This window comes from Jaculus jaculus, chromosome 9 (assembly GCF_020740685.1).
Source record: "Jaculus jaculus isolate mJacJac1 chromosome 9, mJacJac1.mat.Y.cur, whole genome shotgun sequence".
NCBI lineage: Eukaryota > Metazoa > Chordata > Mammalia > Rodentia > Dipodidae > Jaculus > Jaculus jaculus.
In genome coordinates this window covers 31,881,352-32,458,067 of record NC_059110.1, presented here as the reverse complement: position 1 = coordinate 32,458,067, position 576,716 = coordinate 31,881,352, and the positions used below count along the sequence as shown (strand labels likewise).

Sequence of the window (576,716 nt, the reverse complement as noted above, 5' to 3'; positions counted from 1 at the left end):
GCTGGCTGAGAAGTTTTATAGGCAGTATGGCAGGCAGTGTGACTTCACCTTTAATTCCTTACACTACTGGTGGGATACGAGTTTCTAACACTACATGATTGTGGGGTCCAAACGGAACTTCCTTAGTGACAAGTGTAGAACAGGTAGGTGTTCGTTCAGGGGTGTTTTTACCCTTGGTTTGCTCTTGCAATGTATTTTATTGACCCAAGATGAGACTCAGTGACACAGTTGTGTTGGGTTATGATAAGAATAGGACAAGGTTGTTTACATTCTTTTCAGCTCATAATCTGAGGTGTTTATAAAACACTGCTCAATACATAAAAGGGGCAAGAAGCTATAGTTTGAAATCTCTACCACATATACACACGTATGTGTATATGTGTGTGTGTGTGTGTGGTATGTCTGTTGTGTATAATATTAATACTATACATATATTTGCATGATATATTCCAAAAGCACATATATATATATATATATATATATATATATATATATATATATATATCACACATACAGACACACACACAAACACACACACACACACACACACACACATATATATATATGTGTATATATATATATATATATCTCCACATACATGAATGCATACATACATGCATGCATACATTTAAAGGGGATTGACTAGATTAGCTCACAAGGAGGCTGGGTAGTTAAACAAATGCTGTCCACATTCTAGAGCACCAGAGAACCTGGTAGCTATTCAAGGCAGAAAAGTGATATAGTCCTAGCCCAAGGCAAATCTTGGAAGCCCAGTGAAGTTCCCATCAAAAACTTGAGGAAGGCAGAGTCTCATGTCTTATGGGCAATGACAGCAGCAGTAGATGTGCTTGTTCAGGAAAAAGGGAGCTTGTATTCACTGGCTGACCCTTCCTTCTTCCCCTTTGTCTTCCTCCTGTGACTAATGTGCAGTGCTTTCTACATTCTGGGAGTCTTTCCCCTTCACTTACTATTCCATATGGTAGTGTCTCTGGAAATTCCCATACTGGTACACTCAAAAATGTGCTTTGCTCATCTCCTAGGTATATTACAAATGCAATCAAGTAAGCAGGGTAGACCATCACAGCCAAAGGCATGCATCAAAATATTAAAGAGCATCCATGGTAAGGAGTAGGATAACAATAGCGGTCTGGAAAAATGAGGAAAAGCACAAAACACAATAGGAAACTTAAAGAGATCAATGCTGATGGATGTCATGTATGGGGGTAATAGAAGTAACTCAATTCCCAGTGTTTGATGTCCAAAACAGATTTCAGAAGTAAGAAAAAGAATGAACCTATTTTCCACAAGCAGGATTTACTTCGTTGATTGCACTGTCCGCCTTTTCCTTTTGTCTGTTCAGGTTCTAGTCTCTGTGACAAGCAAATCTAGGAATTTAATGGAAAAGAGGAACCTTGTGTAAAACTAGAATGTTTCTATATTAGTTTTCTAAATATTTACAATATTTTTTGTTAAATTTAATAGCATAAAACAACACAATAGTTTGCCAAGTCAACGTTTTAGTCATGATTTTAGTTGTATTATCATCTGATGGCATCACTGGGTTGAAATCAAGGTGTTTTAGCAATGGTTGTTATTTTATCAAAAGGTTGGGTCTTTCATCCAAGCCTTCTGGTTTTTGGCACAATTCGTTTTCTTGTGACACAAGATTGAAACCTTCAGTTCCTAGAGGTGGCTTTTAATTTCTTCCCATGCATGACAAGGCAGTTTGCTCCCCTAAGGCCAATAGTCAAAGCTCAAGTGATTAGATCAGGCCCACTCTGGAGTGTCTGTTTTACTTAGCTCAAAATTAACTGATTAATGGCATCAATTAATCTCCAGAATATCTTCATCTTTGTTACATAAACTGACCAGAGGAGTGACATGTCATTGAGATACCAAGGAAATATTCACTACGTTGTTGGATAGATGTGCCAGATACCAACAATGTTTTCAAAGGTAAGGAAGGTAGAAGATGAATGGATTTTCATTTGAGGGGTAAAGAAAAATGTGTGCTCTTTTAATTAAAATGAAAACTAGAGTAAAGTAGAAAATAGTGGTTATAGCTTGAGTTATGACACCAAATTAGCCGAGTATGTATCCTAGATCAATTTTTAGCCATCTAAAATTTTGAGATAGTGTAGAAATATATAATGGAAAGAAAAAACGGATGGAAGGAAGGAGATAGGTGTAGAGAAGAAAATGGAGAAACTTACAGCCTTTGTCAAGATTGAGTTAAAAGATATAAATGCTCAGAACAGAACCTGACACATAATGAGCAGATCAAGTAATCAAGGCAGGTACAAGATCTTAACACCTATGAATACACATATTCATGCACACACACACACACACACACACACTCCCCACATACATACACACACCAAAAAATATTGATAAGTAACTTTCATGCAAGCCCTCCTAAATTCTTTACTGGGGAAATGTTAGCAACTTCATAACTGTAAAAGTATTTTTTCATTTCTTTAAATATTTATTTATTTGAGAGTAAGAGAGAAAGAAGATATATATATATATGATATACATATATTCATATATATATATATATATATATATATATATATATATATATATATGAAAGAGAGAAGGTATGAGAGAGAGAGAGAATGGGTACACCAGGGCCTGTAGACATTGCAGACAAACTCCAGATGCATATGCTACCTTGTGCATCTGGCTTTACTTGGGTACTGAAGAATCAAACCTGGGTCCTTAGGCTTTGCAGGTAAGTACCTTAACCTTGAAGGCATGTCTTCAGCCAAACAAAGAATTTTTTTAAGTACTCTCGTTAGTCAAGAGGTACAAATTGTGTTATTAAATGACTGAAAAAGTCCAGGCAGTGTAACTATGCATCATTCCTCAATGTTTTATATGTATGATTACTATATACCAAGTATTATTGATAAAAAATATATAAGACAAATTCACTACATTTCTAGGAAAGAAATTCCAACCATTTCCCCCAGAAAGGGTACCTAGTGCCGGAGAGACTCTGGAGAGGTCACTGTCTGCCTGTGCAGTAGGGCAGCCTGCCACGGCTCAGCTCTCCTCACCTGTGCCCAGATTCAAAATGAAAAGAGATTACTTTGAATTTTCTGGGATTAGTTTGAGCATCTGTTTATCCTGCACAGAGGATGGAAAAGAATGGGTACAAGATAGCAAGGTTTGATCAGCTTAATAACACCAGCAGCGCAACCCTATTCCTCCTACGAGGTCAACTTTTAAGTGCACATTCAGATTAGTAATAGTAATGTGCAGCTAAAGGATGCTTTGATCCAAAGGATTCCAAAGGCTTTACAAATTTAGGTGGTTGATGATCAAGGACCAAGTTCATGCATAGCTGTTTGAAGTAACAGAATAGCACAGTAATTCCTTCCATCAAAAGCAGTCATGCTCCTAAAAATTTCATTGTGTCATGGGGGAACAATAGGTTTGGGGAAAATAAACTTTATGAACAATTTATACATATGTATGTATACACACACACACACACACACACACACACACACACACACACACATATATATATATATATACACACACTCATACATACACATGTATTCATTATATGTGCACATGTGTGTTATTTTCTTGGTGGTGCTGAGGATTGAATTTAGGACTTTGTGAGTACTTGACAAACTACTACTTAGCAATCTTTCAAGCCCTCTTTTTTTTAAAAATTTTATTTATTTATTTATTTGAGAGCGACAGACACAGAGAGAAAGACAGAGGAAGAGAGAGAGAATGGGCGCTCCAGGGCTTCCAGCCTCTGCAAACGAACTCCAGATGCGTGCACCCCCTCGTGCATCTGGCTAACATGGGACCTGGGGAACCGAGCCTCGAACCGGGGTCCTTAGGCTTCACAGGCAAGCGCTTAACCGCTAAGCCATCTCTCCAGCCCTCAAGTCCTCTTTTTACTTTGTTTATTTTGTGATAGGTCCTCACTAAGTCATTCAGGCTGACCTTGAAACTCCCTCTAGCTCTGGCCGGCCTTGGATTTGAAATCCTCCTGCCTCTGCTTCTCGAATGCTAGGATTATAGGACTATGCTACTATGCTCAGAAAATTTACTTTCTTCTTTCTTTATATATAAGCACAAGGGCTTTAAACAAGTTTTACCTCTTCTTTTTTCAGAATATGTGCCATTTTCTTGAAGATTGTTGCTGTTTAAGTATTTTAGATAAGAGCTAGAGAGATGTCTCAGTGGCTAAAGGGGCTCATTGACAAAGCCTACCAGTACAGGTTTGATTTCCCAGGACCCCTGTAGAGCCAGACGCAAAAAGCAATACATGCATCTGGAGTTCATTTGCAGTGGCAAGAGGCTCTGGTAGTCACATACATATTCTCTCTGTATCTGTGTATCTGTGTGTCTATTAAATATAAATATGTAAAAGTATTTTAAAATACTGTAGATAAAATTTGCCACTTTCTAAAATGGCCTAACGTCCTGGCAATGGAAGAATTGTAGTATGAGTGGGTTCTAGATGTTAGTGTTTTCAAATACTGTAATCAGTTCTACTCTAACCTGGAGAAATTCTAGTTGCAGCACAGAGCCGGACAAGAATTTCATAGCTCTCTGTCTCCATGGAGTGATTTAGCTGTCTTTGATTTCTGATAGTCTTGATTTGGTCTCAAATTACTAATCAAGGTTTTAGCACACAACCCATAGATACACTGCTATGTACATTTACACTGATCTTATATTGTGTGTGTGTGTGTGTGTGTATGCATGTTTATGTGTATGGAGGTGCTTCTTCACATATGTGTGCATGTAGAGGTTAGAGGTTGACATCAGATGTCTTCCTCTATCACACTTTATCTTATTTATTCAGTCAGGATCTCTCCCTTGATGCCAGAGCTTGCCGATTTAATTAGCCTCATCAGCTAGCTTCCCCTGGAATCATCTGTCTCTGGCTTCAGAGCTCTAGGGCTACAGGCAGGGTGCCATACCTACCCGGCATTTACATGTGTACTGGGGATCCAATCTCAGGTCTTTATGCTTGCACAGCAAGTGTTTATATCCCCTGAGCCCTCCTCCAAGCTCAAATACTGTCATCTTTCTGAAATGCTGGGTATACATTTATATTAATACCAGAAGCCCTTGGTCTTACCAATTGTATCTAAGATATCTAAGATGTCATAAGAAGTTCAGTCTAATATTTGAAGGGGAAGTTGGAAGCATTATATACTACTTTTATCCAACAGTAATTCTGAATTCAAGATCCTATGCTTAAAAGCCAGGCACAGATATCCTATGCTTCAGTCACAAAACAGAATCAAACAAGAGAGTATACAATTATTTCTCATGTAGAAAATTGCAAGTATTGATTTTTTGATGCAGAAGTAGATAAAAAGATAGTACTCGTTATTCAATGAATTGATATAGTTTAATCCCAACTGAAATAGAATTTTGTTTTGTTTTTTTGGAACAATCCCAATATTTATGCCTTTGTAAAATATTTTCTAATACTACCTCTTTTCTTAGGAGCCAGAAAGTATTTTTCCCTAGGTTTGAAGGAAATTGATTTCAAGTAAATTAATACTGTAGAAATAACGAGATTAAAATCTTTCATATCTTTTCTTATTCCACATTTGTCCTGGTTTCTGTGCTGTATGTCTTGTTCTTATAATATTTCCAAAAATGTCTAGTATAAAACACAAAAAACACAATGGAAAATTGTTGCCTGCAGGCCAGCCCTTTATAAATAATCAAACAACAATCAAGTATTTATGTCAGCAATACAGCCAAAAGGACAGATCCAGAGTACATTGAAAAAAATTCTCTGAACTGTAGAACTGAAGTTTTTCCATGCAATCTTGTATAAAAATAAGCAGTAGCCATAAACTTTGGGTGGAGAAAGGACTAGAAATTAATTAAGATAAAGGAAACATTTTCCCTTTGTACTACTACATACAATATGATTATATATGGTTGTGTGTGAATAGCAAAGGGTACCTAAAGCGGTGGCTCAAGGTTACATGGAAAAAAAACCAAAAAACAAAAAAAACAAGGAATTGTAGCAGCAACATCCTGAAACAAGAGCTCTCACATAATAGATTCACTGTGGTTTCCTGCTTGAACGAGGCTCTGTGAGGAGCATGTGTTCTTCCAGTGGCGGATCAGGGGAAGAAAGAACTCATGCTTTGAAATGTTTTTTGGTTTAGCTTACCCCACCGATTGGAGAGGAGACTTGGGAGATCTGCTTAAACTGATCATTTTTCTAGTTGCTAATCTCCCTGCTGTGTTAAAATAAGATATATGCTTCTTCGTCCACTTCAAAGGAAAGCTACAGTGAGTTTTCCATGCATATGTAGATGCAAGGTCAAAACTTTATGTAAGGATTCTAAATCCATGCCATACTCATTTTTAGTGTGAAAAATATGAGGGCAGTAAGAATTACACTGTTTGCCAGGCATGGTGGCTCATGCCTTTAATCTTAGCACTTGGGAGGCAGAGGTAGGAGGATAATTGTGGGTTCAAGGCCACCCTGAGATTACATAGTGAATTCCAGGTCAGCCTGGGCTACAGTGAAACTTTACATTGAAAACCAGAAAAAAAAAAAAATGAAGAAGAATTAGATTGTTTAATTACCTGGTGGTGAGGATTAGGGAGACCATTTGCTTAAGATTTCCTCAATAGGCTTCATTTGATCACCTACTTACTGTGAGTTTTAAATTTTTTATTTTCAGGGGATGTAGAGATGGTTCATTGAATAAAGCTCTTCTGTGCAAGTTCAGATACCCAGAACCCATGGAAAGCCAGAAGCCGTAGCACATGTCTGCAATCCCATTGAGCCATGGTGAGATGCAAGGCAGACAAGAAGGCCACCAGAAGCTCATGGGCCAGCCTTCCACAGTAGACCCTGGCTCAGGCAAGCACCAGCCCTGAAGGCTGTCTGCTGACAACTACACTCAGTCTGGGGCACACACATGTCCATTCTTACACACATGAGTACACACATCTCACACACACACAGACTGAAAAATGCAATTCTCAAGTTATGGACAATAGAGGTACTCTTCATGGGAATTCCTTTTTCATAAGCTTCTGACCAAATAAAAAGGCAAGAGGGAGAAGGAAATGTTGGGGGTCTGTGTATGGATTATTAAAAAGATAATACAGAGGTGCAATAACAAGACAGAGTGACCCCAATTCAAGAATAAAGCATCAGATCAAAGAAGCAGTAAAGTCTAGAAGTGAATTCAATTATTAAAATCTACTTGACAAAAGCATCATCAGAAATAAAAATAAGAAGCAAATGAAAACATATTTAACAAACCAAATCATTTTTTAAATATATTACAAAAAATTACAAGGAAAGAAATTTATTTAGTTTTATAACACAAGGAGCTCATATGCTAAATTCTAACAGAATAAACAAACATATTAAATAAATATAAAATTAATGTCAAATTAAACAATGGAAAAACTAATTCATATAGATAGTAATAGGATCCCAGATTTTAGAAGTTATCACCAAGGGAGGAGAAAAAATAAGATCAGTATATTTGTGTGTATACAAAGCCCAAAGAATATATATCAAAAGCCTTTCAAAAGCAAAATTAAGAAATTAAGCAGTAATGAGTAAAGCTGAGAAGTATTTTCAGAGAAAAAACAGAGGGTTATGTTATGTCATTAAATAGAGCACATAGCAATCTAGAAGTTTGCCAGTGGGATTACAAATGGTTTAGGAATAAGACATATATTCCTAATATAATAAATGTAACAAAACATATTTGCCATCACTACTAAATAAGGAAATGTCATCTTAGAAGTAAATCTGACTCTAATCCTTGGACTAATGGGGGAAAAAGAAGACTCAGGGGATTGAAAACATACTGAACCTTCTCTCTAGCCAATCCCTTTCCTAGAGGACAGGATTACCCAGGCTTTTGACTGAGACCCTAGGCTTCATGGAAAGATCGGTTAGTAAGAAAGTGATGGAGCATCAATGTTACTTAATCACATTTATTTCCATGGCAGTGTTTCCTGGAGAAACTCTGGAGGAACTGTTGTTTTCATTTCATGTTTTTGCATTAGATTTATAACTCTTTTTTAAGGGGCTCCTCCCTGACTCCAGGAGTAGGCTGCAGATACAAAAGTAAAAGAGTGTCCCAGCATCCATTTGTGATTACCTTTATTTATAAGTTGTCATAATGGGAAAATAAGAAAAGTTCTTTATCATCATATAGGCCATATGGGTTGTTAGGTCATTGTCTATGAAGATGTTCTTCTGGGTAATGGAGTAATAGGCAACAAGGAGTGCTTAATGGGTTGTTTATACTAGCAGAACTTTCCATAAATTAAGTAATATATGATGCAAATGAAAGAATGCTGAGATAGACACTGGTGCTGACTAATATGATGGCTTTGATACAAGTTTTCTATGAAGGATTTAAGGAACTGAGTCTTATAGTCTTAACAGTTTCCTTATTTAGCAAATATTTAAGTACCTATTTTGTGCCTGGCATGTTTGTGACAGAAAATAGAGCAACTAGTAAGGGAGGCAGGGACTTAGTCTTAAGGGATTCTCATTCTCCTGGAGTTTGGCAGTTTGGGGAGGGGATTGTGGAACAGAGAGTAAATTTACACATGCATAAATAAATAAGGACCCTATTCCAGGAAGTGATACATAAGAGTGAAGAAAATAAATAGGATAATAATGTTAGAGAATATCCAAGGGTTGCCAGAGCAATTCTTTTTAAAAAAATATTTTATTTATTTATTTGCAAGCAGCTACAGAGAGAGAGATAGACAAGGAGAGAGAATGAATATGTGTATTCCAGGGCCTCTGTAGCCACTGCAAAGGAACTGTTGATGCTTGTACCACTTTGTGCATTTGGCTTTACATGGGTACTGAGGAATCAATACTGGGTTATTAGGCTTTTCAGGCAAGCACCTTAACCACCAAGCCATCTTTCCAACCTGTGTCAATGTAATTTACTTTTGAGGTATTGTTTCACTCTAGCCCAGGGCAACCCATAATTCACTCTGTATTCTCAGGGTGGCCTTAAACTCACAGAAACCCTACTATCTCTGCCTCTTGAGTGTTGGAATTAATGACATAGACCACCATACCTGGTTCCAGAATATTTCTTATTGTACAGGTCAAGTATTAGTGTTATTCAGAGGAGAAAAAAAGCAGATAAAACTAATAGTATGCATATACCTCTCTAGATGGGCTAACAGAGAAAGAGTCAGAGGCATGTGTGTATCTCTGTATAAATCTCTCTCCCATTTCCCTTCTGTGTGAGAAACATGTAAAGGCTACAATCCAAGACATTTTTATATTTACCATCACAGAACTAGAAGAGTTAAATGTGGGGGTAGGCAGGCATGGAACCTCAATACTATGATTAAAAATTTAGCCTTCACTCTAAGTGTGATGACAACAGCTCTAGCCAGGAACCTGGTCATGGTGCAAAAGAATTCATGTTGTATTGTGGAGTATGCATTTTAGCGTGGCAGGGATTCAATAGGAAAACTAATGAAAAGATGATTTAAGTTGGTTAGAGAAGAAGAGATGGGGCCTAGATGAGAACCGCAATGGGAACAAAGGGAATAGTAAGCAGTTTTGAAGGATGCTATTATGGTGGAATGCTCAAAGTTCTTGGATGCAAAAGATTCAAGCTGGCATAATGGCTTGTCTTGTCCCATCATGCCCTTCACCATGTTGTAATTCCACATAAGACCTTCAGCAGCAACTGAGCGCATATTAGCACCATACACATGAACTTCCTACTCTCCAATACTATAAGTCAAGTGTACCTTGATTCTTTATAAATGACCTGGTCTGTGATATTTGATTATAGCAATAAAAATCAGATGAAGACACCTTTCCCCTATTAAAACAATACATGTATGCTATAAACAAATTAGAAAGTATAAAAGAACATAGTGAAATAACATTTTATGTATTGCTAGATATTTAGTTTTATTGATCCTGTTTCATACTGTTTGTGAATATAGTCCTATCTTTATAGAAATTGTTATGAGTCCCTTAATAGTGCATTTTTATCCGAGGTCAGGCAAGGTTCAGTACTTCACATGGCTTCACATCTTGTGATAGTGATCTGTAATGCTTGGCCTCCATGATATGCCAGAGGCTCAGGTTTCACTGGAATTTTTCATTTTCACTTCAATGTCATAAAACTGCAACCTGAAATTTATTGCAATATTTACATATATGACAGCTGTTAAAACTACAGGAGTTGAAATACACTTAGGGAATGGTTACTAGGCTAAATGTATATATATAAACACATGCTTTCATACAAGTAATTTATTGTAAAGTTGAACTTTGTTTTCCCTTTTGTAAAACAAAGAAGATATGTGTTGGTATTTATGTAATCAAGTTAACAAAGTCACTCACTTTTATATACATTTCTTCATTTGCATCAATATATACTGAAAGATTTATGAAAAGCCTACTATGTGCCAGGAGTTGAGCAAAAGCCAGAGAGGGGTGGAAGCTTGGAGAAGTAATATTACTATACACATATAGGACTTTTGAATATGTGCAATCAAAATACTTGGGAATCACACAAAGGAATGCCAGAAGGTGGCCCTAGAGCTGGGTGTCCTGTTGGAAAAGCTTTGACCAGGCAGAAGAAGTAACATTTTTCACAGACCAGGCGCTATGGAAGGGACACATGTTGACTAGGAGGGAAAGACAGCTACAAAAGGAGACTGTGGTGTCTGGGATGACGAGGCTAAGGGACTTGGGTTACATACGGAAGGATGGAGAAATCACTGAAGTTTTGCTGTGTTGGACAGTGCTACGGTTTACTTGAGGCACCAATTCTGTACTCGAGCATTGGGAGCACCAGTTATATTGGGAAGGAACTGGTCACAGAACTTTGGTGAAAAAGTTGAGTTGGAGAGAGAAGGAAAACTTAAAGCTTCAGCAATATTTGAGCATGGAGAAAAATCAGGAGATGTGATCAGCAGGATTAACAACCTTTAGTAATTGATTAAGAAAGAGAGTAGAGGCAGAATAAATTTTGTCTATTGTGTGTTTATATACTTGTGTGTGTACAGATAGATACACATGTTTGTATGCTACCTGTGTGCATGTGTGCATGTGTATGTTGAGTGTAGAGCTTGATGTTGGGTATCCTTAGTAACTCTCTATATTTTTTTGAGACAAGTCTTTTGTTATTCCTGGTTCTCACAGATTTGCCTAGACAAGCTAGCCACCAAGCCCCAAGAATCCACTTGTCTTTACTTCCCTGATGCTGGGATTACAGACACATACCACCATGCGTGGTATTTTATGTGGTTGCTAAGAATTGAACTCAGGTCCTCATGCTGATGCAGCATGCACTTTATACACTAAGCCATTTCCCTCACCTTAGAATACAAGTTTAGATATGCAATAGAAGTTTATTAAGCTTTTGATTCCATCCATTTCTTTTGAACATGGAAAGTCATTACAAAATGGAGATTAAAATTCATAAAGTTGAAAACACTGTCTTTGAGTTAGGAGAGAAAAACAAAGCAATACAAATCAATGAAGAATTTAAGGTAAAAAAAAATTATAAGAGAAGTTGGGTGCAAAAATCAAAGATACTGGATAATAACATGAAGAAAAGTCAGATCAAACAGAATTTATTTTTATTTATTTATTTGAGAGAGAGAGAGAGAGAAAGAGAGAAGTAAATATATATAGAGAGAATGGGTGCACCAGGGCCTCCAGCTGCTGCAAACAACTCCAAGTGCTTATGCCACCTTGTGCATCTGGCTTGTGGGGGTCCTGGGGAATTAACCCTGGGCCCTGTGGCTTTGCAGGCAAATGCCTTAACTGGTAAGCCATCTTTCTAGCCCTCAGTTAGACTTTAAAAAAATAATAAATGAATATGTAAATAAAACGGAAGGCACAGGGTCGAAAATGGAGAATAATAAGTGTTTTCTTTGTTAAGAATGTGTCATAAATAATCTTAATTTTTCCTGGATTGGAATAGACTCAACCCAGGAATTGGTAGAAGACTCAATGTATATAATGTATACTATGGAAGAAAGGAAACTTTGATTAGGGGAGGGAGGATCCACCAGAATCAGAGGAGAGACAGTGAGCTTGGGAGCAGAGGAGCCAGAGCAAGGAGAGGCCTGGCCAGGGGCCCTGGGGGACTCACCTCTCCGCCTGGAGCACAGGCCCAGCACCCGGACGCGGCAAGATAGGCGCCTCCCACGTGGGAGGCGTCAAGCAGCCCCTGCAGCCAAAGTGTTCCTGGCTTTTGGGCCCGGGTTACTAGGCCTGGCTGTCAATCTTGATTCAGCCCTTGTCCCCAGTCAGTGCTGGGTGGCCATCTTCAGGCAGAGCTCAGAGAACTGGCAGAGGATCCCCGCCACTTCTTCTGGGCCCAGTGAGCCTAGTGAATAAGACAGCATTGCATCTAAAACTTTCCTTTCTCACCACCTGGGCGGTGGCATGAGGAAAACAGTCGCTTTCTGGATCCAGACCCACAGTGACAAATAAAGTCCAATCACTGGGGCCAGCAACAGCCACTGGAAGTGGAGTTTGTTTTTCTTTTTTTAAGACAAAAAGTTTCAAGATGTCTTAAAAAAAAAAATGTTCTGGCCCAGGGGACTGAATACCAGAAGGCAGCCTGGCCAGGTGTATGTGGCCTTGGGGCAGGTCCACTGCTGCTTTCTTGCCCAGCTACCAAGCACACCACCCCTCCCGCATCCAGTGCCCACCCCACCCCGCTCTCCGCTGCCCTTGCTGCTGCCGCCGCTCCAGTGACCCCAGGACGCCTTTGCAGACATGCAGAGACCCAGGGAGGCCGAGGTGAAGGCCGCGAGATCCAACCAGGTGGATTAAACACTGGAGGAGGAATTCCTCGGCCACGATGCGCGTGGGCATTGACTGACGGCTTCATTGCGCTAATCTCCTTGTCAGGCTCCTCCATGAAGTGAGTGGCAAAGTGCGCCAACTTTGTGTTTGGACATCTGTGCTGAGTGGAAGTTGGTGATCAGAAAGGCCATGTCCTAGCTCTCCACTGGTTTTCTTCGAAGGATCAAGAAGCTCTCTGCTGGCGTTGTCCTAAATCGTATGAATTTATGGCACAAAAATCTTCTCGCTCTCAGCGGCCCTGTTTCACACTGATGCCAACCCAGACAGAGTTGATGGAGAACTCAGTCTTCCTGCTGATGTTGACAGGCTGCAACACGAGCTCGTTGCTGCCCCTGACGTCCTTCTCTGGCTTGTTGTGTCTTCCCACGTCCTGGGAGGAGAAGTTCTCTGGGCACAGGGCAGCCTGATGCGGGGCCCTGCAGGGCGCTCAGGCAGGACGGGGAGTGGCGGTCATGGCAGGCGCTGGCTGGGAAAGGTACAGGATTTGTTGATGACCCAAAGGATGATTAACAAGGAGATAGTAACATGAAGAAAAGTCAGCTCAAAGAGAGTATTTATTTATTTATTTATTTATTTAGCGACGACTGGGGTTGTGCTACGCTGGCTGTCTTCCTCCCTCATCCATGTTTCTTCCATCTAGCCCCTGCATCTTGGGTAGGGCGGGACTTGCACCCACCTCGGTTGCACAGTTCTGCCCTCTCTGGCGGGTCGGTGCTCTCTCAGACACTTCCAGAGTGCTTTACTAATCTCAGGCGTTTCTCGGTCTGGTCAGGGTGACCCTCAAGTTTGGCCATACTAAGAACATTTCCAGAATTTGCAGAGAATTCCACCTAAAGTAGAAAATTCTATTGCCACTAACAGTTCTATAGGAGACTTGATGTTGTCAAGGGATATGGAATTATAATACATCTACACTTTGATTTCAATATACATTTATCATCCCATAACTTTTAAGCAACAGGCAGAGCACACATGGAACTACTGAATTATGAAAAACATCAGTGTTCTATGTCTGCCAATATTCTACCAATATAATTGGACAAATCACCTGAAATTCACTTTTGTGAATTTCAAGCTTTTAAATTATAAAATGGCATTGTTTTGCATATTATTTGGCTCCCTGAAGAAGTTCTCTGAAGCCCTGGAAATATCTATGCAAATGTCAAGTATTCACTTGATATTATTATTTCAATACTCAATTAACTAAGACTACAAATAACCACAAATACCAAGAAGACAATGTACTTACTACCAATTGATGTCTTAAATTTCTAGTTTTTTTCCCCCTCAGGTAGGGTTTCATTCCATACCAGGCTAACCTGGAATTCACTATGTAGTCTCAGGTTGCCCTCAAACTAACAGTGATCCTCCTACCCCAGCCTCCTGAGTGCTGGTATTAAAGGCGTGCACCACCATGCCCAGCTGATGTCTTAAATTTCTACCTAAGAAATCTTTACCTATATGCTTGAATTTTACCAAACCCAAGTCACACATTGCGAATCATAACAAATGGGAATAAGGGGGTTGGAGAAAAGGCTCAGTAGGGTTAAAGATGCTTGTTTGCCTGATAGCCCAGGTTTGATTCCCCAGTATTCACATAAAGCAAGATGCACAAAGCGGTGCAAGACTCTAGAATTTGTTTACAGTAGCAGGAGTCCCTGGTATACCCTCTCTGTCTGCCTTTCTATCTTAAATAAATAAATAAAAATTATTTTAAAAATCAGGAATAAAAGACTATAGGCATAATATATATTTTTATCATCCTTGGTTCTCATAACTCAACTAAGCTTGATTTCCTAACTTTGTTTTAGCCATCAGGACCAAACTGTAAAAGATATTTGAGGGAAATAAAATTTTCTATCTTATACTCTACACACACACATACACACACACACACACACACACACACAGAGAGAGAGAGAGAGAGAGAGAGAGAGAGAGAGAGAATAAATCAAAGGAGTAGTCTTACATTCAAACATAACTTCTTTCCAACAAGTTCCTCAGGACAGTTTCAGAGACCATGTAGAAACTACCATGTTCCTTCCACAGTTAGATCCAGCTACATGGCCTCTTTGTCAGGATTTTTTCTGCCTTAATCTGCACAGAGGCCATCATCAGAGATGCCTTCTCATGCTACAAAACAAAGGACAGCAAAATATGCCTCGTCTTACTCTATTTTCCTTGTCCTATTTCATAGCAATGGCCACAGGATGTAGAATATACTTGTCTGTCACTATCCCCACCTCTGTGAACTCCACAAGAATGACAGTTGACATCATGTACTATTATAACACTTCCTTGTGTCTGCTTCATAGAGGGCATCCAATAATTTTGAAAGAAGAATGACTGGATCTGTAAATAGATATCACAGTTTCAAATGTGCTATGTTTTGAGAAGGATTTTCAAATTACTGGAAAATACAAAGAGGTATGAGGGTATGACTTAACGATTAGAGAGAGGGGGTAAGAGGGAGGAGAAAAGGAAGGAGTGAGAAATAATTCAGGTTTGAGGTACATGAACAGGAAAGTCACCTTGGGGATGTAGTAACTTCCAGGGGTATCACCAAGAGCTCCTCCTCTCATGTACCCCCCAGTACCAGGCAAACTGGGGCTGCTGGTCACCCTGGTTTAAAGGCAAATACTTTAAAAGCTTGATTCTTATTTGTTATCAGTGATGAAAATATCATAATTAAAGAATTTTGGGATTTATCATAAAAAAACTATATTATACATATTACCTGCTGCATAACAGGGTTGGACAAAGAGTAAGCACTACACTAATAAGTGCCTTATCATAATTGGCATCCAATAAATGGCAGCTAAACAAGATCAGGTTTGATGCTAATTTTTGAGCAATTTTCATGACATGGCTGATGGCCTTTTATAATAAAATTATACTATCTCAAAGGGCATAATGAAGCAGTTGTCATAGTAATATTTTAATACAGCTTTTGCCATTCTAGTATTTGTCACAATTTTTCATGTAGAAGAAAGGCATTTTTGTTTTCATACTGTTCACTGTTATAAAAAAATGTGTATCAAAAATGAAAAATGTATTTTATAATCATTTGTAAAAATTTTATCCAGTTAAAAACTTTGCACAAGTAGAATGTTTCACTTGTCAGTCTCAATAATTTATTTAAGTTTTTCAAATTATCATGGTATTGGCTGGGAATGTCATATATTAGGGAAGCATACTTCTCATCAACAAAAGCAAATGCTCCAACTAGTATTATGAAATAAAGGCCTTTAAAACAGTCACTTGGAGTTGATTTGGAAAAAACACCCCCTTGTCTGTTTCTGTTAATGCCCATATGAGTTTTACTAGTTGCAACTGAAATCACAAAAACCAAGGTTTGATGCTTAGTTGGCAAGAAGCCAGGATAATGAAATTAATAACATATGCTGAAGAACCCATTTGTAACAATTTTTCCATTAAAAAAATGAGGCAGCTCAAAGCTACTGACAGGGCTCCCCCCTCCCCCAGCCCCAATCCTTTATTTTCTTTTGCTTTTAATATGTCTGAAGTCTGCAGTTTCTCGCTACCCTCATTCACATGGCTGCAACACTCAAGCAACACTGTAGCTCTTAAGCAGAAAATTTATTGTTGTAAGCCTCCTTCTCCTCCTTTTCTTCTTTATCTTTCCCTTCTTTTTTTCTTCCTCCTCTCTTCTCCTTCTTCCTCCTCCTCCTCTTTCTTTCTTTGTTCTTCATCATCGTCTGCTCCCCTCCTCTTCTTCTATTTTTTGCCTCCATCACTATTGAATTCTGTGGGTGCCTGTCAATCAGGGACATCTACTTAGGATCCAGTCTTGTGTTTAGAGACAACTTTGCTTAGGGAAGCTTTTTCACATAGATTACATTGCACTGGCTGGTCTCACTCGGCAGTATCCTGGCATGGACTCTTCTGCTTGGGACTCTCAGGTTCCCAAGTCCCCAAGGCTATGTCCCAAAACATGTAAATTTTAATTATAAAAAGTCCTTTCCCAAGACTGTCTTCACCCTTAGTTTATTCACATTGTTAGAAGATTGGTGGTCTAGGTTTCAAACAAATCAATTAAAGGCAGCAAAGGGGGAAAGAGAGTAGCCAGCAAAGACAACTGATGGCAGGAATCAGGGCAATGGCAAAGCCAGGCAGAGGACAAACATTGTATACCCCATCATTTCTAGTATACCCCGTCTTTTTTTTTCTTTTCTTTTCTTCTTTTCTTTTTTTTTTTTTTTTTTGGTTTTTTGAGGTAGGGTCTCACTCTGGTCCAGGCTGACCTGGAATTAACTCTGTCATGGGTGGCCTTGAACTCATGGCAATCCTCCTACCTCTGCCTCACTAGTGCTGGGATTAAAGGCATGTGCCACCACGCCTGGCTACCCCATCATTTCTAGGGGAAGAACTTTTACTAATTAAATTGCTTTGGGGACATTTCAGGATTCCAGGGGTTATGAGGTTCAAATTATTTGTGTGCAGATGTTCATCTAGATTAGCCTAACTCTAAAAGCGGGTCAGATAAAGGTTATAAAGAATATGTTAAGGTCAAGGATAATGCCATTGTCTTTGATCACCCATGAGGGACTATTCTCAAATATTCCCAAATCGGTGGATGCTCCAGTCTAAAGCAAAATAAGATGGTGTAGTGTGTTCATAAAGTCTATGTATACTCTCCTATATGCCTTAAATCATATCCAGATTACTTATAATTCCTACTGCAATTTAAATTCTGTGTAAATAGATCCTATCCTTTATTATTTAGGGACTAATGACAAGAAATATGTATGGACAGTTTATCAATTTTTCCTAATACTTTAAATCTGTTGAATTTATAAATTACGAACCCACAGATAGAGAAAACCAACTGTATATGTCTCCAGAGAACTTCTTAAATTCTAAATGAATTTGTGTGATTGTGCAAAAAAAAATACTTAGAAGGATACATGTCCCTCTGTGCAGCAGGCTAAAGGATAAAAAAGACAAAATGTCTCTATTTCATCTCATTCCGTTTGTTGAAGTTTGCAAAAGTGAGTGTGCTCCCTTTCATAGTATAAATATTTCAGTATGCTTTAGGAAAGCTAGAGCATGATTGTTCTATTGCCCATACACAGTGTATTTTATCAGTCAGCCCATAAACTCTCCAGAGAGTGAGAAACAGGGCCAATGTTCATTCTTCCTACTGCACGTACACTGAACCTTTGTCCTGCTGAGATATAAAGAAACTCATAATTAGTAAGAAGCTGAGAGGATGAGAATAATGCACACAAAGAACGAGGGGAAGAAGGGAGAGAAGGACTTAGAACAATTGGCCTTGAAGATACCTAGGTGTAGCCAAGAGGGATGCCAGGGAGGGTAGTGGATGGAAGACAGGGATTTACTGGTCCTGTGTGTGTATCCCTCTACTCAAAAGATGACAAAGGAATTGGGGAGATGGCTCAGATGGTTTGCTGCACAAGCATGAGTGTTTGAATTCAGAACTCTTAACCCCATGTAAAAGTCAGAAGCTGACAAGATGGGGAATGAAAAGAGAACTTGCTAGAAACTCATGGGCCAGCAAGCCTGGTAAAGGAAATAGTGAACAAGGAGCCTCTTTTGTAAGTGAGGTAGAAAGCAAGGACCAACACCTGAAAGTTGTCTTATTACATCCATACACAGGCTGGTATTGCACGTGCTTGCACTCACACACTTGAATGTGCCCACACCTACATACATGCACATCACATGCACACACACACACACACACACACACAAGGATGACTAGGAGAGAAACAAACTGATATCTTTTTGAACTGATATCTTTTTGAAGTTTCTCCCACGTTCCACTGACTTCAGTGAGTTTATATGACTATACTGGGTGGGTGGTGGAGGAGGGAGAAGTGATATTTACTTGAAGGTTGTCATGACACTGAGTAGTCGACCATCTCTTGATCTCACATTCAGAGAGGAACATGTGCATTTGGATCACTGCACAAATTAAAAGCAGCATTTTGTGGGTGCCATATGTTGTAGTGACAAGAGACTGTAGACCGTAAGTCACACACAACAGTTCTCTTCTAAGGCACATAAGAACTATATGAAGGACACATGGCTGAGGTTAGCAAGAAGGGAGGCTTGACAGGAGAAAGGAAATCAGTGCACCGTGTGTGGCAAAGTGCATGCATGGAAGAGAAGAGGAAAGCTGAATGACACTAAATGTCAGGAAACTGAGTCTCTGGAGCTGCGGGGGGATTAGTAGTGCAAAGAACCATGTAGTGGTGGGCAAACAGGTTACGGATGTTGAACACTACAGTACATAATTGAAAGAAAGCTATTCTAGCAGTAGGGAAATAAACAGTGTAACATAACACAAAATACAAATGAAAATAGTGATCCCTAGAACAGACCTTGGTGTGTTGAGGCTATAAAACTTGAAATCTCTTAAAGATTTCCACAAGGTCCTTAAAAAAAATCATAAGAGAAAAATAAAACCAAAGTTTTAAAGCTGTTAAGGAAGAAAGAGAACATTTCCTGCTAACTGGGAGGCACATTAACTTAGTAAGAATGCAAGTAAGACAAGAGGGAGGTAATAAACTAATATGGAACCAAGTCAAGTATTCTTGAAAATAGGACTAAATCTGGAAACTTTAAAGACCAAACAATGTAAGTTTTTCTATCAGTTCTGTTTAAAAGAATTCTATGATAATCAAAGCAAGATTACAGACATGCATGGTCATATCTAACTTTATTTATTTATTCTGATTTTCAAAGTAAGGTCTCATTCTAGCCCAGGCTGACCTGGAATTCACTATATAGTCTCAGGGTAGCCTCAAACTCATGGTGATCCTCCTATTTTTGCCTCCCTGGTGCTGGGATTAAAGATATGCACTACCCCACCTGGCTATGTCCAGCTTTTTTTAAAAATTATTTATTTATTTATTTATTTATTTATTTGAGAGCGACAGACACAGAGAGAAAGACAGATAGAGGGAGAGAGAGAGAGAATGGGCGCGCCAGGGCTTCCAGCCTCTGCAAACGAACTCCAGACGCGTGCGCCCCCTTGTGCATCTGGCTAACGTGGGACCTGGGGAACCGAGCCTCGAACCGGGGTCCTTAGGCTTCACAGGCAAGCGGTTAACTGCTAAGCCATCTCTCCAGCCCTATGTCCAGCTTTTTATGTATTAGGGATCAAACTTTGACGGTTTCAGGTTCTCTCACGCCCTGTGGTTTCACAGCAAGCATTCACCTACTGAGTCATTTTTCCAGCGTTTTCCCAGAGTTTCAATTTTAAATTAGTGATGTCTTTGTTGACCAATTATGCAATGTGCTAAAAAAAATTACTTCACAGAAGATTTACACTGTATGTTCTCATAGTACATGTGATAAAACTCAAGGTATTCCTACAAGGTGGACTACAAGAGACCATTACATTGGCTGATCACTATGCTTAATCAAAACAGCCAGAAGAAGCCTGGGAAGATCGTACTTGAAAGCTCCTATATGTGCTTACTTACAGAAATGGGGCTGTGAAAAAATGCTGGTTTGAGTGTTGGTCAGTGAACTTGGTTATACTGATTTGTAAATTCTAATCAAGTGTGGTAGCTCCAGTCATCAACAGGACCAGACTCTAAAGATACCACCTCAGTTGTGTCTTTTGTGAGACTGAAGGCAGAAAGTTTGTCATTATGAGTGAGTTTGTGCTTGCTTATGTTTATTGATTTGACTAAGGATAACTAACGTTCATAATGTTATTTATGAGACTTTGGATGAGAACTATCATCACCCAAATTTTTGCCACTGCACTAACTTTGAATGCAAATAAATTAATTTGCTCAAAGTCACAGGAAGAAACAGTATGTTTCAAAGTCCAAAGCCTGCATTGTGGATCCCAACTGTGATTATTTTGACTGTCTTGATTCATATGAATATCTACATAGGTGTTCAGACATAGAATCCTAATTGAAGACCTGTCTATAAGAGATGAAATGTTGGGTTAGGAGTAAAGTTGTTTCTTTCCTTAAAGGAGCCCATCTTCACTAGAAAGGAATTACTTCCTGGTATAATTTGAGTACTATAGGGGCAGAGATATGGGAGGTGGCTTTTCATGAGATTTTCCCAGGAATGAAAATGAAAAACCTGCATATCATTAATTAATTAGAACATAAATTTGAAAAGTTACATTAGAGTTTTAGGATGATTGTAAGCCATCATTATATGATCTCATGGAACACGAAACTAACATCTATCTATCCATAATTTTACTACAAATCCATATCTATGTCATAGTTGTTGTAACACATTGTTTGTGGACACAATAGATTGGGTTGTCTACCAGTAATGTATTGGTGATATAAATTACAATATATAGTTGTAATATGCTCAACTTGAAGATTTAAATAGTCTTCTATGTATTAATGGACAAAGGTGAGGTATAAAATAAAGCTTGGAGCAATGAATAGAATATGTTGTGATTTATATAAAAAGGACAAAAAGAAAAACCATAATTGTATTGGGGTAATGAGAACTGGGAAGACAGGAAGTAGGATGGAAGAAAATCTGTCATTCTATGCTGTCACACCATTTTTAATGCCCGAGCAAAGGAAATATGCTTGGTATCCTGAAAAGTGATTTAAAAATTAAATACATTTTGAATATTTGAATGTAGACTATTAGCCAAACACTGTAGGTAGAAAGGTTAGAAAATATAGCTCTCAAAATTTTTTGAGCAAACAAACAAAGCATGTACCCCTTAATACTTGCAAAGAAACATACAAGTGAACACATATTAGGACAAAACTAAGCACTTGATCTGTGCTAAAAGCTTTCACAATGATGGTGTAGAAAGGATTTACTGAGTTTAATCAGAGATGTCTTCCTGAGGGGATTGGATTGAATGGCAAGGCTTGGTTTGGGAGAAAAGAGATATAGTGTCAGCGTGTAGTTTTACACACGTAGAATTCTGTATCTACACTCACGTGTGGAGAGCCCAACTAACTCATTAAAATCCCTGAGTGCTATGACCAGGCTGTTGCTTCAAGGGGCAGACAGACCAGTAGTAGCTTTAGCCTTATACCACAAGACAGAAGAAAAGGGGGTGCATTCAGCTTATTTAGGTAGGAATTGACACTGGTCTTGGTTTTCTTTTCTTTTATACCCTTTACCTTAGTGGATTCTACTATTGTCTGAATTAAAAAAAAAATTCTCTCTTGGTATTCATAGTAGATATTTATCTCATTTTATGACAGGAAATTATTTCACTACATTTGTTCCAGGTTTGGATCTATAATTTCTTTCTCTGATTTGATTGCACTGGCTGATATCACCAAAACAATTTGAAACAATAATAGTGTTGCAGTCGGTTCGCATTACTGGTAGAAATCACCTGACCAAGAGAAGTTTATGGGAAAAAAGAGGTTTATTTTGACTTATATGCTCAAGGGGGAAGCTCCATGATGGCAGGGAAAATGATAGCATGAACAGAGGGTGGATATCACCCCCTGGCCCACATAAGGTAGACAACAGGAAGAGGATAGTGTGCCAAACACTGGCAAGGGGAAACTACCTATAAGACCCATAAGCCTGCCCCCAACAATACACTCCCTCCAGGAGGCATTAATTCCCAAATCTTCATTAGCTGGGAGCCTAGCTTTCAGAACACCTAAGTTTATAGGAGATACCGGAATCAAACTACCGCAAATAATAATACTGGGTAGCCTTCTTTTTCTTAACTTAGAGGGAGTCTACTAGCTCATCATTGAGATAATATATGTTTTATGATGTTATGGAGCAATTTCATCAAGTATTATATACTTGAGGTTTTTTCAAAAAATAAAAATGGCTATTTAATTATGCCAACCACATTATCCAAAACAATGGAAATGATTATGTACTTTTTTTTTTATAGAACACCAAGAACTGTAGTAGTAGCTGCACCCCCAATATTGAACCATCCTTGCATTTCAGTCTACTGGATTATAATGCTGTAGTATCCTTAGTACTGATAGAGGTATTTTCATTTGCTGATTTATTTGCACTGTTTGTGTTGATATTCATACATGTAAGTTCCACACAGTTTTCAGTCAGGAGCTATGTGGACAAATTTTAACCTGGCTCACATTTATTTTCTTTTTCTTCTTTCTTTTTGGTTTTTCCAGGTAGTGTCTCAGTGTAGTCCAGGCTGAGTTGGAATTCACTATGTAGTCTCAGGCTGATCTTAAAGTCACAGTGATCCTCTTACCTCTGCATGTCAAGTGCTGGGATTAAAGGCATGTGCCACCATCATGTATCTTGTTCATCTTGCCCTATATATGGGAGGAGCATGGTAATTTTTTCTTTTTTAAAAGTAGGTAGTCAGTTATGAACAGAGGCACAAAGAAAGGACCTCCCCAGCAGAGCTAGAATTCAAGGCTGATCCATTCTTATCCATGCAGGATACAATGGTTCTACTTTCCCAATAGGCCACACCAAAGTGGACTAGCCTCTGGGTCAGCTTCCTGAATTCATGAACCAATTAGGTTGTTCCCTTTCCCAGCCTGAGGACAAGATGCATCCTACTTAACTTAAAGGATTTGTAATGCACATGACCTGGTACTTTCTTACCCATTCTTGTGGAGTCTGTATCTCTTGGATTTTATGTTGGTAAGCCTTTTATCCATCAGGTATGGGAAAGGATAATTTCTTCCCTCTTCCTCTAACTCTAGCCCTTTGCCAAAGTATTTGGAAATCTCCCTTTCATGGCTTCTCTCCACTCTCCAGAACCTTCCTCTCCACCAACCAAGGAATCTCCTGGCCTGAATCTTCCTAACCATCACCTGGATAAATCTTTTGGCATTGGCTCTCAGGTCCTGTCTGCCTTCCACCTGTGTGTGTAACTATTTCATCCCTTCCCTGGATACTATTTTTTTTTTCTAAATAAGCCTAATTAATTTAGGCATTCTCAGAGGCCATTTACTCAATTATTTGATAAATGGTCAAGAATCTAAAAGTTGGGATTCACAGATGTGTGTGTGGGGGGACTATATTCCCAAAATCCTATAACATGAATACATATGGCTATTGTCCATTGTATAAATTCTGGAGTGACACCAATCAGTAATTTCTAGTAAAGTCACATCACCTTTACATGTAAAGAGATATTTCTTATAAAGTGGCAAATAGTTGGTCTTATTTATTTTTCCTGTCTTGCCTTCTTTCTCTCATGTTGTGATATCATATGTCATCACTTTCATTAGTATACTTTTTATTGTAAGTATGGTCACATGATTTTACTGTTACAGGTGAAGCACTTAGCTCAAGTTAGGTCTACAGCCCACCAGCTTTATTCATAGCTCCTTTGAAGATATAGACTGAGTTAGACAATCTTCACTTTTCAGATTTTAATCAATATAGATCTAGTAAGCCTGGAACTTTGTGTGATTATCTTTCTCTTCAGCTGGGAAAGGATTATATGAAAGTGAAGAAATGGAAGGCTAGGGGACAAATAGGGGTTAGCATATCCCAGGCTCCTGGATCCCACTTCATCTGACACCAAGTCTGATGTTTGTTGTTATTGGGCTAATTCAATATGGAGTTGTTAATCTGAATAGTTCAACCATGGGTGGTTCTGGGATTTTTAAGATTTCCAGATTTATCATTCACTAAGAGGTTTGTATTTTCATTGAGATTTAAAAAGCATTACTTTTATCCCTGAATATAATATCTAAGAGATTCTTTGTTATGTTGCGTTTAAATTGCACTTTCATAAAATACAGCTTTCCATTAAAAACACAGTCTCTTTTATTCCATTATTAAAAGTCATTCATAGACTTTCACAAGTTAAATCAGTTTATTTTAAGGACATTTACAAGATAAAGATTATGAACTTTAAAAAAAATGTACTTATTGACAATTTTCCTACATGAACATGATGTATTTTGCTCATAATCCCTTCCCATTACCTTGTTTTGATCCTGTTCCCAATCCCCTAATATTTCTTGAGAATATGAAATAATCTGCCTACTGTTTTGTATGTCTTTAATATGATCCCATGTGTGGCTCTGGTTTTCAGAATGCACACCCAATAGTTTACTCTTCATTAAAACATGGCTAGGTGACATCATTACACTGAGAAAGAACACTGTATGTCTTTGAATTCCTATGAGGTAAACTTGCTTTTGGTAGCTGTTCAACACCAGAGCAGTGGTTATTTTCCTGTGATGTTACAGACAGAAGGAAATACTTGCAAGTCTCTTCAACATGAAAGACTTGAGCAATTATGATGCTGGAGGTAATTCCATCTCTAAAGATCACTTGTTCCAGATTATGGTTGTTTCAGAGACAGGGAATGAAAAGGGACTTGTGTAAAAGCAGTGCTTCTCACTGAAAAGAAAGATCTACAATTTATACATCTGTTCTCCAATCATTAAGAAAGAATTTTTGGAGAACAGTACAAGTAAAATTATATATCATAGTCAAGTTTGTCCTGTGTTAACCTTTATTCTGTTGTAAATATAAGAGGCTCTTAACTTGCCTTTCTACTGAAAAGTGAACATCTTGATTTTTTTCATTATTTTATTATTATATATGGACATGTTTTGTATGTAAGCATAACATTTTGGTCTCATCCTTTCCCTCCTCCCTGCCCCTTTTCTGAAGAGGCCTTCCTCATTGGGGATGCAGATCAACCTCATGGGGATTGTGGGTCATGCATTATGGGGGCAGTCAGTTATGGGGGAGAGGCAATGTCTCTGTGCAAAATGTCCCAACTGTGGCTCTAACAATCTTTCTGCCCCTTTTTCCAAAAAATTCCTTGAGCCATGCTGAGAGCATTTTAATTTTACTTTAGTGATGGGCACTTAGGAGCATCTAGATGTCTGGTTTGGTAGGTGTTGAGTGTCCTCAGTATCTTTCTACATCACCCTTGTGCTGATATCAGCTTAACTAAGAGAGCAGAATTCTTGCTCATTTCTCCAACTTCTCTGTGGTTTCAGCTGGGGCCAGGATGGAGTATGCTGGGTTGTTTATCTCCTCAAGTCCAGTTAAATCTGAAAAAGAGAAGCCAATTCTCCAACAGAGAGTGACATCAATGCCAGTTAAATGGGATAACCATTATTAAGTTAGAGAGAATTATAAAGGTTTAGACACTTTTATAGTGTAAGGTTAGTGGGAGCTTGACAATGGAAAGCAGAATCATCATCTGGATATGATTCTGACTTGTTTCCAGTTCCAGATATGGTTTCCTTTCCACTGAGTGGATCTTTCAGCCAATCCAAGAGCAGTTGGTTATTCATCATGGCTGTGTGCCGCTATTGCACTTGTGTGATCATCATGTAAGGTCATTTGCTTCTGAGTTGCTTAGACTTAGAGTTGCTTGGGCAGATGTTGTCCACTTTCCCCTGGTAGCTCATGTAGCACATTATATCACTAGATGGGCTAATTATCAGGTCTCTCCATGATCCATGTGGATAGTGTATGGTATCTTCAGCAGTAGCGTCTTACCATTAACTTCTGGAGGGTAATCACGTGCTCTTACAGAAGTCTGTCTTGTTTGTTTTGGGAGGTCTACTAGGTCTCCCTGGTCAGCAGCTCATTGTGGATGTAGACCAAATCCTGGTAAAGGGAATTATAGGCCATCACCAAGGAAAAGGAAAAGCTAGGTAGAAACAAGAGAAATTTGGGGTTAGGTTTCATCTCATTCTCTCCAGGTCCCTTTGATTCAGATGCTCCCTGTAAGGTTTGCTTGAGGGCTTCCTTTTACTCTGATTTCCAGGATATACAATTCTATGGTACCAGTTCAATTTGCTCAATTCCTAATAGCCAAAAACTGAAATCAACTCAGGTGCCCATCATTTGATGAATGGATAACCAAGATGTGGTATATATACATGATGGAATTGTACTCAGCAGTAAGAAAATATGACACATTGAAATTTGTATAAAAATGGTAGAACTTGGAACAGATCATTTTAAGTGAACCCACACAATCACAGAAAGACAATCATCACATGATCTCACTCATCTGCAGTTCCTAACCTGGATCAGCTGACATAACTAAATAGCATCTTGAGGCTTGGACAACAGGGAGGGTAGGGCTTGGGAGGAGGGAGAGGGTGGGGGGGACACAAAATCTGAACCCAGATTTTTCATTTTTTGTTAATTTAAGAAAAAATCAGTCTAGCTAGTCTAGTAAGTGTCTAATACAGGACTTAGTGAGTTAAGAAGGTTAATGCATAGGAGTTCTTCTCTTTGTATTATAGGTAAGTTAACAGCTCTTAAAACAAAGAAGGCTGGGTGTCAGCACTTTCTATTTCAAACTTTAAGGCCAATCCAAGATTCAGGTCTTAACACTGCAATGTAAGAAGACACACAACCACTGCACAGCTGCCCACACCAGAGAAAAAGTGGGAAAAGGGTGACCAAGCAATAATGTTTTCAAAAACTTTTCTTTTCAAAAAATTATTTATTTATTTATTTGCAAGAGAGAAAGAGAGAGGAGAGAGAATAAAAATGGGCATTCCAGGGACTCTAGCTACTACTGCAAATAAACTCCAGTTGCATGTGCCACTTTGTGTTCCTGACTCTACATATGTACTGGGGAATCAAACCTGGGTCATTAGGCTCTGCAGGTAAGTGACTTAACCACTGAGTGATCTCTCCAGCCCAAGATAATTTTTTAGACCAGGAGCACCAACAGCCCTGGACTCAATTGCCATGTAGGGGAAAAATCACTCTTACAAAGAGGCTATGGCTGGACAATCCTGAGTTTCCTACTATTGTGCTGGAAAGAAGGAGCCACATGGTTGCCGAGTGCCATGAAGGCAGTAAGGCAGGTTGAGGTGAGAAAAAGTGACAGGGTATGGTGGCTATTTTAGATACTGGAGCCAAAGGTTTTCTCTGAGCAGTGGTGTTCCAAATAGATACCTACAGCCTATGGAGGGTGGGAGGGCTATAAGCTATGGCGTGGAAGGGTGCTCTAGGGCTGATAGTCATGGGATCAAGGTCCCATGCAGAAACAGGCATGAGCTGTTTCCGGAGGAGCTGGGAGGCAAGGTGCATGGCCTGGATGAGGGGAGCAGACGGCACGAGGGGATGAGCATGGGGTGAAGAGCCAGGGCCCTGTGAGGAGCACTAGAAGAAGGCCCTACTGACAAACGTGGATTCTATTCCTGCACAGTGGGAAGCTATTGGCAGATTTCTAATCAAAGTGTGATTTGAACTTGTCCTGAAATGTCACTCTCATGGGGCCCAGGAAGATAGCTCAGCAGGAAGGAGTACTTACTATGCAAGCATGAGGGCCTGAGTTCCATCACCCAAATGACCACATACACTTGCAACCCCAGTACTGTAGGAAACAGAAACTGGGGAATTGCTGGTGGTCATTGGTCAGCCAGTCTGACCAAAAACATCAGTTCTGGGTTCAGTGAGAGACTCTGTCTCAAGGAAACACACAGATGAGTGATAGAGGAGGCCACCCGATTTCCTTCTGTGGGCTCTGCATGGACCCCCACATCCACACACACATGTATACAGTACACACACACACACACACACACACAATCATTTCTGGTTGTTCTGCTGAGAACAGATTCCAGGAGGACAAGAATGGAATTTGGGGCTCATATTTAAGACGTGACTACAGAACAATACAGACAACAGATGGGTTGTCTCCACTGAGAGATAAATTCAGCAAAGTCTCAGACACATCCTACTGGCATTGTGACATTGTTTCACTAGTTCTTGGCCACAGTTTAGACACAAGGGACCAGTTCAGTCCCCAAGACCTCTTATATGAAGCCTTGTTTAACGTTCCCTCCAATAGCTTCTGATAGCAGTCAGTACAGGATATGAATAGTTCCCTCAGGGAAACACTAGACCACTTCTCTTCATCTCACTTTCCATTCGGCTTTCCATCTGGGTTTATGCTCTATCCTAATTCTTCTCAAATCCATCAGAAAGAGTTAAGAGCTGAGCACAGCCCTGGTAACTCAATGCCAAAAGAAATGCCTGACTATTTCTTCACTCTATGAAACTTACAGGTCAATCCCTTGCCTGAAAATTTCAGACAGTCTCTACCATGACTGAACTCTCTTTCTTAATTTTCCCATCAATAAATTCAACCCATAAGAAAATGAATATCTGTTCACTTGATCCACTGTGAGATATGGGTCTACAGTAAAGTCAAACTGCTCCCTTTGCCCATCCCCCTCCAATTCTTTCATGGGAACTTATAAAAACTGCATAAAATTACAAAGCCTGATCAAATATGCCTTTGTATTTTTATTCCCCCCCCCATCGTCTATTCACCTAACCTTATTTCTACTCAGCACTGAATGCTAGATAATTCATGTCAGTACCATCATATAATGAAAACTCCTTCTAGAATAAGAGCTTGAGACCTGTACATGACTGATGAAAGCTCATTAGATTCAGAATAAAATAATTCCAAACCATGGTCTCCAGGATGCACATGAGTTTGTCCCTGTCTTCCTCATTAGCTCAACAGTTATACCAGTCTTCAGTCTGACATATGTGGTCACACATATTATGGCCAACTTCTCCAAGTTTGCTTGAGAGTTTCTTGGTTTTGGCATCACACATTTTATGTTCTAGGGACCTCTTCAGTCCAGGGCAATCTGGAGTGGGTAGTCACCCTACTGCAGGCCTGTCTGCTTTGCTTCATTGCCCATCTGCAAGCTCATTTATCTGAATGGAATATTCTTCTCCAAGATTCTTCTCTGGCTTTCTCCTCACTATTCAGTAATGTATTCAAGTTAGTCTTTGCAGAAAAGCCATCTATTATTATCAGTGGTAGTATTCATTGGCAAATATCTGTGATTACACCTTTTAGATTTCCATCTAATTCTTTTTTTAATTTTTATTTTTTTTTTATTTGAGAGACACACACACACACACACACACACACACAGAGAGAGAGAGAGAGAGAGAGAGAGAGAGAGAGAGAGAGAGAATGGGAGCACCAGGGCCTCCAGCCACTGCAAACGAACTCCAGACATGTGCGCTCCCTTATGCATCTGGCTAATGTGGGTCCTGGGGAATTGAGCCTCGAACCGGGGTCCTTAGGCTTCACAGGCAAGCACTTAACTGCTAAACCATTTCTCCAGCCCTCCATCTAATTCTTTTTGTCTTTTCCTGTAGCATGTAAACTCCATGGAGTACTTTTCTTGGTTGTCTTCCCACCTCTAAGAATTATGCCTAACACCAGGCTGACTCCTGAAAAATAAGTGTTCAGCAAATGAATAACTTTTATAAATCTCATTGTAGTCTTCATGGTTCAGTCATAGTCATTATTTTAGTAGCAACACAGACGTAAATTCATTAATTCATTCATTTAGCCACCAGCATTTCAGAACTAATGAAGTTTCATGGAATTTGATGATTTCACAAATGTGGGAAATCACTAGCGACAGTTGATCCAAGGTAAAAGTATTGACTGGATGGGAAACCCATGTAGGTGGTTTAATAATGCACTTACTGAAGAGACAAGTTCTTGCATACTCTTTTAAATATAGTGACTTGCCTCTCCTTTTATTTAAAAACAAACCAGTTTCTACATCATGAAAAATGGGGTACAAGTTTTCCCAAATATTGCCTGCAATTCTGCCCATGGCTGAAGGTTAGCTATGACCCTGAAAACCTGCCCCAAGTATACACAGTACCAGATGCCTAGAACAAATTCTGTCAGTTTTAAGCCCCCAGATCTTTTTCGCAATTTTTTTTGTTTGTTTGTTTTGTGGTAGGGTCTCACGCTAGTCCAGGCTGACCTGAAATTCACCATGTAGTCTCAGGCTAGCCTTGAACTCACTGAAACCCTCTCCTACCTCTGCTTCCCAAGTACTGATATTAAAGGCGTGCACCAGCACATCCAGCTTTTTTTTTTTTTTTTTTGCTATTTTATTTTATTTATTTATTTGAGAGCAACAGACAGAGGGAGAGATAGAAAGAGAATGGGCACGCCAGGGCCTCCAGCTGCTGCAAAGGAACTCCAGACACATGCACCCCCTTGTGCATCTGGCTAACGTGGGTCCTAGGGAATCAAGCCTCCCACCGGGGTTCTTAGGCTTCACAGGCAAGTGCTGAACAGCTAAGCCATGTCTCCAGCCCCCCTTGTTTTTTTTGCTATTTTTAATTCTAAGATTTTCCAAAATAGAGATGCCCTCCCAACCCCTAGATTTTTCAGCTCAAATTATGATACCACACAGGTTGGAAATTTCTCATTCCATGTCTTCTGCCCAGGTTGTTAAGGCACTTGACTTAGCTCTAAGCTGTCCTATAAGCGATCAGAATGGCAGGTGATTTTTCAGTCCCCAGCGAATACACTGGATTTTAGGAGTGGTTTGCAAGCAGACCTCAAAGTAAGTTCCATTCTTGGGCTTTTGGGCACTGACTCACCCCAGCATTGGATAACTGGCTTCATTTAAAACTTAACTGGAAATAACCCTTAATCGGGCCATGCTCTCCAGCTGGGGAGATGAAGAACAGATGGAGGTGGAGACACAAGGAGCAGGGTGTCCATACCCCTGCATCTCCAGAAGTTCTCTATTACTCTACCAGGAATGTAGGTGGACCCTTGGGACTGGAACAGCCTCTCTTAAAATAGGCTGCTGAAAATGACGACAGAATGTTTACCGTGTCATCTCCTAGAAGTGACTAAGTGGGCAGGAATCCCCAGCAGCCCGGCCAGGAGCGTCTGTGTGGGAACAGCACCTCCGCACCTCCTACACTGTCTCCAATGCCACCCTCCACCCGCTTTTCTAACTTGGGCAGCAGCCGTGACTCTGGTCAAAGAGAGCCCAGAAAAGGGGCTTAAATATCCATTAACGGGCACATCAGAAAGCTCAAGGAGGGAGCTGCAATTTATTTTCAAATCTGTCTTTGAAAGCCCATCTTCCCCACTGGACGGGTTTCCTGTTGTAGGAGGAGTGCAGAGCTGGTTTGCTACTTGTGACAAACGCCCAGGCTCCTGGCTGGAGGGAAGCATTCCTTCAGAATTTATAGAGATTCTGTTGTTTTGTGGGGGCATTTTTTTTTTCCCACTTGGCAAAACTGTAATGTTGAGACTAGATCTGAGCATCTGTCCAGCCTGCTTCCCCCCCCCACCCCCTCAACAGAGTTCCACCCTCTACAACCTCAGCGGCTTTTGTCTTTGCCCGTATGAAATGAAACGTATTTCCCAATGTGTTTTCTTTCTTTTTAAAATAAAACTCTCAAAGGCATAGTTATCGGTGGCTGAAGACAGTACGCCGCAGTGAAGGCTTTTTTTTTTTAAAAAAAAAAAACAACTGGAACTCGGCCCGTGTTGTGCCACACTCACCCCTGGGTGGAGGAAGATTGATGGCTGGACATGTGCTGGGAGCTGCCACTGACTAAAATCAGACAACCTCGGGCTGCTGGGGGAGTCGGGAACCAGTTTAACCACAGCCTTTGTATGCTGGACAGGACTTTTCCTGAGACTGACATCTGCACCAGGAGCTCAGAGGAAATAGCAGAGGGGTTTGTGACAACCTCATGGATGTGCAGGCCTCTTGATGTCCCTGTCACAGAGCAGCGCTCCGCATCCCTCTCTGTGACCCACCTCCACCACTGGCCTTAGAATTTGAAGCAGAAACAACAACAGATCAGACCACTTTCAGAAGCAGAGAGATAAATGATACAGCCTACTTGCTGGTGGACAATTCCATTGCTACTGTCCTTTAATGTGGGGCACTGGACTCTACCTGACTCCTTCATTCTTTTATTTGCTTTTCAATGGCTGGGGCTGGGGCTGGGCCAGAGGAAGGAAGCCATGGGAAACTGTCAGTGTGTTACTGAGTACCATCACCAGGACCTCAGCCAGAGTTCAGAGTGGCTGACAATTGTGCGGCTATGCACTTGAACTGAGACATTTTTATTTCATTAGGGGTGTCGGTTTACAGCCATTAGCTAAGCAGATTGGCCAGCACCAAAAGGACCTTTTTTGAGGCCTTATCTCCAGATCTCTCTTCCATTATTAGGCTGTTAAAAGAGAGAGAGAGAGAGAGAGAGAGAGAGAGAGAGAGGGGAGGGGAGGGAGGGAGGGAGGAGGGAGGAGGGAGGGCCGTTTTAAGTACATTACGTTTTGTGACTTGCCTCACTCCTCTGACCCAAACAGTCTAAAATAGGTTTTATTAGAAATCATTATTTAGGTTCCAGCCCAGGGGCATATTGATCGCCCCCAGCATAATGGCTCCCAGAGCTCGGAAAGTAGCTGAGAGAGCGTCTCCAGTGGGCCGACATAATGTCAATGACAATTCATTTTTTTTTTGCCAGTTAGGATGCTGGTTTAATATCCTGAAAAAGGCACTTAACACCACCCTTTCATAACATCTGTCAGGCCCCATCCGGAGGCTTGTTTCTCACACTGCGGGCTCCCAGGCCGCTTGAGGCCTTTCTCAGGAACCAGCCTCGCTCAGGCCTGGGAATGCCTCAGCCAGCCCCCCAGCCCCTGGGCCCTGCGCTCACACCAGCTGTTACAACTTTCCAGGACACTCCTAAATTCTCTAAATGTGTGCCATATAAAAATAAGATTTAGGACGGTGAGCATTCTGGAACCTCGCAAGTGAAGAATATAATTCATGTGGTGTCGCGGGTCCTTTTTTGGGAGCATTCTTCCACAGGGCTCTCGGTTTCATCTTGGTCCTCAGAGAAGATTTAGCAGGAGTCCCGTGAGCTTGAGATTTGGGTCAAGTGATCCTCTCCATCCCCCAACCTCGCATCCCTCCCCATTGAATGGCCCCATTCCCCACCCCCTGCCACCCTGTTTTTTCTCTTGCCTTTGAAACTGTCTCCTTTTCATTTGAAAATGTTCTTTTGTTGTTTTGTTTTGTTTTGTTTTTTAATGCAAAGATGTTGAAAGAAATTTATACTGGACTCTGCACTTGGAGTTAACAACTGCTAGCTAACATGGTGTGCTATAACTTGTTTTATTGCTCCTTTTTAATATTTTTTTATTTTTACTTATTAATTTGAGAGTGGAGGAAGAAGCAGAGTGATAGAAAGAGAGAGAGGGAGAGAAAGAATAGGAGAGTCAGGGCTTCCAGCCACTACAAAGGAACTCCAGATGCATGTGCCCCCTTGTGCATCTGGCTTACATGTATACTGGGGAATCAAACCTAGGTCCTTTGGCTTGTCACGCAAGCGCCTTAACCCCTAAGCCATCTTCCCAGCCCCTATCACTTTTGCACACACTCACACTCATATATTTTATACACATTGTTAGGCTAACACAAGCTTACACAATTATACACTTTCACAGACTCGTGCACACTCACACATAGTCTCACATACACTCACACACACATTTATACAATTTTTTTTTTTTTTTTTTTTTGGGTTTTTCGAGGTAGGGTCTCACTCTGGTCCAGGCTGACCTGGAATTAACTCTGTCATCTCAGGGTGACCTTGAACTCATGGCAAGCCTCCTACCTCTGCCTCCGGAGTGCTGGGATTAAAGGCGTGTGCCACCACGCCCGGCTTATACAATTTTTTTCTGAGCCATTTAAAAGTAAGTTGCAGACATCATGACATTTTCAATATAAGTACATCAATGAGAATTTTCTTTATATTTTTAAATTATTAAAACATATTTTTATTTATTTATTTGAGAGAGAGGGAGAGATAACATGGATCTGCCAGGCCCTCCAGCCACTGCAAATGAACTCCAGATGCATGCACCACCTTGAACATCTGGCTTACATGGGTCCAAGGGAATCGAACCAAGGTCCTTTGGCTTTGCAGGCAAGCACATTAACTGCTAAGCCATCTCTCCAGCCCTATATTTTTAAATATTTTATTTAACATAATATTTGAATGTATCTATGGAGTGATTTATCATATTTTAATAAATATATGCAATGTATAAACACTAAATTAGAATAATTGCCATCCATTTCTACTTACTTAAATACTTTTCATTCCTGTGTACTAGGGAATTTAGGATTCTTTTCTACTATTTTGAGGTACATCATGAATTGTAGTACACTACCATTACCCTACTGCACAAAAAGGCACCAGAACTAAATGAGTTGGGCACATGTGCCCAGCCCAGTGTGGGGTGTCACACACATTTAATACCAGCACTTGAGAGGCTGAGGTAGGAGGATCTCTGTGAGTCTGAGTCAAGCCTGGAGCTACAGAGTGAGTTCCAGATTAGCCCGGGCTTAGAGTGAAACCATGCTTCACACACACACACACACACACACACACACACACACACAGAACATGAAATTTTGCCTTGCTGCATCTGGCTTATTTTTTCGTAACACAATGTCCTCCATCTCCATCCATGTTGCCATCAAATGCCAGGACTTCATCCTTTGCTTATGGTCAAATCACACACACACACACACACACACACACCTATTACCTATCTATCTCACATTTTTTTTTATCCTGTAATTCACAAGTGGTAACCTTGGGTGGATCCTTATCTTCATTATTGTAAAGACTGCAGAGAAAATATAGGTATCTCTTGTTATGATTTTATTTCCTTTGGATACATAAAACCCAGTGCTTGGATTGCTGGATCCTGTGGTAGTTCTATTTCTAGGTATTTGAGGAACCTCTATTCAGGTTGTAATAATACCTCTACTAATTTACATTCCCACCAACAGGGTGTAAGTTCCCTTTTCTCTACATCTTTACCAGCATTGCATTTTCTAGTCTTTGGTTGATAATCAATCGGACTTTCATTTTGAATGGATTTCTGTGTATGATAAGAAATAGTATTCTAATTTCATCTGTCTGCAGATGCATATTACATTTCTCAGCATCAGAAGAGACTCCTGTCCTTGATGCAGTTGATAGCTTCATCAAAAATAAGTTGCCCATAGTACATAGATTCATTTCTGGGTTCTCTGTTGTTTTGCTGTGGGTGTCTGGGTTGATGGAACTCCGTGAGCTATAAAGGTTACTATTTGAAATGTATCTTGAAGTTTGGTGTTGTGATCCCTGGAGCTTTGTTCTCTTTATTCAGATTGCATTGGTTATCCAGTGTCTTGTATAGTGCAAAGTGAATTTTATCATTGTTCTTTCCATTACTGTGAAGAATGTCATTGGTATTTTGATGAGGATTGTCTCGAATCTGTACATTTCCTTTGAGAATAAAGACATGTTCATAGTATGAATTCTTCAAATCCTTGTACATAGGAGGTCTTTCAGGTTCCTTGGTGGGTCCTCTTCATCTATCTATCATTATATATATGTATGCATATATAATAGATGTATGTATTTATGTATAATGTTATTTGAAAACCAAAATAAGTGCTTTAATTGCCAACATGGATTTCTTTTCTTTCTTTCTTTTACCTGGTTCCTCTGGCTAAGACTACTATCACTATTGGGTGAGCATAGTAACAGGAGATACCTTTGTCTTGTTCCTTACCTTAGAGGAAATACTTTTAGCTTTTCCTCATTCGATGTGATATTGACTATGGATGAGTTTTCATATATAGACTTTACTACACTGTGTTTTATATAATCTCTCTGTGGTTTGTTTTTGGTTAATTATGGAGAGATTAAATACATACCCTGCAGATGAGAAGATCATGTGGTTTGACCATTCTGTTCATGTGAGGCATTACATTGATTCACCTATGTTCAACTTTCCTTGCATCTACATATATTTTAAATTGCTATATCATCATGCTGAATTTTTTAACATTTTATAATGATATTTTTCTTCTTCTTACAGACTTTTACTTAAAATTTACTACTTATGCTTGCATTTTTATTTTTTATTTACTTTGGTTTTTTGAAGTAGGGTCTCACGGTAGCCCAGGCTGACCTAGAATTCACTCTGTATTCTCAGGGTGGCCTCGAACTCATGGTGATCCTCCTATCCTTGCCGCCCGAGTGCTGGGATCAAAGGCCTACGCCTGGCTGCATTTTGGTTTCCTACCATTCACTTTAAGTCTATATAAATCTTTATTGGAGAAATGAATTTAGATAAGCAGCATATAACTGGATCTGTTCTTTCTTTAGAAAATCTATTCAGTCACATTGCTGTGATTTGGATCTAGAACATCTCCCAAAGGCCCACATAATAAAGTCCTTGTCTTCAGCTTTGTGGAAATCTTTAACATGTGCATTCTAGTAGGGGATTTGAGGTTATTGTGGGCATGCCCTCAAAGGGGATAATAGAATATAATATCTAGTTTCCTCTCTCTCTCTCTCTCTCTTTCTCTCTTCCCTAGCTCTCCAGCTCCATGTGTCCATGTCCTGCTTCACCAGGGGTGTAAATGCAAAAGAGCTAAAAGACCATGCACCAAAATCTCCAAAACTGAACCAAAGTACACCTTTTCTCTTCATAACCTGATTCTCTCAGATAGTGTCTTACAGTAGTGGAAAGCTAACACAGTCTGATTTTATTGGAGAACAAATCTTCTCGCTTTGATATTTATTGTTAATGGGAAGTAACTTGCTTCTGCCATTTTGTTGATGGTTTTCTGATTGCTTTGCTTATTTGGTACTTTTTTCTCTTTTATTGGTTAACTTGTTTAATTTGGTTGTTTTCTGTCATGATAAGGTTGATTCTTTATTTGAGTGTCTATTTCACCAATGAACTTTATCTGTGTTCTATTTCATGATTGTTACATGTTTGCTTCCAGACGAAGGGCCCTTCCCCCACTTTAGCATTTCCATTATCAATTTCCAACCTAGGAGATGATGAATTTCCTCAGCTTATCTGGGAAATATATATATTTTTTTCATTTTTGAATGATAGTTTTCCTGTAATAGTATAGTTCAGAATTTTTTTTTGTGATTTTGAATCTGTCATCCCATAGCTTCTGGCCTAGATGTCTGCAGAGGTATCTGCCTATTAGTCTGATAGGAACTGCCTTTTATGTGGCATGTTTGTTTTATCTTACTGTTTCTTGACTTCTCTCTATCCTTCTTTTTTTTTTTCTTCAAAGTTTGACTATAAAAAGCCTTGGACAGTGTCTTTCTTTCTTTCTTCCTTTTTTCCTTTCTTTCTTTCCTTCTTCCTCTCTTTCTTTCTTTCTTTCTTTCTTTCTTTCTTTCTTTCTTTCTTTCTTTTTTTCTGCTTGAGGTCCTTTGAACTTTCTGGATCTGCATGTCTATATATCTTTTAAGTCATGGGCATTTTCAGCTATTATTTTAGCAACGAGTTTTTTCTAGTTCAGACCCCCAGAACCCATGTATAATGCACATATGGAGATGTGAGCCTACAATCCTAGTGGACAAACAGGGAAGAACAAAAGTGGATTCCTAGGGCTTGCTGGCTAAGCTAGTTAGTCTAACCTAATTGGTGAGTGCTGGGTTCAGTGAGTGACCCTGTTTCAGAAAAATGAGATGGAAAGCAACTGAGGAAGACACTTGGCCTTAACCTATGGCCTCCACACACATGTGCATACATGTGAACATACACTCATACAGCATACACATGTGTACCCACACATCCCACACATATATGTATGTTTACATGTAAAATATATGTGTACAGATATATATACCCACACATACATGTGTTTGTATATACCATATATTTGTTTATATATACATATACATATGTACATAGCATATATAAGTATATACCATATATACACACACACAAAGTACACACATATACATGCAAAAAAGAAGAGAGTTATTATAAAACATAAATGAAAACTTTACATAAAAATTCAAAGAACCCCTCACATACAAAGCTGATATTAATAAGAGTTAATATTTACTGGAGCTATTATAAAAACACATTTTTTAATGCACAATGACCTTAGAAAATTTTTGATTAGCATTTTAGTATTCTATGTAAAAGCCTCACTAAAGTGATATAATTTGGCCAAGTTTACATAGAGTATGATGGAAAACAGTGACTCAGCAGTCATTGCACATGGTCCTAAATGTCTTCTATCTACACTTCATCTCTTAAATCCTCTCTATGGATATTGCTTCTTTTTGCCAATTTATTTTGCCTGCACTTACCAGTGGTTACTCTACTGAAGACAATATCTCACCTTTCCCCAACAGCCATTTACTTTCAGTAGCTCCTCAGAGATGGTGGGCATCATGAACCCCTCTACCATCCATGATGGAAGGCTAGTGAGCCCAATCTTATGCAGGCCTTATGTAGGCAAACATAGCTTCTGTGAGCTAATGTGTGCACAGGCCATGTCATATCTGGAAGACAATGTTTCACAGCACTCTACCATATCCTCTAGTTCTTCTATTGTTTCTGCCCCTCTTCCACATGCTTCTCATGCCTTGGAGGGGTGAAATACTTATCTCTTTTAGTGCTGAACACTTAACAACCTCTTATACTCAGTACTTTGATGAGTACATTTTTAATATTTCTTGATGTACTGTAGATTGAACCCAGAACCACATTCATACTAGATCTAAGAGCAACATATTAGCCCCTATGTGGTTACTAAAACAGTTTGTCTTGAAAATGTTCATTCATAACACTTAAAATGGTCACACAATTTTAGTACACTCATATACTCAGAAGTTCCATTCTCTTAACATTTGCTCTCTTTACCATATCTCAGACCATCCTTTTGGTGCATCTACCCAAGGTCCTCATGCTTGCACAGGAAGTGATTTTACCTGCTGGGCCTGAGCTCACCAAGTAGTCTATTTACTCATGAAGAGGGAGATAACTACATACCATTTCTTTTCCTCTTTTTTCTTTCTTTGAGACAGGGCCTATATAGCTGTAGCTGGCCTGGAATTCACTATGTAAGACTGGTATGGTCTTGAATTGTGATGATTCTTCTGCCTCTACCTGCCTCCCAAGAGCTGGTATTATAGGCATGTACCAGCATGTCTGGCTATAGACCATTTCTTTATATTGCCAGTGAAGTTCTTTTGTATCTCCCATTGCTGGATAGACTGCCATGAACATTACCTTAACAGTGTGCTATGTGGTCATGTTATTTTGTTTTTGGACAAATACTGAGGAGTGAAGTTGCTGAGTTGACCAGGATATATGTTTAGTTCCATAAGAAATTTTCTGGGGCTGTGGAGATGGCCCTATGGTTAAAGTTATTTGCTTACAAAGTCTACTGGTCTGATTTAAATCCTCCAACACCCAATGTAAAGCAATATATACAAAGTGACAAAAGCCTCTGGAGTGCATTTTTTATAGCAGATAGCCATGATGCAATCATATTCTTTCTCCTCATTCTCTCTCTTTCTCACACACGTAAATAAGTAAAAATATTGTCAAAAAGAAATATTTTGGGACAGGGGAGATGGTTCAGCAGTTAAAAGCACTTACTTGCAAAGATTGACTGCTGGGGTTCAATTTTCTAGTACCCATACAAAGCCAGATGCACAAAGTGGAGTGTGCATCTGGAGTTCATTTGCAGTGGCAAGAGGCCCTGGCATGCCCATTCATTTTACCTTCCTTAGCCCTTCCTCCCTCTCTCTCTCTCTCACAAATAAATAAACAAATATATTTAACAACAAAAGAATTTTTGTGTGTAAATAATGCAAAGAAACCTAGATTAGCCTAGAAAATAAGGTACCCCCTCCCCATGTAACCAGAACAACTATAGATTAGGGAGGTTATTTTTTTCTCTGCTCTCTCTCCCAAGTGCTCACTTTGGACCTTAGCAAAGTCCTCTTTTGCTTATAATTTGGCTACCAAAACTTGCAAGGTGCTTTCTCACCTGCACTGAGGAGAGAAGAATGAGAATCATTGAGTCATGTGCCTCTCTGTGACTCTAATGGGTAGATACAGAAGCTAAAATGATTATGGTGGGGAGAAAGATATTCAACATTTTGCAATTTTTTAATGTCTATAATAAAGCTATGTCAAAGACATAGATTTCTATAAGATTGTGTTGATATTTTACTTACAACTTTCTACTGATGGTTGCAACTTATGTGTCTCTATAATCTCTTCATCTCAGATATATACCATTTAAGGTCAAAACAGAGACAACAGATGAGATTGAGAGAGATAAATGTATGATGTTAGAGTAGAGTTGAGGAAAAGGTTTTGTAAAAGAAGAAAAAAACCCAAACAATCTAAGAGATATAAATCAGTTTGAAGTAAATTAAGAATTTGTGGTATGATCATTTTGATAGATGCAGAAAAGGCCTTTGACAAGATACAACATCACTTCATGATCAAAACATTGGAGAGAATTGGCATGGTTGGTTCATATCTTAACATAATAAAGGCAATATACAAAGCTCCTAAGGCCCAAATAATACTTAATGGAGAGAGATTGGAGGAATTCCCATTATGATCAGGAACAAGACAGGGCTGCACACTCTCATCTCTGCTTTTCAATATAGTACTGGAAGTCATAGCTCAAGCAACAAGACAGGAGAAGGAAATAAAAGGTATAAAATTTGGATCCGGGTGTGGTGGCATGCACATTTAATCCCAGCACTCAGGAGGCAGAGGTAGGAGGATTGCCATTAGTTCAAGGCCAATCTGAGATGACAGAGTTAATTCCAGGTCAGCCTGGACCAGAGTGAGACCCTACCTCAAAAAACAAAAAAACAAACAAACAAACAACAACAAAAACAAAACAAAACAAAACAAAAATTTGGAAAGGAAGAAGTTAAGTTAGCTCTATTCGCTAATGACATGATTGTGTATGTAAGAGACCTGAGAGACCCAATCCCAAAACTTCTGAAGGTGATTAACTCCTATAGCAAAGTAGCAAGATACAAAATCAAAGCACAAAAATCAGTAGTCTTTTTATATGCAATGACAAAGATACAGAGAAAGAAATAAGGGACATACTCCCATTTTCAATAACAACAAAAACAAAAAATACCTTGGAATAACATTAACCAAGGAAGTGAAAGATCTATGCAACAAAAACATAAAAACACTCAAAAAAGAAATTGAGGAGGATTTGAGAAAATGGAAAGACCTCCCATGCTCCTGGACAGGCAGAAGTAACATTGTGAAGATGGCAATCCTACCAAAGGCAATATATAGATTTAATGCAATTCCAATTAAAATCCATACAGTGTTCTTCACAGAAATAGAAAAAATGATCTCAAATTTCACATGGAAAGGCAGAAGGCCTCGCATATCCAAACATATCCTCAGCAAAAGAAATACATCTGGAGGCATAACCATACCTGATCTAAAGCTATATTACAAAGCCATAGTAATAAAAACAGCATTGTACCAGCATAAAAATAGGAGTATAGACCAATGGAATAGACTTGAGGTCCCGGACTTTGGGTCAAGCAACTATAGCTACTTGATATTCGACAAAGGCCCTAACAATATAGGCTGGAACAAAGACATTATCTTCAACAAATGGAAAAAGACAGCATCTTCAACAAATGGAAAAATTAGATAACCATACACTGGAAACTGAAACTTGATCCACACATTTCGCCATGCAGTACACTCAAATCCAAATGGATCAAAGACCTAAATATAAGACCAGAAACTCTGCTACTAATGGAAGAAAATTTAGGAAGTACCTTCCATGATATAGGAATGGAAAAAGACTTCCTGAATAAAACCCCAATAGCTCACGATCTTAAACAGTCACTCAACCAATGGGATCTCATAAAACTGAAGCGTTTCTTTACAGACAAGCATACAATAAGCAAAGCCAATAGATTACCCACAGAATGGGAGAAAATATTTGAGGGTTATCCAACTGACTGAGGTCTAATCTCTAGAATTTACAAAGAACTCAAAAATCTAAACAATAAAAAGTGAAAAAACCAACTCACAAAATGGGGCAAAGAGCTGAACAGGCAGTTCACAGAGGAAGAAATACAAATGGCACACCCTAATCATCAGAGAAATGCAAATTAAAACAACTATGAGATTCCACCTTACCCCAATAAGGATAGCAAACATCAAAAAATTGAATATAAATGCTGGTGAGGATGTGGAGAAGTAGGAACACTCATCCACTGTTGGTGAGAATGTAAGATGGTACAACCACTTTGGCAAGCAATATGGAGACTCCTGAAAAAGCTGACTATAGAGATACGAACAGACCCACTTATTCCCTTACTGGGCATCTACCCTAAAACCTTCAAACCACAGGCCAGAGAGATTTGCTCACCCATGTTTGTAGTGGCTCAATTTGTAATAGCTAAGAGCTGGAATCAACCCAGATGTCCATCATTAGAAGAATGGATAACTAAGATGTGGTATATATCTACACAATGGAATTCTATACAGCAGTAATAAAATAAATGACACAGTGAAATTTGAGGAAAAATGGTTGAACCTGGAACAGATCATTCTCAGTGAATTTACCCAAGCACAGAAAAAAAATCACCACATAGTCTCACTCATCTACAGCACCTAACCTGAATCTACTCAAGATGCCTTACATACCCAGCATGTATCTTGTGGACTAGACAATAGGATGGGTGGGGAGGGTGGGGAAGGCAATGGAGGGGTGGGAAACACAAATCTAGACCCAAATGGCAATGGTACCATAAAATTCTACCTCCTAAAAGGCAGACCAAATGGTTGAACCTTCCTTAGAGGGAACACCTGAGCCACAAGACACTGGAGAGGGTATAATGAAGACTGACCTTAATCTTCTACAGCTTCCCTCCCTTCTTATTCCTTTTTCTTTCTAACTCTTGTATATTAGTTATCTTTCTCTTCCTTTTCTTAGTGGGCACTGACCTGTAACTCCCAGTACGAGCATGGGGCTATTATCCACAATGAGCTTTTGATCAGAGAGACCTACAGGTTTCCTAAAAGAAAGACAGATTTCTGTTTGAGTACTTGATGACCCACCAAAGGTGAGTGGTAAGACTCTACTGCTGAAGACACTGTATGTGGTCCACACATAAAATGGAATGGCATGGCTGGAAGCTGGAAGAGAGTCAGTCCCCAGACAGTCAGTGCATTTAGTGCCAGAAGCTGCTACATGGGTGACTGGGGGAAAATAACTAATGTCTATTCAAGCATCTAACCTACTTAGCAGCAAATAACCTCTTGTGATGCCTACACAAGTGCAATGGTGGCACACAGCCATGATGGGGAACCAACTGCCCTTGATTTGGCTAACTGATCCCCTCAGTGTTATGGGACCCATAGCTGGACCTGGGAAACAAGTCAGAACCATATCCAAACATAAGCCCGCTCTCCATTATCAAGCTGCCATCAATTGTGGGCTAAAAGAGGGTCTACACCTATTAAATTTTCTATTAAAAAAAAAGTAAGGGTTATCTAATTTGTCCTGGTGCTAACTTACTCTCCATTGGAGAATCTGCTTCTCTTTTTCAGATAGATGTAGATCCTAAGGAGAGAGCCACCCCATCATACCTCAAAAGGGCCCCAGCTGAAACTAAGAAAAAATGGCAAAACAAGCAAGTGTGCTGTTTTCCCAGTGAACCAGATACCAGTACAAGTGTGAAGGAGATCAACACAGAAAAAAAAAAAAATCAACTCCTATCAAATCAGAGAGCCAGATACCCAGAGGCCCCCAACACCTTATCATTGAAGCAGACCAAAAATGAACCCAACATAGCTCAGGGAAATTTTGCGGAAGAGGGGGCGGAAAGAATGTCAGAGCCACATGTTGGGTCATGATATGCAGAGACATTTATCCTACCCATAACTGAGGGCTAACTCCACAATATGTGACCCATATACCTAAACAAGGAGGGACCAAGGGGAGGGGTAAGTCACGGATGAGCCCAATAATGGTACCAAACTGACTGTATTTGCTGAACACAAAACTAATTAATATAAAAAAATCTAATTAAAAAAAAAACTCACCCACCACAGCTCAGGGAAAAAATAATTATAATTTGTGGTCATTTAATGCCAAAAAATAACAATAATAAAATTTCTACAGCTGACATTTTATACTAGAAATAAAAATAAATCATGTTCAACTGAGAGCAAAAATAAGTATAGTGAGCATTAAAATTTAATTTATTATGTTTAGATGTTTCTACCTACTCTAAAAGAGTTCACTTTTCTTGGTAAGAGATAAATGGGACAGTAAAGGGAGAAATTAGAAGAAAAAAGAGTTTCCAAAGAAGGGATCTCATAAGGAATTATCAAGAAGGACACATTAGATTTTTATTTGCTCATTTCATCCAAAGACAATCCTCCAGTTTGGGATAATATCGGAGTACCAATCCCTGCTCTGGTGATTATTAGGACCACAGAAATCTGATTAGTCACACAATTACTTATTTGATTGATTTTTTTTTTGAGTGCTAGCTTCTGAATATAGCCATTTCCTCTAAAAGTAGTTTAGATGAAATATTAAAGTCTTTTGGTTGGTTCAATTGCAAGGTTTTTTTTTTTTTTGTTTTGTTTTTGTTTTTTTTTTTTTTTTTTTGTTCCAAATCATTGTGGTTCAGGCCAAGTCTCTTCTTTTTTTTTTTCTGAATAAAATTTAATTTATTTAAAAAAAAAGAAGGCATGAGACTAATGGCCAAAAACTAAATAATAGTGATAAAAGTTAATAATAATTAAAAAATTAACATCAAAATCATGATGAGATAGTTCCTCTCTGAAGATATAATGGCTAATATCAAAAAGGAAAAACATGACAAGTGTTGATAAAGAATGTGGAAAAAAAAGAGTACTTCATGTAATCCACATTGTTATGGACACAGAGTAGAATCACCCTTACAGAACACAGTATGGAAGTTTTCCAACAAATGAAAATTAGAACCACAATCTTATCCAGCAACCACATTATTGGACATATATGCAAAAGAAATAGCATAATCTTGATGAAAACTGGTGTGCACTCACATTTTTGTTGCAGTAATATTTACAGTAGCTATAATACAGACTCAATATACCCATCAACAGATGAATGAGAAAAGGAAAAGTGATATGATAGCACAATGAAATATTTTTCATTGTAAAAGAATTTCTAACATTTGAAACAATATTAATGAAATTATAGAACTGCATATTAATTTAAATAAAGCAGATATTAAAAAGGCTGTATTCTCAAACATAAAACACTTTAAAAGTTGGTGTTCATGAAACAAAGAATAGAATATTGGTTATCAGAGGGTGGAGAGTGAATGAGGAAAGAGATGAGATTGATAGGAAAAATTTTACTGTTCTATTACATAAAAGAGTGGCTACAACTAATAAGGATATGATGAACAGTTAGAAGATGGGGTTCTGAATACTCTAAGCATGAGAAATAATAAATGTTTATGACATATATGCTGACTACATATATACTTATTTATATATATATATGTACACACATATATACATACATACATATACATCCATCAAAACTACAACACAAGTACTTAACCTTATTACAGATTATTTATAAATAAAATTTTAAGGCAGAACCCCCATAGCCAAAACAATTTATCCTCTCATTGACGAAGTTGAAAATACTCATCAAAACTGAAAATGCCTTATGTGAGATGAAATGAGGTAAGAAGACACATGAGAAACCAAGGGTCAAAGCACAGGCCAGAAAGTAGAATGGCTGTTGAACAAAGGGAGCTGAAGATTGAAGAGTCAATGAGGAACTAGAAATAACTAGAAAAGGACCAGTGTCATCTGTGTGGCCTTAGTTCAGGTGACTTCACTCCACATGAATAGTAAAAATAACATCTTCACCTTGGACTTTTTTGCCTCTACAGAAGCAACCAATTTCTTCTTTTGGGTGTGTTTTCCTTTTCTTCTCTTTCTTCCCTTCCCTTTCCTTCCTTCCTTCCCTACCTCAGGGTTTGCAGTATAGGTCAGGCTTATCTCATTATCACTGTGTAGCTCAAGATAGCCAGAAAAATATGATGCTCATTCCTTAGACTCCTAAGTGCTGGGATTCCAGGTGTGTGACACTAAGGCTGGCAACACATTATTTACTAATACTTAAGCATCAGCTATTACATAAAATTGCTGACTTCTGTGCTTGTTTGCTTCACAGAGTTTTCAAAAGTATGAACACATTATGTCTTTCAATCTTCACAGCAGCCATGAGGTAGGCAGTCAGGCATTATGGTTCCAAGACTGAGGACAGGATCATAACTGGTGGAGCTGGTAACAGAACCCGTGTACTGCAGTTCCCAGGCCAGGGCTCCTTCTACTCTGAGAATCAGAGCTCATGGTGGTAAGCAAAACAGCCTTTATACTTAGAACAGATGGCTGTCCTCTGGTTCTGCAAACACAGGCAATTTAGAGTACAGACCTCATCCTGAACTCAGAGGTAAGTATACCTGAGCCTAGGTTGGCATTAGCATGAGAGCACAAAGAGGACAGAACAAGGGGATATTTAACAAGGGTTTCTACTTGTTTTCTTGATTTGCACTAGATCAGGTTTGGTGTTATAACTATAAAGCAGCAAAGTTCAGGAGGAGCAAAAACATTCAAAGGACCTTCTCATCGAACAATTTGTTAATTCCTTCACAAATCCTCTTGATGTTAGGCCTACAGTCTCCATCTAGACTATAGAGGGCAGAGAGGAACTCCACATCTGCAAAGTGGTTGAAGACACGGTTGATGCGCCCGTGGGTCCTGGGTGTCAAGTGTCGCTGCACCAGTTCATGTACCAGGTCCTTGCACTCAAGCAGAAGCTTAGAGAGCACATTCCTGCCAAAGGAATATTCCACTTCATGGAAGCTGACCATGGTCATGGCAGTCTGATTCAGCTTCTTCCGGAGCTTTTCCACAATAAAAACCTCCTCTTGGCTGAACTGGTTGTTCTGATAGAGGATCCCGATTTTGATTGCTATTTTGATCAAGTCTTTCATGATCTTATGGGCCTCCTTCTTGCTATGGTTGTGCTCCTTTGTGACTTGGTAGAGCTCATCAAGGATCTCACTGCTGGTGTCCTTCAATCAACATATTAGCCACAGTTTTGCTGGCTATTTTGCTCAAAATCATTTTCTGGGCTTGAAGAGCAAGACTTTTTGAACTAAATACATCAGGACACTGAGCCGTGGCCAAATCGCGAGCGACGAAACGGTGGGCACTCCTCAAACTGTCCCGAGGAGATCTCCAGCACTGTTAGTTGTCCGGTTCGAGACCCGTGCCTCGAGCCCCACGTTTGGCGCCACTTGCCCCGGACCTGCAGGGCCAATGTTAGGCGGGGTGGTCGAGGAGGGCTGCAACCTGAAAAGAACGGGCGGGAAGGAAGAAGGAGACCAAGCAGAGGTTTTGTCAAGGTCTCCCAAGTCTCTTCTTTATTTACCTATCATTCTTTATTTCCTGTAATTTTTTATTCAATGTTAAATTAAAACATTTTGAAAATCACCAGCAATGTCCTAATCATCTCATTCCTAAAGGTCTTTCCTTTATCCTTTTCTTCCTCAACTTCCCTATAGTACAGTAATCCTTTCAGACCAGAAGTGTGTGTCTCTGTCACTCCACTCAGTATCCCTAGGAGCATCTTGCCTGTAATGGGTTTTCAGTACATGATTAATGGGTCAACACTGGTACTGGAATACTAAAATTTACTCCACTCAATGTAATGACCTTGAAAGGATTATCCTCAGCTGATAATCTATAATTCCTCAATACCTCCTCTAATGTCTCCACAAAAATGAAAAACTACCAGCAGAAGAAAATATTTCTCTAGGTCCCTCAGAATCATACATTATACCCTAATGCTCATCCCACAGAGTACTTCCAAATCTGCTTGCTCTATCATAGCCATAAAATACGTTGAAAATTTCTCACAGTGAGAAATACTTGGCTTTGTTACCATGCCAAAGTTCTCTAAATTAATCACACTGTCCACAGATTGGAATCGTTCCACTGGTCTGGAGAAAAGAATTGCTCAGCTATGGAAAAGGAACTCACAGACTCTCTGAGGTATAATCAATTGGATTAGAAGTCTCTCTCCTGAAGCTGGTTTTGTAACTTTGTCCCCTTCTGAATTTTTCCAGTCACCAGTCATTTGGCCTTTCAAACTCACTTAAAGAGAAAGTACCTTTCTTATGTGATTTAGTGGGTGAAAATAATTATGATGCAATTAGCAGCAAATTTAATCAAAAGAATTACATTTCAGTGTTAAACACCAGAGCATTAAAAATTAGACTTATCTTGCTTTGGGGCTCTTTCGAAAGCAGCGAAATTGCTCTCTTTGATTTATACTAATGTTAAATACAACACTGTTGTTCTTTGATATCACTGTGGTTTAGTGTGAGAATGTTTTCATTAAGGTAGAAAGCAATAAAGAAGGAAATCTGAAAACATTTGGCCTGGTTGTATTACCACCCTTTATCCTCCAGCAGCCCTCTTAATTAAGATAGAGAACCATTACACAAAATCAAAGTGGAAAAACCAGGATGAGGAAGTGTGTGCTGTTTTTTAAGATTACCTAAAGAAAATATGACAAAATGAATTAAATTTTAATTACATTGCTGCTGTTGGTTTTCAGTCGGTTTTATTCCCTTATTAAAAGTTTTATAGATTTTTTTTCCACCTTAAAACACTGGGCCATAACAATCAAATAAATTTGTCTGCCTTCAATAATGTGGGGACTAGGATACTTGAGATGTGTGAGGACCAAGACCTCACTGGGCTCAAAGAGAGACTCAGATCTACATGACAGGGCCTGTAAAATAACTTATGGCTATGGAAAGTGTGATACACTTTTCTTCATTCCTATAAGGAAGGCTTGGATGATTCCTGGGTTAATATTTGCCTTTGGATCATGTTTGGATATTAATGATAGTGGGATCTCCTGTGTTGTGATTTTATATACGCAATTTATATATTTACTTTATTGATCTTAAGAACATAGATACATTTAACAACAGTGAATTGGACTGTACTACCTGCTGGGGAGAATGACGCAGTAACCCTCTTACAAGCTAATGGAGGGTTGGGGAGGTAGCTGTCAGTAAAGTCCTTGCCTTTTAAGCATGAGGACCTGAGTTCAAGCCCCAGTACCGAGGTCAGATGTCAGGTGTGGTGTTCCATGCCTATAACCCCATGGTTGGGGAGGTACACACGTGTATCCCTGGAACCTGCTGGCCAGCTAGTCTACCTCAGGTGGTGAACTCCAGGGCAATGAAATCTCCTAACTCAAAAAGACATGAATGGTGTTATTTTATTTTAATTATTTTGTTTTGATGTACGGTCTCGCTCTAGCTCAGGCTGACCTGGAATTCACTATGTAGTCTCAGGTTGGCTACAAACTCATGGTGCTTCTTCTACCTCAGCCTCCCGAGTGCTGGGATGAAAGGCGTGCGCCACCCCACCTGGCTATATGAATGGTATTCTTTTTTTTTTTCTTTTTTCTTTTTTTTTTAATTTTTATTAACATTTTCCATGATTATAAAATATATCCCATGGTAATTCCCTCCCTCCCCACCCCCACACTTTCCCATTTGAAATTCCATTCTTCATCATATTACCTCCCCATTACAATCATTGTAATTACGTATATACAATATGAACCTATTAAGTATCCTCCTCTCTTCCTCTCTCCACCCTTTATGTCTCCTTTTCAACTTACTGGCCTCTGCTACTAAGTATTTTCATTCTCACACAGAAGCCCAGTCATCTGTAGCTAGGATCCACATATGAGAGAGAACATGTGGCGCTTGGCTTTCTGGGCCTGGGTTACCTGACTTAGTATAATACTTTCCAGGTCCATCCATTTTTCTGCAAATTTCATAACTTCATTTTTCTTTACCGCTGAGTAGAACTCCATTGTATAAATGTACCACATCTTCATTATCCACTCATCTGTTGAGGGACATCTAGGCTGGTTCCATTTCCCAGCTATAATAAATTGAGCAGCAATAAACATGGTTGAGCATGTACTTCTAAGGAAATGAGATGAGTCCTTTGGATATATGCCTAGGAGTGCTGTAGCTGGGTCATATGGTAGATCAATCTCTAGCTGTTTTAGGAACCTCCACACTGTTTTCCACAATGGCTGGACCAGATTACATTCCCACCAGCAGTGCAGAAGGGTTCCTTTTTTTCCACATCCCCGCCAACATTTATGATCATTTGTTTTCATGATGGTGGCCAATCTGACAGGAGTGAGATGGAATCTCAATGTAGTTTTAATCTGCATTTCCCTGATGACTAGTGACGTAGAACATTTTTTTAGATGCTTATATGCCATTCATATTTCTTCCTTTGAGAACTCTCTATTTAGCTCCATAGCCCATTTTTTGATTGGCTTGTTTGATTCCTTATTATTTAACTTTTTGAGTTCTTTGTATATCCTAGATATTAATCCTCTATCAGATATATAGCTGGCGAAGATATTTTCCCATTCTGTAGGTTGCCTCTTTGCTTTTTTCACTGTGTCCTTTGCGGTGCAAAATCTTTGTAATTTCATTAGGTCCCAGTGGTTAATCTGTGGTTTTATTGCCTGAGCAATTGGGGTTGTATTCAGAAAGTCTTTGCCAAGACCAATATGTTGAAGGGTTTCCCCTACTTTTTCCTCTAGCAGTTTCAAAGTTTCCGGTCTGATGTGAAGGTCTTTAGTCCATTTGGACTTAATTCTTGTGCATGGCGAGAGAGAAGAATCTATTTTCATCCTTCTGCAGATATTTATCCAGTTTTCAAAAACACCATTTGCTGAAGAGGCTGTCTCTTCTCCAATGAGTATTTTTGGCATTTTTATCGAATATCAGGTGGCTATAGCTACTTGGGCTTACATCTGGGTCCTCTATTCTGTTCCACTGATCTACATGTCTGTTTTTGTGCCAGTACCATGTTGTTTTTGTTACTATGGCTCTGTAGTATAGGTTAAAATCAGGTATGGTGATACCACCAGCCTCTTATGAATGGTATTCTTGAAGAATGACACCTGAGGTTGTCATCTGGACTCTACTCTTCACATGTGCACATACCCCTTCACATGCATCTGCAAATCCATACTGTCATATACATGAACATACACAAACATACATGCACATCACACAAACACATACACACAAGCTGATGGAGGCCACTAACAGGAAACCGTGTGTGAGGAGGTGATCATGGCAGCTTGAACAGGGTGCTATGCGATTCCAGAAAAAGCAGAAAGCCCAGCTGTTTGGGGAAATAGAGGGAACATTTATTTTATTTTTATTTCATTTATTTTATTGCATTTTAAACAGCTTTGTTGAGATACTAATGATACATAATAAACTACTTTACCATGGAATTATATGTATCTATGTCACAAATCAAGATAATGTACATAGTCATTGCTCTCAAAATTTTAAGGAGTTTTTTTATGATTCCTCCCTCCTACTTCTCTCCCGCTCAAATCCGAGAGACCACTAAACCACTCGATCTGCTTTTTTTCACTATAGATTAATTAACATTTTCTACAATGTTATGTAAACTTCAAGTGCATGTGCATATGCTGTCTGGTTTCTTTCTTTCAGTGTATTTTTTTTTTTAGATCCATCAAGGTTATATGTCTCAATGGTTTATTTGCTTTCAGTGTCAAGTACTGCTATTATATATTGCATGTACATATAAAAATTCTCCTATTTTCCTGTTGATTAACATGTGAATTGTTTCCAGCTTTGGAGCATTACAAAGGTGATGTGATTGTTCTTGCATTAGTCTTTGGATTGAAGTGTGTTTTTCTCATGTTGGGTGCATTCCTAGCAGTGGAATTGACTACAGGAATAACAGGCTACATTTAACTTTTTCTTTTTTAGAAAGTTTACTTATTTATTTACTTACTTTATATTTATTTATTTAGAGAGAGAGGGAGACAGAAGCAGAGTCAGAGAATGGGTATACAAGACCTCCAGCCCTGCAAATGAACTCCAGACACATGTGCCACCTTATGCATCTGGCTTATGTGGGTCATGGGGAATCAAACCTGGGTCCTTTGACTTTGCAGGTAAGTAGCTCAGCTGCTAAGTTATCTCCCTAGCCCTTAGTTTTTATTGCTTTATTTGTACATAAGTATGTGTGTGGAGGTGTGTTTATGTAGAGGAATGCTAGGTCTCTTAATGCACATTCCACTTTGTACAACTGGCTTTATGTGAATACCAGGAATTTCAACCCAGGTCATTAACTAATGCCCATCTACCCTTTACAAAGGTGGCTGGGAAATGAACTTGAGATAGTAGGCTTTGCAAGCAAGCACCTTCAAACTGCTTTAATCAACCCAGCCCCAACTTTAACTTTTTAATTTTTTAAGTTTTTTCATGAGAGAGTGTTAGAGAGAATGGGTGCAGCAGGGCATTTAGCCACTGCAATTGAACTCTAGATACATGTACCACCTGTGCACATGCATGACCTTGTGCACCTATGTCCTCTTGTACATCTGGCTTATGTGGGCTCTGGGGAGTTGAACCTGGGCCCTTAGGCTTCACTGAGCCATCTCTCCAGCCTTTTTATTTTGAAGAAATTTTTCCTGTTTGTATTTTCTCATGAGAGAGAGAAAGACGGTGAGAGAGAGCCAAGCTCCAACATTAACACACACACATACACACACACACACGCACACACACACACACACACACACACACACACACACACACACACACTTATTTAGCAGATTATCAAGTAAATTTCCAAAATGCTCATAGCATTCTACAATCTCAACAATAATGTACAAGAGAGAATTCCAGTCCCTCCAAATTCTCACCAATATTTAGTATGGTCAGATTTTAAATCTTACTAATTTTAATAGCTATGTAGTGCTATTCATTGAAGTTTAAGTATGCATTTTCCAAATGGTTTCTAATACTGAACATCTCATGTGCTATTTTCCACCTATCTTTTTACAGTATTTTAAAGGAATTCTCTTTCAAAAATATTTTATTTATTTCAGAGAAAGAGAGAGAGAGAGAGAGAGAGAGAGAGAGAGAGAGAGAATGAATAGCTGAGCCAGGGCCTCCTGCCACTAAAAACAAATACCAGATGTATGTGCCACTTTGTGGATCCACTTTATGTGGGCACTGAATATTTCAACCCTGGCTATCAGGCTTTGCAATCAAGCACACTTAACCACTGAGCAACCTCTCCAGGCCCCTATTTCAATATTTTTATTTACAAATTTCATACTTAACATATTATAACTTGTCTATACTTTCTTCCCAATACTTTCTTTTCTTCCTCCTCCTTCTTCTACATAACTAGCCTGTCTTCTGTCTTGATGTTTATTGATTTCTTCATTTATTACCCACCTCCATCATCCATGTTGAAATGTTGATGAGCTCCATACTGAGGAGGTCCTGTGGAGGTAACTACAGCCCCTATGAGGTCATGAAGTGATAGACATGAGGCTGGAAGACAGTGTCCTGGGCATACCAGGGTCTCCTGCCATTGCAAACCAACTCCAGACACATGTGTAAATTGTGTATCTGGTTTTATGTGGGTACTGAGGTGTTGAACCCGTGCCATTACTATTCGTAAAGAAGTCCCTTTTACCACTGCTGAGCCCCCTCTCCAGTCCCTGGATATTTTGTTTTTATTAGCTATATGATTGAAAATATTTTCTCCCAATATGTCATTTTGTGAATGAATTCTAATTTATCAATTTGTTCTTATGAATCATGTTTTTGACATCATTTCTAATTTTTTTTTTTACCTAGCACAGAGTGAGAAAGACTTCCTTTTCTTTCTTTAACTAGAAGCTTAAAGTTTTAAGTTTTACATATATAGATGATTCATTCTTAGTTATTTTTTATATGTTATAGCAGGTAGAATCCTCATCATTTTACACAGATACCTAATTGTCCCAGCTATTTTACTTGAAAATATTATCCCCTACCCAGTGAATTGTTTTTTCACCTTTTCCAAAGTCATTACTGAAACTAAAAGCCATTGCTAGGTCACTCTGCCAGCAACAGCACAATGCACTTTCTTCCCAAGAGCACAAGGAAGGGACATTTTGAGAGATCATATGTTAGGCCACAGAGTAAGTCTCAGTAAAATTTGAAACTAGACAAAATATCTTCTATGACCAAAATTGAATAACACTAAACATTGGTAACAGAAGATAGAAAACTCACAAATATGTGAAACTTAAGAAAGCACACATGTGGTTCAATGAAGAAATAACTAGTGAAATTAAAAAAAATACTTTGAGTCTAGCAAAAACAGAAGTTCAACATGGCAAACTCAAAGGATGAATGAAGCTGTGATGAGAAGGAAACGGGCTGTTGTGAATACTTACATCACAAAAGAAGAAAGATCTCTAATCAATAACTTAACTTTATTCCTTGAGTGAGTACAAGATGAGAAAACCAAATCCAAAGGTAGCAGATGAAGGAAATCATTGTCCACAAAATGCTGAAGCCCAGAGAACAAACTAGCAGGCTGTCCCTTGACCCTGAGCACACTGGATGCATTATACACTACGGCATCATCATAAGAATATTTTATCATTGGGTCAAAGTAATAATAAATGTGTAGCTGTTAGGTTCACAATAAAGTTGACGTTTGGATGCCATTTATTATGAAAGAAATTGTGACTTTAGAAAGTACAGATTTAACAAAAATTGACCTTAAAATTCTACACATGATGTTTCCATAGTACAGATGTTACAATCGCTCATTACATAATGTACCAGTGGGGAAAATATTCATTTCAACAGTACGTGGCCAAGGTTATTCACATAAAATTCTGTCAGAAAAACAATAAGTTTCTGAAATATACCCTTCTCTGTACAGTAAAAGATAGACTAAATGTCAAGAGAAAATTACAAGGCTGGTTTTAAGTGTATTTTTAAAGATAAGCATAAGAATTGGTTGCCTTTCAACCTCATGAGCTTAAGAAAATTTTATCCTATCCAAAGCATTTTGAATTAACATAAAAATGAAAGCCCTGCACATCTGTGGAATGTTGGGGGTAAGTATCCAGTTTTAGTATATAAATTATGAGTTACCGTTCAGTTTCTGGGGAAAAGAGGCAATTTTCTGTTGTAGCCGATGCACTGAGAAACTAAATGATTATCCTAAGTGGAAATCACAGGAAAATCACAGTAGTTCTTGTCTTGTGCTGTAAAATACAAATAAGTTTAAACCATTCAAAGACATAAAATCAGCAAGGGGATGAAGTCATTTAACAACTAAAAAAGTCAACTTTTTCACTTTTCTGGAACAGACTCTGTTATACAACACACAATGCTTAGTTTTAAATGGGGCAAACTGCTAGATCCTACTACACCTTTTTCAAAACATTGAACAAGCTTCTCTGTTTCAGACAGATGCAGATCCTAAGGAGAGAGCCACCGCATCATACCTCAAAAGGGCCCCTGCTGAAACTAAGGAAAATTGGCGAAACAAGCAAGTGTACTGTTTTTCCTGGTGAACCAGATACCAACACAAGGGGAAGGAGATCAACACAGAGAAAAATCAACTCCAACCAAATCAGAGAGCCAGATACCCAGAAGCCCCCAACACCTCATCACTGAAGCAGACCAAAAATGAGCCCAACATGGCTCAGGGAAATTTTGCTGAAGAGGAGGCAGAAAGAATGTCAGAGCCACATGTTGGGTCATGATATGCAGAGACATTTATCTTATCCATCACTGTGGGCTAACCCCACAATGCACGACCCATATATCTCAACAAGGAGGGGCCAAGGGGAGGGGGTAGGTCAAGGATGAGCCTAATAATGGTACCAAACTGACTGTATTTGCTGAACACAAAAAGAATTAATAAAAATTTTAAAAAAAAACATTAACCAAGCTTATATGATAAATCACATGACCATGTTGGCTTAATAATACATAGGCCAGAGAAAACCTAGGACTGCAAGGAGTCAGCAGGTCAGGCCAGAAAAAAAAAAATTGTAGTTATAAAGTCTAAAGAAAAATCGACCAGTAGAAAATCAGTGGATCTTTGGGATCAGATCTGGTTAATCTTCATTTCCAACCTGAGTAGATTTGGGATCACATAGGCCGTTTATATCTATGAGGGAATTTACAGGGAGATTTAACTCAGGATGGAAGACTCACGCTGAATGTGGTGGCACCATTACATCAGCTATGGTTCCCAAATGAATGAAAAGAAAAGAATCAAGTAGATGCAATGTGACCAGCCCATGGTCATGCTTGCTCTGCCATGGTGGACTATATTCCCTAAAACTGTGAGCCAAAATAAAACCTTCTTTTCTTAAGTTGCTTCTTGCACATACCAGGTCACAGTTATGAGGGAAGTTCCGGCTAAAACAACCTAGATATAGGTTCAATTTCTATTTTGTTAAAACTCAATATCTCAATATCTGCTATGATTTTGAATATATACGTACCATAAAAATCCATTTTTTGAAGCCCTAATCCCAATGTAATAGAATTAGTAACTAAAGCCTTTAGTTTTTGATTATGTCATGAGGGTAGAATGAAATGACTGCTTGGAAATCATGATGTTCCTCTTCTGTCATGTTAGGACACAGTGAAAATACAGCAATATATCAACCAGAAAGCAGTCTCTCACCAGATACCAAACCTGCCAGTAGCTACCTAAATCATAACTTTCCAATGTCCATACATTTGAGAAATAATATTTGTGTTGTTTATAAGGCAACTAGTTGTTGGTACTCATTACAGAACCCTGAACAGCATTCCACTCATTATGGAGAAGTGTCTTTTTCCATGAGATAAGAAGTCATTTCTGAGTGTAACTCCTTACATAAAAACAGGGGAAAATGGCTGGAGAGATGGCTTAGGTGTTAATAGCTTGCCTGTGAAGCCTAAGGACCCTGGTACGAGGCTCATTTCCCCAGGACCCACATAAGCCAGATGCACAAAGTGGCACATGCATCTGGAGTTCGTTTGCAATGGCTAGAGGCAATGACACACCCATTCTCTCTCTCTCTCTCTCTCTCTCTCTCTCTGTCCCTCTCAAATGAATGAATAAAAATAAAAAAAAACAAGGAAAAAATAACTTTTACAAAAATCTAGAAGCTCAGAAAAATATAAACCTGGTGAAATCTGGAGCATAACTATCATAGGATGAACATATTTCACTCATGTTAAAGGCTAGTTAGTGTGTGATATGATACAAGCTGTTCAGATGAGTTTCCCAGATAAGGAAGTAGCTGAGAATCCTGGTCTTTCACACACTAAAATTCTAGAGCTAGCTATAGTACTGGGTGGGAATGATGGCTAATTGTGAGGTTTGAAACATCTCAATTCCACATAGATATTAACCATCTCTTCATAGAACATGAGATAACAGGTAAAACATCAGAAAATAGCAGAGATAGGCTTTCAGTGAGATTTTGGGGGCCAGGGAACCACTAACCTAAGGGTACAGAAAAAAGAGAGTGACCTCAGGCACTTTCATGGGGAAGAAGAGACCCTTTCTCAAGAAAGCACCATGAAGGGCTGGAGAGATGGCTTAGCGGTTAAGCGCTTGCCTGTGAAGCCTAAGGACCCCGGTTCCAGGCTCGGTTCCCCAGGTCCCACGTTAGCCAGATGCACAAGGGGGCGCACGCATCTGGAGTTCGTTTGCAGAGGCTGGAAGCCCTGGCGCGCCCATTCTCTCTCTCTCCCTCTATCTGTCTTTCTCTCTGTGTCTGTCCCTCTCAAATAAATAAATAAATAATTTAAAAAAAAAGAAAGCACCATGAAGAGCATGACTGTCCAAGTAATATTATAGCAAAAAGATGCTTGAAGTTCCTGCTTTCCTGATAATTATTCCCTTCCTTTTCTTCTTTTTTTTCTTGACTTTCCATTCCTTTTCTTTCTTCCCCTACTTTCTTTTGTTCTCTAATTCCCATTCTATTAAGACCACAGAAAATTTATAATCTTTTTCATTAATTCCATTCTTCATTAAAATATGGTCTTACTTGGTAATGGATTCTGGATATTTAAGTCTGCATTCCCAGCTCCTAACTCAGTGTTTTATAAGCAGTAAGCATCTACTAAATGAGTATAGGTGATTTTCAGTTTAAGTTTTCTATGTAAATATAACTGTCAATTTTATCATTTCTTCTAGGAAAGGAAAGGCTGATAATGAACCATCTTAAAGCACATCATTGACCACAGAGGGTTCTCAAGAGCACCATATTTTAAATTGGGCTGAGCTTGCACATCACCTAAAATAGGATTCTTTCTTAACACTATGGTCAAGTTGGTTTCATTATTATTTTGTTATTGTTGTTTTTCTGACTACCTGATAACATAGAACAATTCATTTGCATTAGAGAAGATTTTGAATATTTTTACTTATTGATGTATTGATTACAGAAATGAAGAGAGAGAGAGAGAGAGAGACAGCAAACATCCATAGGTACATCAGGGCCTCTTGCCACTGTAAATGAACTTCAGACTCACGTGCCACTTTGTGCATCTGCCTTTATGTGGGTACTGGGTAATTGAACCCAGACAAGCAGGCTTTATAAGCAAGGACCTTCAACCATTAAACCATCTGCCTAGCCTCAGAAACATTTTTGTAATGATTATCAATCTCAATAAATCTATCACTTAAGCCTCTTTATCTATTCTTCAAGTTATTGAAGTTCAGGGATTTAAGATCACTAAATTAATATAAATGTGATGCTTGACCCTATTAGTGTCCAAGTTCATCAAATGAGATGAACGATCATGAATTAACATTGAGAAATCTATCAGTGAAAAATTATTTTTGATGTTAGAAAATAAAATATTTTATTTTGCTAATGTATTCCATGATATAAATGTTTGACTTTATTTGCTCTAGAAGTCACAATACTTGACACACACATGGTGTTTTATATGTTTTGGCAACCTTTGTGTAAACATACTCTGGTTCTTCAAGTATTATTTCTATGTTGGATATATAAAATAAAGTCATGCAAGTGTGGCACTCATGTCCAGTGCAACCAAATCAAACAAAAGTATAATGAATTTTGTCATGATGATTGCTTTCAAGAATCTTAGGATAGCAATTTTTATGCAGAATCAAACATTGTCAGAAATGCTAACCTATAATAAAGCTTCAACGAAAAAACTCTTTTTTCCCTTGTAGGAAATTATAGTAATTTTTCTTCATTGTCTGCTTGAGATATTTTGGTACTGTAAAACTATTATTATAGGTTTCAGAAGACCACCCTCTTGGATGGTACTTGAATTAGTTCCTAGGAAGAATCAGAAAGTTTTTGAATGTGAGAAATTGAGGGGTGAATATTTGTTGGATTTATAATATTTCCTATGGTGTGTTATAGATGTGCCACCCTGTGAATTTCAGACTGTAAATAAGAACACACTGGATCAAACATTAAAATGGCACTGAGACGTTTGAACAGAAGTGAAGAATAGTTACTTGGTCAGGAGGATAAACAGCAGCAGAGGGTGGCACACTTAGGAGGACCAACTACATCCAGATCTTGGCCTGGGGTACAAACTGAGCTGTGTCACCTAAAAATAGAAGAAAGTTATGTCATCAGGAAAATAAAATGAATCCAAGAACATGAGTGGAAGAGGCTAGAACATAACAGTTATGTAAAAAGAACAAAGAAAGAATATCAGAATGTGTGAAGCTTTGGAAGGATTGTGGGGCGGTCTTGGATGAAAAGTTCTCACTTTATTTAAGAGCACCAGGATTAGTCACAGACCCAAGACAATGAGAACAGCATAACCAAAGAGTCTCAGAGATACAGTTCCCTTCTTGTTGGCACAGATCATCTGACCAAAGGCAGCCAATGGGAAGACAGCTTTTTTGTTGACTTATAGTCTCAAGCAGATGATCATGATTGCAGAGGAAGCTTGGCATGTGCAGAGACTGGACATCACCTTCTTTGCACAGCAGGTGGACTAGGGCAGTAGGAGAGGGAGCCAAGTTCTGCTAAGAAGGAGCTGGTGATCACATCCCCAATTCAGCTAGTTTAGCGAGCCATCATGCCCTAGAGATCCACCTGTCTCCACGTTCGGAGGATTACAGGCCTGCATTGCCACACCCAGCATTAACATGGGTGCTGGGGATCCAAATTCGGGTCTTCCTGTTTGCCAGACAAGTACTTTACTTAGTGAGTCATCTCCTCAGCTCAACATCTTGATCTTTTAAGGACCTTAACTCAGGGTAAACCAGATCCTTGGTTTCAACATAGAAAACAATTTAAGGATGTGCTCGGTGCTTGTATGAAGCAGAGTTGGAGTTGGTGTCTTTTTAAGGTACTCAGAGGAAGAGGAAGGTACACTTGAGAACATGGATGTGGGATTTTCAAGGAAGTGTCACACTTTAGCATTTGCTATAAATACTATTTTATTGGCTTTCAAGTTATATCTCAAAGGGTTGCTAAGAAATCTTTGTCCCCTCCTTTTCAATTAATGAGGTTATAGGGTGGCTCTGGTGATCTCTTAGATGGAATTTATAATCTGATAAAATAAAACCAGGATCCACTGTGGTTACACATGGGATTTAGGATATGTCTTGTACTGCAAATGGATTTTTGATTTCCAGCTGGGAAGAGAGAAAGGCCTTAAGCAAATATTGTTAATTATGTTAGAATTCCTAATTTTAAGCCTGTGAGTTGCTTCAAACAGACTTCAGGGTGAGGAAAGTCTTTCTTTTCCATACTGCCTTAATTTCCCCTTTCTTTCTGTCCTACTTTAGGGACATCAAATGAGCAACAACTGTAGCTATGAAAGAGACAGCTAAGACCAACATTTAAGGCTTGGAGAAGATGAGAATGGATCAACGTGAGCAGACTCAAACCTAGATATTTCCTTACACACTTCAATGGGAAACATTCAATATTACATGATAAAGGCTGAACTGTATGGGAAGTTCTCTACGATGAAAATTATGATGAAGTAAGAAACAGGAAGGTGAGCTCACATAACCACAAGAGTGTTATGCATAATTTATATGAAATTATTTGAAAAATATCCGATTATCAAAAAAATATTATGTCATTATGTGGAAGGAGACAGACATTTACTGAGGCTTTCTCATGTTTTGTCACACTTCATGTCAGCAGCATTTATGCAAGGTAGTGACTGATACTGATATTGGAGGAGAAAAGTGATGCTAAAGAAAGTAATACTAAATTGGGCGTGGTGGCACACTCCTTTAATCCCAGCACTTAGATGGCAGAGGTAGGAGAATCACTGTGAGTTCAAGGCTACCCTGAGAATACATAGTGTATTCCAGGTTAGCCTGGGTTAGAGTGAGACCCTAAGACCTCAAAAACAACACAACACAACACAACACAACACAACACAAGACAAAACAAAACACAAATGCTATTTGATCAAGATGTGAATTTTATTTGCCCATTCATTGGTGAAAGTGAAGAGTCAAATGCCATCTCCCCTATATGAGGCTGACTGACACAAAACTGCATCTGCCTTATGCCTATTGATTCATGAAGTAGCATATATAGCCAAGAAATGGAAAACAGATCCTTAGAATGCATTCCAGGCTTTATCTTTTAGTTTCAGTTTCCTGAATATCAAAAGGGTTGAACTGATGGAGCCCCAACTTTCCACCTGTGTTCTATCTAAAAGGAGTTCCACTTCATCTGTTTCCCTATTTGGATCAAAATAAAATATTTTCTTCTCTCTCTCTCCCCCTCTTTCTTTCTCATATAAATAAATAAATAAGTAAATAAATAAATAAATAAATAAAAAATAATAAATATTTTTATTGAAGAAAAGATCTTCCCTGTTAATAGTTTTGAACAATGGATGCTATAATTACTTATAGGTAAACCCCCTTCATGAAAGTTTTCAATAGACAAATAAAATATCTGTTAGAATATGGAAAAGGTCTTCAGTTTCTTTTATTTTCTTTTCTTTGTGTGTTTTTTTAAATTTTAATTCTTTTATTTGAGAGAGAGAAGAAGAAGCAGAGAGAGGGATGGAGAGAGAGAGAGAGAGAAAGAGAGAGAGAGAGAGAGAGAGAGAATAGGCATACCAGGGCATCCAGCCACTGCAAATGAACTCCAGATGCATGCACTAACTTGTGCATCTGGATTATGTAGGTCCTGGTGAATCGAACTTTGGTCCTTTGGCTTTGCAGGTAAGCACCTTAATTGCTAAGCCATCTCTCCAGCCCTTGTTTTTGTTTTTTGTGAGTAAGGTCTCATTGTAGCTCAGGTTGACCTGGAATTTACTATGTAGTCTAAAGCTGGTCTTGAACTCACAGTGATCCTCCTCCCTCTTCCTCTCAAGTGCTGGGATTAAAGGTATAATGCCACCATGTCCAGCCAGTTTCCCATTTCTATAGTCTATGGCAAATAAAATTGTTCAAATATCCATAAGTCATAGTCTAATTGTCAGTGGATCAGAACTTTGCATCATATTTAATAAGTGATAATTTCATTACATTAGAATAAATACATCTTTTAAAAACTAAAACAGCTGAAGCCTATGGGTGTGATGGTACATTCCTATAATGCTAGCACTTGGTAAACTGAAGTAAAAATATCAGGAGTTCCAGGCAAGCCTAGGCTACATAGGTAGAACCTTTCATAAATAATTAATTAAAAGCTGAAATAAATCTCTACTGGGTCCTAAACTAGTGCATAGGCAGCTCTGTGAAATGCACATGAGGTACTTCAGTTAATGTCACAGTCCTGGCTGCAAAGTTAGTCCTTGGCAAACAAAAGTATGCAGTGGTATAGAACCATGACGACAGTGCAATTGACACACAGTGCAGGGATGCTCTGAGGACACATCTGGACCCTAGAGGCTTGATCTCCGCAAGTCATGAGCCAGTTAGGACAAAAGTCTACTCTGCCTTTCACTGTGAGATCTGCCAAGATCTGTTTAGCTTAGGTTTAGAAAATACCTAGGAAGAAGGTGACCATACTCTCCTCCACTGAATCTCACCTATTAATCCAGATGATTATCTTCTGTAAACAACCTTCAGGAAAGCTATCATTTAAGTGCTTTAGTCATTTTCACAATTTATCTTTGGTAACCAATCTTTAAATGCAAAGCAGAAAAAAAATGTGGAGTATATGTTAAAGCAGACTTTTGCTTCACAAAAAGTAAAATGATTAACTTTCGAAAATATACCAAGTTGGACAAGAACTTTTTTTTTTTTTTTTCAATTTTGGACATTTTTGTGGGAAGGCCTGGAAATAAAAAATGACAAGTGAATGAGTTGGAAATTACTACAATAGCTATACAACTTTGAACTAGCTATCGTAAATTGTAGATACTTGCTAGAATGCATGCTACAGTTTCAACAAAGCAATACTAATGGGCATAATAAATCTTAAATTGTAGCTCTCAAGTATTTAAAACAAGCACTAGACCAACCAAAGAAAATATTTTAAATGAGCAATGCTAAATGAATCAAGTCCTTTTAGGGTAATATGGGTCTCCTGGATCTCTTGGGTTTGAGTTTTCCATGTGGTCTTGGCACATGTTACAATCCTCCTTGTACATACTGGTAATGGAGCAAACTCTAATAATGACATCGAACATTAAGAATACAATAGAAGTTCTAATACTGTTTGCTTCAATGCTAGTAGGTAGAAAATTAGTAGGAATTTTTATTTAAAAAATGATATAGCAAATGAGAAAGGAATTATAGGGTACATGTATCTCTATCACAAATTCATCCATACAAAAGGAGTCATTTCTTTTCCTAAGATTTGTTGCAGAAGTAAATATAAAAGATTAAAAATATATGATATCATGATCACTAAGTATTGATAAAAACAATAGTAAATCTACTACATATAACTTCTTAGGCACGTGAAGAATCAAGTGATATATATATATATATATATATATATATATATATATATATATATATATATATATATATGGCAGTTATTTTATTCTTTCAAAAAGTCTTTTCTTCTGTGATCCTCTGAATTGATATTTACTATAAGGGGAACAGAACAATTGCTGTGACAATATTAAAATAGAACAGTAAAATCTAAAATCTTCTCAGCAGAAATTTTATAAATGCAAAAAACCTTAAATGAGCAATACTAAATGAATCAACTCCTTTTAAGGTAGTATGGGTCTCCTGGATATTTTGTGTATCCATTTTCCCCTCTTTACCATGGACTAGCTCCTGTAAGCCTCTTAAGTCAATTTCAGTTCTTTCCTCATGATGCGACACACTTGTGATGAGAAATCTGGCCTAGTTCGTTGGGAGTTTATAGAGCTGGCAGACACCGAGGTTCTCTTTAAAGTGTGTGTGTGGAGGGTGCAGAGAAGAGGGTAGTATGCTTGGATGGAATTCATGATGCTGAAAATGTTAGGGAAAACAGGGGGAAATGCCTTTGCTAACTCAATCACCTTCTGCTGACAGTAGCCTCACCTCAGGGGGGAAAGGAATGCATTTATGTGATTCTTTTCTCTATTAACCTTCACGCTGATTCAAACGTGGCTTTCCTCCTACTCCAATGAGCCACATTTCCCCTTTCTCTCAGGAGGACTCTGGCTGTTTCCAGAGCTGATGGATCCATGCAAAGGGAAAGCAAGCCCAGCAAGAGGCTATCCCAGGGGTCCTCAGACAAGGTCTTATTTTTAAATGCCTACATACAGAAAGCCTTCTGCTTGTACTGTTCATTTACCCCTTACCATATGGCAAATGTGTGGGGAGGAGATCTAAAACTCCAACTCTCCCTACTTACGCACACTGGTATTTAACCAAGTGTATTCTACTGCCCTGAATGTGATCAGAGTTCATTGATGTCCTTCCCTGTCTTAATCAGGGTATGTCATGGACTTTTACACATGACTGTCCATAAATATCTGTTGCATGGAGTCTCTTCAGGTATAAGAACACACAACTTAATTCAGCACACATCCACTGGCTTACTAACTAACCTGGTGTAGACCCTAATGGAGCTGAGCCATTTCTCTCTGACACAAATGAACTAAGGAGTGTCTTTTGCTCCATTATGCCCTTGGTGATGTGAAGTGAACTGAACACACTGTTGCTTAGGGCAGAGAAGGAAGGCATTTACTTCTATTTGACCAGTATCAGCTGTAATAAGCCATATGACAATATATAATAAGGTGTGTGCTATAACATTTTGGTGTTGATTAATGAGCTGTTGATTCCACAGCAGGGACAAGGGTTTCTAGCGCATTGTGTGCATATGCTATTCATTTCAATTTAAATCTTCAATGCCCAAGTAATCAATTCTCAAGAGAATACCCTAGAAGTAACTGGCATGCTGTAAGATGGAGGATGACTTCAAAATGGTTTCTTAAATAGTATCATGATGTTCCCTGCTGACCCTCCAGGAAGAGGGCTGGTGAGAACACGATCACAGTGTATGTAGAATGGTTGGTTGACCTCTGAAGCTGTGCTGTCTTTGCAAGGCTTGTGCCATGCATCATGACTAAAAACCAAAATGACTTTGTTAGGGAATACTGTGCAAATGATCTCATGAGCCCCCTGTGAGTCAGATTGGCAGCTATTGTATGAAGACGTGAGTCTGTAAAATGAAACCAGCTATGTGACCACTTTCCCCCACAAGAGCAAAGAGACATATCAACAAATATTATTTTGAAAGATACACTATTTAAAGCTTAGTGAGAGCTCCTCAATTAGTGTATTCATAAAGGTATGTTTTTCACATTAATGTCACAAGTGTTTCACACTTGATTTTACCAGCATACTAACAGTACATTGATACTAAGTATTAATCAAATACTAAGCATTTCAACTCAAAGAACAAAACAATTAAAGTCTAGTCTCATGCTTTCAAGGTATGAAGATCCTATTTTAATTTTTATTTATTTATTTATTAGAGACAGAAAGAGTGAGTGAGGGAGAGAGAGAATGGGTATACCAGGGCATCTAGCCACTGCAAACAAACTCCAGATGCATGTGCCACCATTGTGCGTCTGGCTTATGTGAAACCTGAAGAATTGAACCTGGGTCGAATCAAACCTGGGTCCTTAGGCTTCACAGGCATGCGCCTTAACCACTAAGCCATCTCTCCAGCCCTGAAGATCCTGTTTTAAATGGTATAAATTCCCTAAGCTTCCATGTAATGAAATCTGTCATCCTTTATTATGCATTTTATGGGAAATTATACCAGATGAGACAAAAGTAAATTCAGTTGTGCTTTCAGATTTTTTATTATTATTTTCTGTGTGCATGTGTGTTTGTGTGTGCATATACAACTGGGAGTGCATGAATGTGGAAGTCAGAGGACAACCTCAGGTGTCACTTGAGAACAATTATCCACTGCTTTTTGATGAGATAGGGTCTTTCACTGACCTGGAGCTTACCAAGTAGGCTGGACTGACTAGCCAATGAGTCTCAAGGATCCTCCTGTCTCTGCCTCCCCAACATGTGGATTACAAGCACGTGGCACCACATCCAGCAATTTTACATGGGACCTTGATATTGAACTCAGTTCCTCATACATGAAATTGAGGCATTTTATAGACTGAGCTATCTCCCCATACCACAGTGGTGCTTTATTTTTCTTTAATTAAGTTTAATTAATTAATTAATTAATTTTTTTGGTTATTCAAGATACGGTCTCACTCTAGCCCAGGCTGACCTGGAATTTGTTATGTAGTCTCACGGAGTCCTCAGTCTCACAGGACTCCTCTTATATCAGCCTCCTGAGTGCTGGAATGAAGGCATATGTCACCATGCCTGGTACAGTGGTGCCTTTAATTATTCTCTTATTAATTAGAATAAAAACTCATAAAAACTTTTGCATAAATGTGGAAAATATATTCTTTTCATTCATTCAATAGATAACTTTGTTGAAAAGTCCTTAAAGTAACTTACTGACCCACTGGATTTTGTGGCACGTGGGGGGCACTCATTAGTCTAGATCATGAACCAGCTTAGAAAGATTTATCAGTGTTTCAAAGGTGTGTTGGAATTTCTGAAGGGGAGGCAGAGGCAACTGTTTACTGGTATGAGCCCTTTAGAGTGTGGCAGGTGTACATGATTGGGATAGCAGGCCATACTCCTTGTGGGCATCTGTGGACACCAGTCATGGACATTTTGCCTCATCTGTCATTAACAGTTTGTTGTGATTACCAGAAAATCCACAAGAACCTCTGCATATTTACATCAATCCAAATCATTGTGGGGCTTAATTTATATCCTGGACAGACTAACTGGAAATAGTCCTCACAATAATAATTAAAATTATATATATGTATATATGCATGTGTGTGTGTTGTTGTTGTAGTTGTTTTTAATAAGGATTTTTGGAATGACTCTAGCCTATTACTGAGAGCAATTAAATTTAACTTAATAAGTTGCATGCATTGCACCAATATAAACATAGAAAGGAAAAACTTAAACCAGGTACAGTAGCATGCATCTCTAGTCCTAGTTTCTTGGAAGGTTGAGGCTAAAGGATCACTTGAATCCAGAAGTTCATTGTTAGCCTGGATACATAGTAAGACTTTCTCAAAAAAAAAGGGGGAACAAAAGATAAGGGAAGGTAAGGGAAAGGAAAGGTGGGAAGCAGGAGTGGGAGTGGGAGGAAAAGAAAGGAATATTCCAGAGGGAAGGAGATGCATGGAAATTAAGTGATGCTACAATATGTGCTAAGCAATTGATGACTAAGAAAAAACAGTATGACAGGATAAACAAAATGACAGGATTAACACACACTTTAAAATAACCCTGAATATTAATGGTCTCATTTCTCCAATCATAAGACACAGACTACCACATTAGATTAGACAGCAGGATAGAGCTGCCAGGCTCGGCTCCAGCTGCAGGAAAAGCCAGGTGCAGGGATTTCCCATTCACACAGGCACTCTCCGCAACTCAAGAAACATGAAGGGAGAGCGGCAGTGAGCAACGGAGGAGCAGACTGCGAGGTAGAAGAACACGTGGAACAGCGAGAGAACCAGAGCAGCTGCGGCTCCCTCCCCTCCCCCACCACCTGAGCCCAGCTACAGTGAACAGAGCAGCGTCCCAGGACTTGGCCACGCCAACTTGGGCCAACAGCGGGACCCAAGCAGGAGCAGAGTCGGGCAGCAACACAGCGGCTCCGGCACTGGTAACATCGGCCCCAGCAGCAGCAGAACAAGTAGCAGCAGCAGCAGCAGCAGCAGACCCAGCAGCAGCAGCTTCAGTGGCAGCAGCAGCAGTGGACCCAGCAGCAGCAGCAGAGGCAGCAGCAGCGGTGGGCCCAGCAGCAGCAGCTTCAGCTGCTGACAGACCCAGCAGAGGCAGCTTTAGCAGCAGCAGTTCCTGCAGCGGGGGTGCTGATCTGCAGGGCCACAGTTTCCAGGCTCAGTTTGCCCCGCAGAAAAAGCCAGTGCCCAGCTCCAGAAATCAGAACAGCAGCCCGATGACCAGGCAGCAACTTGACTGAGACCAAAATCATCCAAGGTAACTCGGACTGCACCAGGGAAGGGTCTCACTTGGTCACAAGCTGACATGGATCCCTCAACAGACCAGAAATCTTAACCTCTATGTTGATAGAGGATCTGGTTGTTATAATAACTACTCTGGCATACATACTTGGGGCTGTTTTTGATTGAATGGGTACAGTGTTTAGTTAACTTTTAGAATCTACCTGTATTTTATTCCACTCAGCCTACTTGAATACTCCCATAGCAGGGGAACTCAACCCCTAGGACCACCTTTGTAGATACTCTGAGAGTCTTAAGAGCCACACCTAACACCTTAAGCTCCTGCCCTGAAAAAATGTAACATCAAATCAATTGATACAGCTAAGAATACCCAGCTAGCTAGAAAATCCAAGCATTAACTTAATCCAAGATGCAAAAATATATATACATAATAACATAAGAAACACTAAAAAACAAGATGATATAAATCCACCTAAAGGTATTAATGCATCAGAAATGACCTCCAGTGAGAACGAGTTAGAGGAAATGCCTGAGAAAGATTTCAAAACAATGATTGTAAATATGTTCAAAGAAGTCATAGATTAGACAGCAGAATCCATCTCTGCTGCCTCCAAGAAGCTCACCTCACCAAGAAAGATAGATACTACCTTAATGAAAGGAATAGAAGTAGATAATCCAAGTAAATTGAACCAGGAATCAAGCAGGTGTGGCTATTCTATTATCTGTCAAATTGGACTTAGAAGTAAAATTAATCAGAAGAGACAAATAAGGATATTTCATGCTTATTAAGAGAAAAATCCATTAAGAGGACACTATAAATCTAAATGTATTTGCACCAATCACAGGTGTACCTAATTCCATAAAAGAAATGCTACCAGGTGTAGTCCGAGATTAACGCAAACACAGTGATAATTGATTATCAGTATCCTCCTTTCACCAATAAACAAGTCATCTCAAAAAAAAAATGAATGAACATTGGAGCTATATAATATCATAGAGCAAATGGACCTAATAGACATCTGCAGAACATTTTACTATACCATTACAGAATACATATTCTCTTCAGCAGCCCACCGTACTTTCTCTAAAAGAGGTCATATATTAGAACACAACATAAGTCTCAAAAATATAAGAAAATTGAAATAACTTCTTTTCAAAATATTGTTACTTATGTGTGTGTCTTTGATGGGGGGTGGGGAGGGGAAAAGGGAGGGAGAAAGGAAAAGAAAAAATATTTGTTCCAGGGCCTCTTGCACTGCAAAAGAACTCCAGAGTATGTGCCACTATGTAGATTAGGTTTCACATGGGTACTGGGGAATCAAATAAAGGCTGGAAAGATTTCCAAGCAAGTGCCTTTAACCACTGAATCATCTTCCCATCCAGAAGTGATCTTGTCGTGTTCTATCTAACCTCAATGGAATAAATCTAGAAATCAAGAGAAAGTCCAGAAAACATGTTAAGTGTGATCACACACGTCTTTAATCCCAGCACTCAGGAGGCAGAAGTAGGAGGATGGCTATGTGTTCAAGATCAGCCTGGGACCACATCCTGCAGTAATTAGAATGGCTATCATCAAAAGAAAAAAACTGACAACAAATGCCAATGAGGGTTTGTGGAGAGAGGAACTCTTCTTTATTCACTCTCGGCATAAGTGCAAGTTGCTGCAACCACTATGGAAGTCATTGTGGAGGTTTCTCAAAAAGTTCAAAATAGGGGCTGGAGAGGTGGCTTAGCAGTTAAGGTGCTTGCCTGATAAACCTAGGGCCCAGGTTTGATTCCTCAGTACCCATAGAAGCCAGATGCACATAGTGGCACATGCATCTGGAGTTCGTTTTCAGTGACTGAAGGTCCAGGAGCACCAATTCTCTCTATATATCTGCCTCTTCTTCCTTCTTTTTCTCTCTCCCTCTCTCAAATATATGTATAAATAAATATATATATATATTAAACTTTTTATTTATTTTTATTTATTTATTTGAGAACACCAGACAGAGAGAGAAAGAGGCAGAAAGAGAGAGAGAGAGAATGGGCACATCAAGGCCTCCAGCTACTGCAAACAAACTCCAGATGCATGTGCCACCTTATGCATCTGGCTTACGTGGGTCCTGGGGAATCGAGCCTTGAACTGGGGTTCTTAGGCTTCACAGGCAAGTGCTTAACCACTAAGCCATCTCTCCAGCCCAAATAAAATATTTTAAAAAGCTAAAAATAGAACTACTTTATGACCAAGCTTTACCATTCCTCAGCACATGACTTAAAGTTTCTACACTCTAAAGATACCTGCACAGCCATGTTTATTGCTGCTCTCTTCACAATAGCCAGGAAATGGAATCAGCCTAGATGTACATCAAATGGTGGATGGATTAAGCAAATGTGAATCAGCAGGACAGAAGATGGACCTAGAAGAGGTCACACTGAGTGAAGTAATGGGCTCAGACACACATATGCTGCGTGTTCTCTCTCATATGCCCATCCTACTTTAAAATATTTAGATTAGTATCTTAAATCAGGGAGTCTGTACAGGCCAAGATGGTAGAAAGAGTCCATGAGGGGAAGCTTTGTGTGGGGGGAGGTGTGGATAGCAGAACACCTGGGAGATAAAAGTAGCATGGGTGGGTAACAGTGGGAGGGAGAGAAAAGTTTCAGCAAGGATGAAGTGAGTGTGAGGGGTAAGGGATGACAGAGAGAAGAGGATGGTGGGAGGAATAATTAAACTAAAGACATATGAATGAGCCATGTGGAAACCTGCTACTTCATACACTAATTAAAATATGCTTTTTAAAAAAGTGAACAAAGGTCTGCTATGTATGTAGATAAAGCTTCTCCCAGAAGTCATAGGTAATTCATTATAAATTCTAGTGCCAGGAATGAGACACCTCTCAATGAGTTGTTGGCCATGGAAGCTACAGAGTGATTGAAACAATATAGGCTATTGACATAGCTCTTGATTGCCCACCAAAATGAGAGTGTAAGTCCTTTTTGCTGAAGTTGCTACATGCTTTGGCTTTAGGACACAAAAACATGGAGCTGGAAGTATCCATCCTCCTTCTGGCTTCCTTCATACCAGAAGGTGGTGTGGGAAGAGAGAAGATAAATGAGGTAGAAATGGGAAGGATGAATACAAACAAAGTGCAATACTACACAAACCTGGAAAAGTCATAATGAAAACAATTATTTTGCATGGTAACTAAAAATAATTATTAAAAGATGTCTGGCATTCATCTAAAAGTCTTTGAGGGTTTTAGTAAGTTAATATATTTGTACACAATTGTACAACATCTATTTTTAAAACTAACCATAGCTAACATATCTTCATGATTTAGGACCATTATATATCATGTATCAGATGTCATGACGTAGGCTTATGGAGGACCTGGCGCACCCATTGTCTCCCTCTCTCTGCCTCTTTCTCTCTCTATTGCTCTCAAATAAATAAATAAAAATAAACAAAAAAATTTTAAATGCTGAAAACTGTTTTTAAAAATTGGAGAAAGTATGAAAATTAGAAAGACTTTTCACAGTAATTCTTAAAAAAATTTTTTTTGTTTATTTTTATTTACATATTTGAGAGTGACAGGCAGAGAGAGAAAGAGGCAGAGAGAGAGAGAGAGGAGAGTGGGTGCGCCAGGGCTTCCAGCCACTGCAAACAAACTCCAGACGCGTGCGCCCCTTTGTGCATCTGGCTAACATGGATCCTGGGGAATCGAGCCTTGAACTGGTGTCCTTAGGCTTCACAGGCAAGCGCTTAACCACTAAGCCATCTCTCCAGCCCTTTATTTTTATTTTTATTTCTTTCATTTAAAAAATTGATGGCATCCTTAGACACAATGTTTTTATTCCTGTCCTTCCTCCTACCCGTTCCTCTTTTTCTCCCTCCTATATTTGTTCTTTCTGTTTACGTGTCACAAGCATCCCTTTGCCCATGTCTCTCCCTTTCCAACTCATCCTTTTATGCTTACTTTGGTTATATTTCATTGTTTATAGGTTTTATCCACATTTGCCCCCTGTATATGCATACTTAGACGTGTGGTATCCATTTAAAGTCTTTGAGGTTTTCGGTAAGTTGATATATTTGTACACAATTGTAGAACCATCTATATTTAAAACTAACCATAACTAACAGATTTTCATAATTTAGGATAATTATATATTACACATCATATATCATGTAGTATGCTCACAGGACACAACTTTTACTCATTAGTTCTTTAAGTATATAGTGTTTAACATATATATAGTTTTAATGTGAAATAAGCTAAATTTAGATCACAAAGAAAACTGAGAATTACTGTATAGAAGCTACTTTCTAATTTCTATGCTTTTTCTAATTTCAAGTACCTTATATGAAGGATAAATGCATTGTGATGCTGTTACATTTAAAATACTGTAAAATTATTTGATTTTTAGATGCAATTACAAAATACAATAGCATTAAATTACAAGGTGAATGATATGACTAAAATTGAGACTATGACTTGCTCACTCCAAAAATGTTTCTTACATTCCTTCCATAATCTAAGCACACTTTATATGGGAATGTGTCTTCCACAGTCTAAGCACATCGTATGTTACAGTATATTTCCATAGCCTAAGAACATGTGTATGACAGTGTATCTTCCAGAATCTGAGCATATGTGTGTGGGAGTATCTCTCCCAGAAACTAAGTACACCATATATATATATATATATATATATATATATATATATATATATATATATGTTATCTCTACAGATAACACTAGATTTATATATATATATATTTATATATTTATATATATTTATATATACATATTTATATATATATATGTTGTCTTATAGATCTGTAGATATCTCACGGGATACAACAGTAAGACAAATGCTGGCATATTCATATGCACAGAGTCCTGGGAACAACTGCCACTAAGTACTAAAAGAGAAGAGATAGGCTATCAGAGCAAAATTGATGACTGACAAATTCTCCTCTCATGATGCAAGCTCATAGTTTGGAGCTTAGGAGGAGTGGAGGATGGCAGCAGTAGAAGTTGCCTAGCAGAATATGCCACATTAACATTGAGTATGTGATTTCAGTTAAAAGACTAAAACTGATAGTTTCTTTCAGACCAAATTTCTACACCATATCACATTCATAAGCACATGAAAGAAGCTTGAAGACAGTGTTTATTAACTATATTGAAACATGTCTCTTGAAAATCTAGTGTTATCTGTAGAGATAACATTTTTAAATTAAGTATTTAAATGCCCATCAAATTCATCAAAGTTCAGGACTCTAGTTGACATTATTACATGTGAGAGTTACTAAGAATCTTACTGTTCTGTCTCTTCCATGGTGAGTTAATAGTAAGTGAGGCTCCTTCTTACACAGGCTGACAGGGACATGTTTGTGACAGCTGTTTTCACACTGAAGGATTCTCAACAAATGCTCCACGTCCTAGCAGGGGTCTGGGGTATTAGAGAATGCTCATATCCATAAAAGTGAGTAGAAAGATTTCTTAGATTGTGCCCATGACTTTATACATGCTAGGCCAGCACTCTACCACTGAGCTACATTCCTTTATTTTTTTTCCTTCTTGAGCCATGGTCTTGCTAGGTTGGCAAGGCTGGTCTTGAACTCATTCTATAGTCCATGCTAGCTTTGAATGTGAAATATTTCCTTAACCCCTCTGAGTAGCTGGGATTAAGTGCCCATGCCATCAGAACTTTCTATTTCTAAGGGAGAAAGAAATAAATGCTACAAAGTTCTATCTGCCCTAATAAGTCAGTGTTCTGGAAGCCTCCATTTTAATTTCAGTAAGACAAAGTGAAAAATAGCTGGACATATAAAACATGAGTAGAGATATGGAAATGAAAACATAAGTGTGTTCTTCACAGTCCTGTTTAGTTTTATTTGTTTGTCTGCTTTTTTGGGATTAGGTATAGCTGAGGCTGGCATCAAATTCCTGATACCTCTCAAGTGCTGTTGTTTGTATGCTACCACTGTGGGCTGATTTACTTGGTTCTTAAGACACCTCAGAATCAGAGTGGCCTATGGATTTGCAATGTTGAGAGCACAGGAATTTGAGCAATGTGGTGGTGGGGGGGTTGATCCATCTTTGTCTTCAGAAGTGGAGAGTGAATTCCTCTGGAGGAGCATATTATAAACTATATTCCCTGGAGAAGTAAAGATTAACTCACTCCCTGTGACCTTCATATCTTCACATTCTGATTTCCCAAGATAGCAGGTCACTGTAGCTCCCTCTTCATGCCACATTGTGGTCTCAGACATGCTGGCACTACCCACTTTTCACCTCTGGGCTCTGTTCCTTCAGTCCCAAGACAGTTAGCACACCATCTCAACATACTTCTGTCTTTTGTTTGCAGTCTTGGGAGGGTGATAAGATGTCAAGGTGTTAAGATGAAACAAACCAAAAAAATAAGACATAACTCAGAGGGAAAGACAAAACTAAAAAAACAAACAAACAAAAAAAAAAAAACAAAACAAAACATGTAGGTCAGGGATAGCATGGAGGGAAAATAATTTTATTCCACAATGAAGTTATAACTAAGCCTTGATTAAAAATACAATCCTCTGGAGCATGGGAGGTCTTTCCATTTTCTCAAGTCCTCCTCAATTTCTTTTTTGAGTGTTTTCATGTTTTTGTTGTATAGATCCTCTGGGCTGGAGAGCTGGATTATCAGTTAAGGTGTTTATCTGCAAAGCCAAACGACCCAGGTACAATTCCCCAGGACCCACATAAGCCAGATGCACAAGGTGGTACATGTGTCTAGAGTTCTTTGACAGTGGCTGAAGGCCCTGATGCTCCCATCCTCTTTCTCTCTTTCTATTTCTCTCTCAAATAGATAAAATAAAACAAAATTTAAAAAGATTAAAAATTATAATCCTAAAAGTTATAAAAGAGCTTTAGGAGAAATAAGCAATTTGTAAATATGATTTATAATATAAATGTCAGATCATAGACCTGAACAATATAAATTGATCCTAAATTTCTAAATTCCCATTATTGTCTTTTATAGCAACAGTATTTTCCCCTTTAGAATACTGTTATATGTTTACTTCAGAAAATATTAATATTCACTATTTTAGTGTTTTGTTAATAGTTAATAAGAGTTAAAATATCTCATGATCAATAGTTAAATCTCTAGTCAAAAGTTTGACTTATCAAAATTCCAATGTATTATAATTTCAATATTTCTGGCTCCTGTTTGGAACAAGTTCTGAAGAATCCATTTAGCAACGTGATAGCTATTATGATTATTGGAATTCCACTCCTACCCCTAACTTAATGCTTTTATTTTTTCAGCCTATTTTCATAGGAGATGTCAAAATGATGTTTATCCTTTAGGATTTCAGAGAGTTTTGATTCTAAAAGTCTAATTTATAAAAGGTTGCCTCATTATAAATGGACTCATTCACTCTGTAAATATCTGTTGCGTATCAACTGCCAATCACTGTTTGATGTACTCCAGATGTATCAATGAACACAGGACACTAAGGTCATGGCCTCTGGGACTTAGCTTCTGGTGAGGAGAGACAAACAATATAATAAATTTATATATAAATGTATATATAGTTATATGTGTAACACACACACACATGCACACACATACAGGAAGGTTATAAGCACTGTGAAAAACTAAAATGGCATGTTGGAAGAGGGAGATGGAGGATTTGCCATGCTGTAATAGGGTAGAAGAGAGAAAAGGATGGCTTGGAGTCTTCACTGAAGTGTGCAAGACTGGTCTCCCTAAGGTGAATGCAAGCAAAGTGAGAAGGAAGTCAGAGAATGAGCTAAGCAAAAGGAAACAGATGGAACAAGGATCTTCCTGTAGCCATTTCTTTGGGCAGCTAGAATGCTCCCACATGACTGACTTTGGAGTTAGCTGAAGTTTGAGGATTGTATCAGTTACTTTCTCCTTACTGCAACAAAATACCGAAGCAAAAACAGCTTATAGAGGGAAAGTGGTTTACTTCATTTGGCTTACACTTCCAGAGTGCAGACTCTATCATGGTAAGGAAAGAATGGCGGGGGCAGCAAGTCAGCATTACATTGTCACATAATCAGGGAGGAAATAAAGAGTGCCTAATGCTAGAGCCAGCTCTCTCTTTCTCTCGCTCTCTCCCTCTCCTTCGCCCTCTCTCTTTCTTTTATGCAATTCGGTACTCTGGCCATGGAATGCTCCAGCCCACAGTTCAGGTCAGTCATCCTACATTAATTGACCTAATCGAGATATTCCTCCCAGACATGCTCAGGGGCTCACCTAACCTTGGTAATGCCTCACAAGTGATTCTAGGTCCTATCATGTTGACAATCAATATCAACCATCACAGGAATCACATTATTAAGCCTCTTCCTCTTCTCATAGACAAGGAAACCAAAGCAATAAAAGAGCAATGATTTCTCCTGGATCCACATCTAGTTAACATCAGGTGTAAGTCTGGAACTCAGGTCTCACAGCTCAGCTCCTGGCTCAGTAACACTTTACCTTGCAGATCTTTTTTTTTTTTAATGTGATTTCTTCACCTTTATTCTTTTACAGATTTTTTAAATTTTTAAAACTTATTTTGAAAAAGAGAGAGAGGAATAGAGAAAGGGAGAGAATGGGCACACCAGGGCTTTCAGCTACTGCAAACAAAAACTCTAAACACATGTTGTCACCTTGTACATCTGGCTTACTTGAGTCCTGGGGAATCAAACCTGCGTCGAACTTTTAACTGCTAAACCATCTCTCTGCCCTCACATATCTTTTCTAATTACCTTCAATAGTTGTTATCAATAAGGAATTGTCTAACTATCATTGAACACTCTATATCTGCTGCACATTATTCTATAAAATATCATATATATCTTAGAGAACTTAAAGTCTAGATGTATACTTAAAAAACTTTAAAACAGTAGATAAAATTTGGTAGTGCATTGATAAATATTCAAATATTTGATGCTGTTTCAGTTTGAAATATTTAAGTAAGATATTTGAAGGAGTGATCGAAAACAAGACCTTGCTTCAAAGTCAATCCACATTGATGAGCTACAATGCAAATGGGGAGACGTTCAAGTAAGAGAGATACAATGTCATTCATTCAACCACTGTTCCTTGGAGACATTTCAAGTGTGAAGTGATGAAGTCAGACATGCATAGAACTTCATCCCTGCCCTCAAGATATTTATAAGCCCTTGGAGCAGAGGGTTTATGACAGCAAATGCAGAGGAAATGGTAGAGCATAACTTAATAAGACCTTGATGTCTATCGCAGAGGTGAGTTTCAAGATGTCCCTAGTGAGAAAAAGTGGAGACATGATTTATTTCACAGATAAAGAGGCAATTAGAGAGGTTTGGAAATCAGGAAGAAAGGGTTTCAAGGATAGACTTGTGCTTATAAAGGAGGATCAGCATGTAAGACATCAGGGAACAGTCCTTGGAAGCTAGTATCTTCCATGGCTAAGCCTCTCACTTCAGTGGATCCAAAGGCATGAAATGGATCAGTGAAAGCAGATAGTAACTGATAAGGCACTGGAACTACCAAAAATCACGGCAAAGACTCTGGTAGCATTAGTGGGTTTCAGCCCTTTTGTTGCAGTGACAAAATACCTGAGATAATTTTAAAAGGAAAGGTTTGTTTTGCTCCGTGTTTTCAGATGTTTTCAGCTTTGGTCATCTGGCTCTATTACTTTTAGGCCTGTGGTAAGTTATGAACATGATGGCAGAAGAACGTGGAAGATGAAACCAGCCAGGAGCAGAGACCAAGAGGGAGCCACATCTATATGTGGGCTTCCTCCTTTTGATTCTCCAGCTTCTTGAATGACTTCACCCATATTCACAGAGGTTCCCCTCAGTTCCTGCCCCCTGTGTTAGCCATTCTGGGAAATGCTCTTATAAAAACACTTCACAAAAGTGATCCTCACAGTACCCTTCATGGTTATGTCATCAGACTTGAGGAAGACAGAGAAGGACAAGAGGTGGGCAAATTGCAATTGAAACATGGCTGTTAGCTACAATTAAATCTGGAAAATAGTTTTTTTTTTTTTTTAATTTGATGGATTCTCACCTTTTCATCCTCATTCTGTTAGCACTTTTGGCTCATTCTCTAGCTGGACTTTCCAAACAGTCTTTAATTTCATACACTGCTCTCAACCTAAGAGTGTATCTGCTTGCTGGATTCTCTTTCCATCTTTTCTGTAGCAAAAATATCTGTAATGGGACATCCTCACACCCACTTTGACAACGCTATGTAGACTATCTGCCATAGATTCTATTGGGCAAAAGTATTCTTGGGAGAAGAAGGCACTGAAGAACAGATCTGGGGAGCTGTAGCACCCTGCAGTAAAGTACAGGAAACATCCAGAATGCTGAATGTGGGCAGAGCTCTTGCATCATGGAATACATACACTTACATGCTTGGATTATAACCCCATGCCAGGTTATATAAGTACAAGTAAATATCTCAAGGCCTTTCATTGCATGCTTAGAATGCTAGGAGGAAATACAATTATGTTTAAGACCAAAATCATTTCCAAGGGAGTTTAAAGTCAATGCAATACAATGGTCACATGAAAAAGTGTGCAATCCTTCCACTACAATATGCATCCACTGATACCCCCAGTGTTTGCAAGTGGCCCTAACATATCTTTCCTGCCAAGTTTTTGTTAATTCCTTTATAATGTTGATATAATGTACATGGAAGGGCCCAGGATAATATGTTCGACATTTTCTTATTTTCCTGAGATTTTTACCACATGTAAATACTGAGACGTCTAGTGATTGTGGAAAATATTATTTGCTGCTTTTTTGAGATATAGGAAAAATTAAGAAATACTTACCTAAAATATAATCTGGGAGATGATTTGAAATGGGTTACAAAAACATCTAAAGGACATGACTTTTCAATCTATAAACTTTTAGAATTTTTTCCTTATGCTTGGTTTCTTTATAAATGTATTTTTCAGATGACCATCTCTTTTTAGCAACATTGTGAAACAGAGCCACTCAGTTTTTACAAGGCTAGGGCTGTCAGGCACCATTCTCATTGACTTCTTTATCTCTGTGCAAGCGTAGCCAAGGAGAAGCAATGAAGTGCCACTGGGCAAAAAAATCCAGACTTGACTCCTGTGTTATCTCATCTAGGGATTTCATTTTCTCTTGGCATAAGTAGTCCACATGCATAACAAAGAAATCTATAATATGTAATTCTTCTAGATGGTCATAATTACTGTCTCGGGTCCAGGCTAAATACAGGATCATCCATTCTATATATTGCTTTTAAAAACTCACTATAGACACACTGTTGCAAAAAAGTTATAATATAACTAAGTACAGCACATTAAAATATAAACAATAACCTCAAATATCTCATAAATACTAAAAATCTACTCATTTTTATATGATGTTAAAATTTAATTAGGCCTCCTGTATTTTTTATTTTGTAGCTATGAATGAGGAGAGATCAAATACATGGTGTTCTCTCTCTCTCTCTCTCTTTTTTTTTTTTTCATTTCCAGCTATAGCAAAATTAGGAACTGGCTTAATTTCTGGGTTTTGAGCTTAAAAAAAAGCTGAGCTGAAGCTGCTTATCATGCTTCAGGATATTGTCTGCCAACTTTGACCACGAGGACAGCTTTCCAGCAGACCCTGAGCTGATACTGATACCATCTGATGGGTTCTATAAAGCCCTTGTTAGCCTGCAGGTAAGAATGAGTTCCAAAGTCTCCAGGCACTGTCTGGAATAAAATCAGCTACTGTCCTCTGAATTGAAAGGATGCATTTTTTTCCCCTTTATTATTACCCAATCTCTTGAAGATTCCAGTCCCTGCTTCCTACTCTTTACGATGGTCATCATACAGTATTTTTTCTACTAACAGGTGTATAATGTGTATCTGATTACTTATCACAGCTACTTTATTTCTTTAAGATGTTAACAGAATGCCATGCAAAGAGTCTCCTCCTGCCTCAATATGAACCAAGATTTTTTTTTTAATCCTTAAAATACAAGAGCTTTTGCAGGAGGTGTAAGTTTAGCAGAGACCAGCATACTAACTGCATTCTGTTTCTTTGATTGCCTGTGTTAAGAGGGGGGGGGGGGAGGCTTAATATGTTGAGTGAGAGCCATTGTTTAAGTGTGATTAAAATCTATCCACTTCTAAGCTGTTTGATTAAATAATAAAGTTGTACTCTGTTGCAGTCAGGTTCACATTGCTCGTAGAAATCACCCAACCAATAGCAGCTTGAGGGAAAGGAGGTTTTTTTGGTTTATAGGTTTGAGGGGAAGATCCATGATGGCAGGGGAAAACAGTGGCAAGAGCAGAGGGTGGACATCACCCCCTGGCCAACATAAGGTGGACAATAGTAACAGGAGAGTGTGCCAAACATTGGCATGGGGAAACTGGCTATAACACCCATAAACCCACCCCCAGCAATACACTCCCTCCAGGAGGCGTTAGTTCCCAAATCTCTATCAGCTGGGAACCTAGCATTCAGAACATCTAAGTTTATGGGGACACCTGAATCAAACCACCACACACTCCCACTCTATTGTGTATAACAATTACTTTATGACACTATTTTTATAGTTAATAAAACTCTCTTAGAATACCATAGTAGCAATGGTTTAAAAAAATAGAACATTTCATTAGGACAATGCAGTTTCAACATCTGTTGTGTAGAATTGCAATTAAAGCGATGCCTGTAGAAATATAGAAACAACATTCAAAATATTGTATAAGTGGGACAATCCAACATCTGCACCCACAGACTTGGGTAATAGTTATCACAAGAGCACTGCAGTGACATCATTCTATCTCCATTTTACATATACAATCAAATTTGTGAGATTACTTGAGCTTTTTATTTTTTAAACTTTTTATTATTTATTTATTGATTGATTGATGTAGGGTATCACTCTAGCCCAAGCTGACCTAGAATTCACTATGTAGTCTGAGGGCAACCTCAAACCCACAATCATCCTCATACCTCTACCTCCCAAGATCTGGGATTAAAGGTGTGTCCATCATGACTGGCTTACTTGAGCTTTTTAAAGTAGAAGAATATGTTAAGCATGCTCATGAAAACTTGCACAAATTTAATGAGGAATAACCCTTTTGGATTGAATGCATGCATGAGATGGACTGTACTTTGTAGTTTGTGTATATATATATATATATATATACACACACACACACACACACACATACATACATACATACATACATATGGAGAGAGAATAATTAGCCATTCTCCACACAAAGTTAACAGCAAAATCACAATTAGTAATGGCAAAAAATGCCATTTTACTTTTGATGAAACCCAACAAATGCTCAGAAACTATTTTCCAAACAATTATTAATTATAAAACATCTTACATTCGAAATTATACATGGTACATATATAAGTACCTGTGCAATCTGCCACTTCTCTATGATGGAAAATATTCCTATTCCTTTGGAGTCCAGGCATACCCTGAAGATTTACTTACTATTTTTGACTTTTGAAATTACCATTTTGTGTCTTTCTTAATAGTCTTTTTATACATGCATAAATCTTTCTACAAATTATTGCTTTATGTTCTATTTATTTAATTCCATCTTCCTTAAGCCCACTTAAACACTTAAAATTTTAGATAAAATTCAGATTTTTCTAACTCTTTCCAGTGCTAATAGTTATGCTGTCAATATAATCCCTGCAGACAGGTCTAGGACGGAAAACACCCTCAGAGTATCCACATCTTAAACTCTTAACAAAATTCTGGGCTGTTTTCTTTCAGTTTACTTACCCTTGATATTGACAGATATTTGAAAGTGCTTTCCATCCTGACAGGCATAAAATGGCTAATACAACTGAATTTCCTGATTACTAATGAGCTAAAAATCTATTCCCATGTTTATTGATCTAAGTTACTATGTCCAAGCAAGTCTCTCCTTTTTTTTTTTTTTTTTTTTTTTTTCGAGGTAGGGTCTCACTCTAGCCCAGGCTGACCTGGAATTCACTCTGCATTCTCAGGGTGGCCTCAAACTCATGGTGATCCTCCTACCTCTGCCTCCCAAGTGCTGGGATTAAAGGTGTGCGCCACCACACCCAGCTAAGTCTCTCCTTTTTAAAAATTTTTTAATTTTATTTTATTTTTAAAATTTTAATTTATTAGTTTTCTTTTCAGCAAATACAGGCAGGTGGGTACCATTGTTTAGGGTCATCCATGACCTACCCCCTCCCAATGGCCCCTCCTTGTTGATGTAAATGGGTTGTGCCTTGTGGAGTTAGCCCACAGTTATTGGTACGATAAATGTCTCTGCATATCATGGCCCAACATGTGACTCTGACATTCTTTCCGCCCCCTCTTCCGCAAAATTTCCCTGAGCCATGTTGGGTTCATTTTTGGTCGCTTCAGTGATGAGGTGTTGGGGGCCTCTGAGGCTCTGGCTCTCTGATTTGATAGCAGTTGATTTTTCTCTGTGTTGGTCTCCTTCCCCTTTGTGCTGGTATCCGGTTCATCAGGAAAACAGCACCCTTGCTTGTTTTATTTGGCAATTTGCCTGTTTAAAAACTAATTTGTGGATGTATGGTATACTCATTTATCATGTATAAATTGGGGTTCATGTTCTGTGCCACTTTTCAGTGTGCTGTTTGCTCCACATATAGCACCTTTAAAACTGCAGATATTTTGGTTAAGTCATGACATCAGATAATTATTTGATTATTATCTAGACTGTACTTGGCTCTTTGCTCTTCTAATACATAGAATTAAAACCCAGCTTGGACTTTTAATTGGCATTAATTTATATATCTTTTTATGTAACTAGAATTGAAATTTTCTCACTACATAAGTCTTTCTGTGTTTAAATACTATTGGCCTACCATTTTTTCTTTATGTTAAAATTTATAATTTTCTCCATGAGGGTCATATAAACTTTTTGATATTCCTAGATACCTTAAATATTATTGGAAATAATAACTTCTTTAACATTACATTGATTGCTTCTGGCCATAATAACAAAATTAAATTTGGTCAGTTATATCAGCAGAGTCTTTAAAATTGTTATTTTGATAATATATTTGCATGTCACTTAAGTTGTCTCTGTAGATGACTATATTGTATGAGTCAGGATTTTATTAATTATTTTATGGGTGTGTATATATTGTCTTTTGAGAAATGTTGTCAGCACTTAGCTTAGGTTTTATAATATGAGTTTGGGAGTGCTCTTTTGTCAGTCTGGTTTCTGAAAAGTTGGTTACAACAGAAATTATCTCTCCCTTGAATATCTAAAAATGATAAAGCTTATGGCTAAAATTATCTGGGGGCCGAGGATATGACTCAGGTAGGTAGGAGCACTGGCTCTGTCAGCTTGAGGGCCCAAGTTTAACCTCCAGCATTGATCATGCAGGCCTATACCTGAGTCTTGTGGGGGGCAGAGTTGCAAGGGAGGATGGATAGAGAGTGAATTGCTGGGGTCTTTACTCAACCAATCTGAATGCAAATGGCAGGGCAAGGCCAAGTTCAGTGTATGAGTCCTCTCAAGGCAGCAAGATTGATGAGCAATAGAGGACACTTGACAACCTATTCTAGCCTCCACATGTATGTGCATGGTGCATGGGCATCTATATACACACATGCACACACGACACACCACATGTAATACACATACACACAGTGATAAATAGATAATAAAGATATTATTTAGATATATTGTGCTCACTCATTGTAATAGTATCTTAAATGCTGATCGACCTTCCAAATAACAGCACTAACAATCCTCTAAAATGCTATTTTTTCTGTTCTTTACTTCCACCCTTCTTTCTTTTCTTTTTCTTTTTCTTACTATTTTTTTTCCATTTGGTTAGTAGTTATCGTTGACTAATTTTACTGTCTTAGAAATATGTTTAACTCATTTGCATTTTCAAACTTACTGCCAAAGTCACCTGTAATATTTTTATCTTCATTGCAAGCTAAAATATTTTAAGTTCTTTTCTTACTTGTTTCTTCCAAATTATTTACTGAGTGTTTATACTTACACAGAAGCATCTTTTTCCTGTTTTTTAAGTACTACACTGTAATTCTAGTCTACTGGTACTTAAGAATACCTTAAAATAGTAATTACTTCAATAAAGAGCATATTGAATAATTTTTATTCAAACAATTCTAGAAATTCAAAATGTTTTGTAAATACTTTTTTTTTCTATTAGTCCTATTGTGTTTTTTTTTTTTTTTTTACTTCATTGAGTAAGTCACATTAGTGAAGTCAGCTTCTCGTTGCTGGGCAAAACACCTGACCAGATGCAGTTTATGGTAGGGAAAGGACTATCTAAGGCTTACAGTTTTGAGGGAAGCTTCATCATGGGAGAAGAAGCAGTTAGCTCACATCTCTCTTCACAGCAGAGAGAGAACAGCATGCACAAGTTGGCCCTGAACGTACAGTAGCGTAGCACCCCTCAACCCCCATGACCACCCTCAGCCATACACCTCCTTCAACAAAGCTCCACTCCCAGAGACTCCACCAGCTGGCGACTGAGCAGGACACTTAATCAAAAATGCCAGAGAGGCTGGGCATGATGGCACACTCCTTTAATCCCAGCGCTGGGAGGCAGAGGGAGAATAGCCTTGTGTTTGCGGCCACCCTGAGAATACATAGTGAATTCCAGGTCAGCCTTCTGTAGGGTGAGACCCTACCTCAAAAAAACCAAAAAACAAAACAAAACAAAAAACCCTAGAGACCATGGGAGACATTCCATTTAAATCCCCACATATGTCTAAACACTTTTTTACATGCACAAATCCTATGTGTGTGACCCTCACACTTACCATGTTCTTCCCTTGCCATTACTATGTGCCCCCAGGACTGCATCTGAGAACGTTTTTGTTCTTCTTGGAGTTTATTCTTAGATATAGGTCAGTATATCACTAAATTTGCTTAGTTTATTATAAGATATTTACTAGTACCTTTCACATCATCTTAGGCTTGCAGATATGCAGGAATTTAAAAATAACTTCACTGTTTTCTATGAAAAAAAAAACAGCCCAGTTTTTAATCCATCATAGATTTTTGTTTTTTCAGTGATTTTTACCTTGAAATTCTACTGTGTAACTGTATCATGTCTAAAAGTAAAAACTTTAAAAATGATCTTGTTGGGATTTATTGAGTTATCTTAACCTGAATTTTTTTCATTAATTATGGAAAGTCCTTCAGTTTGACCTCTTCACACATTTTTACATTTTCATTAAGGAATTCAAAACAGATACATGTTTCCCATTCTCATTGTACTTTCCATGTCTCTTAATCAATTTTTAATATTTTTGTCTATTTTAAAAACTGGATGAGATCTTTTATAGTTTCCAATGTACTACACCGCTCTCCAGCTGCATTTTGTCTTTCATGTGTCCAGTGTGTCAAACTCCATTATTAAATTATCATATTGTCATTTATACAGATTATAGTGCTTGTTGTATTTTTCCTAATTATTTCAAAACATTTAGAGTAGTCTAGTTAGTACATTATTTCTTTCTTATACTCATTATACCTTCTCCCTGCCAGTGTATTGAGTACATGTATTTTATAACTAAGTCTTTATATATTTTGTAATTCATGGATTGAGATCTCAGATTGGTGATACTACAAGGGAATGTTTGTGCCCTTAATTTAACACATGTTCCCCCACAGAAGATAAATGTTTGCTTCTGCCAGGTGGCTCTGAAGACACCAGCATCCCAGGATCAGCTTTAACTAAAGTTTCACTTGGGGTTTAGGGACCACACAAATCGAGGGAGTTGTAGCCCAGAACCTAAGTAATGCCTTACTTGTGGTTACACAATTTTCAAGCAAAGCTTGCTTTATTCTCCTTCCATATGCAGCCAAACTGTTTAGTTTTGTTTTTTCTTTTTCATTTGGTTGATACTATTTCTAGTGCCTTTACTAGAGAAGTTGTACTGTGAAAGTTATGGTACAGTGAAGACATGTATAATTAAACTTCCTACAATGATCAGTGTATGATCTTTGTCAACTACATTCCACTTACCTGGTTCACTGAAAAGAAGTTTGGGTCATCAGGGCTTGGTAGATGTCCCATGGGCAGCTGTCCACTTTTGGGTTTTAATAGATCGCTGGATTTATGCTTTCTTGTATTTTTTGGCCTTTGTGAATTTTCCCCCTTTATTCTTTGGCAGAATAGTTCAACATTTGTAAAGATGTATTAAATTTTTTTAAATAGAATACTTTAGATTTTTGTGTTGGGGCATGGATTGTTTTTCAAGGTATCTAGTCTGCATATGGTCAGAAATGGACACACAGAAACTGCAATCAATTAGTGAGCAATTTCTTTAAAAAAATAGCTAAAACAGCCATTTACTCAAACTATGAAGTTTTACATTTTCCATATTTAAAAATTTATTTCACAGGATTTTTTTCCGTTTTCTAAAAAATGCATTTTATTTGTTCCAAATGATAGACTATTTTGTTCATGTTGCATTACGAGTTTATTTTTCAGAATGCATCCAGAATTCAGGATGAAATCTATTGCAAATTTCGATTCCAACACCAAATAACTATGAATATAGCATGGTATCTCATCACAGATCCAACTAATTTCTTTTATCCACTCATGAAGATTTTCTCCTTAACTTTGGACTTCTGTATGCAGGTGAAGGGCAGTCTAGCTAGGGAGCACTGGGGTCACTAGTCATTATTCAGTTTTGCCTTTAAAGTCACTCTGAAGACATGCCCAAGTTTTAAAAAAATTTTTTTAAAATATATTTTATTTTTATTTATTTATTTGAGAGTCCATTCCCAAGCTTTTAAGCAGGAATAAAATGGTAATTGATTTTGCTATATATTGAAATTACCATTGCAACTTTACCCAGCTATTCTTAGATGGAGTTCCAATTATATGTGTATTACAGTCGTACACCCTGACTTTCTACAGTGAATCATAACAAACTGTGTTCCTTAAGAAAGAAGAAAACATTCTATAGCTAAAGAGAATAAATAGATGAAAATTACTGAAAATATTTTCTAAAGGGTTTAGGCCCAAGAATAAGGCAACAGCTTAGAGAACAAGTAAGAATTAAATACTCTTTTTCATCACAGTTTTTTTCACTTATATTAAAAATATTCTTCCAGTTGAATGGATGTCATGTGATCAAGTACCCATTCTGATAATGTTTACCTTTATCAAGATCTTGTTCAAGTAGCTATTAACATAAAAATACATTTTAGCCTTCTGAAAATGGAAATATATAGTAATATTTGTTTGTGATTTTGGCTAAATTATTCCAGATAGATATTGTTAGTAATCTAGATACTTCCTTAGTAATAAAGTTTTTAAACCCATACTTTAGAAGAGACTATCCTTGAATTTTTTATCATCTTAAAATCCAGATAAAGGATAATTTAAAATATTTTATTCTCTGAGGGACTAATATGAATTAGCTTCCTGTGAGAAATATTAGAAGAGAGAGAAAGTTTATTTTGCACTTTATTTTTACTTTCTATGTAGGTTATTTTAATAAATAATTATTGCAGTCAAGTTGACATCTGTAGTCAGTTTGTAATCCTTTTAATTTGTCATTATTTGTAGTTAGTTATATAGTTTTCAAGTGGCCAAACGTCATCTTTTTCTGCCATAACCTATATGTTCATCCTTTCATATAAGAAATAGTGTCTAATATTCAAATATTTGGAGAAGAACATAATTTAGCACATAGATTGTTTTCATCTTTTAAGAAGAAATAACTTTTAAAAATTGCTAATTTTTCAATTGATTATTCTGGATTTTCCAGAATTAAGCCTTATCCTCCACACATAATTGTTAATATTTTTGGCCAATTCTTGATACTTCACTTGGATGATAATTCTGCACATCTAGAACTCACACAAGGCACATTTAGTCTTCTCATAATGCAGCAGGTATGAAGGCAAGGAAGCACAAACAGATACTAGTTATTTTATTGCAGTTCTGAAAATTCCATCATCAAAATTAACTTGATATAATTTCATCTTCCGATGTTAAATTCCAAGAGTTCTGGAAATTCAGTAATTTATTTATCCAAATTCTATAAATTTCAGTCACCCTGAAAACACTTTTCCAGTAAATAAAAACGTTAACTAAAAATCAAGCTTACAGTAAAGGAGAAGTGTAGTCTGAAGTCTGGATTCTAGAAGCATATTTTATTGCCTCCATTACATATTTAGCAAATATCTTTAAAAAACACCTGTATGCCTATGGGAGAGTGACTGGGAATACTTTTAACCATCATTATTTAACCCTTGAGAAGTAAAACTCAAACATGGAAATTGAAACATAGTAATGTAATTATTACAAGGGCCTGTCCATGTTAGGTAAGCTTTCTTCCATTGAGCCCATTGAGCCCCTCCTTCAGTGCAAGCATGGAATCCTAGGATCTGATGATCAAATTTGAAAAAAATTATGTGTGTGTGTGTGTGTGTGTGTGTGTGTGTGTATAGCTTGAATTGAACTAAGAGTTTTTATTGTTATTTATTTTTTATAAATATTTTTTATTAATTAATTTATTTGTAAGCAGAGAGAGATAGAAAGTACAGAGTGAGAGACAGAGAGATAGAATGGGCACATCATGGCCTCCAGCCACTGCAAACAGACCCCAGATGCATGGGCCACTTTGTGCACATGACTCTACATGGGTACTTGGGACTGAAACCTGTGTCATTAGGCTATATAGACAAGTACCTTAACCACTGAGCAATATCTCCAGCCAAAGAAGACTGTTTTCATCGTGTGTTATGAGACAGTGAAAGGAAAACCATCAGGGTGGTAATAGCTAAAGCGTCTAAAATAAAGACAAAAATAAGGACAAAAAATGCCACAAGTTTGATGAACAAATAGCCTCACATCTGTTGCCTTCACATACCAAACTCACACAAGAACAAACAGTACGTGGATTAAATTATGGTCAATTTTCCAAGGAGAGAGTATTCTCTCTAACCCTGAATCCTATTCAAAGAAGGGCATCCTACCCTCATCACCAGGAAGTACTTCCTCAGCAGCATTATTTCACTTGGCTTCTCTTCATATGCACTTATACAACAATGACATTAGAGGCCAAGCAAATAAGACAGAGGAAAGTCATTGAATAGCAGTATAGGGCTCAGTATGTGGACAGAGGGCAGTGTGTCAAACATGGTAGGAGAGTCAGGGAGTCTGAAAGGCTCTCCAAGGAGATTATGCTCAGTAGAGGCTATTTAACAATGGAAAATCAAAGGCTACCGTTCAAAGTTGTTGCTTCATTTTAGCTCTTCTCAAAATGGATTGATGCATAAAAATAGCTGCATGATACGTATGGGTGCATCTTTACCTGTCTTCAAGAACACGGTGAAAAATAACACTGCTGGACATGCTAACGTAACTGGCTCATGATGACTTACACACGTAACAGTGATAACATAAAGGCTGTCCAGGTAAGAATCAAGATTCTCGCATAAAGGCAAATCAGATAACTATAATTCATGAACATTTTTTATAATTTTTAGTTAGACAGATTGCTCTTTTACATAAGTACATGTTATACAAGTTTTATGAATTTAAGGCATATAAGAAAGCTTATAGGCAATATTAGTACATGTATTGGGTTAATTTACAAGAAATATGTCTTGATTTAAAAATGAAAAATGACCGACTCACCAGGAATTTCTCTCAGCATTTCAAATTCTTACATTTTTGAAAAATATGCTCATAAACAGAAAAATAATATTGAGATGTGTTCTTAATTGAAAAGCAAAACAAAGCGCACTGCGAGACTAGGAACAACTGCGGGATGGAGATACTGCTGGGTTTTACTAACAATTCCTGAGTTTTAGTAAGAAGTCATGTGACCTCCACAAGTCTCAGCCTGCTGGGCCTCCTTGGATAGAGTAAGTTCAGAGTTCGATCCAGAACTCTTCAGCTCTTTTTCTCTTCCACATTATATAACCAGTTGGAGATCTGGCTCTGGTGCAGAGAAAAGACAGCTCAGCTGACTCTGTGATCCAGTTCCAGCTTGGCCACTGATTTGGCCCATGACAGAAATAGTCATTAACATTTATCACTGTCAATAAAAGCTTATCAATTCCAATTCACTTATTTTGGTATCACCTAAATGGCTAAATTTTCTATTCATTATGACTATTTTGAATTCTATTTCAGGGAACATTGGGCATTACTGTGAGTCAATAGGGGGAGCTCTCACATTGCTTTTTTTTATGTATCTCATGAATAATATTTACATTACTTCATTTGTAAAGAACAGGGTAGATGATTTAATTTCATTCAGGTACTTATCAGCGAGAGGCATCTCCAATACTCCTTTCCATGATGGTAAGGAAGGCCAGGTACTCATCCATCAAAACACTGGACAGTCTCTTTGAGCTATTTCAGAAGTTAATTTTTGCTCTGTTTAGCTTTTAGACACCACCTCAGATGAAGTTAAGGTGTATGTGTGATTTGTACCCCAACCTATAAGAGTTAAAAGCAGCAGGGAAGATTTAAAAAAATTAAAAAAGCAAGAAACCATTTTGTTACATTTATACTTGTGAGGTTGAATTTGCCATATCACTATAACCTGGCATGTGTACTTAAATTTTATTTAGTTATTTATTTCAGAAAGCTGGCATCTTTGCTCTTAATTGTTCCCCTTAATGTATTATATATAATTTACTTCCCTTCATGAAATATACAAGTAGTTCATCATTGAATCTTTAGTAAATTTACTTTCTCCAGTCCAAACAGATCTCCTCTATCTTAATTATTATATGAAACATAGGTTGGTAACTGTTCGCTTTCAAATGAAATGCATATATTAGTGTTGAGATAAAATGGAAATGAGACACAATTTTAATAGACATTTCTTCAATAAAGTTGTGGTTTATGCTTAGGGTGGATTTTATTGCTTACTATGATTTATACCTACTTTATCTAGGGGTTTGTGGTGGCCAACAAATAATGGCTCATATTTTTTGGCCATTTTCCCTCCAAAACTTAACTACATTTTAAAATATGGAAAAGTAATTTATAAGGGAAATGAAAAAAGCTTACATGGAAGATTACATAAAATACATCTGCCTTTTCAAGCCAGTGAGATATGTAAACAACTCATTAAAACCTGAAAAAGCCGAGGACAAAAGAGTCTTTTGCCACAATGAACTTTTGCAAGATGTTTAAAAGAAGTAATATTTTGTTTTACATGTAAACAAACATCTTGGTTAGATATGTGTGTATGTACACATATTTTGAAATAGTATCTGAAGTCCCTTCTTCAAAGGAGTCAGTGATAGGCAAAAATACAGCAACATAAACATGTTTGGTAGCCAGGAAGCTTTTTCAGTTAAAGTGGAGGTTTTTGTCTGTGATTCAAAGGTTTTTCTTTTTATGTCAAATGAAATTTTAAGATCATCTATGAATTTGGAACCAAATCCTTTACTGCCAAACCTGATTCCAATCCTTAAAAATCTGTTTTTGTGATACTGCCAGCAATGCGCTAACTTTAAATAGGGAGCCAGACATATTGGCAAAAATATACATGGTTAATCAAACAAAACTATGTAGCAGTTTGGGAATAATCAATCAATCAATGTTCAGAATCTTTCAAGTGTTGTGAAGAGAACCTGACTGGCAGTGAAATATTACCATCAATGGCATGAACAGCTGCTTTTGAATTCATCTTATTTGTTTTTAAGTTTTAGATACCTGCGTCTACACTATGAATTTTATAAGATTTGGGGGGGGGGAACTGGTAACCTACAACTAACAATGACAAAAACTGGTAGTGCAGTTGAAATCTGAGTGCCTTATGGCAACTGCCAAATTAAACCTCATGAAACTAATGTTTACCACAAGGATTGCATTTGAAATGCTTTGGGTGACTGACATAATTGTACTGTAAAGGACAATATATGGGAAGAGATGTAAATACTTTCTCCTGTGTTTTGTAACTTGATTACATTTATTTTCAAATGAAAGGCAATGTTGTCTCAAAATAAAGCTGGATATCAAAACACAAACATATTTAATTGTTACAATCTTACAATTATAATAGTTATATGACAAAACTGTTAGTATCCTCTAAATGCACACTCATGCCAAATCTTCAAGGCTTCCAACTACTAACTGTTTTGTTTTAAATCACAAACTCCAAATAGCATTTTACAGGTGCATTCTTCTTGAACAATTCTAGCCCTATAAATTAGAATTTTTATTACTTTTATTTGACAGGTATGCTTTACCATAATGCAATTATTTGTAATTTTAAAGCTTGCAATATGAGTGAATAATTTGGCTTCGCCAAAATAAAATGATATGACACAATAATAAAACTCAATTACTGAACACTTGAAAAAAATCCCCCCTTCTTTTTAACATATGAAGTCAATTTTGCTGAATCTCAGTAGTGGATAATAACATTAGTTCCCAACAAATTATGTGTCTTTAAAAGGTTTCATTGTGTGTGGGCATGAATACCCACTGTGGCAGCTTTCTATTTTACTAAAGTCTAGTTTTTATTTCTAATTTAGTTTTTCTCATATGATTTAGCAAACGTTCCCAGATTTAATTTTAAGTAAAAATAAATCTAAGGACTATTTCTGAAGTGGGGATAAATGTTTATTTGGAAAATATCTGACCACTCATTATAAAATTTGTTTTGGGGGCAATATATATAAAAGCATGGCAATATTAGTTGTAATGTTGAAGTCATCGAAAGAAGAAGAAAACTTGGTAAAATAGCTTTTGTTTCCTATAATAAAATTGTCACTGTTGTCTAAGAAAAAGAGTTGATTATCATAAATAACTCCAGGATAAAACAAAATAATAAGGCAAAACAGTTGTTCCACCATACCCCTGTATTCCACCTTCATCCTTGGCTATCTTAGCTCCCATCTAATTTCCTGTGTTCCATAGAGAAAGATGGCTGTTTAGATCAGAACAAATCCTATCTCATTTTAACCATCCTTGCCTTCCAGTGCTTTCTACTTCCTGCCAAAGACAGGTTATCCTGTTCATCGTACTCCAATGCCACCACCAATATCTTTGTCTCCGTACTTAAGAGTTTTATATGCATATCATATATATATATATATATATACACACATATATATATATACATATATATATATATAAAGATATATATATATATCTTTAGTTCTGACTTAATAATAATCTTGAAGGTGTAACTACCCTATCTTCCCATGTCATGACTTTCATGTAATGCCTATCTAAAGATCAAGAGTGGAATGAATGCACACACAAACTTTGCTTTCCACTTAGATCATATGGTTTGCACATGACCACAGCCACAGGGGTGCCTACAGTGTGTTTGCTTCGTAAAAAGAAACCGTATATTGACAGGAAGCCTGATGAAGGAATGATGGAATTACATATTTGATGTTCAGGCACACAACTATCTATGAGTCACATAGCCCTCAGAAAAGATGCCATGTCTATAGTTTATAGACCATGCTCAGCCATTTTACAAGGAGACAATATAGATTGCATGTTTGTGGCTAGAATTTAGGCTTGTCCAGTAATTGAGAAACTCAGATTAAAAAAAAAAGTTTATCTTCCAAGCATCTTTGCATACTCCTTTTAACCTAAGTTGCTCTCATGCTTGGTTGGAAAATCTGTTTTATTTTACAGATGGTAGAGAAAATGGAGGAAAGCATAGCTAGATCCATTGATAAGAAGATAGGCAACTGCCCACCATGAGACATTCCACCCTTACCATTTTCAGACAGGGCCCAAGAGAAAGTGATGTCATGAATACTGCTTTTACTGCTAGCCTGACAGCCAGCCCCAAGGTCATAGTGACGGATATTTAAAATAATGTAAATCTATGCAAGTAAAACTTCAGAGGCTACAAAGAATGCACCCTGAAACAGACTGCCAGCAGGCCTGCCGTGGCTCAGGGAACTTAGCAGAAGTGGGGGTGAAAAGATTGTAAGAGCCATAGGGTGAGTAGGAGTACCTGAGGTACAGTCCCCTGCTACCCCATAGGCACAGAGTAAGGACTTTAGGACCCTACCATGACTACCAGAAACCCAGTGAGGAGGGCCCTGAAGGTAATAGGGAGTTGAAGTTTGGGGACAATACTGTATAACCTGCTATATATAAGGTAAAATGGTTTGTAAAACACCCTGGGAGCAAAGGAAACATGCCACCAAGTTACTAAATAATCCATGGCTATCTATATGGCTTTCAAGTAGGAAGAAGCCCTAAATGTTATTCTAGAAATTAAACCACAAGAATCACAGAAACCCTTCCTGATAAATTATAAGCATTTATATGAAAAGCTTCATTTCTATTCATGTTTGTATTTGAATGTAAATTTGTCATTATATTTGTATTTAAATGTGTATTTCTCTGGCCAGATTGGGCAGGTTTTGCCTCAGAATAAGGAAGCTTGAGGCAAGGTTAAAACCTGGATAGGAGTGAGAAGAGTTCAGTTGTAAAAATGCCAACCTTATTACTTGGGTCTGAATCCAAGATTTCGGGCAGCTTGTTTTTGTGACCTCTGAAACCATCTTTGAGTCCCTGATAAACACAGAGCTAAGCTGAGAAGAAAAGGTATTTACAGCACCACCTTTGGATAACTGCAAAGCTGGTCAAGTGTTTTTGCAGTGACTGGTGGGGATGGAATGCTGGGGAAAAAAGAGCACTGGAAACAAAGCAGGCTGGTTTTATCTCAACTTTTTATATCCAACTAAAGCACATTTCACCTGTGAATCGTGATTATTAAGTTTCTTTCAAGGGAACGGCCTGTAATTCATGAATGCTGCAGGTGTGAACCCCTACCAGCCTTTCTCTGGGTGAAAGAGCGTTAATCATTATTCATGGATGAGATAGTCCATTTATTCCACAGCAGAGAAAGAATTCCTTCTTACCTGCTTAAAACATGAGACCTAAAGTTTATAAGCCTCACACAATAAAATATCTCTTTTTAGAATTGTGCTTATTCGGGGATGTTCTTATCTCACACTCGGTTTTAAAAATACATGAGTCTCTATAAATTACCAAAATGTCAGTAAGTGTGGCTAGAAATAGAAATTAATTAATTATTCAATAAATTTTCCACAAGCATTTGGTCATTCAAAGCTGATATTAATATCAGTGAACACAGAATGGAACACACACACACACACACACACACACATACAGGGATGGAAATAATTATGGCATGGGATTTTTATTTGTTTCCATTGTTGCCTTTAGTAAGCAAGGCATTGGCTATTGTCCAGAAAGCTTTTGCATGTGTAGAAATTTTGGTTGTTGTGAAAATTAATTGACAGAAGACATTCATGAGTATTATATTACTTAACAAACTTTTAGCTAATTTATCTCATTCTTTCAATCCATACTTTGCCTTTTTATTATTATTATTATTTGTGTGTGTTTGTATGTGTGTGTGTGTTTTGAGGTAGGGTCTCACTCTGGTCCAGGCTGACCTGGAATTAACTCTGTAGTTTCAGGGTGGCCTTGAACTCATTGTGATCCTCCTACCTCTGCCTCCCGAGTGCTTGGAATAAAGGCATGCGCCACCACGCCTGGCTCCTTTTAATTATTTTAATGATTATTTTTAAAACTTATTTATTTATTTGCAAGCAGAGGGAGAGATAGAAGAAAGACAGAAATAGAGAGAATGGGCACTCCAGGACCTCTAGCAACAGCAAAAGAACTCCAGATGCATGTGCCCCTTGTGTATCTGGCTTACAAGGGTCTTGGGGAATTGAACCTGGGTCCTTTGGCTTCATAGGCAAATGCCTTAACCACTAAGCCATTTCTCCAGACCCTCTTTTAATTTTTTAATATTGAAAATATATTTAAAAGATGCACATTTCTTTCCATCAGTTTTCCCTTTGTTTCCTTTCCTTTCTTTTTCATTTTCATCTCTCTCTTTTTCTTTCTGCTGTTGTTGTTGGGACAAGGTCTGGTCATGTGGTCCCCAGCTGGTCTTGAACTTGTAGCACCTGTCCTACCTCATCCTGGGTGCTGTGATCTCAAGCATGCAATTCAATGCCCAGATAATCAATCTTCTCATGCTTCGTTTCCAAACAAAACAGCAGGCATGGTATCAGTTCTTTAAAATCCATGTGTGCTTATAATTAGCATTGAAGATAAGTCAGAAATAAGAGCATAAATTCACTTTTAAGGCTGGGGAGATGATTAAATGGCTAAAGGCATTTATTCTACAAGTCTGCCAACTAAGTTTGGGTTCCCAGTCACCATAGAAACCTGGATACAAAGGATGCACCATGCCTGTAATCTCAATGCTCTTATATGAGGCAGAGTCAGGAGACTCCCAAAGCTTGCAAGGGTGCTGATCTGGCCTTCTTAGTGGGAAGCAAGAGATATCCTGTCTCAAAAGAGGTGCAATGAGAGAACTAACACCCCGAGGTTGTCCTCTGACTTCCACGCGTGCACAGTGGCCCATGCACACATGCATGAACACACATACACACACTTGAGATGAGAGAAGATAATGAAGTACTGTTTTAAGAGTTAAAAAAACTTACTCTGGGGCTGGAGAGATGGCTTAGTGGTTAAGTGCTTGCCTGTGAAGCCTAAGGACCCCGGTTCGAGGCTTGGTTCCCCAGGTCCCACGTTAGCCAGATGCACAAGGGGGCACACACGTCTGGAGTTCGTTTGCAGAGGCTGGAAGCCCTGGCGCGCCCATTCTCTCTCTCCCTATGTCTGTCTTTCTCTCTGTGTCTGTCGCTCTCAAATAAATAAATAAAAAATTAAAAGAAAAAAAAAACTTACTCTGTAGTTGAAGTCTATAGAAAGTTTATCACAGAAAATTTAACTTAACTTAAATAGGCAGTCTGTACAACTAGATTTGCTTTTAATTTCTTCTAACTCATTTGAAAAAAATCTCTCTAAATATAGTCAATATGCCATTAAGAATTTGGTCAAGCAAATGAAATTGTTAATTCTTTTACTTAAGGGAGGGGGTGGTGATGGAAAATTTATTTATCATAAGTCTAGAAAAAAAGCATTCATTTTTCATCCACTGATAAATTCTGAATCTCACCCTTTTTACCTTAGACTGGGTTGAAATTTCATGGAGGGAAACTGTCTACCATGGAGGGAAAATGTCTTTCCATATTTTGTCAAACATCTGAGGAAGAAATCACAAGGGAATTCCTCTGCTATGCTAAGCCAGCCACAAGATATAAAGCCAGACATAACTCAGTAATAAATGATAAGCCAATTGTTTCACTGTAATTCTACTCGCTAAAGAAACATGTCCATTAAAAGCTGTATAGAGCTGAAGTAACTGTCCCAAAGGAAAGCAAGACCAGTCCCTGTGGACACATAGCTGCAATAAATATATCAAGATCCAACTGGCTAATCTGACTGTCCATCTCCAGTGACCTCTTGCTGCCATCACTGAATGGTGGCCGTGTCACCACCCTTGCTGTATGGTGCATTTCTTCATTCCATGGTTGGTGCCATACTAGGAATTTACTGTCTCTCTAGCTTGCTCTCTTTGTCATTGAGAGCTGGATCTATTTCTAGGTCAGGCCTGTTCTGACTATCTTAGACTTGGTCCTCCGAGAGGACCATTGTGCAGGTTGAAGAGCCGTCAGAACATTCCACCCATGTGTCTTTCCCACTCGCTGAGAAATCTACTTCCCATTCAAAAGCAAATCTGTACGGAAAATGGATTTCACTGTTACATCTTTCCAAGCCTCAGTGTTCCTCCCCGGATGAACCAGACTGTTAAGTTGAAAACACTTGGTCTGCGTTTCTCTAGCCTGTAAGGAGGAACAGTGCAGGACAGCTTCTCCAACAACTTTCTCAAAGTGAAGTAGAAATTGCTCTCAAATGCTAGTTATAAATGTGTAATCTGAACTCCAGCCACTCCACAGGGCTGCAGAAGAATTTACGATGTGCTAAATATTTCCTTTGTTCTTCCTAGTGGCAGCCTGCTGCAGCAATTAGAGAGCAGCCCCTCCACTTGTAAATGCCAGTGTTTCTAGAGAATCTTTCATAGCTGCTCCACAGGTTCAGGGAACAGCATTTTCTTCTGCTGAAGGATTCAATTTTTTTTTTTAATTTCCTTTCAAGGTCTTATTTTCTGAAACATTTTCTAAACTGCTCTTCCTTCTTCTCCTGCTGCCCCTTTATAAGGCAAGAGAAGGGGGGTTAAGGAGACTGCCAGAAGCCTTGGTTCCCATTCTCAGAGCCACATAATGGTCCTTTGTGTTGCTATCAAAAACACCTCTGACCCCCTCTTTCTTATTTTCATAGAAACTGACAGCTCAGTCCCATCCTTCATAAAACAGCAAAAAAGTCTGCCAATGCCATCCTTCTTCAGAAGCCAGACGCAGGTAATCAGCAGCAGGAGGCAAGATGGCTTCAATTAGCTCTAGTGTATGATGAATTCTCAGCCATTCGCTCTGTGTGTGTGTGTGTTGTGTGTGTGTGTGGGGGGGCGGTTAGAGAGAGCATTTGGTGGTTGCTTTAGTAGTGGATGCTTTTAAAAAATATTTTATTTATTTATTTAATTGCAAACAGAGGCTGAGATACATAAATGGATGGATAGATAGATATAGATAGAAGATAGATAGATAGATAGATAGATAGATAGATAGATAGATAGATAGATAGAGTGAGAGAGAGAGAGAGAGAGAGAGAGAGAGAGAGAGAGAGAATGGGTATGTTGGGGCTTCTTACCACTACAAATCAACTCCAGATGCATGAGCCACTTTGTGCATCTGGCTTTGTATGGGTACTGGAGAATCAAACCTGGGCCGGCAGATTTTCCATGCAATTTCCCTTAACCAATGGGCAATCTCTGCAGTCCTTGTGTGCTTATGTGCCTCTTTCATATGAAGTTTGTGAGGATGGTACCATTTGCCTCCATGATGAAATTGAAATACAGAGAAGTTACATAACTTGCTCCAAATTATGTCTGCCTAGCTAGTAGCAGAGCTAGAAATAATTCTAAATAAGCACGCTGACTACATGAGCAATGGCCTTGGAGAGACAGCTTGCTGAAGTGGTTCAAGGCTAGGTGATAGCATCTGTTACTCCCTGTATTGTCCCAGGGAAGTTACTGAGCCTTTTGGTGCTGCCAAGTCACCATTTGTAGGGCAGGATTTTAGTAGTACCCAATTTAAAGGAGCTATGTGAGGAGTGAGTAATGTGTAAGCATTCAGGGCAATGCCATGTATAGTGAATACTAGGTAGCTGTGGCTATTTAAAACCCCACTAGTCTGTCTAAGAATAAACCCTAACATATAGAGAAATACCTACCTCTGTTTAACAGGTATCACACACTAAGAAAGTTCAAGAGCTCAGAGTTGAATTAAGCACTATGCATCCTGAAGTATGGCCTAGTTTTATAAAGAAGAAATTATATACACAGATTATAAGGCTGTATAATACCTGATATAAAAATGCTTGGGAAGGCATCTAAAACACAGACATAATTCCATGCATTATGAATGTGGTTAATACACTTGAGGAGCTAAGCATGGAGAAAAGAGTGGGAATTAGCTTAATTAGGGCAGAAACTCTGGGATTGGCAACAGAGTGGGAAAGAGCATAGAGCGGAGAGCGTGTGGTGGGCCTGGGATGCTGCATGGTGGCAAAGCATCTGGACATATAACAAAGCAGGGACATTGGAGCTAGTGGCCCTGTGCAGTTGACTCAGGCAGTCGCCAGATAGTCAGTATCCCAGCCATATGATTTAAAACCGCTGGCCACTCAAGGCTTTAAGGAGGACTACAGAACCAAAGTCACTGGATGGCACTGAGAAGGAAAAGAAATATGGGATTGTTCTTCAAAAGGTAAAAATTTTGTATGTAGTGGACTTTGGAGTCATCCAAGCCTACATTCCAACATTTATTTCATCTTCTCAAGTGGCATATAATATGCTACCTACCTAATTCTACCAACTCTCCCTTCTGTTGCAAAACAGAAGCTGTTAAGACAATAACCCCTCATGATTGTTGAGGGGACTACATGCCCATCATTTCCCTGGACATTTTTTGGTGAACCTTTATTCTGAGATCTATGAAACAGATGTCTCAAACATGGCAAGCGAAACTCTTAGTGGAAGCTACTATAAAGCAGGCAGCCTTTTTCCTTCCCTGCAAACAACAGGAAGTTTATTGTACTGGCACTGAAGAGCACTGAATTCCCAGTCTCTGCCAGCATCCCAGATCCCAAGTAATTTCTCCCTGATCAAGTGGATAGGCACATTCACATGGCATAACAAGGTTACCATTCTATTACTTGGATGTGAGAATCCAAAACCACAATGATGAATCAGTCCAGTTTTCAATTTGACAAGCATTTTTCATATTCTTCCTGAGCTTTTCTTTTAAGTACCTGCCATATGCTTTTGCTTATAGTAAAGCCAGTATTTCTCACACCTTTAATTCTGTTTTGCTAGCTGTGCCTATCTGATACCCTTCAATGAACAGCCCCAATGATGTATTTTCAGTGCTCATTATAGTATGCTACTAATTCACAAGTATTCACTTTGAATCTCTTTGGATTCTTGCTAATACCGTTTAGTTACCCTTGATTGGAACATTATCCCTCCAAGTCACCGTCACTATACTATCAGCCCAGATACAAAGACTCACAGATTCCCTTCTAATGTTTTTGTATCCCATTTCTCACATTAGCCATTGCTGACAGTGATTCTCATATTAGATGTCATTCATAAGAAATTCTATCTCACATGAAGTAGTCTATGGTAAGGTGGAAAGAACATATAATTTGCTGAACCTCTCCCCCATAAAAAAAAGAAAGAGAGAAAATCAGAGGTTGAATCCCTTTGAAGCACAGTAGCCTAGGTAAATTCCTCAAAATCTCTGAAGATGTGCTTCCTAACTTTTAAAATGAGGATAGTATCATTGAAGTCATACAGTTGCTATAAAAGTTAACACAAGGTAATCTATGAGGTGCTTAGTCATCACTACACATAGAAGGATTCCAGTGATTGCTAACTCATTTCCATTTGTACATTTCTAAATCCAAAAGCTTTGGGTTTACACACTGCTTACAATGTTACTTATAGTTTCTTCTCTAAAGTTTGCCTTGACTATTTTTGTTAGCATGGAATGCTCTTCTAAAATAAGGTTAGGAAGGGTCAAGTCAATCTGAAGATGCTGTCATGCATGCTTATTCGCTAAGATGTATTTGATTGTGTGCAAAACTATTCAAGCTTAAATAATAAAAAAATTGATTTAAAAAATAAAACAGAAAGAAAGAACAGAGATAGGGCAGACTCCAGGGCTGGTGGCATTAATAGTCCATTTCCACATCTCTCTTCTGGAACAAAAATATCACAAGATAGATCTCTATTGACTGAAAGTGGGGTCATATGCTTTTTCTTCCTTTTCCAATAAAGAAGAGGAATTTCTTTTCCCTGGACCTTCACTGATCTTTCTTATTCCCCTCATCTAATCACCCAGAATTGCATTATTGTCACTTCCCTCAGGAAGCTGTAGACTCGATTGCCTCACAAATCAAATCTAACAAATAATTTTGAAGCAATTACTCATCAGACACCTGTAATTTCATGATTCTTTAAAATTTTTCTGAGTATTATTGTTTACTTTTTTCACACGCGTGTTAAGATGTACTCAACTTGAGGTTTGCGAGTCTTTCACACGTGTTTCTGTACATTTCCAAGCTTAGAAATTTCCTTTTCCTAAAACAACTTATCTCTCTGAAGACTTCCCAGACCAAACATTCTCAGCTCTGAACAATGGACCTCATCAAAACTTCAGTATTCTGGCATATTCCTTGTTTTATTTATTTAGCGTTTTTGCTGATAATTTTCATACATGTGCATAATGAATTTTGGTCATAATCCCTCCTGTTATCTTCTTTGGTCCCCTTCCCCATCCTCCCTCCACAGAACCCTTCTTCTTTCCAAATAGTGCTTCTTCTACTTTGATGACCCTTTTGCCTTCCTGCAACGTCCAATGTTTTATCTTTTTCTTGCTTATCCAATCAACAATAAATTCTGAATGATGTGAGCCAATGTATGCCCATGCAAGATACACTATGCATTGGGAAGACACTAATTTTCTGGGGACATAGATACTGTTGAGGAAAATGAAATATTAATAATGCAATTGCTATTATTTTAATGAAATTACTTGGAGTGTTCAAACCCTAGAAAACATCAGCTAGACAAGATGCCTTATTTAAACTTCAGATTCTCAAATTCCCAAAGACTATGATTTAGGTCTCAATTGGTATTGGAAACTATGCAGTTTTATCAAATGTCCAAGTGATTTTTCTAAGAATTTGATAGATGACATTTGGCTGAATGTGCATCATTCAATCAAGCTCTTTTCCTTCTATCAATAAATGAATGAAGAAGAAAGCCTCAATGCCCAGTGATAAACGAATGAGTGGCTAAATGACCCTGATTCTGTGGGTAACTGCTAAGCAGAATTATTAGTGGGTTAAAACATAATATGGGGATGGAGAGATCTCTCAGAGATTAAAGCATTTGCCTGAAATGCATAATTACCCAGATACAATTCCACAGTACCCACATAAAACCAGATGTACAAAGTGGCACATGCATCTGAAGCTCATTTGTAGTGGCTAGAGGTCCTATCACACCCGTTCTATCTGTCTATTCTCTCTTTCCTCTTTTCTGCTTGCAAATAAATAAATAATAAAAATGTAATATGTTTGTGTGTGTTTATCTGTGTGGTATGTGTGTGTGTCCCTATGCATGTGGTTACACATGTGTGTGGAGTCACATGTGGAGGCCAGAGGTTGATGTCAAGTGTCATCCTTGACCACATCCCACTTTTTTTTTGTTTTGGTATGGAGACAAGGTCTCACTTGTATCAGAGCTTGTCTATACAGCTAGTCTGGTAGCCAGCCTGCCCCAGAGATAACTTACGTCTACCTCTAAAGCCTACTCATTGTAGGTTGGCTGCCATGCCCACCTCACATTTATGTGGGTTCTGGGGTCTAAACTCCAGTCCTTATGCTTGAGTAGCAAGTATTTTTATCCATCTACCAAGACATAGTAACTAATTTTTTAAAATATATATATATATTAAGGGATAAAATGGGTAGATGAAGATGAGTTCTATTTATGAAGGTGCCAGGATGCTGGTGCTAAGGACTGTCTGAGATCCATGAGGAGTCTTGGGGAGGGTGATGAGGGAAAACACAATTAACTTGTGATTTTCCATATGAAGGATTGACAGAAATGGAAAGCTAGGGGCAAGGAGAATCACACATGTTCAAAACCATGGATGGTTTCCTCATGACACAGGGTCAGATGAAGAAAGCCACTGAGACCTGAAGGTCACTGTACTGTAAGTTCAACTGTGACAGATTTTTGTGAGGACTTGTTCATGATTTTCACTTGGAGTCAGAGCAACACATCTCCATGAAGCACGCACCATCAAGATGCTGCCTGATCCACAAAATAAACTGAACTACTCTATTCCAAAGCCTGAAACACAAAGACAGCATGGGAAATCATCTTTTAACTTCCCCTTTCCTTTTCTCTCCTCTTCCTCCTTCTCCTATTACAAAATAATAAGTTCTAGGACATTAATAATAATTATGATTATATAACATAATCATAATTATATAATATATTGAGTATAATGTGTATATCATTTATAATATTAATATATTATATAATTATGTGTAATGTATATGTTATACAATATCTAAAATTATAACTATATAACATATAATTATAAATAATAATTATTATTATAGAAATTCCAGGCTACACTTAGTAAGTAAAAGAAGCAGATTGGGGAAATAGTTTGGTGGATGAAGTGCTTGCTATGAAAATATGAATACCTGAATGTGGTGGTCAGAATCATATGTGCCCCATAAATTTGTGTTTTCAGTGCCTGGTCCCCAGCTGCTCGTAATTTGGAAGGGGGACACTACTGGAAGAGATGTGTTGCTGGGGATGGGCTTAGGGATGTTATAGCTCAGCTTACCTCTGGTCAGACCTCAGATCCCTCTCTTGATGCTTTCTGCCAGCTGATATAAAAAGACATGCTGACCAGCCTCTGCTCTACCATCTTATCCCTGCCAAGCTGAAGCTTTCTCTCAAGACTATACGTTAAAATAAAAATTTTCCTCCCATCGGTTGTTTGGTATTTTTATCCCAGCAATGAGCTAACTACCATACTTGTTTGGAATCCTCACATCCCATGTAAAAGCTGGTCATTGTGGGGGGCATATGTAATTTCAGCACACCCATGGAAAGAAAGGAAAGCAAGACAGGAGAATCTCCCAGAAGCTCAAGAGCCAGCCAGCCTGGTGCATACAATGGTGAATTGCAGAGATCCTGGCAAAGAAAGTGGAAGGCAAAGATCAACAACCAAAGCTGTCCTCTGACTTGCACAAGCATGCCATGGTATGTGTGCCCTTCCACTCACACATGAACATTACCATACAACGCACACACACACAACAAATAGTTTACATTAATATCATATTGTTAGAATAACATGTAAAGAAAATGCCAATACAATAAAAGAAAGGCTGAGACACAATTAAATGTGGAACTCAAATTGGTGTCGAAACTCAATCTCCTGGACTGACAGAGCCAGGAGTCAGGTGTGAGGAAAGCCCTGTTCTATACTTAGCATAGACGCCACAGGTCACTGAGGGTGGCTGGTGACAAAGGCTTTCCCCTCAGGATGAGCATTCTCTCTGCTTTTGCCATGTATATCTAGTGACATTTATGTTTTTTAATCATATTTCTGAGGAGTCCACTTGCTGGACAAAATCTACATAGTAAAATTGGAGCCACTGGACTTCATTCTTTCCTTTGGAATGGGACCAAGGAATGAAGAAAGCTGATTCTGTGCCCAGAAAGAAGTCTATCTGAAGAGCCAAAAGTTATCAGGAAGACAGAAGCTATTAAATGGCAATGAGCTCATTTTCCTGCTCTCTTCAATGCCAAAGACCATCCTTTAAGCTCAACATAACTCAGGTTAGTATTAGTTACTTCCCATTTCTCCTCTCAGCATCTGTCCAACCCAAGCTCTTCCACTTACATCTTTATCCCAGCTCACCTTCCACAGATACCAAATCTACTTGCACTAAAACATGAGCAAGAACCTGGAGATTTTGAGATGAGTGCAAGAGAGAATTTGACCATAAAACTAGCAGATCCCCTATGAAATATCGCCTCTGACATTTCCCATATGTCTCTGGTATCACCACTGAACTGTTGTGTCTCTTCCCAGATTACTGCAGTTCAGTCTCTCTTCTCCTTCCCTCTCTTCCTCCTTGTCCTTTTTTCCTTTTCTTACCCCACCCCCACTTCCTTCTCTCCCCTCCATCAGGCAGAATAATTCTACCCAAGCCCAAAACATGCCCACAGCAATAGGAGGAGGATGCAGGAGAATCTTGAAAATTTCAGGCCAGATAGACCAGCACATGCAGAGACAAAAGGTCCCAAAGAAGGTGGAAGGAGAGAGTAAGCACCCTGAGACCATCCTCAGATCTCTACACAAGCACCATGGCCTATGCAGGACCATGTATACATTACACACACATGCATGTGCACACACACACGCATACACACATACATGAATGTGTATATACACACACTATTTTAAAAGTTCTAATTTTTTTAAAATTACTATACATTTTTCCTTATTATCTGCATGTCTGTTTATTTACCTATTTTGATTTTCTTTTGCTCTCAGTGGAAGCAAAATAGAAAAATAACAAAGTGGAGAGAGAGAGATTTTTAGCTATATTTGCCACCCCCTCAATGGAACCAGGAGAAGCCCAGGAGTTCTTTTTCATGTGTTCTACAATGTGCTTTTTCTACCCTGTGCCCTGGGTTAGGATGCTGGAATCTCAGGAAAGCACCTTCATCTGCATGGCTCACATTCTCGACACTGATTTCATGTGAGTATTTCATAGCTGGGTTCTTCAGGCAGCTTTTCCCCCACCGTCCTGACAATTGTCTCGTGAACATATTGCCTTTTAAATTTGCTGAAAAGATAAGTGGGGAGAAAATTTTCCCAGAGTTGAATCAGTCTTTCATCTTAAAAGTCACAAAAGCAAAGGAGCATTAAACACAGATCTCAGATAGGTCAAGCACTGCTGTGTTCAGCTATAAGAAAGAGAAGAATCTATGATATAGCTTTTACATGGGGGTGTACATGGCAAATTAAATTCAACTTTAGGCTCCAATTATAGGTAATGAAGTAATGAGGCTGGCTTCATAATTTGTGGGGCCCAATGAAAAATGAAAATGCAAGACTCCTTATCCAAAATGTAAGAAAAAAGTATTATAAAGGTACTAAAACACAAAGCTTTTTCTTTTTTTTTGTTTTGTTTTTTTTTTTAAACATTTTTTTTAAATTTTTTATTTATTTATTTGAGAGCGACAGACACAGAGAGAAAGACAGATAGAGGGAGAGAGAGAGAATGGGCGCGCCAGGGCTTCCAGCCTCTGCAAACGAACTCCAGATGCGTGCGCCCCCTTGTGCATCTGGCTAACGTGGGACCTGGGGAACCGAGCCTCAAACCGGGGTTCTTAGGCTTCACAGGCAAGCGCTTAACCACTAAGCCATCTCTCCAGCCCTTTTTTTGTTTTTTTGAGGTAGGGTCTTGATCTAGCCCAGGATGACCTGGAACTCACTATGTAGTCTCAGGGTACCCTCAAACTCACAGCAATCCTCCTACCTCTGACTACCAAGTGCTGGGATTAAAGGCATGTGCCACCACACCCGGCTGAAAGCTTTTTCTTTATTCTGAGTTTCTCAGTATACTTGTAGTGATATTTACTTGTAATTTGTTTGTGCAAATAAAGTTAAAACTTTAAATTTGTAACACAAATTTTCCATTAATGTTTATAAAGTCACGCCAGTTTTAAATACATGCAAATATAAGAGCATGTAATGCACACATGGAATAGACAAAATTGCACAAATAGTATGGATTAGTGATTGACTACAACAGGGAATCAATAGAAATTAGAAAGGACATGAGAGGGTCTTTTGGTCGTCGTGTGTCTTAGAACTTTACCACCTTTACTCTATATTCCAAATATGCTCTGGCCAGGCATGATGACACACACCTTTAATCCCAGCCCTTGGGAGGCAGAGGAAGAAAGATCACCATGAGTTCAAGGCCACCCTGAAACTACATAGTGAATTTCAGGTCAGCCTGAGCTAGAATGAGACCCTACCTCAAAAAACAAAAACAAACAAACAAATATACATACATACATACATACATATGTATATGTTCTGGATCTAAAGGAAAGTGGGGGGCTCCTGGCACTACCAGAACTTGGATGCAGACACAGCATGCTTCTCTTATACCAAAAGTCCCTCTGAACTCCCACACTGTGTAAGCCCACTGGAATTATTGGTCACGGAGTGCTAAGGAACATATGGATTAAGTACACCTTCTGTGCGTGGAGTTCTGTGCAAATATGTTACTCAGAAGCTGCCCGCCACAGAGTCATCCTGGCGTCTCCCACTCGCCTTCATTCCCCACCTATTCTCCCAGAGAGTGAGCATCTACCAGGTGCTGTCCAGAAAATTGGCAGGTAAATCTCACTTTAGGTCCTTGTTCCCCCTTCCCTTTTTGTATCTTTTTTCTTCCTCTTTACCCCAGAATCAGAGGATCAGTCTCTTCTTGAACTCATTTGCAATCACCGGTTTCACCTCTAGTTACAGGAATGTGTGTGGTGGTTTGAGGACCTATCTCTATTCATGTAGAACACACTCTGGGAGAGCCTTCAGAAATCTAGAAAGTTGAAAAGCAGAGCATTTTGTCATGATTGTGCATTGCATACTGTGTTTAGAGTCATTGCTATTAGTACAGATAAAAAGGAGCCAAAGATTTGAAGTACAAAAATAAATATTGAAAATAAAGAAGCTTTTCATTTTGGAACGTCTTTCTGGCATATAGCATTGGCTTAAGCTAGAAGAAATGGGATTAAATGGGAGGCTATCATCACAGTCCTTTGTACAATGACAGGATCGCCCAGGTCCCTAGAACTGAAAGATGTTTTGATACCAGCTACATGGGAAGGGTAGAAGAATCGTGGCTTGTTTAGTTGACAGCTTTAAGATTGGGGAAACACATTTCCCAATGAGCAGTGGAGGTGGCCAAAAGGAGACAGAAGGCGGGTGACAGAGGCAGCAGCCTCCTTTACCAGCTCACGAGACCAGCGTGGACACAGGGTCTGCGGGCAGCTCTAGCTCTTCATGAGGTGGCATTAGCTTGGGACTGGTGCTGTAGTCTGTTGCAGTAGAAAGTACTAGAACCCCTTGGGATACAAATTTGGCAGGTGCACCTCATCTCTACTTTCCAAACTGGGCTTTTCTGGGATGTTTTCACCCTCCTCATAGTGGATCAACCTGGAGCTGTTAGACCACTATTAGAGAAAGCCATTGCCATTCCCTGAAAGCTTTGCTCACGCTCCTCGCATCTGCTAGTCCACTCATTTTCTGAACCAAACTAACTGATTTCCTTCCTTCTTCCATCCACATTTATTTTTAAAAAATTTCAAGATTTCATTTTTATTTAATTATTTATTGGAGAAAGAATGGGAGAATGGGTGCCCCAGGGTCTCTAGCCACTGCAAACGAACTCCAGTCGCATGTGCCACCATGTACATCTGGCTTATGTGAGACCTGGAGAATCGAACCTAGGTCCTTAGGCTTCAAGGCATGTGCCTTAGCCACTAAGCCATCTCTGCAGCCCCATCTTTATTTATCTACTTTTTCACTTGAGAGAGTCTCCTGTATTCTAGGCATTGAACTATGTGGCTGAAATTAACCTTGACCCTTGATCTTCCTGCCTTCACCTCATGAGTGTTGGTATTATGAGCCTGTGCCGCCGTGCCATTTGGTTTATACAAAGCTGGAGATGGAACCCAGGTCTTTGTGCATTGCCTCCCCAACATTCCATCTCATAAGAATGGGAGGGAATTTAATTAGTTAGCAGAAGTTCTTCTACATAAATTCTGACTTAATCTACTTAGGCTTTTCTTTTGTTGTTTGGTTTAGTTTCATAGACCTTTGGGGGCATTGTTGTTGTTTGGTTTGATTTTGGCTTTAGCTTTTGTTCTTTTCTTATCTTCAAATAATGATTCAAAGAAATCAGGGAGATTTCCTGGGACAGTTAACTGTATTCAGCTTGTGAAATTGTTTCTCATTTGAATTAGAACCACATGTGGAACTCTGTGGCTCTGGTGAGTTCTTGTGCCATACATTTGGATTTTTAGAAAGTTTAGGTAGTTTGTCTTAAATACCAGTGTCAGGGTGAATGGAAACAAAACTGTGAATGCTCATGTTTTCTCTTACGTCAATCTATTTTATTGTGAACAGAGTGTAAAAACTGCTAGAGGGTATCATGTGACTGCTGCCTCCTTTGGAAATTTCCATGTGCAGATTCCAAGCTAACATTTTAAAATCAATAAACGCAAATAAATCAAACTCTGAAAGATCTTATGGTTTCATGAAAGACAAATGTGTAAGTAAACCCAATTGTCTTCATAGCTTGTTGACCAAAAAAGCCCCCCCAACAAACAAGAAACAAATATACTAATGAATTAAATGTATTCAGAAAGAACTGTTCTTTCTTCTGGAGGGTGATAGTCCCAAATTTAGAAGCAAAAGAAAAATGTCTTAAAAATAAAAGTTAGGTATCATCACCATCTATCTTAGAGAATAAAAAATGAAATATATGCACCTTGTGGAAGTTTTCCTAAACTGTGCTCCAAAAGGACTTCAACTATAGGTTAGCAAAAGAGATTAGATAGAACTTCCAGTTATTTCAGAGTCAATATCTTTTTCAATATCCTTTTGATGTTGATGTTTGAAAGTAATTTGAAGAGACGGACTATAGCATGGTTAATGTCTATGTGCAGTATTTAACAAACAACATGACAATCAATCAAAACAAGCACAGTACAGCCTCACATTTTACCACCTAATACCAGTACCTCAAGACAATCGACTTGAGTATTGTCATACTGTATTTTCCAGACACTTCTGAAAACTTTTTATCTTACATTACTAGCACAGCCTCTGGCAAAGTTCCTTACAAATATTTAAAGATTTCTATGCTGGCAGGCAATCTACTCACTTTATCTCTGCAAGGATCATGGCTTCTACTGATAATAAAAGCTACATTTTCTCTCACTCTCTCTTTCTCCCCTCTCTAAACTTGATTTCATATGGATGAATTTGAGAAAAAAAGTGGGAAGTTAAAATCAATTTTCTTTCTAATTAAAGGAAAATGATAAGTGGACAATTGAAAGGCTTTGCATATGTATGTCTGACATCTCTATCGAGGTCTTAATTGTCTGACTGATCTAAAGAGCTCTTTCTTAAAAGCTGCATGTGCTCCTGTTAAGGGCTCACTGGGACATATAGCACTTTAAGTTGTTTCAGAGCACCAGCAGTCCTGATATTTTAGTCTGTATCACTATTTGAAGTTGTAATTAATCTGGATCATCCCAAAAGTCATAATTATGAGAGTTCTGATATTTGACTAGAATATATTACACTCAGCCTTGTGAAGAATTTCAAGATGCAATTAGCAGAAAATACACACACACACACACACACACACACACACACACGTATATATGCAGTAAATGAATTTCTCACATGGAAAAAGATCACAGAAACCTTGGTAGGGCTTAAGTGCTTAAGTGGTCCTTGTAAAGAATTTGTGGAGTGTGACATGTTTGCTGAATTAACTGTGTTCTACACTTGAATTGTGTTTTCTACCAGTAATAATGTGTGCTGCACTTGTTTTTGTTTTATGGATCTGAAACCTTATGCATGGACCTGTGTAGCAAAGAAAATTTTAACTCACTTTCATGCACAATGACATGTGCATCAACAGAGCACACTAGCTCATTTCCATCCTCAAAAACTCACCATGATAAAAACAATCTAGGACATTATTTAGATTTCTTTGTCCTGCTCCTTCTCTTGACTCATTTTCTCCTTTTAATTCAGTTTCATGTGTAATAGTTAAATTTCCTAAAGTGTTCTCTGGTATTTCAAAGGATAAAAAGAAAACATATGTAAGTGCACAAGAATCAAGATTCAGACATTAATAATGGACATGTAAGGAGTTGACAAATTGGCTCCTTTTTCTGAAGAAGGAGGTCAACCACTTAGGTAAGGAGCAATGAGAATAGAAAGATGTATCTTGTATGTGGTAGTTATGTGTCAAAAATGTTTCTCAAAAAGTATACTTTTTATATATACCTATTGAGTTGATAGTGGGTTTTGTAATTGATCATTTTATTAACTTAGAGTCAGGTAATCTGCACTGAAATATGACTACATTCTGTTTTGGCAATTTGACTTTCACAAAATTATTTTCTCTGATTTATAAGATAGGAATAGACATAACAGCCCTACAGAGTTCTAATGAGAGCCACATAAGCACATGTATAATAAGATATTCATTAATAAATAGTTCATAATGAGAGTCAAAGATTAATTTACTATGAGTGATTTTTGTTTTGTTATGTTTTGTTTGAGTTGGGGAAGATAATCAAATAAGCAGGGAAGAATGATATAATCATACTCATTTTTCCTTTCTTTCTGATTCTTCATTATTAATTGTGTGTGGTACATGCATGTGTACATTCCCATGTGACAGCGCATGGACTCACTTGTGGTGAGGGTAATGCCTGTGATGACCAGAGGGGACCTGGGGTTGTCCTGCTCCATATCTCTTCTTCCCATTCTTACTTGAGCCAGAATCTCTTAACTGATCCCAGAACTTGTGTTGTTTGTTTGTTTGTTTTGTTTTGTGTTGTATTACTCTGGGGCCCTGGGGATTCTTTGGTCTCTGCTCCCCACAGGACTGAAGTTACAGACAAGCTTTACTGTTTATATGAATCCCGAGATGAAACTCAAGCAGTCTGTCAGGTATCCTTGGGCTGTCACACTTACACAGGAAGTGCTCTTAAATGCTAGCATAGCCCTCCAGCCTACCATTAATTTTTATGCCAATTTTGGAAAAAGTTGATAAGCAGGGCTACTACTTGGTTATGCTACTGATGAGTAAGAAGTACTTGCAGGGGGGTCAGAGGGCTGCTTTGCAAGAACTGTGTCCTATCCACCTGAGCATAGCTCAAAGCCAAAATGTGATATCTCTTGGACTCTCCATGACGGGTAACTTGTGGTCTCAGCTACAAAGTGGAAATGGAATGGACAGAAAGCTACTGTGGCTGATGATTGGTGATGATGATGATGATGATGAATGCTGCTGTTGCCTGCATAAAACTGCAGGTGGGCAGGGCTCTGTGGTCAGGACCTGTCTACCAAGAGAATGGCCCAGACTGGTCTCTGGGTGACTTGAGAGCTGCCGTGACCCACACTGATCTCTACTTACTTCCTCGGGGCTATGAATATTGGAAGGAGGGGATAGTCCCTCATTACCAGGCCTATGGCATAAAACAGTGGCTCTTCTACTCTGTCTAAAGGATAATAGTGAGGAATCTTCATACTTGATAGGATATTTTTATTTCTCCTTCATAAATAGATAACATCCTAGTTAACTGAAATGTCATATAATTTAATAATAAGAATGTTACTGAAAAATGTGCCTTTGAATTACTATGTGTTCAGACTCTTTGTACAGAATACCTTCTATAAATTTCAGAATGTAGGTGCTAAGACAGACAAAGGGAGAAAGAGAAAGAGAACACTTGAAATGGCAGCTTTAGATTTATATTTTTAGTTGCATTTTAGTTCTCATTTCATGTTTTGCTTCTTTTGTTCATATATATATTCCTCATACGTATAATAATATACACATGTGTGTATATATACACATAGACACAAATAATTAATGGCATTAGTTATCATCTGTTTTGGTTTTGTGGTATGTTCCATATATGATACCTTGAATATTCTTAACTAAAACTAAAAAAGAACACCCTGTTATTAAAAGCACAGCAGCAAAATTTTTAATTGCTTTCTGCTTTTACAAAGCCAGCATCTTTAATCACTGAGCCATCTCCCTAGGCCAACTGCTTCTTTTTCAAAGAGCAGAGAGCATGCGCCTCAACTCAGTCCTATATGTCTCCATGATCCCCTTTGGTTCCCTCCAGCTCTCATTGCTTCATGGGCTTTCTCTCAGCAGACCTACAATAAAGCCATCTGTTGTCCAATGGGTCATTCCTACATGAATCACACTCTGTCAAAATTTCGAGGTTATAAATGTTCAGCTAATTGAGCAGTCTGACTAGCTGAATGCTTGTAAGTGCTTTATAATATCTTTCAACACTTCAAAACTCTGGCCCATTTAAACTTCACAATCCCAGAGCAAATGGGAAAAGTTACTTATATGGATTCTTGCTGATAAAGCTAAAAATATGTTTATAATTTTTTTCTCAGAATTTGGAATTAAATTGATGTAGCTCTACTCTTAATTTTTTTTCCCTGAGTTATGTTTTATTATGCCAGAGCAAGTGGTTGTGAAGTGGAAAACTTAGCCTATCAGCCAACCATTTGGGCTGCTCTGCATTTAGCATATAATCCAACTTGGTTTCTCCTTACCAGTTTGAATGGGTGTTTATCAGTTATCAATACTTAGAAGACATCAGTATCTCTCACTCTTTCTTCCTTCCATTTTTTCCCTTTCTGTTTTAGAGAAGAGATACATACTTAAATAACTTACCCTGCTGCTCCAGCCACACATTTCAAGTTCTTCCAGAGGTTTCTGTGCATCCCCTGGGGACCTGTATTCCCATGGTCTCTTCTGGCTTCAAGTTTCAGATTTCAGGATTTGGAGTCTCTCTCTCTCTCTCTCTCTCTCTCTCTCTCTCTCTCTTTTATCAGTTCCATCCTCTCTGCTCTGCATCAGTTCAAGCATGGAACTCAGCCCCTTTTCCTTAATTTTCTCAAAGAAGCAAATCACATGAAATGTAGTTTTAATTGGAGCTGACGTTGCTGAAATTGGTGAGACAAGGGAAGCTTACAGACCAGTAACACACGAATACTGAAGATTTCGCTAATGAAAGTATGTTGGAGTAGATGACATTGGAAAAAACTATGCTACATGAGGCAATCGAGGTCCAGAAAGACAAAATCGCCTGTTCTCTCTCACATGTGGATTTTAACTTTTAATGTCTGTATAAAGTAAATAAGGGGACCTGAGAGTGAGTTATAGACTAGGAATTGACATAGGGGACCACAACAGGGGCACAAAATGGGAGAGAAGAAAGGGAAACCCACAGTATGTAACTGGGCATGAGGCTATGGTGGTGGGGGAGACCATAATGAGGGAGGGGGAGGGAGGAAAGAAGGAGCGACAAGAGCCATCCAAAAAATTTGTTTGAAATACGACATCATGAATTCTTTTTTAAATATGTTATTTTATGAGAGAGAGAAGAAGAGAGAGAGAGAATGGACACACACGAGTGCATTTAGCCACTGCAAATGAAATCCAGACACATGTTCCACCTCGCACGTATGGCTTACATGGGTCCTGGAGAATTGAACCTAGGTCCTTTGACTTCACAAGCAAATGCCTTAGCTCCTCATCTCTACAGGCCCTGCCATCATGAATTATAACGTTTTACATAAATGAAAAATAAATACTTTGTAAAAGTATGTTGAAGCCAAGCCATGCCACATGAATCAGACTCCTCATGTCATTTACAAGATATTACCACTTTCTCTAACTGAAGTCCAACTTGGTTTGGGTTTCCAGGACATATAAAAATTGCACACTTCTCAATTTCTACTTTTGGTTGTATTCACTCTATGTTCTCTGTGATTCTCTATAAAGGGAAACTAGAGGCCTAGTAAAGTTTTATCCCATTCTTAAGAAATCTTCATGTTCCAATGCATGTGTACCACACACATACCACCATTTTCATGAATATTCATGCCTCATAGAAGGATTTATATCACAGGCTGGAGAGCTGGCTTCATGGTTAAGGCACTTGCCTGCAAAGCCTAAAGACCCAGCCTCAATTCCCCACATACCCATGTAAGCCAGATGCACAGGTGGCACATGCATCTGGAGTTAGTTTACAGTGGCTGGAGGCCCTTTTGTGCCCATTCTTTCTTTTTCTGTCTCAAATAAATAAAATATTTTAAAAGAGTAATATTACTATGGGTTTTTAACAAAAAAATGCCCTTAGATCCTTAGATGCATTAATATGAAATGTGGAGAAGTTTGTATTTACAACAGATAGATATTTCTGTGGAAGGGCTTTGGTTTTTTGTTTTGTTTTTCAAGGTAGGTTCTCATTCTAGCCTAGCCTGACCTGGAATTCACTATGTAGTCTCAGGGTAGCTTCAAACTCCTATCTCTGCTGTCCCAGTTCTTGAATTAAAGACTTGCACCACCACGCCCCATGCTTAATGGAAGAGTTTTAACTTGTCTTCCCAGCTGGCCCTCACCCATCCCTCAGATCCCATCTCACATCATGCCACAACTTGTCTCCTCCTGCCCTTGAAGGACATGCTCTTACTCACTGTGTGACTTCTGCACCCTACCTTCTCCATGCTTCCTACCACACTGATTTTTCCTGAACTTGTATGTGTTAGCTGAAATTTCTTCTAAGTCAGGTGAACATTAAAACTATAGAAATAGGGCTGGAGAGAGATGGCTTAGCGGTTAAGTGCTTGCCTGTGAAGCCTAAGGACCCTGGTTCGAGGCTCAATTCCCCAGGACCCATGTTAGCCAGATGCATAAGGGGGCGGATGCATCTGGAGTTCATTTGCAGTGGCTCCAGGCCCTTGCACACCCATTCTCTCTCTCTCTCTCTCTTTCTCTCTCTCTCTCTCTGTCTCTTTCTCTCTCTGTCACTCTCAAATAAGTAAAATAAACAAAAAGAAATTAAAGCTGTAGAAATAGTCCCCCACCACTCAGCCATAACACCCAATGGACTATAAAAAATCAGTTACATTTATTTAAGAGGAATTATCACACTCTGAAATTACCTAGAATTTTTATTTAAAGATTCCTGTTCTGAGGACAGAGAACCTTTTTGTTATATAGTAATGTGTATTTTTTGTGTTGTTTCTATTGTTAAGGAATAAAAAATCCTTAAACTTACTGAGTAACATTAAAGAAATAGAAATTAAATATAACATACTTAAAAATATATTTGTCTCATAATAATTCATATTAATTAAGCAATAAGTCAGTTGTCATAAGCATAACTTCCTGATGCTAACTTGGTACTAGACCACAATTTATTATGTTTCTATTTAGGACTTAAATGTTTAGAAGAAATTATATTAGACAGGGAATGAAAGATTGATATCACATATTTTTAATCTAATCCTCTCATTTAGCATTTGTGGCAACTGAGACATAGAAAGCATCTTGATGAATATTAAAGGCAAATTTAAGTCTGGGATCCGGCTGCTTGAATTTCAGATGACTAATTTCCCCCCTGCTATGCTCCTAGTCATGATCTAGGACTAATCGATTACTTCATGTTTTCCTTCATAGAGTAAGCAGGCAAAATGAGATGATATCTCAGAATTTGCAGCATAGTCACTCTCTCTTCTAACCTCCTTATTCACCAATTATTCCACATTTTCATGAGAAGCAATCTCCTTATACTCTCATTCATCATGTCAAGCTCTTAATGATAACACAGATTCCTAATGTCTATACACAACTGTTACTCAAGGGACCTTGAAGACAGCTGATTGGCTCTTGATGATTTACAACACAACAGAACCCACAGTTATTGAACCTGTACATGTAGATAAAGAAAAGTGGGTGAACATTGCCTACATGTCTGTGGAATACCAGCTATTGAATGAAGTATAGATAACAGAATACAATATATCCAGTCAGTCACAATTAAAAAGATTTGTATTTAGTATTGACCAAAAGCAACATAAAATGCCATTAGTACTTTTACAATCTATATATTTGATTTAAAATTAAATTTCCTTATTCATCACAAGGGGAAAGATTTTTCCTATTTGTATCTTCTTTTTTTTTTATCATTTACACTAGGAATTTGCCTTCTAAATAATCACATTATTTATAAGCATATGGATTACATTTAAACAGTCAAGAAAGAATCTCACTTCCTGGTTTGCAAAAGCCCTTACTTGCAAAAAAAGCTGGTCATGGTGATGCATGTCTTTAATCCTAGCACTCAGGAGGCAGAGGTAGGAGGACCTTTGTGAGTTCCAGGCTATCCTGAGAATATAAATTGAATTCCAGGTCAGCCTGGGCTAGAAACAGACAAACAAAAGCCCTTATTTGCACCAAATTTAATCTACATTAATTAGATTATTACATGATTTATTAGGATTTCACCAAAAGTTACAAAAGCTACTAAGTTAACCCAATTTTCTATAGACAATGAAAAGTTTCCTTTCAGAAAGAAGATTAAAGTAAATCCTCGAAAATCTTAGGCAAATTCAGAATGCTTTTTTATGGTTTGGAACTTTTAAGTACATTGATGAACTTTAAAGATTCAAATGTATTATATTTGTGCTAAATGGTGATTTTTTCTAACAATGTTCATATAAACATGAGAGGGGAAAAAGGATAATGATCTATTGTATATTCAGATATAATGCCTTACTCTGTTCCCAAGGTTGATTTTTACAGAATCTAGAACATTTGGCTTAATCTGGAAAGCAAATGAAAAGTATGAGATAATTTTCAGGGGAAAATCAATCAATTGAAATTTACTGTTCATATGATCTCTCATCTCTCTCTCTCTCTCTATATATATATATATATATGGAGAGAGAGAGAGAGAGAGAGAGGGTCCATGTTAGAAATTGGGGACTTCCTTGAAATATTGGCTAGAGGTACATGTACCCCAAGGGTTTAATGAAAATCATGAATGTACATTTTGTGGGTGGTTAAAACACAAGCCACAATTTCATTATGTTCACAAAGGTAGTTTGTGACACAAAAACATCTAATAAGAACATTCCATTATGTCAACATTGTATTGGAGACTAAGGATCTTACTGACTAAAGAGAGTTAAAGTTGAATTAGTGTCTTTCTCCTTTATGTTATAATTTTTAATTTACATATATATATATATATATATATATATATATATATATATATATATATATGCATGTATATGTATGCTTGTTGGTGCATGTTATGTGCAAATGCATATGGAGGCCAGTGGAGGCCAGAGGACAATCTGTAGTATCATTTCTCAGGTGACATCTGCCATTTGCTTTTTTCTGAGACAGGGACTCTCATTGGCCTGGAGCTTACCAAATAGGCTATAGCAGCTAGAAAATGAACCCTGGGACATTTCCTCCCCTGTACAGGGATTTATAAGCACATGTGGCTATGCCCAGCCCCCCCCTTTTTTTGATTTTTTTTTAAATTTTTTATTTATTTATTTGAGAGTGACAGACACAGATAGAAAGACAGATAGAGGGAGAGAGAGAGTATGGGCGCGCCAGGGCTTCCAGCCTCTGCAAACGAACTCCAGACGCGTGGGCCCCCTCGTGCATCTGGCTAACATGGGACCTGGGGAACCGAGCCTCGAACCGGGGTCCTTAGGCTTCACAGGCAAGCGCTTAACCGCTAAGCCATCTCTCCAGCCCCTTTTTTTGATTTTTAATTTTTGTTTTTTGAGGCAGGGTCTCACTCTAGCCCAGGCTGATCTGGAATTCACTATGGAGTCTCAGGGTGGCCTCAAACTCACAGCAATCCTTCTACCTCTGTCTCCTGAGTGCTGGGATTAAAGGTGTGTGCCACTACAACACCCAGCTCCCTTTTGTTTTTGTTTTTTGCGTGTGTGTGTGTGTGTGTGAGTGAGAGAGAGAGAGAGAGAGAGAGAATGAGAGGGGGGGGGGAGATGTGGTGCTATGTGTGTGGTTTATGTATATATATGCATGTGGAATGGGCCTCATGTGTATCTGTGCAGAGGCCAGAGAAAACCTTTGACATCCTCCTCTATTGTTCATTTGCGTATTTCATTGAGTCTGAGTCTCTCACTGAGTCCAGAGCTTTGCAAAACTTCTGTTTTTAGTCCCACTGGCTGATCAGAGAGCCCCAGTGTTCTCCAGTCTTTGCTCCCCACAGGACTGGGTATACAGGATGAGTGATAATTCTGCTCTCTTATAGCACACCAGGATCACTAGCCACTGAAAATGAATTCGAAATGCATGTACTTACATGGGTACTGGGGAATCAAACCCAGGTCCTTGGGCTTTGAATGCAAACATTTTAACTGCTAAGCCATCTGTCCAGCCCAACAATGCCTGCTTTTTATGTGTGTGCTGTGGGCTGAACTCAGATGAATCAGGCCCTTTTGTACCCTCATGCTTGCGTATTATTCTTACCCATTGAGCCATCTTCGCTGCCCCATGTCTGGTGTTTCATCTTGGGTTTTAGGGACTAAACAAGTTCTCATGCTTGCTGTCTCTCCAGTCCTGCAACTTAAATTTTATTTGATATTTTCCATTCCCAGACTTGGAAATCAAATCAAGCTTAAAGCTGAACAGCTGAAGTCAATAATTTAGGGAGGACTTACAGAAGACCTTTTGAGTAAAGGGTAAGAAAATAAGATGTATTAGGCAAGATTAAAAAAAAATAATAAAGCTCAGCAAAATGGAAAAATACTAATAATTTCACATGCATAAAATTTCATATACTTATAAGGAACAAGTGTTGTGCAACACTGTTAAGCTTTATTTTCACTGTTGGCTTATGAAGGATTTGCCTCATGTTTCCAGTACTGTTAAGTATCATGGATTGTTCTTATTACAGTGATTTCTACAACAAACCAAAGAAGGAAGTTAAGTTTTTTTTTTTTCCTCCAGTTTTCAGACAAGGAAATGGTAAAATCTTTTATTAAGTAAGGAAAGACATCCAAAAAATGTGATGCCCTGGTATTTTTTTTTTTTTTAATCACTCTGTAGTTTGGGGAGTTGAAGCTGGGAAGAATAGAATGGTGGCCTGGGCTGGGAAGATAGTTCAGTCAGTGATGTAACTGCCTTGCAAACATCAGCACCTGACCTCGAGTCCCAGCGACCATGTACAAAATGCAAGGTATGGTGGTACACACCTGTGATCTCAGCACTGGAAGGCAGGGGCAGGAGGTTCCCTGGGGCTTGTTGTTATTGGCTATCTGGTTTACTCTAATTGGCCATTGAGATACTCTGCCTCAAAGGAAGTGGAAAACATTCCTGATGATGACAACCAAGTTGTCCTTTGGCTTCAATATGCACATTCGCTGCATATGCATGCACCTACACACAAATGTGCACTCACACGTACATAACCATGCACATACAACCATGACAACACACACACATTAAAAATGGAATGGAAAGGGGCTGGAGAGCTGGCTCAGCAGTTAAAGGCTCTTGCTTGCAAAACCTGGTGGCCCAGGTTCAATCCCCCACTATCCACATAAGGCCAACTGCAGAGTGGTGCATGCATCAGGAGTTTGTTTGCAGCAGCAGGAGGCAATAGCGCTCCCATACACACACTTTGTCTCTTAAATAAATATTTTCAGAAAATAATAGAAGGGTTGAAAGGGAGATAGAAAAATAGGAGTAAGAGCTAGATTTCAGATCAGCAAAACCTTCTGAGACTGTTGAACACACAGAGAGATAGATGAGGAAGACTTTGAGATTTTGTCTTTCAAAAACTGCAACAAGGCTGGAGAGATGGCTTAGCGGTTAAGCACTTGCCTGTGAAGCCTAAGGCTTCAAGGCTTGACTCCCCAGGACCCACATAAGCCAGATGCACAAGGGGGCGCAAGCATCTGGAGTTCGTTTGCAGTGACTGGAGGCCCTGGCACACCCATTCTCTATCCATCTGTCTCTTTCTCTCTCTGTCTGTGTCGCTCTCAAATAAATAAATAAATAAAAACTGCAACAGAAGAGGGGTACTAGGCAGGAAGAGGTTCTCCATACAGGCTAGGGAATGGACATCAGGTTTGTTTGTTTCTAGGTTTTCTCTTACCTTTTATTATTCAAAAGATAATACTCAAGTCTCCCTAGGAAAAATGAATGTTTAGAATTCAAAAACATGTCAATAATAATAGGATTTTTTTTTTTTTCAGGAGTCTCACTATAGCTGCAGGCTGACCTAAAACTCATTCTACAGCACAGGTTGGCCTCAAACTCATGGCAAACTTCTTACCTCAGGCTCCCAAGTACTGGAATTAAAGATGTGCCCCACCACATCTGACTTTAATAGTTTTTCTTAAGAAGTCTCTTTTTATTACTTACAAAACCAAAAAGGCTTCAACAATGAAAGGATATGAGGAGGACAAAGGTCCATGGACAAGACTCTAAGAAAAAATAGTGAGACTGCTGCCTTCAAGACCCCTGTGATCACATCTAGATTGTGAAGTAATCTTGGGGCAGACAGAGAACATGAAGCATACCACACAGAATGCTGCACTTCCCTTTGTGGGAATGTATTCCTGTGATCTGGAAGCAGAAATACAGGCAGGGAGCTCTATTCCTTGTCTGTCAATTCAAATGAGCAATTGAAATCCATTCTAAAACCTTGGTCAGATGTTAATACATGTGTCAAACTTACATATATGTATTAATATAAATGTTTTGCCTTAAATTCCTAAATGTTATATAGCTTGGTCTAAATATGCATAAAATACTATATGGCTGACATTATAATCTCTTGGTTATTTGTTGAGTATAGCCAACTTGGAATTTCATTAACCAAATTGAAAATGTTGTTTGACATAGCTGGTGACTAGTGGCTTATGTGTAAGAAAATATTTTGCAAGAACTCTTAACTTGTGGGAAGGCCAATAAGATGTATTATCAACACTTTAAAATGGTGGTCTATTCATGGCATGTGCAGCCTAATAAATAGCTAACAATTTGACAAATATCATTTCTTTAAAAAATTAAATACACTGGAATGTTTTTCTAATGTTTTCCAGGGAGCTGGGTTTTTTTTTTCAGTGATACACGATCCTCTTTGGGCTTTGAGCCAACTCTTTAAAAAATGAACATAAGCTTCAGGAAAATGTTAAATGGAAGTGTATTGTGAGGAATTTCACTGTCTAATATTTATTTTAAAGAATTTAACCTAATATACAACACAGAGAAACTTTGCTTTCTCATGCATAATGAATTAAAAAATTTAGTCCCTTAGAAAACATGAGCAAGGCGCTACAATGAATAAGCAGTCCATGTATACTTAGAGCTAGAAAGTTTTTTCAGTACAGTTTATTTTTTCATAGCTGTCCTGAATGGATATTTTAAACTTAAATGGGTTCCATTTCTCCTTGAATAAAACATTTTAGAAGAAAAAAATTTAAGGGAACAGATGAAATTTCATTACCATGCATGTGGTCACACCTTGTCAGAATTGAAGTCCTAAATTTCATTGTGACACTGATATTTGCACACATTTAAAGTGACACTATTTGGCAAAAGGACAAGTATCTACTTTGAGTTAGTGGTTCACATAGTGATGACTAGCCATGTACAATGAAGTTAAAACAATTTTTGAAATCACTTGCTAATGTGATAAGACCAGGCTCATATTTTCCTAACCTCATTTTCAGTTGGCCTTTGGGTTCAGCCACTAGGTGAAACACATTTTCAACTGAGAGACTTATTCTTTACTCAAATGAGAATGACGCAAGGGTAAGATCTTAACTAGAAAAGATTGACTCCTGTCTCCACAGACATCAATCTCTTATTTTAAAATTGAATAGGGCTTTTAGTAGAAATACATAGCTAAACTCGAAGCCCAGGATTCCATCTGTGAGAATGGATTGGTAGGATTGGTTTAGTAGAAATATATTTCTGGAAGAATTTTCTTCTAGAGAAAAATTACCGAGGATAAAAAATCTTCTTGCATATTGAGGAGATAGGTTAGTGGGTAAAGTACTTGCCTTGAAAGCATGAAGACCTGAGTCCAATTTCCAGAATTTATATAAAATCCTATTTTAGCACATATGCTTGTAATTCCAGCATGAAGATGGTAGAATCAGGAGGCTCCTTGCGACTTTCTGGCCATCTAATCTATCAAAGCCAAAGAGAGGCTCTCTTTCAACAAAGAAGGATGGTGTTCCTAAGGAAAGCCACCAGAGGTTGTTCTTTGGCTTCCATATGTATGCACGTACACGTGCGTGTGTGGGAACACCCATGCACATACACAAACCTACAAAGTCACACACATACAGACTCACACATATAAAAATCAGTCTTTGAATTTTTTTTGTCTATTAGCCCTCCTTTCTTGATCCATCAATAGATTCTGCCAGGCAAAATAAAAACAAATGCTTAGATTTTACATTCCTAACTTTCACCCTCCAGTAGTGTTCCCCACAGTTACTGAGTCTTTTGGGTGGAGTACATAGTAAAAACTTAAGTTCTTCCATATTTATCTTCCACAAGCTTTTAAGGATTGACATTGCTGGTAGCCTTCAGTAATTATTTATAACAGTTTTGATTTTGTTTGATAACTTGAGAAAGTAAAGCTTGTCATGGTGAGGTCACAGTTGCTCTGTAACACATCATGTATCTTTCATGTGGCTTTCCTCTGGCTCTCTCACAACACAGAGAACATGCCGAGATCCCTCACTTCCCAGCCTCCCCTATTCTCTGTGAGCCCTCATGAAGTCTTGGCCCTCATCTCATACATACAGAATTCAGAACGTGGAGTCACAGGCCAGTGTCCACTAAGAAAATGCGGAAAAATATAACTAATATACAAGAGTTAGAGAGGGGGAGAGGGAGGGAGGTTTAGGTTAGACTTGATCCTATCCTCTCCAGTGTCTTGTGGTTCAGGTGTTTCCTGTAAGGGCCTGGTGAAGGTTCAACCATTTGGTCTGCCTTTTATGAAGTGGATTTTATGGTACCATTGCCGTTTGTGTCTAGATTAGTGTTTCCCACCCCTTCTATGCCCTCCCCTCCCTCCCCGTCCATCCTAGTGTGTAGTCCATGAGATGCTTGGTGGATATGTAAGGTATTTTAGGTAGATTCAGGTTAGGTGCTGTAGATGAGTGAGACTATGTGGCTTTTTTTTTTTCTGTGATTGGGTAAGTTCACTGAGAATGATCTGTTCCAGGTTCACCCATTTTTCCTCAAATTTCTTTGTGTCATTTTTTCTTACTGCTGTGTAGAATTCCATTGTATAGATATACCACATCTTAGTTATCCATTCTTCTAGTGATGGGCATCTGGATTGATTTCAGCTCTTAGCTATTGCAAATTGAACTGCTACAAACATGGTTGAGCAAATCTCTCTAGCCTGTGGTTTGAAGGTTTTAGGGTAGATTCCCAGTAAAGGAATAACTGGGTCTGTTGGTATCTCTATAGTCAGCTTTTCATGAGTCTCCATATTGCTTTCCAAAGTGGTTGTACCATCCTACATTCCCACCAACAGTGGATGAGTGTTCCTACTTCTCTGCATCCTTGCCCGCATTTATTTTTGTTTGATTTTTTGATGTTTGCTATCCTTATTGGGGTAAGGTGGAGGAAGGGATGTGGCATGTATGCTTGTGTATGTTAAGTAGCCTTAATACTGTGAGCCAGCTACACAAACTACACATCTTCAGTGCCTCAAATTCATATAGCTGTCAACTCAGCTAAAAGATGGCCGCTTGGTGTCAATTTTCATGCACTCAAGTCTGAAAAAAAAAAGTGCTAAGACAAAAGTAAGGTTCATCACATACTTTTCCTCTTCTAAAAAAAACAATCACATTTTCTCCTATTTACTTTTCCAAAGCCTCAAAGTCCCCAACATAAACTTTATCCTAATTTATAGAAATTATCAGTGAGATAGCAATTATCTTAGTAATTGCTATAGCATGACCAGACTTAGAAATCTTAAGGAAGTCTTTTTTAAGTTTTAAAACAATTTACATGTCACAAAGTTCAACTTATTAAAGTATAAAATTCACTGGCTTTTAGTATTTCTACAAGTTATGAAGCCATGCTATTTATCAAATATTTTCAGCACCCCTCCCCCCAAAACCTCTAGATTCATTAATGATCACTCTCAATTGCCCTTTCATCCAAATTGTGGGACCACTAATATACTTTTTGTCTCTTCAGATTTAGCTACTCTAGGCATTTGTTATAAATAGAACTATATGTGTTCCAATGTGGCTAGCTGCCTTCACTAACCATGTTGTCTTTATTTTTAAACCCATTAAGTGTGTATTATGAATGCCCCATCTTTTAGATGAGATAACTGAGGCTTAGGAATATTGGCAGGTCTCCTCATGGGGCTGGCATCTTTTCTTTCTGATGAAATGAATTTGGAGCTTGAGTTATTAAGTATACTTCCCCAGTGATATGTTATATGCCATAGTATCTGAATCTGTAAATGCAGTTTTAATATGATTGTAATGGTTTAGATTGACTGCCGACCTGACAGAATCCCTGGGGTGAGTTATCTTGAGTATGTTCATTATTGAACTGGGAAGACCCACCTCAACCATAAGTGGGGTACTGGACTGTATTAAAAATAGATTACTGACTTATCATCAGCATTCATTTCTCTCTGAACTTCTGCCCTATTGGTAACAATGCTAACTTCCTACTCCTGCAATGCTTCCCATCATGATGGATTCTACTCTCTGTAGCAAATAAATAAATAAAAAAAAACTCTTGCCTTCCTTAAGCTGCTTCTGTCTGCGTATTTTGTCCCAATGATGAGAAAATAACATACAATAATTATTGGTCATTCTATTTTGCTTCTTTAATAATGGTAGTGATTTATAATCTATTACAACTATCTCTGACCCTTTCCAACCACAAGTGTATTTGTCAAGTTCTGTGTTGAATTTGTGACATCTTATTAATCTTCAGTTGTTCCTCTTTCAGGAACATGTGAGCAATATCACTCTTGAGGAACAGTGATTACTATGTGTCTGAGCTTATGGTGACACTGAAAGTGTTGTGTTTCCATGAGTGGTAAGTAAGATATTTAGGGAAACATGGTATTAAAATGCTATAGCAATCAGCTGATTATTTTGTTAAGAGTTAAAAGCAAAGTCTTTTAGCTGTTGATATGACTTAGCATTAAAAGGAGCTTGTTTGCAACACCTGTTGGCCCAGGTTAAATTCCCCAGTACCCATGTAAAGCCAGACAAAGTTGCTCATGCAACTGGAATTCATTTGCAGTGTCAATATACCCATTGATATACCTTTTTCTCCCTCCCTTCCTCCCTCTCTTTCTCTTTTTCCTTGCAAATAAATTCTAAAAAAATAAAATCATAAACTAAAAGCAAAGTCTTGGCTTTTTTTTTTTTCCAAATGAGTGTACACTACTGAAGAAATGTAGGAGTTTTATGGTTACCATAAGGAATTTTATCACTAAAGATATTTTGAATAATATTCAAAATGTAAATCTCTGTAAAGTGAACCTAGAATGGAATATTGTTTTATGATCAAACTCTCCACCCTCCAAAATGGCCATGTTGCAGCAAAAATTGTGGTTTATTAAAAAAAAATCAGTTTTGGACTGGGAAGTGGCTCAGCAGCTGAAGGTACTTGCTTGCAAAGCCTGTCATCCCAAATTTAATTCCCTAGCCCCCAGGTAAAGCAGGACACAAAAGTGAGGCATGCATCTTTAGGTCATTTGCAACAGCAAGAGAACCTTTCATGTACATACATACATACATACATACATACATACATACACAAATAAATAAATTAAATTTGAAAAAAATGAGTTTGTTTCAAGAACAATTTTGCAGGTCTTGATTTGAAGCCATCTCTCCAATGTGCTAGAAAGTGTGCTCTTTACTGCAATCCAAGAAAGAAACAGACCCTAGAAAAAAAAAATGTATCTCTTCTACTGTGTGAAAGCAAGAGTCCTGTTACAGAGACATAATACTTCCACAGTCGGATTGTTAAATGTCTAGGCAAAGTAAACATTTTAAACTAGCATTAGAAACATTCTGTGGAATTTAATGTGAAGGATATTTTACCCTTGTAAATTTATTCCTCAACTCTGCCCAATGTTTTTGGACTAGTCAGTATTCCTAGAGGACACATTCTATTTTGGCCCCTTGGGGTTTGGTTTACTTCACATCTTATCATTTTTATTGTAGCTATAATTTTGAATATTTTGAAGCGTTCATGTCTGGTATAGTTGTCTTAGTTCATGCTTCCATACGTAGATATATACCTAGGCTGAATCATACATAGTACATACTGATGATTAGCATTAGTAGAACTGAAAAAAATGTTTTTTTTTTTTAAGTGAGTTAACCAATACATAAGTCCTGAAGCATAGTGTTAGAAGAGTTTTAGTTTCTCCAAATTCTCCCCAGCACTTAGTATTATTTGCTTTTTCTTTTCGGTTATTTACAAAAGTACATTTACAAAGTGAACAAAATAGTATTTCATCCTAATTTTGATTTGATGATTGCTATTATACTGAGCACAAGAAATTTGACATCTTTTCATGTGTCTCTTGGTTTTCTATGTGCATTCATGTATCAAGTAGCTGTAGAGTTCTTTTATTTTTCTGGATTTATCTTTTCATAACTGATTCATGAGCATAAATGCGTTTGACTAGGGAACTTTAATCATGAGAGGAGGGCAGGAAGTAAGGTGTATGAAGCCTGAGAAAGATGCATAGACATGGTGATGTGTCTATAATAAGGTTCTTGCCTATATCTCAGCTCCATGGCATTCTTCTAGCTAACACAGGAACGTGCCTCCCATCTTTGCCTTCTATTTTCTTTGAATCAGTGCCCTATCTTAAAACTGGAATGTCCTTTATAGATTACACATTTACTTTTTCTTTTTCTTTTCTTTCTTTCTGTCTTTTTTTTTTTTTTTGAGGTAGTATGTTGCTCTAGTCCAGGCTGACCTAGAATTCACTATGTAGTCTTACAATGGCCTTGAACTCATAGCAATCCTACATCTGCTTTCCTACACACCCAGCAAAGAAAGATAAAGAGAGAGAGAAAGAGAGAGAATGGGTGTTCCAGGGCCTCTAATCACTGCAAATGAACCCCAGACTGATGCACTTTATGGGTATACTGGGGAATAAAACTCAGCTCATTAGGCTTTTGGCAGGCTAACATCTTAACCTCTGATCCATCTGTCTATCTCACATTTATTTTTTTTTTAAATACTCAATTGGAGTTGAGAGGAATCTGGTTCAAAGTCCATGAAATGCTGAGTTGACAACAAATATCAAAATCTAAGTGGAAAAAAAAAATTCAGGGAACTGGAACACGTGAGGGTAGGGTGGAATAAACATACTGGTCTTCACTGTCATGTCTCTTGGCCATGGACGCCACAATGGTAATGGTATCCTATGCCCGTGGCCACAGTAACCCAAAGCACAGTCTCCCTTCAAGGAATGTTTTCACCCACAGCATGTGAAACAGCTCAAGGAATTTTCCCATCAGGGCTTCTCCCCCAAAAGTGAGCAGCAGTGCCCAGACTAGTAACAATGCCAAATTACTAATAATGTCAGATGTATTTTCCATTTTTTTTTTCTGAAAATTTTCACTTAGTCACAGGCCTACTGTAAGTTTGTAGGTTGGCAACCACCCCTTAATTCAATTTGTAGGATGGTTAGCCCACCATCTGCTTGAAAACTTGTTGCAGAAATGGTGACTGGAGATCATTTCAGTTCATTACTGATTTTGCTTAAAACCAATAGTCTATAAGTGTATATGTATTTTCACATGATTTCATACATTCTACAGTAAATAATTATCTTTGGTTTTGGTTTTTGTGTGTTTATTTTTTTTTCCCTGAGAATGGCGTGAGCCAACTGTGGTGAGTCATCTCCTAGCAGTGACAACTCATCCATCCCCAAAGTCTCTGCACTTGCACTTGAGACTAGCTCAACTGCCACCTTACCAAGAGACTTGACCTCTGTAAGGCTTCATTTCTTCAGGATAAAGTGGACTAAAGATAGTATCTGCCTCTTTGAGGGCTTGCTGCCATGATTGAAGGAGGTGAACCACGGACAACATTACATACTTTACTACACAAAACGTACTACAAACATTTTGTTTTCAAGATAAAGTTTCTCTCTAGGCCAGGCAGGCCTGTAACTTACTATGTAGTTTCAGGTTGGCCTCGAACTCACAATGATCCTCCTACCTCAGCGTCCCCAATGCTGGTATTAAAGGTGTGTACCACCATGCCTAGCCTAATCTTCTTTAACCCACAGCTTTTATCTTTGCTAATAGTTTGGTAGTGATTATTCTTTCTAAGTACCTATTGAACTGTTGAGAGTTAGAAATTAGAGGGGCTGGAGATATGGCTCAGTAGTTAAGGCACCTGCTTGTGAAGCCTGATGGTCTGGGTTTGATTTCCCAGTACCCATATAAAACCAAATTTACAAAGTGGTACATGCATCATGAGTTCATTTGAAGTAGCATGAGACACTGGTGTGCTCAAACTCATTCTATATCTCTATCTCTCTTTTTAAAAAAAATATACATATACATATATATAAAATGTATGTATGTATGTATGTATGTATGTATGTATGTATGTATGTATGTACTTGAGAGTGAGACAGGGGGGTAGAGAGGGAATGGAGCACCAGGGCCTCCAGCCACTGCAAATGAGCTACAGATGCATGCACCACCTTCTGTATCTGGCTTATGTGGGTGCTGGGGAGTCAAACACAGATCCTTTGGCTTTGCAGGCAAATGTCTTAACCACTAAGCCACCTCTCCAGCCCATCTCTCTCTCTCTCTCCCTTAACTAAGTAAAATAAAAATATTTTTTAAAAGAAATTAGAAAAGTGATTTTTATCTCTACATTAGATTTAGATAAATCAGTTTATGGATAGTTATACTAATATGTAAGTCAAAAGAACTAGTTATGAGAATAGACAAATCTCAATATAGCTTAAATGAATCCTTTTAGAGAGCTAAGGGTGGGACATCTGGGGAGAAATGAGCCTGCTAAAAAGATCAAAGGTATCTACTTGTTGATGACAATTCAGCCGGCTGCAAAACTGGTGAAGTTAATCTACTTGCACATGAACATGTACGTGCAGTCACACATTACATATATGCTGCATGCTTGTGTACATTTCATCAGACTGTCCCAATTATTATGTTGACTGACAGAACTCTTATCTCACCTTCCCCCACTTATTCAAAAGTTGTGACAAAACACCATGTGAATAACGCATTTATTCACCCATGCATGATTATTTGGACCTAGAAAATAATCACTCTGGGTTAACACAGGTCCTCAGCTGCTAAGTTTGCAGTCACATCCATGCATGCAATTGCTCGCTAACTCTCAGCTGCTCTTCACAGAACACCTGAAGAAATCTGAGTAAAATAGTCATTATGCTGTTGGTTTCATTCATCTACCATTTGTAGACCTGGCTAGTAAACAAGAGTGAGAGGGGTGGTAGATGCTAGAGCAAATATTAGGGGCAAATCTCTTAACCACATCTCTCTTTCTTCCCTGCATATTAGGAAACTAAGCATAGCATGTTTGCACTTACATATTTTACTCATTATTTTGTAATACCAAGAATTGAACTCAGGGCCTCTTGATGCAAGGCAAGCACCTACCACAAAGAGTTAGCCCCAGCACCCACCGGCATGTATTCTTATTTTCAAACAGGGTCTCATTAAGTTGCCCAGGATGGCATTAAACTTGCCTGGTAGTTCAGGCAGGTTGGCAGCTTTGCACTGTGACCCTCCTGCTTTAGGCTTCCTAGGAACGAGGATAATAGGCCTGTGCCACTACACCTGGCCTAAACACAGATATAGTGAACGGCAATAAATGGTGACAGAAGCAGAACTCTACACTACCCTGAGCTCTGGATTCACAGTGTTGCTGGTGTGTCTTCACTGACCTGTGCTCCATGTCTCAAGCAGGAAACACTAGCTGCCTAAAGCACAATGTTGTGCTGAAGCCGTGAGGGGTTAGCACCAGTCATTGTGAAGAGGACTCAGAGCCCACTGGTGGGTCTCTACCTTGAATATGCCACTCTTCCTGCTCTGTGTTGAATGACACTAAGGATCATAAAGCTCACAGAGATTCCATTTCTGTGTTTTGTCTGCATATCACTAAGTCTAAAAGGAGTAGCTCATTCATTTGTTTTGCACCCGGTTCAGAACCAGGTGGGTGAAGATCCCCTGGGAGCATTTGTGGCAGGTCTCCCCACAGCAGCTGTCACTCCAGACACTACAGAGTCTGCCTCTTATTTCTGTACACCATCTACTCAATGGCAAGTAAAATGTCTAGAATAAACGTTTCTCTGCGACTTACATAACAAAGAAAGCTGCCTAGTGGTGTGACAGGGAATTTCCCAAGTGAGAACATTGAGAAGATAAGTGTGACATGGTTGGCCTGGTGTCAATATATGGCTATCTGTGCTATATTAAGTTAATCACTGGCTGGAAAACTTGGGAATAGTATAGGAAATAACTATGGATAAATATTTGAGTTGACCAAAGCATATATATCACATACTATTTCTTCTCTTTGTATTATGTTCTTTCCTCCTTACTTTCCCTTCCATCCTCTCTCCCTCCCTCCTTTCTTTCCTCCCTCCCTCCCCCCCTCCCTCCCATGCATAGTGGTCAGGTAACAGTTCATTCCTCATGCCGGCTGGGCTGGTATATAGTTTAGTGTTAGGCCCAATGTTTGGGAATCCATGAACATAAAAATCAGTTGTTTATTAGAGAAAGAGAGACAAAGTATGGGCATGTGAGGGCCTCTTGCCACACTGCAAATAAATTCCAGATGCATGCACTGCTTTTTGCATCTGACTTTACATGGGGATTAGGAAATAGAACTCAGGCTACCAGGTTTGCAAGCAAGTTCCTTTAACCACTGAGCCATCTCTCCAGGAAAAACTTTAATTCTGTTACTTTTGATTTTAATTTAAATGCATTAGAATTCTTCCATAAAGTACTATTCAATCAAAAGGGGATTTCTGGGCTGGAGAGATGGCTTAGCATTTAAATGCTTGCCTGTGAAGCCTAAGGACCCTGGTTCGAAGCTCGATTCCCCAGGACCCACGTTAGCCAGATGCACAAGGGGGCTCACGCGTTTGGAGTTCATTTGCAACAGCTGGAGGCCCTGGTGCACCCATTCTCTCTCTTTCTCTCTGCCTCTTTCTCTCTCTGTCACTCTCAAATAAATAAATAAATAAATAAACAAAAAAAGGGATTTCTGGCTATCCTCCAGTGGGAAACGAAATTTAGGCATTCTGATCAGGACAGCATCTGGCTTGTTGTCCCTTTGAGTCACTCCTAAACCACTCTGCATAAACTAGCTGACTCAGAGAACCTAGAGACATTGACCCTGCATCTGATATGGAGGTTCGCATTTTTCAATAAACTCAGGTTAAATGCCACAGCCAGGCAGCAAACAGTAGGATCCTCAGAACATATGCTGTCAGTGGAAAGACTGAAAATGGGCTGCCTCCAAATGACAGCAACCACAGCATGGAAATGATGTGTGTGGGAAAAATGTTTTCAGCATTTATTTGATTAACACTTCGTCACTGGGGAGAAGTTTCCTTTGAGGTTTATTATACAGGATAGTTTGTGATGTCATTGGTGTATGTGATACTTTACTCAAATATATCTTAAAGAGAAATCTGCCACTAACTGTAAAATTTGCATGTTCAGTCTAATGGACTTCAAAGTAATCCAAAATGCTTATTCCCAAGTAACATCTGTCAGTATCCAGCTGTGTTCCTGATGGTGACTGACATTTGAAACCAACAATTAAAGTTACTCAATGCCAGGAAGCTAAAGGGCTTGACAGTGGTGCCTATCAGAAGTGGTGGCTCAGAAAGCTTTCTTTCTGCTGGTGCTACTTCTACTATAAGGTGCTAGAAGGATTCATTCCTTACCACTAATTTGATGTGAGAAGAATAGATACCATTATTTGCCAAGTCAGCATATTCATGATGGTTTATTTTAATACAAAACTGAAAGTATCATCATTTTTTAAATTTAATTTTACTTTAGTTTTCGGTTTTTTGAGGTAGGGTCTAATTCTATCTTGCCCTGACCTGAATTTCACTATGTAGTCTCAGGGTAGCCTTGAACTCACGGTTCCTACTTCTGCCTCCTAAGTGCTGGGGTTAAAGGCGTGGGCCACCATTCCCTGCTCATTTGCATACATTTTATATTCATCCTTGTCTCTTATTATCTATGTGGTACCAAGAAAGGATCCTACTCAAACATAAATTGAGACTAAAAAATAAAGCAAAAAAAAATAATAATTTAGGGGCTGGAAATATGGCTTAGTGGTTAAGGCACTTGCCTGTAAAGCCTAAGGACCCAGGTTTGATTCCCAGTACCCACATAAGTCAGATGCACAAGGTGGTGCGTGGGTCTGGAGCTCACCTGCAGTAGCTAAAGGTCCTGGCGCACACCCTCCCCTTTCTCTTTCACTTTCTCTCAAGTAAATAAACTAGTTTGTAAACATTTTTTATGAATATTGAGTCAATAATAATTTTCACTACACACACATGCACACACACACACACACACACACACACACACACACAAGAAAAGACACAGCGACAGAAGGACAGAGAGACCACCTCTCTACTCCACAATACAATACCATTTAGGTTTAGATATACACAGATTTTCTTGTTCTGTGATGTAGAACTTTCAATCATACACAGCCATAATCAGTCCAAACCCCAGGAAAAAAAAAAAATGCTTCAAGGAGACATGAGAAACTATCATTAGTATCAAACTCCTAACGTGAGTTTGGATTAAATTATTGTATTTAGGGGCTGCTGAAATAGCTGCGACAATAACACGCTCATCAGGAAAGCATTGGGAACCTGAGGTTGATCTCTGGAACTCACTAAAAAAAAAGAAAAAAAAAAAAAAAAAAGCTGGCTATGTCCGTGCATACTTGTAATCTTTGCACTAGAAAAGGAGATCCCTAAGGCTCCCTGGCTAGCCAGTCTAGCCTACTTGGTGTGCTTCAGGCCTATTGGGCACAGTTATAGTCCCCAGGCTACTGGAGGCTAAAGAAGGCCTAAGCTTTCAGGCACAGCTAAGGGCCCCAGGCTGCAGGAGGCTGCAGCAGGCTGAGACCCTGATAATCTCACCTTGAGACCAGTAGGAGTGGGGGATGTTTCCTCCCTTCACCTGGGACACCTTGACATCCTGATAAGCCTTAGGTTCCAGTTTCCCTGTGGCCATGTGACTTTTTACTGCTCACCTGGAAGGTCCTTATATGTTCATGAGTTATCAGCCAGCAGCCTTTACAGAGCCAATCCCCCTGTGACCCGTACCCCATAACTTTTCCCATCACTACATGAACACTTATAAGCCTATTCCCCCAACAAATAAATGAGCTGTCCTCTGACATAGTCTCCTGGGTGTTTCTTCCTATTGCACTCACGGCCACTCAAGATCCTGTTCCACAGTTGCCTGGACACCTCTGGGAAACCAATGCGCAGTGACCCCAGGGTGTCTAGGAACTACAGTTGGCCCCTGAACAGAGACCCTCTGATACATGTGAAATGGGTGAGTGCTCCCCCTGAGGGGTATCGGCCCCCTGTGACCTTGCCTCCATGACTGAGTGCTGGCAGGTTTCTCCCTTTCCTCCTTTACTTTTGGTTCATGCCATCTTTGAATGACTGAATACAGCAAATGGGCAACTGACCTCTCTTGGCTGAGGCCACTCTTGAGCATTGACTGAAGGCTCCTAGCCCTCTGTTTGGACACTGATAGCCCACAAAGGCAACAACCCCCTATCTATTTCTCTCCAACACAAAAAATTGGTAATGCAACAACCTCGTAAAAGCCTGAGGGCAGTTGTGGGTCTCTGGAACTTGTGGACAGGCTTGCGTCCAGACATTTGGAGAATCCCTCCTGGTGACAGTGTCTGCACTCTCTTTCTGTCATCAGTAATATCACCTCCCACCAAAAGGAGTCACAGATTCAAGGTTTACAAGCACTTCTCAAGGCTAGTAGCATTAAGCTTTCCCAGAAGAAAGCCATCTCTTTTTGGAAGGAAGTCCTACAGATCACCTCCTGGATAATCTCTTAGGATCCAAATGACCCATACATGTGGGTCCACATAGCTTATCTAGCCAGGAGATGGGAGTTCAGGAAGGAACCTCCCCTTCTCTCTTTCCTTCTAATTATAGTGGCTATTAGAGGATGTATTGGTCCTTCTAAGAACACTACCATGCCAAAATCGGATGATAACTCCAATGAGGAGGGCCCTGAAGACCAGCCAGTGGTGGACCTCAGTTCCTTTGAAAAGGCTATGGAAGCAATTAGAAAGAAAATTACCCCAGACTCCCCAATGCCAACCCCCTTTTATCTGCCCCTACCACCTTACCTACCTCTCGATCTGGGCTGCTCCACTCCAGACTCATGTTACATGGTCCAAAAGAATCCCAACATGATAAATGGACCCTTCTCTATCAGCCCCTTCATCGACATCACACAACAACTATGCAAGCCCCAAGATAACAATACAAATACACATCGTCAGGGAGTCACAGCTTTTCCTGTTAATGTCAAATCAACACAGGCTCAGCCCCTACAATGCTATCCATATCAGGCCAATGACCTTAATGAACTCAGACAGACAGTCAGGGAGGATGGAATCCATGTTCCAAGGACTAAGTCCCTCCTCCAGAGCCTACAGGGCTCCCTTAACAACCCCAGAACTGGCATGATATCTGCCGGTCTTCCCTGCCTAGCCCCTGATACCTTCAATGGGAAGCCCTCTATAGAGATGAATGTCTTGAACAAATAAGAAGGAATTAAAACCAAGAATATTATGGAAGATGCCAATATAATACTGTGTCATTGAGAATAAGTGGCACACAAATAGAGATACTCTCTTCAACAACTTCTGGTACAGACAATGTGAACTCTCCATACTAGTCCTCTGGGATGAACGCTGACAGGTGGGGGTGATAGGAAAACTTTACGCTCATGGCCTCTCACTATCTCCCTCCACCAACCTTAATATCTCTAGACAGCTTGCCCCTGTCCCCTGCCTCGTTCTTAGTCACCACCACATTCTTTTGCAGGAAAAAAGAATAAATGGAAAAGATACAAGCCACCATAACCTGGGCCAATGACCTTAAGGAACTCAGACAGGCAGTCAAGGAGGATGGAATCCATGTGCCATGGACTAAGTCCTTCTTCCAGAGCCTACAGGGCTCATCCAATATATGGCCAACCTTCTCCCCTTTACTAACCATGCCAATGCTTCTAACTACTTATTTTGTGCATCCACCACCAGCCCCCTGCTAACTCCAGTCCCTATCAATGTCACCCTTGAATACCCCACATCTACAACGAACTATTCCCAACCCCACCTTACTGATATTCCCCTCTCTGATGCCGGTCAAGGTTTTTCCCTTTGCCTGTACAGCTCTAAGCTGACCAGAGCTTAATGCCTCCTCAATATTTCTATAACCAGGACTGCATGTGTCAAGACACCCACTCTCCTATGGTGCCAAGGGCTAATCACCCCATGCATAAATGTTTTCTCTCCCACTTATTGTTTCCCAGTTTTGATTATTCCACAGGTATATCTCTATGAGGAAGAAGAAGTGGCCTACAAACTTGGCCCACATTGACCAAGAGAAATTTTTAACCTCCTACTGGTGGGCCCCTGTGTGACACTGTCTCTGGGTACCTCCAGTGCTGCAAGAGCCACTCTTGTTCAAACCAACCACCTAGAAGGGGACTTCTGAGACAAGCTTGATCAGGCCATGGTATCTACCACCTTGAGTCTCTTCAGAGACAATTAAACTCTCTCATGGGTGTGGTACTCCAAAACTGTAGAGCCTTACACCTCATCACTGTTGAACATGGGGGGATATGTGTGGACATGGGAGAAGAATTTTTTTTTTTTTGTCAATGAATCAAATGTTGTTGAAGAAAATGTTGAAACTCTCAAAAAACACTGCAAGGAGCTACTTGGCTGCTATAAATCTGGCGACCCCACCACCTGGTTCTCTAACCCTTTAGTCACTTGGCTCTTTCCCTTCTTTGCCCCCACTCCTGGCTATAGGAACCCTGTTACTTGTGGCCTCTTGTCTTGTCAAATTTCCCAGACAACAAATAACTAACACTGCTAAGGGTGCTACAGATTAGGTTCTCTTTCACCACCTAACTCTCTCTGAACCTGTGATAAACCACAAGGACCTTACTCAATGTGATGATACTGCTCCATTATAAAACAAAGGGGGAGCTGTCAGGCACAGTTATCAGTCCCAGGCCACTGGAGGCTAAAGTAGGCCTGAGCTGTAAGGTATGGCTAAGGGCACCAGGCCACAGGAGATTGCAGAGGCTTAGACCCGCATAATCTTGATAATCTCACCTTGAGACCAGCAGGAGTGGGGCTGCTCCCTCCCTTCACCTGGGGCACCTGGACATCCTGATGAAACTTAGGTTTCAGTTTTCCTGTGGTCATGTGACCTTTTACTGCTCACCTGAAAGATCCCTATATGTTAATGAGGTATCAGCCACCAGCCTTCACACAGCCAATACCCTTGTAGCCCATATCCCATGCTTTTTCCCACCATGACATGAATGCTTATAAGCCCATTCCCCCAACAAATAAATTAGCTGTCCTCTGACACAGTCTCCCAGTGTTTCTTCCCATCACATTCGTGGCCACTGCTCCACAGTTGCCTGGTCGTCTCTGGGAAACTGATGTGCAGTGGTCCCAGCGTGGCCAGGAACCAACAAGCCAATGAAAAACCTTGTCTCAAAAAAAGTGGGTGGGAGCCAGGTGTGGTGGTGCATGCCTTTAATCCCAGCATTCAAGAGGCAGAGGTAGGAGAATCACCATGAGTTCAAGGCCACCCTGAGACTACATTGTGAATTCCAGGTCAGCCTAGGCTAGGGTGTGACCCTACCTTGAAAAAAAAACAACAAACAAAAAAATCAGATGGGGCCTAAGGAATGACACTCAAGGTTTTCCTGTGGTCTCCACGTGCACACAAACATACACATGCACACATATACCCATACAAAATTTTGTCACAAACATTTACTGGGTAGCTTTTACATAATAGACCTTGAGTTGGTCCTATTTATTCTGTCAAAGGAATTCTTGCTAAGGACATAATGTGGACACCCTTAGGTATGACCATCTAGACCCAGAATATGTATGTGGCTCTTTTATCTAATCCTTCACAATTCCCTTCCCTCTTCCTGCAGATCTTATGGACTTTCTCCAACTCATTTTTCTCTTGATGGTCACCTACAGGAGTAAATTATTAGGATAATACAGGACAGAACAGAGAGATTTGATGGAACTTATTACTGATCTTGTGCATTATTACAAATACTTAACATATTAGATTTTTTTTTAAGTTTTTTTATTTATTTTTCTTTATTTATTTAAGAGCAACCGACAGACAGAGAAAGAGGCAGATAGACAGAGAGAGAGAGAGAATGGGCATGCCAGGACCTCCAGCCACTGGAAACGAACTCCAGACGCGTGCACCCCATTGTGCATCTGGCTAATGTGGGCCCTGGGGAATCGAGCCTTGAACCGGGGTACTTAGGCTTCATAGGCAAGCACTTAACAGCTAAGCCATCTCTCCAGCCCCATGTTAGATGTTTTTATAAGTTGCTATTACAATTGTAAATTTTTCATAAATTTTCAGAAAACACCTCCAAATCTGGAGTATAGTGATGAATTATACTTCTGCTTTATATAAGAAAAATTAAATGTAAATTTCATGCAAAATGAGTAATAAGATTAGTAAATGGTGAAATGCTCTCTTTTAAGACAAAAGAATGATTTTTCACTATTGTTTTTGTTTTCAATTTGTTTCAGGTGAAAAATTCTTCATCAAAGCTCCTTTTTTTTGGTTTTGGTGCTCAGCACCAAACTCAGGTTTGTGTTCTTGCTAAGAAAATCCTGTTTCACTGAGCTAAATCCCCAACTGCTCAAAACTCTTATTTTAAATAAGATTAGAGATGTTCTTTTTCTTACTTTTTTTTAAAGTTTTGGAGATGTTCTTATGACAAAGACACTAAATGACTTTCATCTGAAAATAAGCATAGCATAAATGACATTTTATGATTTAGTATCAGTACCACATAGAGAAGATGCATATGATATTATTGAAGGTGACATAGAGGGGGAAATGTTCACTCAAATATCTTCTTTTTCCATGATAGTAATCCATTTTGCTGTATAAAATCTAAGTAAGCATTCAAAAGAATGCTTTAAGGCTATCTGCTTGGATAACTCTATGGGAGTGAGTTTCATGATGTAAATTACGTCATTCAGCAGGAAACACCACAATTAATACTTTGGGATAATGAAAAATTCTTGTTACAATTTCTATAGAAGAGTGTAACTAGATTACTTTTTGAAGAAATATTCCCAAAATTCATGAAAAATTGTGTTATACTCTTCACATGTTAAGAAATATATTGGAGGGCTGGTAAGATGGTTTAGTGGTTAAAGCACTTGCCTATGAAGCCTAAAGATCAATGTTTGACTCTCCAGATCTCACATAAGCCAGACACAAAAAGGTGAGGCAAGTGCAAGGTCACACATACACACCAGGTGACACAAACATCTGGAGTTCAATTGCAGGGGCTGAGGCCCTGGCACTCCAATTCTCTCTAAAATAAAATAAAAAATAATTTTTAAAAAAAATTAAAAAGAAATGTATTGGAAACACATAAGAGATGGTTGTTCTTCTCTTGCACAGAATTATGGCTCTCCTGGGATTGGATTACAATTTCAGTGACTACACTCTATGAAAATCTTATGGGGTTTTGGAGGGTCTAGATTAAGTCAACAGCAATTAAGGAGTATTGGAAATGTTCTTTACTTAATACAACAAAAGGGACTCTTCACAAGAAGCCTTACAACAAAATCCTATCAAGCCATGATTCACAAGGAATCATTTAAGAATATTAAAATCATGAAACATTCTTCAAGAAATTAAGTTTTTAATGCAGATTAATTCACATAAGGACAGATTATTAATGAGAACTAAAATTTTGGGTTCAACATCCTAGGAAAACAAGATTGTTCTGTCATTGAGACAATCTCAAATTTCAGACTACATAGAAAATTTAAAATCAAGACAAAGATGGCAGACACTATTTGTTAGAATAGCATGCAGTTCTCCAACAAAAATCTGAGGCCAGCCTGCTCTACAAAGCAAGTTGAGGCCAGTAGGGTTACATAACTAGACCCTGTCTCACAAACAACAGTATGAAATTTTCACGTTGAATGAATTGAGTAACCCTTTGAAAAAATTACCACAAGCATTTTAGTAGAAATACTGATAATAGCAGAATAACAGGTTTAATGTACAGTGATTTAAGAAATCTTAGTAAAATATAGATAGAAGTAGAGAAACAAAATATTGCCTGCTACTTTTTATCAAGAATGGTTCCAAGGTGTAACTGGAAGACCCTATAATAGATGATAAAATTAAACATGAACTAAGCTATCTTGTTACTCCAGATCTGATCATACAGATCAGAGGCAAGGATGAGGAACTTTTGTTGTCTTTTCCATATTAAGAATTAACTTCCATGTTGCAAAGAATTTAAAAGTAACTAATGTCAGTTTTTTGTTTTTGTTTTTGTTTTTGTTTTTCAAGGTAGGGTCTCACTGTAGCCCAAGCTGACCTGGAATTCACAAAGGAGTCTCAGGATGGCCTCGAACTCATAGCAATCCTCCTACCTCTGCCTCCCGAGTGCTGGGATTAAAGGCGTGTGCTACCACGCCTGGCTTAATGTGAGTTTTTTATTTTTATTTTTTGTTCATTTTTATTTAGTTAGTTGAGAGTGACAGAGAGAGAAAGAGGCAGATAGGGAGAGAGAGAGAGAGAGAATGGGCACAGCCAGATGCACCCCTAACATGGGTCCTGGATAATTAAGCCTCAAAGCAGGGTCTTTAGGCTTCACAGGCAAGGTAAGGCAGATACATAAGGTGGTACATACATCTGGAGTTTGTTTGAAGTGGCTGGAGCCCCTGTTATGCCCATTCTCTCTTTCTCTCTCTTTATCTCTCCGTCTGTCTCTCCCTCTTTCTATCTTTCTCACTCTCTCAAATAAATAAATAATTTTAAAAATAAGATACAATCCTCTTTGAGGCCTCATTTACAAATTAAGTGAAATGGATAAACAATGCTGTGCGGGTTTAATTTATGGAATGAAGAAGCCTTGATGAGCTGTGATATATGCTAATGGGAACATGCTGTGAATTCTACATCTTCATCTGAAGATTGACACATAAAATATGTAAACTTTCAAAACTGACTTAAAGTTTGTTCTTTTTTTTTAAGCAATGAATTTTGGTGCAGAAAGTGACTGTTTTAAAAGTTACATGTGAGCTGGGGAGCTGAGCACTTGTAGTACAAGCATGAGGAGCTGAGTTGTAACCGCAGCATCCAAACAAAAGGATGGGCATGTTTTGTAACTCCAGTGCTGGAGACAGAAGGATCCCAGAGACTGCCTGTTCAGTTAGCCTAAGTAAAAACCAGGAGCTCCAGGCTTAGTGAGATAATTTATCCCAGGAAAATAAGGTGGAAGAACATTGGAGGAAGACACCATACAGTTTCCTCTGGCCTGTGTCACACATCTGCATGCACACATGTATATACCACATACACATTATATATAGTACCCCATAGCTCCCCCATAATAAAATGAAAAGCTATATGTTAAACACTGTAAAATTTTATGACCAAATAAAAATATGTGAAATGTCTCATGTTAAAAATACAAATGAAATACTCTCAGTTGTGAATGGATGCCTCATGAAATCACTATACAATTGTATTTCAGCTTGTGTGGCCAATCCTTTGGTGCTGTGAGTGAAACATCTTTGGCTTATAGTTTAACTAGCTTTTGAGACTTATGGTGATTTATTCAATATTTACTGGCAGAGATTTTAGAATAGTTACCCAACACTGATAAAACTGTCATGATATCAAGTATCTCTGAAATTATTTATTTGCATATTTATCTAATGATGAGACAGTCTCATGTAGTTCTAGGATGGTGTTGAACTTTGAATGTAGCCTAGGATGACTTTGAACTCTGGTACCTTCTACTTCTGTAACCACCAATTTTTATGCAGTGCTGGGGATGGAATTTGAGGCTTCTTGCATACCATACTAACATTCCACCAACTGAGCCATATCTCCAGCCATGAATTTATTTTTTATACTAAAACTATAACTAAAAATTCAAATCATGATTTACTCTAAGATAGTTAATATAAATTTTAAATTAAAAGAGTGTTCTAGGGCCCAGAAACCTGATGGATAGCTCTCATAGTTCTAGAAAGTGCTACCTGAGCTTCTGGGAGAAAATAGCCATGAACATTGTGAACAAGCAGTATGTCCTGCTAGAGAAATGAACTAGCTAGACAAGATGTACACACCTGTGCAACTCTGCCTAGGCAGGTAACCAATGACTCTCTGATTGATGAGAGACCTGCTCAATGGGAAGGAACTTATAACTAGTACTGGGAAAAAGGTCAGAATCCTATAGAGATGAGGATCATGAACTTGAATGAGAAGCTCCAACTAGTCTTTGGCCAAAACTAGGATAGACCCATCAAAATTTCTCTTAACTAATTATGCCTATCCCCCTTTAATCATGCTGCTCTTACTTTCCACTGGATAATCTGTTTTCTCTTTTATAGAAAGCAGGGAAAACTGAGGAGAACCAAAAAATCCATCAACTTGACAAGAAAAGATAGCTGACTCCCTATTGAGCAACTTCTTGCACATTAGCCATGGTCCAGGTAAAGTCACAGAGGAATTGGTGAGTTTAACATGAGTGCTGTTCTCATGGCCAGCCTGTGACAGGTAAATGATAATAGACACTGAGGAAACTCAAAATATATCAAAGCAGAATTCAAGAAGTTGCTGAGAGGTTACCACTAAAGTAGACATAATACACCCACCAAGGCACAGGGAATATTGGGGAAAAGGTTCAAGATTATAAGAGCCACAAGGTACAAAACATATCCAGAAGCATTGCCCCACCTCACCATGATTGACTGGGGCTCTCATAACTCATAATCCATGACCCCATGGTGAATAACCCCACTGAGGAGGGCCGTCAGTGGGATGGGGCAAGGACGAGGGGAACGGGACCAAAACATGATTTGCCCATATAGCAAAGTTTTTAGTAAATAAAAAAAAAAAAGAAAAAGGGGTGGGTGGGTGGGAGAGATGGCTTAGCAGTTAAGTCACATGCCTGCAAAGCCTAAGAACCCAAGTTTGACTCCCCAGATCCCACATAAGCCAGCTGCACAAGGTCATGTATATGTATAAGGTCATGCATGCACACAAGGTAGAAAATTCATCTGGAATTCAATTGCAGTGGCTAGAGGCCCTGGGATGCTAATTCTCTCTCATGCTCTCTCTCTTTCTCTCAAAAAAAAAAGTCAAGAAGAATGTTCTATGAGTGAGGAGATATTTCAGTAGTTAAGGACACTTCCTTACCAAGCCCGATGGCCCAAGTTTGATTTCCTAGAACCCACTAAAGCCAGATGCTCAAAGCAGCACATGTATCTGGAGTTTGTATGCAGTAATAAGAGGTCCTGAAATGCCCATATTCTCTCTCTCTCATCCTCCCTCCCTCTCTCTCTTCCTCTGCTTACTAATAAATAAATAAAAATATTTTTTAAAGGGTGTGCTATACATATAACACATTTAACTTAGTTCATTCTTATTTGCCATCTACAACTTGCTAATAAATGACAGCCAACTTCTACATGTAGCCATCAAAAAGAGTAGGTTATATTCTCTGGATTTCTGAGATCTGATAACCAAAATAAATTGATCTTTCATTCCACGTTTGTAATAATATATTATGTGAAGCCTATGCTAATAAATTTTCATGTAAATTTTCAATTTTATTGTCATTTTATTATGTTTTTAGTATTTTTTTTTTTTAATTTAATTTATTAGTTTTCTTTTCAGTAAATACAGGCAGTTTGGTACCATTATTTAGGCTCATCTGTGATCTACCCCCTCCCATTAGACCCTCCTTATTATTGAAAATGGGTCGTGCATTGTGGAGTTAGCCCCCAGTTATTGGTATGATAAATGTCTCTGAAAATCATGACCCAACATGTAACTCTGACATTCTTTCCGCCCCCTCTTCCGCAAGATTTCCCTGAGCCATGTTGGGTTCATTTTTGGTCTGCTTCAGTGCTGAGGTGTTGGGGGCCTCTGAGGCTCTGGCTCTCTGATTTGGTAGGAGTTGATTTTTCTCTGCATTGATCTCCTTCCCCTATGTGCTGGTATCCAGTTCACAGGAAAACATCACCCTTGCTTATTTCGCCAGTTGTCCTTAGTTTCAGTTGGGCCCCTTCTGAGGTATGTTGGGGCAGCTCACTTCTTAGGATCTGCATCTATCTGGAAAAGAGAAGCAGATTCTCCAACGGAGAGTAAGTTAGCACCAAGAAAATTGAGATATCACTTACTTTTTTGATAGACAGTTTGATAGGTGTAGGCCCTCTTATACCCCGTGATTGATGGTAGCTTGATATTGTAGAGTGGGCTTGTGTTTGGGTATGGTTCTGACTTGTTTCCCAGCTCCAGCTAAGGGTCTAGTACCACTGAGTGGATCAGTTAGCCAAATCAAGAGCAATTGATTCCTCACCATGGCTGTGTACCACTATTGCACTTGTGTGGGTATCACATCCAGTTAATTGTTGCTACTTAGGTTAAACAATGTGTTGCTTGGACAGATCTTGGTCACTTCCCCCAGTCGCCTATGTAGCGCCTTCTGGCACTAGACACGCTGACTGTCTGGGGACTGACTCTCTCCTGGCTTCCAGCCATGTCATTCCATTTTACGTGCCAGCTGCGTATGGAGTCTTCAGCAATAGGGTCTTACCACTGGCCTTTGGTGGGTCATCAATTACTCTGACAGAAGTCTGTCATTGTTTTGGGAAACCTTGTAGGTTTCTCTGATCAAAAGCTCATTGTGGATTGTAGGCCCAAGCTGGAAGTGGGGGTTACAGGTCAGTGTCCATTAAGAAATTGAGGAAAAAGATAACTAATATACAAGAGTTAGAGAGGAGAGAGATAGAGGAGAGAGGGGGAGAGGGAGGGAAGGAAGATGTAGGAGATTTAGGTCAGTCTTGATCCTACCCTCTCCAGTGTCTTGTGGTTCAGGTGTTTCCTGTAAGGGACTAGTGAAGGTTCAGTCATTTGGTCTGTCTTTTAGGAAGTAGAATTTTATGGTACCATTGCCGTTTGGGTCCAGATTACTATTTTCCACCCTTTGATTCCCTCCCCACCCACCCATCCATCTTATTGTCTAGTCCATGAGGTGCTTGCTGGGTATGTAAGGCATCTTGGGCAAATTCAGGTTAGGTGTTGCAGATGAGTGAGACTATGTGTCGATTTTTTTTCTGTGATTGGGTAAGTTCACTGAGAATGATCTGTTCCAGGTTCAACCATTTTTCCTCAAATTTCTTTATGTCATTTTTTCTTACTGCTGTATAGAATTCCATTGTGTAGATATACCACATCTTTGTTATCCATTCTTCTAATGATGGACATCTGGGTTGATTCCAGCTTTTAGCTATTACGAATTGAGCTGCTACAAACATGGTTGAGCAAATCTCTCTGGCTTTTGGTTTGAAGGTTTTGGGGTACATGCCCAGTAATGGTATAACTGGGTCTGTTGGTATTTCTATAGTCAGCTTTTTCAGGAGTCTCCATATTGCTTTCCAAAGTGGTTGTACCATCCTGCATTCCCACCAACAGTGAATGAGTGTCCCTGCTTCTCCACATCCTCGCCAGCATTTATTTTCATTTGACCTTTTGATGTTGGCTATCCTTATTGGGGTAAGGTGGAATCTCATAGTTGTTTTAATTTGCATTTCTCTGATGATTAGGGATGATGAACATTTTCTTAGGTGTGTGTTTGCCATTTGTATCTCTTCCTCTGTGAATTGCCTGTTTAACTCTGTGCCCCATTTTGTGAGTGGGGTATTTGTCTTCTTATTGTTTAGACTTTTGAGTTCTTTGTAAATTCTAGAGATAAGGCCTCTATCAGTTGGATAACCTGCAAATATTTTCTCCCACTCTGTGGGTATTCTATTGGCTTTGTTTATTATATGCTTATCTGTAAAGAAACTCTTCAGCTTCATATGATCCCAATGGTTGAGTGACTGTTTAAGAACTTGAGCCACTGGGGTTTTATTCAGGAAGTCTTTTTCCATTCCTATATCATGGAAAGTACTTCCTAAATTTTCTTCCAGTAGTTTTCGAGTTTCTGGTCTTATGTTGAGGTCTTTGATCCATTTGGATTTGAGTGTTGTGCATGGTGAAATGTGTGGATCAAGTTTTAGTTTCCTGCATGTGGTTATCCAATTTGTCCAGCACCATTTGTTGAAGATGCTATCTTTTTTCCAGTCTATATTGTTTGGGCCTTTGTCGAATATCAAGTAGCTATAGTTGCTTGGCCCAAAATCCGGGTCCTCAAGTCTATTCCATTGGTCTATACTCCTGTTTTTATGCCAGTACCATGCTGTTTTTATTACTATGGCTTTGTAGTATAACTTTATATCAGGTATGGTGATGCCACCAGAGGTATTTCTTTTGTTGAGGATATGTTTGGATATGCGAGGCCTTCTGCCTTTCCATATGAAATTTGAGATCATTTTTTCTATGTCTGTGAAGAACATTGTAGGGATTTTAATTGGAATTGCGTTAAATCTATATATTGCCTTTGGTAGGATTGTCATCTTCACAATGTTAATTCTGCCTATCCAGGAGCATGGGAGGTCTTTCCATCGTTTCAAGTCCTCCTCAATTTCTTTTTTGAGAGTTTTTATATTTTCGTTGTATAGATCTTTTACTTCCTTGGTTAACGTTATTCCAAGGTATTTTATTTTATTTTTTGCTATTGAAAATGGGACTATGTCCTTTATTTCTTTTTCTGTGTCTTTGTCATTTGCATATAGAAATGCTTCCGATTTTTGTGCGTTGATTTTGTATCCCGCTACTTTGCTATAGGAGTTAATCACCTTCAGGAGTTTTGGGATGGAGTCTCTCGGGTCTCTTACATATACAATCATGTCATCAGCGAATAGAGCTAACTTAACTTCTTCCTTTCCAAATTGTATCCCTTTTATTTCCTTCTCCTGCCTTATTGCTTGGGCTAGGACTTCCAGAACTATATTGAAAAGCAGAGGTGAGAGAGGACATCCCTGTCTTGTTCCTGATCTCAATGGGAATTCCTCCAGTCTCTCTCCATTAAGAATTATTTGGGCCTTTGGAGCTTTGTATATTGCCTTTATTATATTAAGACATGAACCGGCCATGCCGATTCTCTCCAATGTTTTGATCATGAAGTGATGTTGTATCTTGTCAAAGGCCTTCTCTGCATCTATTGAAATGATCATGTGATTTTTATGTTTAAGCTTGTTTATGTGGTGTATTACATTGACAGATTTTCGTATGTTGAACCACCCTTGTGTTCCTGGGATAAATCCCACTTGGTCAAGGTGGATAATGCTTTTGATGTGTTGTTGGATTCGGTTTGCGAGAATTTTGTTGAGGATCTTTGCGTCTATGTTCATTAGGGAAATAGGCCGATAGTTTTCTTTTCTTGTGGCGTCTCTGCCTGGTTTTGGGATTAGGGTGATACTAGCTTCATAGAAGGAGTTGGGTAGTTTTCCCTGTTCTTCGATTGTGTGGCACAGTTTTAGGAAGATTGGTTTGAGTTCTTCCATGAAGGTTTGATAAAATTCGGCTGGGAATCCATCTGGTCCTGGACTCTTCTTTTTTGGGAGGTTTTTTATTACTTTTTCAATCTCCATGAGTGTGATGGGTTCATTGAGGTGGTTGATCTGCTCTGAGTTTAGCTTTGGTAGATGATATGCATCCAGGAATTTATCCATCTCCTCCACATTTTCCAGTTTTGTGGAGTAGAGGTTTTTGAAATAAGTCCTGATGATTCTGCCGATTTCACTGATGTCTGTTGTAATCTCTCCTTTTTCATTTTGAATTTTGTTAATTTGGAGTCTCTCCTTTTTTTGCTTGATCAAATTGGCCAGAGGTTTGTCAATCTTGTTTATTTTTTCAAAGAACCAGCTCTTTGTTTTGTCAATTGCCTTAATTGTTTCCTTGGTTTCCAATTCATTAATTTCTGCTCTGATTTTAATTATTTCCTTCCTTCTGGAGCTCTTTGGGTTGGATTTTTCTTGTTTTTCCAATGCCTTTAGGTGGATGGTTAAGCTATTGATTTGGGATTTTTCTGTCTTTTTTATGAAGGCATTGAGTGCTATGAATTTTCCCCTGAGGACTGCCTTCATTGTGTCCCACAAGTTTTGGTATGATGTGTTCTCATTGTCATTCAATTCCAGGAATTTTGCAATTTCATTTTTTATTTCATCCACTATCCATTTATTGTTTAAGAGTGTGCTATTCAGTTTCCAGTTGCCGTTGGGGCTCTTGTTGGTTTTTTTGTTGTTGATTTCTAGGACTATAGCATTATGATCTGATATCATGCAGGGAATTATGTCGATTTTCCTAAATATGTGGAGGCTATCTTTGTGACCCAGTATATGGTCTATTTTAGAGAATGTTCCATGGGCTGCTGAGAAGAATGTGTAGTCTGTGGATTTGGGGTGGAAAGTTCTGTAGATGTCTGTTAGGTCTAAGTGCTCTATGGTTTTGTTGAGCTCTCTTACTTCCCTGTTGAGCTTCTGTTTGGATGATCTGTCTATTACTGATAATGGTGTGTTAAAGTCCCCAGCTATGATGGTGTTGGTGGTTATTTCTGTTTTATTGTCAAGTAGGTTTTGTTTTATGAACTGCGGTGCCCCTGTGTTTGGTGCATACAGATTTATGATTGTAATATCCTCTTGATGGATTGTTCCCTTTACAAGTAGGAAGTAGCCTTCTTTGTCTTTTTTGATTGTTTTTGGTTTGAAGTCAACTTTATCTGATATTAATATAGCTACACCTGCTTGTTTCTTATTCCCATTTGCTTGGAATATTGTTTTCCACCCTTTCACCCTGAGGAGGTTTCTGTCTTTAGTGGTAAGGTGGGTTTCTTGAAGGCAGCAGATTGAGGGGTCTAATTTTTTGATCCACCCTGTTAGCCTGTGTCTCTTGATGGGTGAATTAAGGCCATTAATGTTTAGGGTGATGACTGTGAGATTTGATTTGATCCCTGTCATTTTGTGGTGGTAGAGGTGTGTTGGCATTTCCATGGAATTTTTTTTTTTTTTTTTGTATCTACTCTGGGTTTGATTGCTGTGATCTTCTTCTTGTAGGCATTTGTGTTTGGTTATTTGTTTCTTCTCTGTGGAGAATTTCCTGGAGTACTTTCTGTAGGTTTGGTTTTGTGTTCATATAATTGTAAAGCTGAGTTTTATCATGGAAAGTTTTCCTTTCACCATCTATTATAAGGGAGACTTTTGCTGGGTAGAGTAGTTTAGGTTGAAAGCCATAGTTTCTTAGCATTTGGAGAGTATCATTCCAGGCCCTTCTAGCTTTCAGGGTTTCCATTGAGAAGTCTGAAGTAATTCTGATGGGGTTTCCTTTGAAAGTGGTGTGCTGTTTTTCCCTAGCTGCTTTTAGGATTTTTTCCTTGGTGTCAATGTTTAGAGTCTTAATGATAATATGCCTTGGGGAGTTTCTCCTTTGGTCTAGTCGGTTAGGAGTTCTGTTTGCTTCTTGAATCTTGATGGGCCTTTCTTTTAAGAGACGGGGGAAGTTTTCTTCAATTATTGTGTTAAATAAGTTCTCCATGCCTTTGGTCTGAAATTCTTCTCCTTCTGGTATTCCAATGATTCTGATATTAGGACGTTTAAGTGTATCCCACAATTCTCTCATGTTCTGTTCACAGGAACTTTTGAACTTACTGAAATTTTTGGACTCTCGAACTGTTTCTTCCATCCTGTCTTCCAGATCAGAATTTCTATCTTCCACTTCGCTGACTCTATTCTTGAGAGCCTCTAGTGAGTTTTGGACTTGTTCAATTAAGTTTGCATTTTCTACTACTTTCCTATGTATCACTTCCATCGCTTTGTCCAGCTCCCTTTTTGTCTCATTTTCTGATTTTCTTGCTGATTCTTGGAAATCATCCTTGCATTTCTTTATGTTTTCATTTAGTGTGGCCAGCTGATTTTTAAGGTCCTCTTTTTTTTCATTCTCCCTCAACTCTCTTAGCTCTCTTTGAATTCCTTCCAGTGTCTTATCATATTGCTCTAGCTTCGTGATGGTAGCATCCATACGATTATCTATCCTTTGTAGCTTTCCTGTCAGATCTAGCAGTAGTTTGGTTAGGGTTGCATTGTTCATTGCTTCCACTTGATGTTCTGATCCTAAACACTCTTTTATGTTTTGGTTTGTTGTGATCCTTGTTGGACTGGGTGATCTGTCTGGATTTTCTTCCATTTTATTTTTCGTGTTATTTCTTTTGCGCTGTGGTCTACCCATGTCAGTGTATGGGCAGGTAGGTGGGTGGAGCAGCCTGGGATCTAGCTTAATGCAAATCCAAGGCAGCCTGGGGCAGTTGTAAGCAGCCTGGGTTTTTGCTCACTCTTGCCAAAGCCGCCAACCTATAGCCTGACAGGGGCACCAAAGTTGCCTGAATTCTCACCCAGTAATGCACCTAAGCTGCCTGCCTTTGAGCTTGAAAAGGGACTGAGGTAGCAAGCCTTGAAGGTGCCTAGATTCTGGCTGGGTACACTGGGGTCTATAAACAGTCTGTGCTCTTCCGCCTCAGGGGAGTGGGGGATGGGTGGCGATGTACAGGTAGGGGATGCCACCTGCGCTGGTGCTAGTGACTCAGTGTGGACTTATGTGGCTCTTGCTGTGGGACTGGGCCCACTGCAAGTGCAATTGTAGTGCAGAGGCAGATGATGTGGGTACAGAATCAGGACACAGCAGAAACTGACGGGCGGCAAGTGATGTGAGAACAGCAGGGCGTGAGGGGAGGGGGGGCAGCTAGGAGCGTGGGGTGCTGTGGGATACCGTGGGGTGCTCTGGACTCGCAGGGGGGGAGGGGGCGGATCGCGCGGGGGAGGGGGGGTGAGGGGGTCCAGGGGGTCGCGGGTAGCGCAGGGGGTGTGGAGCACGCTGAGGTAAGATGGAGTGCTGGATGCTGTGGGATGCTGGGGGGCAGTCTGGATGGGTGGCGGGGGTGGGGTGCACGGGGGGGGCTCGAGGAGCGCGGGGGTGGGGCGCGGGGAGTCTCGGGGCACGCGGGGGGATCGGGGCACACCTGGGCTCCCGGACGCTGGACGCTGCGGGGCGCTTTGAGCGCCCCGTCACGTGTGGGTAGGGAGCGTTGGGCGCGCTGGGGGGGGAGGCGGGGGCGGGGCGCGCGGGAGACGGCTCGAGGCGCGTGGGGGTGGGGCGTGGGGGTCTCAGGGTGCACGGGGGGCACGGGGGTGCGGGGCACGCCTGGGCGCCCCGGGCGTGGGGCGCTTGGGGAGTGCCTGCTGTGTGTGGATAGAGAGCACGGAACGCGCGGGGGGTGGGGCGGGCGTGGGGTGGTCTTGAGGCACGCGGGGGTGGGGCGCAGGGGTCTTGGGCGCGGGGGGGGGGGGGGGGGGGGCGCGGGGCAGGCCTGGGTGCCCGGGGCGCGGGAAGCCTTGGTTCGCTTGGGCCGCGTCTGCCGTGTGTGGATAGGGAGCGTGGGGCGCGCTGGGGGGGAGGGGCCTGCTAGGGGGTGCGGCGGGTGTGGGGCACGGGGTTGTGGGGTGCACTGGGCCACCGGGGCGCGTGGGGCTTGGTGTGCACGGGGCGCCGGGCCGCTGGGCGCGGGGCCGCGCCCGATGCAGTTATTCGTGGCGGGCGGGGTGGCGGGGCGTGGGTCGCGGGGGTGTGTGCTTCCCTCTTTTACCCCGATCTGTGCCCTCCCTCTTCAGAAAGTTCCTAATTTCCCTTGAATACTTGCCTTTTTTTCCCTCGTTGTTTGTAGTGCAGCTAGGCGGTCGCCATCTTGACCGGAAGCCCTCTGTTTTTAGTATTTTTATCTTCTCTTAAATTTTCAATTTTAAGCAGAAAATATAATATCTTAAAAAGTATCAATCCCATAAAATCAAATATTAAAAAGAAAGGTTTATAACATGTAGATTATTGCTAATTAAACCAGTTCCCAATTAGCTGCACATTTTTATAAAATAATATCATATTCAGTGTTCCTATTAAAAATTTGTCATTTGTCTTAAAGAGATGGTTTAGTGGTTAATTAAAGTGCTTGCCTGTGAAGCCTAAAGACTCAGACTAATTCACCATGACACACGTAAACCAGATGCACAAGGTGGGGCATGCATCTGGAATTCATTCACAGTAGCTAGAGGCCCTGGCACACCATTCTTTCTGTCTGTTTCTTTCCGTGCATCTGACTCTCAAATAAACAAACAAACAAGCAAATAAATGTAAAAAAAAAAAAATTGTCATTTACAAGCAGAGCGCCATACACATGCTGTATTTCCAACAGCTCCATGCATCATGGAAGAGCTGGGAGACCATACATAATTTGTATGCATCTAGAGTATTTAAGCTAGAAAAGGAAAAGTTTCAACCAAATTACAACTGTCTTTATAAGATTTATGAAGTTACTCTTTGCTGAAAAAGGAAAAGAAATAAATTACCTGGAACCCTTTTTGTTGGGTTGTTGACAAAGGAGAAATAAACAAGCAAGGGAAAGCATAAAAGGGACGAATTCATAAACATCAATGATTATGGTAGAACAGAGTGTAAGATTCCTAAACTCCTCGGCCTAGATTTACTTTCATGAACTTTGCTTTACTTTTTCTGTTACAAAATCATTAAGAATAGTGCGAAAACTTTGAAAAAAAAACTATTTATTGGCAGCTTATATGGATAAAATGTGACTAGAACAAAAAAACAAGTAAAAAACAACAAGAAGAAAAAGAAAACATAGGATCTTAGGCAGTTCAGAATAAGGATAAGAAAAAAAAAGACTTCACAGCAGCCAGTGTGTGCGGACTGCTGGGCAAAGCTTCCCGGCAACTTGACCCCTTAGGGTCATGTGAATATGTTACATGATGCTCAGCACCTTCAAGACATGGTAAGCATGTAGTTCTGATGATTTTAAGACTTGACTTTACAAAGAATATGCTGTGTGATTCAAATTTTCAGCCACAACCCAGAGAAACAATAATTCTTTCCATTGGACTATTCTCACTATGGGGATCTCTCCCAGGCCCATTAATATGCTAAAATTGTGCTTTAAAGAAGTCCAAGTAACACGAGGCATCTCATATAGTATTCACTTAGGATATCTATTGAAGCATTATAGCTAATTTATTAACACATTCTATGGACTGCCTCCTATGTAGGAGATTCTGCATTAGGCTGCAGAAAGAATTCAAAGATGGATAAACTGTAGCATGCCATCAGTGTGCTATCACTAATTGCATTAACTGGACAGCAATGCACACCTGCAACTCCCAGAACTATACACACACACACACACACACACACACACACACACACACACATATATATATATATATACATATATATATATATATATATATATATATATATATATATATATATATATATGTTATTGACCACTTTTCCCTTCATAACTCTGTTCTCTGTCATACCTCTCCCTCTCTCCATTAGTCTCTCTTTTAATTTGATGTCATCTTCTTTTCTCCTATTATGAGGGTCTTGTGTAGGTATCGCTAGGCACTACGAGGTCTTGGCTATTGAGGCCAAGTTCTCTCTCCACACAGTTGCATGTAAGGAGTGGTACCCTTCTTTTGGTTCTTGCATTCTTTCCGCCACCTCTTCCTCAATGGATCCTGAGTGTGAAGGGTGTGTGATGTTTCAGTGCTGGACACTTCTCTGTCCCTTCTTCTCAATACTATGTTGCCTTTTGGCTCATCCCAATGGTAATCACCATCTGAAAAGAGAAGCTTCTCTAACCAGAAGTGAGAGTAGCATTAATATATGAGTATGAACATGAAGTGTAGTGCTTTCAGGGCAATTTAGTGAGAGCAATATGTGCATTTATCCAGACAAGAGCAGGCTTTGTATCCCTAAGGCTCATGACCTCCCCTGCTATAGGCTTTTGATTAGGTTTTCAGTACCAGGCATGTATTCCCTCCCATAGAGTGGGCCTTCAGTCCAGTTAGAGAGCAGTTGGTTTCCCCAAGACCAGACATGCCACTATTGCACTTGTTCAGTCATTTGGCCTGTCAGGCCAAACTCAGGCTTCCAGTGTCCATCATTTTCACTGCTGATGACTTCTGTCTCCTATAAGGCTGCATGCAGTGCAGCTTTTTTCCAGCTTTCACTTGGCTCAGCTACAGGGAGAATGTTTTATGCTCAGCACCAGCTTGACTTCTCAGTGACTCTGCTACTCAGCCATGTAAACTCTTCAGCAATAGGGTCTTACCATCTCTTTCTCATGGGAAACCAAGGGCCTTGGCAATAGCCTAGGCTGTTTTGGAGGCAACAGGGACCTCCCTGGCCAACAACTCACTGGAAAGTATATGGAAGATTTTTGTAAGAGAAAACAAAGATCATTGATAGGTGCAGGTTAAAGGGAAGGAAATAGTGGAGGCAAGACAGGAAACAATAGAGAATGAACTCTCAAGTGTAGATAAAAGTCTTTACCCAAATGCAGCCATGGCAATAACAAAACTAAGTTGCAAAGTGAATATTCCAATAGAAAATGCAGAGGACCAATTCCAGAATTAGTTTGTGTGAGAGTACACAAGATATGGATGGAGTTATTACAATGAAACACAAAGGGGATAAAGCAAGCTATGTGTTCTGTTCTTGCTGTAGTACAAGCTGGACCACCCTTCACTCAGCATCCCTTTAATGTGTGTGTTTGTGTGTGTGTGTGTGTGTGTGTGTCCTGGGTACAGACCATGTTCCTGGTTGGAAAAGAAGAATAAAGTAGCAGTTTGCCACATGAGCTCTGGGGAGATGTGAGTTCTGGATGAGACATTTTTGTTTTATTATGTAAGCCTTTTGGGACCTGTTTAGGAATGGTTAGCTGAGAGAAGAACCAAACTGCACTTAAATGATGCTGAGATATTGGCAGAGAAAAACCTAGAAGTGTATGTGTCTCCTGGTTTTGAAGGTCAAAGCCTGGGAAGGTCTAGCCTTGGAAGATGCTAGCCTAGGGATGCAGCAGTGATGAAGAAACAAGAGGATAGATGAGGAAACACTGTCAACCTAAGATACACTTGTCTCGCCCTTCGCTACTTACATTTGCAAAGTAGGATAGGTAAATTCAAAGATGGTGCTGTTCATATAATTAAGTCAAAGGAAGAGCTAGAGGGAGGGCTGGAGAGGATGAAGTGATGCATTTGGCTTCCAGTGTCCTCAGGTCAAGACCAGCCAACAGGTGAGGACGTCAGGATTCCAGGAAGGACACTTATATCCTTAAGCCCCCCACATAGAGAAAGATACAACTGTAGGAGGGGGTGCAACTGTAACAAAAAGCACAGTGAAGAAAGGAAAGAACTTGCATGGGTCTATTTTTGATTGTCCTGGAGACAGAAAAGTGGAAGTTCTGGAGGCTCTGATGGTAGCTGAGAACCCTGAAAGCAGAGATGACTGAGCAGAAAGCTGAGGTCAGGAATACCTGTTATTGGGCTGGAGAGATGGCTTAGCACTTAAGGCGCTTGCTTGCCAAGCCCAAGGACCCAGGTTTGATACTCCTGTGCCCATGTAAAGCTAGATGCACATGGTGGCACAAGTGTCTAGAGGCCCTGGGTGCCCATTCCTTCTTTGTCTCTCAAATAAATACATTTTTTTCTTAAAAGAAACACCTAATGCTTCTGGGATCTCCACCTTTCTCTTGGAGTTGGAGGTAGAATACAAAGATGAGGTAAACAGTCTTAAAGACGTCACTCAACAGTGTGTTGAGAATGCTTATGTGCTTAAAATAGAAAACTGTACAAAAATTGTTTCTAATTTTTTGTTCCATTAAGTATGAGGACAGATATTATAAAAGTTTGTTGTAATTTTCAATGGTTGTATTATAACACTTTCATTTAATATTATCAGTGTTAGTAGATCACTTCTATATATTGGTTTTCTGATCTTTGGCCTTTCATATGAGCAATGAATACGGGAGCTATCAGTGTCAAATGCCCTACCTCAGAATTGTTCTGTCAATTTATTCATTCTCCATAAATTGAGCTCCGCCTTCCATTAATCATTGAATTGTATATTTAGAGACTTTACAATGATAATCTGAGTCCGGCGTGGCAGAGCACACCTTTAATCCCAACACTCAGGAGGCAGAGGTAGGACCATCACTGTGAGTTTTGAGGCCACCTTGAGACTACATAGTGAATTCCAGGTCATCCTGGGCTAGAGCGAGACTCTTCCTCAAAAAAAATCAAAATAAATAAATAAATAATAAAATTATAACCTATGGGCCATTTTAATAAGCAGACGATGGATAAATTTTTACAAAAGAGTTGTATAAAATGTGGTAATTTCTAGGTAGGCTAATACATACTTGGAATCCCAGAATTTAAAAAGTGAAGACAAGGGCTGGAGGGATGGCTTAGTGGTTATGGAACTTGCCTGCAAAGCCAAAGAACACAGGTTCTACTCCCCAGGATCCACATTACCCAGATGTACAGGGGAGAGCATAGGTCTGGAGTTCATTTACAATGCCTGGAGGCTCTGTCGTGTCCATTCTGTCTCCCTCCCTCCCTCTCTCTCTCTCTTTCTCTCCCCCTCTTTCTCTGTCAAATAAATAAATAAATAAATAAACAAACAAACAAATAAATAAATAAATAAATTTAAAAGAAGTGAAGGCAAGAGAATCAGAAATTCAAGGTAATCCTTGGCTATATAACAAATTCAAGGTAAGTTTGGCCTACATGAGACCCTGTCTCATTTTTTTTTAAGAAAATGATAATAATTAGATCTTTTTTACTTTGAAATGTAAATGGATTATAAGTCAATGAAATCCGAGGGAAATGAAAGTGTCCTTGATCATACTTTGGTTACTTCTCTTTAGACATATGTCTTTGAAATGCTGGAGAAATCAGAATTGGCATGTGAAATGCCAGGTGAAGTGAAAACGGAGAAACAAAATCTCACGTGAGTAAAAGTGAACTCAAACCATACCACATTTAAAAAAGAAAAGTAGGGTGGGAGATGGTCTGAGAAAGCTTTTCTGCAGCCCTAAGACACCCGAACACAACTCCAGGGCTCTGAACCCACCACCCCATGACCTTGGCCCCCTGCGAGGGGTGGGGTGGCTTTTATTTTGACTGGGAATCCCCGTCCCCACCATCCCCCTCCAGGCAAGCCAGCATGGGGGACCACGGGCTTTCTTCTCTAGCTCTCCACATGCCAGAACATTCTAAGCTTCTTCAGAGCCTTGGTGCTTGTGCATTTCGGTTTGGCCTACTGAAGATTATTTCTCCTTAAAATACTCTTCTTTGATGGAGGCTGGGGAGATGGCTTAGCAGTTAAGGTGCCTGCAAAACCAAAGGACCTCAGTTCTATTCCCCAGTGCCCACGAAAACCAGATGCACAAAGTGGTGTATGCATCTGGAGTTCCTTTGCAGTGGCTGGAAGCCCTGACATGCCCAATCTCTCTCTTTCGTTTTGGCTCTCTCTCTCTGCCTCTTTCTGTCTCTCAAATAAATAAATATAAATAAAATATTTTAAAATATTCTTCTTTGAAAACGTTCAGACCCGGGAGGTGACTGGGAAGTTAAAAACTTTTGCTTGCAAAGTCTGACTACCTGGGTTTCATTTCCCAGGACCCTGTCAAGCCTTGCATGCATATAGAGTTCCTAGGTAGAGGCTGCAGGCCCTACCGGGCCCCTAGTCAGCAGCCAGTCTCTTCCTCTGCCGTGTGTGTGTGTGTGTGTGTGTGTGTGTGTGTGTGTGTCCATTCTCTGTCACTGTACCTCTGTCTCTCTCAAGTAAGGTTCTCATTCTGGCTCAGGCTGACCTGGAATTCACTATGTATTCTCAGGTTGGCCTTGAACTCACAGTGATCCTCCTCCTTCTGCCTCCCAAGTGCTGGGATTAAAGGTGTGCACCACCATGCCCGGTTTCAAATAAGATTTTATTTTTTTTCAGGGTAAGGTCTCACTCTACCCAGGCTGACCTGGAATTCACTATGTGGTCTCAGGCTGGCCACGAACTAACCCCAAACCTCCTACCTCTGCCTCTCAAGTGCTGGGATTAAAGGCATGTGCCACCAAACCCAGCTTCTAACATGTATATTAGTGCTAAAAATATCTTACACATTTATTTAAGACAGATGGCAATGGAGTAGGGAGGAGAAAGAGTATGGCAAGGCCTCCAACCGCTGTAAATGAGCTCCAGACACACATGCCACCTTGTGCATCTGTCTTATGTGGGTACTGGGGAATCGAGCCTGGGTCCTTGGCCTTCATAGTCAGGGGCCTTGACCTCTAAGCCATCTCTTCAGCCCCAAAATATATTTTTTAAAAATCACTTATTGGGGCTGGAGAGATTGCTTAGTGGCTAAGGCACTTGCCTACAAAGCTCAAGGGCTCATGTTCAACTCTACAGGTCACACATTACCCAGACACACAAAGTGAGGCAAGCTCGCACATGTGCACAAAGGTACACACCTGTCTGGAGCTCGATTGCAATGACTGGAGGACCTGGTGTGCCAATTCTCTCTCTCTCTTGAAAAAAAAAAAAAGAGCAGAGGAGAGAAAAAGAAAAGTACGGCTCATTCAAGTATGCTAATGGGCTGTGTGGTACACAAGGAACTGGTAGACAATTGGAAATAGTGCAGAGACAAACAGTAAGTGTGACGAAGGGCCTGGGGAGAGTGAACTAAAATAAGACTTAAAGACCTTATATTTGTTTAACAGGGCTAACAGATGACGAAAAGTGGCCTGGGTGTCTCTTTATAAACATCTGAAGGCCGGGTGTAAACATGGAAGAGAGAATCGAATTATATAATATGGTGCTAAAAGGATTGAACTTAAGAAAATTTCTGAGAGAATTTAAAAGTAAATATAATGAGGCTATCTCCCAGCAAATGTGCAATGCCTGTACTTTAGACGCTGCTGAGCATGAGAGTGTCACAGAGAGAGGTTAGAAGAGACTGGTCCAACCCATCTCATTTCTACAATTTAACAAACGACTAGAAACCTTTTAAAGCCTGGTCTGTGCACAAAATTACTCAGAAAGTGTGTTTGTTTATAAATTTTAGAAGAACTAGCAGCTTAGAACTTCAGATTCCTGTTTATCCTCATTTGTTCCCCACCTCTGTCATTGGTAGACAGTGGTCAACCTTGTTCCTATTGAGGCTGGTCACCATAAAACACCATTCTTTTAGGCTCAAAGGGTTTGGCTTAAAATCTACTAAGAAACAATTGAATGACTGTACTTTTTAAGACTTGGGTGTGCTTCCAGCTGGAGTTCAAAGGTGCTCAAAAGAGTCACTGTGGGATTCTATCTCCAAATGTCCAGCACTCTTTATTTTTGTTTTTAGTAAATGCAGTATGCTGTTACACTTTTTAAGCCTTAAAAAATCTGTTCTTACTAAAGTCATGGCATGGTATTTTTTTCCCTTAGGATTATTTTCAAATGAAATTAAAATAAATTTATTTTTTGGATTTTGCACTCCCAAAGTATTTTTTTTTTTGTATAATTTGACTTATACAAACTTGCCTGCCATAGTTTGCCATACACATTTGAAAAATAAACAGTAGATGGCAATTGCAGAAGCATCCCACCCCTGAGGAGTGGGTGAGGGGAACTGCTAATCAGTGAATCCTAGCATTTCCACAGAGTTTCACTGTACAGTCAGATTATTCCTGCTCCAAATATCTTTTCTCAGATTTATGTATATTCTAATAGACCGATTCATGCTGTGTAGGATTTGCTAATGTTCCTGGAAACCTTCCAGAATTTGGCAGCAGGTGTCTGGCTTGAATTTCACCATATTTTCTGTCACATGCTGTGTCTCCCATTGTTCTATTTTCTTCATTGTCTTGTAGAACTTTGCTGCGCTACCACATTAGGCCAATAGATGTCGCTGTCATGATATCACCGGTTGGAAACATTCTCTGGGTGCTTAAGGCCTAAGATAAAGGGTGAAATGGGAAGAAGGGATGGGGGAAGCTACTAATGGTAACTGTACAGTCTTTCAAATTAAGCTGCTTTTTAACAGTGTACTTATAAATTGTTTTCATTTTCCCCCAAGAACAATAATAAGAAAAAAAAACAATAAAAGTGTTTTAATTAAAAAAAATCTTCCTCTTCAGGGACTTCAAGTATCTTTAAAATATTGTATTTTATTTTATTTGAGAGAGATAGAAGCAGAGACAGAGTAAGAGGCAGATAGAGAGAGAATGGGCACACCAGAGCCTCCAGCTGCTGCAAACAAACTCCAAACGCATGTGCCACCTTGTGCATCTGGCCTACATGGGTCCTGAGGAATTGAACTTGGATCCTTTGGTTTTGCAGGCAAGCACCTTAACCACTAAACCGTTTCTCCAGTCCAAGTATATTTTAGAAAGGGAGATCAAAGACAGCTTGGTGTGCATGCCTTTAATCCCATCACTTGGGAGGCCAAGGTAGGAGGATCTCTGTGAGTTCAAGGCCACTCTGAGACTACAGGGTGAATTCCAGGTCATCCGTCATCCTGGACTACAGCAAGACCCTACCTCAAAATACCAAAAAGAAGAAAAAAAAAAAAAGGAGATCAATAACTGACTAAAAATAGCCCAAAGTAGGAATTGAAGGATTGAGAATATATTTTGGATAATCTGTGAGGCATGCAAGATACAATGCTTTAAGCCACAGATTCTTTACCTGGTGTGTGACATAATTTTAGATGGTATAGAAAAAGTAAATATTTCCACAAAATAGATTCATTTACAAAGCCATCTTCTTTTCTTGGCAAGCTCAACTAGGTTTCCCTTTATGATGAGAATAAAAAGTTTCCTTTGTCAAACAAACATCCAATAAACATAGATTTAAAATATATCATCAACCATATTGTGGGTGATACACCAATAATTAGAAAAGCTGCCTTCAACAGAAATGCTGGAAATAAGGTTTTGTTCAAACAAACCAATGACCCTAAAATGTATCCCTTGATTCCGAAGTTCAACTTCTTTTTGCACAGGTAGGCTGAATGTACCCATTTTACTTCTAAAAGTTATCCAAGTGATATCTGCATATTGAGGGTTATTATTAGCTTAGTAAGAAGTTGAATAACTAGTATCAGCATATAATTCTGAGGTTTCAAGTTGATAGCATATGTAAACAAAAGCTAATGGAGATGTATAATAACCTCAGCAGCAGGGTCCTTATGCTAAAAACCTCATTTTAAAAGCGAGCCAGAAAGCAAGCTTTGCAATGTCAACAGCATGTCATACTTAAGTGTGAAGTTTAAGTTTCTTTGATTATGAGCCTTTATACATTTCTTTTAGAGGTAAAGTCAACACACAGAGCTTTATACCAGCAAGAAATGGGGAAAACATGGGTTTAGGGAAGAAAGTTAAATTCAGCACCATGCTTCTTCTCGCATGGTGTTGGCTGTACCCACTGCATGTTCTTTCTTAGACAGGGCGTGCCTCACAGACATTTCAGTTGTACATTTGGGCTACCCCATGTACACTGTGTTAAAAAGAATGACTGTTTTTCTGAACAAGTGTGCCACTAACAGAATCACCAAGCTGGTGTGACTGGCAGGTCTTCCACTTGGCACCAAATCATCATCCAAACCCTCCATTTTCTCACATCCAAAATGCAGACAAAAATAAAATAAAATTAGTGATTTTTGCTTGCTGATATTATGCATTGAGTATGTATTAATTGGTATTCCTCTTTAAGCCAGAAACACACTCTGGGCAATGGTCCCAATGCCCTTTACTCCCAACCCACCAGAAGAACCTTCTCTGCCTTGGAAACCAGAAAAGGGAATATTCTGCCTGCCAGTGCCTAAGCCCTCCAAAATATGCCTGTTGTGAAGAAGGACCAGTAAGTGAAGAGAGCTGCAAAGAGGACTTTTGTCAATTTAAATGTCCAGTTCCATCTTTCACCTTTCTTCCTAATCCTCTCAGACAGCGCTCTGTTCATTAAAAACTGAAGTACACTTATTCGTATTCAAGTGTTCAGTGTTGTTTTTCCTTTTGAACTTGACAGTTCTCATATCAGTTGCATAAAACTAAGCTCAAGTGTGTGTTGGGGGGGGGAGTGAGATGTTTCTGGAACTTTTTCAGAATATAGTCTAGTTGACAACACATGAAAGTTACGTTTTCTTAAAGTAAGGGTAATTTCTAATGTTATAGTCAGGGCAATGCCGAGGTTTGTTTGCAAAACCGTGGGCTTGTGCTTAGAGACCTCTGGGTGTGTCTTTGAGAAAGTTATTTTGATTTCTTTAGGCTTCAGTTTCCTCATCTTGTAAACAAGTTTGATGTGTGAAGGCACCTGAGGAGTGCTTGTGAAAATTAAACTAGTTCGTATGTGCCATACGTGACCAATACGATGGCAGATGACCCATGAATTCTAAATGAGTTAACCTCAGTGTTAACATCACAGGGAGAATAATACTGCTGAAATGGACAACACGTTTTAGAAGCAGGTGTCAAATGGATGCTAAATCGAAGGGTTTCCTTTGCTGTGCCCCCCGCCCCCGCTGTGATATTCACATGCATGTGTGTAGAGTGACATCCTATGTAGGTACATGAGGCGTAGGCTTAGGCGAAATGTCATTTCAGCAATGTGCCCCGACGCGGCCTTGGAAGTCAGGCGTCACTGCCTGACCTTTGGCGCCTGGAAGGGATGCCTATAGCTGCACCCAGCCCTGGACGCGGCCCAGGCCCTTCCTTGCCTAGCCTGTGAGCACGCTGTTTATCTGTTCATCGCTTGCACCTCCACGGGAAAGGGTCCGTCCTCTAAGCCAGAGAAGCCCCCACCCCCTCCAGCCCTCGGGCTTGGGTGGGTTGGTTTTATGCGAGGTTGTAGCAAGTAAGCGAAGTCCCTTCAGCCTCCTCCTTTGGGGTAAGTGACCAGGAGTCCTATCAGGGGGACACACAGGCTCCTGTACCCCGGGATCAGGGTGGCCCAGAGAGTCGTCGTTGAGTCCCCGGGAGTGTGGGGCCAAAGCTGGTGGTTCCCGGTCCCAGGCCGGGTACAGCCGCGAAGGGTCCATCCCCTACGTCGCGAGGCGGCCGCGGCCCGCGCCTGGCCGGGTGGGGGGGGGGGGGAACGGGGTGGAGATTACCCCGGCGCCACCGGGGGACGCCCAAGGCCCGGGAACCACCACCACCTCCCCCCACCCCGCCCCACCGCCGGCGGTCCCCACGCGAGACCGCAAAACGATGACAACGAGCCCCCTCCCGAGATCAGATAAAAAAGGCATCGCGGCCGCCCTCGCCGCCCGGCCCCCAGCGGCCACCCGAGAGCCCCAGGTCTCCCGCGGGGCCGGCCCCCTCCCCCCCGCCTCCCGTCGCCCACCGAGCCCGCGCGCAAGTGCGAGGCTGCCCGCGGCGCGGCGCACGCTCGGGCCGCCGCCGGCTGCGGCGAGAAACTCCCGTCCTGTCCGTCCACGAGGAGTTGTCGCTCGGCTGGGCGGCGCGGGGGACGCAGCTCCGGGCGGCGGCGGCGGGGCGCGCGCTCTTTTCTTTTCTTCTCCCTTCTCCCCCCGCACACACCCCCCCCCCCCGTCGCCTGCGCAAAGCTCGGGCTCCGCGGCTCCCCTCCTCCTCCTCCCCCACCCCGCCCTGCCTCTCCCCCACTCGTGTGAGCTCTTTGCTGCTGGGGGGAGGCTGGTGGTGGTGGCCGAAAGGGATGTCCTGTTTTCATCAGAGACTCGGGCGTCCAGGGAAAACTTGAGACCCTGGAAGGAGCAGAGAGAGTCGTTCCCCACTTCGGACCTGCGGATCCCGGGCTGGGACAGACAATTGAACTTCAGGATCCGTCCCCACGCAGTCCGGGGAGACAGGAGGTGAGTGTCCCTTTCCATCCCGTCCGAGCTTCGGAGCCCAGCGGGATCCCGATTTGAAGTAGTCCCCAAACTCCTGCAAGAAAGTGCGCGTGGCTTTGAAGAGCGCTGGGCGCTCGGGGGACTGGGGGCTGGTGTGTGGGGGGGGGCACAAGAAGCGCAGAGAAAGGTTGCGTGGTCGACGCAGTTCCCAGGAGTGGCCCAGGGAGGGGTGTCTCAGGGCCCACAGCCCCGGGCACTGGGACTGCAGCGGCGCACCAGGTCCCCAAAGGACTCCCCTCCACGTACCTAACTAGGGTCCCCTCTGAGCCCGCTGGTCCCGCTTGCGGGGTGACGCGGAGGGCAGGGGTAGGCATTCTGTCTCTTTTCGGATCCTACCTGCCTGCACCCCGCCCGCCACCCCCAGAGTCTCGCGCAGCTTCTCCCCACATCCGCCCGGTGACATTTATTACTTAGTGATGACCCCCTAGGTGGCACGTGCCAGGGAGCTGCTGCCCACGTCCACCCATGAGGGCCCTGGGCTCCGGGGCTTCCTGGAGGCCCGGTGCTGGTGTATATGAAGAGACCGGGCTCCGATCTCTTGGCACCGGCCGCGTTTGAACCGGTGGCGATCGCATTTGAACAGTTTTTATGTCGCGTGGGCCGAACGACTCCTGCCGCCGTTTGCCAGGGTCCGGGAAATTACAGACGCCCGGGCACGGGAGTTGCGATCATTGGCTCGTGATCGCCGAGGCTTTCTAACTTCTCTCAACGACGGGACCTGGCCGGGGAGAACAGGTTTTTCTGTCTTTCTAAGCCCTGTGGGTTTGGGGACGTTGTGGGACGTGCAAAGTCTCTGGCATTTCTAGCGTGGGGAAGCCGGGCATGAAAACAGTCGCCCGGAGGAGGAGGAGCGTTCCTTTCATTTTGCAGCGTTTAGCGTTTAGCAACCTGAACTTCACGGGTTTTCCGCACTTTAAAGATGTCGCGTTCCTAGTCCGCAAGATTTGGAACCTCTCTCCCTCTGATGGGTTGGGGAGTTTGTGACCGAGTCTCGTGTGGCTGAGCAGCGGCTAAACCCAGAGGTCCTGTCTTCCCTCGTTGGGGGTGACAGTGTCCCCTTGCAGAGACTAACGGGGATTGGCGCTCTGGGTCAGCCCTCGGGGTAAAGGTGGGGTTTGGGAATGGCTTTCTCTCCTCGCCCCCCCCCCCGCCCCCCGCGGGCTTTGTCCCCGCCACTTCGGAGCGGGCGGCCCCGGTCATTCATGAATCCCAGCCCGAGCGCCCAGGGGAAGGTGCGCGTCCCCAAGCCCAGCTGGGGCGCGTGTGTTTTGGTTTCCCAGCAGTTGCACGTGGGCCACCTCGGTGTGCGTGCGTGTGTGTTGTGTACTTGATCTGCGAGGAGGTAACAGGAGTCTCGTGTTCAAACTCAGTGGGCCCTAGGCCATTAATTTGCTTTCCTGGCTGTCATTACAGACACTTCCAAAATCTGATACCCAAGAGGCTCCAACAGGTTGGGTTTCACATTAAGGGCTCATACTTAACAGTTTTCTTTGTCCCTTACCCCTGTTGGCTTGGCACTCCGGGATCGACGTAATGGTTGGAGTGAGATATGTCTTCTGGAATATGGCATTTCGTTCGTCTTCTTCGCGGCGGCCAGCTCGCTTTTTTGCACCCTCGGGCGGTTGTCAGCTCAGGCGCGGGCTTCTGGGGGACTTGGGTGGGAGAACCTCGGAGCCCATCAACACCTTCTGAAATCGCTTTTCCAAGTAGGTGACCAGCAGGATTAAAAGTGGACCCTGGCTTTTTTATTTGTTGAGGTATTTCCCCCCACCACCACCTTTTCTTCTTTTTAAGACTTCTTCAGAACAAGAATTGTAACCACATTTACCCAAGCAGAGGTCGCATTTAAACAGAAACAGAAACATCGCCCTCTTTTAAAATACTTTTTAAATTCTTTTTGCAATGCTTACACCTGAGAATCAAACACTAGGGGAGGCAGGAGGAAAGAATCATAAAACAAAATACTTGATAAGTTTTGAGCACGTTTTAAGCAATTTGTTCCCAACGGCATCCATGTATTTTTAAAATATCATTATCCCAAGAAATAAAAAAGGAAAAACAAGGGGGCAGGCGGTTTTGTATGGAGTGACTGTCAGAGTCTGAGTTCTGTGGTAACAATAAGAAGCACAGCCACTTTTATTGATATTATAAGCCATAAAAATAGTTTTTCCCACCTGATTAAAAGTTGTAACTCATTCAAAGTTAAACCAGTTCTTTTTGAATGATTGTGCAAGAATGTAGATTTTAAAATAAAACATTGACAGTAACATAATTGAGTTGGCTTGAAATTGTTCCTTTTTTCTTATTATTAGGGGCAAGTCCTTGTCTTTCCCAGTTAGTGAAGGTCTGAAACCAATGTGATTTTCCAAAGCCCCTTTTCCTTTGTAAACTGCTTGAATATACGTGTGTGTTCAGATTTTAAGGCCATGTTAGTTTCAGGCTGTTTCACAATTAACTGAAATAAAACTATATTCTCAATTCTTCTCTTTTTTAAGTGTTTATTTTGACTGTTAGAAATTTAATTTTTCATTTCCAAAATGGAGTTGTACATGTGTGCCCATAAGAGATATTTCTGTTGAGTACCATGTTCACATTAAAAAATTTTAAAACCCTAAAATGTGCAGAAAAAGCAATTGGTTTAAGAGAAGTTTTGTTCTGATTAAGAAATACAGATGCCAAAGTCTAGAGGATTTTGAGAAAATTTAATGCGAAGTTTCTTTTTGAAGGGATATAGGCAGATGAGTGATTGGTTGTTTGATTCTCTCTGGGTTAAAAATAGGTCTCTATTCTTAAGTTTTCATTTATAATAACAGTTCCATTTGTGGTGTAAATAAATTTTACATAGCCACTGAAAATATAGCGTCCAGTTTCATGTTTTCAGTCTCTGTTGCAAGTTCTACATGACTGATGCCATGTCTAAAAATAGATTTATGTGGCTTGATATTTTATTTTTTAATGTGATGAACTGGAATTCAATAGTCTAGAATTTTTTCAAAACATATGATGACAGAAAACTCATTGCTACTGATACAAAAGTGAAGGTGTTGGAAATTTGACATTCTAACTTTTAGGTAACACAATTGACCTTATTTCATGCAAGAGAACCTCACACATTTTACACAGAATTCAAGAAGCAGAAAGATAATCCCCTACAAAATTTAGTGATCTGTTAAATGCTTTAAGAATACCAGATTTTCTATGTTTTTGTTCACTGTCATTTTTTTTTAAATGGGTGAATGCAAGAATACTGAACACTCAGTAAAAGCCAGTCCCCCTTTAGAAGGAGTTTGTTCAACATAGTTCTGGATTGCAGCTGCTGGTCATATTTCATTGTGCTGTTAAAGTACTTAAAACCTAAAATTAGGTACTGTCTGGTTGTAAATATTTCAGATCACTCATTTAAGAAATAAATAGAAAAGTCTGCTATCAAAAGTATTGAATCCTACCATCCAAGAGTTGAGCAAACCTTTATCAAGCACCTTGCTGTTTTCTCAGTGAGAATCTAACCATGACAGTTTCTCTTCCCAATGGATATTCTCCTTACATCTTATAAACTCTTCTGATATGTGTCTCAGTAGGGCATCTTAAACTAATTATATTCAGAAATGCAGTCGGGGTCTTATTACAATGGTTACTAGGTGAGGAAAATCAACACCCCTAGGAATGGATAGATGGCTGAGTATCTGCCCCTCACATGAGTTTTTCCTGGTGAACTAAGAAAGGATATAATCTTTTAAGCTGGTGCCCTCCACATGGGTGAGATGCACTAGTGTGTTGCATTGTGATGCGTTCCATGCTGCATGTAATAGGCCAATGTGTTTTAATGGTGGGGCATTGAATATTCATTAAACTGTACAAAGACCCAAACTTGGCATCATTCAGTCTGAACTTGAGTGGAAGAAAATAAACAAGCGTCACATATTGAAAAACAGTACAAGCCACTTTGCTTGCTTTTAAGAAGTCTGAGGACTTTGTAAACATTGCTGTCACCTAATATTGCTTGGGCACTGTGCGTTAGTATATGCCCTGGTGATACATCCTTTCCTGTGAAGCCCCTGAGTCTTTAAGCCTCATCTAGGTGTGCTCACAAAGAGGTCCAGGAAGGGAATGCACCACTGTCTTGCTCCCCAAACTCCTTTCCCTTTTCTGCAAAAGAGATGAGACTGATAAATTTCCAAACAGAAACTGTTTTGAGGTATCAAGACATTTATATGGCAGCATAAAACAGTTTCAGAGTGTCACCTCTAAGACTCACTGTAACCTTTTCTGTCATTGAAAGGTTCTAATTGATCTTAGCACTGACCTAAGAGTATAGTTTGATATTTGAAACCTTTCAGAATTGGCCTGGCTTTTTTCTGTCCCTCAGATTTCAGTACATGGCTGATGAAGAGAGACACCATATTAAAACTATCAAAAATGTTTTCCTGTATGATAGATTTTTAAATACAACTTATTCATATTTAAAACCTTCTATTTTCATGCAGTAAGTAATTTTATTTTCATACACTTTTGGACTGTGGAAGAGTTGTGTTATCATTTTGGGACATTTAAGACATTTTCCCTCCATCGGCAACTCTGAAATTTTTAGGCAAAATCGCTTACCACTTTTGAAAACTTACAATGTGAAGTTTCATTACACTAATATAAAATAGCAGTCATTAAATTTCATATCAAAATTTTTTCCTAATTATATTTATATATTAAAGTATATTTTAAAATAAAATATTCAGCTTCATTTAATAGTTAACCAATATCTGTGTAAGTGATTATCATGTCGGTTACTGCTACCCTCATAACAGTCTAGGTAACAGTTATTGAGGATTTACTTTATGCAAAATACTCTTTAAGCATTTTATGTGATTAACAATTTTAATCTCAGCTATTTATTCCATTTTACAGGACAGAAAGCTGATATTCAGGGTAGAATCAGGATCCAAACTTTTCAGCGTGACCCCAATATCTTTACCTTAAGCAATGTACCAGGCATGTGCGCTAGCTATATGCTCGATACTATTTTATGGAACTATACACAAACATCTTACTTTTTATGATCAGTTGTATAAGGAAAACTAGATATTAACAAAACATGTTAAATTTCATGTCATAAGCTATAATTTCATAGGTAATATTATTGGAGACAAAGCCAAAAAAAACTATTAAAAACAATTTTTGAGTACCTATTTAAAGAAACCTATTAAGTAACAGTGAGTAAGTGCTTGACCCAAATAGCCCAACTCATGAAAGTTGGTAGCAACTGACCGGGCTTCGTAGAGACACTTTGTGATGCTTTGTCATCATCAGGAGTTGATGACCAGCTCTTTGGAATACTTAATTTGCATGCGCACTTTTCTTTTGATTTTTCAAGCCTTGGCCTTTGGTTAATTGTTACCAGTTTGACAGTATTATTGTTGCCTTTGTTATTTAAACCTTTTCTGGTTATGAATCTCAAAGCAACACCTTTATGTTAGGCTCACATATAGGTATCAAAGTGCCCCCAAGTGCACACAGGAGCTCAAGAGGCAACACTCAGATTTTAGAAATAATCTTAACCTCATGCCTATCAGACTTTGCATCTATAAAGGTTTTGTGTAGATGAGCATTTTTGTTTTCCTGCTAATACTGTTTAAAAATTTTTTAAAATTTATTTATTTGGCAGAGAGAAAGAGGGAGAAGGAAGAGAGAGAGAGAGAGAGAATGGGTGTGCCAGGGCTCCAGCCACTGCAAATGAACTCCAGACACGTGTGCCTCCTTGTGCATCTGGCTAACATGGGTCCTGGGAAATTGAACCTGGGTCCTTTGGCTTTGCAGACAAACACCTTAAGTGCTAAGCCACCCCTCCAGCCCCTGTTAATACTTAAAAAAAAAAAATCATTTTTCCAGAAAGGCAGTCGTTCTCAAGTTTACCTATGTATATATTTAACTACAGGTTCCTTTATCTAAGTGAAAGGTGACAATATGTCCGCCAGAGATATGTGCTTGCTCTGTGTGAATCAGGAGCAGGTGACTGGAGAATTACACAGGATGGGTCTTTTGATGAAAGACTGTTTTCACGGTACCTACCTTATGTAGTACAAATTGTGTGATCGTTAAAATGTGGCAGTGTATATCTGTACTCAGAGCTATTGAGACAGGAGGATCACTGGAGGTGACGTTTGATCTTATGAATTGGAGCCATGGTCATGTAGGGAGATCCCATCTTTAAATAAGCAAGCAAGGAAACAAACAAACATAAAACCCAGAAAATATCCACTGATTTAACACACTGACAAAAGGTCTATTCATCCTCATGTAATTGAAATATTACACATTCTCACTTCACTTCATTTTAGCACAGAATTTAAAATCTGGCCCATCTGTGGTTTCATGTCTCACTGAGCCACACGGGACACAAACCTTTGTGCCTGCAAAAGTTTGCTCCAGTGGAACACCCTTCTTTCTTCAGGAACTTCATGAAGAAGCATAGGTACTGGCCTAAGTTGATCTGACTTCAGAATTTCATGTAAATGATTGCTACAGCTTCCTTGATTCTTTCCTTCTTTCTTTGTAAAATGGAAGGGACATTTCTCCTGAAAGAGTACAGTTAAATAGTTTTTATTTTATTTTAAATTTTTTTATTTATTTTTATTTATTTATTTGAGAGCAACAGAGAGAAAGAGGGAGAGAGAGAGAGAGAGAGAGAGAGAGAGAGAGAGAGAGAGAGAGGGGGAGGGAGAAAATGGGCACGCCAGGGCCTCCAGCCATTGCATAAGAACTCCAGACACATGCACCTCCTTGTGTATCTGGGTAACGTGGGTCCTGGGGAATAGATCCTTGAACCGAGGACCTTAGGCTTCACAGGCAAGTGCTTAACAGCTAAGCCATCTCTCCAGCCCAGTTAAATAATTTTTAAAACTACAGTTTGTTTGTTTTTTTCTCTCACAAAATGCAACAGAATTAAGGTTGAAATTCTATCCTTATTCAACTAGGTATACCTCATACTGAGAAGGCTTAATCACCACAAGGTCATATACACAATTCATAGATCTCTGCATATTCCCAAAGGAATGATCTATTCATTGCATTTCACCTCTGACTTTGAACTACCTAATGCTAAAAGAGTTAAAGAAGACCCAAATGTTCTGATTAAGAGATTGAATATTTCTAGGTTAATGTTGCCAGTATGGTGAACAGTGGTAATGACATGGGGAGTCATCAGAGCTCTACATTAGCTAATCCTTTTTTCCTGAACTTTTGTATCTGAATGCAAATATCTATTTGTATATTGGTATGATTCAAATAATTCTAGCCAACTTTAATCACAATGTGGTGAGCCATGTTCCAATTTCCTTTTGCAGGTCTTTATTTATTTATTTATTTATTTATTTATTTATTTATTTATTTATTTATTTGAAAGCAACAGACACAGAGAGAAAGACAGGTAGAGGGAGAGAGAGAGAGAATGGGCGCGCCAGGGCTTCCAGCCTCTGCAAACGAACTCCAGACGCGTGCGCCCCCTTGTGCATCTGGCTAACGTGGGACCTGGGGAACCAAGCCTCGAACTGGGGTCCTTAGGCTTCACAGGCAAGTGCTTAACCGCTACGCCATCTCTCCAGCCCTTTTGCAGGTCTTTCAGTAAGCTCACACTGGGCTTCCTGTAGGTAGCTATTACAAGACAAAGCCCAGTAAACCCATGGAAAACATCGTTTCTGCTATTTTTTTTTAACACAAACACTAAGAGTTAAGATAATGCTGTGTTTTTATTTTTCTTGTTTGATTCACACAGAATTTTAACTTAATTTTACATTGTGTGTTGTTGACTTTGACTATTAGAGGCTTTCTTCATAAGATTCCTGAGTAAGCCAGGTGTTTTGGTGCCTGCCTTTAATCCCAGCACTCAGGAGGCACAGGTAGGTGGATCACAGAGAGTTCGAGGCTACCCTGAGACTGCATAGTGAATTCCAGGTTAGCCTGGGCTAGAGTGAGACCCTACCTTGAAAAACCGAAAAAAAAAATATCCTGAGTAAAAGTTTTGGCTCCTAGCAAATACTTATTAAATGATTTTCATTATCAGTATTGCCAGATACATGCAAAAATTAATGTGGGAAGAATATATTTTTCCCTCCTACTCTAAAATTTTGAAGACTTTGGGGCTCTCAGTATTAGAATCTCATAGTATTCTCTAGGAATATTCAGCACAGTGAATTAGTGATTGTAACCATCTCAACAGGCTTAATCTTCAAGCATCAGAGTAGCTCTAGCTGGACACTTGTCCTAGATACATTTGGTCATGATATTCTTTCTCATCAGCAGTATAATAGTGCCTTGCAGCCTCTCTGGGACATTGTTCTAGACTATGCTCACTTTGCCTCAGATTTTCTCATCTGTCAGACATTTATTGGTATTTTAGTTTTAAATTATTTAATTTTTTTGAGGTAGGGTCTCACTCTAGCTGAGGCTGACCTGAAATTCACTATGTAGTCTCAGGGTGGCCTCAACCTTACGGGGATCCTCCTACCTCTGCCTCCCAAGTACTGGAACTAAAGGCATGTGCCACCATGCCCAGTTTTATTTAATTTTTTGAAGTAGGTTCTCCCTGTATCCCAAGCTGAGCTGGAAAACATTCTGTAGCCCAAGATGGCCTCAAACTTTATTCATGATTTCTATCAGCTTTCTCCTAGACCTGATGTTCTTTAGAAAACTCTGTTGCCTTCCAAGCAGATTCCAGAATTCTCAGCAGGACCTGTATAGCCCCAAGTGCTAAGAACCTTGCTGCAGTTGCCCTTCTTAGCTCTCATAAAACGTCTTTCCTTTAGCAATGGGGGAAGCAGCACTTCTCAGATGTATCTAGTTTTTTTTTTTTTTTCCTCTTTGTTTCTTTGTGCCTGTGATCCCACCTTCTGCAGTGTGCCTCCTGTCTACCCCTGTGCCTTCCTTTTCTATTTCTGTTTCAAAATTGGAAATACAAATATTACCTCCTCCAAGAAGATGAGTGACATATTTTTTTTTCTTTCTTCCCAAATCACTCAGTTTCCACCTTTAGCATTTGCACATTGAGAGGAAATGGGTCACATTAGTGTCTAGATCATGTTCTAGATGGGAACTTGTTGGAGAAGTGGTTGTATTGCTCATCTCCGTGTCTCCATGCAATGCATCACAAACAACAAGTGGGTGACCACTAACATTCTTGTTGCATAAATGAGTAATGAAACTGAGTGTGAGACTGGGTATAGTGACATTAGGCATTCTGCCATGAGAGCAGGAGCAGTTGAAAGAACCATGACCATTACATGGCTGGAACACATTGGAATCAGGTAAGGGATTTGGGCCAATCCCAGGTGTGTGTGTGTGTGTGTAAGTGTGTGTGTGTTGGGTGGAGAAAGGGAGAGGATGTATTTATTACCCACTACTGGGGAGTTGGTGATTTAGTGAGTAAATGAAAGATATGAAGAGGGGATTGATTCTTAATATAGTATAATGGGTAAGTACTAAGAATATGACAGCTTGGGTTCAAATCCTGGCAGCGACATGAAGGCTAAAGGCAAGCACGTCACTTCATCTGATTTTGGCGCAGTTTTTCTCATGTGGAATAGAGCATGCTGCATGAGTTTCTTATGACTGTTCAATGTGTACACACATGCAGAGCATTTAGAATGATGTCTAGTACAAGGTTTAGCTGATTAGATTCGAAAGTCTCTTGGGGAGACCTTAGATTATGGACCATTAATTGAAGTTGTATTTGTCCAAGTGTCATTTTGTTATTTTGGTAAGTTCGAGACTATTTGTCATCTCATGTTCACGGCAGTCTTGGTCATGCACTGTACACATCAGTTCCGTTATCAAATATTTTTATGCATAAAACCATCTGGATATCAATATATGTGGTTAATTACTCTAAGCAATTTTAAGAACACTGCGTAATGGTGTTACTACTTTGTAGCTAATACTTGTTTCCTGGTTTGCTTTGTGCGGTCTGAGCATACCAGTGATCAATCTTTGTACAATTCAAGAGGGTAAATGGGCTTGATCACCTCACCTTAAAAGAAAAATGAACGATTGCTATGATTCTTGTCTTGGCACTGAAGTTGGAGGTTATTAGCTTCCGTATTTCTAGAATTTACTACTCAGTCCTTGATTTGAAATATAATAACTGTATGTCAGGATGGAACAGAGGGAAAAAGGCACATTTAAAGGTTAAAAACCATGGTGCCATTTTTATGGTATACTTGGAACTATAGCCAAGTGCATCTGAGCTAAAAACGTGATCACATTGCTGCCATGCTGAAGGAAGCCTTCTCTTGAATATATTTAGACTCTGTTTTCTTGGACTCTTGAGTTTACATGTTTATAGCAGGATAATTTGCTTGGGGAGTATTCTCTTGAGCAAGGGACAGTGTTTAGCAGCATCTCTGGACTCAACTCACTGGATGCCAATAGCCCTCTGTCCCCTGAGTGATGACAGTTGTGTCCAGCCATTATCAGATGTACCTTGGGAAAAAAAAAATTACTCCCAGTTGAGAACACATAGCCTAAACAGATCTTAATATCTCTTGATATACTGAAAAAATCTCCCAGGGTTTTGCATAAGGGGATTGTTCTAGTTCCAGTCAAGTGTGGAGAAGCCTGATTCCTTCCTCCCAAGTTTAAGCATGAAGTCAAACAAGCCTCATTGGTCTGTGTTGATAGATTAACTTCACACAAAGAGGATTTACAGATAAGCTCAGACAGGCTGACCATCTTCAGCATATTTTCTTTCTCTTAGAATAATATGCTAGTGTTGGGGAACATAATACTTGGGAAGGTATCTATGAAGTAAATATTAGTCATGCAAATTCTTCCTACTATTTTTACTATTATTTCTTGGTAGGTATTTTGGACTTTTTCATTCAGTTTTTAATGATAACAATTACCCATATCTTTCCACATATAAACATTTATAATAATTTTTACTATTCAGTGTATAGTAACAGAAAGAGTAAACTTACTGGTAATCATAACTATCTAAGACTAAACTACTTAATAACTTGAATCATTTGCTCCTTTATAATGAGAAATTTTCAACTGGAGGTGGGATGCAGTTCAAAGATAGAGCAGTTACCTTGCATGTAGAAGGTCCCAGATTTGATTCTCAACACCACAAAAATGAAAGTGAGAGAGAGAGAGAATCACACAATGGGATTACAGGTTTGTGTGCCATTATATTCATCAGAAAGAAATTTTCAGATTATGTCTTAGTTTTCTGTTTGTAACACAAGTCTGAACATAGTAACATTTATGCTTCTCAAAACAATAAAAATGATAATATTGCATGAAAAAACTGTTTTCTGATGAATTACCAAATCCAAGATTTTATGGCCTAATTTTATTGGGTTAATGTTTACATTATATAGTTTATTTAAGAATTGGAGGCTGGAGAGATGACATATCAGCTAAAGACACTTGCTTGCAAAGTTTGATGACCCAAATTTAATTGCTCAGTACCTACATAAAGCCAAATGCTAACTAAATGGTGCATATGTCTAGAGTTTGTTTGCAGTGGCTGGAGGCTCTAGCACACCCACATGTACTCTCTCTGTGTCTGCCTCTTTCTCTTTATCAATCTCTCAAATAAATAAATAATGTTAAAAGAATTCATATGCACTTTACTATAAACCTGGCTAGAGTTACAGCAATACTCCCATCTAGTTAAGATGAAAAATAAAGATGTTCCAAAAATTGTCTTGAAAGGGAACAACAAATAACATGTAATGTCAAGCATAAGCTAAGAAGGATAACTGTGCCCACCTGACTTCTGAGTTGACTATGAAAATTATTTTGAACTGTTTTGTGATGCCCAGATATCTGACAAAAGTAATTTAAGATAGGAAGAATTAGTTTTGGCTTATCATTTAAGGTCACAGTCCATCATGGCAGGAAAGACCTTTTGGTAGGAGCTTGAAGCAGCTGGTCATAGTCAGTCCACAGTGAAGAAGCAGAGAGCAATACACGCCAATGTTCAGCCAGTTCTCTCCTTTTTCTTTTTATTGTCCAAGACCCTGGACCATGAAATGATGCCATCCACAGTTGACATGGGTCTTCCCGCCTCATGAACCTAATCCCCAATAATCCCTTACAGGCATACCCAGAGGCTAACCTAATCTAGACAATGCCTCACAGGTGATTCTAGGTCTTGTTAGACAGATAATCAATATAAACCAATCAAATTGTGATTAGTTAATATTATAAATATGTGATTACACATACATTTTTCTGAGCACTACAAGTTTGATCATTTCTATCTAATTGTAAATATATCTGAAATTACACACACATATATTGTCTCATTTAGTCGATTTATGATAGATAATCAAGTTGTGTGGATACAGTCAGTTTGATCTAGGGATTTCATGTCATTCACTAGCTGATACTCAAGTAGGAGATACTTAAACACACACATATACACATACACACATAACCCACACATATGGTCATGACTTTGACTCTTCCATAATTTTTTTGTTTACTTTTATTTATTTGAGAGTAACAAAGAGGCATATATATATATATATATATATATATATATATATATATATATATATATATATTGAGAGAGAGAGAGAGAGAGAGAGAGAGAGAGAGAAAGGGCACACCAGGGCCTCCTCCAGCCACTGCAAACAAACTCCAGACATGCGTGCCCCTTTGTGCATCTGACTAACGTGGGTCCTGGGGAATTGAGCCTCAAACCAGGGTCCTTAGGCTTCACAGGCAAGCGCTTAACCGCTCAGCCATCTCTCCAGCCCGCTTCTATAATTTTTGAGGTGTATTCTTAGTTGGGAAAGTGGCTATGAATGAAACACATTGTATGTGACAAAGTGTCTTCCTCAGAGGAACACACCTACCCTGCATAGAGAGATGAAATGGTGCCAACCCACTGAATGACAAGCGGAGGCCACAGTAGGGAAGGTGGTTTAGGTGTGATTTAAGTCAGTGGCCTAAACCATGAGTTTTCACACTGTAGCAGAGGGTTTCTGTCCATGCATTGACTGGAAACCCTGAGAAGGCACAGCCAACCCCATGCCCATCCAGGCACTTTATGCCAGACACTGCACAGGAAGCCTGGTAGCCAGATAGTCACTGGAGAACAGCCAACATAACAGAGGTTCTGTTTTTCCAAATGAGCAGTTCCCTGGTTCATAAATCAGGGAGCACCCCCTAGAGTATTCAAGTTGCGGATCTACTTTCTCAGGTTGATTCTTTGTACCATAGGTCCAAAGGTGGTGAGACTTACTGAGATTTTTATGAATGCTTTTTTGGCATATACTACAACCAGGCACTTCCCTCTCTCTCCCCAGGACATCTTCCCCTTTCCTGCCCTTCACCACCCTCCCTGACTCCCTTAGCCACTTTGACTCTTTCTCGTCTGTTACCTACCTGGATTAAAAAAAAAACAAACAAACAATCCCACTTACCTTTCAAGGTTTGCTCCAATATCACCTCCTCTGGGAAGCCTTCCCTAAGGCTTGGGAAGAAGTAATTACTTTTGCTCTGTAATTCCATAGGGCTCGATTGGGGGAATTACTATAACAGTACATTGTGTTGGTGCTAATTATATATGAGCTTGTCTACTAGAGAGGGAGACCATATCTTTGGCCTTTTGTGTTCCCAAAGCCTGGACATGTTGATGGGAATTAAGTTACTGCATGCATGTTTTTTGAGGACATAGGTACAAGCAAGATATTGACAAAGAACAAATCCTGGCTATGTTTCAGAACACTGAATCTCTATTGCTTATAGTCATGAAATGGTTTATTCATTATTATCTATTTCAAATTATTTAAAGCTTCATTGTGCCAAAGTATGGCTGATTTTTCTAGTGAAAGAAAAATATATATCCAGCATAAACTGGCCTTTCAAATAAATTGAAAAGATAGATTTTTCTAGTTAAGACTTACAGTCTTCAAAATCCCAGTTCCTTTCGAAATAAATGCCGGGCACTTCCATTGCTTTCTATTGAAGTAAATTTTGTGTTATTTTAATATTTATATAATTTATTTTAGAGAAAGAGACAGAGAGAGAGAGAGAAAAAAAAAAGGAGAGAGATAGAGAGAGAATGAGAATGAGCACACCAGGGCCTCCATCCACTGCAAACAAACTCCACATGCATGCACCACCTTGTGCATCTGGCTTGCATGGGTCCTGGGGAATCAAACCAGGGTCCTTTGGCTTTGCAGGCAAATACTTTAACCACTAAGCCATCTCCCCAGACCCAGATTTTGTATTATTTTAAATAATATTTAGCCCTCAGAATTAATGATTTCATCTGAGGGGAATCATGTTCTACATCAATGTTTCAAAACAAGGAGCACAAAGCCTCCCCAAGAGCTATCTATTAAAAGTAAAGGTGTTCTTTTGGTGAGAGGAATTGTCTCTTTTTCTTTCCATAATTGTGGAAAGAGACTTTCTGGTTTAAGTTTTAGTGGTGGTTTTTAGACATTTTCCAAACAAAGATGAGCAAGACCCTTCAAAAACCACAAACTTGTTTATTTAGAGTTAAAAAAATTTCTTTGTATGTCCAAAAATAACATTGAATTAAGATTATTGTTTCCAATAGCCTCAAAAATTGTGGTTTTATTTCCTTGTCTTAGTCTTAGTCATCTTGGATTCAGTACACAACTATTCTACGTCACGATGAAGCGATAAGCTTGCCTTCAGTGGGCACATTGTATATTGGAGTCAGAGCAGAAGGGCAGGTGAAATGCTTCGTTAAGTGACATTAAGTGAACTGATCCAAACAAAGCAAAAAGGCTCCCTGCCTCAGCTACTCCAGTGCTCTCAGCCCAGAATCAAGTTTTGTCTGTGTCTGACAAGCAGTCATAGGGACTGGAGTCAGACTAGTGCTGTTCTGTTCCAGTTTCTGCGACACCTCAGCCCAGGAACTTGGGCAAGTGATCGACTGAATCCCTCTGGGCTACAGTTCCAGGGGGTGTAAAGGAGTGGCCAACACTCGCTGCCTCCTGGAGTTGTGGAGAGGGATATCTGAAGACCCATAGGAATGACATTTGGTAAGAACCTGGAGTACTGTAAAAGCTCAAAGCCCATTTTGTATTGATTTATTTGGGTAAACTGATGAGTGTATTTGATGCCTCCCTCCTCCTAGAAAAGGGAGTTCAAGCTGATCACATAAGGTCCTCTTTCTTTAACTAATCATTTCTTCCTAAACACCCAGGAAGTCTTACTTGGTAGAGTATTACAAGAGACGTGGGTGAGGGTGGGAAGATGGCTCAGTGGTTAAGAGAGCATACAAGCCTGAGATCACTCAAGTTCAACTCCCCAGCACCCATGTGAAAAAGCTAGGTGTGATCAGGCACACCCGTCACCTCAGTTCATGGGGCATGGCGACCAAACAGTCACTGGGGGTAGCTGACTGAGATATGTTAGGTCCAGGTTGATGGAGTACACTGTCTCCAGAAAGTGTGTGGTGCAGCTGCAGAGAAGTGCACCTGAAGTTCTCCTCTGGTCGCCGCACACATGCATCTGCACACAACATGCACACGCCACACCATGTACACGTACAAAACAAGCAGATGTGATAGGGGCTACCTGTGAGTGGAGTGACTTTGGGGGCAGCGGCCTGAGTTTTGCAACGTGGCCCATGTCCTTTATTTTGGCTTGGTAACTTGTGACATGGGTGTGTTCATTCAATAAAAAATCATCAGCTGTCAAGGTTTGATTTGTACATTTTGCTGTTTCCATATTATGCTTTATCTAAAAAGTGAAAAATGAAGTTGAATTTAAAGTGAAAGGTGAATTTTTCAGTGTTTCCTCTTCAGATCAAGGTGGGCTCTATCCTGTTTACTTCCTTGCAGATACTGTGTTTTTTTGTTTTTTGTTTTTTGTTTTTTTACTTTTTCATTTTGATACAGGGTGTCATATATCCCAGGCTAGCCCTCAACTTGCTACAAAGCAGAGGGTGATCTTGAACTTCTGATTAACCTGTCTCTAATCTCCTAAATTTTGGGTTATAAGGAGATCCATTGTACCTGGTTTACATGGTGCTGCAGGTTGAACCTAGCGCTTCACGCATTAAAGGCAAGCACTCTAACAACTGAACTACACCCCCATTTCCAAACATTGTTAATACACGTGAATACATAAGAACTAAGTGACTATAGAACTTATTTTACATTTCTAAAATATTTTATTTATTTGTGTGTTAATTTATTTGCAAGCAGAGAGAGATAGAAGACAGACACACAGAGAGAATGGGTGTGCCAGAGCCCCCAACCACTATAAGTGAACTCCAGATGCATGCACCACTTTGCGCATCTGGCTTCATGTAGGTACTGGGGACTTGAACTTGGCTTGTCCTGCTCTGCAAGCAAGAACCTTAACTGCTGAGCTTTTTCTCCAGCCTTTATTTTAGATTTTAAATGCCAAACAGAGACACTGATTCTGAAAAATTGCTTTTGATATGCTGACTCTGAAATGTTTTCTCACATCACTGCATACAGTTTTGGGTACTTCTATTTAATATACGCATGTGTTTCAGAATGTGTTTGCTTCAGGTTATTATTTTAATGTCAAAGAAGATTTCAATTTCCTGTCTTCCTCCCTCTCTCCCTCCCTTCTCTCTTTCTTTCTTTCTTTTTTCTCTCATTCATTCTTTCTTTCCTTTTTCCCCTCCTCCCACCCCTCTCTTTCTTTCTCTCCCTTCATTCTTTCATTCCTTCCTTCTTTCCCTTTTTCCTCTCTCCCTCCCTTTCTCTCTCTCTCTCTTTGAGGAAAGCCCAACAAACTGCTTTTGTGATGAAAGAGAGAGAGAGAGAGGGAGAATTGGCATGCCAGGGCCTCCAGCCACTGCAACCAAACTCCAGATGTCTCTGTCCCCTTGTTTGCATGTGGTGCAACCTTGAGAGCTTGCGACACTATGCACGTGGCTTATGTGAGACCTGGAGAGTTGAACATGAGTACTTTAGCTTCTCAGGAAAGCACATCAACCACTAAACCATTTCTCCAGTCTTCTTTCTTTTTCTTTCCTATGTTGGAACCTAGCCCTGTGATGATCATATTTATATATTTCTTTGTATACTTGTTATAATTTCCTAGTGCACAAAGGAATACATACAGGATTAGTATGTGCAAGTGTTTATACTATTGCATAAAGGATTCCAAAATATTTTTGTAAGAGATTATGGCATCTTGTTCCCCTATGAGACATCGCAGGTCTTTCTCATAAAATCCAAGAGCAAAAAACTTAACACAGTAAGCATTTATGTTCCGTTTAACACAGAATGCTTATGGCAGTGGGTTGAGATGCATACCCTAATTGGAACACTCCACTCATCCAGACAAATCATCTTATTAACCACGTAATAATAACATGACAAATATAACTTCTAGTATAAGAATTATTACATTCTTGTAAATGAGATACCACTTTATATATATAAATTCTGAAGCTAATTGGTAAGGAAATATAAATCAGATTTATCAGAATTATTATAAGCAGTGTCTCTAAGTCTGATTTGATTGATGAAAACGTTTGGGGAAATTATACAGTAAAATTCTTTATAGTGCTTGCAATGTGCTGGACACTGTTCTAAGCACTTCCTCCATAGAGCTTTTTATATTACTAAACCTTTTCAACCTTTAAAGATACAGACATTATATTAATACAAGTAAGATTATTCCATTATGAGTGTGTATAAATGTAGTTATATACTAATATATAAGCTACCCTAAACTACTTTTATTAATAAATGGGAAAATAATCTTTTCATTATGAAAATTAGATCTAATACAAAACACAGAAAATTCTCCTCAGTCCTGGCTAATGGAATGTGATACATGAAATTTAAAATAAAGTCTATTCATCTGATGCTTTTATTGTTAGAGTCTTCTACATAGGTAATTCTGTATCCAGACCATTCCATTCCCATAGTCAACCTTCAGTGTTTACCTAGTGCCTTTCAAGATTTCCAACTCAAAGTAGTCAGTGTATTCTGCTGGCATTGAGTAAATATGCTATCAATTTTTGTATTTTTTTCCTGAAGAATTTCCTGTTATTATAAGAGATTCTCTAGGATTTATGTGAATAAAACTGAAAATTATATCACTATAGGGAAACTGCTCTGTGCCTTTGAGAAGGAACTCTCTTGCTAACTTAAGTACTATATATATGTAGAATACCTAACATTTTCCTCCCAAGAAATTTCATGTATGCCGTTAAAACACTCTTAAATTGATTAAGGATTTGTTATATATTTCCAGAAGCACTCAAGAGTACTTTTATGGTTATAAGAGTAGAGTGCATTAGAATGCCAGAAACCAGTGAATACGCTAGAGGCCTTCAAAACCATGCCCAACATTCCTGACTTTACCATATAAACATGTGGGGTAGCCTGGAAAAACAAAACAATTCTCCTAGCCCCAAGGTAGGAGAGGTCTACGACGACAGCACTTCAACCCACTTGCATATTAATTTGATACTTTTTTCTGTTAGGAATAATTTTTATTACTTAACAAATGGGATGGAGAAGCAATAAATACGACTGATATTTATTTCTCAACTCAAGTATTATTTTACATATGATCTGAGCAGTTACCTTTATACTTTTTGGAAAGCAATATTATACGATTACTGCAGCATTTTGCCTGTTAATCAGGAAGCTAAAAAGAGTTTTATAAATGTTGAATCAAAACTCTCTCTGCTGTGAGGGGATTAAATTTCAAGCAATATATTCATTTTATAGAGTGAGAAATTGAAGCATGGGGGATTTATAAGATTTTCCTAAAGCTGTACATTGAGAAATGGCAAGAATAAATCTGTGATTCTGTTTACCTGAGTCAACCTGAAAATTTTATGAAATTAAAATTGTCCATTTCCTAGCATGTGCTTCAGAAGATTTTTTTTTCTCTTTTATAATTTATTTGCTCAATTGTGCTTCAGTTTATCCACGCATCCATCCATCTATCTGTTCTTTCATATATGTAAAAGATGATCTTTGTGTTTTTTTTAGTGTGCCATTTTTTTTATTAATTATTTTTGTATTCAGGGAATACATTCAAGTTGGTACCATTGTTAGGCTCATCCATGTCCTACCCTCTCCCCCTGGCCCCTCCTTGTTGAGGTATATGGGTCATTGTTTTTGTAGGGTGCAGCCTTGGATCACATATATTTTTTTCAAAGAAACTCATTTCAAGTTTTAAAGATATTTTTGTTGACTATTTTCATATGTGTACACAGTGTATTTTGATCATTATCCCCTTTCTTTACCTGCTTTTGTTCTACTTTCCCCAACCCCTTTCACTGAACCCCTTTCTCTCTGATTACTCCCTCTGAGATTTTTTGTTGCACTCCCCTGCTATCCATAATTGAATATTTATTGGTCCAATATATGTAGGTCTTGTACAGGTAATAGTCACTATGAGGTCATGAATGCAATGCTCACTTCAAGTCCAGAAGACAGTGTTCCATAGCACTTCCCCCTCACTTTATTTTTGTTCCTTCTTTATCAATGTTCCCTCAACTTTGAAGACGGGGTTGTAGATCTCACTTAGTGCTATAAACTCAATAGTCAGTTATTCTCAATACTTTGATGAGTTTTGAGTTGCCCCCCAGTCTTAGCCAACTTTAGAAAGAAGCTTCTCTCACCAAAGGGTCTCACCTAGTCTATGGACATAAACATAAGTTGAGTTAATTTGATTTATACTAATTTGCCTTTAGCCCAACAACAGCTTTCCTCTGAGGGCCTATGACCTTTTCAGGCTTTTGACTAGGTTTTCAGTACCAGACATGAAATTCTGTCCTGTAGAGTAGGACTCAAATTCAATTAGAGAGATACTGGTTACCCTGACAATCATGCCACTATTACACCAGTGAGCAGATCATGTCTGGCTAGTCAGGTGTGTAGCTTGCAGGGCCCACTATTGGTGAAGACGTTTGATGACTTTTCTTCCCCAGCAACCTGCATAGCACATTTCAGCACAATGACAGCTAGCCAACAGGGAGGAGGCTTCTACAGTTCCAGGTTGATTTCTCAGTATTCCTCAACCAAAGCATGGGATGTCTCTGGCAGTAGGGTCTTATTACCTAGTTCTGGTGGGTAACCAAAAGAATTAGCAATGGCTTATATTGTTCTGTGGGCCGTGAGGGTGTCCCCGACCAACAAGTCACTGAGATATCATCCACCATGTTATTGGGATTTATTTTCTTAGGATGTCTTATGACTTCTGGGTACAGAACTATTTACCCACACATAGCATTTTTGCTCGAACTCTTTCCTTTGTTGATATATATTTATTTTGTAAATTAGCAAGCAAGCAAGTAGGTCTCCACTTAACTTTTTGGTATGTTTTTAGGATTGGTTAACCTTCTCTCATCCTGTCTTTTCCCCACTCCCCCTCCCTATTCAGTTCCTTTTCTTACTATCATGTAAAAGAAATTGAGGAGCAGAAAGATGGGTTGTCCAGGAATGGGCTGCCACAGTGGCAGTGGCCACACTGGAACCTCCTTCAGGCGTGGATACAACCTAGTTGAGTGCTTGAGCCATAGGTTCTCTGAAAAACCTAGAGTTGTGGCCTAGAAAATGATGACACTCATGGACAGTGTGAAAGGACCAGGTGCCTTTTAAGGTTTTTCAAGAGGGACAACTTATTTCTCTTCCTCTCTATGAGTGTCTTTATTTTTAATTATTTATCTTTATTTATATAAAACAGTGGGTTTCAGTCTGACATTTTTATGCATATACATAATAGAAACGTGATTTTATTTGCCTCTCACTCTGCCCTTCCCTGCTATTTCTTCCTTACTCTTCTTTCTAGTCTCCTTCCTCCCTGCAGATGACCCCCATATGCTTTCGTCTCGTGTCTGTTCATATTGCAGTGTTGATCCTGCATGAGAGAAGATATGAACTTGATCCTGCAGTTTCAATTCTCACATGAAAAACATCTTAATCAATGTGACCATTTTCTCACCAGTATAATCCATATTTTTCCCAATTTACTTAGTCTCAATTTCCTTCCTTAAGCTTTAAGGGTCCTGTTGGAGCAAACAGTCTTTCTCTGGGTCAGGCCTCACCTCTCCTTGCCTTGGACTCATTCCCTTCAGGAGCCAAAGCAGGGACCATAAGCAATGTTCCAGGAAGAAAATATCTGTCACCACCTAGCACAGCACCCTCTGCGAGACCTGCTGAAGAATGCCTGTCTTGCTGTCTGCACCATACGCCTTCTACAAAGACTGAGGGAATAACAGTTTCTGCTTATTTTCTTGTCCTTTTATTTGAGACTTGGCTTCTGCCTCTGCACTTTCCCAGTTCTTTCATTTTTTTTGGAAAATTCTTTTCCCAGGAGACTCTTTGGGCCCAAGAGTATTTGTAACACCAAAGCCCAATTCACAGATTCTACAAAACAAGCTGGGGCGTATTAAGTGCTAGGCAGACCGAGGCTGACTGGACACGAGGGTTCTTCCTTTAAGTTTCCTAAAGAACAACTAAGTTTTAAATAAACATAACTGCAGGGTTTCTTTCAAATGCATTTTCAAATGAAAATTTATTGTCATTAATTTTAATTTCAACCCATTAGTTTCCTTTCATATAATTTTTAAAGAATAATTATGATAATTGGGCATAAATTAATACATAATTATATTAGCACAATATCAGTTAATAATTGAGTGATTTGAAAATAACTATGTGCTCTGACCTCTTAATGCACTTAATGCATTTCCTAACAACTTATGTTTTTGTGGTTGAATGGATTCCTCCAGCATTCCTGTTAGGAAACAAATATTTAAAAACATTCATTAAAGATGTAGTTTGATTAACTAGGGGTACTGAAAGCAAACACAATTTATTTTAAGGGTGACATGTGTAATAATGTGCTCTTAATATACAGCAGCCTACCTTGCATGTGAAAGCAGAATTCTGTGCTGTGTTGCTCCAATGAGAGACCAGATAGTGGAAATTATTATATGTGTGTTTTTAATTAAAATATAAGGAAAGTGAAAATGAGGGCAGAAGAGATGGCTTAGCAATTATGGTGTTTGCCTGTGAAGCTCAAGGACCCAGGTTCAATTCCCCAGTACCTATGTAGGCCAGATGTACGAGGTGGGACATGTTCCTGGAGTTCATTTCTAATGGCTAGAGACCCTGGCATGCCTGTTCTCTCTATATATATTTGTCTTTTTCTCTCTCAAGTAAATAAATAAAATATTTAAAAGGAAGTGAAAACAACGAAGTAGAAGAGGAGGTAGTCCTGTTTATAGATGTTAAGAAACATCAAGTAACTCTATAGAACCCTATGATTATTCTGTCAATACATACCACTGAGTTCTATGTTGCTTCTGATCCAAAGACAAAGGATCAGATAGAGCCCAATCATATCCATGTTCATTCTCTATTTCTTCTTCCTTTCTGTCTTTCTCTCCTTACTCCCTCTCTGTTTTTTCTTCCATCCCCTCCCTTTCTCAGTGCCCTCTTTTCCTCTTCAAGTTTGCCATTAAAGTAAAAACAACCAGCAGAGAAACACAACATGAGGTTAAAGCAACACACCAAATATTTGAGACAATATTTTCTGAGTTCTTACCAATACAGCTGTTAGAAGTTTTCTGGATGTTGCAGGTACAGTAATGGTAGTGTTTCTTGTTTGTTTGTTTTGTTGTTGTTGTTGTTTTTTTAATTTTGGAAAAGATGATCCTACTTCAAATGCAATTGCAAAGTCAGAATGAGTTTTATATTCTGATGCTACAAGGAAAGTTTTTTGAGAGGAAAAGCATATTTATGTTTTCCAAGGAACTGAGGATTTAACATAGTCAAAAACTGTGGGGCTGGAGAAATGGCTCAGTGGATAAAAGTACTAGCTAGGCAAGTGTGATGACCTGAGTTTGGATTCCAAGAACCCACATAAATCTGAATACAGTGGCATCTGTAATCCCAGCTCCTGTAAGAGGAGCTGGGAGGCAGACAGGAGAATCCCCAAAAAGCTTCCTGGCTGGCCAGCCTGACCTATGCAGTGGTGAACAATGAGAGACCTTGCCTTAAACAACATGGGAAGCAGACGGACACTAGAAACTGTCCTCTCACCTCCACACGCAGGCCATGGGATTCATGTGCCCATACCTCACCCACATGACCTCACATAGCCATGCACATCTCCCCCCACACACCATCTCAACTCTGAAAGTTCTCCTGCCTTGTCTCACACGTTGGTAATGTGAATAGCATCATATTCTCATATTTAATTCAATTCTTAGCTAATATTCCCTCCAGACACAATTCAAATACATGACTTGGCTCTGCATAAATCACGTTTACTACTGTTCACATCTTTCATGCTTACTTTGTTATATGTTGTGACTCTTTCCTACCCCTAGGAAAAGTGTGGCTTTCAGGCATTTTACCTTGGTTCCTAAGAAAAAGATGTTATAGAAAAACTGAGAGGAAGAGTTGTGCTTTGTGTCCTTGTCTACACTTGGAGAGATGAGTATTTCCTGAGGTTTGTTGCTGAGTTCATAAACTGTTTCTTTGACTCTATCTAACTTTCTGTTAACCTCATTAATTTCCCTTTAAAAACTTTCAGTGAGGTCATGCATGATGATGTATGTCTGTAATCCCAGCACTTGGGAGGCAGAGGCCAAAGGATCAATAGTTTGAGGACAACCTGTTCTGTAGAGTAAGCCTGTCTCCAATCATAAAAAATGATTTACTACACACATGTACACATGTGTGTATGTATGTTTGCACTTGTGCCTTCATGTGCACATGTTGGGTGCTGTCCTCAGGAACTCTGACACCTCTTTCAGAGACGGGGTCTCATGTGGCCTGTCGTTCTCCAATTACACTGGACTGAATGGCCAGGGAGCCCTGAGATTGCTCCCGCTTTCACTTCTCTGGCGTTAAGGCTGTAGGTGATCTGCCACACCTCACTTTTTTATGTAAGTACTGCGGAGCAAAGACAGGATCAAACTGGGCAAGCACTATTACCCAGTGAGCTGCCTTCCCTGCCCCTCAGCCCATCATTCTTTTTTAAGAGCAATTCTATATTTCATTTTCCATATTTGTGTATCTATTTTTATATGTGGCTCCTTCAATTTTGCCTCAATTTCTCCTCTTTTTAATCATTTCAAGCTCACATATAACGTACTTTCATGACATCGTCATTCTTGGTTGCTTAATTCCACTACTGTTGTATTTGCTACCTTTATGTTTGGATATCTCTATGGTGCTTTGCTTCCTTGAGGAGATTATTGGTTTTGGTAGATTTCTCTCAGAAACCTTTCTGCAGCTGGGAACAACTTTCCTTTTGCTTCCCCTGGAGTCTAGAAATCCCAGGCCTTCAGTCTTGATTTTGTTTTCTTGCTATGGGTTCTACTACAAAGTAAAAATATAGAATTTGCATTTGTGTAAGGTTGGGATTTTGATTTATCTCAAGTAATTATTTTCTTTTATTCTTTTCCCAAAGCCTCTAACACAGGGCTTACTTCCTTGCTGAGTTTGAGGGTGGGCCAATTTTTTCTAGCCTCCTGTCACTAAAAGTGGCAAGCTTTACAGACTTGTTTTTTCATAGACTGACACTTTAACCTTTGCTTCCAGCTCATTTCCATAGTGAAGATAATGGCAATGAACTACCAAGCTGTACATACAAGCATACATTGTCCTCCCCCATGCTCCATGTGATCAGTTCATGGAAGATTTGGTGTGATCTCTGGAAGTCATATCTGACTTGTCATTAATATTCATACAATTTTTGTATTATCCTGTTAATTTCTTCTATCTCTTTCGGAGCCTCCTCTTCTTTATTCTTTTTTTTTTTTTTTTTTTTTTTAGTCAAGACAGCATCATTCTAGGTTCTCTTGGAAATGACCTCTTCATTCCATGAGCTAACCATGTCATTCTTCAGAAATCTGAAGAAGCTATGTTACTGTAGTAACATTACAGATACCATCTTTCATTTGAGGTCTACTGCAATCAAAACATGGTGATCTGGGCTAGAGTGAGACCCTACTTGAAAAAAAAAAATAGTGATAACTAAGTGTCTTCATTTCCTCATATTTCATTCTTGAATTCTGCTCTTACCAATTTAAAATGTCTTAGCATCTCAGTAATACTGACAAATCACTCCTTTCTTGGGCTTTCATTACATCCCATCCTCGACAGACCCATTTTGTTGATATTATCAACATTTTATCATTAAAGAAGCAAGTCCATCCTTGATGTTGCCTAGAATGTCAGACTAAAAGAATGTACTAAAGACTAAAGGCCTATCCCACCTATTGCTTATATTTACAAATTTACCTGAGTGGAGAAAATTGGTAAGACTGGTGAGTATCTAACTGTAGGTGGTTGGGACACTTCTTAGAAATTACTGGTTAATACATGATGCTTAACCAAACAGAGTTAAATATAGTTGTGCAAGAAGTTGCATAGGAATCACTCTATTGTGTAGTTAAAAAATGTAAAATTCTTTTATCTAGAATAGGGGCAGGAAAATAAGAGAATGGAAAATTTCTTCCACTCTCACTAACAATCAAAGTGACTTATATTAATACTACTATTTTATATATATATACATACATACATATGTAATACTATTATATATAATATTATAATATATTGCCATAATATATTATATATATTCCTACATTGTATATGTATATATATATGTATATGTATGTATGTATACATGAAATACTATTCCTATTTTGTGGATTAAGGAATGCCATCTAGAAATATTAGTGAACTTTTTTCAGGTCTAACAGTTACCCATTGGCAAAGCACTGATACACATTTAGATCTATTTTATTCCAGTCTTTTCTTAGAATCTCTACATCTATATTTTTTCTAACAAAACTATCTTTTACCAAGGGTTTCAGACTTAAACTTGGGAAATCTATGATTGAGTTCTCTCAAAATATCACACATTTTTCTCAGGAGGGGCATAATGTGTTTGAAGCAATATATGTATTATATAATATATACAATATGTAATACATAAATACACAGACACATACACACATACACACAAACAGTAGACTGCTTCTCAGAAATGGATCAACAATTTTCTCCTCTGCCAGGCTGCATGTGAGCCAGTTGCACCAATACAGGGTACACAAAACACCAGCAGTGCAACTGCAAAGTAAAGATGCATGCACAGCAGGATGATCTGAGAGAAGGGAAGCTGGTCTACAGAGCATGCCCGAGTGTGTGTTTGGGAAGACTGTAGGTGTTGTGTAGGTGCAGAATTTTTTTCAGTGTCTCCCTTGGACATTTTGGTAACAACTGCTCATGTGTTTTCTAGGCTAACTGGTCAGCCATCAACAATTAGCAAACATACAGCAAGCAGAAATCTTTGGTTTTACCTGCTTGCTAAAAGCTCAAGGCATGATAATTTATAATCCCAGGAAAAGTTTTGCCATCAGATGAGTATATTGGTAATGACCTACATGATTATCATGAAGTTGAACTAGAAATTTCTTAGCATGAAAATATTATTTCCATCACCATTGTTTTATGAGGCTGGGGAGCAAACTCAGTGTGTTTGCACTTGCTAGACAAATTAGGCAAGTGCTCCATAACTGAGCGATACATGCAGCCCTTACCCAAACTAAACATTTGCATTACAAGAATCATTTTGGTGGCTAAGGAGATGACTTAGTGGTTTAAAATGTTTTCTCCACAAGCTTGATGACTGGAGTTCTGATCACAGAGCTCCTATAAATACGGATAAGGTGGCACATGTGTTTGTCATCCCAAAGTGCCTAAGCTGTGGGAGATGGAACCCGAATTCTGGTGCTCATGGCCCAGCAAGTCTGGTGTCAGCAGCTGTAAACAAGCGAGACCCTGCCTCAAACAGGGTGAAATATTGTCCTCTGACCATCATGTACACACACCCCAGCCCATGTGATATGTGTAATATCATATATATCACATACATATACACTGATACACACACACATACACACACAAACACAACACAAAGGGTCATTCTGCAAAGCCCATGTTCTGTCTTTGTAAACAGTTCAAAAATAGCTCAGCCTCTAGTTTGTAGCTTGGCTTCATTTGAGGAACTTGAAGTCAAGCAAGGTGCTCATTACTATTCACCCAGATCTGTTTCTTGGACACCCCTGCTGTTTTCCTTTTTTATGGGCAGGGAAGAGAGTCACGTGCATGGTCCAAGAATGCTCATCTCCACCTCTCTGAACAGTTGGCCATGGAACTGGAGCTAGGTGTTCTTTGTGCTGCTGGCTTCCCTCTCTGGCATACTGCCTAGGTAGTTGGAGCCAGCCAGCGTCTGACCTAGCTTCACAGTCCCATTAATGAAAGGTGGAGGGCACTGGAGGTAACTAGGTGCACAGAAGCTGGAAATCAATGCCTTTCTGGACAGCTGCACATAGTTATAACCACTCAAGGACATAAATTTTTAGATTATTTTGTGCAATTATATTATTAAATTAGGCAATACATAATAAAGAATTTAAAAAAATTAAGGATTAGGAGAAGAGCTCAGGAAGCCCAAAGAATAGCAGAACAACCAGGTATCAGAAAGAGCAGAGAAACAGTGAAACTTGGGACCAATAAGAACCAGGTGGTCAAACTACCCAGCTTCCTTGGCAACCTCACCTTTGCCCTTCTTTTGTGAGCTCCTTCTGTCTTTCCATTCAGGCCAATCTTTTCCACATAAATGTGAAAAACTGCAAAACTTTGTATTTTTTCATTCAAAGAGGACTAGCTTGATATTTTTCTGGGCCTGTGTCCTAAGTATGACAAATCATTAGCTACGAGGCATTTGATGTAACTGGAGATGCCCTGAGGAATCTACTTCATAGGTTAAGCTGAATATGGATACATATAATGGGGCTGTATGATATGTGTATGATATACCCCCATGTGAACAGACCTTATATTTTTTTTCAGTCATTTGAGACAAGGTCTCATTATGTGGCTTAGATGGTTTCAGGCTTGCAATCCTCCTGCCTCAGCATCCCAAGTACTGAGATTACAGGCATGACTACCATGCTTGGCTACAAATGATTTTGTTTTCAAAAGATGCTTCTGAAAGCTTGCTTGTGGTTTGAAAATCTGAATGCCAAGCCATAGATGATATGTTTTAAATGTTAGAATTTTATGTAAGAGTGCTTGCCTAAGTAAAAAGATTCTTCAAAGCCCTTCCTGGGTTGCAGGTGCTGTGTCAGGCAGCAAGGGTAGGACCACACAAGCCTCTGATTCCCAATCCCAGTGTCTACATATGAATGCAACAAGTATTTTGGAAGCTGTGCTCTTTAAATATTTTTCTAAGGCTGTGTTGAGCATGTGGAGTATGCATTGGGGAATGGAGTCTCCTTTCTTCTTGTCTCTGCAATGATTGGCACATGCAGTCTCACTGGTGCTTGCATTCTCCCAGAAACTCAAGGCACAGTTCCATCATTTGACTATAGCACAACATGATGATAGTGCCAGGGGAGGGACTGGTAAAGTCAATAGAACAAAAGACTGAGGTCCAAGGAAGGGAGCAATAATCCTCAGAATTCCCACTTGGGTCACTGACTCCAGAAAGCAAATATACCAGACTCCATAGTGACTCATTGAGAGACCTCTTTGCAAAGGTGTCCTTCATCTAGATGATATCACAACTGCAAGTACAACCAGTGTATGTCTGGTTTATCTGCAGATGGAGTAAAGTTCTGATTTGAAGAGAAGGCAAATGGATCAGTATTGTAGAACTGTCACTGTGGTTACACTATGAGAAGGGAAAAACTCAGAGCATGACTGGAGGGCTCAAGACCACTACCAAGCAGTGGCTTCTGCCAATGATGGCTTTAACTGACAGTGGCAGTGAGCAGAGAGCGCTGGGGAGGGACTTGAACAAACGCTAGGATGGACTGTGAGGTCTTGATGATTCTGTGAATGTGGGGAGGAGTGGACAAGGGGTCAATGACAAAGTCCAGGTGTCTGGCTTTCACTCCGGCGAAAGGCAGTGACATTTGTGAAGCATAGTGTTGCCACGTGCAGCTTCCATCCTGGTTTCATGCCAGCCCTGGCACAGAGATGAAGCTCATCTTCTTCCCATTCATGTTTCTTGAGCCACAGGAAGGCATGATTGACTTGAGTGTCTATCTTTTATAGAAGAGTAATCAGAAAGACAGAGAATTTGGGCCCACATCACAAAATCTTCCTCCACATCTCCTCGTCTCTGACAGTTGAAGGACCTTCCCTCTCTGCCACCTGTACCAGCCTGCAGGGCTGCAGTGTCTTGTAATGTGAGAAGTCTTAAACTATTTGTATGTGCTGTTTATATTTGAACTAGAATAATCATTGAAACTTTATTCTACTTTAAAAATATTTTTCTATTATTTAAGTTGAGAGGGAGAGAAAGAAGAGAGAGGCAAATGGAGAGAGAATGGGCATGCCAGGGCCTCCAGCCACTGCAGAAAACTCCAGATGCATGTGCCACTTTGTGCATCTGGCTTATGTGGGTCCTAAGGAATCGAAGCTGGGTCCTTTGGCTTTGCAGGGAAGCGCCTTAACCACTAAGCAATTTCTCCAGCCCTTGTTCTACTTTTTAAGACACCAAAGTCTATAGACTCACTTCTACCTAAGAATTAAAAAAAGACTATATGATGACCTGTTTACATATTCAAAATGTAACTGCAGGAGAAATATGGGAGAGATTCTCCTTATTCCTGTTTAAAATACCCCTTTCTGGGGGAATTGCCTTGAGATAGAGCTGGCAATGGATTTTTGCCTCATGAAACAGCATGAGGTTACTGTGAGCCCTTAATTTTATATCTTTATTATAAGGTAATACTTTTCTTAGTTTCTTCGAAGTGGTTCTCATTCTTTTCTCATATATTTGTGAAAAATAAATGTTAAAGGATTTAACATAACAACCATTGTTAAATTATGATGTAAAATAATACTGTGTCTGCAATTAGCCAAGGGAATTTAACTTGGTTCAGTAATATAAAATCACTGGGCTCATAATATTTTAGTACCTGAGCAAGTTTGGCAAAGAACAAAAATCATGTTACCATTAAAAGTCAAGCTAAGTAACAATTAATCTAAATTTCAAGGAAATGTAAACTATTATAACATGGAACACTGATGCAAAGTAACTTCCCAACTGAAGCACTGACAAGATTCTGAACTTGTACTTTAAAAAAGGAGGGCAGTTTCTGTTTAATTCTCCTATGTGTCAGAATCTTTCTGAAGTTTCAATTTTAATTTTCGCTCACTTTAGCAGGAGCATCTCGTGATAGTGGTCCTTTTGGAAAATGGTTACATCTTTCCCAACAGTCAGTGTTTTCAGTTTAAACTATATCCATCTGTTTGGGGGAAATTACTTTCAAACTTGGGACTACCTCTTAAAATGATTTCAGTGTAATGACTGAACACATGCTATGGGTGAATTGAGACTCCTTCAAGATAAGCCTATACTTCTACCTGTGAATGTGACATGGTTTGGATTTAGGGTCTTTGTAAGCATGATCAAGTTAAGGTAAGATGTTATTGGATTAGGATGAGCCCTAATTCACTGACTAGAATATGTTAAGGAGAAGAAAATTTGACACCCCCCCCCCCCCACAGCCTTAAGAACAAAGAGACAGGGGAATGTCATGTGATGATGAGGTGAATGCCGGGCTGGTGCATCTACAAACCAAGGATGGTCAAAACCAACAAAAGCCAGAAAGAGACAAGGGGCAATTCTTTCCTGCAGACTCTGAGATCCATTATGGCTTTGGATTAGAACTTCTAGCTTACAGATTTGTTTTAGAATAAATTTCTGCTACTCAAAGCCATCCAGTTCATTGTACTTTGTTATAGCACTCCTTAAGAATCTAACACCACATGCTGCATTGTAAGTAAACAACCACCTTAACTGACATAAGTAATGATTTCATTAAAAGTAGATTTTATGACTCGGTCAGATGAGTAGGAAACTATCTGGCAGATAATTTTCAATATTCAAGCTTATGAAAAGTTAAAGTATTCCACTTTAGTAAATAGCATTTCTAAATGATTTTATTCTTAAAGACAGAACTCTGTAAGCAAAATAATGCTATTGGAAAGTTATCTTCATATATTTTCCCTGAGTAACCATTCACATATCCAAATTGTACCATGATGTTAAAATCACACAATTATTGTTTATATAAGTTGTAGAAAATTATTAATAGATTTAATTTTTTTCAAAAAGTTACTTATATATTAGCAAAGATCTTGCTATATTTTCATATATTTTACAAGTTAATAAAAATCTTAATTTTTTTTTTCTTTTTCGGATAGTCTGTTTCTAATTGAAGAAAGCTGCTTCTACCTGGGAGTAGCAAGAAAAGTGAGGAAACCACATGGAAGACACCCAGGATTTAAATGAGCAATCAGTAAGTCTTGATTTAATCTCAGATTTGAAAAAAAAATAAAAAAAGATGGTGAGACAACTCCAAAGCATGCTGGAAAGGAACATGTTGTAAGCTGTTAAGTTTTTTGGCTAAATATATTTTGCTGATTTTTGAATTCTCTTGTAAGACCATGAAATAGGCCTTTGGAGAAGTGTGCTCTTTCTGCTTAATGATGATGTCACATTTTGATGTCTCCCTTGATTCCCCACTTGGAAAGCTAGTGGGTAAAAGACTGGGGTGATGAAATCACGCTGTGTGTTTTAGACAATCTAAACAATTTTGTGCACTTCCTTTGCTATATTTTGTTCCAAAAATGCTAGATGGTTTATATCTTGTTGGCTATTGGAAGTGTTGTAGGAGAACATGCATTATCTAGCCTATTGCTTGTCTCATGTCTAGAAACCATAGTTCTCAAGGGCTATTTTTATTTTAATAGATTTATTGTAGCACCAAGACTGTATCAGAATGGTGAGAATCCTTTGATGATTCTGACTTCTCACAGGAAAGGACTTCATCTGTCTTTTCTTCCCACCTCATCAGTAGCACCCAGGTGGCACTCATTCTGTTCATGTGTATGTGAACATGGTGTGTATGATGTTCATGTGGGTGGATGTAAGTGCATAAACAAGTGTGTGTAGCCAGAAGTCAATAGTAAGTGTCTTCTTCAGTGACTCTCCACCTTGTGTTTTGAGATAGGGTCTTTTGCTGAGTCTGGAGCTCACTGATTCTGCTCAACTAGCTAGCCACCAAGCCTGAGCTCCTCCTACCTCTGCCAACCCAGCACTGAGAGGATAAGATCATACCACTGTGCCTGTATCCAAACCATTTTACCTACTGAGCAATCTCCCCAGCCCAATAGTAGGTTTTTACTATGGGTGCATAGAGTCACCCTTGGAGACTGTTACCCAACCTGCTCTTCACACAGACAACTAGTGATGTCTCAGAGAGAAAGGCATGCCTACTTACCAAGAATGCTCTTTGCAAACTGATGCATTTTTCATTTGTTGTATGATCAGATTGATCTTAAGTCAAAAGTTCCCATCATGCAACTGAGAATCAGATGATTGTGTATTCTAGAAAAGATGTATATAGCAAATTCAATTTACTATTTATTTATTTATTTGAGAGGTAAAGAGCAGGAGAGAGAATGAGTGTGCCAGGGCCTCCAGTCACTGCAAACAAACTCCAGACACATAATCCACCCTGTGCATCTGGCTTATATGGGTCCTTGGCAATTGAACCTGGATCCTTTGGAATTGCAGGCAAGCTCCTTAACCACTAAGCCATCTTTGTAGCCAAACAAATTTAATTTTAAAATGAAGAGGAAAATGTGTTTTGGTGTAGAACTATCATTCTGAAACTGGTTTTATTTGTCTTCTATCAGATAGTTATTAATTTGAAAGAAATTATATCTGTGCTTTTAATTTATGTCAAAGTTGATATTAGTCTATGTTCATTATATATTACATTATGGCTTATTTCATATGGCTTTATTGTAGGAAAAAATATAACAAACATTACACTGCTATAGAACTCTGAAAGTAGTCAAGGAGTAGTGATGTTATGCTTGAAAGTTGCCTAATTGGGCTATAGAGATGGCTGAGCTAAAGGTGTTGCTGACCTGAGTTTGATCGTCTCCAGTAGCCACATGAAACTGGACACACAGATGCAAGCATTTGTGATCCCAACATACATACAACAATGGCAGGCAGGATACCTGGAGAATGCTGAACTTGCAGGCCAGCTACTTTGGTGCATGTAGTGGCAAACAACAAGAAAGACCTTGTCTCACAGAAGGTAGAAAGAGAGGACAGACACCTTGAAGTTGTTCTCTGACCTCTACATATGCAGTATGTGCACACACACTTTAATGAAAGAAAAGAAAAATGTGAAAGAAAAGAAATTGCCTTATTGTTTAAGTAAAGTTGAAAAAGTGATAAGGAGAAAGTGGAACTTTAAAATAATTTCCAAAAATATTGGCTATAGAATTTTAAGATGTGTTGCTCAGGGTTTTGCAAGTGGATGCTGTGGCCATTTCTCTACTTCCTATTTTTGCATGTTTATAATTGTTGGTGGATCAGATGTCTCTAAGTTTGACTGCTTGCATGAAGGTCTACAGTAAATTATTGAATTGCCTGTGGACTGTGGTGTGTACTTTGTTCCAACACATTGAAATTAACTTAAAAGTGTGTGTGTGTGTGTGTGTGTGTGTGTGTGTGTGTGTGAAATGTCTTAGTGTTCCCGCTTCCTGAAGACTGAGAGACTGAGAGTCTAAGAGTTTTCTGGGGACATGAACCTAGAGTAATAAAGCTGGTGGAGTCCCAGCTATGTAGGTGGCTCTTTCATCAGTTATTCTGAAAAGTGAGTATACTTAAGCAACAATTTTTATTTAATGAAATTGAGTTTAAAGAGAATGTGTCTTTACATCTAACCCGAACTGAGGTGATACCAAGGTTTCAGACCACCTTTCACAAAACAATGCCAAGAACTTGTAAATCATATGTGTATATCACTAATATGCTTTCAGTAATGTTTTAAGGCTTTTAAATATGTCTTTTTTTTTAAGGTTGTCACTGATACTATTGTGCATCTAGGTTTAAGAACCCAAAACTCACAATGAGTTTCCTAGGCTCTATGTGTGACCCTACATCCTGAGTTTAGATTTAGAACACAGAGACCAATCTATTCATCTCACAAACGTGTGGAGAGATGTTTACAAATGTTAAATGATTTGCCCATATTGCCATGGCTGGTAAGAGGCAGAGTTATGACTTCTCACTGGCATCTTGAGTTCAATATTACAGTTCTGTGCACATGGACATGCCTGACAATTGGGACACCTTATGGCATTCCTCACTATAGCTAAGGCAAAAACCAAGAAGCTTCTCCTTTACATTGAAATGCTTTTTATTTGAAGTAAATCTTTAAATGACTGAATTTTGTGCAAATTATTAATGTATCAAAGCTTTTGGAAAAATGATAGCATTTACTAAAATATAGAACAAATGTGAGCTGGAGTACCATTCATAACAAGATGAAAGGGAATTTACTTAGGTGATGGTTATTTTACTTCAACTACAATTCTTTCTCTGGGCATAGATACAATAGTAAGTGCCATTTAGAGAACATTCATGCTTCTTTTAGAATTTTCCATAAATTCTCTCTAATCTTCACTATATCCTTGCAATGTCATACTAAAGGCTACCATTTTCCAGATAAGCTTACACAGTGTTAAAGTAAAACAGCTGCTAAGTACTAGAGATTGGAATTGAACTCATGTTTATCTTGATCAGAAACTTTTAATGGATTTTGCATGATATAACGTAATATGGAAGTTAAGGGCTGGGACAATAAAGTCAAATATCCCCAGCAGTTAAGTTCCTTATAAACACTGAGAAATTACTTACTTTTTTCTTCATCTCTAGAGACATGTTGCATGGAGTGCTTACATGTGTCTCACATAAAGACTCAGTAAAGGTTAATAGAAATATTCATTCCTTCTTGCAAACCCAGCTACCTTCTAAATATCTTTGCCTGGAAATTCACTGGTCCATAAACTCAACAGATGAAAACTGAACTTAACAGCTCTCCTGGTTTTCTTTCCTTTCCTTTCTTCTCTACTGCTATATTTCCATCACAGTGAATTATTTCATCATTGGCCACTCAGCAAGTGGAGTCAGAAAATAGTCACCCTCCCTCTCAGCTCCATCTGAGGTCTATCCTTTCTTGATTCTTGTTCTGTCTCAAACTGTTCTCTGAGCTCCCTCCCAAATTTTGATCTCTATTTTAACTCTTGACTATCTAGTCCTGCTTCACTTTGCTTCTAGAGTTGTATTTCTAGAATCAATACCTGGTCACATGACTGCTCTACTTTCTCTCCCTTTCATACACTCTGCAAAGAGGATCATGTGTGCAGTCTAGCACAAAAAAATCTCGCACTAATAATTTCCTCAGTTTTATTTCCTGTTTCTGTTAGAACCCTGAATCACCCAAGTCTTCTGGGGTTTACATTCATTTACAAGTGCTATTCAGCTTCCTCCCAGTTGGGCCTGTCATTCTTATAAACTCACTTTAGGGGTCACACCCTCTGAGTAACCCTCACAGTTAGTGCGTTGTTTTCTCTCCATTTCCCCAGTGTGGATTCAGCAATGCTGGGCTGATCACACCAGGGCTGCCATGCTGGTTAAGGGATTCTCCAGTGTGCCGTCGTAACCTTTGGGTAACCTTTGGCATTTACCTTTAGCCTAGCGTTCACCCCACAGAAGTGAAACCTTATCTGTTTACTTGTGTGTCTCTCTTCTGGATCATAAACTACCGAAGAATAATGGTGTATCTTCTCTGTCTCTTACTCTACCTTACCAACACAATTCTTGCTCATTAATTGTTTTCTTCAAAATCTTTTATATGGTTTTGATGAGATATGTTAGCAAAGGGCTTGAAAAAACTTAGTGCCAACATGTTATTTACAGAGTGTATCACCTTCTCATGATTTCACATTTGCCTTACATTTGAGAAAACTTGTTTAAGAAGTCTAACAATAATTTAATTGTATACAGCCACAACATAGTGGGCCCTTAAACAGTTTTTGTTTGCATTTTGTCTGGCTCTTATTTTGAAGTTTGGCTAATAAAGTCTAGGGAGTTCTAGAAGGCAAGTAATTAAAGGTAGGGTTTAACTTCCATAAACTAATCTTCAATTCTTTTTAGAGACTCAAGTTCTTTAGAAGCAGTTTGTGCTACAGCCAGCTATAGCTTATTGTAGTTTTTAATTTTAAAAATGTTATTCTTATTAATAAAAACAGCTATGAGTATAGTTTATATATGACAATGCCCTATTGAAACTGTGAAATATGTCATATCCCCTGTTTTCAAATAAAGATTGGATGAAATATAGTATTTGTGAATTTCTTATATACTAAAGTACTTTAAAGTTCTAGTTTGATGGAGCTGAGTATTACTACAAATATTTTTTACTCATCTAATTCATTCAGACCAACCTGAGGCATAGTCTGGCCTAAATTTATGATCAAGATAGGTTTAAAAAGAAATCTAGTTCATTAAATTTTAGTATTACATGTAATAAAATAAAATAGTAGTGAATACTAATGAAATAAAATAATTATAGCTCACAGTATAATTGCCTTTTCTACTTGTTATATATTAAGGACTTAAACACTCCTGTGCATTTCAACTTTATCACTAAACCAATTCACACATATTATTGGCAATTTATTTCAATGAGTGGAGACTAAATTATTTCACATTTATTGGAGCTGTATTGTGTTTAATATCTTTTAAACAATACTTTTAGAAATTCACAAACATTTATGGAGCATGCTAATGTAAGTAATAACAGTCTAGAGATACCTTAATAAACTAATCTCCTCTCTTTGTTCTTCTCTTAGAATATTACATGACTATTCCTCAACTTTTCATTCTTGAAAATACTGTAGATTTAACTTTGATTGTAGTCACTGAACTATCATTGAAACGCATGTGGTCCTTTGAGTCTTTGGAGAGATTTCTAGATATGAATAGAATTAAATCATCTAGACAGAGCTTCAGAATCACTGATTTGGGATAGTTTTATAAAACTACACTATATTATAATTATGGTTCATTTTAGATTACTTCTGTTTTTCATACGATGTTATGAAAACCCTACAATCTTATTATTATTTTTTTTGTTGGTGTATGTGTATGTGTATAATGTGATGTGGTGTGTGTGTGTGTGTGTGTGTGTGTGTGTGTGTATGAGATTTATGGACATGTATGTGCCCTTGTGGCACCCTAGGCAATCACTTGTAACAAGGTGTACTTGCCTTCAGTGGCTGGGGTTGAACGTTGCTTGCTAACTGTTGGGTGGCCCCTACAAGCTCTTTCATCTGTTTTTGATGATCTGGAGTCTCTTACAGATCTTAGAGTCTGCCCAATCCCAAGTAGACTTGTTGAAGCTGAGCTTTATTATTAGAGGTTGGTGGTAGGTGGAAAGCTATTCAGGTGGAATGCCAGCTCATATACTCTTATGTCAGAATTCATGCCATTAAACACACCATGTAACCTGTTCTGGTCAACTTAAATAGCATTCAGACACTTCAGTACATTTAATATTTTGAAGTGTGCATTACAACTCAATTTGAGCTCAGTTTATTTAAATGAAATCAAAACTTTCAGATATCATGATACTGGTAAGAAATACAAATTCTTCTACCACAATTACAAATTAGTTACACAATATTCTTTAGGAAATATTTTTCAAATATTTTATTTATTTATTTTGAGAGAGGAAGAGGCAGGGTCTGTAGCTATTGTAAATGAACTACGGACCTATACCCCACCTTGTGCATCTGGTTTACATGGGTACTGGGGAGTCAAACCTGGGTCCTTATGCTTCACAGGCAAATGCCTTAACTGCTAAGTTATCTCTCCCACTCATCATTAGGAAATATTTTAACAAATGATTCTAAGGCTGAATAATGTATAAAATATGTAAGAAAAGACTGGTTATGTCACTATCTGAATGAAAACATGACACTGTAGCCGTGCAAGTGGCAAGAAGGGATGGATACAGGGGATGAATGTTATGAAGGAAAGGAAGGAGTTGCAAACAACTTCTCTTTGTACAGGGCACCAGGAGGGATGAGTTTTGCGTTTTTTAATTGTTATTCCCTTGGAAGGACCAGGTTTATACAGAGATTAGAAGCTGGGTTTTAGACATAGTGACAGAGGCAGTGTTGTTTTCTCCAACCTTGCTCTGTGCTTCTCTTTTCCAATGTATTTTATATATTTCACGTCCCCTTTCAGTATAGACCAGGCCAGGAAACATGTTCTGCAATGCAAAGGGAAGAGATGCAATTGTCATATCCCAACTGGGGCAGCAAGAAGCTCCTGAACAATTCTTTGGCTTTTCTGTTTCCCTTGTGTGATTGAGGAAGAATGTGGATGGCTGAGTTGTTGCATGGGGGAATAGATTCTCATAAAGCTGATAGATATGTGAAATTTTACCTGTTATTAGCCATATCGGTTTAAACATTGATGAGTCTGCTATAACTATCTGGAACTCAGGAGAGAGGCTTGACATATAATTACTGAAGACCTCAAGGTATCTGTGGCATAGAGAGACAGGCTATTTGTTGAAATTATCAAGAGAATAAATCTAGATAGGGAAAAATTAAATGGATTAAGCCCCAGTCCACCTCAATCCTAGAAAAAAAGATGAAATAAGGTATAAGATGTTACATGATAACTGCTGATCCTACTGCCTAGTATCTATTAGCAGAGTTACCCATGAGTCTATGTTCCCACATGCAATGAATCCTTCTTTGATATAAGTTCTTCCAAATCTTTCAACAATTATACATTTGGGGACTGGTTACTTGGTTCACCTTACATTAATGCAAAAAGAGCCAACATAGAGCTGTGAATAGGTACTGATTACATCACTTAGCTTTTTGATATTTTCATCAAAACCCAACTATAAAGTGTTTAGAATGAAATAGTTCTCAGTCAGTAAGTACCCATGATTTCGCATTACTGTATTTGTAGGGTTTTTCTTGCTTAGCAAAAAAATTTATCGACATCAAATTGTATTTCATTCTCAACAGTACTGACATAGTAAGTTAGATAACTCTTTTTAGCAGGGTGATGGTGGCGGGGGGGACACTTCCGTAAATGGTTTGGTGTGTAAAAGCATCTCTGAGCTCTACCCACTAGATGTCAGTAGCACCTCCTTCCTGTTTGCATCAAAGATGTGTTGAGACATCAGCAAATGTATTTTGCAAGGGAAGAATGTTAAGGACCATTGGTCTACATTGCTTCAGTTTTAGTGAGTTATTTATTTACAAGCTTGCATATAACTTGGAAATTCTTTTGAGTCACTATAGCAGAACTTCTGATATAACCTATTGTAATACATCATTAAGTAACATGGGAAGAAAAGAAAAGGGCATCATACAGAATATTAGAAAGAAAATAATATTGTGGTAATAATGGAATAGAGTCATAAGTACTGTTCCATAGGTATGAAGTCTGTGCAAGAAAGTACACCAGGGCTGGAGAGATGGCTTAGCAGTTAAAGCACTTGCCTGCAAAACCAAAGGACCTTGGTTCAATCCCCCAGTACCCACATAAGCCAGACACACAAGGTGGCACATGCATTTGTAATTTATTTGCAGTGGCTGGAGGCCCTGGCATGCCCATTCTATGTCTTTCTGTCACACTCTGCCTCTTTCCTTCTCTCAAAAAAATAAATATGTAAAAAAAAATTTTTTAAATGAAAGTACACCAATATCTTCCTTTTGGCCTCCACCACTTGCACATGTGACACATAAATCTGCATATACACATTCATGTACCACATGAATGCACCAGTACACATACATACAAACACACACCATTATATATGTGTGTGCACATATGTGTATATGATCATACACAATACACACACAAACATACACACACACCTAAAAACAAGAAAGTAATGATATATGGAACTAAGTCACATCTTTGCTGGATCTTCAAAGGTGATATGAACTTTATTGGCTGCAATAAGACTTCTCCTGGCCAAGGAAGTATCAAGGAATAAAACCTCAGAGGTGCAAAATAGAGGGGCATAAGGTCTGCTTTGGAGCAAGGGGTGGATTGCAGTTCCTGAGTCAGACATATTGGTGGCATGAGGATGTAGGCAGTGGACAATATGATTAAGTAGTGCTCAGGTCAGTTTGCAAAGAACTTTGAACCATGCTGAGATGTAGTAGACACATCCTTAGGTGGCCAACATAATGCATATTACTGTGCAATTCAGAGATACGTTAGGGGTGCTGACTTCTGACTTGGATGTAATGGAAAGTTCCAATACAATATTTGAGCACGAAAGCAATATACTTAAAATGGTGTAGGATGCAGATTGATGTGAGAGTAAGGATGGGAGGACCTCAAGGAAGAGTGAAAAATGATGTTCTAGGAAAAAACTTGGTAGGAAGATAAATGGAGATTAGCCAGTCTTCAGTATAAAGATGTTTATAGGAGGAATTGATGTTAGGAGAGTGAGTCTAACCCTAGCACACTGTCATATTTACAAAGTTGGAGTAAGGAGGTAACTTAGAAAGTCTTTTAGAGGTTTAGGTATGATCTCCAAAGAGCCTGAACTTGGGACTGTTAATGTTTTTTTTTTTACAATGAACAAGATAGAGTACTGAGGAAGAGGCAGTTTCATTTGTTGATTAGAAAGCTATCTGTAACATTTCACAATGAAATCGCACTAAAGTTGTGACAAAAAAGGTCACCTTGAGTTTCCTTTTAAGGGACAATAAGGGAGTAAGAGTTTGCAACCTCAAAGAAGCAGAACAGTAATTGAAGGGAGAGTGTGCAGGGTGCCTGAGAGAGCTTGAGAAGGAATGGATATTGGTCATACACTTGGGCAGTTGCCAAAGAGATGATGCTACTCTGTGAAGGATGGAAAGAAGATAACCTGAGGTGGAGTAAATGATGGACAGTGTTTGGATCCTTGAGAATTGTAAGGTGCTTTCTTGAATGGCACTGACATTTTCAGTAATGCCGAAGCTGAGTACATTTGCTCATAGAAAGTGATGAAGTACAGGGGAGCTGGGTAGGATCACAGGCTTAAATAGTATGAAGAAGATTTGCAATGACCATTGTGTTTTAAAAAAAGATGATCTCCAGGAACTCAGTACATTATAATTGAGGTGTCTTTTAGTTTTTCTTTTAAGAACTTAAAACTGTGTTACCATCAAGGATTTATTTATTTAAGTCATCAAAAAAGAGAGAAAAATAACCATTTATTTGAGCAATAAAAATGCCTGTAAGTAGTTCATTGGAAGGAGCTACTTGAACTGTGTTCTTTGAATATTAACATCAATGATAGATAGAATTTTTTTTTCAGATGTGGTTGGGTTAAATTTGACAGTAGGGTGAAAATTAATTGACCAGGGCTTCAGAAGTGCTTGCCTTCAAGTAGTTAAAATTAGTTTTTCTGTTTATACTTAGTATGGATGCAGATACTCTCATAAAGGTTAATTTGTTTAAAAAAATTGTGGTAACTCTCATGTAAGAGCTAGGGTAACAATGAGGAAGGAGAATGCTAAAGAAAACAAACTAGAAATTACAAAAGCAAGCATCATCAACTTTGTATTGTATCCATTATTTAACTCAAGCTCAGTAGAAATGGCATCTAGGGACTTAGCATTGGTGCCATGCACAGTGAATGCTCTGGACTTTCTAAGGGCTATGAATAAGTACACACATAATATGCATAGGTACAACCACACATTTTATCACAACACCTGTACTAGATCAATTCCCCATATTCTAGTCTAGGAAGGTCATCTTGCTAGTATGTAAAAAAAAAAAAAAATCAAGATTTTAACCCAGGAAGCAAGCCTCCAGAGTTGCCAATATTATTTCCTAGGTAATCTGCTAGGAAAATTCCTTACTAATTTCTCAATCCTTTACTCTGATTCTGCCTTCAACAAAATGTAAGGTTTTGAACTTTTACACACAAAGAGGAAACTATGAAATCTGTGTTCAGTTTTTCCTATTAACATTTTCTTTAATTCACAAAATTTAAATATCATATACAATGCAGAAAGAGGACACAGAAAAAAATATTAAAGCGGTCATGCTTATTTTGATATTTGGAGTCTATGATGGATTTCCTACAACAGTGTCTTTAGGGAGAATCAAAAGTGGCCTCTCTTTCTCTCTGTAGGTTTCTCTGCATTAAATTTCTTGCTCAAACAATTGAGTTTGCTAACCTTTCCCAACCCCACATCTTCCAGCTCTTGACCTCCTTCAAGCCCCCTCTTCTATGATGTTCTCTGACTCTTGTAGGGAACAATAACATAAACAACTCATCAACATTTTATTACTGATAGGGGTGGGGCTCATGGGGCCATCTCTCTGAGGAGCTAATGGAAGTTAATGATTGTTCAGGGAGGTAGAGTCATTCTCTTCTGTAGCCACTAGCGATGGGAAGGGGTTCATGGAGAAAGAGAAGAAGATGAGAGAATCAGGTGCTCAAAATGCAGTATATGCATGTATAAAATTGTCCTAAAATAAGAAATGTGAGAAAATAAAAAGAAAAGGTAAAAAAAAAAATCTTACTCAGTTTATCTCTTTTTTCATTTGTCCTACTTAATGCAAGGGCTAGATGACTTGTTACATAGATGGTAGGAAAATATAACACTATCCTGGCTGTTTAGTTTATAGATGTAAACTTGGAGACTGAGAAGGTTTAAGCACCATATGTGAGCAAGAATATTGACAAAAGCAAGTGTTCTCATTTGATTTTAAGATTGACATGAAATGTGAAAGCATACTTTTGTTTAAAGTTTCTTAGCATTTTAAAATTAAAATTGGCCCCTAAAATAGTATAGAACAATTGATTTATACAAATTGTATTTGATTGATTTTTTTTTTTTTGCTAAATTTGGTTACTCGGGGTCATGATAAAGCATTGAAGGAGGTGTGAAACATTCTTCTTTGTATGTTTATTTTTCTTCCTAGTTATTATTTACTGCTCAATCAGCATTAGCAGTAGAAAAATAATTTGGCTGCTAAGTTACTCTAGTATAGAATTTCAAAGGACCTTATTAGAAAGGGATGTAATTTCATCCACCAGGACTTTTATATAACAGAGTGCATATTTGGGTTACTTCATTTTGACCCGGAATTAAACAATGGACTTAAGTTGTGAACAGGAAGCTAAAATATTTACTCAACAAGGATTTAAGAGATAGTGTGGTTGTTTCTCAAAATGCTAAAGATGTCTTTATACTTTATAGCATTACGTGCTTACTTTAGCTGAGTCTCTTCTGAAAACCCCCAACAATTCTGCTCCTGTCAGTTTCCTGTCTATTTTACAAATCATGTAAGTTATATGCATTTGATACCTCATAATTAACAAGACTTTTAAGGCAATAACTATAAAATGGATATATCTGTGTTTCATATGACTTCACATTTTACCTAACTTGGCCATAGTTTACATATGGTGCTCACTAGTGCAAACATGGAGAAGATGTTGTAAGTGAAAGCAATGCTGTAAATATTAATATTAAAGAAAGTAAGAATGGAGGTCCAAAAGTTCAAAATAGGAAGGCTTTATAGCTGCATTGTTGAGAAGGTGAAAGAAAACGTGTCAGGGTGCTACCACCTCTGGGTTCCCAGAAGCACATACAATCTTTCCATTAAGTTGTTAGAAAGGCAGTTAGCTCTGCTCCTTCACCCAGGAAAGGCTTCCTGCCCCCTCTTCAGTACTCTGTGATTCACATGATATTATCCATACTGATTCATGTTTGGGGTGATTGTTTCCATCCTCCCTGTGAGATTGTGGACTTCTTATTTTCTTTCCATGAAAAAAAGTTTTCATTGGCTGGGATCCCAGCTAGCTTGATTTTGTTTCTCCTCATTTTGTTTGTTTGCTTAATGTCTTGGATTTTGAAAGTCACTATGAATTAAAAGACTTGCATATTATCCTAGGAAAACAATTTTGTGTGGGAAAGCGTTTGTGAAAAATTAAGAGGCTTATTTAAGTGCTTGTGTTGACTAACTTGTTGTGGCAGGTTAGCTGGACTATGGAGTATCTGTGGATGTTTCCGGCAGGCCTACTTATCCACATTTTGTTTTCTAAGCTTTTGGGTTCCTACAGTTCATCCATGGTCCAAAAATATTAAATGGAAAGTTCCAGACATAAACAGTTTATATGTTTTAAATTGGGCACAATTCTGAATAATGTGATGAAATCTCATGCGTTCTCATGCCATTCTCTTGGGATGTGAGCCATCCCTTTCTCGCATATCCATGCTAGATTTACTGTTGGCTCATTAGTCTCCTTGAGTCCATCCAGTTGTCTGTCAGGTTGACTGTTATGGTACAGGTGTGGATTTTTCAGTGCTTGTGTTCAAGTCATAATTGTCAAATAGTCTACTATTGTGTCATAATGCCCATCTTCAACTTCTTTTCATTTCAGCATGCACACATCCAGTCATCTATTTCACAAAAATACAGCTAGGTACCATACAATGTGTCTGGCTTTTATTCTGAGACAGGATTTTGCTATGTTTGACTCATATTCCTGGTCTCAAGGGATATTGTTGTTTCAGCTTCTGAAGTAACTGGAATAGCAGACATGTGTTTCTACACCTGGATTAATAAGATCATTTGGAGGAGATGAATTCATATTTTCATTGCGGTATATTGTTATAATTTTTCAATTTTGTTATCATTGCCAATCTCTGTGCCTAATTTAAATATGATACTCTATCATCCATTTTATGTGTATAGGGAAAATCCTATTATACATACCATTTGATTCTCCTTGTGGTTAAGCACCCCATGAGAACTGGAGTGTCTCCCCTGTGGATAAAGTAAAACTTTTGTAGCTATGATTTGCCAGAGAGTATCTGTTCATCCTTTGGCTGCTTTAGGCATGTGCCCTTGTGTGTAATTTACTCTTCAGAATTATACAAAGAATCATTCATGATAATTTCTGATTATGAATACTAATTTTAGAATGTTTCATCAATTTGCTAATATTCAGAGGAAGAAGTTTCACACTAAATGTTTCTGATTAAGTAGGCTTAACATTTTGATGTTAAGCTAATTTCCTCCCCTTAGTTTATTTTATTGCTTTTTGCATGATCATTGGAATTGTGTTTGTAGTGTTTTTATGCCTAAAACACCTATACCAAACAGCTTGAGCAACAGGTTTGATAAGCTGGAGCCCTTTAAGTATTGAGTCCTATTACATGTTCATGAATTTAATGTTCATGTTAGGAACTTGAACTTTGCTGTTAGGTCTATAAGATTGAAGGCATCAACCTTTATACAAAGAAATTGAGAAAAATTATACTGTTCATGCCTTCTTTCTCTGATTGGGAAAATTAGGTAATTCTGGAATTGATTAGAAAAAAAAAAGAAAAATCCTGTGTTAAAATTTTCAGACTCTAAAATATCATTGAACTATATCCTTGCACTCAGATAAATAGGTGCATGTGAAAATTCCCTAGAAATTTAATCTTGATGTCTTTGCAGAGCCTTTGCATATTCCTATGAAGAGATGGCAAATATTACACCATCCTACTCACATTTCATAGACATGACTAGATCAATCTTGTCTGGGTCTGAGTACTGACGAACAGAAAATAACTTGAAACTTACTATCATGCATAGCAATTCCTCAAAGTTCACTGGGCATTCATTGCCCACTTGTCATTGGCCCCTGATGGCTCTGTATTGCATGATGTTTCTAAAGTCTCCTTTATGGGCTCATCTTACATTTCCCCTCTTCTCTTGGTGTTCTGAAATTTCTCTTGTTCATCTTTAGGAGCTTCTATCCCTATTGATTTACTTGGCCAATATTCAAATGACTTTGTTATGCCTTTAATGAAAGCTTTTCTCTCACTGTTTGTCTTTTTCATCTAAATATCAATGAAGAGACATAATGTTTTTAAAATGAAGCATATCCACTTTAAGTACTATTTTTTTCTGTGTAAGTGATGCATTAACATATGAATTTATTTACTATATTTGATATACATGTAGATGTGTAGACGTCTATTGGTTGAATTTATCTTCCATATTTTATATGCAGAAATACTTAGAAAAGGGATAATTTTTCTTATAAACAGCATCTCAGAAATACTTGGTAAATTTTAATCATACAGTTACTGTGCATGAAACAGAGTGAGAGAATGCAGCACAGTATTATCAGAGGGAAACCACACTTAGGGGCAGAAAGACACTGAAGCCCGTTTCACTATTCAGTTAACATTTTACTTTTTTACCTTTACCCTATCTGCTCGGTGCCTCTTTTCTCACTAATATAACCTTCATCCTGGCCCACTGCACTGTGTCACAATGACAGCGTAGCTTGTAAGCAATGGGCTTTGCATAAGAATAACTGCTCTATCATGTGAGATGTGATGTTTACCACCATGCCATCTCCATCCTTTGAACTTTAAGGGTCACTTTCCCCTGGTAAACTATTTATAGGTAAAGTTTTCACAGGCTCAAGAAAGATCTAGGACGCACACTGTGTCCACTAAATAATGACAAATGAGCATGATATTTATGGTGGTTTGAATGTAATGTTCCCATAGACTCATGTATTTGAATATTTAATCCCCAGTTGGTGGTGCTATTGGGAAGGTTATGGAGCCTTTAGGAGTTGGAGCCTAGCTGGAGGAAATGTGTCACTGGCGAGAGGCTTGAATTATCACAGCCCAGCTCCTTTTGTGGTTCTTGCTGTCACTAATTCCTCTCTGCTGTTGTACTGATGTGACAGCTGGCTGCCTGCTCCTGCCAGATCTCCCAACCATAATGAATTCTACCTTCTGGAGGTATATGCCAAAATAAACCTACTTCCTTCTGTACGCTGCTTTTGGTTGGGTATTTTGTTCTAGCAGTAAGAAATTTCGTTCTTGATCTACTATCCTTTGCTTTCAACTCACTGTAGAAATATTTTGCCTGCTAGTTACAAAAACAGATCAAGCCTGCCATTTAAATGTGACTACCTGATATTGCACTGTGTAGGTATTTTTAATATACTCTCTTGAATATCTAGAATATTATGTTTTCTTAATGGTTTTTCAAGGTAGGGTCTCATTCTAACTGTAGCTCAGGCTGACTTGGAATTCACTCTGTAGTCTCAGAGTGGCCTTGAACTCAGGGCGGTCCTCCTACTTCTGCCTCCCAAGTGCTGGGATTAAAGGAGGGCACCAATATGCCTGGCTAGAGTGTGGGATTTTCTTCCAAAGTTGCTAGATTAAAAACATATGAACATCTATCTATTTTTACTCAAAGCAATGTGTAATTATAAATGCATTTAAGTGCTTTCAATATCTTCAAAGCTAATATTGAGTAGTAATATGCTATGAATAGAAGACCTGTTTGTGAGCAATAATTTTTCCAAGTTAAAATTGTTAATGTTTCAAAAGGTATCTGAATTTCAAAAGGATATTTGAGCTGATTAGTTCCATAATTCTATTCTTTACTTGATTACTTGTACAACAGCTTTCTCAATTGTGGTGAAAAATAGAACTGCTAACTAATGCCAGGGCTCTAAATTGACCTAGAAAAACACATTTGGATCTGTAAGCAAAGAATCTCATTTAGCCTTTCTGGTAAAACTGCCTGTCTATGTAACACTGAGACAGAGCTTGAAACAACTCTCTTGTATTTGCTCAGAGGCTGTCAGAGAAGGACATGCAGTTGTAAGGTAACTTAAAAATACCCACAATTAATTATACACTTGGTAATTATAAACCACAATGACTATAAAAAGATGAGGTAACTGGATATTCATGATGTGAAAATTTTGTTCTAATTCACATAGAAATTGGCAAATTTCTGACAGTCTGGCTCCAGGATGGTTGTTTACTTTGCTATCTCATATTTATCATTAATTGCTGAACTTATGAGACCCAAGATTAATTCAAACATTGCCATGTGACAGGAACTGTTATAGGTATTGAGAATATTGTAGGGAAAAAAGAAAATAAATCTATATGCTAATGACAGGGACAGGTAAATGGATACCTTGGTCTGGTCATGTTGAATGCTATGGAAACAGACCATCTTGATATAACAGTGTAGAGAGTGATGACATACAAGTTTTTTTTTTTTTTTGGTACTGTGTTTCTATAATTTGGCGGTCAATGAAAGCTCCATCTACAATGCTGGCATTGAGGGGATCTAGTAATATATTGAGAACAGAATTAGAAGGAACAATGAAAACAGTGCTCTAGCATAACTGAGGATATCTGTGGCATGAGTGCAGTGGAGAGGTAAGGACATGAGATCATAAATATGAGGCAAAACCTGTGTGCCGGGTTGACACTTAAACTTCTCCTCAAAGGAGATGTTAAATCATTGGAAGGTTTTCTCTTACTTCTGAGATAGCATGACATATGTCTTAGAAGTCTAAAAGTAGGGAGGTCCTAAAATTGTTGTGAGAGTTTTGTTTAAGCATGAGGTGGTAGTGTCAGAACCAGCATGATAAGGAGATGTATTGGATGTGGGGTGTGAGGAAACGCTGGTGATTTTACTAGGTACTATATATACAATTGCACATTTTTGACCCCATGTACCATGATAGAGAAAGAGACTAGAAAGCAAGTCCAGAACACAGGTTTTTTTGTGATGTAGGTAAAATTATTTTCCAAACACCATTAGGCTAAATATTCTTACCATATTTATTAGCTTTCCTTTTTGTTCATCTATGAACTATCAAGTATCTATTTATGACCATGAAGTCAGGCTTGCCAGTTAGTTTTTCAAGACTTCATGTTCCTGATTTTCAGTCTCTTAACCTGTGAATATTTGTCTTGCTGTTGTTTATTGTATGAATTAATGAGATAGCCATATGGGATATTCAGATCAAGGTGGGATTCTAGAAGGGCTGAACCCCCAGGGGTGAAGTAGAAAATGCTCTTACTATCATTGTGAATTTCTTAGGTTATTTTTAAATCCTATATATTTTTATTGTGTGTGTGTGTGTGTGTGTGTGTGTGTGTGTGTGTGTGTGTGTGTTATTTTATAGGGCACATGCATGTTGAGAACTGTAAATTCTGGAAGCCAGAGTGGTGGCTCAATGGATAACATACATACCATAAGAGCATATGTACACATGTTCAGACCCCCAGAACCCATTTATAGCTGGATTCTGAAGCAGGCATCTGGATTCCAGCATGTTTCAGGTGGGAAGGGAGGTGCAGACTGGAGAATCACCCACTAATCTATGGGGGTCCAAGCCTTTTGAACATATCAGTGAACGATGCGAAAAGAGACCTTGCCTCAAACATGAAGAAAACAAGGACTGATAACAGAAATTGTCCTATGACCTCTGCTGTAATCACCCGTGATACACACACACACAAACATTCAATAGATACCCTGAAAAAAGAGAATTTAAAGATATTCGTTAATTCTCCCAGGTAATTTAATGTGTGTGTGTGTGTGTGTGTACATATATATATATATATGGAATAAATGTTCCTTATCAAATATTTTTGCTTGTAGGTCGATCTCTTTTAGTCTATTTGTAAACACCATTTCTTCAGTTAGCCTCTGTATTTTTGTTTTTGAGCTCATGTTGTCTTGAACTTTATTGTGGAAAATTGTGGAGCTTGGATTTAAAATATGTTCCTACAGAGAAAACTGAAATTTACTCTTACCAGATGCTTGGAAACCCTGTCATTTAGGGTCAATTTAAATTAAATTTTGATTTAGGATTTTTTTTGGCCATCCATGCAGCATTCATTTTGATACCAGATTGGGTGATTGTGGGTTTGTGGTTCGGGATTCTCGGGAAAGTGTTTTCCTCTTTTCCTTCTCCATCTGAGTCAAGATTAAGACTCACGTGTATTCTCATCTCTTTCCTCTGCAACATAGGGCTTTCTCTACTTCATCCCTGACATGACAGCCCATCTTGGATCACATCTTGATGTGAATATCCAAGATATCAGTATCTGGGCCAGTTTTGCCTTTCTGTTTCACTTCACTAAATCCCAAGTTCAAGTCCTTCAAGGACTGACTCTAGCATACTCAGCCTGTGGTCATCAAAACTGCCTAATTCTGAAATCTTTTCATTTTAGTCTTTGAGGTAGCTTCTCACTTTGCCATCATCTCAGCCTTCGTTTAAAAGATATTTATTTTTTACTTTTTTTTTTTTTTTGAGGTAGGGTCTCACTCTAGCTCAGGCTGACATGGGATTAACTCTGTAGTCTTAGGGTGGCCTTGAACTCATACTGATTCTCCTACCTCTGACTCCCAAGTGCTGGGATTAAAGGCATGCACCACCATAAAGATATTAATTTTTATAAAGAATATTTTCATCTCAAGCTCCAGAGAGGGTTTCATCGAGCATCTAGTCTTCAGGAGATCTTGTTGCATCTAGGCCCTACACACATGAGACTTTGAGTCGGATCCCTCCCTATGCTGCTTGCTTACAACTCTTCTGGGATAGATTCCTTCAGGCTGCATGGCATATCTCTTTAAAACGTTTTCCTAGGTACTGTTAGCATCTTCTCATGACTGTTGCCTGAACTAGTTATTGCACAGATGAAAACAGTACAGTGATTGCCAATTCTGTATGTTGTCCCTAAATTAATTAGTTGCCACTTATCTGTAGAGAAGAGCTTTCTCCTTCAATATCACTCGTACATTACAATGTGCACATGTTTTCACACAGTATAGTCTAGTGGATCATATTTGATTCAAGTATTCTAATCCCTTACCATCACAGTGTTGTGATATTCACTGAAAAGGCCCTGGGCTGGAGAGATGGCTTAGCTGTTAAGGCACTTGCCTGCAAAGCCAAAGGATTCCCCAGGACCCACATAAGCCAGGTGCACAAGGTGGCACAAGGTGTCTGGAGTTCCTTTGCAGTGGCTGGAAGCCCTGGAGTGCCCCTTCTCTCTCTATTTGTCTCTCACTCTCTGCTTCTCTCTCTCTCAAATAAATAAATAAATATAAATAATAAATAAATAAATTTTGGGGGGGGGTTCAAGGAAGGGTCTCACTCTAGTCCAGGCTGACCTGGAATTCACTCTGTAGTCTAGGGGTGGCCTTGAACTCATGGAGATCCTTCTACCTCTGCCTCCCAAGTGCTGGAAGTAAAGGCATGTGCCTCCATGCCTAGAAAAATATAATATTTTTAAAAAATCCCTGAACTTGTTAAGTTGCAGCCTCCTACCCAACTTCTTAATCCTTTTGAGATGTCTTATTTAAGCATTTGAGTGTTGTACACAATAAGATATCTTAGGTTTGGTTTATACTTTCCTTGCTCCAATGCTGGAATCAATTTTTTTTAAATTCACTAAGAAGCCTTGTTTCTTTTGATGTAAGTCATATTTATATAAGGCCAAATCTCTAGAGGTGCACACTGCTACCAATATCATTGCAATTGTTCTTTCAGTGGAAAGACTCAGAAAAATTTATTTTCCAAAGAACCCTAGGTCTAGAATAATATCCTTGACTCACATAGTTTATTTGTGCCAACAAAATATCAGTGTCAGAAATAATAGCATACTGTTGGAGAATGTCAGTTCTTTTGCACACTGCCGGATTGACCTTGGATGATTTAATTAACCTCATTGTCTTTAGTTTATACATCTTAAGATCATAATTGTAAAATACCTATCATAGTGTTCTATTTCAAGGTTTTAAATATATATGTAAAACATGAAGTTATATATATATATATATATATATATATACATATGTATATATATGTGTGTGTATATATATATATATATATATATATATATATACACACACACACACACATACACACACACACACACATACACACACACATATATATATATTGCAGTCTCTGATTCAGTTTTTTTTTTTTTGTTGTTATTGTTGTTTTGTTTTGTTTTGTGAGGTAGGGTCTCACTCTAGCCCAGGCTGCCCTGGAATTCACCATGTAGTCTCAGGCTGGCCTTGAACTCACAGCAGTCCTCCTACCTCTGCCTACCAAGTGCTGAGGGCTGGGCTTAAAGGCGTATGTCACCATGCCCGACTCAGAAGTTTTGCTGTTTAATTATTTGTTTAAAAATATTAGGTTGGACCTTGTGGAACTGCTACTATTTGACCACCTCTGATCCTCCTTCAGCCTAATAACTGTGTAAGAACCTGTCCATGCTGAATCTCTGCTGGAGTCTCCAGCATCATGCTTGGCAGGAGACCCTGAGCCATAGAAGTATCCCTGCTCTGCAAAAGTGGAGAGGAAAATGACAGACCTGTAAATAAGAACTCACAGCAGTGGTTGTGGCTTGTGGAGGAGGAAGAAAATGGCGCTCTTAGTTCATCGTGCGTCAGTTGGGAGCAAGAGACAAAGTGGTATCATGGAAGATAAGAAGAGTGAGATTTTACATCGGATATCCCCAGAATTAAGCTAAGGGTCCCAATAAGCCACTCTTAGGAAAGAATTAGAAAAACTAATGGTGTTTGCAGCAATGTGTGCAATTTGGCCTGCCAATTTTATACAAATAAGAATGCTATAATAGTTCTGAATTAATTTCTGTAGCATAACATTAATATGTACATTAGAATTCTGTTTTTCTTTTGTTGACTATGGAAACATGCCTTTTCTTTCCCGTTCTTCTCACTTTAGTGACAGAAACACAGTCCAACCTATTACGCTATTTTTTTAATCACTGAAATGGTGCCACTAAACACTTGAAATCAAATTAATATCTGATTACCACTCACAAAATGAATTTATGCTGTGATTATATTGACAGCCCATCCCATGATTCTGTAATCATCTCTTGGAAATGTTACTGTACTGAAGATTCTGTAGAATTAGCACAATCTGTAGCTGAAGATAGAAGACCTTGCTTTGGGAACTAGTTTCTTTTGCTGGCCAATATGTGGCCTATCTCCATATTAATCACTGTTATTAGTACAGAATGCATTGCAACATGGTGTTTTTTGGATTGCTGCTATCTACACTGGCTGAAATCATTTTCAGAAGTGCTTTAATGAATGGAAATGCCAGAATAGAGGAATGCTATGATTACCTTCTCACCAGATAATTGTTTATCACTTTCAATGCCCTCACTAATTAGGTTATTCACACAGTTGCTCTTCCTCTGCTTGCCTTTTACATTAGGCATGCTTAGTTATTTGCCAGTGCTTATAACATGGTAAGCAATGTTTGTGCATTTGTGTGAGACAGAAACAGCATTCTAATACAGAGTGCATGAAGATAGCTATGCATGCAGTAGAATTTTTTAATATTTATTTGAGGGAGAGAGAGAAAGAGTAGATGGAGAGAATGGGCATGCCATCTCGAATCACTGCAAGTCAACTCCAGATGTATGTACCAAGTTGTGCATGTGACTTACATGGGTACTGCATAACTGAACCAGGGCCCTAAGGCTTCGCAGACAAGTGCCTTATCTGCTAAGCAATCTCTCCAGCCCATGATAGGAGTTTTCCTTAACAAGCAAGTACTTCATACAATGTGCCAAAATCTATGTATATTTTTGCATATTTGTTTTTGTTTTTTTTGTTTTATATTTTTTCTAAGCAGGGTTGCACTGTAGCCCAGGTAGACCTAGAACTCACCCTGTAGTCCCACACTGGCCTCAAACTAACAGAGGCCTCCTGCCTCAGCTTTCTGAGTGGTGGGATTAAAGTTGTATGCTACTACACCAGGCTTAGCATTGTTTAATCTAGTGTTCTCACATTATTATAAAGTAATTGTGACTTTTGTCTCTTTCAAAGTTGAGGAAAACTAGAATGTGAAGATGTTTAGTAACTTAAATAATATAGTAGGTCCAGCAAGTGGTCTTGCTGGGATTGGTACTATCTTCAGAATCCATGTTCTTAGTCCACTAGATTTATTCTGTTTATTAAGCTTGATTGATTCATTCAGCTAACAGAGCTTTGGTCCATCTGCACTTTGGATGAGGAAAAGCTAGATTGTAGGAGCAGACAATAAATATGCCATATCCTTTCTTTGGAAGGAGCTCTGAGTACATATGCTCAGAACAGAGAAGCATCAGGTTGACTCCTCAGAGGACAGAGATTTAATCTTAGCTGGCCTAGAAGGGCCAGAGGAGGGTGTTCCTGGAAATGAAGACAACATTTACAGAAAGGAAGTTTTGCAAATGTCTCAGGCCAGAGTTGAAAAAATCTTGGATGTCTGAGAAAGAACTTTAACATTTGACAGTCTGAATAGTGGAATAGTATTAAAAGAGTATAAAGTGTAATATAATTTTTTTAAAAAAAGAAAATACAAATAAAAAAGAGTAATAGAATTATATCTGTGTTTTAAAACCAATTTTTTCTCTAGAAATATTGTGGAAATTTTGCTACCATTGAGAATTTTCTGCTAAGGAGGACCAAACTGAAGACTATCAAAACTCTTTAACCAAAGTTTTCATGGGAATGGAAAAAAAATTTTAAAAAAGGTTTTAGCACTTAGGATTTCCATTAAATATTAAAATGATAGTGCAGTAAGTTATTTGGTTATTATATATTCTTATTCACAAAAATTAGTGAACACTTTTAACATCAACTTCATTAAGTAGTTTTTTTTTTTTACAATTAGTTGAGTTTGGAATTCATTCATCTAGAAAGTTTTTTATTCTAGAAACAAAAGTTTTGATAACAAATAACCAGATATACTTCCCCTTTACCCCCCAAAGTATGGTCGTTCTGTAATCCAGACTGACCTGGAATTAACTATGTAGTCTCAGGCTGGCCTCAAACTCATAGTGTTCCTCCCATTCCTGCTTTCCCAAGTGCTGGGATTAAATACATGTGCCACCATGTCTGGCTTTCGTTATGCTTAATTTTTTTTTATTACAGCTGTTAGTTTCTACCAGGAATTTGAGACTTTTACCAAAACATATATATAGCCTATATATCACCACATATTTCTTTATATATCTACTTGCTATTTATCTGTTTATCTTAAATTCCAAGTTAGTATAAAAATTTTATATTGGAATATTACATCTCAAGCAGAATAGCATTGTTATGAAATGATAAAATATATTTGTATTCATTAAAATAAAATTTTTTGAAAAATGTAGAATTTATGTCAGCTGTAGTCAGGCTGGAGAGATGGCTTAGTGTTTAAGGTACTTGTCTGCAAAGCCTAAAGATCTAGGTTTGACTCCCCAGTATCCATTTAAGCCAGATGCACATGGTAGTACATACATCTGGAGTTCATTTGCAGTGGATAGAGGCCCTGGCATGCCTATTTTTTTCTCTCTCTCTCATAAGTAAATAAAAATAAAAAAGAGTTTTTTGAAAGTTCGCTGTAGTCGAGAAGTCTTACATCAGGACAGGACAGATAGTTTGGTGGATAAGGTGCTTCCTTGCAAAACACAAGGGCCTGGAAGGCATAAAGCCAGATGTACAAAGTGATGCTTGTGTCTGGAGTTCATTTGCAGTAGCGTGTGCTCATTCTCTCTTTCTCTTTCTCTCTCACTTGTTCTCTGTCTCTCTGTGTGCCTCTCTCTGCTTACAAATAAATGAAAATACTTTAAAAAGAAGTTTTACATCAGCAAGATGAGCCACAGGTGAGAGGTTTATAATACTACCCTAATCCAGGGCTTGGCAGATTTTTCTGTAACCAAACGGAAAATAGGCATCTCAGATTTTAACAGGCTGCACTATCCCAGTTACATTTACTTAGCTGTGTATGAGAAATCATAGCCAGTGTATAGATGAATGAATGTTTATGTGTTTTAATAAAACTTTACTTAAAACCACAAGTTTGTTGACATATGGGCAATAGTTTGTTTCCTCATGCCATACAGTTTTGCATGTTTGCTTACTTTTTCTTCTTCATTTTGTTAAAAGATATGTACTAACATTACAAAATGTGGCTCATGGTTCTGGTAGATAGCGAGTGTAGACGCTGGCTTTTAGCATCTTTGTGATATTTCCCTTCATGATACACATTAATTTTTGTATTTAGAAGGATGGCCTAAATTAACCTGTTTTGATCTTTTTGGTTTTTTTTTTTTTAATTTTTATTTACTTATTTGAGAGTGACAGACACAGAGAGAAAGACAGGTAGAGGGAGAGAGAGAGAATGGGAGCGCCAGGGCTTCCAGCCTCTGCCAACGAACTCCAGACGTATGCGCCCCCTTGTGCATCTGGCTAACGTGGGACCTGGGGAACTGAGCCTTGAACCGGGGTCCTTAGGCTTCACAGGCAAGTGCTTAACCACTAAGCCATCTCTCCAACCCTGTTTTTTTTTTTTTTATTTGTACTTCACAGAGACTTGATTATGGTTTTTCCTTTGTAATTATATCAGATATCTAGAGAGACAGTGAACTGGAAGTACCAGGCTTGACCACTGTTCTGTAGTCAATCTTAGAACTTTGGAGACCAATGTTAACAGCCTCCCTTTTCTCTTCCTGGGTTCTTTACACCCATTCTTTTCTGCCTTTTCAATTCTTAGGTCACTTATAGAGATCTTGAATACCAACATACAGTGATGGTTTAAAAATAGTCAAATTATTTATCCACATTTATTTGGATGGAAGAGAGAATATTTCATTTTGTCTTTCAATACTTAAAAATAAATATTCTTTTTTTTAAGTATTTTCTTTATTTGAGAGAGAAGCAGAGGAGAGAGTGAGAGAGGGAAAGAGAATGGGTGTACCAGGGCCTCTAACCATTGCAAATGAACTCTAGATGCAGGCAACATCTTGTGCATCTGGCTTATGTGAGACCTGGAGAAGCGAATCTGGGTCCCTTGGCTTGGCAGGCAGGCATCTTAACTGCTAAGCCATACCTCCAGCCCAAAGATAAATGTTCTTTACCCACAGTATAAAATACAAATGCTGTGGTATATACAGCTCTAATTTTAACTAAAGTTACCTTGTTCATGTCACCTTGTCTTATTACCCCAGCCTGAGCTGATATCTCGCATGGTCCATTTCTGTTTCAGTTTCTATGGCACTGAATTTAATGTGAGATTGTTAACAGGTGGGGGTAGAGCGGTGGTTTGCCTCAGGTAGAGAAAAATTCACTTCCCTTTCTTCTTGGTAACCCTGTAGTATAACACAGTTCATCGCTCAATGCAGTATGCAGCAATAATGCATGCTTGAAGGAGCAAAGTCAATGAAGGTGGTTTTATTGGTATTAAAAATGTTTCTCTCAGGACCCTAAGCACACAACTTTTCTAATGGACTTCTGTGGCCACTGTTTCATTCAAACTTAATGGAGTGTCATTCTGAAGCTAAGAACTATTTTAGAGTCTGAGTAGATACACAGTTAATTTAGCTATTTAAGTATCTTGTGGGGAAGACAAATTCTAGTACATTGTCTTAATAAAACGTGATAGGCAGTACATAAAGGGTTCTTTTTAAGGCAGAGGAGTGCACCCCACTCAAGAATCTCAGCTTCAGGAAGATGAATGACTGTCCACTCCTTTTAAATTATCAAATTCTGAACTATGAAGACAGGCAAGCTAGGAACATAGAACTAAGAACAGACTACTTAGGCTGGTGGGATAGCTTTAGCATAGATGGCTTATGGTGTGTCATCACTAGGATTCACAGAAGTGTATGGGAGGTGGGTCTGGAGGCATGTGCTGGGGCCAGATCTGGATGGCTGTGTGCCGTATACTAAGGAACCCTGAAATTCATTCCAAGAGGCACAGTGGGCATCCCAGAGTGTGAGGTTTATTCCTGCTTTTCCAGTTCCTGTAAGCTCAACCACACCATGTTGCTCTTGTGTAAAAAAGAAAAGGGGGGGGGATTCAAATGATCTAGTGGTGAGGCAATGTGCCTACTTTTGGTAAGCATATGAACCTAACTTCTTTGAAAGTGAGTGTGAGAACATATGTGCTAATGCTAAGACTTAACTAAGAATAGGGGCTTGGCTGGCCACAATAATAATTGCTACCATTTAACAAGCACATTGTCAAAATAAGATCCTCAGCACACCCTTTCCTTGATTTCTTAGTCTCCTAATGTGGTGCTCATTGCTCTATCATTCTCTTTGATACAAATCAGAACACTAAGGAAGATGAATGCATTCAGGACTCTGGGTGGAATGGGAACCAGATCTGCTTTTTCTTCCCCCAGTTATACTAGATTGTCCCTTATCTATTCAGTTTCAGGTATATTATACAGAAGAGTAAATATGTAAGGAAATAAGCATGTGTCTATAGAAGACACATTTGTACTATGTTTTCTCTACGATTATTTGCAATATTTTAAGTTGTAGTAGCTCTGTTCATGCTTAAGATATATTGTATTTATGTATATCTTCTAGACTGAGCCAAATACAGCCATTTCCTCTAGCAATTTTGATGGTGGTGCAAAATTTTGTCATGCTACTGGGTCTTTTTCTCTGACAGGTAGACAATGTATTTGTGTTGCACTCATATTCTCCCAAATTATAAGCAGGGGAAGTGTAACAGAGATAGTAAATAATTAGCCAAAGGCACCACCTAGGTAGATGGCAGAATTCATATGAGGACTCAGAAGATTGTCTTTACAGTGCATGTAAGAAAACAGATATAAGAAGATGGAGGCCGAAGGCACCCTAGCCACAGGTCTTGGTTTGAGAAGGAGCTGAGAAGTGGAGTACCTTGCTGTATCTGATGGAGCCCTTCATAGTCATTGCTTTGCACAACCTTAATTGGACCAGCTGTTTTTCTCAGTGAAAAGTATATTCCCTAACAGGACAAACAACCAGTTTTTAAAAAATTTTCTCCTAGTTTCTGAGCAACTGAATGCTTTAATGTGGGGATATGTTAAATATTAAATCCTAAAACTGAGTTTCAGATGTGGATGAGCTGTTTTACATTATGTTTTTTTTTTTTTCAGATTCTCAATTCTCTTAGTCTTTTGCTTTCCTCTTTACCTTTTTCAGTATGCAATGTGGTGGCTAGTGCTACATTTTATAGTCCTTAACATAAAACTGATATTATAGTCATTTTAAAATAGTTACATCTATAAATCACATCCAGGGGATAAAATATGCCTCATTTATAACCCATGTAAATTTAAGTCATAAAAGAACTGAACTTGACAGAGATCCACAGTAGAGACTTAAAGAATAAAACCAGCATCACATATACTTAATCCACATGTTCCAGTCACCATAACAAAACTGGGAATAATTTACGTACCAGGAAAACTTGTTTTATTATTTTTTTGTAGTAAGGCATTTATTGCACACACAGTAAGTGTTATAACAAAAACAAATATACAATTGGGACATTGTGTTTAAATTATCTTCTGTCATGTACTGTATAAGCCAACAATAGTTTGAAGTGTATTTAAGCCACCATCTGGGACAAAGCAAAAGCAGGTCCAGGATCCAGCACATGATGAATGCAAGCCGAGTTTCACTAGGAGCCTCTAGCACGTCTCTGCATCTTGAATCATTTCTTCCACGGTTGGAAGGAATTCCAACATCCGTCTCAGCTCCCTGAGGTTTTGAATGTTTTTAATAGGTCATGACAGTTTTGCTGGCCTCACAAAGAACTGAGTCCATAAAGTTAAACATTATTGTGTTCAGTTTTCCTTTTGGTCTAGGGAGATAAAGTTCAGATGTATGTCACAGAAGCATTAGGAGAATGTCTCATCTGCTGAGTAGTTCTTGGTGGGAGTCCACAGTTGGAAAGCAGCAGCCTCCTTCTTTGAATTGCCTCGCCTTTGTTTGGGATCCACTGTATCATGTCAGGTAGGTCTTCAAGCCATGTCCATGAAGAGCTATGGGCAGCAGGCAGGTCAAACCTTTAAGTCGTCCAACTCTCCTAAAGTGAGTGATGGGCTGCAGCATCTGCCAGGGTGTGTTTCTTTCAGTCCACTAGATTTGTTGGCTTCTTCTTACAGAATGACAGCAATAAAACCATAGAAGTTAATGAACTCTCATTATGTGCAGGCATGATTGTAAGCACTAAATATAAATTCTCCCACTTATTATTATTATTCTTATTATTTGTTTTTTCGAGGTAGAGTCTCACTGTAGCCCAAACTGACCTGGAAGTCATCTGTAGTCTCAGGGTGGCCTTGAACTCACAGCAATCCTCCTACTTCTGCCTCCCGATGCTGGGATTAAAGGCATGTGCCACCACACCCAGCTACCCCACTTATTTACAGCAACAGCTTTATGAGACAGATACTTCATGATCATCATTTTACCTACAAGGAAGTTGCATATTAGAAAACTAGGTTATCTTTTTTTCTGAGATTACATGGCTAATGAGTGTTAGCCTTCTAACTGAGTCCACACAGGAACACAAGTATTCTCTCCATATTAACAGATGATAAAAGTCCAGGAGGTTAAATAAGATGGCCAAATCATCTATGTATTAGAATCTAGATTTTCAGATTTTAAATTCAATAACAAACTAAAACATATTGCCTCATTTCTAATGGTTTTATATCTTTATAACTTAATAAGCTTTAATGGATTAATGCAAAATATTTAAAATAAAAATTTAATATATATTTTTATTTGTCTTTTTCTGTTTTTTTAACTTTGTTTACAACTTCTGTCCACATAGACAATGTATCATGATCACAGCACCCTCCCACAATCCTCTTTTTTCCCCCTCCCAAATCCCCCTTACTGAATCTTCCTTTTTCCAACAAGTATCTTTTCTATTTTGTTGCAATCTGTTTTCTTTCCCTTTTATGCAGGTCTTATATAGAAAGTATGTCACAGTGAGGCCTTAGGATATATTTCAAGGAGTAATATAGCTGGATTATATGGGAAATCTATTTTTAGCTATCTCAGTAACCTCAACACTGATTTCCACATTGACTATACCATTTTACATTCCTACCAAAAATGTAGAAGGTTTCCTCTCTCTCCACACACTTGCCAGCAACTATTGTTATTTGATTTTTTTGATGATAGCCATTCCAACAGGAGTCAGGTGGAATCTCAGAGTAGTTTTAATTTTAATTTCCCTGATGGCTAAGGATGTAGTGGATATTTACTGACAATTTCTATTTTTTTCTTTTAAGAACTCTCTATTTAGTTCTGTAGTCCATTTTTTATTTAGTCTTTTTTTTTTCAAATCTTTAAATTGAATCTGAGAGGATTCTATATTTTGACTGTACCTATGACTTTTTGTAGCTGCTAAATTTTCTATAGTTAAACAGGAATGCTATGTTTTATCTTTATAATATTTTTTTACAAATTAACAAAAATACTTAAAGAATTATATCTGAGGAGATTGAAGTATGGGTTTGTTAGGGTGTTTTTTGCTTAATATAAGCTCTTATAGTAGTTACTTTAAAACATATATAAATGACAAAGGTATGTGCATTCTTCATTAAAATAAGATGTTCTTTTATAGGCTATGGCAGTCTTCAAATTGAGGAAATTAAACATAATTAGATTTAATAAAGCTACTATAATTCTTTTTGGATGAAAAAAATGTTCTAGTTTTAGCAGAATTGGATATTGATCATATGAGAATTCAGAAATGCTCTAAATTTTGTTTCACCAAAGCCTTGAAACAATAAAATACTTTAAAAATAAACTACATGATTAGCTGATGATGAGCTAGACTTAACCAGACCATCTTTTCTTACTGTGAGTTTTATGTGATGGCTGAGAGAGCATTGCATTCATACCAGTACCCCAGGAGTCACACAGCCTGGAGAATGAACTGGTAAATGATACTTACATAGCAAGTTAAGGTGAAAAGTCTCTGTGGAATCATTGCGCTAGATGTTGATAATTCCTGCTCTGTAGAATCCTAACAACTAGCTTTTGCAACATGTTTTTTTAGTAATATCTAATTGTTGAAGGAGGATATTGTTGTTTTGTTAGTTCTCACTATATATTTATCATCTTATTCTGATTTAGAAACAGTTGAACTTCTCTATATGTGCTAAAGTACATGTATCTAAAGTTAATTTTCAGGTATACTGATGTAATTATTTCAAATGCTAAATAAGTATACAATTATTTCCCACCTTATGTTATTTGTAACATGTGTCACCTCCTGTATATCCACTGGTACTGTAAACACAATTCTAATTTATTATAGAAGGACATAAACTTAAATAGTTAAAAATTTAATATTTTTCTTCTAGTTTTCATTAGTTAACCATTAATTTCCATTGTATAGCAAATCAATACCATATCATTTATATCAGAAATGAATAACATATTTTTGTTATGAATTTCAGAAGATTTAGGAGCATCTCTGTGGAACTATGAATAATTACTTTAGTGAAGGCTCTGCTACTGTGCAACACTGCTAGCCCTGATGAAAAATATATGAAATGGCAAAAAAGTCACTGATTTAGCTGTATAGTGTTCAACCAAATCAAAATATTTAATATTGGGTGTAGATTATTGAAGTATTTAGATAATTTAACTATATACTTAATGTTCAATAAACAACTATATCTTTATCTTTGTAACTTCCCTTTTTACTAAATTTATAAAACATATATTCTAATTTAATCTCTTAGAATGCTTCTCTCAACGAGTCTAGGCCTGCCATAAAAGCTTATTTCCTTTGTACCTGTGTTTGAAGATACCTTGTTGAGTTTCAGTTCTAAACCTACATTCTGCTACTTTCTTTTCTGTTCACCCTTCATGTATAAAGTCTTACTTCTAAGGCTTGTCCAGTGTGCTTTCCATTCTGTCTCTAGTCTGGTCAGCTTTCCTACTTGCACATTTTCCCTCTTCAAGGTTGTGATTAGCCATCTTCTGGACCAGTTCTTTCCTTCCAGCCCCATTTCTACTCATTATACCAGGTACAATATTCATGATATATATCTATGCATGTCCATCACATACAAACTCCTCAAGAGATTTCCAGTTCTGTCAGCTAAAAATCCAAAGTCCTGTGAGCCCTGAATGATTTATCCCTCTTACATTATAAACTCCATGAAAATATTCATTTTTATTCAAGACTGTATAAAGGTTGTATAAAATATTGACATCCCTGCCTCCCTCCTTATCTCTCTCTCTCTCTCTCTCTCTCTGTCAAATAAATAAATAAAAATAAAATACTAAAAATATATGGACATGGAACTGCATGCCAAGGGTCTTAAAATAAATGAGAAGAGATAAACAGAAATAAAGGGTGTTTGGTAGATGACTCAGTGGTTAAATCTGCTGTTTGCAAAGCAACTGGCCCAGGTTTGCTTCACAAGCACCTACGGAAAGCCAGATGTGTAAAGTGGCACATACATCTAAAATTTGTTTACAGTCCAAGAGGCCTTGGTGCAACAATCTCTTCTCTCTCTTCTTACAATTAAAAAACTATTTTAAAGGAAACATGGAATATATATATAAACTATTGAAACTTACAGGCCAATGGTGGGGTCGATAGTAACCAAAGAAATTACACAAAATTATACCTCTGTTTTCTTGTGATAGTCACAACTGAGATAATGAGTAGGAGTTGGTTATGGCAAATGGAAGGTTGAGTGTGTGTTTGTGTGTGTGAGGGAAAAGGTTGTGCAGAGGAGGTTTGCAGGAGAAGCAAGCAATGCTCAAAAGCCTGTGATCACAGGAGCAGGGCATGGCTAGAGAGAGCATTGTTGTGTCTCTCATTTAAAGACTGTCTAATTGATTGAATGTGGCAAGTATGAAGAAAGGTAGGAAATTAATAGTCTCTTAGCAAACAGAAACTTGGTGACCTAGACACAGGTTCAGGTCTATGGGGAACTACTGACTTGCTCTGTAAGTATAGGTGTGCGTGAAAGAGAGGCTGAGAAGAACGGTCCCCTATTGCTCTGCTGTTTGAGTAGCTTCTCTCCTTCCATCTTCTTTTTCTCCTTCCTTGCCTCTTCCTTGCTCTCTTCATGTTATTTCTCTTCTTACTGTTTTCCTTCATTCTTGAGCTATATTTCAATGTCAGAATCTGCAGTTTTATTCAGTCATTTGTAGGAAAATAGAGATCATTAGGCTAAGTGAGTCACACTCAAACAAATGCCACATGGTTTCTCTCATACATAGAATTTATAGTAAAAAATATAAAACATTAAAGAAGAGGAGATGATGTATTTAGGAAGAAAAGAGAAATGTAATGGAAATGAGGGATAATAAAAAGCAATGGGGATATGATCAAAGCACACTTACACAAATATGAAAATATTATAACAAATTCTATTATGTACAGTGAATATATGGTAATAGAAATGATTAAATATTTAATCATGCTAATCCTATGACTGCCTGTTTTGTTTACTTGGCATTCTTTGTGGTGGAGAGACATTTGGGGTTGAGTATATAGAGACATACAAACTTTGAATATCATTGTAATTTTTACATTTATTTATATTTTTATCTATTACTTTTAACTGAATATAAACATATAATGATTGTACACATTTGTGTGGTACCATATGATATTTTCATGCATGCATACATTTTATGCTTAAATCACAATAAACTTATGTTTCTCTTCAAACAAACCTCATTTCTTCATGGGTAAGATATTTAACATTATTTCTTCTAGCCTTTTGAAATAAATAGTAGTTGTTATTATGTACACTCCCTCTGTGAAATAGAACATCAGGCCTTCTTACTCTGCTCACATGTGATGGAATCCATTGACGCCCTTCTCCCACTCCCCCATCCTTCCTAATATCACCTCCATCTTTTTTTAACCAACTTAATTTACTTGCTTTAAAATACCTCCCACAACTCATATAATGTGTATAACATTATAACTTTCTTGAATACAGATGTTCTATCCTAGACCGACATGTATGACTATGAATATGTGTGAGAGAACTCAATATTGTATTTTGTTTTAGGAAGAATATGATTCTATTCTTGGAAGGAAGGAGGCCATTGTCCCTAAGGCAGAGCATCTTCCTCCCTGGGGGTTGGGAGATGGGCACCTCCCTGCGTTTCTCTGTAACTGCTTGCACAACACTATGCTTCTATTCTTGGAGGGTAGAGGATATTGTCTCTAAGACAACCATCCATTTTCCTTCCTGAGGGCTGGGAGATGAACTTCTCCCGTGGTTACTCTTCAACTGCCTACAGAACACTGTGGGTTAAGGGGAATATTGAGGATGTGGATACATTACTGGCATCTCATTGTGGTCATATTTAACGTTTATTGCTTTTGTTTTAGAGAAAATACATTAAAACTTCTCCTTTAATTTTTTCTCTTCTTATTTTAGTTAATTTATTATATAAATTCTAGGAAAAAGTAGACTTAAGTGATAATTAGGACAATTTAATTGAAAACTTTGTGTTATTATTTCTATATATATATATATATATATATTTAATTTATTGATTTTTATAAAAAGGCTTCACACATAGCCCCTCTCCTCTACCCCACATCAATTCTGCTGAGGGTCTTCAGTAGGGTTACTGGTGTGTTATTATTTCTATACAACTGGAAAATCAAACAAAATTTTGTTGCTAAATCAAGATATTCAGATAAATTTGGCTTTTAATAATGCATTTTATTGTGTGGTTGTGAATTATATTTCTCATTGTTTATTATATATGTATCTGTAATAACTTGTTGGCTTTTCCTCATACAATTATTTGATTGGGACTTTATTTTCTGCAACCTGCCTTCATTCTATTATTGTACTTAAGGCTATTAGGGACTTATCTTAGCAAATGTATTAAGAATTCGGATTTTTAAGCTGTGTTTGGGGGCTGAAGAATTGTTTATTTCTATCAATCTGACCACATAACATTAACTATAAGGTAATTAGAAAACAAAGATATTTCAAATTCAGCAACACTATAAAGGGAATATAAACAGATAACCATGAAAAACAACAAAAGGACTTAATGAGTCCTTTACATGAAGATCTTTCTGATGTCATATTTTTCTCAGATAAGGTAAGGTGTATGTTGATTTTGGTTATGATGTTTATTAGCCATCTTTCAAAACAACTTTCATAGAATTAAGAATGGCTAAACACCAGTATGAAGCTGTACTTTTGAAAACTCTTTAAAAAAACATCACTTAGGGGTGGATTGAGGTGGAGTCTTCTGTGAATCTCAGGCTTGACACAACCTTGTGGTTTTCTTGTTTGATGCTCTCCAGTGTTAGGACTATAGGCATGTACCACTATATGCAGCTGAAAAAAAAAAAAACACTCTTTTAAAAGTCAGATGTTAGTGTCTGAGTAAGATTTTTGATCCAAATATATGTGGTTACATTGATGACAATGTAAATTTGGAAATTCATCCATCTGAAACAAATTACTTATGACTTCTAAGTTTGACTTCAAAAACTGAATGATAATCTCAGCATTATTAAATGCTATGTCATGTAAAAATATAGACAGAAAAAGTAACTATAAGTAGTACCGTGTGTCTCCTATGAAACTATCTGCTTTCATATCCTACACAAAAGTTACTAATGTCTACAAAAATAAGAACTTTGACTATAATCGGTATTTCCACTATGGCTTTATATTCCTGCTTAGGAGGACTATTCAGGTTTGTACTAAACTAAAGAAAAATGTTTGCTTGTGGAAAAATAGAAACATCTCTGAGTTTAAATATTCTTGATTTTAGATTAACAATGTATAACTATTTCTCATTAATGTACATGGCAAAAGTTAACTATTCTTCATGTAATTTGTATATAGCACATATATTTTTAACCTTATTACTCTATTCTATTAAGTGGATTAAACTTCACACAAGATAATCAAACATTGGTTTTTGTTTTGTTTTGTTTTGTTTTTTTCCAGGCCCACTGTTATAGCCTTTTCTCTACATAAAAACATTTTGGTTTCTCAAATCACAGTTTTCAACTAAAATTCAGTTAGCATAGCAACAGTACAGTATATTAATGAGAGGCCAGTAATAGAAATGTTTAATGTAATTGTCTTCATCATCTTTAACTGTTAAACTTTTTTTTTTTTATTGGTTTTCTATTGTGCAAGTACAGGCAGTTTGGTACCATTATTAGGCTCATCCATGACCTACCCCTCCCATTGGCCCTTCCTTGTTGAGGTATATGGTTCGTGCATTGTGGGGTTAGCCAGAGCCTCAGAGGCCCCCAACACCTCATCACTGAAGCAGACCGAAAATGGCTCAGGAAAATTTTGCAGAAGAGGGGGCAGAAAGAATGTCAGAGCCACATGTTGGGTCATGATATATAGAGACATTTATCAAACCAATAACTGTTAAACATTTTTAGTCCATAAAAATAATTTTGGTAATATGAATTTCCTTATAGCTCTTTCATTTTTGTAGGTGATAGTAGGAACTCCAAACCAGTGGAATTTTCTAGCTTAAATTAGAAGCCACAGGGAGCCAACCTCCAGAAGCCACCCTGTTTTACCTCCTCCTCCAGTAAGGGTGTATAATTTAGGGTGTGAGTGTCTTTCTAACACAACCTTAAAGAACATTCTACATAAACAACTGGGTTTCCCCAGCCACTCCCAGTGAAAATCACATGTCTAAGCTCAAGAGGACCCCACCCACATGGAAAGGAGCCCACATCTTGGAGGACTTGGTGGATGGAGCACCCCGGACAATACAAACCTGTGGTTCCTGAAGCAGCCCACTCTTTCATGTTCAAGGCCACTAAATCACACTTGGCCTGCACACTTGTTATCAGGGGCTTGCAGATATTACTCAGCATAGTAACCACAGTGTTTGTTCTAAGTCATCAAGTGTTGGAGGCCCTTTCTCCCTCTTAGGACATCTTCAATCCTAAGGTGAAATATTTCTTTAGTTATTGATACACTTTAGTTTTAAATTGAGAAAATTACATTAAAATAATAGTTTTGCTGGAAACCATTGAGAAGGAATGAAAGAAAAATCTATATGTGAGGTTTGCCGTCAGATACTATGAAAATCAGAAACTTCAAGGAAAAAAATTCCCCTTAACTCATTAAAGAGGATATGCAAGGTAAATCCAAGTGATAGAAAAGTGGAAAATACTACAGTAGCATTTGAAATAGAAGTGATGAGTGTGACTGAAACAAATTCATGGAGCCTTGTTACAGAGCTAAAACGTTTGAATGATTTACACAAGCAGGAAGCTCATGGCGTTGGTCTATGGGGAGAAATAGACCAACATGTACAGCCATGATCCTGAAGTATCCTGAGTGCTGTGTTCATTCATTTCAAAAGCATTTTTTTTTCTTTTGCTACTGCTGAGATTTGTATTATTAAAAAGGTGCTTTATATCTAATGGAAATTCATACTGGAACAGAGTGACAGCCACAGAGTGGTAGCATCAGAAACAGAGACATAAAGGAAGAGTGTTTCCTCATCCTCAGCAGGTCTTCCTAACAGAGCAAGCTCAGCACCTTACACTGCACAAAGTGCACGTGCCTTCCCACTGAGCTTGCCACAAACCCCAGCAAGACGGGAGGTCTGCCGATGCCCCTGGCCCAGTGGTTTGTGTGAAAAGGTCTTTCTGATTCTCACTTCAATAAGATGAGGTCACTAATTCTTTTAAAAGTTTGATGCCTTTATTTTTTCTCTCAATAAACTGTTAGCGTCCATGAGGACTTATTTAGAAATTTATTTAATCTTCTAATGTAACTTGATTATCATACAAAACTTTACCGCATTTATTAGTTTCCTTAAATTCCTGAGATGGTTAACTTAAGGGAAAGGCTTACTTTGGAAGCCAGTTGTAGGGGGTGCAACCTGTGTCTATTGAATCCACTTTACTTTGGGACTTTGGCAGCAGTACTTCATAGCCTTGTCAGGAAAAACCATACACCGCATTGCTAGGATATGAAAGGGAAAGAAAAGGCAAGAGTCCCATAGTCTCTTGAAAGGTACACACTAATGACCAGAAAATTTCCAAGTTGTCTCCAATTCAAAGCTTTCATCCTTATGATAGAACCAAGTTGAGTCTATGCCTTTAGCACATGAACCATTGGGGGGCCTTTAAATTGGGAGACATTTAAGGCACATGCCTGCAAAGCCTAATGACCCTGGTTCGATTCTCCAGGTCCCATATAAGCCAGATGCACATGGTGGCACATACATCTGGAGTTCATTTGCAGTGGCTGGAGGCCCTGGTGTGCCCATTCTCTCTCTCTCTCTGTCTGTCCTTCTCTCTGTCTGTAATAAATAAAAATAAATAAATCAGAGAAAAAGATAGTGAGAACTTAAGAATTAGTTACAAGCATGGGTCATGACTCTGGATGGAGAGTCACTAGTCAGAATTTATTTGCACTCATATATGTTATCTCCATGAAACTCAATGAGGAAAAGTCTGCTTACATGATTACACATTTGTTATTTTAAATTTTTGTTATGCTGCTTGTGTATTAACAGCTTGTCATTATTATATCTTCTTGGTGATTTTGTCTTTAGTTGTTGGACAGTGTCCCTTTTTGAGTTGCCAGTATTGATGTTTTTCCTCTATCAACATGGCTGTATTAGATTTCTTTTGCTAGTTTTATAAGGGTGCTCCTTTCTTCTCATTTTCTTTTAAAAAATTGTATAGTTTTGTTTCAAGGGTTTATCTTCTCAATGAAATAAGTTTTATTATTTGAATCTCAAAAGTAACAATTTGTGGAATTTCATTTTTTACATTTATCATAAGGTTTTATTTTTATTTATTCATGTTACATTCTTTTTTTTTAATTTTTATTTATTTATTTATTTATTTGAGAGCGACAGACACAGAGAGAAAGACAGATAGAGGAAGAGAGAGAATGGGCGCGCCAGGGCTTCCAGCCACTGCAAACGAACTCCAGACGCGTGCGCCCCCTTGTGCATCTGGCTAACGTGGGACCTGGGGAACCGAGGTCCTTAGGCTTCACAGGCAAGCGCTTAACCGCTAAGCCATCTCTCCAGCCCAATTCATGTTACATTCTTTTAACATCCTGTTTTCCTATCTCCTCACCCCCCCAGCGCTTACTTTCTACTATATTATGAAAACTTCCTGAGTTTTATTTTATTTGTCACTACATCTTAAAGTTATAAATTATAGTTTCTTTCTATAATAGTTACTCTCACTTTTTATGTAAGCATAATTTGTCTGGGTACTGTGGTATGCACCTGTCACCCTGTACTGAGGAGGTGGCAACAAAGACAGCAAGATTCAGGTCAGTTTGAGCTGAAAAGCAAGTTTCTGACTCATACAAACAAAACACCACACACACACACACACACACACACACACACACACATATTATACACTTTAATTTTTAAAGTTAATCTTTATTTCTCTTATCTCCTGAGCATATTTTCACATATTGTAAAAACTCCCTGATAATTATCAATGTCAACATTAGGCAAGAGTCTGAGTTTATCTTCCTAATGTAGTCCAATAGCTTATTGTAATTTCATAAACAGAAGTAACTTTATATCATCTTTCTGTGTTTGTCTTTTGTCCCATTGTGTCCTTACAGACTTTTTTTTTTTCCTGTATGCTGAAGTGTAGCCTAAGATAATTGATTCAAAGACCATCTAAACTTTGATAATTTTGGTTTTGAACAATAACTTCAAGTGGGCATAACAGTCTAAATTAAAGTACTTTGACAATGTTAGACTATTGTTTTTCAGTCTGAAACAAAATAATAAAAATATTTTTTCTCAATGGATAGTGTTTGCTGCCAGTCAGAAGCTACTGTCCATTCAGCAGGTGGTCTCTTATTAGTTATCTGCTTTCTTCTTTCTTGTGGGTTTTGATGCAAATGTGTGTAGGTTATTCTGTTGACTCTTACTGTTTTCACAGACAATTTTTGCTCAAATGTGAAATACAGTTTTCCTAAAGTCAATTTTTTCTATCTCATAATGTTATTTCTCTGACTTTGTATATCATCTTTTCTGAAATTCCTTGTGGATATATGGTGAAGCCCCTCAGTTGTTCTGCAATGCCTGCTCACTTTGTTAGATTTTAATTTCCTTAGAAGCATGCTTAGATAAAAATAGTTATACCATTGGTTCTTTTAAAAAGTTCTTTGGTTGTTCTCATAGGTTTTACTTTTTACTAAAGAGAACAAGGAAATTTCTCCTTTACCTATTTGAACAATCTAACTTCCATAAAAATAATCTTACAGGGAGAAAAGTTCATAGTCAAATTTCTCAGTTTTATTGGTTGTATTTCCTAGGATTAGGGTTTCTTTTAATGTGCTTTGAAATTTTCATATGCAGACTTAATTTGAATGGGAGAATTTCACCAAAAATAGACAAATGTCATCTACACTAGCACCTTGGTCAGTCCTTCCTATTGTGTCGTGAATTCCTGTCTCCTTCTCAACATCCAGGCCAGAATGCTTACCACATTCTGCTGGTCTGGCCACCTGCAGGCTTACTGTGTAAAGACCCTTACCATCCTACATACAGGAGTATATTTTCATACTGAGTTTATAATTGTTGTAGATTTTTAGTCAGAAGAAATATCTCAGTGATTAAATATATGAAAATATTTTGAATTGAGGTTGAGGCTAGACTTAAAAAATTATTGACAGAAATTGCAAACCATTGGTTACTTAGCTGACATTGCTATTCAATTTGTTATTCAAACTAAATGCTTTTGAGAATAAAAGAGGCAGTATTATTCCTTGTATTAGAGTTAGTAAGAGTATCCAGAACAACAAAAAGAATATTGAATTACATAATCACTTTGCCTTAGCAAATTATTGACTTTAAAATTCCACATATTAAAATACAGGATTCTGCTGGACATGGTGGCACATGCCTTTAATCCCAGCACTTGGGAGGCAGAGGTAAGAGGATCGCTGTGAGTTCAAGGCTACCCTGAGACTACATAGTGAATTCTAGGTCAGCCTGAGCTAGAGTGAGACCCTACCTCAAAATCAATATATATACATACATACATACATACATACATACATACATATATATATATATATATACATGATTCATATAAAATATAGAATTCATATCATAAGTAATCCTACCATATTGGTATCTTTACTCAAAATTACAGATTGCTTTTCCTTTAAGAAACATACAATTCCTATATACATATGCAAGCTTTACTGCCTGAACACTTGAAGTACAAAAGCTATAGAGACAAACTGTGAGTTGTTGGTTTACTGAGCTTCAAGTTATTCTTGAACTTATTTAACAACTATGTGCAAATTCTACATTAAAATTTCACAGCACTGCATCACTTGACAGTTGAAGTTATTTCCAAAGAAATAGACAGGGAAAGAATGTCAGTGGTAGCAGGTGCATTGGAGATAAGGGTGTTGGGTGTATAGTCGATTGCTATGTGGGAAGACTATAGGATTGCTATACCATGCTATTGCTTTGGAGATGTGGCTGGTGTGTGTGTGTTGTCTAATGCTATATGCTATGACTGTAGGACTGCTATGCCACACAGCTTCTTTGGAGATAAGTGTGGTGAATGTGTAGTCTGTTGTTATGTGGTAGGACGATGGGATTGCTATGCCATGCTGCAATTCTAAGTGGGTCTTGTAAATGTACTTCTCTGAGAAGTTTATGAATGCTATTTATAGAAATGCTGAATGAAAAGTGACCTATGACAAGGTCCTGCTGAAGAGCCTTTCCCTTTGCATTAACTAAAGCTAGTAGCAGTGGCTGGGCACAGGGTTATGTGGCTAAGAGCACTTGTCCTACAAGGTAGAGGGCCTGAGAATGAAAAACCAGAAAATCTCTGAGAGTTGCAAGCCATTATAAAAGACAAAAACGACCACTTTGGGGCGAGAGAGAGACTTCATCTCAAGGTAACCAGAAGGATGCCCAAGGTTCTCCTCTGCCCTTTGCAAGCATGTGCAGGGCACACACATCTGAACACCCATGTGCATACACTACACACATACAACACTTTCCATAGCATACATACTTTACATACATAAACACACAATATATAAGTTAAAGCTAATAGCAGAAAAGGATATTATTTAGCAAACATATTTTAGAATTTCTGTGAGTTACAGAACTCGTGTGTGCCACATAGGCCTCCTCTGGTGATTTTTTAAAATTTTAAAATTTTTCTTTATTTGAGAGAGACAGACAGAGAAAGAGGCAGAGAGAGAGAGAGAGAAAAAAAATGGGTGCACCAGGGCCTCCAGCCACTGCAAACAAACTCCAGATGCATGCACCACCTTGTGCATCTGGCTTACATGGGTATTGGGGAATCGAGCCTCAAACTGGGGTCCTTAGGCTTCACAGGCAAGCACTTAACTATAAGCCATTTCTCTAACCCACTGGTGATTTTTAATTATCTTGTTATCTTGAGTACTCGCGGCTCTAGTTTAGTGCTTATTTGTAAATGTATCAGGTTGTCACTTCAGAATTTATGACATTCTATCTACCTGAATGCTATATTAATAAAAAATTCATATGTGTGTATACATATGAATGATGTGTGTGTTTAAAAATTAAAACAATGAACATAGGCTTTAAAGATTTTAGTCAGGAGTACAACTCCCTAGAGTATCATTATTTTATTTTTCTACTCTTCCAATAAGCTCAGGCCATCACATTGGTCAGAGAGAAATGCCATGTCCTCTTTTGCTTTCTTAGATAGTTTCAATTATTGAATAAGTGCAAGTAATTAAGACATTAAGAATTAAAATGGTTCCAAGAACAGCCCGGAGACTTATAACTGTGGAGTATTGCCTCAGTTTCTGAGTCTGAATTTCAGTAAAAGTGACACAACCCTGTTACTGGTTCTTCAAATTTTGTTTTTAAATAAGATGTATTATGTTGCAATTTATTCTGAATTAGAGACTGGAGCATTATATGAACTTTAGTTATCTAAACAATGTATTTTTTAATTTCTTACTAAAAGTAGAATTATTGGTGTCATCAATACCTCAGTAAAAAGGCCTGGATTTAAGTTACAAGCCAATGTAGGGATGGATGAACTTTGAAGACGTTAAGTTATATGTAATAAACTTGTCAGTACAAGATAAAAGTGCATGCTTTACGTATATGTAACGACAATAGTTGATAATTCAATTATAATGGAGGGACAGATTATTGCGTGAATGTTTATGTGTAAGAGAAAAATAGGAATAAGTGTTATCTGAGGTGAATGGTTTTGAAACCTTGATTTTCAGTAACAGTTTTGATATGCTGTGTGGTCAAAGGTAATCAAATAATGATCACAATTATTTCTGTAACTGTTACAAGGCATAGTTCAAGGGAAAGGTGGTACCCACACACCATTCTTAACATAAACCTTAAGAGGTTATGTGAGGTAACAGCTGGATATCTGAGTGGCCACTGTTATTCATCAAATAATAACGTTTTTTTGGTGGGGGCAAGATCTCATCTTGCATTAATTTTTTTAAAATTCCCATCTCAATTTGAACAAGTTAAAATATTATTGATTTCTTCTTCTTTTGAAGATAGTCCTTCAGCTCTTCAAAGACAACTTGAAAATTGGACACCAGCTCATTTATAATGCATCTAGGTTCTCCACTGCTGTCAAACTGCCATTCTGTGTCTCTGTAATGCACACAGAATTGCAGTGCTTAATTCTGAAAAGTGAGTATTACTACCTAGTTACTTTGCTTGTATGAAAGACTGATTATTGTTGTATCTTATTGCTCCAAATATATTTATGAACAATGCCTATCCTTTGAAGCTTTGTTTATAATTCCATTCCAGCTTCTGGAACTTGAAGGAAACAGGAGAAATTTAAATTCTTTGAGGATTCCTTTTCTATGTTGAAAAGGAAGAACAAGAAAGGTCTCATAAAACACTTGATTTAATAATTAACTTTCCACTAAAAAAGTCCATTAATTTACTTGGATGTATGTGTATAGGTGAGGTGTGTGTGTATGCATGTATGTGTGTGCATGTGTGTGTGTATGCATGCATGCGTGTGTGTGTGTGTGTGTGTGTGTGTGTGTGTGTGTGTGTCTATGCATGTGTGTGTGTGCGTATAGGCCAGAGATTGACAATGGTATCTTAGAACTTGCTAATTTGACTAGACTAGCTAGACAGTAAGCCCTAGAGATTGCCCTGTCTCCACCTCTGCAGCACTGCGTTTGCAGTTGTGCACCACCTGCTTGGCATTTTTACATGACCCCTGGGGATCCAAACTCAGGTCCTCATTATTCCATATTAGGCACTTTACCCACCTCCCCAGCTGCAAGTGTGTTCAGTTTTAAAAGTTTTCCTAAGTTGGAGAGATGGCTTAGCAGTTAAGGCACTTTTCTGTGAAGCCTATGGACCCATGTTTGATCTCTCTACAGATCTCACATAAGCCAGATAAACAAAGGTAATGCAAGTACAAGGTCACACATGCACACTAGGTGGCACAAGCATCTGGAGTTCAATTCAGTGGCTGAGGCTCTGATGTGCCAATTCTCTCTTTTACGCTTTCGTTCTCTCTCTTAAAATACGCTTTTCTCTCCTATGAAAAGTTACTTTTTGTATTTATGACTTTTCTCTTTTAATACAATAAATTTATAAACCTTATAAAATCCTTGTATGTGTCTTAAATAAAAAACATCAGGATATCTATGAAAAGATACCACGCAGTTTTCCTGCTACAATCTGTTTCCCATGGTAGCTCAGGCAGATTGTAGGCCCTCAAGAAGTGCTTACTGAATAAAAGTTTGTATGTGCTTCTCTAAGTATACCTTAATGATTGATAATAAATAATAATAATAATATATTAAAAGAAATACTTTTTATCAAAAATGAGCCAATATCTCCAAACACCAAATTAATATGCCCAGTCTCCCTTTTCAAAATTTTTCAGTTTTTGTTTTCCCCCTTGGAAACATATATAGTGTATTTGAGGAATGATTTTTGACCAAAGGAGTCTGGTCTTTTAAAGCCAGCTATGCATTTGTTGGATGCAAAATCAGCTCATTAGGGCAAATGTGGCATTTGGAGATCAACATATAAAGTGGACAGGGGGATCAGTACACCAGCAGCACTTAGGCAAGAAACAGTGGGAGTCATACAGGAAGGTGAGATTCCAAGAAGGACGAGTACCATGCTGATCAAGGTAAATGCGATGTAAGGGAGGAAAAATATTATCTGTTTGTCTGTCTGTCAGCCTATTATATATTAGCTTTCTATCAATCTATCAGATATCTATTATCGTCTATCTATCTATATATTATCTAACTAACTATCTATCTATCTAACTATCTATCTACATCTATGTATCTCAAGACTGGAATGTACCTTTCTTACATGGACCATTTTATTAGCATCAAAACAGCTATTGTCTCTGTGCTCTCAGTGATTAGGTAGTGTGCTATGTGATAGTTGTATGGTCTGTCCTGTCAAGCCTTGCAACTTTAAAAAAATATTTTTGCTGGGCATGGTGGCACATGCCTTTAATCCCAGCACTCGGGAGACAGAGGTAGGAGGATCACCATGAGTTCAAGGCCACCCTGTGACTATGTAGTGAATTCCAGGTCAGCCTGGGCCAGAATGATACCCCACCTCAAAACAAATTTTTTTTATTTACCCATATGCAAGGAGAGAGAGAGAGAGAGACAGAGAGAGAGCGAGAGAAAGAGAGAGAGAGAGGGAGGGAGAGAAAATGAGCAAGACAGGCCTGTAGCAGCTGCAAATGGACTCCAGATGCATGTGCGACTTTGTGTATCTGGCTTTATGTGGGTACTGTGTAAACAAACCTAGGTCATTACACTTTGCAGGGAAGTGCCTTAATCATGGAGCAATCTCTCCTGCCCAAGCCTTCCAATTTTTAAACTTCATTGCTTGTGTGTACTTTCATGGTGGTTCTGACTCTAGAGAGACTGTTGCTCCTCAGGTAAGATTGAGCTGACTTTTTATGTAATACATCAGATAATGAAAGTTTTAGGCTATAGGGTCACAGATCCAATTACTCTACTTTGTATTGTAGGAAGAAAGCAACAGAAATGGAGGGGTATGGCTATTGCTTCCCGTTGTTTCTGTTACAACGGCATGACCACGCAAACAGTCTGGATTTCTTTGGGACCTAGGCCTCCTCCAAGCCATTGCTATCACTGGCCACTGGTCTTAAGGGCATGTCTGGTATAATGCTGAGCCTTCAGGTCCATTGCCTCCTCTAGGAGAGATTGAAACCCCATATCCCCTCCCTCCCCCCAAACAAACATCTGTTGGTGTGTGGTTTGATCTCATAGTTCCCAAGCTTATGGCAATTTGTGAATTGGAATCATGGAGGTGCCTTGTTGATGGTGGGTTTGTGGATGTCATAGCTAGATTCTTCTTCCAAGTGTTTGGCACACTTGCCTGCTGCTGATGCCCACCTGATGTTGGCCAGGAGGTGATGTCCTCTCTCTGCTCATGCAACAGTTTTCCCTGCCATCCTGGATCTTCCCTTTGAAGCTATAAGCCAAAATAAACCCTTTCCTCCCACATGCTGTTTGGGGGAGGTGCTTCCTTCTAGCAACCTGAAGTTGACTGCAACAAAATTGGACAGATTTATTTGATTTTTTTGAGACAGGGTCTCACTCTAGCCCAGGCTGACCTGAAATTTACTATGTAGTATCAGGATGGCCTTGAACTCATGGCGATCTTCCTACCTCTGCCTCCTGAGTGCTGGGATTAAAGGTGTGCGCCACCACACCAGGCTGCAAATCCTGTCTTGCTCATTTTTTTTTCCCACACATAGAGACAGTGCTGTCCTTTATTTTTAGCCCAGTGCAGCTTAGCCTAGAGCCAGTCTTGGCTGAAATGTGGTGTATTCTGGGGATAACATAGGGTCCTAAATTTGGCCAGATATAGGATGATGGAATGAACGCGACATACATGATTGAAAGCAAATAGGTAGGAGGGGTGAGGGAATAAACTTACCCATACACACAGAAGTTATACATTGGGTCTTATTATTTGCACCATTTTGTCAGTGTCAACATGACAACTGTTCCTAAATCCATCTGGGTGTGACTATAGAAATATCCCTATATCTCAAGGACCCTGTTAATCTGCTGAAGCCAGTTTCTGGCCTCCCTGACTAGATAAAGGTGTCACTATTCTTCGTAGCTCACACCTTCCTTGCAGCCACAGAACTGTGCTTAGTACAGCCCTCACTCAGAGCACTCGGATCCCATATGTTGATATCCTCCTGTTTTCTCTATGCACCCTGTGTTCATTCCTTTCCCTTCCTTCCTGAGTGCTCAATGCTGGCCTGAACTGAGCATCTTTGAGTTTCTTTGCCAGCTCCATCCTTATGGACTAGTGTGAATTTGACCAGAAAAGAATTATGTTGTTTATTTTCAGTAGGGAAACATGATTTAACATTTGGTCAAGCACCTACATTTTTGCAGTCATTATTGACTCAGTGATAAATAAAATGCCTACTAAAATGAACTTGAATAGTTTTTATTTCAAGGAACATTAAGATATTCAAAATAAATTCAAACCAGAGAAAAGGATGAGTTTGATTTTTTTATCTGGTCACAATATATGTTGAGAAATTTGAGATAAACAGGAGATTACAGTAGACCTCAAATGACTGATTTTCCTAAATAATTAGGATTTGTGGAAAGAAATCTATTTTGAAATCATCCTGAAATTTTAAAGTCAAAATACTTGATGTGATGTAGTCAGTCACCATATACAAGAGTTTAGTGATGCATACCTTTGTTCCCTGCTGATGCTTATCTTTGCTGTCTGCTGATGCTTATATTTAGTTCCTAGTGATGCTTACCTTTGCTCCCTACTTATGCTTACCTTTGGTAGCTAGTGATGCTTACCTATGATACCTAGTGATGCTTACCTGTGGTACCTAAATTAACATGAAAAAATCTCTGTTATAAGTAATCTGACAACTTTTAGAAAGAAAATAAATATATCTATATGTAGATATGATTTTAGTTTTCCACCTGATAAATATTGTAAAAAAAAACAAAACAACGAATTAAATATGGTCTAGTGTCTTATACAGAAAAATACAGGTAAGAAACACAGAAAAGCATATACATTATCTATTAAGATCCAATACTTAGGCTTTATTTTCTATTTATTTTTGAGGTAGAGTCTTGTTCTAGCCCAGGCTCACCTGGAATTCATGATGTAATGTCAGGGTGACCTTAAACGTACAGGAATCCTCCTACCTCTGCCTCCTGAGAGCTGGGATTAAAGTCGTGTACCACCACACCCTGTGTTATGTATTTTTAAATAGTTTGTTGCTGTTGTTATGAGAAACGTTTTATTGTGTCTAATGTTGTAACAGCATGGAAAGAAGCAGAAGTGGTCTCCAGCTGACTCACATGTGACCCAAACAACCCGTTTACATGGCCAGCAAAGGGGTGCTTGCACCAATCACAGCAGACTTTCAAGTGGATGCAGGATTACATCTGCACCAGTGGGTCACTGTCCCTATTGCACCATTCTTAATGATCCCTCTGGTGGGCCACCTGGAGAAGTGCTCTCCCTCTGGCCTGACTAGAAACGATTAAAAAAAAGGTCTGGTATCAGCTGCTTGAAATGGTCACCAGATTTGCAGAAGGGAATATTACAGATGAATATCTGCTCTATAAAAATGATGCTGGAGGTTTATCAAAAGCTCCATCTGATACAATTTTGAAAACATGGAAATTCAATTCAGCCAGATGTACTGAGGGCTGCATGAGTGTAAAGAAATGCCTCCACTCAGCCTGGTTTTTAATGTGTCTTGACCAGTTTGTTAATTTTCTACACACTTAATAAAAAGTCTCTTCTTAGTCTTGAAGTAGTACAGTCCTTTGCTTTAATTCTGGAGTTTATTTCTTTTTATCTGCCCAAACTATCTTTTACTGGGCTTCAACAGGTTGTAATTATAGTATATTGTCATTTAATGATTAGCACTGTTTTTTTATGACATCCAAACATTTCAAAATTTTTAAGTGTTTTTGAGCTTCTTTTTTTCATGTCTACTTTCTCAGAGTAAATAGGAGTAAATGAAGAGTTGTCTTCCCCAGTGTAGGGTCTAGTGAGTAGCTACTACAGACTTTTTAAATAAACAATGGGGAGTAATGGAAAAACAAAAAGGAATATAATGGCTCACAAAAAAATCTCTTGTTCCAGCTGGAGAATTTTAAATAAAATAATATTTTCCCAATTTATAGATATTTTATAATTTACTAAACCTAAATAATAGCAATGCCTTCTTATTATGAACAAACAAGCCACAAGCATCAACTAATGGAAAAAGCTAAGAAACAGCCAGTCTTCATTGAGTTGTTAACTATTATTTTTCGTGAATGTGTTACCCTGACTGGCTTTCAATTTCGATTGTAGTGCCAATGTTTTCTAACAAAACTGCTCCAAGTTTTCTTTTTCTACTTCAGAAGAGGACACAACCGTCATAGTACTTCTAGGTTTTGTTTTGTTATGTTTTGAAAACATTTTTGAAGTTAATTTCTTTTCTTTAAAAAATAAAATTAGAAACCTTAGTTTACAATCAACTTATAATTTTCCTCCATTAGTAAATACTTTTAAAATGTAGTCACTAACTAAATTCAGTTTAGCGCCATGTGCATAGACAAATAAATTGGAAGCATAACCCCCATATTCTTCCAGGGTCTTCTGTACTTCTGTATTTGCTTGGACCATGCCTAAGCTCTACCCCACGCCCTCCCTGTCACTGGCCACTGGTCTCAGGCATACTTCTGTTGTAAGGCTGAGGTGCCAAGTACTATTGCTTTCTATTTTAATACAATATGTATATGCATATCAATCAGCATGGTACAAGCCACAAAATGGCTACTTACATTTTGGTGTGTGTGTATGTGTATGCCCCACGTGTATGTGCATGAAAGTCAGAGGAGGGCATGGGGTATTCTCTATTGCTTTTCTGCCTTATTTCCTAGAAACAGAGTCTCTCACTTCTGGAGCTTGGGACATTTTGTGGTTAGATGGCTGACTAGCTAGCCTCAGCAATCCTCCTATCTCTGCCCACCCTTACTGCCAGTGCTAGGTTTCTAGGCATGTATGGCCATGCATGATTATTTATGTGGGTGCTGAGGATTAACTCAAGTCTTCATGCTTGCAAAGCAAGCACTTTTACCCCTAGAGACATCTGCCTGGAACCAATTTCTTTAGGAATAAAGGATGATAAAGTGTCAAATAAGTCTACAGTACTCTATTTGGAATCAATTCTATTCCAATTCTAAAGAGACAAGATTTTACATATGAGATATCTAGGATTTGCAGGAATCAACAAGAGCTAATAAGGAAAGCTGGATGCATTTGGCAGAGTCAGATGTACCCATTTAATTAAACATTGAAGCAAGAGAAAAAAAAAGAAGAGGTCTAAGGTCTCACATAATTTGGGAAGAGGACACATAAGAATTTTCTATTCTTGGCCAGCTGACTGAAGATATGAATGTCCCAGTAGAGAAAATCAATTCAAGAGTTTCCCTTGGTTAGAACTTTTATAAAGAGTCCAAATGTTGGGTACAAGGTAAACTATCTGCCTTTTAGTGTATGCTCTGTCTCTGAGATGTTATGATGTTAAAGCTTATATTGCTGATGAGCCATTGAATATAGTGTGCAAAAACATAAGGCAATGAAATCAATTGCTTGTAGTTAGATGACTGTGATAAATTTTGAAGGCTTTTTAATTATTAGATATGGACATATTTTGTATGCAAACATCACAACATGTTGGTACCATCCTTTCTTTCCCTCCTCCCTGCCTCTTTTCTGAAGAGGCTTTCCTCTGGGGATGCAGGTCAACCCCATGGGGCTTGTGGGTCATGCATTATGGGTCAGAAGTCAGTTATGGGGGAGAGGCAGTGTCTCTCTGCAACACTCCCCACACCCTCTTCCACAAAATTCCCTGAGCCATGCTGGAAGCATTTTAAGTCTGCTTTAGGCAAGGTGGTGCATACCTATATACCTGGTGCTGGGGAAGCAGAGTAAAGCAATCTTTACTGCTCCCTAGCCAGACACTCTAATTGATGATCTCCAGGTTAGTGGGATAGCCTGTCGAGAGAGAGAGACAGAGAGACAGAGAGACAGAGACAGAGACAGAGAGAGAGAGAGAGAGAGAGAGAGAGAGAGGAAGGGAGGAGAAAAAAAATCAGACATCATTTTTGAAGATGACTCTGACCACCAAAATATACTTGTATACACATGAACATGTACATTTGCATAGAAGGGAAAAATTTTATGCTTAAATCATAAATTTACCTTGAATACTGTGGATATTTTAATATATTTATCACCTTCAAAATATTTTTAAAATGAAAATAAATGCCCTAAACATGCATGAATTTGGTATCTAAATCTTCTGCCTGGTTCTGAAATAGAAATCAAGCCATCTTGTTGGGAGAGAACTCAGCTGGAAGGCTTGAAAGCAGTGCCGCAGTACCGTAAGTCGCTGTGGTACAGTAAGTCCTCTCTGAGAAGCGGAGCAGACAAAGCCTGCCATGTGGAGCTACGTCTTTATTTATGGGAAAAGTATGCAGCACACTCAAGTCTGACTCTAAGTCTCCTAGAAAGAAATGTGGGGCTGGAGAGATGGCTTAGCAGTTCAGGCACTTGCCTGCAAAGCCTAAGGACTGAGGCTCAATTTCCCAGGACCCACATAAGTCAGAGGCACATATTGGTACAGTGGCTAGAGGCTCTGGCATGCCTTTTTGTCCCTCCCTCTCTCTCTCATAAGTAAAGATATAATAAATTAACATTCTGCTAATAGGAATTCAAAATCTCAAAGCTTGGAGCCAAGGAGATGCCTCAGCAGTTAAATGTGCTTGCTTACGAAGCCTGCCACCTTGGGTACAGTACCCACATAAGGCCAGATGCACAAAGTGGTGCATGCGTCTGGAGTTCTGTCATTCTTTCTCTCTGTCTCTCAAACAAATAAATAAAAAGCTATCTTTTAAAAAGTCTTTAGTCCTAGATTTAAGTTTAGTTTATAAGCATTTTTTTGAGGGGAATAAACAACATTAAGAACATTAGCATAATTGAAATTTGTCTATTTAATGATTTTTAGAATGCTGTTGATTTGGCACACACTGTGGCATTAAAAACTTAAAAAAAAAAAAAACCTATGGTAGCATGTTTACCTAAAATATGCAAATCCCTAAGTTCAATCTGCCAAACAAATAAACAAACAAAAATTCGTCTAAAACAAATAAATAAATGTTAAAATGTTTTCATTTCTCAGTCTGGTTTAATGGTTTGTGTATTTTCTTAGGTTGATCAGGATATGTGCCTTATACAAAGTGTGGTGAGAATTTATATCAGTGAACTGTGTAGTAACTAAAAATTGTGATTCATGATGGCTCATGGCAAAGAAAACAGTACCTTGGCATTGAGAGACTCTACTGATTATTTCCTATAAACAAGCAAACAAATTTCTGAAGTTTCCAAAGTAATGCTTCTCAGTTTGTCTGCATGCTTCAACTCAATTTTGTACTAGGAACAGTAGAGTAATTAACATAGACTTCATATTTTCTTTGAAGCTGAAATTTAGGTTTTTAATACTGAGGTCATCTTATAAATTGCATAGGTTCTGGGCATTAATTTTATTTCACCAAATAAAGATATTTTTGTGAAATGGATAATACATTAATGACCTGAAATTTCCAGTGGACTTTAAAATATTTGTGAAAATATCAGAAATCTGGGGGAAGTGTGACTTTGTGGAAGGTTAATGCATAGTTGTGATCTATTTATTATCAGCTGAATGGCAGAACCCAATAAATAATTCAGTCTCCTCAGTCCCCACAGATACCTAGTGAACCCTGTGTAATCAGCAGCATTATTTAAAAGATGGCATGGAAGGTAACATCTGGGAGCCAGTTCATCATTTAATTAAATTATCCTGTAATGAAATCTTCTGTAATGAGATTAATTTTAATTATTCATCAGGAGTTGACATGGGCACAGGGCGCATGAATAATACATGACAGGCTCTGTCGGCTCCGCTTCTCAGAGAGGACCTACTGTACTGCGGCACTGCTTTCAAGCCTTTCGGCAGCTGAGTTCTCTCCCAAGAAGATGGCTTGATTTCTATTTCAGAACCAGGCAGATTTAGATATCAAATTTATGCATGTTTAGGGCATTTATTTTCATTTTAAAAATATTTTGAAGGTGATAAAGATTAAATCATTTATAACATTTCCAGGTAAATTTATGATTTAAGCATAATTTTTTTCTCTTTTATGCATATGTATGTGTTCATGTGTATACAATTATATATGTGATGGCCAGAGTCATCCTCAAAAATGATGCCTTTTTTTTCTTTCTTTCTTCCTTCTCTCTCTCTCTCTCTCTCTCTCTCTCTCTGTGGAGACAGGCTATCCTATTAACCTGGAAATCACTAATTAGAGAGACTGGCTAGAGAGCTTCAAGGGTTGTTTTTCTCTGCCTTCCCAGCACCAGGTACATAGGTGTGACCACCTTGCTTAGCATTTTACTTGGGTTCTGAGGATTAAACTAAGCTTCTCATGCTTGGAAGGCAAATATTTTACTGATTGAACTATGTCCCCAGCCCTAAAAGTATCTCAGAGACTGCAGTCCATTTTGGTATGAGCTAACGGTTTCAAACTGAGCTCTTGCATGCATGATCTCCCTAATACAGGCCCAGTTGCAGACCTCCCACTCTCTGCCCCTGTGGGGTGGCAGCCACCAGCCAGGCTTATGTTGGTTCTGACAAGATGAGGGAATCAGCAGACTTTACCCACAATTCAGTGTGGACTCAGCAGTGCTCTTTAGTATGAACCATTCACCTACCACCAAGAGACAGACTTAAGTGTGACCCTCATTATATATGCTTAATTCTTTTCTATTTTATCTTTTTGATCGAAAATTTTCATACATGTACATAATTCCCTTCCCTTACCAGCCCTTGTTCTCTTCCATTCCTTTCAACTGAGCTCCTTTTCAAGCTAGTATCTCTTCTGTTTTGATGCTTTTTTTTTTTTTTGCCCTCCTCCGCCATCTACAACAGAATGTTTATGGACTCAATATTATGCAGATCTTTTCCAGGTAATGACAGTCCCTATGAGATTATGAATACAGTGGACTCCACATGACTGGAGACAGTGTTACAAAGTACTCCTCCTCATCCTCTGCTCTTACATTACTTCTACTCCCTATTGGCAATATTCACTGAACCTTGAAGAGGGAGAGAAAGATGTTTCATTTAGCACTGAGCACTCACTCATAAGTACTTTAGATTTGTTTGATAAGTTTATTTTGCTTAATTCGTATGGAATGCTTTTTCCTGAATTGTACAAATAGAAGAGCCTTGTGTCCAATCTTTGTAGCTTCCCAAATTGAGGTGAGAGTTCAAATGAACAGGAAGACAGAAAGAAAAGCCTTATAAAGAGAAAAAAAAAAAGTATCTAGTTAATGGTCTTATTCCCCCCCAATTAAATCTCTATAATGGATTACTATTTGCTTTTATTAAAATCTAATATCCTTACAGGACTATAAAGCTCCTGAAACTACTTCAGCTTTGCCTCAGTCCACCCATTCTGTCTATTCCTTCTTTCTTCACTCCTTGTAGCAGTTGCTTCTCATTGCTAGGGAAAAACACTTGACCAGAAACTGCTTGCTGAAGGAATGGGTTTATTTCTAGCTTACAATGTCAAGGGGAAATTACATCACTATAGAGAGAGCATGGCAGCCCCTGGCAGCCAGCATCACAACATCTGATCAACAGGAAGTAGAAAGAGAGTACTCACTGGACGACTGCTACAAGCAAGGCTGGGCTCCAGTGCCTCAGGTCTTGTCCCTAATGACACATTCACTCCACCAAGGCTCCACCTCCCAAAGGGTCCACCAACTGGGGATTAATTACGTGGCTCAATCACAAACACAAGAGGCTATGGGGGACATTTTATAGTCAAACCACCACACTCCAGCTTCATCTCACGTTGACACCACTGTGCTATAAGTTCCTGGACTCATTTTAGTAATTGGAAGGGACCACAAAATGTCCTGGATCTTTTCCAGATGTCATCCTTAAGAGCTTGGATACTACATGCTCTGAGAAGCCTCCCTAGATACATTGCTATAATTCTTTCCATTTGTTACAGTGTCTCTCATGACCCCTTCATGAGCTTCTCCAGTATTGTATTCAGCTATTTTAGACCTACCACATTCCCAACAGCTTTTGCTTTCTTTTCTATAACTTACCCAAACATGTACCTACTTAGCCATTTTCTGCAATGACGAATTTGTCTTCTCCATGAGACTCTAGGTGTTAAGAAGGAAGAGGAGGGCTGGAGAGATGGCTTAGCAGTTAAACGCTTGCCTGTGAAGCCTGAGGACCCCAGTTCGAGGCTCGATTCTCCAGGACCCACGTTAGCCAGATGCACAAGGGGGCGCATGCATCTGGAGTTCGTTTGCAGTGGCTGGAGGCCCTGGCACACCCATTCTCTCTCTCTCTATCTGCCTCTTTCTCTCTCTGTCACTCTCAAATAAATAAATAAAAATGAACAAAAAATTTAAGAAAAAGAAGGAAGAGGACATGTGTACTGCATATTATTAGTGAATATTTGAGGAATGAATGAGGTAACAGAGATAAGAAATTCTTAGGTTCCTTAGTCTGTCAGACTAGATACAAGACCCTTTCCATTCATGGAAATGTTAGAAAAAGGTGAGCCAATTCTGTGCCAAGGCTTGTCTGTAGAGGGTGGTTTTAAATACCACAAAAGAAATTCATATCACATTTTACTCTAATTATGTGTTTGTGATTAGTCTAATGTCTACAAAGATAATAAAAATACATGTCTACTAAATAACCAAGATGTTATAATTCCTTAAGGATAGTCTTTTCAGTATTTCTTAATTGAAAACATATAATAGTTTCCTAACTTATTTGTGTATTTCTTGAGAAAAATGTGAAAAAAATAAGATTAAGATAATTATCCGAAGTTTTTTTTTTCTTTTTGTTTTGTATTATGTGTGTTAGCCACCGAACTTTTTGTGGTTTATTATGATGATATAAATGTATAGAAAAAGCAAGCAAATAACTGCAGTACTATTGCATTCTAAATACCTAACCCTACAGTATCATCAATCTTTAGTGTCATACTATGGAAAGTCAAAACCAATTCATATAATTTCCCAGGCATGATAGCTCAGCACTCCCAAGGCTGAGGCTGAGGCAGGAGCATCTCTCCAAGTGTGAAGTCAGCCATGTCTCAAAAATCAAGATGACTCCATACAATTAAGATGGATCTTCCTTCTATAGAAAAGTCCTTTTATAGTTAGAAGTCTTACTGATGGGCTATATAGGCATAGTAAAGGAAATACTTCCTTTTAATTGGTAAAATTCCACTGTTCTCTGCTCTCTCTCTATCCTTTCCACTTCCTATAATTGATGAGAACACTAAGCCTCCTTCATGACAGTGAGGTGGTCCTTAGGGAAATAAGTTCCTAAGTGTTAAACTTGTAAGACAGCACACCTTCGAATTTGCACAAGCTGAACTCAGAGCATCTTCTACTCTGGTTTTATGAGACTGAATTGTCCATGACAAGCCTCAGAGAGACAGAGAAACAGAATTCATGTAACTGTTGCCTTGCGTTCCTTGTGCTTAAGTGATCCAACTTTCAGTGTTTTGCAATGAGAGACTGCAAACTGTCCAGTACAGAATAGAACATTTCTTTCAGCAGGATAGAACATTTCTTTCAGCAGGATCTGTTCATTTGCAAGTTTGTAGTCATACCACCTTTCATAGCAAGGATGGCTTTGTGTGTTCTTGAGGGGTATCTGGAAATTGTATTAGTACTTGTGATTAGCGAGCTCTGTCCGAATGTATTTTCCCATTGACTCGGGTCCAGTTGGCATGCATCACCAGGGCTGAGCATTTTAGCACAAACTAGAAGTTGTATTGTGTTTCAGTAGTTTTCCTACATGAGACTGCATTTGCCAACACACCTATCTGATCATGCCTAGCAAAGAAAAAAAAAAAAAGCCTACTGACCTCCACATAGTTCATTATAAAATAAATAGGTTATTTTACTAACGCTTTCTTGGATAATCAGGAATTGGGTGGGAATATATATAAATATTAGAAGTAGTGCCTATTTAAAAATATTTGGTGCTCTATTTATCTTAAATTAAAATTTTGTTTTCCTTGCTGAAATGTCACATTGCAACCAGCAAATGAGCTACATTCAGTTCCAGCCAGTACATATTCCCTTTAGCTAATTTAGGCATGAGAATGGCATCTATGCTTTCACTGTCCATTTTAACAAGGCTTGCACTGGAGTGTTATGTGTTTTTTATAAATGAGAATTCCTTGCTTCAGAAAAGAAAGGACAATGATATTTATACACGAATGATGACTTTGTAGGACCTTTTTGGACTTTTGTATTTTTAAGGGAGTCCATTGTCTTGACATATTACAGAACACAAAATATCATTTAAATTAAAAGAAAACTGGGGGGGGAAAAGAACATGGTTAAAAAGTGGAGTAGTTGTTCAGCAAGGTGACTTTTTATACTTGGGACTTCACTTCTGATTTAGCTAATTATCAGCAGACTCAATATAATTTCTCAAGATCTTTATTGCTAGTTGAAATATTTCTTCCAGGCTCTTCCATTATAGCTTTAAGTGTCCCTAAGAAAAATAAAAACAAAGAGCAATGAGTAATACCATTCATGGGTTGATTTATTATTTATCAAGTATATACTTATTGATCACCATCCTCTGTCAAATGCTGTCCGGAAAACAGATAACAGATTCTGTTCCTGCCCTCATGTTGCTTGCAGTCAAGCTGATAGGGTTGAAGCCAAAATATGCAAATAAATATCAAATCTAACGCTCTGAGTTCTAAAAGTTCAAGTAAGTAGTTAAATGTTTTCTCTGAGGGAGTATTTGGTAGAGCAAAACTGATAAGTAGGAGTTTGGTAAGAATATTCTAGGTAGTATGTATACTTCAGGGGGTGGGGGAGGGAGCATGCTACTTTACAGTGGGAATGCAGAGAGCAGTGAAAAGCCTTATGTGAAATAATGTTGTTCATGTCACTTGGGACCTTAAAAGGCACCTGAACCTCACATTAAGAATTTTTTTTTTTTTTTTGGTTTTGGTATTTATAGGAAGCCCTTGAAGTGTTAAAGTGAGAGAGTGTCAGAGGGAGATTTGCATTTAGAGTACATGATTCCCTGTTGCCTCTAGAATGTGGGAAGGCAGCACAAAATAATCACTGTGATTTATTACAACACAAATGGGAGAAATTAACTTCTACAAATGCACAGTGATGTTCATGGCTTAGTCAGATTTCTATGGTTATTAAAATACCAAAGGTAACCAACTTGTATAGAACAGGATTATTTTCACTCAGAGTTTTCACAGTTTTAGTCCAAGAGCAGTTGGTCCTCTAATAGTTGGTCATGACAGGAGTATCTGGCATAAAATTGTCCTCCTCACAGCTATGAAGTACAAAGGGGAAAAGAAAGATCTGGAGGTTCACCTCTCTCCTGCAATTTCATACCTCTCAATTACTCAAAGGCCTCCTAAAGGCTCCACCACCTTCCAAGATTGTCAAGCTAGGGACCAAACCTCCACCACAAGGACCTTGGGAAAATATAACATCTAAACTATAGCAGGTAGAGAACAGGAAAGGTTTTCTTATATAAAAATATCAGCTACATGGAAGTAGAACAAAATGACGTAATTTGCTGTTTTTGCATTTCCCAACAGAATAACTAATGATGGCATCAAGAACAGAATCTAAAATTACTATACAAATGCTTATTGGAGAATAACATATCCTTATGTTATCAAAATTTCACCCTACAGATTCCTTATTACTTAGAAAAGAAAGCATGTGACCACAGTAGTAAACTCTAGGGGTTAACTTATGACCCAAGTGATTAATCTTAAACCTAACACATAGTAGGCAATATGAACTATCCAACCTCACATGTGAAATATTCATGCCAAAGAAGAAAAAAAGATTATTTCACTTGATTCATCATAATTGAGTCCTTAGCAGAATTCTGAGTTTGTAAGAACATAAGAAATGGAGCATGCATTAAATGACACCAGTAGGTGGGGTATTTGATAAGAATTCTGCCCTGGATGATCCAGAAATTTAAGTGTGAATGAAAAGCTGGTGAAGCTGTTGATTTGTTAAAAAGCAAATAAAAAAAAAAAAGTAACCACAAACATCTTGTGAAAATCGTATATTTTGATTTAAAAAGCTATGGAAGACTTTCTTTGTGACAAATGAGAATATTGGGAGATCTTATGCTTGCATTGATTTTTGTTTGATAGAGGATCTACTCTTGGAAGATGACGTGTTTAAGGATGAATTATGATAAATGCAGCTGATTTCCCAATGGTTTAACAGCAATGATAAATAAGAGATAGAAGTGGAGATAAATACAGGAAAGTTAAGAATTGTAGAATCTTAAAGAAGAGCATGCCTGTTTGTTGAGCTGGCCTTTTAATTTATTGCCCATATGAAGAGCTTTGTAATAAAATAGCGGGACATTAAGAGTGGAGGGCAAGTCATAATTCTGTGGCATCACCTACAGATTTGCTCGGTTTCTGATACATGGTAAACTACAGCTTGTAGACTTGCCTTGACCAACTCAGATAGTCATCTCAACATTTACAGCCCCAAATCTACCAAAGCCTCCAGGTTTCAAGAACACTCATCACTGACAGCCGTCTAAGAGTGGCATGTGGGTACAGGGTTTGCATTTCAAGCTGCATGGCCCTCCAGTGAGAGCTAAGACTTTGTGCTGCTTTATGACTGCAACCAATACAGTGCTTGAGCTTGTGATGAATAGTCCGGAATGAATGGTTTAAGATATACCAATCAGGATACTGTTCCAATAAACCTAATATTAGTTAAACTGACAATTTTGTACTGGGTTTAAGGTGTGAGAAACAAGTGGAAGAAATGAGAAGTAAATAACTTATGTGAGGTAAGAAGTGACCACACTATTAACATGTACTTTTAGTGGAGAGTTTGAAAGAAAGGTGAAGACTGGCTCCTAGGTTTCTGACTTGCATAATTAAAAGGATGTTCATACCAGGCAGATAGTCAGAGCTCTGAAAGATAAAAGGACTGGGTGTGGGGGAGACATAAGCTTCAGTTTTTGACATCATAAGTTCTTAGATATTTTGAAAAATTAAGGGGAAATAACTCTAACTCTATCATGTGATCATTTAGGGTGATGAAACATTTTGGCAGGAAAAACAGACTTTTAATCAAAATTGAAGTACATTTATTTTGCATAAAATAATACTAATTTGCTATATTTTCCTAGTCACTCTCACCTAAAACAGCTTCCAGGTAATGAAATGATTTTTTTCCACAGTCTGAGTATGGAACATAGGGTTTCACACATACTAGGAAAGTGGTCTGACACTGAGCTATATTCCCAATCCTTTTTATTATGAGACAGTGTATCTGTAAATTGCCAAGGCTGATCTTGAATTCTCTTTGTAGCCTAGGCAAGCCTTGAATGCAATCCTCCTCAAGCCTCAGCCTCTCAACTAGCTGCTATTACAGGCTGCATATATTATAACTTTGTAATGAAAAATCTCTAATTAGTACTTCTTTGCACTGTTTATTTTTTATGATATGTATTATGTGATATATTATATAAATTTTTAATATTTTTTTCATATTTTCTTCAAGTAAAAAAGCAAGTATTTGTAGAAATTAGAAAAAGCCATAAGCTTACTTGCAGTCATGACCAACATTTTGACATTACAACTCAGTTTTTGTCATCTACAAAGTTCATCCTTGAAAATGGCACAAATTTCAAAAGGATATGTTTTTTAATTAAGTATTTGCTTTTAAGCAGAGAGAGGCAGTGAGAAGAGAGACTGACAGAAAGAAATAGAGAGGGAGGGAGAGAGAGAGAATGGGGATACCAGGGCCTCTTGCCACTGTAAACAAACTCCAGATGCATGCACCACTTTGTTCATCTGGCTCCATGTGGGTACCAGGGAATTGAACCTAGGTAGTTAGGCCTTGAAGGCAAGTGCCTTAACCACTTAGAAAACTTTCCAGCCCAAAAGACTCTTAATATTTCATTATGTTTTAAGTCAGATAAATTTTTTGTTGAATTTACTCATAGCTATCGTGGGACACATGTCGCCCATGGGCTGTGGATTGAACACACCTGCTACAGTTTCTGTTGTGGTCAGAGAATCTAATTAGTTTCAAAATTACCACAATATTTCTCTATAGCAAATAATAGATATTTATTTTGCAAACATTCAAAAAAATAAGAAAAAAGACCCATAATTTTAGTAGCATATGATATTGATAATTTATACTTATCTGAAGCTCAGATTATATTTGGGGCTTGTATGTAATGAATAAAATTGTTAATTTTGGTGCTCGTTATATGTATTTGTAGTATTCACTAAACAAGAGGTTGCTGGATAGTGTATTTTACTTTATTTGAGTGTGAATTTATGAAATAAGATGGCTCTTTTAGGACAGTTTCTGATGATTTACAGTGACAGAAGTTTCTCAAAAGTCAGGCTTTTACCTCTCAAAGTCAATTTGATGTCACATCCATTCCACCAGTGCTATGTATTCACAAATAAAATCACAATAAAACCTTGACATGCACAATATGTGGGTTGTATTACACTCCTACTGACTATTAATCAGGGCTTTAAAACAGTTCCTTAAGACAGCCCTACTTAATCACAGCATAATGAAGAGATACAAATTCTAATCTTTGCTAAAGCTAAACAATATGGAATTTATATGCATCATAAACTTTGGAAAGAGCACAAATTGCTTTGTTTTTCTCCTCAAAAGTAGGCGGATGGGTTTCATATTTGAAATATAAGCCCTTATGAATGGTGTTTAACCTGTGAAATGATGATGTCTGTGCATCACTTGGTTCTTATGAGCTGATTTCCAAAGTCACTGTCATTGCTGTGAGAGGATGACATGAGGTGCTAAACTTAGTGCTGGGGATTCAGGGAGGTGAAAGAAATATATGCTGAGTATCAGGAGGACTGTCTTCTGTGAAACTGGCTCACACACTTGTCCCATATCTCTGCAGAAGTGCTTGCTGATTAAATCATCATTTGGTGACAGTTGGAGGAGGATTGTCTGGGAGGGTAAGTGGCCAGGAGAAGGTACAGTAGTAGCACAAGTAGAAAGGTCCATCATACGAGACATCACTTGGCTTTGTTAAGACCTCTGAAAGAATTGAGTCCAGGGCTGGAGAGAAGGCTTAGCGGTTAAGCGCTTACCTGTGAAGCCTAAGGACCCCCAGTTCGAGATGGATTCCCCAAGACCCACATTAGCCAGATGCACAAGGGGATGCATGTGTCTGGAGTTCATTTTCAGTGGCAGAAGGCCCTCATTCATTCTCTCTCTCTCTCTCTCTTTCTCGCTCCCTCTTTCTCTGTCTGTTGCTCTAAAAATAAATAAATAAACGAATTGAGTCCACTGGACAGACGCAGTGGCCAAAGCAGTGGCTGCAGTGCCTGTGCTGTGGTAGGACCAGCAGCGACTGGGTGAGCTGCTGTTAGAGACTGATATCAATGTCTTCACAGGTGTGTGAAGGTCATGGCTAGATCAGACTGATTTATATTCACTTGAGTATCATAAGAACCATGAGTAGATGATTATCAAGTTTGTTTCTAGAATTGGGAAAATATGGTAATATATGTCTGTGTTTGGTAGCTTGAATGTGAAATGACCCCCATAGCCTCATGTGTTTGCTATTAAGCACCAGTCTCAATCCCCAGCTGCTGGAGCCTTTGGGAGGTGGAACCTTTCCAGGGGAGGTATGTCACTGACAGTGGACCTTGAGGTTTATTAGTCCAGCTCCAAGCCCAGGACTTAGACTCTTTCCACCCAGATATGTGACAGTCACCCAGTTTATTGCTCATGCCATGTCTTTCCCACCATGAGGAAATTTTCCCTAGAAACTGAGAGCCTGAAATAAAGCCTTTCTTCCCATAAGCTGTGTTTGGTCAGGAATTTTGTCCCAGCAATGTGAAGGCAACTGCAACACTATGAAACAGGTTCCTATTAAGGAAAAGGACAGGTTCAGAGAAATGAAAAAGCCATTCTGTCTTACTGGTACCATTGTCCTCTGAATAAAGGGTGATCATGGGCTCCTGATTGCCCAATGAAACAGGACAGGCAGAGGATCCTGCAATCTGTGGTTGGGGCAGAATGTTCAGTAGATGTGGAAATTTTCAGCTGATAAGAAGACCCTATATTTAACTAGATCTTATTGAGAATTCCAGATTTGATAAATTTATTAATAAGCCTTAGGAAAGTGGATTTTTTTTTTAACTTTTTGATTTTTTTGAGGTAGGGTTTCACTCTAGCCTAGGCTGACCTGGAATTCACCATGTAGTTTCAAGGTGACCTTGAACTAATGGTGATTCTCCTACCTCTACCTCCCTAGTGTTGGGATTAAAAGTGTGCACCACCAGGCAAGCTTGGTATTTATAGGTAGCTAATGTGGGGAAGAAAGAAGACACTGACTTGGGGCTCTCAGACACAAAGCAAGAACAGTTAATAACATGAGGTTGACTCATGAATGTTGGCAAAAGATAGACTACAGAAGTTTAAGAAGTACTCAGACCTTCAAGGGTGTTTGGAAGTCATATATTAGCACTGATAGAATTTAACCATGAGTGAGGGTGAAAGTTAAGGTTTTGGAAAGATAAAGGGAGAAGGACACGTGACGCCTTCATATGGGAAGTTGTCATTTCCACTAAAAGGGATTAAAAAGAAATTATTTTCAATGATAAGACTGCACATAGGCTTAATATATTAAAGTGGGCAAAAGTTCACTCCACACCCTTTCTGTTTACCAGAGGGATTATGGCTGTAGAGAAAAGACCAGCACGTAAAAGGAAACAGAAGCATGATTAGTTCTCATCCAATTTCTTGCCAAATTGATTTTAGACTACTCCTCTGCATTCAAGAATGGTTCTTCTGCCTCTTTTACTTGTGACTTGTGTCATTTGAAAGGGTTTGGGCTTGGTTGTTGTCAAGGTCATCCTCATTTCTTTCTTCACACTTCCACAGTGCCATTTGCTCTAGCAGCACATACATCTGTCAGCTGTGCTGGTGGACTCTACATCTATTTATTTACCATCCATCTGTTTGTCTGCCTATCTATATATCTATCTGCCTATATCTATCTATCTATCTATCTATCTATCTATCTATCTATCTATCTATCTATCTATCTATCATCTATGTATCTCTCTCTTCTGATTTTTTGTTTTAAAGGGTCATATATCCTGTAGTGCTTGTTGGCCTTGATCTCACTATGTAGCTAGCCTAGCAGGAGGGCCTTATGCTCACAGTAATTCTCCTGCTTCAGTCTCCCATAGTGTCTTGCAAGGGGCCTACTTCCTTCCCCTGGAGGGTTCCTATCCCACATGCATGCAGACTTATGTCCATTAAGTCACTCTCAATATAGTGCCCTAATGAGGGTTCCCCCTTAGCTACATGTTCACTTCATCCCCTCCTTTCCAGCTACATTTTCCTTATGCCACCATTTGATGATATTTATGTTATGTGTGCACTTAGCTATTGTTTTATGACTGCAAGTAAGTGTATACATGCACCACAAACAGAATATTACATTGATTTCATTCAGACTTTATCCCTGAACGCTTACAAAGCTCCTGGAACTTGGTAGGTATCCATTAAATGCTAATAATAGAATGAATCAATGATTGAATGGACAGGTGAATGAATTTAACCTTTATGGTAATTTAATTATAAAGTAGAAATCTAGGATTTACACTCATGCTACATTTTGGTCAAAGCCACAGTTCTTTTAGCTTCATCCCGTGAACTAACCTGAGAGACGTGGATGAAACATGAACAGTTTGAGCTCTTTAGGAAGTACACTATAACATTACATTTTAACTTCCAGCTGGCTTTAGCTTTATGGATTTCCAAATGCAAACTGTGTAATAAATTATAGTTTAAAGGTGTAACATTGAGCAGAATTTAGAAAATTCTTTCCTATCATTGAAACAAAGGACTTTTGCAATAGTTGGGGGAAAAAAAAACCATTGACTCACACATGAGTAGCTAGGGGAGAGCAGGATTTCTAGATAAGCAGGACAAAAATTTCCACTGTTTTTCACCAACTATGTAGCTAATGGGGATGATGGCTTTCAGCCAACTACCACTTAAGAAGAAAAAAAAAAAAAAACCCAAACCTTCCCATTCAACAAGTGAAGCAGTGTGGAATGGATAGCATTTATTGAAACTTGATTTTTAGCAGTTTCTCCCAGTGACTGAATAAAGTTTTTCAACCTGTTTACTTTTGTAACATCTTCTCATAGTCGAATTCAAGATTAATTATATGGTAGAATTGGTCTAATGCTATAGAAGCATCTCACACATATCTTAAATGGCCACTTGAAGTATGATGTGACCCTAAGGAGGCTGACTGATATGGGAACAGTGGGCCTGACGCCTAAATCCAGATCAGAAAAGAACAAAAAGCAAGTTGAAATTGAGACCAGTCTAGATTGGTTCTCAAATGTATGGACTTTCTCTTTGGCAAGGTGAAGTGAGATAGGTGTACCATAAGAGCATTTTGGATCATGGCTGATATAAATCTCGGGGGAAGTCTAGCCAAGAGGTAAGTAGAGTAAAAAGTACAGGCCAATCCCCAGAAGACCTTCACAAAGCATGAATACACTGTTAGGGTCCAAAATGGTAGGCTGAATTTCAGGACAATTTCTTAGGCTCCTATCAGGGAAAGAATTTCCGGTTTAGAATCCCAGGTTCACTCATGTTTCATTCATCAGCACCAAAGCACTGGTCAGATATCAGTATATATGAATGGGCATATTGCTGCTGTTTATCTTAGTATCTACTATAATATAATTAATTTTTAATATTTATCTGGGTTGAACTGAATTTAGGGCATATATTGAAATTTTCCTGTACACCATTTCATTACTATTTTTTGAACTTGTGTGAATGTCTATATGTAATGTGACATATGTGATATGGTGTGTGTGTGGTGTATGTGCCTTTGGGGCACCTTATTGTGCTTATCTGTGGCATGAGTGGCCTCATCTGCCATGACCCCAAGCATAATGTTGGGTGTTCTGAGCTCCCTCCCTCTTCCATCTGTTCTTATTCTAGCCAGAGTCTTTTACTCACACTGATTGCTGATTTTCCATGAGCCCTAGAAAATTTTGGTCTGTACTCTTTGGGTTTACAGCAAGCGTGGTTACACCCAGGTATATATGTGAGATCTGGGGATTCAAACTCTAGCAGTTTCATGCCCTGGGCATCATGGCTGTGCAAGAAACTCAACCACTGAACCATCTTGGCAAACTTCTTCATTTTTTTTTAAAGATATATCTCTTTTTAAGGAGAACAAGAGAGCGAGACAGAGAGAAAGACAGAGAAATTAGCACACTAGGGCCTCAGCCACTGAAACTGAACTTCAGATGCTTGTGCCTCCTAGTGGGCATGTGTGACCTTGCACTTGCCTCAGCTTTATGAATGTGGATTATGTGGGACCTGGAAAATTGTACCTGGGTCCTTGGGCTTCTTAGGCAAGCACCTTAACCACTAATCCAGCTCTCCAGCCCCTCTTCATCATTTTTAAATCTGGGTCTCATTAGAGAGAACAGGTAATGAGAAGAGGATGGGAGGTTTTTTAAACCTTCATTTACTGTTCTAGAATCATCAAATAGATTTACAAAAACTAGAAACTAATTACTTTGCTTTAATGCTGAAAATTCCCCAGAACATCTATGCTTATTTTTTCTTTATGATGATACACATATGGGTCTATGGTTATCATACATATCTGCACTAGACTTATGATTTTGATCCAATGAGGTTGTGTTTAATTCAGGTTATATACTATAAAAAAGTGGCATAAATATGAAAATTTGGACATCAGTGGTTATTTTGAGTTATTTGATATGTTCTGTTGACTTCTGTTCCGAAGGTTTGAAATAAATTAATCTTTGAGTGCTACAAGAATGTTCTAGAACTCATAAGACATCCTAGAACAATGAAGGTGGGCTTATTTTTCTAGGAGAAGGTTGACATGAGGCCAATTTAACAGAAGCCTGATTGTGAGGAAGGCCATCAGAAAAAAAAAATTATGTTAGTGACTAGGTAACTGTTGCCATACAGACTCCATTGGTTCTACTGGAGTGATCTTATCTTTCTTTTACATTAGACCTCTTACTAGTTGCCACTTCTGACTTTCATATCCTGTTTCTCTGTCTCTAATGTGTGCCTTAAGTTCATGTCTGTCTCTCCTCATTCTATCAAAATTGTGACAATCGATAAGCCCTCGAGTAGACATTCATGTTCACCAAAGCATCAAATGTGTATCATCATAAAGAAATGTCAGCATCAAAGTTCAGGAGAACTTTATGGATTAAAGCAAATCGATGTGTTTGTAGATTTTGTAAAGCTATTTGAAGATTTTGGTACAGTAAATGAAGGTTTCAGAAACCTCCTGTAGCAGACAGATTGAGGTTCGCTGAGATGAACTTCCAGACCAGGCACAGTTATGGAGGAAGGGATATTTATTGAAGCTTATAGATCCAGGGGAAGTTCCATAAATGGCAGAAGAAGCTGGCCTGCTTTCACAGCACCAAACAGAGAGACAGAGAAGCACAAGCCAAAAGCCACACAGCACATTTCAGGAACTCCATCTAGACACACTTTGCCTATCTTTAGATTGAAATCTCAATCCCATCACCACACCTTAAGATCCACCCAGTGACACCTCCTCCAGCCAGGTGGCTGCAGATGCAAACTACAAAGTAATAAAACACTGAACATATTGGGGGCCATCTATTCAAACTACCACACCTCCCATCCTCCATTTTGTCTTTCTTGCAGTGGACTTTGTTCTCATCCCTGGACTCATCTCCACTGGTTCTAAGGACAATGTTGATGTTAATTTCTTGGTGGTCCCCAGAGTAGGCTGCACCTGTCTCCACACTAGTCCAGCAATTCCCCACCACTCCCTCAAATGTGTCAGCCCTCCTTCCCACCCAAACACACTCTAGTAAATTCTTCTGGTGACCTTACTTAGTGGGTTTCACAGAAACTTATAACAAAAAGCACTGTTCCTAAAGAGTTTCTGCTTCATCTACTTGTAGTACTGATTGCTATTTTAAAACAGAACAAGGAGAATCATGCAAAAGTTTTTTTAAAAAACTGTGTTTTTCATAAATACACATATTGACATATAGCATGAAAGAGTCTAAGTATTTTAATTATAAATAATTTCTTGGGCTGGAAAGATAGTTTAGTGGTTAGGGTGCTTTCCTGCTAAGCCTAAGGACCTGTTTGATTCCTCAGGACCTGTGCAAGTTAGATACACAAGGTAGCGCACGCATCTGGAGTTTGTTTGTAGTGGCTAGAGGCTCTGGTGTGCCCCTTCTCTCTCTCTCTCTTTCTGCCTTTTTCTTGCTCTCAAATAAATAAATATAAATATATTAAAAATTGTCTAAATAATATCTTATAATGGTGATCAACTATCCATGGACTCAACATGTGCAAGCTTTTATTTACTTATCAGGAAAATACTGTTCTGAACACTTTACAATTTGATAGACATTACTACGAACAAAGTTTATTCATTATTTTGGAGACTTTGTCACATATGATTCTTAAAAAGTAATGTTTTGTTCAAAAGATGAGAGGTGAGTGCAAGAGATTGGTTTGGGCAATGATGAACACATAGAGCATTATGGGAAAGGGGTGAGCAGAAATTGACATTGACAAAGAGTTAGATGGTCACATGCCAAGGGCATTGGTCATGGGGGCAGGAAGCAAAGGCCATGCCCACATCATTAATCTTGGGTGTTCCATTCCTATGTTTTAACTTGTACTTAATGTATTTTAGACACCCATCATTTCAAGGCCATGTAATAAAAGTTCCCTTTAAAAAGATTTATAGTATTTTGATTTCTTTTTCTTTTTTTTTTTTTTTTGAGGAGGGGTCTCACTCTAGCCCAGGCTGGCCTGGAATTCACTATGTAATCTCAGAGTGGCCTTGAACTTTCAGTGATCCTCCTACCTCTGCCTTCTGAGGGCTGGAACTAAAGGCATGTGCCACTATGCCTAGCAGTATTTTGATTTTAGAAAAAGAAAATTCTAGAAATTATGAGTCCAAGGTTATCTTGTAGTGTTTTAAGAATTTTGCATTTGCTTCTACCTACAACAACTGAAAATTATTTTAGCATCTCTTTATCATTATTTCAAATTAATTATCTGTTTGGTTCTATATATACTTTGCCTAAAATCAGTTTTAGGTAATATGCAAATCATGAAAGAAAAATGCAGACAAATTTGGAGCATTTAAATGAGATGGTACTTGATCATTTTCATATGGACATTGCATATATACTATACATTATGTAGTCAAATATAATGAAACATATTTCAATACATCGCATCCAAATTTATGTGTAGTATATATCACTCAAATTGTGGGATTTGATAAATATGCCTTTAATTATATCAAATTATGTCTTTTTCCTTACTCATTCCATCTTCATAATTATATTTACTATTATACTTTTCCCAGTATAATAACAACGGGAAAGGCATAACATTTTTATGATCTTTGTATAATAATCACTCCAGATATAGGTATCACCAGAACTAAGAAACTTGCTAAAAATGTCATTGATGCTTTGAGTCTTCTCCTCCATACTTAATATTATTTAAAAGATGATGTCCAGTGTAAAGAGAAATTCCTATTCTGCAAAGATAATAGATCCTTATTAAGGTTTTAAATTGGTTTATTTTGTTAATGCTATGCTAGTTTCATAACTATACACGCACACACACACACACACACTCACACTCACTTAGCTTATATACTTTTCTGACTGGAATCAAAGAATTTGCAACAAAATAAATAACCTATGTAAAGATATGATAAGAAAAATAAAATCATTAAGTATGAACTTTTCATATTTTTTGCTAATTAAATACTATAGTTGTTACCTGGAGAAAAAAATTTGAAAAACTGATGATATCTTTATTTTATTTATTTATTTTTAATATTTTTTGGGGGGGGGTTCGAGTTAGGGTCTCACTCTGGCTCAGGCTGACCTGGAATTCACTGTGTAGTCTCAGGGTGGCCTCGAACTCTCAGCGATCCTCCTACCTCTGCCTCCTGAGTGCTGGGATTAAAGGCGTGCGCCACCACGCCCAGCTTATTTTTAATATTTTTGACATAAGGTCTTACTTTGTAGCCTTGCTCATCTCAAACATGTAATCCTCCTGTCTTAGCTTCTTGATGGAATTATGGGTTTAGACTGTCACTTAAAGGCTTAAATGATAAGATGTCAGCCCTCACTTTCATTTTATGAAAGGTTATATTTTGTGGCATGCATTGTTTGACTAAAATTCTTTAATTTCTAAAATATCCCATAACCCCATAAGGATTATGAATACTAAACATGATTTTTGTTCCATATCTTTGTATAATATGATCAAAATGATTGGTTTAGCATTAGTCTTTTTTAATATATTATTTGTTATTGATAACTTCCATAATTGTAAACAATAGCCCATGGTAATATCCTCCCTCTCCCCATTTCCTATTATGATGGTGTTGAGTAGTGTCAGGCACTGTGAGGTCATGGATATCCAGGCTATTTTATGTCTGGAGGAGCACGTTATAAGGAGTCTTACCCTTCCTTTGGCTCCTACATTCTTTCTACCACCTCTTCCACAATGGACCCTGGGCCTTGGAAGGTATGATAAAGATACTTCAGTGCTGAGCACTCCTCTGCTTTTTTGCGCTTTGGTGGTCATATTTTTCATGCGCTATAATATTGGGATTTTTTTTTCCTTGTTAATTCTAGATTGAGATAATTTTTATTGTGGCCAAATTTTTCATCTGGAATCTGACATAGATAATAAAGTTTCTCCCCATCCAACTTTGACATATAACTAAGATGTAGAGTCACATGGGCTTGAAAAAGAGTACTAATAAATGATGAGAATTGGCATTAAGCATCCAGAGGAATGCCTCACACACAGTGTGATGTATGTTATATAGTTTCAAGATGGGACTTTGAAAGTTGCCAGTACAAAAATGGCATCACTTTAAGTAAAGCACAAACAAAATGGAACTAGGTATCCCTGTCTGTGTAACTATGAAATTAATTACTACACTAACTGTCTGAGACCATGGGGGTTCCAAGTAAGTTACTTGTACAGTGAAATTCACCTAACAAGGACTCTTATTACCAATAATGAGTGTAGCCAATGAGAGTTCTTTCAACAGCTTATGTGGACTTCTTTTGCTTGCCTTTAAAAGGATTTTCCTGTCCCAAACCCACTCATGCACTTTTGAGCCAACAAAGCATATATATCCTAGATTCCAGTCTCCTACTTCTGAATAAAGTATTCGATTTTGATTTTGGAAAAGTCAAGTCTCTTTATAACTCAACTGAAATTGATATAATCAATAAAAAATTATTTTTTCCAGCCTACTAACTTTATTATTCTTAAAGTCCATTGTAATAAATGTTAGAAACTCAGAAATTATAGTTACAGAATATTCTATAAATTTTGTTTATGGAGTTTTAAAATCATCACTTTTTACAAAAATAACTGATATTTTATTGTGTATTAACAGTGAATTAAATGCTTCCTACGACTTTTTTGATTATTTATTTTCAACATTATATGCGTCCATTTTGCTGTTTAAGGACAATCTTTTGTCATAGATAATAATTTGCCTTGAATTACAATCATTTACCATTGGTTACATTTACTAACAGTGGGTTACAGTCATATATACATATGTTGAAACCTCTCATTGTGCTTGGATCCTCTGTGCCTTCAGGCTTAATGGTATATACAATTTTGAACATCTGCTCAACCCCGGCTTCCAGTGTAATCACAAAAGCCACAGCCCTTATGGTGGCCTACAAGGTTCTGCATGGCAAGGCTTTTTCATGGTGTCTCTCACTGGGCCCTCAGTTAATCTGTTTTAGCCAAACTGGCAGGTGTGATCATCAAATAAGTCACACACACTTACCTTGGGGCTTTTGCACGCACTTTTTTTTTTTTAACCTCTGTCTAAAATGCTCATCTTTCAAATGTCTGCATGACTCACTCATGTATCTCTTGCAAGATTGTCCCCAAATGTCTTTTGAACAAGGTTTTTTTTGTGATTATTTATTGATCATTGTCTCCACCCCTACTTCTGCATACAGGTGCCTTATGTGCTTTGTTTTTAACTGTGCTCTTTTTTAATATTTTTATTTTTATTTCTTTGCAAGGAAAGAGAGAGAATATGATATGAATAGGCACATCACAGCCTCTTGGCATTGCAAAAAAACTCCAGATGCATGTACCACTTTGTGCAGCTGGCTTTATGTGGGTACCAGGGAATCAAACTCAGACCATCAGGCTTTGCAAGAAAGCACCTTAACCATCAAGCATGTCTCTAGGCCAGCCCTCTTAACTTCATGGATCACATGAAAATTTATTTTTTGTTGTTTTACTTTTTTCTGGCTTCATCAATGAATATGTAAGCTTTCTGAAAATCCACATTTGTGTGTGTGTTGGGTTTTTTGTTTTTTTGGAAATAAAACCTGCAACTCATTATTAGTCTCCAGTTGGCCTCAAATTCTCAGTGATCCTCCTACCTCTGCCTCCAGAGTGCTGGGATTAAAGGCATGTGCCACCATACTTGACATAGAGTGTATGTTTTATTTCAACATTCTATACTCATTCCCCAAAGCAGTACTTACCACATGTTAAGCTCTTAATATACATTAGTTGTGGTTAGTGCATGAATGGGCAAATGAGTGAATGAGTGGATGATATAGCTGGATTATTGAATAAATGTGTCTAAGCTTCAATAGGAGTTTATATCTTCATTTACAAAAGAGTTCACTAGTACTTGCGTCTTCTGGTAGCTTGGGCCCTTGAGTAACTATGTCCTGACATGCGGTGACTCGAGTCCAGGCAGATGATAAAAGCAAATGAAGTAATCTGGGTGCAAAGCAGTACAAAGGCTTGGGGCTGTGGCAAGCTGCAGGGTTAAGCCCCTGTCGATGTATTGTATCGTATTGCTGTCATAGGCAGAAAGTGCTTTGTCATGTAGGAGAAGCAGCTAAAAGTCCACTTATTTATGTAAGTTCTCACACTTCATAAATGTTGATTTACGTTTCAAAAATGTCAGATCACAGAGAATACACTCTTGCCAGTTTCAATTTGTAGCTGCCAATTTGAGAGCTCTGCTTAAAGGAGGATGAACTTCAGAGACCTGCCCATTTCAGCAAATGATTTCTGTTTAACCTACTATCAGACAAATTTGTAAAATAACTTGAGTAGAAAATATGTAGGAGATGAAATGCCAATTAATTCAAAAATATTTGATATAAAATAATTCCTACCGTCTGTTGATGGATTTCTTATTCTCTTTGACATTTCTCTTCATCACTTTTCATGGTAATAGGGGCCTGACTGTGATATTGATAGTCTAATTAAGCCAAGAGACAAAAAATAAAATTTAATGTGCTGTCATTTTATGCCATGTACAGTATTATATGATGCCTTGGTTACAGGGTAAGGACACATACTTTTAAACTTTCTTTGTTTATTTTATTTATATATTTGAGCACAACAGACAGACAGAAAAGAGACGGAGAGAGAGAGAGAGAATGGGTGCACCAGGGCTTTCAGACACTGCAAACGAACTCCAGACGCGTGCGCCCCCTTGTGCATCTGGCTATCGGCTATCGTGGGTCCTGGGAAACTGAGCCTTGAAGTGGGGTCCTTAGGCTTCACAGGCAAGCGCTTAACCGCTAAGCCATCTCTCCAGCCCGACACATACTTTTATATGATACTTTCTATTTAATTTAGGGTAGGGAACAGGAAAGATGATAAATAATCATTACATTAAGTAATGAAAAAGATAATTTTATAACTGTCTTGTGTATGTGAGATCATGTGTATGCAGGTGCACACATATTTATGTGTGTGTTTTGTTTGTGGAAGGCTAGAGAACAACAATGAATTTCATTCATTAGTTTTCTCAGTGGTTGTCAAACTCTCTTTTGAGACAGGTTCGCTCTTGTTCTGGAACTTGCCAAGTAAGTTAGACTGGCTGGCCAGTGAGCCTCAGGAATTCACCTGTCCCCATATCCACATGACTCCACCCCTTCCAGCACATCAGCATGTGCCACCATATCCAGCTTTTTACATAGGTTCTCGGGACTGAGCCAAGGTCCTCATGAATGCATGCTTGAGAGGCAAGCACTTCATTTACTGAGACATCTCCCTGGCATATTTTGCATAAGATGAAATGTCTGCATTAGGTTAATTTATTCTGAAGTTAAAGGGGGCATCTTTGTGATTAAAACTTTGAGCAGAGGCCATTCTGATAAGCAAACCAACCATTTAAAGACCTGAAGCAATGCTTCTAGACAATGGGAATATTAAAAGAAAAAACAGCAAAAAGGAGCTTACTTTGGGGAAAGAGGTAGGCAGGGGAGTGAAGCTGGCAATGCGTGAGAGGAAGGTGAACTACATGAGGTTAGGGCAATCAGCAAACAACCCCGTGTGAGTAACTTTAGAGTGTGGCTTTCCTGTGACGTGAAATAGAAACTTATTGGATATTTTTAGGCATTATCTAGCTTGCACATGAAGCATAGGCCTTGAGACAAGTTTTTTGGTTAAAATCTAAAGTCTCAACAAAAAAAATTATGTATATCTCAGGTCTTTATTCTTCTTCCTCAAAATGTGCTTAACTTTATTATGCACGAAGTACTTTGTTATTTTATTTTCTATTTCACTGCTTAAAAATTCTGGTTTGAGCTGGGCGTGGTGGCGCACGCCTTTAATCCCAGCACTCGGGAGGCAGAGGTAGGAGGATCACTGAGAGTTCGAGGCCACCCTGAGACTACATAGTGAATTCCAGGTCAGCCTGAGCCAGAGTGAGACCCTACCTCAACCCCCCCACCAAAAAAAAAAACCCCAAAAAATTCTGGTTTGAATTTATGACATAGTACAGAATCATGTCTTACCATTTGTAGAAAAATGTGCATTAAAAACTCTTCACTGGCTTATAGATAGTCACTGGTAGGTCAGGAATAAAAGCAGGAAACTGTGGGGGTAGCTCTGGTAGAATGCTTGACTAACATCAAGAGGCTGTGCATTTTATTTAGAAGAGGGAGGGAATATGAGGACTTCTGCAGCAGGAAATGAGGAGGTGCATGTGATAAGTGGAATAAGGACCATCACAACATAAAGGGAGATGAGTGTGACAGAGAAGACAGTAAATGTGAGGGGAGGTTGTTTGCTTGTTTTAGTTTTACATAACCATATGTGTCATCATGGTAGAATTTCTCTACAACAGACTATAGATGCATAAAATATTTTTGATGTGTTCCAACAAATATATACATGCACATAGCTACCATGATAATCAACATACAGAACATCCACATCATTCCAGAAGGTTCCTTGTTTTTCCTGTTAGTCACTTCCCTGTCCCTGTACAATGGCATTTCAACTGCTGATTAGTTGTGCCTTTTTCTGTATTGGCTCTAAACACATTCATAAGTTGTGCTGGTGTTTTTTTTTTTTTTTTTTCTTTTTTGGCTTCTTTCCATCAGCATGATATATTGCAGCTACACTGCATTCTTGTGGTCATCAGTAATGTGTGCTTTTAATTATTTTGTGTAATATACAGTTGAATGGCTCTCCCACAATTTATGGCTTTATTTTCCAAGGGTGAGTTGTAATGTGTTGTAGTTACCTTTGTGCTGCTGGGTAAAACAAGAGACCAAAGCAGATGATGAGAGAGAAGAGTTGATTTTGGCTTACAGTCATGAGGGGATGCTCCATGATGGCTGGATAAAGATGGTGCAGCAGAGGCTGGACATCACCTCTGCCACAGCACGTAGAAACAGCAGCAAGAGAGTGAGGCCAGATCTGGCAAGGAGGGTCTGGCTATACCACTTCAGAGGCCATCAGCAACAACACACCTTCTCCAGCAAGGCTCCATCTCCCAAAGTGCCACCACTGGGGTAACTAAGCACTGAGAACACATGAGTTTGTGGAAGACATTTGATTGAAACCATAATCACACCTATTTAACATTTCAAAACATCTGTCAAGATATTTTCTACAATGGTTTTCACTACTTTACATTCTCAGCATTCATGTCTATTTCTGTCCCACATGCTTACAAAAATTTGGTGTTGTCTTTTAGATTTTCACTTGTCTAGTAGGTGTGTATGAGCATCCTCGTTTACATTTGCAGTTCTTTGTTGATAATGATACTGACTCATTCCAACAACCTATTTTTTTTTTCCCATGGTAGGGTTTCACTCTAGGTCAGGCTGACCTGGAATTCACTATGTAGTCTCGGGGTGACCTCATACTCACAGCAATTCTCCTATCTCTGCCTCCCGAGTGCTGGATTAAAGGCATGCGCCATCACACCTGGCTCACCATCAATTTTTAACAATGAAGCAAACTTGTTTGCTTTCCTGCTTCCATATCCAATTACCCGCTAAATTGTATATAATCAGACATCAAAGAATAATTTAAAGGGGTACCTATCCAAATTTAATAATATGAGAATCTGGATAGATGGTTCAACAGTTAAAGGCACTTGCTTGCTAAGCATGATGGCCTGGGTTCAGTTCCTCAGTACCCACATAAAACCAGATGCACAAAGTGGCACATGTGTTTGGAGTTCATTTGCAATGGCAGGAGACGCTGATATGCCCATTCTCTCTTTGTCTCTCTTAACTAAATAAAAGTAAAAGATTTTAATAACTAGTGATGTTTAAAAAAAAAACTAATAGACAAGTAGAAATTTGTACTTGGCGAATCTTTATTTCTCTTTCTTTCATTCTTTCATTTATCATTCTTGAACCATAGTACTTAATCACTTATCTGAGAAAATTTACACCTTACTATAATATTTCAGGGATAACAAACACATTTTAGGTGTGTGCTTTTATTTTATTATTCTTCTGTGTACTTTTATTTTCACTGTCAAACATCTTAGCATGTGTAGGTCAGTAGCTTAAGTAGTTTAAAGAATATTGTCTTGTGTAGGCATGATCTTGTATAAGGTGTGATCTTACATATCTGTGATCATGTGTAGGTGTGACCTTTTGTAGGTGTGATCTTGTGTAGATGTGATCTTGCATAGGTGTGACCTTCTGTAGGTGCAACCTTGTGTAGGTGTGATCTTGTAGAAGTGTGATTCTGTATAGGTGTGTTGCTGCATGGGTGTGCTATGGTTTGGCTGAGACTGATGAATAAACACACAATGCAGTAGCTGCTGTGTAGAATGGAATTTGTGTTGAAATTTCTCATGGTGATGAATATTCTGGAAGACAAAAAGATATATGTAAGACAACACTGAAAACATATTAAAACAATGTGATCCTAGAAATAATAATCATAGAAAACATGTTAATAGAAATATTAAACAGCCTAATAAAAATTATAATTTGTAGAATGTATTTCATGTTTTGAATAATCAGTGAACATTAATATGCATATATGTACATTTGAAGTAGCAGATAGTTTAGAGAAAATCTTCTTTTCTTTTTTCTTTTTTTTTTCTAAGCAATGCTAGAAATTGGACTCAGAGCCTTGCACATAGAAGACAAGTGTAGTCATTCAATGATATTCCCAGTCATTTGGAAATATTTTAGAAAGAATCTAAAATGTAATAATGTTCTTAGGTTTTCCTAACAGATCAATGGGAATAAATTATATATATATATATATATATATATATATATATACATATACATATATATATATATATATCCTTTTCATTAACACTGTTTCATTAGTAGATACAAATTGATAATTTAGAAAAGAGTGGAGCTGATGTTAACAAACTTAATCAATATGTTTAATTGAGTGAACCTTGACAATGAAGGCAGACCGCAGCTATATGGAAAGGAGCATGACAGAAAAAAGACATAAAGACCAACCTTAATAAAAGGAAGATGTGTAAGACCAAATGGAAGTTGGAAAGTCAACTGCCCACAGCTAAGCCAGAAAAATTTTAATACTTTGAGCAAAGCTCCACATTTTTTTTTTCAAAAATACTGTTGGCAGTAGTGAAAAGTTGCCTGGTTGTCCTAACATTAGTGATGTTTAGGACCTGTACCTGCAAGTTTGAATGATAGATGAATATAAATGAAAACAGAATAAATTCACACCGTGGGTAGTAATTTCATTATCTTAAATTTCACATGCATTTATAAAAAGTGTGTTAACTTTTCACTGAAAAAGTTTTTCCCACGATGGAATTTTCCAGAATAAAGTATTGAGATTATTGTTGCATCATTTCTCCATGTCAACATAAAGCATGATTTTTTTCAGTACATTATTATTAATCAATATTCTACTTTAACATCTAACTAGAAAACATTTGCTTGCATTTCCACCCTTTTTATACTGTGTGTGTATGTGTGTGTGTTAGCAAATAACACTTCTGCACTGTTAGAGTGTTAATCGTGTAATTAATGGGTTTTTCCATTCTTCCTCCAAAACTCTGATTAAGGTATAATGAAAGAAACACAAGAGAAGTTCTTTCATACATATAAATGCTTGTTTAATTAAATAGTAAACAAACAACAAATATTTTTCTACTTTACTCTGTAGACTCAAAGAAGTTGTAGCTCTGTGTCCTTTTAGTGTGTGTGATCACCACTTAAAAAGACAAAAAGGACTAGAGAGCTGGCTTAGTGGTTAAGCACTGGCCTGTGAAGCCTGAGGACCCCAGTTCAAGGCTCAATTCCCCAGGACTCATGTTAACCAGATGCACAAGTGGGCGCAAGCATCTGGAGTTTGTTTACATTGGCTGGAGGCCCTGGCGTACCCATTCTCTTTCTCCCTCACTACCTGCCTCTTTCTGTCTTTCTCACTCAAATAAATAAATAAAAATAAACAAAAAAAATCCGGTTAAGACACATTGAAAAATACCAGGCAGAATATTCTTGCCTAGTGGTCAGCATCTATCAGTCAGAATCCTCTATTGTTCGTAGCTTGAGTTAACCAACTCCATCATTTCAATAAGCAGAGACTGTTGCCAAATGTTTCAGTGGCCAAATATTTTCTTTGAATACTAGTGGTTTCATCTCTGTAAGCACAGTTCTAATGTTCACAGTCCTATTTGAGAAGAATTCATTCTCATTGGTTAAAAGTCACACATCAATATTCTAATTTTTCAAAAGGTTTTTTGTTAGTGGGTTTGTAGATACCAGTAAAGTTGGCTACCTGATGAGAAGGCCACCCCTCAGCTGTACATTCTTTAGTGGAATACTTGAAGCACCTAAACTACACCTGAATCTAAGTGACTGAATTTTCACAGTATATTAAAGAAAATTGAAGGCAGGTATACAGTTGCACATGCTTATAGTATTAAGGTCTAGGTTACACAAGTTGAACATCTTTAATGAGAACCCAAAATCCACAGTACTCCAAAACTCCAATTATTTGGTATCAATGTAGATCAAATCACAGTATTGCATTATACCACTGAGCTACATCCCCAGCCTTCAAAATCCAAAACTTTTGAGTGCTCACCTGACTCCATAAGCAGAAAGAATTCCTCACCATAAAGGTGTGCCATGTACAAGATCACTAACATGTGGGTAAAATGACCTTCCATCTGTTAATATAAGGTGAATTTAAAGCATTTCATGTTTATACTAAGGTCCTTTTTAAAGTTATATTTTATAGAGACAATTTATAAAATCCAAGGTCATCTAAAATTTCTAAACACTTTTGGCCCCAAATATTTAAGATAAGGGATGTTTAACCTATGTATGCTTTAGAAATCCTTGCTTACAGATTCTGTAGACTGCCATCAGGCCTGCCATGGCTCAGGGGACATTGCAGGAGAGGGGTTGGAAAGAGTGTAAGAATCACAGACTGGGGTGGAATACCCTGACCCATGGTTCCCCACTGCCTCACAGGGGCTGACTGAGACCTTCATGACCCCATAGTGAATACCATAACCCATTGAGAAGGGTTGCACGGTAATGGGAGTTTGGGTGTAAAAGAGTATAACCTGTGTGTGTGTGTGTGTGTGTATATATATATCCACACATACATATGCATACACACACATACATGCATGTATGTATGTATGTATATGTATAAAACCCAGATATTTTATTTGAGTCATGTGTAACTGAATTCAACAAAGGTGAATTTGTATTTACTTACCATGAGAGGACATTCCACCAGCAATGACAACAGCTACCATTATTATTGTCATTCTAGTCTGGCAGTGATGAATGACTGCTTTGATAAGTTGTAGCAGCAATACTAGTTAACTGGAGACTAGCTAATTTTTCCTAGGCATTTGTTGTAGGCTAAGAGGCTTATGTTCATCCAATAATCTACTCACCACAATAACACAACCAGTACTGGAATTTTCTGATACAGAATTTGGTACACAGTAGAAATAAGGCAGAAATATTTTACTTAGCAATTCTTAAGGTGTACACATTTCTTGGCCTTATACTGTTTCTCTTTGTGTCAAACTTTTTATAAGAAATCCCATGAAAAATTAAGAATACATTCCTTTGAGGATTTTGGAACAAGAATAGTTTATAGGAAAAGAAAGGGATAGAGTTTTTCAGTTTGTTAAAAGATGTGCCAAGGGAAAAATAAAAATGTGAAAAGCATTTCTGTATTTTTTGTTTATGAAGGTATTCAGCTTCTGTATAAAGAAATAATTCAAGCTCACTGAAAATATAAAATAATAGTCTCTTGTTTGTGGATGCATGTGGAGATGGGCAAGCATACAATGTGTGTCTCCCAAACATACTCATGCACGTGGTACTTTGGGGAACTATTAAAACAAAGTCTTTTTGAAGAATCTTGTTTCTGTCAAGAGCCCAGTCAACTTCTTGCTAAGACAGCTTCTTTTAGACCATGACATAACAACTCTACCTTTTGGATCCATAGGCATCCTAATAAACATTCTAATAAATTGCTTTTGGAAAAAAGAATTTTTTAAATATTTTTTTTATTTTTTATTTATTTATTTGAGAGTGACAGACACAGAGAGAAAGACAGATAGAAGGAGAGAGAGAGAATGGGCGTGCCAGGGCTTCCAGCCTCTGCAAAAGAACTCCAGATGCGTGCGCCCCCTTGTGCATCTGGCTAATGTAGGACCAGGGGAACAGAGCCTCGAACCGGGGTCCTTAGGCTTCACAGGCAAGCGCTTAACCACTAAGCCATCTCTCCAGCCCGAAAAAAGAATTTTTTAATGAAAATTGTTTTAATGTACAAAATTATTTAAGATATTACAGAAATTATCTTCAGGCTACATAAATGTACATATATATGGACACTGATAAAATAAATTCATGTTTAGAACCGTCACATTTTCCAGATAGCTCATTAGATATATAAAGTACTTAAATATCAAAAACCATCTGTAATCTCAGACACTTCTGGTTCCAAACATTTTAGATAAGGGATGCAGCCTTCTCAGGATGAACCCAAGTCCTGAGCTTATTTCAGATGTCTGACCCTCAGCAAGGTCTGTGTAATGTCCTTTCATAAAGTCACTGCAAAGCTTTGCATCAATATTCGTGTTCAAAGATTTCATGCATAGAAAAGTTGTTCATAATTCTTCAACCCAGAATCTTGAATATAGACATCTATAAAAATAAGACAAATGGGCTTAGGCCTTAAGGCGTTTGCTAGCAAAGCCACAGGATCGCAGTTTGACTCTCCATGACCCAAATAAGCCAGATACACAAGAGGGCTCAAGCATCTGGAGTTCGTTTGCAGTGGCTGAAGGCTCAGGCATGCCCATTCTCTCTCTCTTTCTCTCTCCCTCTTTCTCTCTTTAAAATGACAGAGGATATGTTTTATTAGATATATTTCTTAATAATGTTATATTACATAATTATGTATTGTTTGTATGTTTTAAAGAGGGAGTGCAGAACATTGACATAAATTTCTTTCTTTTTTTTTTTTGTTTGTTTGTTTGAGGGTTTGATATACGTTAGGATACCCTGAGCTCGCTAGCCTCCCTCTACCTTACAAGTGCTGGGATTGCAGACATATCCCACCATGCATAACTGATCATCAATTTCTAATGGAAAAATGTAATAAGAATATAACATATGCATTATAATCAGTATACATCCTTAAATATTTACTATTATAACAAATGTACAAAAGAACATTTTTATGAATGAGCAATTTCAATCTTAAGCTAAGTATTAGCAGTCTTTAGTGGAATAGCTTATACATACTCTGATTTTAGGATCAACTTTCTATTTTTATTCATCCATTTTGATAAATTGTTTGGGAATTGTTACATATATCTAATATAGAACCATTATTCATAAAAATATTTTCAATGAATATATTAATTGCTTTTTTATTAGTGCTTAAGTGGTCTTCATTCCTTCCTCCCTCTCTCTGTCTCTCTTTCTATTAGATCAAGGCTTTCTTGTCTAAGGTAGTCTCATTTTAGGAGTTTATTTTGTGTTGAAGAGCAGAAGAAAGGTTACTAGTCTCCTGATCTATGCACAGACAGGAGCAGCTTCATAGCCTAGCCAAAAAAAAAAAAAAAAAACATGAAGACTTTGGGGCGACTCTAAAAAAAAAGTCATTGTACAGAAATAGCCAAATGTTTCAAAAGTAGCCCAATTAACCCTGGAAAGGAAGATTGTTCCCCCCCCCCACTCAAATCAAACTATGACACCAAATTTAACTGTAAGATAAATTTTGAAGTGAATAAATTATCCATGAGAATTCCTATGGTATCTTGCCATTCTTAGTATGAACAGTTGAGCATTTGACATGAATCCAAACATTTTCATTTCTACACAGATCACAAACCTAAACTGCTTGTTTTTCCACGTTTTCCTCACATGCAGAGACAACCGTCCTCTTCTTACTACTTACTTCAGCCACACACATGGGAAAAAACCTTTATGAATGTTTTGCTCATCTTGTAGTTAAGGGAACATGAAATCCTTTCTTAATAGTCTTCCCTGAGACACAGAGTTCACATATTTGTAATGTTTGTCATTTGAAAAAAAAAAAGATTTTATAAATGTTATATTTTGACAGCCATGCGATATAGTTATTTGAGAAAAAAAATGTTTACCATATCTATCTATCTCCCTGCATCACTATATAACATCAGACCATGTTTACCTGAGGTTTAGTAAAATCTTGCTCATATTTAATATTTTTCTTTCAATGTGGTTTGAATTAAGGCGAATGAATCCCACTGTTAACTTCATGGCTGCTATTGATGTTCCGTAAATTTTACTGAAGTTCGTGCTTCGGCACAGCAACAACCATGGGTCTGAAACTAATTTGATAGTAAGAAAGTAAATGTTATTTCTCAGCTCCAAGCAAAGCCTTCTTTTACTTTTTGTACAAAAATATTTTATTTACCTATTTTGAGAGAAAGAAAGGGAGGAGGGGGGAGACTGGGTGCACCAGGGCCTCTAGCCACTGCAAACAAACTCCAGATTCATGCACACCTTGTACATCTGGTCTTTTAAAGCTGAGCTGGACTGGCACACTGTAAAGTCCTAGATTTGCATTAAAGGATTTGAATGTGCATCCTAAGTACTGAGAATTACTTTTTTGACCTTGCGAAGGGTCACTAAATATCTAAATTTTCACTTATTTTCATCAGTGAAATTGACATAACATTTTACATAAATTTATACCATTAGTTGAGAGGGGTTGAGATGCCATTGGCTCTACTCATTTAGTACAACAAACATTCTTTGTTCCAGTTGAAATGCTTTTCTAGTTGACTGTTTTTTCTGAAACTGACTTCATATTTGTCTGCTCTGTAGAATGCACTGATGTTGTTGACTTACATTTATGTTTGCCCATTCAGTGATTCACACAGTGGTTGAGCGCCAGGCATGGCTATCCATAAGTAAGCTGATGTAAAGAGAGATTGATGTCTCATATTCACAGGGTTTATGACTAACAGGAAGGTAGGCATTAAGCAGGTAAAACCCAAACAAATAAATGACATACTCACTGTGTGAAATGCTGTGAACGAAAATGAGTGGACATTATGAACAGGAATGTAAGAAAAATCCTCTGGTCAAATAGAAAAAAAAATCTTTCTCAGAATGTTGACTTTAAGCTAAAGGGTGAAGGATGGAAAACGCCAGTCTTACCTTATATACTGTGCGGTGAGAAAAGGTATATGTTGTTTTCGATAACTGGACGGAAGTCAGGGTGCTTGGAATGTGGCAATCTGGGAGAGGACTGCTGTGACCTATGGTGCAGAGCCTGGTGAATTATAGCTCACATTCATGGACATCAGCTATGGCAACCCATAGAGATGCATGACCCTGGGGATTTTTGTGTGGTTGTCTACAATGACAGGTGCTGAGAGTTAAGAATACTTACCAAAGGTCACCTCGCCAATACTAGCACAAGTCTCTGACGCGTTGATCTGGGAAATCTCATGGCTGACCACGTACAAATTGCTCCGATGACCAGAGTCATCACCATACAGTAGGTTAATGACCTAAATCCCTAATAGAGAATGGAGACATCGAAGGACTACGTCCCAGCATAAAAATCTTCATGCATCTTCTACCTGAATGTCAAGTTTTCTATTCTTGCTACTTCTTGGTTCCTTCTTGTCAGCTATTCCCCTGTCTCTTTTTCAGGAGCTAATAACATGAAAATTAGCATATTAAGTTTTCAATGTATTCATCACCTCTCAATGAAAGGTCATCTTTCTACCCTATTCATTTTAGTCTCTGTATTCTTTTTTCCTAATTGTTCAGAAGTCAACTTTGACCCATGTTTATTTCTTTCTGATAGGTGAAGGTCAAAGAGACTCAACATTACGTAGATATTTCTGAAGTTTGTGATTAGAGCTGCACATCTCCCAAGACAGTTTTGGATTAACAGTCAGTGATATGCCATTATTTTTTTTTAATTTTTATTTTATTTATTCATTTGACAGAGAAAGAGGGAGAGAGAGAGAGAATGAGTGTGCCAGGGCCTTCAGCCACTGCACATGAACTACAGAAGCATGTGCCCCCTTGTGCATCTGGCTAACGTGGGTCCTGGGGAATTGAACCTGGGTCCTTTGGCTTTGCAGACAAATGCCTTAACTGCTAAGCCATCCCTCCAGCCCACAATTATTTTAAATTACAAACTTATTTTTACTTTGAAAACATCTACCCACAAAATAAAACATGTGCCGATAGAGGAAATATGTCTATGAAATTGTAGATGTCTGAGAAACTAATCTCATTTCCTGAACATTTGTGGATGGATTGTGAAAAATCATAGAGTAACAGGGGACAATGTGAGGCTTATAGTTAATAAAGCCAGATTAAGAGAAATAAATCTTTGGCTCTAAGGCCAAAATATTGCTTGCTTATCTTTATCCACACTCCACTAAATAAATGTGATCTGGTGTCTGTCCCAAAATCTATAAGAAAGAAGGAATGGAGTGTGCTTCATCTATAGACAGAAATTGAGGAAGTGATTCAATTTAACTAAGGAACCTCATAATTCCTGATACACACAAGTGTTATTTTATGGAGTGAAATATACATATGAGGATAGGAAGAAAATAGCTTTACATATATCAAGACAGATGTGCTTTGGATTTCATTTACACAGTATATCAAGTGCAAGCACTATGATGGACATTACTCTATTAGGGTGATTCCAGCGGAATGACTAACAGTGTTAGGAGGTTAAAAGTTTCCTACTCCTTGCTTTACTACTGAGGACCAGCCATAGGAAATGTAGTGAGCACTGGTTTCCTCATTGTGACCATAAGCACTATAAAAATATATGTTCTGCCCAAGAGAAACAGATATCTGTGAAGAGGAAAGGTAATTGGGAGAAAAATAATGACCCTGATGGAGTGCCTTCTATATGCTGGCATTTGCTTTTGAGAAAAAAAATGAATGCCAGATCAGATCTGACTACAATCATTTTGTGTGTGTGTGTGTGTGTGTGTGTGTGTGTGTGTGTGTGTATTTGATGACTCAGTATCTGTACACACCAGAAAACAGTGATGCCAAGAAGAAGTGTCATTTCATTTGAGATCCTGGGGATTGAAGTTGAGGACTGAAACGTTTCTCTAAGCAGACTGCCCTCCAGTAAGTTTACCTTCACACTCCCACACTCCTAGCAGTTAGTCTTCTATATCTCAATTAAATCATAAATTTAGTGAACTTGATTCTGCTCTCTATTTCACCCATGAGATCATAGGCATAAAGTTCCTGATGTGAGAAAAGGATTGGAATGATCAAAGTATTCAGAGATGTTTGTTTTTAGACTGCATTCCAGGCATAAGGAAACCACAGAAGTGGTTTAGATTGGGATATTTGAGTCTACTGGTGGAAGATAATTCTCTCCTTCTTCCTCAGATGCCTTCATTTATCATGAGTTAAGGTATTAAAAGTATTCCTGTGTCAGACTATCTTTTCAAGGATGTTGGTAGCACCTTGTTCTCTAGCTAATGGTGGGCATGCTTACTGCCCAGAGTAATTAAGATAATTCCTGGATTTGATCTAAATGGCATGCATATGCACTGCCCATTATACAATATTTGAGTTTCTTAACCTCAGTGTTGTCTTGCACTAATGAAACTCATTGTGTGTGTGTGTGTGTGTGTGTGTGTGTGTGTGTGTGTGTGTGTCAGCATATAGGAAAGAGATGCAGCAAATTTGGATGCCTTCATGTTCATTATTGCTATCAATAGTCTCTGGCTTAGAGGTCTTGCATATTGTGCCAGTATTTGTAAAATTGTGGTATGCTAACTGGTCAACTTGTGGTTTGGGTAAAACCTCAGAGTTTTTATACCTCAGGGCAGTTTTACTGGTGTAGATATGATGCTAAGACACAACTTTCTGGAACAGAAAAGGATGAGAACCTCATGAATCAAATAATGACATCTGAGGGACATGGACTCCCTTAGTGAACATGTTGACCAAATTGTTTGACCAATCTAGAAATAAATGGCTGTCCCTTTTCTTGCACTAATTATGTAAGAATTGGGAGATGAGATGATTATAATCTGAGTATCTGAGTGTTCTTCAAGATATTAAGGTTGTTGCTGACCTTGCTTCAAGCAAGCATAAGGGCTTTCTAGTCATTATGTCAGGTGGTTTGAGGTCAGCCCATTGGGCTTTACCCCTGTTGTGGAAATTTCCTTGGGATAGAAAAAGTCCTATAGGAAGCCATAGGTGAAGTTTTGACTAATATTTGAGCTCTTCCTGTCCTGGAATAGATTGATACTTGTGACATTAGAAAATGAGAAACTGAAAGAAATCTAGACAAATTCTTGCAGTCATCCTTCTTCCTTGAAAAAAATATCATCACTCCTACATTGAAACAGAGATGGGACCTTTGGATGTTATAACAATGGAGCAGCAACTGCCCTCAATGCAACCAGACTGCAAAAAATATTCTTGCTAGTCAAGTCAAGCTTGGTCAACCAATTGGAGAAACTCCATATCCATCACCAGAAAGTGGCTATGGCTGCGAAGTGAAGAACTTTCCCACCCTAAAGCAGTTACTGTCAATACTAGTGATCTGGATGCCAAGAGCCTTGGTGGTCTAAGAACATGAGTTCACGGGGCTGAGTCCTGAGCCAGCTGCCAATCAAAACTGAGAGTAAATTCACTTGTTTGCTAGCATGGACCTATTTTGTCCTGCTGTGTCTCTTGATTCCCTTACCCCTCCTTCCCAACCTGGAATATTTTAAGGACAATAATGGATTTGAGGCATGGAAGTACCAAGTTCTTCCTATTCCAAAGGAGAACAGAAAGAATATGCTGGAGAACTCTGAGGAAGAATGGGACTAAAGCTTCCATGGTTCTTTTCTTTTTCCAGTACCAGGAAGTAGCTAGGATACGGGCCTGCACCAGCAGACCTAGTATGTTCATGATTCTTCAAATACAAGTTTCCAATTCACCATTCTGCCCTGCAGAGGGGGGCAACTGGACTCAGCCTTGAGTTTGGCACAATGGGAGAATGCAGCTAACAGACTTTGTAAATGGGACCCAATGGGCCACATCAGTATATCATTGTTGTAACTTCCACAGCTATATTTTAACTAATTATAGCGTAAATGTTTATGTAGTCCAAAGAGGATGTCCGTGATCAGGAAGGTTTGAATGCAAAGAAGTGCTAGTATCTTTGGGTTCCCAAAAATTTCTTGGCCTTGCAAGATCTTCAAGTATCCATAGCTGATGTCTTTTTTGTTCTTTTTGATTAAAGCCTCTGGCAAATGGAGCAGTGTCCCTCTAGAGATGATTACCTCTGGGTTCATGACTCACCATATCTGGAGATTGCCTCTAGGTTCATGACTCATCATATCTGGAGATCGCCTCCTGGTTCATGACTCATCATATCTGGAGATTGCCTCCTGGTTCATGACTCACCATATCTGGAGATTGCCTCTGGGTTCATGACTCATATCTGGAGACTGCCTCCTGGTTCATGACTCATCATATCTGGAGATTGCTCTGGGTTCATGACTCACCATATATGGAGATTGCCTCTGGGTTCATGATATAACCATATCCCTAACCTGTCTCACATGGGCACTAGGTTTATGACTTTGGAAAATTGAATTGAACACTGGCCCATGGAGTCCATGTAACTCTTTAGCTTGAAAGTTCCGCTTTGGAGTGGTCAGTTCTGATGTAATGACTTTCAAGGTGTGAAGATCCAGAAAGCTTGGGCTGTCAAATGGAAAAGATGTGTTCAGGAATGCAGATAGCTAGATACCAGGGGCTTCTTCACATTAAAAAATGTGGCAGTTCCTGTGTTCCAGAGGACAGAGTTTCTTTGCGTGCCTGTGCCTGATTCACTGATGGTTGGCTGACCTGATGCATTGGGTTGCTATGCGTGCACAGCCTCTTCATTATCTGTTCAGAACTAAACACAGACATAGTGTTTATGTTCACTAATCAGATGACGAGATAGTTCTCCCAGTTCCAGTCCCTACTCTAGAAGCCGGTGTTCTTGTCTCTGGGAACGTTGTCTATGACCTTGTTGATGGGTGTTCCAAACGAAAAATTACCAACTGAAAGAGGAAAACTGATGATCTTTAGGACCATAATCTACCTCAGGATGATTACTATAGATGGTAAGAATCCCTTTCTGATGAGAACCAGTGGGTAACAAGCCCCTGTTTCTCCCTGTGCTGTCTAAATTACTCAAATTACGTCCTAGTTTTGTCATTGTGTTGGACATTCCACATGACCACAGTGTCAGGCTGGGGGCAAACAAAAGGGAGTTCTGTTTCTTGTATAAAGATGGCTGCCATCACAGACTTGTAACTTCTGCCCAAAGTGGAGTGGTTTAAGACATATTATATACATATATACATACATACATACATACATACATACATACATACATATATATATATATATATATATATATACACACACATACATGGCACTGGAACCTCTTTTGGGCTTGTCAGTGGTACCTCCCTGTGTTGACACATTGTCAGGTTATACTTTTACTGGCATATTCCAGTTAGCCAATGCCAGCCACACCAAACAAATCTACATCCATTCTAACAGAGTTGCATCTTTTATCCTGAATGCCAGGGCACCTAGTCATAATCATTGACTCTACCATGCTCCCTACTATCCACAGACACTTCAGGTTATATAAGGGAGTGTTTGAATGATCTGCTTAAAATCACTTGTAAAAGATGTAAAACTACTTCCCTGGCTCCCTGTGGTGTTGGTAAGATAATTTGGTAACTGAATCTAACTGTCCTAGTTAAGGATCATCCTCTTCCAGCAGCTTCCTTGGTTAAAAATGGAAAGAAAAGGACAAGAGGTCATAGAGAATGATTTCGAAAATTTAGAATATAATCCTGACCACTCCCAGACATGAAGGTTTCTATCTTCTAGCAACTGTCCCAGGCCGCCTGTTTGTTATAACCTCTGTATGACAACTTGGCCACAAGGGAGATAGGAATTTAAACACTGCAGTTTAACAACTTGAGTTTTCTTGCTAGATTGAATAGTCCTATGCCATAAGGATAGCGATCATTTAGTTGAGAAAACTTTTCTCCAAGTATCGCTGTGCTCTGGGTACTAGCTACTTTTCCGATTTCTGTGGCCAAATACTTGACAAAAATAAGCACCTGGAGGAAGGAAGGGTTTACTTCAGCTCACAGTTTAGCTCATAGTCTGCCATGGTGGGAGCTGGAGGGGGGCAGAAAGCATTGAAAAATATAAAGATGGGAGCATGAGATTGCTTGCTCCCATCTCAGGAGACCAAGATGCAAGAAGAGATGAATCCTAGCATTCAGCTGGCTTTCTTCTTTTTCTCTTTTTATCCAGTTCAGGGCCTCAGCCCATAGGATGGTCCTGTTGCATTATGAGAAAGTCTTCCCTTCTTGATTCGCCTTTGAAATGGCCCTCCCCCACATACATACACACACACACAAAGTGAGCCTCATTAATGCCCTAGATGTTTCATAATCAATCAATGTGACAATGCACAACTGCAGTGCTTCTTCTAGTATCCGTGAAACCTAGGCCAATGAAAGGGGGATCTTTCATGATTCCAGGTGTCTATTTATGTGTTGATATATATATAGCTCCAGGTAGCTAATGGGGAATGACTTGTAGAACAAATACCAGAGACAATGGAGATATCCACTGGATAAAGATGGCTGCCATTGCAGACTTGTAACTCCTGCCCAAAGTGGAGTGGTTTAAAACATACCACATATATATATATATATATATATATATATATATATATATATATATATATATATATATCACTGGAACCTCTTTTGGGCTTGTCAGTTCCCACTGGCCTTTAATTTGTAGAACTGAGTGAGCAATGACATGTACCTACTAATGGCATGGAAAAAAATTTCATCTCCTGGGGAATGCACACACCACATCACAAAGGATCACACAAGGAAAGCAACAGTCTTTATTAGGAGGCATAATGGTGGAGTGCTGATTTAGACCCTTTGTTGAGGCATCTGTAAGGCAGAGCAGGAAGAAAAACAAACTTAGGACTGGTGAATTTAAACAATGAAGTGGTCTTGGGATATCACAGTAGTTTCTAGTTGTCTAGAATCTGTCCTCAGGTGATTTATATTATGATTTGAATGTGAAATGTCTCCTACAACCTCATGTTTTCAACACTTAGTCCCAAGCTTTTGGAACAATTAGGAAGGCTGGGATCCCTTAAGGAAGTAGGGCATGACTGACAGATGAACATCACCAAGAGCAAGCCTTTGAAAGTCACACCTGGCCCTGGTTAGGGCTCTCTCTGTTTCCTTATCTGCCAGTGTATGATAACTCTTGCCTTTGCTGCCACTGACTGAACCATTCCCCCAGGCCTCCCTTTTTGACCAAACTTCTGAAACCACAAGCCAAAATATGTCCTTCTTCCCTTAGCTTGCTTTCACAAGGTATTTTTGTCACTGTGATTATGGAAGTTCCTAATACAGGATTAGTGTATGACAGGTTGATATAGGGGATAAGTGTGAAGGGTCTGGATTTATTAATTTTCATGTGCAAAGGAGGCTTCATCATGTTGTCTATAATGGTTGGCTAGTCCTGAAAGGTGCAATGACTCAGACCACATGTGCCAGAGTATCAGAATATAGAAAAGAAGAAAATATAGTTAATGTAGTTAGCAATGTGGTAAATAGATTCTAGATAGATTACAACAAAAGCTAAAAAAAAAAAAAAAAAAGGGACAGTTAACATAGAAAGAAGGCTGCCTTTGGTGTTTTGTTTTGTTTTATTTTGATGAGCAATCCAAATGAGAGGTGACGATGGTTGTGACTAAATGGATGGCTAAGGAGATGGAAAGAGGTGAGCAGACCTGTCATTCTTGGAAGGATACACCAAGTAAAGTTGATGATAAATTTAGATATAGGCTTTGTAGAAAGGATCAAGTGTCTCTGTTTTGGGGGTTTCATTTGTTTCAAAAGAATAACACAGTATAGATGAGGTTGTCAGAGAAGTAATAAAATGCTTTTCACTGGACATGCTGAAGTCAAGATGCTCATGTGATATTCAAGTGGAATGCAAATTAAACAGGAGGAGGTGAGAGTTTGGGACTCAGAGGATGTATGTCTTTCCTTAATAAAAATTCAGGATTCTACAATATAAGTAGACAATATTGAATATAGGAGACAATGTGAATTATCTGGAGGGGAAGTATGGCATTTGAATAATTTGGGCAGACAATGTATTTGCTAATAGCCCCACCTCCTCTTAAAACAAATTTCCATCATCCTTTTGGCTTTTGAATGTACTTGATTTTGTCAGTCTTATCATGAAAAGAAGATTAAACAAGTGGAAAACATAATGATCACACTGATACCATATGGCATTTGTTATATAATGGCATAGCCATGACTTGCCAACAGATTAATGTAAAAGTAGTCACTGAGGTTATAGGTTATATCATGCTAGTAACCTACTTAAGGAAACTGGTGTGGTTTGAGGTTTATGTTTGGTTCTGATTCACATAATTTTCACAAAACTAGCAATTTGGACCTTATTGTACATGAAAAAAATTTAAATTATTTTTTATGTCTCCATCACTTTTCAATTGTTTTTAATCCTCTATGACTATACTTTTTTGTTTTATTTTCCCATGTTGGTCGACTTTTCTCTCTTAATTTCAAATATGTTTCCTTGGAGTTGTCCAAAAAGTTAACTTACAGTTAGTCATGAAATGCTGCAGAGAAACCTGGAGGTATTCTATAAGGTTGGGGAGGAAAGATAATAAGTCAGGTACAGAGGAGGGTGTCAAAAGGTGGGAAGACCCCAAGTACAAGAAGGAAGCATGTAGGCATCTGCCATATGCTACGAGTTACAAAGAATGAGTAGCCATCATGAGAATAAGGAGCGCACACCATGAAACCACAGTAAATGATGTTTTTAGTTTAAACACATGTTCTCAAGACATCATCCAACTCCCAAAGACATCACAAATGAATAAACCTAATCTCACTTTTGCATAATGCTTTGTAGGACAGTCACGAATACCACAAAAACCTGTGTGGCTCCGATGGTCTGCATGTCCCTGCCATTCAATGTACCCACTGTCAGAAGTTCATAATAGTCTCATGTTTATCACAATGTTAGGTAAACCCTCACCCTTCCTAACTGCACTTAAATTGTTAACAGATATAGTCTGAAGGACTGTAGAGTTGTGGGAGGTCAAGGTGTTGTTTTCAGTATTAAGAAATGAAAAGAAGCTAAGCAATTACTCACAAGGAGCCTTTACCAGCTTTTAAAAATATCTAGCCCCTTTGATTGAGTTTATCTTAGCAACTCACTTATCCCTACAGTGTCATAATAACTGATTAATAACCCTATTTGAAATATAGGATAATGAAAATAACTATTGGCAACTAAAATACATTTGGCAGATGAAGTCCTTTAAAATTTGTGGTTTATGCTGGAATCATTGGCAGTCTATGATGAAAATCTTCATCTCACAGGTGGGAAAACTGACAGAGAGAATAGTTAATATATTCGATTCAGATTACATAATTAGTTGTTGGTGGCTTGCTAGAAATGGAAAGACACTGTAGCAATTTCTGTCATAAAACATCATTAAAAATAGGTTCAGGGCTGGAGAGATGGATCAGCAGCTAAGATGTTTGCTTACAAAGCTTCACTGGCTTGGCTCGGTTCCCCAGGATCCAGATAAAGCCAAATGCACAATATGCATCTGGAGTGTTATTGCAATTATAGGAGGCCCTGGAATGCCCGTTCTCACTCTCTTCCTCCCTCTCTCTCTCTCTCTCTATCCTTGAAAATAAATAAATAAAAATATTTTTAAAAATAAGCTGAGAAGATGAAATAGTGGGTAAGAGCAGCTGTCATGTAAGCACAAGCACCTGAGAGAGACTGATGAGCCCTAAGTTTGATTCTCCAGCACCCAAGCAAAGAGTGGTATATGGCCATCCATGCTTCCAACTCAGGTCCTGGAGGGTGATAGAGAGCACCTAAAATCCTCCTCTAGCCTCCACACATGCATGCATAATGCACACACATCTGCACACATATGCGTACCCCCCACACCACACTACACATACTATACACACACACACACACACACACACACACACACAAGGCTGGGGAAGTATATCAGTAAAAGAAAAACAAAACAAAGTGCTTGTATGCAAGCATGAGACCTGAATTCAAACCCCATACTCCTGTGATAGTCAAGGAAGGTGACAGGCACTTAGAAGGAAGCAGAGACAGAAAGACCACTGATGCTTTCTGGCTAGCTAGTCTAACTGAGCTGTAAGTTCAGCACGAGACCCTGTCTCTAAAAATAAGGTGGAAAGTGATTGAGAACAGGCTCAGTATTGACATCTGGCATCCACATGCATGCACACACGTGATACTACATATATACAAACATGCATTCACACAAGCATGCATACCACACACACATACATATGTGAAAAAAACATATGCCTGAAATAAAGATTATTTCTCATCAGAAAAAAAGTATTTTTATTCTTCAAGGAGTTCTTTTCAAAATAGCTATATTTTCAAAGTTTATGGTGCATTTCTCTTGTTGTGACTTTTTTTCTTCTGCCTTAAGATTAGGAAAGAAAATTATAATCCACCCAACCTTCTTTGATGCATGAAAGACATACTTTCTCCTTCTTAGAGTTTTAGGCATGGTTGGATGGGCCTCTATTATACTAGGAACAGGAACATATTTTGCTCCAATGAATGAGTCTTGAGCTCCTAAGCACCGAGAAAATATTGAAAGACCTATAATCCCTTGAGAAAGTAACCATTTCAAAAACACATTCTGGTGAGTTAAAAAATGTAATTTATACCACAATACCCAAGAAGCACTAATTGAGAATATTTGGCTGCAAAGACATCGTATTTAGTGACCCTAACTCCACTATGTACAAAGTATTGCACTTCACCAGGGTGACTCTCTGGGGCTATGGCCCAACTGACACATTTTATGAACTTGGACATAGGTAGTTCTCCATCACTTAACCATGCGTGGCATGTGGACAGAGGCTGGACTTGTGCTCCAGGTTGAGGTGCTAACTGAGCTTGTACAGTCTCTCAGCATCAGAGCAGTGGGGAGACAGCGCCGTCTTCAGCTCCTGGGGCACTGGTGATTCTGTCCTGTTGCCAGGGCTGAAATAGGGAAGTGACTATTCATTTCGCTCCTCCCTTGAATGTGAGAACTCCTTCAAGAAATACTCATGCTGCCAATTATTTAGATGAGGTACTTTCTACTTGCCTGTAGGCCACAGAATTGTTCAGCACCCAGCTGTAAAGATCAAGAAAATTGAAAGAACTCATATAAGAATTATATAAACAAGTTGGAGGTAGCAGTTCCCAAAATACCAATAAATGCTGCCTGGAAAAATTTGAGGAACTTATGAAGTGAATCCAGTTTTTATTTTTGGTCTGTAATACATACTTTTAATTAGATGAGAGCTAAAAGTGACATTATTTTCTGTGATGAAAACAATAGACTTTGTCAGAAACTAGAACAAAATAAAAACATTAGCTAAATTACAGCCTTCTCTCAAATTCAGCTGTTCAAGTTTTAGTTCATTAGAACTTAATGTATCTCTTCTTTCTTTTACAACCATACAAAGCTTTATTTTAGAAGACATGCTACATAAAATAATAACTTTTGTAAACATTTTTAATTGTCCCTCAAAGAAATTCAAAAGGTTGGAAGGAGGGGAGAAATACCTTGAGGATGTCCTCTGACCTCCAAATGTGCATGCATGTCCCCATACATGTGCATGCCTCATAGACACAAACATACACATGCAAACACATACATGTACATCTAGTTATACATATATACACAATACATATTTACACATACACATATTACACACAAACAAATAAAAGCAGAAAAAAGTTTTAAAAGGTTAAGTAAGAATGCCTGCAATTATTCTTCCATTTTTTGACATACACAAGTACTGAAAAGAATATTTTGTGCTTAAGACAATAATGAAAATCAAATCTTACATTCTTTGCCTTCTTCCAAAAATAGAACAAAACAAAAAAGCCTTAAAGAAGCAAAAATGGAAAATGCTGGTTGGGAACTTAAATGAGCATCATCTTCTTGGATATTAACCTGCTATGAAGTATTTCTTCTACAGAGATATTTTGCCTTGAAAGAAGTCGAAAGTAAAGTGCCTCTTGAAAATTGAATACAGGGCTTTAACTCTTTGAGAAACGACAACAATGGGTGTGAATGGGTCACATGACAGCAGGTAGACAAAGTCATTGAGGAGATGAGGCTTTGTTAGCAGGACCTCAGGATAAATGCTGTACCATTAGGTCCCACAGGGAGACTGGAGCTGTGGGTGGGGGTGACCTTTGTCAGCAAGCCATCTTATTATAAACAGAAGGGCGTAGAAAGCCATTCGCCAGAGCCAAGACTGTGTAGTCTCCAGGTCTCCTCCTTGTTAACTCACATTGCTGCATCCATCCAGAGCGTGAGGGCTCACATCCCAACAAAGTATTTTTAAAGGTACCTGGATGCTGGCTAGAGACCATAAACCACTCAGAGAGTTCTGCCATCCTTACAGCAGGTTTCTCTCTACTTGCACTGCATTCAGGAATTTATTGGCTGTCGAACTTCTCACACACACACATGCAGAAAACTCACTTGCAAATACAACCGGAATTTGTTTCAGGTGTTTGATATTTAAGGTAAGTTGTAGTTAGCTTTTGAGTAGAGCATTTATTTTCATTGTCATTAGTCTTGTGTAACATGGCTTGTTGTACACTTAAGTTTAGGCAGTTCTAAAAAGTAAATATTTTTGCTAATTAAAATAAGTATTTTTAGCACAAAGATGATAGGAGAAATATGTTCATAGAAGGAGGCCAATTGAAGAAAATCTTTAATCTGCCTGTGCTTAAAGTTTTAAATACAATTTGTCTTTGTTTATCCTTTAAAAGTTCAGCTACTCTGTATTGTATTAATGACGGGAGGAGTGCACGTAATCCGATCATTGGCAATATATTTCATGTATGTCACTATTTAACTTCCAACAGACTAAGATTTCCCTTCACAGTTGTAATGTTACAATATTTTTAAAACTATCACAAGCTGTCTTAAGTAAGGGTTTATCTTCTGGGTAAGTTGTTTTGGAACCTTGCGCTGTGTTCTGACCTGCATTAGATTTGAAATGATAAATATTCTATATGGTATTATAGAATGTAGGCTTCCCTCCATTTATGGAGTGTTACTGTTTTACTGGAATCATATAGTAGTAAGAGCAAGCTTAATTTATAAATTCTTATAAAAGTGCCAAGATTTTTCGCTGGCTTTGTGTTCATTTGGATGTGTACTTGCGCATAAACTTTGATTTAAAAGTTCAAGATGTGGAAGCCTTGAGAATGCTTTGGTTTCAGTAGTTAAATCTATCCTCAGGTCTTTGTGTCATAAGATGAAAAGAGTATAAACTGCTGTGTGGCTGCATAAAAGGGGCTGAGAGGTGAATGAATTGTCACTGGAATCGAAGGAAGGGTTGCTGTTGGTACTCTTGTGTTTTTGTTAAAAATAAAGAAAATACGTTAAAAACACAGTACATGAGGAGAACATATCCCCCATTTCTAAGTATCTGTGAAAACTGATTTACTGCCAAAGTTAGAGAGTTTAGGGAACCTGCAGACAAAAGGGAGAATAAGTTATCCCAGCCAATAACGTTATCCCACTTGGTTTCCAGGGTCCATTGAGCACCCAATCTCGCCTGTGTCCAGACACTTTCTTAGTCACAGTTATTAGTTTCTAAAACACTGGACCATTATTTGACTTTTCTGTCTTTGAACCAAAAGTTTGCTAAATGTTACTTATCAAAATGCTTATCTAAGTTTACTAAACTACTAAAATATTGCTTAGCAAATGCTGATTAACATATAGTGCTTTGAGTCATAACTTCTTTTGTAAAGGAAGAAAGAGATCAGTTTGTTTGTTTTTAATCTCTAATTTGATGTTTCTTTGTCTTCCTCCAACTTCTTGATAAATTTCATAATTTCCATTTGTCCAGTCGGACTTTCTGAGCTCAGAGCCACCAGCAGAAATGAAGGTGTTTGTGTGGGTCCTAGGACAGCCTGACGGTTTTCTTTAGGGAAATGGTGCAAGCCAATTTTAAAGGTAGTACAGCTGTTGAAGAAATACAAAAGCCAGATGACTTCACGAGTGCACGCTGAGGAAATCAGGATAAATTGTGCTTACACCCAAGTCTGAGAAAGCCATTTTAATTGAGGTCAAAGAGGAAAAAATCGTAAGTCCATCTAAATTATTTATTAGCTTTACCTAGAATGAGACCTTCACTACAGATAGACCTTATCTATAATTCCTTTACTCTTTAACCCTTGTTTTCCTACCCTGGGGATCTATTTTATACTTGGAGTGCAGAATCTAACAATGTTTTTAGGAATGACAAATATTTAGGGCCAGAAAAATTGTGAAGTTAACTGATTCAATACTACATTCATCCAAATACTCAACTTCTGAATTAAAAACTTTCTGTAATAAACTACCCCACTTTAACTGCAAACTAAATGGTTAACATCTGACTCCATAGTTAGATGTGTAAAATGTGTCACTCATGGAACTGTTTCTCTTAAGCCTCGTCTTCACAGGTAATTTTAATTATTACTTGAACTGATAGAAAATCTATCCAAACAGGAAATATATAACTTGTGTTTTTTATAGTGTAAATTTTACAACAGTCTGTGTTTTATTAATTCTGCCATAAAGAATTTCATTTTTGTATTAATTCATTTTGTATTATATCTGTGGAGAAGAGGCTAGTCATAAGTTTTTTTTTATAACAATGGGTGTGCAGGACACATTTAACGTGCAGTTGCCTTACAATAGATTTTAAAGCTTGTCAGTGTTGTACACTACTGTGGAAAATAGCTTAAAACTATAAGTACTTTTTTATTGTATACTTTTAAATATAAAAGTAAAGAATTTAATGCCAGCACTTCAGAATTGTTTCTTTTTAAAAAATACTGTTAATAGACCAAAACATAAATTTATGAAATTTGGAAATATAGCAGTCTTTATATATTTATATCCTTTCTATTCACTGTGTTGTACTGGAATAAATTAGCCTGTTACTATACACAGATATTGAATGCTATTCCATTTTAAAGTGCCTTTAAAACTTTGTTTGAATTATTTCAATTTTTTTTAAATGTTAAAGAATTTCCCAATTTCCTTCAGTGTAATGATAATACCAGTGGGCACATTAAGAGAGTGTTCTGATATGATTTTAAAATACCTTAAAGTACACACACACGTACACACACACATGAGAGAGAGATAGATACAGAGAGAGAACTTTATCAGAAACATTTGTACTTGAATTCAGCAATTTTCTGTTGTCAAAGGAAACCATCTCTATGGTTAATTGTTCAACTTTGAAAGGTCAGTTATCAGTTACACCTAAAAGGCAAATGATGTTGGATGCACCAAAGTATTTTACACAATGATTGATATTTATGCTTTAAAACATGTGGTATCTAATCTATGCCTGTGGCCACATCCTTTTTAGTTTCATGTCTAAGATGAGCTGAGTTTGTTAAGTGGTAGAGGGCTGGGTTGTCTGAGGTCCTGTTGTGCTTGGCAGGTCATGATAAATGGGAGAGTTTTTCTTAACCTTATGGCCATAACATTCCAATATCTTGAAACGGGTAAGGTGGGGGAGGAAAAACATTGCCAAAACATTACTGAGTTTTCTCGATTTAGGGGATAGGGATAAATTCTGAAGATTATTTAAAGCATTATTTCGTAAGTTTTTCATTTACAGTAACCTACAGCAGAAGATTCTGATATGTAAGACTGGAATTATTCTTCCCTGATTCTATTTTGAGGATTCACAGTGAATCAATAATATTCAATTAGTTGCAGTGGATCCAACCAAATTAACACAATGGTCATTAAGTAACACTTTCTACATTTAGAATAGAATATTCCAGTTTGCTTTGTTGTTATGATACATGTAAAGAATTTAACTACTTTTCCTATGACACACAGGACTTCAGGAAACAAAAATAAATAGTAATAGAAGCTATAAAGTAAAACAACAAACATGGGGAAATATGCCTATAAATGTTCATAATGGACATATATGAGAAGGAATAAAAATCCTTCAAATCACTAATCTATTGTCTTTATGTATACTACTAAAGATGAGCAATCTATCTCATTTCTAAACTTAGAGGGGGAACTTTCATATGAGCTGTAAGAGGATATGTTAAGGCATCTTATGGTGGTATTTTAAGTGCTGAGTTACCTTTGCCCTGTTGGGCGATAATGAAAAATACCATTAGAAAGAGTTTGAAATATTTCTAAATAATTCATACAGTTTATGTGGTATTTATGTATTTATGGCAGGTGACAAAGAACTATGGTGTAGCTAAGGAGAAAATATGCGTTTTAGAATTTCAAAGGTTAATGTGGTTTGGCATTGAGTTTAACGGTTATGTACTACACATAAATAATCATGCCTTGTTTTCCTGTGTTTTTGTTACTAAGTTGCTTTTCAAATATATTCAACCTTGCTATGAACTCTCAAATAATTTGAAAGTTATTGTGGTGGTTATAGTTGATGAAGAGTTATAGACTATAGAATTTTTTCCACTTAAAATATAATTTCTCCCTAGTGTGTGATTTTTGTCTAACCTCCCTCCCCCAAAGCCAGGATCCTGGAAGGCCCCTACACTGAGCACCAGAAATCAAGTAAGAACTTGTTACTGACAGCACAGTACTACAGGAGTAAAATAACTGCTAGTCTAGATTGCTGGTGGTGGGGTTTAGTTATTAATATCCTAGCATTATTGTTTCTACTCTTTATGCTGATTTTGTCTAGTGTTGCACCTAGAAGTAAAAAATTCAGTTATATCCTGGGCATATATCATTTCCAGGAAGGATTACATCAGTTTTTATCTGATTGGAAAGATGCAGATTTCCAGTTATCTGTAGGTCCTTATTATAGTGAATAAACGGCAACTTGGAAGCTGGTCCTTGGGGAGTTGTTTGGATAGGGACTGGTACCTAACAAAGGGAGGAAGGATAGTTTCCTGAAAGCCATGAAAAGGATTTTCGAGACTCATGCCTTTTAAGGCACTAAGATTTTGATTTCTAAGGAAAATGATACATTTTAAAAATAGTTTAATACTGTTTAATATTGAAATGCTTACATGGTTGATTTCTAAAACTATTGTGCCTATCATTTTCCAAGGTGGAATTTTATTTATCTTGAAAAATCTCAAATATATACATATTGAAACATTACTTTATAACTGTTTGTGATAACTTCTGTGCTTTTTAAAAAATACTTATTTATTTGAGAGAGATGAAAAGAGGCAGATAAGAGAGAGGTAATGGGCATGCCAGGGCGTGTAGCCACTGCAAATTAACTCCAGAAGCAGGTGCCACCTTGTGTATCTGGCTTTATGTGGATACTGGGGAATCAAACCTTGGTCCTAAGGCTTTGCAGGCAAGCACCCTAACCACTAAGCAATTTCTCCACCCTAACTTTTGTGTTTTGATGAACAATTTTTGCTTTTTTGTTTTTAAAAGATAAAGAAATGAATCATGGCATTTAGCTTAAACTATTGGATAGATCTTGTCAAGAAATTTTGAGGCATCTTAGTTTCCTCCAGTCAAGACTGTACATCACTGAGTTAGTTTCTGTACAGAACTAAGAGTATAGCAATTTTATGATCATCTTCTCATGATAAATTATACTATTTAAAGTATAAATAATATAATTGTTTAATAATATAGCATAATTGGATACACACATGATCATAAGTTGTCAAAATAAAATGTGAGATTCCTATTAAGTTCTAGAATGTTATTAGCTTCGAAATAATATGCTTAAAGAATGATGTTCTATATATGTATTATATTTTCATTCACTGCTAGAAATAAATATTGGAATCATTTTGGGCAGAAACTGATTTGTAAAATTATATATTTGGATTCAATTTTAAAATTAATTTATATAATTTATATAATTTATTTTGTTATTCATTTATTCTAAAGGAGAGTAGGCAAGAATATATTGTAATTCATATTTACTTAGTCCTACTAATTAGCAATCAGGATGATCTGGAACACCCATCAAACTCTATTGATAAATTCTCATTTTTTTAAAAGAAAATCAATGCAATGAAAAAGTCCTTCAATTGAGAGATATTAAATGACAATGTAATTTAAATTTCCAGGATAAGGCCAGAATGTGTGTAAGAAATGACTCTTAAATACCATTATTTCATTTAAAATTTAAATATGACCAACCAAAGTTTATCATATTTTAAAATAATAGAATATAAGAAGCTATTGGTATTTTAAGTCTTATTTTTACTAAACCACAACCTAAAAAGAAAATTAAAATTAGGCGTTATTTTACCTTATTGGGCTATTGTTTTATATATATATACATTATATATATATATATATATATATATATATATATATATATATATATATACACACACACATATACATATATATAGGGACTGGTACCTAACAAAGTATATATATGTATATGTAAACATAAGACACATTCCATATAGTACACCTACATACAAGAAAACACTTCTCTATAATATTCTGATAGATTTCTCACATTCCCTTATGCATTATTCACATTCGACATACAAACAAAGCTGAAATGTCTCAACAGGTGACAGCAAGCTCCATGTCACCTATTTTTACCAATCCCATACAATATTCTAGAAATTTGAAGTTTTGAAAAAAATTCTATTTACATATACTGATCATTCCATGTTTTATTTAAGCAGTAATAATTCAAACCTAATTTACTGGAAATATATGAGAAGCTTCTGAGTAATAAAGTATAGTCAGTAGAATGAGAATATAGAAATTAATATAAAAATAGTTGACAAAAATACTGGCTTGGTAGCACATGCCTTTAACCCCAGTACTCGGGAGGCAGAGGTAGAAGGATCGCTGTGAGTTCAAGGCCACCCTGAGACTACATAGTGAATTCTAGGTCAGCCTTGGCTAGAGTGAGACCATACCTTAAAAAAAAAAAAAAAGTTTGAGTGCCTCGTTCCAAATCTGGTGTTTATTATTATGTGCTTTAGTAGGAGACAAGAAGCAGTGTCCATTGAATGAACATTTTTAGTGGATTGAGAACAGTGCTGCTTTCTACTTTCCAAGTGCAAAACGTGTCATTTTGATGTTTTTACACTATAGTTCTTATACAGTTCAGTAAATGAATATTGTCTTACATATTGTGAATTAAAATATGTATAATAAATTATTCATTGTATTAACAAACTACCACTTCTGAAGTTTTATCTTGGATTTAGATTTGCACAATTGACCTTCTGTGATCATGGTATAGAAAGCTCTAAGACATTAAAGTTGATTTCCAAACAAGATGAAATTTCAAAAGAGGTCTTTTGAAAATATCCCTGTCCATGATTCCATCCTTTAGTATTGTATTATTGTTAATGTTTCAGGAATTCTAAACAGCAAGATTAAGTAGAAAATAATGGGGATAATTGATTCCAGCTTTTTGAGAAGATGGAAGCTGGGATAAAAGAAATTTGTTCATGTTTGTGTACTATTCTGAGTTAATTCTGATTTATCTCAACAGAATGTGAGCTACTCAAAGTGCATAGTGCTTAGAAAAAGTGCAGGAAAAATAAGGCTAATAGTTATATTTTAGTATGAATGTCACAATGTAAAGCATTCTAAAAATTATAAAAGTTTACATATATTTTCCAGCTATTAAAAGTTCTCAGCACCAAATCTCCCATTCCATATAATTTATTTAAAAGTTAAATTTATGCTACTTGTGTAAATAAAGCCTAACGTTTTTGAACAATAAATAGTATTGTGAAATTTACAGATACTTCATTACATAACTGTCATTAGCCAGTTTTTTCTATCCCATTTTCTGCTTTCTTTTCTTCTCTGCACCTATCCCTGCTGACCTTGTTTTGTTCTATTTTCCACCTAAAATATATAGAATGCATGATCCACGCAGACAGACTTACACTGGTCTAGCACTGGGTCAACTGAAAAAAAATGATGTACGTGTATTTTAAATTTTCCAGTGGCTATATAAAAAATAGAGAAAAATGGGGAAACGATTATATCCAACCCAGAACATTCATTATTGTTTCATTTATTTCCCTGCATATAAAATGCTGAGATATTTCACTTTTTTTCATACTAAGAACTAGAAATCCCATGTTACTTTTATACTTACAGAACAACAGGTGGCGCGCGCATCTGGAGTTTGTTTGCAGTAACCGGAGGCTCTACTGTGCTAGTCCCTCTGTGTCTCTTCTCTTTATCACTTTCTGCGTGCAAATAAATTTAAAACATTAAAAATGAAGATTTTATTCATCATGCCTGTATTCATGAGTTTAATGAGATACATTTGTACATAATCTAGCATAGTGAATGGGAAAATATAAGCAATAAGATACTGTAATTGCCATTATGATTCAAATTAAATTTTAACTATTAGGATGCTTTAATATTTATTTTAAGTGCCTTAGCTTATATATTTATGACCTTAAGTTCTTTGCATATTCTCGTTAAAATTCTTTCATAGAGCTTGTTATAGATGAAGCAGTTTCAGTATTATGTAGGAACTGGGACAAAAATACCATGAACTCAAGCATTATTTCTACTATATAATAAACATGAAAAATATTAGCCACTATACACTCTTTCATGTGAAAATTCAGTACTGTGTTATTTGGATTTTCATTGATATTAATATTATTAAACTTTCAGCATGCTGTTATCTGCATGCTTGTTGAGTTTTATATTACACTTTCAGCAATGTTTGACTTGTATGTCCATTGCATATTAGCATTAATAAGCATTCATTATTGTATTACTTGCATGTTCACTGAATATTAACAATACTGAATTTTCAGTATTTACTGTATATTAATCATACTGAACTTTCAACTATTTACCTTGCTTTGCTTTTGCCTGCATTTTTATAATTCCTCTGAAGACACATTAAATAAGTTAAAGTTAACCTTAACATGGCTAATTACCTGCACCTAACACTATTCAGTTTTTATCTTTAACATATTTTTGTCAACCTTCTTTTATTTTATGAATACTAAGGTTATCATTTAAATTATGAACATGGACTTCATTCTCATGTCATGGCCTGCTTGTTTCTACTTTATTTAATAGTAATTCACAGTCAATTAAAATTTTATTGAAGACAGAGGTCATACATAGCTACAAAACTACTCTTCTTTCATGGTGTACATACCTCAGCAGATGCCATTTAGCAAAGTGTCCCTGACCCTTTATGTGGGAGACTTTGTCCAAATTAGGTAAACTGTTCACTTGATTGACTTCTTCTTCCATTGTCAAGGCACCATAGATATGTGTTTCTTAATGATGCATTTAAATCATCTCCATTAATTCCGAAATAATATAAGGTTTGGAGGCCAGGCTGTATCTCAGTAATAAAGCATTTGCCTAGCATGCCTGAGGACCTGGGTTCTACTATCAGTACTTAAAATGAATGAATGGAAAACTAAGTGGATATATAAATAAATAAAACATTTTGAAGTGATCTGAAGTTGTTATTAAATAACAGGCACTTTTGGATTGGTATATCCAGTATGTCTCTTCAAGGAGAGATGAAATGTTCAGATCACATTCCCCTTAACACTTCAGCCAACTATAATATTATGCCAGTTCTGCCTCAGTAATATTTACATAGCACATCCATTCTTACCCCCTTAGCTCCTGTCTCAATTCAAAACCCTCAACATCCTCTTATCAAGTTTAGTGATTCACTGTATGTACAAGGTCAATGCTCTCTGTGTGTTCCCTCTGTCATTGCATTCTAGGCCATCTATCTTAGAACCCTTCAGTGACATGGATTAAGCTAAGGAAGGATAAATTTCCAAATTCACTACATGGTATAGGGGCTTAAAAATATGTCTCATCTGACAAACCCCATCCATATTAGTGAAATATCTATTTGAGCCAGATAGATTCACTGAGGGCTGCAGCCTTTACTGGTCAGTTCAGATCCCAGGTCATCTGTTGGCTTTTCTGTTTACTTTTGGGTGGCTTGCTTTGCTCCCTGAAACCCTCCAGACATATTCTAGACCTCCTGTCCAGTGCTAACACATCCTGAAGAGTATCCTTCCTTCATTTAGTGGAGAAGGAAGTGAATGAAATCTCCACTTTGAAACAGGTAGCTGGATATAAAGCTCTAACAATATCTAAAAAAAATGCCTCATTTTGTCCGCACATTACTATTAGTTACAAGCCTTAGAATTCTGTGGGTACTAGATATTAAAAATGGCAATAGATGTATTTTCTGTATTATAGTCATTGTGTTAAGAGTAAATTCATCAGATCTTTCTTTTTAAGTTATTTGGAGGATAATAACACATTGGAAAGTCAAAGGTACTAAAGAAAAGAATTGTTTTCTAGTCACAGAAAGCCTGTGTGACTCTGCCTCTTGGCTGGGACTGCGTCTCCTTCCTCTTTTGTGTTCTTCTGTTAGTCCCAAAGTAACAGTCTTGAGGACTTTGGCTTTCACTTTGGGCTTATTTTTCTGTATTCACTTGGCAGCTATCTTAGTTTCTGGTGATAATTTATAAGAAAGAAGGAAGATATGTATCTGGTGTCTTTTCATTGAGTTCTTATATCTCTTAGACAATAATACTTCCATAGAATTTGCAATGAGTTTTATGTTGATATTTTAATCGAAGTATCCAATTTTACCCCTTTTGCTTCTGCTGCTACAGCAAAATTTCTTTTTCTTCCTTCTTCTCCTCTTCCCTTATCCTCACTCTTCCTTCATTCATTAATCTTGAAAACATTTCTTTATTCCTCCATCTCCTAGTCCTGAGGTCTAGAAGACATTACCCAAAAGGACAGAATGACAATCTCTCTACTAGTCAGTTTTATTTTATACAATGGCAATATGTGCACAGGAAGCAAAGCCAAGTCAGGAGCTAATCAAGTAAATGGTTTATTTCCTAGGTAAGGAGTATGTCTTGGCTTAGAATTGAAAGCAAAAGACAGATTTTTCAAAGTGCAGAGGGTTTTGTGTATTTACTTTTAGGCATTCTTATAAGTCAAAACAGGAAAGATTTACTTTTTGAGTTGGAAATATAATACCCTACCTTTACATGACTCACACATGGTCATGCTGTATACTCAGTACATTTCTTTTCACCTCCAAGCCACATAGTTGATGTTAAAAAAAAAAAAAAAACCTTGACTTTTTTAGGTTGCACAGATAGACCACTGTAACATGGATATCAACAATGTGACTTATAAATGTAGATTGCATATTACTCATATTAACTAAGGGATTTTTGTTGAGTTAACTATGCATAGAGCATTCCTCAATATTCAATACTCAAGCTGAGCATGGTAGCACATGCCCATAATTTTAGCATTCAGCAGAGGAAGAAAGATCTAGAGTTCATAGTCATCATTTGCTATGTAGAAAATTCAAAGCCATCTGTGACTCTCATAACACCAAACTTGGATGGAGAGATAATACAGTGGTTAAGATACTTGCCTGGAAAGCCTAAGGTCCCAGTTTCGATTCCCTAATACCTTTGTAAAACCAGATACAAAAGGTAGCATGTGCATCCAGATTTCATTTGCCATGGCTAGAGGCCTTGGCATGCCCACTCTCATTCTCTCTGTAAAATAAATGGTTAAAAAAATCAATCACCTAACCAACAAACCAAGGAAACAAACAAAAACAAAAGACCACAATAATTAGATATTGATGCTTGATGTTAAGTTATTACAACAGAAAATGAATTTGTGCTTTACCTTATTTTAGAAGATATGCTACTTACTTGTATCCAGAAATAGTGCATTATAGAAGCAAAATATATTGTCACTCTTTACCAATTGGTTGAAAACACAGGCTGAAACAGTTTATGAACAATACTGCAAATATGCATGAGCTTATGAGAAGTATAAAACATACAGTCATGGCATGAAGAAATGAGAAATAAATATATGAACACTTTATCTAACACTGTGTTTCGCCCCCAAACCTGGTGTTTATTATTGTGTGCTGTAGTAGGAGATAGAAGCAGTGTTCATTGATAAACCACTCCTGTTGGGCTTGGAACAGTGTGGCCTTCTAGTTTCTAAGTGGGAGTATTCGTTCTTTGACTTCTTTGTTCCTAGTTCAGCTGGTCCCCAGCTATTTTAGCTAAACATTGTACATACTAATGGAGCCCAGGGAAGTGCACTTGGCAGCTGTTCCTGGGTTAATAATGAAATATGCTATTTAGTCCTGAATGCTATTGCTATAAAATGTGGGAGCATTTTATAGAGATTTTAGTGAGCAAAGTTGGATTCACTTTACATTTGACAATGTATGTGAACCTGAGTGAGGTACTTGCCTTTTTACATGTGAATAACTGGTGCTCTTTTCTTATAGGTAAAGAAAACGTGCCCAGAACCCGATGTTTCAGAACCTCAGAATTCCAGGTACAGTAAAATAAAGATCAAGGATTGCAATTTTGGAAAATCAATATTGTATTATACTGTATACATCAGATATGGACATGTAAATAAAATCCTTATACAAGATGTATGTGTATATACAGTATATATTATATTAGCTAGAGCATAATTTGCCACAGAATTATTTTTAGGAAATTCATGTTAGATGTCAATTTTAAAGAAAAGATGATCTCTAGAAATACTTGAAAAAGATTTCCTTATACATTATTTTGTTAATTTTCATTCTGATATCTTCTTAAAATGTATTTATATTTGTAACTCTACTCAGTACTGTACAAATCTATGATTCAAGTGACAAGCTAACATCCCTTTTTCTTTCTAATGAAACATTGCTAGATTTTTAAGAATGCTAGAAAATTAGAATTCTCCATATTAGCCTCACATTCTATTTTTGGTTTGGGGAAATTGATAAAGAAATGATGAATTAACATAGAAAGGCCACTTCATATGAGAATGTAGTACTTTATAATTGTTTGGGGCTGACACAGACGCCCAAAAGATTTGAGTTATTCCTACGTATGCTTTCATTTCAACATCCAGGCCTTGACTACAAACACAGAAAGACTAGTGTTATAAGTACCATGACAATAATAAGCACATGTTCATAACACATTAATGATCTGAATGGGGTAAGTTCTATTAGACTGGGACATTAGTGGTTATTGTGAAGTGAATAGTCGTGCCTTGTGTCCTCCTTGCTTCAGAAATTGATGGTGTACTGACTTTCATAGTGTAATAAAGAAACCCAGACCAGGTGAAATTTCAATGACTCCTGTGATTTTCTTTTGAAGGCCAATTATATTTCATGTGCCACCCATTTACCATTAAAATAACTCTTTCTTCACTGTATGCAATATGATATTCCTAAAGTTGATTCCTCTACATGATTCTAAATGGTCTTTCCCTTTGGATCATGAAAAGCATATAACATAACACAGGCTTATTGACATTTAATCTTGGGCCTTGATAATTAGGTGTCAAAGTAGGACTAAGTAAATTCAGATTATTTGGAGCATTAGGAAATGCATGAACTATTATTTTTTTCCTACAAAGCAGAGTAATATAGGATGTGTGGAAAGCAATTCCTCCAGACCTCTGTCCCTTGCGGACACATTCTAATCATTTTGTTGACCCTTATGAATAGCTTACCTATGACTTACATTATAGAAGTAATTACATAATTTTTATAAGCAGTTTAGTTTGAAGTTTAGTAGGGAAAACTTGGAAATATGATTTATCCTAATTATTCCTGTTTCATATAAAATCTTTTACATTTGTTAGTATTTTTTGACATACAATATACTACACTCAAATAAATTTTAAGTGTGTGGAAAGTTACAAAGCCAACTCACCGTCCACACTTGACATCATTGAGTTAGAGAAGAAACAAGAGTTCAGGCATAGTGGATTAAAACCTCTAATTAGATCATTCTCTGTTCATAGAAAAGAGATGCTTGTGTATCCTGAATAAAATGACTTTTAAGGTTGGAATATCACTCAGTGGCAAAGAGCTTATATTAGTATACCTGATGCTTTGGCTTTTATCCCTAGCATTGCAAAAAAAAGTGTGGGGGAGCTGGAAATAATGGCTATTTTTAAGATGGCTTTAAAAAATCTTATTATTTAACAATATACATCTGTAAATAGGAGCTTGTGGTTTCTGGAAATTAGCAGTTGATTTTTTATGAATTATCTTTTTTTTAATTAGTTTTGAACTCAGTGAATATAGTCAAGTTGGCCTCCTCCCTGTCCTCTCCCCTCCCCCTGGTCCCTCCTTGTTGAGTTATATGGGTCATGCATTGTGGAGTTAGCCCTCAGATATGGGTAGGAGAAATGTCTCTGAATTACCTTTTTTTTTTTTTTTTTTCCCGAGGTAAGGTTTCACTCTAGCCCAGGCTGACCTGGAATTTACTATGGAGTCTCAAGGTGGCCTCGAACTCACAGTGATCCTCCTACCTTGCCTCCCGAGTGCTGGGATTAAAGGCATGCACCACCATGCCTGGCTGAATTACCTATTTTTTAATTACTTGTATAAGTGAGGAAAATTTGGAAAATCACTTTCCAAAAATTCCAAAACTTTGTTCAAGCAAAAACAAATAACTGAACAAAATATACAGCTGTTCTTGAAACCAGGGACAGTTAGGCCTTCAAGAGGACCAAGAGGTACCTTTTAGATCAGGGGGGGTCACAGGTATTTTTCAGTGGCTCATTCTCTCCTGTCTTCTGTTACCATCACCAGTCGCCACACTCCAGTCATGTCAAAAACGAAGGAGAGCTATGGGTGGAACCTGCTTTCAGTCACTGATATTAGAGTTGAGAGGAGTGTGGAAATTGCCACCCAGTTGATGAAGTGTAAACACACACACACACACACACACACACACACACACACACACACACACGCAAATATAAGTACTTTAAACCATACTTTAAAAAGATTTTAATTACTGAATTTTGAATCAGGAATGCTTAAAACAATAGTACATGCTTATATTGAGGTACTATTCTTATTCATTTAACATTTAATGACAATACTTTAAATACATACAGTTGTGGTATTTTTGTCTGTTAGGAACCACATTTATATTCTCTCTCTCTCTCTCATGAGGGAGAAAGACAAATAGAAACAGTATTAAAATTTTAAATTTTAGGGGACTGGAGAGATAGCTTAGTGGTTAAGTGCTTGCCTGTGAAGCCTAAGGACCCTGGTTCAAGGCTCAATTCCCCAGGACCCACGTTAGCCAGATGCATAAGGGGGCACATGCACCTGGAGTTCATTTGCAGTGGCTGGAGGCCCTGATGCGCCCATTCTCTTTCTCTCTGCCTCTTTCTCTCTCTGTCACTCTCAAATAAATAAAAAATAAATGATTTTTAAAAATTTTTAATGCTAGGGATTGCTAATTGCTAGAAAAATCTAAAGAACTGAACTCGAAATGAAATAGTGTATCAGCATAAAATGTGAGCTGGAGAACCATTGCCTCACAAAATGCTGCCACATGTGGAGCCCACAGCAAATATCATTCATTTATTTAGCTAGCTTTATATTGTGTTGATTTTGGATTTGAAATTATTAGAATGAATGCAGATGGAAAGTGTTTTTACAGTAGGGAAGTCATTAAATTGGGTGTGGAGTCTTAGTCAGAATTCTTGGAGTGACATAGTGTATCAGCAAATTCTTTGTCTTGCTTGGCCTTGATTCCTCTTTTGGAGAGAAATGCTAGGGCTGCAGATTAAGTGGTAGATTGGGAAAAGGGGAATTTACAAACCAATGAAGTATGAGTCAGGCAAGCTGTCTTCCAAAAAACAACATTGTATGACTCTACTAAAAGCCAGCATCAGGGACAGTGTCTACTGCTTCCTAAAACTATGAAATTTGATGTCCTATGGAAAGGAATAGCAAGTGCCTTGAATGAAAATTTACATTCCTTAAATGGCTTCCTTCTCTTTCTTCTGTGCTATTAAGCATGTCCAGAGTACGCTGTTCTTGGTCTTTGTTCTTAAATACTCATGCTAACCCATAAAATGAAACTAAGACTTCCTCATGTTTCACCTTACCCTGTAATTGTTTGCTACTGGATCAACCAAGTTAAAACACAAACTGCAGCATTATTTTAAGCTGGTTGGTTTTAGCTGTGTCTTATATAGTCATGGTGAGTTCATTTGTCTAGATTTGTGTTTCATTTCATTCCCTTTGACAATCCATGGTTCTTGTTTCATATCAGCTCCTGGACAAGTGTATTTTTTCACAGATGTTTCCATGACTCTTGTTTTTTTGTTTTGTTTTGTTTTGTTTTGTTTTGTTTTGGTTTTGTTTTTTTTAAGCTCTTCTGCTTTCAATCCATTTTATTTCTAATGGAATGGAGGAAATAAGTTATCTCATTCCTTTAACTTCATTTCATGTAAGTATCTTAGAGCCCACTGTGTTAAAGTAGCCAATGTTCTATGTGAGTGTTTTGTGATGTTCCAATTCAGATTCTGTTCCCCTTCTCTTCTTTGGTGCTCCAACTACCAGAACATTTTCTCCAAGCAGAGGTCAGAGACACAGAGAGGAAATACAATTCACATCCAGCAATTTTGTGTGTCATTTGGTCTGCTAACTAAAGAGGGAAAGAAAGGAAGTAAACTGTTCGGAACAGGGTTGTCAAGTGACTTCTCCAACTAATACCTAATACTCCTTTCTATGGCAGCTTTGTCTCAGGCCACAGTACTACCCTAAGGATCCATTAAGGACACCCAAGGGAGAATATTGAAGTGTTTTTTGTTTTTTGTTTTTCTGATATATAGGAGTTGAGAATTTAGCTTTTTCATAGAAGGCAGAAAAGATTCTGTGGTTAGATCATGCCTTGACTCTCCCCCATTTCATAAACTAAAGAAATTGAACTTGCTGAGAAATTAGCAATTGCTTGGACACAGCGAAGGTCCACACTGTGTCTGCTTGACCTTTTCTAACTTTATGATTATCACATAATTTTATAATTATTGTGAGGAGGGGAAATGAATGTTCAGCTTTAAAGAAGCACTGGCATTCATTTGGCTTAATAGCTGGCATTTAAATGAGTCTCTACAAGCTTATTTAATCAAGGTTGAGGCCTGTAAGCTTTAAAATATAAGTAAGTTTTACATATTTATTAAGACATTAAGTTATGCGTATTTATTTTATAGTACAACAACTTTGTCAATGCTTCTAGGAGACTCAAAACTCTATCTGCATATAATTGCCTGTCCAAAAATTAAATGCTGTATTGTTTTCACAGCAGGGAAAACTAAAGGCCCCTTCATGGAAATATGCATAATGTGTTACTGTGTCAAATCAGAGGTCCATCTGGCCCAATATTCTGTCTTCAAGATGTATCAAATTCATTACTGACAGGTTACATTTCCTTAAACTTGCAAATTTCAGGTTATAATTCCAGTAACCTAAGATTCCCTCAGTTACACAATGTAGGTGTAGAGCCCAGTGCAGTTATGCAACCATTCCTAGTACTTTGTTATATTATTAGAATATACTGTGTTTTGAAAAATGACCAAGAAAATTACTAATTATAATAAAAAGTTATAACTCTTGGTACTTATTTAACACTTCTTTCAAGTTAGAAGGTATACTTCCTAGAAAAATGGTAGATGACAGATGGATAGATATTCTAAAACTGTGATTTAATTCTCTTGGGATTTAGTTCACCCAAGTCATAATAAACTTAATCCCTTTTCTTCCAATTTGAAGTATGTTTTGTCTCATTTCAAAATCTGACCTCATGTGGATTCCTGTCCATTCTCTTCATCATTTTGGCTGGCATTCACTGGAGGCTTTCTCATTCATTTTGCCTTTTCTTGGCTGTGTTGACAGATTCCTACAGGTGTGGATGCAGCTGGAACTGTGAACGAAGATGAATGATGTGTCCTGCTTTGTCGTTCATTGTATCCTCAACTGTTAGCATAGCTTGACCCTTTGGTCATGGGAGCATACTGAGCTGATTTCCTAAGAAAAGTATCTGAATCATCTTCTAAATCTCTGATAATTGAAGATTAAAATAGGTTCCCAAAGTTAGAGAGTTTTTTTAATACCCCATCATACAAACCATTGTCTCTCTGTCGTTTCTTGTATCTCCTTGGGAACTCCTGGAAATTTGTCACCATTATATTTATTATTTATTCATTATATATTTGTGCTAAATGTATATATATTGACTCCTTTGTGCATTGCTCCCTCTAGAGTTGGTATTCAAAGATGAAATGAGTGAGCAGCTGAGGAAATAATATAGGTGAAGGGTATCTTACAAAGCGTTTGTTAATTTGTTTATATTGAACAAGACTGATTCCTAAGTCCATAAGAAATGGACAAATTATAGATAAGAACTTGCTATTGATACTTCTTCATTCACAAAAGTGTTAACATGTCCTTCGCATCATGATTTTCAGACTCCATGCTTTTGTCCTTTTTAATATTTTTAAAAAATATATATTTATTTTATTAGATAGAGAGAAGAGAGAGAGATCCAGGGCTTGCAAATAAACTCCAGATGCATGTGCTACCATGCGCATCTGGCTTATGTAAGTACTGGCTAATTGAACCTGGGTCCTTAGGCTTTGCAGGCAAGCTCCTTAACCACTAAACTATCTTTCCTGCTCTTGGTTTTATTCTTGATTTTTGACTTTCATTTCTTACCTTTTCATGTGTAATATTCATTTGTAATTTTAGTCACAGATCATAAGACCTACTTAGCAGAAACTGAGGTGGAAATGTATATTTTATAGATGCTGAATCAAGCCAAGTTGTTTGTTAAGAGATATCAGGGAGGTTAGAAACTAGGTATATTAGCACAGGTTGTATCTGGCTTGAGTCCTGGTTGTTTTGCTTAATTAACACTTATTGGTTATAGCTGCAAATATGAGCTAGATAAAGCATAAAGGGGAGCTTGGGTTTTGTTGGTTATTTTGATGCATTTTGTTTTAGACAAGGGTAGAAATTTAAGGACTTGAGAAAAGAGAGCTGGCTGAGGTGAGGGCCAGGGTGCCCTTCTGCTCATCCCTGTCTAGCTCTGTGCTCTATGCTTCTTCAGCATCCTGGTCTCTCTGGATGCAGGACTGACCAAAAGAAAAGGGAAAGAACAGGCCAGCATGATGCTGCTTGTGATTTTATACATTTCACCTGTTTGACATCTTAGGTAAAAGTTCTTTTTCCTGGGCTGGAGAGATTGCTCAGCAGTTAAGGCACTGGCCTACAAAACCTGATGACCCTAGTTTGACTCCCCACTAGCCACAGAAAGGCAGATGCACAAAGTGGCACATGCATCTTGAGTTTCTCTGTAGTGGCTGGAGGTCCTGGCATGCCTATTCTTTTTCTTTTTCTCCTTTTCTCTGTCTCCCTCTGCTTGCAAATTAAGAAAAATAAATTAATTCTTTTTCTTTATCTCAGTTCTGAATTTCTCAGAAATGGAATGTTGTCAGAAGTCAGCATCAGCAAACAGAAATGCGGCTTCTAAGAGCCACGTCTGGCTCTCATGAAAAGAACCCCAACCCTCCCCCCAAAAAAGAGGATGCTGGAGAAGATAACGTGCAATATTTCCTGGACTTTGAAGCCCTTTTCTTCTTATAGTTCAGAGTCTACCTGTTTAAGCCAGGACCCTTCCCCATCTTTCAATTTATGTCATCATGCATGTATAAAGGAAACTGAAAATGCATGTTCTTCCCTCCTAGATACAACTCCATGATTATTAATCATTTCAACAGGATGAAGAAGTTTATTTTGGAGGTCAGACACCTATGAACTCAGCTGTGCATAACAGAGATTGTTTAAAACAATACTTTTATTTTGTTTTTCGAGGTAGGGTCTCCCTCTATCTCAGGCTGACCTGGAATTCACTATGTATTCTCAGGGTGGCCTTGAACTCACAGCGATCCTCCTACCTCTGCCTCCTGAGTGCTGGGATTAAAGACGTGCACCACCATGCCTGGCAACAACACCTTTTAAAAGTGTGGTTGCCAAACACCAATGGAAAGGCTGCTCTACTCCCCTCTTTCCTCTACCAATTCTTGTCCTTCCTGCATTCCCACAATAACCAGTAACTATGCAAGGTGCCAATCTTCTTTCAGAAGGCAATCTATCTTAATGTAAATTGCTTTCCCCATTTTCTGTGATTAATCAAGTTTCTAAATTGTCTGATGAATTCACTTTATCCTGAGTGTAAATTATTTAGCCTTCTGAAGGTAATTTTTCAAAATTAATGCCCAAGGTTGGACAACTTTTTCCAAAACCAGCTCTCAAAGATTCTTAGTATTAGATGCAAATACAAATGATCATCAATAAATAGCCTGGAGCCCAAATTCAAAATTTTGGTAACCCCTCTTTCAGTCTCTAGGAGGTCACCAGTGGGTTTCTGATCAATACTAATGGTGATAAAGTGTTTAGAAATGTGCTGTGGGGCTGGAGGAATGGCTCAGCACTTTAAAGTGCTTGCTTACAAAACCTAATGTCCTGGGTTTGATTCCCCAGTATCCACATAAATACACAATGCGATGTATGTGTCTGAACTTTATTTACAGTGGCAAGAGGCCCTGGTAAAGTGCTCTCTCTCTCTCTCCCTCTCTCATAATAAAAATATATTTTTTAAAAAACTGTGTTGTGCTGACAAACCTATTTTTCCCTTGTGACACTAATGCTGTTAGGCAAGGAAACCAGATTCAAGATTTGCCTAAAAAGTTTGAGAAATGCCTAATTGTGTTTTTTTTTTTTTTAAGGGAAGGCATGATAAACTGTTTTGTCTTATGGTTTGAACATATTTTTCAAATTTTCTAGTGAATATTTGAGATTTTTCTTAAAAATAACTACATACATAGAAGGCATTAAATGGTCAATTTGGCCTAAAATAAGCATGATGGAAGGCAGAGAACTCAGATAGCTTCATCCTGACTGCTCACAGTATTCTCTAGCAATGAGAAAATGCCTGACTTTCCCACATGTATTAGTGATTAATTGCAGAAAACATACTTTTGTATCGTCAACTGAGCATCTCAAATATCTTATCCAACAGCATTTCTGGAGACAGTCAGTGGCTTTCCATTAATATTATCAGAATAATGTCTCAATGTCTTATTTATATATTGTTTATGCGTTTGTGTATTCATTTTGTTGCTGCAGATCAAGTCTAGGACTTCTTACATGCTGAATGTACAATGTACCATGAAATTATTCCTTTGGACCCTTGTCTGACGACTTTGTGTGTGAGAGAGGGGGTGTATTATGTGTATTGTTATATATACATGAATGTGCAGGTGTGTGTGTGTGTGTGTGTGTATTTGTGTGTGTACACATGTGCATGCAAGTCTCCACATCCTCAGTGCTGGAATTACTGGTGTGTGCAGCCACACCCAGCTTTTTATACAGGTGCTGGAGATCTAAACTCAAATCCTCTTGCTTGCTGAGCATATTCTTTACCAACTGAGCTACCAACCCAGTTCATCTAGTGACTCTCATCCAGAAAAATCTAAGGAGCTAAGAAAGTACTTGACTTTATGAAAGTGGGTGGTGAAGACCTCTGAGGAAGTCTGGGTTGGCTGCTGGTCTCTACAAGGGATGTTGAGCTGAATACATTTTGATGGATGCTGCCCATAGTGGGCATCTTCAAGAAGAAGCTCTAAACCCTAAAGTAAAAATAGGGATGATATGGGATTCATACTTCATTTGGGTCAACAGGTGGGAAGGAACAAGAGTCTTCACAGATCTTCCTTGTAGCAGCTCAATTATAAGGAACATGTACTCATGTCCTACTTTTTTTTTTTTTTTTTGTATATCCGAGTCTTTGAAATAATTCAGTGAACAGAACAGAGTATATACGACAGCCAAGCGTGTGTGAAGGCATGCCTAGGGAGCAAGGAGAAGATTGCGAACATGAAGGGCAGTAGCTTGTGGTTTGAAATTGGATGATGCTTGAACAAAGCTGGAAGGTGGTGGAAGAGTGAAGTCCATGGGGGTCTGGAGAAAGTCCATCTCCTTAAAGATGGGCCAGTGCACAACTCTTCCAAAGCCTGCCTGGCAGCTTCAAGCAACACCAGGAAGAATAGTGTGGCTTACTTGCAGGAAGAGCAAGCACACAATTGGAAGTAGCAGCACTGTAGCAAAAGCTTGTCTTTCTTCTCTCTCTCTCTCTTTGAATTTTGAATATATTTTCTTGGAATTTAATAAATGAATTGCAAACAATTTTTTTTCTTAAATAATTGGTAATAACTTCTGGCAGGCACTTCATCTATCAACCACTACAAGATGGGGTTGTTCCCTAGCCAGATTAGCTCTCTGCCACACCACACACATTCTCCAAGGCCAGAACTTTATTCTGATTGGAAGGATTCAAGCTCCTTCTCCACCAGTGCTCAGAGCCTTAAGCCTTTTCAATAATAAGGCTCTTAAAGTTTCTGCCATCATATACATGAGGGTTTAGTAGCCATTCCAAAAATTTGATTTCTAAAGGTACAAAGATTTTGTTCATTATCTAACATGTAATCATCACATTTCAGTTGTCTTAGCAACCTATACAGTGTTCTCATTTACTTTTGAATAAGCCAGTGGATGAATGCAGCCTTTGTTCATGTGCTTATGAATTTCTTTCACCTGATACTTGATGTCTTTTGGACATGCTTCCTGTGCCAAATAACTGTCTTTATAGTCTTAAAATTCTTGTAACTAAAATTAAACTAGATTTTTCCTAAAGAGCTACGTTTCCAATGAGAGTATGTTCAAGATGACATTGCTTGGAAATGCATGCACACATGCTAGTATTTTCAAATGCTTTCATTTTAATTATAATTAATATCCAAGGCTCACTCACACATATTAGAGAGTGGCTGCAAAAGGAAAAGGTTGATGACAAAGCGAGATGACCCAGAGTTCTCTGGTTGCCGTCTCAGAGTGCACTTGTCAGTCTTCATCTCGAAGGGAAGCATACCTCAAGAGCATGGAGAGAGAGAAGTACAGGAACTTAAATAGACTTACCACATGCAGGGGCTGACTCAGCAAAAGGGAGAAGGAAAAATAATGAAATATAAATGTAAGAATGCAGAATGCTTAGTTATGGGATATTTTAGCATTCACAGAAGTACTTAAACCCCTGGGGATACTGATGGGCTTGAGCTCAGTGGAATGATTCTCATGAGTGTTAACTACTCGGATTCTCTACATAAAAATCTGAGTTATTCTTTTCAAAAAAATATTTTATTTATTTATTTACTTATTTGAGAGAGAGAGAGAGGAAGAGGCTGATAGAGAGAGAGAATGGGCATGCCAGGGCTTCCAGCCATTGCAAATGAACTCCAGACACATGCGCCCCTTGTATATCTGGTTTATGTGGGTTTTGGGGGATCAAACCAGGGTCCTTAGGCTTAGCCTTAACCACTAAGCCATTACTTCAGCCAAAAAAATGAGTTATTCTTAGCATCATAGAAGTTTTTCTATTCAAGGTGAGCTCATTTGCTGTTTTCAATATTTTTATTTATTTTCAAGGAGAGAAGGCTGGAAAGATTGTTCAGTGGGTAAGGTACCTGTCTGCAAGGAAAGAGAAATAATGGGCACTTCAGTGCCTCTTGCCACTGCAAACAAACTCCAGATACATGTGCCACTTCATACATCTGATTGCTTGGGTATTAGGGAATCGAACTCAGAATGCCAGGCTTTGCAAAACAAGCACCTTTAACTGACAAGCCATCTCTCCCAGCCCTACTGTTGCTTAAGATGATGCATGATTAAACAATGCACACAATTTGGATCTACCCTAATGATCATGTCTCAAAGGTTATAAACAGCTCACAGATACAATATGGGAACTTTTGTCTTTGAAACATAGTATGTGAATTATTTGCTGAATCAGTTAAGGACTGATCATTTTGTTGCCACAGACCTGACTTAAGACAGAAGCTCCTCTATTGCTTTCTGTCATGCACTACATTAGTAGAAATTCTATTCTTCTCTAAAACAATACCAGTTTTTCCAGAAATACTCAATGGTATTTCATGAAGTGTCCCAATCCTATAGATTTCATTTGTATCACCCGTTTTCTCACTTTCTGTTCTTCCAATGGAAGTTCCAGAATCCCAGCTAAAAGGGATGTTAGATGCCCTTCCAGTCCCTGAGACAAAGTGATTAACATGGCTTAGCAAAATGCCAGACATAGGCACTGCAGCCTCAGTGTGGTAGCTATTCCCCTGAGGACAGCTGCCATTAGACAGGAGCGATATCTCTGACATTAAATGGGAGACAAAATCAGGCTGCTGTAGCTCAAACAGGGATTTTATGGTATTCTTATCTGTTGTGCTTTATCTATGTTCTTGGAATGGTTACTCCCCTGGGCTTTCTAACTAGGGCTTGTTTTATAGAGGCAAAGATGAAAGTCACACTGCACATGAAGGATATGTCATGAGTGTCCATATGTCTAGGTGTGCACCCACACCACGTGACTAGCAGTGTTCCTCCAAAGATGACTTGGCAAGGTCAACCTTTTGATCTGTGTGTCTGTCAGTCACACAGCAGTACTGGCCATCCAATTGTTGGACTGTCTGGCACTGTCTTCTAGATCAGAGTAGCCCCACCAGTCACTGTGAAAACCCTAAACTTCCTTGCAGTTTTCAAACAGTCTGCATCCACCCAGGTCACCAGTTTTTGATCAGAAGAGAGTATTGTGGATATGATAGTTCACGTTCTTATGCTTTAAAAAAAGATTTTGGGGGTGGGAGAGATGTCTCAGAGGCTAAGATGCTTGTCTGCAAAGCCTAGCAACCCCAGTGCCCGCATAGAGCCACATGCACAAAGTGGCACATGTGTGTGGAGTTCGTTTGCAGTAGCTAGAGGCCCTGGTGCATCCAGAGGCTCTGTTGCATCCTCTCTCTCCATGCAAATAAATAAATTAAATATTTTTTAAAAATGTTTGGGGGGCTGGAGAGATGGCTTAGCGGTTAAGCGCTTGCCTGTGAAGCCTAAGGACCCCAGTTCGAGGCTCGGTTCCCCAGGTCCCACGTTAGCCAGATGCACAAGGGGGCGCACGCGTCTGGAGTTCGTTTGCAGAGGCTGGAAGCCCTGGCGCGCCCTTTCTCTCTCTCTCCCTCTGTCTGACTTTCTCTCTGTGTCTGTCGCTCTCAAATAAATAAATTTAAAAAAAAAAATGTTTGGGGCTGGAGAGACGTGCTTTCCTATAAAGCCAAACAACCCAAGTTTGATTCCCTAGTACCCACATAAAGCCACACGTATGAGGTGAAGTATACATATGGAGTTCATTTGCAGTAGCTGGAACCCCTGGTGAATCCATTATTTCTGTCTATTTGTCTTTCTGTCTCTCCCTCTTTCTGCATATGAACAAATTAATTAATTAATTAATTAACTATTTTTATATTTTTAAACATTATTTGGGAAGCACAAGTCTCATAAAATTTTGTTACTGAAGCCAACTTTCCGAAGGCTCAGATTGAGTCCCTCCACATTGCTGTCATGAAAAGGTGTTCTCAAAAACAAAACAACAACAACAAAAAAAATTGGAAAAGGCACTCTTCTGTAAAGCATCTGAAAGTGAACTGAGTCATGGCTCCTCCAGATTCCTGACACTGCACTGTCGATGTCTATATGAGAGTCCAGGCAGAGGAACAGAGCTCATAAATACTTTAGAAAAACACCTCAAGGCCAGGGTCTCAGCAACAACACTACTCAGATGACCATACAGTGAAACACATGCAGTCTGTAAGCTCCAGACCCAAGTGGAAGGCCTTTCCCTGGCCTTGAAAGAAGAGTTTAGGGTTTCAGAACCTTTTCTAAAATCCATGCCTTTCTTTTATTCTTTCCATTCTTGTCCAATAGATCAGTTACATGTCATCTGTCAAATCTGGCTAATAAAGCACGTATGTAAATTTTTATGAAATTAAATTTTACTTCATGGAAAAGGTTTTATTTATGCAAAGGAAATCAGTAATCTCCAAGGACTATTGCAAATAACTGGATTTTCAAGCATGTTGATAGCATCTTCTTGATTTATCATTTGTAAGTATAGTACTCTAAACAGTGGTTTCAGAATTTTTGAAACTGATATATTTTACATGTTTATATGACAGACCCCTACATGTCTCACTTTGCAATCTTTGCCTGCCTTTTCCTTTATGGCCACGCACTAAGGATCCATTTAATAAAACAACAGAGAGTTGCACCCAAATACTTGACAAGAAACAAGGTGCACACCTTTAATCCCAGCACTCAGGAGGCAGAGGTAGGAGGATCGCCATGAGTTTGAGGCCACCCTGAGACTACATGAAGTACAGGTCAACCTGGACTAGAGTGAGGCCCTACCTCAAAAAATAAAAAACAAAAGACAAAAAAAAAAAGGAAAGAAAACAAAAAGAAACAAGGGGTAAAGATTTGTTCTGGTTTATGTTTTGAAGTGCTAGTCCACTGTGGCATGGAGAGGAAGGTATGGTAGTGGGAGCAGGAGGCAGCTGGTCACATTGTATCCACAGACACTAAAGCACACAGAAACTAATGCTGGCATTCAGTTCACTTTATACTCTTTATTCAAACTTAGGCCCTGGCCCATTGAATGGCACCACCTTCATTCATGATGGATCATCCCTCTTCAGTTAGACTTTTCTAAAAGCAGTCTCAGAAATATACCCAGAGGACTGTCTCCTAGGTTATTTTAAAATTCAGTCAAGTTGACAGTGAAAATTAATCACCCCAGCAACTCAGTGTTTTATGCAGAATAGAGGAGAGAAAGCTGGAATAAAGAGGGCATGAAGCAAGAAATAGGACCCATCTTCATGCTAAGAATCACATAACGGCAAAGAAATGCTTGTTTTCTGAGTACCATTCTTAGAAGTGACCAAACTGGCTTCACACACCAGGAACTGATTGTACATGTGGGGTGAATACAAAGGGATTTGTGGGCTGGAGAGATGGCTTAGTGGTTAAGCACTTGCCTGTGAAGCCTAAGGACCCCGGTTCGAGGCTCAATTCCCCAGGACCCACGTTGGCCAGATGCACAAGGGGGCGCACACATCTGGAGTTCGTCTGGAGTGGCTGGAAGCCCTGGCACGTCCGTTCTGTTTTTCTCTCTGCCTGTTTTTCTCTCTGTCTGTCACTCTTAAATAAATAAGAATAAACAAAAAAAATTAAAAAAAAAACAAAGGGCTTTTGTGTAGTAGGGTATGGGTTACTTGCATATGGTGGGAGATGGACCGACTGCATGGGGTAGGAGTCATTGTGATGAATTTACCGTAGGCATTTTGAGGGTCTTACTATTCTTCTTTATTACCTTTCCTAAATAACCTCACCCTTTTTGTGGGAGATGGAATGTACTACAACATGTTTTCATTAGATTGAATTTTCACAGCCAAATTGAAGCTGTTATCAGTTGGTTGAGCTATTGCTTACTGAGTGACTGTGGAGATAGGCTTCAACTTCTTCTTGTTTGGAGTCTCTGATATGTTTCAGCTGTTCCATTTTTTCCCTTCATATTTTTATGCTGCTGCTACCCAGTTGAATTTTCTGTTTATTTTGTCAGTAATAATGGTTAAAACCTTTAAGCCTGACATATGTTTTTTATTTCAAAGTCCACTATAAATCGCTCCTTTTGTATGCATGCTATGGAAGGTTGGTTTGAAAGTTTTGGGAAGAATCTAAATGAGTACAGTTCATAATTTTCACTAAAAATGTTGACATTTTCTTTGGTAAAAATTGGTCATACTGTAGAATGTTAAGGGCTAGTTTATAAAACAAAATCCCATTATGGTTTCATTTTGGAAGGAGCCAATTTGCAGGTTAAAGCTATAACTAGTAAAATCTTGCCCTCAATGAGACTCGTGATTATGCCATGAAGAGAAACCTATTTTGATGGGTCCATGCTGCAGGAGGACTGGGTTTATTGGAAGACCAATAATGATGCCTGTGGATGAGAGTGAATTAAATAAGTATAAGGTCCAGCATTACTCATTACCTCAGAGTTTGTGATTCAGAAAGTTACACCCCATGTCAGTAGTCTTTCATTCCCTCTATCCTGTTTAGCCTAAAGCCAACTCAGCTCAGCTCAGCTATAACCCACAACAAGTTACACTCAACCCAGCCATCATGGTAGAAGAAACAGCCGGCTTGGGTAGTGATTTTCTGGACACAATTTATACATGCTTAGTTTTTTTCCTTGTCAGATTAAGCATTTTTATGTTGTGATATTTTTATGATAACAAGCTACCTAATTTGGAACAAAGATGAATAATTTCCAATGGAGCATGACTTCCCTGAAGGAAATTACTTTTATTAAGTTAGTTGTTTAATATATTTTGTTCCCTTTCAAGAGGAGGATACAATGAGCAGCTGATACTCATGATTTTCTTGATTATCTGGTTAGTTCATAGACTCGAGATATGGGGGGGTTGTTAAAAGTGGGAAGGCTAGGGAGTTAAAGACAGGTTTATACAAGCTGTTGGGGGGGGAACTGGTGAGGCCACTTATGTTTTAATTCAAGAATATGTTTTCAGTGAAGATATTTTCTAATGAATCACAAAAGAATGTTGTCCACTTGGACTACAACTGCTGAAAACCAAAATGTAAGTAGTTCTGTAGCATTACATTCTGGCAAGAATTTCTGTTGTGATATGAAGCAAAGCTCTGAGAAAATAACAGTACTTTTCCAGATTTCCTAACTTCATAAAAATATTAGCAGCATTTTTTTTTCTCTTCATTACAAGGACAAATTTGATTGTTTGATTTTTAGAGTAACTTTTTAAATCTTGATGAGAAGATAATTATTCAATGTCAGTATGCTAAGTTCTTACAGTTTCAAGAAAATTACTTAAGAGAAAATGCAGAAAAGAGGTTTTGTGGAAGTACAAAGAAAACATAAGTGGAAAGAACTATTAAGAGCAATTAAGCAGTGAGAGTGAAAAGATAGAAAGTAGAGCTTTCAAATTCCACAATATTCATAAAGGATCCTCCTTGTTCTATTTTGATATTGCTTGGTTATGTTTCTGAGTTTGCATCTCAGAATTACAGTGGATCTATTACCTTATTTCTAGTTATTTTAATATTTTAATTTTCCATAGGTTGAATCCAAGCATATATATGACATGAAAATGCAAAGGGGATGATGTGGAGGGGCCTGGGAAGCTTTACAAGCAAGCTCTGTTAACTGCTGGGACATCTGCTCAGCCTCAAAATATTAATTTTATATGCTTAATTATCAGCCAAAAAATGTTCATAGCTAAACGAAAGCACTTTCAATGAATTCTGGAATGGTCTTCCTGGTCACATGTAGCCTTGAGTTTCCAGCCACTTGCAAGCAGAATGCATATACTCATTTTACAATCCCCTGACTCTTCATGTGAGAATGGATATGCGAACTCCTAGTTCCTTACTCACTTGATTTAATATCTACTATTCCACCCCACTGAAAACTCACAGTAGCCTGCTCACTCATACGTGGCTGCCTTCACACCTGCCACACTCTCTCCCTGAACACACAGCCTTGGCTCCTCTTGACAAGAGCTCTCACTTTTCTTTCCCCACTTGTGAGCCCACTTTACTAGTGAGAAGCAGTCCTTCCTGTCATGGATTAGAGGTACTTTCTTGCCACTCCTTCACCTTTGGGTCCCCTAAAGCCATGGCCTTCACACACTGCCAGAGTGATTCCTGCTCCTCAAGCACACGGCCAGTTAGCAGGGCCATACTTTGTTCCTACTCTCCAAGGTCTAAGCCATCTCTGAGAACATGCTAGCATGTTGTAAGCTATTTGAATAAAGTGAAGGACAGACACACAGGTATCATTTTGACAGTATTCTACAGTGAGACCAAATGATTCAAGTAGTGTGTGTGTATGTGTGTGTGTGTGTGGGTGGGTGGGTGTGTGTGTGTGTGTCCGTATTTTGTAGCAGTAAACAGCATAGTTCTACAATACCCAACACTTTCTACAAGCTCAGCCTGCCCTTACTGTGATGATGATATCCACTGGTCTTATAAAAATGAGTCTCAACATTTTATCTTCTACTACACTCAACTCACTATTTCACCAATCAATTCGGCAGCAGAAAGGACTTCAGCAGGGTGTCAAATAAACAAGGATTCTCCTCTTCTGCACTTTATGCTCTAGTGGAGAGAGACACATGATAATAAAGAGTGATTTGCGAATCAGGAAATTGGATGAGAGTAGTTCTATGGGGAAAAACAAAGCAAGAAAAGAGGAGAAAGAAGCCGGACGTGGTGGTGCACGCCTTTAATCCCAGCACTCAGAGGCAGAGGTAGGAGCATCGAGGCCACCCTGAGACTACATAGTGAATTCCAGGTCAGCCTGGACCACAGTGAGACCTTATCTCAAAAAAAACAAAACAAAAATAAATAAAATAAATTTTTAAAAGGAGAAGAAATGTAAGAGAAGAAAAGGGGCACAGAGGGTACAGTTATGCATTTCTTGGCCAGAGAAGAGATATAAATTCAGTGATGGCATGAGATAGAGGAAATTATGGCTTTATCCAAGCAGTTAGCTGGGGGTCTATGAAGAAAGAACGGCATGAACAAGGGTCCTGAGGTGAGAGCGTGTTTGTTGTGCTTTAGAAATGGTGTTGCCAACTGGGAGCAGTGAGTATGAGGAAAACTTGGGTGATAAGAGGGCAGGAGGAAAGAAGAAACCAGTTCAGTTTTTGTGATGCTTTTACCTTCTACACTGAGTAAGCTGAAAAGGTACAAGCGGACTATAAGAAGAGAACTGAACAATCAGACTACTTTTAAGACTCTGATTTCTGTGGAGAACAGTCCTGTGTGATATAACTTCCTGCAATAGAAATGTTCTATAGTCTGTGCAGTCTTACACAGTGGGTGCTGGCTATATGTGACTATTGAATGCTTTAACTATGGCTAGTGTAACAGGCACACAATTTTTTTTTAATTTTTATTAAGATTTTCCATGATTATAAAATATATCCTATGGTAAATCCCTCCCTCCCCACCCCCACACTTTCCCACTTGAAATTCCATTCTCCATCATATTACCTCCCCATTACAATCATTGTAATTACATATATACAATATCAACCTATTAAGTATCCTCCTCCCTTCCTTTCTCCACCCTTTATGTCTCCTTTTCAACTTACTGGCCTCTGCTACTAAGTATTTTCATTCTCACACAGAAGCCCAGTCATCTGTAGCTAGGATCCACATATGAGAGAGAACATGTGGTGCTTGGCTTTCTGGGCCTGGGTTACCTGACTTAGTATAATACTTTCCAGGTCCATCCATTTTTCTGCAAATTTCATAACTTCATTTTTCTTTACCGCTGAGTAGAACTCCATTGTATAAATGTGCCACATCTTCATTATCCACTCATCTGTTGAGGGACATCTAGGCTGGTTCCATTTCCCAGCTATTATAAATTGAGCAGCAATAAACATGGTTGAGCATGTACTTCTAAGGAAATGAGATGAGTCCTTTGGATATATGCCTAGGAGTGCTATAGCTGGGTCATATGGTAGATCAATCTCTAGCTGTTTTAGGAACCTCCACACTGTTTTCCACAATGGCTGGACCAGATTGCATTCCCACCAGCAGTGTAGAAGGGTTCCTTTTTTTCCACATCCCCGCCAACATTTATGATCATTTGTTTTCATGATGGTGGCCAATCTGACAGGAGTGAGATGGAATCTCAGTGTAGTTTTAATCTGCATTTCCCTGATGACTAGTGACGTAGAACATTTTTTTAGATGCTTATATGCCATTTGTATTTCTTCCTTTGAGAACTCTCTATTTAGCTCCATAGCCCATTTTTTGATTGGCTTGTTTGATTCCTTAGGCACACAATTTTTAATTTATATTGATTTACATTGAAATACCCACCTTTCACTGGGATATATTTTATCATTAGGGTAGACGTAGAAGGAAGGCTGATGGTATTTGTACTACATTCTAACTTGGGTACACAGTGCAGGCGGTCAGACTGAAAAAGTATCTGCATTTTTTAATTTAATAGGCCTTTGTTCAACAAGTAGCATGATTCAAGTTCTGTTTTCATTCTGGGAGGGCATTTAAAATCTATTAAACACACTCTTGCCCAAAAGAGGTTTCAGAATAATGCAGGATAGAATATCACAAAGAGGGTAGGGGAAATGGCTCAGCAGTTAAAAGTGCTTTCTTGCAAGCCTGCTGACCCAACTTCAAACTTCGCTAGCACCAATAAAAATCTGGATGAGTCTATAATCCCAGCATTCATATGGCAATGGGAGGCAGAGCACAAAAATAATAAGACACCCTGTCTCAAATAGGGTGGTCGGAGAGGAAAAACACCTCAAGATATTTCTGTGACCACATATACCATGGCATGTGCACACCCATATACACACACACATGCACACACACTCACAAATTAAAAAAAAGAGTATTACAAGGAAATGAGTACTAATTGGTTAAAGATGAAAAGAGATAAAGCTTATGTTTCCAAAAAGCAGTGGCATCTAGATGTGCCCTAAAGGCATCCATAGCAAAGAGAACATCATATACCATAGCAGAACTGTGAGCACAAAGGGATTCCGATGTCTATGAAGGCAGACATGGCAAATAAACCCATATAGGAAATCTGTGGCCAACACCGGCAAGTCTTTGAATTAGTATAGCACATATTTTGTGAATACTGTTCATTAGAAATGATCTGTGGGGGCTGGAGAGATGGCTTAGTGGTTAAGCGCTTGCCTGTGACGCCTAAGGACCCCGGTTCGAGGCTCGGTTCCCCAGGTCCCACGTTAGCCAGATGCACAAGGGGGCGCACGCGTCTGGAGTTCGTTTGCAGAGGCTGGAAGCCCTGGTGCGCCCATTCTCTCTCTCTCCCTCTGTCTTATCTGTCTTTCTCTGTGTCTGTCACTCTCAAATAAATAAATAAAAAAATTAAAAAAAAAAAAGAAATGATCTGTGGGCTATCACGTATAAGATGCCTTTTCCTTTAAAATTCTCTGCTGCCCTTAGCTAGGTGAAAATATGTATCAATTAAAATGCACAGCCAATAATTGGTTTTCAAAAGTAGAGCTGTTAATAGGCATTATAAGATCTGTTCTTTGTATTTTAACAAAATACACGATTCCAGCACAGACTATAATTTCTTAAGTCATGACATTTTCTGATAGTATTAAAATGAAATGAGTGAAATTTATTTATCATTCAATGACTCTGATGTTTTTTCTGAGTAGAAGAAAGGAGGAAGCAATATAGAATAATGTAAAATTAAGGTGGAATTATGGGGGAAAATCACTGGAGAAATAGTATATGTATGTGATTGTTTAACTCTGTGTTTGTCTATACTCTGTGTTTTTCATGAGTAGATTTTGACTTGTAGCTGTTGTTATATGTCAGTATAATACAAATCATACTATTTCTTTGAATATCGAGAGGAAAACTATTAATTAAAACTTATCAATCTAGGGCTGGAGAGATGGCTTAGCGGTTAAGCGCTTGCCTGTGAAGCCTAAGGACCCCGGTTCGAGGCTCGGTTCCCCAGGTCCCATGTTAGCCAGATGCACAAGGGGGCGCATGCATCTGGAGTTCGTTTGCAGTGGCTGGAAGCCCTGGTGCGCCCATTCTCTCTCTCTCCCCCTCCATCTGTCTTTCTCTCTGTGTCTGTCGCTCTCAAAAAAAAAAAAAAAAAAAAAAAAAACTTATCAATCTAACCATTGAAGTTCCTTATTGAAATGCTGATTCTGTTTTTCTCAAATCCACTTTATCTCCAGCTTTAATGAAGCTTCAACTGAATCAGTCCAGGTGAGGTGTTCATCTCTGAGGGAAGATAAGTCATTGGGAATTTGTCAATGTTTCTTAGGTTTAAAGCACAGTGGACTCAATGTGAATGAGGAGAGGAGATCAAAGGAGTCTCCAAAAGTCCCAAACACTTTCAAAATAAAATAGACTTTTGTTCTTCATTCTAGAACCTTATTTTTCCTAGTGCCCTCACATGACAGCAAGTTTAGCAGAAGCAGCCACTTCCTTTGACTCTTGAATAATCCAAAGCCCCCCGCCCACCCTGTGCCCTTGGTGAAATGTAATCATAAATCTTCTCAGCTCTGGGGATAGTGACTTTTTTTTTTTTAAATTTTATTTATTTGAAAGTGACAGACACAGAGAGAAAGACAGATAGAGGGAGAGAGAGAGAATGGGCGCGCCAGGGCTTCCAGCCTCTGCAAACGAACTCCAGACGCGTGCGCCCCCTTGTGCATCTGGCTAACGTGGGACCTGGGGAACCGAGCCTCGAACCGGGGTCCTTAGGCTTCACAGGCAAGCGCTTAACCGCTAAGCCATCTCTCCAGCCCAGATAGTGACTTTTTGACTCCTAAGTAGAACCTAGTAAAAATTTTATAAAAAATTTTTTATAAAAAAAGAATTTTATAAATTCAGAGTCAATTCAGAGTTTCAGTGTTTCTTACTGGTTTCCTTTTACAGAAATAGGGGGAAATACAGCTGCTGTTTTCTTTTCTTTTTTTTTCTTTTCTTTTCTTTTGTGTGTGCGTGTGTGTGTGTGTGTGTGTGTGTGTTTTTCCCAGCTCCCTGTAAAGGTATTTCTTATTGAAACGAAACCCAAGTTTCTTAAATTCCTAGACCACTATCTGCCCATGCAATTCAAGTCTGTTTTCCAAAGACTAAAGTGCCAGAAAATCAAAAGCTGCTTGCCTGACTTGATTTTCTTTAGTAATCTTCCAAGGAGAATTTGTAGCTGGGGGTTGGAAGAGGCAGTAAACTTTACCATATTATGAACTCAGTATATTACAAGTAAAGACCAACATACAAGAGGGAACATGCGGTTTTGGTCTTCCTGAGTTTGAGTCACTGCAATTAATCATATCTATAAAAATGTATATGTTGGGGGATAAATATGAATTAAACCCATAAAGATAGAACCATAAGCAGTAGTGAATATAAAGACACGAGTTGTAAGAGTAGGGAGGAAAAGAAAAACAAAGATGCATGTGATTTGGGGGGAGAAGAATTAAGGGAAAGGAAGAGGAGATAGAGTGACTGGAATCAACAAAAACAAATTGTCAGAATCAGTGAACCTAAATCTGTCTGCCAAAAAAAAATTACTCAACATGGAAAAAGTATTAGAATATGCTTTAACATTAACTATGCAAAGTATCCCAGAATTGTCATGCATAATGTTACAGTATATTTTTTCATTGTTAGTGCTACAGTTTGGATTTTGCTAAGTAGTTATATCTTAAATTATAAAACTGTACTAAACGCATGCACACACACACACACACACACACACGTATATATAACTTGGTGTCGGGCATTGCTAAACATGGTCTGGGACTGTGAGAAAGCTGGCCTGGGCTGTTGGACATGGCCAGGGACCTTGGGCTGTGGGGGTTGCAGCCGGCCTTATCATCCGGAACCCACTCTTGGCACCGTAGCTGGCCCTGCCTTCTTGCGAGATCGTAGTGTGCCTCATCTTCACCCAGAAGAAACCAGACGGCAGGCCTCCCCGCTCTCCCAAAGCACTTGAACATTCCATAGTCTAAGGTTCTGCTGCTCCCCACAGCTGCCCAAGAGACCCTTATGTGGTCGTAAACAGTCTCCCTGCTGCTGTAGCCATCCAATATGTGGCTGAAGTCACACAGCTTTTCCTGCCGCTTCTGTTATCTCCCTTGCAACTTCTCCCTCACAACTTCTGCCTTCCAACACCAGCCAATTAGATAGCAACCCATAAACCTATGTTTCCAATCATCTTATAGTCTGTATGTGCCGTCTCAACGTTTCCCAAGTGGTTATAAACCCACCCCCCTTTGAATAAACGAGACAAAGCACTACTCATCAGACTGTCTTGAGGTGGTTCATTGCCCGTCACACTCATCCTACCCACCCCCCCCAGCTCCTCCTGTGACCAGGGCTTCAGTGGCCAACGACCCCCAGGGATAGCGAGGACCCTCAGCGTGGATCGCTTGCATGATGTACAGGATGCTCCTCTGACTTTCATGTGGAGTTGGGAGCTAGGAAAGTACCTCCTCATCCAAGGGCAGTATCTGGCTCCTTGGCTGGTTCCATGCTCGCTGCTGATAATGGGCTTGGATTTGTTCAGAATTCCTTTATGTGGTCACATTGTAGATGGACTGTTTGCACAGTCTTGGCTTCTTGAGTAATTTCTGTGAAGGACAAAAAAAAAACACACTTTTTTGGTTTCTAGAATCACATAAGATTGAATGAATCTCAACGGGAGTTTAGCCACAGAAAAATATAAAAGGTTATAAAAGAAAGGCAATCTACTATCATGTTAAATTCTGGAATATGTTAAGGGAAAACTTGAACCTGTCATTCATTGCCTATGATCAGAAAAGATACTTCTTAAAGCTTGGTTTACCCACCGGAAATGAAGTGGTTTCAACTGTGCCAACCTCATGCTTTATACCCCAAACCTCTGTGGACAGTGCTTGGCACCTACTAAGCATTCAGAGGCTAGTCACGAGGTGAGAATTACTCCCTGAATTCATCTCACTCCATCTTCTCATCTGTAAGTAATTTCTGTCTAAATATGAATTCAATTCTCAAAGGGTTTGATGCTTATTTTGATAATACCCCCTCCAGGTTTGTGTCATTTTCAGTGGAGAATGACCTTAATTCCTTGGAAAATAGTAGAAGAAGGAGTTCACCTTCATGAAGTAGGCTTGGATCTTATAAAATTCCTTTTCCAATTTGGGTTGACTTTTAAATGCAATGAAGTTGATGAGTTTGTGATCCTTAATTACTTTGTCCGTAGCTCACAGATTACATGGAAACTCAGCTCCGACTGGCACAAAAGACACTTGGGCATTGACAAAAAGATTGACAAAAAGCTGGAAATACATGTTAAAATTTTATTCCCTACCAAAGAAGTGAGATCAGAAACTTCTAGAAGTATCTGCACATCTGTGTTCACTGAAGCATTATTCACAAGATAAACTACCAACTTAACTATCAGTGGGTAAATAAAAATATTGTGAGCTGTTTATCAAACAACATACAACAAATTTTAATTTATTCTAATACTAGAATTTTTATTATAATATATTTTACAACAGATCATCCTAGTGTTACAATATCCTTTTTCACAGTTGAATGGAATTCTAATAATAATATGGTTCTAATACATATTAGAGGATTATTCAGCCTTATTGGACATTTTCTGTCATTTACAACAACATACCTGAATTTAGAAGACATTAAATGAAATGGTTAGAGGCAAGTAACATGAAATTTCTCATATGTTTTTCTAAATGGTAAGTAGTAATAGGATAGAAACTAGGCGACAACAGGGCTGAAGAGATGGGTGAAAAGTTAAGTGTGCTTCCCATATGAGGACCTGAAACGGGCCTGAGACTACCTGAGTTTGAATCTCTGGAATCCATGGAAACAGTCAGACTTGACCATGCAAGTCTGTCTCACCTCCTCTGTGAGAGTTGGAACTGGGGAACCACAGTCTTCCAAATCAGTAAAGACTCCATTGCAAAGTAGAAACAGGCAGGTGAGTGACGGAGAGGGCACCCAGTGGTCTTCTCCAGCCACAGCAGAAGAGCCCATGGGGCACTATAGGACAAGCATATACAGGTGCACACATTATACTTGTCTCACATGTGAAGGAAGGGAGGAAGAAAGAAAGGGAGAAAGAGAGGGAGGGAAAGAGGAAAGAGGGAAAAGGAAAGAAGAAAGGGAGTGTGGAGAGGAAAGAAGGAAGGAAGGAATGCAAAGAAAGAAAATGGAAGGAGAAAGAAGAAGTGGAAGACAGGGGAAGGGAAGGAAAGAAGGGAAGGGAGAAGAAAGGAAAGGAAAGATGTTACAATGAGATAGACAGGAAGTAGATGAAGAGGTGGAGGTCAAGGGCAAAATATATTGTGAATAACTATAGAGTTCTGAAGTACAACATGAAAACTGTAGTTAATAATATTTTAGGGCTGGAGAGATGGCTTAGCGGTTTAGCGCTTGCCTGTGAAGCCTAAGGACCCCAGTTCGAGGCTCGGTTCCCCAGGTCCCACGTTAGCCAGATGCACAAGGGGGCGCACGCATCTGGAGTTCGTTTGCAGAGGCTGGAAGCCCTGGCACGCCCATTCTCTCTCTCTCCCTCTATCTGTCTTTCTCTCTGTGTCTGTCGCTCTCAAATAAAAATAAATAAATAAAAAATTTTAAAAAATAAAAAAATGAGTTCTTTCTTAAAAAAAAATAATATTTTCCATGTACTTGAAATTTATTAAGTATATAGTGTCTAAGTGCTCATGTCACTGAACAAAACAACAAAAAAGTGCCTAAGCAGAATGGTGGATAACTTGAAATAATCATTTTACTGGGTATATCAAAATCACATTGCATGCCTGAAATTATGTAATAAAATGTTAATTGTTTTGTTAATTTTTATGTTAAATTTTTTGTTCCATTTGTCATGGTCATTTAAGAGGCTATGTTTTCTTTATTAAATCATCAGGATTTTTAAACTTTCAAAGCACTTCAAATGTGACTATGACTTATGCACATCTATTAAAACCTGAATGCAGCGTTTTGCTAATATTTAAGCTCAGGGGTGGAATGCTTGACTAACAGGCTCAAAGTCTTGAATTCAATCCCAGAATGATGCTTAAAAGCAAGATCAGAGACAGGTTTTATAGGTATGCCATCAGATCATGAGCTTAGGCCCCTACCAGTCTCTCCAGATTAAATATTTCTGTTGATTTGATGAGATGATAGGAGCAGACACTTGTGAGCAGAGCATCCCGCTGCCTCAGAGATTCCCACTGAATATAGTGTGAGGAAAATAAAACATTCATTTAAAAACAAGAACATGTTATTATTAGTGTTTCTTTAATTTTTTTTTCTTTGGTTTGAGTGTATGCATGCATGCACACATGCATGTCAGAGTCCCTTGCCACTGAAAACATCTGTCAGATTTTTCTTTTGAGTGTCTGGAAAATTGAACCCAGGCTGGCAGGCTTTGCAAATAAGCACCTTTAACTGATGAGTCTCCCCAACCCCTGGCATTTCTTTTATAATTCTGTTCTAATGCATAATATAATAATATTCAGCCTTAAAAGATGGGGAAGTTGGCCATGGTGGTGCACACCTTTAATCACAGCACGTGGGAGGCAGAGGTAGGAGGATTGCCGTGAATCTGAGGCCAGTCTAAGACTACATAGTGAGTTCTAGGATTGCCGTGAATCTGAGGCCAGTCTAAGACTACATAGTGAGTTCTAGGTCAACCTGGGCGAGAGAGAGAGAGGGAGAGACAGAGAGAGAGAGAGGGAGAGAGAGGGGTGGGGGGGAGAGAGAAAGAGGTTGGTCCTGCCACTCATCTATGTGCACCATTATGCTTTATTTAGCTTTGCTTTGAGACAACATCTCACTATGAAGCCCAGGCCGGCCTCAAACTTAACTACAATTTCAGCTTAGGTAGAAAAGAAATTATTTTGAGACAGTATTTCTCAAGGTGGTATGTATTGTGTATTTTGTTTCACTAAAGACATTGTTTTAATTATCTCAAGTGGCATTTATTTATATAAATTACTGGCCATTAAGAACAACAGCAGCATTTTCCAAAGGAAAAGCCATGACTAGACTCAGAAGGAGTGCCTCCTACAAGCAAAGTCTCTGTCTAACCTCAACCCTATTTTCCCATTGAACTAGGAAGGTCTTAATTCCTTCTATCCATCATGTGCTTTCCCTGTTCCCCTGAAGGCTCCCTACTTGCCCATGCAATCACAGTTCTTCTGTTGCCCAGGCTCTCCCCACCTCCCCTGGGCTCCCCTGCAGTCCACTTCAAAGCGGATCCTAGTGACTCAGTTAAATTATTACCCCCAGGTGCTGGCTCACCTTCCTTCTTGCTGGGGTTTACCTTCCTTTAGCTTTGAGTCCTGGGGGAAGCCCAGCGAAGTTGGAGGAAGATCAAAGTAGCAGTGCTAAATTTGGAGACTTAGAGGTGGAGTTGAGCCCCAAGCCCCATCTTTTGCCCTTCACCCCTCTTCTATTCTGCCTCACAACCTCCCCACACCCTCTGACCCTCTGCCCTCCTTGCCCTAACCAAAAGACAGAGTGGGTCCTGTGGCTAAACCATATGCTGTGCAGTTAGATGTTCTCTATTTTCACCCTGTTTGATGTCTACTTAATGTTCTAACATAAATATAGAAGACAGATGACTTTTGATTCAGTATTTTTGAGCACCCACTTCTGTTCTATGGAAGGCACTGTGGTTGATTGAACATCTTGATGAGTAGGAGAAAACCCGTCCCCACAACAACAACAAGACACCTTTTTAAATCCGTCAGCATGTTATTCCATGCATTTTCTAGAAAATCTTTAAAATGTATATCCTATAGTTTACTTTTTTGAGTTCTTTGTAGATTCTAGATATTACGCCTTAGTCAGTGCATAGCTGTCAAAATTTTTCTCCCATTCTATGGGTGATCAATTGGCTCTGCTTTTGGTATGTGTGTCTGTGCAAAAGCTTTTGAGCTTCATGAGATCCCATTGGTTGAGAGATTTTTTAGTTTCCTGGGCTACTAAACTATTGTTCAGGAAGTCCTTCCCCACACCTATATCACAGCCCCATGGGAAGTACCAGCAACCCCATTGAGGATGGCCCCCTGCAGAATAGGGGAGGGAGGAGGGAAAGATGTATTCATTCAAAATATTTTTATTTATTTGTTTATTTATTTATTTATTTATTTATTTATTTGAGAGCGACAGACACAGAGAGAAAGACAGATAGAGGGAGAGAGAGAGAATGGGCGCGCCAGGGCTTCCAGCCTCTGCAAACGAACTCCAGACGCGTGCGCCCCCTTGTGCATCTGGCTAACGTGGGACCTGGGGAACCTAGCCTCGAACCGGGGTCCTTAGGCTTCATAGGCAAGCGCTTAACCGCTAAGCCATCTCTCCAGCCCAAAATATTTTTTCTTAAATATTTTTTATTTATATTTATTTATTTGAGAGAGGGAAAGAGGCAGAGGTGTGGAGAGAGAGAGAATGGGTGTGCCAGGGCTTCCAACCACTGCAAATGAACTCCAGATGCATGCGCCCCCTTGTGCATCTGGCTTACATGGGTTCTGGAGATTCGAACCGAGGTCCTTTGGTTTTGCAGGCAAACGCCTTAACCACTAAGCCATCTCTCCAGCCCCCAAAATATTTTCTTAATAAAAATAATAAAATTAAGAATAAAAATACATAGCCTATTTAACTTTTTAAAAACTAAGCTGCTTTATGCAACTATTAGATACACTTTGGCATATTTTTTAATGGTTTGAATGGTACTGAATATATTTGCGTCCTGATATATACACTTGAATATTCACTTGGGTGTATGCATGTGTATATAGCTTGTGTTTCTATTAATATATATGTAGGTGCATGTGCGTACACATATGTGGAGAGCAGGGGATAACCTCAGATGTTGATCATCAAGTGCTATACACCTTTTTTAAGACAGGGTCTCTCATGGTTCTGGCAGTTGCCATGCAGGTTAGACTGTATAACAAGCCCTAGGGATCTACCTTCCTAACACTGGAATTTAAAGTCTGCCTCCTCATGCTGACTTTGTGTGTGTGTTTGTACGTGTATGTGTGTGTGTGTGTGTGTGTGTGTGTGTGTGTGTGTGTGTAGTATCTATGGCATAGTGTGTGTGGTGTATGTGCTGATGCAGCATCCCGTGAAAACAAAAGAAATATATCAGGTGTCCTGTCCATAGCTCATCTTGTGTTTTTCTTGAGAGCCAGTCTTACTGTTTCAGGGTCCTTTTCTCAAGTTCTTATGATTCTTTTGTGTCTGCTCCTAATAGGACTGGGATTAGAGGTGTGCATGGCCGCACCCAGCCATTTAAGGGTGTGCTGGAGGAATTGAACTTGGGTGGCCTGTTCTTTGGCCCTCTCAGGCCCTTATGCTTGCAAAGGAAGTACACTTAACCACTAAACCATCTGGCCTTTTTAAAAAACTATCTCCCCGCCCCCTGAATATGCACTTTTCTATTCTCTTTTTAAGCTCAATACAATGACTGATCCACCATTGAGTTGAAAATTACTTGTATAATATCATATCACAGGGTATTTAATAGTTTACGTAATTATTTCCTCATTTAGAGATATTTCGGTTCATTTCAGAATTTCCCGTGTTATAAATAATTCATTCTGTATTTGTGCACAAATCTTCTCATATTCCTTATTTTCTTAGAATTAACTTCTAGAAATGCAATTCCATGTCAAATATAAAGTCTATTTTAAAGCCAGAGAGCTATCCACCAACCTTGTACAATTTTAAAATCAAGGCAAACAGAACATAGGAATTCTTGCCCATGCATCTCAGCATTTTAAAAGCTATAATTCTGTTAAGTTAGACTGGTTTATATTTTTTAAATTTTTTAGATTTTAGCTTATTTTTGAAATGTAGTAGACATACAGAAAAGCCTGCATCTCATAAATGTGCAAGTTTTTATGACTTTTCCATAAAACACCATGTAACTAGCACCGTGAGACACCTGCACACATGCCCTGCTCCCTCAATCATCCTTCATGCACCCTTCTTAGTAGTAGTCCTGAATCCTCTTTCCTAACTTTTAACATCATAATGTTACCTGATTTTGTAAATAGGATTTTGTGCAATATTTTTAAAAATTTGTTTCTTATATATTTTCAAGCAGAGAAGAAAGATGGAAGGGGAAGGAGAGAGAGACAGACAGAGATAGAGAAAGAGAGAGGTACTTCAGGGCTTCTTGAAACTGTAAACAAACTTCAGACACATGTGCCACTTTGTGCATCTGGCACTACGTGGGTATTGGAGAACTGAACCCAGACTGCCATGCATTGCAAGCAAGTACTTTTAACCACTAGGCTATCTCTCCAGCACCCTAATGTTCATATCTGAAGTCTTGTTGCAAAAACCATATAATTCCTGCAAGGGATTGTGTGTTCATTGTACTCTCCATTGGCTCCTTCTCAGTGGCCCTATTGATGAGGGTGATCTCATCAAGGTGATCAGTATTCTAATAGTCTTTCTTCTCTGAATGAGCTAGTGAGCTTCACCTGTTCCAAGCTCAACTTTCCAACCACTAGCTTGCCAAAACCATTAAGAACCACACACCCATAACCACACACTCACACTGTTTAAAATCATGCTTCTTAGCTGATGGTCGGTATTACTGGGCTTCTTGCTAGATTTCCACTGGTTCTCATCATGGCCCTGATGAGGCTAGAGGAACACTCTAAGCAGAAAGGCCACACCTGTTTTCCACTCATGTGAAAAAGCCAACTTTGAGAGATTAGCAAATGAAGGGTTTCGGTTGGTACCCTTAAGTGTGACAAAAACCCTATTTGTTACTATGAAAGAAGAGAATCAGAATCAAAAAATATGAAGGGCTGGCTGGAAGTATGTCAGAAAATTACCAACCCTCAATGATGTCCTTAATCCTGCTTGGTAATGATTCTAGGTTTAAAAAATTAACAACAAACAACAGCAACAAAAAGACCGTCCTTTCCATTTCTGAGATAGTAATTATTTTAAACCTTTCCACCTTCAATTTGTTACACTGTATTCCCTCCATATCCCCAGACTTGAAAGAAGTGCCTCCTGCTATAGAGATTTAAGCTATGACTGGGTTGGCTTAGTTTCCTGTCTTATCAGTTCTCCACAAACATCTTTCTCTGGCTCTTTGAGGTATTCTGACATGATCTGCCTCATTTTATCAGAGGCCAATCATCTCCACTTGTTCAGAATCATTTCAGAGTTGACAAATGCCTTTTGTTGCTACTATGCTTATTAAATTTATTTCCTTATTAATTATGAACTTTACTGTATGAACAAAAATTGTGTGCTGGTCAGATTCCCCATAGGTTATAATTCCCTTATAAAAGGATAAAATTCCCCTTGCATTCCTTCTGTCATCCCCCATTCCACTGAGCGCCCTCTTCACGAGGGTACTGGTATCCACTGTGAGGTCACGAAAGCATCTGTCAGTCCTTGTGGGTTGGGAGCCATTAGTGCCTCAGGATACTCCTTGCCACCCTGTGGCTTTTACAGTCTTTCTATCCCATCTTCCCCAGTGTTCCTTGAGTATTGAAAGATGTGGTGTAAGTCTAACTTAGTGTTGAGCTCTCCGCAGCCTCTGAATTCCTGTTTTGAGGAGTTTTGGGTGTCATCTGTGTCTTCTGCCGTCCCCCTGGTGCTGGTTGCCAGGCTTCAGTGGCAGCAGTACTTATGTTTAAATTGCCATTTCCTCTTTAATGTCTGGGCATTGGCAGATGTGATAGAAGTGGCTCATCTTGTATTGATGGATCTTGGTTCTCCCCAGATTTTGTTGTCACTTGTTTCAAAAAAAAAAAAAAAAAAAAAAAAAAGGATTCTCCAACCAAGGGAAGCTTGGATTGACGGTGAGAAGTGTAGTTATCTAAGATACTGTTTGGTGTCTATGACCATCACATCCATAGGATTCTGACTTGATTCTCAGTACCAGGTATGTGTTCTCTCTCACTGAATGGGCCTCTTATCAAATCATAGAGCTGTTGATTTCCCTCATAACCTGTGTGCCACTATTGAACAGATGTGTACATCTTGTCTGGCTGGTTGATTCCATAGCTGGCAGGATCCCCTGCTTGTCCATGCTGTGCATGGCTATTATCCCCCAACAGCTTACAGAGCACTTCCCAGCACTACGAGTGCTAGCCAGCAAGGAGCTGGCCTCCTTATTTCCTGTGTGAGCTCTCAGAGTCTTACGTCTTTAGCAATAGGGTCTTACTATTTATCTCTGATCAGTAATCAAGTGCATTGGTAATAGCTTGCATGGGGGACTGGATAACCTCATAGGTCTCCTTGACCAATAGCTCACTACAGGATATAACCCAGTTCTGGTAGTGAGATTTACCAGCCAGGGCCCATGGTTTCAGGATTAAGCTTTCTCTACCCTCTCCAGGGCCCTTCTGCCAGAGCAATCCTCTTCCTCCTTCTTAAGGGTCATCTCTTTTGGTTTGCTATCCAGGAGGAAGTTTTCTAAGGCACTGACTTATGTTGTGATTAATATAAATAACTTTTTTCTTTATTTTGATTTTTATTTATTAGAGGGAAATTGAGAATGGGCATGCCAGGGCCTCTAGCCACTGAAAACAAACTCCAGTCACATGCGCTACCACAGGCATGTGGCTTACATGTGTTTGGGGGAGTCAAACCTAGGTCCTTAGACTTCACAGGCAAACACGTTAACCACTAAAGCATCTCTCCATCCCCAAATAACTTTTTTATGTTGATCTAGTGAATTCATTTTGGTTCTTCTGTTTTCATGCTGTCTCTGCTTTTAAAAGAATTTTCTAGCTTTCATGAAACTATACCCTCCTGGTTTTCCTACTATATTTTGACTCTTTGCTGACACCTCTGTGCATTTTTTTCTTTATGCCTATTCTTTAGTAAGGGCTTCCCAGGGTCTTTTGTCTTTAATGAATGCCCTCCTCTGTACCCACAGCTTGAGCAGTGTTTATCTCTCTTGTAAGAGACATAGGAAAGTCCACAGAATTTATATACAAAACAACTAACAAAAATCAATCAGAAAAGGATAATTCATGATGGAATCATACACCATATGTAAGTAAATGTTTCAATTTTTTAAAGCCCCCTAGCAGCCTGAAAAATGCTCATGATGTATTATGAGGGACTAATAAATCTCAAGTATCTGTGTACAGCCTGAATCTCTCTCCAGGGCTTCCTATTGGTGACCAGGTATGTCTACTTGCTTGTATCTAAGACACCATGAATTCTACATAGCCAAAACTGAATCCATGCATCTGCAGAAGCTCTCATCTTCCTCTTCCTACGTCAGTGAAGAGTTCATTCTCCATCATTAAACTCTGGGTGCTTCTTTCTTCATGCTCTGTCTTCACATTTAATCTGTCATTATTTTGTAGATAAATCCATCTCCTAATAATGTCTAGAATCCATTGACTTTATTGCCCTCTGAAAATAGAGTCTCAACATCTGGTTTACTCTTCTAATGACTTTTCTACATGCTGGCCAAAATTATTTGTATGAAATAAAATTTAATTGAATAACTTTCCTGCTTAAGCCATGAAAGAGGGGTAGTCTGTGCTACTAATGCAGTTTTCTTAGCCAGGCAACCATCTCTGCCCCTTAGATTCTGCATGTTTTCTGCTACATTCTATGATTGGACTTTGTATATGTTGCCACTTCTGTCTTTGTCTAGCTCCCATTTACATTGCATATGTTCTCCAAGAGCCTTTCTCTGCTCTGATGAAGAATCTGCTCCACACCATTATTCTTGCTCTCACTATAGAAACCTTAGAAAACTATATTGTAATTGTCTTTTCATTATTTCTGTCTTCACTAGACTTTGAACTTCTTATTCCTTACTGTAGTAATCAATGATGTCAAAAGATACTTAACGCTAGAGACAGCATGAGTAGATCCAGTAGAAAGAAGACACAGCCCCTTGCTGTAGCAATCTCTTTAATTAATTGTATTTTATTAATTACAAACATACTTACTATGGATACATCGTGTGTTGGTATCACCCTTTCCCTTGTTCCTGTCCCCATTCTGCTGGGGTCCCACCTCAGTGGGGTATCAGGTTTTCCCCATGGGGTTGTGGGTTATGCATTGTAGGAGCAGCAGTCAGTTATCAGGGAAGGCAGTGCCTCTGGACATGATGTCCCAATTTGTGGCTCTTACAATCTTTGTCACATGTCTCCACCTGGGTCCCTCCTTTCCATACTATGGCTTAAGAAATTCTGCAGAGAATTGCTATAATACTAGTAGAGCTCCCCACATTGGTTTTCTACCTCTAAGAAGTTGCTGCCCACTATTGACTGATGTTCAGATGATTTTAGAGCCATTATTTATTATATTTCTTGTTTAGGTTTCTTTAGTTGCTTTGGGTGAAAAGGTAAATCAGCTCCTTGTTACACCATTTTGGGTCAAGGTGAAAGTTAGCTCATGTGCTTATCCAATTGAGGTAGGTGGCATTACAAGTCAGGTTTGAGTTGCTGTTGATCCATTCCTTGGATAATAGTAATGAAGGGAGATCAGAAGCTAATATTTCCTGGCCTTTATTTTATGATGGGTTTTCTAAATAAATAAATCATTTCATCCTCACTTTTATTCTTATTACTATGGTTATCACATTTGAGGTGGCTGTCATCATTATGGACTTTTTATGACATGTTTTCATTTTAATATATAATAAAAGGACTAGTATATTTCAGCTTGAGAGCAGCCAGAAATCATTTAAAATGGATTTACTCAGTTTATAGATGGAGCGCATGAAGGCCAGAGAGCTGAAGTAGTTTGGCCAACATCTCAAGAGTTTGAAGGGGGTCCACAGCTAGACTTTCACTCCATGGCTCACACTTCAGTTCCCTTTCCACTTTTTCTGTGAGCTATGTGGCACCTAGCCAGGAAAAAGAAAGACGTCTTTGGGAAGGTACAAGGTCAGGAGGCTGGAGGCAAGAAAATCTGGACAGTACTGTCTATGGTGTCTCAGATGAAACAGGGAAAGAGAGCCTGGGTTATGATGACATGAATAAAAAGAAAGAAAAGAGGCTAAATGTCCTGACAAGTTCATAGAACTGATGATGAGTGGTTAATGTACTTAGTAGTCAGGACATGCTATGGAATGTTGAGTGGATGAGGGTATGGGCAAATCTAATACACATATATCTCCATCTGCCTTCTATTTATATATACAGCTGTGACAACATCATACCTATTGTGTATTCATAAAAGGCATATTAAAAGTAAACCATAAAATAATAATTGATGGCTAGAGAGATGGATTCATGGTTAAGGCACTTGCCTGTAAAGCTTAAGGACCCATGTTCTACTCTCTAGATCCCACATAAGCCAGACACATAAGGTGACACAGTGCTTAGGGTCACATATGCACACAAGATGGCACAGGTGTCTGGAGTTTGATTGGAGTGGCTGGAGGCCCTGTCACTCCAATTCTTCCCCTCCCCCCTCCCTCTCTCTGATACAAAAACATGAATACTACTAGTATTAATAATTTAAAAATATTTGACCTTTTAATCTTTATAACAAACTTGTTGGATACTGTCTCCACTAATCTAAGTACAATACAATTATAATATAATACATAATAATATATAATGTAATATAATACAATATATAGATGGTTAAAGGCACTTACTTTCAAAACTTTAAACCCAGGGATAGATTCCCCAGTACCTAACTAAAGCCAGCTGCACAATGTAACACATGCATCTGACGCTCATTCATAGCAGCTAGAGGTCCTGGCATGCCCATACTTATTCTCATTCTCTCCTCTCCTCTATCTCTTAGCAAATACATAAAATATTTTTAAGATGTATAGATAGAATGGCTAAATATTTGCAGGAGCTGAATTGGGACATGAAACAAGCTTCTTGAATTAAATCTAGGTTTTTCCATAATGAACTCCTTTAATTACTCAGAGTATAGAGAATATTTCTGAGTTTTCTGATCTAACTTTGAATTCTGGCATGTTGATGCTCATTGTAGGAAGTGCGTGGTGCTCCTGCTCAAAGGTCACACATCCCACACCCTCCCTCCCCAGTTTCAAGATTTAGTTGCATTAGGTTCTGCTGACATCTAGCATGTTGATGCTCATTGTAGGAAGTGCATGGAGCTCCTGCTCAAAGGTCACGCGCCCCTCACCCTCTCTCCCAAGTTTCCAGATTTAGTTGCACTTAGCTTCTGCTTCCCTGGGCTTGGCAGCGAACACCCTGGTGCTTAAAGACTTAGTGCGTTCTAGCATTAATTTGGCTTGTGGTCTTTCTTTAGCAGCTGAACGGGGGGTGGGTGGGTGCTATGCATTCCGAACCTACATACTACCTAGTAGAATCTGCAAAGTGGAGCCTCCCTTCCCACTGGAATGCATGCATATGTTTCTGTTGGGAGCTGCCCCTTCTGCCAGCCTCTGAGCCACAGCTCACATTTTTCACCCAGGGAATGTGACAGCTGTGGCTGATCCTGGGGCTTTGTGATGCACATGCTAGACTCTGAGACGTCCTGCAAATCTCATGTCCCTACAGTGCCCAGCTCAGCACCTCGCATATACTAATTGCCCAAAAATATGCATGGCTAATGTAAGCTATTTTTTGACATTATTTTGTGGCTTTTTTGGTATAACATTGAACATTGGTGACAATAGCGAAAATGATTGGGACAAAAGAAATATTTTACCCAAAATTGTACTTCATTTATAATTTTCATTCTTTAAACTTTCCTGAAATGTTAGTAAACATGCTATACTTACAGACATACTTTATAAGAACATATATAAAGTATGAAACTGAAATGTATATACTCAAGGTACTTCAAATGTGCAGAATGGAAAACCCAATATAAAAAAATAATATGAAATCTGAAACATAAATGCAAAGATTTTCCAGTATGCATGTATGATGTGTACATTCATGTGTGTGCGTTGAGGCATGTATGCTCCTATATGGGAATCAGGGAAGAATTTTGGTCCTTGCCTTCTATCGTGTTTGAGGCAGGTTGGGTCTCTTCTTTACCCTTCATCCTCCATGAGTTAATTTTCCTGTTTCCATTTCCGGCCCCACCAGATATGCTGGGATTCCAGAAAGCAGCCATAGCTTCCCTCTTTTTACGGTGGCCCTGGGGATTTGAAATCAGGAACTCAGGCTTATGTGGTAAGCACTTTTTCCACTGAGCCATTTCCTCAGTCTTAAACTGGATATTTTGTTCGTCACGCATACTCTATATTTCAGACAGATCACCTGGGAAATAGAGCTACTGTAACTAAGCACAGTCTATAAACAAGGGAAAACAAATACATATAAAGGAATCAAATGATATGCTGCAGGCTGGGGATGTAGCTCAGTGGTTCAACTCTGACTTACACAAACAAAGCCCTGCATTTAGACCCAGAACTGCAACAACAATAAAAGATAAGTACATTTCATAAAGTTTACATTTTTGGCATTTACAGGATAGAATACTATATATTTATTTGAAATGTACTTCCACGATAGAGAAACAGTTCACATGGGTTCAATAACTTCTGAAGTAATAAGGATTTATTGACATGACTTTCAAGTCATTTTCTTGATACGTATAGATAGAATGATGTAACACTCTTCATTCTTCCTCATGTCTCCAGTGTTCAAATGTCTACTCACATCCACTCATAGGATGCAGAATAGCCTTGCTCTCTTATTTTGGATGGACTTAGGCAGATATGTTTTATTATTCTTTTAGTAAATTCCTTAATTTTTTTGGTAATTCTGGGTATGATTACAGAGAATAGTCTCTTTGTGGCCTTACAAATGACTAAGTGACACCCACAGGGCGAGATGCCCCTTAGCACTGTGTTTACTTATACTGAACGCTGAGCCATGTGTCAGCCAGCTCCATGCTCTGTGACATAAGGGACGTCCTTTCCCAAACACTGTCGCCCTTACAGGATGATGTTTTCCCATTGAGTTCCTTCAGATCTATTCAATATTCATTTTCTGCCCAGTATCCTTATCCTTCACAAGATGTCAATGATCTTACTAGGACACTGTATCAGTTGTTTTTTCATTGCTGAGATAAAATGTATGGCCAGAAGCAGCTTAGGAAAGAAGAGGTGTTTTGTTGTTGTTGTTTTACTTTTTGTTAACTTACAGATTCAAGAGGTTTCATCAGGATAGGGAAGACATGGCAAGCATGAGCAGGGAACCTCCTACGTCATGTCTTCATGTCATGAGGAAAGAAGTAGCAAGAGCCAGTAAGGCTGTACTATTACACATCAGGTTCCAACACCAGGACACACTTCCTCCTCCAGTAAGGCTCCCACCACCTTGCCAGACAGTGCCACCATCTAAGGATAGGTATTCAAACACAGAAGCCTATGAGAGATATTTTATATCTTGTCTGTTCATTGCCCCTGGGCCTCTATGATGTGCTGGGTGGCAACCATCTGTTCATGTGTATGGGTTATGACTCATCTTCCTAACCAAACTATGAACTCTTGTAAGAAATGTATTACAAAACTTGGCTTCCCCTAACTCTCAGAAAAAAAAAAAGTAAATTTCAGATAAGTATATTTACATCAATGAGGTGCTTTCATCCTGTATAAAATAGTTATGAAATGGAAGACAATATGCAGATATTCCATAAATGCTATGTTTTCCTCTGTGTATTCTCATCTTCATGGGGAAAAAAAATCCAATAAATGAAAGCATCATAAATTGTTCAACTTAAAAGGATTTCTGTACATTTATAAAGGAATACAGTCCAGTCCAACAATAGAGGCAGCCATCACATCATAAGTAGTTTCAATCTCTTTATGTAGGACACACATTATGAATTCTTCCTTTTATATCTCTGGTATATAGCATAGTGCCTTATACATGGATGGCTTTAAATACTATGTGAATGAATAAATGAAATGCTCTGTACTGAAAACTGATGACTTTATTTTTTTTAAATAATTTATTGTGTTATTTTTGTTCACTTACTTGTTTTTTTTTAATTTTTTATTTATTTATTTGAGAGCGATAGACACAGAGAGAAAGACAGATAGAGGGAAAGAGAGAGAATGGGCACGCCAGGGCCTCCAGCCTCTGCAAACGAACTCCAGACGCGTGTGCCCCCTTGTACATCTGGCTAATGTGGGACCTGGGGAACCGAGCCTCGAACCGGGGTCCTTAGGCTTCACAGGCAAGCGTTTAACTGCTAAGCCATCTCTCCAGCCCGACTTTATTTTTTATATACTACTTTTTCATGGAGACCCATTTAGTAAGTATGAAAATGGGAATAGTGTCCATGTAAAATATGAGCATTATATTTTTGAGGTGATTTTCTACAAAGGGAAAGTTTAGGGATATATCTGGGCAAATGACCCTTCACAGGAAATTGCTAATGAAGTCTGTGATTCCTGTCTTTAGAACATCAACAAAAATTTCCCACAATTCATTAAGGAAACTTTACCATTAATTTAAGACACATTCTCATCTCTTCATATGATTGCTGAGACAATAAACACCCATCCAGCATCCTTGTGGCCAGGGCTGATAGCACACGAATAAGCATTCCAGGAAAGACTTGCAGTATGGGTGCAAGGCTACCCACGTAAAATATTTCCTGTCCAAATTATTACCGTGTGCAATTATTATAAATAACGTATTTGCATACAACTTACAATTATAGAAGTATCATTATAAATAAACATCAGTCTTCATTCCATTTTCCTTGTTATGGTGAGCAGAGGGCTATTTTCTTGATTTTATTCATGAGAAAGTTGAGATGGTGTGGAATCAAAGACAAATACTTACTTAGGAAAACATGGACAGCCTTCCAGGCAGACCATTCTTCCTGCATGCCCACGTGGACTGGTAAGATAGAAGCCTCATGGGAGGTTCTTGATATGTTTTTTGCTTTTAACAATATTAGAAGAAGTGATGACCTTGATGACCTTGTTGACCTTGAGCAGCTTTCACACTTATGCAAGCCCTCCCCACAACCCCCTGCAAAATCAACTTTGCCAAACTTGTGGCATGCCTGAAAGTGAATGTAAGCTGAAGAGCTGTCTCTGGGGTATGGCTGTGTTTGAGCTATGCACAGATTACTGCAGTTTGCTAGTCCTGGAAGGAGCCCTGGGGAATATGACAAGCAGCAGTCTCAGCTCTCCTCACAGTGTTTAGTCTCAGAGAAGCAGGCCCTGCAGCAGTTACAAGATAGCTACTCGAGGTATGCAGAACTGCTATGTATCAGCTTTTATCTGGCTCAAGATTCTTCTCATTTACTACTGTTTATACAGCCTGTCCATCAAGTCTGGTTTCTCCACAAAAAGATGTGGGCAGATTCCCCATCTCTCCATTTGCTTTGTTCTTAGATGGTACCTCTTCTCCAATGAAGACAGAGCTAGCTGCAGCTCAGTCATCCAAGAGACAGATCAGAATGTCATACTCATGCATTCAGTAGAATTGTTCCTTAGAGCCATCATTGCTCTTCCTACCACAGGCTGATTATAATTGTACCTGGAGTCATTTGCCAGTGCAAATATCATTCAAACTAGCTTAACTCTTCTATCCAAAGTTTTGCGTAGAACTCAGGAAGAAAGGTAGTCAGACTGCCAGCACATTCATCCAAGCCTGCCAGGAAATCTCAATAAATCAAGTAGCATCTCATTCGGGATAAGGTTTAATATGCTGAGCTTGTGGCAAGCCACAATGTTTTGAATTGGTTCCATATGCCCACAATTGGGTTACAGTGTATTTTATCTAGGCTTCTCAAGAGTAGCCTAGATATTCTTCATTGTTATCTGTGTACTTTGGTTACCCCTCTGTGGGCACCCCAAAGTTCTTCCTCACTTCAAGGTGACATGGAAAATAATGGAAGTCCAAAGCCCTGAATTTTGAGATGTGTATAGATTTCAGTAAGGAGTGGAATTAGAGTCATATTTATTGATCATTTTGCTAAAAACCAGGTTTGATCAAACAGCTTTAAAATATGTTTCACATATAAGAACATCCACATTCTTGAGATGTGAACTACATATGGGATAGCTTGACCAGAACAAAGTTACAGGGAGCCACAAGTGTTCCTAGTGTTCTTAACATCATAGACAGGGAAGTGAATTTGGGAGGAGGGGGTCTTGTCAGCCCATATTGCCTCTGTGGCAACAAAAGAGTTCCCTATTTCTCATTGTAATGGGGTTTTAAAAGCATTACATATCTACAAAGTACGTTTTGCCTATTATTTTGTAGAGAAAATATGATGTCATTTTAGTACTAATCCTTTTCACTTTGAAAGGAAAGATGACTCTGTTCTTAATTTTCACCTATTTCTTTTCTATCATATTACAAACTGATAAGAGTAGAGATAAATCTTGGTACTTGTTCCCTACTTATGCATAATATTCATATCTTTTTATATTCCCTTTGACCCTAAATATAAGCAACAGAGATACCAATGAACATCCCTGTGAACTTTTCTGAGGAAAATATACTGTCCTGAATGTAGAAGTTAGCATTTTCATGAATGCACTACAATTTTAATTTTAATATATATTTATGAATTTAGAAACATGTTGTATTTTTATCAAAAACACTTTGGGTAATTTGTAAATCTGTATAAGTATGAAGTGAGTACATTATTCAAAGGATTACTTTTGATTTAGCATTATGTTCTATATATTTATTCACACTAATATTTTGTAAACCTATCTAATTTTATAACCACTCTGTAATACTCCCTTGTGCTTATATGTCTCAAATTGTCATAGATACATGTCTAGGTGATCATTGAAATTGATTTTAATTCTTTACTCTTAAAAACAAATAGTGTTATGGAACATTTTTTCCGAGCTTAAAACAGAAAGAAATTTAAGGACTTAGTACCTCATATTTATTCAGTATTTATTATGCTACATAAGTATTAGCAAGTTTTTAAAATATGAGAACATGTGTGCTTAATGGAAAACATTTTGTGAAACTAAACATTTCAAACATCTCAATGACACAATAATAAAAATACACAATTGTTAAGTATCCTTTTAACTGTGACTAGCTCTCTTGTTGCTTCCCTGCCAAATACCTTTGGACTTGTCCTGGCTACTTGGAGGTTCTAGGCCTTCCTGAATTCTGTTGTGTGTATGCTATCTAAAGTGAAGTCATCAAGACTGGGGCCTCTTGTCTAAGTTTTGCTTTCTCTGCCTGCCACTTTACCCACTGCCTAACTGTTCAGCATCCCAGGGAGGCCTTGTGTCTGCAGAAGTCTTAGCATTGATTCTTGGTCTTTTCTGTGGGGCAGAAGTGCATGATGGGATGATAAAATGTTAGGACAGGGAAGACAAGGGCAGATGCTAAGAGGCAGGAGGGTTTTATAGGTAATAAATGATTAGGTGGTTTGCAAAGAGAAGGAGAGATTTCTAGAAGGGTGAACTCAGCTGTTGAAGTCCAAAGTATCAGCATTTATGCCAAATGCATAAATATGTGCCAATACTTCAAAATGCACTAAAGGAAAATTGAAAACTGGCATTCCTATCATTAGTAAGCTAAACACATTTTCAACTTTACTAGTTACTGCATCATTTATTTCCAAACTGGCTACACCAGTCAACATTACCAACAGAAGTGTGACATTGACCTTATTGGATTTAATATTGTCTGCCAGTGTGATAGATCCTATGCAAAATTTCTCTGTTGTTGATTATCAGGACAGTGATTGCCTGGACACAACATTTTTATAATGCTTGGTTTTTAAAATGAGTCTGATTGTATAGGAAATACATTGTTAACACAAAAGCACCAAAGGAGAGGATTAAAATTAATTCAGAACCCACCACACACATACATATAATTTTTGTACTCAATTTTATTAAGACATATATGTGTGTGTTCAGTTTAACACACACACACACCACCACCACCACCACCACACAACCACAGTCAAAATAGTCAACTTACCCATCAGCCCTGAAATTTTACTCATGTTCTTAGTCATTTATCCTTGTTTCCCCAACCGCAGACCTCTATGCATAATTAGTCAGTCTTCTATGCTATAGGTATATAGTAATTTTTTTTTGCTCATCAGTATTACATAGGGTACTAAAGTCACAGTTTGCCTATATAGTCACCAGTTGACAGACATGCATGGTGTTTCCAGCTATTTAATTGATTAAGCACTTAGTACTTCCTAAAGAAAAACATGCACGCATCTACATTTTCTCTAATGCAAAACCTTTAGACCAGAATAGTCCTCATGATCGCTCAGTGCCAAGGGCAGTGCCAAGTACTATGTGCTGAACGTGTGCAGGTACCTATGAGGAAAACAAAGTAAGCACATCCCAGAGATTAAAGAGCATGGGGCACTGAATGAACTGAAATCAGTAATACTGGTCCCTAACCCAAAAATCAGGAACCTCCCCTCACCTTCCCCACTGTTTACCACAAGCATTTCCCTTCCTTCCAGGAACATATCCTAAACCAAATTATTCTCCTTCCACTGAAAACCGTCCTCCTCCTTTGCTCTTTTGCTTATTTCCCGACCACTAAATCCAAAACTTAAATTATTTCTAAAATTTCATTCTGTTCATGTCTAACTAGTTTCTAAATTCTAGCCATTCAGCTTCCCAAGCAGCTCGCAGTTCCTCATTCCCGCTACAGCTTTCTTTCAGGCTTTGGCTATGTTCTTCCTCAGCACTTCAGCAAGCTCCTGTCTCACTTACTTCCCTGACTAATTTTCCTCTGTTCATTCTTCTGGTGGGCATACATATTTCCCTGCCATGTCATATTTTTTAATTTTTTTGTTTATTTTCACTTATTTATTTGATAGCGACAGACAGAGAGAGAAAGAGACAGATAGAGAGAGAGAGAGAATGGGCACACCAGGGCCTCCAGCCACTGCAAACGAACTCCAGACATGTACGCCCCCTTGTGCATCTGGCTAACGTGGGTCCTGGGGAATCGAGCCTCCAACATGAGTCCTTAGGCTTCACAGGCAAGCGCTTAATGGCTAAGTCATTTCTCCAGCCCTAACAGGTCATTTTGATCCTAATACTTTGTTCCTGTCAACTTTCATTTTCTCCCTTTTTTTATTTTTAAAGTAAAGTAAATTGTATTGTTCCTATACTCAGTGAAAATGCTCAGATGGACACAAGCACCTGCCTGTTAACTACTCTGCACAGGACAGAAGGTGCTCTTGAGATTTTGTTGCTGCTCAGGAGTTCCTGATGTCTGTGATGCAGAAATGTCTATGTGCTTGCAGAACCCTCAACCACACTAAACTGTTTCACATTTCCATATTTTGAAGATACCTGGCCTTCTATTTATTTGAGTCTCTCACCAGTTCTGAGCAGGTGTAGCAGACAGATTCAGGTTCACTGAGATAAATTTCCAGATCAGGCACAGTTATGGAGGAAGGGATTTATTGAAGCTTACAGATCCAGGGAAAGTTCCATAATGGCAGAAGAAGCTGGCCTGCCTTCACAGGTCCAAACAGAGAGAGAGAAGCACAAGCTTAAAGGTCAAAAGCCACATAGCACACTTCAGGAACTCCAACTAGGCACACTTTGCATATCTTTAGATTGAAATCTGAAACCCACCACCACACCTTAAGATCACCCAATGACATTGCCTCCAGCCAGGTAGCCAGCAGATGCAAACTACAAACAATAAAGAACTGAATATATTGGGGGCCATCTATTCTATTCAAACCACCACAGCAGGGAACAACTCAGAACTCAGTTGTAAAATGTTTTTTTTTATTTTATTTTAATGAAGTCACAATTGCATGTACTTGCTGCAAACCTCATGAGAACAATTGTTTCTCCTCTACAATGTGGAGACCTTTCACTTAGCTCAGTGTCACTCATACACCTTCCTAGCTGCCTTTGACCACTGTGAACATGGTAGTCAGGACTTTTTACCTTTTATGTAATGACAGCTAAGATGTCCATTACCTAAAACAGGCACTCAATAAGTGTTGTGTAATACATACACAGAACTCAAATTGTGGTGTTCAGTAAATATGAATAAATTAAGGGATCATTTGACTATTCTGACCAAGAGTAGTCTTCTAGACAAAAGATGGCTAACACCTTCCAAGACTTACTTTGGATTCTGTCATCACCTCTTGAGTCAAAACCCATTTAACCCCTCCTGAATTATTATACCAGCCTCCCACAGCTTGTCAATAGTGTCTGCATTTTTAGAACACCAACACAGAATAGCAAGAGCATCTCCTAGAAAGATTTGCATCAATTATATTAGTCTCCGATCAGACTGACTGTCAATACCATAGATTAAGATATGTAGCTATGCAATGCATTACGATTAATTATATCCACCCTACAGGGCCAGGGAACTCCAAAACCTATGCCTCCCTATCAAACAGTAGCAAGAGGTAATCAATTCTTCCCTCTGTCTCCCCACTGCTCTGCTAAACTTCCAGTCACTACAATTTTACTTTCCCTTCTCACATTTGCTCTTACATCTGACTCTTTTAAAAAGAAAACCAAAATGCTTTACTAAAACTAACTCAGGGAAGTGGTGTCTGTTGATCTCCAAAAGCACTGTCAGACAATCTGCTTAACTTAATTTTATTAAAACTTTGAAACCATATCTTGTTCTAGTTAATTCTGAACTCAGAAAAGCTTTCCATATTTGAGAGTGTCAATAAGGAAAATTACACATTTTATGAACTTTTTATAAGTTGAAATTATGTTAGTTGTTTATCATCAAGGTGGAGTGATGAAAGTAGCTACTTAGTATGTGCTTAGAGGTGTGTGGTAGTGTATCCTGCTGGAACAGTACAGGTGCAGAATCAGTGAGAATTTATTTTATTATCCTAAATGATTTGTGTAAACACTGAAGGCTTGAGTATACTCCTAGGATTCTGACTTGAGTGGTCAGTTTAATAGTACAGTTTAATACAAGATTATGTATGTGAAAGGAAAGCTGTTTATATAAAAAGTTGCAATAGGAGCTGGAGAAATGGCTTGGCAGTTAAACTTGCTTGTTTGAAAAACCTGACAGCTCAGATTTGATTCACCAGTACTCATGTAAAGCCAGATGCACAAAGTGGCACATGTGTCTGGAGTTTGTTTACAATACAAGAAGCTCTGGTGCATCCATTCTGTATCTGTCTGTCTGTCTCTCTCTCTCTCTCTCTCTCTCTCTGTGTGTGTGTGTGTGTGTGTATCCCTCTCTTGCCTCTTTCTCTCTTACTCCCTCTTAAATGAATAAATAAATAAATAAAATATTTTTAAAATAAGGCTAAGAGGACAAAAGCAACCTAAAAGAAGACTGGAAATCCATGGCTAGATGTGACGTCAAGAAACCAGGGAAGAAAAAAAAAAAAAAGAAAAAAGAAACCAGGGAAGAGTAGTGTATCACTAAAATGGTCTCATGTGCAGTAATAGAGAACCTGACTCACCTGGCTATAAACAACGAGGTAATTGATTGGTTCACATAACTGGAATTCCAGAGTGAAGTGATCTGGGCATGGTTGATCCAGGAGCGCTGTGACTTCATCAAGGAAGCAGTCTTCTTTGTCTTCCTTTGCCCTGCCATCCAGTTTTAGATCTGCCTTGTATCTATTGCTCCTCTTAAGACAAAATGACTGATCATGGGCAAGAGGCTCTGTGCCCCCTCATTCACTTCCAGCAAAACTTGCAATTTGATATGGATTGCTTTTTCAGAAGAATGAAGAGGAATTCATTAGGTCTTCAGTAAAGTGCCTATTGTGTTCCATTGGCAAAAACTGGCTTACCAATGATTACTGACACATTTGCTAATTTGCGAGAATTGGGATTCCTTCTTTAGAACAGGGGCTGAGCAAACAAGGCTTTGGTCTTTGCCAGTGAGATGTGAATACCTGAACAAAACTCAAGACACTTGAGGTCAACAAAGAAGGAAACTACAAAATGAATGCAACCAAACAACAAAGATGGCTTACATAAGGATAAAACTTGGGAGGGAGACCATTTGAGAAGTCATCAACGTTGGCACAAAGTGAAGAGAAAGAACAAAAGAAGTAAGTGAAAGGAAAACCCTGCACCAGAACAGTAATTACCAGGAAGTCACATTGAAGACCCTTGTAGATTCTGATTGCAGTGACCCTAATTGGCGTTTGAGGAAGTTCTATCAGTGGCCACTTAAATAAAAATGGTCACCTTCTAAAGCCCTCTGAGTTCTCAACAATTCAAAAGGAGAAATGGGGTACTGTTTTTCATCCACGGCGTTGGTAAATTACAGAAATATTTTATGGAAGAGACTATTATATATATTTTATGTGTGTTATATATGTTTTAGAGAGATTTAAAATATTATATATTTCACTTAAGCTTCAATGAGTAATTTACTTGGCATGTGAAAAATGTATTTATATATACCACTAATGTTAACTCGGTACTTACTATGTAGCAGGCACTATAGATCCAAATCTCACTGCCCCCATGTAGTATCCATCCCAGAGGGAGAGACAATGAACAGGTAGATTTACACTGTGTCCAGGTGAGAGTTGCCATGAAGAATAAAAGGGAAAGGGATGGTTGGCATGTACTCTGTGGAAGAGTTGCTGTTTTAAATGAGAATGGCAGGGGAGAGACTTGGGGAGACTTGACGTGCAGACAGGACAATGAGAGTAGCAAGCTAGGCCCTGTTTTAGGGAAAAGGAACCACTCATGCAGACATCCTAATTTGGGAGTACATTGGAAAAGTGTGGAGGGCAACAAGATGACTAGGGAGATGAGAAAGAGGCCTCAGTGCCCCGTGAGTAAAGGAATCACTTCAAAGAGGAGGGCAGAGAAATGGGTGTCATCTGTCATGTGAGGAGCAGGCAGTGAACAATTCAGGAAGGATGCTGCAAGGGGAAGCAAAGGCATGAGTGTCAAGGAGAGAGGATTTGTTCCTGAGAGTTGGTCAGCTGTCTAACTGCCATAGGGAGAACAGGTTCCTCCAGGGTGGATTTGATCCTGGGAGATAAAGTTAAAAGAAATGTATTTTTTTTTCATTTCTATATAGAATAAACTAATGTTACCTTCACATCAAGACAAGACAGAGAGTTTGGAAGGAAGTCTAGGAAGCTTGAGTATAGAAGTGTAGGTTCCCAACTTATATTAACAAGACAATGTTTCTTTTTTATTTTTCCAGTGACACATCACTGTTTTCACTTTTAGTATCCAATGCATAACATGAAGTATTCATATAATTTTTATTATTAAGTTAGCTTTGTGTTATCTGATTTTGCCCAACCATAGGCTCATAGAAATATTCTCAGCACATTTAAGGCTGAGGGGCATAAGGTATAATGTTAGTAATTAGTTTTTTCAGTAATAAGGTACGTTGTTCAGTAACACTTTTATTTTCAATGAGTTTATTGGGACATTATTACATCATAAATATTAAATTTTGGTTCTCAAATTAATTATTACATAATTTTGCTTTGTAATTATCACAGCTATTCATATAGAAGAATTCTAGCTGACACTGGCTGACTATTCCTCATGTGACTATACTTTTCCAATGAGTGAATTTTGCTTTATGATGGACATGAAACACATTTTCCCTTTTATCACTGGCAAATTGCCACAGATTGTTGAGATCAATATCCTTCAAAAACAATGACACTATGTATTTCTTTTTATAATTTTTACGAAGAAAGAATTACATAGTAACTATTTTTGTCAAGCTTTTAGAAACTATTAAGTGACTTAAATTTGGCACACCATGTGCTCTCTTTAAACATTTATGGTTAGTGTACAGGATATTCAAAAGCCTTCTTGTAGAAGTGATAGTCTCAAAGAACCTTTCAGTCTGTACAACATATTGGATGAATTCTTTGAACTTATTTCAGGATCTCAGGAGCTGCAGCTGAATTTTCCAGCAAAAGTTACATGATAATTTTATTTTGTAATTGAAAAGTGAAGATTGCACATTAATCCAGCAAAATATTCAGGGTGCTTATTTTGCTTCCCCAAGATCTCCATCATAATGAGAGTGGATCACAGTGCATTATTTCACACCCCAGTGTCTGCAAACCACCAATCATTTCCTTTGGGATCTTAACAAATGGAAGCATTGAAGACTCCTGGGGCAGCTATGCTTCCCACCTGGGAAAAAAAGAAGGCTTTGTAATTGAATCCAACATATGCATTGTTTTCCCTCCTGCCTGCTCCTCTGGTCATACAGCAAATTAAAAGATCTCCCAGGCTCAGCCTGCCTTCCAGCTGCCAGCCCACGGTAGACACCAGGGAGCCAGAAGGGGCCAGGTGGAAGCGTGTTGAGTTGCACTGAACACACAGCACAAGGAGATTGGCCATCATTTCCCAATTGAATATTTATACCAGCCCCATTTCTCATCTTGCTCTTTGGCACCCATCGCAGTGGCAAGCTCCTGGTGAATTCAAGGATGCCGCATTGTGTTGGACCTGCTCTGTGAACTATTACGCCAGATGAGAAATGGGCCACAGGTTCCTATCACTGAGATGGCTTGTTATTTTTTTTCCATGAAAACTATCATGTTATAGTGTCCTAAGGATAGGGCAGGGGGATGAGGGCATTCCCTGACATCTGTAATTGCTGTATGAACTGTATTCTCCATCACTGCTTCAGCAGAATGGAATTATGGTAAGGACCACACTTTACTCTTGTTATCACTGCATTTTCATCCTTTCCTCGGAGGTTTTATTTTTGTTTGCTAAGGTCAAGCACTTATCACAGGGCTCTCTCATCACATTTCACATTCTGATTCCCGAGGGCAGGTGCTAACTTCCTTGAGCTCAAAGTGAATGGGTTGAGTAACCTCATAAAGATACAGAATGTCTTGGCAGAGAAAGGAAGGGAGTAGGGAAAGTCTGTCTATGGAAGGGCTCAGTGTTATTTAGTGTGCCCTGTAAACCTGAGAAGTTATTTTGAAAACCATCTTCACACACCCATTAACTTTTCCAAGGTAGTAGATCATGGACTTAAATTCACATTCCTAATTCCCAGTCATGTTATTTCCTAGGGCTTCCTTCTACACAATTGTCATCAGACTTACTTTAGAAAATGCATTTTTTTTTCTTTGACACAGTCAATTATTCCCCATAGAAATTCTTGAGAAATGAAATTCTTAGATACTTAAATGCAAGTGAGAATGCAGCATACATGATATTCAAAACACAAGGTCCATTTCAATGGCTTTTGTTATATTTAGCAAAAAAAGAAAGAAAATATACACCCAGTGCTCATCCTGCTGTTAGCTCAGACATTATTTTGAGATGATGAGATCTGAAAGTGCACTTCTCATGTTGTTTTCAAAACCTGTCCTTGACATTGGCCCATTCATCGTGTTTATATTGTGCCATGTTGAGAGTGCAAGAAACATGGTCATGGCAACAAGATTTTAGGAAAGAAAAGATTGAACAGTATAATTGGAATTTAACAGGACAAGTTGAAACAGGGGATTCAGTCCAACACCAAGTCATTTTTTTAAGAACATATGAAAAGTTGTCCAATGGGTCTCCCAAATACAATTGTAGTGACTAGGAAAAGAAAGAAGGCTTTGAAGCATCAGTGGGCCACAGATCAGGGGACTTCCTAGGATATGCTATCACTTGCATTGGCACTCTTATTAAGTGAGAGTCCACTCATGTGTGCTTCAGATTGATGACAGGGAAAAGGGCCACTGCCACTCAGTCATCTTGGGTACCATGACTATATGCAGGTAGTGTAACTCAGTTGTCTTGGGTACCATAACTGCATACAGGTGATATAACGCAGTAATCTTGGGTACCGTGACTGCATACGGGTGGTACAACTCAGTCATCTTGGGTACCATGACTGCATACAGGTGATACAATTCAGTCATCTTGGGTACTATGACTGCATACAGGTGGTACAACTCAGTCATCTTGGGTACCATGACTGCATACAGGTGGTACAACTCAGTCATCTTGGGTACCATGACTGCATACAGGTGGTACAACTCAGTCATCTTGGGTACCATGACTGCATACAGGTGGTACAATTCAGTCATCTTGGGTACCATGACTGCATACAGGTGGTACAATTCAGTCATCTTGGGTACCATGACTGCATACAGGTGGTACAACTCAGTCATCTTTTGTGCCATGACTCTATGTCAATAGTGTGACTCATTCATCTTGGGTACCATGACTTTATGCCAGTAAGTCCCAGAGTTTCCTAAGTCCCCTGGACCTCCCTCAGAAGAGGGCCTGCGAAGGTCAAGGTTTGGGAAGCACTAAGAGTAGTGCAGGAAGGAGTGTGCTCAGCCTGACCGGGACAAGGTTCTCGGTCAGTATGCCTCCTTGGAGTTCAAAGAGTTGTTTTAGGAGAGAAGGGTTAGACTTGACCTATGTCAAAGGTCACAGGTGATGTTTTCTCCCAGGTCTACAGTGCCAGGAAAAATGTGAGTAGAAAGCTTTTCAGTAGTATTAAGCTGTCCAAAAATGAAATGGGCTGCCTGCATTAAGAGCATGATTTTCTTCATAATGGGTTTTCAAACATGCGAAGCAGGTGCTCATTGTTAGCACTGCAGAAGTGATTTGTAGAATTAACATTTGCTAACTGTGTACTCTGCCAAACTAAGGGAGCTTTATCTGGGTGATATTATTTAATGTCTACAGAAGCCCTACAGTGGATTGATTTTAATATTTAATAATATTTTATCGAATTATTTTTTTATTTTTATTTGTTTATTTGAGAAAGAGGTAGAGAGAGAGAGAGAGAGAGAATGGGTATGCCAGGGCCTCCAGTTACTGCAAATGAACTCCAGATGCATGTGCCACCTTGTGCATCTGGCTTACATGGTCCTGGGGAATTGAACCAGGGTCCTTTGTCTTTGCAGGCAAATACTTTAACAACTAAGCCATCTTCTCCAGCCCAATATTTGATCTCATTACTCATTTCAGTTTTTACCTTAAAGTCCCATGGCTGGTAATGGGCAGAGGTGGGATTTAAAATTCAGGTTGGAGTAGACAATAGGGAAACTTAGCCCTACCCTAGGCATCAAGCACAAAATTTTTTACATTTAAAGACATGCAATGACCCTTCAGAGACATGCATGTATGTATGTGTATTTGTACACATGTTCATGTGGGTGTATGTGGGTGAACGAACATGCATGTATGTGTGTGTGTGTGCTGAGGCCAATGGTAACTTCATCCATGAGTGCTTCCCTCCATCACTTTCCATCTTAACTATTAAGGCAGGCTCTAGTGTTGAATTTACTTTGACCAGAAAAACCTGTAACCTTAAATAAAGTGCAAGTAGTCTAGTCACCTACTTGACTCAACTACATAGGCTGTGAGCCCTAGGGATTCCCTGCCTCCTTCTCTGCAGTGCTGGGATTACAGACCTGCACCTCCAAGACCAGCATGTATGGAGGCTCTGAGGATCCGAACTCAGGTCTTCCCAACTTCATGGCAAGAACCTTTCTGACTGAGAAATCTCCTCAGCCCCTGAAGTTCAATTATTTTAATAGATGACTTCTGTATTTTGGATGCTATGCCAGCACTTTTTTTTTGTTTTGTTTTGTTTTCAACACTCTGGTACTGAAAAATCCTCATTTGTTTATCCCATATAATATTTGCTCCTCCTTGAAGGGTATTATTTTCTCTTAGGAAAAGGCTTGATATATTTCTCAGTATAATGGATGGCATTAAGTGTTTTGATTGTGACCTATGGCTTTACCCCACTGCTTGCTAGAGGAAAATAATTTCTTGCTTCATTAAGCATGCTTTGTAACCCATCACATAGAAACTGGACTCTTGTGCCATTCATAGGACGCTTAGAGAACCATGAGCCATTGTTCACTTCTTTGTTTCTCAGTGGAGGGAGGCACTTGAAAACCAACATTTAGAGACAAGCTCTTATTAGTTCGAAATATTTACTCACAGTTCTTGGAGCTGGAGGGCTTATGTTATATCTGAGAAATTTGTCAGTTGTGGTGAACAAAGGGCCAGAGCTGCAGGCCTAAGAGCTGTGAGCCCTGGAAAGGAGGGGCTGTTAGCAACTAGAGAACAGTATGTTCGTGGTTTTATTTGCTGTGGTTCTAGGGCCTAAGATCACCTTGGCAGATGGGCCCTTTGCACTCTAAGTGTTTGTTCCGGCCTCAGGGACAGGCTCACGCCACTGGGGAATTGGAGGAACAGTTCTGCACAGTCACTTCTTTGGTCCTTTTTACTAAGGGTGTTCATCCTCCTGAAGTGCCCTGTCTCCACAGCTCCCCACTTCTACCCATGTCTGAGGAAATGCGCTGGCAAAGGCCTATTGCTGGCACTGCCTGTCCAACTGATCAGTGACACAGGCGTCAAGTGGCAGAGAGGACCCAACTCATAGCTGTGGCAAGAACTGTGGATCCTACTTTGAAATGTACTGCTTTAGGGTGACCTGACCTTGTTACCCAATGTGTGTAAAGGCCTGTGTTTTGTTTTGTTTTGTTTTCATAAAGAGGGAACTGGTATTCAATGTGATGTGCTCTCATTTTTTGAATCCAGTATAAGTCAAGCATGTAACTTTGTGAGTTTTTTCATCTATGGCTTATATTTTTGTATTCATGCAGAAAATTGACATGCCTCCCTCCTGCCTCCCTTTCAATCTCTCTCTGTGTCTTTCTGAGATATAAACCTACTGGCACAAACTCCTCCTGGGAAATGTCAAGCTGCTTATATAGATAATATGATAAGAAGACTTCAACGCACATTTATATCACAGAATAAAGCCCCATCTCCCTCCATTTCTGGCCTTAGTGCATTAGCAGCCTAAAGCCTCATTGAAGACACTTGTATTCTTCCTGACTATCTCCAGAGCATGCCCAAGCAGTGTTTAACAAACTAGACTATATTTGAAACCAAGTAACTCTAATCACTTAATTTAGGGATTGATTTTTTTGATTTCTATTTTATTATTCTTTCATTCATACCAAAAATACTCTGCATTGTTATAAGGGGAAGGGGCAGAGAACAAACTAGGAAGTAACCCCTGTTTTTCCAGAGCCTTCCACTATAGTTTTGTGAGAGGAATCTGATGTCACTCCTTCTTTACATTTAGGGAGAATTAAGGGATATTGCAGAGAAAAGGGCATTGTTAGCAAAGCCAATGCCAGAGCCTATGCATTTACAGACATCTTGTGCACAAACTATAATTTTGCTAGATAGTCTTTGAAAATGTGGGAACTGTGCATCTGGACTTCCCACCTCATGCAAAGATAAAAAGCTGGCTGATAGTGTGCGGGAGCCTGGGATGCCTGTGCATTGCTTGGGTCCTAAACTCCTGATGGAGCTAGTTTATAAATAAACAGGGCCATGACTTGTTACCAGGGTTAGTGCGGCGTGAATCACTGTTTCTAAGCTGGGTGGATCCTAAAGTCAGCAAACTCAAGGCCTGCCATTCCTTGGTTCTGAGAGAACATTTGAGACCATGTGAAGTCAATTTAATCTACACAAAAATTATAGAAAAGAATCAAGAAACTAAATATACAGAAAAGCAATTCTTCAATTTTTACAATTTTTGTAATTTTATTGGGAACTTTAATATATGAACATATTGCAAATTGGTCGTTTTCCCATTGTAATGTCCTCTTTTTCCCTTCCCTCCCACCCCCTCCTTCCACCCCAATTCCGCCAAGGGCCCTGTTCAGTGGGAATGGATTATCACTGTGGGGTCATGAATGTATCAGTCAGTTATTATGGGGAAAACAATGCCTCATAGAACACTTCCCACCCACTGGGTCTTACACTCTTTTGGCCCCCTCATCCGCAATGTTTCCTGAGCCTGGGGGTGGAAAGGGGAGGGTTACAGGTCTCCAATAGTGTTAAACTCTCTCAGCTCACAGCAGCTTCTTGTTTTCTGTTTTGAGGAGTTTTGAGTCTCCTCAGTGTCTTCCACCATCTTCCTGGAGAAGGTTCCCAGGCTATCAGTGAGAGCAGTGCTCTTATTTAATCCACAACTTCCTTTGTAATGTTTCCTGGGCCCTGGTGGGTGTGACAGACATGACTCTTCTCATGCTTGGCACTTAGCTGTTTTATTTTTTCTTGTCATTTTGATGGGTCTTAGGTCTTCCCAGCATTCACTGCCTTCTGTAAAAAGCAAGTTGTTAAACACATCAGAAGGCTTTGAAGTACATACGCATATTCACTTTGATCAATGTGGCTCTCACTCTTGTGGCATTTGTAATGAATATTTGTATCTAGGAGTAGGATCACTTTTTATATTGTCCAGACAGATGCTCATATTTATTTGTATGGCTTGATGACTTGAGGTTAACTGCACAGCAACTGAAACAGACATCTTGAAAGGAGAAGAGTCACCTTTAAATGCAATGAGCAGTGTAGATATGGCAGAGTAGATGTTTGTATTGACTTTGGTAGTTATTCAACATGCTTTATTTCAAAGTTGTACAGTTTTAATCAGGCTTATGAAAACATCTTTTATTGATTTTTAAGCAGAGTGAGAGAGAGAGAGAGAGAGGATGGGCACAACAGGGCCTCTTGCCACTGGAAATTAACTCCCGATGAATAGGCCCTTGGTGCATCTAGCTTTACATGGGTACTGGGGAATTGAACCCAGGTTGCTGGCCTTTGCAGGCAAGCACCTTAACTTCTGAGCCATCTCTGAAGCCTTAACTGTGCTTTGACAGTGTGAAAGAGTGAAAATATCTTAAACATGGGAAAACCACAATGTATATAGGAAAGGCCTAGGTTCCAACATCAGCAAAATATGAGCTCAAAGCCTGGTGTTGCAACTTTTTGCACATGTGACCTTGGGGCACCTGTCCCCGCTGAGCCTCAGTATCTTCATACACAAAATATAGGAAGCATGTGTATCAAAGTGTTGTTTGATGAAAGGAGATAATCTTTATGACGTACCAAGCACAGAATGTGGCTTATAGTATGTAGTCAGCAAAATCTTATAACCCTTAATTGCTAGGTTGATACTCAAGGTAAATTTTATATTTTATATACTTTTATAAAATTGAACTTTAAAAGGATCTTGAGTTTTACAATTAAATTTATTACTACGCTTACAAAAGTCATCACAGGAATATTCTCTATATACTCTTGGTTATAATACTACAGTCCTGTTAGCAAACAGATCTTTTTGTTATAAGAAACATTCCTCCACTAAAACAAAAGGGACTGAATTGTAAAGATCTAGATAATTCCATTTTGCTTTCCTGTGAACTGGAATGAAGCATGCTAAGGCTTCATTTATTTTTTTGGCTTGGTTTTTGCTTGTTTTGCAGATGCATTATTTTGTTTCCTCTCTACTCGTTGCCCTCTGTGGCGTGTGCTCCAGTTTTTCATTCCTGACTGATTTTCCTGGCTTACTCATCTTGCACGTGATCCACATTGGCCAGGAGCCCCTGAACTACTTTGTGGCTTCAGTAATACCATTGACTGGATGCCTCCCCCAGGATCTGTTATTTGAATCCCTCAAAATCCACCTAACAATCTGAGAAACTTTTCCTGATTCCTTTACATTGCTGTCTGTTCTATTCAGTGGACACTTAGCATTTCAGACTTCAATTTTGATGCAGTGGCTCTGTCTTCCCATGTAGAGAATAGCTTGTGCTCCTAATGGGGCCCTAGTAGATGCCTCTAGTAGAAATCTGGATCAGTAATTGTACGACTGTAGTCTGGGACAGTCCACAACACCACCATCAGGTTCAGCAAGTGGCTAGAAGGATTTGAATAAACTCATAAGTGCTGGCCTGCGTTGATGGCTTAGTAGATAAGGGCACTTGCCTGCAAAGCCTAAGGACCCAGATTTGATGGCCTAGTACCCACATCAGATGCACACGTTGGCACATATGTCTGGAGTTCATTTGCAGTGGCTGGAGGCCCTGGTGTGTCTATTCTCTCTCTCTCTCTCCTTCTCTCTTTCTTTCTCTCTCAAATAAATATCATACTTTTATTTATACATTTATTTATTTATGATAAATCGTAAGTGCCCTTAGACTCATAAGCAGGATTTATTGCCATAAAGGGGTATGAATTAAAATCACTAGAGGAAAAAGGCGATGCCTGGACAATGAAAGCTGACCCTCTTTTCCTCCCAATATATCTCTTTCAAACCCTTTCTCAATGCTCCTTAATGTCATTAAGCCTTATAGACACTAGTATCTTTCTTTGATTTTCTTTCTCTGATTAAAATACAGTCAAGGAGTTGATTTCTGCTTTTTTTTTTTTCCCTCTGGTTAGAATATAGTCAAGGAGTTGATTTCTGCTTTTCCCCCCACTATAGTTGCACAGACAGGGGTGACCACATGTATAGAGTAGCCAATCATGGAGGCTCAGGCATACTTTGCTAATTCCACAGACCATACACAGGCTTCCATCTGTCTTCCATGTTTTCTTTCCACTAGGAGTCATGTTTTTCTGCTTCTTATCTCAGAATAGTTATAGCATTCTCATTACATAATAAATTTTAAAAAAAACTAATGCATAATATTTGTGGATTTTGGGGGGTGGGCTTTGTTTTTTTGTTTTGTTTTAGTTCGTTGATTTCTGCAAAAGCCCAAGCTCTTTCTTTTACCTGGCAGTTGGGGCAATGTTCTGCTCACTCAGGACCTTCTAAGCTTGAACTGGACCACAGCTGGACTGTGGGCAACCCAACGTCCAGCCCCCCAAAATGTGCCATTTTCATATTTCAGTGTCTGAACTGGAAATGTACTGACTAAGGTTCTAGATGTTTTTAGTTCTTTCATTGGGCACTGGCAGAATCCTTGTGCAGTCAACTGGTACGATTACCCATTGGATCTAGTTGTTCAGGGTTCTCTAGGTAGCTTTTTCAACAATTTCTACAAAAAACAGTTGTGTCGTGTGAACTAAAGGCTTTTGTCCCCTTGGTTTTCTACCTTCACTTTATTTTGTTTTGTTTTGTTTTAATTGTACTGGTTAAAATTATAAGTAAAATGCAGTGCTAGAATGAAAGAGACATTTTTGTCTTTTTCTGAAATAATTCAATATTTCATCATTAAACATGAGGAAAGCTATTATTGATTATTCAGAAATTGTGTGGTTTTCTAAATGACTGAGAATTTGCATTATGAATGCATGATGGATATTATCAAGTACTTGCAGCTAAAGGAATAATGCTTACTAATATATCAAATTACATTAATTTACAAGTGTTAAAATTACTTTGTATTTCCAGAATAAATAATATTTGCTCATAATAGATCTTTCTTTGCATTGATGAACTTGATTAAATGTTTGGTTACATAATTTTCCATCTGTTTTTCTAAGAAATATATATCCTATTTTTTCTTTTTGAAATTGACTTTGTAAGATTTGGAGTCAGGGCAATTCTTCCCTCCTATGAAAGATTTAAAATTTTCTCTCCTATTTTCATGTGACAGACTTTGTTAGAGATTTGGTCACATTTATTAATAGAACCATAAATCTCTGGAGTTTTCTTTTGTGAAGTACAAATCCATTTACTTTAAGTGATAATTGATATTTGGTTTTACTACCTTTATATTGGGCCAGGTTCTTTGACTTTCAAGAAATTCACCAATTTTATGTTACTGAATTTATTTGTATACTAATGTTTATAATATCCTTTTTTTTAATTTAATTTATTAGTTTTCTTTTCAGTGAATACAGGCAGTTTGGTACCATTATTTAGGCTCATCTGTGATCTACCCCCTCCCATTAGACCCTCCTTGTTAATGAAAATGGGTCATGCATTGTGGAGTTAGCCCCCAGTTATTAGTATGATAAATGTCTCTGCAAATCATGACCCAACATGTAACTCTGACATTCTTTCCGCCCCCTCTTCTGCAAGATTTCCCTGAGCCATGTTGGGTTCATTTTTGGTCTGCTTCAGTGCTGAGGTGTTGGGGACCTCTGAGGCTTTGGCTCTCTGATTTGGTAGGAGTTGATTTTTCTCTGCGTTAATCTCCTTCCCCTTTGTGCTGGTATCCGGTTCACAGGAAAACATCACCCTTACTTATTTCGCCAGTTGTCCTTAGTTTCAGTTGGGCCCCTTTTGAGGTATGTTGGGGCAGCTCTCTTCTTAGGATCTGCATCTATCTGGAAAAGAGAAGCAGATTCTCCAACGGAGAGTAAGTTAGCACCCGGAAAATTGAGATAACACTTACTTTTTTGATAGACAGTTTGATAGGTGTAGGCCCTCTTATACCCCGTGATTGATGGTAGCTTGATATTGTAGAGTGGAGGGTCTAGTACCACTGAGTGGATCAGTTAGCCAAATCAAGAGCAATTGATTCCTCACCATGGCTGTGTACCACTATTGCACTTGTGTGGGCATCACATCCGGTTATTTGTTGCTAATTAGGTTAAACAATGTGTTGCTTGGACAGATCTTGGTCATTTCCCCCAGTCGCCTATGTAGCGCCATCTGGCACTAGACACGCTGACTGTCTGGGGACTGACTCTCTCCTGGCTTCCAGCCATGTCATTCCATTTTCGCGTCAGCTGCGTATGGAGTCTTCAGCAATAGGGTCTTACCACTGGCCTTTGGTGGGTCATCAAGTACTCTGACAGAAGTCTGTCATTGTTTTGGGAAACCTTGTAGGTTTCTCTGATCAAAAGCTCATTGTGGATGGTAGGCCCAAGCTGGAAGTGGGGGTTACAGGTCAGTGTCCACTAGGAAATTGAGGAAAAAGATAACTAATATACAAGAGTTAGAGAGGAGAGAGATAGAGGGGAAAGGGGGAGAGGGAGGGAGGGAAGATGTAGGAGATTTAGGTCAGTCTTGATCCTACCCTCTCCAGTGTCTTGTGGTTCAGGTGTTTCCTGTAAGGGTCTAGTGAAGGTTCAGCCATTTGGTCTGTCTTTTAGGAAGTAGAATTTTATGGTACCATTGCCGTTTGGGTCCGGATTACTGTTTTCCACCCTTTGATTCCCTCCCCGCCCTCCCATCCATCTTATTGTCTAGTCCATGAGGTACTTGCTGGGTATGTAAGGCATCTTGGGCAAATTCAGGTTAGGTGTTGCAGATGAGTGAGACTATGTGTCGATTTTTTTTCTGTGATTGGGTAAGTTCGCTGAGAATGATCTGTTCCAGGTTCAACCATTTTTCCTCAAATTTCTTTATGTCGTTTTTTCTTACTGCTGTATAGAATTCCATTGTGTAGATATACCACATCTTTGTTATCCATTCTTCTAATGATGGACATCTGGGTTGATTCCAGCTTTTAGCTATTACGAATTGAGCTGCTACAAACATGGTTGAGCAAATCTCTCTGGCTTTTGGTTTGAAGGTTTTAGGGTACATGCCCAGTAATGGTATAACTGGGTCTGTTGGTATTTCTATAGTCAGCTTTTTCAGGAGTCTCCATATTGCTTTCCAAAGTGGTTGTACCGTCCTGCATTCCCACCAACAGTGAATGAGTGTCCCTGCTTCTCCACATCCTCGCCAGCATTTATTTTCATTTGACCTTTTGATGTTGGCTATCCTTATTGGGGTAAGGTGGAATCTCATAGTTTTTTTAATTTGCATTTCTCTGATGATTAGGGATGATGAACATTTTCTTAGGTGTGTGTTTGCCTTTTGTATGTTCTTCACAGACATAGAAAAAATGATCTCAAATTTCATATGGAAAGGCAGAAGGCCTCACATATCCAAACATATCCTCAGCAAAAGAAATACCTCTGGTGGCATCACCATACCCAATATAAAGTTATACTACAAAGCCATAGTAATAAAAACAGCATGGTACTGGCATAAAAACAGGAGTATAGACCAATGGAATAGACTTGAGGACTCGGATTTTGGGCCAAGCAACTATAGCTACTTGATATTCGACAAAGGCCCAAACAATATAGACTGGAAAAAAGATAGCATCTTCAACAAATGGTGCTGGACAAACTGGATAACCACATGCAGGAAACTAAAACTTGATCCAAACATTTCACCATACACAACACTCAAATCCAAATGGATCAAAGACCTCAACATAAGACCAGAAACTCGAAAACTACTGGAAGAAAATTTAGGAAGTACTTTCCATGATATAGAAATGGAAAAAGACTTCCTGAACAAAACCCCAGTTGCTCAAGTTCTTAAACAGTCACTCAACCATTGGGATCATATGAAGCTGAAGAGTTTCTTTACAGACAAGCATATAATAAGCAAAGCCAATAGAATACCCACAGAATGGGAGAAAATATTTGCAGGTTATCCAACTGATAGAGGCCTTATCTCTAGAATTTACAAAGAACTCAAAAGTCTAAACAATAAGAAGACAAACACCCCACTCACAAAATGGGGTACAGAGTTAAACAGGCAATTCACAGAGGAAGAGATACAAATGGCAAACACACACTTATAATATCCTTTTAATATCATTAGTACTTCTAATGACCATCTTCTAAAATTATAAATTTTATGTATTGCTAAATGGATTTTCAATGCTAGTGATCTCTTTATTGCTTCCTGATACTTACTTTCTCTTTACTTTTTTTTTTTTTTGGCATAGTTTCTTAAGATATCACGATCACACATTTTAAACCCTTTCCTTTTAATATAATGACATAAAGATACATATTTCTCAGTAGCCATCACTTGTGCACATAAGAAATTTTGATTTGATGTGTTTCCACTGTCATTTTATCCTGTTTTTTTGAAACTTTCCCTTATGAATTCCTTCGTGAATAATAGATTACTTAGGAGTGTAGTGTATCCTGTTTACAGAGTGGAGTTTTTTACATATTATATTGTTGTTTACTAAATTAATTCATTGTGGTAACATGCCACATTATGTCAGATTTCAATTATAAAATCTATTCAGTATTTATAGACCAGCAGGTAGACCTTTCAGTGGTGCTTCATCCATACCTGAAATTAATGGATGTTCTATACTTATTGGCTATTCCTATGTGGTAAATTACATTGGTGATAATGATATATTTTATAAATTTTATTTTTAGAAGTTTTCTTTTCTGCTGGTAACTCTAGAAAGCATGTCATGAATCACAAATATGGTCATGGATTTGCCTGCTTCTTCCTTTAATTCTCCCAGTTTTGCTTTATTTGCTTTGGAGTTCTGCTTACATGGACATTTGATATAGCTATGTCTTCCTGGGGAACCACTTCTTGATTTCTCTCTTTATATCTGCCACTCATCTTTATGTGGCCCATTTTGACTGATACAATTATAGCCTAAAGATCTTTCTAAGGTTTATGATGTATGATTTTTTTTTGTCCTTTTATCCTCAATCTACTTGGTCTTTCCACTTTTGGGAAACTCATGAGGAAAATAAGGAGTTTTCTTGGTGTGCATTCTTAGTGTTTATACCATTTAGGAGAATGGAGGAAGTGGTGTAGTGGAGCCATATTGGTCTAGATCACAATTGAAAAACAGGTCTCAGCTGATCTTGTGGGAGGCCCAAGAGCAAGGTGAACTTGTTGGACAAGGGAGTAGTCTTTATATTCGTACTGTGACCAGGCTGCCCCCAAAAGGCCATGGTCTTAGATATAATGACATTCACCAAAGGCAAGTCCTGGAAATGAACTTTGAGCTGCTCATTTCCAAAAGCTATAGAAGTAAGTTCCTCCACCCCAAAGCTGATATCTGGCCAGTGTGTTATTTTATTACAGCGTATTCATATTAAAACTGCCTTTAAGCCGGGCGTGGTGGCGCACGCCTTTAATCCCAGCACTTGGGAGGCAGAGGTAGGAGGATTGCCGTGAGTTCGAAGCCACCCTGAGACTACATAGTGAATTCCAGGTCAGCCTGGGCTAGATTGAGACCCTTCCTCGAAAAAAAAAAAAAAAAAAAAAACTGCCTTTTAGTCACGCATTGGTAGGACTTGGTTATATAATCCTATGTGACCAGCTTAGTCTTTTCTCTGAAATGTTATAGTTCATTAATATTTAATGTAATTATTAATGTGTTAGACTTGAGTATATTCTCTTGGCATACATATTTTTAAATTTTCTCATATATTCTCATTTATCTTTTCTTGATGTTAGGCTTAATCACTTTCCAAAGTTCTAAGGTATTCTACTGGCATTTCTCATACTTGTTGGCATATTTATTACTAACAACTAGTAGTAGTTACTACATTATGCACTTTCAACTCACTTTTTATCCAAGTTTAATATAATAGCTAATGCTGAATGGAAGAGCAACCTTATCATCCTTTGTGTTGGAGGGATTTATTTTATGTCTATACCTTATTATAAACCTCACAGTACAATGTGATGATTTATGCTTCCATAAGCTATCTTTCATGAAACAGGAAAGGGATAAGAGATAATCTTTGATACTTACCCACTCACTGGCATTTGTACTTCTCTTCATTCCCTCCTGTGGATTGACATTTTCACTTGGCAATTGTGTTTAAGTTGTTGGTTAAAAAAAAAAAAAAAGTATGTATATATTCTCAACTTTTGTTTTCATGAAAGCCTATCTGGCTTCTATAGGCCATTACATGATTCACTTTTACAATTTCCTTCTCAGAGAGTTTTGTCCTTTTAGGAATCCCAGTTTTATTGTGGGTCTAAATTCCAGCACATTCTAAGGAATAAACATGTACTGAATCTCCTCATCCTAAGTAGATGTTAGAAGGATTAAAACTAACTCTTAGCCTCAGCTTTATGTTTCAGCCACCTGAGTCAGGAAGGTCAACAAGGAGCTTCTAGTCTGCTGTTGATTTCACAGTTTGGTTTTGGGTTCTGATTTTTTCTTCACTGGAGACAAGCAAGTTATGCCAAGTTATGGGAGTTAACATGTTCAGCATTTGTCTGTGTTTGTAGTACAGGTAATAGGGTTAGGAGGGTAGCTATCCTTGTCAACTTCACCTGACAAGAGCATGGAATCTGACTTTTTCCTTACATTTTATAAGTGTAATATCACATCCTGTGAAGTCTTTTTCATATTTATTTGTTTTTCATTTACTGGTCTATTTACCTGTTTAATAAAGATGTTTTAACTGGTCCTAGGGAAATGCCCTAGTGGTTAAGGTGCTTGCTGTGCAAGTATAAGGACCTGAGTTCAGATCCGTAGCACTCACATAAAAAGCAGGGCAGGGCAGTGTCTTCCTGCAATCTCAGTCTCAGGGAGGCAGAGAGCTCTAGAAGTCCTAGGAGCATCCCTAGGGCTGCTACTCTACTTACAAACCAATGAACTCCAGGTCAGTGAGATAACCTTCAAAAAAATAGGATGGAGAGCAGATGAGTAAGTCATCACATGTTCACTGTTAACCTCTACACACACACACACACCACCTGCACCCATACATATATGAACTCACACATGTATACCACATGTATACACACATAGAAAACACCTTTCAGCCAATGGCTTTAGTCTTGTCATTATGGGTGTCACACATGTGCTTAGTAAAATTATATATGGAATTTGTTAACAAATAGCTTCTAAGATTTCACATTTTTCTCTGCTGCTTCCTGCCCCAACAGGTCTATGGAAATGCAGGACCTAGCAAGTCCTCATACTCTGGTTGGAGGCAGTGATACTCCTGGAAGCTCCAAACTGGATAAATCCAGTCTCAGCAGCACATCAGTCACTACAAATGGGACAGGAGGTAAGTGCACTATCCCAAAGGTACCCCGATTCACATCTCAGTATCCACTTTAAGTTCACATGTCAGGGACTGTTAATAAAGAAATTATTGAGACCATAATCAGCTTTACATCCAAGAAATGAATAGCTAGCATATTATTAGTTGTTTTGTTTATTTTTAAATTTGTGTCCTTCTGTAGCTATAAAGAGGATAGATGGCCCTAGGCAATGTTTTGAAAGCCTTCAGATAGGCTTCCTTTTTGTAATTTCCCTAAAAAATATTCCATAGAATTTAGAAATCAAGGACAAAGATTTATACACTGATATTACATATAAATAGATATGTAAGTTGGTAGATAGGTCGTTAAATAATAGCGGTACATAGCTATGATCCTATAATCCCATTTGCGATTTTTGAATTGTAAGAAAAGATCACTCCAATTTTTTTATAAAAATGGCTTCTCTTGTAAATGGTTTTAAAAAAGATAAAATTACTCATCTGCTGTATTTTCTTTTCAAAGAGAATGATATCATAGGATAGTATCTAACATTTATTTAAAAGAATATTACATTTTTCCACATACTTTCTTATTTGATTACAGCATAGATATGCCATAACATGTGGTAGCAAGTAGAGTTATTTCAACTATTCACTTTATCATTTCATAAAGTACATTCAACATGTCAGATGTTATAATTCAATTTTCTATATATACATATACCTATATAAGCATTACATATATGTACATACAAATTACACAAAAATATTTTAACTTACTCACTATCACTTTGAAATTTTATAGGTCTAGTCTAGTTCCTAAAGTCAAATTCACAGGAAATTTGTTTTACTTAATAAATTATTCATATTGTCAGATATCAGCATTTGCCATATCATATTTTCTTTTAAATTTAAAGTAGCTATCTATGAAATGGGTACACCTCTTCCCATTTAGTAGAACTGTGCAATCTATAGTTTTCTTTGTCAAGTTGTGTGAATTGCAACTTACCCTGTATTTAATAATGTTTTTACCTCAGACCCTTTGTAGATTAACATTCTCTTTGCTCATTATGTTTTTATGTCTCTAAACATGCATCTATAATTTCAGCTAATTAATGGATATGGTATTATAAATGCACACAAATATGTAGTCATGAGTACTGGAGCAGGGACATTTGTATTTAAACTTGAAGATGAGTGCAAATCAGATTGACAAACCGCAGTCCTCTGAAAGAAGACCGTGAACTTCACGGTCCATCATGTCCACCTATTTAACTGACCTAAAACAGACGTGCTGCGCTAAAGAGTAGAAGCTGTGCAGTTCATTTACAGTGTTGCTAAGAGGCCAGGTCCCAGTGCCAGCACTGAAGATTACTCCAGTCCACTCCGGCCCTCAGACAATGAACTCTTATACTGTTCCTCTTCTCAGGGGACAACATGACTGTTTTAAACACAGCAGACTGGTTGCTGAGTTGCAACACCCCCTCCTCCGCAACAAGTATGTGTTGTACACTGCATGTGTTTGGGTGTGGATTTGCCTTCCGGTTTGTTGTCCTGTCTGTTGCTGCCCGCTCTTCTGTGATCCCTCTTTTCTGTGTTTCACACTTATGGAAAACGAGATGCCCACATGCCTTCTACTTGTTTCTGGAGAAGAGTTACAAATTATCCTGAACTCCCTGAATAATTAGTATCGTTTTCTTGGGTTTTCGTACAGTGCATATATTGGCTTTCTAATCACTCAATACTATATTGTGTGATTAGCTCTCCCCATCTGAAGTCAGGTTGAGCAGAGCAGTCAAAGCCAGTGAATATGTGTATAAACCCAAAATTACTGAACAACCATTTAAATTTTCATATCAGACCTGGGGAGATACATTAGTAGTCAAAAACATCTACATGCAACACCTGTTGGCCAGGGTTCAACTCCCCAGACACCCATGTAGAGCTGAATGAGCATTCATCTGTAGAGGTGAGAGACATTGGCTTACCCAGTCCCACACAGAGTCAAGTAAATAATTTATTTAAAATTTTAATATAACACCAGGATACTTACTATATGTAGAATTTTCTAAATGTCACACATCATGTAATATATTAACAGTTGTGATGCCATCACTTTGAAAGCTATCAGTAATGAAAGCATTACGTATAAAATTGTTAACTGTTCAGAGTAAAACAAACCTGTAACCCCAGGTACATGGGAAGCTGAAGCAGGAGAATCCCAAGTTTGAGGTCAGCTTAAGCTACATAGTGAAGTACCATCTCCATTATGTAGTCATTCAATCCTAACTGAATAAATAATAAAATTATAAATTGTCTCAAACTGTTTCAGTCTCATCTCAGTCATCTAGCCAAGTAAATAATAACAAAACTATAAATTAAGTCTCTTAAAATAACACAAAGCATAGACATTAGTTACATTCATATACACATATAAGCATGCTCCTAGAACCAACGTTAAAATGCACTTAAATTTAAAAATAAACAAATCCACCACACCCCTGCAGAACCACTCAGGAATCAGAGTAGAGATTCTTGGACTATAGTAGATCTTGCTCTGTTTCAGATTAAATTAGAATGCTTGACCAACAAATAACACATACTTCATTTTGCTCATCATGTACATTTTTAGAGTTTGGGTTTCCATTATTTTTTTTTTCATTTTCACACTTGAAATATACTCTTTATAATTAAAACTGCTGCCAGGACTTAGTTATTCTTAATTCTTTTCAGTCACATGCTAGAGAGTAAAAGTTTATCACAGTAGGCCATGTGGTGTATGTTTTAACACAGCCATGGGTATATGTAAATGGATGAGCATGGCTGTGTCCTGATAAAACTTTATTTATGGATCCTAAAATTTAAATATCATATACTTTGCCTGTGTTACAAATATTCTAATTTTGCTACTTTTTGTAAATGGATTTAGTTGTAATTTGTAGACCAACATTTAATGAGCAGAATTGAATGAGAAAGGCACCTGTGGGAGATTGATCCACAGAGAGAGCAAATGAATCATGTGGCTGCTATGTCTTGGGAAAATTAAGACAGTAAGTGAAGTCACTGTGAGGAAGAACTGGGGGTGGTGCTGGTTTTTGTGGTGGGGTCATGCATACCTAATGTGAATTTTTACTTGTACGTTGGAGTTCCTTTCCTTTGTCTTGGTGGTCAGTTTAGCCAGTTGTCCCCCTTTCTGTGGAGTACTGCTTCCTCTTCTGTGTGCTCATGGCCTTGTCTCATTTATCTTACCAGATCATGTATATTTTCCAAGTGCCAAAGTCCAACTAAGGATCAAGCATTCTATATTATGACATTTCTTTCCTTCCCTTTCTTTCCCTCCATTCTTGTCCCCTCCCCTCTCCTAGTTATGCTAATTTTTAAGCAATTACAGCACAACATTCAATTATGACTCACCATCTGTTCTAAATAGTGTTAATGTAAACCACATAATGTTAACATAGTGACTATATACAACAAATATTTCAGAATTTATACTTCATCTCACCCAGGCACATTTTTCCTGGTTTCTGTTGTTGAGACTCAGGTGGTCATTTGAAAGGACAAGCACCTGTGTGTCAGAGGCAACATTTGGGCTAAACCTGGACATCCATTACATACATTGCCTGTGTCATCTTAAGGAAATCAGCTAACCTCTCTGAGTTTTAGTTCCTTTCTAAAGAACTAAAGGAGAACATAAACTTTCTAAATAACTTCCTTATCATTAAAATTTTATTAAATTGGTTAGCAATGAGTACCATTATAGTTTTCTTCCTATACCTGATAATTCCATAATTAGGCAGTAGGCTCCTAGGAAATACAAAAATTTTCCTTGTGTGAAAACTCTAATATTTAATCATGTAACAAACTCTTCTGCTTTTAGAAAGGTACAAAGTGAGCCTAGATAGGCAAGCCCATAATAGTAAAATTGTAGGATTACATTGAGTTCAATTAAATGGAATTAGAAATGACTAATGACACAATCTGAGTGGTATGCTGATGAGAAATTTTTAAATAACTTTAATGAATTTATGGTAGCTTTTTATGGTCTAAACTCAGCATTTCCTTTTATAACCTCTCATATTAACAACAAGCTATTTTATTTTTAATACAAGACTTTATTTTCAGAATTAGATAATTTTGTGAAAAATCATAACAAAATAAAAAGACAAAACAATGGCTGGAGAGATAGCTTTGGGGTTCAGGTGCTTGCTTGCAAAGCCAAAGGACCCAGGTTTAATTCCCCAGTACCCAAGTAATCCAGATGCACAAGGTGGGACATGTGTCTTGAGTTTGTTTGCAGTGACTAGAGGCCCTGGTGTGACCATTCTTTCTCTCCCTCTCTTAAGTAAATAAATAAATAGATAAATGAGGTATTATTTTTATAAAAGACAAAGCAATGCTAAAAATTAATGGTTTATCAAGATGTTTTCATTGAGAACAATAGTACAGTATTTATGAATGTAAGTTAGTAGCATCAACTTACGATGCTGCAATCTGTTAGTGTTACTTAAATATATTGCATTATTTTTTAAAAATACCTTTAGAAGTTGGACTCTCTTAATCCAAATTATATATGCATTTGAAGATTTATATTGGAATCTACATTTTCCTTTAAACTTTTTATCACTTGTAAAATTATTGAAATGTAAAATGCATGAACCAGGTGTGGTGGTGCTCATCGATAATCCCAACCCTCAGGAAACAGAGGCATGAAGAGCCTTGGCTACATAAATAGCTCCAGACCCACCTAGGCTACATAGCAAGACCGTATCTCAAAAATGAAAAAAAAAAAAAAAAAACATAAAAAGAAGAAAAGAAAGTACGAGAGAAAGTAGGCTGGAGAGGAGATGATTCAATGGGTAAAGGCCCTTGCTTGCAAAATCTGTCAACCAGAGTTCAGTTCCCAAGCAAGTACCCCCGTGAATCCAGATGCACAAAGTGGTGCATATATCTGGAATTCATTTGCAGTGGTAAGAGTTTCTAATACACACACAGTCTCTGTCTCTCTCTCTCTCTCTCCCTCTCTCTTTCTCACACACACATGAACACACAAATAAATCATATATATATATATATATATATTTTGAGATAGTGTTTCACTCTAGTCCAGGCTGACCTGGAATTCACTATGTAGTCTCGGGGTGGCCTCAAACTCATGGTGATCTTCCTACCTCTGCCTCCGAAGTGCTGGGATTAAAGGCATGCACCATTATGCCCAACAATAAAAATACATTTTAAAAATGCTTAGGAGCTGGAGGAATGGCTTAGCAGTTGAAGGCACTTGCTTGCAAACCCTAACAGCCCAAGATCGAATCCCCAGTACCCTCTTAAAGCCAAATACACAAAGTGGCACGTGTATCTAGAGTTTATTTGCAAAGGCTGTAGGCCCTGGTATGCCTATTCTCCCTCTGTCCCTCTCTTAGACTCTCTTTTGCTATCTCTCAAATAAATAAATAAACTTCAAAAATCTTTTTTAAAAGTCTGTATGTGTGACCTTCATAGTTGTGAAGGAGGTTGGTATAATCGCCTGTGCACAGTTTAAGCATAAGTTTCTGAAGATGGAATGCAAAATGTAAATCACTTGGGCCATCTCTCAATGATTATATGATAGTATAACAAAAGAGCATAAGCTTTGAGTTTTGATAATAAAATGGAATTTTCCCCCAAAGCAATTCTATGTATTAATATTAAATCTAAGTTCTAATGATAATTTATGGAGAAAAGATAAGGTTTGCTTTGAAAAGATGGTAAGAAAATGGGGATAAAAATTGGGATATGAAGAGATAATTTAGAAGCCATACAAATACCTGATAATAAATGCATGTGACCCAGATATAATCCATAAACATCAATTATTTTTAAAAGCTAAAATATAGAAAATATGATCATATGCATATGTACATATTTTTTATTATTTTGACCTATGAATAGCACTTAGACTGCATATACATAACCAGTAGCTGGATTGACAATGCAAGTATTTCTTAACACAAAACTGTACAAAGTTCTATTAAAGTTATTTACCCTACTTTTATGTAATGGAACCATGACTCACTTATTTTGAGGGAATAAAGCCTCCGATTTCTTCCTTTCTTTCTTTCTCTCTCTCTTTCTTTCTTTCTTTCTTTATTTTTTTTTTGAAGTAAGGTCTCACTTTGGCCCAGGCTGACCTGGAATTCACTCTGTAGTCTCAGGGTGGCCTCAAACTCTTGGCAATCCTCCTGCCTCTGCCTCCCAAGTGCTGTGTGTGCCACCACACCCGGCATGCTTCCAATTTCTTGAATTGGAGAATAAATTTCTCCAATTTAAAATGTTTGATACCATTGTTCCTTCTGAATTGAAAGTACTTGATGCATGAGTTTGAATTTTGCTGAAAATTTTCTCTCATCTGCTTTTGTTTACATTATTTTAGAATGCAATAATTTGAGGTAGTATCCTGAAAATAAGTAAAAATGGTCTGTGTAGATTAGCTTATAAAAGCAAGCAAAAACAAGCTATGGCTTCAAATATATTTAAGCATTTCAACAAATACATGCTGAATGAGGATTATTACAATATTTGGAAAATTAAGAGTAAACTTGTTTCGTTAATGGACTTCTTCCTCATAGCATCAAGCACATGTTTAATTTAAAAAAAAAAAAAAGAAAAAAAACAAAACCCTTCCATTTCCTGGCAAAGCGGCACATGCCTTTAATCTCTACACTCTTGAGGCAAAGGTAGGAGGACCACTGTGAGCTGAGACTACAGAGTAAATTCCAGGTCAGCCTGGGCTAGAGTGAGATTCTACCTTGAAAAAACACAAATAAACAAATAAATGAAATTCTTTTTCCACCAGGACAGTTTACGTTATTACTCATTTAAAATGTGGAAACAAAAGCAAAGCAATAGAAAACGGAATATGACTTGCATTTTGAAGTATTCTGTATAATCGTGGTATAATGTACACTTTCTATTATTTATCTGTCTTTTAGTATTAAGATTATATTCTTGGGCTGGAGAGATGGCTTAGTGGTTAAGCGCTTGCCTGTGAAGCCTAAGGACCCCAGTTTGAGGCTCGACTCCCCAGGACCCACGTTAGCCAGATGCACAAGGGGGCACATGCGTCTGGAGTTCGTTTACAGTGGCTGGAGGCCCTGGCGTGCCCATTCTCTCTCCCTCTCTCTATCTGCCTCTTTCTGTCCCTCTCTGTCTCTCTCAAATAAATAAAAACAAAAATAACAAAAATTTTTTTTAAAAAAAGATTATATTCTTGTTTATGATAGAATTGGTGCACCAGGGTCTCTAGCCACTGCATGCAAAGTTCAGATACATGGGCCACTTTGTGCACTTGGCTTAAATGGGTTCTAGGGAGTCAAACCTGGGTCCTTAGGTTTTACAGGCAAGCACCTTATCCACAAACTCATCTCTCCAGCCCAAGATAATATTCTTTATATTCCATTTTCTGATAACCAGTAACATGAGAAGTATTGATTTTATATCTTGTATTTGAGTTTTTATAATTAAGAGATTAGTTATCATTTCTTAATATTCTTCCACTCAAAGAATAAAATGACTAACTAGGCATCTTGCTTGAATTCAAGAGATATTTTGTGATCTTCACATAATATGAAAACAATTTCTTTACTGTGTCACAATAATTCATTGGTTCCAATTTTCTCCCACCCAAGTACGATCCAGACCTCACCCTGTTTAGAGTTCAAGATCAGGCAGAGTTTGGGGTAGTTTAATTGTAGACATGACTTTTGCTCAATTTTTCTTCCATTACATAAAAAAATATAACATTCACTCATGGCTCTTGTTCTCTATCATCTTCTATTTTATTGACTCATTACCTTAAAACCCACACAGTTTAGTATCCTGAATACTCTTGCTATTTCTTCATTTGCCCATGCATTTGAGGTATAGCTTTACTCTGTGAAATGCACCATGTCTGTCTATCTTGAATTAATACAGACCTTTAAGATTAATGAAATGTGTTCACAGTATAATGAATGAGAACAAACCTCTCCTCCTCTTTTTTTTTTCTTTTGACTGCCTAAAGCTTTCAAGTGCAGAAAATTATAATAAAAACCAATACTAAGTTATTTTAACATCAAGTCTCTAGGTTGGAATCCAAAGTAACAAAACTAATCTTTATGTCTGGCTTCTGCACCAGTTTTGTCAGACTCAGTTCACCTTCTGGTCCCCTTCTCATTTTTCATGTGAAACATATTATTAATAGTATAATAAATCTATTTTACAAATATTGTTTATAGGTATACACATGTTTAAATAGGAACTTAGCCATAGTTAGAATCTGGAGTTCTAAGAACCTGTCTCTTGTCTTCATTATGCCAAAGGCTTTGGAATATGCTTTCTGTCATACGTCTCAGAAGTAAAATGTGGACTTTGCATCAGGCAGAGCAGCCATTAAAACTAGCTTGGTCATTCTCTAGATCACCTTTACACAAATTGAAGGACCATTTGGCAAATTGGAACTGCTTAAAAGTCAGCCAGTTTGGAGAGTGGATTCTAAAATTCACCACTTGCTCTAAAATTTTTATCTATTTTAAAAAATATTTTATTTATTTATTTGAAAGAGAGAGAGAGAAAGAGGTAGATAGAAAAGAATGGTGATGCCAGGGCCTCTAGCCACTGCAAACGAATGCCAGACGCAAATGCCCCCTTGTGCATCTGACCTACGTGGGTTCTGGGGAATTGAACCGGGATCCTTAGGCTTCGCAGGCAAATGCCTTAACCACTAAGCCATTTCTCCAGCCCTAAAATTGTATCTCTTACCAGTAATGTGATTAAAGACAAATTATTTCACCTTTTATGCTTCAATTTTATGAATTGAGAAGTAAAGATGATACTGTTACGTACTGACTATGTGGAGAGAGTTAAATTCTTGTATGTAAAATACATTAAGAGCACCTGGATTGAATGATATTTTTTATTTTTTTTTGTTTATCTTTATTTTATTTATTTGAGAGCAACAGACGGAGAAAGAGGTGAGGGGGAGGGAGGGAGGGACAATGGGCATGCCAGGGCTTCCAGCCACTGCAAAGGAACTCCAGATGCGTGCGCCCTCTTGTGCATCTGGCTAACTGAGGAATCAAGCCTCTAACCAGGGTCCTTAGGCTTCTCAGGCAAGCACTTAACCGCTAAGCCATCTCTCCAGCCCTGAATGAATGAACTTTTAAGTGTGCTGTTTTTATTCTCCTGCAAACTTGCTACATTTTTTTTTTCTTTTTGAGAGAAAGAGAGAGAGAAATCGTGTGCCAGGGCCTCAGCCACTAAAATTGAACTCCAGATGCTTGTGCCACCTAGTGGGCATGTGCAATCTTGCGTTTCCCTCACCTTTATGGGCTTACATGGGATCTGGAGAGTAGAACATGGATCCCTAGGCTTCTCATGCAAGCGCCTTGACCACTAAGCCATTTCTCCAGCCCTCAAACTGGTTACTTTTGATATCTTTCCAAAGTGTTTCATAAGTAATATATAGACAACATAGCAAAGTGCCTAGACCAAGATTCTATGGGTTTCATTTTGAATACAGACCTTTCAGTTACTATGTCATGCTCTGAAACTTGGTGATGAGCCACTGTTAGGATCTGACATGTTCATATTTGAAGGAAGCCTGGGATGGTGCCAAGATCACACATGTTTAAGTGGAGACCTGGTTTCAGATCATGGCTGTGCCATCTCCTGACCCAGAATTAAAAAAATTTTTGTTTATTTTTATTTATTTATTTGAGAGAGACACACAGAGAGAGAGAGAGTGAGAAAGAGGCAGAGAGCAAGAGAGAGAATGGGTGCGCCAGGGCTCCCAGCCACTGCAAATGAACTCCAGACACATGCGCTCCCTTGTGCATCTGGCTAACACGGGTCCTGGGGAATTGAGCCTCGAACTGGGGTCCTTAGGCTTCATGGGCAAGCGCTTAACCACTAAGCCAACTCTCCAGCCCTGCCCCAAGAATTTAAACAGTCACCCCCCCAATGTCAACAAACTTCAGTTTGCATAAAATAGAAATAGTGATTTGTTTCCATCAGGTCCATTAAGGGTTAATTTAATATACATGGTCTAGCAGAGAGTTGGCTGTTAATAAACATGTAGCTGTGATTTTGTACTGGTAAGTATAGTTACCATTTATACTGATCACAGTATGAATGATTGCAGCTTACAACTGAAAACTAGGAACCACCAATTGTTTACTTACCATTTCATATGTCATTAGACTTTATGCAGATCATTGTTGCTATTAAAACATAGGTGGCCTAAAATTCCTTTTTGCTAAAATAACTAATTCAAAGGAACTTTTTTTTACTTCCTTTTTCTAAATTTTTGCAGTTACCTTCTGAATTTCCTAGCAATTTACATCATTGTTAAATTGTGGAAACTAAATGCAGAGCTCAGTGAGGGTCTGACTAATTTGCTCTTATGGAAAAACCATACTAATTATTGTACTTTCTCCATTAAATACTTGCTTTTCTAACAAAATAACATTCCTGAATTACTTGGCTGGGGAGGTGGTCATGGTGTGCCCCAGCTATTATCTGTGTTATACTTATCCATGGTTACTTAGTGTTCATCGCGCTTCTTCCTACTTTTCTGCTTGCTTCTAAGTTATCCAACTGTATCATCACATTCAGGAATATGAAACACAAGAGGTGTTGAATTGAAAACAATTTACTTTATTCCTTTACTTCTATGAAATATATACAGTAGTGTTTTTCCAATGAATGGAAAATATCCTGTGACCAAATGGGTAGAGAAGCTTTTTCACTGTTCTCAATATTCTGTGCAATAATGACAGTATGTGCCAGCCTATTTTACCTACCAAGTGAAAATTTTACCAAAAGAAACATATTATTATAAAAGTTTTAAGTAGATATACTTCCTGTGGTAGAGGTTATGTCTTATCCTATGCTTATCTCCAAAACATTTAAAAAAGTTATACCTTTAAATTAAACCCAGGACTTTAAGAGCCCTTGATCTTTTTCAAACAGAAAGTGTACTGAGTGTCTTACTTTTCACCCAACCTAGGACTAGGATCAAGGTTTCTATTTTGCACATACCTCCACTGAATGTGAATGCAGTCTTATTTTTTTAATGTTTCCTTGGGGAGAATAAAATCTAAACTGGTAAATCGCTTTGTTATGATTTGGATAAAATATGTTGAAGGTTGACTGGTGGGCCATTCCCCTTTTTTATGTCTGTTAACTGTATGAGGGTATGCTCCAAGAGAGTTAAAAATGCAAGTATATGTACTGCTGCTTTACCTATCTAAGGTTGACTGCCTTTAAAAGCCCCTCAGAAAAGGAGCTTAGCCAGAGTATTTTAGAATAAGCCCTCTCTGTATGCATGGCCACTTGGAAGCTAAATTAACAACACTTTCTTCATCAGCTTCTCGAGTTTCCTCTTGCATGCCCATGATAGCTAGAAAAGTCATGAGCAGTCAGGGTCTTTGATATCGATTTAGAAGTAAATCTCACATGTACTTATTCTTCCACATAGTGTCTCTTCTTGCAGTCAAAACAGAGCCCCTGAACAGCAGTGAAACCACAGCTACGACTGGAGACGGAGCGCTTGACACTTTTACTGGGTCAGGTAAAGCCTTTAGCTTGGGGGTCACTGTGTACACTATGTACACATTGGGATGTATACCCACCCTCCACGGGAACAGTGGCACAAGCACCAAATCCATTAGAAACTTGGATCTTTGTAAAGTTAGCAATAAATTTACTTTTCTGGAGAACTAATTGTCTTAAAATTATGTTTTAGAAATGATATTTAGAATCACTTTACCAGATTTTCAGCTTACCTTGAAACAATCCCATGATTTTCTCATTAGGATAATCAGAGCCAACTTCCTTCATCATTATTTTATGCAGTATTTGATTAATTTAATAATTAGGTCATAATAGCCAACTTTGTTCCTACAACTTGCCCACCTAAATTACATTAAAAACTGCCTTCTGTCTACCCTTCTAGATGTAAAACTATCCATTTGATTCCTTCTAAATAACCTTGTTTCCTTTCTGGGTTTAAGAAAGTCCTCCCATGGAAGCAGCTGAGTGACAAGTATTAAAGGTTAATGGGTTTCAGGAGAACACATGCTGGTTGCATTAGAACCCAGCTTGGTGAGCCTTCCTGCCCTTCAAAGAGAACAATAGTATGTCTTTAAACATCAGCCCTTTTAAAATATAAATATTTGATAACTCCCAGCTGGGTAAAGAGGGCACTAATTAAATAGGCTTAGTTAAAGACTATTTTATATTCCAATATTTTGTTTGGTGAAAAAAAATATTTAAAGTTTGGAATGTATACATTACAAGGATGAACATGAAACCTAGAAAAAAGTACTATGTCAAGGAAATCTTGCTTCTACAATTCTGCTTTAATGTATTTTGTGTTTATCCATGCTCTCATGTGCACAGATTTTATATGGGCATGCTTGATGTAAAAAGTTGAGGTGTGCCTCTGAGCCTAATGTAACATTATAGCATATATTTCACTTTTATGGACACAGATGACCCAGTTTTATTAGTTCACACCAATTGGAAGCAGTTGTCATATAGTCACATAAATATTAGTTTTCCAAGTAAAATGAAAAATGGTTCAGCAACTTTGCATAAAGTCTTCTATGTGCTAATCTACATCCTTTCTAGCAATTTACCTGCCTCATGGGAGATAACAAACTGTTATTTTGAACTGCTCACTTATCGTAACTCATATTAACTTTCTTCAATTAAATTTATATGAATGGGTTTTCAGAAAAGGTATGGAATTAAGAAATCATTACTATTATACTTCAAGAGTTTCTTAACAGATAAATGATAAAACAATAAAATATTAGCTCCAGAAGGAATTTCTGAGTTTCATAGACAAGGCTACTTAAATGTGCAGAGAAGCCAAAGGTAGTGATGGAGGCGGTCAAGGTCTCACAATTGGCTGGTGGTACAGATGAGTCTAGAATAGCACACTATTAATCAGGCTGTGAGTCCTTTTATAATACTCCACTGGAAACTATAAAGTCAGAGAAAGAAATAAGTTCAATTGTATTGCTTATAACTCATGTTATCTTTACAGATATTTCCTCAGTTTTCTATTAAGAAATTTCTGGGATTTCAGGATCCAAATATATATATATGGCCATTTACAGTATGTGGCTGTTTCAATTTAAATTAATTCAAATTTGGTAAAATAAACATTTTGTTTCTAGTCACTCTAGCCATATTCCTGCCTGTGCCTCGTTGCTACCATATTGGACAGCTCAGACACAGAACATGCCTAACATCATGGGAATCCCTACAAAACAGCAGCCTTATCAATCTTTAACCTGAGGTAGCTGTGCTTGGCATTGAGGGATGGCATTCATCCCAAATGTTCCAGATGTGATACCTGAAGATGTCTCCTAGCAGGCCAAATTCCTCCCTTACTTCTACTCACTGAGAGTTAAAGAAACATGATAATAAAGACCTTAGCATTTCTTAGCACCATCGTCTGAGAAATTCATAATAGACTTAACTTTTTTAGATTAATTAACCAGTTCTATTTACTTTCTTTTGCAGAGATGATGGGGTGTAGTGATTGTGTGCTTTGGTTAATGTTTATGAGTAACTAAATCACAAAGGAAAATAATGCAAATATCTTTCCAGTTTGCATGTGGACACATCCCTCTTTGCAGATATCTCTCTACAAATTACACAACTTTAATCAGGAGAGTCTTTATTTTAACCAGCACCACTACCACTCACTTTAATCCAATGTTACTGTTTGCAGTTTTCTGAAAATTTGTGAGTACAAATAAAGTTATAAATTTTAGCAAAGAAGACATGTTATTTCTCATGTCAGCATCTCACTTTCCTGAGCTAAATAATTTGTCTTCTATTTAGAAAGTGATCATATAGTTATTAGTAAAAGATTTCAAAAGTCAATTGAGCACTTCCAGTGTTTTGTGTATATCATTCTACCAATGAGTCCATTCATTCATGGAGGAAAAAAGCATCCTAAAGGCAGGATGGTTCATGTGTATTTTTTTTTTGAAATATGAAATTCTGTTCCTTGTCTTACTAATAATAGCTGCTAAAATGTGAACATTTCTTTTTATTATCCAACGCCTTCATATGAAAGTACTCTTATGTTTCATTCTTGAAACCTTTTAGTATGTGTAGCCCAAGTCTTCAGTGTGTCAAATGGAGTTCCATTAAAAAAAGACAGTAACACCCTGAATTAAGCCTCATTTCACCATATTTCTACTAAAATATTTATTATTGTGAGTTATTAACTTATACTGAATTTCCTGTGAAACAACATGCTTATTATATTATGCGCACTTAGTGTGTAGAGAATATAATACAAAGGTCCATTTTCACTAAGTTGATTTCAAGTTTTAATATCCTTTTAGGTTTTTGAGAAGATGCATGGCAACTAATGGCTTATTTCACAGTTATTTCCAACTTTATGAAGTAAATTCACTTAAATTTGTTTCCTAAAAATGTTTAGAACATGACACCTCTAGTCATAGCTGATGGCTTTCAAACTTGGTTCACATGAACATATGCTTACTTCACTGTTTTATGAAAATTAAAATATGCTTTCAATATTCTACATTTTTTGGCAACACAGGATTTCAAATACATTACATTCTGCATGTTTGTAGAGCAATAGATCATAAGGGTACTTGATAGCCTTTGGATATGGAAATAGATCATATTTCATAAAATAGCCAGCAACCTAAACCTATTTGTCACTTTTTACAATTCTAAAATTTAACTCCAAAATTATTATGAACAACTTAGAAAGGGCAGAGTACTTTGAAGTATAACCATGATTGATTAGACTAAACTAATTCCAGCACTGCATTGTGTACTACTTTAATCTTTTTGAAAAGTGAATGAACAGCAGATGGCCTAATAAAGACGCTCTGTGTGCTTTCCCAGTATGGATTGGCTCTGAGGGGTCTGGCTCAACACTTTAGAGTCCATATATTTGCAATACATCTGTCTTAGTCAAGGCATATGGCTAAAGGAGAGAAAAACTTCCAAACTTTTGGACATATTCCAGTTTGGGCTGAATATTTAGATGAAATATTGAAAGAACCTGACTTTCACTTTTAAGTTCTTCTCAGAAAAGTATTATCTCTGATAGTTCAAAATATATTTGTAAATATGATTTCTACCACATGTTTATAATGCTTAAAATGTTATCATTCATGCTTTCAATGTATATGTTTAATATTAGAATATTTTAGACTGCATTTTAAGGGCTCAACTGTTTGGCAAAATGAAAGGAAATGGAATACATTATCACTTTACAATTGGAAAGTGAAAGATGGGCCCCTAAAGTTTCCTTATAGCATATTTGAAGTAAAAGTTTGCAAATTCAAAACATTGACTTCCATATCATGAAAGATTAATTGCCGTGTAATCAAAGGTATTTAATAATAACATATAGATACATATGAGCAGGTTCTAACTTGAGAAAATGGAAGAATGGCAGAATGTGACAGGCAATTCACTTGATGTTCTTATAACAAAATTTAAAATAATTTGAACTGGAGAAAATATTATGCTACTGCTTTTAGAAAATTATTTTAGAAAGTGAATGAAGTTTTAGTATCATGTATCTGACATAGCATTGACTTACATTGGTTGTATGCACACTAGTGAAATGCATTTATGAAGCAATGTTTTGTGCATTGCTCTTTGTGTCTTACAGTAATAACAAGCAGTGGCTACAGCCCACGATCTGCACATCAGTACTCCCCACAGCTCTATCCTTCCAAGTAAGTGGTCAATTGCTTCAGTTTAGTTAGTAAAAAAAAAAAATATATATATATATTTATATATATATATATTGAGGTTATATTTATTAAACTATATTCATACAATATAGCAATTTCAATAAGGCAAAAATTTATGCACATAAATATATTATAGTTAATTAGGCAGTTGAATGGGTTAGACATATAAGAATGTATCTTATACAGTTTAGAAACAGAGATATCACATTTATCTGGACAACTGCATTCATTCCTGGTACTTATATATTGTGTGGAAAATATTAAGTTCATATGCTAATTTTAATGAAAGTTCAAAATGCTGAGTAGTTTAAAGATAGTATATGAAGATCACATTTTTTGCAGCATGAACACTATAATTCATCCCATCTTTGAAGCATTTTATTATTGGATTCAAGTTATAATAAGCACAGTTTTAGAGATTTCTTTTACTGTTTTTATACGTACTATAGTTGCCTTATTGGGGACAATGGCAGGTGTTTCAAGTTGACCTATATTAAATATGTATTTGAATTACTTTGTGATTACCAGATAGCTGAGATTCAAAATTCCAAATATTCAAGCATTAAAATATAATGTATTTTATTTTTCCATAACCAGAATGCTCTTAACTATAGAGTAGGGATGGGATATACTGTTGGGAACTATGTAAAAGGTGGTTTGATGAAGTGAATTACATTCCATTTCCTTTTGGGAAGATTCCTCCTCATTTATTGATTTTTTTTTTTACAGATTTCCAAATTTGGTAGTGAATTTATGGAATGGCTTTCAAATAGACTTTTGCAATCATTGTAGAACACTAGGTCACTCAAGCTGAGCATACATGTAAATGAACATATTCATCACCTGGCCTATGCACCATTTATCTCTGCTTTTGAACTAGAATGCTGTTGCAGATGTAAACAAGTATTTTAGACCTGGAAGAGACTTAAATATAACATCCAAATATGAATCCAGTTGCATATTTTATAGATGAGAGAGAGTCTTAGGGATTTGGAATTATTTGTCCAGGGTCATCACACTAGTTTATATCAAAGTCTGGGTTCCTATAATTCAAATTTATATTCTTCTGTATCATCAAAATTAAAATGTGGGTAAAGAGGAGGATTTCCTCCTAGATATTATAGGGTTTCACTGACTCTAAGCTTTCTGAATCAATATGCAGTCTTTGTTGCCACAGTAATGCTATTTTTCTGGTATTTAGGCCCTATCCACACATTCTTTCTACACCAGCAGCTCAAACAATGTCTGCCTACGCAGGCCAGGCTCAGTACTCGGGGATGCAGCAGCCAGCGGTCTACACAGCCTACTCCCAGACAGGACAGCCCTACAGTCTGCCCACTTACGGTATTTAATGTCTTTTCTCTTATCCTTCTTTGGTTGCAAGCAGGTAGACCTGCTGACTAGTAGCTGTACATCCTGACATACATTTCAGCTGGGAGATCATTTACCTAATTCAACGGTTTGCACATGTGTTTTCACAATAGATTTGGGTGTGATGTTGCCAGCCATCAAAACCGAGAGTGGACTTTCCCAGACTCAGTCTCCATTACAGAGTGGCTGCCTCAGTTACAGCCCAGGGTTTTCTACCCCACAGCCGGGCCAGACACCTTACTCTTACCAAATGCCAGGTAAGTAGCCACCCATGAAACATATCACATATGGGTTCTTTCACTCCCTGACTTCAGGCCAGAAATATCCAGTCATGGAAATGCATTTAAATCTTATCACTGCCACACAATTTCTTAAGACAGATACCTAGGCAGAAACATGATGGGAATAGCTGACTATGGATTTAGAAGCATGACTCAGGCCGAATGTAAATACTTAAGCTTAAACTGCAATACATGGGCAGGGAACTAAGTTCAAGCAAAGCAACACTGAAGCCAGCCACTAGGTCTGGCAATCACAAAGCTGATGTCTACTTAAGTGGGTGATGTAAAAGATTCATAATGCAAGCTGGGTGTGGTGGCGCACGCCTTTGATCCCATCATTTAGGAGGCAGAGGTAGGAGGATAGCCATGAGTTTGAGGCCACTTTGAGACTACATAGTTAATTCCCAGTCACCCTGAGCCAGAGTAAGACCCTACCTGGAAAAACCAAACAAACAAAAAAAAAAGATTCATAATGCAAACAATATTTTCTTTTCAGTATTTCTCAAGAATGTAATGCTAGTTTAATTTATTTAAAAGAGAATTGCACCTTTCTTCTGCTCTACATATCATTGTTTTTCTTTGTATATTCCTAAAATGTCTATTCTTTATTGGTATCCTATATCTAATATCTAATTATAAATCTAATGTGTTTAACAATCTGTTATGCTCTCCTTCCCCTACATAGATAGGATCATTTAATTTTTTTCCAATTTTGATGCTTATGTAAAATTAATCTTGACTGTAATATAATGGCAGACGTTGTTATGTCTGAGCTATTAGTCATAAATTTGGGCCTGTGTTAAGATATTTGAGCCAACTGGTATTGATATTTTAGTCAATTTATGAAAATTAAATAATTTCTTAAATGCTTTTTGTTATAATGGCACATCTATTTTTTCTATAATATAGTTTGGAACATGCTTACTATATTTATAGCATACATATATCACATGCTATCACCACTATGAACCACAGAGCTGCAGTGGCAAAGAATATAAAGGCATTTTTATCCCCCCTCCACACATACCAAATACTTTTATTTTGCCTTTTCCAGGCCAACTCAATGGATTGATTACATTATTAGTCAAGACAAGTTGATAAAATATATAATCAATCCTCAATAAACTTTCATTTTATTTCTTGACAATTACAACCCATAAGGGCATTTCAAATGAAAAAAATTCATAATTGATACTTCACTTGTACTATCAACTTGTTACTCCAGTTTAAAAAATACTTAAATAAATTACAGATTTTGTAGTCACGTTTTAGAAGTTCTTCAAAGCTTGAATTTTTAAACAGTTCTTCCTTGAGTCTGAACCCAGTTCATACCAGTTATTCTAAGAAGAAAACAAACAAACAAAAAAGAACAAAATGACAGGAAGTTACAAGCTTTGATGTTAACTGGGCTTTATGTGCTTATTTCCTTCCTAATTAAATAACTGCTCAAATACTTACCTCCATTAGCTTCTATATACAAATGCAAAAGGCATGATTTGAAAGTTCCAGAAGTTTTCTATATGTAAATAGACACTCTGTCTGGTGTTATTTGTTGAGTCGCCTTGCACTGCTACACTTCTTTGAATATTACCATCAGCCCCAAGGAGGCTGTTCCCATGAGCTCCTATTGATCATAACAGATTCCCTAAGAAAGACTGTACCTGCCCATGTGAGAGGGCTAGAGTTAAGCACATATTCTTAGTAAATTCTCAACTGCAAATTTACTGCCTTTGCAAGTAATTCAAATAATATTTTTCTCACTGAATTCCGCAAAGTGAGATTTTGTTGTTATTTCACAGAGAAAATATTTTTCTGACTGAATGCAAATTTTATTTTCCAGTTTATCTATAATAATTATATATATTTATGGAATGCTCTATAGAATTTGGACACACACACACATGTATAAACTATTTATTTGTGATAAAGGCATTCAGACACTTTTCTTCTAGCTTTCTGGAAACTACTCTATTATCTATAGTCACTTTATTGTGCAATAACACACCAGAATGTAATTCTTCTGTTCCTTAGTAGCTGTTGACTGCCAATTCCATGCCATGTGTACCTTACTCGCCACAGACTATGGTAACTTCCACTCTCCTATCAACTTCTATGAGATGAAGTTACTCATATTCTATATAAGAGTGAGATTCATGTGTTACTCATCTTTCTGTGCCTGACTTAACACAATATTTTGACATAATATCTTTTAATTCCATCCATATCCATGCTGCCACAAATGACAAGATTTCATCCACTTGTCATGGCTGAATGAGTAAGGAAACTTGTAAAATGTGATTTGTTCTTTCCCTGTAGGTTCCAGTTTTGCACCATCCTCTACTATTTATGCAAACAATTCAGTTTCCAACTCCACAAATTTCAGTGGGTCACAGCAGGTACAGTTTTTTTTTATATATTTTCTAAAATGTGAAGAGTACTTTCAAGTTGTGTTGTAAATGTTCAGTCTCTGAAACTAAGTTTTTCTCTCTCTCTCCTTTTTTTAAAAAATTAAGATAGCATTTCAAGATTTTTTTTAAAAAAAAAAAAAGTACCTGTGGAGAATTCCTGAGATATTTGTTATTTTGGCTATTTTAGATTTGTTGGTTGTTAAAGACTTGCCTGTTAAACATTTGCGTCATAGTCATTTTAATCATTTGGCAGGAAATTGTGTAATGTATTACATACTTTCCTATTATCTTAAAACACAGCAAACACAGTTTTGTTCGTCTTGATAAACAGTTATCATTATGAATGTTAATACATCTAGCTGTAATCAATCACGAAATTGTACTGTAGTCTTTGAGAAATAGTCCTAAAAAGTAACAGTGGTTACTAAACAAAATACCTCCAAGAACTACCATTTGCATTTAAAAATTTTATTGTTCTAAATGTTTATTGTTTAGTTCTGTTTTTTGAATAAATCTCTGAGTCCTATTTTCCTGACAGCCAAAACTTTTATTTTGATCACTTAACTTCCTTGTATCAGTCCTTAATTCTTCTATTAATTATATTCTTTTGATGCTTTCATAAATTTTAAAATCTAGGATGCTATCACTACATGTATGACAGGAATGAACTCTCCTGAGGGAGTGCCTTCACACACCGATGAATTGGTGTTCTGTCTAGACACTTTAGAGTCTTTAGTCCTTTTCCTGACTCTCAGCCATGGTCAGGGCAGTTGAGAATGAAACAAAGCTGATTACTGGGCACACAATATACACTCTTACTTTAATCACTGACTCTAACATATTTAAAAATGTAAGTTACTATGCAAATACTTTCTTCACTTACTGATAGAATCCTATTACTAGCCTTATTGAAATTTTATTAATACAACAAAAGGCTAAAAATAAATTTTGTTAATATGGAGTAAAAATATTTTGATTGGACTCATCTGTGAAATTTGGCTTTAATTCAAAAAGTGTCTTATCTCACTATATATTTCATTTAAAATTAAGAATTTCTGATAAGTTTATTCCACTAATTTATTGTTACAGCAGGTATTTATTAAGCACTTTCTACATGTCATATTTTTGGCTAGACTTTGCAAATTTTTAAATACATAAACCTTTGTTTTCTGATCTCTTGAAGGACATTCACCCCTTGAAAGATGGATATAAAATAACATGCCAGAGGATAGAATGTAGAAATACAAGAGGTGAAATGTACACTTGGTAGAAGGGTACCATAAAGAAAAGACACACTTATTCTCCTCAGGAAGATTTTGTAAAGGCATAAATAACAACAGGTCTAATTCTCTTTGAGGATTTATAATGGATCTGTTCACAAACATAATTTGTAGTTTGAACCAAGGTCAGAGTACTAGCTTATTTTGTTTTGAAAATACTGGGTACTTACTACAGTACAGTAGGGGACATGAACATGAAGGGTCTGCTTCATTCTTGCCCCATGGAACTTATGGCCTATAGAGAAGCAGACTATCAAGTAACAACGTGAAAATAAATTCACAAAGAGAATTAGAAGACCTAAGGGAGACAACAGGATACCACTAAATATGAATAGGAATTTAACCATTCATGGGAGAGTATTACAGAAGGCTTTCTTGAGGAAAGCATGTTTACATCAGAATGGTGAATACTTTGGTGAAGAACAAAGATAAGAGTGTAAGAGGGAAAGAAGGAAACAAGTGCTAGGCACTTAATAGATGGAAAGCTTGGTATGTCATTGAACTGGAGGAAGGCTGGAAGAGATGTTGGGGTAACATTATTGAAAAGGTTGGTGGGCCTGCTTACATAGGGTCCCACAGAAGAACAGTGAATAAAGAATTCTGAGCAAAAGAGTATGATAGAATTTGATCACTCTGGCCTCAGAATCTTTGAAAAAATTTCAGAAATGGAAGCAATATAAGTTAGAACAGAAATACATTGGTTGCTATAGGAAGTGAAGATTGCATAGATAAGTAGCAAAAGTAGAAATGAAGAGAAAGGACTATCTTGGAACTATTCCAGGGTGAAAACATCATCATCTTTCCCAGAGACCAGTAGAAGACTATCTCACTGTGCAACTCCTTTTGCTTCTCAGGTTAGCGGCAGACTAATAGAGTTTTAACACAAGATGCTAGAATACAATTTCCAGTTCTAGCCCAGAAGGTTATTAGTCATGTGACCTAGATGCAAGTCACTTGGAATTCTGTGTGTTAATTAGTATTAAACATAAAATGTGAGTAACAATAATGTCATAGAGAAGGTTGTGAATGGAAAGTGAACATTCCTATTTAGGACTGTTGAACAGTGCTTTGACCCAGCATAAACACTAAGTAAGTCTTGCCATCACTACTTCACTTTGAGAAATCACTGTTGTTAAGGTCTTTGATCAAATTGAGATTTTTCTCTTTGGCTCATAGATAGTGTTGAGGAATACTAGATTTGGGGATTATCACACTACTAGAATTTTAGATTTCTGCCATGTTCCTTAATCCTTTCTGATAGTGCACATATTTAATTATACAGAGAATTTTTCTGGAAATCACATCAAATCAAGATCTTTTTTCCCTTTAGAACTTGCTACAACAGGGCATTTTCATCCTGACTAAGAATTTGTCATAGCTGATAAAATGTTGAGCTAAAGCACAGTAGATGTATTACCATTTATCACAACAAATCCTTACTCACTATCCTATGATGTGAATCAAGTAAGTAGTAGGTAATTGAACCTGAGCTTGCAGGCTTTGCAAGCAAGTGCCTTTGACTGCTGAGCCATCTCCCCAGCCCAGTACTTTCATTTTTGTCTACAACAAAAGAGACAGGCTAATCTTTTTGTTTATTTGTAAGGAAAAAGGGAGTGAGAGAGAAGAGAATGGACATGGCATGGCTTCTTGCTACTGCAAATGAACTCTAAACACATGTGCCACTTTGTGCATCTGGCCTTACGTCAGTACTGGGGGATCAAACACAGGCCATCAGGCTTTACAAGCAAGTGCCTTAACCACTAAGCCATTTCATGCACATTGAGGTCTATATGGACGAAAAGGACTGCTAATGTGTTAGGTGATGTGTAAGAATTGATTGAATGAATATAAGCTGATTTCACCTCCTTTCCTCTTCCAGCATATAGCTCCTAATGGCCTATTTCTTTAGATAATTCAGTACGGAGGATAAAATAAAAAATATGTAACAGTTGGTCCAGTTAAAATTTATATACTAGACATAGTTTACAATGCCAGTAGAAAGGTTCATTACTGTTGTATGTCTAAGATGATAATGAAATAGTCTGTACTCATTAGAATCATCACAAAGACTCAGAATCAAATTGAACAGAATTTAAAATTTTTCAGTTATAATAATGATTGATCTTTGTTTGGACTATACTAGAAGGTTATTTCTCTTTCAAATACACACATTTTGATTATTTGTTTCAGGATTATCCATCCTACACAGCCTTTGGCCAAAACCAATATGCACAGTATTACTCAGCATCAACATATGGGGCATATATGACATCAAATAACACAGCTGATGGCACATCATCATCAACCTCGACTTACCAGTTGCAAGAATCTCTTCCTGGATTGACTAGCCAACCAGGTACAGTTCCTCATGCAAGGGAAGAAGTTTTAATCATTCTGTGCAATCTAATAATTTAGAGAAAATGGGCACTGCAGAAACATGCCTGAGAACAACTTGGCAATTGTGTTGATGCTTAATGTGTGTTAGTCTTCATGCATAAGACAGGTTCCTTGGCTTTACAGAAATCCCCTTTTTTACATGTGTCACTGATAAGAGACTTTTTTTTTTCCTTTGAAATGACTACGAGTGTGTGAATGAGATGTGAGTGGGTGGACTTTTTGCCAGACTTATTATTTACTTTTTTAACAACTTGACAAAGCAAACTGTAATATTATCTCCTTTGAGTGTAATTGGTATTATTTCCTCTATGCAGGAGAGATTACATAGATCCTTTACTCTTTGGGTCATAGGTAGCTCTAGCCAGTCAACAGTCCAGCACTCCCAGGATTTGTAGGATCAATGGTAGATTTTTTTTTTTTTTTTTTTTTTTTGTGCTCAGTGTATACCTAACATTCACTGTAGGGTTTTCTTTTTCTTTTCAGAAGTTTGCTGACTTCTTATAAAAGTACTTTTTGCTACATAGTCTTTAAAGTTTAAAAGAAAGCTTAAAAGAATCTTAATCAAACTTCCCTTCTAAATTCTTTTTTCTTAATTTTTTTGTTCACTTTTATTTATTTATTTGAGAGCAATACAGAGAGAAACAGGCAGAGCTAGAGAGAGAGAGAATGGGTATGCCAGGGCCACCAGCCACTGCAAACAAACTCCAGACATATGTGCCTCCTTGTGCATCTGGCTAACGTGGGTCCTGGGGAACCAAGCCTCAAACCAGGGTTCTTAAGCTTCACAGGCAAGCACTTAACCACTAAGCCTTCTCTCTAGCCCCCTTCTAAATTCTTGAGAGAATTATCCAAATGATTATAAAATTACAAGGAATGGCAAAGATATTAGAAGCAACCAAGCAATTTTGAAAGAAAAAACCCAAAATTTGAAGAGTCACATTGCCTGACTTCAAGGCTTACAAAGTACAATAATAAAAATGTACAATATTGACAAAAGTATAGATATGCAGAGCAATGAAACAGAATGTGCAGTAAATATACACATGTGCTAGAAAATAAGTTTTATAAACAGTGCATCTGGCTTTGTGGGTCCTGGGGAATCAAATCTGGGTCTTTAGGCTTCACAGGCAAATGCCTTAGCCACTAAGTGATCTCTCCAGGTTCGGTCAATTACTTCTGCCTTGACTAGTAGGGCCAAGATATTTTTTTTAATGCCATCAAACAGTTATTTTCTGTGTTAGGAACTGATTTTCAGTAGCGGCCAAGGTGTCTGTGCAATAATGACTTGTGTTAGTGAACAAGGCAAAAAGCAAGCTAGTAGTTACAGTAGGTATGAGAAAGAGAAAATGCTACCCAATATGCAGAATATTAAGAAGTAAACTAGTTTGGGCATAGAGAATAGCAATGAGACTGACCTTTTAAATTAACAATAATGTTATGCTTATATCATGAATGTTTACTTCTGTGTTAAGTATACTGTAGCCCCCAATACATCATTATGCCTTGTGTTATTTCAGTTAGACATAATTGACTATAGTCCAAAAATGTTATCAGATCAAAAGTTCAACAAATAAAAAAAATTTAATAACTTCTATTATAATATAGTGTTAATATTTTGTTTTATTTGTTTGTGTTATGTCTTATTGTTCTTTGCTTAGGAATTAAGCTTTATCATATATATATGATATATAAAATACATATGATATATATATCATATATATGATATATTAAATATATATATATATAAACTCATAGTAGACATACAGTCCAACACTATCTGTGATTCCAGCCATCCATGCAATGTTTTGGAAGCAAATTTCCAGTGATCGAAGAATGACTGTTCCACCACTTCTAACTATGGAGCCAAGGAAGAATAATATAGACCATATATTTTGTCTTCGTTGCTGCTACGTTTCAGTTTCTTACCTTTACCCACATCTTAGATTACCCCTTTGAATTCTTGGTCCCTGTCCCTCTTAGAGATCCTGCTGAAGCTTTCCATCCTTTCTAAGCCTCCCTGAACATTTGCATCCCAGACAGAACCAGTCCCAGGGTCAGGGCAGTGATACACTTGGGGTACCAAAATTAAGTAAATGCTTATTCTCAAGACACTTGAGTTTGATGCTCTAAAAGTCATATTCATTAGTCCCTGCCTTAATCACATTCCAAACCCAATTTCTTTGAGTCAGTATTTAAATTTCATTAAGTATTTGGCCCAAATGAGTGGTTTCAGCATCCTTGATTAACAAAGAGTGGCAATGCTGTAGGCAAAGATATATTTGTCATGCACTCCTTACACAGCAAAAGAGTTCTTTCTACACCAAATGAATGGGGACGAGGTTGGTTGACAGTTAAGATACAAAACCACAGAATGCCTCATCAAGGTACCATAGACACAAAAATAGACAGGACGGGAAGAAGGTTACTGGAGTTACCAGACTATGGCGACCATGAGTGAAATCCTGTACACACTCACATGCTAGGTGTTAAGGTATAAAGCTTTAGTTCCAGATTTATTTCACTGTAATTTTCATATGATGACAACTGAGTTTCACAGCAGGAAAAACACAGCTGAGAACTCTTATCTTCAGAGTTCAGAATATCTGTTGTAGCCAGCCATGGTGATGCATGCCTTTAATCTCAGCACTTGGGAGGCAGAGGTAGGAGAATCAACAAAAGTTTGAGGCTACTCTAAGACTACATAGTGAATTATAGTTCATCTTGGGCAAGAGTGAGCCCCCTACTTCAAAAAGCCAAGAAAAAAAAAAAGAATATCTGTTGTATTCATGGAAAAAAATATTGAATAAAGGCAGGTAGGATTCTAGGTGGGTTATGGTGGGGGCATTTATAGGTGACACGTTCACCTGGAACCTGGTCATAGTCACTGTTAGAGGGCTGCAGTACCTTCTGCTTCCATTGGTTGCTAATGTCAACAAATGGAGTTTGATATCACTTTCAGATTTTATAAACTCCTGAAAGTTGAAGATGAAATTATTTCTACTTGTAACTATATTATTCTCTCAACCTAAATCATGACACAATATACATGTCTGAATTTTCAAGAAATTCCATGACCTCAGACCTTTTCCCGAAAGTAGTTTTAAGTTTGATTTTGCCTTTTCAGACTTGGAAGGCATCCAAAAAGCAAACAAGTTTGTAACTATCTTTTTTTTCTTCTTTATTAATGGTGAAATCTGATGGATTTAGTTCAAGGGCAAGGAAAAAGAATTTCCCATTAACTGATTCTGCCTTTTGGACTTACAACCCAGACCTAACAATTAAGTCCACAATTTTTCATAGAACATTCACTGAGGACTTCTGTGTTTAAAATAGAAACATACTTTATGTTCAATAAGAGACAGCTGGTTGTTTTGATTTGGAGATAAACCTAATGAAATAAAGTTGGATCTAAATATCCAAAACTTACAAAGGGCAGTTATTCATTACTGTACTGATTAAAGGATAATTATTCAATCATGTAGAAGAGCCTGGGGCAGTTGGTAATGACTGATGTTATCTAGAAATTGTAAATAGCATTCAGTTATTTATTTTACCTTATTAGGTAGTTTGACAATGGATTTAAGTAAACACTGTTGGGCTGATTAAGAACAGACATTTTAGTTCACTATATCACTATGAAGACCTTTATTTACCTTTACATGAAGTTTACCTGGGGTAAATTATGTTTTTGATTTGTATTCATAAAGTTTGAGAATGGATTAGCACATGAAGATGAGATTTTTTTTTATAGTTTCACCTTTCACATAGTTAAACACTTTAAAAATTAAGTGTTGTAAGTTGTTATGTCATTATACTTCACTATGAGATGTTGATAAACACCAAAGTACATTAGCTAATTGAACTTAAGAAGGTGCTCAAAAGAAAAGTGAGTGAGTTAGTAAAATCGTTTCCCTTCCTAAAAAGAAACCAGCTTTGTATGCCATGCAGCAAAGTACACCTCTCATGAAACTCACAATAACCTATAGATGGAGAGGACTTTATATGTTCTTTGCCAAATTACATTTACCCTACCTGTAGTCTTACTGTGCCCTTGTCCATTAACTGAGTTAAATTTGGCAGAGACTAGAGTAAGCAGTTCAAAAATAGTGCCAACAAATGTTTAATGACCAGTTTAGCTGAAGGTCCCACTTTACTCTTTATAAGCAGAAAGGATAGCTTCTTCAGAAGTTCTGAAGGACAGTATTATTATATCTTCATAATCATTGAGTGAGCCCAAGGACATCACATGCCCCTGCAAGCCATGCTGTTTCATTTCATTTTTTTGTTTGTTTGTTTTGCTCTTTTGGACACTTTAAATTGAAAATTGGAAAATTTTACATATGTATAGAATGTTGTTTTGAAATTCCATATCTACTGAAATGGCTGAATCCATTTAACAGTACTTTACATACTCTATTTTGTGGTAAGAAGACATAAAATGTCTTCCCTTAGCAGTAATCCCAATTATGCATAGTATGTTGTTGTTAGCATAGTTTATAGTTTGTACAATAGATGTCTTGAAATAGCCTTGTTATCTGACTAAAACATTCTATCTTTTGCCTGAAAACTCCCCTTTCCCTTTCCTTAGCCCCACAGCTGCTAGCAACCATGATTCTACTTTCTGTTACTATGGTATCAAGTTTTCTACATTCCTCATATGAATGAGATCATGAAATATTTGTCTTTCTGTGCCTGGCTTATTTCACTTAACATTATGACCTCCAGTTCAATCTATATTTTCCCAAATGGCAAAATTTATTTCTATTTTGAGATTGAAATATATATATATTTCACATTTTTCTTTATCCATTCATCTTTTTCTTGATAGTTATTTAGATTGTAGACTAAAACATATTTTGGCTGCTGTGAATATTTTGCAATGAGCATGCATGTAGAAATATCTTGCACATACTGATTTTATTCCTTTGGACATAAACTCAGTAATGCAGTAGTGGACTTGCTGAACCATGTGGTAACTTGATGTTAGTTCTTCAGAAGCTTCCATACTGCTTTCCATAATGGATGTACTAAATTTTTATTAAATTATTTTATTTATTGAGAGAGGATAGAGCCAAGGAAAGACACCTATATGGCTAGAGATCCCACATGGAGGGCCTGGAAAGAAAAGAGAGGAATGAAAGTTCAAGGAGCTCCTGCCATGTGGGGAGTTGGAAGAGAGTAAAAGATCCCATGTACAGAGGAAGGATTAGGGGGCTCTCCCAGCTGTGCCTGAGCCTGGGCCTGGGCTAAGCCAACCCAGGCCCAGACAAAGAAAAAGCCCACCCACAGCTGGAAATTTCCAAGTGATAAGAAAGCCTGCCTCCCCTTGCATCGGTATTTATAAGCTTATAGTAGTGGGTTGTCTTCCAGTTGAGGTGAGTCAGAGGGACAGCTGGCCAGTTACAATTAGGGTCTTTTAGGAAGAGGCTAGCCCTGACAGCAAGTTCTATGGATTGAACTTGACCACCCACAATGTTTAAATCCTACAAAAACCTCCCTCTGGGGGGGGGGGGGGTCCTGGTTGTTTGTGGAGAAGCAGATCTAGGGAACTAGGCAGGAGATAAGAAGTCAGATCATTCTTTACTTTTGCAGCAAGTGCACACTTTCCTGTCTCTTCACTTTCAGGAGCCCAGTCTCCCTAACTGTACCCCCTCTCATTGGGCCTCTCATGAGAAGACACTCCAACTGCTGTTAGAGGACAGGGGATGATGACATCAAATCTTGAACTACTTCCAGCTGAATGGTGGTGTAGAAATATGGCAATTAGAGAGTCTCTCCCAGAGAGGGGAACTATTCTAAAGGACCTTGAAAGTGTATTGATGGAGTGTAAAGAGATTCTCTTGGAAGAAAATGTTGGAGACAATGAATAAAATAAGGCATTAATGAGAAGTGAACACATAGTTAACTGGTCGCTTTTAGGGTTATTCTTCTTGTGAACTTCTAGGGAGAACTTGAGGAAACCCAGGTAGATGGAGCTGGATTGTCTCAGGACCATCTGAGCATGAGTTGGCTGAAACTTTTTCTAGAACTGTTCATCAAATAGTACAGTACTATCTGACATGGTCTGAATCTAGTTTTGTATATGGCTCACAAAACAGAAGCGATATCAGCAGAGTTATCGGGAATACATATATATATGACATTTAACCTTGATAATGTTGAATATACCGTATTTGTATCATAGACTTTCAGTGTGTAACTTTCTAAATTTGTTCTGGCAGTAGCCAGGACCAAAGGTCAGTACCATAGAGCCATTGGGCGCAATTAAGGGATATACAATATACTGTGGGCCTCACAACTTATTTAATGATGTCCTGGAACAAGTTAGAAAGGACTCACCATTGTTGCCAGTATAAGGAAGTTTTTTAAATTAAGCAACTCTTGGTCAGAGACATTCATATATATTATAATTTGAAAGTAACTATTCTGGTATCTATGATGTTTTATTTTATTATAGAATTAGAATTAGTAGAAAGGGAGCTAACATAGCCTTAAGGTCTTTGTTTCCTATTCTGGAAAGCTCTTATTTTATTACTTAATAAGCCACTTGTGTAAATTTTGAGGTATCCCTTCATCTTTGGTTATACATTTTTCTCTGAGTATTTAAGACCAAGAAGGTAGCCAAAATTTATTCAAGGATTAATTTTGGAGGTCACTAATGGCTCTCCAAAAGAGGTTTAGGGGCCCAAGAGTAGTGCGACAGCTTTCCTGATACTGGTGTTTTCTGTTAGGATGAGTCAGGGCCATGCTGACCAAGTAATTTTTCCTTTTTTGGGAATCCAGGAGGACTTATTTATTTGTGACTCAATTTTAGATTGTACACTGATTTTTGGTTTCTGGGTCTGCATACCCTCCCTGGTCAAGAAGACAAGTGACTTACCAGGGGACGAATATAGAAGTGTCCCATCATTTTCAGTGGCCTCATAACCTGGAAGCAGGAACCAAAATATTGGCCTTTTTTAGCTCCAATGATTGCAATTGGCTTTGGCTTCTACATAGGTTATTAGAAGAAAGGAAGTTACACCAACTTTGAAGGGTGTACATAACATCACATTTGATTACTAGAACCTTGCATGTACTATTTTTAAATTCTCACCAGCAGTGTGAAAGGTTCCCTTTTCTCCACATCCTCTCAGCTGCTTGTTATTTTTATGATTTTGCTGATAGGCTTGCTAACAAGTGTGAGATGATATATCTCTATATAGTTTTAATTTGCATTTCTCTAATACTTATTGAGCACATTTTCATATGCCAGTTAAATTTTGAGAAGTGTCTACTCAGATCTTTTGCCCATTTTTAAAATTATATGGAGATATAGATATAGATGATATAGATATAGATATAGATATAGATATAGATATAGATATAAATAGATACAGATACAGATATAGACATATATAAATGATAATGGGTGCAACAGGCCCTCTGGCCATTGTAAATGACCTCAAAGGGAATGCACCAGCTTGTGCATCTGACTTTAACATGGGTACTGAAGAATAAAACCTGGGTCTTTGGGCTTTTTAGGCAAATATCTTGACCACTGAGAAATCTCTCCAGTCCCTCTTTGCCCATTTTTTGATCAGGTTATTTGTGTTCTTGCTATTGAATAGTTGACATTCCTGGTGAACTTTAGATACATTAAATATATGGTATCCCAATATTTTCTCCCATTCTTATTGACTGTTGTAGTCAATAAGACCACAACATTGTTGACCAATAGACACAGATATAGGACTGACCTACTTGTATACTGGAGAGTCTCTTGTTATTTGGAGCAGAAAGCCTTGTTGTTAAGACAGGAGTCACATCAGTATTGCCAAGGAAGCTAGTTCATGTTGGTTAATTAAGTCCAATTTCTCTGCTGCTGAAAGACAATAACAAAAGACCTACACCACTATGCAGGAGCGATGCTTACTTAACTCACACATATACACATACAGAGTGCACATAATGAAAATCTCCCACAAATAACTAAGGAAAAGTCAACTCAACTTCAAAATGGGCAAAAGCTTTTAACAATTCCTTAACAAATAGAAGATACCAGAAACATTCTCCATTATTACTTATCAAGAAAATGCTAATTCAAATGACAGTGAGATGACTCTATCCATCCACAATGACTAAAATAAAACTAACAATACCAGGTATGGTCAGGATGTGGAAAAATGAGGATTTCTGTTAGGGGACTAAGTTAATATTCTCATATCGAAAAGGTTCTGTGTCTACTCACAATATGCATATGTTTTCCTTTTGACCCAGCAATCCCACTGCCAGATAATTTATATTGCCCAATATCCAAGAGGAATGGGTGCTCATGTCTGAAAATGCCTCACATGGTGCAGCAGCTTCAACTCATCATCACCCAACAGTGAGATTAACCCAAATGTCCATCACCAGAAAGGATAAAAGTGAAATATGTACACTTAATAGAGCTCTAGGCACATTACAGAAAAAAAAAAAACAATACTACAAGTTATAATATGGATAATTTCATCCACAAATTGAGAAGAGAATGAAGCCAAACATATTTTGATTTTTTTTAAAAGAACAGTTCATGATGTAGACTAAGGATTTAATAAATATAATGCTATTCTTCACAGTTTTCTTTAAAAGCTAGGCTTAACTCCCATCAAAATTCCTTTACCCATATTGTGTCCATATTCTTTGAGCACTTTTAAGATCTTTAAGACTTGGGAAGATTCAGAGGGAATAACATTTTCCTACGTGTGGAAACCTGGACACTTCCCATAACATGTTCTTCCCTTCCTCACCTTACTAGCTATTGAATATCAGATTGGAATAGCTGCCTTCTTCTTGCTTAGTCAGTATGGAGCCCAGCCCACCAGCAGCCACCCATACCTGGAGACAGTGATGGGAATATTCCAAGATCCTCTTTCAGTTCTTGTGCTGTTAGGAGAATAAAGTTGTCTTTGGTTATGGGATACTTGAAAGTTGATCTACAGTAATTATAAGCCCAGGTGCGGTGGCACTCATCTGGGCTCCTTGGAAGTGGAGGCAAAAGAATCATGAGTTCAAGGTCTACATAGCGAGTTTGAGACCAGGCTGAGCTACCTAAGACCCTGTCTCAGGAATAAGAGAGAACGAGAGAGACTTATGAGGTGTCACTCAAAACTGATCTTTAAAACTTTGTTTTAACAATGAGGGTTAAGACACAGGCTGCTCGGAAAAGCCATCTTTGCATTGCTCCTGGTCTCCCTCTCTCCGCTCGCCGCAGACTCCTCCGCCGCCTGCCTTCCCTCCCTCTCTCCGGCCGCGGACGCCGGCAGCCTTTTCGCCCGTCTTCGAACTCTCGCTTTCTCCTCGGCCCGCGGCACCGGCTCCCCGGCGCCCCACCATGTCAGACGCGGCTGCGGACACCAGCTCCGAGATCGCCACCAAGGACTTGAAGGGAAAGAAGGAAGTCGTGGAGGAGGCAGAGAATGGAAGAGAAGCCCCTGCCAACGGGAATGCTAATGAGGAAAATGGGGAACAGGAGGCTGACAACGAGGTAGATGAAGAAGAAGAAGGTGGGGAGGAAGCGGAGGAGGAGGAAGAAGGTGATGGTCAGGAAGAGGATGGAGATGAAGATGAGGAGGCGGAGGCAGCTAAGGGCAAGCGGGCAGCTGAAGATGATGAGGATGATGATGTTGATACCAAGAAGCAGAAGACTGATGAGGATGACTAGACAGCAAAAAAGGAAAAGTCATTGAAAAAAGGCCACCGTGACCTATTCGCCCTCCACTTCCCGTCTCAGGACCTAAACGTGGTGACCTTCACCCGCCCGCCAGCCACGGCAGCGCCGCCCGCAGGTGACACACGCTCCTCACCACCCTGCCAAAACCACAATGAGAATTTGCAACAGAGGAGGAGAAAACCAAAACTTCCGAGGCCCTGCTTTTTTTCTTAAAAGTACTTTAAAAGGAAAATTTGTTTGCATTTTTTATTTACATTTTCTATTTTTGTACATATTGTTAGGGGTCAGCCATTTTTAATGATAACAGATGACCAGACCAGCCTTCAGAGCGTTCTCTGTCCTACTTCTGACTTTACTTGTGGTGTGACCATGTTCATTACTATCTCAAAGGAGAAAAAAAAAAAAACTTGTAAAAAAAAAAAAAAGTCTTATTCTGAGCATTCCAGTAACTTTTTTTGTGTATGTACCTAGCTGTACTATAAGTAGTTGGTTTGAATGAGATGGTTAAAAAAGCCAAAGATAAAATTTTTCTTTTTTTCCTTTTTTGTCTATGAAGTTGCTGTTTATTTTTATTTTTTTGGCCTGTTTGATGTATGTGTGAAACAATGTCCAACAATAAACCGGTACTTTATTTTGCTGAGTTGTTCTAAAAAAAAAAATGAGGGTTAATTTGAATCACCACATTATTTGAAGGAGAACATCAGATTTACAGGATATAGTAACAATGGGAAAAATCCATTTTAAAAAATAATTGAAAATATAAAAACATCTTATGATTTTTATTTAAATGTTGATATGTATTCAAATATGCTGAAACATGATTTAACACAAGATACAACTGTTTTCTAGCCTATAACTAAGATCTTTATCACTATGCTACATACTCTTGCCAGGTAATGATGGTGACATGGACGCAAGGTACTGGGCCAGCAATGTGTTCAGAACAAATAACATTTGCATGACATATTTCTGATCTTTTCCTGACATGTAAAAGATTTCCCAAAGAGGTCATAACTGAAAGAAATGATAAGTTACCTACATAAAACTTTCTCAGAAAAAGTCATGCCTAAGTGAGGCTATTTTATACACATTAACTTATTTAGATGACTTTCTCTTTTGTTACCCAGAAAATTATTTTACTTTAATTTAGTGGTAAAGCATGATTGGCATAAAATCATTATGTTTAAAGTTGTGTGATTTAAATTTAGTGTAGTTTGCTATTTGACTCCTCTAGATTTTTTTTTTGCACATATGACTTAAATAAATATAAATTGGTTTACCTAAAGCAAAAACATTTGCTACTATTACCCAGGCTTCAGTGTCCACTGCAACAGACTCAAAGAGATAAGAGTTGAAATCATTGGGGCTGTAGTCAGCCTGGTTCTTTTCTTATGCTGAAACTCAGTGGTGGCTTCACTTTATGGGAACAACCTTCAACACAGGCTTGTCACCCTTCTAACCTCCTAAGATTACCAGCTTTAGATGTGATTGGAGTTCAGAAATCTGTAGGACATATAGAAGACACGTAGATAAAAGGCTTGCAACTGAGCATGTGGCCTGTATGGGGGCGGGGACTTGTCTAAGTCCTCACACACACGGTCATTGACATGAGGTGGCTACATGGTCCAATTTTCTTTTCTTTTATTTTTTAGAGAGACAGAGAGAGAGAGAGAGAGAGAGAGAGAGAGAGAGAGAATTGGCACGCCAGGGCCTTTCATCCATTTCAATAAAATTCTAGATGCTTATACCACCTAGTGGGCATGTACACCCTTGTGTTTGCCTTACCTTTATGTGTCTGGCTAATGTGGGATCTGAAGACTAGAACATATGTCCTTAGGCTAAATGGTCCAGTTTATGTGGATTGGGAAAGATTGATTGCCTCCATACCAACTGATAAGGCATGGCAGGAAAGGAGTTTATAACTCCTAGGTAGAAAATGGCTGGTAAGAGAGAGATGCTTGAACTAGCAGAGTGAAACATAATCACCAGCTGTTAAAATAGCTAATAGATTCTAGAGGATGATATTAAATAGAGTTAAAAAAGTCAGAGCTGGCAAGATAAATACTGAGCTTTTCTTTTGCATTTATTAATCAGGCAGTTATCCAGAACCCTTAATAAGAGAATTTTATTCTTTTGACAAATTGAAGTTATATTTTATAAATCAGATAAGAGAAAGTAGAAACCATGGTGTCATCCAGTATGATAGTCAATGTCCCCTTGTGACAATGCACAAGACTTTGGAGGTTTGATGCAGCATCAAAGAATGTAAGATGCTTCCTTGACAACTTTTATATTTATTATATGTTGAAATTATAATTGACATGTTGAACTAACACATGTGATTTTTTAAAAATATTTTTTACATATTTGCAAGGAGAGAGAGAAAGTCTGAAGGTGGGGAGGAGAGAATGGGCACAAGCGGCCTCTAGCAGCTGCAAGCGAACTCCAGATGCATGTGCCACTTGCTCCATCTGACTTTATGTGTGTCCTGGGGAACCAAACCTGGGTGGTTAAGCTTTGCAGGCAAGCACCTTAACCACTGGTCCATCTCTCCAGCCCCTCTTTTTTATAAATGTGGATGATAGTTTTTTTTTAAATTTCTGTACATAATCATAACTGTGGCACACTTATTTCCATTGAATAGCACTAGTATGTACTATTCACTTATGAAGTTTCATTTGAATGAGAAGAAAGCAAGCCACAAGTGTATAGGTGGAAATTTAAGGTCAAGAAGTAAGGCTTTTTAACTGTTGGTGGCCCAGTGGTAGGGAGACTTGGAAGGGAAGATGAAAGAGTGTTTAATAATGGGGCTATGATTCCTTCAGATATAAAGCTGGGGAGTCCAATCTGCAGGCAAAGAACTGGGAATGATCTGAGGAGCCATATCATTCTCTGAACCGTGGTCAAAGAGGATGAAAGAACAGATCTTAACAGAAATAAAAAATGTGGGTAAAAATATAACAGGAAGTTGAAGGTATTTGGTATATAAAAGACATTTAAGTTTAGGTTTAGCCAGGCGTGGTGGTGCACATCTTTAATTCCAGTACTCAGGAGGCAGACATAGGAGGATTGCCATGAATTCAAGGCCACCCTGAGACGACATAGTGAATTCCAGTTCAGCTTGGGCTACAGCGAGACCCTACCAAAAAAACAAAACAAAACAAACAAAAAATGTTTAGGTTTAATACGTCATGTAGACTAAAACTTGAAAATATTTGTGTGACCTATGCAATTTTTTTGTCTTAAATTGGAACTCTGTGTGTTTGGGACTATATTTTTTTTTGTCATAATGAAGTTTCCATTGTAAAGGAATTTGTGAAGATAACTAATAATGAATACTCTTACTTGATCTAAGAATGAATTGCTCTTCTTCACACAAACTATATCATTCATAGGAGAGTTCGATACTGTGCAGAGCCCCTCCACACCTATCAAAGATCTTGATGACAGAACATGTAGGAGTTCTGGGTCAAAGTCTAGAGGAAGAGGCCGGAAAAACAACCCTTCCCCACCTCCCGACAGTGACCTGGAGGTATGAATGCCTACTTCTACTTACTGAGTGGAACGTGATGCTTTACTTCACTGCATGGTACAGTCTGTACTTGACACGTCCATGACATCTCCAAGTTAAAAGATATAATCTCAGTTGAGTGGACCTGCCTTGTCATAGGCATTTTATCACTTTGAACTTTGAGATCGATCCATTGTAATCACAAAATTTTAAATAATACCAACTCAAAAATGATGATACTTAAAAATGGTAAGCCTAAGGTAATTGTGTCTTTTGATACAAAATATCACAAGGAAATTAAAATAGAGCTAGTATTTGTTGGAAAATATCCTAAGAATACTAGATTTGGCAGTACAAAAGTAGTGAAAGACATATGTATATATATATATATATATATATATATGGCATTTATTTTTAGTTAGAATACAAAATAACAGATTTCTTTACAGCATTTCATATATACTTAATTTTAGTTAGCTTTTATCTTCCAAAAATAAGAAAAACTATAATTGATAGGCTTGTTAAAATTTTATATTTGTGAAAATTTTAATGTATTTTTTTTCCATTTGTGAACTCTTTTGAGATATAACAACACTAAGTAGGTTGTCTGTTATAATACATCAGAAAATATTGGCCATAAAATATGACTTTTTATACAACCACATATATTAAATAAAGAAAAAAGTTAAATTTCCTATTGTAATGCAAATTAAGCACTGTCTAGTGCATCTTCCAAAAAAATTATCTGAACAATAGTAGCAGATATAAATGTCTTCAGTAATTTGCCAAGTAACATAATGAGTGACCAACTATGGAACCCAGAAGAGTGTAGAGGGTGGGAACATTGGCCCACCTCAGGGAACACACCATCCCTGCTCTATAGAAATGTCAGTCATCATAGCCGAACCCCCACATTCCTTGCCAAAGCCCAATCTCTCATGTCTGGGTGAAATTTTCTAATTTTGAAATGTTGATAAATAATTTGAAATTTTACCAAAGTCCATGCAGGCCAAACAACACATTCACAGGCCTATTTTGACCCATCATCCACATTTTGAAATTTCTCTTTAGGGACTACTCATAGATCCTTCTGATTATTCTTGGAAAAGTAGATTCTCTGAATAAATTGCAAAATGTCTTAAATCAACAAGGTATAAGTTTTTAAAATGTATAATGGTTAAGCAAATTTCTAATATGAAGTCAGAATGCATGTTTCTTGAAAAAAGTATTAACTACAGGGCTGGAGAGATGGCTTAGCAGTTAAGGCACTTGCCTGCAAAGCCAAAGGACAATGGTTCAATTCCCCAGGACCCCCATAGGCCAGGTGCAGAAAGTGGTGCATGTGTCTGGAGTTTCCAGCTGCTAGAGGCCCTAGCATACCTATTCTCTCATTCTCTCTCTCTCTTTCTCTCTCTCTCTCACTCTCTCTCTCTCAAATAAATAAAAAAAATAAAAATATTAACTGCAAGGAAATGTTGGATGAATTCACTCAAATTAGGGTGAGTTTGAAGCCTATGATCATTTGCGTCACCCATGTCCCTAAGGGTATTTAGGAATTCACTTTGGCAAATTGAAAACAAGTAATAGAATGGAACATTTTCTACAAAATGATGCCAAGACCCTATTAAACAATGAAGAGGGATGTTTCTGTTTCCTTAAACTGTATAACTTTTTGATATCGATATTCTGTCTTCAGCGTGTCTTTGTCTGGGATTTGGATGAGACCATCATCGTTTTTCACTCACTGCTCACAGGGTCTTATGCACAGAAGTATGGCAAGGTAAGAAATCATGATATTACATGTCTGGGAATGTTGATAAAATTTATTTTGGTCAAAAATCAATGTCTATTTTCAAATGCTTTGAAGTATTTGTATTATGCTCCTCAAGTCTCATCTATTTCCAGTGACTTATTGTTCTTTAATATGAACTGGTGGTTTTTAAAAAACTACCCATATTTTTTTTTTCATTCAGCACAAACACTAATTTTTCTGTATCAAAACCAAATGTCTTATTCTCACATAGTTATTTTGGAAACACATATAAATTTAAATTGAATTTAAAACATTATAAAATATATCCTGGCAAAACAACTTTAAGAAATTAATTTGTTGCTCTAAGTGTTGCTATGGAATGTCATTTAGAAAAATCAAGTAATCTTCAGCCTGACAAATCATCTGGATTTAAGAATGAAAGTGCTATTCACTAGTCTATGTATACCCTAAATAGGGTAACACCCCCTTCAAAAATAAACAGAATCAGCCACAGAGTGTTTTCATTCCTTCACTGTCTTTCTTACTATTGCACTTGCAGTAACTTCTTGTAATAGTATTGAACCTACACAAGCATCCCTTTAGGACTGATACAAGTTGAAGGAGGCTTCTCTGTTGGAAACATGGGTGTTTAGGCCCTGACTGTCTTGGATTCTGACAGTAACACTTATCATCTAACCAGAGTCATGTGAAAAGACACTGGCCTTCCTTCAATTACTGTGCTCAAGGTTATGTCTAACTTTGGTTCTTTACATGTCTCAACCATATGAATCCATCTGGTGGGATAAAAAAGAATATATAAAATATTAAAATGAATATGCACATATTTATATATCATTTGCACATTTTATTACCTGTTCCACCATGGACATACCCAATAAACATATTAGTCAGCTCAAACTGAATAATGATTGATTGCCTTGAAAATGTTTTCACTGTGGGGTCATGAATGTACCACTCAGTCTCTATGGAAGAGATAATGCCTCAGCATATCTGCCTACCCTGTGGCTCTTACAATTTTTTTCACTCCCTCTTTAGCAATGTTCCCTGAGACTTAATGGGCATGATAAAAGTCTCATTTAGACTTGGAGAGATGGCTTAGCAGTTAAAGCACTTATCTGTGAAGCCTAAGGACCCAGGTTTGATTGCCCAGGACCCATGTAAGCCAGATGCATAAGGTGCATCTGGAGTTCATTTGCAGTGGCTGAAGGTCCTGGTGTGCCCATTTTCTCTATCTGGTGCTCTCTCTCTCCCTCTCTCTCTCTCTATCTCTCTCTCTCTCTCTCTCTCTCTCTCTCTCTCTCTCTCTCTCTTTGTCTCTTTCCAACAAAAAAATGTCTCATTTAGTGTTGAACCTGCATCCTCTGAATTTCTGATTTGATGAGTTTTGCATCTCCTCAAGTGTTCCTACCATCTCCCTGGAGGAAGTTGTCAGGCTAGCAGTGAGAGAAGCACTCATATTAAAATTTCTCCTTCCTCTGTAGCATCTCCTGGGCCCTGGCAGATGTGATGAGGAGGGCCTTCAGTGGTATAAGGGGAAAGAAGAGTGCATAAGAGTATAACTTGATGGGAATATGACAATATGTTTATATTGAAAGTCCATAGTAATAAAAGTAACTAAAAATAAAAAGAAATGATTTTACCACCGTGCTAGAATCTGAGAAGACCAAGATCAAGGATTCAGCAAATTAGACTCTAGTGAGGGTCTGCTTTATGTTTCAGAGGTGCCTTCTTGCTATGTATACACGTTGAAAAGCAAAGAGACACCGTGTGTGTGTGTGTGTGTGTGTGTGTGTGTGTGTGTGTGTGTGTGTGTGTGTGTGTTTTAAGGACATCAATCCCATTCATGATGACTTCAGTCTCATAAACCAATTATCTCCCAGTGCCACCACATTGAAAGTTAGGATTGTGACAAGTAAACTTTGAAAGTACATAAATATTTGGTGCAATGCATAGATGCACAAGACTGTAGTGAAAACATGAATATAATTTATAAGTAAATTACTACTTACAAACTTGAAGTTTAAATTCAAAATTCTGCTACTTATGTAATTTTCAGTATCAAAACTTTTTAAACAATAAGGATTTCTTCTGAAATAGCATTGACTTATCAGGGGTATAGAGTAAATCCTGCTTAACCAACTGCAACATTTTTTTTCTTATAGCTTGCTTGAATATGGGATGAAAATTTAAAACAAATAGTTCAACTTGAACATACAACCCCAAGTCAAGGCACCTTAAGACAGTCACCGTTAGAGGGTTTTATTCTCAAGCAGCTATGCTGCTACCCTGGAGCCAAAGAGTTGGGGAAGTTGTCTTTTGGAATTGTCCTTAAATTCTTAACATACTTCTTGACCTTAAATCTTCACCTTCATCTTCATTTCTGGGAATTTTCATCTTTACAAAAAAATGAGAACATTTGGTACCAATAACATGGTAAAATAAATCCCCCCTTTATCTGTCATAAAAAAAGGCCAGTGGTTTGGCTTGCTTCAAAAAAAAAATCATTGCAAAAGCATAGTGCATTTCCTTGGCATGCATGATTTGAGTCTGGTCATGAAGAAACAGTGGACAGATCAAGGGTGAATTCATCCTACAGAGCTGAATGTCTGAACTGTTTGCATCTGTAGCAGAGAATAAGACAGAATATCGAGTGACCCAAGAAGGAGGAGTCTGAAGAAGACTCATGGGCGCTTTGGGAATTGGGTCTCAACTGCATCCTCACAGATCTCAGTAGAAATAGAGAAAGGTTCCAGTGGGACCTGTTCTTTTCAATTCCATGCTTGTTTTTTAAGGACATGTTGGTTTTGAACTTGACATTTATTCTAAAAGGATAACCCCAGAATAAATGCCAAATAATTAGGAATAGCTTTTAAAGAATTTTTTTCACCAAGAGAAATATATGAACCAAGGGGTAAAGGCCTCATAAGTGATTTAATATTCACTCCAATGAGTTCTCACTTGCATTGGACTGAGTAGTTATCTAAGAACAGGCTGTTGTAAAACAAGGCTTCGAACCATCTTCCTTTTTATATGAACTTTCACTTTCCACCTTGAATTGAAACAACACAAGGACCTCATCTGCATATATGATAATGACAAAAACTATCACCACATCCTAACCTCCATAACCATGCACCGGCATGAGTTTTTCTTTTGTTTAACTTTTTACTGACAACTTCCATATATATAGACAATAAACCATAATAACTGCCTCCCTTCCCCCACATTCCCCTTCATAAATCCACCCTCCATAATATTCCCTCCCCTCTCAATTAGTCGGTCTTTTATTTTGATGTCATTTACTATTCCTCTTATGAGGATTTTGTGTAGGTAGTACCAGGCATTGTGAGGACATGGATATCCAGGCCATTTTGTGTCTGGAGGACTGCATTGTAAGCAGTCCTAACTTTCTTTTGGCTCTTACATTCTTTCTGCCATGTCTTCTGCAATGGCCCCTGAGCCTTAGAAGGTGTGATAGAGATATTTCAGTGCTGAAAACTCCTTTGTCACTTCTTCTCAGCACTACAATGCCTTCTGTGTAATCCCACATGTCACCACCATCTGAAAAGAGAGGCTTCTCTAATCCAAAAGTGAGGGTAGCATTAATATATGGGTATAAATATTAAGTGCTTCCTGGGCAGTTTGGAAAGCATAACATATACATTTAGCAAGAAACCAACAGGCATTACACCCCTAGGACTCATGACCTCTCCTGTCTTAGGTTTTCAGTATCAGGCATGTATTCCTTCCTGTGGCATGTGCCTCCAGTTCAAATGGTGAGTGGTTGGTTTCCCCCATAACAGACATGCCTCTATTGCACCCATTGGATCATTTTGCCTGGCTGGCCAAACTTAAGGCTTGAAGTGTCCACTGTTGTTTCTCTCCACTGATGACTTCTCTCTCATAGGGCTGCATGGAGCATAGCTTTGGCCAGATTTCTGTCAGCTGGTATGCAGAGAGGAGGTTTTCAGCTCCTCTCCAGTAAGATTTTTCAGTTACCTTGTAGCCCAAGCATGTAGTCTTCAGCAATAGGGTCTTGCCATCTATTCCTGGTGGGAAACCAAGGGCCTTGGCAATGGACTGTAATGTGTTGGGGGCATCAAGGACCTCCATGGTCAACAACTCACTGGAAGGTATCCCATCCCTGACACTGAAATTTTTCTAATAACAATCTATGGCTTCCTAGTGTGCCATTGTCTAGAAAGATAGGCTTCCATATGGCTTATTCATACCCTCTTAAATTTTCATTAACCCTTCCCCCACCATATCTTTACTCAATCTCTTTCCCTAACCTCACTTAGGCCATTCCATCCCCAGCAATCTGTTCCTCTACCTACATATATACAATTCCAGCCCCTGAAGTCCTCCACACTCCTCCCTCCTTTACATCCCCTTTCTAGCTTCCTGTCCTCTGTTTTAAAGAACCAGAAAACCAGTTGGAGCACTACTAGGGATTTCTTGCAGTCACAGGCTTATGTTTAGAATGTTTTTTCCTGAGGTGCTTGTGTCATTTTGAAAGACTTGATGCTTTAGGATATGGAGCCTGGAAGATAGAAGCAATCTACTACAGATGGGACATGAAGATTATACCTAGATTCTGGCTCCTGCCCCATCATCTGCTTCTTGGTTCACAGTGACGTGAACAGTTGATCTCTACAATCACACATGCCACCGCCATGACATTCTGTTAAGTGCATGGAGCCAAGTAACTATGGACTGAATTATCTGTTACTATGAAACAAGGGGGGAAAAAAGGGCAACAAAACTGATTTTTTGAATTGACTAACTGTTGCAGTCAGGTTCGCATTGCTGGTAGAAATCACCCAACCAAGAGCAGCTTATGGGCAAAAGAGGTTTATTTTGGCTTACAGGCTTGAGGGGAAGCTCCACAATGGCAGGGAAAAACAATGGCATGAGCAGAGGGTGGACATCACCCCCAGCCTACATAAGGTGGACAATAGCAGCAGGGGAGTGTGCCAAACACTGGCAAGGGGAAACTGGCTATAACACCCATAAGCCCATCCCCAACAACACACTGCCTCCCGGAGGCTTTAATTTCCAAGTGCCATCAGCTGAGGAAACTAGCATTCAGAATACCTAAGTTTATGGGGGACACCTGAATCAAACCACCACACTAAAAAAAAAAAAAAAAACACAAAAAAAAAACTGTCTATACGGTCAATTTCAAAGTCAAAGTTCCCACACTTCACTGCTGTAAACTTGTTACTTCCCTCCATGGCCACTTACAGCACTCATTCCAGTGTACTAGTTTGATTATTTCAAAGAGTTTTCCAAAAGCTGTTATTCATATCCAAAGTAGAAAAATTATCCGTGCTTCCAGAGGGAAGCTATGCAGTATACCCAAGGGATAAAGCAAAGTGAAAAGAAGAAATACGCTAACATTGGCTTATTGCTCATGATGTGCCGGGCAGTGAACATTACATTGCATGAAGGGGTGGGAAAGTTGTCCTTCCAAATCTGTGGAAAAGTAATAAACTATGTACACAATCAGTGGTAGAAATGTGTACTGGTCTACTTGGCCTTTGACAAACATCATTTTCTTTCCATTGCAGCATTGTACATAGCATAGAGAATTGATCCATCTGACATCCAATATATAGAGATTGTTTCCCAAAAGGAATAAATCATACTTATGTGTCATGTAGGCAGTTATGTGAATTCTTCTTTAGACTGCAACAATTTTGGTAACTTTCTTTCAGACAATGGAATATTTTTCCATCCAGAAATAAAACTGAATGTTCATAGGATAATACCTAGGGCTTGGTGCATAATAAGAAAGTAATAGGGTTCTGGTGAAAGATAAGCTTACACTCAAAGAATATATATGTGATATAGCCCAGGATTGACAGTTAGAAGCAATAGGGATGATAGTTATGGTAAAATGTCCCCTGTAGACTCATGTGATTGAATTCTTAATATATAGTTGGTGGTATTCTTTGGAAAGGTTATGAAACCTTTAAGAGGTAGAGCCTTGCTGCAGGAAGTGTATCTCTGTAGGATTAGGAGTCAGGGTATTCAGGCCATCCCTGCTCAGCTTTGTTCTCACCATGCTGATGTAAAGATGTGACACCAGATCTTCACCTCAAAACTATAAGTCAAAGTAAACCTTTTCCTTCCATAGCCTGCTTCTGGTGAGATATTTTTGCTTTTTGTTTCTTTATCCTTATTCGAGGTAGGGTCACAATCTAGCCCAGGATGACATGAAATTCACTATGCAGCCTCTCAGGTTGGACTCAAACTCACAATGATCCTCTTATTCTCTGCCTCCCAAGTGCCATATGTGTGTGTATATATATATATTTGGTTTTTCAAGGTATGCTCTCACTCTAGCTCAGGCTGACCTGGAATTCAATATGCAAGCACAGGGTGGCCTCGAACTCATGGTGATCTTACCTCTGCCTCCCAAGTGCTGGGATTAAAGGCATGTGCCACCACACCCAGCTATCAGTGATATTTTTGTTAATGTCAGCAACAAAATGGGCATTGTCATTGGACCAGTAAAATGTTATTATCTTGTGTCTTGAGAAGCAACTGAGTAGGAGTTTTTAACTCGGGCTTGTATTACAAAACTATTGACCACATGCAGCTCAGGATTCCTTGCAAAAGGGGATGAAATAGACACTGGGTAGCAGTGGCTCCATCACACACTGTACATGACAACGATGAATTAGAAATCTGAGCTCCATGATGAGACTGTCTTCACCAGGAAATATTTGTTCATACGGACAGAGGTACCTCCTCCTCTCAGAGAGAATAAAAACAAAATCATTCCATAGATGATGATTGCTAGGAAGACAACAAAGTGAGAGAGTGACTGGGGTGCATGGCTGTGAACTGACAATGTTATCACCGAGACCCTAATTTCAAGGAGCTAGCTATGTAGACAAGGTGTGGAAGGAAAGGGGGAAGGGACAGAAGAGCTCTGAGACAGCTTTCCAACAACAAGTCTAATGTGGCTAGAAGGTTAGAATAAAGGAGAAACTGAGACAAGGTAACAGCATGAAGGATGGCAGAGACCAAGCCAGGAAGGCTCTTTATAATAAAGTATTTGAGGATTTATCTAGTCCCATTGGAAAGCTATTGGAATATTTTAGGTGGAATTGGGACATGATAGTTTATAAGTGTATTATTAATGGAGAACAGGGTTTGGAGATACAAGGGTGACCATTTACAGGCTACTCTGCATTAGTATGAAATTTTTGTGATTCAACCAGAATAAAGCTTTATAGCTTTCAGCCTGAGTCATAGTAGCCTATAGGGCACCTTGGACATTTGTGGCTAAATAGGATGTAATCCCCAGTTTGTGATTTAGGGATATGATGTGGGGTCTGAGATTTTGTCTTTGGAACAAACTTCCAGATAACAAATGGACCCTGACCACATTACAGAACCACTGGAATATTTTCCAGACTTTTTCTTGAGAAAATAGTTCTGGAACATATTAATTAGTAGTCTTTAACTAAAGGCCATGGTAGAATTAGTTTGAGGAATGCTTACAGTTTGTGTGCTTTCAGTGCAAGTTATCATAGTAACAAGGTTCTGAGATGGCTTGGTGCAAACAGACCTCTGTAATTAGACTGAATACATTAGTTCACTAATGTCTTCAGTACTGGCTTTGCAGGCTGATAGAAATGAAGTCATTTTAGTGTCTAGATGACAGTGTGATTGTTTCACTGCCCACAGTAAAAGTGACCAAGACCATAGCTTTGGAAGACAATGGGGAAAAGACCCAAATCCTATTCAAGATTGTGGAGTTGGAAATCATTAATGAATCCTTGGTACTTCTCATTTTTTTTTTTAATCACGTTTGCTTCTACAACTGAAGTTGGTGTCCTGATTTTGCTGGGTTTCAGTCAGAGTTCTATACTATAGGATTTATCACACGGAGTACCTTTATACAAAATATGCAAAAACAGAGTTGCTCCAGGTAAAGAGAAGTGGAGTGGGACTAAAGGGATCCTGTTTCCCCACACAGCGAGTCTCCTCTCCCATTATTCTCCATCTTTTCAGAGAGCTCCAAGAGTCCCAGATTTACTCTGAATGTAGTCTATAAAGAAGCCATCAGCTGCACTAGATTTTATAAAACTTGCCTGTTCCTGATATGCCATAAGACAAGTAATTGGACCTCTGAGGCTATTTCTTTATCTGAAAGTGGCAACATTCCAAAATAAAATAAAAGTTTAAAGACAATACAAAGGTCCCTGGAATGCTGGCACATACCTACAGTTCTAGCACTTGGAGGCTGAGGCTGGAAAATTGTGAGTTAAAGATAAGCCTGGGCTATATAGTGGGTTATAGCCCAACCTGAGTTACATAGCAAAACACTATCTTAAACTAAGTAAATGATTTTTAATCTATTTTTTACTCCATTTACTTCCTGGAGTGACTAGGTATGTTAAGTGAAATGATATAAATACATCACAGTGGCACTTGACGAAGAAAACAATCATATCCTTTCAAGATCAGAGAAAACTTAAGTAAGAATATGCATTCTTTTCTCCAAATGATATATGACTATAGGCATATGCTGTTAGACATGCAAAAGGTCAGGATTGACTCTTACAAGGCACATAATAGTACTGCAGTGGCACAAAAGAAGGTGAGGCAGGAGCAGAGGGTATATGTGCCAGAGCTGTAGAATCAGGCCCTGGAATGACCCAACCTACTGCCTGCCTCTCCCCTCGCAGGCCTGGGAGAAGTGGAGGGTAGTAAGTCTGCCTTTGACCTCTGCCAATGTGCTTGGCACTTCACTGAATGTCCTCTTAAGTGCATTATCCCCTTAGCTCTCACCCCTCCCCTGGTGCCACCGATACTGTGTCACATAATTTTGAAGTGGCACAGGCTGCTGGAAGTCACCTCTCCCTGACACGGTCTTCAGTCTTAAACTTTACTCTTTTGGTTTCCATGATTTTCCCATTAACTATACAAATCCAGTTCATGAACTAGAGTGCTTCAGGAATGCCATCTTGCTTGTAAGCTACCTCGTGTAACTGATTTTGGGTAGTAATTTAAAACATTATCAGAAAATTCTACTTCCCTTGTAAATAACATGATTTTTTCCAAGGATCTCCCTAATGTGTTATCACTTTTTGACCCTGCTTGGTTGTCAACACTCCCTCTTCCTAAGCAGAACTATTTCTGGATCCTTACCATGGCGAGTGAAGGACATTGTCATTTGAGCTCTGCTGCCTGGGAGGCTGGTGACGGGTTTTGCAGCTGAGCACCAGTTGGCACATACGGTTTTCATCGCTGCAAAATTCTAAAATAGGAGTTTGTAGACTTGACAGGGTGGAGACCAGCACTCCTCCATCACCTGTTAGAAGGTGTGACGATCACTCATATCCTTGTATGCGCTGTATATATTCTTTTACCTAAGTTACAGCCGTTCTTTTTGCAGAGGGGGTAGGGAGAAAATAAATAGTGCTTTAGGAATTTGATTTATGTTGGGGCATTAATGCCTCATGTGAAAGGAAGTGATGATTATCCAAAGTTATTCCATGATAAGGATGCAAGAGAAATAACCCACATCAGAGAAAAGACGGAAGAGAAAGTAAGCGATCGCCTTACAATGTGCAAACTAAACTCAGGCTCTTGTTCATTGCAGACAACATCTTTCCTAAGAGCAGGGCTTGGAAATAGTATGTTCATCGGGATAGATCTCCTGATTGCGTTTGTATGAAATGATATACACACACTCAATAGAAGAAGATTTCTGAAATAGCACTGGTGGGCTTTTCAATAGTATGTAGTCACAAGAGAAAATAACAATTTATGTGATTTAATAGAAAGTGATCAGAGCTGGGTTTGGCGGTACACGCCTTTAATCCCAGCCCTTGTGAGGCAGAGGTAGGAGGATCCCTGTGAGTCCGAGGCCGCCCTCGGTGGTGACCCACTTTCTAGCTTCTGACTGTTTAATAATAAAGACTGTTCAATTGCAAATATATTGCTTTTATTTAATACTTGGATTGTGATTAAATCCTTTTAATCCACGGAGAAACTAGCTCATTTTTCACCTTTACCAGTCCCCACCACCTGCAAGTGACTTGCTGACTCCATGACTATATAAAAGGCCATCTGGTCCCTGAAATAGAGTCCACAGAGAATTTCTGTGCAGGTGATGCTGTGGAAATGCACTTCTAGTTACGACTTCACTCCAGGGGAGTCATCCCCACAAGTAGGTACTAAGCCACCATTCTACTTAGGTGCCACACTGACTCTCGTCTTACAGTCCTTTGGAAGCATCCAAATTCTTCACTCCTGGGCAGCCACAAGTCATGTCAGGTCTCATCTTCCATAACCGCCCCATACTTTTACCACGAGAGCTCAAATACCAGGGCCCAGTAAACATTAACATTCACGTGGTGCCAGGAAACCACATTAAGTTTTGGATTCTGATTCCATAGACCTGAGACAGGTTTTGTGAAACCGCATTTGAGTAGCAAAGTCATCTGCTGATTCTCGATGTTCATACTTCAGAACCATCAGAGGACGGCTTCTGGGGCGCCGCCTCTGAGCATTGGAAGTAATTGATATGGAGAGTGACGTGAGCAGCAGCTACGCAGATATTTCTTATGGTCAAGTTTGAGAACCTCTGCCTTAGAGGCCAGCCTCCCAGTGTGAAGTTCTAATGTGTCCCTGCATTCCCCTGAGTGTGTGTATGTCTGTATGCACATGTGTGTATGTGTTCGTGTCTGTGAGTAGTATCTGTTATAAGACCACACGAGGCATGTGGAGGTCAGAGGACAACTGTGTGCACTGATCCGCACTTCCACCTTGTTTGTGGCGGGTCCCTCATTCATGCTGCTCACCATTGTGTCTGCCAGGCCAGCGGCCCAGGAACTCTGCCTCTGCTTCCCTTCTTGCGCTAGACAAGCTGGTATCACAGACACTCAAGCTACACTGCCCATGGGATCTAATCTGTACTCAAACTTGGGTGGCAAGTGCTCTGTCCACTAAGCCATTTGCACAGCTCGGTGGCCCTCTTTCTAATGAAGCTTCTCCATCCTTACCTCTTCTCCATCAGACTCAACTTGCAGAAAATGCCCTCTGACTCTGTCTGCTCCTTAGCAGCTGCCTATGGCCACATATCTCAAGCGGGAAATGGATAAACACTCCAGCTGGTGATTTCAGACCTGCTGTCCATTCAGGTTTTCAACACCCCCTCACCTTTGTGCATAGATGTCTTCCCTGGTTATTAGGGAAGAAGAAGAAAACGCAAAAATTCCCTCATCCTTGTGGCATTGAATATGTGCCCCTATCCTCTCTCTGCACCCCGCTCTATCACTTCTCAGGCAACTGGTCCTGGAATGATTTTTCACGGAGCCACCACGTACCCCTTTCCTGCATTCTCCCTGGCACTGTACTACCTGTTCCTATATTCTTGTCCCATGAAAGGCCTCTGGAGTCACCCCCACTTCCCCTTGTTGCTCTTCTTTTTCCCTGCCCATCCACAAATTTCCAGGAAAGTGCTTTCTCAGAGTTTGAGCATCTACCTTCTGCACAAGGCAGGCAGTTCTTCTTGTGTTATTATCAGGCTGAGGTCTCTTCTATGCATCGGATTCAAGTGAACATGCACTCTCTCTTGAGGTACTCACTCCTCTTCCCAGACCTGCATCCCCTTGCCACATGCATGTCCTCACACACTGGAATAACCGTCTCCTCTCCAGCTCTACCGGTTTCCCTCATCACTGTGCATGGCTAGCTCCTGGCCTTACTCAGGTCCTCCTGACAGCGGTGTCCCTGCTTGTCTCTATGTTGGCCATCTCTCTTCCTTCTGAGCTGCTATATCTGCCTATCCATATTTCTTTCCACCACAGTCTTATTACCACCTAAATGTTTTTGTGTAATTGGCTTTGCTCTGTTTATCAGATACCTCATATAATAATAGTTTTTGAAATCCATAAGGGGAAAGCCAAGGCTTGTCTTTTTTTTTTTTTTATTTTGAACATGTCTGATACTTAGTAGATAACCCAGTAAACACATGATCAATAAAAGAATGTTCCTAAACATTCCTGAGCCTATGGTTCGATTCCCACTTTGAGCAATCCCAATTTTTCCCAGACAGATACCTCCAGTGTATTTCCCTTCTGATTCATGACTGTATTTTATTTCTTGTATTATTTCTGATTAGACAGGTTGATGGCTTCTACAAGATCCAGGAGCAAGTTGTTTTTTGTCTCATAGAGTCAGCTTATCTTCCTCCCTCTGTGATGAGCTCACACATTTCCATCTCATGCATAGAAGTCTATCAATGTGTGTTAGGTCCAGAAGGAATAATTGCTCCAAGAGCTTGGGGTGTTAAAAGAAAACAAAAGTTCTCTGTTTCTTTAAAAATACATAATTCCTGCATCTCCTGAGATATTTTTTACAGTGTTTCCCTAGGGGAAGGATTGTAGCTGATGCCTAGCACAGGACACAGGCCCACAGACAGACAGTCTGGCTCCAAGTTATGCTCTGTGCTAACATGGCTAATAGGCGTTAGTGTTTTGATTTAGAGAAGTGCTGGGCTTGATCCTGACTTGGTTGTATGCTGGTAACATCTGTATTAGAGCCATACATTTCAAAACCAAGAGCTATTTATTCACTTTCTCTCTTTTTCTCTCCCTCCCCTTTTCCTTCCCTCACTTCCTCCTTCCCTCTCTCTCCAACAAAATGTCTTGGGAACTTTTTCAGTGTTTTGATAGAGCAGCACACAGGGTAAATTGGCAGCAGTTCCGTTTGCCCCGCACTGAACTCTGTTGTAGACACTTTAAACCTTTTGGGACTCTCATGCATGTGTAATGTGGATCAGAGCTTCCTGCCCTGCCTTTATTGTTCCACCTTTTGGCTCTGTCCAAGGTTTTGCCGTCACTTCATTTTACATAAAAATCTCAACGCTCACTATAGTTAAATGGGGTGGGAAGGAAGCAGCAGGTCTTGATTCATGAAGTACCCATAATTCTATAAACATCTAATGAAAATGAGCAAGCATCTTAGTACTACAAAACTTGGGTTCCCTCCAGAAGTATGGTTTGCTCTTGAATGCCTGATAAAACTTCAAACTGGAGGCTCCGCAGGCTCCTCAGCAGCACCTTGGCATGCCTGTGGAGAGGGAAATACCATGGCAAGACACGGGGCACATTACACCCTCCCCCCAACCAACACAGAAACACATCCTTCTTAGATCTCTGGACCCGTTAGCATTCTTAGATCTGTAAATCCTTCAGCAGGAAAAACGTGGTACTGTAATCTCCGTATTTAAAACTAGCTGTTCTAGTGACATAATAGTCTAGGGAGGTGTAGATAAAATTAAATATTTGAGAGTAAGTCCTCCCTCGACAGTCTCTTGAGTAACAATTTCACCACCTTCTTGGCTTATGGCATAATTGTCATTAGGCATGTGAACCAAGCCATTGGCCAAGTTAGCTAAATACCACTTTTTCAATGGGCTTGCTCCTTAGAAGCCTAAGTAAAATGCAGCATTCTGGCCAATTCAAATCTAAACTTACCCAGTCAATAAACGGTATGTAGCAAAATGCTTACTAAGTCCTTGCTGTTGTAGGGTGTGCAGTGTGCAGGCATCATGGCTCATAGAACAAATGACAGGCCCTCCCAGGGCAACGGGGCTGCATTCCAACAGCATGCTCCAATGCAGTTGTCATCATACCATATGCTAGACAAGCTTGCTAGCGGCATCTCAATTTTTTTTTTCCATTTTTTAATGTATTTGTTTGCACGCTTATCAGATGCCCTCACTACGCATTTTTTCACGGATGCTTCTACCCCAGTTTGTATAGCGTAGAGTTCTACAATTCAGAAGCGTGGGATGGGTGAAAGTAACAATGAAGGAGGAATGCTGTGTTTCCTCCCACCCTCCCATAAATCAGATCTGCAAATGCAAAGAATGTAAAGAATGAGCACGAGACATTTGATAATTGTACTGAGAACTTAAACAGAAAGAAAAAAAAAAAAATGGCAAGTCATGGGATCGTAGTTTAACCAACTTGACCAAGAAATGAAAACCCTTAGCAGTAAGAAATTTCTGCGCCCCAACGGAAGCAGACACCTTGAGGGCACACTGCTCAGAATCATAAGAGCACTGGGACTGGCTTCGCTGTCCCGCGTCAGTGAACATTCCTCAAAAGCAGAAAGCATCGCTGATGGAATTATGTGTTTTCATGCTGTAATTGCATTTAATTTTTCCTGACATTTCTGTAGACATTTTGTTCATGAGTCCATGGTGAGGCAGAACATTTATGTTTTCTGTGTCCTCCTTGTAACCAGTGCCCACTTTCTTGCCTCCTTCAAAAAAAAAAAAAAACAAAACAAAACACAGATTAACAGTAGGAAGCTGTAACAGAACAAAAGACAACTGCATATTTAAAAAGTATTTAAACATCAGAGAATTCTTTCAACAACAGAAAACATGAAGGACAAAAAAAAGAAAAGAAAATTTTACACTGGAATGAAAGGAACGTGTCTTTCTGAGTCCTGAAACTCCTTGAGCCAAAAACAATGGGTATTTGATATATTTTCAAAAAAATTATTACTGAAATCTATTTATCTGCGTGTGTGTGTGTGTGTGTGTGTGTGCGCGCGCACATGCACCATGACCTCTTTTTCCACCACAAACAAATGCCAGATGCATGCACTACTTTTTGTATCTGATTTTACGTGGATACTGGGGACTTGAAGCTAGGCCAATAGGCTTTTCAAGCAAGTGCCTTTAACTGCTGAGCCTTCTCCCAGACTCATATTTTCCTCATTTTTAATGACTATTTATTGTACAAAACAATTTGATCTTTGGGCATATTGCTCCAAGTGGTCCTGTCACTGAAGACAGATCAGTATGAGTCCAGATGGCTAGAGTACCATCTAGGATATGAGCAATCTACATCCATTTTTAAGAAGTGAGAATCACTGGGTATTAAAAAAAAACAGTCTGGGCTGGAGAGATTGCTTAGTGGTTATTTCCATGCCTGTAAAGCCTACGGACCCAGATTCAATTCTCCGGGTCCCACGTAAGCCAGATGCACAAGGTGATACATGAGTCTGGAGTTCATTTAAAGTGGTTAGAGGCCCTGACGTGCCCATTTTTTTTCTCTTTCTCTCTCATAAATAAATAATCTTTTAAAAAAAAATAAGTCCACAAAATGTATACTGAGGAGAAATAAAGTAATTAGAATAGTAGATTAGACTCTGGCATCATGTTTCTATCTTTGTATATGAATGTGTGCATGTGTGTGTGTGCAGACCCACATGTGTGAGGGTGTACATATATATACATACACGTGTGTGTAGAGGCTGGACACCACCCATCTTCTTTGAAACAAAATCTTTCATTTCCCTAGAGATAGCAAATTAGGATAGACTATCTAGTAGCAATCTTCAAGGATCCCCATGTCTCCATGTGCCCTGTACTGGGATTACAAAGCTCACACCTCTGCACCCCGCGTTTTTCTGTAGGTTTTAAGGATTGAACTCAGGTTCTCATGCTTGTTAGGCAAGCGCTTTATTGACAAAGCTAGCTCTCCAGCCCTTATTCCTGTCGTATCCCCCCTTTCCTCCCATATCAAGACAGGTTTGTTCTATGCACCCTAATTACCCTTTCTCACCCAATTCTAAACCTCAGTAATCTGTTAATACTCCGTTCCTATTCCTTATCATGAAATTCCTATTCTCTACACTTCAGTAATTACGGAATATGGGTTTCTCCCTCAAGGCATGATAGAAGGAAAAACAGGAAAAGGGTGGACATTGCTCCAAAGGTGGAGAAGGGGATTCTGTTAGCTAATGGAGTTAGTTCAGGGGTATAGATGGACGTCACTAGGCCTAACCTGGAATTGGTATTCTCACCATAAAATGTAATAAAGCTAGAATGGCATTTCTCCAGGCTTAAATCCTTTTTAATGTCATTTATTAGAAAGACAAAAACGTAATTTTGGTTCTGTACTCTCCACATCCATGTAGTCTGGCTCCTGGCCCAACCATCAACCCAAATCACACTCTGAAATCTTCCGAAGTGACTTCTCAGCCAAAACCAATAGTGTCCTAGATTTGTCGGCTTTATTCCAACCCTGTGGCAGTCATGCTAGTCTCAGATTCAAGGGTTCCTGTTGTCTGAACCTTCGTGGTCACACCTGCAACACCTCCCCTCTAGAAATCATCCCAGTTTTGACCATTTGAACACAATTTTGTCTATGAATTCTTTTCCTATACATAAACTCATCTTCAGTTTTAAAGACACATCTCTTGATGCCAAGATGCCAGCTGCAGTTAATCATAATAAAGAACCAATCCTTGTCCTGGTCCTCAAGTCCTTACTACTGTTTACAATTCTGGCTAGTTGAAACACAAATGGAATCATTTGGACTCCCCAGTAGCCCCTCACTTTTTTTAAAACTTCTAAAAGCATACATTTTGTGCGTGGACCACATTTACTAAGAGAAGTTTCTTTTATTTATCCTCCACCTACTGCAGCTGTAGTAAAGTTCATGTTAGAGCAAACTATTTGTGTATGCAAGTACAGATTTCTATTCCTGTGGATCCAGATGCAACCCACAGCACTGTAGTTTTTGTGCCATCCTCAGACAGGTCTACTTATCCTGCTTTCATTCAATGTTATCTGCTTACGACCTACCGACACCTACTTGACCTGTTGTCTACCATGTCCTAATTTGGCTGGGGTCATTTTTCCCTCTACTTCACATGTTTGCCCCAGTTTTCAGTACCTGATAACTTTCCATGTTTCAGTGTTCACCAAATCCCTTTCTCTAGAAGATTTTCTGTGGCATAAATGTCAGTGGTTTCAAATGATTTATCTAGCTTTCACCTTCTTCTTTCAGGAATATACAGCTCTAAGTAAGTAAATAGCTATGAAAATATGTCTAGAGTCACCTGTATCTGTGAAGGAATTCTTGAAAAGCCTCAAATGTGAGCTTTAGAAATGGATAATTTGGACAACTTGCATATGCACATAGGTATAATTTAAATATTGTAAGTGATAAACAATTGAATGCATTTTGGAGGCAGAAAATGTATCTTGATCAAGGTATCCAATGATGTAATGATTAAGTCTTAAACATTTATCATTTCTTTGTGTTGTAAATTTCAGAAGCCTTTATTCTGACCATTTGAAGGTCCACAGTAAATATTAAGTATAGTCACCCTGCAATATACCAAACACCAGGACGTTGTCCTACCTAACTCGACATTTTTAGATCATCATTATCCTCTTTCAAGTCCCCCCCCCATCATCTTGGTAACTTTTCCTTTCTTTTTTTAAAGATTATTTGCATTTATTTATTTATTAGAGGCAGAAAGGGTGGTGGGAGAGAGAGAGAGTGAGTGAGAATGAGCACTCCAGGGCCTCTGGCCACTACAAATGAACTCGAGACGCATGCGACGCATGCGCCACGATGTGCATCTGGCTTACGTGAAACCTGGAGATACGATCCTGGGTCCTTAGGCTTTGCAGGCATGTGCCTTAACTGCTAAGCAATCTCTCCAACCCATGATGACGTTTGTTAATCTGCAGTAAAAAGTCATACAATCTGCTAGCCTTAAACAATATTCACCTAAAACATTTTTAGTAATAATTGTGGTCACTGAAAGTACTCGGTTACATGTTTGTTTGCTTTTTTCAGGACCCTCCCATGGCTGTAACACTTGGACTCAGAATGGAAGAAATGATCTTTAATCTTGCTGATACCCATTTGTTTTTTAATGACTTAGAGGTAAGAATTTTAAAAGGTAAGATTAATTGTTTCCATCACTAAAACTCTTGGATGGTTTATATATGCCTTGAGAAAATTGGAAGGTAGAAATAGCCATATAGAACTATGAAGTCCTAGGCAAGAGGAAAATGTGTTTATAAAAGTATGAACAGGATGCAAAACTTGACTCCTAAATTATGTTTATGTACTGGTACCCATTGAAAGCAAGAATGCCTTAGAAGAGTAGATGGTTTGCTTTGCTAAAAAAACAAACAAACAAAAAAATGCTTCTTAATCTGTTTCATGTTTTTACTGTCTCACCTTTGAGATAAGCTCTAGTCTTTTCAGGTTACTAACCAAGAAGGTATTTAAATTAGTCATTATGTAATATTCACAAATACTCTTCCTCAAGGGAGAAACTGTAGGGCCTACAATATTTTAAAAATGATGTCCAAGATCACTTGCTAGCTAAATACCAGAGCTAGGAGTTTGGGGCACAGACTCTTATGCACATAATATGTTGGTTTGGGAGGACGAAAAGAAAAATCATCATTTGTTGTGGGTCTTAAAAAAGATTTTTAGGTCCAGATTCAGTTCTATTTGGGTCATGAAATAAAAAGAAGAGATTAAGTGTAACCAGTAAAAACATGTGCTTAAAATCTACTGATGGGTCAGGGAAATATTGCAGAAGAGAGGGCGGAAAGAATATCAGAGCCACACGTTGGGTCATGATACACAGAGACATTTTCTCCTACCCATAACTGAGGGCTAACTGCACAATGCATAACCCATATACCTCAGCACGGAGGGGCCAGGAGGAGGGGGAAGGACAGGGAGGAGACTAACAATGGTACCAACTTGACCGTACTCACTGAGTACAAAACTAATTACTAAAAAAAAAAAAAAACTACTGGTGGTCAAAGAAATTTGTTTCTCCTGGACTGAGTCAGAATATTTGTTCAAGGAGGCTTTACTTTTTTCTTTAATGAAAAATATGAAAGGTCACTGGTAGTCTTCATCAAAATTTCCAGTTTTACACAGTAAGAAATAACCATGGCCTCTCTAAAACTGATGTAAATTAATCCTGTACCCTGTACTCAGAAGGTTTCTTACATGATGGCTGTTAGCCAGAAACACATTTGAACTTATTTGGAATTTGATTTTTTTTAATTATTTTATTTTCTTTGTTTGTTTGTTTACTTTTTATTTGAGAGGGGGGAGAGAATGGGCATGCCAGGGCCTGTAGCCACTAACAAGCTCCAAATGCATGAGGTCTCTTGTGCATCTGGCTTATGGGGGTCCTGGGGAATCCAGCCTGGCTCCTTTGGCTTTGCAGGTAAGTGCCTTAACCATTAAGCCATCTCTCCAGCCCTGGAACTTGAATTTTTAAAAGCTGTCAAACAATTTGTTTGCTTTTCTGTTATGAACACAGATGAGTCATATCCTAAGGAAGATTCTAAGATGATTAGTACTTTCTTTTTTATGTATGATTTATTTGAGATAGAGAGAGGGAAGAAGGGAGAAAGAGAGAGAATGGGCACACCAGGGTCTCTAGTAATTGCAAAGGAACTCCAGAGGCACACGCCACCTTGTGCATCTGGCTTACATAGGACCTGGAGAATCGAACCTGGGTCCTTAGGCTTTGTAGGCAAGCACCTTAACTGCTAAGCCATCTCTCCTGCCCAAGATGATTAGTACTTTCAAAGCTAGAAAAAAAAAAAAAAAGAAACTGAATGTAACTTTATTCAGATTTTATAATGTTTGTCTCATTTGCTTTATTACTGTTTACTAAGGACACATGAAATAAGTGAACTCTGAGCTTTTTAATTGGCACATTAGACACCACAGACAACAAATTTACTGCTCATCTTTTATCTGAACCTAAAATGAGGAGGTAGAGGTAGTACACCACGTGTAAGCAACCTTTCCAAACCGGGGGTGAGTACTTATATAGTACACAAACATGCTCCGCCATGATGCTTAAGGCTCTCTATTTTATGTGTGATAGAATACTCAGTAGTTATGTAAAATCATACTTTTAAATATTCTGTAAGATCTCTGATACAAATATAAACTGAGAAAATATCGGCATTGATATCACTCTTTTCGGTTATCTCTTAAAATATGATGAAATTTGTATCTGATTTAAACCCACAACTTACCTATTCAGCTCTACTATTCTTCATTAATAAACTGGTTGAGCCTCATGTAAATTGATTAACCCCTCATCTATGCACACACAACATGCATACATGCTTGCACATGTAGTTGAAGAGCCCAGGAAATTCAGAGGTGTGTTACTAAGTGGCATAAGCAAGCACTAAGCTAATGCAATCTAAATCATAACTTTGAATACCATGCCCATTATTCTTCCTTGGCTGATAATACAACCAACTTAACTTTCACACAATTATTTATGGCAGTAAAGCTTTGATCACCAAGCCTTGGGAAGAGGCCTCCTCCTGGGGATGAAGCTATGTTTATCAAGAGAATACCTATAACCATTATCTTGTTATGGTTTCTTCTTATGTGTTTAATCTCATGGCCTTTATTTTAACCAAAAAAAATCAAATTTTCTAATTTGGAACTTAAATGCTTCAGTAGATACTCATAATTCCTCAAAAGATACAAATATAGATCCTTAAAGTCCCTTTCCTCCATCTTGCTCACCTGCAGGGAGAGTAAATGCTGACACTACCACCCCGAGAAGAGAATGTTCTCTGTTTAAATAAAATGTTATTTCAGTTAGAATAACTTCCAGAAGAGAAAGCACCAGGGAATTTGGGATCACAAAAGTTAGTGAAGACTGCTGCGCATTATAACTGGGAAAGATCAGAGACAACATTGTGGTCACCTTATAAGACAAAATTAAAACATTTAAGATTAGCACCAGAATTATTTCAAATATTTGAGGTCTTCCACTAAAATGTGTTAAAACCAAAAGCACTCAAATATTTTTAGGTATTTCAAGTTTGGGTTTAAGTGACTCCTGCACAGTTCCTCATGGTAAAAAGCCGGTTGAAGAACAATTATTTAGCTTTTCCTGAAATTGTAAGTAATTCAGGTTCAGGTTTCTTTCTTTGGACTGTAACCTTCAGGCAACTGTCCAGAGTCAACAGGCAGAGTTAACTAGGCATAAATTTAAAAAGAAGTTAGATTTGGAAAAACCTCAAACATAACTTCAAATATAGAGTGTATGGTCCAATAAGTTTGATATACTGTTGTCCTCAGGAGGCAAAAATGAATTTTGGGGCAATCTATGTTCAAATTAATCATGTGAGTTAATACGTGAGATGTCAGAGGACTTTCTTTTAAAAATTAGAATAAGACTTTTTTCAAGAAGTAACTTCGGATTAGAGTAATTCGCTGTTTGGGGGGGATAAGATTAATTTATTATAAGAAAGATAAGGAAGTTATTTACATAAGGAAAAAGTTCATCACCTCACAGAAGTAAGCAGCTTCATGTCACACCATTCTGGCAAGGATTTATTTCAGTCAACATACTTTCCAAGAATATCACGATGCCTGAATAAGAAATAGTTCTGGTATGTAGTATTAGGTTTGTCCCTATATTTTAGGAGGAAAATATTGCCACCAATTCTCATTCTCACTAATAAAATCTCTCCATCCTTTGCTTTAGTCAAGTCCAACAGTGTGAACTATTGCTACACATTTACCTGAGATTCTTCTAGACATGGAATGCCTCCTTCTGTTAGGGTACAGCCTGCATTGCTCTCAACCAATTCTTGATCAAACAGTGGAAGGATGGCTCTAAAATCTCTCAGGCTGTAACTCAGGAAACTCAGTTCCTGCTCTGGACTTCTCTGTCTTCTCCACTCCCACGGATGTCAGAAGGATCTCCCCATGTGCCTCACCTTTATTTATTTCACTGCAACATGGCGTTAGAAAATTTAAGTGATTGTGCTAATCCTGTCAAGACTAGTCGTTTGTCTAGACTTCTACGATGTGTTCAAGAAGCAAGTTTTAATTAGGAATTCTTAATTGGCAGACATTCCTTGCACTTGGTACTCATTTTCAGACAAGCATTTACTATGCGACAAGCATACCCTTCACGTCCTTCTCCCCTTTCTCAACCCGCCCCTCTTCTTAGTCTATGTCCTTCACCTAGACAGTTTCCAAGACGCACTTGGTGACTTTTATTTTTCACCCATCATGCCTTCAGTGCAGATACACCCTGCGGAACTCTCCTGAAATCTCTCTAAGAGCTCCAGTTAGATTGAATTTTCTGGGCCCCTACTTATGACCATAGATAGAAATTCATTCAAAATTCTATAAACTTTTGAACAATTATAACTTTATCTGGATTTTCAAGTTATACACCAAAATTTTATTGATTAGGCTTGTCCCTGGGGTTTGTACTTCAAAGAAAATCTGAGTAAACTGAAACAAGATAAATGTGCTATGTGGGAAACTGGAGGCTACATGTTCAATGCTTCACTATAGCTCCTCAAAGTGTATAACAGCAGCTTTAGAGTCTTTGTGGATGGAGCTTAGGAGATGGCTCAGTGGATAAAATGCTTACTGTGTAAGCATGAGGATCTGAGTTTGGGAGTCCCACCACCCACATAAATGCCAGGTGGGTGTGGCAGCCAAGCATTCATGAGGAAGAGACAGGGTATCCCTGCGACAAGCTAACAAGCCAGACTAGACAACTTGTGAATTCTAGTTACATGTGAGAGACCCTGTCTCAGTAAACAAACAGGGGAGTGATGGAAGAAGACAGCCAATCACTTCTGGCCTCTGCACATGTGTGCACACAGACCTACATACACACCACACTCATGTGCACATGCAAACATGAGACAAAAACATCTTTGCTTCATATGGCATATCTTTGAATTGAATGATTTTCTAAAAGGCTTTTGAATGGTAAGCACTGTGTCATGTATTAAGATTATCTGAGAAAAGTAAAACATGTCTAAGGACTAGAGTTGTAACTGGTTGGTGGAAGCCTTGCCTAGCACATGCAAGGCCCCTGACTTCAATCGCCGGCACCGTACAAACCAAAGCCTGTTCTGACCATGTATCAAATTTATTATAGATGGAGGATTTATTCTTTTGAGGAAAAGCGGTTTTAAAGACTCCAGGCAAATCCCACTTTCAGATCAGGGAATCTCACACTAGTGCTTTGCAGAGTTTTAGGCCACAGAGCCAGGTGCCTAAACCAGCAAAGAAGAACTTGGTCATTATAAAAAAAACAAAAAACTACTATTTCCTCAAGTGGACAGAACCTGACATCAGATCAGTGGTGGATAATTTACCTAAATAAATATTGTTTTCTTGGGAGTTTGTACTACATTTGATACATGAGATTCATTATTTTCTTTTTACTTCTAATTGTCTTTTGCAATTCCAAACTTTTTAAACCTGATTCAAGGAAGATATCATCTTCTATGGCTATTTCTTCTTTTCTGTGTCAAAGAAACATGACTTTTAAAAATAACATTCCCAGGCCAGCAAAAAAGAAAAGAAAGCAGGAAGGCACGCAAAGCTGTAATCTAACAGATTACAAGACACTTTAATCTGAAAATGAACCCCTTCTGTCCCTTCTCAGAAAACAATAAATAATAATGACACTTGAGGTGCCCAAACCCAATGAGCATTATGTATTTTCAGAGTCACGCTGCCTTAGTGCGCTCAACAGGAAGGACTGAAAGGGACCATCCATGATCTCAAAGATTCAAAAGATAACTCCTTACCAATAGTTCTAGGACCAAACTTACGTTTTAAATCAGCCCATGTCATGCTTCGGCATTAAGATCTGCAAGTAGAGTTTCATTTTCTGGATAAGCACAAGCTCCAGGGATGGATGGGGCAATGCTGCCATCTGGTGGCCATGATCTGATTACACGGTTTGATGACAGGCGTCCTTGGGGGGAAAATAAAACAGGTGTTTTTCTTGTGTTTTTAACAGGAGTGCGATCAAGTTCATATAGATGATGTTTCCTCTGATGACAATGGTCAAGACCTAAGGTAAGCCATGCCTTTAAATCTGCTGTTTCCTACAGAAATTCAGCTATGGAGTTTTGTACATGTAATTATTTCTTTTATTTCTTTTTAATGTATTTTGGGTGTTGCAGTACCTACAGTTTTGCAACTGATGGCTTCCATGCAGCTGCAAGTAGTGCAAACCTTTGTTTGCCAACAGGTGTAAGAGGAGGAGTGGACTGGATGAGGAAGTTGGCTTTTCGTTACAGAAGAGTAAAGGAATTATACAACACCTACAAGAACAATGTTGGAGGTACGTGTGGCTTATTTCGTCTCATAGCAGCACCCTGGGAATAGGCAGAATTCAAACTGTACTTTCACGTTAAGAGTACCCTGCTCTAAGATAAAACGGTGAAAGATTACATTGAAAAATGTTAAGCTTAAGTTTTTGGTTTCTTAGGATTTTTGGGAGGAAAAAAATAACTACTGAATAAAACACACTCCTGTTGAAAGAATTCGCCATTCTTTGTAACACTCTGTGCTCTAATATTCACTCCAGATTTACAGTGGGATATTAGTTTCCTTCATCTGGTGTGCTTGTGACATTATCAGAAAAACAAACAAACAAGAGAGAGAGAGAGAGCTCCAGTAAGACCTCTCTAAAGACAGAGCTCCCATTACTGAGACAGAATCTCTGACAGCTATCACCCATCTGGAGTCTTAGCGGAATAAATACAAACAATGACTTATGCTACTTTAATATGTTCAATGGACCTATCTGTTCAAAAATCACTTATCTTCTGACAGTTTATCCTTCCTACATATCAAATAGTGTCTGTTATGATTATCATGACGTTTAAAAGTTCACATGCTGTATAAGTAATATCTAAGCCATTTTTTAAAAAATATGCTCACTTATTTACAAGAAGAGGGGGGTGGGGATCCAGAGAGAGGTGGAAAGGGCACAGCAGAGGGCTTCTGGCCACTGCAAACAAATTCCAGATGCAGGTGCTACTTTGTGCATCTTGCTTTACATGGATACTAGAAATTTGAACCCAGACCAACAGGCTTTGCTGATCCATCTCTTCAGCCCTTCTAAGTCATTTTATAATTATCCATGTGTTTTGGAGGTAATATCAAAACCTGTGACATCAAAATAGATGCCCTGGATATAATTCTAGATATAACATGGGTAATATTTATTATTAAGATCAACTTTAGTTCAGCAGACTTCTAAAATTAGTCATGAAGTCACATACAATCCTTCCCTCAAGATGTTTATTTTTTCTTTAAATAAGAAGAATGCTAAGAAGCTCAAACCAAGTGTAGCTCCAAAAGACCTCGTGCATCTAAATATACGTGTGCATTCAAATATATATACAAATATAAGGTGATAGAATAAAATTTTCATTTATAGTAATTACATTGCATCAGTCCATATTCAACCTGACGATAGAGTTGTGTCTGTTAGCCTTGTAGTTTCCAGCCTTGAACTGCATGTCAAACCCTCAATGGATACTCAATAAGTGTATGATGTCAAAAGAAATGTAGAATCATAGGCAACAGATATAAGAAATGGCAGTGAGCTTACATATGGAAGACTTTCATTTCCAAATAGAAAGTTGGGCTCTGCATGGCATTGGCTTACCCTGTGTTCTAAGGGAAAGCTCCCTAATTTACTCTAATGCTTATTTATAGCACACTTTTGTAAAATCACATAAACAGATTTTTCTACTGATTGTAGATAACATTTTTATGTAAAAAAAAATCCCTGGTCTGGAGAGATGGCTCAGTAGTTAAGGCACTTGCTTGCAAAGCCTGGCAGCTGGGTTCGATTCCCCAGTACCCATGTGAAGCCACATACACAAGGTAGCACATCTGTATGGCTAGAGGCTTTGGTGCAGGAATTCAGTCTCTCTCTCTCCTTGCAAATAATATTTAATTAATATAAAAATATTAATAAATTAATAAATATTGGCAAGAGGCTTTGGTGCAGGAATTCAGCCTCTCTCTCTCTCCCTCTCTCTCTCTCTCTCTCTCTCTCTCTCTCTCTCTCTCCTTGCAAATAATATTTAATTAATATATAAATATCCCTAGACTAAAGAAATGGCTCAGCAGTTAAAAGTTCTTGCTTGCAAAGTCTCATGACTCAGGTTGTAATTCTCAGTACCCATGAAAAGCCAAATGCACAAAGTGATGCATGCATCTGGAGTTCATTTGCAGTGGCATGAAGCCTTAGTGTGCCTATTCCCTCTGTCCCTCTCAGTATCTCTCTCTCTCTCTCTCTCTTTCTGTCTCTTTGCTTGTAAATAAATATCCCATTGAGAAGTCTTTAAACATTATTTATAATGTCAATATTTTTTTTTCTGATAGGGTACCATTAAAAGTATTTTAAAATCAACAAGATAGCCAAGTTATAGTCTTGTATCTTGGAATGTTTAGCCAACCATGTGAGAGATTATTTGCTCTCACATGTCAGCATCTCTTTATTGAAACAAAGGCAAATATGATATTGTAGATAGTATAGATAACACTGAAAAAAATCATTCACATGCATATGATATATATTCTCCCAGTACTCGGAAATACAACTAAAGCAAAAAATTTTCCTTTTGAGAGGATATTTATATCATCTTATATTATCATGAAATCAAGGGCTGCTTTTTTCCTTTCAATGCTAGGGATTGAACCTGGGCTTCATGCATACTAGGCAAGTGCACTTTACCACTGAGCTACATCCTCAGCCCTAGGCTGCATCTCTTTAAATTAAAACTTAGGAAACCTAATTCCTTTCCACCATTGTTTACAACTGATTCATACACTTTGGGATTTTAAATATTGTTCTTAATCTCTTGTGTACAAACAAGGTGTCTATAAGAGCACTAGCATTTTAAAGCTTTTTAAAACACCCTAAAGGTACATGTAATACTGTCATCATTACTTAAGAGATGAAACATTTGTAGGTAAGACTATTTGAGGTTTGTGTTCCTGAGCTGGTGCAGCACCCAGACCTACCATATGCCAGCCTCTTAGAGGGGGTCATGGGCAAAACCCTTCAGGTGATACCCACTGTTCTAGATTCTAGGCTTAGTGAGGGTCAAAAAATGGGGCATACTTTTTCATTGTTATATCACAGGTGCCTAGCCTAGTACCCAATCCAAAGTACTGCCCAGCATTTGTTGAATGAGGAAGTTGATAGCCAGTCCTGAAAGGACAGATCTATGCTGATACAATCTGAATCTCTTTATTTATGGTGCCACCTGGAATAAAACTTATCCCTTGTACACAGAAGGGATGTCCCAGTCAATGTTCTTAAGACAGTACTTAACTCCTGACTCTGCCTTCCTTTTGGGCATTGCAGGACTCCTTGGCCCTGCCAAGAGGGATGCATGGCTGCAGTTAAGGGCAGAGATTGAAGGCCTGACAGATTCCTGGCTAACAAATGCACTTAAGTCTTTATCAATCATTAGTACTAGGTAAGTGGGACATTCCTTTCTATTTTATTACATGAAACATTTAGGTCTAACAGGACAACACAGATATAATGTTTTAATTCTTAGTCTACTTCAAAAGGGACTTAGTAATTCATGGAGTTCAGTGATGTGTGTGTGTGTGTGTGTGTGTGTGTGTGTGTGTGTGTGTGTGTGTGTGTAGCAGGTCTCCTGCTTGGAGAATAACCATATCACCTATTTCCATTCATCTCTCATCATCACCCCTTGGAATTCTTACAGAAATGTCATATGACTTATAATGAACAGGAGACTGCATTCTGAGTGACAAAGTCCAAAGGATAGTGGCAAAAATAAAACAGTACTGTTAATAAAATGATGAGTGCTTTATGTCTTTCAGACCATAAGAGATAATATCCATAACTTAAATTAATCAAGAAATCCCATGGAAGTATTCTAAGCTTAATGTTTTTTTTAGCTAAGCAGTGAAATTCTACCTTATTTATGTAGATACTAAATTTATAAGTTGTTTAACAACTATGTATCATAAATGCAAATTTAGAAAAAGGCAATGACCTGAAAAGTGATAGGTGATGGGTATGATTACTATTTTTTTCCTTTTCCATGGTTTTATTTCTGACAGATTAATAAATTTAAAGAATGGATAGCAAATGTACAGGTGATGTATATGCAGAGAAAGGGGTATTATTTAGAGTGATTGGAGACACATAAATAGTTTGTCAGAGTAAAGAGCAAACCCAGCATTGCTGAATGAAAGGGAAAGAGTGTTTGTCAAATCTAGCAAGTGGTTCTTACCTGGTGACATGACCCAAAGGACTCCCTAACAGAAAGTCTCTATAGTGGGGCTGTAGTTCAGCTTTCTATTGTTGACTGGGGGAGCCACGCGGAGGATTCTGTTTGTTCTACGCACCACATTCTAATGGGAGCTGTGTCAGCTTCTTGGTCCAGCTCAGTAGCCAAGGGAATTCATCTCAGTCAAAAATAAAACTAAGCAATAAGGAAAGAGCAAAAATTAATGCCACCCACCAGCTATCAATTATGAGCTGTATATTATGTTATGAATGAGAGACAGTTGGAGGAGCCAGGAGTATAGTCTCAAGAAGAGTTATATCTAGAATGAAATTGTGAACTTCAATTCTTTGTAATGTTGGTCTGAAAATAAATTTGATATTTCTCAGTGTTGGTAAAGGTGAACACTGGGGTAAAAATGAGTGGGGATTCTGCAGGATCATTCTGACTCCATATGGATGGTTGCCTGTCAGTGAAAGTTGTTGAAAACCTGGCTCACTACATCATGATTTCTATGACTGGTAACATGGAAACCAATGGTCAGGAATACTGGGACATGAGGACCCCACCAGTCCCGGATAGGGAGTACATATACCACGTAGTGTCGTGAACATTTCTCAAAGATAGATGACAGCAGCTTTCTTTATTTCTTTTTAAAAAATATTTTATTTATCTGAGAAAGAGAGAGAAATAGGTAGAGAGAGGGGGAGGGAGGAAGGAAAGAAGGAGAGGGTGGATGTGCCAGTGCTTCCAGCCACTGCAAACATCAGACACATGTGCCACCTTATGCATCTGGCTTTACGTGGGTACTGGGCAATCAAACCTTGGACCTTTGCCTTTACTTGCAAGCACCTTAACCTCTAAATCATCTCTCCATCTTAGCTTTTATTATTTCTGAAAGGTGTTTCCTAACTAGTAAAAGAAAACATCAGAGATTATTATATAGGTTAAATATGCTGCATATTAAACTATATTTACCTTAAAGCAACCTCAAGCATATATGCCCTTAAGAAAGAAATAAAAGCATAAACGGTTAAGGAAAATAAGTCAATACACATTGAATGGTTCATTAGATACTATGAAGTGTGTTGAATTATCCAATTTTATTGCTGTTTTGGTAATTATTACAAAATGCCTACAATGTCAGAAAAATAAATGATTCTTTGGATTATATATCAGACCTCTTAGCAAAATTAAGTTGTTCTCTTACCCCAGATCTTCTATGAGTATTCTACATTACCTAAGGTGTAGAAAAAAATAAAATTAGGTGAAGTAATGAGAAATAAAAAGCAATCCAAATATCTTGATAACTTTGAGATATGTCAGGTAAAATAAGGATAAGTTATATGATACCAGCTACTAACTAGACTCATAACAAAAATAAGCAAATGAATGAAATAAAATAAGAAATGATACATGTAATATGCAATTCCTAATGGGTAAAAACCTGTATACCAGCAGAGAATTTGAAAATAAATTCACAAAATGGGGAAAGCAGTTATCTCTGAATAGCTAATTAACCATGGGTAGTTGTCATTTTTTCTTCCTATGTGTTTTCTATAAATTTCCTGTTACGTATGTAATTATGAAATGATTATCATTTGTTTTCTGCTTATTTATTTTGTGTATCTGTGTGGTATGCAAGCCTGTGTGTGTATGCCCCTTTGTGTGGACACGTGTGTACATGTATGAGGAAGCCAGAGGTTGATCTCAGGTGTCTTGCTTAATTCCTCACCACCTTACTCTTTGAGATAGGACCTCTCACTGAGCCCAAAGCTCACTAATTGGGCTGGACCAGCTAGCCAGAAAGGCTCAGGGACTTACTGTCTTCCCTTCCCCAACACTGGCATTACAGGTTTGCTCCTCCATGGCCAGCTATTATAGTACGTGGGTGCTGAAGATCTGAACTCAGCTCCTCACACTTGTGAGACAAGCACCTGAATGACTGAGCCAGATCTCCAACCCTAGTTATAGTTTTAAAGATAAATGATGTAACTATAAATATCGTACAATTTCAACAGTGAAATTTTATTTCAAAACCACATCTCTACACTTAATTTAAAAAAAAAAGTACTTTGCTATCTTTTCATTCTGTAATATATATCTAACTCTGAATACCATCCTGCATTGACAAAATATATTACATAGACCTCTTAAGATCACAATATCGTCATGGTTTCCACATCTGGGGAGTCATGTCTGTCTGTTGCTAGAAATGACTGTTACATTCTAAAAGGATCTAAATCTTATGCACTTTAGAGACAATGGGGCTATTTTAAAGCTGCACTGCTAGTATTTATTTACTGTTAGAGAACCAATGTGTACATTTCCTGCCTTTGTTAGGAGTAACTGTGTCAATGTCCTGGTCACAACCACCCAGCTGATCCCAGCACTCGCGAAGGTTCTGCTCTACAGTTTAGGAGGTGCTTTCCCCATTGAGAACATTTACAGTGCAACGAAAATAGGTGAGGAAGTTACTTCAAACTTTGTATGGAATGTGTTCACAACTGTGTATGGAAGGGAGTCATTAATGTGTCTTTACTTTACACCCTACATATTAATTTTGCTATTAGAACACCCAGCAAATTTTAATAAACTTCTAAAAGCCCTAATCCCTTGTCAATCATTGTCCATGTATAAACTTTATAAGAACTACTAGCTCATGAAATTCTGAATTTAGGATTTAGGTAATCCTAACTCATTCTGTTTCTCACAGTATATCAGCACATCTTATCTAAATAACACACACTCTCTCTAATGATGGTATTTAAAAGTCTAAATCATGTATAATGGTAATATACTTGCATATGCAAGAATACAGATCTAAGGTAAAAATACTATCCTGGTATCACAGAGAAGTTTTGGATGGATTCAACTAGTACCCAAAAATAATACCAGAAAGAAATACTTTCTATAAAATAGAAAAAAAATAGGTAGAATACTCATAATCCACAAGTGGCTGGAAACCATGTTTCTAAAAATATGCAGCAGGAAATCTAAGAATGGCAGCCTTTCTTTGTAGGTAACATCTGTCTGTGGAGCCATGTTTGACTTCCAGTGCATTATGGAGAAGCTAATCACTTAAAAAAAAAAAAAAACCTTCAAATTCTGCCATATTGAAAGAGTTAGAAAGAAAATAGCACATGTATCCCACTTTCTGTCAAGGAAATGCCTGAGAAAATAGATGGATGGTGTCATATGCCCTGAAGGTCAGCAAACATAAGTTTTGGCACATTGACAAGACAAGTTCAAAATCCTAAAATCCCTCACCAAAAATAGCTAGCCCTAGGCTGTGGAGGGCTGACATTGGTTCTGGCAAAAAGGAGCCCCCACTTGCAGCTGTTTGGGGAGGACAGTTAAATGGAGCCAAACTTTCTTAAAGTAAATGACACATTGTCATTAGCACTACAAACCAGAGCCCAGATTCCACTCCCATATCTTGGTATATATAAATACATGGATATATGCTATCAGGAATAACATGAGGAATATGATTTTGCTTTCAGATAGCACAAATAATTTTTATCAAAATAAACATTTCATTTAGTTAAAGGATGAAATCCATTTTTATTGGCCAAATGGTTCCTTGTATTTAATTCTGGAAAAAATTATTCTTGTTTTTCCCTTGAAGCTAGTTTTTTTTTTTAATTCAAAACTATCAAATTAAGAACAAAGGCAAAAGTAGCCATGGTTGCATGAACATTCTTGGAAAGAAATCCAGAGAATAATGGAAGTCTTATAAAAACAAAGCACACGTAAGAATTCCACTGTGGTATTCTCACAGTGCAATCAGAGATTATTCTTGCTATCATTAGTGTGGCCAAATTGGACAGCAGCCATAGTACAATTAAGCTGAGTATTTAGGTCTCACACACTTGTAAAACAAATAAAAAAGGGAGAAAGAGCTATTTATCAAGATGAATCCATAACTTAGTATTCTTCTTTCTTTAGATATAAAACTTTAATTATTCTCAATAATATGCTCAACTGATGTTTGCATACTACTTATGCTAAATTGGATAAAATATTATATAGGATTAAACAAATAATTTTAAAACTTGTATTTGCCTGTCAATTTATTCCAAGACTATTTTAGTGGAGTAAAAACATATCAACATTTTCTCTAAGTCAAATGATCAACCAACTATCTTTCTTAAAATATAAAACATAGTTGTTTAATAATCTGTCCCAAGTAAATAGTTGTATCATTTATATGTGAATGCCAATTTGGAAACCCTGAGATCATCAGTTCTTTCAAGTGATGGTCAAGAGGCTTTATGGCTCTCTAGGTGAATGAACGTAATGGCCAAAAGAATAAGCAATGCGTTGTTTTTCAGGCAAGGAAAGCTGTTTTGAGCGTATAGTGTCCAGATTTGGCACTAACATAACTTATGTTGTGATTGGAGATGGCCGGGATGAGGAGCATGCCGCTAACCAGGTAACTTCACTCTGAACTGTATCTCATTTATCTTCCAGGAAAAGAAAGTTGCTTTGAACGAATAATGCAAAGGTTTGGCAGAAAAGTAGTATATGTTGTAATTGGGGATGGTGTAGAAGAAGAACAGGCAGCAAAAAAGGTAACCTGTCTCAAACCATGTTGGTGTGATACTTCTAATGCAAGCCTTTTTGTTTGCATTTCTGTAGTCTGGCCCACCGGCAGCTTGACAAGTGATTGACATGTATATGTGCCAAGCAATGACAGCATGAGAGAGTCGATACTGACATGCAAATCAACCATTTGGAGTCTAGCATCTTATGCCTGGAATTTGATAGGAAATTTAGTTAAGTCTATCTATATGTGTATAAAGTAAATATATTGTTGCATATTGTATACATATAATCCACATATATGTATGTGTGGATAACACACAGTGCCCACAGATACAGAATGAGTGGTGTATAACAAATATAGCAAAAAAAAAAAAAAAAAAAAAAAAACCCTACTGTTATGTTCAGAAAACATGCCAAGAAACTGTAAGGAGCAGCCAGGCATGGTGGCGTTCGCCTTTAATCCCAGCCCTCGGGAGGCAGAGGCAGGAGGATCACCATAAGTTTGAGGCCACCCTGAGACCACATAGTTAATTCCAGGTCAGCCTGGACTAGAGTGAGACCCTGCCTTGAAAAACCAAAAAAATAAAAATATAAGAGCTCATAGAAAAAAGTCATGTAAGTGGCTCATTAGTCCAAATGTCTGTCACATGGTCCTTGTGAGCACCTGGAGGTAGGTATGTTCCTTGTTGATAAATGCTGAAGGGAGATTGGATCGCTGAAAATAAACTTAACACACACTTTTGGAACAAGATGAATTAGTCAGGCCCTTTGTGCTACCTTGTGTTAGAGACATAGAGGCAATGTTCCTCACATCTTCCCAAAGATTCTTATCTATTTTGGTGAGTCACTGATACTTGTCTGATGTCAAACAGCTGACGTTGTACATATTCAGAAGATCGCATAGACTCTAGGTATTGAGATGAGCCTTTAATCTGGCCCATATATCTGAAGACAAAACCAAGGTAATTTAAAAACATGAATTAGCTGGTTCTACATGATAAGAGAAATGATGTCAAGTGTTCTTGACACCAGATGACCAGTCAAAAAACAGCATTGAGCTCTTTCTTCACTGAACGATTATCTAACCAGATAAAAGAGGATTTATGAAACAAAGTAAAATGGGTAGTTTATCCAATAGACATATTAGCTTATATTGCTTTACAAAGGGAAAAAAATGCCATCCTTGTTATACACAGGCAATTTAAACCACCATCTAAAAAAGCCTTCACTAAAGCCTTGGATGTGCTAGAGTTTGTGCCCAATTTCTGTCTCCTAAAAGAATCAACATGAGCAGCTGCACAGAAAAGCTTCTGGCTACAAGAGAAAGAAATGATGTCTGTGTGTAGTCAATTAGGAGAAAATGAAAGGGATTCTAGGTTAAAAGGTTTGGTTGCATCCTTGGCAGCCAACCTTTACATTCCTTCCTCTTTTCCATCCCATTAAGAGAGCTGGTAACTCGGAGCTCGCTGGGTGTTATTAGCAGCACCATTGATGGGCAACAGCACGCTGGCCCCAAGGACATTCCGTAGGTCAGTGCTGCGGCCATGAGCAGCCCAACCAGCACCACTGACTGCTGCTTGATGTGTTTCCGATCACACACAACTGCAGCCTCCTGGAGTTTGTCAGTGTTGGGGTCCATGCTGTTGCAATTTTCCTGGTTGACATAATAATCATACACAACAAATGACAGTCAATGACGTAGACACTCTGGCAAGTATTTATGCCTTGCAGTCTACATGAAATTCTCTTGGTCAGGCCCCATAAAATTCACTTTCCAAAACCACTATAGTACATGTCTTGGAAAATTAAAATGTTCAGATAGTGGCTGGAGAGATGTCTCAAAGCGCTTCATGTGCAAGCACGAGGCCCGGGGGAAGCCTGAGAGACAGCTCAAATTGGATCCCCAAAACACATGTAAACAGCTGGGCATGAACACACACATCTGTAACCTCAGTTTTGTGTGGAGAAAAGACCCCAGAATTGCAGGAGCTCATGCAGAAAACAAGCTCCAGGATCAGGAAGTACCCATATTCACACTCTCTCTTTCTCCCCTTCCTCTTTCTCCTTCTCCCTCTCCCTTTCTCATAAGTCAATAAAAATATTCAAGAAAGATACTCTGGATTAAGTAGCACCCTGGCATAGGCAAGCAAATGAGGGGCTGCAGGAGTACATAAATGTGCATCACACAAACTCACACGCACACACAAACACACACACACACACACACACACACACACACACACACACAAATTGAGGCTGGGATATAGGTTCAGCAGGCAAGAACACTTGCTGCATACGTTTTAAGACCTGAGTTCAAACACTAGAATGCAAATAAGAAAACTGACTTCTGCTCCAACATAAAACCCACAACCCCATGGGAAATACCTGCAACTCCACTGAGGAGAGTCCCCAGTGGAACGGGGTCAGGGATGAGGGAAAAGATGATACCAGCACATGATATATCGATACTAAGTATGTCTGTAAAATAATAGAAAAAATAATAATAATAATAATAATGACAACAACCTAGGCATGACCTCAACATGCCTGTAGCCCCAGTGCTATGGTGGGGCGGACACAAGAAGATCCCTGGACAGCCAGTCTAACTGAAAAACGGGGAAGCTCCAGATTAAGTAAGAGATGATATCTCCGGGAAATAAGGCAGAAGAGAACACCTGATGCCTTCAGCCAGCTTTCACATGCATGTGTGTGGAGCACGCACATCTGCATAGCACACACACACACACACACACACACACACACACACACACACACTTCATACACCACATGTACATCCCACAGATGCTACACATACTCCAAAAATATTTAAATCATTCCAGTCCCTTCTAGCTATCCACATCAGGAATGCCAGACTATCCTTAGGCATTTGGCTTTACCCTCAACACTTCCAGGGAAGAGGCTTGACTCCAAATGGATAAAGCTTGGGACGGATGCTACCGTCAAATGGTTGTCGATGTAGGGGCAGCTTTGGTGATGGTGAAAGCTTATTGGTCTCTTTGCAATCAGGTGGTTGGTTTCCCTTGTACCCAGGATGCATGCTCTTCTTGGGACATAGCAATAATCGCATGTGCAGAAATATGGAGCCTTTGTGTGTATTTCCAATAGATCTGAGCTGAATGAAAGAAAAGGTACACTATTGGAACCCCTATGCTCTAATTTGAACTAAAACTCATATCAAAGAAATCTATATAAAAAGATCAGATTTTAGGAATAGGAATGTGTCACTGCCCTCCCCTATGGAAACCTATAAGGTGAGATGTATAGATGATTTTTAAATTTTCTAGAAGCTGTCTATAAAAGTAAAAAGAGATGTGGAGAATTAGTTTTAATAAGGCACATTAATTGGCCCGATATATCCCAAATAGCAGGTCTGAACACCTCATCAGATTAAAATATAGCAATGTAATGTTTATATTCTTTGGTTTTCTGTTTCGTTTTGGTTTTCTTTTTGAAATTCAGTATGGATTTTAAGCTGCAGTAAACACATTCCAACTGCTCATAGCCACATGTTGCTGGCGGCTGCCATTCTAAGAACAGTGAAGAATTATATGGCAATAGTGATGATTAGGATGAAGCTCTGCCTCCAAAAATTTTTAATGCATATATATATGTATATTTCCATTGCAGACATGACTATATTTCATGCATATGTAGTCTAGAAGATATCTTCCTTCAGTCCAAAGAAAAAACTGTTTTTTATAATTTGCTATGGTGTGGTCTTCTTTTTTAAAGTTATTTTTCCAATGCAGTATCTATATTTTTTTTTCTTAACCAGTCCATTCTATGAACTTCTAATGCTACATCTATACTGGATATTGGTGTTTTTCTAGAGAACCACAACCATCATAATATTTAAGATTATTTTTGTTCCATATTTTTATCACTTTGGGAGTGATAAGAATGATATCTCCTCACTGAAACAGCATGATTGAGTCCTGTCTGTCAATTCTATGCCAGTGAAGTAAACCAAGTCAACTGTTGGCTTGTTACTAGTCACCTAAACTCCTTAATAATATTATCAATTCCCACAATTCCTCTTGCCTTGTATTGTCAGGCTCCAAGTTATGTCTTACATAGGAAAAAATTCATTCTCATTGACTCTCAAATAGTCAGAGGTGTTGGGTTTAGAACGTTCATAGTCTAATGTTACTGCCTGTTTAATTGAGAGATGGACCTTGAACGATGCACTCATTGGAACATGCTTTCCATCAGCCACAGGAAGTTCATGGGCTTTACTCTCCCAGATGTCGATGATGGCAATGCTATTGTGCAGAATAATGACTAACCTGTCTACAAAATTCAATATTTTTATTAACATTAAAATCCAGTTCAGATCTATTTCTCTAATAGTTTGAAAATGTCACATTAGTACTGCCAAATCTCCCAACTACAAACATCCTTCCATGAAGCTCCTTCCCTTGGAAGTGGGTGAACAAGACATCCTTGTGTGAGCCACTGTTTCATTGAAATGCTGGTTTTGATCTTTCTCCATTCTTTATCCCTGTCCCTTTCCCCTCCCTTCTCTCCTTAACTACGCAGCACAACATGCCCTTTTGGAGGATATCAAGTCACTCGGACCTCTTGGCTCTACATCAAGCACTGGAATTAGAGTATTTGTAACTGCTCTCTAGCTGGGGATCCATTTGTTTATATATATATGTATATATATATATACATACATACATATATATATATATATTTCAAGTACACTGAAGTTTTTATGTGTGATTTAATGCCTCTGGCTTCTTCTACACATACAAATTGTCTTAAAGGATGAAATCATATTTGGAATTAAAATTCCAGAATGAAGAATGCAGATTGCAGAATGAAATTAGACTCTATGGCTACAGAAAGAAGCTCTATGGTCTTATCATCTTTTCAATACTTTAATTGTTAAAATTTTTGTAAAAAACACAAAAAGAAAGAAAGAAAGAAACCAATCTGTGGAGTTTGCTGATACACACCGAATGAATCCTAACTGGAATTAACAGCTTTAGCAAAGAACTCTACCCCTCCCAAGCCACAAACCCTGTGCTACGTCTTCACAAGGTAGTCGACAACATTCCTCAAAGTGGGAGCTCTTCTTGGTCCTAAGGTTCAAATCTGACTTTAGCCTGTCTAGCCCAGAAAATCTGAATTGGAATGCACTCACCTGTTTAAGGACAGTCCTATCTATACCTGTAATTTATGTAAATTATTGATGGAGATAATTAACTGTGACTTTGTTAGCAGCTGATTTTGAAAGTGGATGCAATTTTTCTTTCATTCACTGGGGAGGGATAAGGGAGGGGAAAATGAGAATATAATACTGTCTCTTTTTTTAAGTTTGGCAAGCAGAATGTTCATACTGATGTGTTGTGCCTTAAAGACAAGACAACGTTTGTGTGTTACAAGGTAACTTTTGTTAAAATCTCTGTAGATGATGAAAACCAACCAACCAAATAAAAACCCTATATGACATTTATTAACATGACCAAATTTAAAATCCAAGCTATCAAAGTTTAATATTGTATCACCAAAAACCTGAGCATTTTGTCACACTAAGAAACAGAAGTTTGTGGTGGTTATTTAGGGTCTTAATAATTCCAATAACTGTATGAGGCAAATATATATATATACATATACATATGTATGTGTGTATGTATATATATATATATATATATATATATATATATACACATACATACATACATTCATATATATATGGATATATATGAATATATATCTATATATATATACATATATATATATATATATATATATATATATATATATTCATCCAGTCATAAGAAGATGGTTTAGAAGACTGTGAGACCTGTATTTAGAATGGAAAATGTATGCTGAAATCTCAGATATCCTTTCTACAATTTTCCTGAAGTAAACTACAGCCATATTGAGGACAACCTGCAAAGTCATCAGTTTAAGATTTTTTGATATTTATAAGTTGTTTAGAGGGAGACATTATCATGCAAAGTCATTAGCTATTACCTCCTAAGTCATTTCTGGAATATGCTATGGACCTAGCTTAAAATTCATATCAAGTGAACATGGTTTAAAAATATATAGCTACGTGTATGTATCCCCAATGTCACTGTAAAAGTAAAATCATCTTTAATGCCATTATTAATGGAAGGAAGAAAATTAATTAATGAAGTAAGAAAAGAAAGAGTGTATGTGAAATTTTAACCTGGCACATCACCATAAATTAGATTAGCAAGTGAGCCAGATCTTGACGATATTACCAAATCACAATAGTAAAACAGTACTAGGTCCCCATATAACACAGCAATTCAGGGTCTCCCCGTGAAAGTTTGCATAAGCTGGTCTCCTTCTGCCTTGTTGCTGAACAATGACAGCATCCGTTGTAGGGAGAGCCTATCACCACAGTACGTGAACGTCATTGCATTTTCTTGGTGTGTAGCCCATGTTGGGAACACGATACAGGTTCTCCTGTCATTTTCAAGTGGCATGGTTTCCCTTGTGTAAATTTAGTACTTCAAAACCTAAAACCTACTGGTGTCTGCACCTGAAGCTCTGTGTATTAAATGACACAGAGTATTCTGGAGTTAGCTTTAGTCAATTCCCTCACCAAGAGGCTGGGCCATGATAGTTCGTCACCTGAAAATTCCATGGCTTAGATATGGGCAATGCTTTTCTGCAGGTCATTAACCTGTGTGTGTGTGTGTGTGTGTGTGTGTGTGTGTGTGTGTGTGTGTTAGTGAATGCTAAGCACATGTTTACAGGGTGCAGAAAGATAATGAGATCTTAATTTTGCATAAGATTACAATTTCTTATATAAACCTTGTTCTTTAAATGTTGTAGCTCTTGGCTGCCTCTGTCCCAGTACTATAGCATGCAAATTACGGTTGGAGTACTTTAATAATAATAATTATAATAACAATAAATTTTATACTTTTATTGACCATAGCTTGAAAATAATTTTAAAAGTTAAAGAGTTACCAATACTCGTTTTGTGCATTAAAACCTTATAAATATTTATTACTGTGAATAAAACAAAATTATTTTGGTATATACTGTCTTTGATTGATAGAGTCATGGCATTATATCAAAGATTATCAAATCATACAGGCAGAATACCTATTCAAAGGCAGGGAAGGTCTGGCTGGTATGCCTCCAGTGCTCCCTCCCACACTGTTTTTGTTTGTTTGTTTGTTTTGGGGTTTTTTTTTTTTTTTTTTGAGTGTGTGGTTCCAGGGATGATGCCAGCATGAAATCTACATGTCAGGTGTCAGGTTGATGGGGAGCAGCTGGCTGCGGTGGTACTGGCTAACAAGCACAGGGGACTTTGAGGATGCTCCAGCTAGAACTCCTCCCTGACCACATTAGGGGCAAAAGAACATCCACTTCTTTTCTGAACACACACACACACATACACTCACGAATGAAACAAAAAGAGCCAGTCAACAGACAAAACAACCCACCCTTTAGCACTCCCCATGTTTTCTCATATAGAATTTTGTGCCTTATCATATGTGAGTTTGGAAAAATGTTCTGTAACTACCATGGGTTCTCAGCTATTTTATATATATGGTAGGTTACTAGGAAAAATAAACACTTGGGTTGCACCTTAAAAATATTAAGACAATAAAATTTCAGTAACAAAATAGGTAGCCTAGCTACAGTTTCATAACATACAACTAAGACACTATATCCAGGGGAAAAAATGTATACAACTTCAGAGATAAAATAGCATCTTAGATAATATGGTCTGTGTACAACAAAACAGGTAATAACTGTCTCTGGTGAGCTAAAATTCAAAGCAGTATCAACAGCATACTCCACTATGAAGTTATTTTTTTGGAAAGCCTGTTTGTTTATAACAAGCCTACATTCTCAGTAAATATGGCATTTAGTATTTCTTTCAAACATAAACCTAAGCATCATGAGCCAAAATTGCATTTTGACTCCCAGCTACGGTGGCATTATAGAGATCTCACAGTCAAAGTCAAGGGTTTCTGTTATGTATTAGTAAAGTATAGATTATTGGGGCCTACATAATTTAAAGAAATGTAAATTAATATTAAAAGCTTGTAAAAATATGTACATCTTTGCTATTTCTCAATAAATACCTTTGCAAATCTTTTCGTTTTCTTTATTTTTCTATTTTGTAGAGTTTCTACTATATGTATTTTTGCTTGAGTCTAAATCTTATGAAATTTAGTTTAGGTTTCTGAGTATAGAGTTTTCTTTGTGCAGATAAGCTGCAAAGTGTATAGTAAGGCATACTGAAATATAACACAGTAAAAGGTCACTGGTGAGCCTGTGAAAGTGGCTTGTTTACTAAATTGGCTGCATAGCTCTTTCCATGTAAGTACCTTCATTCACTCAAGTAGAATTCAAAATGCAGCCCATAATTCATGAACAGGGAAGTCACACCTATTGGAACATATAAAGTTAGTCCCCTTTAGAGGAACAGAGCTTAACCTAAGGCTCATGGTTACTATCTTTCAAGATGATAGAGAAATATTTTTGTAGCAGGATGGACAAAAGCAAAGGTGAACCTGGGCAGAGAGTACACATGACCCAAGACCAATCTGCTAGATGAAAACAAGCTTCTTTTTGCTGTGTGTATATGTGAGGGTGGATGATGAGTGCTATAGTGTGTGTGTGTGTGTGTGTGTGTGATGTATGTATATGTGTGTGCAGATGTGCACACCCCATATACATCCTTCTGGGTTGTTTCCTTGAGGAGGAATCTCTCACAAAACCTGGAGCTGACAGTTTTTCACTCACAAAAGCTGACCTGTGAGCTCCAAGGGTTCTCCTGTCTCCAACCCACACAGATCTGGAATTAAAAACATATGTGGCCATACCCAGTTTTTTATGTGGGTTTTGGCGATCAAATTCAGGTCCTCTCAGGCCTTCGTGCTTCTAATAACTCAATGAATCCTTCACTCTCCCAATCTTTCCCTCCTTCTCTTCCCCCCATCTTTGTTGTTTGGTTGTGGTGGTTGTCATAGTCTTAGACAAGATCACACTCTCTAGCCCAGGCTGGCCCTTTGTCTAGGACTAAGCTGGCCTCAGATTTGTAATCCTTCTCAATCCTTCTCCTTCAGCCTGAGATTACAAGTGAGTGCCATCACAGCCAGGTATTACTTCTCATTTCCACCTTAAAATAGTTCATTTATTTAAAGCTGCAAACAAAGTCATGTGAAAGACACAGCACTCTTCAAGCTCCGTGGTGCCAGATTCCAAATCCTTGAAAGAACAACAACAAATGGTTAGCAAAAGGTAAGGGCCAGTATCTGTGCATGCCTTTTTATATTTCAAAGAAGCAATTATCAGATGTCATGCTGCTGTGGAAAGGCCTCTCTAGAAATCAACCTAACACCAAATTGGGTAGAAAAGCAGAGATTTACTCACTCATAGTCTGAAGTCAGGAGAGCTCCTGAAAGTCTCTAGCCCCCAGCACTGTAATTCCTCCCAATTTAAAGTTTCAGCAATAAGTGGAGCCAAGCAAGAAAGTGGGCGATGCAGAAGCAGATCCGTGATGGTTAATGGCTGCAGTTCACACAAGGAAATGGAGAAATGGTGTACAAGGAATAAATTCCAAAAATGAGTATGTGCAGTTCTTATCTTTGGCAAGTAAGACTGGCTGGCCTCGTGTTCTTGAGCAGAAGAGGGTTGCCATAGCAGCCTCAGACCTTCTTTCCCAACAACTTTGTTCCAACACATTCCCTCCTCTTCACCTACATAATACCTTATGTCCAGGAGTAACACCTGCAGTTTTACTTGTTTGTTTGTTTGTTTGTTTGTTTTTGTTTTTCAAGGTAGGGTCTTGCTCAAGTTAAAGCTGACCTGGAATTCACTATGTAGTCTCAGGGTGGCCTTGAACTCACAGCGATCTTCCTACCTCTACCTCCCAAGTGCTGGGATTAAAGGCGTGCACCACCACGCCCGGCTTCTATCCAATTCTTAACAAACCCAAATAGAATATTGAGAATGTAGGGCCCAAACAGAAAGTCCAATAAGATCATGATTAGAGGTCCTGCTAGGGATTCAAGCCAAGATCCCCACATCACCCACTTTCCCGTTGCGTACCTTCCTTTCTGCTCTGAGCCTTAATTCGTTCTGACGATTGCCTAGCATTTGCTCTTACTAACCCCGATTGATTGGCATACAAGCTACAGCCTTCACCCAGGAGCACACACATTCCCCATTTCCCTGCAGTCATCATCTCCAGTCCTCTCTGTTTCTGCTGCACCACCACTGCCAGCAAGTCTATTAAGTTCTTGAGGTGACTATGGATAATGGTGAGGTCCTGTTGATTCTGGCTACAGAGGTGACAATGCTGTACTTGTCAGAGGCCTTTTGCAGTGGCGCTGGTGGCCAAGGAAAGCCTGTTTCCATACAGTGCTTTGCCACTGCAGTCTTTAAGATTCTGTTCATTCTTTTGACTCAGCCCAAGGATGAAGGGTGATACCACGTGTGGAGATTCAAAGTTCTGCCTACCACTTTGGACACATGCTGAGCAACCCTACCGACAAAAGCTGGGCCATTGTCTGACCCGACACTCACTGGCATCCCAAAGTGTGGAATGATTTCTCTGGCCAGAATACAGGACATCTCTTGGGTTTTTCCTATGTGGGTGGGGAAGGCCTCTACCCAGCTGGAAAAGGCACAGACTATAGCTAGAGAGTACCGATACACTTTACCAGGCTGGATGTCCACTTCTAGTTGTTCAAACAGATAGCATCCCCGTTTTGTGGCATCAAGGTGTCTGGGGGCCCCTGTTTGGGGTTATTTTGTGCACATCACAGGCAGGTTCTGTTGGCCTGCTGGGCTAACACTGTCAATCTCATGGCCACCAGGTATCTCCGCAACAAGTCTTGAAAGGCCGTCTTTCCCAGGTGAGTCACTTTCTGGGCCTGACAGACCATGCTTGGTGCAGACCCCCTTGGGACTATCATCTTCCAATCTGAGGTGATTAGACTAGTCAGCCCACTGGATTCATGGTTGCCCCTCGGTCTTCTGTCTCTTCTTTCTTCTGTATTGTATATGGGCCACTCTGGGAGAACTGGGAGTGTAAAACAAACCTTCTGAGAGGTAGTAGGAAGGGACCATAGGGCTGTGTCTTCATGGGGGGCTGCTTGTTTTGCTGTCAGGTCCACCAACTGGTTTCCCTGACTTACCTGGTCTTGATTCCTTGTGTGAGCTTGGCAATGCACCGTAGCTCTGGTCTGAAGGGCCCAGACATCTCCTAAGAGTTGGAGGATTTGGTCACTGCTTTTCATTTCTTTACCCCCTGAGGTGAACAGTCCCCTTTCCTGAGGTCTTGCTCCATGAGAGTGCAGGATGGTGAACGCATACCGGGCATCAGTGTAAATGGTGGCTCACTTTCACTTTCCCTCCACGAGGGAGAGTTCTCTCTTCAGTGCATGGAGCTCAGCCTTTTGGGCAGACCAGCGACTGGACAGTCGACCCTCTTCTACGACCTGGTCTTGAGTGGTCACAGCATATGTGGCGTGGCACACCCCTTGTTGTAGACTTCAGCTCCCATCAGTAAGGAGTTCCATATCTCTGAGCTGGGGAGCGGCTCATCCTTTAAGTTGGGTTGGGAGGAGACACTCTCCCCCAGACATCTTTGCAAGTGTGGAGGGGCCCCTCCCTCCTCTTTTGGTAGGTATGTGGCTGGGTTTAGTACTCTAGTGGCTTCCACCCATACTCAGAGGGTTTCTCCTAACATGTCCTGATAGTGAGCCACTTGTTCTCCAGTCATTCAGCTGCTGGATGTCTCAGTTAGCAAAGAGGTGACCTGACGTGGTACTTTGACAGGGATGCTCTGTCCCAAAGTTAACTTGTCTTCTTCTTTCAGTAGTACTACCATGGCCACCACTGCCCAGAGGCAAGGGGGGCATTCAGAGAACACAGAGTCCAGTCTTTTGGACAGGTATGCCACTGGTCTATCCCATAGACATAGCTGGTGGGTTAGGACTCTAATCCAGTTCCCCCCCTTTACATGTATGTACAGGACACAAGGATAGTGATGTCTGGGAGTGCCAATGCAACAGCCTCACTTAGTCTTCTCTTGAGTTGGTCAAAAGAGTCCTCTTTCTCCCTTTCCCCACTTCCAAGGGTCTGTAGCAGGCCCCCAGAGAGCACTGTGATGAGGCTTAGCAATGACAGAGAATTCTGGGATCTAGAGTCAGCAGAACCAGATTCCCCTTAGGAACTCCCTGAGTTGTTTCTTAGTTTTGGGGTGGGGGTACCAGATAATCGTGCATTTTCATCCTTCCCTTAGGCTCCTCTGTGCCTGGCCGAGATGATATCCCAAGTAGGTGACCTCCTCCTGAAAGATCTGAGCCTTCTTCTTAGAGACCTTATATCCTGCCTCTTGTAAGAAACACAGCAACTCTTCACTGCCCTTCATGCAAACCTCTCTCGTGGAAGCTGTTAGCAGCCAAGCATCAATGTACTGCAAGACGGTGTACCCAGTGGGTAAGAATTTTTCTACATCTTCTGTCAGTGCCTCCTCAACAACGATGCAGGAGGGGCTAGTGAAATGGCTTAGCATTTAAGATACTTGCTTGCAAAGCCAAAGGACCTAGATTCAATTCCCTAGGACCTATATAAGCCAGTCGCACAAAGTGGTGCATGCATCTGGAGTTTGTTCACCTCACTGGGGTGGCACCTAGTTTTAGTGCCACCATTACTAGTAAATGGCACCTGGCAAGGCCAATCCCTCCTCATATGTCCCAGACCTGGGGTAACCACTCCAGGTACTAATTGAGATTTGTGGCATCCTGAGTGTTTTTCTTTGTTTTCTCTTGGGCTACCCACTATTTCCTTTCTGGGTGGACTTCCAGCATCAGTATAGGCAGGGAGCTGGGGCAGGTCATGGGACCCAAATTCTGCAGGGCCCAGTTTAGATAGTAAGTCTTTACCTAATAGAGGTCCCAGGGAATCAGTGATGGACATGGTGGCCTCCTACTAAGCACTCTCATGGTTTGCAGAACTGGTATATCTTGGTGGTCCCCGTTGCTCCTATGATGGTGATAAGAATCTTTCAGTGGGACTGGTCACAGTGGAGATGGATGTCCAAGTGTCCAAGTGAAGTCTATGGTTTAGCCCCACCAGATTAATTCTGACCATGGGATCCTGGAGGCCAATGTGAAGTGAGCCTGGTCATCGTCATCCTCAGTCTGATTCAGAGTCCTAATTGGGACTCTCAGTGTTAGGGGCCTGTGCCTGCTTGGAAGCTGCTTCTCCTGCAGGTTTGAATACATCCCTCTCCTTGGGTCTTTTCCTAGGCATACTTGCTCCAAATAATCTAAATTTCCTTGGTTTTCATGGTTCACAATCAGTGACTCTCAAACATAGAATGTGGGTCAGGAAAACAAGATGGGAACAAGGCCATTTCCCTTGGTAATGAGACAGTTAACAGCAGCCTTTCATTGAACAGCTGTTTGTTTCTTTTGTCAGGACGGAGGTCTGGGAAAACGTTGTTACCGAGGAAATACGACCTTCCTTCTCAAGCCTTTGTTTTAAGGCTGGCTTGTCGCAGCAGCTTTAGAACTTTATTATCCCTTCAAACCCCACTACTATGGAGGCGTGAGTACCCACAGAGGCAAAACAGCTTCCACTGGAACCACAGGTTAGGGCCCATCACAAGCCGCAGGGCCATGAGACCATCACAACCATTCACACATTCATTCACCATTAGCTCACAAGTTATACATTCCCATTTTAAGTTCTGTTCTAACCTGTTCTGTCCTGCTCTCTATACATCATTTACCAGTGCCACCTTGGTATATCTTCAAGGCTTCAGATCAAGTCTCCTGCAGGGTGATCGTGCCTGCACAGACTCCCAATTTCTAGTTAACCCCCGGGGCTCTAACCTTTTCTGGACGCCTGCTCTAGTCTCATCTTCTTCCACTTGAGGCAAGACTCTGGTCCAGGGCAACACAGTCCTCCTGGCATGCCTGGAAAGGGACCCCAGAATGCCATTAGGGTTGTGTATGTCCCAGATCTAGGGGCCTCCCGTCGACAGGCTGTGGAGTCCAGGAGCAGTAGCCCCCAACCGACAGAGGTCTTGGTAAGGGGAATGCACTGGGGCCTCCTAATACTGTGGAAATGTACCTACAGAAATCAACCCAACACCAAATTGGATAGAAAAGAGATTTATTCACACAGGGTCTGGAGTCAGGACAGGTCCTGGAAGTATCCAGCCCCCAGCACTGAGTGTCCTTCCTATTTATAGTTTCAGTGATAAGTGGAGCCAAGCAAGCAAGTGGACGATACAGAAGCAGATATATGATGCTTAGTGGCTGCAATTCACACAAGGAGATGGGGAGTGGATGTACAAGGAAGAAATTCCATAACCAAGTACATGTTGTTCTTATCTTTAGCAAGAAATACTGGCTGGCCTCACTTCCTGGGGCAAGAAGGGAGTTTCCATAGGAGCCTCAGGCTTTCTTTCCCTGCAACTTTGTAATTTTCTATTGTTCCAACACAATGCTATAGAAGAATCTATATTCTGTTACACTGGCCACTACTGAAAACTGTCTTAAATTTGTTCAGATCAAAATCTTGGAATGTGTATTGGTCTACAAAGATATGCCCTTGGATCACCAAAGGAGAAACATTCATTGTGCCCAAGTTCTTGAGTATAAATGAGAGTAGTAGCCATTATTACATGGCTTTTTCCTCTATCCAGAGACTCTCCCAGAACCGTGGTAGCACACAGTTTGAATATGCAAGCAGTATTATTTCTGTCCTAACGAAAGTGTCTTTCACTGGGTGTGTGAACAGTTCCTATGGCTGTGGGTGTTGTAATGTTGCATGTTGTCATTGTTATGCCTGGAAACTGGTGTACTGATATCAGTTGAACTCTCCAGGAAGGCTTCAATGAAAACAGATGAAACTGAAAGATAGTGAGTATGGAGTAGGTGAAGGAACCACCGAGTAAGCCATTCTCTATAGAATTACAGCAGAACACGGCTGACATAGAAGTCCACGCCCTTGACCCTCAAGGATCCACACAGCTCAGTGGGTTGACTGGGGATATGGCATGTGAAGAGTGTTGTAATTACAAAGGCCACGGTGAAATGCTTCTCAGAGAATGCTCTCTATGCTAAATCACCGAGAGCAAAACAGAGGATAGAGAAAATGGGGAATGATTAGAGATACCTAGACAAAGTACAAAAATATATGAAAGAAGCCGGGCGTGGTGGTGCACGCCTTTAATCCCAGCACTTGGAAGGCAGAGGTAGGAGGATCACCATGTGTTTGAGGCCACCCTAAGAATACAGAGTTAATTCCAGGCCAGCCTGGGCTAGAGAGAGACCCTACCTTGTAAAACCACACACACACACACACACACACACACACACACACACACGTATATATATGTATACACATATATGTATATATATGTGTGTGTGTATACATATATATACATATATGTGTATACATATATATGCGTGTGTGTGTGTGTGTGTGTGTGTATAAAACAGAAAAGGTAAGAGAGAAGAAACCAGAGTGACTGAGAGGAATTTAAGGGATTATTGTTACTAGAACATAGAGTGAGGAGGAGATACTGAGAAATGAGACTGAAAACCAGAGGCCAGATCATGAAGATGTTCAATACAACACTGGTGAGATGATTTGTCCTAGATCAACAGGCATCCAGTGAAAGAGTGGTGTATCTATCCAGATTTGCACTTTGTAACAGTTAGTTACTCTGGCCATTCCACAAAGAGTGAGACCAGAAAGGCTGGCACAGGCTTTGGTGATAGATTCCTAAACAACATGAGGGTAATGAATATGAAAAGATGGGTCTGGATTTAAAGACATTAAAAAGAATAACTCAGGGGCTGGAGAGATGGCTTAGCCATTAAAGTATTTGCCTGTGAAGCCAAAGGACCCAGGTTTGACTCCCCAGGACCCATCTAAGCCAGATGCACAAAATGGTGCACATGCCTGGAGTTCATTTGCAGTAGAGGACCCTGGTGTGCCCATTTTATATCTCTCTTTCTCTAACAAGCAAATAAAATAAGATGTTTAAATCTAAAAAGAAACTTTAAAAACAGAGCAATTCAGACTTTGCAACCACCTTTACTTCTCGCATCTTCTGGCAAAGCCAGCCTCACATCTGGGGCTCTGGTTTTGTTGTGGGAAAACCTTTACCCTGGGTGATGTGAACGCACATCTCAGATAGGGCGCAAATGACCGAAAGGATGATGACACCCAAACCAGTTTTGTTTGGATACAAATGCAATGAGTGTATTAGGGTTACTTACAGGACAAGGTAAGGGATTGCAACAGATGACTCAGTGTGAGTCCAGAGTACACTATCGCACTATTAGGCCCTTGGGCAGCTCACTCAGAAGAGCCTGTCTCCAAGCAGGTGTCTCCCCTTAATACAGCCTTAGGGCTGGTCCAGCAACTCTTTCCCAGACTCGTTGACTTCCTGAGTCTCTGCAGCTTCCTTCCTCCACCAGCTCCCCAGGAAGGGATGTTATAGTTTCTGGCTAACACGTTCCTGGAGAACTGTTGTGTGACCTTTGAAGGCCTCCCAGACTGGACTTCCAGATTCCCCAGAGCCTCCTTTCTCCCTTCAATTCAGAGGAATCTGCACAACAGGCTTGGACAGTTGGGTCCATTGTAAGGCAGCCCCCAATAGATCGGAAACCCAGAAGGAAGACAGAGATTGTGTTTATAGATTTTACCAGTGGAGTCGGAGCTGACTATTGGCCAGAGGTGATGACTCCTTGAACTTGGAAGCAGCCAGTGAGCTACAAAGTAGAGCTGCCCAGTAAAAAGGTGAATCTGAACAACTTCCTCTGTGGCTAACACCTGGCCAGATTACAGCAGAACTGCCCCGAGAGTGCCTGGTAAAATCCTAAACAAGGTCATCAAATTACATCATTCAGTCATTTTAAAAAAAAATTGCTATTTATGCAAACTTGAGGCATCTTGGTTGAAAGTCTAGGAAAGATAAACAGATAGAATATGTGTAGCAAGAATACCACACAAAATTGTTCAGGGTCGGGCTGTAGAGATGGATTAGTGGTTAAGCGCTTGCCTGTGAAGCCTAAGGATCCCAGTTTGAGGCTCAATTCCCCAGGACCCATGTTAGCCAGATGCACAAGGAGCACATGCATCTGGAGTTCATTTGCAGTGGCTGGAGAGCCTGGCGTGCCCATTCTCTCTCTCTATCTGCCTCTTTCTCTCTGTCTGTCGCTCTCAAATAAATAAATAAAAATAAACAAAAAAAATTGTTCAGTGTCCTCCGTTGTTTTAACATTGTGCTTTTGCATCTTCTGAATAAATCCAATTTCTAGAAAGTTAGGGTAGAAATAGGCCTAGATTTACAACCCTGAAGGAATTTAGCTTCCTCTATGAACTTTCCTAAGTGACTTACGCAAGTAAGTCCACGCCAACTTACGTCTACTTGGAAACAAATGTGACACTAATTTATTTGCCAAAGAAAGTAAACATTGGAGAAAACGTTCCACAACAGAATGACATGACTTAGTCACTTAGACAGAGTAATGTATTCAAAAATATGGTGACCATTAAAATATAAGTTATGAAGGAATAATTTATTTTATGAGACTGGGCAATAATCTCCAGTATGTGAATAAAAAGTAGAACGAATGCCAAGTACATACCTGTAAAACAACCATATTTGGTTTATTAACTTACTTCCTCAGTCACAGGAAAAACAGTGGAGTGGAATGGGAACAACACTGGAGAAAGTTCTAAGAAAAAGGGGTATAGGAGGCAAGAGGGATCGCTCAGTAGTTAAAGGTGCTTGCTTTGCAAAACCTGCCCACCCAGGTTCAATTAATTCCCCAGTACCAAGATAAAGCAAGATACACAAAGTAATACATGCGTCTGGGAAACTGGAGTTTGTTTGTAGGGGCAAGAGGCCTGGTGTACCCATTGCCCCTTCTCTCTTTCCCTTTCTCTCTCTATTTCTGCTTACAAATAAATAAATAAAAATATTTTTAAAAAGTAAAGCATGTGCTTGAGAGATGGCTTAGCAATTGAGGTGCATTTGCCTGCAAGACCTAAGGACCCATGTTCTACTCTGCAGATCCCATGTAAGCCAGATGCACAAGGTGACATACAAGCACACGTTCACACATGCTCACTGGGTAGTACACACGTCTGGTGTTTGATTGCAGTGGCTACATTCTCTCTCTCCCTCTCTCTCTCTCTCTCTCTCTCTCTCTATCATTAAAATGAATAAATAAAATTTTAAAACTAAAGTGTGCAATAACCATGGCAAGCACGATTTCCAAATGTTCAGCACCTACTGATTTCTCAAATGAAGCCTAATGCCACAGGTGGGACATACATGTGTTTTTGCACTCCTGATTCAAGAATTGGGTTTTGTTTTGTTTTCTTTTCTTTTTACTAACTTTGTAAGTTAGCAGACAAAATCATCATATCACCTTCATTCTTACGTCATTAAACTTTGTTCTTATTCATTCCTCTCTCCTATTTCCCTCTTCGGGGTCCCTTCCTCCAAGTGTTTCTCTTTCTTCCCTTAGTTAACCCATACTTCTGTTGGCTTTCTATGTGAAGAATTTCTTTTAAAGAGAAAAGAGAGCGCTTTCCTTGCCTTTGTCTAAGTGGAGCACAGAAGATTCCTCTGCACTTGACACTGGAGCCTTCGTTCCAGCTCATGCTCGTGTTTGAGCTCAAGCTCGCGCTGTTGCCCTACGCGACAGACTTCTGCAGCATCCACTGGGCACAGACCTGGTGGCATTTGGCAAGATACTGAACGGGAGGACCGGGGAAGATGGCTTAGCGGTTAAGGCGCCTGCCTGCGAAGCCTAAAGACCCAGGTTTGATTCCTTGGGACCCACATAAAGCCATATACACAAGGTGGCAAATGTGTCTGGAGTTTGCAGTGGCTTGGAGGCCCCAGTATACCCATTCTCTCTCTCTCTCTCTCTCTCTCTCTCTCTCTCTCTCTCTCTTTGTCTCTCTCCAATAAATAAGTTAATAAATAAAATCTTTTAAAAAACCCAAAACCTTGTAAAAACATATACTGGGGATGAAGGGATGGCTTAGTGGTTAAGGCGCCTGCCTGCGAAGCCTAAGAACTTATATTGAAATCCCCAAGTCCCACATAGCCAGAGGCCCGGAGACACAAGCACTCAATATTGCACACGTACACAAGGGGAGCCAGTGTCTGGAGTTTGCTTGCAGCAGGCTGCAGGTCCTGGCACACCCATCCTTTCTTGCTCTAACTCTTGCTCTTTGCCTCTTTCTCTCTCTCCCTCGTTCTCAAAATTAAAAAAAAAAAAAGAGAGATCCTGAATGGGAGTGTGTAGGTGTGGTCATGCTATGATTTGACCATTGGAACCAGCTCTCGAGTGAACATGACTTGGTGGAGGGAGAGAGATGTAGAAAACTAACATACAAAGGCACTAACAGCAATCCAGGAGCTTGCCCTATGTTACCTCATTTAATTTTCCCATCCCCAAGAATCGCCTTGCTCGGTTATTGTTATCATGGAGTGTTACTGGACCCCTGGGGCCATTTGCTTTGTAGATAACAAAGGTGGACGTTAGGTCCATCTGGTGGACATGGTCTTGACAGCACTGTTGTGCTCCTTGTGTGGAATCTGCTTGTCCATTTATGACTCAAAACATGAGCCTATGATCTGGGGTAAGGAAAATCAAGAGTCAGCGAGAGTGAAAGTTACAGGATTAGCAGAACTCTTCTCTTCCCATAGACATAAATGAGGCCACCTGTGCTGCTTATGTGAGAACATAACACCCTTACGCCGTAGAAATTTCTCTTACTTTCCAAGATAAGTACTGGCGAGTTCTCCTGCAATTGCACTTACCCTGCCCTTTATGAAGACTTGGGAGACAACAGTCCAGGGGCTGCTTCTCAACTGAATTTCGTGTAGGTTAGAAACACCCTTCACACATTCTTTTCTGGGTACAACACACACACCCTCAGCAGCTTTTAGCATAACTGGTTCACAGGTTCTTTGTGCCCAAACAAGATCCAGAACACGTTAGTCAGAGCAGAGGATTATCAAGTTTCTGGGACTGCTGAGTATACAAACACCAACTGGTGAGACACTCAGGAGCATCTGGATAAAGACTACTCCAAGTCCCTAAAGGGTAAAATGAAGGATATGTTCTAAGCAAAAAATAAAAATAAAAATAAATAAATAAAAAAGATCATTTTGTATCTTTTCTGAAATTCTGTAATGGATGTTTTGTTTTTCTTGTTTTTTTTTTTTTTTTTTTTGAGGTAGGGTCTCACTCTAGCCCAGGCTGACCTGAAATTCACTATGTAGTCTCAGAGTGGCATTGAACTCTCAACAATCCTCCTACCTCTGCCTCCTGCTGGGATTAAAGGTGTGTGCCAACACTCCTGGCGAGTTTTTTGTTGTTGTTGTTGTCGTTGCCGTAAAAGACAAAAAAGTTACTATTTCAACCATCAAGCATACCATCCATGCCACTGAGTACTTCTCTTGTGCCCACATCACCAGCACCCATCCATAGTACCTGTTTGAATGCAAAATGATCACTTTCTAGATGCAGAGGTCTTGATTACCATGTTGCTGGAAACAGCAGACTCAGGGTATAGATCATAGTCGAGGGGAGAGCCACTTTATAGACTGGGTGATGTGGTGGTTTGAAGGCAAATGCTTGCCCCCTCCCATAGCTTGAGGTATCTTTGACTAAGGTTGAGCTTCCTGCGTCAGTCGTGAGCAGCCTGCTGGAAGAGGCGTCACTGGGAGTGGATCTTGTAGCCCAGCCCTGGGGTGTGTTCAGAGTGCCAGCTCTACTGAGTGTGGAAAAGCGCAGTTTGAGCTCTAGCTGTTCGTGTTTGCTGGCTGTTGGAGGTGTCTCTCTGAATTTACAGTTTTAATTCTCTGGAATATGTAGTCAAAGTGGAAATACATGGGTAACATAGTAATTATATTTTTAACGTTTTTTGAGGTATCACCATAGTACTTTCCATGGCACACATACCACTAGACGTTCTCACCCACACTTATAACTGTTTTAATTCCTTTTCTCCATATATTCACTAGCACTTGTTATTTTCTCATTTTAAGTTACCATTCTAATGCACTCGCTTGCTTTCCCTCTCTTCCTCTCTCTCTCTCTCTCTCTCTCTCTCTCTCTCTCTCTCTCTCTCTCTCTCTCTTTCCCTGTGTGTGTGTGTGTGTCTGGTGTTTGCCAATAAATAAATAAAATATTTATTTCAAAATCTCATCAAAGCAGAAATCCAGAGGATTCAGAGAGCTTAAAACTAAAGAAAACTTCTTACATGCTCACCAAGGTTCAGGGAATATTGTAGAAGATGAGGTGAAAGTTAGTAGGAGCCTCAGGGTCAGAAGGAGGCATTGTCCCCCACCTCCACACACAGAGACTGCCTTATGCATTCATAATCCCCACAGTGAATACAGATATCCCCACTGAGGAAGGCCTTCAGTGGAATGGGGATGGGAGAGATAGGATATAAGAGTATAACCCAATGTAAGTATGACCAATGTGCAATATACTATACAGTAAAACTCACAATCATTTTTTAAAGGAAAGTACTGGGCTGGAGATATTGCTTAGTGGTCAAGGCACTTACCTACAAAGCCTAAGAACTCATGTTCAAATCTCCAGGTCCCACATAAGCCAGACACAGTGATGCAATCATGCAATGTTACATGTGCACACAAGGGGGTGCATGATCTGGAGTTTGTTTACAGCAGCTGTTGGCCCCGACGTGCCCATTCTGTCTGTCTCTCTCTCTCTCTCTCTCTCTCTCTCTCTCTCTCTCTCTCTCTCTCTTTATCTCTCATAGAAAAATATTGTAAAAATAAATTACATACTTCTTTAATATGATATCTAGGAATAAGTTACCTTGAAACCTCTTTCCCTAACTAATGACAAAATTGTACATAATTAGTACAATGTTTATGTTTTGTTCTTAAAAATAATCTAACAACATATGGGTAAATGGCTCAGCAGGTACCAGAGCTTTTGATGCAAGCATGAGGCCCTGAGACAGCCTGAGTTTAACCCTCAGAGGCCACATAAAACGTTGGGCATGACCACTCACGCCTGTTGTAATCCCAGTCCTTCAGGGAGCAAAGACAGAATTGCTGGACTCCCTGGTCAGCTAATCTGACCAAATATGGTGGTTCCAGGCTCATTGAAAGACTCTGTCTGAACAGAAAAGGGAGGAAAGCAATACAGAAGGACAGCCAACATTCTCCTCTGGCCTCTGCGTGTGTGCACCCCATGTACCTGCACCTCCACACACATGTGCAGACATCACACATATACCACGCCTTACATACTATGCACACAAGCAAAAAGTACTATGTAAGCAGAATTTCTTCATAAACATGATAACCATGTCTATTAACTATGAGGTATTTGCCAAATTTAACCATAAAACATTATATTCAGAGGCTGCCTCTGTTTCCTGAGGAAAACATGAGGCGAAATGTCTTTAACAGAACCAGTCCCATTTTGGGAACACCTTTCAATTCTTTTCTCTATGTTTTGTTTTATTAAAAACAAATGAAAGTAAAGTAAAACAAATCAAAGCAAAATGATCTGTAACCGTGGAGGCAGATGGAATTAAAATACATTTTCTTTTCAAAACAGTGTCTAAATGAATGCTTAAATTTATCAGCCTTCCATTGCCTAATGATGTGATATGTTTAGAGTGTTTAAGGATATCAGGTGTTTTCCCACTAAATGAAAATGAAATTTATGTGCTGTTGTTGCCATATTCGTTGCCTTGTGTTTCTCACTCCGTTTCTCATTAATGCTTAAAATATTCTGTACAAACTGCATAAGGCGATGGCATGTAGCAATAACTCTGGTTCAACTATAAATCACCAATCACCAGTGCCTTGGGGAATTCAGCGACTTAGACAACATTTCCTAGTACATGGTGAAAAGAGTCGTCAATTTTTCTTATCTCTGTATTTGAGGCACTGGAAGTGAGGTTGGGACACCAAGTCTCCAGCTGAGAGCAAGTTGTCACCCATCATCACTGGAGGGGCCAGGGCAGCCAGAGGGCTAATTAATGCCATTTTGAAATCTCAAGAATTTTCTACTCAAGAAAAAAAACTCCTGGAGAAAGATTTATCTATCTATCTGTATGTTAAATTATTTAGCACAGTGTAATAAATTGTCCCATGTTACAGCAATTTAAAACATCAGCTGGAGTACAGGGCATCTAAGCAGGGCTTGCCTGAGGGACACTAAAATACCTCGCCTGAAAACTTGGTGAAGTGGAGAATGTGTGCTCCTGCTGACTGTGACGCTTCATACCTGATTGCCAACTTGACATGTCTGTGCGGAATTTTCTAGATTAGGACCCACCCTCACTGTGGGCAAGAGCAATCCACTGGCTGGGACGTTGGAATGTATAAAAAGGATAACGCTGCCTGAGCAGCAGCCTTCATCTCATGATCCTTCCGCCCTGCGGCTGTGATGATGCAATGGCAATAAGAAAGTAATTAATATAATCACCTAAATAGTTAATGTCAAAAAAAAAAAAGATCAATGTTGACCTTGCTCTTAGTTAGAACCTTCAACTCTGTCAATCTGAGCCTCTCTATGAGGCTGTACCCAACTTGGCATCTTGTTTATCTCACGTGTAAAGGTACAAGAGTCAGGGACAGCCCGAGAACATGAGGCAACAGTGTTTTATATCCATTCTAGAAGTAGCATACCTTTCAAACTATTAGTCACAGACCAAACATTGTGATAGAAGACCATACTAGGGAGTGAATACCAAGATGGTCAGGGTCACAGGGTCAGCTTGGAAGCTGGCTACCTTCTTATGGATGATGTGGACATTGATGCTTAAGAATTGATTGAGAAGGGAAATGAATCAGCTTAGCCAATTAGAAAAAGCACAACTCAAAGTACAGTGTACCTGCGTTCAAATCCAGAAGTACCTCTAGCCACCCTGTGGTAATTAATTACTTCTATGATTCTTACAATCTCCATCTCTAATCTTTAAATAAACCATCTCTTACAGATGTTGGAGTTAAGTGAGATGATATCAAAAGACCTTTCTTTTGATGGAAAGAAAACTAACAATAAAAACAAACACCAATCAAAGAATAAGTGGGGTTTGTGTAAAGTTACAGAAAGAAAGAAAAGAAAAGAAAAAAGAAATCAAAAACTAGTATTCTCTGTTAGTTGGAGGGTACATTATCCCAAAAGGGTAATGCTTTTGTTGTTGAGAACTAAGGTAATGTTCCTCCTTCACTGTACTAGTCAGTTTTCCTGGAGTGTTGCTGAGTTACATCCTAAATATGCAGTATGTGTTCCTAGTACAATCAGTGGTGGGATTACAAAGATGGGAAAGGTCAGATCCATGTGTCAAGCAGTCCCTAACCTTGCTTGGCCATGATATACAAGAGGAGCAAAAGCAATCCTCACTTCAGGTGGAAGCTGCAATGTTCACAGGGGAAGGAGATCCTGGTGGGAAGAGGCTGATCCTGCACCAGCTTTCATCAGTCAAGAACGGAAGCATTAGTGGGCAGCAGCCTGGACAGAGAAGGGGAAAGCATCTAGAATTCCCCCAGGTGGGGTACCAGGTTAGCCGGTACTGATACAGGGCACTGACATCAGATTCAGGTTTATGTTTAAGAGCCTGTGTGAAGAGTGGAAGGATGTGCCAGGGCTTGGGACTGGAGCAATGGAACCGGAATAGGACAGAATGTAAGGGTCCAGGAGGACTTTGCCCAAGCAACTTCAGTGCAGCCGAGAGGCAAGCAGAAACTTTTCTGATGACAGGAAATGGTGACAGAGCATGCAGTCAGTAGCGCATGCTTTGAAGTGATCTTAAATTTTAAAGAAATTTAGGTTTTGAAACTTAAATTCCACATTTTAAAAATTATTTTTTATTTATTTGAGAAAGAGACAGACAGGTAGAGAGAGAAAGAGAGAGAGAGAGAGAGAGAGAATGGGCATGCCAGTGCCTATAGCCATTGCAAATGAACTCCAGACTCATGTGCCACCTTGTGCATCTGGGTATTGCGGAATTGAACCTGGGTCCTCAGGCTTTGCAAACAAGCACCTTAACTTCAAAATCATCTCTCCAGCCCTAAATTCCACATTGTTAAACAAATTGTTCACAGCCTTGCTGTTTATTAAAACTACAAAGGAGATTAATTTTTAATTCTAAAATCCCCCTGTAGATGCTGGCATAAATGAACGGAGGTGGACCCTGGATGATGGTTTTAATTCTGCGAATATTTTGCTGCATTGTCAACAACAATGAAAATAAAACACATTTTTTAACCATTCTTAGTGATTTCTAGTTTTCTTGAACAGTATACCTGAGAACAAGTACACCTTCACATGAGGTAGGTCTCTGAACCCTCACTCACAGAGCCTCATCAGTCACTTACCTGCGTGGGTGTTACACGTAACACACTTACCTGCGTGGGTGTTACACGTAACACACTGACTATTGCTGTCCAGGACCTGTTGAGGATTATTACATTCATTCCCATTTTCCTAAATATATTACTTCATTCTTTTAGAGAATGTTCCATGTGCTGCTGAAAAGAATGTATATTCTGCAGCCTTTGGATGAAATGTCCTGTATATATGTTAGGTCCATACCTTCTATGACCTCATTTAGTCCAAATGCCTCTCTGTTTATTCTTTCCCTGGATGACCTGTCAATTGATGAGAGTGGGGTGTTAAAGTCACCCACCACCACTGTGTTTGGTGTTATCTGTGACCTTAGTTCTAATAGTGTTTGTTTGACGAATTTGGGAGCCCCCATGTTAGGTGCATATATGTTTAGGATTGTAATGTCCTCCTGTTGGAGTGTGCCCTTAATCAATATAAAGTGACCTTTCTTCTCTTTCTTGACTAACGTCGGACTAAAGTCTACCTTGTCAGATATTAGGATAGCAACCCCTGCTTGTTTTCTAGGCCCATTTGCTTGAAACACCGTCTTCCAACCTTTCACCCTAAGATAATGTCTATCCTTTGTAGAAAGGTGAGTTTCTTGGAGACAACAAATTGTAGGATCCTGCTTTTTAACCCAGTCTGCTAATCTATGTCTTTTCGTTGGGGCATTGAGACCGTTGATATTAAGAGATATTATTGAAAGGTGTGTATTTATGTTTGCCATTTTTTTTGTGTGTGTGTGTTTCTGGTTCTACCTGTGCTCTCTTCTGTTAACTGGTATTTGAGTATAGCTTGTTTTTTCTAGGTTCCTTATATGTGTGCTTTTCCTTTTGTTCAGCATGGAGGATTCTATCAAGTATTTTCTGTAGAGCTGGTTTTGTCTTCAAATACTCCTTTGACCTGCTTTTGGCATGGAATGTCTTTATTTCTCCAACTATTTGAATGGATAACTTTTCAGGATAAAGTAACCTTGGTTGACAGTTGTTATCTTTCAGAACTTGGAATATATCACTCCAAGCCCTTCTGGCTTTAAAAGTTTGTGTTGAATAATCTGCTGTAATCCTGATGGGCTTGCTTTTGTAGGTAACTTGATTTTTCTCTCTAACTGCTTTCAATATTTTTTCTTTGGTGTGTGTGTTTGGAAGTTTGATTATAATATGGCAAGGAGAGGTTCTTTCTGGGTTTTGTCTGGCTGGGGTTCTAAAGGCTTCCTGTATCTGCATTGGCACCTCTTTCCCAATTTGGGGGAAATTTTCCTCTATGATTTTGTTGAAGATGCCTACTATGCCTCTGGAGTGGAGTTCTTCTCCTTCTACTATGCCCTGAATTCTTATATTGGATCTTTTCATAGTGTCCCGAATATCTTGAAATTCCCACTCATACTTTTCTATAAGTTTGTCTTTCTCTTTGTTGGACTGCATTAGGTCTGCCACCTGGTCTTCTAGCTTAGATATTCTGTCCTCTCCCTCATCCATCCTACTGGTGAGATTTTCTACAGAGTTTTTTATTTCATTAACTGTGTTCTTCATTGCTAGTAATTCTGACTGGTTTTTCTTTATTATTTCTATTTCCCTATTTATGTCTTGTATTGCCTTCTTTATTTCATTAAATTGGTGTCCTGCCTCTTCTTTGATTCCTTTGATTTCCTCTTTGATTTCTTCTTTGATTGTTTTCATGTGTTCTTTGACCTCTTTGAACATATTTATAATTATTCTTTTGAACTCTTTCTCAGGCATTTCCTCTAACTCTTTCTCACTGGAGGACATTTCTGATGCATTAATACTTTTAGGTGGATTTATATCGTCTTGCTTTTTAGTGTTTCTTGTGTTATAATGTATATATTTTTGCATCTTGGATTAAGTTAATGCTTGGATTTTCTAGCTATCTGTGTATTCTTAGCTGTATCAATTGATTTGATGTAATATATTTTCAGGGTAGGACCTTAAGGTGCTAGGTGTGGCTCTTAAGACTCTCAGAGTATCTACAAAGATGTTCTTAGGGGTTGAGTTTCCCTGCTATAGGAGTATTCAAGCAGGCTGAGTGGAATAAAATACAGGTAGATTCTAAAATTTAACTAAACACTGTACACATTCAATCAAAAACAGCCCCGAGTATGTATGCAAGAGTAGTTATTATAATGACCAGATCATCTATCAACAAAGAGGTTTAGATTTCTGGTCTGTTGAGGGATCCAAGTCAGCTTGTGACCAAGTGAGACCCTTCCTTGGTGCAATCCCAGTTACCTTGGGTGATTTTGGTCTCAGTCAAGTTGCTGCCTGGGTCGTCGGGCTGCTGTTCTGATTTCTGGAGCTGGGCACTTGCTTTTCCTACAGGGCAAACTGAGCCGCTGCTGCTGCCTCTGCTGCTGCTGTAGCTGCCACTGCTGGAGCCACCACTGCTGCTGAAGCTGCTGCTGCTGTGTCCACTGCCGCTGCTCGCCCTGAAGCTGCTGCCGCCGAGTCTGCCACTGCTGCCACTCCTGGGTCTGCTGCTGCTGGGGCTGCTGTTACCGGTGCTGGAGCCACTGATGTTGCTGCCGAACTCTGCTCCTGCTTGGGTCCCGTTGTCAGCCCAAGTTGGCGTGGCCGGGTCCCAGGCCACTGCTCTGTTCGCTGGAGCTGGGCTCAGGCGGTGGGGGAGGGGAGGGAGCCGCGGCTGCTCTGGTTCTCTCACTGTTCCACGTGTTCTTCTACCTCGCGGTCTGCTCCTCCGTTGCTCGCCACCGCTCCCCCCTCATGTTTCCTGAGTTGCGGAGAGCGCGGTGTGAGGGGAAGCTCCCGCACCTGGCTTTTCCCGCGGCTCGAGCCCAGTCTGGCGGCTTTCTGCTGCGCCGCGGCCGTGGCGGTTGGCCGAGCTGCCGGAGCCGCTTTTCCCGCCTGTGCGGGCTCTGGATGCTCTATAACTCTTCTACTTCTCTGCTGCCGCTTCAATTTCCTATACACCTCACTTTTTAGTAAAAGTGTGTATTTTGCTGAGTTTTTTTGGTCTTTTTCCCCCCTAGGCTGCTTTGGCGTGGTACCTACGCCGCCATCTTAACCGGAAGTCACTTCATTCTTAAGTTGAGAAGTAGCAAGGGAATGATACCAAGGATTTATCTAAATGTCTAAATGTAGGACATTTGTCTATCCTCACCTGTTAGTGCCAAACATGTGGCCCAGAAACCTCGGGTATCTCCACATAGATGCAGATCCACAGAAAAGACAGGTTGGCATGTCTGAGTTTACACAAGCCAATGGTAAATGTTTGTAGGAGTAATGTCTGGTTGTAGCCAACCCTCCTCGATTGCTAGTAGAGTTACAAGTAAGTACAGCTACCTACGTTCCATGACATGGGTGTTTAGTAGCATGGACTTTGCTTTTGCTCTCAAGTGAAGTGGATGTCCCATTGTAAGGCCAAAAAAAAAAAAAAAGTGTATGTCCATCAAATTGCCCTCTCAATACTTATGTTTATGCCCACAGATCAGTGCTAGTCTCACTTATGCTCAAAGAAGCTTCTTGGCCTGGAGAGATGGCTTAGCGGTTAAAGCACATGCCTATGAAGCCTAAGGACCCAGGTTCAATTCTCCCAGTCCCACGTAAGCCACATGCACAAGGTGGCACATGCATCTGCAGTTCGCTTGCAATGGCTAGAGGCCCTGGCACGCCCATTCTCTCTTTCTCCCTCTGTGTCTCTAATAAATAAATAAATAAATAAGTCTTTTTTTTAAAAAAGAAGCTTCTTTGGGTGGTAGTGACTTCTGGGGAGACACAAGCTCATCAAAGTGCCAAGAATAAGTGACTGTTGAGAGCTCAACACTAAACCAGACATTTATGCTACCCAACAAGGCACAAGGAACATGTGGAAGAGGTGGCAGAAGCAAAGTAAGAGCCAGAAGATGGAAATGAATGTTTTGGAACACTCAGTTCTGGACATGAAGTGACCATTGAATTCATAACCTCATTGCAGCTGTTGTTACCTGCACAATTCTGGGCCCATCAACATGTCATCATGAACGATGAAGGAAGTAAAAAATAAATTATAACAAAAGAGGGATTACTTGGAAAGAAAAAGGGTTTCAGTAGTAGGAGTATGGGGGAGAGAAGACAAAAGTAATGGAAGGGGGTTATGAAAAAAAAATACATCATGTAGATCTACAAAACTTGTCAATAAAAACGTTTAAAATGTCTCAGTGGTTAAAGGGAGTTGATTGCAAAGCCTGATGGCTCAGGTTCAATTCCCTAGCCACCCACAACACAAAGTAGTTTGCAGGGGCAAAAGACCACGGTGCATGCACGCACACACATGCAAGCACATGTAAATAAAAAATTTTAAATTTTAACCAAAGAAAGCCTAGGAGTCCATTGTTGTCATATCAGTATACAACTGTCTTCCTTTGACTAACAGGCACTATGGGAATATTTTATCTTAAGATTTTTTATTTACAATAAGTTTAATTTATTTATTTATTATACATAGGAAGAGGAAGAGAGAGAGAATGGGAAAGCCAGGGCCCCCAGCAAATGCAAATGAACTCTGGACGCATGCGCCACCATATGTATCTGGCTTACACGGGACCTGGAGAATTGAACCTGGGCCTTTAAGCTTCACAGGCAAGTGCTTTAACAACTAAGCAATCTCCCCAGCCCTACTTACAATAAGTTTATAAAAAGAGTCTTTTATACTATGAGCTCTTCAGTAAGTACAAATGTGTACAAAGAGAGATTCGGTTTATAAACACCTTGTAAAAATCAGTATATCCTCGATTATTTCCCTCTCACTAAAGGTACACTTCTTTTCCTGCCCATTAACCAGTGTGTCTCTAGAGTCATTAGTTGTAATATTTGCCCCTGCCTTAGGAAAGAACGAATGATTGATTTCAAATTTGAGGTGATATCCTGTCAAAAAGACATTCACACTTTCTTTACATAGTGAGCCATGGCTTCTCAAGATGCTTTTATGTTTATTCGAGCCCCAAATAGACTCAAGTTATACGTTTTGTTTTGTCTTTTCTATTTTTCCTTACTTTTACAATTCCTTTTTCTTTCTGTGCAGGTGTGTGTGTGTGTGTGTGTGTGTGTCACATGTAAAAGAAGAGCCCATCAGAAGTAGCTTGATGTATCTAGTGACCAGCCTTGCATTGGTACAGTGGTTCAGTGGTTTAGCATTGGTGAAGAAATAGCCATTGAAGAACTGGAATTCTACTCTCCCAGTGTGATCCTAGTGAAAGCATGAAAGTGACATCCAAACAGTTTGATGAAGTTGGCATAAACATTAATTTGTTCAGGAAATATTTTGAACCACTAGAAAATAATTTAAGTCATTGCATTAAAAGACTAGTTAGGGATAATAGTAAAAGTACTGCCTTCGGGATCAATAGGGTAGTTCTTAATCAGAGTTCATTTAAAACCTTCTTGAAGTCAGGCACGATGGTACACGCTTATTGTGGTGGTTTGACTCAGGTGTCCCCCATAAACATAGGTGTTCTGAATGCTAGGTCCCCAGCTGATGGCAATTTGGGAATTAAACCCTCCTGGAGGCAGTGTATTGCTGGGGACCGGCTTATGGTTGTTATAGCCAGTTTCCCCTTGCCAGTGTTTGGCACACTCTCCCATTGTTGCTACCCTTCTTATGTTGACCAGGAGGTGATGTCCACCCTCTGCTCATGCCATCCTTTTCCCCTGCCATCATCAAGCTTCCCCTCAAGTCTGTAAGCCAAAATAACTTTTTTCCCCACAAGCTGCTCTTGGTTGGGTGTTTTCTTCCAGCAATGGAAGACTGCAACACTTGTAATCGCAGCACTAAGAAGGCTGAGGCAAGAAAATCACAAGTTTGGAGCTAGCCTGGACTACATAGCAAGTTCCAGGTCAGTCTGGACTCCATATAGAAAAGTCTTGTTTCAAAAAATATAGCAACAATAAAACAAGTGTCTGCCACCATTGCTGAGGTGGCAGTGGCCAAAATGCTCACTCCCTTTGTGAGCTCTGACTGAAGTAAGAATCACAAGGGCGTATCAATGCACTGCCCTACCTCTGGAGGAAGAATGGACCCTTTTTCCACAGAGTTGAGACAGAAATATAATGTTCCGTCCATGTCCATCAGAAAGGCTGGTGCCTTTTAAATTGTATGAGAACCCTCTGAAGGTCAGCAGAGGAGCAAAGTGGGCCAAGTTACATGAAGACATGTCATTTACTTTGAATGGGAATGACGGGAAAGGTGAATGGTACATTCCATGTGGTCATTGCAGGCTACAAGATGAAGACCTCAGAAAGACCCTGGGGCAGAAATCCAAACCTTGCCATGTGGGAAAAGAAAGGGGCAAAGATAAGGAGGAAAAGGTTGAGAAAATTCAGGGATCTAATAACTTTTCATTCAGCTTTCATTAAAAGCTGGTTAAAAGAAAAAAATGAAAAATTAAAAGCATAAGAACAAAACAAGCAGAAAAAAATTCTTTTTTCTTTACTTATTTTTCCAGAAATCATTCTAAGTAAAATCAGTGTCATTACTTCTTTCTGTCTGGGGACTCTGAGTATCTATGGCTGATTGGAACTTGGAAATGAGCATAATAAAGGTATGACCTTCATTTCTGTTTAACATGAAAGATTCCCCCATCCCACAAACACAGACAAAACATCTATTTTGTGTCAAGTCCTCAGACAAGCACCAGGACCAAATAGCAAGAAAGCAGGCTTGGTCTCCTAGGGACTCGGAGGCCAATGGAAAGATGGCATCAGAAATAAAAACTTAATACCCTGTAATAAGTGTGATATTAAGAGTGACACAGTGTACTATCTGAAATTGAATACTATTTTCTGTTGCAATATGTTTAAGACAGTAACCCTATTCAGCCATGTTTGAAAGTAAAATTTTCCCCATCTTACATCACAATACAAAGTAGAGGTTTGCAAAACAACAACAATAACAAACAACAACAACAAAAAAAAAACGCCAGCCGGTTGACTCCATGAAAGGAGGCATGCATGCTTAGACTTCAGTACAGACATTCACTTAGCAAGCTTCCTGTTAATCTGTGGGGTCTGCATCACAGCTAAGGCACACAGAGCTCAAGACATCAGCTGTACACAGCGAAGCACTGCCCTCCGAACAAGGATCATAGAATGCCAAGCATCTGCACAGTATGGCCGGGACAGCCAATCACGTACAAAGGAAACACTCAGCCCAGTAACATCCCCATCATTGTTCCAACATTCCAGACAGAACCACACGGATTCCCCCTATCTCACTCAGTGCTAAATTTGAGGTTTTTTTTTTTTTTTTTTTCTCTTTAGTGCCAGATAACAAAATAACATGAACACAAGCTAGGCGGGATGTGTAATATGCTGGCCAAATCCTGGGAGATTTATAAATAAACTCACACAAATTCAAGGCCTTCGGCAACTTCAGAAATTATTGCTTGACACTTTCCTGTTTAAATTCATAAAATCAAGAAGTCAAAAATGGAAATGTCTCTTTTTCTTACTATAGTACGTAATACACTACACAATGACAAAATTCTGTGAAACAATTTGCGTAGCAAAGGATTCACTTTAAGGAGTCCAAATGTGACAAGAGTTTTGATTAACAGAAGAATTTCATAGGTCCCACAGATTTAATTCTGTGAGGACTGAATCAATAAAATCTCACTCCCCAGATTTTTAATTTGACGGAGCCATGTTTCCATCTTCCTCTGTATTGTTTTATGAGCAATGAAATTGGCTCTCTGTGTCTATCCTGACGCGTGTTTGTGGTAGTGGGTGAGAATGAGGATGAGCAGGGCTGCCCACACTCCCAGCCTAGGCCAGGAGCTCTGTAGCTTTGTGACCATCAATGATCACAAAATTGTTTCAACCCTGACTGATAAACACATTTCAGCTCAAGGGCCATGGTACCAGGTAAATACCAGAGCTGACAACTGGTGACAACTTGCTATGAGGAGGAAAATTCTGAAAGCCAACCAGTCAGAGAAAGCACAGCACGCACACAGACAGTTGTGGGCGGCACATTCTCTCGTGAACAACTTCAGGGCTAAAATCCACACACCCTGTTACCAGCGTGCAATGTTTCTCCAGCGCTGTTGTAAGCCTTTCCTGCCTCTACCGCCTACATAACCCAAAACAAGGTCTTCCCATGCCTTTTGTATGATCTCGGCACCCTGCAATTGTCCTGTCTGGATCCCTCTCTCTTCCTCAGACAGGCAATAATAACTTTGGCTCTGTGTTTTGGGGCTGAGAGTGTTGATAGCTTGCTGCCACACAATATATACACATTTTAAATTATAAGATGGGGCTGGAGAGATGGCTCAGTGGTTAAAAGAGATTGATTGCAAAACCTGACACCTAGGTTCAATTCCCCAGTTCCCACGTGAATCCAGATGCACAAAGTGGTGCATTCATGTAGAGTTTGTTTACAATGGTAAGGGGCCCTGGTGCACTGTATTCTCTCTTACTCTCTCTGCCTCTTTGTCACTGTCTCCCTGTCTCAAATAAATTTAAAAAACAAATTAAAGACAGGGCTGGAGTGATGGCTTAGCTGTTAAGGCGTTGGCCTGTGAAGCCTAAGGACCCATGTTTGATCTCTCTCTACATCCCACATAAATCAGATACCCAAAGGTGAGTCAAGTACAAGGTCACATATGCCCACCAGGTGGCACAACTGTCTGGAGTTCTATTTCATTGGCTGGAGCCTTGGCATGCCAATTTTCTCTCTCCCTCTAGCTTTCTCTAAAAAATAATAAATAAATAAATAAATAAAATTATAAGGTGGGTCTTGAATTTTATTTACTTTGGGCAGACTTGTTTTTCTAAATACTGATTCCTTGTGTTTAGATATTTTATTTTGGCTGAAGGGATAGCTTAGTGGTTAAGACATTTGCCTGCAAAGCCAAAGGACCCAGATTCCATTCCCCAGGACCCATGTTAACCAGATGCACAAGGGGGCTCATGCATCTGGAGTTTGTTTGCTGGAGGCCCTGGCACGTCCATTCTCTCTCTCTCTCTCTCCCTCCCTCCCTCCCTCCCTCATTCTCTGACAAATAAATAAAATTTAAAAATTTTTAAAATATATTTTATTTATGAAACAGTCTTTATGAAGTATAAATACAGCTGCCTGGTTTTTGTAAGTTTTATATATACTGACATATTCTGCATTTAGTGTCTATGAAGTTTAGATTATCACATAAAATCACAAACTCTGTCCCTTTCTCTTCTCATCCCTGACTTTATCTACTAACCACCCACCTAGTTCTCCTAGTGGCAAAGCTTGGTCTTAGCTTGGGCCCTTGTTTCTCTCTTCCCTCTCTGGGTATCAATACTCTCTATGGAAAATTCTGGAATATCTGACTTATGTTCAGTCCCTTGACCCTATCTCTAATTAAAAATGTGACATGATGCTTAGCATTATTAAATTATTACTAGAAGTCTTCACACTATTTAGTAGATTGCACAGGAATACAGGTGGGTGTTAAGGAGTTGAACTGAACTCTGATGTACGCTTGCATGATACTACGCTATCCTGGTAGACCATGTAAAGGCCACGTAAAGGCATCTCCTTAGCACGGCACTGTGGGATCTGAGCTATAAATTCATCCTTTTTTGTGTCCATTTGCCTGGCCCCTGCCATCTCCTCCATCCAACTTAAACCTCACTCACTTTTGCCTTTTATCTTCATCTTCTCATACAAATTCCTCTGCTTAAAGTTCCCTCCAGCTCCTAAGCATGATTCTATCACTTTCTTAGGCTGGAAGAGACCCACTCTCTCTGAAATCATGCCTATGACCCAGTCATTTTCTCCCTGCTCTGTACAGTCCGTCCTGCAAGGAGAGGCTAGAATTCAATCCTTTATGATCATTGTTCAATGTTTTGCTCCTCTCCACTGGAAGCAACTGAAAGGCAAAGACAAAATGTGATTCCTGGGCTGGAGAGATGGCTTAGCGGTTAAGCGCTTGCCTGTGAAGCCTAAGGACCCCGGTTCAAGGCTCGGTTCCCCAGGTCCCACGTTAGCCAGATGCACAAGGGGGCGCACACGTCTGGAGTTCGTTTGCAGTGGCTGGAAGCCCTGGCGCGCCCATTCTCTCTCTCTCCCTCTATCTGTCTTTCTCCCTGTGTCTGTCGCTCTCAAATAAATAAAAAATGAACAAAAAAAATATTTAAAAAAAAATGTGATTCCTATGTTCCATTGGCCAGAACCAAAGGCTCTATGCAGTAAGGGTCCAGTACATGTTTATTTTAAAAGGCTTCATTTGTATATGGACTGATATCTGCACAAAGACTTCAGTATCATCCTAGGACTTACAGAATTTCTCCACTGAAAACTCTTTTCCCTGTTAATCCAATGGAGTATGCTGGGCCCCGCAGACAGTGCCTCAGTGCAAACCTGTGAGCGAGTGTGAGTCTGCTTTCACTTGCTCTCTGCTGACCTCTTGCTGGACTGTTCTTAGGGGAGAATGCCAAGGCATTGCATGCTGGATGTGTGCATGTGTTTCTGGAGAAATGTGTGTTGGATGTGGCTGTCTCGGCTGATGTTTTAAAGGAATGATTTCAATGGCAGCAAGCCTCATGAATGCGTCGTTGCCTTGGCATGTTTTCTGCAATGTCACAGCAGCTAGGATCTGTATACCTCCTAGATTGGGAAGTGGGCACTGGAAAAAAAATACTGAGTACTTAATACATATAGGTATGCATCAGTTATATTAAAAGGCAAGGATATAGGGATAACTAAAACACACATCAACCTTTGGAAGATTTGTTTCCTATGTAAGCAGTTGTAGTGACTGAGTCAAGTATAAGTGGGAATAGTAAACTACATGGAAAAGAGCTGGTGTGCACACAGGCATGGACTTGCCCCTGGGCTGGAGGGATGGCTTCACGGTTAAGGTGTTTGCCTGCAAAGTGAAAGGACCTTGGTTCAATTCTCCAGGACTCACGTTAGCCAGATGCACAAGGGGCGCACGTTTCTGGAGCTCGTTTGCAGTGGCTGGAAGCCCTGAGATGCCCATTCATATCCTCTCCCTCTCTCTCTCTCTCTCTCTCTCTCTCTCTCTCTCTCCCCATCTCTGTCAAATAAATAAATAAATAAATATTTTTTAAAAAAAAAAAAGAACTTGCCCTTATGCTGAGAGTGGTAAAGACAGCTTCCTGCCACGGTGCTATTTGCATGGATATGCACATGTCTGTGAAATCTCGTCACATGCCACCCAAAGCACACATTTAGTCATAGACCTGGCGACCTCAAAGGGCTCTGTTTAGTAGCAATTTTTCTTGTCACTGTAAAAAAATACCTGGCTAAAGCAACTTTATGGAGGAGTTTATTTTTGACTTGCGGCTTGAGAGGGTCCAGTCCATTATGGCAGGGAAGGCGTGTTGGGGCCATGGCAGTGGGATCAAGTAGGTGCGACTCCTCACATCCCAGAGAACCGGGAAATACAGAGAGAGGCACCTCGAAGAGGAAAGAAGCCTTCTGCAACCTTCAGGCTCAGCCCTGTGACCCCATGCCTGCCACCTACGCCCCAGGTCTAGAAGTTCCAGACCTTTTCTGCTAACAGCCAGGGACTAAGAAGTCAAAGACATGGATCTACAGGGGACATTTCACATTCAAGTCATACCACTCTGCTTTTTGAAAAACTTGAGAAAGTCTTTAATAGTAATAAATAAGGGCTGGAGAGATGGCTTAGCAATTAATGCACTTGCCTGCAAAGCCAAAGGATGAAGAGCCAGGTGTGCAAGGTGGTGCATGTGCCTGGAGTTCATTTGCAGTGACTGGAGGCCTTGGCACACCCATTCTCACTCTCTCTCTCAAAAATAAATAAGTAAATAAAATAATATAAATATGTTTAAAATAGTAATAATGGGCTGGAGAGATGATTTAGCAGTTGTGATACTTGCCTGCAAAGCCAAAGGACCCAGGTTCAATTCCCCAGGAATTATGTAAACCAGATGCACCAGGTGGCACAAGCATCTGGAGTTCATTTGCAGTGGCTGGAGACCCTGGCGTGCCCATTCTCTCACTCCCTCTATGTACTGCTTTCTCTCTGTCTCTCTCTTTCAAATAAATAAATGAATAATAGTAGTAATAAAAGTTCTTCACAGACTTTTCAAGTGCATAAACTGGTTGTATATTTATCCTTGCCATTCCATTCCTGCCATGCTTTTTAGATCTCTTCAAGCAAAGTGATTTACAGGCTATATGAACACGTGTTTACATAAGCAAACATGAGTCACCATCCCTAGGCCACATTCCCAAGATCCTTGGGTTCTTAGCCTGAACAAAGGGGTGGAATTCTGACCATGGGCCAGGAAAGACAGGCGGAGGGAAGAATTCCCAGAGTACTGGGGAAACACTGGCCGGTTTCTGTGGTGGTGGCAACCCTCTCAAGAACTACTGCCTGCTGACCAGGCCATCGTGTCCACTTGCCTTTTGGCAAGGAGGGCATTCTAATCCCTCCTGCTGAGCTCAGGGCCACCCTACAGTCGACAGCTCCAGCCCTGTAACAGCAGAGCTGACCTCAGCCTAGTGCAGGCACCCAGCAAAATGGGGATTAAGAAAACCCCGCCCTGGTGTAGCAAGGGCTCTACAGCTGCCTCTTGCAATTAGGCTTGTCATCGCTCTGACAAGCCCCTGGTGATGTGTTCAAATCCTAATTGACAGCAGACACCTGTTTCCAGATGGGAAGGGGTCAGTTCTGTGCAGCAGGCCCAGGAGAGAGATGAGCGGGGGAGGGCAGTGCCAGTGAATGCCTCTGCCTCAAATGAGCTTTTTGTATTTCTTTCTGCTTTGCTTCTTCTTTATTTCCTCCCTCCCTTCAGTGCAGCATCAGCCTGGTCCTTGGAAACAAGCAAGTATTTTTGGCTCTGAATCTTTACTTCCAGAAGAACTTTCCATTGCCCCTTCCTGGAGCCCCTTCTCCGCCTGACAGCAGCCCTCTCTTGGCATAAGAACTTGGCTACTTGGTATTGCCAGGAAGGCCAGGAACCTATTTTGTCATTCATCCTGGTACTGAGGCATTCATTATCCTAGTCCATTTGTGCCTAAGGAGCACCAAGTCTATTTTTAATCCCTGCCTTCACTGAGCTTGCATTTGCCACCAAAGAAGGATCAGAACTGCGTGGAATAATGCATGTGAAATAGTCTTGCTCAAATAACATGTGACAATATCTCTATTTGGGAAGAAAAAGTGGTAAAGCTAGTCTACATACTAAATATGTCCATATAATACATAAAAGTGGTAAAGCTTCTCAGGCAGTTTGACTTTCCTGAACAGCTCAAAGCTTTAGAGTTTCTCTGCGGATCTGTTGGTTAAAGTTGAGTACACACTAGTATTACACTTCTCTCGGGGGAGCTTCTGGACTGTCTAATACAATTCACTCTGACACTTAATACCATTAGATGTTTTCAAAATAATGATTATTATTTATTACACGCACCTAGCTAAGGCAATTATGTAGGGTAGTAATGCTAAAATAACCAGAGACGAATATGAAGGAAGATCCATAATCAGCATGTGCCTAGGAGCAGTGACATCCCAATGCTCCTTTTTAGCCAGCCAAGGTTTACTGAGTTCCTAAGATGTCAGCCTCTCTTCTAGCACTTGAACTTTGTTTGGATCACTCAAGTTTTCATCTTGGTTTGTAAGGACTATCCTCTTCAGAGAACTTTGCCAATAGCCTGTTAAGCTCCCCAGTCAACCTTGCCATGTCCTTGTGGGCTTTAGTGACATTAGGCAATCAGGCAAGACTTACCCTTGATCCAGCCGAATGCCAGCAGCTCGTCCCTTAAACACAATATAGTAAACTCAGATCACTTTTTTTTCTGTCATTATACTTAATCCATGCCTTGCTTTTTGTCTAGTTTGATCAGATGCTATGCCATGTATACTTAAAATGATCTGGTAATTGCCTTGCAAGATCTGGATGCTGGTGGGTGATCTGTGTAAACAGTAAGAATGGCCACCCCCAAATGTTGGTTTTGCAAAAGAGTTTACCTGAAGGTATGTCTTGGAGCCCACCGCACCCCATGACCACACTTGAGGGGACTCCACTGACATCCATGATCTAAAAGCTTCCTAAGGAATTATGTGGAGGGCTGCACAGGTGCTTGCCACACAGGCATAAGGAGCTGATTTCAATCCCATTATCCATGTGAGTAGCTGGGTGTGGCCACTCATACATGTAACCCTAGTCTTGTGGGGAACAAAGATGGGAAAAATCACTCTGGGGCTCACTGGCCTGACAGTCTGACTGAAAATGCCAGCTCCAGATTGAGTGAAAAACTCCATCACAAGGGAAACCTGTGGAAAAGTGATAGAGGAAGACACTGGTCTTCCCACACCCATGCACATGCATCTGCACACACAAACACATGCATACACCCCTCATACCACACCACACCGACTATAAGAATGCACATAAGCCAAGAAAGAAGAAGAAGAAAGAAAGAGAGAGAGAGAGAGAGAGAGAGAGAAAGGTAGGAAGGAAGAATTCTCCATGGATATTTAAAAAAAATGGTTTAAAAATAAAATATTGCCTGAAATTTTCACTCAAATAAAGATCCTGGAGTCCTGCAGCCAATAATTCTGGTTCTGCAGATGTGGAAGGAAACCAGAAATGACCCTTGAAAGAGTCGATGATTTGATACCCACGTGGTCCTCAGGTCTACTTTAAGAATAGAAAGATCCGGGCTGGAGAGATGGCTTAGCGGTTAAGCGCTTGCCTGTGAAGCCTAAGGACCCCGGTTCGAGGCTCGGTTCCCCAGGTCCCACGTTAGCCAGATGCACAAGGGGGCGCACGTGTCTGGAGTTCGTTTGCAGAGGCTGGAAGCCCTGGCGCGCCCATTCTCTCTCTCCCTCTATCTGTCTTTCTCTCTGTGCCTGTCGTTCTCAAATAAATTAAAATTAAAAAAATTAAAAAAAAAAAAGAATAGAAAGATCCACCCTCAGCCTTAGTGCTCTTTGGATAAGATGGATTACAAATGAGAGGATAAATGACAGCACCATTTTTGCCTTCTTGGCCATCCACTTTGAACCAAGTAACCTTCCCCCGTGGATGTGAAGGTGCTCCAAGGCTCCTGAGTTCCTCCTGCTGGGCCTATGTTCAGGTGTCCCTCAGGACACCCTCAGGGACCCTCATCCAAGAACACCAAAATCTGAGGATTCTCAAGTTCTTTACATGCATGTCAAAGTCTTTGCATATAACTTGTGCACCATCTCCCATACACTGTAAACTATTCCCTACACTACCTTTCATACCTAATGCAATGTAAGTGCTATGTCAATAGCCAGTACACTGGATTGTTTATGGAATAGTGACAAGCACAAAGGTCTGCCCACGTTCAGTGCCAGTAAGATTTATTTTGAAGACAGTGCATTCCTTTTTTACTTGGTCGAATCAGCAAATGCAGAATCTATGGAGAAGGAGGGTCCAGTGGACATAACTCCACCTCAACGGTAGTTGACCGTGTCCTCTGCCTATCCTAGCATTTCAACTGCTGACACTGTCCTCACCCTCCAAGTTCCTTTGCAAGGCAAGACTCTGGTCCTCGTGCTCCGGAGCTCAATCATTACCATATTAGGAGGGAGATGCTTACGCTAAAGGCTCCTTGTGCACGTTCGGAACAAAGTGTAAGGCTTTGCAGCCTCCTTGCGTTCATGAGGTAAGCAACAGCCAGTGGCACAAAGACCTTAGAGCAGACTTGATGATTCACTCAGGAAGAAATAGCTTGCACCTGTGAGAGCGCAGAAGGTGCCACTTGGCGTTGTTGGGGTGCTGCATCAGCTGGAAGGCAGGCTCTGTCCCCAAACGAACTGACGGCCTGTAGCTCTGTGGAGACAGCAGGCCTCTCTCACTGCCCTGTTTTGTTCTGTGCAGTGAAAGCAACCCTGTGACTTCACACGGAGCCGGCGGGGAGCTTTGTACACAGCAAACGGCGGGCTTGGCATCGGCAGGAGGATGGGATCCAACCGGCACCGCCGCTTACAGTAGGCTCCGCAGCCAGACCACTTTATCTTCGGTAATCCCAATCTATGACCCAGAATCACATTATTTGGCTGTGGATCAAACTCCTTGTATTTCTGTCTGGGGGAGAACAATGAAATGTGATCTCAAGACGAGATAGGGGCAGGAGCAGACAGAGGTTCTGATGAATGCCAGTCTCCCAGAGGCTCAACATTCAACCCAACGTCGCATCAGGAAAATATATTTCACACGCTGGCAGAGAAGACACACGCTATGTCTGTGGCGTCCTGCCTCAACAGTTTATGATTGCTGACAGGAACAAATTGATGGTATTGATAAGAAATCCTCGAAAACGCTTCCGTGATGAGCTGCGGCAGCTCTGCCTGACTTGCTGTCACTGGCCACAGTCCTTGTCTTCCAGAGGGTGCTGCATGCTATTATGTCTGTCATTCAAAGGCTATTTATCAAGAAAATCTCTTGAGGGCACAGTAATGTTGAAATAAACAACTCTGTTGTGCTTAAAGAGAAGGATGAGAGGGGGAGGTGCTGGGAGGGATGCTGTCTCACAAACCTCTCTGCTCCTTCTTGGAATAAGCTCGGGGGAGGACCGCGGGGTCGGTGAACTAGGAAGGATGATGAGAGCGCAGTCTGCAGTAAGGACTCCAGGTAGATGGGGACCGAATCTCACTGATCAGAAAATGCACGGGGTCAACCAAACACGGCGGTGCATGCTGCCAGCCCCAGCACTGGAGACGGTAAAGGAAGAGTGTGAGTTCAAGGCCAACCTTATTGAGAGAGAAAGAGAGAGAGAGTGAGAAAGGGAGAACGGGGAAAAGAAGAAAAATGGAACAAAAGTGACAGGTGCCAAATCTTCCAGTGAGGAGAAAAGTCTTTGCTCTGAAAAGCCTGATCCTCATGCTTACCTGCAGAGGAAATGCCATGACCAGGAAGGTGGTTTTCCCAGGGCGAGGCTTGTCCATTGCACTCCAGATGCGCTGACCCCTGCGATTTCCCCAAATGTAGACAACTCAACTGCATAATTTGTGGTAGTGGGGGATAAAATTTGTATTCTCCCCTGTGAAAAGAAAAAAGAAAGAAAGCAGCCTGACTCTCCTGCCATGAAATCATACACACGTACATTTCATGCAATCTCTGAAGACCAGGAGAGCTCCTTTCAAGTCTCTCTTTGGTTATGACCAAAAGCCTAGCTTGCATCACAAGGAACCTTTTAAAAATATTTTTTTTAATTTTTTTTTATTTATTTATTTGAGAGCGACAGACACAGAGAGAAAGACAGATAGAGGGAGAGAGAGAGAATGGGCGCGCCAGGGCTTCCAGCCTCTGCAAATGAACTCCAGATGCGTGCGCCCCCTTGTGCATCTGGCTAACGTGGGACCTGGGGAACTGAGCCTCGAACCGGGGTCCTTAGGCTTCACAGGCAAGCGCTTAACCGCTACGCCATCTCTCCAGCCCTAAAAATATTTTTTAATTTATTTATTTGCAAGGAGGGAAAGAAAGAGAGAGAGGAGGGAGAGAATGGGTGTTGCAGGGCCCCATGCCACTGCAAATGAACTCCACATGCATGTACCTTTTGTGCATCTGGTTTCACATGGGTACTGGGGAAATGAACCCAGGCAGTCAGGCTTTGCAAGCAATCTTCTTTGACCACTGAGCCATCTCACAGCCGCCTTTTAAAATGCAAACTACTCATTCTCAGTGTCCACACCATGGACAAGTACGTAAATTAGATGGCTGACATCACGACTACCCAGATGCCCAACAGTAGAGTGTGGCGTAGGGGTGGGAGAGGAGGAATGAGAATTCTGTTGACTTTCTGTGAAATAGGAAGCTCTAGTAAAGGTGTCTAATTAACTTGGTGTCATACGGAAGACAGCAGAAGATGAAATCTGTCTTTCACTACCCAGTAACTCAGATGCATTTTCAGTGACTTGAGGGCAAGGTCGGAGGCTAGAGAAGGAAGATACAGTCGAATGCTGCCACCTGCTGACATCCTCTTGCAACTGCTCTTAAATTCCTAGGTTTAGTAAAATGGCCTTGTGACAAGCAATCCACCCAGGACAGTGGCTCTCAAAGTTCAGCTTCAGACTCACCTAGAAGAGTGTGAAAGGCCAGAGTACCTGTCTTCCCTGTTGTTTCTGATTACCCAGGTGTGATGTGGGGGAACTGCTGGTCCAGTCACTGGACTAAGTAGAAATGCTCATCATGTCTCTGATGGCTGGGGTCAGGATCAGAAAAGACAGCTCATCTCTGGAGCTCCATGAGAATTATGCTGTACTGCTCATTTTTCAGATCTCGGACTTCACTGGGAAAACATAGCTGGGTGTGAACACTAAATGTAGAGGGAATTAATCAGAGATGCTCTTAAGCATGTGGGGTGCTGCATTGGAGGCGAGGAGAATGTGGTGAATTGGATAGAAGATTGTTTATATGAAGAAATAACTTGGCCTGGAATGTGAAGGACCTGCCTGTTTGTGAGAAAGCTGCTTTCAGACTGAATGGACAGCGCTGGTCTTTGAAGTTCTGGGCAGAGACCCAATTCTCCTGCCTTTTCTTTCATATGCCACATGTTCATTTGTCTCCGGGGTTCATCGATTCTGAGGAGCAGATGGTTAGAAGTGTGAAGGGTTGGTGGGATTAAGGGCTATCATTTGCGTCATCGCCAATGTTTTCAGTAAATGGGAGTCGCCGTGGATCACACAGCGTGGGGAGCGAAGCTGTGCTTTTGAACTTTGGAGAAGGGAAGTCATTCGCGTATTTTTTTTTTTAATTGTGGTAAAAGCCATGTCACATTAAATTTACCATATTAACCATTTTTAATGTAGAGTTTAGTAGCATTAAGTATGTTCACATTATTTTGCAACAAAACCTTGAAACTTTTCCATCCTGCAAGAGTGAAGCTATATATAGATTAGCCTCCCTCGTCCATACCATTGGGCCATGGTAATTCCCTTTGTACTTTCTGTTTCTATGATTTTTAGTACTTTAGCTATTCTATATGAGCAAAATGGTACAACATTTGTTGCTCTATTCTCTTAGTATAAGTCCCCCATGTTGCTGTAGTTTCTGTGATTTCCTTCTTTTAGGAGAAACCTCATATTCCTTCGTGCATATATAGTTCCACGTTTTCTTTAAATCATTGTTTGGTGAACTGTATGTTACTTCCACCTAATGGCTTCTGTTAACAATGTCACATCGAGCAAGAGTGTGCAAACTTCTTCTCAGTATCCCACTTCAGCAAGGATGGTGGCGGGATCATCACGTGATACTCCTCTCCTCCATGCTGCTCTCTACGCAGACAGCCATACCATTTACAGTCCCCCTATGGCTTGCAACCAGAATTCCAGCTTTCCACCCCCTTGCCAGCACGGGCAGGGCCTTACCTCTTCCACAGAGGCTAGCTATCCAAGCAAGTGTGAGGTGACCACTCTTTAGGGTCTGACTTGTGTTTGCCTCATAATTAGTGTTACTAAACGCCTCTTCACTTACCCTCACTGCCATTTTTGTATATCTTTCTGGAGAACTATCTCTTCATATCCTTTCTCCACATGAAGTTATGTTGATTTTATTATTTGTTAAACTGTAACAGTTTCTTTTATGAATTCTAGATAAGAATCCCTTCTCAGAAAGACAAATGGAGGACCTTTTCTACAATTCCGAAGGTTGCCTTTCACACTAATAATTTCTTTTTCTTTTGAGAAGTTTTACGTTTGAAGTAATCCCATTTACATATCTTTTTGCTTATGTTATCTATGTTTTATTTGATGTCATATAGCTGAAAAAATTGCTAAAACCAATATCCTTAGTGGTTGCCTATAGAAATGTTATGGTTTTAGGTTTTACAGAATGTGAGTTTTAAAGGGTATGGTATTAAATTCTACATGCAGAATACACCAAATTATAATAGACAACAAAACTGGGGATACACACACACACACACACACACACACACACACACATATATATAATTTCATTTCTTTACCATTTCAACATTTTTTTAACTTAAATTTTATTTTATTTATTTATTTGAGAGTGACAGAGAGGGAAAGAGGCAGAGAGACAGAGAGAGAGAAAGAATGGGTGTGCCAGGGCTTCCAGCCACTGCAAGCAAACTCCAGATGCGTGCACCCCCTTGTGCATCTGGCTAACGAGGGTCCTGGGGAACCGAGCCCCCAACCGGGGTCCTTAGGCTTCACAGGCAAGCACTTAACCACTAAGGCATCTCTCCAGCCCCCAATTCAAAATTTTCTACTGTGAATAATGCCTCACATCCTTCAGATTCTAATTTTTAGAACTAAAGTTATAAACTTCATCTTAATATTAAAATAGCTTTTGAATGCAAAATTCACACTGAAACTATATTATTAAATATGTTGTGATTGTTCATTGATGTTAACATTTCAGTTAGTCATTATACAGGAACCCTAGTAACTACTGAATTAAACTTTTTTTTATTTTTATTTATTTATTTGAGAGCGACAGACACAGAGAGAAAGACAGATAGAGAGAGAGAGAGAGAATGGGCGCACCAGGGCTTCCAGCCTCTGCAAATGAACTCCAGACGCGTGCACCCCCTTGTGCATCTGGCTAACGTGGGACCTGGGGAACCAAGCCTCAAACTGGGGTCCTTAGGCTTCACAGGCAAGCGCTTAACGGCTAAGCCATCTCTCCAGCCCCTGAATTAGATAAAAATAGAATGAGCAAGTTTAAAAGAAGAATGTGGAGGAAATTTACATTTAATTTTTATTTCTCAAAAAGGATATCTCTGGGTTTGGGATGCTTTTCTCACCTGTTTGTGACTCTTATGGTAAGACGTACTATTTATGAACAAACATCTAGACACCAAGAACCCACATCTACTGTGCTTCATAAATGCTGAACTGACATCCAGACACCAAGAACCCATATCAACTGCAGTTCATCAGTGGAGTCTGCTTCCAACCACAGGTCTAACTATTGCAGAATAGCATCCTAAGGTATAACCATGGCAACGTGACATTCTGTCATCTGTAGATGAGGAACGATTAAAAAAACTATTACTGCAGTGGGGCTGGGGCAATAACACTAAGTATAAGCATGTATAAGCATGTATAAGCATGAGGACCTGCATGTGGTCCCCAAGAGCTATGTAAAAATCTAGGTGCGGTTGTGCTCGCTCATGGCCCCGGCTCTAATGAGAAAGCACAGAAGGGAGGATCGCTGAGGCTCTATGTTTAGCCAGTGTAACTGGAAAAGGGGGAGATCCAGGGTCAGTGAAGTATGGTGGAAGAGTGCTAGGAACCCCCTGCCATCTTCCTCTGGCCTCTGTATATGGTCACGCGGTGTGTGCACCTCAGCACACACGTGCAGATACCACACACGCCATGCGTATCATGCATGCGCACACAGCACAAGCACTGGAGAAGCACTGAGTGGGAATCTATCGCTCAGGTAAAATACCTGTCTTAGAAATCTAGAATTAAATTGTTTTTTTCTTTTCTTTTCTTTTCTTTTCTCAAGAGTAGAATCAAGTGTGAAAGTTCTAAGTCCTTAAAGACAAATGGTTTTGAATTTGTGGATCTAAAACATTGTCTGTTCAAGAAACTGAACTTGGAGCTGGTCAGTGAGTAAAGTGTTTGTTTTGCATACATGGGGACCCGACTTTGATTCCCAGGACCCATGTAAAAAGAAATAAAAAAATAAGCAATCCCAGCGCTGGGGACGTGATCCCTGGGGCTTAGCTTGGCCAGCCAATCTTGCCTAATTGGTGAGTTCTAATTGGAGACCTTGTCTCAAAAAATAAATGGATGGCTCCTGAAGGAGAACGCCAGAAGCTGTCCTCTGGCCTCCACACCCACAGCACATATGTGAACGCACACAAGCGCATGTGGGAAGGCGCACACACGCTCTCTCATGCACACACAAAGAAAGAAACTAAAAGTGTTCCTCCCCAAACAACCCCCTCCACCACGTCAGCGGGGCCAGCTGGTTGACAAGGTCAAAGACTGTTGCACTGACAAACAACTAAAAAGTACTTGAGCAGTGATGCCCCATGAGAAGAAAAACAAATGCCTGATAATTTACTTAAATGGACTTTTACTAGATAGCAACCATTACTTGTATCTGATCAGAATGATGCCCCGAGGCCTACAAATTTTAGAGCAGATGTTATTTTTTAAGGTAAAGATGAGGAAAAGGAAAGGTATCCTCATAGGGCCTAAAGAAGGACCTACTATTTTCTACTTAGTGTGTCTACATAACCAGCTGTCAGAAACTGATCATCATACTCCATGCTAAACCTAGACTTCCCCTGAAATCTTTCACGTTTCACTTTTGCAGACAAAGTAAACTTAAGAAATATGATTTTAGGGCTGGAGAGATGGCTTAGCGGTTAAGCGCTTGCCTATGAAGCCTAAAGACCCTGGTTCAAGGCTTGATTCCCCAGGACCCACGATATCCAGATGCACAAGGGGGCGAACGCAGCTGGAGTTCGTTTGCAGTGGCTGGAGGCCCTGGCATGCCCATTCTCTCACTCTATCTGCCTCTTTCTCTCTCATCACTTTCAAACAAATAATTAAAAATAAACAAAAAAGAAATATGATTTTAAATTGTATTATTTATTTGAAAGAAACAAAAGTAAGAATGGGCATGCCAAGGTCTCCTGCCACTGGAAAAAAAAAAAAAAACCCTCCAGACACATATACCACTTTGTGCATCTGGCTTTCTGTGGGAAATGGTGCTCAGTCTTTGCAAGCAAGTGCCTTTAACCTCTGAGCCATCTCTCTAGCCCTGATTTTGAATTTTATAACATTCCAGAGAGCTTTCTTTGGAATTCCATTTTGTATATTAAATAATAATGGGGATTTGGAGTTCATTTCTCATTTTTCCTTTTGTTCAAGCTCCTGACAGCTCATATCTAATAGAAATAGGTACCTGTTATTCATATATAAAAGGATCAATGGGGGCTCCATTTATCCAGAATCCATTTATTAGAATCTTTCTCTTTCACCTCTTTATTTATTTATTTATTTATTTTTGAGAGCGACAGACAGAAAGAGGGAGAGAGAGAGAATGGGCATGCCAGGGCCTCCAACCACTGCAAACAAATTCCGGACATGTACAACCCCTTGTGCATCTGGCTAATGTGGGTCCTGGGGAATCAAGCCTCGAACCGGGGTCCTTAGGTTTCACAGGCAAGCTGTTAACCGCTAAGCCATCTCTCCAGCCCCTCTTTCACCTCTTTATTCATTCTCGGTAAGATGTTTATAAATCACCTCTTTTGTTGAAACAAACACATCCAGGCCTAAGTACTGAGAATACATAATCAATATGACACTGTCTCGGCTTTTAAGGATGTCTAGCAAAAATAGAAGTCATAGAAATGAGCACAGTTAACAAAATTCTCTAAACAAGAAGCTGTAATGGGTATGCAGTAAAGATACAAGCAGAAGTGGTCTCAGGGGACATGACGGAGATGTGTGCATGACCCCACTTCCTCTCACCCTCATTACGTCACGTCGGAATTCTAGAATTAGGCAGCTACTGCTGATTAACCAGCAAGCTGCAAAAAGGGAGGAAGACATGTCAGTGAGGAGACCTCATTTTCATCAGCTTTGAGCCACCTCGATGTGGGGACATGACTTCTATTTGCGGCATGTCTGTTGCCTACACTGTGGCCTATGACATCAGCACCCTGAACAGCAAATATTAAACACAGGACGTGTGGGGTCCTGACTCTCAATTTCTTCCAAGTTGCATTTATGAAGGCATTTATTTTTCAGCCCCAACCTATTTTGTTCCAAAATTCACCCTCCACCCCTTTTTGGATTTCTCCACTTGGATTTTGTGAGTGCTAAACTCTTTGCTACAATACTAGCTTTGAAAACTCCACAGGGCTGAGCTTCTGACAATGACCTCTCAGGTGGCTCACTCCAACCTCAGTGACAAACCTCGAGCCCAGGGTACCCCAGACCACATACTGCCTGGGGAGGTGCTGAAAACAAGCCACCTGTGACTATACACATCATATGTCTGCGGGAAAGGGCTGAAGCAATACCACCTGTGTCAGTACACGCCCATGTGTCTAGGTTGATATGTGCCCAGGGAGTTTGCCTGTACTATGACACATTTTTCCAGTACATCTGTTGTAGTTTCCTTTGTGAGACTGGGACAAAACACCCAACCAAAAGAAGCTGATTGGAGGAAAGAATTTATTGTGACTTATAATCTTGAGGGGAAGCTCCACAGTGGCAGGGAAAAGATGGTGGAGCGAGGGCTGGACATCATCCCTGCCATACAGGTGGGCAGCAGCAGCAGCAGGACAGGGCACAGAGCTAGAGCAATGGGCAGTTGGCTAAAACGCTCCTAGGCCTGCCCTGAGAAACGCACCTCTTCCAGCAAGGCTGCATCTCCAAAACTGCTGGGGACCCAGAATTCAGAACACATGGTGACATCTGATTCAAACCACCACCACGACTCACTCTATATTTTGCCTCTGCACATTCTTACTACAAGTGCCCCACGTCCTCATGATGTTCCCTGGCTCTCTGCCTCCAGTACTCAGTCCCTCTCCAGCCAACTGCTTCTGATTTGATCTCCATATAAATGAATGCCCCACCACTCAGGGGACTGGATTTCTGCCAAGAAAGATTATCTAATCCCTGAGTCTCTGCCCAAGCAAATGGAACATCAAACTTCAAGCAATATGTTGAATTCTCCTCCATGAAGAGAGTAGAGCCGACCTTTTGTGTGGCAGCATGTGGTGTGCAGAGAGCTGTCACTGGAAGTGACTTTTGTCACTTTTTGATGCATATGTGGTCAGCACTTCTGGAGCTCACGCTACAGAGAAATAATCAAGCAAATAATTCTCAAATACATCTAAGGCAACCGGAGAAGATTCAGGAATTGTGAAGAAATGTTGCATATGGCTGGAATTCCCTAATAGTAGAAGGAAGCAGATTCTATGTCTTCCTGTACCTTGATGACTATGGAAAATGGGGTTCAGAGAAAAGATGATTACAGAACAAGCAACAAAAACGTAAGTATCCCCTCCACCTTCCTTGCACCATTTAATACAGAAGCTGAAATATTTATTCAATAAGAACTGTAGAGTTTCTGCTGTCTTAGATCAAAACATAAAGAAAGTGGGGGGGAGGGGGGGAGGGCTCTAGGAAAAACAACAGAAGCAACAAAACCTAATAAATATGGTAATAAAAAAGTTTTGGGGGGCTGGAGAGATGGCTTAGAGGTTAAGCACTTGCCTGTGAAGCCTAAGGACCCCGGTTCGAGGCTCAATTCCCCAAGACCCATATAAGCCAGATGCACAAGATGGCACATGCATCTGGAGTTCCTTTGAAGTGGCTGGAAGCCCTGGCGCGCCCATTCTCTCTCTATCTGTCTCTCTCTCTCCCTCTCTCTCTCTCTCTCTGTCACTCTCAAATAAATAAAGAAAAATGAACAAAAAAATTTGGGGGGACTGGAGTGGTAGCTTAGTGGCTAAGCACTCGCCTGTGAAGCCTAAGGACCTTGGTTTGAGGCTCAATTCCCCAGGACCCACATAAGCCAGATGCACAAGGTGGCACATGCATCTGGAGTTCCTTTGCAGTGGCTGGAAGCCCTGGTGTGCCCATTCTCTCCCCTCCCCACCCCGCCTCTTTCTCTCTGTCTGTTGCTCTCAAATAAATAAAACAAAAAAAAAATTTAAAAACGTTTTTGGTTGGGTGAAAAAAATACTTTACCACTATGTCCCTAGAAGTAACTCAAACACTGTTTTATTCAGTTAAAGGAAGAAAGTCTTATTATAAACCCTTTATGTTTTCTCCAGCCCTGCATTAATATTATTACTCCCATTGGCAATACTACAGAACAACACAAGGGGGCGTTCTGTCTTAACAGTTCAGAATACCTCTAAAATCAGTTCATTCCTGAAAATACTGAGAGAAATAGCATGCCTTCTAGAGACGCTGCAGAGTGGTTTATTGTAGTTCTATTGAATATTTTACGTGGTAGAGAATTTCAAAAAACTGCATATACTGGTAATTATCCTGTGTCTAAACCAAAGGGCAAGTAGAACTTACAGCTTGCTTAAGAGAATTGTTTAGGGGCCAGAGAGATGGCTTAGCACTTACCTGTGAAGCCTAAGGACCCCAGTTCGAGGCTTGATTCCTCAGTGACCATGTAAGCCAGATGCACAAGATGGTGCATGCATGCATCAGGGGTTCATTTGCAGTGCCTGGGAGTCTTGGTATGCTCATTTTCTCTCTCTCTCTCCCTCTCTCTCTCCCTCTTTCTCTTGCTGTCACTCTGAAATAAATCAATAAGAATAAGCAATTTTCAAAAAAGGCAGATTAATGTTTAAAGCTCCTGAAATGGCAGACTACTCTATATTGCAACAGCTTCCCTGCTAGGAACAGACTTCTTTTCTGTCATTACTTGCTTGCTAAGCACAAAGTTGTCTCAAAGATGTTGGGAAAACCAAACTTCCTAAGAAAAAAAGATTACAGCAAACTCACATTAAAAAAAAAATAGTAGCCTTCTTTGTGTACATGTGTATTTGTTTGCATCACTGATCTGTACATGTTTGTTACATATGTGTCCCATTGCACAGATCTTGACCTTATCAAGACGCTGTCAGCATTTTCTGCAATATTAACATTACAAATACCATCCCATCATTTGACTGCTGGTTTATAGTTCTTCCCTGAGATGGGAGGATGAGCTGTGCAGACCAATAGTTAGTGCCCAAGAATTGCCCCTTGTGGGTAATTAGGTGAGGTTGGGGTCGTCACTGGCCATGTGTCACCCTAGAGATGTTGGTTTCCAAGCTTCCATTGACATGGTAAGTCTAACTCTAGTTAACCCTGTCCATGTTGAACTCACTCGAGCATGATGGATTAAGGTAGGCTTGACATAAGTGAAACTCAAAAGTATCAGAAATCAAACACTTTAAAAAAATAGCTCTCTAGGGTAGAACTTTTCATGGATTTGATTCCCAGCATCAAGGGGAGATAAAAAATAAATAAATAAATAAACTAAGAAAAAGCAGATGTAGAGGATTTGTTTGTTTGTTTGTTTTTGCAAGATAGGGTCTCACTCTAGCTCAGACTGACCTGGAATTCACTATGCAGTCTCAGGGTGGCCTCAAACTCATGGTGATCCTCCTACCTCTGCCTCCCAAGTGCTGGGATTAAAGGCGTGTGCCACCACGCCCGGCTTGTTTGTTTGTTTTCATGAAAGCATAACTTTTCCCAATGTCTCAACCATGATTAAAAAAAAAAAAAAAAAAAAAAAGCTGAGTCCTTGGTAATTGTTAAAGCAGTAATGTATTAGTTACCTTCCTGCATTGAGACAAAACACCTGACAAACATCAGGGAATTCACTGGAATTCACTATGGAGTCTCAGGGTGGCCTCCAACTCATAGTGATCCTCCTACCTTTGCCTCCTGAGTGCTGGGGATTAAAGACGTTTGCCATCACGCCTGGCTGCTCTCTCCTTTTCATATATCCAAATCCCAGCCCATGGAATAGCACCACCACAGTTAAGGTGGGTCTTCCCACCTCAATTAACCAATCAAAATAATTCCTCTCAAACATGTCCAAAGGCAAACCTAATCTAGATAATCTCTCACAGGTACTTCTAGGTCCTGTCAAGTTGACAATCAAGGTAAACACTCACAGGGACACACACTCAAAATACACTCAACCTCATTAGTAAATGGAAACTATAGCACATAAGAAGATATAAAAATATTCTGAAGCCTATTGCTTACTTTCTGACATTATTTTAAGCAGAAAGTAAACAACCACATGCAGGTATTGTTCTCTGATACTCTTTGACCATAACCTAAATGCTTAACAATTGATAGGCAACAAGTAAAATTCACCTTGTTAATATTCCATAAAATTATAAAATATTGAACTAACCAGTCATAAGAGTTTTCTGAGAAGATATTTGCTTTATGAAGAATTAAGCTGATAATTTGTCATGCATTTTAAGTCTGTATGTACAGGAAACACCTGCAAATGAATACCTGAGTGAAAGAAGTAAATGACTTAAATATTTTATATAGTAGTTTTTATTATTTTTGTCAGTGCTCTATAGAGTAACTTGAAATCCTGAATAAATAGGAAAACAAAACAATATTATTTTCAAATTGGGCATTATAAAATTTGTTGTAACTTTCTCACACAATTCTAAAACTTTCATACAGTTGACTCAAAATATACAAGTTCTTGGAGAGATTTCAACTTGTAAATAGAGATCTCTTGAGTCTCAAAATATTTTAAGTACTTTTAAAATAGTTTCTGAAACTATGTTTCATAAATATTCTGTACAGCGGTTTTATTAAGATTTAATTACTGTCGGAAATTCATGTGAGATCTCTTTTTATTGGCTACTTACCTTAATGCAAGCATTCTTTATATCTCTTATTTTACTAATACGCTGATACTACTTGAACTATTGATATTCCAGAATCGAATGATATTGGGAATGTTGCATTAATGTGGTGAAACCTGTAAAACACTTTGCAAGCAAAAGGCTTTATTACTGTAACAGGCAGTTCCTTGAATCACATTTTGTTTAATTATGCTAAGATTGCTTCAACAAGAGTTTTAACTTGGAAAAATCTTCTGTTTCTTCTGAGTAAGAAAAAATTGACTTCCCAGTGGAATGTGAAGACACAGTCAGTTGACTATGTTTCAAATAGACTTAGGAAAGAACTGATAAAGCAAACCCTTACATCATGAGAACTGTAAGCGTCGGGGAAACAATCGTGCCCCACAATCATCCACACGCTACCAGTGCGACATGCCCTGTGCCAGACACACAGAAAACGCCATGTCCCACATGCCTCCATCAAGAGCAGAGCATCGGGAACCAGGAAGATGTGAGTGAGGTGGAGGCCGTGCTGGGGTGGGCAGCCTCTGTCTTCAGTGATTGAGAAAGGGGACAGCGGAGTTCAGTTCAAGGACAGGACGGTAAAAGTTTCACTCCCTGTCCAGGCTGGCTTTGTTTGGGTGCTTCTCCCCCGCCCTCTTGAGAACAGCAATGGGAAGTTTAATTTAACGATAAATCACAATGCAACTTGGTCCTAATTACCAAGGAAATGGAAGGCTGAGAGGCGGGTGCCACTTGCAGCTGGGATCCCAGGAAGGGTCCCTCAGGGGCTCCCTGGGAGATAGCAGCCGGCTGGTTGACCTGCAGAAGGAATGAAGACCACTGCCAGGGGCAACCTGCACCCCACGCACTGTAACATGCACCGTTACCCTCTTTTCCTTTGGGCTTCAGTCAGCTGAGTCCGCAAATCATGTGGGATGGAAGCAGGCAGCCTGGCTTGCTGTAAAGACCAGGGTTTTACTAAGAGTTGGGATGTTTGTGCATTCCTTTGTCAGATTATGGAACTTTCCCCCCAGTCCTTCACTTTTCTTTTTAATCTTTTTCTTTCTTGGTTCTCTCCTCAATATTTAAATCCTTTTTATTTTGTCATGCTCACACATTAATGTGGGTTATATATTTTGTGAATAAAATGGCCTCAAAATCAGCTATTGTCCTTTAACAGGTAAGTTTCATTCCCAGAACTTGTTCTATTCTTCATAATAAAAATCCAAATTAACACTTTCGTTGAAAATGACTTTTTAATTGGCTTCACTCCCCTTTACTTAGACTCATTGGAGACCCTAAATCAGTAGGTCTATATATTTAAATGGCTAAAAGAATAAACAGAAAGAAAGATGAAAGAAAGGAAAGGAAGGAGAAAGAGAAGGGGAGAAAGAAGGAAGGAAGGATAGAAGGGGGAGAGAAGGAGGGAAAGGAGGACACTTAAAGAAAGGAAAGAAGGATTTCTGACAAGCATATATCCAGGAAAAATGTCCTTAAAAATGAGAGAGAAATGAAGAATATTCCTAAATATACAAAAATGGAGGGAGCTAAAATTAGGTGTCATAACTTTGGGATGTTAAATATAATCTCCACAGTATCAGAAAGAAAATGGCTGGAGGACATACCCAGAAGGAAATAAGAGAAGGGAATTAAACTATTTCACTACAAAAAAAAAAAAAAAATCAACTAGCCATAACATACAGCAGCACAGATACCAACACAGAAAATAACAAATGAAAGTGTGTAAGACCATAGAAGACATAATCACAGAAGAAAGTCTCTCATTCCAGTAATTACATGCAAATTGATCCAACTCACCAATCAGAAGGCAGCAATTGGCACGATGGATTAAAATATCACTTGATATGATTCCATGTTACAAGAAATTCCACTTCATATTCAAAGGCACAAAGAGAATAAAAGTGAAAGAAGGGAGAAGGATATACCAGGCAAATAGAAACTATTCGAGAACATAGATGACTACCCTACAATCAGACAAAAAGCTCTCTAAATGAAGCTGGTGAGATGGCTGTGTGTGGAAAGTGATCGCTCCTCAAGCTGAAGTACCCAGGTTTGATTCCCAGACACACATAAAAAACTGGGAGCTGCGGCAGGTTTCTGTAATCCTAGTCTTCCGACACTGATGATGAGACATGAGGTGAGGACAAGAGAATTCCCAGAAGCTCACAGCAAGCACAGCAAAAAGCAGCAGAGAGACTCGGAGCCACAACCCGATGGGGTGGACGGGCGAGGAATAACCTGAAAGGTGTCCTCCGACCTCCACACGTGAGCCATGGTACATACACACCCCCACAAACACACACGCACATGCATGAATACAAAGATGCACACAGACCTAAGTAATTTAAAATCTCTTTAAATTTAAAATAATTACAAGAGAAAGATTTAAAAGGTCAATATAGCAAGAAGATTTAACAAGCACTGTACACCACATGAATTCAAATATAATTCAAATGTTAATTTTTAAAAAATGACAAATAGGCCACTCTACACTAATAGTCTGAGATGTCAATATCTCACTGACAGTAACAGAACAAATGCATGTAAACATGAAGATATAGAATATAAAAGATTACAATGAACCAAGAACATTTGCAAACAGATGGAGAACACTGTATCCAAAACAATGACATACACATTCCTCTAAAGTTCACATGGAACATTTTGCTGGATTAAAAAAAAAAAAAAATAGGAAGTCCACAAATTATGTCCCAATGTATTTAAAAAGATAAATGTCATGCAAAAATATGTTCTCTGATCACCAGGATAAAGTTCAAATTAAATAACTAAATAAAAGTTCACAAGTTTGTGGAAATTAAATAACTCTTAAACATCCAAAGGATCAAAAATGGACTCAAAGGAAAATTAGAGAATAGAGACAAAGCAAAGTGACTGTGGGATGCAATGAGACCAGTGCTAGTGGGGAAATTTATAGCTATAAAAGCTAACTTTTAAAAGTATGAATGGAAGCTGGGCGTGGTGGCGCACGCCTTTAATCCCAGCACTTGGGAGGCAGAGGTAGGAGGATCGCCTTGAGTTCAAGGCCACCCTGAGACTACAGAGTTAATTCCAGGTCAGCCTGGACCAGAGTGAGACCCTACCTCGAAAAACCAAAAAAGAAAAACAAAACAAAAGTAAGAATGGAGCTGGAGAGATGGCTCAGCAGTTCAGCGCTTGCCTATGAAGCCCAAGGACCACGATTCGAGGCATGATTCCCCAGAACCCATGTTAGCCAGATGCACACGGGGACGCACACATCTGGAGTTCATTTGCAGTGGCTGGAGACCCTGGCACACCCATTCTCTCCCTCTCTCTCTCTCTCTCTCTCTCTCTCTCTTTCTCTGCCTCTGTCTCTCTCTGTCTGTAGCTCTCAAATAAATAAAATAAACAAAAAAGTTAAAAGCAAGAATGATTTTAAAACAACTGAATTTTATAACTTAAGAAACTAGAAAAAAAAGAAAACAAAACAAGTTTTTTTAAAGATTTATTTTTATTTATTTATGAGAGACAGAGAGAGGGAAAGAGTAAGAATGAGTGCCATCATGTGCATCTGGCTCACTTGGGACCTGAAGAATCAAACCTGGGTCCTTAGGCTTCACAGGCAAGTGCCTTAATCGCTAAGCCATTTCTGCAGCCCCAAAACAAGTTTTACCCAAAACCAACAGAGGGAAAGAACTAATAAAGAGCATGGAAGGTGATAATTAAGCAAAACAGAAAAACATCCAGTAAGAACAATCCAACCTAAAGCTGCGTGCATACTCTTGAAGCTAGCTCTCTGACAAGACGAGCAAAACTGAAAAACTAGAAAAATATTATAAAAAAGAATTTGTCAGCCTCGAGAGATGGCTTAGAGGTTAAGGCACATGTCTGCGAAGCCTAAGGACCCAGGTTCAATTCTACAGGTCCCACATAAGCCAGATACACAAGGTGGCACATGCGTCTGGACTTCGTCTGCAGTGGCTAGAGGCCCTGGTGCACCAAGACCCACTCTCTCTCTCTCTCCATGTCCCTCTGACTGTAATAAATAAATAAAAATAAAGTCTTTAAAAAAAGAACTTTTCAATAAATTAAATCGCCTAGATTAAATAGACAAATTCACAAAAATATAAAATCTACCAATACTAAATCATAAAAAAATATAAAATAGGAACAGACTTATAATCAGTAAGGAAACTGGATAAAATCAAAGGTCTCTTGACAATATCTGATAACATTATGGGTAGATTCTACCATTAATTTAAAAAAATCAAGATTATCCTAAAACATTTCCAAATGATTAAGGAGAAAGTTCCTAATTTATTCTATGAAGCTAGAATTACCCCAATACCAATTCCAGATAAAGTCAGTACAAAAAAGAAGAAACTTACAGAGCAGTCTCTCTATAAAAAATGTTATCAAATAATTGATGAGGTACTAGTGAACTGAAGCAGGTGCCCATTGTCCATCATCACAATAAAATAATAAATAGAACACTGTAAGTGAGGATATACAAAAAAAAAAAAATATGGAGCCCTGTGCACTATTAAGAAGAATCTGAAAACAGTATAGCCATGTGGAGAACAAGATGACAGTTTCCCCAAAAATTAAAAATAGAATTAGTATATGACCCTGTTATTCTATCACTAGGTATATATATCCAATATCAAAAACAATCTTGAAATGTGATCACCTGAATTTATAATGACATTATTAATAGTAGTCAAACACAGAAGCAACCCAAATGTCTGTCCACAAATAAATGGATCAGCAAAATGCAAAGCACATAGACAGTGGAATATTATTCAGAGAGAAAATTCTGACACAAGGTTCAACATGGATCAGCCCCTGAAGACATTATTCTATGTGAACTAATCTAATCACAAAACAAAAACATGTTCTATGAATCTATTTAAATGAGATATCTATAGTATCAAAATCAGAAAGACAGGGACAGCCTCACCTGGACTCATATCTTTAATCCCATCACTCAAGAGGCCAAGATAGACTTTAAAACCAGACTGGACTACAGAATAAGTTCAGGTCCCAGGTCATCCTGGGCTACAGTTAGACACTGTCTCAAAACAAACAAACCACCATGGAAACAGAAAGAGGGATGGTGGTTTCCAGGAGGTGGAGAATGTTGTTCAGAGCTTCACTTTTACAAGAGGAAGAAGTTATAGACATGGATGGATGTTGGTAATGGTTATAGGTAGTTAATACCATAGAACTATACTGAAATATTGATTATGTTAAGTCTTATGTAAGAAATATGGGTGGGATCTGAGGAGCTCTTGGCAGGTAAGTTCTGGGAGAAAGGAAGTCACTTTCTGTTGTGGTGCAGTCGCTGGTAAGTTGCCCATGCTTCAGTAAATAGCGCCTGTACCCATAAAGTAAGAAGGGAGGGAGGAGAGGAAGAGGAACAAAAAGTACAGGAGAGGCACACACAGGTTTTCTGACCTTTTGCTAGGGAAGCTAGGCTATTCCTGATGAATTTCAAATTTATGCTATACCTAGAATTAACATTCATGAGTCAGCAAATAGGGATATCCTTTGTGTTTCCAACAGAGCCCACTGTCTTGCTCATGATGGTAAGGAACCACTGTTTGCCGGTTAATGACATAGTCCTTGCTCTACAGACTTGTCACAGCTCTGGCCTGGGAGAGACACTATAAGCTTGGGTTGCCAACCCAGAGTCTCTGGTCTGGGAAACCAAAGAGCAGCTCAAGAAGGCGGTGCTAGTTGGAAACAATATGTAAATGATTTCGGTGCTAGGTCAACTGGGTCAGTGATAAATGGACTGCAATTCTAGTCATGGTGCGTAAACTGTGGGCTGAATTCCAGCAGGAGAAGAAATGGGGGCTTTTTTAAATGATACTCTAAACAAGTTAATAGCTAAAATACAAGGAAAGCATGCTGTTTTTGTTATACAAGAGGTTTTCCCAAGAATTTTTGTTTTGTTTCGTTTTTCAAATTCTTATCCCCACAGTAAACACTGATGTTTATTTTGAACAGTATGGATAGCCAAATGAGAACTCACGGGGAGTCAGCTTGTATGGCTGAGTGCAAGCTGTCTCGATGAGACCCCAAGGTCTGTGTTGGCATTTTTTTTCCACTGGTAGTTGCATTTTTACACATGACATTTTTAGGTTCTATAAGCATCAAATCTTCAGGTGTCCTTTGGATAAGTGGATCAAATTGCATGGTGAGGATTATTAATCTGTCAGCTGATTTATTCTTCCTTTGAAATCCCAAACATTCCTTAATCATGGTGTGATCCTCTGTCCTCTCCTGCAAGACTTTTTCAACAACACAACTAAGTCTTCAGAACACAAAAAAGCCAAAGAAAAGTTGCAGAATGAGAATTGCCAAAAAAAAAATCAAATGGAAAAATAGTGGTAAAAAAAAAAATACCAAGAATTGTACTTAAAAGGTAAAATGATGGTTGTGTTGCATTATATCTTCCCTGAACATTAGGTTTTTTTCTACTGTTCTTTTTCTTTCTAGTTTCCACTCATTCCAGATTCTTTTACACCACTTGCAGACCTCTTTCTGAAGCTCAACTCTGAGCATGTCATTTCTCAGCTCATAAGCCTTCAATGACTCTTCATTCTCTCACGAAGAACAAATTTGAGCCTGGCATTCAATCCCCAAACTAGCTTTCCAACTGTCTTCCACTTTTATAAACCTTATAATCCAATTCCCCTTAGGGCCCTTGTGGTTCAGTCAGCCAGAAACGCTCCTGCTTTAAGTGCCTGTTCTGGGGCCATCCTGCCTCTAAGTCCTAGGTCCACTTGTTTCCAACACTTGAACTTAACAGTACTTAAACTCTGCCTGAGTCTCTGAGCCTTTCTCACACACCACCTGTTCTGGTCTGAATGTGTTCCCCATACGTATGCTGAAGCATTAACCGTGACTGTATGTGGACGGGTAGACTTTTAGAGAAGTGACTCAGATTAGAGATGCCATTGGAGTGGGTCAGTCACTAATCCTATAGGACTCTGATCCTTTCAGTAAGAGGATAGAACCTTAGAGATCACGATGTACACAGAAGAAAGGCCATGGGATGACGCAGTGAAAAGGCAGCTGTCTGTCTGTAAGTCAGGGAGAGGTCTCTTCAGAAACTGGTCCTTCCTGTACCTCCACCTTTTGCATGGTGGGGGCTAGGCAATAAACAACTGCTGTTTAGTCCTTGGTGTTCTGTTTCTGCGCCAAGCAAACTAATCCACCAGTTCCTTGGTGAGTTTTCCCTGGTCACCACACAGTCCTCTTTTTGTATTCTTAGGGCATTTTGTTTGTTTCTCGATGATAGCACTCATCACTTCTCCGTAGCAATCGCAGCGACTTCACCTATCACTAAATATGAGGCTAAACTTAAATAATTAGTTTTTCTTAATTAGTATCTAATAGAAAGCAGTTAGACTGCTTGTGTGGCTTGGGTCTGGTGTTTGGACTCCTTACTGCAGGTACCCTGTCTTGTTTGTCTTTCCGTTTGTCCAGCCCAGCATTTCATGTTGGAGGTTAGCTGAGCGCTCAAGCCGTATGCTCTGGTTCAGGTCATCTGTGTTCCCGAAACAGCAAGGACGAAGGGAAAAGAAAGGGGCGATATGCCTCCCCTCTGCTGAGTGTGTTTCTCTTAGGAAGCCTTTCCAGAAACCTCAACAATATCTCAGCTTACATTCCGCTAACCACAATCTGATTATACACAGCTCCTCATTCCAAGCCATCTACTCAGATGTTGGAAAAGAAATATTTTCTTACTAAATACCAGTTTCTATCCCATTATGATAATTCTCTCTCTTCCACAAGACCAAGTCCCTTAGAAGCATGTTAGTTACCTCTGTACATCCTGGATAATGTGTAAAGACCAACTTTTTCACAGGTCACACAAACTATTTACTGATGGATTCAGTATTAACATGCCTAAAATGTACACAAAGTCTGTTCCAGAAAAAATCATTTCCTGATTTCTGCTCAGAGGTATGAGCCTCCTAAAGCAGTTTTGAAAGTAGCGCTGTCATTGTATTATAAATGTATTTTATGCATAATTTTGTCAGCAATGGGGGTTTCCACTCATTTCTTATGAGGATAGGAAAGACTACTTGCCTAAATTTTTCTATAGGCAACAACCCTTTACTTCTAAGTGCCCCCTTTTATTCTGATTTTCCACTCCTCAAAGCAGCATGGTGAGTGGTAGATGAAACTAGCATGGCTACAGAGAACAGTCATAGGAGGGACTCGTTCCCACTCTCTCAGTCCTTGCTTTATGCCCCAGTTTATGAAGGTACAAGGGACAGAACCGTATCAGGAGAGTTCCATTAAGAAACAGAGCTATACTGTTGCTGTTACTGCCTTGCCTTCAATTGTTCAGTGGGTTTGAGGCAGTGGAAGGTTATTTCAGACCACTGCTCCCATGGGTAAATGTTAGGGCTCCCTTTAAACTCATAGTCCTGCTCTCAGGGTTCAAAGTCTTTCTTAGAAATTTCTTTCATAAAGCCATCCCCGAAATACTACACAATCACTCTGGCCTTGCTCTGAGATCCCCTGGGCCTCTTTCCTTGGAGCACAGTTAGCATGGAAATATTCATAGGTAGCAACGGACTTATGCCAGGTATGACAGAAATACTAAGAGAAATAGGAATATTAGTTTGTTTCTCCTAACTCCACCCATGGCAGTGTATCCAATCAGGCCTGTGGCAAATAACAGATGTTGTTAATAACGTGGTATGAACCATTATTTTGTCCAGTTTCCCAGGAGTGCATTGAAGGGATTTCTGTGAATATGGTAACAAGTGACAAATTGTTCATGTCTATTTTCATGAAATGTTTTGACTGCTGAAGTTGTTCTATAGCAGTTCATTAAAGGACCCATAAAATATGTAAGTTTACATTTTATAAAAAGATCATCAGGAATTTCTTGGCTGATAGTATTCATTCTACTAAGCATCTGTTTTCTATTTTCTAAAGACTTGCAGCGGTGGTTGTCCAATTGTATATTAAGAGCAGTTGATTTAAGCTGGATGGAAACACTGTAACTTCTTATTAAAGATTACTAACCCACCAATGCAGCTTCTTTAGGAGGCACGCAGTGTGTATGTAGCACATCTGGTTTCAAAATATTAAAAAATTATAAACACGCATGGACACAATCCATCTGGTCTCTCCATCTGCATAATTGTCTTGTTTTTAAAAGTAGGACGTGCACTGAGTCTGACAGTAGACAAAGCTGAAAAAATTTTGCTCTGCAATGTTCAGTCAGTAACAAATGATTGAGATGAATTCTGGAGGAACATCACACTTCCTATGGGATATATAGGCATTATGGAAAACTGCTGAGACCCTAACTCTAGGATAAAGCAGATTGCCCTTGACTTGAAATTGTGGATAGAATATTAAGAATAACAGGGATGATTTTTAATTAAGACTTTCAAGATGGCAGTAAAGACTATCTTATTTTACACTCTTTTTAAAATTATTTTTTATTTATTTATTTGAGAAAGGGAAATTGAGAGGGGGGGGGGAGAGAGAATGGGCATGCCAGGGTTTCCAGCCACTGCAAATGAACTCCAGATGCATGAGCCACCTTGTGCATCTGGCTTACATGGGTCCTAAAGAATCAAACCAAGGTCCTTTGGCTTTGCAGGCAAGCTCCTTAACTGCTAAGTCATCTCTCCAGCCCTATTTCGCACTCTTAATAGCAGCTAGTCTCTATTAAATGTTTAAATTATGTCAGGCACTTTACACGTCATCTCCCAATAAGTCCTGACAACACTGTCTTCTAATCCCATCTGAGAAAAGGAAATGAAACACAGGTAGGTGATTTACTCAAAACCATAGAGCTGAATCATGGTGAAGCTATGTTCTCTATTTGCCCAGTATGATGGTAAGGCCCATTCTCTTGTGTTCCTGTTAATGTGACATAGAAAATGCCCTTTAAACTAATTTCAGGCCTAAGAGTTAATATCATTTCCCTAAAATCCGTATCTCTCAAATGTTAAGACCAACTTTTCTTTTTCTTTTTTATTTTTACTTATTTGAGAGCGACAGAGAGAGAGAGAGAAAGAGGCAGATAGAGAGAGAGAGAATGGGCGTGCCAGGGCCTCCAGCCACTGCAAACTGAACTCCAGATGCGTGCACCCCCTTGTGCATCTGGCTAACGTGGGTCCTGGAGAATCGAGCCTTGAACCGGTGTCCTCAGGCTTCACAGGCAAGCGCTTGGCTGCTAAGCCATCTCTCCAGCCCAAGAACAACTTTTCTAGCCTGCACCTCATCCATAAGTTCATTATAAGATGAACAATAATTAACACTTGTTAGTAATGATCATTTCAGGTTTTTAAGTTCTTTATTTTTTACATGTACTTTAAATATATATATATATATATATATATATATATATATATATATGAAGCAGAGAGGGAGATAGAAGGAATAAATGTTTCCAAAAAGAGGAATCTGGTCTGGAAAGATGGCTTTAGCCATTAAGGAACTTGCCTGCGAAGCCTAAGCACCCAGGTTTGACACTGCAGAACCCACATAAACCAGATACACAATGTGGCACAAGTACCTGGAGCTGGTTTGCCATGGCTAGAGGCCTTGGTATACCCATTCTCTCTCACACACCTCTCTCTCCTTCATAAATAAATAAATATTTTTAAAAGAGGACTTCTTATAAACAAAGCCTGGAAAAATGTATCTAGGCTCAACAATGATAGTTGGTTCCAATGATGTCTGGAAATTTGGTCCAGCATTATTTGGGGTGTGTTTGTGAGAGTATTTTGAGGTAAGATTAATATTTGAATCAATACTGCTCAAAGTTTCTTGAGTCAGAACTGTGCATTTCCCTTTGAAAGCGCTGTCATCTCCTTTACCTATAGTCTCTTTCACAGTTCTGCCATCTCTTCTTCAAAATGACATCCTAAGCATTGCATCCTTCTTATGGCACCTGACTCCCTTTGACATTCGATTCCATCTCAGCTTTCATTGCCCCTTTTCATGCTGTGCATTATCTTTGTCTATAATGGGCACATTCTTCCACTGAAATTTCTCCCCTCTGATGCATCTGCTCCCTCGACCCAAATGCCATTCCCCCATCTCTATCGAACTAAGCCATGCTTTAGTCATGACTAAACTAAGTCACGCTTTAAGCTTTATGCAATAATTCTATCTTATGAGGATGGGAAAGTGTATGTTTTGTTTGTTTTCGATTAGATCTTCAATGTTTGGGATAGCAAGGAGGAACAGAGAGAGGGGAAGGGAGGCAAGAGGGAAGGAGAGAGGAAAAGAGGAGAGGAGAGAGCCTTTCACAGTTTGGTGATATAAGCTGAAATAAGTTCAAGTTAATTTACTTCACTTACAACTTCCAAATCTCTGGCCAACTCACTATCTATAGAGATATGTATTGACCGACATTTGCAAAAATAGACCATTGGTCCCTGGGATGAAAGACTAGCATTCTAGCACTCTCTGTTGCCTCTTCCCATCTGTTGGAATATGCAAACAAAAAGAAAATCTCCTGAAATCACAGAAGGTCTTATCTGTGGATGCATGTTTAAAAAAGAATATTCACTAAGATAAAGTGTTTATTCATAGCCAATTTGTGAACCAACTGCCCTTGTAAGACAGCAGAGCACATTTCCCACATGGCACCCAGGCACTGGCTCCGTTCACTGGCTCTGTGGTGTTTAACATGATGTTACACCTATCATTAGCCGTTATGTTTGGTATCTCTATAGAATTAAGCAGAAATAATAATTATCCCCATCAGTCAGAATTTCTTTTCTTTTTTTTTTTTTTTTTTTGCTTTGCTCCCCAGCTGACAGCAGTTGGAAATTAAAGCCTCCTGGGATTGGTGTATTGTTGTGGGTGGGATTATGGGTGTTATAGCCAGTTTCCCCATGCCAGTGTTTGGCACACTCTCCTGTTGCTATTGTCCACCTTATGTGGGCCAGTGGGTGATGTTTACCCTCTGCTCATGCCATCATTTCCCCCTGCCATCATGGATCTTTCCCTCAAGTTTGTAAGCCAAAATAAACTGTTTTACCCCACAAGTTGCTCTTAATCAAGTGATTTCTACCAGCAGTGCCAACCTGGCTGCAACAATGCTTATTTTTTTCTTTTGCTTAAATAAAAATGTCTAACCAACCTTTCTTTCAGATTTAATACATGGGAATAGAAGTTAAGATTATTAAATGTCTGGATTGCTGTTTTAATATACTTACTGCATTATAAATAAGTGTTTAAAATAGCCTATTTTTCTAAGTGAAAAATCTCCAATTTAGAACTTTTCTGTTGAGCATTTATATATAATTTCTTCTTACATATTCAATGTAGGAAACATATTTTTTAAAAAACATTACTTATTGATTTACTTATTTACTTGAGAGAAAGTTAGAGGGAGAGGCAAATAGAGTGAGAAGCAGGTAGAGAGAAAGGATGGGCGTGCCAGGACCTCCAGCCACTGCAAATGAACTCCTGACACATGCACCCCCTTGTGACTTTATGTGGTACTGGGGAATCAAATCTGGGTCCTTTGGCTTTTCTGGGCTAGATCCTTAACCACTAAGCTATTGCTTTAGCCCCAAAATACATCTTTTTCAAAAGTGTGTTTTGAAAGCTCAAAATAAGAGAAATATTTCAAAATTACATGCTTACTAGAGCAACAGGAGAAGGTCATGTGTCCTCCTCTTTTTGCTCATCCCCCTATTTCTTTGAGGCCAAGTCTTTCATTCAACCCAGAGCTTCCTTTTTTTTTTATTGGTTTTAGGGTCAGCAAGCCCCAGTGGTTCTCCAGATCTGATTCACTCATCTGTGCCTTCTCTGCCCCCTAACCGCACAAGACTGGGGTTACAGACACGTGTGGCAGTGATCAGCTATTTATGTGGGTGCTGGGGAATCAAACTTGGGCAGTCTCAGTTCCTCTCAGGCCCTCATGCCTGCATGACAGGCACTCTACCACTAAGCTATCTTCCCAGCGCCTTGCTGGACTCTGAGAAGTTCACCATCTTTCTCTCCCATACCCCCACCTTTAAAAATTCTTTACTGGTAAAATTCTTTTAGGTATTAACTACTGCATGTGCTAAACTTCTTTCCTTTCCAGCAGTCCATATAAAGATAAACTGTAATTAAGAATAGATAAAACAACCAGCACACAAATTATTTTGTTTGTTTTTTCAAGGTAGGGTCTCACTCTAGTTCAGGCTGACCTAGAATTCACTATGTAGCCTCAAGGCGGCCTCGAATTCTTGTTGATCCTCTTACTTCTGTCTCCCAAGTGCTGGGATTAACCACCACGCCTGGCTAGCACACAAATTTTTAATAATAATTTAATAATTTTAATAATATCATCAGTATGTCTTCATTCCTCATGAACATTTTTTTTCCAAAGGTCAGTTCAGCCATCCTATTATTTATAGTGCAGTGACATTATCAGATACTGAGAGTTAAGCAATGAAATAACACTTTCTCAAGTAGCTTAACAGCAGGGAATGTGAATGGAAGGCTTTTTTGGTGGACAGAAACATCCGTTATGGATGGCCCTCGTTATATATTTTCTTATGGAGAGCATTTTCAAAGTTGTTCTAACATCCAATCTTGTACAGGTGTCAGATCTTGGAGCCGGTGAAGTCCAAATACTTCAGAAAACACATTAGGAACATTAATTTTTCCCCAGCCGAGAAGAGAAATAACAGCATCTACTCTCCTACTCCTTCCAAGTTCCTACTCTTGTTTAAAACTGTACAACCCTTCTAATTTTTACATTGTGAGGTCAATGGTTGCATAAATTCAGTTAAAAGAATACCTCAGAAAGTTCAGTTATTTCATGGTACACACAGTATGCATGTGTATGGGTGGGGGCATGTGGGGGGAGGTTGTCCGAAAGGATTATAAATGAATCTTAGAGACAGAAAAATGTATCTGTTGTGAGTGAACAAATATAAAACATACCAGGTGGAGTTCAACCAGCAATTCCAGGTGACAAGGATAGGATTTATTCATCTTTAGCCTAGTAGGTTCTTAGTAAAGTATTGTCAGAAGAAACACTGCATGAGAGTTAGAATAATAAAGTAACTTCTAGAAATGACATTACAAAATCTGAGAAGTGAGAGCAATACAGGGACACTGAAGAAAGTGCTAGGTTCTTGCCTATGATGCAAAACACACAATTAGAAGTGGATGCAAAGTTACCAAATGTGTTAAAACTTATTTACATAAAAATTAGAGAATACAAACATACGACCTTTTGGTTCATGTTTTTTGAATGTTCTTCTCTCTGATAGAACCAGGAAGCATCTTGATAACTCTTTCAACTCTTTGGACTTCTGAGGATGTAAATCCCAGGAGTGTAACTGAGCAACTGTAGTTACTCAAATTGGAAGGGAAAAAGCTCCATGGGAAAAGACAGTTTTAATGTCATTGCAAGGCTATTCACTAACATTTTAGCTACGGATTAAAAAAACACTCCAAAAGAAAAACTGAGGTTAGGTCCAGGATAAAATGAGTCATGTTTTAATGACTAAACGGAACCTCCAGATTATGGAAACACAAATGCACTTATGTCAAGATTTGTGAACTGGGTTGACTACACCAGACGATGACTGTCTTAATAGGCTTTCTTTCTTTCTTTTTTTCTTTTTTTTTTAACAAACCAATTTTGGTTTTCCTTTTACTACTGCAGTTGTTATTCTTGTAAAACGATCTTTGAAAAGTAGCATTTTCCTAGTCTTTGTAACCTCACATTAAGAAAATACCCATATTTCTCCTTTAGTTATCTCAGATGAAGACTGCCTCCTAACTTCAGAAAGAACAAAGTTATATATAGTCTTCTGAACACATGGGTGGTAACTTGAACTTGACCTAATGAAGTCAGGCTTACAAGTAGCCTGTCTCCCAGAGATAGAATGTTCACTCTGAAGATAGAAAGGCTATTGCTTCAACTTGGAGGATGGCACACATTTCAAAACTTGAGCATCCCTGGGAGGTGAATTCAAGACCATCACAAGGAACAATCTCTACTGCTGCTTTCTTATTTTCTGTCAATGATGCAAGAGTTAAACAACATGTTTGAATGGAACATTTAATAGCAAAAGACATTTATGATGTTTACTTAATGTTCTGGACCATTAACCATCAATGACATGAGTTATTGTATGTAATATCTCGCCAAAAATCTTTTGACCAGGCTGCATTTTACTACTCGCAGAGCTGCCAGCATCCCAATTTGAAAAAAAAAAAAAAAAAAAAAAAAAAACTGTGGTCAGATCCTAGTTTTCTCAGAGGACTTTGGATTTGAAAGTATCTTGCGTTGCCAGAAGTACCTTTTGAAGTTTACATTCAGATGGATATTTATTTATTTTTTGCCTATAACAATGACAGTGGTTGAGATAAACTGTTTAATTCTAAATAGAAAACACATCTGCTGCGTGTGCATTGTTTGTGGTTGCTGGAGGGGTGACAATTTAAACCAAGTAGCACACATGACATTTTAAGTGAGATGTTGTGTGAGGGCTCACAGCTGCTGACATTGTCCTCTTTGGCTCCACAGGGCCCAGTGGGAGTGTCAGAGCCAAAACCCCCATAAGTGAGTTCATTGGGAATGGATATCTGGGTGTCTTCTGCATTCTCTCATTCTAAGAAAGTAAGAGTCTAGCAAGGGGAGATTTAAAACACAATACTTTCCCTAGTTACATTTACTTGGCCATTTGGAAAATTTAGCAACACATTTTTCAAACCTGTTTTCCCATTTTGTTTGAAGGGAGAGGATATATACATTAACCTAGAGAGCAGATATCTTTGTACAGTCAATTTCTTCTATGTATTTTTCCTACGTTTTATAAAAGTTTCAAAAATGTTTTCACATGGTCTTTTTTTGTGCTTCTTGTTACAAATAATGCAAATAATACAAATAACATTTAAAATTTTGACATATCTTAAATTTTATTTTAGAGAAAGAGAGAGACAGAGAGAGAGATAATTGGCATGCCAGGGCCTCAGCCACTTCAATCAAACTCCAGAGGCTTGCTCCACCTTATGGGCATTTGTGACCTTGCACTTGCCACACCTTCTGCATCTGCCTCGCATGCAATCTTGAGAGTCGAACATAGGACTTTAGCCTTCCCAGGCAAGGGCCTTAACCGCTAAGCAATCTCTCCAGCCCAATTTTGACATTTTAAAATGAATATTGCCCATAATTACAGGCCTTCATAGCTCCTTTTTGTTTATAGAAAGAAGAATTAGTGATTTTCATATCAGCTCCTAATGTGTTGCCATACTGGCATTTTGTATCTAATGGTTTTTTTATGTGCACATTTTTTAGAATTAGAATTTTAAAATTCTTTTTTAGAATTATATTTTTCAAAACTTAGATTTCAAAGCACTTTTTATAATTTGTGATAATACTGTTACCTATACTCTATTTAATATGCTCCTCATTTACATACTCTTTTTTACTTCTCAATCTCAAGTCAATTATCTAGCACTTTTAAAGAAACATAGAAAATAATGATGGTAGGGCTAGAGAGATGGCCTTAATGGTTAAGGTGCTTGCCTGTGAAACCAAAGGACCCAGGTTCAATTCCCCAGTACCCACATAAAGACAGATGCATAATGTGTCACATGCATCTGGAGTTCATTTGCAGTAGCTAGAGGCCCTGGTGTGACCATTTTCTCTCTCTCTCTCTCTCTCTCTCTCTCTCTATCTTTCAAATAAATAAATAATATACATTAAAAAACAAAACAAAGAAAACAATGTTGGTGGTAGTGTATGTGTTAGTATTCTGATGCTGTAACAGAATGCCTAGGTATTCAACTTAGGAGGAGGAAAGAGGTATTTTCACTGTGGTTTCAAAGTTTACGTCCATGATCACTTTGGATCTATGGAGACGCAGAACATCATGGTGAGGCCATATATTCTGGTGGACAGTGTATGATAGAGCACAGCTGTTCACATCAGGACAGCCCAAATGTGAATGAGAGAAAAGGAAAGGCCAGGATTCCAATATCCCCTGTGAGGGCATGTTTGCAGTCAACTGATTTCCCCCAATGAGAACTACCTCCTTAAGTTTCTACTAACTAACTCCCAATAGCACCATCAGCTGGGGACCATGCCTTCAACACATGAGCACTGGGGGCCATTTATAATCCTATGAACCACATCACTGAACATGTTTATTATTTTCCTGATTTAGAAAAAAAGAAAATTCTTCTAGAGTTTTACTGTTAAGACTGGTGAAATATTTGGTTCAATTCATTCAGTTTTTAACCTGTTAGTATTTATCTGAAAATACAAGGACATTTTAAGATCTAATCAACATAGTAATAACATTTAATAGTAAAATAACAAGTCCTTACTATTGTCAAGGACCCAATCAATAATCACATTCTGATTCTATTGTAGAAGTTATGATAATGTCAAAAGTGTGGTGGCACATGCCTTTAATCCCAGCACTCGGGAGGCAGAGATAGGACAGCCATAGTTCGAGGCCAACCTGAGACTACAGAGTGAATTCCAGTTCAGACTGAGCTAGAGAGAGACCCTACTTCAAAGAAACAAACAAACAAAGAAAAAAGCGGGGAGGGGGGGTTCTGGAGAGGTAGCTCAGTTGGTAAAGTGGTTGACTGACAGGCATGGGGAGTACAGTCAGGTAAAATGCTGGCCATGAGAGTGTGTGCCTGCAATCCCAGTGCTGGAGATGCAAAGAAAGGAGGATCTTTGGAATGCTCTTGCCAGGGAATGTATCCTAACCGGTGAGCAGATTGAAGACTAACACCATGGTTGTCCTCAAGCCTGTACACATGTGCACACATGCAGCCATGTGCCTCTACATACATGAAACATGCCAAACATTCATATGCACATGCACACCACACACATACAAAAGACTGAAGAGTCAGCATCCACAAAGACCCACATATGATCATTAATCTTTCTTGAACATTGTTTAACCTACAGCCTTCCTCGTGGCAACATTCACTTTATTTTCCTCTTGGGACCATTTTACATTGAAGAAATTATTCATGCTGCATTATTTTGTATAGTTGGAATTTTGGAATCTACATCCCCATCGTTATCAATTTTTTGGTGGGGCAGGTATTTTTGAGACAAGATGTTGCTATGCGTTTCCTGTTATCCTGAAACTCACTGTGTACCCTAAGATGGCTTCAAGCCTTGACCTCTTGCTTCAACCTACTGAGTGCTAGGATTATAGGTGTATACCACTATGTCTGGCTTCCATGGTGTCATTTTAACAGGCTGTTCTCTTATCTCTGGTTCCTGTCTGTTGGTGGTTTAATTTAGAAGGGTTATCAAATTAAGATCTACTGATGTATGTAGCTAGTGAGTTCTTCTTTCACAAAGGACATGAATGGTGTGTATCTGCTGTGTGATCATTGCTTAGCTCCATTAGTTAACACTTGTGATAACATGGTGATTGTTCTAGTTTAACTCCCCCAACTCAAGTCAAATGTTGAAACCATGTCCAATGTAAGGGAATTTGAAAGTAAGATCATTGTTATGTAATTAGAATTAGACAACGTTATGAAAGTAGAACCTGCAAGAAGGACATTGCTGTTGTTAGAAAATCCTCACAAAAACTCGTTTCCTCCTTTCTGCCTTGTAAGGATGCCAGGGGAAGGCACCACTTATGAACCAGACACTGAACTGACCCTGGACTTTCTAACTTCTGGAACTGCAAGGAAAACATTTCTGTCATTTATAAGCCATGTGGTTCATAGTGTTCTGTTATCACAGCCCGAACGGACTAAGATGGGGTTTTGAGCTGCTTCACTTTGTGATTTTCTACAGGAATACAGAGTTTAAAATAACAAGGCTCCCTTCAAAACAATTGCCAACCTTTGTGGAGTAGCACAAGTGCTTGATGTGGGTTGACTATGCCACCAAACAGAAAAATAACACGATGTACATCAGCTTTTCAGGGAGAATACCAAGCCAAGTCAGCGCTGTTCAAAATGGGTGCCATCAGTATACAGTGACTACTATGACAGAAGTGATTTCTATTGACTTGATTCCTTTGAGGCTTCGATGTTTTACCCATGCTGACTTATGTTATTTTTTTATTTATTTATTTGAGAGAGAGAGAGAGAAAGAGGCAGAGAAAGGGAAAGAGAGAATGGGTGCTCCAGATCCTCCAGCCACTGCAAACAAACTCTAGACACACGTGCCCCCTTGTGCATCTGGCTTATGTGGGTCCTGGGGAATTGAACTGAGGTCCGTTGGCTTTGCAGAGAAATGTCTTAACCGCTAAGCTATCCCTCCAGCCCCATGCTGACTTTGTTACATGACTACTGCCAATGCCACGCAGTGAGGAACTTAAACAATATCTCACTTCGTTATGCTTGTTGTGTTAAGCCTTGTGAGTCTCCTGAAATGTCTTGGGGAGTCTCAGGAGTCGCTGGAACACACTTTAGAAAGCACTGTACCTTGTTCGAGGTCCCTACTGTCAGGAAGCTTCTCTCCCACTCTCCCAGTGCTGTTGCCACAGCTGAGCCTGAGCTCAGCTAAAAAGTCTGCATGTCAGGGGACTGTCCAGGGCCACCCAGTGCTAAGCAGATGTCCTGCCAACACCACGTCACCATACTTCAGTTCTCTGTGTGGTGCTTATCACTGACTCTTGATTTTCTTGATTATTTAGATTTTTTTCTTGTTTATTTTCTCTGTCTTCTTGCTAGGGTATAAACTATTTGAGAAAAATGGCTTATTTTTTTCTTACACATTCATATTTATTTTGTACCTAGACTACTTGCTGACATATAGTAAGCACTTAAAATATTTACTGAGAGAATAAACAGAAACATTTGTATTTACATAGAAAACGTATAGGAGATGGTACTGGAAGCAGGGGTCACTTATGGGGATTGAGAGAGGGAAGTCAGGACTTCCTGACAGAAGGAGAGTACAGGGAATAGACATGTATTAGATAGTGTCCAGACTTTATGTTCAAAAAAGCTTTTAACTTTTCTTTTAAGATATGTTTGCTGCTAATTGTGGTCCTCATTTGGAAAAGCTTCTCTTCTTAGATTTCCTTGGCTTTTACATTTCATATTTCTATCTGATCATATTTAACATGCAGTAGGATGCCTAATCGTTTGCATAAGTCCATTATCTGTTGCCATCATACACTGGGTTCTTTATTTCAGGTTTATTTAGCTTACATTTTTGACAGCATAGACGACTAGTGAAAAAGAAGCCAGTCAGGGTCAGAAGAGGCCATGAGCATAGGGGCAGTCTCACTTGATAACAACCTGTTCTTGTGAAAGCTAAGGCTCTACTTGAGGCGAGCATTAATCAGTGTCCTGAAGACCGAATTACCGTGCATCGGGCCCTACCTCTTATAGATTTCCTAACAGCAACACTGTCGGGTGGAATACCAGACTCCAGCACACGAATGTTTGAGGCACATATTGAAGCCAGAGCAACATCCCCTACTAGTGTTGATGCAGCAACATGACTGGGTGACCAGAGTGGCAACAGGCTGCCTCATCTGTCACTCTACTCCTCTCTGAATATCTATTTTTCTTTGTGCTGTGGTTTCTCAATAGCACCCAATTTCAAAACCCACACGCATCCCAGAACCTGGGGGGAGGGGAATCACTGACCTCCATTTCTAAAGTCCCTGAAAATGCAGGCTCAGAGCATTCCTTGGGTCACACTGGGAAAAACACCGATTCTATGCCTAACTAGCTCTTCCCAGAGAACCAGCAACACACACCCAAACATGGTGGCAAGGAACCCTTGCTGGTGTCTTCAACAATTTCTCATATAGCTGTCAATATTTTAAATAGCAAAACCTCAAAGACTACCTAAAATACAAACATTTGGGTAAGTAGCCATGTATTATTCTTGCTACAAATAAAAAGCTGGGAAGCTCCATTAACAGTCCATAGAGAATAGGGTCTAGCTTGTAGACCCTGGTAAACAAACTGGTTATAAGAAGGTGATGCAAATATGCCCTTGCTCTTCCCCTGATGTTCTTTTCCTTCCCTAGAAGCCTTTTCCCCAATATATCTTCTGCTTAGCTAGTTCTTTCTCTTTCTCTTTTCATCAAAATTTTAGTTTCATTCTGCCAAAAGCCTGTGTAGCCAATGGGCATGCTCTGTGTCTCATGGCTCCCCAGACATTAATATTCTCAAAGTGTATTGTCTTTTACCCTTGCTACTTTTTAGAAAACAGAGCCTGTAAGACAAGTGTGCACTCTCGTCTGCTGATGCTGATTCTGTCACAGAACTTACTGTGCTATTTCCTGGGGATCCCTCTGCACCCCCCTCAATGCTCAGAAGGGCAACAGGAGCAGAGCATGCGGTAGGAGGGATTCACAAAGCCAGGGAAGCTTTCGTCCTGAACATGAACAGAAGTGACAAATGAGAGACGGAAAAGCCTGTTGCAGCTTTCCTCCACATCACCATCACCTTACTTAAAACACACACGCACATGCACATGCACATGCCTGCACACACGAAAACAACATGCCGCTCAGGTGTGTTCTAGTTCAATTGTTTTAAACCCAAACACCCGCAACTGTAGGAGATCAGTGGGGTGCCTTTGAATCAGTATTGGGCAAACTGTTAAGGCTTTAGTTTTGCCACTTGTGACCGGGTCACAATATTTAGGGAAATCCCACCCGAGCCTCAGTTCATATCTTTCCTTTCTTGTATTAGATACTCAGTAAGATCCGCCTACCTACCCTGCAAGGGTAACATGGGGCACCATCAAGAAATTCTAAGATAAAACACTGCAATTCATAGAATGCATTATTTTCTGATGACTTGTGGATCCCTAGGGTGCTAGAGCCGCGGCTTTGCTATTCATTTTCCCTCGAGACTCAGCCAAGTATCTGACCTCAGTCAAGACTGGATGAACACTGGGTAATAAGCAGTTGAACGCTCAAACTTGTCATCATGTTCAATTTTATTGTCAACATGGTAGCCTTTGAGGGGGGGAATCTATCCTTATATCACCTCGTATCTGCTCCTTAGCCACTAACCCTTCTCATTTAAGCTTATTTACTTTGACTTATATACTTGTTTGACAAACATTAATGAATATATCTAATACCATGAACACTTGGGAGGAGAAAAGCATTACTTGGTGTCTTCACATCATATAAAGGCATGAATACTTTAAGCTGAAATTCCTAGAAAAAGCCACACATACATCCAACATTCGACAAGGCTGATTGACTAATGGGAACATCTAGGATTGTGGAAAGTTGGAATGTTGCAACTACAAAGCCAAATTATTTTTGGCTATCTCACTTAGCCCCCTAAATAGTCATCTGTTGCATAATTTTGCATATGACCTAACATTGTTTTGACTGTTAGGTAAATCATGTTGGAATGTACAAACAGAACCCTAGCTTCCGCCCACCCACAAGCTAAGAATATCATCAGATAACATCTGAGGCCTGTAGCACTTACTTGCTCACATTGTTGTAGCATACCTGTCTGATGTTTCCATCAATGAAAAGTATCCTGATTTTTAGTTTTATTTGTTCTGCTACTATAAAACTCCATGAAACTGCTTCCATGTTGGAACATGGGATTTGAGGTAACCTGAAATCGAGTTCCCAAGCCATGGTCACTCATTGGGCTCTAGAATAAATTAGCTCTTATTTCCTTTGAGCTGAGAGCTGTTTGTGTGTGTGTGTGTGTGTGTTGACATATAGTGAAATTAAAAAATGATATTTTATACTACTAGAAGGACAGCTAAATAGGTACATGATAATGTATAGAGACTCAGTGTGGATAATACTTTTGGTGGGAGAGTCTGGTATTTATAATACAACTATGGTTGCACATTTTGTCACTCCAGGTGCTGTTACTCCATGATTCACTGAACTCATTCCCTATGTAAGCCTATCTTCAATAACATGTTCTCTGAGATGTGCTCCTAATCATTCTGCATTGCAGTCTCTAACAATAGAGTTCCATCAACTCAGTTCCTCTTTGACTAAGGGCCCATGATCAATGAGTACTCTCCAAAACAATTCTTTTAATTATCTTCAAACATGGACTTTATAATGCAACAATACTGCACAAAGTATTCTATACCTGGTTTTGATATGTAAATGAACACTTTTGATACTTGAAGGTACTTGTTCATAAGCAAGTACCCACAGAAGAGGTGCTGGGAATGCCAATGTTGATGGCGTACAAAGCCCCGGCCTTCAGAATTCAGTCACAAAGAATGGTCACTGTTCTGTTCGGTATCTTGAACAATGATGTGAACTGTTAGTACATCTGTCTGGTAAAGACATTTTAATTTTTTAGATAGATTCCAAGCATTACTACCTTCTCTATGTTATAGAACAAAACTGCAAAATGCTTTTACAAGTTATTTTAGTCAATATTAACAATAATCCTTTGAGATAAGCATTATTGCCCTTCTCATTAACTCACTCAGTGTCAGCTAGTGGGAAGGCACGTCAGCTTGTGAACCGGGTGTGTGAGACTTCACAGATGACATTGTTCACTTCTGCTCCTGTGCAGCTATTTTCTCTGAAGTGAAACACACTCTTCCTAGAGGGGAAGGGAGGCCCATGAAACTCAGGAATCTTACAATACTTACACAGCTCAGAAAGCTCCCCAAATTCATAATATTCACAAGGCCCTTCCCCCAGGATTTTATATCTATAGTAACAATTGCTGGGGATAAGAGATTCTCTTTGGAGGAGGTATCTGCAAGTTGGGATGTTGGGAATGGAGCTCCTGGGATGCAGCTGTGTGGAGGGAGTTATAACTGGTACTGGGATGGCTTTATACTGATGTAGCTGCTTTGAACCACTCATCATGGTCCTAAACATGACCCCTCACTTTGCTCCTGTAAGTAACGTCAGCAAACCCTCTGCGTCACTAAGATAGACTTGGGTAGAATCATTTATTTAGTCTGTCATTGGTACCCTGTCAGACGTGAATAGATGTTGCTCACATGTTCCCAGGAAATCCACACGACATTTTTATGTCATTTCTAATTTTAAAAGACTGATTTTTCTTAAGGACCTTTCATGGGTTGTACCAACGTATTTGCTTTTGCCGAATAAAATCTACAGCCTTCATCATTTCTTCATTGAAGGCTTGGGGTGATATTATAGAACAAACCATAGGTAAGAGTAGCTTTATTGTAAACTCTGCATTGATCAGGATCTTATCCTTCAGAGGTGATACAAGCACAGGTTTTCTTAAATATTAAAAATATTTTCAAACTTTGAGAAGGCCTCATATTATAAAATATTGCTGTGTTGTAATGTTACAAACAGAAACAATAAGGGAAAATCTATATTGATATGATTATACCTCCATAATCATATTTGTCAGAAGTCTCCAGGAAAACAGAAGCAATAGGATGTGAATCGTCTACAATTTATAATTCAACCAATAATTCAAATGCAAATGAGTATTCTTATATTTGAACTTGTAACTATAATTTATCTACATTGTATGTATACTGTAGGGTATATGTATGTATAAATAAAGAGGGTGATTGTAAAGGAATTGTCTCACACAAATACAGAGACAGGAAGTTGCAAGGTTGAAACACAGACTAGTCAACTTACATCCTCACTCCTGCAGGCTGGAGGCTTGGGAAGGCCAGTATTTTAGCATACCGGATAATGAGATAAGAATTTGCTCTTAGTGTTTCTACACATAGAACCTACTTGGTTTGAAATCAAGTGGTTGGAAGAGTTCTGACTTTAGTATTAGGCATGCTGTTGATGGACTCTTTCACTGAGGAGCTCTCTGTCAGCTTTATCAGTCTGCCTCTGTGGTGAGCCCAGCGCTTAACCCTTTCACTTGCCCTGTTGCAAGGAACAATGCTTAAGATGGATTTTGTTCTTGAACAGTGTCCTAGTAGATTTGATGACATTTGTTGGCCTGAGGTTTGATTTCTTTTTCTCCCCTCCCCCCAACAAAATTAAGAATTCTGATGTTGAAAACTCACACAAATTTATGTGGAATAAAGCCTTAAAAAATGAGAAATGTAGATCAAATAGTAATCTAAATGTAATAGAGGAGGGAAAATTTTGGTGCCATAATTTCTCTCTTAATTGGTGTTGGACTTTAATCAGTTGAAATGTATTTCTGGACCACAATGTAAGCTTCAATAAAAGTTTGCTTAATTAATTAAAAAAAAAGAACTTTCTCTACCTCAAGAGATGGTCTGTCCTTTTGTTCTATGAGGCTTGTGACTGATTGGATCACCCTTATCCATACTGACCCCTAAACTTTTGTCTATTTTATTTGACAAACACAGTGAACACCTGTTACATTTTATGGCCTTTGTTGTGTGTGATTTGATCCACATTACTGACATTTGATATTGTATATGAAAGAGGTCATCTTTTCCAACTCCTACTTTCTGTGTTAAAATGCCAAAATATCCACATTGGTGTTACCCAAGGAATCCACCAAGTTAGGAGTCAACATTTATTATGTGAGAACTGTGTGCCTGATGGAAAATAAGACCTAAGGCAATGTAAGGAACTGAAGCGAAGGAGGAAGCCCAAGGGAGCCATGATGTGGCTGGACGCCTGGCAGAACAGGCTGAGATTGGTGGCATGTTTATGATATAAACTCCTGATAAATGGACCGGAACAGTCCCAAGGGGTCCCTCAGGCCTCAGCTGGTAATCAGACTTGAGGACAGAAGAGTAGGTGGTGAATGAAGTACCTGTCCCCTTAAGAAAACTGAAGTCAAGGTAATATACAAGGTGGAAGGTGATATAAACTGCTTGTGTATATGCATGTGTAATGCAATGTGTGTAGTGTGTGCACACGTGTGTGTGTGTATAATGTAGTGTGGTCTTTGGTGTATACACATGCCCTTGCTGTGCCCCATAAACTCACCTGTAGCAGGGGTCATTCACCTATGGTGGGGGGATCACTCACCTGTGGTGGGTAGAGCTGAACAAGGGAAGACCCACTCCATTCCTCTTCATCATGGTCTTTTTGTTGTTTTGAGCTGGAGTCTTTTCTTACTACTCTGGAGCATGCAAGTCTCCACTGATCATCAGGTCTCTCCTCTGGGGTTATAGGTCTGTATGGGCACACCCAGGTATTGACATGGAATTGGAATCAGGAGATTTGAACTGGGGCAGTCTCAGGCCCCCTCAAGCACTCATGCCAGACCTGCTGTTACCCCTTCACTATGTCCAGCTGATAAGTTACACTTCATCCTATGTATAGCTGAATACACATAAACAAACGTAATTACATATAGGAATGTTCATGGGTTCAGGCACCCACAGAATATCTTGGAATGGTCCCCCTGTGAAAGGAAAGGAATTCTGTAGGTTTTTAATTTTCAAACAAAAGCTGAAACTCTCTTTTTCTCCTTCTTTGTCTCAAATTTAAAAAAAAAAAAACAAGACTAAGAAAATCTGGGCATGGTGACTCATGCTTTTAATTCTAACACGGGGTGGGGGGGAGGAGACAATGGTAGGAGGATTAACATGAGTTCAAGGCCAGCCTGAGACTACAGAGTGAATTCCAGGTCAGCCTGGGCTAGAATAAAACCTTACCTCAAAAAAAAAAAAAAATTAATAGAGGAAAGGCAACACAAAAACAGTAAAAGCATGTCAAAATACAATAATATAACACACATTAAACTAGTTTTTATAATTTGTGAGGATATTAGTTTACTTTTGTTTGTCTTTTCAAATTAATGAATATAACATTAAATCAAAGTATATATATATATATATATATATGAATGTGAATGTATTTATATATATATCATTATAAAAAATAAAACTGTATTATGCTTATGTATGTTGCCCATATTCCAGTAAATAACCCACATAGCTGTTCATCCAAGAGACTCTAAATTCAGTGGGTTACAGAAAAGAAAAAGTAAGTAAGAGGAGTACTAGTTGGGAAGAAAAAGGTACAGCTGGAGTGGAGGGAATAAAAAAGGTAACAGGGTTGAATATGAGAAAACTATCATATATATGAAAATGTTAATAAATAAAAAACAAGTCAATAAGCTAGAAATGAGATATAATGGAAGAAAAAGGAGGGAGGGGGGACTTAATAGATTGGTATTGTATATATGTAAGTAGAAGAACAGATTAATGGTGGTGAAAAGGCCTAGGTGAGGTCATGGGAAGAGACTGAGTAAAGGAAAGGTGGAGGGAGAGCTAATCAAAATCTAAGAGGATATAAATAAGTCATATGGAAACCTACTTTTGTGGACAATGGAACATACAAGAGCCATAGATAGTTACCAGAAAATTTTCAGTGCCAGGGATGGAATGCCTTCCAGTGAATTGTTGGCCAGGGAGGTCCCTGATGCCCCCAAGACATTACAAGCCATTGCATACATACTTGGTTTCCCACCAGGAATAGATGGTAAGACCCTATTTCTGAAGAGTCCACATACTTAGGCTGCAAGATTACTGAGAAACCCTGCTGGAGCTGAAAACTTCCTCCGTGTAGACCAGTTGACAGAAATCTGGAAAAAGCAACAGTGCATGCAGTTCAATGGGAGAGAAATCACCAGTGAAGATACCCATTAGTGGACACTACAAGCCTTATATTTGGCCAGCTAGACCAAATGAGCAAACTGTTGCAAAAGTGGCACATCTGTTACGGGGGAAACCAACTGCCCTCAAACTGGACTGGAGGCCCACTCCATAGGAGGGAATATATCCCTAATACTGAAAACCTACAGCAGGGGTAGTCATGAGCCGTAGGGGTGTAATGTCTGATGCTATCTGGCTAAATGTATATACTATGCTCACCAAACTGCCTAACAAGCACTTCTCTTAATGTTCATACCCATATATTAATGCTATTCTTACTTTTGGTTAGAGAACCTTCTCTTTTCAGATGGCAGTGACCTTGGGATGACTCAGAAGGCACCATGGTACTGAGAAGAAGTGACAAAGGAGTGCTCAGCACTGAAATATCTCAATCACATCTTCCATGGCTCAGGGTCCACTGTGGAAGAGGTGACAGAAAGAGTATAAGAGCCAAAGGAAGGGAAGGACTCCTTACAATGTGCTCCTCCAGACACAGAATGGCCTGTATATCTATGACCTCGTAGTGCCTCACACTACCTATACAAGACCATCATAATAGGAAGAAAAGATCATGACATCAAAATAAAAGAGAGACTGATTAAGAGGCAGGGGGGATATGATGGAAAGTGGAGTTTCAGGGGGGAAAGTGGAGGGAATTAGCATGGGACATTGTTTACAATTATGGAAGTCGTCTATAAAAACAAGAATTAAAAAAGAGAAATAATAAAATGAGATTGCTTACAGAATTTTCCTCAATGGCACTAAAAGGAAAATCAATGGGAAGACATCTTCACTCTCTTACAGCACAACCTTCCTCTCCTCTCCAACTTTCAGGGGTCTCTTTTCTGTTCTCACTAAGCTCAGGACCTTCCTCAGAAATATAGCAGCTTCCAGAAGTGATACCCATGTTCTCTGACCCATGTATGTATCAGCCAGTCTAAGCTTGGCTGTTCCTCCCGCTCTGCTTCCCCTCTGTGAAGTGTCAGCGTGCATGTGGGTCCCATCTCTGACTCAGACAAGTGTCTTTTTTCCTGCAACCATCAATTAAATCCCTCCTTTGAATCAGTCCCCTCGGTAAATGAACATGTAGTATTCACCATCTTAAAACAAACAGAAAAACCTTCTCTTACCTCATTCTCCATATCATTCTCCATCTATTGCTTCATACCTCCCCTCCCTTTTTATAACAAATTCTTCAAAGAAGTTATTTATATTCATCATCTCCTCTTCGTGTCTTTCACAGTCCCTTTGGAAGGCACTCTGAACCAGTTTCCACTCCACTCGAACAAGGCTTGCTTGGTCACCAATGGCATTCACATTCCAAAGAAAATGACCTCTTTCCGGTCCTTGTGCCCTCTCACTTGTTCCCCCCGGGTCTTGAAATATTTTACTTGGCCTCTCTTGGCTGCTTCTGCTTCAGCCACCATTCCCAGCCTCTGTGGGATCTCTCTTTCCTCCCCCTAAGATCAAAACATTGTGTTGTTGACAGGTGTCTTTTGACCTTTTCTCTTTCTCCATCTAACACGGATGGCTTAAGTCAAGTTGAGTAATCTATCAGATAAATGTCAAATTTCAGTTTCTACCCTTGCTGACCTTTTCCCTCATCCAGATGACTGTCTCTGTAGCACTTCTGCTTGATACCAGAAGGGTGGCAGTCCTCCCAGCCAAGGACCACCAGAAGGATATGCTAAGACCCTGCTGCATAACACATAAAAGCACTTTGAAAAGATCTTTTCAGAATTGGTAATTAGGGTAAAAAAGATAAATTACAGAGTCCAAACTTTTTCTACTTTACAATAGTGTTAACAGGGTATGAATTTAGTAGAAATCCTGTTCTGAATTTCTAATTCTGACCTTTCCTTGGGATAGTGGATTGGGTGCAATCCTATCTTTCAATGTTGGGCAGTGAAGTGAGTTGTAGCTCCTAGTTAGCCACGTGATTACGAGACACAATATCCAATGCCCTGCAGGATGATAAGCTAAGACATGAGGTAGGCTAGAGGCATTAAGTGCATTCTCAATACATAATGGATTTATCAAAACTGAATCTTAAGTTGAGGAACACCTATATGTTTTTCCATATCACGCCAGTGATGAGCCTTCTGTATAGGATCAAGGCTGCATTCCTGCCCATTTTCTGGTTAAGCATTCCTTATTCCATACTGACTCCTACCACATGCAGCAATAACCACCTTAGGTTAGATGCCTCCTCAGGCAAAACTATCACTAATTCTAAGGCAAATTTCCCATGAATGGAAAGAGCAAGGATTCAGATGTCTCATACAGTCATTTTATTTTTCTTCTCTTTCATGTCTTAAACGTAAGAATATTATGATAAATTAATTTTTATCTGTATTACTCAGCTTACACTGAGATATATGTTTTACCTTTTCAAAGTTAAATATAAATGAGTACTTTTTTCATAATGCTATACAAGATTTATGGGATATAGTCAAACTATATCTATCTCAAGTGGAATAAAATAAGTCCTCCAATATGTATCTGTCTTAAATACTTTACCTGGTAATTTTATAGGGTAGTAAAAGCTAACACATATTCTTGATGGTGTATCATATTTTGATTCTTTTTCTTAACTACTTCTCCATTTTCATTTCATATTGAAAAGCAGAAAGCCCAGAATTTAGGCCTATGCATGTGTTTACAAAAGCCGAACCCAGCATAAACCTCACAGGGCTTGCAGAGAAAAGAGCGTAGGGGAAAAGGAGGGCATGACTTTGTCCACTCCTCTATTCTATTTACACAGCACTTCTCATCCCTTGATTATTTTGCTTATTGTCTCCTCCGGCCTGATGACATGCTCCTCCAGAGTCGAGGCTGTCCTATTCACTGTGTGCAGCAGTTTCCTTCTAATTGTGGGGAAAAAAACACCTGACCACAATCAGCTGATGGGAAGGATAATTTATTTCAGATTTATAGTTTCGAGGGAGAAACTTCAACATGGTGCAGAAAAATCTATCAGTTTGTGTCTTATACATCAGCCTTAGAAAGATAAGTATAAGCTAACTCAGAACATCCAGTAGGTTGGATTGACCAGGTTTGCTCTCAGCAACACTCCTCCTGCAGCAAGGCAGCACCTTGCAAAACTTCCACCAGCTGGGGATTAGGTATGAGGCATGCCCACAAATGCTGGAGGATATGGGGGACGTTTTACTTTCAAGTCACCACATTGCTGTACCAAAGTGCCATCATCACGTTGCTTCTTGATGGTAATAACGTTTGTGAAGTGGCTTTCAATGAAGCCTCGGAAGTTTCATATCTATTACACATATGGTTGGTAAACTCATGAACCCCTTTCTTCTTTATTCTGTATCAGTGAATATTTTGAGTCATGCCTCTCTAGCACAGAACTTGGCTGTCTATAAGGTACCTCTTATTGTAAGTCTTTATTCACCTCTTGCTTGACCTCTCCACAGCCTCCTTTATGATTGCTAAAACAGAAATAACAATGAGGGGCTGGAGAGATTTCTCAGTGGTTAAGGTGCTTGCCTACAACACCTACCAACCCAGGTTCAATTCCCCAGTACCTACATAAAGCCATGTGCACAAAGTGGTGCATGTATCTGGAGTTTGTTTGCAGTGGCTAGAGGCCCTGCCACACCCATTCTCTCTCTCTCTTTGTCTCTGTCTTTCTCTATCTGTCTCTATCTCCTTGAAAGTAAATACATAAAATATTAAAATCAGAAATTATGATTATAATGACTATCTTGTCTCAAGAATAAAATATATACATAGACATGGGTGGGAGGTATATGCTATCAATAAATTTAATTCTCCTTTTCTCCCCCACCCCATTTTTGGACTATAATTTAGAAACCTGAAAGTATTTGGCCAGTTCCATGGATATAAAAAGCATGGCTAAAGTGCAGAGAAATGTTCAGCAAGGTTCATCAGGCTAGTAGATATAGGAGGTGAAGACACAAGGTTTATGTCGGCTTGAGAGTGCAAGAAAAACCGTCCCACACTTGGAGAAGACAGAATTCAGCGCAGACCAGCCCAGGAAATGCCAGGTCATTTACACAGTATCTCCTCATCCTCAGCTGGGAAAGCTTTGGAGCAGCTGTGCACTTTCTTTTTGTTTCCAAAACTCAATCCAGCTCCTTCGTGGTCTGCTGAGCCTCAGCAGTTTGCTTCGCATACCCTTCATGCTCAGAAGTGCCTGTGGAGACCCTCCAGCCACCCTGCCCCAGGATTACAGCTGGGGACACCTAAGGATCCTTACCCAACTATTTTGCCCCGTTCTCCTTCATTGGCTTTTCCTCCGTGGCATCTCCCAAGTCTGTAAGACACTCATAGTCACCCCCTTTTCCTAATTTGACATTGAAGCAATCATGCTGAACAGTCTTTCACTTTGTGGTTCTCTTCTCATTCGTGTAATATGTTTAAAGTGCTCCCACTCTCCAGTTTAGATTTATCAACCCTTCCATATTTTACAAAGTGACATGAATGTGGCTGCTTCAGACATTGAGAAATGGCTAGTTTTAAGAAATTAGAGCACTCTGAGGGTCTGTCTTTTAAATTTTATCCCATGATCTTGATTAATTTCCCAGTTTCCTAACTGGCAGTAAGATGAAGGCAGACTATTCATTCCAGCACTTCTAAGTGATTGCTACAGACATTCCTATTCATCCACAGATGCGATGATAGATTGAATCTGAACGGCTTCTGCTGACAAGAACCAGGAGCAGAGGTGGCTCAGACTTCATGACTGAGTCCATTTGGAAGCAGGATGGTAGTAGACTTCTTCCAAAGTAACTAAACAGAAACAGCTACCTGCACTGTTTTCCTGCTTGGAAACTGACAAATTTAGTAATTTAGAAATAACTGAGTAGTATGTCACTTTAAGTTACTAGGCTAAATGAAGTTAATTTATGTATTTAGTTACATAACGTGTATAGGATGCATACACAGATAGTACGTGGGTGGTATGTATGTGTTTGCACATGTGTGTGTGTTATTGTGCTCTTAATACTCAAACATAGTGCTACCTTTATGATGATGTTTTCCAGGAGAAGATGTGTTACTGGGATTGGCCTTAGAGTGATTAGCTCAGTCCTGCTTGCCACACTTGGTTTCTCTACTTCCTCCTTGATGCTGTGGAGATGCCTGGCTTTCTGCTCATGTCATGTTTCCCCTGTCATGATAAAACCTCTCTTTGAGGGCTGGAGGGATGGCTTGGTAGTTAAAGCATTTGCTTGCAAAGCCAAAGGACTCAGGTTCGATTCCCCAAGACCCATGTTTGCCAGATGCACATGGAGTGTATGCATCTGGAGTTTGTTTGTAGTGGCTGGAGGCCCTGGTGCGCCCATTCTCTCTCAGACTCTTTCTCTGTCAAATTAAAAAAAAAAAAACTCTCTTTGAAACTGTAAATCAGAAACAAACTCTTTTCTGTCATAAGCTCCATGTGGTCAGGTGTTTTGTCCCAGCAATGAGATAGTAACTGCTACCATTTTGCCAAGTGTACCGTGGTTTTTCATGTCTTTCCTACCTTTGCATATCCTGTGTGTGCCATGATCTATTCACCATGACCGTTGCCAAAAGTTTTGTTTAGTGTCATCAGGTAAAGTACAGGTTCTACATCAACCCTTCCAGCTATCTTGCTTGATATATCTCAACCCAAAATATAATGATTATTTCATCTGTGAGTTTTCTTTAAAGACACTTTCAGAGTAGACCTTCTTGTAGTATTGCCATTTGCTCCTTTATAAGACTAGTGTATGAATTGACAATAAGTAAAATATGGTTGAATGAAATGGAATAGTATAGCCATACAGTGCTAGGGAATACAAAAAAAAAAAAAAAGACAAAAGTCTTATCCAAGAAATAGAGAAGGGGACCTTATGAATGACTGACCCAGTTCTAAGCACAATAATGTAAGGACTATGGTAAAATTATAAATAAGCCCTGATTCAGCAAGAAATAGAAAATCATCCTGCTAGGAGCTAATTCTCCTTCTTTAGGACTCTTTCTTGATGAGAAATGACAGAAAGAAAATGAAGGATAATTAAGACGACAACTTGGCTGACTGGAGAAGGACTGGGAAGTACCTATCTATTCTTGGGAACTGTATTAGTTACCTTTCTTGTTCCTGTCGCCAAATGCTTGATAGAAGCAATCATATGTAACCTATTAAAAGTAGCTAGGATTCAAATATGTCCTCACCTACTTCAGACAGTATTAATACAGGGTAATTAAGTGGAGATGATGATGTGTATGACAATGATGACAGTGATGATATTCTTGATAAAGAGGAGAAAAGGAAATGGGATAGAGAACTGAATAGGGAGTTCTCAAAGGAAGAAATACAAATGGCTAACACACACTTAAAAAAATGCTCAACATTATTAGCCATCAAGAAAATGATAATTGAAACAACTATGCAATTCCACCTTACTCCATAAAGATAGCAATCATTAAAAAAAAACAAATCAAATGAGGGATGGAGAGGTGGTTTAGTGGTTAAGCGCTTGCCTGTGAAGTCTAAGGACTCTGGTTTGAGGCATGATTCCCCAGGACCCACATTAGCCAAATGCACAAAGGGGCGCACGTGTCTGGAGTTCATTTGCAGTGGCTGGAGGCCCTGGCGCACCCATTCTCTCCCTCTCTCCCTCTCCCTCTCTCTCTCTTTCTCTCTCTCTCTCTCTCTCTCTCTCTCTCTCTCTCTCTCTCTCTCTCTTTCTCTCCCTCCCTCCCTCCCTCCCTCCCTCCCTCCCTCCCTCCCTCCCTCCTTCTCTCTGTTGCTCTCAAATAAAGAAATAAACAAACAAATTTTAAAAAATCAAATGACAATAAATGTTTGTGAGTATATGGAGATAAAAAGAAACCCTGATTCACTGTGGTTGGATTATAAGTTTGTACAACCACTGTGGAAATCAATATAGAGATTCCTGAAAAAGGATGACCATACAGTTGCCAACGGACCCAGTTATTCCCTTACTGGGCATTTACTCTGCATGTTCCATGCTTCTCTGCTGAGCTATTTGTTCAACCATGGTTACTGCCATTTGTAGCTAAGAGCTGGAATCAATCCAGGTGCCCATCATTGGACGAATAGATAATGAAATTGTGCTACATTTACACAATGGAATTCTAATCAGCAGTAAGAAAAATGACACAATGAAATTTATAGAAAAAAAAATGGACAGACTTGAAACAGAGCATACCCAGCAAACTCACACAATCACAGAAAGACAATCATCATATGGTCTTATTCATTTGCATTTCCTAACCTGAATCAGCTCAAGTTGTTGACATATCTGACAGGCAACTCAAGACCCAGATAATAGTGATAGAAGTGCTTGGGGGAAGGGGAGAGTGGGAGAAAAACATAAAACTAAACCCAAAATTAATTGGTACTATAGAAAACTTTATCCTTGAAGATATACTAAAAGACTGAACCCTCAACAGGAGCATGGGAAAAACACCTAAAAAGAAGGGCTCTGGATAGGGTGGGATAAAACCAAGCCTTAAAAAAAAAATGGGGACTTTGGTCTGTAACTCCCAGTATCAGAAATAGGTTGCTACATACAATGATCTGTTGATTGGAGAGACCTATGAGGTCCCCAAAAGAAGACAGGCTTCTCTCGAAGCACTTTATTACCCACCTGTGGTAAAATGTAAGAGCCTATTGCTGAAGACACCACATGCTGCCAGCACAGACTATGGAAAGTCCTGGCTGGAAACTTGAAGGGAGCCAGTCACCAGATGGTTAGATCATCTAGTGCTGGAAAGTGCTACAGGAGCTACCGGGAAAGTGACCAACAGCGGTCTAAGCAACCACAGGTCTAAACTATTAAGCAAGCAACCTGACATGGCAGTGCAATGGTGGCACACAGCCTCGGTGGGAAACAAATAGCTTCTGATTGACTAAGAGATCCACTCAGTAGAAAGGAACCTATATGTGGAAGTGGGAGCCAGATCAGAATCCTATGGAGACAAAGATTATGCTCTCCAATGTTAAGCTCCCACTACTCCTGGGCTAAAAGAGGGGTTACACCCATCGAGTTCTCCCTAAATTAATAAGGCTTATCCCATTTAACCTGTGTTGCCTTTACTCTTCATTGGAGAATCATCTTTTGCAGAAGGTAGTAAGACCCGAGGAGATAAACTACCCCTATCACTTCAGCCAAGCCACAACTGAAATCACAGAAGAATTGGGTAGATGAACAAGAATGCAGCCTTTATGGTGAGCCTGACAATCAGCACCAGGGTGAAGGAGGATACTCAACACCTACCAAAGCAGGGATCCAGAGGTTCCTACGAGCTCGTCACTGAAGCAGATTTAAAACACATACAGCACAGCTCAGGGAATTTTGTGAAGACGGAGCTGAAAGATTGTAAGAGCCACAGGTTTGGACATCATGCCTAGAGACATTGCCTTCCCCCAACAACTGACTGCTGCTCCTGCAATACTTAAATCACAAACCCATGGGTAATACCTACAACTTAACTGAGGAGGGCCCCCAGTGGAATGGAAGCAGGGATGAGGGACAGGATGGTACCAACACATGATGGATCCATACTAAGTAATTAATAAATAATTAATAAATTTTAAAAATGTCAAAAACTTAAAAAGTGAAAGATAACATTACATGATACAATTTTTAAAAAAAAGAAGAGAAAAGGTATTCTGATTATTCATATGCAAATCTACAACATGGGGCTCTGGAAATGACTCAGTTTGTAATGTGCTTGGTATGTAAGCATAATGACCTGAGTACTCATCCCCAGCTTTGGCTTTAAAGCTGGGCAGGGCAGCAGATACTGTCATCTCGGGACTGAGGAGACAGAAACAGGAGGATCCTGGGATTTCTGGCTAGCTATCAATTCGTGAGCTCCAGGTTAAATGAGAGAACTTGTCCTAAAACTCAAGGCTAAAATAACTGAGGAAAACAACTTATGTCAACTTCTGACCTCCACATGCACTTTCACACACACACACACACACACACACACACACACCCATGTATACACATACATACCACATACACTTACACATGCAAAAAACAAAACAAAACAAAACAAAAAAACAAGTTCAAGGTCATTCTCAGCTACATACCCAATGCCTTCACAGTAGAGGCAGGACATCAGCGTGTGAAGCTTGATGGGGCAGTGGAAAGTTAGCTTCCAGGATTGTGCTGTATGGACATAAGCAAGCACAGTATCATCCGCATCTTCATGCTGCCAGGAATGAATGATGAATGGTAGTCTTCATTGTCAAATTGACTGGACTTGGAATCACCTAGGAGATATCCCTGTGTGTGTCTTTGAGGGAAACTCTAGAGAGATTTTACTGAGGAGGGGAGACCTACTCTGAATGGAGGTAGCAACGTCTCATAGGTTGGGGTTTAAATAGGGGAAAGGGGGAAAGACTGATGCAGCCAGCATTCCCCTTTCTCTGCTTCTTGGTGTGGTAAGATGTAAGGAGTCCCAAGTGTACACCATGGCCTCCATGAACTTCTTGCCTTCCCCACCATGATAGGCAAAATAAACCCTTCCTTCTGCAAATTGCTTACCATCAGAGAGTTGGTACCAAGAAGCAGGGCTATTGTTATGAATACCTGACTATGTTACTTATAGGTCTTTGAAACTGTTTTGTGGGAAAATTTTGGAAGCATTTAAGACTGGCAGACTACAGAAGACCTACTTGTAAGCAGAGCTGAATGGATCCTTCTAGTGTGAGTATGGAAGACCAGTTGTACTTCACACGGTTTCAGAAGGAAATAAGAAATCTTCTGGGACTTGGACTAGAGTTGATTCATACTACATTCTCCAAGAAATCCTGGCTGGATGCTGTCCATGTCCTGGAAACCTGAGTGAGGCTGAATTCATAAATATTGAACTAATTTACTTAGTGGATGAAATTTCGAGAAAGGATAGCTCTAAGACTATGGCATGTGTGGTGGTTTGATTTACATGTCTCCTGTTAGGAGCCATGCAGACGCTATTACAAGTTGGCGCCGGTTTCTGGCCTCTTATTGGTCACAGCTGGTGTAAATCAAGCACAGTGCGCATGCTCCAACCCGTCGTGGGCCGATGCTAATGAGGCATCCAGAAAGTAACCAATCACTGGTGGCCACATATCCGCAGTTGACCAATCATTTGTGGGTAAGCGGCCTAAAACCCTATATAAACAGTTGCCTTTCGTGGTTCTGGGTTTTCGCGTCTTCGCATCTAGCAGCTTGGCAGTCCCCAATAAAGTGTGTTCAGAAGAATCCTGATTGTGGCGTCCTCCTTGCTGGCGAGGCGGGCGTGACAAGTGGTGCCAAAACCCCGGGAATTGAAGAACATCTTGCACCAGCGAAGACCCCTGTTTTTAGGAGGATTCAGAACTGACACACGGGATGGACGGATCCGGACTTTTTTCTGAGAGGTATGCTGCCCTGGGAGGTTGATGCTATTGTTATGATTTTCTTCTTGCCCTGTGTGCTCATTAAAGTGAAAGAGGGCCAGAGGACTTTAGCGGAACATCAGGAAAGTATGTCAGAAACAGAAAAAAGGGAACAAAAAGGAAAACAGAATAAAAGGAAGGAACAAAATGTAATGAAGGTTAATGATAAAAAGGAAACTAAGGTTAAAGATTTAGAAGGTAATAAAAGGAAGGAACAAAATGTAATGAAGGTTAATGATAAAAAGGAAACTGAGGTTAAAGATTTAGAAGGTAATAAAAGGAAGGAACAAAATGTAATGAAGGTTAATGATAAAAAGGAAACTGAGGTTAAAGATTTAGAAGGTAATAAAAGGAAGGAACAAAATGTAATGAAGGGTAATGATAAAAAGGAAACTGAGGTTAAAGATTTAGAAGGTAATAAAAGGAAGGAACAAAATGTAATGAAGGTTAATGATAAAAAGGAAACTGAGGTTAAAGATTTAGAAGGTAATAAAAGGAAGGAACAAAATGTAATGAAGGTTAATGATAAAAAGGAAACTGAGGTTAAAGATTTAGAAGGTAATAAAAGGAAGGAACAAAATGTAATGAAGGGTAATGATAAAAAGGAAACTGAGGTTAAAGATTTAGAAGGTAATAAAAGGAAGGAACAAAATGTAATGAAGGGTAATGATAAAAAGGAAACTGAGGTTAAAGATTTAGAAGGTAATAAAAGGAAGGAACAAAATGTAATGAAGGGTAATGATAAAAAGGAAACTAAGGTTAAAGATTTAGAAGGTAATAAAAGGAAGGAACAAAATGTAATGAAGGTTAATGATAAAAGGGAAACTAAGGTTAAAGATTTGGAAGATAATGATTTGTATCCTTTATTAAGTGAATTCAAACATTTACATGTGGCAAGCTCATCAAGTTCTGAGACTGCTTCTGTAAGATCTTTTGAATCTTCAGATAGCGAAGGGGAGTTGGACTTGTATGATGAGGCTCTGTTAGAGGAGGAAGCTGACAGGCATCAGGCTGAGAGATATCGCCCTGACCCGCCTGTTGTGCCTTCCGCCCCACCTTTAACAAATAGGGAAGTACTGAGATACATGGAGGGAACTTCTTTCTGCAAGCCAAAAGAAATAAGAAAAATTCAACAAATATTTCCAGTGTTTGACGATCCAGCTCAGGGCCGATATCATGAGCCCATAGGACATAAACAGTTAAAAGATCTTGCAGAGTCAGTTAGGACGTATGGGACTAATGCCTCCTTTACTCAGGCTCAGGTAGAGAGGCTCACTGCTCATGCAATGACTCCTGCAGATTGGTATAATACAGTGAAAGCCTGCTTAACAATGGGACAATATCTTGATTGGAAATCTATCTATCAAGATGCCTGCGCCACTCAGGCTAGACACACTTAATTTTTTAAATTTGGACGTGATGGGTAGGTCAGCAGCAGACAGGCATTGTCTGCCACCACCACCAGTTTCAGAAAAAATAAAATGGAAAGATGTTATATCTAATCAATGGAAGGGCCCGGATCTTGTTTTAATAAGATCCAGGGGAGCTGTTTGTGTTTTTCCACAGGATCAAGACAATCCCATTTGGGTTCCTGCCAGACTGACGCGAGTGGTCAAAGAGAGTCCAGAAAAGGATGAAGATCGTGATTGCTGTGCTGATGACTTTGTTTAGAACCAAAAAGAGATTTTGGGATTACTACAGCCATTGTGGCTGCTATTATGCTGTTCTCCTAGTTCTATGACTTTGTTTAGAACCAAAAAGAGATTTTGGGATTACTACAGCCATTGTGGCTGCTATTACTATATGCTGTTCTCCTAGTTCTATGACTTTGTTTATGATTGTTAATCAAAGAATTAATTTAGTGTAAGAATACTTTATGGTAATTGGCACAATTGGGATGTGAATGGAAAATGGATTGTGTATAATCTGTCACGCCAGTTATCACATTATTTGCTTACTAAATGGACTGCTGACCCATGTGAATTCAACATGAGTGGACTTGTTTTTGGTTACGGGATTATTGGACTGGATATAGAAAGCTACCCTTTATTTGAAGGAATGGGCTGGAATGGGTTCCATGATGCTGTTTATGATTGCTGCTGCAATCGGATGTTTTTGGTGTTTCTGTAAAATGCGAAGTCAAAGACTCAGAGACATTGCTATGCTAGTGCAAGCATTTGCTGCACTGGAAATAGGACATTCACCTAACGCTTGATTGATAACTCTGAAACAATAGGGAGCTGAAACCAGTGATTGGTGCTTACTCTGGGCCTCGTTGGTACTTGCATGATGTGCCTGTGTGTAATTTTGCTATTGCTTGACCTGGACGTTTTCTCCCTTCGTTTGAGCTGTCTTGTGGCCTTTGCACCCTGAGAGCTTATTCTCATTGCACCAGGTTAGGCATAAGACTTTTAGTTTTATTTCACACTCAGCCTTTGCACATCCCTGAGGAATAACTCATTGCACAGGATAAGGTGAGTTGTGAGTTTTCCAAGGCCTTATAACCTTGATCGCCTGTTGCCAGAAGTGGGAAAGGCTAGATCGGTGATTTGGTCCCTTGGTGTCTAAATAATAAAAAAGGGGGAGATGTTAGGAGCCGTGCAGACGCTATTACAAGTTGGCGCCGGTTTCTGGCCTCTTATTGGTCACAGCTGGTGTAAATCAAGCACAGTGCGCATGCTCCAACCCGTCGTGGGCCGATGCTAATGAGGCATCCAGAAAGTAACCAATCACTGGTGGCCACATATCCGCAGTTGACCAATCATTTGTGGGTAAGCGGCCTAAAACCCTATATAAACAGTTGCCTTTCGTGGTTCTGGGTCTTCGCGTCTTCGCATCTAGCAGTTTGGCAGTCCCCAATAAAGTGTGTTCAGAAGAATCCTGATTGTGGCGTCCTCCTTGCTGGTGAGGCGGGCGTGACAGTCTCCCATTAACTTATGAATGCTAGGTCCAAAGCTCTTGGCAATTTGGGCATTAGAGCATCCTGTTGGGGGGCTAGTTTATTGGTGTTATAGTCAGCTACCCCTTGATAGTGTGTGGCACACTCTCCTCCTGCTGTTGTCCATGATGTTAGTAAGAAGGTGATGGCCACCATTTGCTCATACCATTGTTTTTCCCTGCCATCATGGAGTTCCCCTTTGAGTCTGTAAGCCAAAATAAACCCCTTTCTCCTCAAAGCTATTCTTGGTCAGGCGTTTGCTGCCAGCAATATGAAGCTGACTTCAACAGTAAAATTTGTACCAAGAAGTAGGATCAATGCATCTATAAACCTGACTATACCATTGGTCATTTGGAAATGATTTGAAGGAGGATTGTATATATGAAATTTTGGCCTAACCTAAGAGACATCTTGCAGTGCTATAAGTACAGCTTAAAGGACCATTCTTGCCAGAATTGAAAGACATGAATGCAGTAAGAACCATGGACTGTGGGGTTTGTCTTATGAGGATGAGAAAGAACTTTGTTGAGACTGATCTAGAAGCAGTTTGTGTGAGAGGCTTGCTGTATTCTTCCTATGAAGTTGTGCAGAGTTCATTACAGAGAAATGGACTGGTTTACACGGATGGATATGACACAGAGAGAAATGAAATCTTCAGGCCAAAACTGCTAACTGTATAGCTGCAACTGTTTGAGAGATTATAGCCATTGACATTGGGCTACTTTGCCTGCATTGGGACATCAGGAAAAAAATGCAGACTCTTTTGAAGTGGGTTGAATGCTGAAGGAGTGTTCTGTTCTTCAAAATTTGCCTTATTCGCCCCTGGAATAACAAATCAGTAGCCCACCTTGTACTACAGAGTATAACAAATACAGAAAATAAAGGGCTATTGAACTTGCAATATTGTTTTGTTTCTTGGACATTGTCATGGGCAGTGTAAAGCAGGCATGTTGGATTACCTGTGTGGAGGCCTGATGGAGCCATGAGGATGAACCATGGGTTGCAGTGAAGACCCAATTGGTATGCCAGACCTATGATATGGCTGCCAAGGAGAGCTGCCAGCACTGGATAAGGTTTTCTGGGACTATGAGCAGCCTCACTGGGGAAGGGGTACAGAATTGGAACTCCACAGACTTGTCACTGGTTAATGTTGTTACACTTGGAGCTACAAAGTTTGATATTTGCCCCGTTTGTTTTAAATCTTGTGTTGGTTCAACTTTTTCCCTTGTTATGCCCAATGTCATCTTTTGCACAGTGAATGGTTATTCCGTGGCATTATTGACTTTTTGTTTCCTTTTTGTATTATGGCTCAGCTAAAAGACCTTGGACTATGGCATGGGTGGGGGGGTTGAACATAATTGGGATTGATTAGATACTATGGGGACTTTGAAAGTTGGTTTGAATGCATTGTATTTTACATCCTGAATGGTTACCAACTTACCAGGCCAGGGGCAGAATGTGGTAGTTTAATTCAGGTTCCCTCATAACCCCATGTGTTCTCAATGATAGGTCTCAGTTGATGGCAATTTGGCATTTAGAGCCTCCTGAAGGTGATGTATTGTTGGGAGTGGACTTATGGATTATATAGCCAGCTTCCCCTTTCCAATGTTTGGCATATTCTCCCACTGTTATTGTCCACCTGACATTGGCCAGGAGATAATGTCTACTCTTTGCTCATGCTATTAATTTCCTGTGCCATCACAAAGCTCCCCCTCAATTCTCTAAGCCAAAATAAACCCTTTCCTTCCACAAACTGCTCTTAGTCAGGTATTTTCTGACAGTAATGCAGAGTTAACTACAACAGCATGGTTATTCTCTGTTTGTTTTTAAAACAGGTTGGGACTTTTGTGTATGAGCATATTGCATATTGGTCATATTCCCACAGGGTTATCCTCAGTTATCTCCTTTCACCCACACCCCTTTCCTTAGTGGGAGTATCAGGTACCACTGTTGGGTCATGAACACACCAGTCTGTTCTTGTGGGGAGGACAATGCCTCAAAGGGACACCTCCTACCCTGTAGCAGCTTCATTTTCTTTCTGCAACCTCTTTTGCAATGATCCCTGAGCCATGAAGGGGCTCCTATAGTGTTGTCCTCTTGGCAACTTCTTATTTTCTGCTTTGATGAGTTTTGAGTCTCCTCAGTGTCTATTTCCACCATCTCCCTGGAGAAGGTTCTCAGGCTGGCAGTGAGAGTAGCACCCGTATTTAATCCATCACTTCCCCTGCAACAATTTTTGGGCCCTGACAGGTGTGGTAGAGGTAACTTGCCCAGGCTATCCACTTGGCTTTCTCTTCTTGTCATTTTTATGGGTCTTGGGTCTCCCTGATAGTCACAGATATCTCAGCTTCTCTAACCAAGAGTGAGAGCATCATTGGTCAAAGGGGATAAACAAATACGTTTAGAAAAACTTTTGATGGGCATGGCCATTTCATTTAGCCAAAGAATAGTTGAAGCTTCCCTCTAGAGTCTTTGACCTTCTAAGCTATAGGCTTTCTGACTTGGTTCTCAGTACCAGGCATGAATTTCTTCCCACTGACTGGGACTTATCCAATTAAAGAGCAGTTGATTACTCCCATAACATATGTGCATACTGCACTGGTGGGAAGATCTTGCCTTCCTAGTGGATTTTGTAGCTTGAGGGTTCCCATGTTTATTTTTTCACACTGTTGATGACTTTTATCCCAAGCTGCTCACCTAGTACTGTCAGGCAGCATGAGAGCTAGCCAGCAGGGAGCTGGCTTCCATCCTCACCCCAGCACAATCTTCACTGTCCCATGGCTGAAGCCTCTTGTGTCTTTAGCAATAGGGTCTTACCATCCATTTCTGGTGGGTAAACCAAATGCTTTGGAAATGGCCTGCATTGTTTTGGGGATTTCATGGGCTTCTTTGACCAATATATCACTGTGGAAGGTGATGCAGGTCTGGGACTGGGATTTACCAGCACTAGACTATGGCTTCAGGGCAATGTTTTCTCCACCTCAGCATGGAATTTGTGCACAAACTACTCTACTCTCCCTTCATTCTCTCTCTCTCTCTCTCTCTCTCTCTCTCTCTCTCTCTCTCTCTCTTTCTCTCTCTCTCTCTCTTTTTAAGAGTGTTAGATCTCTTAATTACCTAACCAAGGGAATGGTTTCCATGGTACTAATTCATGCCATCTTTAATTATAGGCAAGGTATCTCCCAATCCTCCCTCCCTTACCCTGTCCCCTACACACTTCCATCCCCTGTATTCCATCCCTCTTTTTGCTTATATACTATTCTCCCACCTCTGATCCCTACCTATTTCTCCTCTCTCCAAGGCTCGTTCTAGCTTCCTGACCAGTACTGCTGAGGCTTACTACAACCTAGAAACACATCAAACTCTTCCCTCTTAGTATCTTCACCTGAGAGAGAGCATACAGTGCTTGTGTTTCTAAGCCTGGGTAACCTTATTTAGTATACCTTTCCATGTCCATCCATGTTCTGGCAAATTCTACAAATTTCAACATTTCTTCTTTCCTTATTGCTGAGCAGAACTCCATTGTGTATACATACTACATCTTCATTATCCATTCCATCTCACTCCAGTCAGAATAGTTATCATCAAAGCGTCAAACAATGATACATGTTGGCAAGGGTGTTTTGGTGGGAGTGTTAACTTATATAGCCATTATGGAAATTAGTATGGAGGTGCTCCAAAAATGAAAAAAATAAATCTAACATATGACCCAGTAAGAACTCCTGGGCACATATCATAAGGACTCTATACTTTACTGTAGAGATACTTGTTCAACCATGTTGATTGCTGCTCCATACACAATAGCTAGGAAATGGAATCAATCAAGATGCCAATCTTTTATCCACTGTTCTTATTCAGATTTACAGTAAGAGAAAGAAGCAAGGACACCAAGAAGACAGAAAATGTATAATGTGACAAGGAAAGCAGCATGAACAAGTTTAAAGATGTGGAAAAGGAGGAAGCATTCAGTGCATCTCTGTTAAAGACAATTACATAGACACTTCATGCTAAGCAATAAGAAAGGCGCCTTGAGCATGGCATGGTGGTACACACCTTTCATTCCAGCACTCAGAAGATAGAGGTAGAAGGATCGATTTGAGTTAGAGGCCACCCTGAGACTATATAGTGAATTCCATGTTAGCCTGAACTAGAATGACACCCTACCTCCAAAAAAAAAAAAGGAAGAAAGAAAAAGAAAAAGAAAGAAAGGAAAAGATGCCTTGAAGGAAAGACTCTGCTCTCCAAAAGCTCCAGCTTAAAAGAAAACAAATTCATATGAAAGAAGAGACTGAACTAAAGACTGAAGCCTCTGAATGGGTTTGCTGCTTATAAACAACTACGTATGGAAGTGTTTTCCCAGGTTCAGCCACTGAGACATCGAGACCACTGTAGAAGCGACCAGCCAGATTATATTCTGAGCTGGCAATGGGACCTAAGAGGGTCATTCTTTTGTTATTGGTTGTGCAGCAACACAAAATATAAGAGTGCTGAGGCACTGTAACAAGAGTCAAGGTGAGATTCCTTGACAGGAGGCTCGGAGAGACCTCCACCTCTGTGAAGGTGTTGGAGAATGCCAGGACAGTGGGATCCCTGCCAAGAAAAGCTGCAGTTACAGAATTTAGCTGATCCAAAGAGGTTACATGTGTGTCAGGTAGCAGAACCGGAAGAACGGAGATACCCAAGGCTATGAAAGCCCAGGTGGTACCACCAAGAGCCCCAGGTTCCAGACATGGATCTATGGAGCTGCAAGGTTTGGTGTTTGTCCTGCTGGGTTTCAGTTTTGTTTTGTCCTATTTTTTTTTCCTTGCATACCCATATTCCTCTTTTTTGAGATAAGAATGCATATTCTGTGTAATGTACTGAAAATATATGATTTCTTTTTTTTTTATTTTATAGGTCTCACAGCTTGTCTTGAGTCTCAGAAAAGACTTTGGACTTTGGTGGATGGAAAAGCATTGGGATTATTAAACATACAGGAGCTTTGAAAGTAGAGTGAAATATATTTTGCATAAGCCTATGAAAACTAGGAATGAATGCTGTGGTGTAAAATAATGTGTTTGAGTATCAAGTAAACAAGAAGAGGACTTGTGATGATTAATCTTTATTATCAACATGGTTGTATTTGAAATCACCTCAGAGACACACCTGTGGTGGGTCTTTGGTGGAGTTTGCAAAGAGGCTTAACTGAATAAGAAAGATCCATTTTGAATGTGGGTGGCACCATCCCCAATGGTTACATTAGATTCAATATTAGATTGAATAAAAATGCTCAAAAATGAGAAAGATAGATGAGTTCCATCACTCTTCATTTTCTGCTTCTTAATCCATTGAGCTGTGAGAAGTTACAAACATATGTTCCCCTCACTATGAACTCTGTCATCCTTTCCAGTCATGACAGACAGGACCCTTCAAACTATAAACTACAATCAACCCTTCCTTCCTTAAATTGCTTCTGTTCAGTTATTTTGTCACAGCACTGAGAAATGTAACTAGTACACACATCTTAAGAAACACTTTCCCCTCATCTAATGAATTAAGAAACACAGAGCTCTTTATTAACTAATTCTTTGGCAAGATTTGCAAGAGATACAAGTATGCCAGTTTGTTTATTTCCACAGTTAGAATGCTATGGTTTGAATTTGGTTTTATATACCATATGTGGAGAAGATGGTGAGGTCTTTGAGAAACATTTGGAATCAAAAGGTGTCTATCCTAATAAATGGTCTACCCTCATTTGTGGTGCTGTGTCAAGTCTGGAAGTTCCCCTAAGACCTAGTTTTATTATTAAGCCTAACAGGCCTTTTGTCTCCTCTTCCACACACACTCATTTCCTTTCCACTTTCTACTATGGTACCCTAGTCAGAAACCACACTAGTTACCAACATCATACTCCTAGTCTTCTAGTACTTGGAACCAAAACCTAACTCTTCTTTATAAATTTCCTAGTACCAAATATTATGTTGTAGTACCACCATCATACTCCTAGGCTTCTAGTACTGGGAACCGAAACATACCTCTTCTTTATAAGTTTCCTAGTTTCAAATAGTCTATTATATCACCAAGGAATAGATTAAACTAGACACTATGCTCTTTCCCTCAATACAATTTTTCTTTTCTGTCTGGATATATGTATTTCCTCTACTTCCCTGTGGAAAAATCCTATAAATTCCACTTCCGGAAGTGTCTAGATATAGAACTCTGTCCCATCCAGAGTTTAACTGTTCTCTTGCTTAATGTATCTTTCATGAATCTCCATTATACCAACCTCCATTTGTTTATTTATTGTCTTTCATTTTCTAATATTTGTTATTTAATTATTTGTAAGTAGAGAGAGAGAGTGTGTGTGTGTGTGTGTGTGTGTGTATCAAAGAGAGAAAGAGAGAGAGAATGGGCATGGTATGCCCAGGTCTCTTGCCACTGCAAACCAACTCCAGATGCATGCACCACTTTGTACATCTGGCTTTACATGGGCACTGGGGAATCACCTGGGCTGTTAGGTTTTGCAAGTAAGTACCTTAGCTGCAGAGCAATCTTTCCAGACTCATTTCTGTCTTTTCTAAACTTGCTATGCTCCTTGATGAGGGGTCTAGTTCCTTTTTATAACATTTTATTTTTTATTTATTTGAGAGAGGCAGAGAGAAAGACTGAGAGAAAAAAAGCATAGAGAGAGAGAGAGAGAAAGACAGAATGGGTGCTCCAGGGCCTCTAGCCACCAAAGCCAAAGTCCAGACACATGTATATTCTTGCACATTTCGCTTACATGGGTCCTGGGGAATTTATTCTGGGTCTTTTGGCTTTGCAGGCAAACTGTTAAGCCATCTTTCCAGCCCCAACTAGGGGTCTATTTCTGATATCAGGCAATATGTGTCCTCTGTAATTGTCTGAAGAAGTATCTCCCACACAGTTTTAAATAAAATTGTGTTTTTTTCTTTCTTTCTATTTCTTTATTTACTTGCAAATACAGGAGAGAGTGAATGATAATGGGCATGTCATGGTCCAGTGCCACTGCAGATGAACTTCTGATATATGTGCCACTTTGTGCATTGCGCGCTTTAGATGGGTACTGGGGAGTTGAAATCAGGCTGTCAGGCTTTGCAAGCAAGTGATTTTAACCCCTGAGCTATCTCTCTAGACCCAATAATGACATTTTTCTTATCAACAACATCAACATTCTCCAATTAAAAAACAAAAGAAATCTTATTTACCTGGAAGTATTTTAATGGTCTCGTATTTCATGAATTTAAAAACAAAATATAACTTCTATAGACACTATAAATCATTTTGGAGATGTAATTATTTCTAAAGTGAATTTAGTTGATTAACGACTTGGGTTATCTCAAGTTGATTCGTTCTATAGAAATTATATTATAAAAATTAAGTTGCCCTATTCTCTTTTTGTTTTTTCTCTCTTTCTTCTTTCTTTCTTTCTTTCTTTCTTTCTTTCTTTCTTTCTTTCTTTCTTTCTTTCTTTCTTTCTTTCTTTTTTGAGGGTGTCAGAAGTCCTTTGTTTGATTTGGTTTTCTGAGACTAGCCTAGAACTCAAGGTAATCCACCAACCCTAGCCTCTCAAGTGATGGGATTATAAATATGAACCACCACCCCCAGCTGGGTTTATTTGTTTGTTTTGAGATAAAGTATGTAACAGCCCAGGTTGATCTCAAATTCATAATCCTTTTTGCCTGGCCCTCCCTAGGGCTGAGGTTAACTTGTCCTCTCATCTTTTATAATTTTCCATTCCTTTGCATTAAAAATATTTATATTTGAAACTTAGATATTATCCCCTTTGGCCAGAACCTTCAATGCCACCCACAGATTGTTTAGGCAGCACAGGATGAGAATGAACTCTTTTGCATGGAAATCATCAAAGTGCAGAACATTCTCCCCATAAAATTCCCATAGAACATCCCTGTGCAAGCCTGTCATGAATTTTCCTTTTCCAGTTGGTTATTATTAATTGTTTCAATTATTGTTATTGAAATAGTCCCAAAAGATTGAAATGTGATTAGAACCAACAACACAAGCATTTTAGCAAATGTATCAGCAGCTTATGAAATGAACTGCTACTTCATAGCCAGCTTTTTGTTTTGAACCATGTTATATAATAAAATGCAAGTGCCCCAAAATGGACACAGTCCTTCACTATGTTTTTAGATTAAATTATAGCATTGTTCAAGTGATTTTTGGTATGTGTGTTACTTTATCTTTATTATTATGGAGAAAAAATTTGGATATGTGCTTTGGAGAAAATTATGGCCTCATCAGGACATGAATAAATTACACATGACTCATTAAAACATGTCAGTATGAGTCAGATAGCATTTATTTATTGTTGGTTGTTTCAGAAGTTTACAGTTGCTTTCCAGATTATTTCACTGTACTTTACTTACCCTCACTGGAAATTCTTTTCCTATGGTGACCTGTCTGGTTTAATTTTATTTCCGTGACTTAACTACTGAAAGTTAAAACTTTAAATGCCCTCATTTATCACTTGCCATGAGATCTGGATCACACGATTTTCTTAGAGGTACCAATGGCTTCGTGCCACTTATCAGCATGTGCTATGTTGGTACATGGCTGCAGTGGAAATTAATTTATCAAGATGCATTTATTATGTGTCATTATGTTATATACCAAAAAAATTAATGGCAAAAAGGCGTATGCCATCCAACCATTTAAATATATTGAAAAAAATATTAAATATACACTAGAACTAATACCTGTCATGTCACATAGTTTAGACATCAAAATAAATTTATGTGATATCTGGAGTTTCCTATTTGTTTCAGTAGACTGCATTGATATGAAAGCCATTTATTGATCAAAGCTTCTGAAAGTGTTAGATATTTCTAACTGTAGAAATATGGTATAAGGTAAAAATATAGAGGGTTGGAATGCAGCCAGAGGTTCCTTCTAATATTGGATGGATCTGCAGTCTACCTGTTATATGGGTAACAGTTTTGTCATCTACTAAGTAGAAGTAATAATAAATACTTTGGGACATTGTAATAAACATTAAGTGAAATCTTAAATGTGTACAAAGATGAACTTATAATTGTTTTAGTAGATGATAAGGGAGCTAACTAGAAAGATAAAAGCAGTGTGGGAATACATGGTGGTCATCTGGGTAAGCTGGAAACTCTTTTTACTTTATTTAGAATTGCACTTTAAGTCAGTCTATGCATAATATAAAGTGCTTTCAAATGGATATCATTGGCAGCAAAATGATGATGATGGTAAAGACGATGCATTGGAAGGATGGTGCGGGTTAAAGTAATACAATGCAGTTTGTTTTGATAGTGGTCTAAAGTGATTAGACTGTATTGTAATGATAGTTTGATGTGTAGATGGTATTGTGATAGTGGGATGATAATGTGACTGATAATGGTAGCAGCAGGATAGGGTGTGAGGTGTCAACAGTGTGAAGTGGTGGTGAGCTCGTGCAGTGACAGTGTAGTTTTTCTGGCTGGTACAGATTTTTGTGCAAGGAATGATGCTAGTGGTTCAGAATCATGTTGGTAAGTGTATGAACTGGTTCTCAGATTTCTGTGAATTATTAATGCAATTTCATATAGAGGTGTGAAGATTCTCTTCCCAATGGTAAACGGACACTGATAGCCCATGGCAAGGTGGGGTAACAGTGATATGAAATATCCCCACAGGATGCTCCTGATTAAAGACTTGTGCACAGTAAGGCTGTCATGATCATACACTAATATCTTAGAATACTCTACTAATCCAACAAGCACAATTGGCATTGACTGTTGACTCTTCAATCGACGAGAAGAAAAGGTAGGGAGAGGGCCTAGGGCACCACATTTGTAGCCTAAATTCCACATAAATGACTTGAACACTTCCATATCTACCCTAAAATAAGCCCTACTTAGTTGCATGGCTGAAGGTCTAAAAATCAAACTTACCTTGCTATCCTTTGAGTTTATTGCAACTTAAACTGAATTTCTAAGTTTTCAGGATGTCTTCTGTTGTAAAAGCACTGACTACAAAAAATGGGATCATACAAAAAGAGATTTAAAACACATACCGATCGCAGTGTAGCTTTGGATACCAAGTTCTTACCTTCTAAATAGTCTTCTTTGCCAATAGAAGCAATGCTTGTAAGTGTGACTGGGGAATTAGGGTCTGTTTTACCTGAGGGAGCTGCCATATCTTGTTAGAAGTACTCCTGATTTTCCTCAGAGCCCACATCCACCATCTGTAGAGGTTTGAGTCAGGTGTCCTCCATAAACGTAGGTGTTCTGAATGCTAGGATCCCAGCTGCTGGAAATCTAGGAATTAATGTCTCCTGACGTCAGCGTATTGTTGGGAGTAGGCCTATGGGTGTTATAGCCAGCTTCCCCTTGCCAGTGTTTGGTAAACTCTCCTGTTACTATTGTCTACCTTATGTTGGCCAGGGGGTGATGTCCACCCTCTGCACATGTCATTGTTTTCCCCTGCCATCATAGAGCTTCCCCATTGAGTCTACAAACCAAAATAAACCTTTTTCCCCTAAAGCTGCTCTTGGTCAGGTGATTTCTACCAGCAATGAGAACCTGACTGTAACACCATCTTTCTGAGCACTTCAAGTCCTATCAGATCCTTAATGATGAGACAGAGTGTGACCAATGAAAATAAGTATTATTCTACAACCACAATTTTTCTAATTTATATAAGCAGAGATCCAAATAAAATGTGTGGGAATGGATCTTAAAGTGTAAAAGCAAATGCTTTTACCCAAATTCATTAATAATGACTACCAGGAAAACCACTTTGTAAAGCAACATGGAGACTCCTTAAAAAAACTGACTGTATAGAGTTACCAACAGATCCAGTTATTCCCTTTCTGGGCATGTACCCTAAAGCTCCATGCCTCGGATCAGAGAAATTTGCTCAACCATCTTTATAGCTGCTCAATTTGTAATAGCCAAGAGCTGGAATCAACCCAGATGTCCATCATTAGACGAATGGATAACTAAAATGTGGTATATCTACACAAGGGAATTCTACACAGCAGTAAGGAAAAATGACACAAAGAAATTTAAGAAAAATGGTCAAACTTGATACAGGTCATTCTCAGTGAACTCACCCAATCACAGAAATATAGCTCCTAACCTGAATCTAACCAAGTTGCTGACATACCTAGCAAGCATCTTGAGGACCGGAAAATATGGAGGGTGGAGAGGGAGGGGAGGGCAAGGGAGAGGGTGGGGGACACAAAATTGTATCCAAATGGCAATTGTACCATAAAACTCTACATCCTAAAAGACAGACCAAATGGTTGAACCTCCACTAGGCCCTTAGAGGAAATGCCAGATTCTTAAGGCCCTGGAGAGGGCATAGTGAAAACTGACCATTATCTCCTCCTATTTTTGTTTCTCTCTCTCTCTCTCTCTCTCTCTCTCTCTCTCTCTCTCTCTCTATTTCTCTCCCTCTTCTCTCTCATCTAGCTCTTTTATATCACTTATTCTTTTCTTCCTTCTCTTCATGGGTGCTGACCTGTAATTCCTGGTATCAGCAGGTGGATATCATCCACAATGAGCTTTTGATCACAGAGACCTACAAGGTCTCCCAAAAGAAGACAGATTTATGTCAGAGCGCTTGATGACCCACCATAGGTTAGTGGAAAGGCCCTACTGCTGAAGACACCATACATTGGCATGTATCATGGAGCAACATGGCTGGAAGACAGTCAGCCCCCAGCCAGCACATCTAGTACCAGAAGGTGCTACATGAGCTACTGGGGGTATTATGACCAATATCTGTCCAAGCCACACATGGTCTAACCTACTTGGCAACAAACAACCTAACGTGATACTCATACAAGTGCAATAGTGGTACATAGCCATGGTGGGAAACCAACTGCTCTCAATTTGGCTAACTGATCTGTTCAGTGGAATAGAACTAATAGCTGGATCTGGGAAACAAGTCAGAACCATATCCAAAAATGAGCCTGCTGTCCATTAAGCTCTCTCTAAAAATCAATGTTATCACATTTACTTGGAGCTAACTTTACTCTCAAATGAAGAGTCTGCTTCTCTTTTTTAGATAGATGCATATTCTAAGGACAGAACCACCTGATCATACCTCAAAAGGGCCGCAGCTGAAACTAAGAATAATTTGGGAAACATGCAAGAATGCTGTTTTCTTGGCAAATCAGGAACTAGCACAATGGTGAAGGAGATAGACACAGAGAACAATCAATGCTTACCAAACCATATATTCAGAGTCACAGAGGTGCCCAAGATCTCAACATGGAAGAAGACCTAATATAAACCCAACATGGCCCAGGAAATTTTGCAGAACAGGGGTTGGAAAGAATGTAAAACCCACACATTTGTTCATGACATGCAGAGACATTTCCTCCTACCCAAAACTAAAGGTTAACCCCACAATACACAACCCATATACCACAACAAGAAGGGTCTCTGTGGAGTAGGAGACAGGGAAGAGGCTAACAATGGTATCAACTTGTCCATATTCACTGACTACAAAATTTTTTTAAATGAATATATTGATATCTGATATCTAGGTGAAATATTAATTATTATAATCTTGATCATGACTTGGAGAATCTCTTGCAATTGTTTCTTTGCCCCAAACAACAAAACGTGCCATGTAAGTAAACATACCTTTTGTAGTGTATACATGTAAGGTATAAAGATTAGTGTTTCCATATTTGTGTTGAGAAAAAAGTAAAGCATTTTCATACACACACACACACACACAAAATACTAATGACTACAAGAGTGATTCATTTTCAGGAAGCGAGGCCAGCAATGCACGCTCACTGTTCTCTTTCAGGTATGAGTTGAGTCTCTAGCTTTGTGTCACAATTTAGTCCTCAAGAGACTGATTGCTGTATGTTCTGATAGATATAATGTCATCTCACTACACTGATGACATTATGCTGACTAGACCAGGAAGTAAAACACAGAAACTATCTTATGTGTGCTGATGAGATACCCATGATTTTATAGATTTGGAAATAATTTTGACAAAAATTCAGGAGTGTTTTACCTCAGTGAAATGTCTAGAAGCCCAATGGCACAAGAAGTTGAGATATTCTTTCTAATATGAGAGACAGTGATTAGATATGCATGGACCTCACCTGGTGGTCATTTGGGAGGTAGAGGCTTGCTGGAGGAAGTGTGTTGCTGTGGCAGGATTTTGGGTGGTATAGGTCAGCTTCCCCCTTGCCAGAGCTCACTTTCTTGCTCCTGTTTTCTACCTGCTTTGTCAAGATTGAGATGTCTAGCCTGACAAATAGGTCACTTTTCTAATTATTATGATCAAATATCTGAAAAGAAGTAATATAAGGAAAAGTAGATTTAATTCAGCTGCAAGTTTGAGGGCATATAATCCATACATGTCAGGGAAGTAGAGCCAATCATTTATGCTGATGAACAGGTTTCTTCACATATTTATTCCTCCTTCAAATAATTACTAAGTGTCTGATGCATACAAGGTACTATGATAACCATTCTAGGACCTCTATATGACCAAGTCAGTGACCCTTGTCAAAATCAGTAATAAAATCATTAGAAATAAAAGCCACAAAGAATAAAAGTCATAAAGAATAAAAGACCCCCCCACACACACAAATTTAGAACTCCCCTTTGGTGCTCATAAGAGTGAAAGTCAATTCATGCATACAGACAGCTCACATTGAAATGTGGCAGCATAACATGGCCCATAGGAATGAAATATTTGAACAAAGGCCAATGGTGTTGCCTTTTTAACTTCCTTCTATTTGAAATACTGGAAGACATGCCAGGGTACTCCGATTTCCAGAGAGATTTTCTTCTGAGTGTTATCATGCCCCATGGTTGGACCCCCACTTTCTACACAGAAAAGACCAGCTCAGAACACTTTGGTATTCTTCCTGTTCTAGCATTGCACAGCCTCTTAATGAGCAAGTTAATTATCTTTGTAAAATGGATGTCTGGTGATACTGCCCACAGAAAAACTGCCCTGAAATTTGAGTAGCACTGTGCTTAGAGGTGGGAGAAAATACTCTAGAAATGTTCCACCTGCCTGCGGTGGGATTCTGAAGGATCATCACTGTGCATTCCGTGCTGCTGAGGGCTATCTTGCAGTCACACTCATGAGTGTGGTCACTACCACGATGCAACTGCTTGTTCTGTCTCTAAATGTCACATCAACATGACCTCACACTGAGGCATTTGTTTGTGTGACTCCTTGAAGCATTCCCCTCTCTGTGGCCAGGACATCATGAGCTGTTAATAAATATGAAAGCAATAAGAGAAGAGGGAAGAAAACTGAATTCCAAAAGAAGGAAGGAAGGAAGGAAAGAAGGGAGAGAGGGAGGGAGGGAGGGAGGGGGAAGGGGGCGGGGCGGGGCAGGGTGGGACGGGACAGGAAAGGAAGGAAATCTGACTATAATAAAATTAGCATTTATCAAATGCTTAATGTGTGCCAGGTAGTAGCCCAGAAACTAAGTGCTTGCATATTTACTCATTTAGTTCTCATAATATCTCAGAGAAAGTTGGTATTATAACTTCTGTTTTATAGATGAATCCATCAGGTACCAAAAAATGAGGGAGATTGAACAATCAGTATTGTTTCTAAGTTGCCAAGCTGAAATTTGAACTCAGTATTTTTACTTAAAAATCTTAACTTATATAAATTACATCTCAATAACTCACCACAAAATTAAACACAGCAAAATGAAGTGGAAAAGGGTGAAGAATTAGAAGAATTTACTCAATAAACATCACACAATAAATATTTATTGAGTTGTCGAAAAATAACGGAATTTGTCACAGTACAGTGACATAATGAAAATGACAGCAACAGAAAATGAAAGTGTGTGGTAGAGTCCACACCATGGGGGAACTTACTACTGTGTAAGGCTTAGAGACAGGGCAGGTGGGCTCCACTGCCACTTTGGCCGGACACAGTAGTGCTGCACGACTTTCTCTTTGAATCCACGTTTGAGCTGGCTTAGAGAACAAACTCTGGCAGCCATTACGTAGAATGAATTGGGAGAAAATGAGGCTTTAAAATTAGATAGCATTATTCCCTTATAGAACTGCATGTGGGGACTGGCGAAGGGCTAGATAAAAGCTTTGGCAACTGGATAAAAAGGAGGGGCTAAACTGACATTAGGCTGGAAGAAAATTTTTCCAGCAGTCTTCCATCAATTAATGGCATTGTGAGATGACGCTCAAGTTTCTGACTTGGGTAATTTCATGATGCTACAAATTAATCTGGAATAAAGTAGGGGTATGGTTCAGAGCTTTCCTAGCATTTACAAGGCCTTAGATTTGGTCCCTGTTGCTGGAAAAGGCAAACAAGGACCATTAGTAGTGGTAGAGGTTCCGATAGAGAAGACGGATCATCCGCACCATCGAGATGAGCAGAGGAAAGGCAGAGGTAAGAATGACTGAAGAAGTCAGAGTGTCATGGGCGTGCCTATGGGGAGTTCTCACAGGTCACTTGCCTTCTGGGCCTCTGGCTTGAAAACGTTCTTTCCTATAATAGCAAATGGAGGATGACAGTCTGGGCCTGCAGAGTAGAAGAAATAGTGAGTCTCATGGAACATGTAATTTGACATTCCTGGGAGACATCCTTGTCCTCAGAGGCATCTACACATAAATATGGAGATGGCCTGTATGTATGTGAAATCCTGTGAACTGGAAAGGTCACCCAAGGACGGGGCCTCAGAGTTTATAATGTGGCTGGGGAAATGGCTCAGAAACAACCTATTAGGTCAGAAGTAAACAACTCTAGTGGATGGGTTCTCAGGGAACACAAGCGCTGAGGCGACTTGGCAGTGCTCGGGGATTGAATCAAGGACGTTAGTGGAGAGAGGAGCTTCACTGTGATAAAGGACTGGTTCGCAGCCACGTTCTGAACTGAGAATCATCTATACCACTGAGAGGACCTACTTACAGGAATCTGGAAGATGTGAAGACAATGCCATGAGGAAGTGAAGCTCCTGCACGTGTGAGCGCATATGAGCTGCAGCCGTTCTTCCCATCCTGTTTTCTTTTCCTTTTTTTTTTTTAGGTAGGGTCTCGCTCTAGCCCAGGCTGACCTGGAATTCACTATGCAGTCTTCTCAGGTTGGCCTCGAACTCACAGTGGTCCTACCTCTGCCTCCTGAGTGCTGGGATTAAACGTGTGCGCCACCACACCCAGCGCATTCTTCCCATTCTTGATTTGGCTTTCCATCCTGTTTGTGTGACAGTCCTTTGCTATTGGACCCCATGCCTGCCCGCACTTTTACAAAGAACTCAGCACCACCTCCTGTATCCTGTATCCCCTGCTGTGACCAAATACCGACAGGAAGCAATTTAAAGATTGAAAGAGCTTACTTACAGTTTCAAGACACACATGCCATCGTGGCAGGGGAAAAGTGGCAGCAAAAGCAGGTCACCAGGTGGCCGCATTGCAGAAGGCAGGGGAGGAACAGGAAGTGGGGCTGGGCCATAAAACCTCAAGGCCAGCCAGTGACCTACACCCTCCAACAAGGCTCTACTTCCTGAAGGTCACATGACCTTCCCAAACAGTATCGCCCGCTAGGGGATCAAGTGTCCCAATACATGGCTTAGCAACTAAGGCAATTGTCTGGGAAGCCTGACTCAGCTTCGATTCCCCAGTGCCCACATAAGCCAGATGCACAAGGTGACACATATATCTGGAGTTTGAAAAAAAAAAAAAACTAAAAAGCGTTCCAACACATAAGCCTGTGGGGGACGGTTCACATTCAAACCCTAACACCTCCCCAAAACAAAAGATGGAATTTTGAGTTACTTCCTAGAGAGAAGAGGAACCATGGCCATATGAATGAAAACATATTTTAATTTCTAGGACCTTTCAGTAGCTTCTAGGGGTAGTAAGACAATGTATGTTAAACGAGGCTTTCTCTGTTTTGTGTGTATATGGCATTCCCAAGTACATGTAGTCATGTGCAGGAGATGAGAGAAGGGATGGAGTTAAAAGTAGTGGCTTGCCTTCTATTCTCAACCCAAATTTGAACTTTGCATATCTGAAAAACATTTATACAGCCTTAACTCCCAGTGTTTGAGATGACATGAGGTAATGACTACTTCTATGTGAGAGCAGTGTACTCTGGAGACCAAGATCTAGGGAATGACAAGCTGTATGGTCTTAAGCAACAGCAGAGAGAACAATAGGTTGAAGGTACTGATGAAATTACAGACCTGATGGGCATGAGTGAGCATTTCTGAAGTTTTTTTCACTATAAAAGATAGATAGCTGTTGTTTTGTAGGCTTTTTTTTTTTTCCATTTTGAAAGCTGGCACTATTTTATTTTTTTAGTAGGTTACTTAGATCCCAAGCAACATGTAAGAATATGTGGAGATCTAACCTTTTATGGGTAAATACAGATCACGGTTCCAAAGTTTTAATTTTAACTTAATGTAAAATTTACCTTTTCAGTTGGACATGGTGGCACACGCCTTTAATCCCGGCACTAGGGAGCCAGAGGTAGGAAGAAGTATCACTGTGAGTTCAAACCCACCCTAAGACTACATAGTGAATTCCAGGTCAGTCTAGGCTAGAGTAAACCCCTACCTCAAAAAACAAACAAAACAAAACAAAAAAGTTCCTTTTCATGTTGGAAAATTTTGTAAAGTTAAGCTTCTTGTACTTAAATTTAAAATGAAATAAATTTTTAAAACTGAAATGTCCTTGAGGCAGTAAAAAGTGCATAAAATTGGGCTGGAGAGATGGCTTAGCGGTTAAGCGTTTGCCTGTGAAGCCTAAGGACCCCGGTCCAAGGCTCCATTCCCCAGGACCCATGTTAGCCAGATGCACAGGGGGCACATGCATCTGGAATTTGGTTGCAGTGGCTGGAGGCCTTGGCATGCCCATTCTCTCTCTCTCTACCTGCCTCTTTCTCTGTCTGTCACTTTCAAATAAGTAAATAAAAAAAAAATTTAAGTACATAAAATTTGTAGTCACATCTTGCCTATCAATCCTTAGACTACAAAATTGAATACTGTATTGTTGGACTTTCTTTCATTACTAAGGTAACTAACAAAAAGAAAGGGGTTTTTGTTTTGTTTATTTTGGAGTTGTTGGGTTGTTTTGGGGGTGGGATTCTAGTATAAGATGAAGTCACTGTGTTGTTTGGGTCTCTGGGAAGGGAAGTACGTCATATCACAGCAGGAGCACATAGTTGAACAAGTTACTTTCCTCACCAGCTAGAAAACTGAAGAGGAAGACTGGATGGATCAGGTGCCGGAATCCCTTTTAGAAGTACTTTGTCAGTGACCTAAACTATTCCTATGAGACTTCACCTCTTTAAGGTTCTATCCTTCACATATAAATCACTGCTGCCCTGGAGACCAAACTTTTTATAAGTGGGCCTAAGAGGGACACTAGCCCGAACAACAGCATGCAGTCTGATTTCACACTCCAGTAAAAGAACAAATGTTCAGTCCTCTGCATTTAAGATGTCTCTCTTGTGTAATCAAAAGAAAATAATACAAGCCAGTTTTTTTTAAATACTATAAATTTTACCAAGCCCTCCATTCAATGTTCCTTTTCTAAGAAAAAAACTATATTCTCTATAACTAAGAGCTAGAGTCAGATTATCTTAGCAAATGTCACAGCTCCTGAGTGTCTCCAGCCAGATTTGCTTCGCATGGAGTACCTGTGAACTCTCTGTGATTCTGGTTTCCGAAGAATCTAATCTTGGAACTTCTAAAGGGTCAAGATTTATGTGGCCATAAGTGAAACAGTTCTGGAATGAATAAGATCTAAAAGTTTAGAAATCCTCAGACTATTCTCTAAACAGAGATGTGGGAAACTATTAATGTTTATGTTGAAGATTCTCTTGTGTTGGGTTTCTTTCCTTTTTTTTTTTTTTTTTTTTTTTTTGTCATTGTAGAAATGAATGGCCGCGTCTCTGAGATCCCACTACTGCTGGCCCTGTGCACATGCAGATGCAGATATAGATGTAGATGTGGGAGGCCACATTAGAGAGACATCTTACTACCCTCAATCATAAAAAGGTGAATGTTTTACACACACACACACACACACACACACGTACATGTATGCATACTCATGCACACATCTCAACTGTGGTTTCAAAGTGTCAATTCTGAAGATCTGGAGGGAAGACAGAAGTAAATAATTTTACCTTTTACAATATCTTCTTAAGCTAATTTTAGCCATCTACACAGCTCCTAGACTCAGAGACAGAGTACTTTGAGGTGTTTACAAAATACTTAGTTTCATTTAAAAATTGGAAAAAAAAATTAAATACTGAACTTTACTGTGAATAAAAAGCTTTAATATATAAATATTAATATATTTATCTTTTTCTCAATGTAGTCCTAACCTGTCTTGATCAAACTTGTTTCATGAAGGAAGTGACCCACAGGGGAAAGATGGTAGTGGCTCTTGAAAGTCACCTATGGCCTGATGTCTGTGTGTGGCTGTAGGAATTTGAGAAAACATCTGAGATGGAGAGAAGCAAGATTCTAATGATGGGGCCAGAGAGATGTCTTAGCAGCTGAGGTGCTTACCTGTGAAGCCTAAGGACCCAGGTTCAAAGCCCCAGGACCCACATAAGCCAAATGTACAAGTTGGCACATGTGTCTGGAGTTGTTTGCAGTGGCGAGAGGCCCTGGCACACACATTCTCTCTCATTGTCTCTCTATATATATTTCTCTTTCTCTCATAAATCAATAAATTTATAAAGACTCTAGTGAGACTAAGATTTCTCAACCAAATAATTCAGTTAACTTTCCTCAGAAAAGAAGCCAGTTCATGATAATCATAAAGGGCATGGACGTGAAAAAAAAAAAGGACATTATTCAATGAAAATACTGGAGAAAATAACTAGAGATCCCATAGTATGAGGAGGGGTATGTGTGTTTAATGAACTTATGGTAGCATCTGCTATCTTAATAAACTATCATGGAACTTTGTGTTTCATAATAAACCAACACAGAGCCTGGGAAGATAGCTAAGTGGGTAAAGTATTTGTTGTTCATGCATGAGGACCAGATTTCAGATCCTCAGCACTCATGTAAAATGCTAAGCATGGTGGTCTGTGCCTATAATTCCAGCACTGAGAAGGTAAGTGCAGGCATGGTGGTGTGTGCCTGTAATTCCAGTTCTGGGGAGGTAAACGCCGAGCATTGGGGTGTGTGTTTATAGTGTATGCGGGATACTGGCTACCTAGCACAATCTAAGCTTTTGGTTCAGTGAGTGACTCTGCTTCACAAAGTAAGGTGGAGAGAAACTGAGGAAGACACCTGACATCAACCTCTGGCCTCCATGTGTACACAAATTTGAATATGGATACATACATACACCACACATACATACATACATACAAACTACACCAAGCATTCAACCCATAACTCACAAACCTGTGGTCTCGCCGTGGTCAGTAGGCACCTCTTCTGAGGTAGGAAGTTTTACTCCCTGGTTGGCAGGCAGTGGGTAGGGCGCCTGTGTCCTCCCCTGTGAGGCTACTCCTTCGGGCCAGCTCTGCCTTCCTCTAGCAATGGCTTTGTTTCCAGCAGCAACAGGGCAGTGCTTTGCTGTGTCGCATTCACCATGTCCACTGGCCAAGGCAAGTCACATGACAAAGATCAGCTCAGATCCAAGGGACGGGAAACTGACGTCCCTGTTGGGTGGTGGCTGCAGCTACTTTGCAAGGGGCAGGAGTACGTTGTTGAGAGGAATCTGCGGCCGTTCATTACAGTCTACCACACCTGTTTCTTAAAAGTCCTCACATTACTATCTCGGTGTCACCTCCGTTTGGAAGCATCACGTTTCAGCTAAGCTTACTTTTGGATCGAGGGGGTGAGGGGACTGGATGTACAGTTTTTAAAAACTTAAATTTTCTTTAAAACTCTTTAATGTCATGGCGCACATATTACAGATAAATCTCTTAAACATTTAATTTTGTGTGTGTGTAGGGTATGCAGGGCGTGATGCGTGTTGTGTTTGTGTTGTGTATGCACACGTGTGTGCCGATGTGTACTCTGCATGCTGGTGCGTGCAGATGCCACAAGAGGACTTCAGATGTCCTTCTCTCACTCTTCCATGCATCTCCCTTAATTTGAAGCTGTCTCTTTCTTTTTCTTTTTTTTTATTTTTTCATGAGTGAGCCCCGATGACTCTCCCTCCTTCTTTTCCCCATCAGATGGGAGTTACAGGCTAATATAGCCGTGTATACACGTAGCTTATGTGGGTTTAGATGGAATTGAACGCAAGCAGTCCCAGGTCTGGCCAGGCTCTCGCTCTTCAGTGGTAAGCATTCTTGGCCACTGAGCCATCTCTCTAGACTTGCAATATTGACTTTCATCCATCCTTCACGTAGTGTGGGTTTCACATTTGTATAGGTGTGCGATCTGTATGAATGCAAGCCCAGCACAAGCATAGAGGAGAGAGGACAACCTCAGGTGTGAACCTTGCCTTCCACCTTGTATGAGGCAGGGTCATTTATGCTGCTCACTGCTGCTTATGCCAGGCTAACTGGCCCATGAGCTTCCAAGAGTCTCCTGTCTCCTCCTCCTGCTTCTCTTTGTAGGTGTGATGAGGTTATAGCAGAGCTCTATCGCATTCGGCTTTAGGTGGATTCTGGGGCTCTGACCCCTGGTCATCACACTTGGACAGCACACCCTTCTACCAATGGAGCTGTCTCCCCAGCCCAGAATTTTGCCTATTTAATGATTACATGCTCTGGTGACATAACTTCTACTGCTACTGCCAGCCTGCTTTGAAGTGAAATGAGGGTATTTTCCAAGAATTTATAGAACTTACGAGGGTGTTTTCTAATCTATGGAGAGGTCATACTAACCACTACTAGAAGTTGAAATTTATCTCTCTTACTCAATTTTTGTTTGCTACCTGGTTGTTTTGTTTTGTTCCCTCTGATCTTTTGGACTTAATGATAAAGGTGTATAATGTTCTGAGTCAGGTTGCATGCGTGTTCTTTCCTCAGTGAAACTGCTTCAGACTTATGCCTTTTGACCATAGTTTCACGAGCGACTACTGACTGAAGTTATTAATTTTTCAGTCTGCAGTCTTTCCTATTTTTAGGCCCTTGAAGGGCAATGTCTACTTCCATACTGCCCACTTGTCTTTTTGAAATGCATTTGCTTGCTTCCTGTTAAAACAATATGTAGCCCTGGGATATCACCAGTCTTTCAGCATTCCACAGCTATGAAGCTTTTAGGCTGTGACATCACCTAGAATATGAGTTTATTCATAATAATATTTAATAGAGTTTACATACTAAATTTGGAATTAATGTCAAAATACAACTGAAGTAAAATATATTTCATCAGTTGAATAGAGTGGCTTTTCACTAATGTCAATTAAAGAGTAATTTCATAATTCATAGTTTGTATGGAACATATATGAAGGTAAGGTCTATACTACTTGAAAGTGGGACATTAGTACACTAGATTTATGATACAGGTTAAATAGCTTCCTTGTCTGCATTTTTTCAGGCTTTCTTTGGGTTTTCTTGGTGATGTGTTTTACCAAAGGAATGACATAAACTTCCTACTATGCACATTTATTCAATAACTTCTAAAATGAAAACCTTATATTGTCATTGAAGCTAGTAAATTTGGGAACTTGGTGACACTTCTGGGTTGATTGGGTCTTCTGAATTTAATATTACTCACTCCTTTTTATCATAGGGTATAAAATAAAACCAAAATACATGGAACGATCTCTGTACTACTATAGATTGCAATTACATGTGTATTTACTTTATTTCAAATTAATATATATCATCTATTGAGATCAAATATACACATATGGTTTACACACACACATATAGTTAAATGTGTGTACATATCTGTGTTTTGATATAAAACTTATAAAGAATTTTTCATCCCAGGTTGAAAGTAAAGGAATCCACTTTTCACTAGACCTCATATAACTGCCCAGAAAATAATTAACATACAGTTTTGAAAGGAATTAATATATTAGTAATATACATTTTTGGAAACTTGTCATTAAGAGCATAAATCTCCATGATCTGACTTACTCTGTTTTGGGAGTGTTGCTTTCTGCATGGACATTCTGTTTGCTAAAGAGTTTCCCTAAGAAAAGTTCAAGACTCACTACCAGTGAGTTTGGTCTAGAAGGGAATTCATCTGGCTCAACCTTTAGCACTCATTGTAGTTCCACAACATGGCGTGTAAATAAGTGACGGGAAGTATTCAGACAAAATACACGGTATGCAAACACTAGCCGCATACACCCTTCCCTGGAAGTTCCTTAATGAAATTAACTTTTACAGTGCAGTGTACCTTCCTTCATGGTCCCCAGTCCACAGAAAACATGCTGCTGGAGGCTAGTCGGATGAGGTTAGGTGTAAAAGAGAAAAGCTTCTTTTTGTTGTTTTTTTTAAAACAAGACAATGGAAAAGAAAGCGGAATTTGTGGATGATGCTTCCCTTATAGTCAATAAAATGTCAATATTGTTTGGTCACTCAGACATTGAAAATAATATATACAGGACTGGAGAAATGGCTTAGTGGTTAAGTCATTGCCTGCAAAGCCAAAGGACCCAGGTTCAATTTCCCAGGACCCACATTAGCCAGATGCACAAGGGGAGGCATGCGTCTGGAGTTCGTCTGCAGTCACTGGAGGCCCTGGTGAGCCCATTTTCTTAATCTCTTTCCTTCTTTCTCTGTCCAATAAATAACTAAAAATTTTGAAAGAGTTGAATATATACAATTTTCCCTTATTTGAATTGATTTCTCTTACCTCTAAGAATAGTGATAATTTTCTCAGTGTAGCTATATATAACTATGAACTTACACATGTACATTATTCAAGGTCAGCAGAAAATCAAAACAGAATTGTAGATGCTGCAAGTTAGTTATTTAACATTAGACTTATCAAGTGAAATAGCTTTTGCATGAGACAAATACTATAGGTGAGTTTCAGTTATGTGACACCATTTTTAATTTGTGCTTTTGTGGCGCGTGTATGCGTGTGTGTGTGCACATGTGCTCATGGGTGCCCATTTGCCATCGCACACATGTGGAGACCAACTTTTCCACCCCTCTGCGCTCCTCCACCTCACTTGAAACAGGGTTTCTCTGGATTTTTTTTTTTTTTTTTTTTTTTTTTTTTTTTTTTTGCTATTGTTGCTCTTTTAAAATGCTGTACTTGCTGTGATTTCTGGACAATTCTTCTGTCTTCTCTGACCCTCTCACTGTCAACATGCTGGGATTACAGAAGTCTGCCGTGACTCCCAGCTATTTGCATGGAGTCTGAGGACTAACTGGGATATTCATATTTGCACAGCAATGGGCTTTACTTTATCCATTGAGCCATCCCTCCAGCCCTAAAAGAATTTTAGTTTTGGTTCTTCAAGGTAGGATGTGGCTATAACCCAGGCTGACTTAGAATATACTATGTAGTCTCAAAATGGTCTTGAACTCACAGGGATCCTCCTACCTCTGCCTCTTATGTGCTGGGATTAAAGGTGTGTGCCACCACACCCAGCTCCTAAATGAATTTTATTTTTTTTTTTTGTTTTTGTTTTTCCAAGTAGGGTCTCACTCTGGCCCAGACTGACCTGGAAATCACTATGGAGTCTCAGGGTGGCCTTGAACTCATGGCAATCCTCCTACCTCTGCCTTCCGAGTGCTGGGATTAAAGGCATGCACCACCACGCCTGACTTCTCAATGAATTTTTAATAGACCTTCCAATAGATATTTTGACAAAAATATTTCTAGGTGTGTTGAAATACTAATTCAAGTGGGTTATTATTTTCTGTACAAGTTTTTAGGAAGTCAATTGCATTTGATGTCATGTTTTAATGTCTTATAATAATAAAATTTTAAATTTAAAATTCTCTTTTCTCATAAAAGGTATATGTTAGCTTCTATTTTTTCCCTTAACCACTTTTATTTCATGAAACAATCTTTAGAGAAGTGAATTAGCAGACTACAATGTTTAAATGTGAAAAGCACAAGTTTCATTATTGATCACAAAGACTATATAGAAAACTACATAGGAAAAAAAGGAGAAAAGTTATCTAGAACGAAAAGCTTACATACAAAATGATGTATAAGCTAAAAAAGCTAAAAAGGATGAAAAAGTTTAGAGAGGTTATATATACTTATTTGAGTTCTTGATATAGTCTTAATTGTTATTTCTTTATCCTAATATTTCATGTTTTAGTCATTGAAAATTATGAGAAACATACAAATTTAAGTGGCACTTGCTCAAGTGCTATGTGCTCATTCCTCATATTTACTATGTTAAGTATGGCCTGACATGTAGCACACGCCTTTAATCCCAGCACTTGGTAGGCAGAGGTAAGAGGATCGCTTTGAGTTTGAAGCCAGTCTGAGACAACATAGTGAATTCCAGGTCAGCCTGGGCTAGAGTGAGGCCCTACCTCAAAAAAAAAAAGCTAAGTATGAACATGTGAAATTATATTTTCTCAGTAGAAAAAAATGAAATAAATTTTATTTTGCTTGTCAAATTTCAGCACATAGAAAAAATTCAGTTTATTAAAGCCTCAAACAATAGTCCAAGTGATAATAAGCAAGTAGTATAACTTTTTCAGCAGATATTTTTACTTCAGGAAAGAGATGTTAAGAACTCACACATATTCAAACATATGATTGGGGCACCTCACAAAATAGTATGAGCCTCAACTTAGGAGAAGAAGTGAAATCATTCTCAGCTATACCAGTAATTTTAGTCATAAGATACTCTGTCCTTAATATGTAACTCTTAAAATATGGACATGATGACATTAAAAATTTGCATCATTAATTGAGTGCTGTGTATGTAGGCTGTACTTTACAAATAAGTCTTGTATTTTAAATGTTCGGAAATGGACAGTGTAGGACTTTGCACAAAATCACTTGGTTTCTGCAACATGCATCACAAGAACCATTGAAGATGTTCTTATAATCGCCCCAGCTTTGCAAGTCAATCATCTCAAAGTCATCAATTATACCTACCATAAATTTTTTTTCTGAAGATATTTAAATCATGAGATAAACACCATGGGTAGAAGAACAAGAAGATGACCATTCGAAGACAAGATTTCCAGACCTAATTATAACCCATTAGCTACGTAAATGTGGACAATCAACTTCTCTCAGCCTTTGACTTCTTCCATAACATTGGGATTGGGCTTGTGTGCTGAAGTTTTATTACAACTTTTAAAGTCTCCTTAGAGCTTTAAGTAAAATATACCTTTGAATAGGAGTTTCTTTCCTCAGGAAGAAATACTGCTCTTACTATCAGATAAAGGGAGGTTTTGCAAAGAAAATAAAATGAAATAAAACCAACAACAACAACAGCAAAATAAATTCCTTCCTGCATGAATAAATGTGCTTTCACTTGTTCCACATCAGCTGGTTGTATGTCCTAGTTTGCTTTCTTCTGAAGCACTGCATCCACTGTACCTGATGAGTTTAAGACCAACAACCTCCCTATTTAAATTAAGGCAGACAAATCAGGCGACCTAAAATACTGAGTTTTGGAGGGTAATATACATTTAAATGACTTACTTTTCTTTTTAAGTATTTTAGATGAGTGTGGTGGTACCGCCTGCAATCCAAGAACCTGTGAGGTAAAAGCATGACCTTCAAGAATTTAACAACATCCTCAGCCATTAAAGCAAAGCACTGCAAAAATCTTATTTTTAATATTCTTATTTAACTCCAAAGGCAGAGAGAGAGAGAGAGAGAGAGAGAGAGAGAGAGACTGGCATGCCAGGGCCACTTGCCATTGCAGATGAACTCCAGATACGTACACCACCTTGCACATCTGGCTTTGTGTAGGTACTGGGGAATCAAATCGAGGATGTCAGGCCTGGATGCAAGCTCCTGCAACAACCAAGTCATCTTTCCAGTCCCAGAAAAAAAAAAAAAATTAAGAAGCAAACAAGACAACATGAACCTAACTTGAATTAAGCATCTTCCCTCTTATGCTTTCTCTTACTGTAAGAGTAGAAGGAATACAAGTTGTTCAATACCCCCTTCAGCTATTCTCCTTCATTTGTTATTCGGTGTTCCTGTGTATGTATGACATCTTCCCACAGTCCAACTGATTAGACCTTAGAGGGTTTTCAAGTATTCTTTCCATACAGGATATTTTCCATACAGGATGTCTCAAGATCTAGCTAACATGCCAAGTTTTTTTTTTTTTTTCAATTTTTATTTATTTAGGTGACAGAAAAAGAGAGGGAGAGAGACAGAGAGAATGGGCACACCAGGGCCTCCAGCCACTGCAAATGATCTCCAGACATGTGAGCCCCTTGTGCATCTGGCTAAAGTGGGTCCTGGGGCATCGAACCTGGGTCCTTTGGCTTTGCAGGCAGACGCCTGAACCACTAAGCCATCCCTCCAGCCCTAACATGCTAATTTCTAAAATAAAGGCATAATGGGAAAAAGCTGCATTAGCCCCAATTCAGAACTATGCTCCTTCCAGCCCTGTCTTGACCCTTCAGTCAGGCTATGCCTTTTGTCTAATCAGGAGGGGGCTATTTATTAGCATTCATGCAAAAATAAGCACAAAAATGTTGCCATAAAATATGACAACCACTTTAAATAATGTTGACTTAATTAAACTTTAAACTTTATTTATATGTCTTATGGCTTTAGTGTGAGCTCTTCTAGGATGTTTACTTCAGGGGAAAATCCATCATGCGAGGACCTTGAAAGGAATTAATCCCCTTGCCCCTGGCACAGAGCTCAGCTCCAACAATTCGGATCTAAATATTTAGTGATGGACGATACATGTTTATGGAGCAGAGGGCAGCATGACATTTCAATGTGAACTGTGCTTTACCTCGTGAGCATTTGGTTGGGAAGGCAATGGAAGCTGCGACCGACGGAAGTTCATTTTCTTCTGTTTGTCACTTTTTATTCCTCTTTGTCCCTTCCATCTGTTTCTGAAGTCTTTATAACAAAACTATCCATACAATCAACTTTCCAGAAAAATTCTGCTGACTTGTTTGCTAGTGCATCCACGGTTAAACTAATAGCCTCACTGGGTGTCAGCCAAAGGTTATAGGCCTCTCAAAATATTCCTGGAAAAAAAAAAAGTTTATCACTAAACTGAAGCTTCTCATTAGTAACCCCATGGTGTCTGATCTGTGAAGTTGCATGATTAACTCCTCTGTAGAGACCTCGTTGGTTGAGGTTTGTAATCCCACAGGAAGTTATTAAAAGTATCACCAAGATAATTCCCCTAGCTTTGTACTTGGCCCCTGGGGCAAAGGAAATAGATCATTAGATGACGACTTTATAATAAAGTCATAGATCACTCACAATTATTAAATGACCGTCGAGGAAGATTATTATTTTAGAAGTTGAGGACAGAGTGATTTGCAAAACAAATAAAGGATATGAAAGAATTCTTTACTTCCTTTGGGAGGAAGAGGAGCAAGAGGCAGAGTCTTTTCTACACCTGCTCTTTCAGATTGCAATTGTAATGACTCTTACAAACACAGACATCTTACTTTGTATCTTTGTTTTTCCTAAAGTTATTTAGCATTTCTTGTATGAGAAATAAAATGATTCTAATAGTCAGAAATTAAAGAATGCAAAGGAAGAACAGGGAATGGAGAACTACAAAATGAATATGTCCAAATAATGTAAGAAACTGGTTAGAGATTAATCATTCATTTTACAAAATAATTCAATAGCCTGGACATTTTGTTCTTGATTAGAGCACAATACAAAAATGTCATCATTAATGGGAAAACCATGCCAGTTAGCTCTAAGTGTTAAGTCATCCAAATCCAGTAGAGTATGGCTGGTCTTGGTAACGTCAGCAGGATATGTGGTATTTTGAGCTATCTTCAAGGTCTGAGACGTAGTCATTTGTCCTGATGCAGAGAGGAATGTTCCATATGCCGATCTCCTATTTTGCTCTCCAGGGTATCTACTTTACCCTCTTAATTTACAATAGAGGCTGGAGAAATGGCTTAGCACTTAAGGTGCTTGCCTGTGAAATCTAAGGACCCAAGTTGGATTCCCCAGTACCCATGTAAGCCAGATGCTCCAGGTGGTGCATGCGTCTGGAGTTTGTTTACAGTGGCTGGAGCCCTGTCACATCCCTTCTCTCTCTATCTCTACCTGCCTCTTTCTCTTTCTCAAATAAATAAATAAAATAAAATAAATGTATTAAAAACAAAGCATAACAGGAGCTGTGGCGATAGCTCAGTGGGTGATGTGTTTGTCACACAAGTCCAAGCACCTGAGCTCAGATCCCTAGCACCATGTAAAAAGCCCAGGCAAGGCACATGTCTGTCACCCCAGTGCTGGGGAGGTAGATGCAGAGAATCCCCAAGGCTTAGTGGGTAGCTGGTGTTGCCAGATCAGTGAGCTCTAGAGACACCCTCTCTCAAAAAAGCAATAAGGTGGAGAGGAATTGAAGACAACATCTGACATTGACCTCAACTCTGGCCTCCATGTGAATGTGCTTGCATGTCCTTCTGCTCCTGCACACAGACACACACACACACAACACAACACAACACATCATAACCAAGAGAGTATGTGTTGTTTTGTTTTTTAACAAATCTTTAGCCAGGCCAGATGTTTACCTTAAAACCACCTGCAAGTTTTGCAAGCACACCACTCAGATGCCTGAGTTTGATTAGTCACACCAGCACTTGACAGTGGTGACAGAGCGATACCTGAAGTTGTCACTTGGACAATGTCTGTGTTGTGGGAAACATTCTTCTAGCCACAGTGCCAATCCCTTTGCAGATTTCTGAAGATCACACACTATAACAGGGAGCAAAGCAGGACTCAATTGTTTCATTTAGTTTTCATTTTCAGTTTTCTGATCCTCTCCAGAGAAAGAACATTACCCTAAAATTTCATTAGAAAGGAAATGCATGACAGTTGAAAAAAGAAATGCAGGTTTTTCCACTCACATTTAGAGAGCAATTCTTTTGCATAATTATATAATAAGCTTCTTCTATGTCAAATATTATTGTAAAAGAAAAAAATAAAAAGCAGCCGCCATCCAGACTTAAGTTCATTCTCCATTTCAAACCAAGGAAAGCATAAAATACAGCATAAACCTGACCTGATAAATTCCGAAGATAAACAGGGCGATGGTGTATTGTTGATGAGCGAGGGTGCTTCCCCAGCCATTTCAGACAGGCAACAGGTAAGGACTATGGAAGTGCGTCTGTGCCACCGGGGCCTCCAACACACTGTCTAAATGCAGCAAGGACGTCCAGCTGGGAGGGTTCTTGTAGTAGCTCTTGGTCACTCTTGTCAAGGGTGCTGGCAATTTTGTCAGCTTCTCTCTTCAGTCCTGCCAAGTTGACTCCCAGACAGCTAGCTCATGTTCAGAGGGCCCTTTTCAGATTAGCTAGAAGACCACTGGAAGGATGTTCACCCAAAATGTCTCCCTAGGCAGTAATCCACAGCACTGATAAACCCCATTATGTCATTCATTTCATAACAATACAAAACACACTAGTGTTTAAGGCTAAGAAAAATGTATAGCTCTATGTGTGTGTCTCACACTTACATGTACACACACACATACACACACACACACACACATACACACACAAACAATAAGATCCCTTTACATCACTGTGCCTACTACAAATTAGGTTTGGAAAGCCAACCACAATGAAGTTCTGTTTAAGTTTTGGGAGCTGAGAGGTCAACGCAGCCCTCCAGTGAAAAGAGACCAAAAAAAAAGAAAAGAAAAGAAAAAAGAAAAGCAAACTGCAGAACTAATAACCAGAGACTGGAAGACTGGAAACCACTTCCTGTCATCTCCTGCTGTCCTGTTCCTAGGCTCTTCCTCATGAGTACTTCCTCACTTTTTCTCAGCTCTGATTTACTAGCTCAGGAGCATCTGATCACATGTCACCTGTATCAGTTCACTGGATTCTCACTCCAATCCCAGACTGTCTCCCAAGCACTCCTCCCTCCTAGCTAACTTGACATGACCAAAGTTCATCGCCTGTTTAACCCCTCATCATGGAGTCCCTCACCTGCAGTGTTTAGATCCCAATGTCCATGGAGATGTGTGGCTCATGATTCAGTTTTATTCTTATTTTCTGAAACCTGTACCTTTGAGTTAAGGTTTGCTTTAATCTCCATGATCCTGGTACTTTAAAACAGCTTGCTTTGGAGCTCTTTGATTTTAATTCTGCTGTTGCACCACTAAATCATTGAGTTCACATTTGACTGCATCAGTCCATTGGACTCACTCTCACTAAGTCCATATGTATCTCTTTCTCCCTCAAAGCTTCCCAGGACCTCTGTCTACATCATGTGGCACAACTCCATCACCCACTCCTGCCAATGCCAGACCCAAGGTAGCCTCTATTCATCTACCTATTAGACTTTGTACATGTACACATGTTTATACATTTCCACCAACAAGCAAGAGATGATTCCCAAGGAAAGCACACCTCTTTCTCACAACCCATTTTCCTTTGGGTCTTTGGCTTCTTTTCTTTTCTCACCTGAGATTCACCAGAGAATTCTTCTTTAGTCTATCAATTCCTGGAATTTTGTTAACTCAATGTAAAAATGGAAATGGAATAAAATTAATTAATTACAATAGAAGGCTACTGAGGACTTAGGAGAGATGGCTCTGGGGCTAAAGCCTTGCTGGCCTGTGTTAAATTCCCATATTATCCACATAAGCCAGATGCAACAACTCATCATTTGCAGCAGCAAGAGGCCCTGCTGTACACACACACACACACACACACACACACTTGCAAATCAATAAAACTTTAAAACAATAATAATAGTAACTCAAATTAAAAATACCTAGATTATATTATATAAGAATGTATAAAACTTAAGGAAAGTTCAATTATACATAAAGACTTGGTAAAAATACAACTTGTCTCTAAATTAAAAACCTTATTTTTAAAGTTCACAAATTCATATAATAACTAGTATTTAAATCTGATACAAATCCAGTAATAATTTGCCATTGTCAAAATGCAATTCATCTTACAATTAGACAAAAGATACTTTAGAAGTCATGTGAACAGTACACCCCAGAGAAGAACCACAGAGAGCTTGCAGAAAGGAGCATGGCTGGACAGGATGGTCAGCCTAGAGCAGCCTTTGGAAAGAGCGCTGGGAAGGTGGATTTCTCCAGGAGCGATGGTGTTTCCTCATCGTAAGCCTGCTGTGGTAGGGCTGGCCGTTCACAAGCCCCACTAGGTCACCAGAAGAGCGCTGACCACCATGAAGAGTCCGCCCTGTGACGTGGCCACCTCCAGGATGGAGAACCTCCTCGCTCTCCAAGATAGTCTTTGCAAACCGATTCCACTGGGTTTCTTTTTCTTGGTAAAGGGATATTTTGAACAAAACACCCAGACTCATGAAGTATCATTGACATTCAACGTTGTGTTCTTTTTTAAAAGAATATTTTATTTTTATTTATTTATTTGAGAGAGAGAAAAAGGGGGAGACAGAGAGAGAATAGGTGCACCATGGCTTCCAGCCACTGCAAACAAACTCCAGATGAATGCTCCACCTTGTGGATATGGCTTTAGTGGGTCCTGGGGAATCGAACTTCGGTCCTTTGGCTTTGCAGACAAGTGCCTTAATCACAAAGCCATCTCCCCATCCCTCAATGTTGTATTCTTGATTTCTAGTTAAGTCAAAAGCATTCCTTCAGCAGCCCTGTGTGGGAGAATTGCTGCTGGAGTGTCAGGTCACTTAGTGTCTACAAGCTTGTTCTTCATTCAGCAACCAAGTGTGTTTCAGATTAGAAAAACGTAAGGACGATTGAAATGCAACCCAAAGAAAGGAGAAAAACACGTCCCATGAGCTCTTCAAAAATCATTAATATCAAGCTCTCTGGAGAAAAGATACAAGAAAATGAAGTTGGCCAAAAAAAACCAAAAAAACCCGAGGTTTATGAACACTTGAACATGTTGGCATGTTAATATCTCTAAAACAAAACTGTCATTCAGTATGGTATTGAACATAGTCACCATCAGGTGATGTTTCCTCAGTGTTGATTGTCTTTACATGGATTCCATTCTTCAGCTAATTCCGTCACCTGACGTGCTCACCCAGTTTATGTTCATCTACATCAGTGTGAAACTTCCTCTTGACTCTACTTCCTCTAGATGCCTCGATAACTACTCCACGCAAGACATTTTCCTCTTTGGTAGCACTAACAGATTTATTTTAATTATCTAGCTCAAATGTCAATACAATAACTTTATGTGCACATTTTAATGTAATTGTAAAATACCGAATACATGAGCATTTTTTGGTAACTTCCTTCCATGGTAGGGCTTCATGATTTCTTCTTGATATTTCAGAAGATCAAATTTATTCTAATCATGTGTCCATGGTTCATATTGGATTTCTTTATAACTTTATGTAATATTTACTTTTTAATATGGTATCTTTAAACAAATGCAACAGAAATGATGTCTTCTTTGATTTTAACTTTGCAGATAGATAACATTTTACTTTGATTTTATAAAGTTTAATCCCTTTTCTGAAGGTTCTCAAGTATTGTATTAAGGTTATGAATAAAAGCTAGCTGTTTTCTATTTCCCAAAGTTTCAGAATTTTACTTTTTGTGACAATGTGACACATCTACACAATGTAGATTAAAACTCAATCTTTTCTTATAAAAGATATCATCTAAGGTTTCCTAGAAAATAATCTGTCATTATGCTATTGTAATAAAAGGACAATGACAAGAGATATAATTCATACAACACAGAAATTTAATTTCTAGAAGGAAGTTATAGGGCACAAAAGTATCTTCAGACAGGAAAATATTATTGCACACATTTTCTATAAACAATATTTTTTCTGTAGGAGAAAAATAATGGAATATATTCAGTATTTAAAATTTAACCAGTCAATATTATCTTAGCTTAGTATAGAATGTATAATACCTATGAGGATTTCCTTGAATTCAAGGCCACCCTGAGACTATAGAGTGAATTCCAGGTCAGCCTGGGCTAAAGCAAAACCCTACCTAGAAAATTGTTTTCTTATATAGGGTGAGGTTTGGATCTAGGTGCTTCTCAGAGTATCTTCAATCAAAGAAGGGGATGTAGTGAGTTTGGCTTGCCAGCTACACATCCTCAGGTACTGACACATTTCCCAGATGCAAAGTGTTCACTATAGACTGCAGAGAGATGAGCTCCTCTCTGGACATTGATCTTTGTGGATAAGAGGTGCTCCAGCAATGGTGACAAATGTTCCCTGGGTGCATCCCACATCCTACATTGTCAAGACAGATGGACAAGGGGTCAACCTACATGCTTGGGCCAAGGGCAGCCTGTGTAGGGTGCTCTTACCTCCAGACGATGATTTGAGGCTCTGTGAAGTTGAATGAGCCCTAGTTTAACTGCCCTCTGTCCGTCCTTGTACCTTGCTCCTCACTGGTGTTTCTCAGAAGAATGCTGGCATCTACCCATGCATTCAAGCATCTGCCTTAAAATCTGTTTCCTGAGAAAGTGGGAGGCCACCGCTTAATATTGTCTGAGTAGTAAAAATTAACGTTTTCACCTTTTTGTTCTTCAAACTTGAAAATAATAGTCTGATGTATATTTGATACCAAATCTAGTAATAGAAGGAAAAATAAATTGAACCACAGGAAAATTCAATTAATTGAACTTTCAGCTTTATTTTCATCATGAGAAATAAGAATTGAATCAGCATGAGCAAAATTAATTAATGTGACATAGCTGATTACAACACTGTGTCCTTTACATCAATGAGCTAAATTATTTGGTTCAACTAATAGTTCTTTTCACTCAAAACTTTCAAGCTGTGCTGGAGAGATGGCTTAGTGGTTAAGGCTCTTATCTGCAAAGCCAAAGAACTCAGGTTCGGTTCCCAAGGACTCACATAAGCCAGATGCACAAGGTAGCACATGTGTCTGGGGTTCGTTTGCAGTGGCTGGAGGCCCTGGTCCACCCATTCTCTCTAGATATCTGCCTCTTTCTCTCTCTCAAATAAGTAAAATTCAATAAATAATTTTTTTAAAAAACTTTCAAGTTATTTCTATGCAAATGCACATCAAAACCATAAATACTGCTAGCCTTTTTTTAAATTGATGTAACAAAATACCTGACAGAAACTACTTAGTAGGAGGAAAGATATCTCTTGGTCCTAGTTTAAGAGATTTTGGTTCATAGTGGGCTGGCTCTGATGCTATGGGCCTGCCATGAGGCAGAGAATTGTGGCAACAGGAGTCATGACAGAGGCAGCCGCTCACTTCCTGGAAGCCACAAAATAGAGAGAGGAAGAGAGAACAAGAACAAGGTGTACGTTTCTATACCCACCTTCAACAACCTCCTACCTCAAGCAGGCTCTGTCTCCTTGTTTCCACCCACCACCTTCCAATTATGTCATCATTTTACAAATCCATCAATGGATTAATCCACTGATAGTGTCAGAGCTCTTGTTAGCCAATCTTTCTCAATGAACTGAGAAGCAAGCCTTCAATACAGGAGCCTTTTGTCTCCAAGTAATAACAAGCTCAATAGAAATAAGAACTTGAAATGATGTAATCACATTCTTTCTTCATAAGGAAATGAATTGAATTACCACAAATTTTAAAATATATATGACTATGCTCATTATCTGTAAATACTGGCTATTTTCTGGCTGTTTAAGACTGTTGTGTGTTATCAAATGCATTGTTTTTGTTGGGAATACTGCACTTGTGAACGTACCATAGCAATTTTCTCTTTACTCATTACCTATTGACAGATGCTATAATGTAATAGTATGTATGGTTGCTTGGCTACTTTACATCCATCCTTATACTTTCTCCTGTCTTGAATTTTAGTTTTGGAAGACTAGACATTTCTGAAAGTCTCCTGGAAAATATGAGCTGATTTTACATCCTGGATGTGATGTGGAGTCTGCCAGTGAGAAGCACTTTCATGAGTGCTGGACGTACAAGGGTGGGACAGGCATCTTTCTGTATTGCTGGCTGAGCTCTGGTAGACCAGGGGCAGCAGAACAGGAATCCACTTCCTCTGTCCCTCACTAGCTTGCTGGGTGTGAGCTGCACTGGCAAAAGTCTCCTGACCTCCAGCTTGCAGGTGCAATGCTGTCACTGGAAAACAAATATCCACCTGCAGCTCTGACCTCAAGCCTGAATCTATTCCAGCTCCATGGTTTTTGTTTTGTTTTTTGGTTTTTTTAGAGGTGGGGTCTCACTCTAGCCCAGGCTGACCTGGAATTCACTAAGTAGTCTCAGGGTGGCCTTGAACTCACAGTGATCCTCCTACCTCTGCCTCCCAAGTGCTGGGATTAAAGGCGTGTGCACCACCACGCCCGGCCAGCTCCACTTTTTATAGGCTATGTGTCTTCTGATAAGTTACTTAACCTTTCTGAGTTCTGACTTTGCCATCTATTCCATGAAGAAGGTGGCAGATGAAATATAAGCTCCAAAGGATGGAGGCTTATCTATAATTCATTCTCAGTTATATCCCCATAATTATGCATTTAGCTCAGTACAAAAACATGTTGTCTATAAACATTTACTTTAAATGGATCCATATCTACCTAGTATAATTGCAATAAGGATAAAAGGAAATTGTGCTCTTTCCATTTTATGGGTGATCTTTTATCCCAAATTCATGGCAACATTCTACTACCCACTCTGTCTGCTCACATAGCAGCAGTAGTTCAAAAAAATATATAATGGTTTTTCATGTGGCAGATAGAAAGCCCTTAAATGGCAAGGACTGATAATATGAGAAGATGTACCCATGAGCCCTTCTATCTCCATTAATCCTTCAAACCTGAGCAACTCGGCATGAAGTAATGTCACCTGATGATGACATGTGGTGTCAGTCCAGCTCAAGACATCTTAAATATCAGTTTGATTCACTGGGTAGGAATCGATACTCAATGCTAACATTCATGTCAATTCCTTTTCCATAGGTGGTCTAAACCCTGCTATATTAGTTTCATTTCTCATTGCTATGTTCAAATAGCTAACAGGAAGTAACTTAAGGGAGAAAGGGCGTAGTTTGGCCTCATGTGGGGAGGATACAGCTCATCATTGCCGGGGAGGAGTGGTGGCTGGGGCAGGAGGTGGCTGCTCACATTGTGTCTGCTGTCAGGAACTGGAGTGAGGTGGCTGCTGCTGCCCTGCTCACTTTCTCCCTTTTACTCAGCCTAGGGCTCCGTGACATGGTGTCACCATACATTCACAGTTCCTCACATTGTGAGTGAGTCTTCCTTCTTCATGTGAACCTTTCTGGAGACGCTCTCACAGACACATGCAGAAGTGTGTCCCCATGGTGATTCGAGATCCAGTCACATTGACAGTCAAGACTAGCCATCACTGGCCTCTTCCAACAGGGGATAGGCCTGGCAAGCGCACACTTTGGCTTTGCCCTGGCCCTGTATTAAAATTTGGGGCAGCACAGGTGGTAGGAACATGGGCTGGGTTTCGGGAAGGCAAACAAGACCACATAGCAAAGAATCTTGGGACTGAGTCTTAACCCAAGATCCTAAGTCAGCCAGTCTCATCATTGATATTTTTGGCCCAGGGCTAATGTTGAGCACTATCAGAAGACATGCACAATCCTCCCCAGCCAGGGGCAGACTCATAAGAATCATAGAGAAGGTAGCAGCCTCCAGATGCTAACCCTTGGCAGCTGTGAGGGTCTCACTGAGAGACCCTTCATCTTCTGCAGGTCAAGTGCACCATGCCTGCTGGCTATTCTCTAACCAGAAACATTGAAGGTCAATGTCGAGCGTACTGAAGCTACTAACTCACCTGTTGGCCTCTCCTTCCAAATTTCATGTCATCTATCATCTGCTCAATTAGTTTCACAAATATCTTTAAAGAAAACGGAGACAGGAAAGTCCAAAGTTTAGATGTGGGCTGTAGCCGTGAAATGTTCTTGAATGTTCTTGAGTGTGTCGTGCTTTGTCACTAAGAGGCCCTTTCATTTCCCCAGATGCCACCAAGAACGTGGCTGAACAATCCTTCTAGAAATACTCCCATCCCTCAATCTTGCTGCTACAGGGGGCATATTTCTGAAATGTATGTAAATGTCTCTTCATAATGGGACAGAGTAAGAGGAGATGGGAAAGAGGACAGCATGATAAAGGGACCATAAGAAATGTTATCTCCAACGTGGGCTTCAGAAGAACTTCCCTGTTTTATACTGCTTATGTTCTGGGGCTAAAATCACACAATGTGGCAGAAAAGTAGAGTTTCAAAATTGCAAGAGTTGATAACAGGTGCTGGTTTTTTGTTGCTTTGTGTGTTTGTGTGTGTGTGTGTGTGTGTGTGTGTGTGTAATGTTCTATAGGAGTAACTAAATCATTTTGGAATTTTTTTGTTTGACATCTCCAAAGTGCTTTGGTAGTTTTCTCTCTTTTGCTTTGTTCAATCACTACTTTTATCCAGTACTGTGGCAGTTGATAAGGTCCATGATTCCCAGCCTTGTATTTTATTAGGCAGAACACTTGCCGCATGAATATTAGAGATTATGTGTAGAGTAACCTTTCTTAGAATCTCAAGGGTCTTATATTGTATGAAGCTGATGTATAAAACCAAGGTCTTTGATGTTCTCTTACCGAAAAAAAAAAAATGTGGTTACAACTGTTCTTTCATCCAAAGATAAGAAAGGTAGCCAAAAACAACTTTGGAAAATTCAAGTTTCACATGGACCACTGCTGGTTTCATGGTCAAAATGCTTCATGCCAAGGCATTTTTACAAGATTACAACAACTTTGTTAAATAATCAAAACTTTTAAAATACAGAGACTTAATCAGGTTTGTTCTAATCATATTTTTATTGGATTGTAATAGACAAAACAATCTTCAAGAGCAAAACATCAAATATTCACACACAATCAACTCATTTGTAATGAACTTTTTAACATCAATTACTGATAGGTCTATGAACTATAAGAAGTAACTAAATTGTTTGCTACTTTGTCATAGACAGCTTTCAGGAGGGTGACCAAAAGCACAGCACCATTAGCCAGGAAAAAATAAAAAATCAAAAGCAAATCAAAGGCTACATAAGTTAAAAGCATAAAGTAACTAGAGTGTATTTTTTATTTGTCTTATTATAATTGGAGTGGTTTGGTGAGAAATTGCTTCTAAGGAAAGCAACTCAAATGTCCCATTCAATAAATAAAATAATAAAAACCAATTTTAACTTCATAATTAGTTCATAGAGTCAAAGATGAGAGAAGAAAAATGGGCATGGAAGGAGACCACACACAGGCACAGGGCCCGAGATAAAGACAGGGGCCCTACTCAGGAAGAGACACAACCATTATCACAGATGCAGGGAATCAGAGGAACCACATTTTTACTGAAAAATGCCTTCCTCTGCAGCCTTTTAGCTGTGGTTATTGAAACACATAAAGTTTGTGTATGCTTTCACAGAGAGAGCAAATACCTTCCTCGCTTCAGGCCACACACAGGACTGTGTGCTGAAATCTAGGCAAGAGCCAGAGGCGCTCCCTGGGCCAGCCTTCCCAAAGCTTTACTGGTGTGTTTAGATTAACAAGTGTGTCCACTTGCACTAATTTCCTGTAGAAAGAAGGTTCCACACCTCTGCTCATTCTCTCACCTCTAAACTGTCAAATGCAAACTCAGCTCAACACTTTCATTTATTTATTATTTTTTAGAGAAACTGCTTATTTATAAAACTTATTTATAAAAAATCTTTTACATCCTCTGCACATACAGACAGTATACCGTGGTGATAATTGATTTTATAAACATGAAAGTCAACATTATGTATTCCCATGTGGTTTTAAAGAAAGAAAGACATTAACTAGATCTATATATCTTTTCTTAAAGAAGCTCATTGAAAATAAAAATGCTGAGAGGAAAAAAAAAGTTCTCAGAGTAAAAAAGATAAACAATGAAAGAAACAAGCCAAAACTCAGCAGCTCTGCACAACTATATATCTGAAGGCTGAGGAAAGAGCTAGAACCGGAGCCTGGGAGGGAAGCATCGTTGCTTCTTCTACTGAGCTCACATGAGTTCTGCAACTAATACCTTATTTTTAAATATTTTTATTTACTTACTTGTGAGTTACACAGAGAGGGAAAGAGAGGCCACAGGGCCTCTGGCCACTGAAAACCAATTCCCAATGCATGTGCCATGTTGTGCCTCTGGCCTTACATGGGTCCTGGGGAATGTAACCCAAGCCTTTAGGCTTTGCAAGCATACAGCATTAAGTACTGAGCCATCTTTTCAGCTCCAGATCTAATACCTTAAAGCCACCTTTAATGGCAAGCCTATAATAAATATATATCATTTAAGATTTTTAAACAACTTTATTGAGGGATATTTGAGAGATATAAACAAATGCCCAAAGGGTAGCATTTTAATTTTAGCTACAAGATTATGAACATACTCATCACACGTATTTTTTTGCACCACTTTGCAATCCCTTCTAACACTTCACCTCCCAGACATCCTCATCTCTAATGCGTTCTCATCTCCCATCTCCAGGTCTGCATTAGGGTAGCATCTTTTAGAACATCATAAAGGTTGAACCATGCAAAGTGCATTTCCTTTTTGGCTGATTTCTCTCATTCTACATAATTATTTTCAGATTAATTCATTGTGTAGTATATATCAGTAGTTCACTCATTTCTATTTCTGACTAGCATTTCATTGGCCAGATGTACCACAATTAATTTCTATATTTGTGTACTGATGGACATTTGAATTTGCACTCTAGCTATCATAAATGAAGCCATGAATCACTGTGTTTGTCTTTATATTGACATATCCTCTTACTTCACTAGGATAAAGATCTAGTGGGAAGGCTAGATTAGATGACAGACATGTTTAATGTTTTAAGACGCTAGCTAAAAATCAAAACAACTATGAGATTCTATATAACTTCAGATGCTATTCATCAAAGTCGAATGATAACAAATGCTGGTGAGGCTGTGGGGAAGAGGAACCTTTACTCACTGCTAGTGGGAATTCAAAGTTGGACAATCACTATGAAAATCAGTATTGAGACTTCTGAAAACAATTGAAAATAGAGCTTCCATTTGATCCAGCAATACCACTTCTGGGCATATACCCTTAAGACTCTTTACTTCAGGGATACTCATTCAACCATGATTGTGGCCACTCTATAATAGCTAGGAAGTAGAATCAGTTAGGAGGGGGAGAATATTGGGAGTGGGAGGTTTTGGAGGGATAGGGGGTATGGAGGGTGGGCAAGGAACTACACAAAAATTAAGACAACACATATCAGTCCCACAGAAATCCTAACTCTGACTAGCATTCTACAAGATGTAAATACCAATAAAGGAGGGAGGGAGGACAGTCCAGATAGAAGGTGGAAAAAGCTTAACCTTCTTAAAACCATGCACTCTGGCTGGCAATTCCCAGGCCCAGATTTGGATTGTCCTCCACAGTGAGTTCTTGGCCAGGGAGACCCATGAGGTGCCCAAAATAATGTAGGCCATTGCCAAAATTCTTGATTGGCTGCCAGAGTTCAAAGGTAAGACGCTATTGCTAAAGATATCACAGGCCATGGTCAGTACATTGAATGACCATGCCAGGACTGGAAGCCTCCTCCTGGTTAGCCCCCATAATGCTGGGAGGTGCTATGGGAGCTACTGAAGAAAACAGTCACCAGCATGAATAAGCAGGGGACCCTGCAGACTATGAAATCACCCAGCTGGACAAGAAGTACACACTTGTAAATAGTGTCACACCATCTCGGTGGGTAACCAACTGTTCTCTGATTAGACATGAGGCCCGCTCAATGGGAGAGAATTCATACCTGGTACTGGAAACCAAGTCAGATTCCCATAGTCAGGAAATGCATACTTTCAAGAGAAGCCCCCCCCCCCATGATTCTCTCAAATAACTCAAAAATCTCTCAAATAACTTTGCATACCCCCCTTAACCCAAGCTGCTCCCAGTCTTAGTTGGAGAATCTGCTGCATGTTACAGATGGCAGAGAAAACAGAGAATCTAAATCCAGCAATAATACAAGAAGATTAGTGACTGCCTACCATGAAGATTGCCATTTCTTCCACATCTGCCAGGGCCCAGGAGAACGTGCAGTGGAAGTGGTGCTACAAACACTGCTCTTACTGCTAACCTGACAACCAGCTCCAGGGTGATGGTGGCAGACACAGTGATCAAGCACAACATATCAAAACATAAATCCAGATGCTGTGAAGAACGCAACCCTGAATCAGACTGTCAACAGGCCTGCCATGGCTCAGGGAACATTGTGGAAGGGGGGTGGAAAGTTTGTAAGAGCCACAGAGCAGGTGGGCATACCCTGAGGCATGGTGCTCCTACTGTCTCATTGGGACTCACTGAGGCCTTCATGACCCACAGTAAATCCCACTGAGGAGGGCCCCAGGGAATGGTAACAGGAGAGTCAATAAAAGAAAATAATCTGTTAAGAGAGAGAAAGAAAGAAATCAAGGAAAAGAACAGACACTGGCTAAACGATTTTCAAAGCGATTATACAATTTTACACCTTCCCCTCAGCAGCCTGTAAACGGTTGTTTTGTCACCAACACACCATATGGCCAGCTTTCTAAACAGCCATTTCATAAGAGCGAGTGGTATTCCATTATCATCAAAAGGCAGGGCATGAGTTACTTCAGCTGAAGGAATAGAACCTATGCAAGAACATTAGTGGATGTTTTGGTGCAAAAAGAAAAGGTAACAGGAGGGCTGAAGAGATGGCTTAGTGGTTAAGGCACTTGCCTGTAAAGCCAAATGACCCAGGTTCAATTACCCAGTACCCACGTAAGCCAGATGCACAAGGGGACGCAAGTATCT

General features: G+C 38.9%; 2 protein-coding genes, 1 long non-coding RNA gene, 1 other non-coding gene and 2 pseudogenes across 8 annotated transcripts; 3 read left to right on the top strand and 3 right to left on the bottom strand.

Moving 5' to 3' along the window:
- Positions 1-12,673: 12,673 nt before the first annotated feature.
- On the bottom strand, positions 12,674-13,322 carry LOC123463505 (annotated as a pseudogene).
- A 33,621-nt stretch (positions 13,323-46,943) lies between these two features.
- On the bottom strand, positions 46,944-112,607 carry LOC101602554 (annotated as a pseudogene).
- A 51,929-nt stretch (positions 112,608-164,536) lies between these two features.
- On the top strand, positions 164,537-444,972 carry Eya4 (EYA transcriptional coactivator and phosphatase 4). 5 transcript variants are annotated; one of them, XM_045159203.1, is made up of 19 exons: positions 164,537-164,714; positions 195,989-196,083; positions 303,871-303,920; positions 368,277-368,401; positions 379,890-379,967; positions 384,081-384,147; positions 385,367-385,509; positions 385,650-385,793; positions 388,134-388,213; positions 391,696-391,861; positions 404,992-405,128; positions 406,804-406,887; positions 424,527-424,616; positions 430,531-430,589; positions 430,697-430,857; positions 433,906-434,020; positions 437,147-437,268; positions 439,280-439,380; positions 443,915-444,972. In XM_045159203.1, the coding sequence occupies exons 2-19, from the start codon at positions 196,051-196,053 to the stop codon at positions 443,993-443,995; spliced, it is 1,836 nt and encodes a 611-aa protein (XP_045015138.1). In that variant the 5' UTR covers positions 164,537-164,714; positions 195,989-196,050; the 3' UTR covers positions 443,996-444,972. The 5 variants fall into 5 exon arrangements, with proteins under 5 accessions (XP_045015138.1, XP_045015137.1, XP_045015136.1 ...); XM_045159202.1 differs by having other exon boundaries at positions 379,875-379,967; XM_045159201.1 differs by lacking the exon at positions 439,280-439,380 and adding an exon at positions 439,141-439,241 and having other exon boundaries at positions 379,875-379,967.
- Positions 401,258-401,653, top strand: LOC101597066 (prothymosin alpha-like). Its single transcript, XM_004651191.2, has one exon. It carries the CDS (start codon positions 401,258-401,260, stop codon positions 401,585-401,587), a length of 330 nt encoding a protein of 109 aa, XP_004651248.2. The 3' UTR covers positions 401,588-401,653.
- Positions 444,973-480,074: 35,102 nt separating the features above from the next.
- Positions 480,075-490,869, bottom strand: LOC123463323. Its single transcript, XR_006638876.1, has 3 exons — positions 490,823-490,869; positions 481,622-481,773; positions 480,075-481,483 (listed from the first exon to the last, which is right to left on the bottom strand). It is a non-coding gene; the product is annotated as an uncharacterized LOC123463323 (long non-coding RNA).
- LOC123463621 lies at positions 481,614-481,776 on the top strand. The gene has a single exon (XR_006639030.1). It is a non-coding gene; the product is annotated as a U1 spliceosomal RNA (small nuclear RNA).
- Positions 490,870-576,716: the final 85,847 nt, after the last annotated feature.

Bases quoted from the DNA above. Each gene is read 5' to 3' on its own strand.
- Eya4 (XM_045159202.1), top strand. From the start codon at position 196,051: ATGGAAGACACCCAGGATTTAAATGAGCAATCA. The intron at 385,794-388,133 runs GTAAGTAGCCAC...CTTTCCCTGTAG, and splicing joins TTACTCTTACCAAATGCCAG to GTTCCAGTTTTGCACCATCC. The intron at 437,269-439,279 runs GTGAGGAAGTTA...TTTATCTTCCAG, and splicing joins TTACAGTGCAACGAAAATAG to GAAAAGAAAGTTGCTTTGAA.
- LOC101597066 (XM_004651191.2), top strand. From the start codon at position 401,258: ATGTCAGACGCGGCTGCGGACACCAGCTCCGAGATCGCCACCAAGGAC.